The sequence below is a fragment of the Balearica regulorum genome, chromosome 16 (genome assembly GCF_011004875.1).
Source record: "Balearica regulorum gibbericeps isolate bBalReg1 chromosome 16, bBalReg1.pri, whole genome shotgun sequence".
Lineage (NCBI taxonomy): Eukaryota > Metazoa > Chordata > Aves > Gruiformes > Gruidae > Balearica > Balearica regulorum.
Genome location: NC_046199.1, coordinates 3,408,898 through 3,985,613, shown reverse-complemented (window position 1 = coordinate 3,985,613; position 576,716 = coordinate 3,408,898). Strand labels below are relative to the sequence as shown.

General features: G+C 42.1%; 1 protein-coding gene across 2 annotated transcripts; it reads right to left on the bottom strand.

The window, feature by feature from the left end:
- Positions 1-99,004: 99,004 nt before the first annotated feature.
- On the bottom strand, positions 99,005-568,090 carry PTPRT (protein tyrosine phosphatase receptor type T). Of its 2 annotated transcripts, XM_075768624.1 has the most exons (34): positions 567,753-568,090; positions 442,240-442,365; positions 389,630-389,901; positions 383,363-383,444; positions 380,057-380,172; positions 377,573-377,747; positions 331,591-331,884; positions 258,095-258,391; positions 256,671-256,780; positions 221,616-221,817; positions 218,198-218,300; positions 200,462-200,735; positions 191,903-191,939; positions 176,973-177,108; positions 169,750-169,779; positions 162,155-162,202; positions 159,761-159,909; positions 153,473-153,550; positions 153,238-153,273; positions 144,088-144,275; positions 138,077-138,164; positions 130,158-130,234; positions 129,221-129,257; positions 127,735-127,832; positions 125,845-125,961; positions 124,395-124,549; positions 121,505-121,640; positions 120,384-120,533; positions 117,266-117,439; positions 113,921-114,052; positions 109,852-109,977; positions 108,288-108,451; positions 107,580-107,715; positions 99,005-106,843 (listed from the first exon to the last, which is right to left on the bottom strand). In XM_075768624.1, the coding sequence occupies exons 1-34, from the start codon at positions 567,820-567,822 to the stop codon at positions 106,790-106,792; spliced, it is 4,467 nt and encodes a 1,488-aa protein (XP_075624739.1). In that variant the 5' UTR covers positions 567,823-568,090; the 3' UTR covers positions 99,005-106,789. The 2 variants fall into 2 exon arrangements, with proteins under 2 accessions (XP_075624739.1, XP_075624738.1); XM_075768623.1 differs by lacking the exons at positions 153,238-153,273; positions 153,473-153,550.
- Between the last annotated feature and the right edge of the window lie 8,626 nt (positions 568,091-576,716).

Below are 576,716 nucleotides of genomic sequence, written 5' to 3'. Positions count from 1 at the left end.
CTGCTTACAGCAGGGTGAGGGATGGATGGCAAGGTGTGGGAACCAGCCTAGAGGATCGCTATTGCAGTTCAGAGAGAGGTTTTAATCCATTAGAGGGGGCAGAGTAGACATGGAGGCATTTGTTTCTTCCAAGTGACGCAGTGATCATGCTTCTGTCCTTAAGCACTATTTCAAGGCGAAGGAGAGAGCCAAAGCATGAGTTTGTGGGAAGGATCAAAAACATCCCTAAACCCTCTTGGTTTAAGTGTTTATGGTACTTGCAACCTTAGTTAAAAATGGTTGAAAAAGGTCTCTGTTCACTGTATAGTTATACACAAAAAGCTGTTTACTATTCATCTGCTTGTTACTTAGCTGTACATACCAAAGTCCTTATCCTGAAGGTAAATGCTGATTGTACCTCTGCTGAATTTTTTTGGTTACCGCAGTTTCCTTGCAGGACTGGTCCACAGTTCCTTGACCATCTAGACAAGCTTGTCCTCTCCCCTTGCCCACAGCAGCATCCCCATCAGCCTGTCGTTGATGCGAGCCCCGATAAAGGGCAGAATTTAAGCTAGCCACAGTCAGAATTAAATAAAAGGTTAGGTTTCTCCCCACTTCTTTTTGCTTCTTGAAAATACCTCCCATCTCAGTCCCGGACAGAGTAATTGAAAGCTGACGGGAAATGAAAGTCATGGTCCATGGAGAGTTAATGGCTACATAAGGGCAGCAAAAAAAGGTAGGGGAAAATTTATCCTCCCCTCCCCTCTAAATCCACCTGAGTTGAGAAGGACAATAAATCAACAGGTCTGTTGACAGTTTCTCTTCTAGCACAAGCTTATCATCCCATTTTATCCGTCTCATCATCTTGTGGTCCTACAGTCCGGCAATAAATAGACAGCTCCAGAAAGACTCAAGATGACATCAAAGAGAAAAATGTCTCCCATCTCTCTGTTTGTTTATGCACACTGATTCCACTCCAGAGACATCTGTACAGCAGTCTCCTCTTGCCACCAGTCTAAAATAAAATAAAAACCTAAATAAATCCCAGAAGCCTGAAGTCAGGAATGGCTCAGCAGTGTTGAGCAATGACACCAGACACCGACTCAGGGGAGCCAACCCAAGAACCTGTCTAGAGATGTTTCTTTCAGTGACTTCCCCAGGGGAGATCACCCCCAGCTCTCCCCTCTTGTAGATGACTATATCCATCCTCCGCTTTTCCCACAGGACATGCTGTTGGAGAAGATGAGAGATGAGGACAGAAGGATGTCACCTCCCCTTTGGCCTCTTGTTTTCTCTCTCTGGCCTCAATTTTTGTCATATCTACTCTAAGACTTGTCTTTCTCAGGGATGCAGGAAGAGTCAGGGAGGTTGAGACCATGTGTCCATCCAGCCCCACACACTGGCCCTGGTATCACCTCCAGCCTCACCCTCCTTTTAGCTCAAGGACTATTTAGGACTAACCTGGCCTGTGAATTTAACAACCACCAGTGCATCCTCTGTGCTCTTTTCTCTACAGATAAAAATTTAGCTCTGTCCAAGCCAAGGTCCTACCGCAACACTAAAGCCCTTGAGCTGACCCAGGTTCTGGCCCTTTCATCCCTGTTAGCGACTGCTACCAGCAAAATTAGAAGCAAGGTGCTTCTCCTGGGGATTATAATGTATTTGGAGCTGTGGCCTTACATTACAGTTAGCCACACCTGCAACCCTGTAACTCTTCCTGAGTTACTTCTGTTGTCTCCATTACTGTCGTGCTCATTTGTCCCTCAGGCTCTAACAAACATCTCTGCAAGATCCTGGCCAGCTGTGAACATGCCACAATGGCTGATTTGCAGGGAGGGAGGAGAGGAGCAAAGAGGGCTTTACTTGACTGAGGCTGCACGGGAAATTCAAAATATAACATAAAACTGAAGTAATTTGGAATCTGATTATAAATAAATATTCATATATTGCATAATATTTTCACATTGGGATTTTCCTGTGAAGAGCCTGTTTTGGTAATCATTCCTCTAGTCACTGAGAGTTACAGGACATACTTCTCTGTAAATGAGTCTGATGCACCAGGCATTTTCTGGATTTAAAACATGAGGCTATTTTAGTTTGTGTATTTTTCTCCCTCCTCATCCTGCTTGGCTCAATTTGCTCGTACCTTTTTTGGGTTTTGATGTAGTGTTGCCATAAGAAGTCCCGTTGCCTGCTTTGCTACAAGAAGTGCAAACTTTTATCTCCCTGTTGCAAGAGAGTAGTAAATCAGAACAAGCTGACAGCTTTGTCTCGCAGCCTGTTATCCATAGGCGAGAGGATGCCTCCCCCGAGATCCCATTAGGTGTACTGTCTCCACCACTAAACTTTCAACAAGAGCATTCGCAGAGACCTGCATGTCAAAGAGAGTCCGCCAGCTAATGATCGCTGGGAATTCACTTCGTCTTGCTCTTTCTCTCCTGCGCCCACCTCTCCTTCCTCTCTCTCTCTCACACTTTATTCTCAAGTTTATTAAAAATAGGCTCCATTTAGTTTCATCACTTAGAGCCTATGTAACAGCTTCTGTTAAACGGATGCCGCGTGTGGCACTGCATACAAGAGCAAAGCCTCCCCTGCACGGGCAGGCGTTGGAAGCCATGAGAAGCGACTATAAATCCTGCCTTTCCTTTGCTGACACACACAAAAGAAAGCAGGACAGAGTGACAGGACCAAATAACCGGATGCACCAAACCCTCATTATGTCAATATGCTGCTCAGCTCCCTGGTACAATGCAACCGTCATTCACAGACACAGGGGGAAAGCAAACCTGGAGCTCCTGTGAGCACCTCTCCTGCTCCCCAAAATTACGAGCACATCCCTGATACTGAATCCATCAGCGGTACATGCAGTGCGCAGCACGAGGGAGCTGCAAAGTGAAAAAACCCAGCAACATCTTGTATGCAGGAAAATAACATATCTCTAGGACATCGTTGTATAAAGCCTCATCAATATAAGATATGCAGATGGAGTTCTGACTTTACTGACTGGTTGTCAGACCAACCCCAAAGGCCCCTTCCTCCTCCCCATGCTGGAGGAGAAAAATAAGATTTGAAAATTGCCACACAAACCTGAGAGGAGCTGCCATGGATGCGCAGTGGTCCTGTAGCATCGCACCCACTGCCGTCTCTCACCCATAGCCTCTCCCCTGCAAGAGAAGGTACGAAGACCTTTCATCACAGAATGTTTATAAGATTAGCATCGCGGAGAAAACAGCAGAGCCCGTTTTTATGACTGTCGTGTGAGCACGTCATGGGGATGCTGGAAGCGCTCTCACCCCAGGAGGGGAGCACGCCTGGGGAAAAGGCACAGTGGGATACTGTGTACTCATGGTAAATGCACTAGCCTTTTCCATCAGTGGGTCTGGCTTCGGACTTGCATCACATATAATAGGTAGAATAGCACATTTCTGTCTGAGAGCTCATAGCTCAATAGGGCAGATGCAGCCCTAGACAAGAAAAGCAGGACAGGAGGCATTTGAGAAGTAAGAAACTAAAAATATGAAGGTCAAGATAAAGGTACTGTGAGCAGACATGAGAAGAGGGGGAGGAAAAAGGAAAAGCTTACAAAGCATTTCCTACTGCTGTTTTCTAAAACATGTGAGAGGTTTTAGTCTCCAGGAGCCTGTTGGAAAGAAGTTCTCAGCTCTGCCTCTGCTTCTACAAATAGTTTTTCTAAAACTACCAGAATCCAGCAATTATCACTATAATTATTTGATATTTATTGTCATTCAAATGCTGATGTAGACAAAAGGCAAATGTAGATATCAGCCAAACCCTGGACCACTTCTTCCCTCTTTCTGTGCTCTGGATGAGTGGAGCAAGTGGAAATCTCTGTCCCTGGCTGTATAACTTCCACTGATTAGGCTCAGGAGGTGCAAGGCAAACTCCGCAGTACACTTGCTCCAAATTTTGCTCTCCCCTGATGAATCCAGCCTGACATAACTTAAAAACTCACAGAATAGTTTTGGTCCTAGATGCCCAGCATCATTACAAGCTAGCAAAAATACATTAACTTCCCTTATGGGGTTTTATACATAAGTGCTACCCACAGAGCCAAAGTTATAGTAGGAACAAGCCTTGCAGCAGGGGTGCTCTGGTCTTAAATCTTAAACTGAGGTTGTGCCCCTTTGCACAGCAAAGTAATGCTGAATGACCCTCCGAGCGCTCATTAAAGTGAAGCCCGACGGACAGCAGAGAGAACAAGGCAGTAAATCCATGCCGGAGCCTTCGGAGCCCAGTGAAGAGGAAAGAGTGAGTCAGAAAATCACGCTCCCTCCTGACAACGTTTCCCAAGGTTCAGAACCTGCTCCGAGGTGTCACTTAGCATGTGTCACTTTGCAGAGTGCAAACGGGGAAGAAAGCAAAGCCCAAACTTGAGCTTACTCCTCCTTGCTGAGATTTATTGCGTGCAGGGATTGGTGATAAGGATGAACCAAGGGGTGCTGAAAAGCGAGAGATGGATGTAAATCAGGCTGTTTTCAGCCAGCCTGGGCTGTCACAGCCCAAAGGGAAAAAAAAATAATCTGTTTTCACATCCACCTTGCAAACTTTGACTGGCTTCATCTACTGGTTCGCACCTGGCAGTGTTTGCCACCCACTTTCCCATCCCTTTGCGCTGAGGTGAATGGAAATATGGCAGAAACACACTGGATGGCTCCCTGAGAAGCAAACCAGCTCGCGAACCATTTTTCTCAAGTTTAACAGAGTGGGAAAATGGTTTTCACCTAGCTTGCAGTGAGTTCACAAAACAATCAGTCATTGCCTCTGTTGTAGCGATCTTGCAGGCAGAGCAGCCCCCAGGGCAGCCGGTCCAGCAGCAGAGGGATTAACGAGAAGATGGCACAAGGCAGCGCAGTACGCAGAGTGCAATAGTAGCATTGCTGTACAGCAAATGCAGGAGCGTGTTGCTATGTATTAGCGTGAGAAACCAAGTCTTTGCAGGGTGCAAATTGGCTGTAAAAAGCAAGGAGCTCTCTGACTTCTTTGCAGCCTGAACTATTCCTAATACACATGAGGGAGAGCAGAGAGACATAGAGGAGGCACTGAAATGCAGGAAGAGATGGGTACATGTGAAGAATCTCTCTGATGCAGTAGATTATTTGAAGGGAGTTACTGTATTAATTAACTTTTTACCCCTGCAGTCACTCTCCCAACTGAACAAACACACTGGCTTATACACCCTCAGCCCATTGGAAAGCGCCCCCCCCCTGCCACATACAGGTTGCAGGGGTATCCAAATGCTCATGACATACAAACCTTCCTAATGAGCTGCACCAAAGGCTGTTTTCTGCAAACCCAGCCACTCTGAAAGCACACAAATTGCCTTTTACTCACCAGGGCTTCCTAACACCAAGGCATGAAAGAAATCCCATGTATCCCAGTGTGAAAATCCAGTTCCCACACTGGGGTATCGGTGGGGTTTGACCGTCAGCGATGCCAGGCGCAGCTTGGCGATGCACAGGGTGGTGGGAGCGGGACGGGGCGTTGGAGCACAGCTGACAGGGGTGACCCAGGGGCAGGGAACACTGACGCCCTGTGCACTCACCTGGCTGGTTGGCTTGCCACGGCCTGCAGTAACAGGGATGAAGCTAGGACTCCTCAAATACTTCTTTACACTAAAAAATACAGGTATGAGGTGGGATGGGGGACAAAATCCTGAGCTTGACTTGAACCTTTTCAAGAAATGATGGTCAGAGTAAGAGCCATATTTCTAAAACCCCTGAGTGGAATCCAGAGGGAGGTTCGGGTTTGATTGTGAGGTGTGGCTCACTTTCATCTCTCCAAGAGCAAGGAACAAAAAAAAATATACAATTTAATCTGTCTCCTATCTTGTGTTTTGCTGACAGCTCCATAGGGGACCTGAGGAGCAGAGTAGCAGAGATATTGCAGGTACAGCTGTGAGCGTAATGGATTTTTCAGTTCATTTGGAAAACAAAACAGAGCCATTCTGTGTTGACCTGAAACATTTTTTCCACTATAATGAGAGAAAAGGAGCAAATACTCACCTTCAATCAACCAAAACATCCTGTTTGACCCAAAATGAAAGCTTTCATTTTGTTTTCATGGTACTCAACCATTTCTTAATTCACGCTAAATGCAAAACAAGAAATATCATCAGGCAAAATGTTTTGTATTCAGCTAAATAGTTTTACTTACCTTCCTGCCCTCACCTGGGACACTCTACACTGAATGCAAGTCGAGTTTGCAAACTATTTGTTTTGGTTTTGAACTATGTGGAAAAGCGAAGGGAAACTTTACTACAGGTAGAACCTCCCCTGCCCCCCCGCCTCCTTTGAGGCCAGGTTGGCAGTGCATTAACAGCGCTGTGGGTAACTCCTTGCACAGGACCTGCCTCCCCTTGCACCGATGTAATAACAGGACCAGCTCCCTCAAATTAGCAGCTTCAAACTCCTTTCCTGCCCCATCCCAATATCTATAATGAAGGCAATTCACAGCTCGAGAAAGGTGCACCTTCCCTACCCGCTGATGGCTACCTGCTAATCAACTGCAGCCATGCCCCCCATCTACATCTTAAAGTGTGTCATTAATGGGTTGGCGTCCCCCGGAGAACAGCAGGAGAACTGAAAGTAAACCATCAGAATGTGTCAGGATTTGAGTCACAGAGCAGCTCTAATTGAAATCTTCTCTGTCATTTACTCATCAGGAATGTAGAGCTCCTTCTTTGAATGAAACATTAGACACCGGCCTGACAGCTCCAGGTGGAAGATTATTCGGCAGCTTAATCGCTCCCTGACAGCCCCGGTTACTCCCACATCAGCATCTATTAACCTTCGTTTTATTCAGACCCTGTTCTGCCTTTTTAAATGGTGACTCTGGGTGCTTTGGAGCACGAGCCGGTCAGATCTCAGACAGGATGGGGGGAGCTGCGTTTCACCGTAGCAAAGTTATGCTGTTTGACAGGGCGAGGGCTGCCTGTCAGGTCATCTCCTCTTGGATGGAAATCTTCAGAAAAGAGGTTGCCTTCTGAAACTGCTAATCCAGTCTATCTCTGGATAGGAGATAACATCCCAACTTCTGGCAAAAGAGTTATCAGAAGCTTCAAACTTTTGGGGTGTACTGTTTGAAGCCCCAAGTCATGGATGAAAAAGCCACTGTGAAAAATTCAACTTTAATTTAATTTTTTTTGATAAGTTAGTATCGAGCCTTTATGTTTGCAGAAAAAAGCTCAAAACCAGATGTGAGTGTACCCTCAAGGCTCAGACACTGGAAGACAGATAAAAAGAACCCAAAGTTTATCCTCTCTAAATCAAGACTGGATGTCTCTTGAAAATTGATGCTATAACTCAAACAGAAGTTATGGGCTTGATGTAGAAATTATTAGCTGAGGTTTCCTGAGCTGTATTATGCAGGAAGCCAGACTAGATGATGATAATAGTCCCTCCTGGCCCTCACATCTATGAATCCTTCTCCTGAGTGTTTTGCAATTGTCCCCAAATTGCCCTTCCTTGTGTTATACGCTTGGGTCCAGATTCTCAATGGTATTCAGACATACAGCACCAAGCATGCATTTTTCAGGGGGGGAAATAAACAAATTTTAGCACCTCCATAACTTCTCACTCACCTGCACCAGTTCTTTCTGTTTGCTCTGAGTCCCCAGCAGAGATCAGGGAGCCAGAAAAGCTGTGGCAATGAGCAGACCAAGGCACTTTGGGCTTCAAATTGCCCCAACCGGTGACACAGGGCAGGTGCTTGTCCCAGATCGGTATGTGTGGGGCTCAGCCCCTCTTTATTGATAGCACAGGTCTGCCTCTCCCTGCTCAGCAGCTATGGACCACCGTGGTCCTGTCGAGCTTGCAACACATGTTTACTGAGCAGATGGGAAGCGGAGCGCCCATCTCGAGCTCTGTGTTTGTGAAAAGGCTCTTCCCTTCATCTGCCACCTTTATCCCTTCCAATTTCATTTCATGGTCCTCCCAGTTAACCAGCATTTCTCTATAACACAACAAGGCTGGCTGGCTGCTGGCTCATCCCAATTAGCTGTTGTTGCTGCACCACATGCTGCTCCGCTTGACTCCTGGCTGTGCAGAGTCCTCACTCCATCCATGGGTCCAGATGCCCAAAGATTCAATGCTCCTTTCCCGTGTGATTCTGGCAGATTTTGCTCCAGCCTTGGTCCAGATTGCCTTTGCTGGCTCCGGTTGGCTTGGCAATGCCATAGTGGAGCCATCTCCAGAATAAATATCCCTCTTGTGAAAAGATACCAGCAGGCCTCCTTGCTACGCTCTGCTGCTATATGCGAAAGTCAGGACCGATGAAACGTGTCCTAAATTGTCTCAGTGGGGAGAAGACACAGCCTTCAAGTGGTGATGCTGTATTTCTGCAACACAGCCCCAGAAACCTGAAATTCATCCTCCCACCAGGGGTTCCCAGCCCCATTAATAATCTGAAATAAGATTGAGTCCATGCCCAGCAAAGCTTCCAGCAAAGTCAGACAAGCCAAACCAGCATGCTAGATAATAGCTGAGTGTTGGAAGGAGTGAGGAAATCTGGGTAAAGGGAAAGAGATGGAAAGGACTGCTGGAGGGAACCTGCGGAAAGATGGATTTGATGGAGGAGAGAAAAGGCTGCCTGGGGAAAAGCAGAGGAATGTCTCCAAAGCAAGGGCAGCATGGCTGAAGGTACAGCACCGAGAGTGAAGAGACTGAGGGAATAGGACAATAAAAGAGCTGTGAAATATAAAAACTAGACATAGGAATAACAGTGGAGATTTGGAAAGGTCTGTGTTGGAGACCAGATTGAGCAGATCGAGCTAACCCAGTATAAGAAACAAAAAACCCGATGAATGCATTCAGAATGGCACCAGTAAAGGAAAATTAAAACAGAATTGATGTTCTGGGAGCAACAGCAGAGATGAAAAATGTAAAAAGATAAACCAGGCAAATTCTTATCTAATGAAGATGGGAGGTAACTTTGTGGCTTATAAGCATTTTCATACTGGCAACAGAGGTAAAAAAAGGGATTAATACAGCTAATTTCAGTTTAAACATATATGTAATACATAGATAGATAGGTATTCTACCATCCAAACAAAAGGATGAGTACACCCCAGGAGGAAGTTGCTGCCTTTTCAGAACAGCTCTGGTGTGATAACGACCCATCACCATCCACCCAGGCACTAACACAACTGAGACATTTGACCTGTCAGGGTCAGGTGAGCGAGACGAGTAGTAAGATGCCAAGATGAGACAAACAGCAAATCTGAGCCTTAATCTGACCCCCACTCCCCCCCTCCTCAAAAAAAAAAATGTTTTGAAGATTCATGGTTTCCCAGACCTGTATTTGTCTGATGGGACACCATGCAGCATGGGATGGAGAGCAGAAGTGCTGCTGCACCGATACCAGGTATCTTCCTCCTGATACGCAATTGCCATTTCCCCTTCCATCTCCCATTTCCCTAAAGGGAATAGGCTAGAAAAACCAGGTGTTAAACCAGTCCTTTTCAGACATCCCCATACCAGATATTTATATATCAGTGGTTTCATGGGAAATACTCAGATTTTACACTGTCAGTGTCTCCGTAAGGTCATGCAAGGTACTGAGAGACATTTAATCATTGGATTTATCTTTATTTAATAAAGATTGTTTAATGGAGTCTGCAAATCTACTAAAATCACAATGTTTCAGCACGTAATAAACCACAAGGGAACTTGAGGTTTTTCATGCCGATTAAGCATCAGTAGCCCTGGATTTGGAGGTTGTCTTTCACGTTGCAAGGGTTTGATTTTGGCCATGCTGCTAGTGAATGCTAGCATTAACACACACATGCACACCCCACCTCCCCCAAGAAAGAACCTCTGCTTCACCAGTAAATCAAACAGGGCACAAGCTATCACAGTCAGAGATCCAAAATGTCAGTGGTGCCTATATGCTTGAATTTAATTCAAACCTACTCCTAAGAAGAAAAGAGAGGATATTAAAGGAGCGCTCCCGGATTTAGGCATGATAGTAGTGTAGTCGCTGTTGGAGGAGGATGGAGACCTTTCTGAGAACTACGAGACAAGGTCAAGCACATGCATCAGGCACGTGCTGATGGCAGAAGATAATTGACTTGCAGTGACAGTGATCCAGCTCTGTCCCCTGCTTACGTCAGAGAAAGGATGAATCTGTTTGCTGGCAGTAGATGTGGAGTTCTGAATTCCGAGAGTTTGACATGCTATGACCCCCTGCTGAATAGTAAACCTAGAAACAGGGTCAGGAGCGCTCACTGTGAGGTGGCTTTAACACCGCCAATTCTATCTGCATAGTAAGTGTTAAGATTATAATCATTATTTATAACCCCCCCAATGCAGCTCACCTGAGGAACGCAAGTAAAGAAAAGGCTTTGAAAGACAACGATTGCAGCTTATTTACAATGGCTCCATTGGATCACAGCACTCTCCAGATGCATGTTAAAGCAGCAGTAAAGGAAGCAAAAGCATTTTTAAAATCTGCCTTTATAGCTGTGCATTGGTGACATGTATTTAAATCATCTGCCTGCCATCAAACATGGGTTCCAATTTAAATGTCAATGGGGAAGCTCTTTCTCTTATCCCTTCACCAAGTCATTTGTCACCTTCCAATTTGTGGCAATGAAAGGAAGCGAATAGAAAATTAGAAAAACAAATAAAAATCTATGTTTTTAATGTAAAATGCAACCTTGGAAACATTGTATTTTTTTTTTAATATAATTCAAGAAAAAGAGAGGGAAGAAAACAAAATAAAATTGCCATTAAAGGAAACAATAGACAAAGCAAAAGTCTCTCGTTGCTTAACTGCTAGAACTAATAATTAAATGAAACAAACATTATGGTTGATCGTCTGGCTGCCAAAGCGGATGTTTATTTCTCCATTTATTACCACCACTGTTGCGATAAACTTGAATAAGAGTGTGTGTGTGTGTAAGCTATGTGGTAGAGCTTTTCTCATAGTCTTTAATTCTAAACTCAAGAAAGCAGACTCATTTTCCAGATCTCTGGAACATTTTCCTTTTTTCTGGCAGTCTGACAAAGTGTCATATATATCCCAATAATTCTTTCCCAATAAGTCCCAGTTTATGCTGCCCCAAATTATAACATTCCTCTAAATACAAAAACCTTTGTCACTCTAATGCTTCTTTTGACCAACAATCTTATTTTTATCTGAGACAAAATATTATGAGCATAATCCATAAGTAATATAATATGGTCTCCATAGCTGAAGACACTATTAAACCATTATTTCATTTTTACACTGCAATGGCAACTATAGAACTGCCACACAAACATGGATTATATGAGAGCAACGACAAAAATAATTGTTACCTTCAGTCATAGGGCCAAATGTACGAACTCCTAAGGCATGCAACATTGCTCCTGTCTTATAACCTTCTGTCTTTCCACCTTTAGGGGGAAAATATTTCAAGTCAAAATAATTTTAAGATTGGTTGATGGTAGACAAGAGATTTCTGATTACAGCCCTTTATTATCAAATATATATTTGGTTTGCCATATCAGAGAAAAAGTTTTGATTTCCCCCCCCCCAAAAGCACAGCTTCTGCAGTCTTGTGATTGAGATGAGAATCACTATTCTATAAAAATAATCAAGACTGTAACTTAGACCCATCTGTTTTGGACCCTAAAATGCTTTGAAAATATATATCTCAGCTTATAACATCAAAAGATGCATCAAAAGGGCTCAGAGCGGTCTTTCCAGGCATCTCATCATTTAATGCCAAACCCATGCTTTGGTGAATCTTGAGTGATAAGTGTACTCACAAAATCTATTAACTTCAGTAAAATTAGTTATGAGCTTGAATTCCAAAGCCTCTCAAACTGTAAGATTTTTTTCTACAGATGTTATTGGGCTTCAGATCAAGATTAATTTTCACACAAAATAAACCACACAATTTCACCACCAGAATAAGTCTCAAAGTCAAAAACAGTACTGGAAAAGGGACCTGGAGAATCCCACCTGCTACACAAATCCTGATGCTGGCACAGAGGCAGGACCACAGAGAGATGAGAGCACCCTGGCTTTATGCTATTTTCGCAAATCACACAACTGCACCAAACACTTGGGTTTATTAGTATTGTGGTCCTCGTTCAGCCATACTTGTTAGCATGTGCCTACAACTCAATCCACCTGAAGGTGATTATCTCAATTTAGAGTCTCCAGGGCTTGGCTGAACACTGAGAGCATCCATGGCCACTGACTTCAGTCCTGCTTTGCTTTCCTCCTCCTAGCACCAGTGCAGCTGCTACTTTGGGTCACTTCTGTAAGAGATGGGTTGAAGGGGTACTGTGTCTCACCCTGGTAATTTCTGTAGAAGTCTACCCAAGTAAATTTGTTAAAAGTTTCCTTAGTTTTTTTTTGAACACAACTCTCAGGCTTTTAAGTCAGGGACCTAACTCTAAACACTTAAATTAAGAAATCGGTTGTTTAATTTACAGTCGCCTAAATGCCACATCTGTCTTTTACCTTTTTTTTGTACCAGGATGTGTTGGTTTTGTGTGGCAAGGTTTTGGTAGCGGGGAGGGCTACAGGGGTGGCTTCTGTGAGAAGCTGCTAGAAGCTTCCCCTGTGTCTGATAGAGCCAATGCCAGCCGGCTCCAAGACGGACCCGCCGCTGGCCAAGGCCAAGCCAATCAGCGCCTCTGGGATAACATATTTAAGAAAGAGAAAAACACTTAGAGAGAGCTTTTGCAGCCAGAGAGAGGAGTGAGAAGATGTCAGAAACTCTGCAGACACCAAGGTCAGTGAAGAAGGAGGGGCAGGAGGTGCTCCAGGTGCCGGAGCAAGATCCCCCTGCAGCCCGTGGTGAAGACCATGGTGAAGCAGGCTGTCCCCCTGCAGCCCATGGAGGGAGGATGAGGGGGTGTAGAGATTCCACCTGCAGCCCGTGGAGGACCCCACGCCGGAGCAGGTGGAGACACCTGAAGGAGGCTGTGACCCTGTGGGAAGCCCACGCTGGAGCAGTTTGCTCCTGAAGGTCTGCACCCCGTGGGAGAGACCCATGATGGAGAAGTTCGTGAAGGACTGTCTCCCGTGAGAGGGACCCCAGGCTGGAGCGGGGGAACGATGAGAGGAGTCCTCCCCCTGAGGATGAAGAGGCGGCAGAAACACCGCGTGATGAACTGACCGTAACCCCCATTCCCCGTCCCCCTGTGCTGCTGAGGGGGGCGGAGGTTGAAGCCGGGAGTGAAGTTGAGCCCGGGAAGATGGGAGGGGTGTGGGGGGGTGTTTTAAGATTTGGTTTTATTTCTCATTCCTCTACTCTGTTTTGCTTAGTAATAAATAAGATGAATTTCCTCTCTAAGTTCGGTCTGTTTTGCTCGTGATGATAATTAGTGAGTGATCTCTCCCTGTCCTTATCTCGACCCATAAGTTTTCTTTCATTGTACCTTTTCTCCCCTGTCTAATGAAAGAGGGCAGTGATAGAGCAGCTCTGGTGGGCACCTGGCCCTCAGCCAGGGTCAACCCACCACACAGGAAAAGTTACAAAAGCTAAGAATAGCAAACAGCACTGAATAGCAAATGTAAGAAAACATTTTTCCACAGTCCACGAATTAAAAAGTCTCGCAAGTAAACTAAAGCGGTGTGTAAACACATTGGTTAGATAAAGACCATGTTTTAGGTGTCTGTAATCAGTTTATGTGCCTATGAGTGAATATGGCATTCATAGAAGCAAAAGATTATTCAGACTATATCAAAGAATAGCATGAGCAGGTCCCATTCAGCATTCCCAACAGAGCTAGAGGAATAACCTGCTCAGTGAATTTGGCCTCTTGCTCTGTTCTCCAATTATCCACAGGCAGATGGTGATCTTGTTGTATTTATCCACTATTGAAATTGTTTGCTGGATAACCTCAGTAACCAATTCTAGCTCGATAGATTGCCAGTGAACAGTTTCATTGGGATGTTCAGGACTTGCTCTGGTTCCATAAGATGCAAAGATCATCTGGAATTACTGCAGCTTCTGCTGGGAGGAGCAGAAGCCTTAGAAACAGGTTGCCAATGAAAAAAACTGTGATTTCAGTTTCGACACTCTCTTTCTAGGAATATTTCTGTAAACTGAGCTTTTTCCTATGAGCATGTCTAATAGTCATCCCAACGGGCAGAATTAGCCCACGTACACGAAGCAGCACACTCTCCTCTGTACAATGGTCAATGTAGAGGAAATTTTAAGCAGCCTATGACTGCCTATGCAGTCTTTTAAAATATTTTATCATCCATTAAAATAAAAGCTTTTCAGAGAAAATTTACATCAATAACAATCAGTCAATGATACATACAAGTCTGCTTCTCCCCATCACCTGGGTCCTTCATTCTCTCCTCAGCCTCTCTGATGATCCATCTCTCCACAGGTCTCCTGGTCCTTGACCTCGTCCTCCTGCTAGGAGACACTTTTAGATGCTGAGTGTTCCTTAAACCCCCAGGTTCAGAAAAACCACACTTGCTACTTACCACTTAGTGGTGTTAAAAGACAGATGAAGGTCCTTGAATCCATAAGGTTACCCATTGTCTGTCAAGCAGAGCGATGAATAGATAATGTCTGAGAAGCTTTTTAGCTTCGTGCTTGAATTCCACTGCATCTGAGCATCAGCAAGATATTATAAATACTCCAGTACTCCAAGATTATCTAAATCAATAAAGTCATAGGGAAATTCACAATGGGTATCACAGCTCATATAGTAACTGTATCTGTCTAACCGGGCAGCCTAAAAGATCTATAAAATCATTACATTTCTGGTTTGGGGGATTATTTACCTAACCTAGGAGACATTACTGACCACAAGGATTCTGTAAAAATGTGCACACCTATTTATAAAAAATATTTTGCAGTTTGATTTCATAATATATAAGTTGCCTAGTGCCTACCAATGAATTGTGAGCCTACCCCACTTTTCTAGATATGGATTTTGAGCAGGCAGAAATAAAGTACAAAATTACTTTTCTTGTTTCATGGGCCATGAGAAAAATCACTGATCTCAGTACTTAAAAGCTAGCTGGGAAAGCAAATGACCGCTCAAAGGAGAATTATAGAAGCATAAGGAATTGCCAATAAATAACACATTGATACTGAAACCACAGGGTGAGCTACCAAGCACGTCAGAGGAAAAACTAACATTCTTAACACAGAGATCCTAAACAATCCAGGCAGCATCTCCCAAGAGGACAAAACTATATATTCCAGTGACTCTGAAAAGGGCATTGGGATTTCTTAATGAACAGCCTGGAAATCATCAACTATACGCAAATGCAGAAACATTAGATAAAGCCAGGAGCTGAGGCTTGTGAGATGCTTCTTGAGCTTTGAAGTAATGTAGAGATAAGCTGAGCTGGCAGTTTCCAGTGTAGAGCAGGGCAAGAACTGAACTAGCTGAATTAATGAAAATTCAGGGGTTTGCAGCTCAGCGTTGCATAAGTGTGGGTGTTAAGAGTGGGAAAGATGCAATTCCTTCTCTTGGAAGGCTGGGTTTGGAACTGCAAAGGCCTGGGCACCTGTGGAGACCCACCAGCATGTTCTCATGACCAAGCTGTACAGTGACTTTTTGAAAATAACTTCATGGTTAAACAGAGGTTTCTCACAGTATCATGCTCTCGTGCTTATGCCTGATGTAGCAAGCTGCAGAGGAAGCTGGCTTGTATTTATGGAAGGAGGACTTAAGAGCTGAAGTCTTCTCCCATGTGGATGCTACAGGTAAATGTACAAAGGCAGGAATTCGCACTGCTATGTTTGAGATGACTACCTAGTCTAATTTGACTCTCTCTGTAATTAAAAGAGAAACTCAGCCTGCTCTGAAGCAGCATTTCAAACAGGAACCTAATTTAGCTGCTCTAAGTCACACTCTAGAGGAGTTCTCCCTGCTCCCCATTGATTAATGGGGAGGGAGTAGAGGAGATCAGGTAGCTAACTTAATTGGTTAAATTAGATATCTGAAGTTGTGCGGTACAGACGCCCTGCAAAGTGGCCTAGAACAGAAGGATTAGCACAATTTCCAGGGCTGTGTAAAAGACCTTGAACTGTATCCAACACAAATCGCACTATCTTTCCAAGTGCTACGATGTTTTGGTAGCCGATGCTGCTAAAAATTCACTGCGTGAAATATTGTTGAAGTGCTGTAGAATGGCTTAGAATTGAAGCAAAATAAAAAGTCACAATTAAGACTGAAACCCCGGATACAGGGTTTTTTCCCTAGTGGTACTAGAATTTAAAATAGAGCACGAGGGTAACAGAGCAGCGTAATGGATGTGCTGAAAGGGATTGCTTCTCATGTAGGTGTGGAAATGGAAAATCTGGACTTTAGAAAAAAAAAGTTTCTAACAATGTTGGAGGATGGATTCCTCTTCATAAGATAAAAGACCCTGTGAAACAAAAGTAAATAAATGCAATTCAAAATAAAAATAATAAGCGTACTGATTAAGCTTTCAACTTCTTCTGCAGCCTGACAACTGATCTGACAAGTTAACACAGGGGCTGGAAACAAAAAAATACCTTTTTTGGTTTTTTTTTTTCTCTATAGAAGAAGGGGAAAAAAACCCCTCATTTTGAAATAACTGAAAAGTTTCCTATTGACTTCACTAATACTGCCTCATGTCAGTCTTTGGGTAAGAAGTTTTTGATGTAGCTTCATGATCATAAAGTTTATCAGTCCTTCAGAAGACATAAAATGAAATATATTCCCTTCCATAAGTAGATGCTATATAGCAGCTTCACTCTCTTCTACAGCACTTCAGTGTAACTACTGCTTGGAAAAAGGGTTTGTCCTGGGTTCGGCTTGATGTGTTACCACGGAGAAAAATCCTGGACTCCTATGTATTTAGGGACATGCAGCCACCTGCATTAGCGGAGTCTTTATACCTAATATTTTAGTTGTTTGGGCTAATTGAGCTTCCCGTGGCACTGCAGAGACACTACGCCCTAGAAAAACTCTCCCAAGACGGCCTTGCTTTCACGGCTCTTCACTCCTTCTTGTTTCATCCCTGTAGAGCCATAGCTTACGGAGACTCATTTTACAAAATACCTCTCAGTTGACTTATGTGGCCACCATGTTGTCCCTGCTCACTGGAGCAAAAGCGTTTTTCTCCCATCTCCCAGCCCTCCAAGTCCTGTTACTGGAAATGAAGTTTCGGTGTCTAAGGCGCTGGAGCAGTTGCTGCTGCCTATGGAAGACGGAAGCACTAAACTGTTAAATTAACAGCTGCAAACAGCTCGTGGAATTGGGATAAAAGCAAATGAACGTGACTCCAAATCATTCCTTCTGAGCAAAGCAGGCCCCCGCGCAGCCCGGGGCAGAACCGCCGGTGCTGAGGGCACAAAGCAATCAGCCTGGCAATCACCCTGGCCAGGGCTGTGATTCCACATGCTAACCCAGTTCGGAGAAAAGCACTTATAGGGAGAAAAATAATCTTGCAACTGATGGAGAAACCTTAAAAAAACATTGTGAAATTGAGAATTTTTTAAGCCCCACATTGCTGCTCAGCTGGGGGTATTTTTTTCTGGACTGTTTCACCCATCCCTACATGATGATATAAAAGTCAGCGCTTCATTGAACTTTCTAATAGCCAGGACATATTTCCTTCGCAACCCCAGTGCTCTCTCTCGCTATGAGCTTTCTCCTAAGCAGCATGACACAACATATTGTAAAGGGAAAATGATAATTAGAAGGAACATTCGAGCAGAGGAACTTGTCTGGAAAAATGCTTTAGTTAAATGAAGCGATAAAGATTGTTTTTAACTTAATCTGTTAAACACACACACGCGCGCGCACATAGGCAGATCTATCCCGGCACAAAGATGTCTCTTCACCACAGATTTGCCATCCATAGATGGAGGACAAACCTAGAAGAGGAGAAGTGAATTCTTGTTTTGATTTTATGGAGGTTAAATAGCAGTGCAGGGGGATTAAAAGCACATCAAGTACCTAAACTCAGGAGTGAAGTGCTGCAGGAGATAGATAGTGGTGTGACCCAGCTCTGTCACACACTGTGGATGCTCTGGCAGCTCCTTGCACCAGCTCAGGAATCTCTGCACGTTGCACAGCTGCACACACGGCCGTGTCCCACAGCCCCAGGGGAAATCTGCATCACCACCGGGAACCGAATTCAGTTTGGATGCCTGAATCTTGCCTTCATCACAAAACCATCCTTCTCAAGGGCCAGTGTTAAAACCGTTGGTATTTTCAGACAAAGATGTATTAGGAATGGGCGATAAAGACATATCTGATATGAATTACAAATACTGGGGAGAAAAATAAATAGAAAATGATGTCCAGAGGGAAAGAAGAAGGGAAAAAAAAACCACCTACTGCCCTGACAGTCAAGTTCTGTTTGAGTCTTTGCCTAGTGGGGGGGATGGTGGGAGATAATGGTGATCAGAAACATCCAATTGTTTACTTAAAAATATTCCCAACCATATTATTACTTTTTTTCTGCAATAGATCGTGAAAATGCCTAGGCCAGTAATAAGGTTTTACTTAAATTCATTTCTCTGTATACATCTCACTTCAATATAATGCCAGGGTCTCAACGATCCTTAAGTCCAACCATAGCAGCCTTTACATAGCAAAAATATACATTCGCTGTTTGCTAAGCATTAAAAATCACCTCAAACACCTCTGAGCGTGTCTTTCTGCCACCTCCGCCGGATTCTGAGTTTCCTCTGCAGTGAGCAGCATTTGCAGCGAGGCTGCCCCAGCGTTACTTCCACGGCGCAGCCTCGTGCAGGAGAAGCCCTTGCCTCCTGCTGGGCTCTTTCAAACCGTAGCAGAGTCACAGGGCCAAGTTGCTCCCCAAGAACCAAATCCTGGCATCTGGACGAGCTGCTTAAAAGAAAGACTAAAACTGCTTGGTGCTGAAAATCGTCTCTGTTCAAGAGCTGGTGTTAATTAATCAGTTGTATTTTTCTAACCAGACCACTGCAGCACCAAAGTCTCCTCCACTCAGAAATGTTTTTCTTTTGTATGGAAGAGGCAACCGTACTTTTTTTCTATGGACCAGGTAAATTTGGTTGTGGAGGAGTTGAGCATGGAATTCCATTTTTGGAAGAATAAAGACTGATTTTCCTTTGGGAAAAAGTTCACTCTTCCAACAGTGATGGATCTCTAAAAGCTGCAAGGGTACAAGGCTTTCAGACGTAGTCCCAAGTGCAAGGAGGTGGCACGCTGCAGGCAAAGGGGCCAAAACTGTTTAATAGATGTGGTTTGTCAGGTAAGTCTCCATCCCATAAGTGTTCTGAAATGATCAAAATGGTTCTCTGCGTAGAGATTTAGGAATGAGATAATGAACTGCCAAGCAGTGAATGATCATGATGTACAAAAGAAAGCAAGCAGTGCTGCAACTGCAATGAGACTACGTGGGAGAGGGAGTTTTCCTACCGCTTGTAGCTCTGCCTGAGCCTGCAAGTGTAGTGTAAAACAAGATCAATACAGCAACATATGTATTCTCCAGAACAGAGATTTTTTTTGGTTGTTTTTTCTTTTTTTTTTTTTTTCTTTTCTCTTTTCTGTATTAATGTAAGATTTCTTTTCTGGTGACCTCCTACTTTTCTCTTTCAGCCCTTGGTTTCCTTTTTGTCTTCAAACACAGAGAGAAAAGAACTTGAAAGCAGAGCTGGATTTCAGCTCTTTGCTGGGAGGCACAGGGCAGTGCAGCACAGCTCATTTGTGCTCAGGCTCCTTTCAATAGCGCTGCAAAGTCAGGCTGGGACAGGACAGCTGTGGGTCAGTGTTACAACCATTTACTCTCACACTGTTATTCAAAAATCTTTCAGAGTAACATTACAATTGCCAGCGTGGATAAGAATCGGTAACCATTTCACCTAGTGATGTATCTCAGAAAATGATCAAACAAGAAACTTCATAGGAAAACACAAAACCCTGCCACCCAGGGAAATAATTTAACAAATCCCTAGTGTAATAAAAAATAAGTCTAAAGAAGAGCCATGAATCTCTTAATACATTCAGAAGCTTCCCTCATGATTAGCTATTACAATTTTGGATATTTTAATGGTCCTCTTTGAATCTAGCTAAAAAATCTTATGCTTCTATACAGGAGATGAAATGAATCTGGCGGTCCTGGCCAAGTCTCACCCTCTGCATTCTTCCACCTATTGCTCAGATAAATTGCCTTGTCCAAGAAGATGTTAGAGACTGGGTATTGTTCACTTATCGTAATGTCCGTCTACAAATCTGCTCTTTGCGTCTGCGTACATCTTGTTGCATTCTGCACTGGAAAAGAAACCAATTCCTTGTGGCCAAATGAGAAGACAAGAGGATAATCCAACAGTGTGACGATGGACCCTGATTAATTAACCAGTCTTTCTGGATGGAAGTACTAGAGGCAATCCTGCATTAGAAGGAAGAGAGCCATGGGAGGTAATATTCTCCAGCAGAATCTCTATAGCAGACTATCAGCACAAATGATACATTTCTCCTTGTTGGATTTTATGTTTCCAGTAAATTTTGTGCAGGTGGAAAGTGCCACCTTCATAGCCCTGGAGACCCAGATGCTGTTGCAAAGGTTATTTCTTTTCCTGACACCACCTATAAACAAGTATGTTTCTTTTTTCTTTTTTTCCCCCTGTTCTTTTACGAGCTCTCCCATCACAATGGTGTCCAAATTCAGTCTTTATGCAGGCAAAACATGTTCATATATGACAAGGAGAAATATTGCCGCTGCTCAGTGACAAAACTCCCAGTACCTTTAGTCATGCCATAATTTCACAGTTGTGCTCCAAGTGTAATCACTTCCTTGGGTTTAACTGTAATAGAACATTAATATCAGAGGTAAACAAATAAATAAAAACCTCCCTACAAGTGGACTATTTGAGTACTGTGGGTTGGTTGACTTTGGTATTGATACGAGCTTCCTTGTCTTTCCATAGGAGTACTTGTTCCTAAGGAGACAGGATAACTCTTGGACATTCAGTCTGGATGACCCGCTCAGATCTCAAACACTCAGCCCATGCATAATTTGTCAGTAAAGCTCCTTGCTACAAGACACTCTTGAAGAACATGGAAATTTATATTTACAATGTTTGAGTGTGAAACAAGTCAAATTTATTCTTTTCGTACAGCGTTTGCTCTCATCATGTTTGAACCTAAAAATCAAAACAATGGTTTACGCCCATGTGAATCCTCTGATATCATAAATACTCAAAATTGACTCTTGAGATTTTTCCACGTCTGGACTTATAATTGCCTTTTGGCATCCTGATGGTTTCACGTGGCAGGAAAACATCCGTGAACATGGCAAAATTGCTGGAGCAGGGAGCTAAAGCTCTGACACCTGACTATGCTTTTGCATTTGCAAGTCCCTGCAAGCACATTTCAGAACTATGTAGCAGCCAGTTTTTCTCTGTTTTTCTGTCCCTGACCTTTGGCATCTCATTCTTGGAAGCTCGGAAGACTCAATACATGAACTTTTTTTCTAAATCTGTTGCAGGAGGTGCTGTAACATCACCCACTGCCACCACTGCACAACCCTCATTTTTATGGACAGTGTATGAGCCAGCCAAGTTGAGTAAAACACATTTCTGAAAATACATCTACCAGGTTGTCTCTGAAGGCTGAGAAAGTCCATTTTCTGCATCAATGACAAAAAGACAGGGCACAGAATAGTCGCTGACTTTAATAGGAACAGGACAGGCTGTCGCTTAAAAGGAATCTGCTCCAGATGACCAGTCTGAGCTTGTGATTTATTATTACTCTTGCAATACCAGTGTTGTAGTAGATACTACTTTGGGGTGAAAGCCTATGTGGGCTGTCAGAGAGTTGTTGTTTGTGTGCTTTCTCTCCCATAATAGGAGTAAACACTCTGACACCCTCTACCCAGGAATATTTACTGCTACAGCCATGGAGAATCATCAAATTAAATTTTCCAACCAAGGCAAGCTTCCTTCTGTCGTATTAGAGCATTACAGATTCACTAAACAACAGTTAAGGAACTTCAGGCCCTCAGCATTCATCGTTAGGTTTGATTTCTGGGTAAAAACTTAAAAATAAAATTCAAGTTCAATAACTGCTCTCCTTGCAAAACATGTGTCACCTATAAATATCCATCACATATGGCTAAGTGCTACAGCTCTCTCATTTACACTTTGTCTGCAGGTGGCAAACTAAACCCAGGAAATAAATATACTGTAACAGAAAATACAAATGTTAAGGAAAAATTAAAGTTAAACAAGCATTTTCACATCAGAGGAACTTTGACTTTATTACCACCATCTCCACCAGAGCACTATACAGAAAATCTTCTGAAAGACTTCAGCCCATGCCATGAAGCTTCTATTCAGTTGGGTCTAAAATACCATCCTCCCCTTCCAGGTTCCTTTTCCCCTACCTCTGCCTCCGCAATGCCAGTGTAAGTAACTGTTTCACCGTCTTTATTACTGTCAGGGAGTTCTGGTTTCTCCTTCTCCTTCCTACTCCTTGAAAGTCAGGAATGGCAGACACAAAACCAATGTGCGTTAAATCAAGATGTGCTTTCCCAAAGACATCACTCATCCTTAAATTTAAAGGATGGTGACTAATTTCTTCCATTCTTTCTCTTTTATTAGGGAAATAATTGTCTGTACTGGACAATATGTAGAACTATAGAAAAGAATAAGTAGGTATGTGAATAAATAGGATGAGTCAACATTGCTTTTGTTGAGTTAAATTGTGATCAGAAATCTCCTGGAGTTCTTTGAGGGTGTTTATGAGCTAGTAAATGAAAAGGATTGGTCAACATAGCATAGTTGGATTTCCAAAAAGCTTTCATTACATTTCCTCACTAGGGGTCTTAAAGAAAAGAGACCACCATGGGATAAGAGAACTGCTCATTTTGTGGATTAATGATTGGTTATAAAATAAGAAACAAAAGGTATGGATGGTTTTTACTAGTTTTCAGCAAGGTCTTAAAGGGATGTCTGCTAGAATTTGTTTTGATTAACAATTCTACATAACCTCAAAATGGGGATGAGCACTGATATGGCAAATCGCTGAGGGCAGAAAATTATTTGCAATAACTGAACTTGAAGTTTATTTCAAGGAAGTGTAAAAGGCTCCCATGACACTGCACGATAAAAATGGGAGAAGAAATTAAGTGGGAGGGAATTTATGACTGGATAGATTATAGGAGTCTGGACTAGGTTAAATAGATGGTGATTATTGAATGACGGTGGATGAAGAAGGGTAAAAGGTGAGACAAACCTATGAGATTATCAATTGTGTGGAGAAGATGAACATGGAGTAATTATTCAGTTTCTTACAATATGAAAACAGGGAAGTATCTAACAAAAAGTGTTGGCAACAAGGTTAAAACAAAGAAAAATATACTTTTTTAGCACAAAATAAAGAATTACTTTGAGGACCTTATTGTCACAGGATATTTCAGTAGCTGAAACGACACACAGATTGGAAAAAGATACATCGCGATAAGTTGTTGTTGTTGTTGCACGTAGTTCTTACATGTATTACACATCGCCAAGCCCAGAAAGCATTGCACTCTGGAAGCTGGGAAAATCATCAATTTAAAATTACCTTTTTTCTTGCAGATGTCGCCCTAGCTAACCTGCTATCGGCTACTGTCCGGAACAAGACAGGGAGTTACATGGGTCTTTGATCCAGCATTGTCTGGCAGTTCTTCCATTTTCACGGGAGTAATTCCATGGCACAACCACCACCTGCATCCCCCTGGCAGACAGACTGCCTGGAGGGGAGCTGGGCCACAGGCAGCTCTGGATACAACAATTCTGGATTTTATAGCCATTTACACCTCATAATGCATTCATTATGCCTTCATCATATCTTCAATATATCTTACTTTATACCAGAATTGTGTTATCTATTTGCAGCAATATGATATAACACCATATAAAAAATGGTCTAGTTTAATAAAAGATTGCCTATCTATCAATAAAAACAGATTTCCCTCATCTTAATAGAGTCATTGGTGCAAGCTAACTGGTTGTTCTCAGCTAAAAGGATAAGACTGTGGTAGAGACAAACGGAGTGTGGGAAACTGGGGATGGTTATCAACAGAGAGACATCGGGGTGGAAAAACACGACAAAAAAGAGACGATGCACTGTGACCATGAACCTCAAATCTGCCCTCTCTCAGTTCCAGCTCTTTCTTTCCTGATACTGTAAGAGGATTAGGAGTTTTTTGGAAGGTGCTTGTCTGTGAAGGGCATCCAGAAAACATCCTGCTCTTGCCCCTATTCAAAGACCACTGGATTCAAAGGGGCTCTTTTCTGCAGTATTTTATGTTTAGCTTATTTTACTTCCCACAAAAGATTATCCATGCCAGATGACAGGGAAGCAGTAGAACTACACTGTCTTTTTCAGCCATTAATTGCAGATCCAAATCAGCTGCCCCGCTACCAAAGATGAGAGCAGTTTGCCACTCTCCGAGCCTGGGTCAGTTCTTGCACTCCATCTGCCCACGGACGTGTGATACCCTCCTCCCCATCGCCCCCTCCGCGCTGCTAAACTGATCCAACTCAGACCCTTTCTTCAAAGCTTCTATGTATTTCTGCTATCTGCTGGAAACCACTCCCCTGATAGTTGTCGCTTGTACATTATTAATGAACAAAGATACCATCTTTTTGTGTGCTGGCTATCAGCTCCATCCCATAAGAGGCTGCTTTTTCAGAGTTATTTAGGAGTGTGTGGGTTGCCTTGTCACATTGGTTGGGTAATGAAAGGGTACAGAAACAGCCTGAGACCTGGTACTGGAGACGTGTAATTATTTTTGCTATCAAGAGAGCTTGTAGGTTGGGTTTGGGGGTTTTGTACTGTTTGGGCTATGACAATTGTATCTGAATGTTTACCTTTTAGCCTTATCCCATATTTAACAAGCTGACAAGATGGATGTATTAGCGGGGTTTCTAAGGGGGAAAGAGAGTAACAGTTTTTAGTCCCCTTTGCTGCTGCGTGAACCTTTCTGAAAGCACGGGCTACAAATGCTTGCAATTTGCCCAAGTGACTGTTTAAGTTTGTTTCTGTCCTGTATTTTTCACCAGTGCTTAATATCACGTAACAAACGCGTCACGGCACAAGGCTATGCAGTGATACGGCCCCTGTCACACACAGATTCAACTCCATATTAATGGCTAACGCTGCTTATGCAGGAACGTACACCTTTAAATTCCAAATGCATCTCCACGTTCATTTAGCCATGGCAAAACACAAGATAAGAAAACTCTCCAGCCAGACAGGAACACTCCAGAGGCCACATGTTTTCCACCAGAAAAGTGAAATTTTGCTGGTAGGTTGGAGTGAGAGCCAACCTCTCTGCCAGGGATTGTTAGAAACAAGATATCAGTGTTGATCTACAAATGCACATTAAAAAACTAGAGCAATTTCTACAATACAGAGAATACTACTCTGTATATCTACTTAGAGGGGAGAATGCTAAGCAAAGCTTTAAGCTTCACCCCTGCATCCCCATAAGCCTAACGGGTGTTCATCACGGATTGCAAGGCTCATGCCACAACATCCACAGAGACCTGTCAACATCAATCGGCTGATGTTTCACGCAGCGTGAAACCCAAGGATGAACCTGTGACTTTCTTTTTCTTTTATGAATCTCCTCTATCTTGAGACAGACCAAAGTTATTAAACATACAAAAATACCTAAGCACAATTCCCAAAATGCAGTCTGACTTCAGGTGCTCTTTGGCAACAAGTTCTGCTTTGTTGGACCAGGGATTCTGTGCATTCGCAACGTCTAAAGGTGAGGTGATATTTTAGGTGCCTCATTTCAAATTTATAGCGCTTAGAGACACAATTCAAAACTTTGTGACAATTTCAGTGCAAATTTCTCCCAACCCCTTCCTGTCCCCATAACACACTCTGGTGAGTTATTAGTTAAGTGACTTAAGCAGGATAAAATAGTGAAGTTTAGATGAGTTTACTCACTTTTTCTCATTGTTTTGGGGGGGGGGGGGGGGGGGGGAAGAGAGAGTGAGAGAACACATACACCCCTTTTTTTTCTTTTCCTTTCTTCTTAGGAAAAGATTTGACACACCTGGTGCCAGGAAATTTCCAGGATATAAGAAATTCCACTGTCTGAAAATCCACAGAAAATCTGGAAGAAACACTTTATATTTTCACCTTCAGCCGTCACTAGTTAAAAAAACCTACTCCTGTACTAAAATAGCGTACCTGCAATTGTCACTAGTTTTGAGCTGGATTCCAGTTACACACTTGGTTATCTGCAACTGCATTGGAAAATGGTGTGTTGAAAGGCAAGCAATAGCATATATCAAGTGAGGATGGATTGTGAAGGCACACCGCGTATTTAATTTGCAGGAAAATATGCCAGAGCAAAGACCTGAGCCCCAGTTTCTGTCACCGAAAAGCAGAGGCTGCTCTAGACATTGTCTGGTTGGGAGCAAAGGGGGAAGAAAGCCTCAGAGTTGAGAAAAAAGCAGATTGCGTGACTAAACTACGGCAAAAATGAGCTGTGATCCATCGGGAGTGAGAGTCTGGCACTTGCCTCACCTTCATCCGCGCTGTTTCCTCTCCTGCTGCTTGAAGATAGCCAAGAGCTTCCTTTTTAATCAAGGACCATTGGAAAGTACCAGCGGGCTCCCACTCACAACGCATTGATTGGCTTCCAACCGCAGTGACAATTGCATCCTGTAATCAAAATAGCAATCATTAATGGCACAATTATTCCCCCCCACCTCCACACACACGCATGCACTCTTGTACCACTGAGTAATGACTCCGAAATGCAGACTGCAAACAATGTAAAATGTAAGCCTGGCTCTGGGAAAGGCGCCTGTCCCCGGCCTCGCACCAGGCGGCTCCGGCAAAGCAGGTGTTGATGGCGGAGTCTGCGGATCAAGGGCCTGATTGGAAATCGAAAGGCGAATCTAAAGGAATTGAGATGGGAACCCAAGTTGATGCAATTGTGATTTTTTTTGCAGTACATCCCCACCCCGCACCCCATCCCTGTTGCTTGAGCATCCCTCATCAGGTTTTATCTGAGCTGGGATATTTGCGTTCGGCTGGGAATTACCTTCCAGCAGGTTTCCTTCCCCATCACTTGTGGTGCCCTGAGGCCATGGGGGGAGTCACACTTTTGGGGATGTCAGGTTTTCTGCCTGGTCTGAACACAGAGCTGGGGGAGTTTATTCTGAAGCCACCTACCCGTGCTGCCAGCTTTTCCTTTCCTCTTTACTTCCTCACCTGCTTCCAGCTCCCTTTCTGAGGGTTCCTTACGGCATAGGCTCTCCCCTGTCTGCACATCGACAGGGTCCCTTCTCCCCCTCTGAGCCCTGCGCTGGCTTCTCTGGACATCCTTCTCCATCAGTGGCTCAGAACTCCACTTCTTTAGCATACCTGCCTTTCCCCTTTCTTTTGAGTGTGAAATAAATCTCCACAGAAATATAACCAGATGAAGATGAATTATTTTAACCTTAACACTTGCAAACCAGAAGAAAAATATAGGTGCTAAAGAATCAACTAAATGCCATCTTCAAAGCTAATTTCTTGTTAGAGCTGGGTGGATAATGGACCTCACAGTTTGCTCTAAAGGCGGGAGAAAAAAAAAAAAAAAAACAACAGGTGGACTTTACATTGAGTTGTGTTTGATGAAATAAAAACTTTTTTTTTTTTTCCTGCCAGCTAATACCTAGTATTCCTTTAGAAATTTGGTTTCATTTTGTTCCCCCGTTATTTTCCTTAAAAAAAAAAAAAAAATCTTTACAAAGATTAATTTTTAAAAGCTGCTATTTTAAAACAAAGAGGTTGCAAAATTGCATTCTGAAATGTCAGAAAACTAATGACAGTCTCACAATCCACCTCTCTACTTTCTTCCTCCCCACCAAAGGTCTGCACTGAGTTGAAGCCTATTTTGCGCATAAATGTCATCCTTCTAATTTTTGGTTTAGTTTTTCAGATTTACTCCTTGTAAACAGCCAGCCATTCCTACTACTTATGCTATTTTTCTCCCTCTATAAACAGTTTTAACCATCCTTAAGTGACTCAAAGTCTAGAGGAGTCCAGCTTAGAGCAAGGACTATATTTCTCTGTAAATATAAATTGGAGAAGGTTTTGGACCAGTGAAGATCCAACTAGCCAATGGTGCCTACTTCCAATACGCACGGATATTGCATAAGGTCTGGCCAGTAATGTTTGGTACCTTTGGTGGTGTTACCGCTCGAATGGCAATAAAAACTTTCCAAAGAGCAATGCAGTTCAGAAAGCCACCACTGGTTTATTCAGCGCTGGGTGCGTGGGGGATCTCTCCTCCTCCGTGCCCACCCAGCCTACAAACATACACAAATTTATATTCTCAAAACACACAGAGTTACAATTACATCACAGAGTTACATAGTTACTCTGTTATGATTGGTGTAAAACTTTCTCGCTTTGCTTTTAAAGCCATAGACTTAAAGAAATGCAGAGAGCATGGCCAGCGGTTGTGCCTTGCAGGCGGGTAGCTTTTGGCATGGAGGTGTGTTTTGGTATCATAATTAGGTTATAATGAACAACGTTCACTCATAGGACATGCTTTTAACAGAAAATGAAATATTACTTGGCTCATGTACCAACCACACAATTTATCAGCTCCGTGGTACCACCAAGCTCTCAGGTTCTCATTCTTGAAATGTTTTTATTAGTTACCTGTGAGGCTGGGGCTGTCCAGGGGTCACGGCAGCCAGCCTGGTTACTAACACCACAATCATTCGACCGTTACCTTACTATTGCTAATAATCTCATCACCTTGAGATTACAGAGGTTACAAAGACTATACACAACCTATCCCATCACTACAGCTAAAAAAAAAAAAGTTAAACACATCGGTTACAGCGGGAGCGTGAGAACTACTGATTGGATGAACTTCTGACAGCCCTTCTCCTTGCTGACCTGCCATGGCGTTGGACTCGGCACCTACTGACACAGCAAAGAGCAAAATCTTGCAGTATAACGTTGATAACTAGAGGGTCTGAATCTACAGGCATGATTGGCTGCAACTTTTCACCAGCACTAACTTCACATATACCTTTATAGAAAAACAGGAAAGAAGAAAATCTTGATTTTCCCTTTCTGGGAAATAATTAAGCGGGTCCCAGAGCTGGAATGAGATAGAGAGTTTACAAAATGTTACTCATAAATAAATCTCTGGACAATAAAAACACGAATTCTGTTTACTCTTCTGCAATGCATCTTCTGGAAATGCTCTCATGGCATCATAAGTTGATTCTTCCTTTCCCTTCTCACCTGACTTCCAGGTATCTACAGGTGAAGACAACTCCTCCATAAAGTAATCAGTGTGAGATAGAAACACAGGGCCCCTGCATTGGGAAAAGTATTTTCTTGTCAGCCTGCATCAGACTGACTTATTAGCAAATCATTAGCAACAAGCAAATCTCATGTGTTTGGAATTTCACTCTGTTTATTCCAGATAAATATTTAAATGTGTTTGTCTTTATTACATTTCTCTGGGCTTATTCTAATATATTTGGCCTGGAAATCAGGCTGAGGGTTTTGGAGTCTGAATCAGCTTGACAGAGGCCACAAACTAAATGCAGAATAAATTAGTGGTGCCTAGTGGTTGCACTGGGTAGCTTGACAAGGTGTTTAGAAAAAAAAACAAAACAAAACAGGTTGGATTTAGGACCTACAGTGGAAGAAAGTGGAAAAGTCAAAAGAGAGCGAGCTCGTTCGTACCAACAGGAACTGCACAGACACCCTTTGGGCCCAATTACCGTTTTCCTCAAGGCTCCCTTGCAGCCCACGGGCATTTAAAGCCGGGTTCAGAGTTGCTTACGTTGCCAGGCAGAGGCAGAGCGCAGTGCCACGGAGAGCCAGCCCCTCGCCTCCCCCGCGACGGAACCACAACAGCGAGGCTGGGGACCTGCACAGCATCTCCTCCTCCTTTAAGCAACCCTTCTTGCGGGTGACGGGCGCTTCTGCTTTCAAGGGAGACCCCGTGCAGGGAAATCTAAACCCAACTTTTCAAACCGCCGTGAATAGTTCAGGACAGTTTTAGGAGTCTCTTGTTACAGCTTGTTTGGCTGTCCCTAGAGCCTGCAGCAGAAAGGAGGACCTCAGGTTTAAGAAGAGAAAAAGTCTTTCCCTGCTTGATTCTATTAATAAAGTGCATTTATTTCCAGACGCACACACTTTTTATTGTTAATAACTAGTTCTGACCTATACCAGGGACTTCAGCCAAGGATGGCTATCAACCAGGGCACATACCAGCTCTCAAAGAGCCTAACAGCTCCCTAAGCCCCAATTTCCCAGCAGCTGGACTGTTGGAACGAAGGCCAAGATCTTCTCAAAAGCAAATGCTGCCTTAGGGAGGCTTTGCCTTGAGGGGAAACTTGCACCGCTAAAAGCCACTCCAGCCACTGGGTTCAAGGCAATTCCCAGTGTAGTAAAAAAAAAAAAAAAAAAAAAAAAAAAATTGGCTGGCTCCTCTACTACACAAACAGACACAAAAGCACAAACATGTGCAGCACCGCCTTTTCTTAAAGTGCATTATTATTAACTGCAAATAGCAGCCAGATCCATCATGTTCAGCATGCCCCACATCACCGCTTCACTAAACACCACAGATTATTTCCCTGTAATTGCCTTCCTGAGCTGTCTAGCAGCCCCGATTCATTTCCATTAAGGCTCGGGAGGATGAGATCATTTAATATTTCCCCATCCCCCCTTTATTTTTTCCCGTTTTTGTAAATTTGGCAATTACGTGCTCACTGCCATCCCCTCGGTGAGGAAAGTTAAAGTTTAGCACTTGGTATCACAGTGGAGCAGCTGAAACAATAGTGAAGCAACAACTGTAACTTTCACCACGCGTGTTTTTCCCCCTAACTTAAGAGGGAAATATATTTGCGCCCTGCAAAATCAGGCAGTCGCTTCCGCTACATCCGTTCGCTTTGCACAGAACAGCTTGATGGAGCGGCCAAGAGGAATGAAAAACCCCACAGAACAAAGCCCCGTAGCCTGGTATCATCCAAGAACCGACACCAAATTCATAAGTCATCTGATGATTTTTTTGCCTTTGATAGCTGCAGAGCGTTAATTAAAAATGTTCTGGATGTAGATTAAGTTTCTGCACTCGGAAGTTATCATCAGTGCCTCACCTGCCTTGAAATGAGAACTGCATTTTCCTTGATAAATGGATTGAAGGCTTTGCCTAGTTTCCCTGAGTGTCTGCATCTTCCTTTGGAGGATTTATTCTGTAGCAAAGTCCGTGTCGTCTCCTGTGCTGCAACTGTGCACGGGGAGTGTGGGCGTCCTCCAGCCGTGAAACAGCTTCCACCTGCTCGTATCAACAGAAATCTCGGATGGGTCAGGATGATATCGGATTTGATGCCAGGATCATCTCCTCACAGAAAAATAGATATTAAGTGAACAATCCTTCCATCAGACATGTACAAATCCTTGAACTTCTGCCAGTCTGGAAGGATCGCTAATGTCTCTATTACAGTTTCAGTGCTGCTTTGTCTCACTGATGCTCTGCTTTTGAGAACAGGATCCAAAATGCCATGTTGCCATTTCTGTTCCTTTTCTTAATTTTCTGCACATGAGGTTTTTAATTCTGATTTTTTTTTTCCTTCTGATAACTGGTAATCTCATAAAGAAGCCATCAGATATTTCAAATCTCTCCTGTTCTGGCAATTAATACACTTTGATGCAGCAATCTTTTGATGTTGCTACAACCTCATTTTTTTCATGAATTCCCCATGCCACTGCTGTCAGAGTCTGACCTGATTTGACCCCATGCTCCCCAAAACGTCGACTGCCAGATGGAAGCCCAGAAGGGTTCAGACAGGGCTTTTCATTCTCATTCCCTTGCTCAGCCGTGGAAGTGCCAGGTAAAACTTGGACCCACACAGCCTGTGCTCATCTAAGCTCTGCCACCGCGTGCCAGCTGATCAGATCAAGAAATAAAAGCCCACTTAAAAGGCCTGCTGAGGCAGCTCGGAGAACTTTACATAATTCAGAGGATCCCAGTTAGTGCAGAAACGCGTATTCCACGTTGACAGCTCCATGGGGATATGAATGGCAAAAATTTATACGCTACTGGTATATAAAATGGCTCAGAACAGGAAATATGACTAACAAGAAGGACAACCCGTAGCATAAAGGGACCCCATGTTATCTTTCCAGCTCTGATCTCCTAAAGCAGCTCTGGGGTTTTTTTGCAGCGATACTGTTTTTACCAGTGTATTTTTTTAAAGCACCTCTATCCCCACCTCTGAGCCCTGGGCTCCCGCTCCCCAGCTCTGCTGGGCAACGGGGGTTGCGAGCATCATCCTGGGATGCTGCCTGCAACAACAGCGGCTCAGCCTGGTGAGGGAAAGCAGGTAAAATGGGAAATGGGGGGGTCCTGGGCTCTAGAAGGGAATATGCACAATTTTCCTCCAAAAATAATTAAATAAAAACAAATGGCCTGACACAGACTTATGCAACACTTGGCCAGCTCCTAATTTTGACTTCAGTGGCATATAGTAATATATATACACACACACACACACACATATACTAGGATCTGACAGAATTACTAGTTTGCCAGTTCTTAAAATACTGTGGGGATGAAGAGAAATTTGGGTATAATAGAACTAAAACACTGAACTAAACTGCCTCAAACTGCCTTCTTGGACTTCCAGAATGGAAAGCCACCCACCAAGGACACAGCTGCGCATCCTCTGGGGAGCAGCCGAGTGACGCGTCTATGAGATCTCCTTGGGGTCAGATCACTAATAATGGTGTGAGGGATTTATTTAATCCAGGTCTTTATCAAGGAGCTAGGAAATACTTTGTGTACTGAGAGACATCATTCTCTGAACTGAAGGCAGGAAGGAAAGGAAGGAAGGGACAGCACTTGCCATGGGTAGGCATGAAGGAGGCAGAAGAGGAACAGTCACATTAACATTTATCAACACATCCGCTAACGACAGAAAAGCAAGACTTGTTTTGTATGGGGTTAAACAGACTCCGGAGCTGCAGGAGACCTAAAATGTCTGGAAAGGCTTGCCCATACCTCAGTCCTATGGACACAAGGGAAATTTAAAACGTGACCAGCATGTCACTGAGACAGTGATGCTGCTCAGGGTCAGCCAACAGCCGAGAAATAGCTCTGAGAGTCACAAATGAGCCTCCTCTCCCTGGGGAACCTGAAGGCTTGTGAAGTTGCTTTCAATGGTTTGCTGCAGATAGCCCCTGTCAAGGTTGGCTGAGGTGGGACTATGCAGCTTCCCTGCCCACATCCATGCCTAGGGCTAAAACCAGGAGCAGACGAAGGGGAAGGTGTACCCCACTTCCCATTACCAGGCGTTGGGACCTCACAGCTACACAGCCTCGCACTCTTCCAGGGCAGCACTGGGTGCTGCCACCCTTGTCTGACCACCCAAGCAATCCTGTCCACCCTTCCCCACAGCTCGAGAAACTCTGGAGTTGGCTCCTAGAGCAATCTTCTGTGCAGCCCTCCACTGCCTCCTGCCCTGGTGCACAGGACCAAGAGTCCCAAACTCTGTGCCAGTCTGACTCATCTAATGGCTAACAAGAAGGATGCGTTTCCACTGCATAAAACCTTTTATTTAATTTTTAAGGCAATCACTAAGCCCCTGATTATAATGTTCCCTTCTTTGCCCTTGTTCAGATCTGTGTCAGCCTGGTAATGTCACCAAGTGGAACAGAGAAAAGTTTTACTAGTCCTTCAGGGCTATTATGCCAAATGAGGAATTGCTACATATTCACTCGCAAAACAGCTGCTAAGTTTTATTGTTTTTTTACGTAAAATGCTTTGGAAATAACAATGCAATACTCTGAGCAGCTGTTAATGTTCTGTTTTGCTTGTGCACTGGCTGTAGCGTGGAAGGCAATGCTTATCTCCAGCATCGCTGCTGCCACACTAGATTGAATACAACAGCATAGGGTGAGGTCTCAGCTAAACCCTTGTTCATATCAGCTCCAGCTGCTGGGCTTTCAGAGACTCTTGGAGCTTGGGCTCACATTGTGGTGAAATTTCAAACTTAAATCTGCTGTCAAAAAGAAGAAAAAAAAAAACCCACTTCCAAGCAGGGAATACTTTTTTCCTTCTTTTGTTTTGCACATCAAAAAGAGATGGATTTTTGTCCCCCATATCAGAGGAAGCCAAACTGGTTTTTTCTGCTTACCTGCACGATGTTTGATTTCTTCTGATTTCACTTCAGAGCTTTCTAGGTGGGGGCCAACTGCTGAACGAAGCTGGACATTGCCAGCGGTCTCCAGGCTTTCACCTATTTCTCTAGCAGTACATGTGAAATCAAACCATCAAAAAGACTAGAAGCAAACTACAGGTCTCAAGAGGCTAGAGAAAGTGGAATTAGTCACCCTTTGAAATATGGAGGCCATAACAAATGAGAATAGATGGGCTTTGATGCCAGGAGGAGAAGCTGGCAGTTGAGCTCAAACTCTGATAGCTCCTTCTCAAAACCTTGCTTAGACTGGCTTTCATCTCTCAAGGTCTGGAACAGCTCTGTGCTTCAAAAAAAGCCTTTGTGGGATCTCTCCATTGAAAAGGGAAGGAATTAGAGAAAGGCAGTCACATCAACAAGTCCAGCGGCACTCAGCCTGCGAATTGACGCCGCCCAAAACCTGCCGTATTTGCCTAGGGAATCCGTGTGTTAGAGCTGGAATTAGGAAGTTCAAGTTTGAGAAATGGCCTCTGATGCCCTTTCATTAAGAAGCGACTCTTCTGTTGTCTTGATACTATTTGAGCACACTCCATCTGAAAGTACATGGCAAACGGATTAAGCCTCCAGTAAATAAACCTATAGAGAAGGTTTATCAACTCAAGGCACAGAGCCACAAAGTAATTTATGCAAGTCTATGGCTAAGGCTGGTCCCCAAATCCATTCCCTGTGCACGACTAGACAGTGCTTTTTTTTTTTCAAGAGCACTACCACCACGTCTTCCTTTTGTACCACTAAGCTCAGCCAGCCCACTAAACTGATTAAAACAGGTCTCTTAATGCACAAGCACTCTGGACAACTTCCTGCTGGGTCTCCTCAACTGAGAGAGCAGAATTTGGCTTTAATGCCTCAGGGCAAACATCTTTGAGCGTGCGCGTGTGTGTGTGTGTGCATGACACCGAATAAATTTGATCAGATTTGGTGTGACAAAATTATCAAGAAAACATTTGCATTGCCATTTATGGAGCAGGCTGCACGATGCAAAGCAGAAAGAGAACATGTTCAGGGTGTCAGGCAGCGGTGCGCCACGATTAATGGAAAGAGACATGTGAGCTGGAGAATAATCATACTCATTAACAGCGACATCCACAACTAACATGGACAGTGCCTTCTCACCAAGGGCAACTAATGTGTCTGAAGTTCCTCTGACTTGAGCCGCTGCTGCGGCGAGGCTCAGGGCAGTTGAGATGTCGCAGATCTGTCCCGACATCCCCCCTTTCCCGTGCAGCGCCCTCATCTCCAGCTCATCAGACAACACCCCCAAGATACTGCCACCACAGAGGCTGGGGAGACCCAGACCCCAGGTGAAGGAGGCTGTGGGACACTGCAGTACACCACAGGGAGCGAGAGCCTTTTCCCTCTTTGTGCCCACCCCAAACCAGGACAGCAGAAAGGGATCTGCTGCCTATTTATTCTCTTAGCAGTTTAAAATGCACCTGGAAGTCAGAATAACAGGTTTAACCCACTTGTGAGCAGGCACTCTCTGAGATCAGGGATCATTTCAGGATGTGATATGCTCTAATGGTTCTAGGAAATTTTAAGTACATTGCTTTTTTCCTTCCACTTTTGCACCCAATTATGGGACTAGAGAGAGTGGTTTATATTATACCCGAGAGACCCTCTGAATAAAAAAAGGCTGGAGAATGAATTCATTTTGCACATCTCCACATTGGCTAGTTTTTGGTGTAAGAGCTCTTTTTAAAGAAAGACTGTCAGACCTCGAAACCTGAGTGTTTTGTATAAGTATGTGCGTGTCTGTGTTAGTGGCTTCTTCATCTTCAACCAGTTCTTCCTTTTTATTCCTATAAATACAGTAGGATTTGGCAGGGAGAACTGTGCAGGGTGGAACTGAATAATGGCTCTCAGGGTTTCTATAAATTAAGAACACCCAACTTGACAATGTACATGTCGTCTTTATCAATTTACTCCCCAAGCCCATGCCAAGCATTCTGCAATAAACTTCCTCTCCGTTTCACACCTAATCATGCGTAGCATAAATCCCACAGATCAGAGACTGCTCACAGGGCTGAGGAAGGATCAGCCTGGGGTGTTTATCCTCAGATGCGATCGAGCTGAGATAACTATTCTCCCCAGCTCACCCTCGACCATAGCAAAAGGACCTCCATCCAGTGAATGATCAGGGTTTGACTTATTTTCTAATTCAAATGCAAAGCATCTGGACACCCCCATTTGCTATGCTGTCCACCACCTCTTTTCTTTCTGTTTTGCTTGTAAACAAGCTGCAGGTGAATAGTGCTGCTCAGCACTTTTCAGACTTTATCCCACTATTTTTAAATACAGCACAAATGTGATTAGCACATCAGCCTGATTATCTCCAAAAGGATTCAAGAAGACGGCTGCCAGACAGCTTCAAGTCTTTGAAAATCCTATTAAGGTTAAAGAAAGCAAGTAGCGTTCGTAGAAACGAGTGGCGATGCAGAGGATTACTGATGTAGTTCAGGAGAGGGGTGGAAAGGGGAAAGCTGCACCATCATACTCTGCCTCTTCATGTCACCCCAACAGCATAAGTAATAGCAGAGAATTGTTAAATCTGCCACTTTCTTTCATGGTAAAGGTAAATAATTCCTTGGATAAGAAATTGTCTGCTTGGTCACACTGAAAGAGTTGTGGTCAGCAGCTCAATGTCCATATGGAGATCAGTGATGAGTGGCGTTCCTCAGGAGTTGGTATTGGGACTGGCGCTGCAAACATCTTTGTTGGTGACATGGATAGTGGGATTGAGTGCACCCTCAGCAAGTTTGCTGATGACACCAAGCTGTGTGGTGCGGTCGACATGCTAGAGGGAAGGGATGCCGTCCAGAGGGACCTGAACAGGCTGGAGAGGTAGGCCCGTGCAAACTGCATGAAGTTCAAGAAGGCCAAGTGCAAGGTCCTGCATGTGGGTCAGGACCACCCCAAGCACAACTACAAGCTGGGTGGAGAATGGATTGAGAGCAGCCCTGAGAAGAAGGACTTGGGGGTGTTGGCTGATGAGAATCTCAACATGACCACGCAATGTACGCTTGCAGCCCAGAAAGCCAACCATACCCACCTGTAGTACTGCATCCAGCTCTGGGATCCTCAGCACAAGAAAAACATGGAGCTGTTGGAGCGAGACCAGAGGAAGCCATGAAGATGATCCAAGGACTGGAGCACCTCTCCTGTGAGGACAGGCTGAGAGAGTTGGGGTTGTTCAGCCTGGAGAAGAGAAGGCTGCGGGGAGACCTTAGAGCCCCTTCCAGTCCCTAAAGGGGCTCCAGGAAAGCTGGAGAGGGGCTGGTGACAAGGGCAGGGAGTGGCAGGACAAGGGGGAGTGTCCTTAAGCTGAAGGAGGGGGGATTTAGATGAGATGTGAGGCAGAAATCCTTCCCTGTGAGGGTGCTGAGGCCCTGGCACAGGTTGCCCAGAGAAGCTCTGGCTGCCCCTGGCTCCCTGGCAGTGGTCAAGGCCAGGTTGGATGGGGCTTTGGGCAACCTGGGCTAGTGGAGGGTGTCCCTGCCCATGGCAGGGGGTTGGAACTAGATGGGCTTTAAGGTGTCTTCCAACCCAAACCATTCTCTGATTCTACGAAAGACTACTAGAAACTCACAGAAATCTTCTCTCTTGGCCTCATGTGCCACATTTTGTCCTTTGCTCACAAATTACACTTTTCACATGTTGTTGACTTCCTTTCTGCTCTTGTAGACACTTGTCCTGCTTTTTAGACAGCCAATAGCCCAGGCAGAGCCATTGCTCTCGACCAGTCTGGACGAGTGGGCAGGCACATATGCATCTTGTGACAATGTGCACCAGTACTTTCAGAGGTATTTGGGTTTCTACAGACCTTTAATATGTCTTTTTTTAGATTTAGTGGGCTGACTCTGCAAACGTAGCACAGCATCTGCATTTCCGTCTGGGAAACAGGGAAGAAATCTGGACAGACATATGGGAGTCACTGTTTTTTAAATTTCCAACATTGATAGATAGGCATCTGAATTTTCAACGGTAGTAGCTTTAGCTCAAAGGGATCAACTGCATTTGCTCTTTGTTGGGTGAAAGAGTATTTCAGACCAAAACTCCACCGATGAGGAGTCAGAGCTCCTGTATGTCTGGAAGAGTTGTACACTCCCTGTTGGGAGGCCACACACTGCTGCTGGGACTCACTGTGCCGCCTTGATTCAGCCGTGTAAGAGCCTGGGAAAAGAAATACAGCACAAAAACTATGAGTGTTTTAGTCACACTTGGGTCTAAGAAGTCAGACCCAAGTCTTGACAGCGATGTGAAAATAAGGACGTTCCCTGTACTACGTGAACAAGATCTATTTTGAAATCAGTTCCTCTTTGCAGACCTTAAGAAAAGGTTTTTGCTTGTCCTTTTCTTGCCCCATCTCCTTTTCATATTGCTTGTTTACATAAGTCTAGATTAATCCATCCTGCTGTTAGCCAAGTGTGCACATATACACACAAATATATGCATAAACATATGTACATATACCTACATATATATATATACACACACATATCTATGTGTATGCATCCCAGTGCGAATTTTTTACATCCTTGCAATCTCCTGGAAAATTCCCCAGCAGGCATTAAAAGGCAGAAATCTCCAGAAAGGCTAATAAATCATTCTAAGTATGATGTTTGTAGGGGAAGACATTTTGGAGATGATAAAAAGCAGCACATTTTCAAAATGTCAATGAACCCACAGAAATGGTGAGCACCTTTTCAGATGTCTGCCCACTTATTAGAGATGGGCAAAGTCAGATACCTGAAATATTCGACTAGGAAGTTGGAGTATAAACAACTCTGTAGCCTCTCCAAGCCCATAAAAAGGGAGGCAGGGATCAGAGATGATTGGAGGGGGGGAGGGAATGAATCTCCTACAAGCCTATTTTTCAGAAACCAGAGTTTAGCTTGTTCCTGAGAACTGCAGGAAGCATAGCGCAGAGAGGTAATTGCTCATGAGAAATTCTCTTTGAATACACAGGACAACATTACTGGGCAGCTAGGTAACAGGAGGCACAAACATCACATCTGTGTGCTGCTCAGGAAGCTGTTTGTATCAATTTCTACATATCCATATATTTCTGTTACATAAATAAATACTTGGAAGGAATGCCATCGAAGTCAAGGGCTCGGTATGTCTATTGTGACTTTCCAAATCCCAGTATCTCTCATATGCTCATATATGGGATGCATAAGAAATGCTGAACCTAAACACAAATATAATATATAATTGCAGAAATGAGATGTGATGATAATAAATTCCCAATGTTCCTGCTTTTGAGTACTACAGGGAAGAGGAAGCCCACTTCCCTCCCCACCATCACAATCACAGAGCATTTTACAATAGCTCTTTTTTTTTTCTTCTTCTTCTTCTTTTTTATGATTGGTAGAGTAGCCATTTGGAAATGAAACTCCTGCAACCTTTCATTAAAGAAGATAGGAAGCCAAGAAGGTAGCATTATATATGGCATTTTTATGAAACATTAGGCATAAAGTGATAGCCATATTATTGTATATTAGAAAGCTCTGAAGGATGCTCAGCCAACAGGATAGCTTGATTACATGAACATTCAAATACATCTTTTTGGAAGGGAGATATGGGCTAATGGAACAGCTAACAGGCCATGCTGCTGGCAGCCGAGGGGTTGATTTTTAAAGCAGAGCTCTTGCTGGTAGTTTTAGCTTCGTAAAAATACGGTTTAGTTTTGTAAGACAATTGAAATATTCACAAGCTATTTTCTAATATGCCTGGGACCTGATTCTTCTCCCACATGTGATGCTGGTTTCAGTGAATTTATGCCTGATTCATATCAGTGCAAACGAAGAGAAAAATCCAGCTGCATGTTTCTTTATATGTGCCTCCATTCCACAAGGTATTTAAGCACAATTTTAAATCAATCCCTATTCAGCAAAGACTGACACAGATCTTAGGCTTTCAGTAAAGAAACATGCTTAAGAGCTTTGCTTAATAGGAATGAACTACAAGCCAAGGCTTTAGCAGCTGCTTTAGGTTAGTACCGGAATCTTTCCTGATACAACTCGCTACAGAGGAAAGTCATTATTTCAAAAAGAAGGTATCTGTGGTGTGAAGCTAGACTTATCTTGAGCCTGCAGGAAAGTTCATTACTCGGCTGCAGCATCTCAGCAGAAAAATATTTTATATTGATACTCATCTACCAAATGCAAAAAGAAAGAGTAAAAAAAAAAAAAAAAAAAGGAAACTAAATACCTAAATATTAGATTGCATTTTTAGCAGACTTCCCTAATTGCAGCTGCAAAAACTGTAAGCCTGTGTATTCTCTGAAAGGACAATCCTCACTGAGGCGTGTACAAGAGGAGTGCACACGTGTGAGCTCCAGAGCCCACAAACCAGTACTGCAGTAAACACCCACACAAGCACACCCAGCTTTTGCACGGCCAAGATACCCTTGTGCGTTTTATAGATGCAGTTAAAAAAGCCCAGCTGGAAACTTATTTCACTGTGTTTCATAGTAAGTGCATGTTGACTGTAATTAAAATAATTTATATTTTGCAAGGGCAGTTTTGTAACGCTCTTCCTTCCACCCAGGGCCGTGAACTGCAGCAGCAATTAGTAAGAGACGTGACTGATAGAAGTTACAGTTTCAAAAGGTCAGAGACAAGTTTCCATGCTCACAGTAGCTGCTCACCATCAGATCTGAGAGGAGGTAAAACCTATACAAATGGGTTCAGGTTTGTAAACACCATATTGAGCCCAGGTAGATGTAGATGGCACCAACAGACCCAATATTCTGCTACAATACCCAGTCCCTGAGGCTCCTGCATCCTGCTGGTGAAGCCCCCCAAGGGGCTAAAGCCTGGTGGACATCTTTCCTGGTGGACGTCTGCAAAGACACCTCCCTCCCCATTCTGCTGCGCTGCTCTAAGCACCACTCCAGCCAACGCGTCGGGGAGATCGGGGGCTGCCATCGCCCGTCACCACACGATGGCCACCCTGGCAGCTCTGCGCGGCGCGTGAGAGCCGTAGGGACGAGCTGGAGGTGGGCTCCGTATGCGTGTGCCTCCTGCCACCTCAAACCCAGCATCCCGGGCTCCCCTGGGACATCAGACAGAGCAACGGCGGGGGGGACGAGGTCTGGTGCAAGCAGGATTGATCTCCAACACAGGCCAGCAGAGCACAGATGGGAAGATTTCCTTTCGCCCCATGTTAAGCTAGCAGTTTCTCCAATGCAATCTGCCAAGAGTGCACAAGAGAAACATCTATAAACCCACACATACTGTTTTGGGTTTTTTAAGAATAAAAATCTTCTAAACTAATTTTGTTGCACTGATAGGTAGTTAGGGGTTAGAAAATCTTACAGTATCCAGGGTTTCATTAAGGACACAGTTATCTACAGATAACTGGGGTTTCTGTAACTGTATCCAGACCTGAGCTTCATTGTTCTGAAAAACACATAACGATTAGCAGAACAACAAAAGAAGAGCCCAAGTAAATGAATATATTAAGTTTGTGGTTCTGTGGTTGTGAAGGAAAGCTTGCAAAGGTAACCCACCTGTAATGAGTCACTGGGGTACCGCAGAATATTTCAGTGACGCAGCCCTGGCAGTAACTGGGGGGGCTCCGCTGGTGCAAATTCCACAGCTCCGGATGTTCGCTGTCTGCTGGGATAAATAGGTGTTGGTGGGGCCTGGGAGGAAAGGGGGACCCGTCCCCCGCTGTGCAGCACGACCAGAGACCAAAGGCACCGTGTGTGGGGTCAGCAGCTGGCTCGTGGAGCACGCTGGGCTGTGGCCAGGCGGTCGAGGCTCTGTAGAAATAAGCATAAAAGTTATTATGGAAGTCATCAGCTCTTCATCTTCCATAGATATTTTCTCATTCATTTGGGCATTGTTGTTTATGCTTAGTAATGACTGTGACCAACACAAATTCTGCTTTCTATATAATATCTATGTATTCTATATATCTAATACATAATATATAATTTTTCTGCTTTTCTATAAAATCACAATAAATCCACTGTCCTCCGCAGGTTATCTGAGACTGATATGAGTGTATCAGACAGAAAGGTCTACTACTTTACTCCACTTCCCTGTTCTCTGAGCAGCAGACAAAATCAGCACAAAAAGTCTTTGGCTTTTCTTGTGGTTTTATTTATTTATTTTTGTTTGAACCAAAGTTTTCCCCATTTAAATCTCAATTTCCTTTCCCCATCTGCAATTGGGGTCACCACGGCAGGGGTGAAGACAGCGCATATCTAGTTACATGCAACAGACACCAACCCAGCAGAAATAAAAGAAAGCACTCACCACGCAACTATAATTGTCAGTGCAGAAATGTACCGACCTAAATGGAATTTCACCTTGGGAGTTTTGGCTGAATTGAGTCTAAACAGAGGTGAAATTCCCCAGGCATATGGCAAGTCCTCTGGCTGGCGTCGTCAGAGCCCCGCAGCACTTCATCAGGCGCCGGAGCCCACCATTAACTCTACAGAGTGCTGTTATTAGGGAGAGGAGAACAGCTGTAAGTGTCTCTTAATGCCGGTGGGGAGCCGGGGAGTGCTAAACTACTGCATGTATAATATAAAAGGAAGAGGAATATAGCTCCTCTGAATGAGTTTAGGCCACCGAGGTCTGTTTGTTTCAACTATCACTGGTACAGTCAAGTCCCCTGAAAGCCCCCATTAGCTCCCAACGTGTTTTTTTACACAGAGGCACCTTTTCAAATACCTTTTCCTTTAATGAAGCTTTTTTTTTGTTGTTTTAACACACACGTTGGAGCAGACACCAAAAAGAGAGCATGAGCACTTAAAAATAAATGGGTCAAATGTGTCCCTGGTGTAACGCAATGGGATATATTGATGCTTTGGTTAGATCTAAGCTGTTGGGCAAGTGAAACGGCAGTAAAAAGGGAAAAGAACAAAGAACTGCAACTAAGTAAAGACCTGCCTTGCCTCTCTTCCAGGTTTCCCTTCTACAGAGGATCAGTACACAATGCTTCCGCTTCGCAACGAGGAGTTGTGGATAAGTAGTCACCTCTATCATTTTCTACCTGCTAATGCTATTTACCAAACCCCTCACGGGGAAAGGGTTAAATTCATGCCTGGTGCCTCCATTCATGCCTCCACTTAAATAGATGGAAAGAAATAGCCTCCAGAGAGGAGAACAGCTTCCCCTTTCTTTTGCCTGGCTGCCACTAGCACACAGGGAGAGGTTTGAATTTGTTTAAAATGCCCAGGATTGCACCTCAATTAAAGTTCAAAAAACATCAAATAAAGCCAAGAAGGCAGAGTTCAAATGCTCTGGTCCCTTTGTACACGTGGCAGTGCTCTGGCAGGAGCGTTGCTCTTTGCCCCGGGGAGGAGGGACGCACGAGCGCAACCTGTAACGTGGCAGAAAGGGGATGGTGCTGCGGGACTGTGGTTCAGAGACTTTGACGGCAGTACGAGCGTGCCAGCAACCCAGGCTCCTGCCAGCCCGTCTTCTTGTCCTTCCAGACAAGGAAGAGAGGTTCTCACTGAAATGGGATGGAAATTCTTTTCTTTTAAGATACCGAATCTCATTATACACAATCCACTTGCAAGTCCACAGCCAGCTCTGCTCAGTCTGGCTGCTAGGAAATGCTCTCTTATTTCAAGGCTGAATTTCTCCACGCTCATTTTCCAGCCTTCTTGTTAGGCTCTATTTTGCAAGGTCAAAAGGCCCTTGACTCTCAAGACTCCTCTCCATGTACGCGTTCTTAAAACGAACGATAAAATCTCCTCTCCATCTTTTAATAAGCTAATGACTAGAGTTCTCTGTGCTTCAGGTCATGTAACTCGTTTCCCATCCCCTGAATCATTTTCATGGTCTTCCTTTGAGGTCTGTGTAAGATCTTGTTGCTCCTGAAGAGGCAATGTCAGAAGTGGATGCAGGCCTCAGCAGCCATCACGGCAATCCTGAGGACAGAGGTGAGGTTACTCCCCTAATTCCACTCAATTCTTTTCGTGCACACAGGGTTGCCCTTCTGCTGCAGAGCTGAGAGCTCACTTCGTGGCTGTTGCCAGAATGACACCCAAGTCCATCCCAGAGCCACCATCTTCCAAGACAGACTCTCCCATTCTATGGGTCCACCAGCAATGTTCCTCCCCAGGTGCACCACCTGAAATCCAACTGCATTTAACCCCAAGTGTCGGGACTGTCACCACTGACGTGAGCAATGTGAACGTCACCACTTTCCCAGGAGTCCCTTCTCCTGCTGTCAGCGCTCTCCCTGCACCGCATCGTGCATGTGGGCAGCAGATAACGAACCACCACAGTTTGCAGCCTGTATTATTTAGGTAAACCAGAACTGATTGCGGGTTTCTTCATCATGGATTGTGGGTTTGCTCCACAAATAGCTGAGACCTTCACAGGAACAAGCAGCCTGGGAAGGGTTCAAGCAGCCAGGCGTTGAAGCCATCACAGGTATCTCACACCAAGCCTTCCCCGCTGCTCATCCAGCGCTAAGGGGCCACAGTTTTCCTGAGACTGACTGAAGAGTGAAGAGGAGCTCAGCGTTACAAGAGGACGTGCATGAAAGCTGCAGGCAGAGAGCTTATGGCTATTACTGATCTCTCTAACTATAAGGTGGGGAGCATTTAGTGCGTGGGGCCTTTCCAGGGCTGGAGGAAGGGGAAAGCGCACCCATAAACCAGTATAAATGCAATCAAGCATACAGAAACTCTGAAGAGAACTTTAGCAAACATTTCCCTTTTCCAGATATTTTTTTTTTAAGGGAAAAGACTAACAATCTTGTCCTTCAGAAGAGATATATTCCACTGAATAGACTATTTTTTACAGTAGCTGATGCCCCTGCCAGTCCACAGGAAAGCAAACTGAGTCATTAGAAGAGTCTAAAAAACTATTGCTGCAAGTGAAAAAGGACATTGAGCAAGGACAGCTATTTTTAAGCTATGCAGCAGCATTGCCTGCTGATTCCACAACACCAAAGTTATAATTTCTTCTTGATCACACAGTTACTTTTTCGTCTTTTCAAACCCATAACCAAACTTGTAATCTGTACCCTGCAAATTACTACAGTGGCTACCAAAGACAAAGAAGTTACTACAACGATTCATGCATCGACACTGAAACTCCTGAGACTTGCACCTGAGTGCCAATTGTATTTGCACATCTCAGTCGTGAATGAAAGGAAGCCCTAGATTATATCGTCAGAAAAGACCAGATGATTTTGGATTTACAAGGTATCTAGAGGAGGGTGAGTGTATATATGTACACAAAGCGTTGTTTTAAAAGTGACATGCTGGAAGATGGGAAACCCGTCCACATTTCCGCAGGTGGAATTTCAGTAATCCCTTAAACCCCCAAGAAGCAAACAGGCAAAGTTGGGTGCTGGCTTGCTGGATTATTTTTTTAATAAGGGCTGAACTGTTCACAATTTTCTTTATCCTGCAGTACATACAGACGATCTCTCATTAGCCTAGTTTAAAAGGTGGGGAGGTAAGAGAAGATATATCCACTGGTGTTAAGTGGAATAAAGAATTATACACAAACAGCGCAAGCCTGCAGCAGCTGCAGTCAAGAAAACAAATCAACCATTTATGACCTCTCCTTCAGTGTTTTTAAACATTTATGGAATGCCATCAATAACCAAGTTAATTGTGAATAGGTGATAGTGTATTTGCAAAGCCTTCTTTAACCTGCAAGCGTCAGAACTGCCGTGAAAGGAACTTTTCATCAATGACAATAATTATATGGCCCGTTAACAGCTTCCTGCATACCTCATGGCATAATCTCTTTCAGCTATTCACACGGGGCTTCGCATGGTATTATTAACGAGTGGAGCTGAAGAACACGGAGCAAACGGGAACGAGGTATTTCTTTGTGTGTGTGCAGGCATGGTGAACGCCCTCGCTGGAGAAGGAAACCGGCCGCCATTTTGCCAGGCAGAGACTCATCAACATCCACAGCTGAGCAAACGAAAATGCTTGACGCTCCCTGCCATTTACCGAGGTAGAAATTAATCCTGAGTGACCTCGTTATTGCTTGTGGCACCTTGCTTAACTAAGTATCTAAATAAACAAAAGGAACACAAACAAACTGCATACTTGTGCAGTGACCTGGTGTCAGAAATGAAGAATTTGTCTGCAGACTGATTTAATCATATCAGAAAGATGGATGCCAGGATTCATTACTGTGACAAAATGCTTATTGTTTAATCACATTATCCGCCAGCTTTCAGCCGGGCTGAGACGAGCTCGTCTGACACCGACCTGCACTGGGGATCACGCGGAGCTGCCTCCCGGCTGGTGCCAAGCGTTTGGTTGCAGGATGCTTCTGGAAGTCTCCGTGCAAGGCTGAGCACCCAAAGGCTGAGCACCCGAAGGCTGCACCCTGTGCGTCCCTTTATTGCTAATCCAGCTGCTCTGTTTTACCTATTCCCTTCCTTTCGGTTAGCTGGCCTGTGTGGATACGACCTTTTCACCCAGGTGGATAGAAACAGGGCACCAGCAAATAGGTACCACACGAAAAAGAGTCCCTGACCCCTCCCCAGATGCACAATTTTATGTGAAATCCTGTTACTTCCCAGAGACAAAATCCAGAGAAGTTTGTTATTTTTAGTAACTCACAACTTTTTCAGGCTAACCCCCAATGAGGATTGCCTCAGTCAAAGTAAGAGCTCACAGAACAGGGAAAAAAAAAAAAGTATGCTTAAGGTATTGCTGAAACGTTTTCCATTCTGGTGACATTTAACAGATTTTAGCGTTCTGCTCAGCTCTGGTGAGAAATATAGCGAACAAAGCAAGCTCGTGCTTTGGCCAGCTGATTTCACTGTGGGTGGCAGGTACGAAGAGTCTTCCTGAGAAGCGGCCAAGTGTTGGGTCCTGCTCCCAGCTCGCAGGAGAGCTGCATCCCACCGGTAATTTCTGTAACTAGTGCGCAGAACACGAATAACTCTCCTACAGACCTGCTCAATGAAGCTGTAAATACATAAGCGTGTCCTACAGACAGCACATCCTCAAACTTACAGCTTCTGTTGGAGCTATAACATATCTTTCACAAAGACTTTTAGCCTCAAGCTAAGGGCTTCAAATGATGGAGAATCCACCTTGCCGCCGGGTAATTTATTTCAGTGGTTAATTATTCTCGCTAAAAAATGTGCACCATATTTCTAGTCTGCATTTGTCTAGCAACTGCTCTAGTGCAAGTTTTTAAATGAGTCCAAATGCATGCTGGAACAGGACTTCGGGAGTTAATTAATACTGTTTGGATAGCCAGACAGCGGAGACATGTTCAATAAAGCTGACATTTATGTATCACTATCAATTCACAAAGATGAAACACACTGAATTCCCTTGCAAAGCAACAGGCTTGTGCATTTTTAGACATCTTAGTAGAATTTCAATAAAGTCATAAGGAATAATCTATTTAATTTCCACCAAAACCTGCTCTCTATAATGTAAGGGTAGAACAGTTTTATTTCTTATCATTTAAGGGAAAATATTCAGCCCCTAGTCCCTTGTGAGTCTGAGCTGAAAAACATTTATCTTACCATTTTAATTTTTTTCTCCATGATTTATAAATGCTGCTGTCTTTCCCTAGAGATGGGCATGAGGTTTGGATTCCTGACATTGATTGATTCAAGGGGAAAAAGTATGTAACATTTGATCTGACAAGATTAGCACATGCAATCCTTGGACAGATGTACCGGTGAGAGAGGTAATATTTTGAGCCTTGAACAGAGTTCTGCTCAGATGTTATCCGAGTTCAGATTCTAGAGGAAATTATTGTGAATATGCAAAGAAAAATACAGTACTGGGATAAAAATTCTTCCCAAATACGGCATAAACTGAATAGCTCTGGCCAATTCATTTATTGCAATTCTTCTCGAGATACATACCTTGCCTAGAGTGAATGGACAGGACTTTTGCTCAGCTTCCAAATCAGTCAGACCAACAAATCTAGGGCAGTACCTAAAAAAGACTGACATGCAAACTTCTTTGCTATCACTGCAAAGGCAGACCTCTTCTTCCTCCCCTTACCAACATGCAGCCATTGGAAAAAGCAAGATTTAAGGGGATTTCATGCTACCAGAGAAAAAAATTCACAAATCCCACCTGCTAGTTGCCAAAGAGTGCTGAGGTGACCCCTAAGAAAGGCCAGGAATTGATTTCCCTATCCCATGAAAATTGGTGGGAGATACCATCATTCTCCCCTTGTTCAGATCAGCATAAAGCTTCAAACTTAATCAGCTGTGAACAGTCAGGATTCCAAGGGAGATTTTTTTTAACTTTCTTGGTTTGAGTAATTTCAAATATTTCAGTTCAATTTAATTTGAATCAGCTATTCACTCTGTTCCTCTGTTTTGTTTTGCCTTTTTAACCATAATACTATTATGGTTAAAGACAAAGGAATAAAACCAAGTTGTTTTATGCTGGAAAAAAGCAATAACTAAAGCCTAGAAATTTACACTTGGATTATTTAAAAAAAAAAAATCAATACCAATTTTTTCTGTGAATTACTTCATTCACTTTTAATGAACTGAGACATTCCAAATGAAAAGAAGTTTTGTTCAAAAAATTCCCAACCAGCCCCAGCAAATATATCTTCTTGTGTTTGTAAACCCTTTTTGTCTCCCTCTGCAAGTACCTATTGTGCTTCAATGAGAACCTCTTATCTTACCCCAGAAATTCAATATACCCATCGCCAAATGTGGGAAAAGTACAGCATGCCAACATGTATCCAAGTAAAAATGACTTCGACAAGCATTTCTCTTCTATTTTACTGATGGCAACCTGACAAGCCTTCCGAGGAGCTGACTCTGAAACAAAATAGATGCACGGAGCTTTGTAACCCCTACATCTTCATTTAAAACATATTGCTTTTAGAAGAAGTGTAGGTGTCTAATGGGGCTTGGGAAAGCCACATTTTCCTTCAACTACACCCTCAAAGTAAATCAAGAGTGTCGAGTAAAGAGGAACTAATTCTATTTGCTTGCTTTCAATAAGAAGGAGAATTGTCTCTCCTCCCATTCTCGCCCCAAGCAACAGTCTTGGCAGCAAAGAGTATTTTTTCATAAAGCATAATGCAGAAGCAGCTCTCATTCACGCCAGCAAATCCTGTTTAATCCCTGGATTTGTATCGTTTGCTGACTAGACTGAGAAATTTGGCTGCATCTAATCCTTCGGCTTCTGAAGAAAAATGGCTTATTTAAATATTTAGCTGCACTTTGTCAATATCAGCAGGACAGGGGTGATGGATGACAGCAATTATGCTGGGTGCATCTCCATTAACATGCCACTTTCTCCAGGTATGGAGTCTGCCTCTTGTATGGTTTGTTTAATGATCAGGACTGAGAAGGAATTTTAATGACCCCTTAGCAGCTCGTGTTCATTTGAGGTTGCGTATTATTTAGTGGCGTACAAGTAGCTGGTGAGTCGGGATGATCAGAACAGTGGATTAGACACGTACTCTGCAAACAAGTTTTCTCCATACTTCGTGACACCCTAATTTGCAGCAGCTAAAACACACTAGGAGATAACTAGAGGTCCAGCCATAAAAGCTTAAGTAGCTCCTAGAGCTCTTCAATGTAAGGGATTAAATTTTTAGAACATTATGTGATAAAAGCATTCAACACTTCTCACCAAATACCTGTCAGCCGTATAGTTCTCTCATAAACTATTTCTCATAGATATCTAGAGAGACAGAGATAGAGACAGAGGTAGAGATGAGAGTCTTAAGACAGAGATATCTTACGTACCTGTACGAGCAGGGATGTCTTCAGCAGCCTGGGTCTGGTGACAGCAGTGATGTGCTGGCTCCACAGACATCAGGCAGGGATTTGCCGGCCACAGCTTGGGTTCAGAGGTGGACTGCCTAGGATGTCTTCACATGCACCACATTCTCCTTGCTTTCCAGACCATGATGGAAGAGCTCTTACAGTCCAGCGCAGAGAGGCAGACTCAGCCCACGGCTGTATGGCAGACACAGCGTTGGGCATGGACACCCATGATGACAAGTGTGAGTACTCTTGGGTCCTCTGGTGCCAGAAGCAGCGAGTCAAGAATAAATCTGAAGCCATCCACTGTTTTTCATCGTTGGCATGATCATCATTTACAATAGAGTGGATCGAGTCCTACTTCACTGCCCACTGTAAAGGCAAATACAGAGGAAACTGTAAATCAATGACAACAGGAGCAAAACTTACCACAAAAACCTGACTTTGACCTTCAGTTCTTTTCCCCTGGACCCAAATCTTTTCTCCTTCTGTGTGGGTCAGGGGTCCTGTTCCTGCAACCATTCTCTATATGCTATTCATAAGGCTTCTGCATGTAGGGTGAATTAATTTGGCTGCTACTTGTAATATTCATTTTTGCTTTTTCTTATGCACCTGTACACACCTAAGCCTCACATGGACTATTTCCCTCTTGGTCAGAGCAGTACATAAGAAAGAAATATTTATTCTGGATAGACTATTCTATGTTAATATTACTGTGAAATATGTGAGGTAAGGTGTGAAAATCTGGTAAACCTCAGCTACTTTCTGTGTTTCATGTGCATGTGGTGTTAATCTTGTGAAATCAATTGGATGCCCAGCGATCAGATAAAGGCAACAGAGATCTTTGCATGTAATTTCATTCTCAGGTAACAGACACCATTTTAAAAATATATTGTGCACTGTAAACTGTATTATTAGATTGAAGTTTTGAGAGCACTTCTGACCACTAACAAGGGTAACAAGGGTAACAAGGGATACCTACAGTAGCACTCTTCTCTCCTTCCTTAGTGCACCTAGGATTTGGAGCCACAAAAGACAACTCAGCATTTCCTCTCTATTTTGGAGGGGGAAACACCTGCTCTTCCCCTCTATTCTCCGCCCCCCCCCCCCCCCCAAGAAAAAAAGTCTGTTCAGAATCTGCTTCCTCAAAAATACGGTTGCACCAACACATTTTCCCTATCTATTTCTTCTGCTACAAGACATTATTTGCATTGGAAAGAGCCCTGCGCAGAAGGTGTGATGGGCAGGTTTAATCAGTCAGACCACAGACCTGACCTCCACTCTCCACTTCAGCCTTCACTGCAAAGAAATATACAGAGGTCGCCTTAAAAAATAATTAAAGGCAGACCACACAAGGGATGTACACAGCACCGCCATCTATTAATGGAAATGATGGATGCTCTGTATTAACCTTGCCGCAGTTGCAGCCCTACATACAAGGAAAGAAGCAGCTGTGTGAGTGATTCAGTGAGGTTGCCTCTTGCAAATGGTATTAATAATTTACTTGTCTGCATGAACAAATCCCTCCTTCCCAGGCTGAAGGGCTGGACTAATTTAATGTTGCAAGGTTCAGATAGCCATATGCTCCTCCAGACAAAGCTGAAGCAGAAAACCTGGAGGTTAGCAGTCACCTTTCCCTGGGCTTCATGCAACATCTTGGTGCTGCCCAAGCTTTCTTGCGGGATGATGGAAACCAAAGCTGGCTGTAGCCCTAGGGATCTGCAGTCTGGTGATACCCTCTGGAGCTGGGACTCATCAAATGTCAGGAGCAGAAGATCTCAGCCTTGACAGCGTCAGACCCAGTAGCTGGCACTCATACATGGAGTTTTGACTTGCCTTGTTGACCACAGATCAGAGTTTCAGAAGAAGTAGGTGAATTAATCATTTACTATAGACAGATCAAATAGTTTCACCTTTCACCACCTATAAATTGTCTATGAACAGGTTGCTATATTCTCAGATTTGTTTGTTACTCACAAGTATTTAAGCGTTTTCCCAAACACGGCTGGCACTCCCCGGAACAGGTACAACTGTGACATGGCAAACCCAGCACAGCCGGCGGCACGCTGCGCTCCGCCGAAACACACAAAGGCTATCTGGCTAAAAAGCTCCCCAGCGCTGAGCAATCCTAGTAACGATGCAGGCAAACAGGTAAAGTGAAGGACTGGGGGCAAATCGAAAGGCTGCAAATATTCTTAGCAGAGTGGCTTTGCTAGAGTTTGGTCATGGCATGAAAGGAAAATCACTTTCCAGGTTCACCTCTGAGGCTGATCAGTTAAAATTCAGTTTTTCAGAGCCAAGAGCCTGTGCTGCCATTTCTTGCCCAAGCCTTTGCCCAAGGCAAGGTGGAAATTCGCAGGACAGCAGGACGGGAGCAGGCAGCGGTATTTCTCACTGCTGCCGTTATCTTCATTGATACCTCTGTGGCAGCGCTCCCATTTCTCACCCATGCAATGCAGGGCCTGCTTTATTTAACCCTCCTCTGACAAAGCAGGGTCCTACTTGGGTTTATCAGGTTGAATACAATCACGTACACAACCCTGGGCAGAGCTCACAGCTACAGGCATTTTCTGATGGCACTTGCCCTACAGGTGCACGTCTTTGCAATGCAGCGGAGATCCTGCATGCTGCAAACCTACCAAAGGTGTGTCCGAAGCAATTCACAAAAAAATTGCAAAATATCATCCGTGTTCCTACAAAGTTGCCTGGTGTTCGCTTGCACTCCCTGTTCCTTAACTGGCAGCGTTAACTTATTCAGATCACTGAGCTGAGAACTGCTGATGGCAGAGAGGGGAAGGGAGAGCAGGGGGGTGAGAAGATGTGGAAGCAACCAACAGACCTTGAGAAATGTCCCAAATCTGGAGAGGAGGAGGGAGTGATGGATTTCAAGATTGCCATGGTTTTTTAAGTGTTTGTACTCCCTTGTTGCATGTCACCAAGCTTTTTTTAATGGCAACCTGTAAAGTGTTAAATTTCCTTGTCTTTTGCCTACCTACACAATCTAATTTGCAGTTACCTGCTATTAATAATTTCATACGCTACAGAGATTTCGTACTTCTGGAGTAGTCATTTGACAACATGCAAAGTGGGAGACGAGCATAGCCGAGACTGAGAAATCCTGTTGTCCACGTTAATGTGGATGGCAGAAGCAGGGAATCTGGAAAGATTCAAAAGAAGCTGCTAATTACCCGAGAGCAGGGATATTTGAAGCAGATGAGCCTCACACAAATACATTTTCTTGCCATACACCCTGCAGCTTCCATGCTGCCTGCTGGGTTTACCCTGTACGTACAGAGAGACTCAGGACATGGGGTTACTGAAAGCAGAGATCTGGGGGGTTAACTCTGAAGACGAAGAACATTGTTGCTTTAACCAGGTAGAGCTTAATGTGTCTGGAAACTGTAAATGTTATGGCTTTGCAGTGGTACTGTAACCAGCACTTTGAATACATAGCTGTGATACCAGCTGTGAGCGCCTGTGCTGGGTATAATTGCTTTTTCTCCCTCTGGTGTTCTTCATCAACCACCCAACCAACATATGAAGCAGAGGAATTCACCATATGACCGAGGAAATCAAGTGCAGGATTTGTTCCAGTTCTCTCAGTGATGAACTACTACCAAAGAGAAACAACGATGATGCCACCAGATTACAGGATGCAGAGGTAAGAAAGGACCGATTGCCTAAAATCCTGGTCCATCTCAAAGCCACAGGGGAACACCCACGTGAGCTGCTTTCCCTAAGGAGCCGTAAGCCTGCTGCATTTTGAGAAGCGCTACCACCAGTTTGGAAACATGGGGACCAACGTCTGGCTCCAGGTCCGACGGAGCAGTGACAGCTGGAGTTGCAGGAGCTCGGGGCATGCGCCTGGCGTAGCTTTTTCCACCTGTGGTTCTTCAGCTCCTGCTGCAGCTCCTTTGGCTGCCCCGTAGCTTCCCACTGACTTCCCAGGTCTGCCTCCTTCCACTTCCACCCTCCACACTCATAAATTCTTGGCTGAAGGAACATCTTTGCTCTGTTCCCTATACCTAAACTTTGCCAATTTTCAACACCAACTCCGTTTATAAAAATATGAGGGTTTATAAACAAATTTCAGTCTGGCTACATAACACAAATAAGAAGCACGTCCAGTAAGATCCATCCTCCTTCCGCGGATGACTTTTCCCAGCGGTCCCTCAGCTATCTGGCATCAGACAGAGATTTTCCTTCCCGTTCATTTCTGCCCTCTACGGGTTTGAACAACATAGGGAGTGAAGACAGAAACCTGAATGTTTCTGTTTATATAGTAAAGGCAAATGTCAAAACAGCGGAGGAAATTTTCAGAGCCAATAGACCCTCAGGAGAGAAATGCAGAAAGAAGCTGCGAAGTGATGTGTTTCTTGTTTCTAGCTACCAGCTTTCCCAGGCACTCGTTGATCCTGACTGAGGAGTCCTTGCCCACAACTTCTGGATGAACCTGGGACAAACGCAGCGCTTCTGAAAATCTTTACTTATTTTTGCCCAGTTTTTGTTTACAGATCAGATTTGCATCGAAATTGAGTGCTGTGGACTTGGAAATCTACTTTCTACAGCTGACTGAAGAAAACTATACTTTCTTTCACCTCACTTTAAAAGAAAAGTTTGGGTTTTTTTTTTCAAAGGGGAGAAATCACATAGCAATCCATTGAAGATTTGCTATTCAGCGAACAGTTCGATTCAGAGTGCCAGCTTCCCCGTTGGTTTGCAATACAGACTGTGAGACGCTGTCATTCTGGTACCATTTACTGTGCACGGTTTCATTGTACGGAGCTCTTGACCCTATTGAATTTGGCTCAGGACTTACCGCATGAAAGAAAGAAAAAGACAGTGGCTTAAAAGGGGACTTGAAAACTGCCAGCGTATTATTCATTTGCTTAGATGAAAATACTAATGGTTGGGGTTTTTTTCCCCAGAAAGCCAGATGGTTACTCATAGGTGCATTTAAGAGAGAGAGAGGAAAAAACAGAAGAACCTGTTACCTCCTTGACACTAGTAGGAAAATAACAAGTTAAAACGCCTGAAGCTCCTCAGCAAAAAACACTTTCAGAAACAGGCATTAACATTACGAACACTGCAGTGAAGACAGAAGGATCTCACAGATGTGGTATTTGTAATTTCAATTGTGATCTGAGCACTGTTTATGAAGACTTCAACAAATACATGCCAGAGCTCTAATTTTGACCTTTCATTTTCACTTGGAAATAATAAAACAAAAAGATGTTTGTTCTCTCTCTGGCTGCTCCCAGGTAACTTTCAAGCCAGTCAGTTATTTTTAATAAGCAAACAGTACTTTTTGTGTTACAAGAAGTTCTGAATGAAGCCCCATTCAGAATGGCAAATGAATATGAACATCATCTTCTGGAATAATTAGTGGGAAACTTTAGTAACAACTGGTCTGATTTCTAGCATTTTTAACAGCAAGAGTAACCTTTGCAGCACAGGGTTGAATATCTGGAAGCCGAAAGAGCGAATTTATTTGCTAACTTTATTTTAGAGCTACTCATCTGATGGAAACAAACAACAGAAACGATGAGACTCCCTCCCTCTGAGTTTGCAATGAACGCAAAGCCTCATCCTCCCTCACTGCTACACCCCTCCCCAAGCACCGGCGAAGGTAAAGCTCTTTCCTCCATAGCCATCTACATTTTTCTCTGCCCTCCGGGATGTGCCAGTGGCTTTCCAAAACACAGAAGAACACAACAGCATGGAGATGTAAGAAGAGCAAAACATGGGACTGCCACAAAAGAAGAGGAAGAATAACCGAGGAAGAAAAAGGCAAATAGTGATGTTCACCATGGGAACGGCCAGCGCAGCCTTGAGGGAGTCATGACATATTGCCTGGATAGACAACCCTTGGGGAGGACCTATTTAGGGCCTGATTGTTATAGAAAGCCATTGTCGAGAAAAAGAATAATTTGGTTTTATATCATGCTTTTCATACCCAAGCTATGGCAAAGTACCTTGAGAAATGCGATGCACTGTAATTTATGACTGCTGCCAAGCCAGGGCGGTTTTATATGCATGGCAGTACTTTGCAGCCTGTCTTTGACAGCAAAAGCTTTTCTGCTGAGCAGGAGGACACTGGATGTAAAGGCAGGAGGAAGGCAATTTGTTCTACTCCCTCTTCCAAGGATGCTTCTCACACCCTATCTTCTCTTCCCTTAGGATGAATGCAGCATCAGTAGTAACAAGCTCACGTGTCAGTCCCACCCTGGGACCAACACAACCATCTGCTGTTTAAAGGGATGGAAGAATCAACATGTCCCATCTAGGTCCTGTCCAAAGGGTAGAAGGCCAAAGTGTCCCCCTGGGGCAAAAAACGCTTAACACATGAGAGTGTCCAGCATCACCTAAGGGAGCAGTGTGAGTTGCTTTTATGTCTGGATGGCCCTACCTGAGGTGACTGTCCAAGCATTTTCGTTAACGATCAACTCCACCATCTCCTCTTTCACAGGCAGGATGACTGCAGGCAGAATCGCTTGTCTGCATTTCTAGGGAGAAGCTACACTTTCCCACCGGGTATGCTTTTTCTTGTGTGTTGGCTTCTCCAGCAGTAGACCTGCATGACCTCGAGCTAACCTGCAATCCCAAATAACTGTGCTGGAAGCAAATCTGTTGGCAAACTCAGGCTGAGCTGTGTGAAGTAAAGCTACATATGAATAAAACAAGCCAATTTGTTCTCTTGTATTAAACCCTGGGTGATTTCAGCAGAGCTTGACTTGATATGGGGTTTGATCAAACCCAAAGTTCAGGGCAAATATGGCAGAAATATGAGTGAGAAAGCCTGCAAGTCAGAAAGATTGGCTTTGTCTCAGATGAGGAGAAATACAGACTGCACTCTGCAGAGGAATGCATGTAAATTATTGTAAGAAAAACATAGCAACTTGTTTACAGCGTGTGCTACCTAAATTATGTCAATATTTCTCTTTTTTTTTTTTTTTGTCAAGCCCTCCTTCAAATACAAACAAATCCCTTTCCCACCCCTCAGCTTTCAAAAAAGTCAAGCAACCACATATCCTCTTAAAGTGCCAGTCAATCCCATGTTTCAAAGTCAAAGTAGAAAAATAAAATATCTCTTTTTTACTACTGAAATGAACACAAAATAAAAACCTCCATAGCATCAGACCATCATTAGTGAGTATTTCATCAGAAACAACAGGTTGGCCTTCACTCATCACTGATGACAACTGCTCTGCTGCGAAGTCTGACTCTGCAGGCTAGCACAGGGGAGCTCTCGCAGCATGATGTACACTTTGGTTAATTAATGCTCTCCGTGATCTGTGATTAAATTTGTCCTAGAGGATCACTGTACCTGCCATGTCCAGGGCCAGTTTTTATGTACGTTCCTGAAAGAGAGCAACATTACAATGGATACCCTTCTTTTCCTTCAGTAAGGTAAAGCAAATAATGAAGGGGGTTGTTTTTTGCTAGACAATCAGGAGGTACAGCAATAACTCTTCTCAGCAGCCAGAAAATTCTGGAGGTATATTGTTTTCTTGAGCTATGTGAAATAAATCCCAGGGGGTAATTACAGAACAGAGAAATAAGACATAAATCCTGTTTAATTGACAACAAAGAGAAAAAAGAAATACAATAGAGTTTCATCTCTCCTCCTGCACTCCCCGTGTTGTTCTTAATGTCTTTGGGACATCTGGAAACCGGGGAGGGTCAGACCCAGAAATCTCAACATGGATGGGGAATCTGCCTCAGTGTAAAGCTCTTGTGGGAAAGCATCCATCTCAGTCCCTGGTAACGGGTTTACAAGGAAAACCAACAGAGCAGAAAACTGGTATCAGCCTAGATTATCTTACTCCAGGATTTGTAGCCCTGCAGGAGCGGATTCACATGAAGGACTCCAGAGCAGAGCTTTCAGCTTCCCCAGCACAGGCAGGACTCACGCCGCCGGCCAGAGCAGAGGCAGAGCTGGAGCTCTGTCCTCATCTGCGCTAACCTGCTGCACTCCTCAGTCCACAGCACCTTGGTCCACACTCCCAAGTTTTCCAGCTGTGTCCTCTAGGCAGCAAAGGGCTCGAAAAGAAATGGCTAGAAATATGTGTAGTTTTGCTGTCCAGTAATCAGCATTTTTAAGGCAAACTCTTTGGAAAAAGCTGTGTTCAGTCTCCCTTCATCACTCGGCCGGTAATTCAGTGCTGGAAGGGGCAGTGTATCCTGGGAGCAGGACAGCCGGCTCTATCCTTGCCATTGTCACCAACTTCTACAGACTCACCTTTAGGGACAAAAAACTAAAAAATGAATGAAAGGGGCTGGAAATGCCATTACTCCCTGAGCTGGTTGTGAGGTCTGAAGGTGGGCTCAGTGCCTTCCAACAGACAGAGCATCTGTTCCCTGGCACTGACCTTTGAAAGGCAGTGCTGGGTGCTCACTCGCTGCTACTGGTACACGAGATAGGGAGCGGAGGGAAGCACCGAGGCGAGGACGCAAGGCCAGAGCATCTGTCTATCTGCACGAGCCTCACTGCTGCACTGCTTGCTGGTTGTTAAAGCAGCTCATCCTCGCCTCGCTTGAGAAGCCGAGGATGAATGATGGCAGGGACTAAGTCTATGACCCCCAGCACCAGTAAAATATGTCTCCATCCTGAGCTACAGAAGTTACTCTCAATAACTGGGTTGTAGCCTTGGAGCTGAAGGAAATGGGATTGCGTTATTAAGCCCGTGTAATCCACTAAGACTGATTTGACACTAACCTGGCAGAGAGAAGCAGCAAGATTGCACCAAGCCTCCTGCAAAGGCATCCAGGATTCGGTGTGTCTCCTTTTAACCTGAGGGAGCAGAATCAGTGCAGCTTGGAGGCAGAGCTGCACAGCACGGTCCTGGGCACAGCTGCGGTGGCTGTTTGGTGGTGGCTTTCATTTTCCCCGGTGGTGATGGTTCTGTGAGGCTTCTTCATACGTCCACTGCTGAGGCATCTTTGAGCAAATCACCGCTGGAATGCACAGAGTGGTGTTCAGCCAATCTGTCCACGATCTAATCTGATCCTCTTGCCTTTTATCTTAGGGGTAGCTCTGCAAGCTGCTAGCTATGATAACCTACCGTCCTCTCTTGTCCTGCTGTCTAAGTAGACAAAGCAGAAAGGGCAGGGTGAGGAGGGGACCTCGCTGCCCTCCTGCCCGCAGGGAGCAGGCACTCCCCATGCCCAGCTCCGCGTCTTCCTTCTCCCAGTTGACCCAAGAAGGTCAGTCAGACACAAAAGACAGGAATGCTTTTTACATTGCTCCCATGCAGGCACCTTTTACAGACATACAAAGCAAAAAATGTCCTTAAAATACATCACCATGGAAGCCAAGAGATGTCATAAAAAGCCTGCTGATACCGGCACTGACCTTTAACCCCAGGGACCCTGTAGAGCCCTCTGCTCAACCTGCAGTGCACCAGTCCAGGGGAAAGCATCCAGGTCTAAATGGCAGCCTAGGACCAGACTCACACAAATGGGTTTTACACCAGCTTGGCCCCAAAGACAGTTTATTAGAGAAGAAACTTCATAATGGCAGTTATGCTTCCCCGAATGTTACAGAGCCTTTCGGCCGGGGCTCCAGCAGCACGTTAGAGCCACGCAGCGTGCCTCATAGCCCTCAGTTACACATGGGCACACTGAGGCAGAGAGGCAGAAAGTTATTTGATCGTCCACACAAATCATTTGAGAACAGAACACGGCTTTCTGCATAGCCCTGGGATTGTACTCTTCATCAGGCCACTTTACATCCATTTTATATGGAACAATACTGAAAGCATGGACCACAAAACAGATTGGTGGAGGGAATTAGTCACTGGTAAGTTCAGGTCTGAAAATTACTACCCAAGTCTTCAAGTCAAACACTGGCAGTCACAGGCAATCGTGTAATCAACTATTTAAGTTCAGGAAGAATCGCTAAGCAGCCACTCTGCTGCTGCACCCCAATCTCACTGCTGTATCCAGCCTAATGCTCTGAGCAGGAAAGGCCAAGCGCCTGAACAAGGTGCAGCGGACCACAAAGAGGCAGAGCAAGGGACCAAGGGCACCGCCAGCGCTGGAGCTCCCGCGGGCGGCGTGGCTGTTGAAGGGTCTTCCTCTGTCACACAATGAAAAACCACAAAAGACGACACTCAGATACCTGCTGTGCCCTGACACCTGATCAGATGAGAATAAAACGTTGCCTCCTCAAATGCTGTTTACACAACATCCTAGTGACTGGCTAATTACTGCCCACACTGTGCAAGAGAGAAAAGATTTCAGCTTCTTCTCATTCCCTGACCTCCGCGGGGCCAAAGGGCACCTCATTGCAGCTCCAGTCCTGTGCACTATTATCAACCCTGCTGCAATCCAACCTTTTTTTTCCCTTTTTTTTTTTGCTGCAGCACAGTTCCACGTAGCTGCAGAGCAGAACGTCACCCCACACAACGATGCCACACAGCTTGCAACTGCCTTTGCCTCTGCGTCCCATCTGGCAGAGACAGGACCTTTCCCTCAAAGAGATGTAGCCCGAGTATCGGTAAATCAGCCTGTCACCATCGATACCCTGCAGACGTGTGAGCAGACGTCTTTCTCCAGGGCTGTGCAGAGAGGTGTCGGCAACAGCTGCCACTCGTTTTTGTTACTTTACCTTAGAAGATTAACTTGTGGTGCTTAGGAAGAGCAGAAACCAAATGGCAGGAGGAGGAAAACATCTGGAGCAGGAACTGGAGCGTGCCTCCCTTCTTTCTCTCCAATATACTTCTTCCCCCCACACACTGGTTTTGTTTGTTTGATCACTGGATTTGAAACTGTAAAGTAAAAGGAAAATTTTGCATCCTTTTCACTGAAGTCAGTGGGATGATGTAGGAGCTTTAGTGCTTCGTGGAAGAGGACCAAGAGCCCCAGCAAAGGCCCGGGGGCAAACAGGGCTGCCTCTCCCCCTCTCTGTTTCTCCTTTATACGGTGAGGCAGTGAGACAAGACCGTTCTTGCTCGCCGGTGGCAACACCACATGGCTCCTACCTTTCCTATAAAGACCCCGGTTCACTTCATGTCAAGTGGATTCATTCTGGATTTGGGGTGGAGGTATTGATTCAACTTCGTCACAGCTACATTTCAGACCCGGCATCAGCCACAAGATTAAAACAAAGATCAAGTTCCCACCCGCAGCCACAGGTCATCATGCAGCACCCCAGGGACAGATCCTTCTGCCTGCGAACACTGGAGGGAAATCCTGCCCATTGCATTCAACTTAGGATCAGATCCGGGACAGGATGGGCCTCGGGATTTTCATTCCAAACCATTGTCAGCTTAAAACCGTTCCCTCTTACCCTCGTTTTTCTTTAAATGTATAGATATTGCTGTATCTAGACTGCACCAAAGTATTCTTTTTTCTTTTGTGACCAAACGCAAGTTTAATCTTCTGCTGATTCTTGTAGCACTCTCTTTCCCTCTCACTTTGCTCTCCTCCCTCTTTTCTTTCATCTCAGCTTTATTCTCTTTACTATCCCTTTTCACTGTACTTTCCGCTGTTTTATGTATTGTATGTGCCTTCCTTGGCGAGCGTCTAGTTCTGAAAGCAAACTCATGATGCGGTGTATGCTGAGAAGTTATATTAGCCTCTATTCTTTTAGTAATGCCAACGCTTTTAAAGAGCAGCCTCATTTTCATTAAAGCAATTTGCATTGCATTACCTCCATTTGCATTCAAATGCACTTATCCTGATCCTAAAACATAGGTGTATCTGGGAGCAGATTAACAGTATGTTTGTAAGTAGTTTAAAATACAGCAATCATCAAAATTCCAGCAGCTTTGGGAAATAGCCTTGCTGGCTTTCGCTGCCTGGGCTCTGCACTAGTCTGTGCGCCAGGGGTCCCAGGCTGTTTGGGATAATGGAACAAGCCATTTCAAAGAGCTGTCGCAGTGGTGGATCGTATGGTTTCCAGTGAATTAAGCAAAATCACTTAAATTTGATTATCCCTCTCGCAGTTAGCGCACCTAAAAAGGGTCGGGAAAAAGTTATCCAGCATCCAAATCCTTCCATTAAACCATTTTGTGGCTCTAGCTTTCAAACACGGTTGACAAAATTAAAGCTTTTATTGCTGCCTCTATATATCCTTCCTCCATCCCTAGGACATCCAGAATAAAGCTTACAGTGTCCCTCAGCTCTTGTAGGTATTCGTATTCACGTGTACCAACCATTTGTATTCATGTTATTTGAAAAGAACAAGAGCAGCAGCAAAAAAGGATAGCGAGGCCAATTTTCTAGATATTATTATTCCTCACATTTTGTCCAAGCAAAAAGAGACAATTACATCTAAATTTAAATCTATCCTCAGCACCCCAGCCAAGCTGTAATTCCTTTCCAGCACCCTCTGAAAATGCATCTCAGTACCTAAGGCCAGCACACACAAATTTAAACAAATAGCAGGTTTGGGGCACCCCAAAAAAAAGGCAAGGCAGCACAATCAACGTTATTCCCGGCACAGTGCCCTAGAAGTTTAACATGTTCAACTTCTAAACACAAACCAGTGAGCTTGCACGACTCCCATCTTAGCTTGGTGGGTCCCAGCGTGGCCTGGGGTCTCAGACAGCATGACAGGTTTCTCCTGTTTAAGATCGTTTCTGAGATTGGCTGTAGCCAATTAAGTTGTTTTGCTGATGAGGGGAAGGGTGACGGCTCTTTGTGGCTCAGTGCCTTTCCTGCCAGGTGCAGAGAGGACACAAAAAAAAAGTCAGTGAAGAGAGTCCAGTGAGTGCATGCTACATAAGAAATGGGATCACGAATGCTCGGAGGGCCGTTCCTGCACCCCCCGCCGTGCTGGGCATTAGACACACACTGACGTGAGCGATGCCTGGGGTGAACACACACACACACACACACACACACACATCCCCAGTGGAAAGTACTATGGGACGGGGAGCAGGAAAAAGAAAAGCAGAAAGTTGGAGCACAACCAATTTCAAAATGAGATGGATGGTGCTCTCTGCTTGCGCAAGACGCAAGGAAAAAATATCAAAGATTAATTTGTGAAGGCCCAGCAGGAACTGTGCATGCTAGGGATTGCGGAGGAAATAAAGCATACAAAAATACAGTTTTACTGTGATATGAGAAAGCCAATAAATCAAAGCACATTAGCAAATATCAGATGTATGAATAAATTGGCAGAGCCATTATGCTATACCAATTTCATGTAGTTGAATGCAGATTGAGCAAAGTTCATTTCTGCAAGGGATTTGCCTGTTACCAAGTTTAAGTCATGTAAGTTTTCCTGAGGAAAAAACCCCATCTTTCATCCATTATCCATCTGATTGACTAAAAATGTGATTGTTTACAGATAAACCTAGATAATAAATCCCACTCCAGAGTCACTTTTGCTTTCAGGTTCAGTGAATAAAAATACTGCCCCAGGATCTCAGTCTGGTCTTTTCCCCATCGCCCCAGCGTGCCTGCAGGAGAGCAGCAGCACGGGCAGGCATAGGGCCTGCGTCGTCGGAGACGCCCGAGAACGTCCTTTGGCATTATTTGTGAGCTACGGAGACGCGTGAATAAGTGAGCACGTGAAGCTGATGGCAGGCAGAGAGAGGGAATGGTTGAAGGTCATCTTCCTGCCCAATATAATGGGTGACGTCGAGGTGCTGCAATCGGGTGGTGCAATCTCAGTGCACCCCGGAGCAAGTGGGTACAGAGAGATGCGTACACCTCCTCCAGGCAGTGCAGGTATAGGGTGCTCCTGACCACGGCTGAATGAGACAAAACTAGGTTTTGTTCAATTTTCTGTTGAATACTCAACTGTTTAAAGCATAGCTGTGCGGCATTCATGTGGAGAAGCAGTGTTTTACAGAATCTTTTTTCTACAGGCAGAAATACAACAGAGACGAAACCAAATAAAGCACTTGAAGTCTCCGTCCTGCCCTTTCGTATTATCGTTTACATAAGGTTGAATTTTTTTTCCAAAACTGCTGACTCTCTTCTGGGAGTTCTTTTAATTATGCTTATAATATTATTTCAGGAGGAGCATTATCACTCCTATAATACAAAATTACTTGATCAAAAAAATTTGTTTTAATTCTCCATAGGCTCCAGCAATAAAGAGGAGGTGCTCCATCCGTGCCCTCTTCAACCTGGATGCAAGACAGAGGGAGTGAAAAAGATATGAACTCCCAGCTGTTTTCTTGATAATGATTTTAACGATAATGAATGGGAACTTGCAGAAAAGGGAACGTTCTGTCCTCTGGAGGAGGAGAAAGATGTAGGTTTGCTACTTCTTGGATTTGTTTTGTAAACTCCAAGGTATCAGAAATCGGTCGTCACTTCGGAAAATCTTAGCTTTGAATTGCAGCCAAAGCACCTCCAAGGGGAGCAGTCTGCAAGCAGGAGGAGGAGAAGTACTGTGAAGCCTCGCTGGTTTATTAGGAATCATGCAGTGCCGTATACCGTTGCCCCAAAACGCTATCGGAGGGTTAGGGAATGCTCAGCGGTTAGGGAACTACACTGGGACTCGAGACTAATTTCCAGCTCCCTGACAATTCTCATAGAATTTGAGACAAGTCACTCAGGCTCGCTGTGCCTCAGTTTCCCTTTGGAGAGGTGTCCCAAGGATAACTAAGAAGCTTATGAGCTGTTCAAGCGAAATATTGATAAAGACCACCTAAGAAGTTAATCCAAAGCTTCACTATAACTCTGTTGGTGTTATTGCAGAACACCAATGTATCTCTAAATTAGAAAAGAAAAAAACCCACTTTCGTCCTCCTTAGAGTATCATTCAAAGGCATTTCTGCACCTCCTTCTACAACGTGACCTAGCACCTAGACCCAGACCAAGCTGGCACATTCACATGTGGAAACAATATTCCATAACATCATAAGGGCTAAAGAAACCCCAGGATTTCAACCCAGTCTTGCAGGGATAATAGGGAAATATTTTTTTCCCTATACACAAAACACAGATGATTGTTATTGTCAGCAAAAAGCAACTGTGAACATATAATTCCAGGATGTTATATTTATTTTCCGAGGGCAAAGAGTCATCTCACTTAACATTAGCTGCTTAAGCGGTTTGCTTATGTCACCCAGGCTCCTTCAGCAATTAATGGAGAGGGAGAGACACAGCAACCGGGACTTGCTCATGCTCGCCCGCCATCAGAGAACTGGCTTGAAGCTGATGCCAGGCCAGGGGCTTACCTGGGGTTGGGAGACATCTTTCACGCAGGATCTGGACATCAAGACTTCTTTGCCATTCTAGGTCACTCCTGTGACAAAGATGAGAAAATAAGAGCTCTGAGCAAGAATATAACAAATTTACCATGGGAGGCTGAGTTCCCTGGAGCAAGCCAGTTTGATTTGATACCCAGTGAAAGAAGGTATTTTCAGGAAAAGCGGCAGTTCAATATATTTATGTCTAACCATTTCTTTTAATACTGTCGTTCAGCACAGAAAGAGATCAAATTCTTTACTGTGTCTTGAAACAAATTTTGGCAGAATTCACATGTAAATGCTTCCTGAGAGCAAGTTCAGTTTGTACTTAATACTACCTTTAAGTTGAATTTTCTTTCAAGGGTGTTATTGCATCCCACTTGGTTCCCAGGCCATTCAGAAGAACTCACCTCTGCATACTGTGGCACATCTGACACAAAACAGCGCCATGCCAGAGGTTCAAGAATTACGCAGCTGAGATGAGCATCCCTTTCACTGCTGAAGAACCATCACATTTCAAGTGTGAAGCACTCATTAAAGCCTCTTTCTTCTGTTCATACTTACCACTTGCCCTGTGCCATTTAACTAGCTGGCAACGAGAAATGACCTGAGTGGAGTCTTCTCCTTGGAGATCAATAAACAGCGAGCAGGAAGACACAGACTTAGACCAAGACCTTACTAGGTCCAAGGCAAATCCTCTCCCAGGAGGGCTGAATGAGTGCAGTCATTACCCCAGCCAGGAGCTCCCATCCAGCCATTACAAGGCCACTTTTATTACAATAGCTGGTAGCACTGAGTGACAAGGAGCACCGTCACACATCAGTAGGGCTTGTAAGTGCTCCCTTGGGAAGGCAACTGTTCACTTGCACAACAGTCCTGGTTTATTACTGCTTCCTCATCCTTGTTTTATTTCTCTCTAAAGCACCACTTCAGCCTTTAGAACAAACAAGTACATTTTTAAAATAGCCAGCGCACTTTGCCCTCAGCCACTCGCTCTCATTTCTTGTGCTGTAAACTTTGCAGATTGCTAGTAATTTCCTCAGAGAAGATGGAATCCCAACTTTCAAATCTTTTCTGTTGCTTTGCTGGACTTACGGCCGCCTGGACAAAACTGCTTCAATACCTGGGGCCTTACAGCAAAAGCAGGGGTTGGGCAGAGAGGGGGAACCTCTTCAGATTTGAAGGGCTACCTAGCACTCAGGACAAACCTAAGATGCCTCCTCCCGTGTTATCTTGGATGGAGCCAATGCCCTTTTCATGGGGTAGGGCACATCCACTGCAGTTTAAGGGGATGTGTCATGTGCTGATGATTCCTCAACCTAGACCCTTCCCGGGCAGCTGTAACTTTCTCAGCCTATTCCATATTTTCTGTCTGAAATTTGAATTTTAGTCTCTAGTACCTCCCACTAACCTCAGTGAAACCTACCCACCTGGACACCAAGGAGGCTGGCCTCAGGTTGTCGTCTTCTGCTGCACAGCAAGGCACTGGCACTGCCAAAGCCACAGATGCTGTCTTAGCTGAACTCAGTGCTCTCTGCATGTGGACACACAAGGGGAGCCCAGCTGTGGTTATCACAGCTCAGCTCAGGAGGTTTGGCTTATGCAATAATTGCTAACAGCGCTCTGCAAGGGAGAGGGCAGGCCCAGCCCTGATGGTCCTGGAAGCATCACTGTGTTTTCTTAATAGCAAAAAACCCCACATTTTCTCAATCTTGCACCTGTACTAAGCTAAGCTTATGAATGAATACAATTCTCAAGGACAAATATTGCTCAGAACAAAAACTGCACAAGCGAGGAAGCGCAGGATCTTCCCACAAGAACGCTGTTACCCCATTTGCCCTTAGCAGCTCTATCCATTTTCAACCATCTTTGTCATGCTGCCAACATGACATTTCTAAAGACGTTTCTGCCTTTAGAAAACCAAAACACCGCATAGCAGAGCTGAGGCAGTGGCAGAGACAACCCAGAGACCTGCTGTAGACCTTGAAACTTGCAGCTTATCCTCAGTCTGTTCTTCTCACGAATGTGAGCACCCTGGGTTTGGAAGGCAAAGCCCCGGCTCAGAACCAGCGCTCTGTTTTCTCCCACAGCCGTAAGCACTTCTCTCTTCTTCTTGTGCCTCAGCCACAGTTGAGTTGGTAGAGAGGGAAGGAATTAGTTTCTCCTGGCTCTGAAGGTCAAATATCAAAATAGAATAAATAGTGTTTCCACATGAGACACAATTATGGATTTTTTTAGGAATTAAAAAAATAAAAGCGTTTCTAATAAAAACAAAAATATTCCATTTTCAGGAAGCTTGAAAATCTAAATGATATGAAGGCTCAATTAGATTTTTCCCATCGTTTTAGTTTTAATTGAATGCTATTTGCACTGTACCATTTAAAACATCAAGTGGAGGAAAAAATGACTTTAAGGGAAGTTTAAAGCAGTAAAACATTTTCAAACATCAGAATATTCTGATATCTTTTCTGTTTAATACTTCTTCATGGATTGAGTAGTTTGGCATAGATTTTTTTAAGCATTAGCTGTTGCAAAAATGGAAAACTTGTTTTTTAAAAACTTTTTTTTTTAATGTTTTGATAAAAAAATGTTCATTTGCCAGCTGAGGACACTGTTCTCAGTCCTGCAATAGGTACCGTCCTCTTTATAGGACACTGATCTCTCCACTACACATTTTAGATTGTACAGACTTCATAGATTAATGAAAAAAAAATGTAATATTGTTTTCAAAGACTGCTTCACGGAGAGAGGGGGGAGACTTATCTTTTACTAGAAATGAACTTTATACCTTCCCAAAGCCCATGTAGGCATCACCCACACAGGGAGGGACGGGTGCAGTGAAACCCCACAAATACGAGATGGTGACTGTGAGCAAACTGATATTCCAGGACTGTACCAAAAGTGCCCTCACTCCCACAAAATGTTCAACCAAGGCTGGCTACTTAAGACTAAGAGATGCTTCGAACAAAATGGTTCTGAGCCACAGCTCCTAACCAAATTCCAGTTGTGGCTTAGAATATTCTGCTTTTCTATAGCACTCTCTTTTCTGTTAAGCCAAAAAAACTCATTTTCATTGTCTGTCCTAAATGGCTTATCGTGCTTCTAAATGATCTTTCATAATTGCTGTGATTCCTCTTAGCTGTGGTCCAGAGGGAAGGTAACCAATTCTTGTGTATTTTTAGTGTAAATCAAGAGTAATCCCCCTGAAGTCAAGACTGCATAAAAGCACAATTAAGTCCTGCTGGTTTTGAAGCGCTTTGGAATCTCTGGGAATAAAAAGGTGCTATTTAAATCTAAGATATTCTTAGATTATTTATTAGTGTATAATAAATCCATGTAACATAGTAACGCATGTACAAAGTCTAAATACTACGCACAGGTCAGTACATTCTCCATATGTCTATTTTCTCTCTCTCTGGAGAGCTATGCCTTGCATATCAAGAAAAAAGTACCAGAATAAAAATGCATAAAAGCCAATAAAAACAAGCTGGGTTTTAGCCCTTATAACTGAACAGTTTGTTTCAATGGCATCTTCACTTAATACTTCCATTTTTTTCTTGCTTTGCAAGTCCACAGAGTAATGACGGGCTACAACAGAAAGCTTCAGCGCTAATTTCAGAATACCTGAGTCAGCCACTTATCTTCATTTATCCTCTTCTGCTGGAATCTTGTTATTAAAAAAAAAAAAAAAAAAAAGGACAAAAAAAAAAAAAGCAAAACCCACTGCAATTTCATAATCCTAAAACAAATAGGTCCCCCACCCTCCTTATTTTTTTTGCTGGAAATTCAATTGTGTTACACTATTCTCCTGCAATTTCTTATTACTGCCTGTATCCCTAGCTACATTTAGTGCCAGTAGTTGTATTGGTCTTAACGTTACAGTAAGAGCTCATATTTAGTGACTAAATTATGCTTTAGTTAAAGATTACAGAATGTCAAACACAATAGACCTTTCCTTTCGCAGTAGCTTGCAGCTTGTTGGCTGTCCCTGTGGTGTCGAGTCTTGTTTTCTAGTGGGGAGATCTACATATTAAATCTGCTTTCTTACAGAATGATAATCATTCAGCCCAGGACTTCCTAAGTGCTCTTTAATTAGCAGCAGACACTCTGGGTATGTCTGTCTGTCATTGCCCTAAGGTGGCTGTAACCCTTCCATCATGCTAACTATATGGAAAGCAGGAGTTTGAGAATGAAGCTCTTCCAGCTCAAATCCACAAATGTAAATCTTGTGGGAGCTGCTAGTAAGCCTAAGAAAATAAGCTCTTTTAAAATAGGAACCAGATCTTTGCTCAGCCTCAGACACTGCCTGTGGATGGTGGCTCCAGCATGAAGAATATGCAGCTACAGACAATGGCCATGCAATGGGTGCTCAGGGTTCTGCATGAACGTGCAGTGGTGGCCACCATCTCCTCCTGGGTGCACAGATGTCACCATCAGGACATTGATAGCTCCTTTGCTATTAGGAGATCAAGGTTTCAATGCACACGGAAACTCCAATCTCTGCTCTACAGATGTTTTCTTCAAAATACATCTGCCAGGTGACATGGGAAAAGTAGCGTCGTAACCTGACGGCTTAAGGTAGTTCTGTGCTTGACTGGCAGGAATGCGCTGGGTTAGGGTAAGAAAATAATCCTTCCTTATCCAGAACAGGTTACCAGCAGAACCGCAGCAGCTTTTCTTGTGTTGGTGTAGGTTGCTCAGGACAGCAGGCTGGCAAAACTTCAGCCACTGACATAACACTGCTTTTCACATCGGCACCTGGGCTGGAAGGGAGCTCTGGAGGTTCCTGGTCCAGCACCCTGCTCAAAGCAGGTGAAATCAGTGCACGCTGCTCAGAGACTTGTTGAAAGTTGGATGTTCCAACTTTGGATTTCAAACCTTCCTGACTACCTTGGTGTCGTCTGCAGGACTCACACCACTGCTCAATGTTGTTCCCATACTGTGGAGAACAAAAGATAATTTACACAACCGATCTTTGTCATTCCAATAGCCCCAAATGGCGGTGTGAGTGCCAGAGGCTGATGCATGGACACAACAGTGCAGGATGCCTGGCTTTCCAGGAGATGTAGGCACTGAAACAAGCAAATGTAAAAGTAGCACCTCACATACGAAGGTTGCAAGACTTATAAACAACTTGCTTGGTATGACTAAAGGTTCAGAATTTGCCTCCTTGTCTGGAGCAGTCTGGACTCGATGAATATTTGAGCTGCCACGCTATATTCAGGAGAGCCAAGTAACTGCTGGAATATTTTTTTCCCTGTGCCTTGCACTTCTGCATGCCTTAATATTTGCTGTGCTTTCTGGAAATTGCTTCCATTCTGTATTCTGTTCAGATAACAGCAGAGCAGAGGAGACATACGCTGTGCTGACAGGAAAGAGATTGTTCTTAAGTCTGGGAAAGAAAATAACGGCAGCAGAAGAGGAATATCTTCCCCTACAAGGAGTTTGTCCCCTTGGAGCATGAAGAGCTATGTACCATTCTGGGTTATGACTTGATCCTCATTTGAAATCAAGCACAGGTTTTATAGTGCTGCCCATCGTTGTCTGATCGCATCCCCTGCCTCTCCACACGGAAGGAGCTTTCGTAGCGGTGTCTCCAGCGCGGCTCTTTCCCATTTGAATCTGTCCAGCCTGGTGCAGCTCTGGATGTTTTCTGGATGAATGAAAAAGCTGTCAACATCTACACCATCCTGTACCAGTTTCTGATCTCTCCTGTGTGATATGTCGCTGCACAGCTTCTTCTGAACAAGAATGGCTTTACCCCTACTCAGCTCCCAACAACGCATATTGTTACCCATTACTGCCCTGAGTTCTGCTGAAAAACAGCCAGTGGAATCTCAGTAACTCTGGGGCGTCTAAACCAAGGATCAAAGTCGTATTTTAAAGCGATGGCTGAGTACAACACTGACAAATTGTCATTGCAACCTTTCTACCAAGGAATTCTGTGCTCCAGATACCTTGGATGTTGCATAAGAAGAACCTGGAAACAAGTCAAAATATTGATCACTGAATTTAAGTTTCCAGAGTTTGAGATAATGGGTATTGAATGGCAGAGGCAGTAAGGCAGAGAAGCACACTGGCATTAACAGAAATGAGTTCCAAGGGTTTTGAATCAGGCCCGAGGTGGACTTTACAACATTTCCAGCTCTGAAGGTGACTTCTCAAAGTTTCCTCTTGTTTTGTGTTTGGTTTTATTTGGTTACAAAAAATTGAGGCACAAATATTCCTGAATTTAAAAAAGCAGCTGCATCAGATTTGGCTGGCAATGAGGAAAAGGGAATTGAAATTTGAAATGTTTTAAATATTACATTTTATGATATATGGTCTCCGACAACACACTGTCTTTCTGTGGAGTCTTCTGTGTGTGGTCCTTAAATCCCTTTTCATAAATAAAGCCATCTGTCTCTTTTGAACTATAGCAGCTCTAATTTAAAAAGTCAGTATTTGCCAATATCTACAACTCATTAGCTCCAAAGCTGTGAAAAACTTCCAGATCTGGTGCACCATTCAGCAGTCCCTGGCAATTGCTCCGTTTTAAAAATTATGCCCATCAGTTGTAAACCTCCATTTTTATGAAAGATATGTTTCGCTTTGAATGTCAGGTGATTTGAAAGGTAAGAGTGAGATTAAGAAAAAACAGCCTAGCACTCAACCTCCTGCCCTCTGACGGAAAAAAATCTCATTTGGCGATCTACCTCGATGTAAGTGTCGGAATAGATAAACTATTTACTTCCCATCTATGCACGTGGTTAGCTTCTCTCACAATAACAAAGAGAAAGGGACGGATAGCGTAATGCCGAATAAAAAAAGAGATTTGCCTGTGAATAGACCTTATTAGCAGGGTTTCTGGGCCTTCCTCTGTAAAAGAGAGGACTCGATGAGCTGGGATGCTGCCGGCAGGAAGATTGTGCAGATGGAGGACAAAGAAAAACATCCACTTCGAACACTTTTTTTCCCCCATCAAGATGTGTTTTTCGATGATACCTACACAAAACCTTAATGATGCCTAATTGCCAAGATCAAAATAGGTAAGTACATTCTGGTGACAGCAATACTGCCTGGTGCAAAATGTTTTCTGTGGTGCTGAAGCACTTTGCGATGGTACAAACAATTCCTGGGAAGAGGTGAAGTGCCTTCCCTCCTGCCGGCTCTCCCGGCCCTTGAGCCAAAGCAACAATCCATCTGCATCTCTTTGAACCAAAGTAGCTCTGCAAAGAGGATCGCAGGGCTAATGCAAAATTTTGCAGACCGGAAAAGATGACTAAAATTGAGAGGAAAAAAGCAGATAGTGTATTCACTGATTTCAATAAACTACATGCAGGGGAGACCTCTTCTAAAAAGAGATTCCAGCTACACGACACAAGACCTCGCACACTTACAACTAAGTTTTTAAAACCCTTGATAAATGCATTGAAAGAGAAAATACACGCAGCCCTTTGCAGTGGGTAAGCAGGAGCCAGGAGGTCTGTGTTTTGGCTGCGATTCACCAAAACACGCAGTGGGTTCCCAGTGAGATCAACAAGATTTAAACAGATTCACGAGCAGTTTGTTGAACTGGGCTTTGTTACAGGAGTTTTTAGAAAAATCACTTGCCACTTTTTAACTCTTTAAATATCTGTAACACGGAACTGATGCTGATATATGATAGTAACAGACCTCCCAGGCAGAGGTCTGAGGTATAAACATCACTTTAACCTTTTCTGAGAATCTTCAGAGGGATTTCTGAAGAATAAACTAAGCCTGCTTTAAAATGAGGATAAGCCCCACAGCCAAAGCCCGCTGAAGCCAAAAGAAAGGCCCTCCTTGGTTTCAAAGGACTTTGAATGATACCCAGAACGTACTTACGAGGGGGCTCTGAAGAAATGGAGGATCATGAAAGAGGCCACGTGAGTGTGCCTGTGGGTATGTGTAGGAGGGAGATTAGCTGTCGGCTCCAGCTAAATAGACAACCATAAGCAATTCTGGAGGCTCTGGGGCTTATAGCAATCCTTATCGTGCCGGGAAGACGCAGCTGGGCTGACAGAGCTGTTCCTGTCTTGGAGACTGGCAGGCTTTAGCAGAAGAAAAAGACAGTCAAAATGGTCTCGTGCCTTAAACCCCATTTACTTATTACTCTCTGCTTTCCCATTCTCCCTCTCTCTAACACTTGTTTTGGTAGCGGATTCCTTTTCTCACCAGGAAACAAAGTTTTTTATGAAGAAATCTGGGATACGAAAAGCAACCGCATGTCCACCTGCTTCCCAACGGACTTTCTCAGTGAACTGTCTTGCTTCGTCATCTGACGAGGCATCACGAGGGGTGTGAACAAGACTGCATAGCTACGTTTGCTTTCCAGGTACGTCAGGGCTGACGGCATGTGCAATGAGAGACTTCTCGAAAAGGAAGGAAAGGTATTGCAAAAGGCTACAGACCTCAATGGAGACTTAAATTCTGGGCTAGATCTTATAAATCTTGGGTAACCAACCCTACTTTCCAAGCGTTGTTTAAAATACTGACTTGAGTCGAGTCAAAACCTCCTTGAAACCAAATTGTACACCCTGACTTCAGACCGTTGCAGTGAAAGCTCAGCTGACTGAAGTGCTACCCATGCTACGGCCACGCAGGCTGGCTCGTGCAGGACCTGAAGAACGCGACCTGAAGAATTTCCTTGGTGTTGCTGCAGGGTTATGGGTGTTGACTAGTGGGAGTTCAGCTTGCTGGAGAGTTTAAAAGCCAAATGCAGGAAAGCAAGGAAGCAGCAGAGACAGCCCCAAAACCACCCTGGGAGTGAGACCTCAAAAAAAAATATCCAAGAGTCTGCTACAGTGGGGACTCAGTTAACTCTCAGATACTGCTGTCATCGACACGATTAATACAAATAAGAGAACAAGGCCCAACTCGTTACAAGCAGACTGTCTCAAAGTCAAAAAAGAGGGAACCTAGTTTGTAAAAAGCAAATTTTTGTTTCCCTAGATTTGGTAAAATCTTTCACCTGGCATTGCTTTTGGCAAGGGAAAAGATGAGGTGTGGCTGAGCCTGCTTGCTGCTGAACCCACGAGTCCAGGACAGATAAGTGAAGTACCACTCATTCATCACCTAAAGCTCAACAGCGAGGAAGGGGGAGGCTCGATTTGCCTGCCTGTGCTGCGCCTCTTCTGTACGTACAGGGATTTCTATCTCTAGGGCTGTTAATATAGCACCTTTCAAAGGCAGTGAATTCTCTTTAGAAATAGGGAGATAATGAGGCTGTTTCCACTCAACGCTGCATTTAGATAGAAAAACAAAACAAATAACGCTGTCAAGATTTATAGCAAATACATTATAAAGGGCACTAGGACATTTGTATAAGGAACTAAAATGGACCTGCAGTAGAAAACACACTTTACTTTTATGACTTCAACTTTAGGGCATGGAAGGCACCTCATTAATGATTAGAGGGATACAGAGGAGCCATAACAGTCTATATATCCTAATAAATGATATACAGGGAGAGCTAAAAGACAGCAAATTACAGCCTCCAGTGCTGTGCTTTTTTCCTCCTCACCTTTTTCTCTCAATCTTCCAGCTTGAAGGCAGCAATTAAAACTCATATTTACCAATTGTGTATTAACTTAGTCAAATAACTAGCCACTTCTAGTAGACGACATAGATAGCTGGTCTCAACTAGAGCATTATATTAATATCCAGAGGCCTGGAAGGAGCCCGAGGTCTCGCAACGGTGCTGCTCACATGGTGACGATGGGCGACACCGCTGCTGCCTGCCAGCCAGCGCTGCCAACAGCCCATCAGCATGGCGCTGGCTCATCTCTCTGAAAGGGTCACCACTCGGCCAGTTTCCAGCCACCTGCCTGGATTTATTATGGAATTGCTAGTTTTGCTGCCCATGCACAGCTGGCCGAGCACAGGACTTACCTGATGTCCCCAGGAGATGTCTTGCTGCGAGAGAGGGTCCTGCCGTTGCCTCCGTGACCTCCACTGCAGGGGGGGACATGACTGTGTTTGGACATCAGGGCTGCGCTCTGAAAATAGAGGGTTTGTGTTTTCTATACATGTTTTTATTTCAGAGTCTTTGCTTTTATGAGCCTTTCCTTGTTTCCTGATTTCAAATGTAGTAGGCTCTTGGCTGGAGTAACTCTATTTATGATGTTTTAAAACAATGTGCTGTATTTCCGAGCAGGAGCGAGCAAACAGCACACGTACAGTCAGTTCTTGCTGACAGACAAGTGACATAATTAACTCATTAAGTCACACTAACTCAGTCTCTTTGGATCACTTGACCTTATGCTAAAAGACAACCCATTCATCAAAGACTTTACCTCCTTATGGACAGGAAGGAAGAGAAGAAGGAAGGAAGAGAGGGGAAATGAGGAGGCAAAGGAAAATTAAGTGACATACTCAAGGTCATAAGAAGTCAGTAGGACCGGCACAGCTGAGCTCAGCGCTAAATGCCGGCACTAGGTCTTAGTGCCAAGAAGTTGTCTCCTCTGATAATCAGAAAAACTTGCATTTCACATCAGGAGGCAAACCACTGTGTTTCCTTCAAGACAGGGAAAGGGTGGTTGTGGCTACTGGCTTTGGCTGTACTGACAGCTCAAACCTTGCTCAGAAAAGGGCAGAAAAGTCCTTCTTGTTTCTTTGTGGTGAAAAACAATGAAAAAAAGCTTTTCCAATACAGGGGCTTTCTCCATTGATGAGATGCAAGCAATTCCTGCTGCAGAGTGGGCAAAGACCAGGAAGAAAGCCAGGGTGGATAAGTCTAGGAATATTGTCCAGGTTAAAAAAAAGAGGAATCTTTCCAACTGTGGCAGCTCACTGCACAGCTCAGAGGAAGAAAGCAGAGCTGTTACATCCCTCCACTATGTCAGCCTCCAGCTGTAAAAAAAAACCAAAACAAAACAAAAACATTTTTGCTTTTTTTTTTTTTTAATATATGACCATTAACAAAGTTAAAGAAGTCCTGAGGCTGCTGTAATGCAATGCAGTGAGACAGCCTGGGCAACCCTGCAACCTCGCTCTGCCCTCCGGGCTCCCTTGGCCTGCAGCAGACAGACAGACGGATGCACAGACTAAGGTCGATGGATGCCGAGGGCTTCTCCAAAGCTGCTGTTGTGCAGGCACCTTGCGATTTCAGAGCTGACTTCTCCATTCCCTTGCCGTGTAATTGTCTCTTTATGGAGTTCTTACCTTGGGGGGGGAATGGGTTTTATCGCAAAGTCAAAAGGTAATTTTTACATAGACTCCATTACCTGTTTATAATTAAAACCATAAAATCCCTTTGTAGGAGCCTTAATAACTTTCCCCCACACCAAAAGAGGTTTTCATAAAAAGACTCATTAAAAGTACTCACAGCTAATGCTGTAAAATGATGAGAAATATATAAAATTATTGGGACTTATTTCAGCATTTTAAAATAGGTGATTTTCCCCATTCATTTTTACAGCTCAAAGCGATACAAAAATGGCAGGCCAATCCTAGCCTTTCTGGTCCTCGTCCAGGACACCGCCTGCCCAGAAGTGCCTGGGACTTACCAGGGCTGCGAGCATGAGTTGTGAGAAGTAGCTGCGATCTCTGACCTGGAGTCCACACTGGGAGGTTCATGCCCAGGAGTTCCTACAAGCTTCTCCGTGTCCTGTTTGCTTGTCTCGACCTCCCACCATTCCCAACCACGGCAGCACGGGGGTAACGGGAGCAGCGAGCATACATTTCTCTGAAGCTTTCTGTCATTTGGGACCATTGGGGCTGAAAGGTGGGTTGGGTTTCTAAAGGCTATTAAAAATACGTATATAGTTGAAACACTATAAACAGGAATACGTCTCCGGTAAAACAAATGGCTATAGAATAAAATTTCACATTGTACATTGCAGTAACGACTGGCTAGGAACATGGATGAGGAGGGTTACCACAGCTTGCAGGCCTGAAATAACGCGTTCAGTCCTTCCTCACTCAGGAAAGCCCAGAGTCGTAACCAGTGGTTCAGCACAGAGAGCTTCGGAGCCTCTCTCACCGGTCACTGCCCCGCTGCGGATATCTCCCTCTTCCATGTAGTGCCTGTTCGTCTGAGAAACAGAACAAAACCTCCTCCTCTAGGAAAGCCAGTGTGCTGGTTATGGAGCAGACCACACTTTAGACATCCTCGAGCTGCATCTGAGCAAGACTCTGCTCAATGCAGGAATAAGAGACGATGCCGTGTCAGCCACACTCAGGTGCCGGCAGCCTCTGGCTCCCTAGGACTGTCTGAGCAGCGGAGAGCAGTACTGCTGCTGGAAGCATTTCCAAATCAGGGTACAGTGGGATGTACAAGAAGTACAAAGGTGAGAGAATTGGTAACGTGTAAGGGTTACCCAAAATATTCACGACTTGCGGTTGCGATATTAAGTAAAAGAAATCCGACAGTACAAGATTTAGGAAAAATAATTTGATTACACACTCAGTCTGAACTGGTCTTGGGACAGTCAGTGGCCTGGGGGAGCTGCGTTGGTCCTTTTCCAGTTTTGAAGAATAAAAGCCAGCAAGGAAAAATACAACAACAACAAAAAAAAAAACCCCAACAAAATCTACATGGCAAAAATAAATCCTAAACAAACCTCTAGCAAGGTTTCTAAAAACAGGCTGCGGGTATCGTACAAGCAGCTTGACCCACATAGATTTACAACCTACAGGTACTCAACCAGAGACCAAAGAAGCCCTACCCTACAACCATCTTTGTTTTATATTTCATTGGCCCTTTAAACAACCTTTTCTCCCACTCAGATTTCCAGCCCGTGGTTATTTTTTTTACCTTGCCCTAAATAACATGTCCTCATTGTCATGAGCATTCAATAATGTCACCTTGGCAGCAAATTACGTGTGCAAATGAGATAAAATTGGATAACTTAAGTGGTAGCACATTGGAGGTCAGTGCCTGCCCACGCCAGGTTCATGGGTTAATAGGCAAGTGTCATCATGCCACACTTCTGCAAAGGAGGGTAGATCTAAACGTGCCTGGGAAAGTCCAGACTCTCGAGAGCCTGGCTTAAAACTGATCTTACCTTTAATAGAAGCAGAATGACCAGAAACTCTCCTTGAAGTCAGGAAGTTTGGAACCATAATTTGGGGAACAATGTCCTCTGAATTTTGCCCTGTTCGCAGGCTAATGACTATATAGCCCTGTTCAACTACAGAATTGTTGCAGAATTGTAGCTAAGTACTGATTTTCTTGAATCTACATCCTCCACTCGCAATCATGTCCCTAACATCTCTTTTTTCTGTGTATAAATCATTTCCAGTCAGAAATGCTGACTCATGGGGGAACTGAGGTTAAAGAAACTTTATTTATGTCAGAGAAATTGATCCCTTGTAATTTAAAGCCTTCCTGCACTGCTATTTATCTTATGCCTTTTACTTCAGGTCTTTGTCCCATATCTGGGCCATGGCAGGTGGAGAGCCATGTATCTGTCAGAACAGTAAATCTGTCTCATTGCTCATTTTTGGCCTCCTTGACCTTGCTTGCTCACCTTACTTTATTAGTACAGTTCTTCAAAACTTCTGAAAAAGCAAAATATTCCCCCTTGATGCCCTCCTTCATTTAAGATAGTAGCACTTCTAATGCCTTTTTCAAGTTGTAGTAACCTCTCAACTCCCTCCCCCCCTGCCAGCTTTTCCCTCCTTTCTTCTTTCTCGCTTTTCTTCTTCTCCCAGCCGACACACAAAGTCCACTTCTCTCTGGAGCTTCTGCCTTTTAGCTTCACCCTTATGTCCCTATGGCACACAAATAGCCATCACTATGTTAATCCCAACTGGCTGTTTCCTGCATTTGGGGGCTGGGTTCCTTTGAAACTCCTTCTAACACTTCTTCACCCCTGCAGGAGTGTGGCAAACAAGACTTATTTAATCACTTAGTCTCTTTTGTACAATGCCTCCTACCATGACTGAGGGTTTCTTGGTTTTGTGCTGTTCTCTATGGCCTCAAGGAGTTTCTACGCCTTCAACACATGCCTTTTTGCCACCTTTTTCTTTCTAAGGCTTTATCCCCACAGCCAACATCACAACGGTCCCATCCCTCCACACTCCCAAGGGGAAGTCAGCCAAACTAGTAAACTGTTGCCATTAGCATCATCCGTTTGCCCCACACAGGACCTCTTTGCTCTGGAATGGCATAAACGCGATGGAGAGCAGAGAGCTCATTAAATTGGGCAGCCTTGAGGCTATGTCTGTACCCCCACGTCTCTGAAAGGCAGCAAACCTGTCCCATTTGCTAACTGATGCAGAAAGTCGGCTGTTCCCGCAGCAGTCAGGAGACGTTGCAAAGACAGCTGTAAAAAAAAAAAAAAAATACCACCTTCCTATCTCATTTATCTGTCCCCAGTACATGAAGGCACCTTGTAATGTTGGTTGGTAGCTTGCTGCTTTTTCTCTTATTATTTGTAACTCACTCTTCTAGAAAACTTCAAAGTAATTCGTCTTGGTGGATTTCCCATCAATTTATCTTTCCCTACACCTTAACTCTCTTGGGTACTTTGCAGGAGGGGGAAACGCCCTCCTGGCACACGTGTAGCGTACCCAATTCAACTGGACCCTGATCCACGTGGAGCTCCTGAGTAGCAATGGAGTAATAATAATGAAAAGCCATCTCACAGCTGCCCCTGCACTTGCTGTACCTTGGGTCTCAGGCTTTCCTCAGAAGGATCCTGAAGCATTCATACAGAAATCTGTGATATATTACATTGAAAAATGGAATTTATCAGCTGTATACAACAAAAAAGCAATCACAGCGGGGACAAAAAAAACAACCCCAAAATTAGATTGAGTTAACGAGGCTGGTGATGGGGGAAAGAGTCACTCGCAGACAGATTAAGCAAACCAGTCATGTTACAACATTGCTTTTAGCGTGTATTATTTGTAGTTGGTGCATTTATACTTGCTTCTAAAGGAAAAGGACATTAAACTTAACAGAAGACAGTAAACACTAGAGGAAAGTCTGAAGCTATTTGATACACTACACAACTGCCGTTGTGCATGGGAGAGATTCCAGCTTACTGGGGGCAGTTCGGAGCCTTGAAGTTATGAGCCTGACTTCAGCAATCTGCCTCCCGCCCTGAGGGAGCAGGGAGAGCACAGCCCTCGCACGTACCTGCTCAACCCAGCCGCTTGCAAGTGCCCAAGGTTGGCCTCAGCAGCTCATCAAATGCAGGGGGAAACACCACGTTCAATAAGGCTGATATATCATTTACAAGATGCTGTGAGATAGAATATGCAGTAATCACACCAAAGCACAGCAAAATAGAGACAAAACAGGTATGAAAAATTGCAGGCTGATTAGTAATTTGTCATAGACTTACAAGGAGTTTACCAAAGTTGGAGGTAATGGAACAACATGCACTTTCTGTGTCTTCAAACCAACTCAGGCACCGAGTTTTCCATTTCAATTTCAGGAAACTAAATAGCAGTGATAATTGATGAACAGCTCTGAAATGTCTTCCCATGCCTTTTCAGTTCCTGATTCTATCATTCTGGTAAGAGAAAATTTCCCCAACAAACAGTTTATTGATTGCCCATTACACATTTTTCCCTCTGAAGTTGTTAGAATGCCATCCAGATGTCAGACACAAGATACTAAACTAGAAATTCAGCAAGGGAATAAAGATATTTTTTGCTGCAGCATTGGATATGACATTCAAGAATCCAGACCCCACTTGTACCCCTGAACTTCATTTATCTTTGCTATACCTCCCCCTTCCTAACGGAAAAGCAAGAGCAATTCCAGTCCCAAACTTCCATGGCCTTGGATATTGATTATGAGCACTATGAAGTAAGGACCGTGATCGTGGGATGGTCTGGAGAGTGCCTAGCATAAAAGCGCTCTGATTTGGGGGCTGCAGAAATCACTGTACTACAAAACAATAAATGATAATAATAGGTGAAGGGTATTGTAATTTCTGTGTCACGCAGTTTGCCTCCTGTAATGGATGGCTCAATTCCCCCTCTCCCTCCCCTTTTCGTTTCTTTTTTTTTTTTTTTAAAGTTTTCAGACACCTGCAGTGTGCAGCAATACCTATTTCTCCCTTCATAAAATGGCTTCACAGAAAACTCTGGATGATGCTCAGCAGCGCGAGCACTAAACTAATAAGGGCCAGTAAAACATACGCATGTACCGAAATACACACCATGCGATTTTTTTTTTTCTTGTTGTTGTTAAGACCAAGCACTAACATCTTTTCAGTTTTAAATACAGTAAATTGGTGCTCTGAAATTTAGAAATTAATATCACTGGCTAGCAACTTGCATTGATGACACAAGTGCCTTCTAAATAAGTTCACCTGATCAATTCTGCGAAGGCATCTCATTCCTGCCCCACTTAGTGCCCAGGGAGGGCAATTCCTGCCAAATGAACCGTTATCCCTGTAAACCCTGGCAGTGGTCAAGGCCAGGTTGGATGGGGCTTTGGGCGACCTGGGCTAGTGGAGGGTGTCCCTGCCCATGGCAGGGGTGGGACTGGATGGGCTGTGAGGTCCCTTCCAGCCCAAACCAGTCTGGAATTCTGTGATAAACACTAAGAGCCAAAAAGCTGACCCCCTGCTCATCTCAACCTGCCCCCGCTGCCTTAAAGACCGGGTCACTCTTGCACCCCAGCCTTGCACCCCAGCACAGCACCTCATGACGTTTGTTGTTTAAAAAAAGAACATACGGAAAGAAAACGAGTACGAACCATCCCATTTTTCCTCACAAAGGCAGGAGAAAGACAGCCCAGAACAAACAGCTTCCTACAGGAACCGCAGCCGCTTCAGCGTGCAAAGGGCGACATGTGCATACAAATGGTGCCTAATTAACTGCTTAAGGACAGATTAGTTGCCATATGTTGCCAAGAATGATGGGTGTGCTTCCAGTGCAGAATTAATCGATTACAAATATGCCATCTCATGAAATACACTGCCAGAAAGACGGGCTGTCTTGCACCCTGGGGAAAAAAAAAAAAAGAAGGAAATGCATTGAGGGGGCGGCGTGCGTGCTGTGTTCTCCCCCCGTGCTGCTGCGGCTGGGTGCAAGGTGAGCAGCACCAGAGGAGCAGGGGAAGGGGCACGGCCGCAGGCACCCAGGCGCTGAAACTACAGGTGCTTGTGCCTCATGCTGCCCCAACGGCACGGGTTTGGGTGACGGCAGCAGGGACAGCACAGAGAGGCTCTGCTCTACCAGCGGTAAATAGCAATTACTCTGCAGGCAACGCAGTAATTCAAGGAGCAAGGCACCAGCTAATGAGGCTTTTGCATGACACTTTACATATCACAAGATGCCAGGATGAAGAAAGAGCTGGGTCGCAGTACTGACTTATTTCTTCACCCAAGCCAGATGCCTTTCATAAAGAGATCCTTTCTGTCTGAATTTTTTGGGAAGGACGGGGATGGGAGAAGACAGTTCAGCTCTTGATACTGACTGACAGTGTGGCACAGTTGTGGCTGCCACTGGGAAAAGTGGTTATGGCCTCCATGGCCATGCCCTGGTACCTCCTCATTCCCATTCCACTCTCGCCTCACGCTGCAGCTCCCTTTGCTGCATAAAGCTAACCAAGGAAGAATAACGGTGGTGGTCTGCTCAGAAAGCTCAATGGGCTTCTCAAGGGTTTAGCAGGGCTGCAGCATCACTAGAAGGAGAGAAAGGATGGGGAAGGATCACATCTTTAAGCAGTGGTGAGCTCATCATTGACATTGGCTGAGCTGTCTTTTTCAGCAGTGTTTTATCCTGTATGTGTTAATCAGAAATAATTTAATCTTTCTCCCCTACTTTTCTGTAACATGGGTTATTGATACGTCCCTGCCTTGCCTCATTTGGCATGGATAAATCCACAACTGGCACTTTGTTGCCAAGGTTATGGGACCCTGTAAATGGGGGCGTGTGAGAAGGACATGCAAATTGTAATTCATACAGATCCCCCACTTTCTAAAATCACAAACTGCATCGGTTTGAAGGCCTGAAGCAAAGTCCCTGGGAAGCATTGAAAAGACTCCATCGTGGTGCAGATTAGTCTATTAAATTCTGAGCTCCAATATTTCCCCAGAGAGTTCTCATCACCTGCCAAGACTGACAGGCCGGAAAGCAAGTAGGGCACTGCCCCAAATGTTGGAGCAGCAGATTATACTACGAGCTTCACACGATTGAAAATGGTATTATAATGAAGAGTAGATGACAAAGCAGTCGCTGCGAGCATCACAAAGGTCAAGTGATCCCATGCTTTCTTAGGAGCAATTTATGCAGTGCTTCAGTAACATCTGAAACGGAATAACCTCGAGTAGGCATTGAGAGCTCTCGTTCTACTCTTTCCTGGACCTCGGTAGGAGATGGAAAACCAAGGAGATTTGTTAGAGGTTAAACAGAAGCCAAAGAAACGATCCTCCTGCTTCCTCAGAGTCTTTTCAACTCCTCCTCCCAGCAGGGTTTTAAATGCCCGCCTCACACTCAGCCTGAATCTCCTACCACTCTTTTACACGCACAAAAAAGTAATACAGCAAGCACGCTACCTAAACGCTCATCTGCCTCCTAGTGCCATTTAGCACTTGAAAAATAAGAAGGAACTAGTACCAACAACGCTGAATGATGCAAAAGGGTAAAAAAATACTGCCGGATAAAAATACCTGGTGCTGAAAATGGAACGTGAGCCACTGAGATCTGGGGCTTCGGTATGGCTCTGGAAGTTTTAACTACAGGAGCCTAAGGAACTAAGAACTGAGAATTGTTGGACTGTAAGAAAAATCTACTTTAGTGCAGAAAATGTTAAAGCAACTTTTAAACCACAGCCAGGAGGCATCTAAATATTGCATTAGAATGGGCCATTGAGCATCGCAGCGGCACCAAAGGAAGGGAAAGTTATCGAGAGCACAGAGAGGAAAATTGAAAGGTAAAGGGAAAACAGGTAGACAAAGGTATGAAAAGGAATGAAAAGTAGGAGACTTGCTCCTGCAAGAGGCTTAGCACATCCTACACGCACAGAATGCCTCTTTAACAGAAAGGGATATGTTTTGACTTTAAATTTAGCCTTTAAAAGCCCCACTGTTCTGTACAGAGACTCCATTGTCTGGAGCAGGTTGAGAGCCAGCCTTACATCTGCAATGTGCTGCTTCTCAATTATTGGCAAAAATTGTGGTTGCCAGTTTGTCACCACTGGGATCATATAGTGGATTTGAGTAGACAGAAGCATTAGTAAAGTGAACCCCATCAAGTAACATACAAATCTGAAATACCTTCAAAATCATTGAAGTCAGGCATGAGATTAGCTCTAGAAGACAGGGAAAAAAAGTTCTTACAAGATCAGCAAAATCCCACAAAACTCGCTGCTTTCTATTCAAATGCAAGTCTATCGAAAAGCTGCACACACACCAGACTGGATGCCATTTACAACACTCTGCAGAGAGAAACAACAAACACGTTTTTTAGAAGATAAGGCTTTTCACAGCCTTCTTTATTATCATTATACTAATTATTCTGGGATATTCATTCCTTTCTTGTTCAAGAAACATGGATAATTCAGAAAGAAAATGCAGTACAGTATCCTCCCCCTCCCTTTCTCTCCCTCTCCCCATTCCTTTTGAGCGAATTGTTAAAGGCTCTCTCTTAAGAGTCTAAAAGTAAGATACTAAATACAGACAGACAAGAGATTGTCACTTATATTCAGTGTTTTTACAAAATCCAGTAATTTATAGAAAAGCAAAGTTCTTCAAAATGACCTTTTAGGTACTAGACAATTTATTTGAAGTGGGAGAAAGAGGAAAAAAAAATCAAGAGGACTTTCTCATGATAGTATGAAGTGCACTTAGTAAGAGAAAGCTGTTGAAAACACTTATACTCTATTTTAGGTCTTTCTACTGTTGCCCATCACCATGGTATCAAAAGATCGGAAATGTAAAGTAGATTAGCAAACTCAAAGTCCCTGTGGGGTTCTTGGTTCTTTCATTTTTGGTGTATGCAGAATCCCATGTGAAGTGAGTCCACGTGTGCTTATTTCCAGTGAGGCTGAAAGCAAATTTCTTTTTTTCTATAGTGCTGCATAAGAGGATGGAGCTACAGTAATTTCCTAAACTGGTCAGACTTTGTCTTTGTCCATTTTTCTCAGGAAGTTTATTCCATAATCAGGCTCCTTTTTGGACATGATACCTATACTTCAGAATCTGAAACTGGTATTTTAGATTTTCTGAGGTCTAGATAGGTGTCTTGAGGTGTCAAATACGTGTCTTACTTCAAATACCTCTTTTCTAGGATCGAATGGGTTAATTTTCTCACTGGTAATTCTGTGAAATTACTCAAATGGTTGTCAATTCATGACATACGTTTTTTATAGCTTTTTCTTTTACCAGAATAAAAGCCCAGTCCCTGTCACATTGCTGTGTCTCTCCTAATATGACAGCTAGGACCATCACTGTCACAAGTTACGTGATGTAGCTGTTATTACAGTGAACATTACATCTTAAATGATGGGATTTTGTGGTCATCTGGTTGCGCTGCACTAAATTATGTTTGAATAGAACTAACAATGAAACATTTAGAACCGTTACATAAAACATAAAAGGATGAAAGAACAAAACAATGAAGGGGGTGTGGGGGGGAAGGACTTGGGGACATTCTCCAGTGCAGCTTGTACCCTCACACAACAGCTCCTACTTCTGCTGCAGCTCATGGTTAGAGCTGTATAGATGGCCTGAGCCACTCAACATCTCCAGGAGGTCCACTGCAACCATGCACAGCCTCTAGGCCACCTAACTCTGGGTCCCAGGGGTGGGGTCTGGTTCTGGTGACGCTGGGTATCTGAGCCAATAATCTTGACCATCTATAGGATGCTATGTGTATGTAGGCAGAGCTCCAGTCCCAAGTTAGATCATCTAATCTGGCTACATTCACATCCCTACACAGTCCTGGAAACCAAACTTACGTAAATAAATTATTCCACTGATTGTAGGGACTGATTTAATGCACAATTGGCTGTGTGCTATGAATGCAAATTTGCTGCTCTGACGAGTCAAAAGCAAACTTGATGTCTGCACGGCAAATCCGTGCCGACAGGAACACTTCTACCTTCTCCTCTTTGCCACCCTTCTGCGAGGCCCTGACCGGCAGCGTACAGAGCTGTCTGCGGTTTCCAAGGACTTGGTAAACGGAATTGCTGGCTCAATCCTCCACCCAGAAATCATGGAAAATTAAATCAGTCAGTCTGATCTACAGAAAGTCTCCCTTGTGCATGCACTCTCTCTGAGCCCATCAGTCCTGCACAGGGGTGGGCTGGAGACGAGGGGCTGGGCACCCACTCCCACCCACCCCAGCTCTGAGGGTCTCCTGTGAGTGCTGGTATGCAGGAAGGTTAGGAACTATTCCACAGCGTGAGGAAACAATCAATTACTGTAGTTAATACATTCATTGAAACTATTAACAAAGCAGTATCTCAGAAAATCTTCTGAGGGTACAGGGAAAGTTATCCTTAGAATAGTTTAGCCTAAGGTTTTTATCTTTTTTTTTTTTTTTTGGGGGGGGGGGGGGGTAATACACGTAAAGTTGTGTCTATTTAAAATAATTACAAAGCCAGTATAATTCATTCAGAATCACTACAAAATAAGTGCGAAGAGAAAGAACTTTAAAAAATTTAAAAAGGAATGAAATCAATGCCTTGAAGATAAATGTAACTGAAAAAAGTATAAGACAAAATCATTACTCAAGGAAGACAAGTCAAATTATTAGTGCTTTGATGCATACAGAAAAGAAAAGCATCTTGATAAGTACAAGGAAAACCAAAGTATCACCATTATCACTGAAGAATATGTTATCAAAAGAGAATTGGGTCCCTGTTATGTCTGTTGCATTCTGAAATCTTGAATAGTAGTGATTTGATTGAGCTGACCTGAAAAGAGGTCAACCAGCCCAGAAACACACAGGATGCGATGAACGTACCAGTGAAGGGTGCAGCTCTGGAAGAGCTCCCTCAAGGGAGAGCCACACCGCTCCACACAACCTCTCTGAGCAGCTAAGGATCAGGGAAGTCAAGGCAGTGCAGATATTTTTGTGTGTCCAATCATTAAATCAGCTTGGATCTAACAAGTTAACAACAAGAATATATTGAAGGTGATAAGAGCCAAACACCAAGATACTGAGTCAGCTCCCCAAGAAAACAATTTATTTATACAGAGATTTAAGTAAAGGTCACACAGTTTTAAAGGGAGGTTATAGAGAAGATGGAGATGGGCTTTTCTCTGATGTGTACAGCGAAGGGCAAGAAGCAGGAGTAACAAGCTGCAGCAAAAGAAAACCTCATTGGACATAAGAAAAGTTATTCACAAAAGTGGGGCAGCACCGGAACTTGTGATCCGCAGAGTCTCTGAAATCTCCATCTGTGGAGATATTAAAACCTGGACTAGAGACCTCCAGAGGTCCCTTTCAACCTAAACTACTCTGTGCTTTGTAAAGATGGAGGAAAACAACCTACCCTGTGCCCACAGTTAGATAACCACCACTTTTTCTAAAGACAGCAGAGGATACTGGTTCACCTGATGAAATTAGAGGAACTCAGACAGAGAAGTCAGCGAGGCTGAAGGAGCCCATGCACCCAGCAAGCTCCCAGCATCTTACCTTGAACTGGAGCCTGCTGTTTTCAGGCTCAGTTTTTCCAACAGCCCCTTCCCCAGATCCGAAACCCCGGGAGCCGGGATGCTCTCAGCACGACCCTGCTGGGCTCCGTGCACTGGGAACCTCCTGCACGGCAGCTGCCCTCGGGGGGAGAGAAGAGAGAAAGAAAGAAGCTGCCTATTTCTACATGATCATTCACTTAAGCAATTGTGCTACATCTCTGTTTTGGCACTGGAAACGCTAGTGGGCTTCCAAACCTCACATCTTACCGTGCATTCAGCCTGCCCGGCGCGCAGGCCGTTTTCGGGTATTACCAATCCCCCTGCCTCTTCACAAAATACTGCTGATGAAATGTTTCTTGTGGTCAAATACCTACAAAACATTTTAAAATATTAAGTGATCCAGTATATTCAAACACTTTCAAAATAAAAGATAAACTAAAAAGAATTTTAAAATGTTGGTGACTTCATTAGTGAGAAGCAATATTACCTTTTCCTTGATCATTTGTCCCGATTTGCGGAGCAGGGGAGGGGCAGGAGGTATTACTATTTCACACACTGATATAAAGCTGGAGAGACACAGATTAGGATTAATCTTTTGCTGTGCCAGTCTGTTTCCCCCCAGCAAATAACCCTCCCACTTTCCCTGTGCTCCTGCCCAAGCTTCTCCCCTCCCTGCACAGATGAAGGACTTTCCACAGCTGCCCCAGCTTTGCTGCCCCAGCTTTGCTGTCCCTTTCCTTGCAGATAGAAGCTGGTTTAAGGTCACTTCTCACTGTCTGAGCTTGGGCTGAGACCCCTGTACGTACGTAGCACTGATTCCTCACTCTCCTGCCAAGCGACACCACCGAGGCTACGTTGGACGGTTCATCAGATCAACCACAGCTTGGCTGGCTTTAGAGGATGGTTCTGCTGGAGGTTGGGCAGCAAAGGGTGACCTGAGCGTCCCTGTGCCTGGCTTCATGTAGGGGATATGGTGAAAACATAGGGTAGACTCCCTTGCATTCATTAAAGGGCTGACAGATGTAGTCACACATTGTCGCTTGCCTGCCTGATGTAGGGTACTCGCTTGCCGAAGGGCTGAAAGTGCTTTACAGAAATCACGGCAGCAGGAGAAGCAGCAATGTGCCACTTGTGGCGGCCATGCTGCCTTCTGTGTCAGTTCTCACCTTCCCTGGAGCTCCCGGCGTGAGTTCGAGTTCTCCAGGCTCAGCGAGGAAATCTGGGCAAGAAGTACGAGTGAACGTGCATTCGTTTGCACAGCCTCATTTTTCAGCTTGGCCAGGCTAATAATAGAACTCCGACTAACTTTCCAAGTTTGCTCATTTTTCAGTTTCCACCAGACTCCAGTCTGCCTCTGTGGATAAAGACGACAGCCCGTTCTCTGCCTCATCTTTTCAGGTTTATGCCATGGTATGGCACCCTCCAGGTGGTCCAGCAGCATGTGCTACTCTTGAGAAAATTGCACAACGGGATTTGGGTTAAAGAAAAAATAGCAAAAAACCCCCACAGATAAATAAAGAAACCTCCTTTCAGTGACGGCAGAAAATGGCACGGGGCCACCTGCACATGGAGATGAGATCCAGGTTTGCTACTCACCATCTGGGACTTTTCATCCCTGCGAGCAGCTGACGAATAGAGGCCGTGCCACGCGGCGGGATGGCTCGTCACCTCCCCGCTGCAGCCCTGTGCCAAACGCTTCAGAGCTCGGCTGGGTGCTTGGGGTTTGGGTTTTTTTTTTTTTTTCTTTGAAGCTTTTGCGCAAAGGCTGAAGAAGGGGCAGGAGGCACTGGAAAATGACTAAGCGCTGCCGAGAGACATCGCTGCTTGGACCATGGTGCATTCTATAATATATTTGAGATTGCTCTTCAGTTCCAATAAATTTAAGATTGGAGGAAATCCAAATGAAGGGTCTAGGGTTCTCTTTCTAGCTCTTTCCTTGCGAAAGCAATTTCCTTTATTGGCATCTTCAAAGCAAAAGTAATCTTTCTGAGGGAGGTTTGGCAAAAACATGGAAGGTTTTTATAGCAAAAGGGCCAAAGGTTTATAAAGCCCCATTGAAGCCATTGCAGTCCAAGGTAATAGGTAGCTATAGACTTACAGGAGAATTAATAGAAGGAAAACAGCCTGAGTTTTCAGTAAAGGGAAAGGCAGAAACCTTTGTTTGATTTTTACTGGTACTTTTCCTTTCCAATGCACACATATCAACACCGGTATTTTAAAAGGGAGATATGATTTTAGAAATAGGTCTTTCAGAATATTTGCAATGCTTTAAAGCAATGAATTGTGCTGAAAAGTCATTTTTGCTTGCCCACCGAATCCCATATAATGCTACAGTTCCCATCATTATCATCTGGATATGGAGACTGTTCAGCATGACAGCCCAATGGGATGTTCTTCCCAAGAGCCCTTTTGTAGTTAGGATGGAGTTAGAGCAATGGGGGACAAAAGAAAAAGAAGTTTGTGCAAAGTCTAACAAGTTCTAACCAAGCAGAGTGAATTAATATCAGCAGAAAATGAAAGACAGTCCCACACGAGGCTCAGCAGAGTCCTTCACACGTGGATGTGGGACCCCATATTCTCCGGCAGAATCGGTTCTTCCCCTGATCATTTGTGCTGGAAGCCAGGCTGAGCTGTCATCCAGCAAGTTTTAAAGCCGACAAATATTCCCATCTCCGACTGTTTTTCATGCCTGCAATTGCAAGTGTATTCAGAAAGGAACGCGGGCAGACGATAGCAGAAGGATTATATTTCTCAGGCACACGGGGATCGCAAAGCTGGGACAGAAGCTGAACACCTCTTGGCAACTGCATCTCGTGGAGGAAGCCAAAATATTCATTCCTTCTGGACAAAGGGAAACTGCTGCATTTATAAAATGCTATTGTTTATGTTCTTTAAAAATAAAACTATAACATTTTCTGCTTTAGTCATAGTTTAATCGGTATATTGAGCTGAAAGAGAGGAAAACTGAAGCCAGCACAAGGTTGCCTGGAGGCAGCAGTTTTGTTGCTAACAACGCTCATTAGTTCATTTTTAACATCTCTCTCTGCTGATGTCTGAGTCGTGTGACAAAAGCAGCCACTGGCATCTTCTCTCCTTTACTTAGTTCAAGGATTTCCCCCCGAGTTCAAGACCAGAGGTAGGAGGTTCATCCCTACGAGCAGTAGTCGCTCGACGCTAAGGGGCTGGGTAACACCCCCAGTGCAATCGGTGATAACGGCGCTGGCAGCACCGAGCTTGCACCAGGGCAGACCGAGATACTCTGGTACTCCAGAGCAGCCTCCACGTCTCCTCCTGTCCAGTCAGACATTGCATGGTTGTGCTTTAAGGTATCCATAGATTAATAAAGATCTATGTTCCTATTTGGTGCCTCCCTCAAAGGGCTGCCTGAAGGGCTGCTCTACCTCTGCAGCGTCGTCGTGAGCTCTCGCACACAGAACTTCTTGCCAGGAGAGCCCAGTGGTCCTCGCTTGGTCCCTTCCCCAGGCGCTGCAGCCACGTTCTAAAGAAGCGCGTAGGGCGGGAACAGCTTTGCTTGCCATCGGCAGCAGATCTGAACACGACGGCTGGCTGGAGCACAAAGGTGTGTGTCAAGGGATCCAGATTTTTGTCTGCTCTCTGTGCAGTAGGGTGAGGAGGTCTTCTGTACAACCTGGCCGCTACTAGGTTTGTGGACTGTGGTTTTTGAAAAAATTGATCTGAGTCCCTTCAACTCTTTTCCTCCAATTTCCTCCATTTTATAGCATTTCCAGGTCCTGCACTGCTCTCTCCACCTTCTGGGAACATCCCAGGATTTTGTTTTGAGAATACAGCCACGGAGCAATGCACTCGACCTTATATGCACAGTCTTTTTCCTTTACCATTTCAAGTGGGTTTTGTAACATTATAACAGAAAATTCCAACTCAGAAACTTCTTAAGAAGCATGGCTATACCTGAGTTTCAAGTTAACTTTTTTTTTTTTCCCAAGGTTCAATTAGTACTTTTGCAATCAGCAAATACGTTAATACTTCCCCCCCCCCCCGCCCCGCAGCATTACTAAAACCAGGGCTAGACCATAGCACTCAGATTTTAAAGGCAGCACTTCAAACACAACTCAGAACTTTGCAATTAGCCTGTCTCAGAGCGGGCAGGGGAGAAGGAAACGAGAAAGATGGAGGAAACAAGACAGACAGAGAAGGCAAGTTTCCTAGGAGGTGTTTTGCTGAGGGACACACACCACATCCCTACGGGACTCGGTAATGCTCGCTTTGTATGTGTTTTAAACCTGAAGTAGTCACAATTTCAAAATATGCTCCCGTTCTCCTTTGGGTGGAAGTCAGGGTCTCCAAAGTTTGTGAGTCTGTTAGGTTCCTGCACGGCTGTGGAGCCAAAGAAAACAAACCCTTTACAGCAAAGGGTGCCGGGGTTTGGCAGAACCCCAGCCTGCCTGCTGTTACCTGTTCGTACCAACCCAAACAAGTCTCTAAGATAAAAACAAACCCACTTGCTTCCAGCTTTTTGTACATTTTTATCGCTGAGATAAAGGTAAAAGTCAGTTTAGGCACAGATTTGAGGTTAATGCTTGCTTGAAGGAAGGATTGCATCAGGGAAGAGGGATTTTATGCTCATTTAAAGGACACTAAAATCTGTGATATCCTGAGACAAAAAGGTAATTGAGGTAAAATAGTGATGACATTTGAGGCAACCAGATTGATTAGATCAGAGTGTTCATGTTTGCTCAGATTTCTCACCTCCTTTCCAACCCCTCTTGATTTTTTCTGTTTGTAGCAGAAAACACACAACACAAATCATCCTTTCAAACTTGCTCCTACCTTGATTAAAAAAAAAAAAGAGAGAGAGAAAAAAAGTGCTTTACAATTCTAATGCCGTAACTGCGGCGCATATGCCAGAAGTTTGTTCCTACTGTGTCAGCTCATAGAACAGCTCGGCCTTATCTACACAACGCAGAGATTTGAACAGGTTTAAGAGAGCTTTCAGAAATTTAAATTTTCTGTTTGCCACCTAGTAGCCTCCTCTGCTTCCCAGCACACAGTTCCTACCATGCCGATGAACAAACACAGCCCCCTCCTAGTGCACAAATATTCCTCCAAAAGGAGTGATATAAATTAAGGTGAAGTCCTAATTCAATTCCGCTGGAGGGAAACGCTTGGGCAGCGCATATAGCAGAAATAGAAAAGGGTTTTAAGCCTCTATAATTTCCCATACTGAACCGAGATGTGAGATGGCAAGAAAAACAGAATCACTGTCACCTGGTCAGCCATGTCCTCACAGCACTTGCTAAGAGAAATGGCAGTCACGTTCAAAAGAAACAGCAAAGTTTGGAAAGGTTTGGGAGAAAATTCCCAAGACACCAAAACGTGGCCTGTGTGATGATGGAGGAAACACCCTCCCACATCTCTTCCACCAGGCATCGCTCCGGTGCGCATCTCCTGGCTAACACCTTCCCGAGATACAGCCTCAAGCTTGCTAGATGACCCCACATAAAGCAGCATAAAAGCTATTCACGCACACACAGATAAATATATGTAAATAGCATTTACAAGTTGGTTATTTATATATTCTACATACCATATACAGGACATACAGGTATATATGGTTGGACTTGATGATCTTAAGGGTCTTTTCCAACCTAAATGATTTTATGATTCTATATAGGACATACAGATGACACAAGACAAGTCATTATACAAGTTCAACTTGTAAGAAAAAATAAACCTGGACTGCCCAATAGCGAAGGTGCAAAACGCCAGCAAGATCAAAATGATATTTAATCCAAATGACCGTGAGTCTCTCTCTCCAGAGGCCCCGGCTGCCGGAGCATCCTCTGCTGTGCTATCCCCTTACCCGTGTGGCAGGCAAGTGGGTAGGCTTGGGCAGCTTCACACAAAGATACGATGACCAAAGAAAATTGCTTTCCAATGAAGACCATTAAACAAGGAAAAAGCAACAGAAAGTGATTTCAGTGCATAGGTCATTTCAGATTGGATGGAACATGTTAGGAAAACATTTCATTTTCATCTTTCCACTCCATGTGACTGCATTTACCAAAAAGGTTAAATCCATCTGCAGTATTTTTTTTTTAAGGTTGCCCCTCAGGTTCAAAGGAGGCAGCATATTCTTATCAATCCCTCAGAGCTTGCTTTGGGACTGATAACTTCTAAGCCTCCTCCTTTTTTAAGAAGTCTGTGAGAGAGCGAGAAAATTGCAAATAATTGCATCCTGAAGTGATGGAGTTATCTCCCTAAAAATCCAGTATGATTCCCAGGAATAAACGCTCCTCTCTGATCTCCTCGTGGTCCCTGCTTGCAAAGGTTTGCCACTGCTCAAGCAGTTTCATGCAGGGTCCACGGTGGGAAAATTACTTTAAAAGCAAGAAAAAAAAAAAAAAAAAAAGAAAAAGCAGCAGCACTGAAGAAAGGGCAATGTTTTCCACAGACCAAAGCATATAAAATTCTGACATTATTCAACATGCTTTCAGACCAAAAACTGTTACAATGGTACTGTGGTACTCACAGAGATCCATTCTCTTCAGCAAGCTACTATCTGTTGTACATTTCCACAGCGTTAGCGTGTCTTTTTAGCCTGGTCCTATCATTTCTAAGCTGCAATTTGCAAAAATTAGTCCCCAAACTTGCAAAGCTGATTCACGTAAGGAACAGCAGCAGGAGTTTGTCAAAGAGAATTATTTGCATGCTTACAGCCCAAAATGAGTTTTGACTTAATACTTGTTTGCGGCACGATGAATGTTTTTGCAGCTATTCTGTTTAAAAAAGGACGTGAGGCTGGGGGAAGGGGACTATTTGCCTCGGACCCTGCACACCAGCTGAGGGTGGGAGGATGGCGAGAGGCTGCGACTTCTCTGCGAGGTGCAGAGGGAGCTGGAGCAGGGGCAAAGCCTCCTCCCCAGACCCACTTGCGCCTCATTTTCCGCACCTGAGCTCGGGCCAAGCCACAGAGTCACGTGTCAGTCCTGACCTGACGGCAGGGCGAGAGCATCCGCACTGGGAGGGATTTGCATTTCTAGAGGCAGGGGGTTTATTTCATTTTTAGACAGTGAAACTTGGAGTAAGCCAGATTAAAATAAAAGGGTCATATACCAGTAACACAGCAAGCAGTGAACATACATTACAGGTACCATTCATTATGAAACCCTTGCAGGCTCTAGCCTTTTGTGTCAAAACGTTACTACAAAAGAACAGTGGCACTTACCTCTTCCTTCACCTGGATACGAAACAGCCCTGAGCAACACAAAACTGAGCAACACAGCTCAGAGTTTTGTGCAAAAGATGGGTTAAGGGATGCGTGGAGGACCTCCATGACTGGAAGCAACAAAACCCTTCCCGAATGTCAAAGAAAACCTTAAGAAACCATGCATGTTTCTTAAGCAAGGTTGCTGTCTGCAGCGATGGAGAGGGTGGTACCATTGGTGGGGAGTAAGCAAAACCCAAGATCCATAAAGGCTAACATAATTTCTACAAACAACATCTGAAAAACAAGCAATTTCATGAAGACCCAGAGTATAAACAAAACAAACCAAGTGCTTATTTTGGATTTTGGTATTACTTTTGACTCAGGCCACAGGTAACCCTCCACACCCCAACCGACACAGGAACCAGTATCACATGTTGCAATGCCTCTCGTTATACAAATGAGCTGGAAACTGGCTGCTTACACGCAGTGTGTTCGCACATTCAGCTATGCGGTGTAATTATAACTCAACTGCATGTACACACAAGCACAGAGAACTGGGGTTGCTCATTACCTCCTTTGTCAAAGCCTGTTTCATTTGCAAGGTAGTTCCTATGGCACCAGAATAAACAATAATTTTGGTTCTTTGCACATCACCAGCATTTTCCTAGACAACCCATTCTTTCATTGTCAGCGCTCTGGACTGCATGAACACTGCCAAGAAAACCTGCCAGTCACTCTCGGTTTAGAGGTGTATTTGTGCTCAGCTTTTAGGAGGAGGGGGTGACAGAAGACACACGCAGGCACGCACACACACGCACTTGCGCACAGAGTTGCACACACACAATTGCTTCCCTACTTTGCTGATGGAACAGGTTCATTTGCAAGAGCGATGCACAAAACCGGACCGTCTCAATCCTGAACGGAGATTCCTGCTGCACGTGCTCTTGGCTCTGCTGTTGGGTTAGAAGCCCTACCTGGATCCTACGGATGGAAAAAGTCCGAGTCAGTTCAAACACAATTCAGCACGTTACTTGGAAGAAAGATCCATCTAGGTTATCACCTTGCATTTGTGATATCGTGCACTCAGGCATTGTACCCAAGAAGGCCATTACAAACTCACCAGCGTAAGCACCAACATAACTTTCCAGATAACCAATGGTTAAGTCCGTGGAGCTGAGAACTGAGCTACGTGTTTCCTACATAACAGGCTCAGGCAGTAACTGGTGGCCTCTCCTTCCTTCGCAGCGTACTCAGTCACCAAACAAGTGAAAGGATACTGCCAGGAACGCCTTTGGAAATTTCAAAGAAAAGGATATTTAGTACAAGCTCTTCAGGCTCTCGATCCTCCATGGACCAAGGCTTGCATTCATCCCATATGTGAATCTACAGAGGGGATTATTGCTAGAAACTTCTGGCTTTATCCATCTCCAGAATAAGGTTCTGCGTATTTCACTGAGTTTTCTATGCGAGCCAGGCTTTCTCTCACAGTTGTTTTAAAGGGAACCATTTACATGTGCAATAAAAAAGCTATTTCACCCCATTGCTGAAAATTCCATTGGTTACAGTCTGTCTTAACAGTGTCTCATTTACAATGTATTAATAAAGGAGTACTAAATACTATATTACTTTTGGCATAAAGAGTGCATTATCGATGTTTATAAACACATCAGTAAACGTTATGGACTTTTAAGAAACCCTATTGACCTGTAGTATAAATGCTCTGTAGCTACTGATTCACGATATATAAACACTCTATGGATAAACTTTTACAAGCCATTCGTAAATACACTCTTAGTAAGAAATATGACATACTCCCAAAAAGACACAGAAATAACTCACAAAAACCCAAGATCATTTCAAGAAACATTACAAGTCTTTTTATTTGGTTTAGTTCCTGTAAATTAAAGTTATACCTCAGTGTACAAAAGTAAAATTAACACAGAACAGCATATTTTTAAAAAATATTTTTCATTGTTTTTCAAACATGGGACTTGACAAAAGAAAGAGAGGACCTGAAGCGTCCGAGCTAGATGGCTCAGAAGAATTTCCAAGTATAAGCAAAAAGCATTAAATCTGTTCCTTCTCTCTGTATGCCGTTTTATCTATGACACAGGTCATTAGCTTGCAGCTATCTACTAACAGGGGGAACACGTCTCATCTAACCACAGACATCTCAAAATCCGTTGCCCAAGTCAGTATTGGTCACCCAGCGAACTCGGTCAGTGGAGCAAAACGGGCACATCCAGAGGACAATCCAACCCATCTGCCTTAGCCTGCTTTATCCAAGCCAGACTCACCCTCTGGAGACGCCTTTTGCCCACCATCGAGATAGTCATCCATGTTCCCTCTCTAGAGTTGGACGACTCTCATGGAGACAGCCATGCCCGAGTAAGTCCCAGTTCCGACGTCTGCTGTTAAACAGCAGCTGCACAGCCAGCTCAGCGTGAGATATGGTATTTAAAGGTTTAACTTGTGAAACTGAGAGCTTCAGCTTAGGCAAAGAGTGTCCGTCAAACTCGACAGACCTCACAGTAGCATCAGTATGATGATACTTGTTGTTGTGGGGATGGATGGAAAAGTAGCACCTGATGCTTGGAGGCGATAGCTGACCTGGATAAAACATCTACTGGATTCACACCTCGGCACGTGTCAGCCGTGGCAACGGGAGCAGGGTGTGAAGCACTTTGAACCCCAGTGGGTTTCAGGCTTCTGCAACTGTCTTGCCCCAGGAGCTTTAACCCAATGCTGTCCTTGTGCTGGGCAGACAGGAGGACAGGAGATGAATTTGTGTCTGTCTCTCTATGCTGGCACTTCAACACGTATCTTTGTAAGACCACCTGGAATATGGCAGAGCCATCCCTGCTGTTTACCTTCCATAAATGCAAACCTGTTGTTAATATCAAGCATCAGTAAAATATTTTGGATAAACCTAGATAAAACACCAAGATGAACTGTAATTAATCACTATGAATACACAACTGTCTCTGTTAAATAGTCAGGACTGTACGGGAAAAATCGTCTCTCAATCTAACACTGTGGTGAGGAGATTTCTTTGGTACCAACTTTCCAGCTGGCTCCCTGGCACAACAACAACTCTGTGCAACTCAAGGGTGTTTTGTACAATTTAACCTCATTGTAATGAACCCTTTGCACAAACAGTTGTTATACCTGAATGTTCACCACAATTAAGATGGGGAATCTGCTTCACCATGCCAATGAAAAACCACCCGTACCTGAGCCAAACACTGGTACCTAGTGTAGCGACAGAGTTTTGTTCACAACAGTGAAGAATTAGAACAAAATGTTAGGGGGGAAAAAAAAAAAGAAAAGTGAATACATACAGGAAGGAATAGTAAGGTATGCTTCCAAGGAAGATTTACCATGCTTTAAGAAAAACAGGAGCTATATCATCCTTGTTAAGATGCCTTATTTTTAATTTTTTTTTTTTTTAGTAAGGCTAATTAACAATGCCAAAAAGAGTAATTCTTACCAGTTGGGTTGCGTGAGTGTGGCACGACTGGACTCTCCTGCTCTGACACTCTAAGCTGTGAACCTCGACGCGCTCCCGCTTGTATTCCGGGAATAAAGCAGCCTTCAGAGCACAGCAGCCTTGTCTACCTGCTTGCCTACGGTCTACTCCTTTGCGCTGACTGAATTGGAGGGCAAGCACTGCCAGTCTGGCTGTTGATAAACAAGGGTAGGAGACCAGAAGATGGCAGCCTGCTGGTAAATGTGTGAAAATATTCGCTACCAACACCCATATCCTACCTTCGGGTTTGGCACGCAACATCTGCACAAAAAAACCCTCGTGTGTCTGCCTGTAGAAAACACCAGAAAAATCTCAGTAACGTACTAGTAATCGCTATTCAGGACTTGAAGACCAAGGAAACAATGTACTAACATCCGTTAGAAGAAAAACATTACAAAAATACACTTTGCTCTAACCCATGCTGTTAAGACTATAACTTTCCAAAATACTTAGCTCGCATACACAGGCTTTCTGAGAGGACTGACTCAAAATCTGCAGCCAGACTGAAGTGCCCGGTGAATTCTCTTTGCTCCTCCTGAATGACAATCATGATGCAAAGCCAGCTGCCCATCACTGTGACAAGAAGCTGGTCTTGGTTTTTTCCATGCAATCACCCCATCGTTTCTAGCAGTACTACTTGCAATCCATCGTCCCCTCTAAGTGCAAAGAAAAAGCACAAGGACAAGAGTCTCTTAGTAAAACATTAATCTCAGATCACAGATTTATTTTATGGATTTGCAACACAGCCCATATTACAAACATTGTCTGGGAACATTTACAAGAATAAATAAGATGGACTCGCAGTTGTAAAAAAAAGATTACACTTCACTGTAATGTACAGTCAAAAAATATATCTGATATTCATTGACTTGACATTATTTACCTTCCTTCTTTTAAGCTAGAAAGAAAAGACACTGAATGCACAGTGTTGAGATTTTTGTATTTATATTTTTTCCTTTTTTTTTTTTTTATACGTGCTTTATCTATCAAACATCCAAACTGTACAAGTGAGTTTCACCAGTAATCCATAAAGGCCAAAGGGGGGAGGAGACGGGGGAGGGCGGGGGGAGCAGAATCGCGACAGCAGAGACTAGCTCTCATGCAGCACTCCTCCCCGCTGGCAAAACGCATCCAGGGAGCTGGAACAGGACGCTGCCGGTCCGGACGCAGCCACAGCGTTGCCGTGGGAAGTAGTGACAAGTCTGGCAACAAGGGATGCTAGTACGTTTTCATTTCAACAGGATTGGCGCGGGGTGGGGCTGGGAAGGAGGTGAAGGAGATTAAATCAGTATGGGAGGGAATTTTGTCCGTGTGGTGAGTCAGTAGGGGTTAAAGGATGTGTTATGGATATAGCTCAAACTTTTGGCATAGAAGTACAGCGTTTAAGTGCTGGAGATGTAAGAAAGGGCTAGAGGGGTGATGAGGGGATAATGCCAGGTCTGTTCCAGGTACGGGACAGTCCAGCACATGAAGTCTGGTTAGATTTTCAGCAATGCAAACACCTGACCATCACTTGTCCTGGGGAGTCTTGTTAGAGTGTCGAAATTCATGAAAGCTTGTAAAGTGCTGGCCACACACCTAATTCCCAAAACCGCACTCCTTTCCGTAATTTCACACAAATAGGATTTCCCGGAGGTCCCCACTGAAAGATGATGTACTCACACAAGGAAAGGAATCTCCATAGTGCAACACGTTTGAGGTACCTCACAAAGTCCCCCAAAATAGTAGCGTCTCAGGATACCAGATCTCCCAGTGAAAAATATCTCCGCCAAAACACTGTCATTCTGCAACGAGCACCTCCAATAAAGCAACCGCTATGCTGCTGGAAACCTACATACAGAAAATCAGGACTGGTCCCCAAGTTTACACCTAGAGTGTACCTTCACCTCGCAACAAGCAAATCCTCGCTCCAGACAAATTGGTGTGGACTGGCTCATGTTTATACTGCTCGGAAACAGTTCATGCAGAACTGAGTTGTAAGAAAAACATTTAGGTTGGTCTTTTCTCCTTTCATTCTTTCCACCAGGAAACACTATGGGAACACCAGCATCTGTCATCCAGTCTGCTGCATTATTTTGGTTTTTTTTTAAGGCTCAGGTTGAAAACAGAATAGTGGTGAAAGATCTGTTGCACGCACTGGGATGAGGAGGGAAAGGCTAATTTAGGTCTCCAGTGTTTTTGCAAACTGAAAAAGCTGCCAGGTTTTCACAATTCTGCTAGTCCAACATGAAACCGTAGGATATTCTGAGTATAGTTTCTTTTTTACAAGGGAGGCTTTTAAAATATTTTAATACAGCAAATAAAGATTCTAGACTAGAGGTCACTGGAAGTCAGTAAGTTTTTTTCTTTCTTCCTTCCATCACACTCAGTACCACCAGGATTTGGTCTTGATGTATGAAAACGTATGATTTTGCTTGACTGCTATAGCAAATTGTACGTTCTTCAAGTATGTATATGGGGAAGATGACTGATACCTTTTCCAAGTCAACGAACAGATAAGACATGGTAGATTTTCCTAGTGGTCCTTGCCAAAGCTGCAGAAAGTGGCCTTCGCTTGCTATGCTGTTGGCTCACCCTCGATGAAAGAAGAGCTATAGGTATTTTTGGGAACGGGGAAAGGAAGAGCGCTTGCATTTCAATTGTATACTGTGTATGTATGGCTATAGAAGACTGCGATCTAAATAAATAGGAACACAGGAGGGTTAACAGAATCCTTATCACTTCTGGCTCCCTGACTTCAATTAGCTGGCTCCCCCGGTTTCTACTCCTGAAAAGGTTTGTGCGGAGAAGATGCAGTAGTTTGTTCTATCAATTCATAGCCTCCTAGGAGGTATACTACATTTTTGACCCACAGGCAGTGATTACGTTGAAGAACTTTTGCCACACGCCCATCTTTATATTCCTAGCAAACTGAAGTTAACTGAAGTCGGTACACTACAGACAAATGAAAGAATCTCAAACGAAAATGCAGCAGGCCTACACCAAGTTCTTGAGATGTCCTTTGCACTGGCTGGAGATACCATAAAGCTAGTTGTGCTACCAATGTAATGGAGTTGATTGTTTAAATTTATTACAGGACAATGAAGATTTCTGAGTGGAACATTTCCACTGCATTGCACATCTAGGACTGTGGCAGGCCTGTGTGCTGCTCTGTGATGACTTGTTACGAATTCTGCAAGTGTGACAGATAGACGCACCTCGTGTTTGAAGATTCCTCTCTCAAGCAAATCTACTTTCATCTTTGTCCCTCAGGATTTATTCCCTCTGTTACACTCTGTCTGCTCCATCTCCATAGAGCTCCACAGCGTGGAACGTGGCATTACCTGTTTTTTATGATCTTGGCATGAACTCAGAAGAGTCAGAAAGATATAAGAGCAACTGTGCAAGAATGAGAGACAGATCAAAGTGCAAGTTTCCTACCTGTTTCAGGACTCCATTTAATCTGCCTTCTCCTCCAATGTTTGGTTTCTCCCAGAGGAAATTTCTTCTCCTTCCCTTCTCTTCCAGATGGCAATCGGTCTAACTGCCTTCTGAATCGCCTGCTGCAGGAGTCTCTCTCCTTTCTCTGACTCTACAGCACATCAAGAGCAGTGACCTCCGTCCCTGGCTTGAGATTCCCAGAGGAAATCCCACAGACTACTTCTAAAGGGCCTGTGAAGAGTAAATGGAGAAACAGGTCTACCATCTGCAGGGTTAAATCTACTACTGAGGGGCCTATACATTGCCACTGGACATTTTCTTACAGGGAGTTTACACGTTGGAAACTACTGACACACAAATACGCGCTTCTCTACAGAAAAGCTTTGGGATTCCCTCCTGTACCCTACAGAGATCCAGGGACCAGACGGATTAGGGGTCACAGGCATTTCCCAAAATCTCTGTCTGCCTTTCGGGGGTTACCTGGCCATTCTTCAAACATGTGTGCACATGAGCAGGAGTGCCGAGGTACTGAAACTGCGATTTGATTTGGGGGTAAAGCCCACAAAAGCTTTTCAATGCATGTAGAAGTCTTTCAGTACTAAGTGCCTGTTGCCCGTGGACCAAAATGGACAACTCTAGCTCACATAAATGGCTAAAATGTTAATAAATTAAGAGAGACCCACCAGTGCATTAATAAAACTGGCTGGAGCTGAGCATGGCAAAGGCAGACATAGTTCTGTGCAAACCTGTTAAAGAATTTCAATCACACATTGAAATGCCTCCCTACTAACCAAAGTCCAGAGGATTTCCTGATCAGAGAATACCAGTTATTTCAATCTGCAGACATAAATAAAATCACCAAACTCCCATTTGCTTGCTTGCCACCAGAGGTCCTGATTCAGTTACCTTCACATCCACTGTACTCCCTTGCACAGTCTCTTAGCTTTACATTACTAAATGAGTACCTCAAGTCTATTTACGGGAGGTCAAATGCCTTTTTCCTTACAGGTTAGAGCCAGCACAGGACACAGCTCCTGCAGAGATTTTAATTAAAAAAAACGCAAATCCACAAACCACCACCAAACACACACAAAACTAAAAAGAAGAAAAGAAAAGATTAACACCTACTGTACCATTTCGGGGTTTTGGTCTATCTCTTTCCTGGACACAAGTCAGGGTCTTCCTTCTCCAGCAGCCAGCCTAGATAGCTCTGGAATTCTCTGCTTCAATTACAACCCTTAATAATTTAAGATGTCAGTTACTCCCTGTATGAGACAGTCACCCCTGAACCACCCTTCTTTACCTCCTTCTAGTTCCCTGTATTTCAGAATACACTTTAGACCAATACTATACTACTAATAAACAGTGCATGAAGGATGTCTGAATGGGGATAGGTTTATCTTCATTATGACCATTCAAACATTGCCAATATCCTGTTTTTCCAGCCTAAAATTCTGTCATTGAGGAATTCACCTTTTCTACCGTACATTATCGCTTTCCATCCACAGCAGGGGATGCTTAGGTTGGAAAGCTTGCCCTGACTATTAATCCTTTCAGGAATGAGAAACCCTTTTATCTCATCTCATAATTTCTCTCTTTCCCAGCGAAAACAAACCCATCACCCATAATCGTGCTTCAAACACATTACCTATTTTGCTATACGCTGTTCTCTAGGGTTTAAACAGCCTCTAGGTAATAAGGTTATCTCAAGGGAGCTTCTCTTTCCACACTATTCCCTTCATCATTAATTCACATTCAACATATACGCGTCGTGCAGTGAGGACCAGCATAAAGACCCCTGAGCCAACACGGACTGGAGCTGGGTCAGTCCCCCCCAAACGCAACGTAACTGCGTGACGATACAACAGGTTGGCAACATAATCTGTAGAGTTTGCTGAGCATCCTTCCCACGGATTGTAGGCTGGAGATTAGAAGAAGGCTGAGATGCCACATAATAAACTATGACTAACAGTCGGGCTGTGGTAACCAACATTTGCATTAAACTTGTTCCTTGCAAATACAAGATAAAATTTAGCTTAAATATCTTTCCCTGCAGTGTATGCTCACGTCACTTTGCATTTGCAGAGGGCTAAAAGCACACGGTGAGTTGCTGTGGGACAGTCGATATATGCGCCTGACCCTGTCATAGCATTTTTCATACCATAAAACCACATTCAAACATACCTCAAGACCTCGAACGACTCCACTGCAAGTGCTATTCTGCTCTGCCCATCCAACACCTCCTTCTCTCCATGCACACATCCCTCCTATAGGCTTCTGGCTTTTTAATCCACTTTCCTTCATGCTCCTGTTAAGCCTTGAATTACCTCCTACACTTCCCATCTCAGTCGTATTGCCATTTCTTCTACCTCTCTATTCCTTTGATCCTGGCTGTCACCCTCAGCGCTTGCACTAGCCCTTCACTAACTCACGAGGGGGACCTAGTGCTATGCTAGTTCTCATGTAAAATTAACAGAATGCTAAATACTAATTAATATTTCCATAGTATCCACAGGGAGTGATTCTCTCTGGCTTTCTGGAGTTGACAAAGGCAGAAACACTTTGCTGGCTTCTGATTTCTTCCTACCTGGGCAGTTGTTGAAAAATCCCATTCTGGGATCTGGATTCCTCTTCCCTCCCCTTTGCTAATGGCTCCCAGCTCCTGACCTACACCATTACAGCAAGCTACCTCTAATCAAAACATTAATATTATGCCTTACTTCTTGTTTTTATCTCATAGTTTTGTTTTGCCTTCTATTTTCCGCAGAACTGTTTGTGTTGCTTAACAGCAAAAGAAAAAAATAAACCCAGTCGTTTCTTTCAGCAGATGCCAGACATCCACCTACAGCCCCAACAGGAACCGAAGGTGATTTCTCGCAGACAGCAGAAAGGACCAACTAGAAACCAAGCAAAGGCAACCATGAGGGGGATCGCACCGGTACTTTATGGCACACTGGCTACATCAGGGACAATAGGGTTCAAGTTCATTTAAGACCTTCACGATATTGAAGTCAAGAAGCCAAAGCTCCTTGGAAAGAACAGGAGCTGGGCAGTTCAGCATCCTATGCAAGCCCCTCCTCTGCTTAGCAGGAAGAGGATTATTGCTGTTCCAAGCATCCTTCCTTAGACTGTCGGAGGTCTTGGTAGAGATGACAACTACTGGGTCGGATGCTGGTGTGTTTGAGTCCGGAGTTGCTTTTATCAGATTTCATTTTTATCCTTCATTGTCAAGGCTAAGGTACAACTATTGAAAAAAGAATGACCATGAGGCAGAGGCGCCTTATGAATTTACAGAACTAGCAAAACGTTTTGAACTTGTGGCACACTCTGTGCCAGGCATTGACATGGCAGAGCTCCCGGCACCGTCTCCGAGTAGTTACCTGAGGGTGGAACACTACAGGGTGGTAAGAAAGTGGAGTTTCCTTAAACTTCTGTCTTTTAGCAAGTCTGCATTTGAAGAAACCTACATCTCCCAGAATCTAATTTACACACAGAGCACCTCGTATCCCTGCACCCTCAAGATAAATAAATGGCTAAATTGAAATACTGAATATTGTAAGGCCTTGTTCCTTCAATTATTTTTTTCTCCAAGATTACCTTGCAGACCTTAATGGATTAACTACTTAAACATACTCTTTCAGAAAAGCAATTTCTTAGCTGCTAAGAAGTCAGAACGAGATCCAGAACCATGGCAAAACACATCTGGTGTTTGTTTCAAAGAAGGAGAGTTGCACAGGCATTTTTGCAGAACAAAACAAAAGCTGTTTTGCTTAAGAAGGAAAGTTGCTGCGCTGGTCTAACACTTTTCTTAACACATGTCAGTATAGGTTTCTGTGTATGTACGTCACCTTTCCTGCAGCTTGGATGGGTTACCATTTTGAAGCTTGTAGGGCCTGGAAATCCGAATAAATCACTCAACTACATCTGACTGTACAACAGTTTGGAAATAGCGAGGAAATCTTGACCAAACCCAATTTGAAGATTACCTTCAGATTTTAAGCTCTTGAGCAGGAACCTTCTTTGTTGTCTGTTTGCACAGTGCCTAGTTCAGCAGGGTTCTGTTGTGACTAGGGGTCCTAAGTTCTACAGCAATACAAATAATAAATAAAAAATAATAATACATAGTATATGATCAAGAATACCTATGTTATACCCTGTTTTTCAAAGACACACTGCACCCCAGCAAATACTTGAAAAATGTGGTAACAAAGTTACCAAACTTGCAAGACAAATGCAATTTCTTTGATGCAAATATTTAATTTTAAAGGTTCAAGTGGCTGGGAAACTCATTAATGGTATTGCTTCACCAGCACTGAAATGAACACAGACCAGAGCGATGTAACGGTTCATGCACAGCCCCGGGAGTCTAGCAGGATCTGGGAGGAAACATCTGTGTAGAAGCCGAGGCAGTGAATCCATGAACAGCTTCTCATCTCCACCATCTATTTTCATGCTAAAAGGGACTAAATATGGGACGAGAATTCCAGTATTATTTTGTGTGTGTGTGTTGGCCTTTTTGTTTGGAAAAACAAGTAAAAGGAAACAGATAAAGTAGACAAATTCTAATGAAACATTTCATATATCCCCTATGGCTATCTCATTTTTCCCAAATGACTGCTGCATGAAATTAAAAAATTAAAGACTGGGATTGGAGAAAAAAAAAAAATAAATTAAAAAGAAGACATTGAAAAGAGAATTTCCTAAGGGTTTCATTCCTTCCCCACTCTGTGGCAAGGAGAGCAAAAATACAACCCAAAAGAGGAGAGAAGAAGTCAGAGAAGATTAGAAAGTCCAGTCTTTCAGCCTGTCTCCCATTTTGCTAATTTTTACAGAAGGTTATTTAAGAAGCGGTAGATGTTCTGATAGAAAGCAGGCAGCAGCAAACACAGGCATCGTCTCCTCCTTCCAGCGAGGTCTGTGCAGTCGCAGTCTCTTGCTCCGGGAAGGAGAGGTTTTCCTTCCCACACTTGTACTGCCTTCCAGTGTGGGAGAGGGGAGAAGCGTCTGCCAGCGATTGGGGTCTGGCATTTCGGAGGCTCCCCTCCCTCCTCTGGGCTAAAAGGAACTCAAGTATTCCAGTGCAACCTCATATACAAATTTATACTGTTCCTGAAAGAGAGAACAGAAATCAATGGCATTAGGGGACAGGTAAATTTTTTAGAGCTCATTCTACAAGCTGCCAAAAACGCCTCCGCCCTCTTTCTTACACCGTTTGGCAGGATCAGGCAAACATTAATTGAATTCCTATGTGATCCTGAACAAGCATGACTAAGAGATGGTATCGTCGATGGAAGAGAAAAACACTCAAAGAGACAGCCACAGTACGGACTATTCATTCTTTGCTTCCTGCCCTCATTGCACGCATTGCTTTTGAGGAAAGAATTCAGTGTGATCGATTGAGATGGTGAATTCAGGACAGTTTAATCTCCTCGGTTGCAGGGAGGAAGGCCTGGGGTTCGCACTGCTCCCCCTTCCTGGTCTCCAGGCACGTCACAGCATTAAGGACCGGGCTGCACGCATGCATGGGAGGACAAATCCCACTCCCTCCCCCCTGCCACGGTGACAGCTACTTGGGGTTTAACCTCCCGGAGGCAGCTGGGTGTGGGACACGTCGTTCATCACGCTGCCAGGGCAGCTGCTCCCTGGCTGCTCGAGGACAGAAGCAGCGGGACCAGAGGATTTATTGCATGTGCTAAAATGGGACTGGTTTTCCTTCTGACGGCTTTACATTGTGATTGTTCTTATTCATACTGAGCTAACCCATGGAATTTTTTTACCCATCCTAAAACTCACCCTGCACCCACTGGGTAGGGTGAGGAGCAGGGGGGAAAAAAAAAAAGCTTACCAGTGACTCCACCATGTTGGATTTGTTATTCCGTAACGTTTTCACTATGTGGAACACGTCAATGATATTTTGCTGCTGAATCATTTCACACACGCTGCAGATGGCACAGAAGGTGCCGCTGCGTCCCCCACCGTTCCTGGGCGCGGAAGAGAAGAGGCGACAGGTGAAATTATAGGCAAGGCTGAGGGGAGGGAGGGGAGCGCTGCGTACACAGCAGCTCACCCCCCACGTGCGCTGGGAGAGGCCTGTAACGTAAGGACTGGGTAAGGACGTTCAAGGGTTCGCGAGAGCCGAGAGCTGCAGCGCAGCGGACAGGGATGGACGGGCTAAGCCGACCCCCGGCGGTGCCGGACAGGGAGCCCCAGGGACCGCAGCGCTGCTCCAACTGCTCGGGGCTCACGCTGGCTCCGAGGTGGGAGTTGGACATGCGGCAGCGCTGCTTCGGTCCTGGCTGGGCTCCAGTCACGAGACCTACCTGCACGACAGCAAGTAGAGAGCTTTTTCAGCTACTCCCCACTGCAGTCAGTAAAATTTCTGGGCTAGGATGCCATAATGTAGCACAATATTCTACTTGAAGTGTGTTAGAAATGTAATTTAACTTCATTTTCCCCAGCTGAAGCCTGGCAAACCACCAAATTTCCAGATCCATAATCAGTCCTCTTCCGACAGCATTTTGTGAGGTTAGAGACATCTCCCAGCCCTACTTACAGGCAGTGGACAACGGTCCGTCCGTCTCTCCCATCGTACTGCTCCTGCCACTTCTCCAACCTTCTGACCACCTTCAGGAGGGAGCGTTTGGAAGGAGGGGTGTCCCTGTATGCTGGCCAGCCGATGTACTGCAGGTGCTGAACTATGCGATATCCATCCTGGGGCTAAAACAAAGAGTATTTTCAAGATGCTAAACAGAACGGGGCAGGAAGCAGAGCGACAGGGCAAGGCAGGGGACGCTGGTTACACGGCACCTTCCCCTCTGAACCTGACACCTGATGTTAACATCCTCCACCCTGGATACCTGCTGCTGTTGGGAAACAACAACTTGTCGGTAATCTGGATAACAATGATGACCTCAGATATTACAGAGCCAGGCACAAACGAGGTGCTGAGGATCCCTTGTTTTGTTTTCAGTAAGGAATAAAGTCTCACCAAACTGTATGAATAGATCAAATGTGTCTTTCCTGGTTGCCTGTGCTGGAGATTAGTTGTGCCATAAGAACTAAAGGCAAAAGCGGCCCTCAAAATATCTCTGGGGACTGTGGCAGCAAAGGATCCTCAAAAAGATTTTAGCAGCGTCCATTGGTGTGGAACACAGATGGGTGCAGAGAGCTGCGAGCTCACAGCATCCACCCTGCCAGCTATGTGTTTTACGAGCCAGGTCCATCCTGAGAGTCACAGGGCCCTACTCTTAGCAGCTATACAATTTCAGGGTTGTCCCTGGTTCAGAGGCAGCTGGCCTGGGATATAGGAAGGTGAATATCTAACTGATTTATCAATTTGTGCAGTTAGACCACAAAGTTCACTCTCTGCAATGCCACGACTGAATTGCTGCGCAGGCTCTGACCGCACAATCGGACACTGATGCGTTAAACAGCATGGAAATGTAATTTCTGGAGCCTGTTTCCATTTCTGATTGGAAAAAAATGAAAAAGGAACAAAAAAGGAGACATAATCAATCTGGGAAACAACTAATGAGAGAAAGATCCTCTACTGAAACCCTTTCCTGCAGCCGTGAAGTCGCATTGCCAGGGTCCAGCGTGCAGATAAACTTTGTTTCTATCATTTCAGCTGTCCTGGGGCTGAGGGATACAGACAAAGAGTTGCTTACAGAAATGGCAGTTGCTTATTTATAGGAAGAACAGTGGCAATTGGGAATCCCAGCCTAGCCAGTAAACATTGCATCTGTCTTCAGAGACACTGCATAGTAGTTGACAGATGGAGAGCTGCTGACACTATCCCAGTTTATTTCCAACGATGCTGATGGTTTTATATTGGCTACTAAGTGATTAATTGTTCTCAAATATACACAGAAAAATGCTTTCCATTCAAATACAGATTTTCAGCTCATATCATCCACTTTCAGCCAAGAGTCTTTTACCAATACAGTCTGATGCAATTAAATATTAATTAAAGGAAGTGGCTACCAGACTCTGCAGTGGAATTTTGTTCCTTGGTCAGATTCAGCATCTCTAAACCACAAGTCTTGGTTCTGCCTCTTCCTCATGCCCAACTATATTTTTGAGAATAAACAGGGAATCCGGTATTTCACTGATCTTACCCTGGCCATGTTGCAGATCCGGAATATCCGGTTGATGATATCTTCATCAATGTCTGCTGAAACAAACTCTACTTGAATCGGGCCATAACAACAGGATGTCTTCTCTGGCCAGTACTGCATGCAGAGCTGGAGAAAAACACCAAAAGAAACAGAAAGCACTGTAACTATTAACAAGGAAACACATGTTCAGCCTTCTTTCCTTTTGAATTTATAACCACCTCAAAATCCATAACCAATCTTGTATTACATGTATTTGCTTAGAGAAGACCTCCTTCTAGCTCAGTAAATGTTTTATATATCACAAATATAAAGAAAAAAAATATATTTTAGAAGCTTCACTTTGGGGTTTTTTTTTTTTTTTTTTCCCCCCTGTACGAACACAATCTGTAACTGATTGAATTTTGGGGTCTAAAGGTGCAGAAAAGGTGGCTGACAAATGAAGCTTCTGTAGGGGTATAGATCTAAAATGAACATTAAAAGATTAGTGTCTGTAGGTAAATTTAATAGGAACCACAGAGGTTTGGTGTTAATGAGGAAACAGTACAAGAAAATTAATCTTCATTGAAGCAAAATGGAACTTCTTTTTTTCTGTAAAATGAACTTTTTAGCTTTCTGATTGTACCAGCGAGCAGGGGAGGGAGAACGAGTTTGCTCTGAGAACAACAAGAGCAACTCTGATTTTAGGGTGAACCACAACTGAATCTCTGAAGTTTGTAAAGCAGGTAGGAAGTCTTTTTTCTTATGCTGATATTACCGAATTGAAAGTACAAAAAAAAAAAAAAAAAATTCCTATCCACACAAATTACAGTCTAAGTATTTCAAATCCATCTGGAAATAGATCACGGCGAGAAAATATTTTGCATGAGATCTCATTAGCAGTTTCTGCTGAGATTGTATTTCTTTCTATTTTTTTCTTCTTATTTTCAAGTGTAATTTTTTAGAAGTTTTGAAACCCCCAGATGCTCATTTGAACTTGATCTCAAGCTTTTCAAGTTCAATCATTGCCAGTAATAACGTCAAGCGTGTGCATGCTACCGCATTCATTCTGTATTCCTGTTATTCCTTTGATCATATGGGATTTAAATTGGGTGGGATATTCATGCAATCTTATGCATCTTTGCCCTTGTTAGTTTTTCAAGATTAAGCAAGCCAGCCAAGACCACATAAGCAAGTCCTCCTTTGAAGGTTGTCTTTACTCTTCATTCAGCCTTTCAAGCAGCCCACAGATCTCCTCGCAAAGCATCTGTCCACCAGGCAAGGAGATTTGAGCTGAGCAGGTGCTTTAGGAAACAACCTCAAGGCGCATTGGAAAGAAGAAAAAGATTAAACCTTTCCTTAATATTGAAAATCTGCTTTTCATAAAGCAGGTCTGTGACTGGCCATCTACTCAAACCCAAATGTACCTGTATGTACAGTGCTTAAAATTGTCTGCTATGTTCTCTGACCTCCACACGGTTTTACTTGCACCTTTTCCCTGCATAGTGGATTAAAGGTTTCACTTACCTATCTATCTTAACTCTTTTCCTCTCTACAGTTCAGGCACAGCTTTTATATAAGGAATTTTTGTATTTGTGTTCTACTCATGGAGATGGGTAACGCACTCCGCTCATGCACAGAAATACGGTATCTGCAGGCAACTGTACACCAACAGTTTCGTAGTGCTTAGGGTACAGCGCTTGGACTAGGCAATGAGGAGCAGGTAGATAATTACAGCATTGTCATATAATGACAGTGCAAGCACAACATCACTAAGTTTCCTTTTCAGAAACATCACTTTCACAACTGATCTCCGGGAGGGTAGGAAGGCTCTACAGAGGGATCTGGGCAGGCTGGATCCGTGGGCCAAGGCCAACTGTATGAGGTTCAACAAGGCTCAGTGCTGGGTCCTGCAGTTGGGGCACAACAACCCCAGGCAACACTACAGGCTTGGGGAAGAGTGGCTGAAAAGCCACCTGGCGGGAAAGGACCTGGGGGTGCTGGTCAACAACCACCTGAATATGAGCCAGCAGTGTGCCCAGGTGGCCAAGAAGGCCAACAGCACCCTGGCTTGTGTCAGAAATAGCGTGGCCAGCAGGACCAGGACAGTGACCATCCCCCTGTACTCAGCACTGGTGAGGCCGCACCTCAAGTTCTGTGTTCAGTTTTGGGTCCCTCAGTACAAGAAGGGCATTGAAGTGCTGGAGCGTGTCCAGAGAAGGGCAGTGAAGTGGTGAAGGGTGTGGAGCACAAGTCTGATGAGGAGCGGCTGAGGGAACTGGGGTTGGTTAGTCTGGAGAACAGGAGGCTGAGGGGAGACCTGATCACTCTCTGCAACTACCTGAAAGGAGGTTGTGGCCAGGTGGGGATTGGTCTCTTCTCCCAAGTAACAAGTGATAGGACAAGAGGGAACAGCCTCATGTTGTGCCAGGGGAGGTTTAGATTGGATATTAGGAAAAATTTCTTCACCAAAAAGGTTATCAAGCGTTGGAACAGTGGTGGAGTCACTGTCTCTGAAGGTATTTAAAAGACACAGGGATGTGGTGCTTAGGGACGTGGTTTAGCGGTGGACTTGGCAATGCTAGGGTAATGGTTGGACTTGATGATCTTAAAGGTCTTTTCCAACCTAAATGATTCTCTGATATCAAACTGCCACACCTTGCCTTGAAAACTCATAAGATACAAACTTTAAAATCATCCTTAACTTCCAGTGCTAGCTGGGTAGTTTGGCACCAGCTGCAGGCTGGAGCTAGGTGACACCATGCTAGAGTAACCATCAAAGTGACGTTACACAACGCCAAATCTCCTTTTCTGTGCCTACAGACTACCTCATAAAAACAAAACTTTGCTAGGAAAAAACCAAAGCAGGTTAATGTGTTGTGCAGAAAGAGAGTCACAAGAACAACACTGGCTGGGGCTGCTAGGTTTGTGTTTTCCAAGGATGAAGTGTGAGAAAGCATGTAATTTCCAGAAAAAGCTGTGTTTTTCTTTAAAGTGTCAGAAAAAAAGGAAAAGACAACATTTGTCGCTGCATTCAATGCCAAGACACAGCATCAGGCAAGGTGAATCAGAGAGGAGGCAGCAATTGCACAGGACCTCCAGTCCCTCGCAGTGGTGAGACCCTGCGGGTCACCAAGAGAGCCCACTTCTGAGCTGAGCTCCTGCTGCGCCTGGAAACGTAATCCCAGAGCGTTCACCCTGAAGGGAGATCCCCTCACTGAATGGGGTGATTGGTTTCTCCATTACCCTCAAAATAAGAGACCAATAATCTCACTGCCTTCAAGTGTAGAAGATTTTGAAGACAGAGAAGAGACAAATGAAAAATTAATCCATGAAGTACCAACCACTTGAGGGTTCCTCTCCTCTTGTTTAACAAGTGCTGTAATGGGTGAATTAGCCATGCCAAATGTACTCTTCACACAAATTGCATGATTACGCCTTTTTGAAAGCTGTTATCTTCTGCCACTCATCAGCAAGGTGGCTGGAAATGCCAGCACAGGAGGAACTGCAACGGCTCCTCCCCTGGCAAGCTCAACTCCTGAAAATAATGGTGTGTTTAGTAGCCAGAGAAACAACTTACACGTGATACTACAAAGAAAAAAAAAAAAATACACGGCACAACGTGCTTCTCCAGAAACTGTGCAAATCACACCTCTCAGTATTACAGAACTGCACTGGAAATCTCAGGGAAAAGATCCTTTGAACGATTTCAGCATTTCTCTTGGTTTTATTCTTCTGGAAATGCCATGTGAACAGGGCAGCACGAAGCACACCGGGGCTGTGGTAGGAAACATTTTTCTGAACCAAAGACAGACAAAAACATGACAAGGAGGTTTGGGAGGAAGATTGAGGCCCACAAATACAACGTATTTAGATGTCCCTGTTAAGTGCAGTAAGAATTAGCTGCCTGAGAAGGAGCCAAGCATGTGGACTTATTCTTCATTATACCCCAAAATATTAACTACTACTTTCCAGTTCCCCTTCATTTATTTATTGAGGTAGGGGGCACAAGAAAATGGCAGCAGAAATGCTCTTAAAACCATCTGGATTTGAGCAGAAAGTTACATGACAGAAATGATGAAAAATCACTTACCTGTGCTGCATCCATCTCATTCAGCATCACAACAGAGGAGCAGTTGTAATCAAACACCAGCCTCCAGAAGTCTGCTATGGTGTTGGGCAAAGGGTGTTGGGTTACAATAAAGGCAGCAGGTTGCTTGTGGCTCTAACAAAAGAATAAGATTAGTTAAAAAAAAAAAATAAAAAAATTCAATCAACTTTTATTCAAACGAATATTATACCCGGGAGGCTATGGCTAGGCAATCTGAGCCATTTAACCAGATTATACAAATCACATATCCTTCTCCTTGTTATCGCTCTGCAATGAATGAACGTCTCATAATGGGATTCTTTTGCTCCCAATGAAGACATTTCATTAAAGAAGTGTCACAAGAGCAGAGATTACCCAAATCAATTATTTATATTTTGAGACTCAGCAAATAATACTAATTCTGCTATTACTACTACTACTACTATCAGTAATGGTAATAATTGGACAGAAACCAGCTGGAAGCAAATGCTATCCCTTTTTGCTGCAATGGACCCTAGGAAGTAGAGAAGGGATTAACCCCCGTCTGCTATTGCTCCCCGGTGATGCAGTGTTACGAGGTGGCACGTTTGGATCCCAGCCATCCTTTAAGAGCTTGTGGGGCAACGTTCAGAGCCTGCGACACTGGCATTTAATTTCTGATGCTATTCTTTCACCTCAAAAAAGCCCTGACCTCAATTGCCCTGACCACAAAGGGGAGGAACTGCGCTCCTAACCTCTGCGGGGCTGTGTTAATGAATGTTTGCGAGGCACTTTGAGATGAAAGGGTACAAGCTCAAAACTTTATCGCTTTCCAACTGTGCCAGGCAATGCTTAGATGAGCCTGCAAACTGCACAGTCCTTTAGCTGTACATCTGTGAAGCAGACTTGAATCAAAAAGCACAGTATTTCTGCTTTTTTAAAAAAAAAGTAAAGCAAACAGATTAAGATTTTGGATTTCAAGTAAAGAAATAAATAAAACCCCAAAGTATTAAGATGGCTGTTGTGGGGGTTTGCTTTTTCTCCTCCTTACGAGTCCGATGTGGGTGGAAGTGCTGAGCAGACGATGCTGGGAGGGGGAGAAGGTGCTATGTACTCTCCAAACCAGCTGGCAGGGTGGCTGCGCAATGCTCTGAGCGTGCGTGTGTGAGAAGCGTGATGGGACATGAAGTACAGAGAAAGAAAAGGAAATGATTCATTGGGAAATGATCAGTCTGGAACGGATTTTCCTCTTTCTCCTTACTCTATATTTCAAACGCAGGAGCACCAGTATGGGTCAAAAGCTGTGTTGTACCAGACCAACGGTGGCAACAGAGTGGTAAACAAAATAGTGAATCTTATCTTCTTAATTAGCATTAAGAACATCACAATGTTTCTGTTATGTTTTTTCATTGTGGACCAATGTAGCAGATTTGCCTAAACTGTTGGCTGAAGGGGTTTTCTGCTACAGGTGAGGAACCAGGCTCACTGTCCTACTTTAAAGGGAAGGTGACGCAGAGATGTGAATTGCTCATGGAAGAGAACTTGTGCAGGATCTTGGAGGAATGATGATGCCAGGGACACGACATGGACTCACATCTTTCTCCAAGTCCCATGCACTGAATACAAACCTATCACCACTTCTGTATGGCTTGACTCGGAGATGTGGCTACAGTCTCTTTGCTTAAGGATTATGTTGAATTGTTTTAGGGGAAGGTGAGGGACAGTATTTCTCCTTTCTTCTTAACAAACCATTTTGCAGATGTTCTGTGTCTAATGTTAATTTTGGTGAACACAGGCCAGAGCAGACTGCCTTCCTGGACAACTCATGCTTCCAAAGCCAGGCTGTAACCCATTCTAGGTGTACCACCATCCCTTCCTGCTCTAGCACTTCTTCCATCAGAGCTTTCATGTAATACACGGAGTAAGCTGCAAGTCAAGTAAGGTTTGGGGAGAAGTTTAAAAAAAAGAGATGAACATGAGAAACCCGTAAATGAAATGATCAGCATTGGGAACGTGTTGTCAAGTGTTCCCCAGCACGTGCCTGTCTCTACACAGTGAAAGAACTAATGACAGTTCAAGGCAATATGGGATGGATGATCTCTTGTAAGAGTCCATGCTCAGTACAAGACCACAGACATGAAGCTACTCGAAAAGACAAAGAATTTGCAAGGTCTGTCCGCAACAGGAACTCCTAGGAAAATGTGGGATTTTGGCTGTTCCCTTCTAATTACTTTTTTTTCAAAAGCTGCTAATTCCTCTATGGAAGGATAAAGGAGAGCCAGAGAACATCACAGTGGCTGAATTTCAATGAGGGGTGAAAAATTCCTTTGTACCAAAAACTTTAATTTGCAGGAATTTTGTGGGGAAGGATACGAGTATTAGCAAAGTGATTTGAGGTAATGAGGACTGAAATGTGCAAACACATTCCCAGTCCCTAAGAAACCACAGAAGACTAAATTGTGCTTCTGTGGATTTGCCAAAGCACATAACAGACTTTAAAGAAAAAAAAAATTTAGGCATATTTGCAGTGAAAACATCACAATCTTTCTGAAAAAATTCTAAAATTATTTCTACGACCATTTGACTTAACCTCTTAAATGCAGTAGCATCACTGTTTCCCAAAGACTGAAAGAACAGCCAAAATTAAAGAAGACCGACCCCAACATTGCTAGGGAAAAAATGATGACATTTCACCCTGGATCATATTTATACATACTCCAACTGCAATAATTAGTGGCTTTAAAGACATCTCTGTCCAAAGGCACCACAGCGAAAAGAAACCATCAACATAATTCACCCTATACCAATGACCTGTGCTGTGAGATTCTAGCCTATAAACAAAGCAAGGGAAAATGCTGTCAGACAGATTGACATCAGCTTAACTCATGTCCTTCTGCCTTAAAGTATTTTGCACATCTGATCCCTGTACTCCCATCTTCTTAACTGCATAAGCTCAAATAAATCACTCGCTCCATGCTGCAAACTGTTCTGTTCAAAGAGCTGACCCGGCAGCTCCTGGCAAGCATTTCTCTTCCAACTTATGTGACAACCAGCGTATGGGAAGAGTTGTCCCACCACTTCTTTGTCCATCTGCCTTTCTACAATACAACCTCAGACTGCATGCTCACAAACTTATTTGTCAAAAATTTGCCACCAATGTGAGGCAGAACTACACCAGTAGCGTGATAATCATAGTCTAGGAGACACATTTCACTGTGCCTTTGCCCTGTTTGGAGATGTCAGCCCCAGAAACTGCAGGCAAAATTTTTTTTTTTTTTGCTTTTCATCCCTTTCTCCCAGAAAAATATCCTGAGAATGAACAAACTCGATGCAGAGTAGGGGTAGTGGGGACAGCGCAGTGCTGCTTACATCCATGAGTGCAGCATTGATGTAGTTACTTGATTCGCCATCCACGGAGATGAGGAAAGGCAGGCACCGGTCCAAGGGCAACACATCCATGCAGCGGTTCTTGTCATGGTTCCTTGGCAAAAGACCGATACTGCAATCTTCTGGCCGAACACGCGGTGTAACAATATTGAGAGTCTGTGAAGGGGGGAGGGAAGAAGGGAAAGAAAGACAGAAGTAGGCTGAGTGTCTTGGAATTTATTTCCAAAAAGGATGCCATCTGCACAATACGTTTATTTTAAAGGTACTTAGACTAGCAGATCTCTGGGATCCCAGAGAATGAAAAAGAAAGAGCACTGAGGAACTTGTTGCTGTTACAATACATTGCATTTTGCACATCATCCTGAGGTGCCCTTCTGAAAACCGTAAGCTCCAGCAAAAATTGAGGGCACTATACACCTTCCAACAATTTCCAGCTCTAAAACCCCACAGCAGTTAGATAACATTTCTGTTCTTTGCTAGAGGTTGGAAATAGCTGTCACACGTACAAGTTGCAGCTTTAACCTGGTAAGGGAGCGAAACCGCGTAGTGTTTCTGCCATCCCTAGGGTGGAAGCACGCGTCCTTCTCCCTCTTCAAGTGGATCCTGTGCAGAAGTACCCTGGGTGTTGACCTGGCTCGCCCAGCAGGTCAGACTGGGTTCACATCCTCTGGTGATTCCTCAGTCAAACTATTGATTTATCTTAACAACGCACATAAAAACCTAAGATAAAACGTTGGGGGATTTTTAACAGAAAACTCCATTTGTTTCCTACATTATTTAGATTGCTACTTTCCTTTCGGAGTGACACATAGGATGCTTCACTTACATAGTCATACCTTATCTCTGGAGCTTGCCGTCAGTCTTTTACCGTTATCTGTCTTTCCCACAGCTTGACAAACTGTATTTCTTTAAATCTAATTTTCTTTTGTGTTATCCGTTATGGAGGCCTCCTGACAAACCAGTCCAGGTTGGTCAGCAGGGATCAAAAATAACAAATCAAAGTGAACACATCTTAACACTGTCACTTAAGTCGTGGTAGATCAGTGGCTCTCTGATGTCATTCTACTTTCACTTATTATGTGTCCTCTTCCTGACCAAGCCCATGCAGTCATACAGTGACCTGCTTTGCAGCCATCAAAGGAACACGAAATATTTAGAGGCCAAAAATTCTTACAAAGAGCTTGACTTCTGCCACAGAGAGGATATGAATGGAGAAAAGAGGAAGGTCAAACAATCCAAGATAAAGGAATGTGTCAAAGTATAAAATTTGAAATAATATAGTTGCTCTAAATTATGCAGGTCCTACATAGAAGTCCCTTTGTCTAGAGATGGGAAACAGGTAGTCTGGCGTGAAATCTCAGATCTCTGACAGTGCAGATAATTAGGCAGGTGACTTGTTAGTGATTTACTCCTGTCTATTTTATGCCCTTCCCCTCTCTCCCTTGTTTTTGTACTCAGATTATAAAAACTCTCCAGAATGAGCTTTTGCACGTTCAGACAACACGTAGTGCACAAGAAATACATCCAGAGCCTTACCTGAGAGCCAGTGGGACCTAAATAATACAAACTGCACCAACAGATCTACAGTTAGATCGACTGGTTCATAAAGATTGTAGCAAAAGATACCATCTTTCGCATTAAATCCAGACAATTAAAGCTGAAGAATGCTCTGAGCCAAAATCCTGTAAAAATAGGTTCTACAACTAGACAGAGAATGAATGTCTTATGCAAAGTACGGTGGAGCATCTCCTTCCCACAGGAGCTGCCAGCCCCTGGCAGCTCAAAAGAACAAGCACACAGGCGACAAATCTCATCTCCTATCATGACAAAATAAGCCCAGCAAGCAGTGACTGTTTTGTTTTGGTTTTTTTTAATAGCATAACAGCATTTGATAAAGTTAGGCTTCGGCTCCTTCATGCCACGCGTCCAGAACCAGAAACACTTTTACAGATCTGATATCACTTGATAAAAACAGATCTTTTTTTAATTGAACTGTCATCAGTTGGGATCCACATGCTTTATCTCGCTGTACCAACCCTGATGACTCCCTGTAAGGTTTCAGATAAAAACCACACATTCTCCCTTCGCATAGAGGGGGAGGAAGAGAGGCATCTGACTCAGCCTGGTGCTCCCAGAAGAAATTCTCTTGCTGCAAAAGACACTTTACTGGGAAAGGTGGTGGACATTTCCTACAATTAAAGGAATCCACCTTTTCACTGCTGACTAAGAAGAATGGCCTCTTAACTAATAGCAGAGGTCGGTCTCTTTTTCCTGTCAAACTCACCTTGTCCCAAATTTCCCACAATATTATGTTTTTTCCATACATCAGTGTTGGCTGAAAATCCTAAAGGGATTTACAGATACCTGGGGAATAAGACTGAAAAACTTAGTTCAGTGTTCTGCAGGGTGAGTTCTCTACTGTGCGAGCGGTACGACCGCACAGGGCTCATGGCTCGTGCATCCCAAGCCCATTCATTAGGGTGGGAGAAGCAATGGTGATAGCAAAAGGTGGAGAGGTCCCCATTTCATCGCTCGCCCCAGGCAAACTGCGCTACTCCAGCACTTGTGAGTTTTGCTATCTGTCATTTCAGTTCTTCCCACCAGGTACTTGGTAAAACATACACAGTGAACTCAGGGATTCAGCTCATTGATAATCAGTGATAAAGTAATGCTCGCTGAGCTCACTTTCTCCTTGGCATGGAAGGACGTCAACAAGTTGATTGTCAAGACTCAGAAGTAGCATCTGAGCCACGAGAATGGGTAATAAGGGACCTTGAGGCATCAATGTTTCTGCATAAATTACAGAAGAAAATGAACAACAGAATATTTGTTGAAATGAGAAGTACAACATTATGTGTGAAAATTAGTACTCTTGCTCTACTGAAATGATGGGGAAATTTTCTCCTTGCCAAAGGCTGAAAAGTCCATGCTAGAAACAAATCTCTGCCTGATCCAGTAGCAAAACAACAAAAATCAGCTGAAATCAGACTTTGGCTCAATGTTCCCCTTCTCTACTCCATTGGAAGTCGTAAAATAACACACAGAAATTGATAAACACCTTCAATACGCCGACTGCAATGACCGCAACGTATGAAATTACCTGAAACTCATCTTTTATCTGGCTGGAATTGGTCTGTGGATCTAGTCTGCTGATGTTGTAATATATGGATCTGAACTCACAAACTGGAATGGCGGTGTTGCCACACAGACACGCCTCCAAAATGGCATCATGGACAAACACATACTGCTCCTGCATAGGGGAGGGGATAAGATATTAAAATCCTATTTTCAATACAGATCATGAAATATCATGCTCTTTTTTTTCTTTTTTTCGTTAAATCATGCCCAATATGCATATTTGGCTCTGTTTCATGTGGAGACAAATTACACAGTGTGCTATGTGACAGCTTTGTGAGCATATTTCATCCATCATTGAATGTGAGGTCTCATGTATTCATTTCCAATTTACAAGTAAAATGGGAAGTCACCACTCTCAGGAACACTGGGACAAGATGGGGATGGGCTGAGGAGGAAATCAGGGTGTAAAGCTTTTCAGTTCGCAATCACGAGGCAAGGGCCAGGAATGGATTGTGCTTTGGACCTATGACGACACCAGAGAGACAACTGTACTAACAGTCTGTCTCTTCAAAACCCCTGGACTCTTGGTATTCTGGGTAAAGTTCTCTCCCTGAACTAAATACGCGAAGTCTAGCAAAGCTGAAAGCTCCTCTCTGTTCCACGCTACCGTCCTGTTCCTCGGGAGGGGAAGGCACTGAAGCACACAGGAAAAACTGGTGTTTAAAAGCTGCTAGATGCTACGTGATGGAGCAGCTTGCTTAATCAACACTCAAAGCTTGAATCAAGGATGTTTCATTTGTTTAGCTCACAACCGATGTAAACCAGGTACTACTTGAGTCTGCAGTACACCTATGAATGAGTCATGAGAGGATTCAGAGGCCAGCTTTTTTCTACCGTGAGAATAAAATTAATCAGCAATGCTAAGACCTAAACTTCAAGGTTTGCCCTCCCATCTTGGAGGCCCCGAGTAGCTGCCAGTAAATGTGATTCGGTGCACATCTGGTCATGTTTAGCCACCGAAAGTTCTGTATAATCACATCACAGAGCAAGCAAGCGTTGACTTAATGAATTGCTGGGCTCCTGTTGAGCAGAGAAGCTGACAGAAAAGCAGTACATCGGAAGAGGAGACCTGCTGGCACCTACCTCCGTCTGCACCAGATTGACCCTTTGGGATCGCAGCTCTCGCACGCAGTTAAATATATCCACCACGCCTTCGTTCTCTGCCATGTCAAGCATGATGTCGATGGCAATAAAGCACCCTGTTCTCCCGGCACCAGCACTGAAAAAAAACCAAAAAAGAAAAAACCATGAGGGGCTGCACGATCAAGGGACAGTGGAGAGGCAGGGTGTTATGGAGGAGAAAATACCTGTATCACAGACACAGCTCTCGTCTCTTGGAAGCTGCTCCCCTCTCCCTAATGGGCTGATTTTTGCATGTAGCTAAATTAGCTTAGGATTTAAGAGAACGAGGTGAAATAGTATTTCTTGAAAGGGAAATGGATCCAGGTAGCAGGAAAAAAAAGGTTTGTGTTCTTGAACATCAACAGAAAAATTACTCTACGAAAATAATCATTATGATTTTACAGGTTGGTTCAGCTGCACACCTCTCATCACACAGGATGTGGGAGAGCAGCCTCCAGGTTGCAAATAAACACAATTCCAGAAATTTTCTTCTGTGGGACTCTTCAAAAGGCATACACACGTTTACTCAAGTGGGCATGATGAAAGGGGCTCAAGTCCTCCACCTCAAACGTTTCTTTTCCTTTTTTAATCAGGAGGAGTTTGGGTCCGGAGGAGGGTGATTTCAAGTTGTAGATTGTAAAATTATAGAGAAAGGAGCCCGAGGCTACTCAAAGCCTTCAGTTTAGAGCCCCCCGCTGCTTGCGAGAATTGGACCATCTCCTGCAAACTGTGTTGTCATCGTGTCCTCCTTCCCTCCTGGGAAATCATCCAAGCTGTTTAGGTGTGAAGGATAGAGAGAGGAGAATGTCTCTTCACATTACTCCGAAGGAAGAAGGAAAACTCAGCTCAAATCAGGGAAACTTCAGTTGCATGAAAACTCCAGCAGAGCCGAAAGCAAGGAGATATGAATGACCATAAATTAATGGACCAGATTAATCAACTGCTGAATAGAGAGAAGATATTTTTCATTTGCAGAATTTTAATGAATAAGTGGCATTTCCTCTCCCTTTATCTCTCAGCTTTTCAGAATTTTAACAAATAGTTATAACATTTCTATATTTAGAGGATCCTGGCACTTCATAAATATCGAACAGTGATATTATCCAGCCAGGCATCGGTAGGGAGAATTTGGTAATTACCACTTAAAGCAAGTCATTAAAATTCAAAAGCAGATAAATAACAGAGAGGAAATGGCATTTATTCATTAAAATGTGAAGGATGAAAAATTTCTCCTTGCTTTCTTGGTGACAATGCATCAGGTTCAGACTCCTTCTAGGGCCAGACCCATGTCATGGCACCGAGGTAGCAAATTCACGCCCTGAGCTCTGTATGAATTCCCTTCTGCCAGCTCCTTGGGCTTAGCTATATTTTATTACACATCTGATTCACTGCTTGCTAAAAAAAACCCTAACAGAACAAAACATGCTCCTCAAAGGCAAAGCTGTTTAAAAAAAGGTAAGATTTAATTGGCTTTCCTTTTTAAAGTGGTGGTGGGATGTATTCTCTCTCTCTTCCTGATGACAGAGCATGGCACTTGGATGTAAGGGCCTGTGGATTGACCAGGGCTGAGATGCTGGGATGGCCACCTCTGTTTGCCAGCCCTGTGCTCCAGCCACGTCTCCCTTACAGAACACGTGCCCTGAGCTGCAGCCCGAGCACTGCAGAAGTAGCTGCTACAAACCCAAACTCTGGTTTTGTAGCAATGTCTTTGCATTTGAAGTCATATAATAACGAGGGTTTACTTAACTGCAGTGGTTTTCACTTTAAAGCAGAGGAAAGGACATTTACCACGTCCAACACTCACTAAATACAGCAAGTTCTTTGAGGTTTGTCGTCTCATTCTGATTTACAATGTACCATCCTCATCATAAATTATATAATCCAGTAATCCAATCCACCATAAGCCCTCCTCAAATTTTTTCTTGTACCGCAACTTGACAGAGAAACCTGACGACAATTATGAGAGTCAAAGTCAGGAGCCCTGGTTTCTGCCCCTGGCTCCGATGCCAGTCTGTGTGTGCCTCTGCTGTCCCAGCACCAGCACCAGGCCTGATCACACCTCAAACTGTTACTTCTTCATGGCAGGGACACTCTCCGACATATTCACGTACTGCCTTGCACAGTGGGGCTCTAAGCTCGGTTGGAAGAAGACAGTGGTGATGAGCACACACCAGGAACAGCAGCAGCCGGGGAGTTAGCAAGCACGCCGTTCAGCAGTCTGAATTTTCACCGCTGCGAGGTTTCCTCAGGCACTCCGCTTTTATTTACTAGCTGGAAGGCACTCAGCAGGTTTTCAGCCTGATGTTCCCATTCCAGCTCCTGGGCTTTGAGGAGGCCAAGATGCAGACCAGCTGCCATCCAGACCCAGCAAGACAGACCAACGTTTCAGATAAGACTATTGCTGCTGGTACAAAGCTCAACTGCAGTGCACGTGGGTAAAGAAAAGCAAAGTTGCTTTGAAATTCCCCGTTGGTAGCCCTGTCTTTTTGTGGGCATCATCCCTTCTGCACATGACGTTTGTTGTAGACAACGACTGGAATGGCTGTCCCAGATATTTACCATTTTCCCAGCTCTGCTATGAGCATCTAAGAGAGTACAGGCCACCAGAGAGCCTTCTACATTCGAACAACCGTCTCTGACCCACTTATCTCCAATTCACGCCAGCTAAGCTCCAGCGCTGACACTTCAGAATAGAAAACCAAATTCCACTTTGTTTCCTCATGAGGCACACAAATTATACTCTTAAACAAACAAAATGTGGTTGGTTATTGCCAGACACGAAGAAAATAGATTAAAAAAAAAAAGCTGAAAAACCTGATGGCAGAAGGACTCGGACAAAGAGCTCACATACCTGCAGTGCACAACGATGGGTCCTGCTTCTGGGGGGTTGAGAAACTTCACTTGACGAACAAAGCCAAGGAGGCCGGTGGCGTAGCAAGGAACCCCGTGGTCCGGCCAGCTGGTGAAGTGGAACTGCCGAATCTCTCGGATCTCATGGTAGCCTTTCTGAGGAGACAACACAGCCTCTATTTTTCTTTCATCAGACCGCAATCAGCACAGCCTGATCACCGCTCCCTTCCCTCACGCAGAGGGCTGAACAAGCATTTAGCTCTCATTATTCGCGGGAACGTGTCCTGCGCTGCTTTTCACTACGAGAGATTTCAAATGAGGTGCAAATGAAATGGGAAACATGTAACTGAGGACTGTGAAGGTGAACGCCAGCTCCCAATTCCAACTCGCTGTCTCAGAGTTCAAAGCCAGCTGATTAGGAACTGTACAGGGTGCCTTCGGCCCCAGCATACCATGGCTGCACTCATCCAGCCTCCTTCGGGGTTATTGCCATAAACCACCAAGAAGTCACTCCTAAATACCTTTTTGAGGTGTTGGAGCAACAGCCTGGGGAATGAACCCCTAGAGAGCGGGCATGGCACAGGCAACGGCAGATTTCTTGCCACCTCCTGCCAAAAAGTCTCAGTTTGAGATTACAGCTGGTGCTAAAAAGGGCAGAAACTGGTATTTCTGATGAGTTATTGGTACATGTAAATTGACTTGTCTATACCCTGCAAAGGATAACACAGACGCATCAGTTGGCCCGTGACGTTTTATCGTACAGAACATTTACGTGGAGTCCAGCAGCAGGTCCTCCAACCTGTCAGATTTTGCCATTAGCTTTTCTTACCAAGTTTGTCAGTGATTAAATGAAATAAGGAGCTGACGTATTAGAAAACTGGAACAATGGTCCCAGTGTGGCTGAAGTTCATTTAGCAGGATTTTTTGAAAAGCTTTAAAACCACTTACTGAGTGTTTGGAGAGTAATTTGGACAGACCTGGAATACTCCGACATTTAGACTTCCAATTTCTACTTACACGTAACAAAAATCTTCCAAATTCTGCCGATTTGGGGATAATTTTTATACTCTTGCCTTTATTATATTTTTATTTCTGTTGAAAGGGGACCCTAACCTGGCATCCAGTTTAACTGATACCTTTTTTTCATCTGTAGCTTGCCACTGTGAAACACGACAGTTATTATTCCTGGCATACCATCAGCTATCTGCTGGCTTTTGGATGCATTTAAACACTGTGGATTCCACTTCCGTGGCTACATCAAGATGTTCATGTAAAATCATTTGTCCAAAATTGGAACCTCTGTCAAAAATTTAGGTTTCTAAAGCGAAACCTGTCCAAATAGTAACAGCTCACATGTCCAAGAGCATTCTGGATATTTTTTCCAGAGTTCACATTTCTGAACACAAATTAAGTGTTGTATCGAAATTTCAGCTAACTGAAGATTTCCTTACCTTTTGTACAGTAAATGTGCGTATGACATACTCTGCCAATGGTTCTGTCTCAATTAATGTGACTTTAATATCTCCATAGACCTCTGTGTCATCTGGCCAGTATCGAACACACTTTACCTGGGGGAAAAAGAGAAAATATTGAGAGGAACTAGCTCCAGCTGAGTCAGAGCTGACCTACGTTTTACTCCACTTTCAAGCTGAAGACAACACAAATTGGGCTTTCTTCTGATGTACAGATCTGGTCAAAATTAACCGTATAAATTAGATCAAAATTCCTTTACCATTTATAGAAACCAGAGGAAGGATTTTTTTTTTTTTTCCCAGTTTCCTCTGTTTTCAATACAAATGCAAGAGATGCATTTAGCTCTTCTTCTTTAAGACAGTCTTCCTTGAATTTCCACACATGCCCTGAACATATATCAGGTTTACAGAATACCTGGCAGGCACTTCCATCATCCCCTTTGAGAAAAATCTATGCTCTTGCTATTGCTGCTGTAATTCCAAACTCTCTCTGTTTAGCCAAAGAATTTCAGCTCAAAGGGACTGTGAGATACTTGTTGATACATTAAATTTGTTTGACTCTAAGCTTTTCTTATCGGATGTGGACACAAATTTGACATTTTACCAGCTGTGACAGGCCTCAGCTAAGACTCAAGAAAGAAATCTCCCGATCACGTAAACATATCCCAAGCTTAGCCACTTCTAGAAGCCATGTGCAAAACTAATAGTAGAAATTAAAGCCAAGGCTGTGAAGCTCTAGAAGGGATATTTCAGCTAACAAAGACTACCAAGTTATTAAATACTCTAGCATGCAAGAGTGGAACGGCACCTAAAAGCTGAAGCAATTAGCTACTGCGAAGCAGGTTTCATGTTCCAGTTATAATTGGAAGGGGTTTTATAAATATTAAATATGATTAATGTAGGTTTGTTGGGTTTTTTTACGCAGAAGCATTTATTTCAAACTGAAGTGTCAGTAGAAGGTAAAATAGAATAAATAACAATAAATGAACAGAACCAGCTGGCATTCAACCACGAGATCTAAAGGAAATCAAATACAAAGCAGCTGAATTACTAATGGCTGTGAGTAAACTGCCATTTAAATTTTTGTTAATACCAAAGCAATGGAAGATGACAAACATCAGGACAAAATTTTTTAAGAGCTCCAGCTTCTGGCTGAGAATGTCTCTAAACCAAAGACCGCCAGAAGTGGGAAGAATACTTTGGGGAAAGCCACCTCAGACATGCTTTTTTCTTATTCCCCGAAGTCTAGCCTACGCCTTTCGAATTATCCACATTTGCTCCCGTCATGGGCTTTGGCAATTGCCTTGTGCTGGCACAGGGACTTCTGGTTCATCCGAGTCCAAGAGAGTCAAGCGGTGGCCGTGGAGGTGGCCAGCGCTGCTGGGTGGCCCCAGGATCTGGCTGTGCACAATCTCATACCACCACGGAACAGTTCTTCTGAAGTGATTGGAACCTCTAGGCTTTGAACTGTCATTTAAAGAGCTCTTATGATAGTTTGAACACCAGTCGCACGCTCTCACCCCTCCGGATTTTTGTGGGTAGAGAAGTATTCAAATTATACCGATAAAGAATAATTACAACATTTTTCCTTCTGTACTGAAAAAGGAGACAGCTTCTCAGCTAGCATAAATTTGTATAGCTCTGCTAAAGCCGAGACTTACACCAGGAACATGATCCTTATTAGTCTAGAAGGGAAGCAGCTAAGTATTACAAAATCTACCATTTCAGAGAAAAGCACAGAGTGGCTCAATTCATTCCCCTACTACAGTAAGCAAAAGGCATTTCACTTGGTGAGCTTGCCTGAACAGCAGCGCCGTGTTATATCCAGCACTGGTTTGGCTTTATATGTTGGGAAAGTGGTATCCTTACCCTGCCCACTTCCACCAAGTTGGTGACCATGACAACACTTGCAGAGTTTTCTTGCCAAATCATTCTCCAGAAATCCTTCACCGTCTCTTGCATCGGCCCTGGGGCAGGAGAAAAGTCAAAAGGACATCTTAAGAGAGCGTATCGAATGCCAGCAACTCTTTTCAGCTGTTCTCCAGCCATTGCCCTGTTCCCACAGGACCCTACTCTCCCTTTCAGAGCATCCCTCTGCGATGCAGGGTTACGGACACAAACAGCCTGGAGCTCTCAAAGAGATGAGACGCTTCCTCGCAGGTGGTATTTCAGGTTCTAGCAGGCTGGAACCAGAGGTGATGGCTGTATTGTATATACTGGGGATGGCTCCAGGAGGCAATCATGCATAAGTGATGGGACATGGATGCACCCTATAGTGACTCTGTAATTAAGGTTGTCTTGAAATTTGTACCTGATGCAGCACTAAAATTCCTCCATTTCACACTGTATTATTTATTAATTACAAAGGAGGAAGGAAACACGCAGAAATTAGCCTTTTTCTGAAGTTCTCCCAGAGAGAAAAATTTCAGGTTCCAGCAGCCAAACAGCCAGTACTCACGAGAGATTTATTAGAGTAGAGCTTCCCGCTGACCTCGTTTACTTCCTCTCTTCTACACTGTAGAGGAAATCCTCCCACGGACTCCTTTCACCCACTCTGCCCATACTCCATTCTCCATGTTCTCTGCCTTGCTGCATTCCCTATACCCGTACATCCTCAAATGTCAGGTTTATTCTTTTTTTTTTTTTTTTTTTAACTCTTTCAATAGGGACCAGCCAACAATGAAGTCATAAAGCAGAATTTAAGACTGGAGTCATTTCTAGGAACATCACATTCGCAGGTAAGGAATGTACAAAAATGAGGACAAATAATGGTAGAGGAAATAGTCATGGCATAAGAGTTTGGCCAGTGATGCAGGAAAACAGCGCCCTGATGAACAAAACAGGAGTGGGGAGGTTTGTCATGTAACATGGAGAGTCCTCAGCATTGAATTGTGTTGGTTTTTTTCTTTTTTTTTCCCCCCAAAGGCATAGGAAACTCATCAACTAACTTACAGAAGGTGGTGCTCAATGTATTTTCTACAAGTTCCCAGTAACCAAAAGTTCATCAGTCACAGGCTTATTCATACTGCTGTCCTCAAGCAATTTCACTCCAGAAGGTAAACCCAAGATCCATAAAGTCCCTCTTAGTTCTAATCTCATACTTCATGCACAAAGGACACATTATAGATTGTACTGCCACCTCTAAGTCTGTAGCATTTTTTCATTCTTGTAGCTGAGGTTTTGTGTTTGACTGCCTTAAAGATCTTGGAACGTTCTATAGCCTTCCCTTTTGTGCCCATATACCAAGTTTTCAGATATTCCCCAAAACAGAAGGTGTCACCCTATAAACAGCTCTTACAACAGTTTAAAACAGCAATGCTTTTACAAATATTTAGACATATAAGAATGAACTTGCCTTGAGTTGCAATGTAATGGCGAGGCCGGTGGTACCCCTGGAAAAAAAGAAAAGATGCAATGGTCTGCGAGATGACGGTTCAGACAAAGCACAACAACAAGTATTTTGTACTTTCCGGGTACAACAGCTGCTGCACCCCTAACAGTCTACTAACACTGGTGATCAAACGAGTGAACACTGGCAAGAAGGTCGCCCTAAGAAATTTTAAGTGATGGTATCTCACTCAGGCTGAATACTAAGATCTCATTATGCCAAAGAGACAGCAGGAACAGGGCAGCTTCACTATTTCCCCAAAGAAACACAAGTCCTGCAACTAACCTGCGGGCAACTCTGAAAACTAAATGCCTGCACCTCCTTGTGTGAAAAAAGAAGAAAGCCGGGTTTGCATTTGGCTCTGCATGAAAATGCTGTGTAACTTCCTTAGGTGTATTTTTCATCCCTGAAAAAAAATAATCTTCTGAACGTCGTCATGTTCCTAAGAATTAGGAGTTGCATACAGGGAATGCATGTTCATTTGATCATTCTGTGTGCGCGAGGGAGGCTGTTTTTTGAACGTTATTTTATAACACTAAAAAAAAAGGAGTCAATCTATTTACACGCCTTCTGCACTGCAACTTTGTAAGAAGTTGCTAAGTCTCAGATATCTACTAACGCTATTGCGAGGGGCCGATACCGATTTCCGTGTACGTCATTTAGCCCACATTCCACTGATGTCGGTGGATCTGTCAAACATAGGAAATCTCCATCTGTCCAGATTGGTCAGAGAGAATAAACTGGAGACCGAGAACCTTCTCCCTGTCACAACATGATGTTTGTATAATCTTCAGCTGTCACTCATATCATATCAACAGTCTGTCCCTATGCAAGATGCACCAAATTCATGAGCAGACTTGTCAGCAGGAGTGTTTGTCAGAGTAGGAATGTCCAGGAGCCTTACGTCTATGTAGTTGGCGTTTATGTAGTCTGAGTGAGGGTCCCCATCCAGCAGCTGCAATCTCACTCTTGAATGATCATCTGAAAGAAGGAAAGAAAAAAAAGTGACAGTAACGATAAAGAAAACTTTCTAAGTGTTTTATTTTATCTGCTGATACCTGCAAGTGGGTAACTGAATACTCACAATAATAAAAAATGACAGAATATCACAGGTATTCCTGTTCCTACGAGCCCTTTCTTTTGTGTTTAAGGTGTAACGTTTAGATCGTTAGGTTAGTGTTCATTTATACTCTGCATTCATTAAATTCACTGCTGTCACCATAACCCTGATAGAGCTTCCGGACAGGCCATCACCGTTTGGTTTGAGGGTCTGGGGACAGATCTTTGCAGGATGTTTCTGTGTTACAAAAGCCATCTTCACGCTTGGAAGTAACAGCCTCCCCAGCTTCATCGGATCTATGGAAACTGAGGCAAGAGCTAAAACTGTCAAGATCAGGATAAAAATAAATAGGTCACGAGAGAGGTATAAAGGATTACGGAGGGTAAAATGGCACATGAAATCCTGCAAATAACAAATGGGGCAGCCCAGAAAAGTGAAAGGAACTATTAAAGGAAATGAGAGCAATGGTCCTTTATACAACCCACAGAACTCAGGGCTGCAAATCGGCATCAAGACAAAGTGCTAAGCAGTGTTAAAAGAAAATAAAATGTTCATGGTTTTGAGGACATTCAAAGTTACTTTAGATAAGGCAAGAAAATAACAGATATCAATCTTTTCACTTCCCAGGATGCTCCACAGTTCAGACACAGAAAGGAACTACCCCAGCGGGCAGATTATGTCCTGATTTTCCACCAAGGGAATGTTTTGATCTTTCTCTGGAACAGCTGGCGCTGGGCTCCATCACAGGAGATACCCCGTGAGCTGGGCTCTGGAGCTGATTTGCTCTGGCAATCCCAGCACCGCTCTGCAATTAACTGCAGAACTGCTCATCTAAGGGCCAGTTGCTCAGCAAAGGCTACTGGGTTACGGAGGTCACTGCTGGGCATGCTGGGCTCATTTCTAAAGGATTTTTAAAAGCAGGGTAATATCAAGTCCATTAAGTTTATTTCCTCTCTACCAGCTATGCAGACCATAGCTCTTAGTCAAGCATTAATGTTTAGAAGCGCTTTGCAAAATATGGGCCTAGGCATGATTTACATTCAATTAAAATGAATCACAGCAATGAAACATAAAAATACGAGGTGTGATTCTACAGTAACAGAGTCAAAATGGTTTTAGTCATAACTTAATTAAATGCAGAATCAGGCAATATTTGTGAAGACAGATGTGCGTGCACTTCTGAAACCCAAGATTTGGATGTATATTGAATACTCATTTGCTTAAGGAAGGCAATCATTCTCACCCTCTTCATCCATTGGGTAAGACTTTCACACCCCAAAAATACAACCCCATTGCTGTATTTATCAAATCCCATATCAGCATTCAAAAGAAGTTATGCAGGTGAATCCATCAGAAGCTCTGTTACATTCGCATTAATACACATAACCTTTGTGGACGCAGTGGAAGTAGGTACAGTGCTGATGCTGTTCCCGACTCCAGACAGTTACCTGCGCTCAAGGCAACTGCACGAGGGGTTGCAGTAAATCATGTGGTTAGACAGACTTCAAAAGAATTTTTACTTAGAGCGATTCACAAAGATAGACAAAGAGCTGATTAAACCGGACATCTAGATGAAATACACAACCTGTCCCATAGACAATTTCACACTTGCGATTCAAGGCAGGAAACTAAGCTAGTTCAGAATCCCCCACAACAAAAGCACAGGAAAAAAAAAAAAACAAACCACAAACCCAACCCTAGAGCTAATGGCTGGGAAAGGAACGTTTACTAACCCCTGTTGTGATGCCAAGATATAAAAACGTTATGAAAATCTTAACTTATTGAACAATAGAACTAAAAAGTGATGAGACCAAAAATGACCCTAACAGCAGGTGAAAAGAATCTCAGGTTGATTTTTTAAGTGGGACAAAGACACTGTCTATGCACGGTGTGGAGCTGAAGTGCTCTGACTAGCCCTCAAGGAAGAACCTGCCTCTCTTCATTTAATAGAGCCAAGCCCCCAAATTAAGTTTCAGCTCTTTGAGCCACTCTAGTTAAAAACTTTAAAACAGACAGGATGAGTACCTCCTGAGGGAGCCAGAGGTGAAAGGAGAGAGAAGGAAACTGCAGAAGAGGTCTATGCATTTAAGACAGTTATGGATAAAGAAAAGATGCTCTGTAGCTGCAAAAGTATCGTTGTTTTTTTCTCTTTAAGTCAAATATGGTTATTCTGTCTGTGAAAAACAGTAAGGGACAAAGAAATCACTATTGTAAATCAATGATATTTTTAAAAAAGGAGACATTCAGGTTTAGGTCCAATTATATTTAGGGACCAAATGAAAAATACTTTTAGTTGAATTTTGCTTCAAGAGGACAGAATTCACAGTATTTCATTGCATAGTTTACAAAAATGAGATTAATTCCTGTGAGAGATTTATTTCTCTTATGAGTGTGAACAGTGCAGCAGAAAAAAAAATAAAATCTTTGTATATGGTAAGCACACAAAATGATGTCTTAATGGTGCCTTTAATCTCATTCATCAGTTTAGGAGCACAGTCTGAATACAAGTTCATGAATACAAGTTCATGAAATGACCCTGTAAATCCCTTCCCCCTCCAAACTTAGGAATTTATTTGGCTTGCTTTTAAAAAAAAAAAAAAAAAAAAAAAAAAAAAAAAAGAGAGAGGGGCAAAGACCACTGCAACTTATTATGCTACTGACAGTAATGATCTTGTACTTAGTTTTTTTCATCTATAGACTTTAAAGGACTTTATATAGAACAGCAAATGTCTTCACTGTATCTTCTCCTAACGGTCAGAATCTATTCCTGATTCTGCACCCTTTCCACTGGACTACACTAGCCAAGAAGACTACGTATTTGGCACACTGAAGTGAAAGCGTTGCTCAACTCTTCTGTGAATTTATCAGACATCATATCACCGTGTGTTACAAGTGGATTATAAGGAACTTTAAAAATGGAGGAAGAAAGAGAAGAAAAAATGCATGCCTGTAACATTTAGGACTGTAAAAAATGGAAATATACTTTAACAAATGTATAAATGATTTTATTTCACCCTGTTTACTACAGTCTGTATGCAAGTTAGCAGAACTCTAAATTTGTATGAAGAGTACTTTGACTGAAAATTGGTCTTAAAACAGATTTTAAAAAATGACAAAAATTTCACTGAAAAGCATTGTGCTCCCAATTTATCACAAAAATGTTATCGTTTCAAACTTCTGTCAAAATTCCCATTAGTGATCATTTGAAATATCATTGCAATTTTTCCACATCTCATTTTGACACCAGCACTGGATTAATCTCACACAACTTTCGCCATCTAAATATTACGCAGCTCGTCTAAACCGGCTGTCAAGGTTCCCCGCAGAGTCAATGGAGAAACATAGACATCTGTTGAAATTATTCAACCCAGTTGTGGTACCAAAGGATGATTTGCCCTCCCAAGGCACACAGTCCTCCCCTTTCCCTCCTCACTAGTCCTGGACTGCGCCTTGAGAAGTGGGTGTGATATATCCCACCCTGGTGGGATCACATACCACGGACACTGCACAGGCCAGCGAGAGCTTGGGCACTACAGAAGAAACCATGAATAAAAACGCTTGGAAGACAAAAAAATTCTATTCTAAATCCAATACCGACATGTGAGGTTTTTTAATTTTATGCATTCTCCCTGTCCATGGCCAAGAAGTGCACTCCACCTGAGACCTCTGTCAAGCTCTCTCTCCTGTTCATCTTTTCCACCACAAAATTCTCTGATTAACTCACAGTCTTCCAACCCAAAGCATATGGTAGGCAGAGCATGAAGGAAATGAAGCAAATTTCTCTAATGTCTTTTGTCATCATCTCCCTAGTTTTTAACAGACCAGCACAAGACTTTAAAATCATGGTGCCTAAGTGGGAAGATGCTCCATTGCAGATGGGAGGATGCATCTGAAGTAGCCCGGGTATGAGCACTCCTGTAATATTATGCTCAGTAAAGGGAGAAAAGAAAGGGAAAGAAAGTGGTCTCCTGTAAGTCAAAGCAAAACACAATCCTATGTCTTTACGTCCTCAGCTCTCATCTGAGAGTTTTTACTCTCTTATAGGGCTCTAAATCTGAACAAGACGGGGAGAAAAGAACCAAAGGTCCTGTAGAGCTTCTGGATGTTTTCTCTTCTATGTGATGGGTTCAGCTCAACCCACAAAAGCTCAACATCCCTCCCCTAACAGCCACTTGCTGATGTGCTTTGAAGGCCTCAATATCTAGGCCCTAAAGCAAATTTAAATCGTTTCGCTTCAGCAAACGGATACACTAGCTACCCTTGCCCCCTAAAGAAAAATCTTGCATCTCCACAAGTGTCCTTGTGTTTACAACTTTTATACCCAAAGCACAGGAACAAAGCTCATGGACTCTGCCAATATAATAAAAAGTTCGACTAGGGCAGCTTCCTCCAGCATGGCAAATCTGTGCAATTACAGTGCACCTCTCCATCATCACCAGTGGATTTCTGTGGTCATACAGACCCCAAATGCACTCCTCAGCTTTTCCTTTTCTCAAAAAAAAAAAAAATCCCCAAAACTTACCAGTGTTGCAGATTGAAGGGAACCCTTCCTGAAAAGCCAGGGTTTAAAGCATGGGAGAGCTTAGAGCTCTCCCGCATCACCTCTCCGTGAACAGATTAGCCTCATCTGCAGTTTTGGTTTGCAAATGTAAGAACAGCAGATGGTGGGGCTGGCAGCAAGCTCTAGGTTTTCATAGAGAGGCATGATGTTAATACAGCCCTGGGAAAGCAGTGAGCCGAGTAAAACAGTCCTGTAAGTGTACTATTACCCAGAAGGCCATAAAGACAAGATCTAATCTGCCGTGATTCACTGAGCAATGCTACTTATTGCAGGAGCTTACAAACCCACGTTTTAACAAAAGCCTCTGAAGCAGTTGCAAAAGTTAGATCAAAACCTGACTTTTCAATTCACTCCCGAAAAAGACATGGGATATCTTGTTCCAGGAGTGATGAAATGGCAACTGCGGTTAAATAAATAATGTTAACTGCCATCTGCAGCCTTTTACCAAATAAACTGGTAGGAGCAATCAGCGCCTACTCTGGGTTTCACCAGCAGTTACAATTCTAGTACAACAAAGCAGCTAAGGGTGTAATCGTTTTCCACCACCACCACCACCACCACCACCCCCCCCCCCCTATCCCCTGTTCAGGCATTTGCAGAGTTTGTACCCACTGAGCACAATCCGTCCTCATGATCTGCCCAGAGGGAACTACTCTCTTGCTAGTCTCAGCTCTGCCATCAATTCTCCGTTCTGGATCCTGCCGTTGCCTTTACTGAGGGAAGTTGCCCAACGTTACCGATCGGCAGGGTCTGGCTCAAGGCTTCGCCAGCGACACCACTGATCATTTCCCAATGGTTTTACAAAATGTCTGATGAACGACATGCCCCGTCCTTAGGCGTCCTCCCTTCCTTATCCCTAGCCTCTTCAAAGGGAAGCACGGATTTCTCTCCATTTTATCACTCTGTATTGCACATTACTAAATTCTCCTTGCTGCCTTTTAGAAGAGCTGTTGTCTCCTCCTCAAACTCTTTGTTCTGATACACATTTGAAGCGAAGCAAACCCACTCAGCTTTGTTATTTACCTTCAACTCTTCTGCATCCTTCCCCTCTTTCACTACCTTGCTTGCTTCATCTATGCCTTTCCACCGTCTCAACCCCATTCTGAAATCTTTCCCAACACCCCTCAAACTTGAGTTTCTTTTCTGATGTCCTACACTGTGCAGATACTTCTTCTTTAGCTTTGATTACATTTTGCATTCTTTTATTCAAGTGCATCACCTTCTATCTGTATTGCTACTGTATTTATATTTATAGCTAAAAGGCTAACATCACTCTTTGTTAGACAACAATTCACCTTTGTGAACACCTTCCCTGTAGATAATATCCCATTTATCTTCCTTGATTTTGCTTCCTTAATTTCTTCTCACATTTCACTTGGACTTCAATGTTTTCTGTGTGACCACCTTCAACATAAATCAGATGGTGGCTATCGCACAGTCTTGTCTCTTTTCACCTTCACTTTTACATTATGTCAACTGCTGCCTCAAAATCATGCAGAGAAATTGAGAGTCTTTCACGTTTCCTTCCTTATATCATACTATGGCACTTCTATCTTCAGTCCAGTGTGTACTTAGTATAGCTGGATGATTCATCTGTCTTAGACTAATCTAATCTAGTCTAATTGTATACACCCATAAATTGAACCTCTGTCTGGAGGTATCTCTCTTTACCACTAGGAACACAGGAAACTTACAGCGAGGTGGAACTTTTAGGCAGCTGAGGTTAAGGGAGATGATTTTCACACTACCTGTAATACTCCAGTACTATCACTTCCATTTTCCACATGGAGAAACAAAGACTGATGGAACTGGTGATCTGCTCACAACCAACACAGAAACCCAGCAGCAGAAGTGGGATCAGATCAGGGCTCACAAACTTCTGATCTTTATTTCCAGATTTCTTCATCTTTACCATGGGGTCCCTGAACTGAGCTGTTCTATGCCATTCCCCCAAAACTGTTACACAGAATCATAAAATTGTTTACGTTGGAAAAGACCTTTGAGGTCATCAAGCCCAACCATTAACCTAGCACTGCCAAGTCCACCACTAAACCATGTCCCTAAGCACATGAATCACTTCTTTCAAGTCTTAAAAGAGATGATTAGTTATGTGTGGGATGATTTTTCTTTGTGGCCAGGGTTGGGGTTTTTTAATTCTTTAGTAAAGTCTGTTTGTTCTACGGGAAATACATATTTAACCTGAGAAAAAATACAGTACTAAATATATCACTCAGCATGACTTAATTTTGCTCTTGTAGTGTTCTATAGATTTATCCAGTCATGAAAATCTATGGCACATTCATCTATATTCTTATTTCTTGTTCTGATGGTCTCAGGCCTAGCTTCTCCAACTTGATGTTGCTCAGCAGCCCTTAAAAAGAATTACTTCTCACACCTCCTCTCCCCAGTCATTGAAAGGAATAATGAACCACCAGGATAAGCTGCCTGGAGAGCTTGTGGAAAGCTCAGCTTTGGAGATTGTTAGGAAGAGGCTTCACAAATATCTGATAGAAATGACAGAGGTGAATCTAGTCTTGAGTTGGAGAATAAAGCTGACCTAAATGGTTTTATGGAGTCCTTCGCTGCCCTGCAGCTCTGCGATGTATCAATATTCCTCTAACATCAACAGTCATCGGTTATCAAAAGAAGTAAAACTAAGAAGCTTTAGTGCATTTTCAGCTGCCTTATTCTGATTGTGAGGCAGAAGCTAAGCTTGTCCCACACATCCAACCAGCTCTCTGGGGACAAGCTCCACTGGTTACTGACCACAAGGAAGGAGAAAGTCTGATCCATATCTAAAAATCTCATACATCTGTGTCTGCTTTTATGCTCCCGTTCATGGCACTGAAAGCTCCGGGTCACGTAGTAAAAATGGACAGAAAATGGGCATCATCACGCACTGCAAAAATCTGACAAAAGGATTTAGCCCTTAAATTACAAATATTAAGCACAAAGCAAGGTACATAGAAAATGCGTAAAAAACCCATAAAGTCATGCAATGGCTTTATGTAAAACAATGAAAAAACCCCATGAAATAAAATGAAAAAAAAATCATAGAGACATAGCCTGTAACAAACAGATTGAACTACTGAACACTCGGCACTGTAAAGCAGCTTTTAGCAAGATCCTCAAGCACACCCTTTTCCACAGGTTGCGTACAAAATCTTACAGAAAGCTCAGTTTAATGTGAATTTACACCTACAGGAGATTATGTTTCCATATCTGTTCTTATTGCGGTTTTCGTCTTCCTTGGCCGTATCCCAGGAAGCCGTCTGCCCCTCGGGTAACGCCTGCAAAATAAACAATAGCAGAGTGTTTATAAAAATCTGGCCAATGCCTTCAGGTGGATTAAGAGGAGTGAGCAGGGCAAAAATAAAGGCGCTGCAGAATTCAGTAGTCGACCAAGCAAGCAGCTGTTCTTGAGGAAAGGGCACATCCACTAATGCAAAAAGCAGAGCTTGGTGCAGACCATTTGCATCTCTTGGCTTGTGCCAGCGAAGAATCATTTTCCTCCTGCTACTTCAGATCTAAAAGGATCAGGGGAATTTGTTTCTGGCTGCACAGTCACAGGTTAACCTCATTTGCCCTGTAGAACAGGGTTTGTGGAGGTTTCACATACATACACTTCTAAGAAAACCCAGATGGCTGAAACACAGTGCTCAGTCTTTCATATTTAAGTTAAAAACAGATACAGTGGTTTCACCTATTTCTGTATTAATAATGGCGTGATGCAATAGAAACCACTAGCTGGTTTTCTTTGGGGAAAAATAAAAGAGCTCAGGGGTTTAGATCACCTGTAGGGAAGAGAGGCAAAAGGAGGTAGAACATGCTCATGAAGCATGAAAATAAATAGTCATTGTCCTAAAATCTGCTCTTTTAGTTGAGAAAGGATGGGGTAAGGCAACCAGCAGCGTGCAGAGCTACCCCACCCTACCGCTTGGCCCTACAACTATTCTGAACACACCCAAATGAGCCGCTTTCCCCTTGAGAGCCGTCCGGGAAGGATTTTCAAGGCAGAGCCAGGAAAATGGCAGTTGTCACAGGATCTGGTGGACGATGGTCTCGCCTTCCTTGGAAGATGGCCCAGACTGCCCGTAAGCAGGACGGTCCCTCTCCCTGTCGCAGGGCGCTCAGGGACGTCAGCACGGGCTGATCACAGCAGCCGTGCTTTCTGCCCGAACAGCAACGGCACCGGCATCTCAGCTGGACGGCAAGCCAGGATCTGCTGTCGGCCGCAGCCAGCCCAGCCCTGACTTGTGCCAAAAACACAGCCGCGGAGGAGAACAGCTCCCACCGGATTTCCTCGCTAGATCTGCCTCCACCAAGATCTACTCTCTAACATGATCCTGCGTTACTAAAACCAACAGCAACATTATAAATTGTATTATTTATGGTCCCTAGGGAATTACGGGGGGTTTTTATACCGCAATCGTTGCGGAATCGTATCTGCCTTAGCTAGCAGCGGGTAGTTTGACACAGCTGTGCTAGAAAATGAATTTATATTCATCTTCCCAAGCCATCCAGGTCTATTACAGTGCCTGAATGCAATAGGAGAGAGACACAATTATTAGGATCTACAACACTGACATTACAATTAAACTTACTATGAGCAAACCCCTGGCAGACCAGATCGCCGTGAATTTTTCCCAGAGGGGTTCCAGGACAGAAAATGTCAGGCACTGCAGCACTGCCAGGAGCATTGCTGACAAAAGACAGGGACGGTGAGTTCCTATTCCAAAGCCCAGGAGAAACAGTAATAACCCTGTAATTGGTGAGGGCTTTGATCACACATATATTTCCTTTACTGACAGCTGTTTCCAAATAGCAGCTCATCTCCTGAGCAAAAAAAAAACCAAACCCCAACCAACCGATAAACCCATACACAACAACAAAAAAAATCCCTGAGTAAAAGAAAAGAGGTATGGAAGGTTCATTTTCATCTTCAAAGACTGAGGAAAAAGGTGCCTTATTTTTCCACTATTATCAAATTACAGCAGATTGACCAGAGAATGGCAACAGTCATTAGACATCTAATCATAGCCATCTGAAAAGAAAAAGAAAAAAAAGAAAGAAAATCTTTTTTCATGATTTCCACGTGGGAGAAGCTATCTTGGCCAAAGAAAATACATTCAGGTCCAATAAATCCCTTTCCAACAAACCCTATCCTTTCATGTGATTTGAACATGAAATTCTCCATTGAAATTGATGTTTTTATATTTGCCTGATATAGCCTCCAAAGATTTAAGAGTCCGGGATTTTTTATCTCATTCAATACCAAAGAAATCTCTGCTTTTCACTGAACTATCCATCTCTGAAGAGAGGAAGCACAGCTCTGGGTGGTGAGGAACACAAGCTGCCTTTGCAGAGGTGTACCTTGTATCCCCTACTTTTATACGCACCAGATGAATAAATTGGAGTAACTGCAGGTACATGGGTGGTACAGCAAAAATCATTTTTCTGTGAGATCATTAAAAACGCAGCACCAAGAATCGAAACCACATTAGAAATACAGAGGCAAAAATATGAATTATAATGAATTCGGTTGCATCCAGAAAAAGAGGAGCAGACCTAATGTTCTGTTCCTTCAGGTTTTGTTTGTACAGTAAGCATCTCTATTATAGCAAAAAGGGTTAATATTTCTGTTTCTCTCTGCATTATCAGCAACGGTAGATCAGGATAGATCACTTGGGCATTGGTATTTGATCCGCATTTCACAGGAAATGCTCTCCCTTCTTTCTTTGATTTGTGACCAGCAAAATTTCACTGTACAATTTATGGTACAATGATGCTTTTTAAACTAAAATTGATCTAATTTTTATCTGAAATTACAAGGATAGATCTCTAAAAGTCAGCTTCATCTCAATTCGAGCTTTCTAAGCACCATGGCCCAAACATAACTAAAGCGATCACATTAAATTGAGGCTTATTGCAAGTCAATTTAAATTCCCAATGGATGTGTTTAGTTAGTTCGCTGTTTGTTTTTAATTTAAACACAAAAACTTGAATCATTCATCTGCACTGTTCTACCCCAACGCTGCAGTATTGCTGCCAAAGGCAACAACATCAATTAAAAGCTGTGCTGCTCATCTCAAAGCCTGCCACAGAGTCCCGGCCCTCTCCCTGCAGCCACCACCTTCTCAACGGCGGTGGCAGAACTGTTCCCACAACTCTGCTGTGACCCAAGGTTAAAAACTGCTTTGGATTTAAAAAACAAACAAACAAACAAACAAAAAACCCCAAAAACCTGAAAAGAAATATTTCAGCCAGTTCAGTTCCCCATTCCGGTTCGTAGCAAAGCCTTGAGCCAACAACGTCCAAGGGCAGCATCTACAGTAACTCCCTGCTGCCAAACATTTTGCACTGTCACATCAGAGCCTGAAGCACAGGATCTAGTCCTCCCATCAGATGGAAGATGTGCAGCCAGGCAGAAATGAAAGGGTTAAAATCCAGAGCTGACTTCAATAAGCTGAAGACTCTCGTACTAAGATGCTGGAGAAAGGAGCCACAAAATCCAGAATAACTGAACGGTCTCAGTAATACAGCAGGAGAATGTACTTTAGTGACATCCAAAATCATAGTGGAAAATGAGTTTGGATACTTAAGCTTGTTATCTCCGTAGTCAGTAACTGCTGCTCGCAGTAAGTCTATGGGACCGGTCCTGCAGCTCACAACAAACCAGGGCTGATAAGTTCGGAAAGAAGAACAGGTGACATTTAAACGTGGCCTGTTTAAATGTTTACGGCTGTGCCTAATCCCAAACGGTGCTATCTACACCCAGTGCCAGCGACAGATTTCTCTCTTGTGATCCACACATTTTATTGCTAAACAGAAGCAGCAGCCAAAACCACCCGAGTCCCACTTTGGCCTCAGGTGCAGCAGGCAGACCCAAAATATCACACACGTGGCAAGTGCTGACAGACTCCCACGGTCACACGCCCAGTCATCCTCCATTTCACACTAGCAGTGACAGCTTACACAATCACATCCCGCTTTTCATCTCCGTGGGGAGTTAACGTGCAAGATGCAAGCACCGGAAGTATTTTTCTAGATGCTCTCGGTACAACATGCTGCCTGCGCTCTAATGGTCTGTAGGTTTGCTTTAAACAAATATCGAATGTAATTTCCAGGTTACTCAGCGGAGATGAGAATTTACAGAGATAAGAGATTGTCATGTGTGACTGATACTCTCCGTTCAAAGTGATTTTTCCTGAGAGTAAAATTATTTGCTAACATGTCACTAAATAGGCTGTAATTTATGCTATCAATTTGCAAAGTAGAAAATCATCTCCTTAGAAGAGAAAACATATTTGGAGGTGACACTGATATTAGTGTATGAAAACACATTTTAAAAGAGACATCACATAGAGTTTCAGGCCTTTTCTTTTTTAAGACTTGATCAACCATTCCGCAAAACATTTTGCAAAGCCAGTTTTGTTGCTTTGTGTTCCTCCAGATTCCGGTCTGAGACACCACTCAGCCCAGCGAACCCTCCTGCCTCCAGGAGTTATAACACCCCTCGACATCCTCGCCGCGTTCGTGGTACTGGTGGTGGCTGAAAGCTATTTGGAGCTGAAGTGCTGCCTGCTTCCCATGCTCAGAAACCCAAATTCTGCCATTGGAAATGACTGCTGCTTCCAGCAATTACCTCCGATTGAAGGGTAGAACGGCACGTGTGATTTGAGAGCTTGTGGCATTCTCCAGGCTATTTCTTGTAAAGAAAAGAATTATGCAAATCCATATAAATCTCATCGTCATTATATACGTATGTAGATAGCACTTTCTGGGAAAGGCAGAACTTGTGGAGCTGAAAGTTGCATTGACATTTTTCATGCTAATGTGTTATTTTGATAATTACCAATGCCAGTGCCAGAAAATTACATATATGCCAGCACCTGTTTTCTTCTTGAACATCAAGAACTAGATCTTAGGGCATCAGTAATTGAGCTGAATGTAGTTTTGGGTACTATTCATCGAAACGGAGGCCAAGGGGGGGCCTAAGTAAATCTCCTAAGAGAATTATTACCCTTTTCCAATATTAAACAGAGCTCTTGATATTGATAGTTTAATTAGCGTGCTTGATTGTGGGGCATGAGTGACTAGACCTGGTTAACATACAGTTACCAGAAACATTTGTATGACAGTCTCCGATGCCATCTGATTAAAAAAGTACTCCCTGGTGAGCACCAGGAAAAGATTGCCTCTCAATTACAGCAAACCCCAGCATCAGTGATACAAACTCCATGGACTCTTACTTGCAGGGTGGAAAAGTGAGCTGTTTTCATTAAGTAACTTATTTTTCACAGCTGTTATGTTATTTTTAAGTAGTTTTAATGCCACGATGCATATTAATTGCTTATTGCCTTCCCACAAGCTTACTACATCCATTATAATTATCGCCTGCTAGGGCAAAGTCTCACGTGTTTGATGCTGTTTCCCTCTTCTGTTCTCTCTCCTCTAAATGTATATTGCTCTTCCAACTCCTCCCCAGTGCCATGTTGCTTTTTGTCATTTGGATTACATTCCTGGTCATTCCAGCTTGGGGGGAAGAGGCGGGGGATGGAGGAGGGCTGCGGAGGAGGGCTGCTTTCATTTTTGCAGCTTACTCCTTGCTTCTCTCCTCACACGGAGTTGGAAGAGCACATCAGTCAAACATATGCTGAGCCAGAGGTTTGAGCGTACGGGATAACTCCACCTTCATTTAAGCTACACGAGGTTCCTGCCTTTGCCTTTACAATTGTGCAATCAGGTCATTATGCTGTGATTTAATTTGATCGATTGTTACAGAGAATTTGGAGCTCCCCAGAAGCTCAAGCCCTTCCTTAATGCCTGGCTTGCTTTATTGTCAACGAAAGCACATCAGTAAGGAAAGGGACTAGGGGATCCCAAGTCCTTCACTGAGTTCAGCACCTGTTAAACATTTACTATCTATCTGCTCCTTACAGGAGAGAGGGTATGTGCGAATGGATGAGCACAATGTCATTTTCTTACGGCTGTAGTAAACTCCTTCTCTTTGGGCTAGAGGGCCACCAAAGATTGCTAGTGCTGTAAAATCCTACCCTCGTAACAGAAGTAAGAGGGAGAAAGGAAAGGATTAAGACGGTAAGTGAATTAAGGAAAAGCAGCTCTTAAAACCAGTTATCCTCCCCTCCCCAACATCTATCCTTTGTGACTGCAACCTCTCTACTTATTCATGTGAGCGAAGGTTCCTCTCACCTCATACTCCTCTTTAAATCCATAGCCCTGTCCTCGCTTCATCTGGGTGATGTGCTGCAGCAGGTCGGCCACTCGGATGGCTGGCTGGAACTGTCCCCGGGGGTAGGACATTTCCACCGGCTCGCAGCTCCGGTACGGGTGGGTCTGGATAGTCAGGGTTGGCTGGGTCATCTCTCCATGGCTACTGTCTGTTTTAAAGACAGGGAGGCAAAACAAGCTTTCACCTATCTGGTATTTCACTCTCCTTCTTGCTCCGTTTGCTTATCTGTTTCTCCACCACCCCATAGGTTGGTGCAGGCAAGAGAAAGTAAAGAAGTAAGTAGCAAACACACACTTGCCTACAGCTGCCTAGAACGACTAAATCACACTTGAATATTTTTTCTGTCAAGGAGACAAACCCCAAGAGATGGGAAACAGAGTAAATGGCCTGTCAGGCTAACGAGGATACAGCACACACAGCGAAACAGCACATTTTGTAAGGGTGAGCTCGGCATCGACTCCAATCGCATGACGTACCTCGCTTCAGTAACCTGCAAAGAACACGACGGAAAGATACACACAGACGAGTCAGATATTCAAGCAGGATTTGGGGTGCACGGTACGAGATAACTGAAAGGGGCCCAAGTTAACAGCAAACAAATTATTAGCATTTCAAATAAGTTACACAGGATGTTAGAGGCAAATTAAACCGCACTGCTAGTTCAGACCTAAAATTTATATGTCAATTACAAAGATATAATATTATCAGAAACATTAAACCAACATAAAAATACAGTTATCTTGCATGCAGAAACTTAAAATTCAGATCAGTAAACTCAACAGAAAAAGTTTCTTTTTGAAAGAAATGGATTTTAAAAAATCTCTATCACTACGCAGGTGGAATTGTAAACTCTTATATCCCCAGCAAAACTCTATATGCACAAAAAAATATTCCTGGTGAGCTAACAGAAAAGAGCTTAAATAACCAAACATTTGACTGTCACAATAGTTATTTTTAACAACAGAAACTCCGATTAGGCGAAAAATTTAGTTTCTTATCTACCAGAGTTGACCAAATGTAAATAGTTGGTCAAATAAACTACTGGTTTTAACTATGGTTACAGGCAGCTGAGATGCTGCACATACAGGCCTTAACAGTCTGCACCAATTCTTTCTGGTCTTCCCCCAAACCAACCACAGAAACCACCAGAAACCATATCTCCCTCAAATTGTTCGTACCCCCCCCCAGATTGCATACACAAGGCTCGTTTCTTACAGAAAGCTAACTGACAAAGAGCCTGAGCAGCATCCCTCGTCAGCAACACTACAGTCATGTTTTCGAAGGGATAAAGAATAAATAAATCAAATTGCAATTTCAGGGTGATTTCTGTGAGGCAGAAATACAGCCCGAGTGCTATTGCAAACATTTATATCCTTGAGAAATCGCCGTGGAGTTTTGATCAGAACCAGTCCGGATCTCTGCCTTGTCCCTCACCGCAACGTTGGGTGGGAGCAGACAGCCGAGGACATTACATCGCCTCCCCGGCAGCGGGCGAAACGATGACGTGACAAAATATGACAAATAATGCTTTAGCTGGTTTACTGTTATATTAGGGGAAAGATATCAAGACAGGCATATGCTCTGTTTTGAAGTTGCAGGACTACGAGGAGGAGAAAGGAATGACAGCAGTGGACCCGGCCGCAGGGCAAGCTGAGCTCTAGTGCGAGATAAGTCAGAGATGCTGAACACATCCTGCTTCTTCTGAAATAAATTAGCACAAAGCTCTGACGATTAGGCTACCGAATTTAAGGATTTCTGAATCCCAGGTTCTCATAAACATCGTCGCATTCCCAGGACACTCAGAGATTTACAGAGCTATGGCTCTAGCAAAGCAACCCTTACATACAAAATGTGAATAAATTTGGGATTTAAGGAAGAGTAACATCCAAAGCATTTGTATAATCATCCCTAATGCTCCGACTAATGACAGTGTGAGAACTCTGAACAGAGGGAATTTCAAGGCTTATTAATTCCCCTAGTTGGATTCGCTTTCCCAGTGCATCTTTCCTCCCCTATTCCCTATTAACCTCCTGTAATGGAGAGGAGAAGATTTTTATTGCAGACCATTTCCGACAGACGTACTATGCTTAATTTTCCATCATTAAGTTTAATACAAACCCAATTTCACAATTGGCTTCTCTGAGGAACCTACAAGTAATGCCACATTTTTATCAGCCCCAATTAAAAAACATTACGATATCCCTATTCGAGAGGGAGTCTTAAAACTAACGTGCGGTTCTAGTGCTAATACAGTAAGGGCACCTGCAGAGCACAGGCTACTTGGAAAATGTAGCTCAGATCAGTCAGCTCCTTTGCAGGCAATTATTAATTTGTCTCTTCATCAGATCCTTTAATTCTGGTAGACTTGGTGCTCTTCTCAGAGAGAAGTATCATAGGGAGAGGTGAAAGCCAGGTAAGTGGTGCCCCCTCCTTTCCAGAGTAACTTCCCTCAAAGCAGGTGCCCGTTATGAATCTGGAACCAGAAGCAGCTGCCCAGCACCAAAGAGTGATCTGACTCTGGCTTTTCAGTTTATCGTGTCAATTGTGCCTCTGGTCTCTTTGGTCAGACAGATAAAAAAACGGTGTAAAAATCACTGATTGTAGTAACTGCTTTTGCAACGTGGACCGTGGCATCACGCCGTTTGCGTGCCTCTCACCCGAGTGTTTCTGCTTCAAGAAAAGTGTCACGCAATCTGAGTCATCCTGCTCTCTGCCCAACGACACACGGAGCTCAGACAGGCAGATCATCACCTCCTCTGGACGTCCGTGACAAACGCACCTTGAATGGCCTCTGCGCTACTGGAAGAGCACGCAAGCCCGACATCTGCACCAGCTCAGGACGGCTGTCAGTTATTCCCACCAGCATTTTATCTGGGCCAAGGAAAGAGTGGAGGGGCTTTTATGGAGAGCGATTGCTCTGTATGAGGCGAGCCTAGCATTCGTATGTTCTGCTAATAAAGCCTGATGCAAGAAACATTGTTCCTTCTCCGCCTAATCACGCCATGAGCCTGAACCTAAGCATGGTTAATGAGGCGCTCGAGCAAGGCGCTAGGCCTTCTCTGTTTACAGCAGTTCTGTGAACAATTCAAGATGCAGGTCGGAGGGGAGGGAGCAGCAAACTGATCTCTCACTAGGACAATCAACCAAAAGAGTCTTTGGAGGGCTTGCAAACAGGCTTTGCTTTTCCTGCAGGATGCAGCTAGAAACTACATCTCATTCCTTTTGGCATCATTATTACTGGAAAAGACAACAAAAGTACCAGCCCCTCAGCAGAGTCAGACCTCTGCTTTAATTGTTGCACTAAAGGCAAGTCACAGCAATTTTCCACAGTCCCTTGTCTCCGTCCCCTTCTCACGAACATGCCCCCGTTCCCTTGCAAATGAGGATGGGTTTGTAGGACAAATGGGCCAAGACTTTCACTGACGTTTCGGCAGTACCTCTGAAGCATGCGTGCCTTTTATGAGTTTTCAGTGAGAAAAGCAAATCGAGAAAATAGATTTTTCTGGAAAGATGCTTGAGATAATTCGCTCTAATACTCAGAAACTACTAAACGTACAGAATCGTGCATCAGGTTTTTTTGGATTATGTTTCATATGCACATCTTATTTCTAGTCATATGTTCTCATTTTGTTGATAGCAACACATACCACTGCATACCAAAGTTGGAATAGAGTTCCAAGAAATAATCCAAATTAAAACATTTCAAGAGATGGTGATTCCATTCTGACCCCAAAAGTTGTGGCAACGGTTAATTACCCTTGCTGTCTAAACATTTCTTAATTGCAATTTGATTTTGCTTACTTTCCACTTACAGGCACTGAATCTTATTATACCTTCTGGTAGATTAAAGAGCCCTCTGAGGATTTGAAATCTTGACCCATGCAGGCACTGATCAAATCACTTCTTCAGTTTCTCTTTGATAAAGTAAATCAATTGAGAGCTTCTGAAGTCTCATTAGGGCAGGCTGTTCGGGGCTCCAGTTCCTTCCTAGAACCATTTCCAATTTTCCACAGTTCTTTCTGTGTAGCTGTAAATAAAACAGGTATTCTGCATGTTGCTGGAAACATGCTGTTTGTAAGAAGATAATTTCTAATATTAGGACCTGCAATAGCAAAATATGTTGTCAGCTTGTTTGTTAACCCTTTTTAGTGCAACACCCTCTCTCCCCGTACTAAGATGTCTGTTGCCAATGCAGATATTTCGATTTCTGGAATCTGGCACTTTCATTAGCAGCCTAAGAGTTCACAGAATACCCTGAAATTTTGTACAGGATGTTAAATCAATGAGTCGCTGGCTCTCACCTAACTGGCCTGATAGGGAAACTCTTCAGGCATCTCAGCTAATCTGTTTAGGGTGTAACAGCAGATAATGGAATTTAACAATGTTGACTCCACTTTTAATATCCACAAACTCTCCCTGCTTACGAAACGGTGCTTCTGCAACTCTCTTCTTTGCTGGAGAAATAAACGTGAACTTGCTGAAGCAAACTCTGAGGTCTTACTCTGCCACGGAAAGCTAACGGTGTCCGGCATGCAGAGGAAAGCTGGAGCAGAGGCCAGCTAGGCGGCATCTCTCCCGTTTGAGGAGTAACCCTGAGGGTGAGATGATATTGCTTGCCTGCAGCTACAACACCTTGTATTAGATACTTTTGCTGCTACCCAGACAAGTAAAATAAATATGTCTCCCTCCACAGAAAAACTGATAAACTTCTCCACAGATGTCACAGATAAGATGAAGAGCAGCTGAGAAATTAGATTCCCAGCCTGGAAGCGGCTCTGTACGATCACCGCCCTGTGCAACGTCCCAGTAAGGCTCCTGGGAGGGGAGCGGCTCATCCAGAGCAGCTTTGCGGATTGAAACTTCAGATCCTTTTATAGATGTCATCTTGTTTCATAAACACAGTTTTGTCAGCCTGAGAAACAGATATCTGGATGCAGAGTATGATGCTGCCTTCTGACCAGAAAACTACCCTGTGCCTCAAACTGCTAAACGTAACGCTGCACTGATGTCTCATCTTGTATGTGCAGAGAAGTTTCTTTCAAAACTTTTGCTTTAATAACCACAAATTCCTTCTGTGTCTGAAATGACAGCCCTATCATCTTTGTTTATATTTTTATTCTCTTAGCCTTGGCAAGTGTGTAACACGATAAGACATCCTTTGCACAAAATAAATTATATTTTGAGTGGTGTTTGTGATGGATTTAATTACACACATACCCAGTCTCTCTACACTAGAGTAAGGGTTGTCAATTATTTGACATCTTCCAAGGATGACTACAGCATGGCTAATATCTCTTCCCCTTACACTAGGGATATGGTTCAAGCTGGTAAAATTAATTTGCTTTTTGTGTGCATCAAGGCTTTATCATATGATAAATATCCAGCTATAATATGCTACATACAATACAAACAGTGGTACGGCAAACCAAAGTCAAACCATCATTTGTCTAGTGATATCAACTGAGTTGTAAAAAGACACATTTCTTAACAAAAAGCCTTCTGACACCAGGCTTGACAGAGAGCGGAGGATGCATCTTTCATTTCAAAGGCTATGAAGAAGCCACATGTGCATAACAAAAAAAAAAAGCTGAAGAAAGCAATTTGGAGAAAGTAATTTTCTCTAGATTCTAAAGAGATTTTTGAGACTCGCTTGGTAAACACCTTACACAAGTGTATTCTAATCTTATAAAAACTATTGCATACATTTTTTTTCATCAGCTAGCATAGAAGAAAATCCCCTTAATGATGCAAGGAAGATGCTTTGGTGAGGTGGGCTAAGGCTTGGGAGTATTGGGTACATACCTAACAGTGCAGCTCTTCAAACACCTGGACCTCACCAAGTCAAATCTCTCTTTGCCTCCTTGGTGAGAAGAGGCTGTCAGATCTAGCTACCTCATAGAGCAACTCATTAGTTACAGCTGAAAAACTGTTGGCAACTTCAAATCAGCAGACAAAACTAGGAGCCACTAAAGACTGGAAGAGAGAGTTTTCCAAGCTACCTGATCATCCACAGGCAGAAAGAGATGTAAGAGAAATGCAGCTCAAGTAACAGCCTACAAGGGCACGCACCTCTGTTCCCATTCTACGGCAGGCCAACGTTAGCACAGCTAACACAACTGATGTGAAAGTCTCTCCCACTGCTCCCAAGAGGCTGACATGGCCTGGGAAGCTACAGATACAACCGAACAGACCAAGCTGTTGATTTTCAAGTTTCCGTGGCATAAAAATAACTCATTCCACAATTTAAAAACCCAACAATGGTGACACTCACTAATGCAGCAACATTGTCTCAGTATCTTTTTAGTTCTTCAAACATCAGGTTGGCAGTAGATTGATTAGGCATGGGCAAAAGTCCATCCAAGCTACAGAAGGGTGAAATTAGGGCAAATTTCTATGTCTTTGTAAGCACAAGCCAGTTTTTGTGCAAGACTTCATGACAGCGAGCTTTCTCAGCTTGTTCTGCCCATCTGCAAGGATCTACCAGGCACTACCGTCCTCATCATCTCTGGAGGGCAGCGACTCTTGTTGTTAGGATCCTCTTGAGTAGTTGAAATGAGAACAAGGGTAAATGTCCTTACATACTGCTGGGAGATGTTGATGGATGTAAGGGAAGGACACGCTGGGTCCCCTGAAGAGCCTGTCCTGATGACATCTTCAAGAGGTACCGGTCATGCACATTGTCTCCAAAACAAACCTCTAACATTGTACTTAATCTTCAGGCCTTACAGTACTGGTACAAGATGGGTCTTACTGAAGAATTAAAAATAGGGAAATCTACCTCCTTTATTTGTTAGTATTAAATGTTCACTTCTCTAGTGAAGAGGCTTGCCCAAAACATTTAAATCCAGAGTGGTCTACAACCGGATGAGAAAATCATGTAGCTGAAAACATGCTTTCAATATAATAGTATTAATCAGGCATGGGCTAGGGTAGATGCAAACCCCAAACCCCCTACATCTACTATCAACAAATCATGTCACAGCCAAGCCTAGGGATTCATCCACTACTGCAGATACAGAACATTTATTAGCAGAAGGCATAACAGATGGGAACAAATAGCACTGAACTGCAGGTAGTGCCCAAAGATGGATATCGGTAGTGGCATGACTGATGCCCTTTTTAAGATCTCTTTTTCTTTCCCAGGAACAAATATTAATAAACGTCAAAAAATTAAACTTATTTCGCTCACACAGCAACATCCAACGTCTGGTGAATTTGTCTGAGAAGCCAGAATGCCAAGGTTTTAATTTGTCTTCAAGTCACAAGATAGAGATTTCTTCAATGCCAAGGGCTGTTTTGCAGTACCCGTGGCTGTTAAACTCAGATGGAACTGGGGGGTGTGTGTGACCAGTCTGTGTAAACCATGTCTTAAAAGTGCTCTGTGCTTCACTTCCCCGGTGTCAAACAGGGATATTAATCCTCACTCAGATATAGTGGTTAGTAGAAGTTATGTTTGAAAGAGTTTTGAATACATAAGCACAAGACCAATTTAATTTCCTCTTTTTCCTCTCTAAAATGTGGGATTTTGAAAGTTTTGGGGGCTTTTATGGCTTTTGTTTTCCCATGCGAAGTACAGACTGACTCCGTCTATTGCTCCTTGAGCTTCAGATTATGAAGCGTGCAGTTCACACCGTGATTCTCTCTGTCGGGACAGAGCAGGGAAAAGAGCTCCCTGAAACGAGGGTCCAGTTTTCACGGATGCCGAGTACCAGCCTGCGAGCAGTTTGACATCTTCCAGCAAACTGCACGTCTGGGCCCTGTTTCTAAAGTATTGCCAAAAGATAAATCTCCTTTTAGGCTTCTCTATTGACAACACTGAGTCTCTAGGAAAGGAGGAGAAACCTTCTGGAAAAAGGATTCCTTTCCTTCCCCACCTTGTTAGAAGAGGGCTCATTCACTGCCATCGGCTTTTTGATAGATAGCCGGATAAATGTGTGTGCTGTGGCAGTCCCTCCAAGCCTCTGTGCCCTGGCTGCTAGTCTGTAAGCCAAGGCACTTAAACGATCGGTTGTAATTTCTTCCTGGTCTAACTGTGGGCCTTCAACACGCTCAGAGTAATGTTTAAAGCAGCCACAGTAGATTACTGTGTCTGGAAGCGAACATTTACTGTAGATAATCCAAAATGACAGGTCTGATAAATACCACTGGTTAGATTCTGATCAACCACACATCATCTTTCTGATTCATAGCGGAGGAATTGCTGCCTTCCAGTTCCACACACAGGCAGCATCCTCCAGGGAGAGCCTCAAGTTGTAGGCTGTTATTACTCACTTTTGAGAGCGTACCTCCAGTAAGTTTCTGGATAACTTCTTTTATAAGCTACCGGTTTCTGCCAATTTTGCTGTCTCTGTTAACTTACTGTATAAATGTATTATTTTTAAAAATCCAAAAGCTAAGAGCTGCACCCCGGATGCTTTATCTATCACCTGAACAAGAAAAGCTAATTTTCAGAGATGCCGAGCACCAACACCCCCCTCTAAGGCTACCAGCAGCCAGAGCACAGCCTCCGCCTCTCAGAACCCACCTTTCTGTTCTCCTCTCAAACCTACACCGAACCGCTGGAGTATTCAGCATTTAATCTCAGCATACGCTGAATGAGGTGGGGCCACTTGCCCAAACCCAGCCTCCCATTAGCTCTAAATACTCTTTACGTTTGCAACTGTGAGCTCCCACCTGCTTTGGACACACAAATCCTCACTTCTATTCCCAGGCCTGGCGGCAGACGGAGCTGAGCCTCCGTCCCAGGGCTCGGCCACGCCAGCTGCGCAGGCACAACCACCTACGCCAGCCAGAGCTGAGCCGAAGGCAAGGCGGCTCGCGGGAATTTGGCCCAGAGTGTCAAATCTCATTCACAAAAGGAAACAACAAATACTTGATAGAACTCCTAAACCTTAATTTTTGAACTGTCCGTTAAAAAAATTAATAAAAAAAAATTAATAGCAATAATAAAGCATGAGTAAAACAAAAGGCTTTCCAATTAACACAACACATGACCACAGGATTAATTATTATTTTGGAGCCCAGCCACTTAACAGTGCCCTCCGAGTTATTTTCAAGATGCAATGAGCGCGTTTGCTCTCCAGTGCAGTACACCATACCTGTCTTCTTACCTAACAGCGTGGTCGATGGAACAGTGTCTGATGATACTTTGAGATGGAATTCCGTTCACCCACACGACACGGATCAATGGAAATCAACAGAAGATCAATAGGAAAAAAAGTTACAAAAAAATGAAAACAAGGTTAGCTGTATCTCACACTCAGAAGATTCAGTCTATAGGTCATATAGGGAAACGTACAAAAGCAAAGAAAATTTAGAAATGAAAGAAAAGTCTGGCACTAGTACCTGAGTAGTAGGAATTCAACAAAGATTTGCTCTGAAGGGTTTTGCTTTGGACAGAAAATGAACAAGGAGAGGGTGATGCTAGGTAGGAAAGACATAAGGAAAAGACTTTAGACATATATTAAGAGAGAGAAAGAGAACAGGGAGAATGTTCCTCAAAGAACACAGTAATATGGGATATATAAGGCTTATCAAAATTAATTATATTTTTCATCTCGACATGCATATTACATTTATTACATTGTCATCATGATGGATTTTCTTTAATATAAGCACTCCAGACCCCAAATACAGTGTTATAGTTATTGTAAATCAATGTGTTCCTACACAGGATACACATATAGGACTATAGTCTAGATATCCTTTTTTTAACCAAAGGAACAAACTTATCTTTTTGTCTCTAGGAAAAAGATCCCTAAAAATAAGCCCCAAAATACAAACTACAGAGAACCAAATGCACTAGTAACAGTAGAATAAGCCTGCTCAAACACAGCGTACACGAGTACCACAAAAATACACAGGTAGGGGTGGCAATTTTTTTTGTTAAAACAATACAAGATAACGAGGGACTTGTTCTTCAACCCAGGACTGTTCATAGCAAATCCTACAATCCTTCCCCCTCTGAGCTGGGTTCTTTCAGCAGGACAAGCATCCTTGCTTTTTCTCATTAAAGCAGTAGCTTTCTCTGGACAAGAATCCACCAATTATTTCCATATTAATTGAATATTTATGGAAAGGAGGCAGGGCTCAACATCTTCACAGTAGATTCTTTTCTTGATAGTAAGTCTATGAGGCTAGTTTATACCTACAATAGCATACATGTACGTTCTTACAGTAATCCATCATTTCTGAAGGCATATTCTTTTGTTATCATTCTGCATTCACTCTCAGAGTTACAGGCATTTATTTATCTCCTCAAAATGTTGGGAAACAAGCTAATACAAATCTCAGTACATCAGGAAGATGACAATAGATAACACAGGAAAAACTATTCCATAATCTAATAGAAGTAGATAAAATTCAGTATATATCAAAGTAATTTCAGAAGCAATTTTTGTATCTGTAGAGCAAACATCACTTAAAAACTTCAGGTTATTCTATGGGGTGAACCAAAGAAGTCGCTAGCCTAGGGAGTTTCATGAAGTCTGCAGAATTACCTCCTAAGCAGTTTATAATCATCTAGTAAATGAACTCGCGCTCGTTCTGCATTCTCCTGCCATATTTTCAGACTTACACCACTTGAAAATGCATTAAAATAATCAAATTTCTCATCGCTTAGTCTGCTGGAGTTCTGCCCCAGCTGCCTTCAAGCCATAAAGCATCTTTCATTTGGGGTCTCTTATACTTTCTCCCCGTGTTTGTCAGCCTAAATCAGACCTTTCTCTCACTGTACTTGGAACATGACAGCTTATGCAGATATATAAAATAAGGTCTAAAAAGAGTAATTTGTTTGCCCAGGGTAACAGAGCAAGTCAACAGTCAGGGCTTTGAGCAGGACTCGAATTTTCTGAAATTTGGGAGTATAAAAGAACTCGCTGAGCCGTACTGCCGTTCCAGGAATTGCTAACAGTAAATTACTTAGGCAGCTGAAGATATACACCTCACTTCAGTGAGTCTGATTAAAAATGTTACCAACTGAAGTTTATGAAATGAACCATGTTTGTGAGACAGGGAGGGAATTTCTAGATTCAGAAGGGGAAAAAACCCCCCACAAACCCAACACCAAAAAACAAGTTTCCCAAACTTTAGAGAGCTCATTCCCAAAATCAGTCAGGTAGCAGCTTGTATAATGAGATGTGTAGACAGTGCTGCTTCCTAACCAGAGGATTTCACATCAGGATAGAGATTAAGACTTCATTAAAAATTCTCTTTGTATGCCCTGGAGTGGCACGTGAGGCCACACAGATCCCTCCAGTCATGCAGAATGGTGGAGGCTCCCTTCCTAGTCTGAAAATTGTTCTCCCTTAGTTTTTGTAAGATTTTCTGAACTAGCAAACCCCACAAAAATCCCAAACCAGCATGAAAACCAGTAAAAGGGATTTTGGTATTTTTTCCTTTTATGCCTTTGATGAAATTTGGCTTTTTTTTTTTCTTTAAATTCATTTTAGAATTTTTCACTAAAGAAAACATCTCCCGGTCATGATCCTACAAGTCCTTAGACTGCATTTAGCAGGTAACCTAAAAGTGAAAATTATCTACGTGGTTGGAATAAGAACTAGACCTTAACGTAATTGTCTGTTGTGACTTACAGCAAAGCTAAAGACCGTTGCATTTGATTCATCACAAAAACATGCAGGATATGGAAAGGTGTGGCTTTAGATGTTTCCTGGTTAAAAAGGATCCTTAAGACCCTGCGTGCCACTTACCTACAGCTTCCTCTTATCTCCTTGTTCTTGCTAGTAAAAGCACACTAACTCTACAGTAGTGCTCACTAATGCAACGCTCGGTTCCCTACGGCTTCCAAAACGCTGTCTTCAAACTGTGCTTCTGCCCGAAACATTAAAGCCACCTACCTAATCTGCATCAGTCTCACTCCTGAAGGTTGTCTGGAAAGCAGTCTCCTCCCAAACTGAGATGTCACAAAAGTTAAGCACACCCTAATAAATCAGTCTCTAGCAAAAGTGGCTGCATTTTAAGAGATTAAATCTGCAGAATCAAACAGTTCCTGCCAGAAACCTCCCAAGATGGCTACGCTGGTGATATGGTATTCTCCTGGACCAGCCCTATCCATGGCACTTTAGCATTGCAAACCCAGAAGAGCAGTTCCTTCGAGCAGGACGTACCGCTAGTGCATCGCTGCCGAGATGATATACTACTGCTTCTCCCATCACACGCCTGGGCTGCCAAATTGCACACAATTTATGTGCAATAACAACCCCTTGCACACCCTTCTGGTCAGTGCGCAGATGCTAGTGGATGATTTTAGGCTCACCTTGTCTTCAATTTGTCATCTCATTTCATAACAACCCTGCATCGAGTCAATGCCTACCCATGCCTGTGCTGTGCCCCTCGGAGGAAAACGCCACTGCTTTCCAAACGTTCCTGCAAACTGAGGAGCAGGCTCAGACACTGCAAGCACCATCATCTACCTTTAGTGCATTTTGGATATATTTTTAGTTTTTAAAAAGCAAGATGTTTGAGAAAATGAACAACTATGAAGACCCTGCTTCCACATAATCCCTGGGTGAAACCAGACGAATTGGAATAGCCATGGACTAATTTATCTTTCAGCAAATACCTATTCTGATTCCATATGGTGTCAGAGACAGAGGCTGAGTCCATCAAATCCCTTCAGTTTGAACTGCAGTAAAAATTCTGCCTGAATAAGGACTAACAGAGCAGGATGGAAAGAGGGATGAGGGGTTTTGCTTTGGGCCAGAAAAGATAAATGCCCTTTTCTCTCCCACTTTTCAGCAAGACCTGAGGTCTCCCTGTTCCAGCACAGAGGCTACAGATCTTCCAGAATGTAATTGCATTTGATAATGAACACCTCTGCCAAACAATAAAATTCAATCCTATAAATGACCAACAGCACCGGGTGCTCCTCAGCACTGCGCTGGCCTCTACAAAGGTCTCCATTGCACGCAAACAGCGTGATTTTATGGAAGACGCCGTTAGCATGAGTTTATATTGAAAATACAAGTATTTCCTCCTAAAGCACTGAGATGGAGCAGGTGAAGAAATCTGCATTTTTTACTAAGAGCAGAGACAGGAGGATGGTAACTCTTAGTAGTGACAGAATCACCGTTATTTTCAGAGTTGCCTGTAAAAGCGCCCAGGTCCATGTCCCCTCAGAAAAGGAGGGGCTGATAAGCAGAAAGGCAGCTGCTCACTTTTGGTGTCCGTCATGATGCAGAGTGCCAGGCAGCACCCGCTATGACGAGGGGGACGTTGCTTCTGCCTTTCTAGCGGCTGGACCTGTCAGTGGGAGCTGCCTGCAGGGTGACGGTGCTGTAGGCAGCAGCGAGACAGGCAGCAAATGGGGAGGCTACGGCAGGAGGGTGGACAGGGATCACCCAAGAACATCAAAAGTCCTCCTGCAGCAGGAGCAGACCAGTGGCCAGGCTGGACGGACTAGAGGAAGAAAAAGGCTTCTACAGGGACTCATGGAATTTGTGCTGTCTGAAAAGTCATTAAACATATTGGGACAGGAAGGAAAAACTGAAGGGAAGGACACATACCCTGCAAGGACGCTGCCATCTGGAGATAAACTCGTTTGCAAGTCATTCAATAATTGTGAGGTTTCCTACTTAACAAGTTGTTTTGTTCTATTTTATTCCTTTTGTAAGCTAGCAAGGTGATCTTGGGATTGAAAACACTTAACTTCTCTTGGTGGGCTTTCTTCACAAAGGAGAGGGGTATCTCCATGTCACTGCTACAGCCAGATCAGGCTCCCGTAAGTCAAGAGGGTCAAGATGGAGAGGATGACTACCTAGCACGACATAGCTGAAACGCTATTTTCTGTTGGGAGGCAAAAGGACAATTTAAAGAAGGAATTTGTTGCTTAAGAAAGCTGATTTCAAAAGCTAGGAGGAACAACCCCTAGTTAGAGTAGGCCTGTAATAGAAACCCTCAAGTATTCAACACTACTAAGGCAATTGTTAAAAAAGAAAGTCTTTTACCCATAAAACTCCTGTATCAGCATGTGCACGTTACTGCACAGAAGAGAACTTACCTCCAACACGTCAGCATCCTGGACTTGGCAGTAAAAAATCTGGAGAAGTCATGAAGGCTTACTGGTAATTGTTTCTCATGGATATAAAGAGGAAAACAAGAAAAGAATCGGCCCATGACTTGACTCAGGCTGTGTTACAGAGGGAGGTAGCGATAAAATCTGCAGTGACGTCAGACAAGCAAAGGACTAACTGCTTTTAAAAAAAAAAAAAAGAAAAGAAAACCTGGAGGGATGCTTTTTTACAAAATTAGATAAAACTTATTTTCTATAGATGCCATTTCAAGTAAATGACTCAGCTGTTTTAATTAGTCTCTCGAAATACCACGGGGTAAAAAAAAATGAGGTCACATTTCAAGCGCGTCTCGTCTCTCATTTTCTGGTTGGAAAAAAAATCCCCAAACTTTTAAAAACCCCGATTCTGAAGAAAGTGTTAAAAACTTCATTTCCCCCATACATTTTAAACAAGATACGTTTGCTGTTTCTAGGATGCCTGTTACAATGCTGTCCTCCGCTATCCTGTCTTTCAAAGATATGAACCACTGACAACTCTTGCTGTCTTAGGAGATAGAGCTACTCAGCACCTGAGAAAATTAGATCTTGACTCCAGTCAATTTAATATCAGAGAGAAGTGTTCACCGCTAGCCTTGACGGTCCCAAACACCTATTTATCCATCTCGCAGGTATGTTACACTGAGTGGCAGCAGCAACGCATGCAGGTGGAATTTGACATGACCTACAGATAGTGGGAAAAGAAGAATTCACTCAGCCTGTCCCACTCAATCTGAGATTACAAAGGTTTCAACGATAAAACACATTTTGTACCATAAGCACTTCCATGTTAGTAATTAGGGGAAAAACCACTTCACTAAAGACGGTAAAGACAGACAAAAGAGTTTTAGTACGTACGCGTGTTTCAGAGCTGTCCCCTGTTCAGACTAGCAGGCTAAGCGTCAAAAGAAGGACTGACATTCCCATAGTGTCTAAGTTAAAATTTATTTAATATGAAAAAGTTTACAAATCCACCATGCACTCAAACTAGCAAGGCTCAAGTATGACTTTGTGCTGCTTCACCCACAAAACTCTTCCAGCTACAGAGGTCTGAGGGGTTTACAAGTATTAACTAAGATTAGTTTTACTGAACCCGTATGAAGAATAAACTGAGGACACAGACAAAAGAAGAAACGCTGTCTTTCCATTCCAGTTCTCTAACCAGGAAACCATGCTTTCTTTCATAACAATTTCATACAGAAAATGTTATTTCATCCTACGAGTCAGCTAACTGATTTGATTCAACTATTCTACTCGCAAAGGAAAAAATATTTCTGAAGAACAAATAAACACGTGCCTTCTCGACTGTCTGATGTAGTTATTAGAACAGACTTCGTAAATTATTCTCAGTAGATTTAGAGTCAGAAGGAATGCTCTCCACCTATCTGACAGGTAAAACAGGGGCAGTGTCAGAGACGTTTCAGACAACTGATTTCTAGTGAGCTTTTGCAACGATCTCTACCACTGTCATTCCCAGCTCCTCAATATTGTGCCCATAGGAATAGGTCCTTTCAAGAACCTAGAGCTCTCCAAGGGGGACATATCCATTGCAAGCAAGTTAAACTTACTGAATCCATTAACATCTTGGCAGCTGGAAGAAAAAGCTTCTTCATTGTGAACAGCACTGAGTTTTGTAGAGGTCTTGTCGGAAGTAGCCACGGGACCCATCTCCCTCTGCGTGCTGGTCTGAGTCTCCTTCTGCTTCTTGGCTAGCTTCCTTTAGGGTATTTTGAAGAGGGGAGAAATCAAGGTCAGTTTTCCCTCATTAAAAACAAAGCAATGAGCAAATATTTTGAAACCCACGATTATCCCACTTGGTCAGACATGCAGGGCACGTGACAAGTTGCACGAGAGGAAACTCCACAACTTTTTAACATAACTGTTGTGGAGCACCATAAATACAGTGATACCAGTCTTTGAGCTTAGCTATCCCTCCCGGTAACTTATCTTGCACAAACCTGCATCACCCCAGCAGTGGGAGTGCTACGTCATCCTCGAAGAGGCTGGCACAGGGAAAGGCCCTGGAGCGGGCGTCAGCCGCTCCAGGAAGAGCGGAGGGCACGGGATGAGGGCAGCGATCAGAACCGCTCACTGTGAGGTAAATGGGACGTCTGCATCCATCCCACGGGGGATTGCCTTTGAGCGCTCCAGTGGAGAGTGTGACCTGAGGCTGTGCAACCTGAGAGCTGGAGCAGGAGCTTTGCCCTGTCCCCACGCACGGCAATGAGGACAGCAGCCTCTACCGCATTTTGATACACCAACTGCACGCAGGACCGACAGCCGGTGGGGGGGTGGGGGGGTGGGGGGTAGAGGGGGCGCAAATTAAAGATTGAGGTTATTTTAGAAATGTCTAAATATGCCTCTGTTCTGGGAAAATGGGTCTTTTCTTATTTTGAGGAGATGTCAAAGACATTGGCAAAAGCAGAAACACTGCCTGCTCTGAAAACACTAACAAATCCAGGAATGTAAGAGGCTCCTCTTTCGCAAACACGGCTAATAATGAGAAACTGGAGAGAAGCAGGAAAAGTGAGCTGCTAAGCTTCCATTGACATTTGACTGCCCTGTGCTTCATTCATATCAGAGAGCAAAACTGTTTAAAAATGAATGTGTGACATTCTACAATCCGTACCTTGAAAAAATATCACAGAAATCCCTAGCACCGGCAAAGAACTTTGCTTACACGATTTCCGTAGGTAAGAAAATAAAACAAAATAAAAGGGAGAAAAACAGATTACTGTACGAAGGAGTTTTAGTTTTCTTTTTTCCTCCAGCTCAAAGAAAAAAAAAAATCCTAACGACTAAATCATTTTGCAAAGAGGTTTTTCTTCACTAAAATGACATGCTTATGGTAAGTACTACCCATCTTTTAAACGTCATTAGATTCTTAAAAAGATATTGCTTGCAGCTTATTCCAACAGGCTTTATTTATTCACAGAACATGTCAGAGCGGCATTTACAAGCAAGTTCAAGCACACAGCTGAGCCCCAGCCCTTCACGAGATGGGTAGCTAGGCCACTTACACTCATTTGCAAGGAAGGGTCAAAGAGAACTAAAACCTTTGCCTTATGTCTGTGGGAAATGACTATTTTAAAGCAAGCTGATAATCCAGACCAGGAGAGCACAAATGTACGGAGAAATGTCCAATGTTTGCTGCAAACTTCTGAACAAAGACATCTGTTCCATCTGCTCAGCCAGTTGAGGTTCAGGCTTTTACAGTTAGTGGTTTCAATTCAAACCCATAGCTATTCAAATTGGGGACAGAATTACAGAGCGCCTATTTAGATCTCACAAAATCTCCATGGTCTATCCACTGCTGCAGATGAAGATGGAAGCAGGGGAACTGTCCTTGAGTGATGAAGCAAAAAGCTGGCATTTAATGATGTTAAAAGCTTGGCTTCCAGTGTTCAGCAATGTTAGCACAGCCGGAGTTATTAACTCTGAGCTGCAGACATGGGAGCCCCCTTTTTTTGTGCTGTGGTACCTGAGGTAACAACAATAGTCTTGAAGTGTATTAACCCTGCCAGGTGGTTATTTTAATCCTTTCGATTTGCTAATCATACATGCCTACGTGAATTCTTTGGCAACAGGAATTAACATTTCTCAGTAGGGACCACTAATCCAAAATGCAGAAATCCTTAATAACAAGCACTCTGGACTGCTGGGGTGAGCCATTACAGACGACCACTACCGATGTTTAAAAACGGGGAGTCAAAAAGGGTGACTTCCTTATTAAATCCAGATTAAATTATTTGTGGCCATAATTATCTCTAAGTCCCATTGCCTGGTATCTTTTCAGAGATGCCAACAAGCTACAAAGAGCTGGAATTGGCAAACTCGTTTTCTCTTTCAGTGAACGAGCAATAACATTTCTGCATGTGCTAGGCAGGAAAAAATATCCCCAAACCCAAGCCCATCAGTCCCCAAAGGCCTGCTTACAAAAGCCCTATGCAAAGCAGTTCTACCTGGTCCTGTAGAAGACAGAGAGGCCCCTAAAACACTGGCTTGAATGCCTAAAAAGAAAAGGTGACATGAGTTTAAAGTTCTCAATCGAACTCGCACACACAAACCAGGCTGCTCACAGGTGGACCAGCTAAACGCTTACGCAAGTTCAGAGAGAAGCCACACAGAAAATTGTTCTGCATCTGAAAACGCTACAATTTTCTTTCAGCAGCGCGTTATCAGTTTCCACCTTTCTCCCTCTCTATTCCAAGAATGTAAAAATTCTCCATCTAAATTTAGAGGGAAAAGGAAGACGGATCTCTTTTGAGGATTTCAGAGCTAAGCTTGCCAGACACATCAAGGGGCTCTCGGTTTCTAAATGTGCCTTTTCTGCCTCCGTTATGTGTCTGGATAGAGTGGCAGCACAGGACTAAGCCTATTTGGTCCTTGCCATCATTACAATTCATAGAAAGGATTATAAAATCAAATGACTAGCACTTTCTAGAATGTTAGGGATGTGACTTAAACCCACAGCTAGGTAGAGGTTTATTTCCCAGCATGTCAAAATGCCTTTGGAATTGGAAAAGCATTTATCTGGAAATACGGTTTCCAAAAATAGGGCACTTGAAGAGATCTCTGTGAATCACTGACAAGCTGCATCAGCGACACGGCTCCCGCTCTCCTCGCTGACCGGCCTCTCCCCTAAACACAACAACTGCAACACCCCGATGAAACTGCTATCAGTGCGTTAGTGTCAATCACGGCCGGCTGCCGCCAGCGCGTACCCCACCGCGGTCTGACTCTGACACCAGGCACCGAGAAGACACTTTCCGTCTCATGCATTATGCAGCTGAAAAGGGGAAGAAATAAAAGACCGGGCAGGTATTTGGAAGAAGAGTCTGATACAATCAACACAGGGTGAAGAGATTGAAATGTCAAAATGTGAGTAAGGTGATATTGATGGCCGTTTTACGTTTAAGCGTAAGGAAAATGTGCCAAGAAGAAAACAGGAGTCCACAGATGGGGTTTACTGGGTTGGCCTTTTCAGTTCAAGAGGGTTTGTAAATGAAGAGATGATGTTTACAGGCACTATACACACACAGGAGGGATGAGACAGAAAGATGCTCAAAGTAGAATAAAAAATGAGACCAGCTGTATAATCAGGCAGTTGAAGCTGACCCAACTAAGGCAAGGATAAAAGCTACTGGCAGTGAACCTCAAACTAAGTGTGAATTTGGAAAAAAAATTAAAAACGATGGAGATTTGATTCAGCTATTTTTGAAACTTCTATTCCTATCAGCGAATGGATATTAAATGCTGAAGCACTATATTAAAATTGCGGGAGTACCAGTTTAATAGCCAAGGAATGCAAACTTAGTATCAAGTACAAAGCATTTCCTGCCATGGGCATTAATCAGAAAGCTCAAGCAGTATTTTCAGTCAGAAATATCTGCAGGATCAGATTCCTGTTTTGCAGAGGTTTGGCTAAATTTCAGGGATTATTTTTTAAAAGCAGCTTCAAACTCTTCTCTAACTTTTTATATCAATTTTACGTGCATGAATGTTAAATCTGTAACTGCCACTCCTAAAGAGCTCTTGTACCTGTACGTTGACAGATTTAATTTTAGATGTTTCACAAGGATGGATTATATACACTATAATGTAGATTTGCATGCACCGGTAATTTAGACATTAGGTATAGATCACGTAAGTTAAACATGAAATTTCCTCCTACAGACAAGAATTGCATATTGCCCTCATTTTCAATAAGCAATTTAAGAAAGCTACAAAACACAATTCCTTTCAGACCTATCTGCGCAGCAGCCTGCTAGGAGTACACATATTATTTATGATGAAACCTGCACAAATTTAAGGCAGGCAGCAATCAGCCATGCAAACACCCAGTTGGGAGCGCGGGTTAAACAGCAGTTCTGTCGAAAAGGATCTCTGTCCCCTAAACCCGTAGTAGATCACAAACTCAATTTGAAAGAACAGTTTCGTGCTGGTGTAATTATACGTGGCACTATGGTGTGCAAGACACGGGTGAGCCTTTTGCTCTGACTGAGGATCTGCTGCAACACTGCGCTTCAGCGAGAGCTGTGCCACCGGCACACGCACAAGGGCAGGGCAAGGAAGGAAAAGCTAGAAAACGTGACCTACAAGCAAAGGCCAAAGGAAATACGGATCTTTTCTCTAGAGAAAAGAAAATCAAATAGGGCTGATCGGTCTTTAGATGTATGAAAAAACACCACAAGGAAGCTGTTCTCCCTGGTTACAGGGGCTGGGAAAAAAAGAAATGGGGCTAAGCTATAGGCAGGGCAGTTCATTTCAAACTCTGGGAAAACTACACGCAGCAGAGACTGCCCATCTCCCAGGCGGACCGGGCAGGTAGGCTGCGCGATCCTGGGCACCAGAGCTCTTTAACCGGCGAGCAGGCGTTAAAAGCAGCACAGCCTCTGGCAGCGGGGGTATCTCCTCCCCGGGCCCCAACCGTCCCGCTCAGAACTGCACTTCACCACATCGCCCCGTGCGTAACCTCGGCAGTGCTGAGAGATTCTCTGGGCTGCGCACAGAGGCAGCTTACTCCTTCCTATAGCCGCTATAAGGGCAAGTCCTCCACTTACTACAGGCAAGAGAGATGGTTTTGGTTCTGCTTTCTTAGTGCCTGCCACAGGGAAGCCAAACTCGGCGCAGGTTATTGCGGGAGCAGAGGGAATTCACCAGATCGAAGGCGAAGTGAAGAGCGAGGACCAGCCGCACCACTTTCACTTACAAAGCAAACGTTACTTGACATGAGAAAGTGATGTAACAGCGGTGTAAGTCAAAAGATGCTCTGAATATTTTGTACTGTGTCTATACAAACACAGCGTCTTGAAAAACATAGGGCTGCGCTCTCTAAGCTTTACTTGATCAAATTAATCACTATTTGTGGAGGACATTTACTTACAACCATATAAACTTTAGGCAAAACAGGTGCGTGTAAGAGCCATACAGTATATGTATAACACTGGTATCGCCAGCCAGCAAACACCACTCTCTGCAAAGTTTAGGCTTGCAATCACCACACAGACATGTTCTAAATAAAAATCTCACTTACTTTCTGGATTTTAATTATTTTTTTTCATTTGCTTTCATTAGACTGGCATAACCAGTAATTCATGATTCCATTTTTCCAGCATCTAATGAGAAAACCAGTTTTGTCTTAAAATTCTGATTTAGCAAGCTGACCTGTGCAGGCAGATCCCACCATCCATGGAAATATATGGAGATATTTATGTATGTACATCATTATACAGAGGTATGCCTATAAATAAAATATCGTCTTATTTCTTTTCAAATGTCCCACAGACGGTGGAAATAAATTCAGCATTAACTCTGTTATTTCAGAAAATGCAATTATGAATCGAGCTTAATACCTTTGACAGAACCCCTCCCATGAAAAGAAACTCCTGGCTGACACCACCACCGCAATTACAACCGGTCTGAAATGACGATGGGAGTTCAGGAGCTGCCTACACTGCAGCCGCGTCCTCAGTCCCCCGGCCAGTTCAGGGGAAAAGGAAAACAACATATTGGCTATTGAGCGTCCTTTTCTTAGAAATAACATTAAACTGAGTTCTTACAACACGTGCATCAATCTATGTAATTCCAGAAATACTTCTCTGGCCTGATATGACTCTTGATTAAATTTCATTCTGCAACCATTATCCAAACCCAGGAAAAAGAAAAGGAACAAACCAAACCAAACCCGACCTCCCCACAGGAAACATTTCCATTCCTTTTCCTGGGGAGGAAATAATAAAGCCCTGATAAGGGCTGCTGTCGTTGAAAATACTGTTGGCAAAAGAGGTGTCTGTCATTAAATGCAAAACCTCCTTCAAACCAGCTGCGTTCCTCTCTGTGTTCTACAGCTTCAGCTAGGAAAAGAAACAGAAACTTTCAGACGGGGATGGGTTGCTGTCTTCCATTCCACATCGTATCTTACAATGCATTAAACTTCAGTGCAAGGGGACAGAGCTAGCGATTCTGTACAAACCTTAGACAATATTTGTATTGGTGTAAATACAGAGTAACTCCTCTGAAAAGATTCGTGTCATCCTGGTGACAGTGACACAGGGAGTGCCCCAGGACAGGATCTAATTCCGCAGCCCTCTCTTCCCATCACAAAATCAAGCTCTGTCCAAGGATCTCGCATCGTTTAGCAACTCACTTTTAATGATGGGTAAATTGAAGTACACCAAATGATGTCAATCCTGCGTGATGACTTAGCAAGTTAGGAACAGAGGCCTCCTGGGTTTGTACTTCCACTTAAAGCGAGTTAAAGATCTTTATGGCCTTCTCTTTCAGCCACAATAATATCCTTTCCTATATGTGGAAGGAAGTTTTTAATGAAGTGTTGCTATACAAAAATCCCACAACTACTTACCCAGAACTCTGTATGCACAAAATAGCCAAAAGAGCTGCTCTTATAAATGAATATTTTTGACTGGTTTCACCGAAGCTGCAGGTACTCAACCATGTTACAGAATCAGAATTACGGTCCGGGGTTGCAGCAGAACACAAGACAGGCTGAAGGCATAACTCCACTCTAGAGATTACCACAACATGCATGGCACATCTCTTTAAAAACCAATTACTCATAAGTCTCCGTGACTTTCACAGACTTATCATTAAGAACTGCTTAGAAGAGTTAGGGTTGGAGATTTTGGTCCCTAACAAGAAGAAATGGCAGTATAGCAGATGACAAAGGGTTGAGAGGAATTATCTGAAAGCAGACGAGAATTACTCTAAGAACAACAACTTTGAAGTCCGGAAACTGAAACTAAAACCAAAGCGATGCAGTCCGTATGGTCATATTTAAAGGTCTGCCAGCAGATCTGTTTGAGAACCTGCTTTTTAATACTGGTAACTCACTCACCTGAATTTTGCTTCAGGATTAAAACATTCATACGAGGTCCTAGCATGGAAAACAATTCTATTTTAAAAAAATCTACATATAAACATATTGCTGCTCTTATTTTCACAATATTTGTAATAAGCTTAAATCAAATCTCTCTGCTTATAAGAGGCTGTAGCAATTTCTATCAGTTTTGGCAAAGAATTACACAGTCCTTAGCAATTTAAGATTTTCATCTGTAATCATTATGAAACATCCTATTTCATGTGAAACTTGAAAAATGAAGCTCAGTAAAACTTCATCATATGCTCCTTCATGGATTCTCCTGCTTTCTTCCCTCACTAGCGGACCATCCCTTGTACCCTGACTATTGTTCAGGGGGAGAAAAAAACCAACCACCAAACCAAACCAGAGCTTGGTTTTGCCAGATCAGGGAACAGGCCAAATGTCAATCTGAAAGCAAACCAAATGCTGACATGCACAGCTTGACGATGGAATTATTCATTGTGTGATGACTATTTATGTGTTATCTCTACCACAGTGATGCTCCAGCTAGGAGAGCTCTTGCCTGATGGGGTACCTGGGACACCATACACGCAGAGCTAAGAATGAGCTCTCTGCAAGAACCCTTGGGTGCAGTACTAGGGAGATACAGTTAGGTGATTTCTGCATCCTGAGCTCAAATCTCCATTGAGTGCTTCAGTGGGCTGCTATGAACTCATCATGATGCGTTGCCTGATGATACCTCTGGCTTTGCTCTATTGTGATACGCTGCATGGAGCACATCTGCCTTATGAAATCTTAGTAAAGCAGTTGTTTCTGCTACTGCCGAAGCTCATTGCAACCTCAGGCTTGGGTGACCTCCAGAGGTTTGTCTCTTCACTTTTCCTGAGTCACTCTCCTGTTCCCTGAGAAAAAAATTCTAGTATATTGATCCACAGAAGCCATTACAAGACAGCAAGGAGACCACTTAATGATACCCTTATTTTCTCTGTATAAAAGTAATCCTCAGCTGACTGCTTAAAGCTATGTTGTTGTGCATTTGTAAAAAGGGTCACATAGGGCTCAGAAGTTGATTCATCTTCTTAAATACCCAAATCGCAAAAAAAAAATAAAGCAGGGAACATTCTGATTGCATGCTGGAAGGAGACAAATTTAAAGTGGAAAACTGGGGACTGAATTTTTCCTTACTGGTTGTAAGGAAACCAAACCAGCACAACAGTGTAGAGGGCACTTTTCTGAAGTTCATGAGAAATGTGCAAAGAGGAAAGGTTGTAGTAAGAAATGCAACTAGCTGGCAGCACCTACGTGTTAAAACCGCCCCTCCCTTAACATTTAAACTTCTCTTGAAATTTGACTACTTAAGGTCAAATTCCACTCTTGATGAACCAGTGTGAAGTGTAGAGGAAACAGAGTTACTCTGCCTTTACCATCACATAACTGGGCAAAGCGAAGGCTCACGATGGTGTCGTTATGCTCCTCACACACTTAGCAAGTGGGGAAGGTTCCTCTTTCAATTATTTTCTGATAGGTCATTGAGAAGCAAAATCACTCCAACAGCTGGTACATAGAGATCCTCATACTTAACTCCTTTGCCTTGTTCTTTGGATGTAAATCAACTCATGCGGAAAAGAAGTCAGCTTCCACTACAAGGGCAGAATATAAATGCCCTCATTTTGCTGACCTGCTGAACACCTTCCAGACGAGCCCACAGGACAAAGTCCCAAGATCAAGACAAAGGTGAACTGTAGGAACAGGCAAAGGAGGAGGTTGCCGGGGGTGGCAGACTAGGAGGGGCTAGCAGAGCAGACGTGGCCCTTTTGACAGCTTTGTCGATGTCAGAGCCCTGGAAAATCTGGCAGGTTGCTGCTTTTGGGGGAAAGGTTTAGGTCAGCTGCTTCTGAGAAGGGAGACCTGTTTCCCTCCGCAGCAGCAGTTGCCTTCTCCATCCCTCCCAACTCTCCGCTGGCAGCAAAGGCATCCACCTCGATTCCCCAGGACTCTTTCCTCAGATCATTGATCCAGTCCTCTCCTCCTCCTGATCCTCAGACAACTATTATCATGGCAGGGACAGCTTGGCCCTGATTACTTTCCAGCCCCTCAATCTTTAGACAACAGATGGCTTGGGAAGTACTGATGTGTGAAGCATTTTCATGCGCCTTAACAACTGCCTTAATTATGCAGCATTGTCATTAGGCCTGGACAGGTGATTTAGATCTGAATCTCTGAACCACTTCATTATCCAACGGTCTAAACTGACACTCGGAACCCAGCAGCTCCAGGAACAGGAATGTTTGCCGAGATAATGTCCAAGTCCTAGTTGTCAGAAACCTTACATTTTAAAAAAAGCTTATAGCCACAGCTAAGAAATTCCCAACAATAACTTTCAGGTGTGAATTTTCCCTGCAGTCTGGCTAAATACAATTAGAAAAGGTGCAGTTGGGCACTCCGTATTTGCCCATTAGCATTTGAAGAACTATAAACCATTAACTGACGTATCTGTGGACATTTATGTGTTTGCAGGCACAGTTACAGGTGCAATGGCAAAACAGGGAAAACATAACAGTGTGAAAGTGAGAAAATAAAACACAAGCTGCTGGAAAGACAAGGATAAATGGAATGGTTAAAAAAAAAAGTGGTAAAAGAAAAGAATACAACAAAGAACAAAATTACCACAGGGTGAGCACGGTCAAGAAACGTCACCCCCAGTCAAGTACTTACAAGTAATAGGAGTAGGAATATGCATTTCTTCTAAATGTCGACGGCCAGTCAGATGAACAAAATATCCAAAAGGAGAAAAAAAGAAAAATACATAATTAGATTTATACAAACTCTAGGATTTTTTTTAATAGATGAAGCATTTGCGCTGCTTCTTGTACTGAACTACTTGTCTCATGCTTTTTTCAGGAGCTATTCGTCCGTGAGGAGTGGATACTGCACTGGAGACAGGAAACACAGGTTGTGCTTCCACTTCTGCTACTGACTTGCGTCACCATGAATAAATCCCCTCACCTCTTCCTTCCTTAACTTTGCCGTGTCAATAACACGGGTAACGAGACTTACCTTCGCCTGCAAAGTGCTTTGAGATTTTTTGAACGGAAAGAAATATGTAAGAGCTATTAATATAAATAAGACTAAACAGGAAAGTGTCAATGTAAGAACACCACAATTTTGGAATATTCAGACAATGAACAAATTGTGTAATAATAAATCAAGCTTCATCAAACTCTAAAATGCAAATAGTTCATTAACAATTCAAGCATCGCTACATATTTATAGCTGATCACTGGGGGTATACATTAGCTTTCTGCGTCACTGTGATTAAGCATTTTCTGTTACAGTTTTTCAACAATACACTTCAGAACATTTTGCTGTGTTTCAAGCAGCGCCACGAAATGAGCCTTGGCAATCAGTTATAACTTCAGAGGTGACGTCTTCCCTTTTATAACTGGAAGAGGGCTTCTCAGAGAAGGCTGTTTCACACCAGGTCTGGCATATGTTCTTAGATTAACAGCAAGGCACAAGGGAGCCTCGAAAGCCGCAGCCGTGGTTGGGACAGGGAAAAACAACAAAACACAAACTTCAACCTACTGCGCAACTTTAAAATCTCACCCTTGAAGGCACTGCGAACACCAGGAAGCGCTTACAGGTATAAACGCAGGGATCGAGTGTTCACTTTTATAGTTGCTCTGAACACAACTTTCGTAAGCACACATGGAAACCAGATTCAGCGCGGTTTCTCTCTCTGCACAGTCGCCCTCTTTGCCACGCGCGTGCCGGGCACAGGACTGTGACTTACAGATGTTCAAGAGGATTACCCTGAAATGACGAGTTTTGCCTGCTGGTGGCCCTTGCTGTAAACCTGAAATTCTGGCCAGATTCCCAGTCTCTGCCAAGTTCTTTGAGTAACACCAATTCCAAGGTACACCTGAATGTATTTTTAACATGATGGTATTATCTCCTGAAACCCAGAAATTCTACACGCCATAGCAACGCACCTGCCACTGAGCTTCACTGTGAAATTCCAAGTTCCTCTGAATCTCTAAACAATGGGAGAGATCACCAGGATGGGGAAAATAAGAGCCCAAACAGCTGAACACCCCCCTACATCCCCAAAATTACTTCGTTAAACCAACCCCTCGGACAGGCCAGTGCCAGGGTTCACACAGCGCTATCAACCATAATTATTCTGTTGAAAATCTTGCTGCACTTTCTGCTTTTCTCAAGTCTCGGCCAGCAGACATACGCAATCACACGAGACTCGTAGTTCTCATTAAAAAGCTGCGTATCCCTCAAGGCTGCAGAGGAAAACTCAGAAAGATTTATTCCATGAGGACAGAAAATAAAAAAAGACAAACAAAAGAAGGATTATATTTTGGAACTGGACAGGCCATTTTCGGTCAAATTCTCCCAAAACATGCAACCTAAAATAAGGACTTCCTAAGGAATATTTCAAAACTATCTGTAAAAAATTGCTCAGTAAAACCATGACCTGCTCATAGAATGTAGCAAACAACCTGAAAACCCTGCCTGTCATCCACCGTAAACACGGACACAGAAGGGACACGGGTCATTGAATGTGCAAATATCCCTTTGTTAATTCTATCCTATAGCTTGGGTATGTCCTGCCTAAGAGGCTTTTGGGTTTTATTTAATTAGTTTAAGGTAACAACCTAAATCCTAATCCAGAAGGAGTTGAATTTTCATAGAAGGAACTAATCCTAGACCCTACATCGCCCCAAATCTCCTCTTTTGCTACCAACAGCAGTTTAAAGAACTTATTTACAGCACACCCATGACAGGCTGTCTGATCCTATTTATTCAGTCCTGTACTTAAAGGGGTCAGTAGAGGCTTTGTCCGCTCAAACGCACAAGCCTGAAAAGTGTCACATTCCTCACTCCAGGGAAATGCGAGTCACGATTACACCGGAGCTCACACTGTCCAGATGAAATCAGAACTGACCAAAATCCAATCCTCTTGGGGGGCAAAGTCAAAGGGTATTTTCTCCAGAAGAGAAGTTTCCAAATGTCTTGTTTTTCTTGTTTCAGCTTGTTTTTACTAACTGATCCTGTATTCTCTGTTACAACGAAATATTTAACTAATATTAAGGACAAGCAAATGAGCTCCTTAGAGAATTAGCAAGGTTTTGTTACAATAAAAATGAGGTATTTCAAGGTACGTATCTATTAATGAAAGAAAGCGGTACTGCCTTATGTGGGCAAATACACCCAAGTGGGCACTGATCATCAACTGTAAATTAACAAGCTAAACGATGTTGCAGTACTTTGTGCATCAGTATACATATGATGATATTGGAGCTGCAAACAGGTAACTCATATAGCTACTGGGTTTCCAAACCCAAGAAAACAAATTTTGAAAATGGTTTTGATTTTAGATACTGGAAGACAGTCATATTTTAAACCAGAAATTTATATATACGCATATATAATTTTTACAGTGATATACGCACAGAAACTTTCACAGATTTTAGGGTTAGACTAAAACTTTTAGATAACAAACGTAGAGTCAAACTCAAATTTTCCACTGCATAAACATCCTGGCTGGCTTAATTTAGCTTCACATATCTGACTAAACCCTATAAAACATTGGCAGCCCCCAGAAATGTGCGAGTTGCTGGAGTTTTTGCAATATGGTCTATTGAAACTATGAGCAACTGGGCAACACTTGCTCATGCCTTGCATATGGATGGTTCCAAAAAGTATGCTGATTTGGTGTGTGTCTCAGAAACAAAAAGCAGTTTCTGATGATCGGCCTAATCCTAATCTCAAACAGTGTCTGCCTCTTCTCAGTGTTTCTGTCTCCTCTAATCTCTCTCCTTCCTTTGCTCTTTGCGCTGGTTAACAAAACGCTTCAATTCAGGAAATCCACCGCTGTGCCTACTACCAATGAACTGTGAGGCCCTGGACCCTGAACACACATCACTGTGAGATTATCCAGCTCCGTTTGAAGAAAATGCCTCAAGTTTGTCTAATTAAATTATTTTTCTGCATTGTTGCCTTGCAAGACTACAGTGTCTTGTACACTGAGGCATTAGCCTTAGTGAACCCAAAAGGGGAACTCTTTTTAAAGGAAGGTAAACGCAAAAATCGAATGCAAGAGCTTAAGCTCCTAACACTTCTGTTTGTAATATAGAAAGAGAACTTTGTTGTTAAACTGTTTTCTCAGACAAAAGCAAGTTTTCAGCTGTGCTCCTCCAGAGGTTCAAATCAATCTGTGGTCCAAAAAAGCCTTTCCTATTATAAAAGCTGGTCCCAATCCGCATTAGTCTACAAATGAAACAAGCCTAGCAGGCTGACGTTCATCTTCAGGGAACACTTGTCCATATGCAGCTCCAAGCCTCAGCTGGACGCGACTGGTGGTGCCCGTTCAAGGGAGACCCAGAAACAACGCGATCAGCAGGGCTGATGCCGGAGACTGATGCCGGCTGATGCCGGAGACTGGAGAGAGCAAGCCTCCAACCCCTCCTTCCGCACTGTTAGAGCTTCTAAGTGGGAAAAGGTTTTAAAGTCGATGAGCCAGTTTATTTCTTATAATAGTGGGTATTCCAGTGGGTAACCTTGCAAATGACAGCAAATGGGCAGAGAGATACAGACTGCAGTGATTTTCACCTGTTTGCACAGGGGAGAGAACAACACAGAGGAAAATGTTGTTTTCCAGCTCTAGAAAGAAAAAAGGGAGAATTTATATTTCTAATACTCCCACTCACCTCCTTTCTAATTTTAATTTTGAAGAAAGATGCCCAGGATAACAGAGCCTATGGCAAAGCCAGATATAGCAAAGTCCTGTCCATGGGCCATCACACCCGAAGTCACTAAATGTTGATGCTTTTGGGACCAGGCTAGTTCCACAGGAGAACATGCGCGCCGCATTAGGGCCAGCTCAGGTCAGCACTACTTTGGGAATTTTTATATCAAGCAAATGGATCCTCAGACTCCAGCCTTTACAACTTACTCTGCACTGTGAGTAATTTTGATTCTGCATTTGTGGTTCTCTGTGTATGAGATATCAACTTATATTGCAGCAGTCATGAAAGTCAAAACATCCTAAGAATCAAATGTTGGAAAAAGCCAAATCTTGATATATACCCCCATCATTTATGTATCTGAGTTAAACATGCATTGGAAAAAGAATCAAAGCTAAAATCCAGTGATTTTATATACCTGCTAGCTAAACTATATAATACAGTCTCTAAGTTTCCTCCCTAACACTAATAAGTTATATTATGCATAAAATATGCAGTCCATTAAAAAAAAAACCCAAAATGACAACCAAAAAAACCCCACAAAACCAAAAATCTGACAATCTGATAAACAGAATCAGACACAAATTTTTACTTTTTTTTTTTTTAAAGGATTCCTACATATTGATAACCTGGCCTTTTGCTGGTTTTCCTGTTTCCATTGGAAGACAGAAGTTTAAGCAAAGATGTTGAATCATTGATATCAAGACATCCCCACATCAATGCATTCCAGAATGAGAATGATGAAGATTTCTTCCGCAGTGTTTGGAGGAAAATTACTTGCCCATAATTCTACCTCTGAGAAATTTCCTAATTGTTTTCAAATTCATACAAAAAATAGATTGACAGCAATCGCAGTGTTTAACAGCAAGAGTCCCACAATTTCATTGCAAAAGATGTGGTAGACTGGGAATACAAGTTTGATGGGAAATCTGAAAATTTGAGAAAATACACAGAGATTACGAGTATTACCTCCTCCTTAGTATTTAAAGTATATTCTCTCATAAGAGTATCCTTACCTCTCTGACTTAGTTATTGGCAGGCTACACCACAGAAAAAACTGTCCTCAAATAAGGAATTCCTCATCATCATGAAAAAATCATTGTTTGTTTTCTGCCCAGCAATATACATGATTTATAATAATAATTCATTGTGGGAGAGAAATGCTATTAGCTTTTAACAGCTTGTAAAATACATCAGGATATTCAGATCTTGCATTACTCTGATAGTTTTCCTTACAAGTTTTACCTTTCAAGTTGAAAAGAAAAGCTTTTCTTAAAGAGCTTTCAGGAAGGTAACAGGAATGGATGAGGGCTGGGCATTAAACAAACCAGAAACCCAACTCAATTCTTCCTGAAACTCTTTCTGGTTTTCTTTGGAGACATCTGATTTTTTTCTGCTTATGAACCAAAAAGCTCCCAGGAGACTGGAATCAGTGACATCTGTACTGTTTGGGTTTAACACGGAACAAAAGGGCTCTAGATGTGACTACAAAACACATACGCGTTTGTCCACAAAAATCAGAAATTTTTGCACACAACAAAAATTAGATTAAAAGCCTAGATTGCACTTTCAGTTAATTCAACAGGAATTCACAGTAGTTGGTACATATGTGATCAGTTTTTCAGAATGAGATAATTTGGAAATGTTACTCAAAGGACATCTAGTCCAACCTCCTGCTTAAACCAGTTTCACTTGCGGCAAGTCCCTCAGGGCCTTGTCCAAGTCAAGTTTTTAATTTCTCCAAGGATTAAGATTCTCCACCTCCAAACCATCTTGGTAACCCTTCTCTGGACTTGTTCTAATATATCAGTGCCTTTCTTCTACTGAGGATCCCCAAACTGGACACAGTAAGCCCAGAGCAATCTCACCAATGGCAAACAGAAGGGAATAATCACTTGCCTCAACCTGCTGGCTACCCTTTTGCTAACAGCGCCCAGGATGCAAAGGCACATTGCTGATTTGTGTTTGACTTGTCCACCAAGACCTCCAGGTCCTTTTCTGCAAAACTGCCTGTACTGTTGCTTGGGGTTACTCCATCCCTCATGAGATGATCCTCATGAGGTTCCTATCAGCCCATTTCTCCAGCTTCTCAAGGTCCTTCTGACTAGCAGCCCTGCACTCCAGCATCTGCAGCATAGACTTATTCCATTTGCATATGTGCTCTGAATTAAGGTAGAGGAGATCATATCTAGAGTTAACTGCTACTCTTATTTTCAGGAAATGTGTGACTGCTTGTCATAGAGACAAGAGATCTCAAAGGAACAGAGCTTTGCTTTGAAAAGGTGCACTCCCTGCAACAGACCGAATAAAAGCCTCACGGCTCTCACATGTAATACTACCTGTACCCCAGACAACGGGCTGCTCCTGCTTCATTTAGAATCAAATTATTGTTGAAAAGTAGGGTCCACTTCAGAAATGTGACGGGTAAAAATGCATACAAAATGCACCTGTTTCCTCACAAAAACCTCTTGCTTAAGTGGTTTTCTGAATCACTATATTACACTGTAAATGTGGAGCTCTTCGAATATTAGCAACTACAATGGTCTACTTCAACGTGTAAGTACAAATGGCCCAAAGAAAATCACACAAACGTGAATTGTTTGAATGAATTTCATTACCATACATGATTTTTCCAAGTTCCATTCCTCTATAAACTAAAGCTAACTCTTGGAAAGATTCTAACCCTCAGCAATACGTACTATTCCAGCTGAACACACTGGTTCCAAATAAATTGTTGTGTGAAAATATGTCTCATCAAGACTCACTTGGGAACAAGACTCTCGATCACATTCTTTTAAGACATTATTTTTCTTGACTGTTAAGAAAGAATTCTCGTCTTCTATTAGACCACTGTCGTGCTGCCTGCACGGGCTCACACGCTCACTTCCATTGCCTCATTATCACTTTGTACTTCTCCGTACTTCTTCATGAGCTATCCCTTCTTGTTAATTATCATTAACTCTTTGCAGTAACAACCATTCTTTTGTTGCTTATATGGTATCTGCCCGAACAGGCATCTCTTCTGGGACTACAACTTCTTAGTGGTAGTGTTACGTAAACAGGTATTAACTGCTGCCCCCGTAACACAAACGGAATGTTTTATCTCTACCAAATTTATTCTTTTTGAAGTAACAACCCTCTAGGCAGAAGGTCCAAGATGGAAGCAAAGCAGAAACTTACCTTCTCTTGATGGTGAGCATTGCTCCCAAGAGGATAATAACAAACATCAGAAGACCAGCTATAACTCCGGCCATTTTCACCGTGCTGTCAACTTGTTTTTCTGGTTCCACTGCATTGGAATTCTGGGTGGAAGCTCCTTAAAGATGGAAGGAGAGGAAGGAGGAGATAAAAAGAGAATTTGTAGAGAAATTGTGCAATGATCCACTTTAAATATTCATTTGAAAGCCTAACAATATATTTGCAATCAAATTGCAATAGACAGTTGTCCATCTAACCAAATCTGCCTTTCATAAGGGCTAATGACAGATAATTCTGAGCAGCAATAGGGTGTAAAATCCCAGTGTAATGCAACTGACTCTGATATTTTACCATATTATACTGTACTGGGGAATTTACTCTTCTGATGCACTCAGCATACACCCAGAAGCAGGACAATAAACAGCAGTTACGATCTTCACCTCAAACAGCTTAAGCGGAGGTGCGGTCCTTACTCATCAAAATAACGAATGTAAAAGTTTGCAGTAGCATATCCCGTAATACTACTTGCAGATACTTTTTTTCTTCTATAAACCAGAACACATTTGTATTTCTCGGCACACTGGAGGCCTGGTTTTTGTAAACATATGGTTACAATTATGCACGTAACAAGCATTAATCCAACACACAGAGCACCCTCCACAACATCTGATGTATTCCATGCACGAGTTCTTCTGTGGCCCAGGCAAGACAACATGATTTCTAGTGGAATTCTGGGGTTGGTTTTTTGGGGGGTTTGTTGGTTTTTTTTTTTTTTTTTAAGAGTAAAGCCTGCACACCTAAAAATGAAACATATTTAGGAACATTATTTGCAAAGAATTTCTTCTTTTACTTCCTTGTCATGATATGACTTCAAGGGTCTTTTGCCCCTGCAATTACTGAGGACCTTGCAGAATTCTCCCCCCTCCCCGGCTGCTGGGACTACTACAGTACTTAGATATACCTTAGTTCTGCTGACCTCACTACACGCTGCACCGAATTTTTCCAGATATAGCCTAAACCACTGAGCTTGATTTAGAAAGCCCCACAAGATAGGAGTCATGGCTACTCTAAAGACTAAATAAGCCTATCTTTATTATATTCCTGATATAATGAACTACCCCTAAAAATATCACCATTGCATTTGACGAAGTTAAATGAATTCATGTTACATGAGATCGCAATCTTATCTTGGGCTTCAGCTTTGCTGTTGGAGCCGGCCAAGTCTTCCTCTACAGCTTAAACACAGTAGGAAAAGGGAATCGAAGGTGAAAACAGAGTGCTGTCATCAGAAGACCATAGTGTTTTGCTCTTTTAACACCTTTGCATTGCTGGCCTTCGGGAAAAGCTGAATCACTTCTGTTCATGAAGTCAGTTGCTTGGGGAGATAATGTTCAATCAAGTCCACATGTCGGTGAGACAGTAGAAAGCCTCACTGGGTTATTCTTTTGCTCATTTGCCACACGTTAAACTGCATATGCTTTAAAAGGTCTCTGTCTGCAAGCATGAGTCCCAAAGGTTACCGGGATCAAATCACATAACTGAATATAGGGCTTTCAATATGTTCTGAACAGGATCTTAGCTGATGGACTGCCAGGGATGAGGATCTGATCCTGAATAAAGTGCTTTACTTTCCTCTCATTATGTCTTGAAGAGTACACATAGAACAATAACACAATGAACGCAAAACAAGAAAACTCACCACATGCAGTGATAAAAGTATGATTTCACTTTTCCTACAGCTAAGATGTTAATCTAGTTTGCCACAGCAAAACACAATATTTACCAAGCAAAAATGCTGGCTGTTGGAAACACACGTGTAATTTTCAGCTTTTTGTCCCTGACAACTCTACTGCTCTGCTGCGACCACCAATTTTCCCATTCAGTTAAGAGTTCACTGGTAACTTCCATGCACACGTCTGAAATGCATAAATGGGTCTCCTGAGCATGAAAATAAAATAACTTATCGGTTGCATATTACCATCTTTATTTGACAACATCTCTTACAATCTTGGACCCAATCTGCCCACGAGGTGAGCTATTTGCCATCATAGATGCAATCCCGACACTATCACACAACAAAGTAAATGATAAAGGTACAATTTTTCCCTGAAAATGGCTAAAACTGTATTCGTTTGAAGTGAAACTCAGAAATACTCCAAATTACCCTTCACTTGAGTTGCAGTTACTCCTATGACCCTAAATGATAGGTGTTGGAGAATGGTTTTCTACTACAAACAGCACAATCACACCCCCTCCATTTTTGTACCATCTGAATACCTTCATGAATTGTGAGCCATGTTTAAAAAAATTAAGAATGTGCTGTCAAGTCCATCCTCTAATCCACTAGATCGGCTTGATTTTGCCAGGCTGTTGCTAGTTACTACAGGCAATGAGTGGTCAGTGTATTTTTATTTGGTATTTCTTGTCCCATCGTAGACTACTGTAGTTCCAGAAAGAGAATAAAGGCTTATTATCCATCCTGACACCTACACACTGGGGTGACTGATTCACTTGAATCTTCTATGTAACTCTTTCGATCTGTCTTGGCAAAGGCCGACAATTCCTCCAGGCTACTAGTCCAACCATTTGTAAGTTGTCTCAGCTAATAGCGCCTAGGAATTGATAATATGACAGTGTCGGTAAATCCCTGGGTCTTTGATTCTTAAAGCTTTGCAATGAAACAGTACCACGTAAGTCCCTTGTTTTTCTGCCATTCTGGCGTATTTTCCTTGTAGATGCCTAAAGCTACTAAGGTTGGCGGTACTCCCACCTGCACCACCAGCCGCTGCAGGTAAGGAGAACGTTTCTGTTCTGGCAGAAGGTCTGCGAGCTCTTACTCTACTTGCAGAAGATGACTTCTGCTGCTCCCGAGAATAACACTTTTGCAGAATTAGTTTTGCTTCTCTCCTTTACTGGCATGCAGGCTGATCTGAAACCCTCTGAGCACCAAAGCCCATAAAAAGTGCTCAGATGGCCAGTTCATACAAATGTCTTGAAATACACTTGGAAAGCTCTGCACTACTGTTCTTGAGGGGCCACCCTTTTCTTTCTGAAAAACAATGTTTATATACTGCTGACATTAAAAGGGAAAGAAAATAAACTAGAACCATATTTTCTGGTGGTTACTTCCACCACGTGTCCTGGAATAAATTGTTCCTTGTAACTGAAGCTGGATACTGGAACAACAGGATATAGAACAGGTCACCACTTATTACTGTGTGTACTTCAGCAGCACCCAGAGCCCCACTAAGGCCAGGACCCCATTACACCGTACTAACACGAAGTAGGACAATTTTCTGCCCTAAGCTTACTTTCTTAATAAGGAAGGCAAATGATAGAAGACAGTGCCAGAGAAGCAAAGACCGTAGGTCCCTTGATTCCCTATCCATGCATTATCTATTAGACTAGGCTACTACTTTCAGAGCTACACATTTACATACTGTACAAAACACACTTTCCCAGAAGCTTGGCATGAATCTGACTTTCACAGGCATCGGCATTCACCCAGCACTCCATTTTACATTCATAGCTATTTGAAGATTTTAGTCCTTTCCTACCAACCTAATTTACTTTATTTTCTCAAGCCCTTTCAAAATTCTCGGACAGAGATCCAGCATCTTGCAGTGAGCCAGAATTATTTCAACGCTACAAGCAGTGCATTCACGGGAGATACTGTTCTGGTTGATGCTGCAGAGATGCAAAGAGAGCAGAGCAGGGGCAAATGGGCTCTTTCCCAGAGTTGTCCACCTCATCAGCCCACAAGAAGTCAGGTTTATGGATCATCAAGCACTGATGGTTTAATTTAGGTTCTGGTTAAGGTCTAATCCAGCTATCCTGCTATGGATTCACAGATACCTAAATACCAGACCAGTTCAGTAAGGTGCAACTACTGGACGAATGGTCTCATATTGTGCCAGCTCCTTGGGGCTTTCGACCTTTTAAATTCCCCCTTGCTTCAGATCACAGTTAAAGCTGGCCCTGCAGTGGCTGATAACTTAAGGACAAGAACTTTCAAATCCAACATTACTTTCGGTATAGAGGGCTGCCATTTGGATTCCAGAGTTAAATCTTTGAGAAGATTTCTTCAGCTGAAAGTGTTTCTGTCCACAAGGAAGAAATGATGCGTTCAGCTACTTTGAGCTGGAAGACGGTTTGCAAGTGATTCCAGCAGCCTAAACTCAAGTTTTTACCAGTTACAAGTAAAGAGAAGAATATTTTCACAATGCTAAGAAAGTGAAAAATCATCCACTTACCAGCAAGCGTTCATATGTAGCGCTATACGCTCCTAGAGCGATATTCGTAGTTACTTTAAATCCTCTTAATGCTATTTACTTTATAGATCTGGAAAGATTAGGGATACACCTTTGGCATCACAGCCACCCGACAGCACAGCTGAGGACTGACTTTTCTGGACTGACACCCTCTGGCAACGCCATCAGACCACGCAACCTCTCCCAGATGGGGATGGGGGGGACGGGAGCGGACAGAAGGAGAAACAGCAATGGCAGCTAAACGAAAGATGCCATGGCAATCTTCACCCAGCAATTTATGCACAGATATGTTATTTGAAAACAATAAGCCACCAGATATAAAGTGACCTTCTCTGTGGAGGTGGCACGCTGAAAAACATCCAGGAAAGAATAATTATTGAGTGCACGTGGCTAAGCAGGAGTGATAATACAAGTTTCTTCTATAAAACCTATTTCACAAACTGTAATTTGAAACGTTCTGTATTTAAGCAGCAATCACAATATTGCATTAAAAAATGTAACTATCAGGAAAGAGAATTTAAAAGAGCCACAGGCAAGAGGAAAAGACGTGTATTTATGTGAGATTGCCAACTGGCGAGGCATAAAGACCAAAGTCCTGCATGGAAGTGGTACCACCATCATCAGTAGCCGTGTCACTGCACCAGAGAGAGAAGCATCCGATACCACAACAGGAGGAGAAGAGAAAGCAAAGAAAATGGTGATAAGGACAGCTGGGTCACATACCCAGGGGTAAAAAACCAACAGTGCAAGTGTAAATGAAGGCGGGATAAAATGAGAGCAGGAAACAAGTAATGGCGGTTCAGCCACGGCCAGGGGGCAGGAACGATCCAGCAAGGGAACGAGTCAGTCTGGCAAAGACTAGGTTTGGTTTCAAATTTGTAACACCTACGAATACAACATCTTCAGATAGAAAGTTACTCTTGAAGCAAAAAACCAATCAGAAAAATTACTTCACAGCATTATTTAACCCAGAAAAATTAATGAAAAATAATGGGCTCAAAGTCATTATGAGTTAAAATGAGCTGCTCAATCAGAGTAATTTCTTTGTAGCACATAATGGCCAGGCAGCATGCTGAATGTAAAATTTCCTGATAGACCTAGAGGCTTATTTTCAAAAGACAGTTACTCTCAAATCATTTGTAAACATGGTTTTCTTTTCTTTTTCTTTTCTTTTTTGTGGTGCTTTCTATGCGAGTGGCCTACACATGATTAAAGCATCTCTGCATGTAGAAAAGTTTTCCCTTATGTTTTCAGATCCTTGTTATTTACATCTATAGCTCTGAAACACAGTCTCCGATACCCAAACACAAGGGCAGGCGGCTACCTGTACGAACGATAACGTTGAGATAAAGGTGGAAGGGCACCGTTTTCCATCTGGATGGGGAATATTTGTTAGCCAGCACTACCCAGCAACGGCCCTCTGCGTCAGCCGGCCGCACGCATGGGTTGTGGAAGACAGACTAGTTTGCAGCCTTCAGCAGTGTACACCAGAGCACCGGGACTTAAAAAAGCTATGCACGATGCCAGTGCTTCTGCATATCATAAGCCCAGAAAGTGAAACAGCTCATCAGATCTGAAAGACAGATTCCACTTTGGCTATTCCTTTGTTGCAATTCATTAAAAAAAAAAAAAAAAAAAAAAAAAAAAGGAACACCACCAACAGTATCACTACACATCACATCACTACACCAATTTTCCACCACCAGTTATTGAAGGCTGCAAACAGCACAGGCTTAAGACTGTGATGAGATATTCTCATATCTTTAAAAAAAGCTCAAAAGGAACGGGAAAGAATGACAAGAGCCAAAAGCTTTCAACCATATTCTAAGCAGAGAGCGCAGCAAAACAAAGCAGTCCTGGGGAGAAAGACAGACCAGAATTTCTATGAGGGATTATCACGCATACAGGTTGAATCTGTAGGAGGATGAGGGTAAACACACAGCAAGGAATCAAGATTAGCATTACTAAACTGAATGAGAATTAAAAAAAAAAATAAAAAAAGCAGTAAGAGAATAATTGATTCTGGAGATTCCAGGTAAATCCACCACAAAGGCTTTTCTTTTCTCCTCCTGTTTTTCTTTCTCTCTTTTCAGAATAGAAGCACTTAATTTGTGCTAAAGGCAGATATATGGCCCCGAAGAATGAGAAAGGTTATTAACATTTCCTTGAAAGAGCTTGGATAAAGAGCAGCTGTTGGGATGCCTACAAGTGATGTGATGGTTCAGAAGGTGATAGCATGTTTCCATTTCAACTATCCACTTTTGTGGAGCTATTTAGAAACTAGCTTGAAATTATAAAAATGGAAAACAAGTAAAATTCCCATTATCACGTTCAAATTTACAGACGTGACTTAATTTCTGTATGGTCTTAAACAGACACAGGGAGACCAATCTTTTGACTGATACAGGCAAAAACTTTACAGTGCGTGACAATGCTATGGATGTATAACAGACACATCACACCCTACGAACAAAAACTAATTAACCTTTGCACCAGCCAGTCCCCTCTAAGCAGTTACTCTGCTCTCATCACGGTTATCATTAAAAATCCACAGCCAGACCAGCTGCAGAAATTACAAAACCAGTGAGCAAAGCCCAGAGGTGGGTATAAAATGAATACTGAAATGCAAGCACCTTTCGAGCCCGGCTGGTCAAAGGTGCTTTAAGCACCACGGTGGCCTACAACACCCGTGCCCACTAAGACCTCACCCTCGAGCTGACTGAGCAGCACGCAAAGGAGGACACTCGCCATTTTACAGACGAAAGGGCGTCATATGGCCATCGCATCAGGAAGTCTGCGTATACACGTTGTATGTGCGATGCATAAAATACGGGGAAACTTTCTGTACTTTACCAAGTTCAAGCTGTACTTTAAGGCATGTCGTGAATGAAGATTTTTCTTTTCCTCTACAGTGATTTTATGAAATTCCACTCTTGCACACCTACCTCTCTTGTGACATTGTCACGTATCCTAATGTTAATATATAGTTTTTTAAATGTCCAGTTCCCAGAAGAAACTGAGAAGCTGATGCATTAATAATAACCCTGTTTCTGAACACTGGCTCATTGAAAAATGTATGTAAGGAAACAGAGGCATAATGTATTTGTAATAGCCTTGGGTTCATCGTGCCTTTGGAAGTTGTATTTAAGGACACTGACAATGATAGTCTGTTTATGAAAAACTTTTTATGTGATCCATAGTACCTGACCAGCGGCTGATACACCTTAGAAAGCATCTCTATGTATAGGGAAACGGAGAAGAAATACTGACTACCCAAAGACGTTGGCGTCAGGGTATGAGGGTTAGGAACATGCAGCGTTGATGTCCTCTAAAACATAACAGCTCTCCTCCTGCTTCTCCACCTGCGGCTGCCCCCCCAGCCCCATCTCCCCGCCTGTGCAGAAGGCTTCAGGGCACATGCGGACAGTTCTTCCTGCAAACCTTCAAGCGGAAGAGAGGGGGCAAAAAAAAACCCCACACAACTCCGAATTTCACAAGCGAGTCATCATGCATTGCTCCTTGCGTTAAAACTAAATAAACCAAAACAAATCCTTTCGGATTTGACCTTCACTTCTGGTTTTAATGTCCAGCTGCTGCCTGTTGATTGTTTCCCTCCTTTGCCTGGCTAGCAGTTCATCTGCAAACAAAGGTGATTGTACAACCTACCAACCACAGCCACAACACACGGCCAACAGCATCCCTTCACACCAGGCGGGTGTTGTAGGGGGACAACAGCCTCCATAGCACTCCGGGTAAATCCTTGCCGGCTTTGATTCCAGGAGGACTTGGCTCACACAGCAATCATCAGTTGTATTCTGCTTTTTCTAAAGACCCTTTGGGGTTTTTTTGAACCAACCCAGTGCATCCCAGCAATGGATGCTTTGAATTACAGAGCTGACGTTTTCACAGTCTACTGTTACTAATTTAGCCCAAATTTTACCTTAAACACTGTGTGTCTCCCAGCATCTCCCCTCTCACTGCTCATCTGAACTGGGGAGCCCGAGATGAGGGTCTGGGAGTGCAGCAGACACTGGAGTATACAATGTCCTCTAGAAACCGGGCTGAGGTTATCAAACTCAGTTCACTTGTGGCCTCAGTTCTGCACCAGGTTCTTCACTAATTCCAGGTTGGTTCACGAGCTCCCTGGGTTAAGGAAGCCCCTAAAGCCGACATCCCTCTAAATAAGTCTTGATACCAAATTCAATGAAAATAAAGATGCTCACTGGGTTAAGTGGGATCCACATGCCAGGAAGTTTGTCTTCCCAGTGGGGACTATTTTTCAGAAAGAGCAACGTAAGCGTGTCTGTTATTAACAATTAATTATGATGTTACACGAACTTGTGCTAAAAAATAATGTTTAGAAGGCAGAGACTTGTTCAGGGTAAAAGAAAAAAAATTTTCACGCATTCAATTTAAGAAGTGTGATAAACCCCTCTGAAATAAATAGCATAAACCAGAATAAACCTGTCAAAGGAATAACATTCCAGTGTATCAGAAGACAAAATGCAATAACAAACAGATTTGAAGTGGGATTAGATCTGTTTAAAAAATACATTATTTGTCTACAAAACTAGAATATATTTCAGAAAACAACAGAGCCCTCTTAAATGAATTTGAGGGAGCAAGAGCTATTAAATGAACAGTTTTCATATGCAGCAAAACTGTGTGTGAATAGAAGGAGTTTTTTCCTCCTGATTTTCCATTGGTTTTTGCAGTCTTTTTTTTCTTCCCCGTGATTTCACTGGTGACCTTTCAGACCCAGGTTCATTTCTGAGGTCTGAAAGTTGTTATGCACTCTTCTCCCAGGAAATTCCCTTTTCCCAGTGCTGATGCACTACAAAAAAACAAGACCATTTCCCACAATCTTAAAACCAGTTGAACTTCACCATAATCCCAGTACCTTTTTGCCCCTGTATCATTACAGCTGCCCTGACGTGTACTTGAAGTAACTGTTGGGTGAGGAAGTCATTGCTACATGGGAATAACTGGGAGAGGAACATTCCAACAAAAAATCAATCCATCCCAAAACTGAAAAACCAACCCTCCTTTCCCCTCCCTTTCGCATTAATCACAGGTAACTGTCACATCCCAATAAGTCATTCCATGCACATCAGGCTAAAGCAGAAGCAACTATTTCCACAAACTGATGGGATTTACTGTCTGTATTTAAATTTTCTGAAGTAAAATGATGGTACTAGTCCCAGTGTTACATACTATGTGGCAAGTTTAATGACATACAGACGTCCAAGTTCATTCTGATGGAAACTGCAAAACCCTTGAGAAGTTCTGAACCTCCCCGCTAGTGAGCTGTGAATGACTTTACATGGTGCTACTGAGGCTCAATTCTGCAAAGTCTCTGATTTCAGCAGAAGTTTCTATACAGAGGGCTTACAGAATCAAGTTTTCATTTTCCTGTCATCATTTCTTCAACAGCAGGACTCAGCTGTCTAAGAATAACCATAACAATCAGCCCCAGAAAATGCCATAGCTACTTTAATTCAAAAATGCAAGGTGATCTCCATGCACGCTCAGGGAGATACTGAGCCTCTGCAGAGGGCCAGCAAGGTATCCACGGGGCTCTTCAGTCATGCTCGAGTGCTCCCGTGAAGATTTAAGTGGTGTCTGGACCTCCAGATGACCCTCTGCACAGGCATATATTCGTAGAATCATTGAATCGTTTTAGTTGGAAAAGACCTTTAAGATCATCAAGTCCAACCGTTAATTGCCATTCACTTCAAGGAGTGCCCCCGTTATACTGTAGTTAGAATAACCATAAAGTATTTTCCCATGCAAACTAAATATGAAACAAGAAGTCATGAAGCTGCTCAGACGTGTGGAAGCCTGAACAGTTTTCCTCTTCCTGAACTGATAATCACCTGTGCTCAAGAGGCTGGGCGGGTTTCCCGTGGTCACCTGTTGCCTACCTATTACTGCTAAGAACAAGCAAAATCGTTCCCAGGCAGCATGCACGAGAAAAAAAAAGGAAAAAAATAAAAATGTACCTCGTAATGATTATTAAAGTTCCATTCTTTCATTTGCAAGAACTCACATTTTAAAGAAAGAAGAAATGAGTATCAAGAGATAAGGAACCATTAATGAGCCCTCTGCCTTGGTTTCAATTACACTGGGAAATTAATTTAATGCACTTTAAGAATACAAGAGGTAATCGCTCTCTCTTCGTAAGAGGTTGCAATTTTCTCTAATAAAGTGTCAATATAAATATCTTGCTTTAAGACAGGGAGAACAAGTCAGTTAATTCAGGAAGAATGGGACATATTAAAACAAATGCTATCAAGGAAACCAAATGGCAAAACTAATAAATAAACTGGCTGAATGAAAACTGTATGGCAGAGAGCTGGTAAATTGAGGTTTAATTAGAAACTTATTTTTAAAGAGTGTTTTATGCTAATGATATGCATCCAAGTGACTAATGCTGTGAAAGACAACATTACTCCAGTAATTTAAAAAAGAGGAGTAGCCCATATGAGGAGAGATGTTTATGGCTGGAAGTGGTAAGAAATCTGAGACCAATGAACCTGAAAATAAATACATACGTAGATACAAAAGGTTAATAATGCTTGTGGATTTAAAACATGCTGGCAAAATGGGAAATGGCTACACAGACTGGACAAACGCAGAGAGCTTTCTGATGGATTGCCAAATGTCACCACAGCAAAGGCCGCTGAGGAGTCCCTGTCGCTGCCCCTTGCCACCGGCATCAGCCAACTCTTACGCCGAGACGCTGGATGGAAGGAAAGGAGCTCCACAGATGTGCTTACATGGGTGGGCGTCTAGCTCTGCTCTGGAGGATGCACTGCTGGTGTCATGACCTAGTGCTCTGAAATGCTGAAACCTGCCCACACACCCACTCTTAAGCCAATACACAAAGATTAGAGACTCTGTTTCCTGAGACGACAAGAATCAAGTTCATCTAAATGGGAGCAGCATGTAGAAAACCACGCAGAAGAGTGCTCCACCGGGAGAGATGGGAAGCAGCTCCGGCATGGAGCTGAACTGAACTGGAAAGGGGTCGATCTAAACAGTCTATTTCTTGCTAAAAGGGAAGGAAAGAAAACTGGGAAATCTCCAAAACACTCTTTAATGGACTAAAACACTTTTTAAAGAGTTGTCTACTTTTGTTTTCTTGGTTTCGAGGCAATGGGACATAGAAAACAAATTGCCTCCCAGCCTGCTGAAGTAGCAACAGTGGAACAGCCTCATGCGTCTCTCAAGTAATTAAAGCTACTCAGCTTCCAAACAGGTGCCTTGCAGCAACACCCGAGATGTGTTATAATCCCCCAGTAACACACTGCCTAACACATTTTATTGCCTAATTACTCCCACACTCATGTTTAGTGCCCTTGCTAATCCAGTACTTCAAGAGAATACTTGCCTTGCTGTAACACGTCTTGATCCTAATCCTCCTGTCATTGGTGTAAATCAGAACTCATTTCACTAACGTTAATGGAGCTACTGCAGTGTCAAATGCCTAGGAATGGAAAAATTGGGCCTATAGCCCAAAATGAACCTTTAGCCTGGCACCAGTAGTATGTAGTTATTTTCTTGCGTCAGAACAAAATATGCTTTTTCTCTAGTACCAACTCAAAGTGGAGCTTTTGAGCTGTCAACACTGAGATCAGCCCCGACTCCAAAAAGTGTTTTGTTTTGGTTTTTTTTCCTGACTCTTACCCAAGACACCACAGCGGTATCTTTGCTAGCTGCTCCGATGACTTTGTTCAAGGCAGACTACAGGTTTGCTCGTTCTCTCCTCAGAAAGACAATGATGCAAATAAAGGCGAATACAGGGCAACGCCATTAAAGATAATCAATATAATGAGTAGACAGAAGACAGCACAGACACAGTAGGTCAGCTAGAACATCCCAGCTATCAGCCTTTGATCAGGTCACAATGTAATTACAGTTCCGTGAGCGTCTCTGTCCATGGCAGAGAGAGGGCAGACCCGAAACCCCTCTTCAGGGGCTGGGATGTGGAGTGGCTGAGTCCTTCTATTCATGTGGAGTTACCGTATGGTGGGAATTCAGCCTCATGACATACAGAAATCTGAAACTATGGGAAAGCTCCAAACCACAGAACCGCATTGTTCAGTTACTGCTCAGCTGCTCACACTTCACAGGCGCCGGCAATGGAAGATACTGTTATGTTATCAAGACTGCAAATTAGCTTGTAACGCTACCTTGCGTGTGAGCTGCAGCCAACACTGTACCTTTGAAAAGCTAAAACTGCATAAAATTAGCCACAGCCATGCATACTCCAGTGTCCTTGCTAATGGTCAGGCACTGAGAAATACATTGCAATTCACAAAGTGAGGACAAGAAAAAAAAAAAAAAAGAATTAAAAAAAATTTCCACAGAGATTTCTACACTCCACATACAGAAATAAGGTATCTGCCTACAAATCGAAAGTAATATCCATTGAGACAGTGAGAATAAACACTAGTCCTGCCATCATTTCTTGTACTTTTCCATTCAGGTCAATCAAGAAAAATCCTAAAGAATAAGATCACCAAAAACCAGTGGCTCTAGGCATCCTCAGGCTCCACCCTTCTCTTTTATATCTGTTATCAAATTAATATTACTAAGAGATCTTTTTTGAAAAAGAGATGACATTCAGAAACGACAGAATGAGGGTAGCTTATTGACTCTTCCTGGTGACCTAACAGGTTAATGGAAATTAAATCCGTTTGCAGAAGTCAACTGAAGGTCAAACACTTATGTGACACTTTTCTGAAGTGCCCAAACCAGACAGTGCGAATCAGAAGGTCACGCAAGAAGGGGGCTTTTCAAGCTGTGTATTTTTTTATTTTTCTTTGAACAGTCACAGAGCAAATATCTTTCCTGCTAGCATGACAATATTCTTCCACCAACTCCAGAAAAAGGAATGATTGAAATGGAAGAAACTACAGGTTTCCAAAAATGCTTTAATCCAGTTGCTCTGATGTCATGAAGAGACCCCTAGTGATGCTCTGGGAGAACCCTGGGGAGACTCATTTCACCCAGACTCGCCTTTCCCACTCCTGCTCTTTGTCTTTCTACCACCAGAAAGCCAAAATAAGGTATCCGAAATGGTCACATCACTACCAGCTGGAAAAACTGGGGGGAAGGAGGGGAGACTGAGACACACAGAATGTTTGTTACCCAGAGAAATGAAATAAACAAAGATTTTACGAGGAACTTTTTAAAAGGAAAGGAACAAGAGGATACAGGGAGCACCAGAGCCACAGATGAAAGGGAGAAAGGGGAGAAATGGCTCATCCTCCTTGGCTTTCAGTGGTGACACAACCCTTACAGCCCACCAGTTTGCATGGCAGGTGTCAGCAGTAAAAACCAGCTGCATGGTGGGAACTTGATGCAGCAGCTGCCATCCCAGTGCACGGCTTTCTGGAACAGCCTGGGGGGTGTCTCCATATAAACATGGGAAAAGTCCTTGTCTGCTCCCCAACAACTGTTAGCCGGGGCTTCTTTGAGCCCTCCCAACTCCTCTGTAAGTGCAGATGCAGAAGGGATCAGGAGAAAGTATCTAGGAGTAATTAACTTCTGTCACTGCCACAAGACAGAAAAGAGTGAAAAGAATGGGAAAAATGGGATGGTTCCTCAAAGAAGAAGAAGAAGAAAAAAAAAAGTCATGGGTTCCTCCCAGTTTTGTTTAACTCTCAAAATACTCCACAGGCAGTAATACAGCTATTCACATTACAGCAAAGCAGCGAGAGCACAAGAAGCAACCCTAATTTTGGACATGGGGAGCTACCTGTAGCACGGCCCATGGCAATTACTCCATCATTTCCTTGCAGCTCTTTTTGAGACTAGATGTGTGCATCGAGGACATCTTTTTACAGCTGATCCTCTGTTTGTTACAAGTAAATTGGGTTCTGACACCTTTGCTGGCAAAGTAGCCCCTGGGGTGATTTTGAAATCCCTAGAAGAGTTGTTAAAAGCAACTCTAAACTCAAAGAAGGAACCCAGACATTGTCATCATTGGTCCCTTGAGCTACACACCTCGTGAAGCAACCTGGGGATGGGAGCTTTGCATCTTAACCGTATTTGTATGGGGTTTGCTCAGTCTGGACCATTTGACCTATCAGCTTGGTCTGTTTTGAACTAATTGCAATGAAAATAAGGAACGTACTTTACTAGTTTGTTCACTTATATCATGAAAATGGTGTGAAGAAAGAATTGTGCCCCACTGTGTTCAAGGGTAGGCTTATGTGAGATCTCCTCTTATCTACTTTACACAGTTGCGGAGAGAACGAAGTTAATGTCACTTTTTCAGTGACGTTCTGCTAGTAGCGAGAACAGTCCTCAGGACAGGAAAGCTGTTGACAGAATAAGGGAGAGGAGGAACCATGGAGAGACAGAAAGATACCCTGTCTTAAAAAAATAACAGAGTCCATATGTATAGTGAAGTGGTTCTGGAAACTGTTGTTCTGCCTTTGTAATCTTCCTTAACAGAAAAAAAGAAAAAAAAAAAAAAAGAAAAGAAAAAAATGAAAAAAAGAAAAAAGAAAAAAGAAAAAAGAAAAAAAGAGGCTTGTTCTTTGAATAGTAACTGTAATCGAGTTGTGTCACCACTGCAGCTTTTACATTACTGGCATTGCGCTTTGCAGAAAAAGGAGATCCACATACCTTTTGTTGCCAGCCGGACACAGTTGATTTTTGTTTCCTGAAAAATAAAGAAAAAAAAATACAGGAAAATATCAAGGTGTGTTATTTGTCCATCTACATAAACATACATTCCCTTAAAAAGGTACTAAAAACAAATCAGCATTTTTCTTACACTTAATGTCTGGAAATACCACCAACAGTTTTAGTTGCCTAAACCATTCCATAGTAATGGGCTTGCACACAGCTGCTTCTCTAACTGTTGAGAAGTTAAGAGTGACATGTTTTTCCGCACTGGATGTGTGAGTGATGGGTCCCGTGTAACTGCCTGATGAACTAATAGAATTTACCAGTTAAATGACCTGATCTGTAATAGGCAGACAAGCCTTGGGTCAAAAGTACATGCAACCGTACATCAAATTTTCATGCACCATTACTGCAAATTTTGAAAATGGAGTATTTATTTAAACACATGGCAAACAGACACCAAAGTAGTCATTTGAATATTTCAGCTCTCTGATACGTACGTGAAGCAAACCAGCATGCTGTATGGCTTGCTCTGCCAAACGAGCTATTCAAACACAACCCACACCACTGCTGTTTCTCATTGCAGAGCCGGGACAAAACCCAATGCTTTTGTTCAATCCACCTCAGAGCCTGCAGATCTGCGTAAACAGGAGTTTGGATCGGAACAGCAATGTTGTATTTGGCTTCATGAAAAGCTCAAACTCGGCAGCCTTCTCAGGCCAGCTCCGCTGAAAACACATCCTTTCTCGTGTCCCCAGCTCCTCATTCTACAGCCCTTATTGGCATGGATTGCTCCCGTCCGATGCATGACCGCCGTCCAAATCTTAACGTGCTGCTTTGGTTAAAAAGCTGACTTTGTCAGGCAGCAATCTGCTGCAGGGTTTTCATCGCACTTTATGTCTTTACACGCTCTTGTACACGTCTCAGGTGTAACGAATACTTGCATAAATTACTGTGTGTAACAATGCTCCATTAATATGGATGCTGTCTGTGCTCTGGAAACAATAGCCTAGCAAATGCACTGCTGAGTGCCTCGTTCCATCCTCAAGCAATAAGACAAACACTGTGAAAGTCTGAATTTGCTCTTGGACAAAGTCTGGTCTACCTGTGATGGATTCTCCTTGGTCTGAGCAGAAAAACACGGTCCCGTCATGCCTTTCTCCTTCTGATGCTTACGTCGCACGTAGGAAGGGGACAACTGCATGATCCACACTGGGAAACCCAAGAGTGATTCTCGCTGATCCTTTTCTATGCATTCCTCAAGATACAAATCACCCACGCTACCTGGATATAAGTAACACTTGGTGTAGTCTAAACCCAACAAAATATTCAGGACAAACTGTCCCTTTGTCGACTTTGCCTTCAAACTCTCTTAAGGAGCTCCTGGATTACCGAGAACAAATCACGTCCGTTACGGACACCCCTTCGCACCCATGCAGCGCCCAGAGTGGGACTGAAGCACTGCTTATCCTGGTAAACCAGAGGCATCTCTCTCTGGCGCACTGACCCCTCTCTCCCTCAAAAATCCACTCCTCTGCACAACCTGTACAACCACCAGCACTGCAAAGTCAACGCAACCGTACAACAGAGCTCCACATTCATCTCTGCCTTCTGTATAATCAGCTCGAATTGCCAACTATTCTGGAAATCCAAAATCTTTATTGCTGGTGATGATATATGAAGCAGGAAAAACACAGCTTTATTGTCAGAGCACAGCCTCAGCACATAATGCTGGGAATTATAAGACAGATTCTGATGTAGTTTACAATCTTAAGACAAGGTGACCTGGAAAATCAGCAATGAAAAATAAAATAAATAGAAAATATCAAGATAGCATTTTTGCAGCCTACAAGTAGGTGGATGCTTGCTCGCATTTCATTGTGGAAAATTTTCTTGTGTATTTATTGCCTTCTGCTAGTTTCAAAGTGCAACAAAAAGCTGGAGAAATTAGTCAATGCTGAGAAAAGAAGAGGTGAGAAAACAAAACCCGAAATCTTGTTAATGATGCTGTAACTGATCTCATTTGACCATGTGCACATTGCTGCACATTACCCTCTCACTGGGTAATTTGAGAAGACAGGATGCAGTGTGTTCTGTTTGCATCTACAGCTACTAATTGCTGCATTTTGCACAGACGATCATAGTTATTAGAAGACCATGATTTGGCACTGCCAAAAGCAAGGGCAATCAATCACTAGAGGAACAAGACATCTGGACTTCAGAACTTCAAATTGCATCTTCTGAGAAGAAAAACATAAAAGAAACCTGCACAGACTCCAGACGTCCAGCTACTAGGGATGCTAAAGTTTAAAGACTTGAACTTAGCCCATATTCCTGATTAGGGTTGATTATTCCATCGATTTCCATTGATCACCTCATTGATCAACCCACCGCTCATCTCTTTGGTATCTCATAAAAATGAGATCTCTTTCAATTTACTCTATTTTTCTTTGATTGATGCTGAGAACTGTGAGTTTGTATGAGCTTTTCTACCAAGAAACAGAACAAATAAATACATGGGTTTTTTTCGAAAAACCAGTAAACCCATTTTCGTACAATCGCATTTGTTTTCTGAAAATATATGACTTTTGATTCAGACAAGGGTGCTTTCCTGTCCACAGTAAAGATGCTTCTGTTTAGCCAATAGTAAAGCAGGAATAAACAATGAAGGTAATTCTCAATTATCTTCAGATAGCTTAAAGCAATTACAAGAAAAATAATTAAATAAAGGGATAATTAAAAATAGTTTTAGAAAAACAAAAATAATTTCCCCAAATTTCAGTTGGGCATATTTTAACCAAGATCCTGGAACAGGAAAACACTGCGTGAATATGTCCTACCGCTCTTGATCCAACTTTCATTTTCCAACATGCTTCGTATCCAGAAAGCTTACTGCCTGTTAAGCCCATCTACATGTTTACCAGAACATATTGACGTCTGTGTTCCGGAACCTCCACGTGAATAAAAGATGATTATGGTGTACCCCTCACTCAAGGCTGAACCCTGGCTAAATTTTTAAGTCCATACACCATGGACACGGACCATGTGAGGACCGTGTTTCGGAGCACTGGCAGACTGCTCCGGGAGGGCAGACCCAGACCCACGCTCAGAAGGAGCTGGAGACCCTCTGAAGAGAACACAGATTGTGTTGAGAGCCCTCTCTGCCAACACAGCCCATGCCAGCTCGAAACTACACACCATGAGCTTGTTCCGCATCCCCCTGAGTATTCAGGGGTTTTTTTAAACACTCTTTCAATATAGTTTGTTTCTTTCCTTTCCAAAGGAAGGGAGCTGATGCTGTCTACTAATTATTTAGGTTCCTAAACGCACATTTCACTGAAGTACACTGGATGATAACAAGACAAGTTCTGCCTCTGTCTCTTTAGTGTTTGGATGGGAACAATTTTCTGCAGAAAAGGGCTATAAGGGCAGCAGGACATATGTTTATGTGACAGCTGCATCTTCACAACCTAAAAGGGCAAATGATTTTTTCTGTCTTTTCTTTTAAAATGACAGCTTGCTGTTTACAGACTACGAACAACAATAAAAGAAGCAGAGCTTTTTCATCCATCTGTTTCCACACCCACATTTCTTCCTTTCCTTTACTATTATTATGACTTTGCACTAGATAAGCAGTGCATGCCTCGTCTGAAGAACCACTTGCAGCACCAGTGAGACCTGCTGTCCCCAGATGTTCCCTTTGGGGCTGGCCTGCACCAGGCACAGTTTCATCAGGCAGCTCAAACTGGTGACAGGCAATTTTAACTTTGCTGGTGCACAGACAAGACAAGTAATTACCAATGTCCCCCTTGGCCTCAGGTTCAACTTTAGTCCCCGTGTCCCAGAGCTATACACTGAGCATGCTTGTTGGCAACCTGCTTCCTACAGGATAGAAACCGTGGTTCTGTCCACTGAACATCCTCAGGAATTATTTTTTTGGTCCTCAACAAATTTTGCCCAAGTTCACAGGAGCTATAGATCGTGTGCTTCTTTCTGAAGCCAGCTCTTTGCTGTCTTTAAAATGACTTATGTGCACATAACTGTGCAGGGTCAATGGGCTCCCCTGTAATTCCTATTGCCAGCTTAAGGAAACTGCTGGTTCTCCGAGAGACTAAGCTAAACCTAGTACTGCCTTTCCAATTAACAATTATCTTTAGTATCCGTGTCATTTGGAGAAGGGAAGTTTAACAAAGCAGTTAGGGCTTTTATTATTTACAATAGAAAGTTATTTCAATGATACATGGTTAATCATTGAATACTCACACCTCTCAACCTCTCAAACGTGAAGTAGACTGGAGGAGGATTTTACATACTCTCCAGAAAACACTCAGGTCCACATACTCTGCCCTAGGCTGGCCAACCAGATGTGGAAACAGGCTTACAAAGAGTGAAGTCCTTCCACAGCTGCTTTATTTCTGCCCCAGCAGCTCCAGCATGAGATTAAGGAGGAGTAAACATAAGTGAACAAAACTGTACACCTGAAATCCCACTGAACACAGAGCTCCTCAGAGCCATTCAATACTTCACAGAAGCAATGCAGGCGACCTTGGTGCCACTTCAGTTTTCAGAACACTGCTCATGCTGAAGTACCTCACTGTTTTTTTTGTGGGCCATCTTCACAGGGATGAATGCCACCTCTCTGTTGGCAGGTCTATCCATAGCTCCAAAATGTCCCAGAAGAAGAATGTTGTGTGAGTAGACCTGTCAGCATCTAGAAAGCCATCCTGAAGTCCCCCGATAATAACGAACTGCCTGACCATGCATGTAGTACAAGTCATTAGAAAGGAAAAAAATCAATAAGATCTCTGTAGAGTCTATCATTCCCTCAAAAATAATATTCTCATTGATTCCTGTGGTGCTACTTTTCACAATTCCGGCCCGAAAACATCACTCACCTGTTGGACCACCAGGCTGCGGAGCAGCTGGCAGCATCCCCCATGTCATCTCCAGCTGCCTTACAAAGGCTCCTGCCTCATCTCCCATTTAGAGGAAAAACGGCCGAGAGTTATTGATTGCAACCGTGCCGTTACAGATTTCATTTTAACTCAATGAGGTAAAATGCAACTCCAGGAAGGATTTTTAGGATGCTCAAGGTTTCTGAGCTGCTCAAAAGTTCAGGCAGGTTTCACAGGGCAGCCAAAGAATTCTCCTCGTTTGAGCGTGTAACTGGATCACTAACCAGAGACCGTCACCTGCAACGACCCAGATAAAGAACCTGGGGACAATAAAACCTGCAAGATTTAGCTTTGATTCTTAAGTCAGTATAAGGATAAGAGAGGATAAGGAGTAACATGGTGCTGCCACCCTGGCCTCACCTTTCAGAGGGATAAACACTGAAAGGGCTGGTGTTTTACAGGGGCTGAGCTCAGGGAGGCTTTTCAGAGGAGGAAAACTTCATGCTCTGTCAGCAGCCATCTGTAGCAGGTGGTACCAGGACAACCAGCAAACATCAGTTAACCTGGATGGCTGCGACAGCGCGTGTGGAGATCCTGCCAGAGCACAGCAAAGCCACTTGTCCATTCTTCTTCCTGGGTCACTCTGTGTCCCAACTCCGTCTAACAAACCAACAGTAACAACAACTGGTGCTTCTCACCCCCACGGTTACAAAGCCTGGAGCTTCTGTTTCCTTTTTCTCTTCCCCCCCCTTACTTCAAACGCCGACACATTTCAGTTCAGCATCTGGCTTTCAACAGTCCCGAGGAGGGAAATTCACACAATTTGGAAGCATTTTGTATAACAAAGCTGAAAACTATTCCATTTCACACATGCTCTACTTAGACCCCTGTCTGGAAGCAACTCCACGTTGACCAAACTTGGTGCAACCGTCCACAGAGAAGAATTCAGCCAGTGACAGCTCTCTCATTCAAACTCTCAAAACAACAAGTACAACACTGCACAAGAGAAGGCAGCAAAGCTCGTGATCTGATTTTGCAGCAATTTGCCACACTTGTTTTTCATCCAGCTGTTAATTATGTTCCTTTCACTGGAACAATCACGGCTAATGGTTGCAGAGCAGACGAGAACACCAAATGAGCACAGCCCTCCGCAAACAGAGGAGCTGAAACAATGTAGAACTATAACACTTCTACCTCCTCCTAATCAAGCTTTTTGACCAAATACAGAAGGTTTCTTCAAATTAAGCTGTCCCCAGAGTCCTACATTTCCAGAGGAAGATGTTCTGGTTCACTGCACAAAGGTTTCTCATTGCAGGTTCCAGGTGTGGAAAGAAGTTTCATCATTCCACGACTGCCAGTGATTAATGAAACTATAGAATACCTTAATTAAAAAATGAGTGGCAACGTTAAGTTTTTCGTGTGCAAGGGAACATAAGGCTATATTTTAATTGTGCTAAATTGTTACTGTTTCAGATTTTTTTGCAGATGTGCATTATCAAAAGTGCCACATCGCAGCCACAATTATTAGTAGGCTTTACTAATAAAGTCAAAGCTGCTCAGGTTATAGACATAAGTGAAAACCCAGAAGTCTTAAATACAAATTATACCTGTAAACAATTCTGGGAATGAAACAAAACTTATTATTTATAGCTGCAACGTACTGGATGAAAATCAGACCCTAATGTTTGAAATGTGGGGCTTCGGGATTTTATCCAGGAACAAAAAGTATCACAGCTACTCCTTTGAAGATCCATATTCCACTCTTGGACATTTCCTCTAATTTTTTTCCCATAGCTCTGCACTTCGAGGATATATAAGCATATACTGTACCAATATCAATTATTAACGCAAGAGGCCATTGCTTGCTCAAATAGGAATTTGTTTTGTCTGGCAGGATACTTCTCATGCTGTCATAAACTGCGTATTGCTGCATACAGACTCTTTTGATTAACTTATGCTTAAAAAGTCCTTTACAGTCTTGTGTTCCTGTTAGAGCAGCCCAAGCAAGTCATCCTTTCTTGAGTCCTTATCACCTTGCACGCGGAGAGCGTGAAGCAACCTGCCACTACAAAGATCCAGAAAAAAGCAGGAACCACACGTTACTGCTGCCTTCATCTAGAATGCCGAGGGAAGCCTACATTTCCATTCATATAACCCATTTATGGCATATTATATTGTACTTAAGCAAATAAAGTCTTTTCTTCCCTGGGGATCCATTCACTAGCAATTAACTATCACACAAGGGGGAACTAACTAGACACAGAGAGACATATACATATATTTCACAATTTCCTTTATAAAGGCAAATCCAAAATTGAATTAATTGAGTGGTGCTGGAAGGAAGCTATCGACTAGAAAGGAAACCAAGGTGAAAAACAGCACGGTATTGAAGAGATTCGTGCTTGTCAGCCACACGGCAGAAACTCTGCAGGAGAATGGTGATAAATGAAGGTAGTAAACCACCAAGATGTGTTGTGAACATTCATTGGCATTGCTAGCCTGTTAAACGATGTACGGTCCTCTGTGATGCGCGGCTGCGTTTCAGGTATAAAAGACACTATCCCAAGCGGAGACCAAAGCCTATACCATTCACTTCTGATTGATTTTTCTAATTTCGCTCTTTCAAAGGGGATGTCTTAGAGAATTTATCTACGTTAAAGTCAGATTCATGAAAGCACTGGCAAATGTGCTAATAACAGACTCGGCTACCCAACTTCTTGATGCCATGTTAATGATCCAAGACTCTTCGCGAGGCCGGAGTGTCAAGTTGTATCACGTTATGTGATAACAGAAAAAAATTAGAGGAGTCAAAGTGGAGGAAGGTAAATGACTGCTTAGACTGGATCTGGCCTGTACCCTTTTAGCTGAACAGACCCAAACCAGGAAAGTTAAAACAGGAGGTCACAAACTATTCCAGGCTGGAATAGAAGAACAGAAGAGGGAAAAGAGGCTCTCACTTTTCCTATGATGGGATCTGCTGGGGCATTACACGTACGTCATTTGAGTCTGAGAACAGAGCAGGCTATGTTTCCAGTGCTGTCTCAATTTTAAACTTAATATCGCAGAGTAAGTATACGTAAAAATATCATCCAGGGTATTCAAAAGGACTAAGCCAGACATGCACATAATCCCTCCTGCAGTACAACTTACTCAAGCTGAAACTCCCAACCATAAGTGCTAGACTATGATGTGACAAAATGCAAGCTACAAGGCCACCCAAGTTCCTAACTTTTGGGTAATTCTCATCTCATAATGTCTCCTCCAAAATCACAAGCACTGTGAACTGGAGACTATCAGGATATCGCAGTTAACGTCTTTTAAAAGCACAAGAGCCCCTACCCTGACATTCATGAATACGCAAGGGAACAAAGAAAAAAAACAATCCAAATTCTAAGCAATTAATTTTGTAAATCACATGCCAACATGTGTCTTTACATAGTCTGGCTCCTCAACAGGTTTCTCATTGGATCTAGGCATCAGAGAGAGACTTGAGCAAAGGATAAGCAGTGCTGCCATGTTTAATTTTCATCAAATTTCCGTAAGCGGGTAATAATGAGGAGGAGTTAAACTGGCATCCAATGGAGAAGGAAGGAGAAAGATGAGGAGGACAGGCAGAGGTGGTCATATGTACAGATCCAATTTCAATTTTCTCTGCACTTACTCCATTTGCCTTGCTGAGAGCCTGGAAGTATATGCTGTAGCTTTTCAGGGGAGACAGTGGAGCATTCCAGTAGCCGTTGTAGGTTTTGTTGTCGCCCACTGTGAAAGGCTGCGTGACGGGCAGGTTGACGGGTTTCAGCTCAGCTGCAAAGTAGTGCGGTGAGTCAAGGCTGGAAGCGTTCTTGTAGCTCACTGGGACAGAGAAGCATTCAATGATGTCTGCAGCTCTCCGTGCTTTCTGCAGCTTCTCCTCCTTGACAACAAGTTGATATACACTAGGAGGGAGAGAGAGGAAGGTAAGATTAGAGCCCCAAGAGCCTTAAATATCAAAAATGTTTTCAACAATAAAAGGAAAAGGCAAAGCTAAAAAAAAGCACTGCTGGGGCATCACAGCAAACACCGTTCTTGGCACACCAGTAACTGGCCACTGAATGTTACCGTGTGGGCAAGATGCTGATCACTTGCTCTGTTGATTTAGTTGAGTTAATCAAGGTACACCTCGGTGTAAGTCAGAATAGATTTCAATCACGTTACACTTCAGGAAACAGATTAACTAATAAAATACCCAGTCTATAATGAATTTTTAACGTACTTCTTCAGCCACCAAGTTGAAACACAAATTGTTTGCTTGGGTTAAACGGCAATTGCAGAAGAGAAGAACGTGAGCAGGTGGCAATGGTGTCAGATCCCTTTTCAAACCATTTCAGGGTGCAAGAATCAGTTTAGATCAAAAAGATTCTCACATCTTCTAAGAACATAACTTTTTTTGGCCCTCCCGCACATCTGTTTTTGGGATATATCCTACGTTGCAGAGTTCTCTAACATTAATTCCTGATGGCAAGCCTCCTCCTACGTTCCATCAGCAAAAGGCTGGCTTATATACCGAGCAGGTGGCTTTATAGCTCTCCCAGTTCATTTTTGTTTCAGGAAACAACAACTCCTCTTCATATTCTTTCCAGCTCTATGAAATGTTAATCCTTTTCGATTCCTGCTAAGCTTTTGGTCTCTTATGATATGTAATAGCAATCTTGTTATTTCTAGCTTACTATTTCAGGCTCAAACTGGTTGCAAGGCATTCAAACGTACTCTGCTTTTTTCTTCCCCCCCCCAGGCAGTTAAACAAAGCCCTTAAGTTCAATGCTGCTACAGCTGAGGCAGGTTTACTGTCTGCTTAACACCACTCACCCATTTGACAAAGAAAGATACCACTGCAGTCATTTTACTTTTTGTCAGGATATTCACGTGTGCTGCCCTCACCTGTCTGTGCGAGACTGGTCCTTTGTTTAGTCCGACAGGGAGATCGATTAAAAGATTGGAAACAGCCCGGAGTGTATCATTCTCCCGGCTGTCGCAGGCTCATTGTTGCAGAATGATTGGTCTGAAAAATTTCTAGCATAGCAATAGCTCATCAATGCTTCTGTGGGAAGTGAAGTTCTGGCACCTTAACACACAGGAGTAAAACAAAACCTAGCTCACGCTTTTGAATTAACCGTTACTTCAGGTCCGCGGGTATCTGGCACGCTCACTGTTAACAACGAGGCCATCAGTGAATCACTTGGAAATCATTTGGCTCCCACTGCTAGACACAAAACCAACTCATCTGCACAAGTACGACCAATTTATTAATTGCTTCGTACTGAAGTTGTCCTTATGCAGGATGCTGCTAACGTTCGCTAATGCAGCAGGAGCATACCAGGCGCACGGACTGCAGCCTTTAAGGATGTCCTGTCAGCGTTTTGGAAAACTTTCCTCAAACCTGCAGTTCACTGGAGGCTTTAATAAAATATTTCATACCTTGTCTGATATTTATTTTACGAATTTTAAAAAGATAAACAGGTTTCTCAGCAACAGTTTAAGTATTATCATTGAGGAGGTAGTGAGAGCTGTAAGCAAAAGCCTGTTTAACCTAAACCCTCTCCTCAGCTTAGCAAGAGAAACTTTTAGCTTGCCATTTTGGACATTTGTGTTCAAGTGAAACCCCGTTAATCTCCTGCTCAAATACTGTCTCCTTTTCTACGAAACAAGTACCTGAGCTAGCGCTGCTGGCATTGTTCCCCCTGTCTACAAAACCCGCTCTGGTAAAACTCTGGATGAGTGACTGACTGCTTTCTTGGCGTTTTTTCCCTGTACGCCCCAGCTCGCACCGACTGACCCAGCACGTGTGTCTCCGCGTGCTTTCCCTGCCTGCCTTGGTGACCGTCATCCTTCAGCCTCGCTCTTTTCTCAGAGTCTCAGTTATTGGGTAGTGGTGAAGCGGCCGCTCTCAATGGAAGTGGTCAAGTGGCCGAGAGCATGGCTGATTTCAACTATTGCTCTGGACTGAAGATTATCGCTCTGAGAAATTGTTTCCTTATCAAATGATTATTTTGGGTCTCACTTTCTGACATTTTGATCCATCTAGACCCTCCAGAAGTGCAGGATTCACAGTTTGCCCCCCAGCTGGTACACAGACTGGTATGGTCTCATTTCCTTTTTTCCTCTTTTCTGATGTATCTTTGTTTTTCCGGTTATGCTCTTTTCTTCATGGTTTTTGGGGGGTTTTGTTGGGTGTGGGTTGGTTTTTTTGTTTGTTTGGGGTTTTTTTGTTTTTGTGGTTTTTTGTTTTTTTTTTTTTTTTCCACCTAGGATCATAATTTTCCTGACTGCCTTTAGGGCATTTTCAGAGATCAACTTCCCTGCATCAACCAGTGAAGTGCTGCAACGCACATCAAGTGCTTCCACAACCGCAACCATCAGCATTAAGATGCTCTCATAACTGTTTGCCTTTTCACTGGAGCAAAAAGCCAATGATCCTATGTCTGAATGAAATTCCTGTGGGAATTCTGAGTAGCAAGCGCACAATTACTCACCCTAAAGTTTGGCCAAACCATCTGCATTACTACAACAATTCTCAAAAGAGTAAAGGGAATTCAACTTTGCTCAGAAGATGATAACTTTCCGTGATACATTCTGACCCTAAGATTAAGGTCGGGCACTAACTCAAAGTAAACTCAGTGCGTAGGATCTGCCTTTTTGGCCTGCAAAAGCACTTCAGCTGCAATCACATCTCTGTTTTGGTGTTGAAATACGCAGCAGTGTGACTCCAACCAAGGGAAAGGAGGAGTAGTTTTCCAAAAAGAAGTGCTAGATGGAAGGAAAAAAAAAAAAAAAAAGCGGGCAATGGAAATAAGGAGGAGATATCCAAACTATTCTAACAGCTCGTACTCTGGCTATCAGGTAGGCAGTAACATGGATCTCCTGGGGCTCTCCCCGTCTCAAGCTTCAAAGCTACTGCTTCCAGGCACTATCGGCTAACACTGCTGCTTTCATAGCAGGAATCAATACATCACTTGCAAATGCCCAGCTGGATAAAAGAAAGTTTCAGTGTCATACATTGAAATTACATTAAAAAAGACAACAAAAGCAGAGCATTAAAACTCCCAACACTATATAACAACTTCAGTACCAATAACCTGAAAGATGATACAGTAAAACTAACTACTACATTTCAATTTTTAATATTCAGCCACATTTGCAAACACTGCAATCAAATCCACACATGTTCACGCTGCAGGGCAATAGAAGCAGGGGTCTCGCGTTCCCAGTGCTAAGCTACTCCACCCCACCTCAGCCGAGTAACGCTGCTGTTCCCATGAACGTCAGGAGAGGACTGGTTTCCAGACATCCACAAGCTCTGCTCGCCAGAGAGCTCTCGAGGGATTCTCAAATCCGGGCCACTAACCAGATGCCTGACTTCCTAGAAGGCTGGTGAGCTGACTGCCCTGTTGTGCAGCTGCACATTTTTGTTAGAAAAGGAGGCCAAAACTGGGTTCCTTGCTAAATTTCACAGGTCTTAGATAAATCCACATTACTTTAATAGAAGCTTTTTAAAGTTTCTGACAGCTCCATTCGAAATCACTGATAAAAGCACCAGCCATAATGGTCACCACAGCACAAATGTTGTCTGCAGCGAAAGAAAATGCGCTCTTATCATCATCTACAAGGTAATCTTTTAAATGATGAGCTCTCTATTCAGCGTGGAAGCTCAAGTGCGGATAATCAACATTCCGAATCACAGCCCGTTTCTGCGCGACAGAGCTCTCTGGGCGCTGTTAGACTTGTCCTTCCCCTGCTCTCCATTTCTTTTGGTGCTGCTTGCTGCACAAGTGGAGGCTGGACCGAGGAAGCCCTTGTCCATAAATCCTGCCATGTGTTTAGCCCAGACTGAAGTTCTGGATGTAGGATGTGCATGAATGTGGAGGGGAAAAGCTGAGTCAGAGCTTTCCAGAAAGCATTCAACATCTGGTCGGTGCACTTTGGTATCCTGACAGTGAAATCTTCACTATACCCCTGACAATGGTAGGGTACGAAAAGGAATATAATTTCATTGCAACCTTACAGCGATCCTCTCACCTGACTTATTAAAGCTGAAAAGAAACAATGCTGCTGCAGCTTAGTACCCCCTCTGGGCCAATTTTGGTACTAAATTTTCTTAAACGTGTTATATAAAGATTTCATATATTTTCATTTAATTTTAATATTTAACACACAAATATATTATCAGCCATACAGTATTTCCAATAATATTTTCTCCTGGGGAACAAAAATAAGTGGCAATTAGTACAGTCAGATCTTGCAGTGCATTTTTCAGCAGATTATTGTGAGCAGGTTTTGCAGTTCAGCCTACAGAGAACAGGAACTTCTCATTTCTAGCTCAAATGAACACATTACTTTCAGAATAACTGTTTGATAGGCTACAGGAAATAAGCTATTACCAAAGGGTAGAGGTTTCCTTATTAATAATTATTTTAATTCAAAGAATGAAGGATCAAAAGGGCAAATGCAGTAAGGATGGAAAAGACTTGCATCTTCTGGCAACTGCGTCATCTCAGACCGACGGCATGTGAGAGGCGTCAGCCGACATGGGCCTGGACATTGAATTTCCATTGTTGTACCTATTCTAGGGAATTAATGGATTCAGCACATCTGAAACGGCTATCCAAACCCATGAAAATCAAACTCAAATACCATCTGACTGATCCACGAGAGTCAATGTTGCACGGAGGTGAACAAGAGGCATCAGATGCACAGGGACAGGGTCTAAGGTACCATAATTAGAACCAACTCAGCTTCTTTTCTCTTATCTACAATGCAAATGTTTTTAAGAAGCGTGCTCTTAAGACCGCGAGAGCACTGTCAGCGTACTGGTTCATACCCTCGGCAAGCATCACGCAGTGAGCTCACATACCGAGTGCTGATTTCCTACTGCAGAGCTCTGTAAGAAACTACAGAAACTATAACTCAGCCATCAACCACCACTGGAAACCTTCACTGGAAACACACCCTCAGACCAGTTTCCCTGGATGTTATTTAAACATGGCAGTGCCTGGCCTTTTTTGGTTTTAAGAGCCCATTTTTTAAGTTAACTGTTAAGTCAGAGAATCCAGGCTACGGATACTTAACACTAGGGGGTTTTTATCATCCAATTTTCCATTTAACTTATGACCCCGTCAAATTTGGTTGAGCCAATTTAAATATATTTGGATATATCCATGAAGGTTCATCGCCTTTATTCTGACAGCATGGAGCCGTGTCCCAGGATATTGGGATGGGAGAGGGCTTGACATGTTGCCTGACACCCACATTTAGAATTCAGATTAACTATTGAACGTGCATATGTTTGGTTTATGGCCAAGCCGATTGCAGCGATGCAAACTGAGACAGAAGAGTAGCATCAACGTCTTCATTTTCTCTTTCTTAAAGGCATCTAAATAAAAACCTGAATTCTGCCACATCAGCAATAAGAAACAAAATAATGGGAAATTTGAGGAAATATAATAGGGGTGGAAACTAGAAATATCCTATAAAAATCTATCAGTATTCTATAGAGCTTACTTTAAAAAACTGTGAAATTAAACAGCAGATGAGATCTTTCTTACAATGTGCCTCCAGCCCGCCCATGAACTGGCATAGAAGGGATTTTTGTAAAAATTTCAACCAAACACCACTAAACTCTAAAAAAGATTTATATAACACAAATTCTACTAAAATTTACAAGAACTAAATGAATAACTGCCATAAAGCCTGACGCTGCAACTCGCTGTTCTGAGCACACGCTGCATCTACAGCATCGCTTTCCTTTGGCTAGAATGGGGAACATTTCCTCACCAGGCTCCTCCAGCAATCTTATAATCAAACGTTCAGGCATTCAGAATCAAATTCGCAGACATTTTCCAAGTTCATAAAGTTTTCTGGGTTCAAACAGGTGGCAATATATTCCTGAGAATTGAGTTACCTACTTCATGTGTTCTAAAACGTCACCCTTAATATCTTCAATAGCACCTTTAATCAGAAGCTCTGAAACTAATCTACAAAACATAATGAACTGAGTTTCACAGCCACCTAGAATGTACGTAGAGGACCCAGCACACTGTTCTGCAATTTTCTGTCTATTTAAGAACTGATTCGAAACCCATTAAAATCAATTAAAGATTGCTACTATTCCCGTTAGGCTTTAGAACAGCTCCACACAGAATAGAATATGCTGAAGTTCAGGTTAGTTTTCGATAAACATTTTAATGCAGAAAATATGAAAAAAAAAAAAAAAAAGAGAGATTGTTCTGCCATGTCAACTTCTGGAATATGCTTGGCTATTTCAAAGATTCAAAAACTAGCCAATTATGAATATTGGGCTGCACTGTCATCAATCAGCTTGTTCGCATCTGCAAAGCATTCACAAAAATAAAGCTTATAATAGTGATGCTACTCGAGGAAGTAGTCTCTCATATTGCAAAGTTATTCACACCAGATCCTTCATTTTGAAGTTATTTTTGTGTGTTCTTTTAACATTCATTTCAATTAAACAACTCTTCTACTACATTCACTGAACTTGAAGAATACCAACAAAATATCCAAATTCAGCCAAATTTGTAAAAACAGCATAGAAAGAAGAGATGGTAATTACTGCCATTGCTGTGAAAAAAACCTGCTGAGACAGAGCCAACAATAATGTGATCCATTTAATCAAGAAGGCTGATAACAGAGTCTCTTCACATCTTCTTCTACCCTCATCCAGTTGTCTAGATTTACTACCAAGGCATGTAGTACCCTGAAATTCAGGAAACAAAAGGTTGTGATTTCATGCTTGGATATTGCTGCTTGGAGTCAGAGTTTTCACATGGGCATTCTTTTACCTCTAAAATTTCAAGCTTTGTTAAATTTCTATAACGATTGAAATGGGCACCGGAAAAAGTAAGAAAGTTTAAAGAACAGCACGTTCCCTGTATAGAAAAGAGATATGGTCCCATCTTCTCCCCAGTCAGTATCAGTAACCGTGATGAGCTAGCTGTGGGATGGGCGGTGTATCTATTTAAGGAATTGTGCGCTGTGTCGAGCTTTAAAAAAGAAAAAAAAAGCAAACCCATAGATTTGTATTTCTATTTGTAGAAAAGCATCCTGCCAGCACCACTATATCAAACGCTATCTTTGGCCAGAATACTTTGTCTGAAATTTCTTTGCAGTCATACTGCAGCGTGACATAAAATTCCCAGAACTGACTATAAAAGTGGAAAATCTATTAGAAAGGAGTCTTTTTTTTCTTGTTGGGTTTTGGGGTTGGTTTTTTTTCAGGGGTGGGGCACGGTTGGTGGTGTTGGTTGGTGTTTTTGTTTGGGGTTTAGTTTTTTTTGTAAAAACAAGTGACAATGTAATGTCAAATATAACGTCACATGGCCTCAGACCCTAGGTGGGTAGACTTTTATCCTGACAGACCCCTGAGGTACAATACATAACTACCCCACCGCTCCAGATGTATAAACAATGGCACATAGAAAGTGCAGTGACGTGTCCGGTATCACGCAGTATCAGCTCTACGTGCACAGATCCCCACGTTCTTGTCCAATACGCCTACTTCCACCCGTCAGCCAGTATGTCCCTTCTAACGGAGTCTGGAGCTTCCAAGCCTGAACACACACTAATCCTATAAAGTCTTTCAAAAAGGTAAACTGAATTTTGAAAAAAGTTACTTCTGGGAATCCCTTGAGATGTGACCTGCAGAGATGGAGGAGGAGCAGGCAGCGCTGGGAAGGAGAGGCGTTCTGGAGACCCTCTCTTTCTTAAAACTGCCCCAGACAAAAGACACAACAGATTAAAATCAGCACTTCCAACCTCATGATCTTCCACTCTCCATTACTCTTCTATGAGTGATTAGTGAGCACGTCTTTCCAAGGAAGGACAGTTACTGAAAGAGATCTAAAAATTCAATTATTCCCAGACAGTTCTAAGCAAGTCTAATCATCGCTGCGGCATCTGTGCACAGCAAACAGAAACGTGGTAACATGCACAAAACGTTAAGTAGTTGTCAAAAAGACAACTGTATTGACAGTCAGTATTTACTGACCAAAAAGAAGGATTTGTGTGCTTAAAAGCTCATTTTCCCCAGCTGTATCATTTGGTCTAATAAAAGATGCTATCCATTCTCACAATATTGCCTCCTTTCCATCCCCAGACCACCAAGAACACTGCTACTGCATCCATTTGCTTGTATTATACACGCATCATTCTTTTAAACGCTTTAAATTCTCTCAGTTTAATCTTCTTGGAAATAAAAATTAAAACCAAACAAACAAAATTAAAAAAAACCAAAAAAACCAAAAAACCCACAAAAAAACCCAACCAACCAAACAAAAGAACCAGAGGGCATTTCAAAGCTCTGTGTTCCGTTATCTCAACCATCTCCATAAGCCTGACCTGGCTCACAACACAGATCAGACATAATAGCTGCTGCTCCCCCGTGGAACGGGCCCAGTCCCTATCTCGCCAGCTCAATGTTATTTTGCGCTGGCAGATTAAAGATAATGAGTGCAGACAGATACGGCTTTCGCTGCAACGGGAGCTAATGTTAGTGACTTTGGAGGTGTTTTTTCCCTCTGAGCCACCTGCCATCTGTCTGAGCTACAAAAAACCAACTTCTTTTTTGTTAATGTCACTTAGCATTAACCAGGCGTTGCTGACTGAGGTCTTGTCGTCATCCTCAAAAAATCGCTGGTTTAAGACCACAAGGAAGTTTCAAGGACAAGAAGAGCCAAAATGGTTCTTGGACAACCTGCAGGCCAAGGAGAGACTACAGCACACCCTTACCCTCGTCCAATACCTTCTGCCATGTCCTTCATAAAAGCGGTGGCTTGGACAAGGGGATGGGTATATTTGCATATATTCGCACTCAGAATTAATTTGGGTATTTCCAATGGCTTTCATGAAATTAGGTCTATTTGGATGCAGAAAAAAATCTAGTTTGGATTTCAAAGCTTCCTCTCCCTTTTCCACAACCATAGCTACTAGGCTGTGGAGCAAAAACCCACGCATAAGAATTGGATGTCTTTTTTAAGAGAGAATGCTAGAAAAATATTTTTGTTGATTTTTTATGCATTTGCGGTTTGTTTTTTTTTTTTTTTTTTAAACTAAAAAGCTAAGAAAAACACAAGACAAAAAGGGAGAACCTGCTCTGTTTCTAACCTCAAGTGAAACTTCATTACCAGACAAGGCCCATACGGTCAGGTAACAGCCTACTCGCTGGCATAGCGTCAACGTACAATAGAAAAGATGGGCTCGCCTGGGTAAGGAGAATACAGATTTTTCAGCACCTGAAGGTGCAGGAGTATCAGCCGGATTCTTTCCACCTTTTCTGGACACACGGTGCTTTTCAGAAAGTGCAAAGTGGTGGGCGACAAGCGATGTCAGCATTGTCTCCTCTTCCATTTTGCTGTTTGACCTTTCCACCAAAAATACTGCACGCTCTGCCTCTCTCCTCGCCTTCCGCTTTTGCACCATGATGACTTTTAATTAAACCAGTCCTATTTCCCCTTCCTTTTGCACAGTAAGCAAATCCCTCACCATCTCCTAGCTCTGCCTTTTGCTTTGGAAAAGCGCTGTGCAAGGAGAACTGAAATTATAGAGAGGCAGAACAGCATCATGGCTGCAGAGGTTTATTCTTCTGAATTGTCTGGCTGCATTTATGATAATCCCTTCATTCCATCTGCAGCCCACGCAGTGGTGCAGCAACCCCCTTTTCTAGTTCCAAGAAATTATGCATTCATTATGGAGGAAATTAACACCTCAAAGCAAACTATAATTAGGAATTCTTCAATTCGGTTTATGCTTTTTCAATTAGGCCCTCTATAATTTTAATCACGGGAGCATTAACATGTTTCCGGAATTTATATACCTGTAGTATAATTAAATCCTGAAATGCCTTAGTCTGCAACAGCAAAGCAGAGCTTACTCATCTTCCCTTTTATCGCGTTTTTGTGTTATTACAGACGCATTGAGGGGCACCTGCTAGCGTAAACATTGCCTGCCACACGCAACAGAGAGCAGCCCACTTACCCTCATCATCCTCACTCCTGGTAGAGGGTCTGCTGGCTGGATAAAGCTTGTGCACTGCTTCTGAGGGGTGGACGTTTGCCAGGGACTTGTGCCCAGACTCATGCCATCTCATTTTAAGTACCTTAAGGAGCTGCCTCAATTAGGTAAATCATCCTCTGTGGTCCGTAAAATGAGCCAAGCTCCTTCCTGTGGGCTGCTCCGACCCCGAGTAGCTGTGGTCAGGCTCAGGTCAGCCCATCGAAGGCTCGATCCAAGGGCTCCCACAGGCAAACGGCGGCTGGGCAGCATGCCTCGAGAAACTCAGAGTTTCTAATTTTTAAAATCTTTTATGTGGTTTGCTATTATCCTATTATTCTGTGATAACAAGGAAGGGGCAGATTGGCTCTGTGAAACAAAGAAATGTCTTGGGGAAAAAACCCTTCCAACTGGCAACCATGGGTGTTTTCTACCGGTTGACAGTTTGATGTGAGAAAATGGCCATCAATTTGTGATTCTCACCTTAAAGTTCAGACTTCATTAACCTTTTGATTGCTGGAATTTAATCTGACAGTTAATGTGGACAGCATAAAAGATTTATGCAAAAACATTCACTCCCCCACTCTCAGTATCCTCAGGCCTTCATAAAACTAAAAAGTGTTAGCAAAAGCTTCACTGCAGAGCTAAAAAAAATGCTGCTTGACACAAAAGAAATGTCTCTGTGTAATTTGATCATTAAAATATTATCATTAAAATACATGCAAATTTTATGGCTTTCTTCTCCCATTTCTGTCTACTGCCAAAACTCTCTGTGGAACCCTTAGTAAGACACAGCAGGTCAGCCAGGCTCAGAGAACGGCGACGTTTCCGATGGCTGGGCAAAGGGCAAGGGCAGTTTTATGACTTTTTAAGGGAAGGCATTCTCAGACGAGCAGTATGCTGATGCAGTGAGAAAATGCATTTCCTGTACCAGATGAGAGAATTGGTGCAAAACTGCCCCTTATTCTCACTCTTTAGGGCCAACACCCAACTCCTGAGGAGGAACTAAAAAGAACCCTGAAACATCCATTCAACTACTACTGCCATGCTACGCAAAAGACTAAATAATCCTTCCTGATACTTACGGTTGTCACTTTGCATCCTGAAGCATCTCTGTATCTCCATTATGCTTCTCTCCTGATAGAGCAGGCAAAGCACTTCTAAGATCTAGAACAACTGCAAGTACCACTGACGTCATCATGTATGATCTAAACCCACCATTCAACAACTCCAGCTGAGATGGAAGTGTACACTCAGGCTTGCAGTGCTCTGGTCAGCTCACCAGCGTTTGGACACGCTGATGAGGTCACGCCTGCAAATCCTTATTGTGCAACTCTATTCTCTTTCTTTTTGGTATAATAAATGTGATGCTGAACTACGCAGCTGCCATTGTTCTATGCCTTTTACCCAAATTCTCATTTTCATCCTCTCTTTCTCACATTCACAGCTAAAGTAGATGTGGTTTATCTTTAAGAGGAAAGAAACTTGCTCATTTACCTTCAAACTCTTGCCTCAATTAAAGGCAGGCTGCCACACAGGAGAAACCCAGCTTGAATGATTTCAGAACAATATCCCTGAGGTATATTATAGGAGATGTTAATTAATATAGATAATTAGGCTTATAATATCAGAAGCCTAGATTGATAATCTCATTCCTCATTAGATACTACAAAATTAAAAGATCTAATGTGATGACTGTTTGCCCTGTATTCAATCAACCCAGTCATGTGACGCATACATTTGAATATGAGTTTAGAAAAAGCAGGCCAGGAGTTTTATTTTCCAGGTATTTATAACATGCCTATCAAGGCAACTGAACTTTCAGAATTACCAAGAGCATGATAATTTGCTATGCACCCCACAGCTTTCAACATTAGACCTTTTTTTTATTGTTTCGCTGATCCTTGACTCCAGTCTTTATTTTCAAGCACAAGGTACGCTGCGTGGGAGTTTTAAGAACAAGAAATTGCCACCTTTTCTTGGCATTAATGAATTAATTATCAACATAAATGCCTGAGGCAAGCTCATGTGATGCCACTAAGAAGTTGCAAAGCAGCGAGCTGAACAGCATCGCTCCCTATATAGCTATGGAGACCCATACACCAAAGCCACCGGCTGTAAAACAAACAAAAACCCCAGCAAATTCTGCAAGTTTATAGCTTCTTGTCTCATTCCTCCTCCACAGAATCAAGGTCATTAGGCTTGCAAACCACTCCTTCATAAGGACAGAAAGAACTACTGCGCATTAAAAATAAAATCAAAATGAGGATGCCAGTGAGAGGGATATAGGAAAGGCAAGCTCAGGATGAACAGATGATGCCTGAAATCACATGAAAAGAAAGAATTCTCTGGAGATTAAAGTTATAGCCTATGGCTCCAGAGATTCTTAATTTCTACTTTGTTGCAGACTGAAACGGAAGGCAAGTTTTATCTAGTCAGAGTCCTGGTTCTCCAACAAAAAATGGAAGCTATACCACTTCCCTTTGTCCCAAGGAATTTTCATTTATTACTACATGTAGGAATACACAAGTACACAGATACATCATATGGGATTGCTTGCTTGGAGAATAGCCTGAGCGTAAAAACAGAAAAAAAACACTGTTCTTAGGTGTTCTGTTAAATAACACTACAACTGTTTTCTCTTCATTTGTTTAGCATCACGTAGACCAAAAATATTTCCTTTATTTCACGCTTGGGAGACCAAGAATCAGATGATAATACTCAAGAGTAACATGGGTGTATTTGGTCTGGCTGAGATGGAGTTAATTCTCTGGTGGGCACCTGGCCCCCAGCCAGGGTCAAGCCATCACACATGGGGCTTGGTCCACATAAATTAATTTCTCCTACTGGCTGGCTGTTCATATAAAAATATTTGTTTCACCTTTGCTTAGTACTTCTAAATATATTTAACACTTTTAAACTCTGGTTCTCCTATTCAGATTTATTTCCTTTAAGATGTACATTGATAAACTAACCCATCCTTCTTCACCAAAGTGATTACAAGCATCCGACCATCGCACACATACACAATAAATGACTCTTACCTGATTATATTTCTCTAGGATCACTTACATATGCTACTTACGCTGCATATATATATATATGTGCATAAAGGCAAGTGCAAAGACTGAATACCTTTGCTCTAATAATATCACTCTTTAGCACAAGACTGTCCTGTACCTGAGTGCTGGCAGACACATCACAGATTATTTACTGACACACCTCAGAGAGCTACAGGAAGATGGGGAGATTAAATCAACCTTTTTCCAACAAAAAAGTTCTCCATAGTCTGAAACCACCCAAAATAATTGCAGACTCCTCTCTAACACCCTTCTGCAGTGTCCTACAGGTCTGATATGCAGAGCAGCGTATGGACAACACAATCACACCTAAGGGGATCATTTATTTAAAGTCCGAAATCCTTAAAAGTAATACATGCTCTGGAAATCTGATTTTTTCCATAATAGTTTTATAGGTAGATTGATAGAACCAATCGCATGTTAATAAACCAGATGGACTTTCAAATATCCAACACACAAAAACCAGCCCAGTGGACAGGTCACGTAGATAAAGTCCCTCACAGTGGTATTTTCAAGCAGTGAATGGGATATAAATTCTCAAATAGAGGCTTAAAGATGTCGTATATGAATAATCTATGAAGGCCTGACTCAGCCCTCCTGACAATAACAGATTCAAAGGCAGAATCATCCTCAAAATCACATTGGAGATTTTCAGGAAAGAGTTGAGGAGTAAAGATTGAGAACACTTGCATTCTTCTTTCCTCTTCTGAATCTATTACTGATGAATGTCAGTCTTCAGCAAGTCAATCATCGCACCATTCACGGGCTTTAGATTGATATAAGAACACCTAAAAGTTATTTCTAAAGGGCAACGTGGAGTCAAGCTCTGCAGGTTACACCATGGAAAATAAAGGCACGAATGAAATGCCTATGCCACAAAGGAGAATATTTATGCTTACTGAGGCTTGATCTTTCTTTTGGCAATAGGACAAAATAGATGAAACAATGTCTAAGTTTATATTGTTCCAATTAGTTCATATGAAAGCATCTTCCTTGTTATCTATAGATCGTTAACAATGCTGAGTTGGTGATCATTAGTTTTATAAACAACCTCATTTAAGTTAGTTATCATGAGCACTGGGGAACATCAGAAATGTCTTAATGTTGAAAGTGACTTTGGATTTGGCGTACCTGCATTTCAGACGAATGGAAATACAATGAATCTTACTTGAAATATTCTACAGTATTACTCTAAAAATGATCTTGCAGACCATACTCCATCTGTATGCTGCTCAGACTACAGCAGAGTGAAATAACACAAGACAAAGTCACATAACTGTCTTATATATAGATACTAGTTTACAATCACACTCCCACATGTACTCCAGCTCACTATCCCCAGCATATAAGAGGAAATATTAAGAAAAATTACTGTATAGTCATTTTTTTTTCATCTTCACAGTTTGGGAGGACTGTAATAAAAACCCAGGGCACTACAGAGCAGGAACTGGCTGCCTGGAGAACTGTCAGGTTGATGAGATGAGGCATTGACCTATTCCTGCATAGTGAAAGATCTGAATATCAGAGGTTTTATAAGGAAAATCTCTCTCAGACTACTTTCAAGTACCTTTTCAGAACCACCTGAGGCAGGCTGGGATGCGAAAGGTCAGCGTGCAGAAGGGAAGGATCTAGGAAAGCACGGTCATGTCTGCAAGGGAGACCAGGAGAACAGCATCCTACCAGCACGCTGCACTACGTGGGATCCCCTCCAGCGACCTCCGCATCGCCTCGCTGCTGCGCACGGGGATTTCACAGTCATTTGTCTCAAATCTGTGTTTGCATTAATGTCTTCGGTAACTGAACAGAGGATGCGTCAGACTAAGGAGGGCTCCAAGTCATTTAAGTTTGTATCAGAATTTTAAAGCATTTTGAAAATCAATTTTATCATATTTAATAGAGATGAATGGAAAATACCGTACTTGTGAAAGAGAAATAAAACACACACAACCAAAAGGTAGAATAGCTAAACAGACAACAACAAAGCGGATATATTGGGTCTCAGCTTGAATACAAAAAAAACCCCCCAAAAACCACTGAGGAGGAAAAAACACCTCATTCTTGTGTGTTAGGAGTTGTGAACAAGGAGTTCACAGGATGTTATCCTAATCTGCTGGGTGCTCTTGAGGCCTCCGAGGGAATGCTACATGCTTTTGGGTACGGTATTTCGAGAGAACTTACAGAAATTGGTGAGTGTGCAGAACAGACTGAAAGAAAAGGGAAGAGGGCGGGAAAACGTAAGGTTGAAATAACTCAATTTGTTGAGGCTAGACTAAGAACAGTCTATATGGTTACACAGAGAAAGGTATTCACACGTTCTGAGGCTGTCATAGTTAATAAAAAGCTAAAAGTCTCCCCAAGACCTCTTCTCCCTGCCCTCTCCCCCCCCCGCCACGTCTATAAGTCAATGAAATGGGCTTTGTAATCTTATCACTTGGATGTGGCATGTAAATATTGCACTCCCTGAAAATGTGTGTAAAACAGTCTACAATGCAATTAAAGAAACCTGAGTAAAAATTTATAAAAATCTCTATCAATTTTTTTTATAATGCATTTGCTGGAAAAAGACATTATTCACTGAATGCAGTTAAAGTATAGTAAATTGACTTCGAGAAAAATCGCAAGACTTTTCAATAAAAAAACAAAATAGCAACACTCTTAAGACAGCAGGTGGTAAAACGAGATACAGGAATGTTCCCCCATATAAAGAAATAAAACAAAACAGAGCTGTGTGATTTTACTGCTCTTTTCCAGCAGAAAAACATCCCTAAAGGACTCAGAAAACAGGCTCCTAAATTCGCTCATATGGAGTGCCAGAGATTGAAAGGAAAACTTTAAAATACGTTACTCAGAAAAACCAGAAAAGGGATGGTGCTAAGTCTTAAACAGCAGATTTTTTTGCTTGAGAGTACCAATGCAATTTGGGGGGAAGCTGAAACGTGGGATGGACCACCAACTGATAGAGGATATTTCATTAAATGAAGTAGGATACATCTGAGCAATTTGCTCCTGAATACGTTATGGGACACCCTTCAAAAGCGCTAAGAACCTGTCAGTGGGGTGCAGAAACCAGAGTCACTTTGCAAGAAGGGACTATGGGTTTTTAAAATACCACCTATAGGAAAATTTTCAAAAGTCCCTTGTGAAAACTGGAGGTAAAAGCCTGAAGAGCCTACCGGGAGGTAACGGCTTCTGGATACCTCTGCAAAGCAGCATCCAGTATCTTTATCATAAGCGATTCTAACTCCTGCTCTCAGCTGATGGGACTGGCAGGATGAATGACCAGCTGGCACTTCTGCCAGCCACACATAAGGCAGTGCCGGCTCGGAAGGGAAGTTTGTTCGTCTGCTGGTGCCTTTCACCACGTACCAATTCACCCAGAGGAGAGTGATGAAGTACAGGCCTCAAAGTGGTGTCTGCAGTCAGGGAGCTATCTGCAGGCGAGTGGCACTTAGGGACATGGTTTGGGGGGACTTGGCAGTGTTATGTTTACAGTTGGACTCGATGATCTTAATGGTCTTTTCCAACCTAAACGATTCTCTGATTCCACGATTTCAGCATCTCACCATTAAGAACGGGAGCCAGCTCAGGGACAGCCAGAAATGTTTTCTGCAAGGTCCTCGCTCCATCTCACGGGTGCCTGAGCAGCTCCCTGCCCCTACATCCTCTCCCCTGCCAGTGGAAATTGTGCTTGCCTACAACTGGCAAAGCCTCACTCAAACCAGAGTTCATCTTTTCTGAACCAGATCACTACTTCACTCCACAACCAGCCCAAGAGCAAGAGCTGGATTATAACGTAAAGGCATGAAGAGCGTCGTTAGATCCAGAACCTGAACAAACGCATCCGCAAGCATTAAAGAGAGTTCAGGCGTTCAGACGATAGTTACCAAAAGGCCTTGTCCATCATGGAAGAGAGGGCAGGAGATGGAGGCCTGAAGCCTCCTCCACCTTTGCGCGGCGCTGCTCCAGTCACAGCGTCACAGTACACAGCTCCAGGCACTGCTGTACTCCAGTGCCGCCCAGCATCTGAAGCGACGCTGAAAGGGTAATAACCCCGAGCAATGCTATCAGTAATCCTTCCCGGAGGTTAACAGCGGGAGGCGAGTAGGTTGAGGCGTTTATAAAAGGAGACTGTGAAAGGCAGAATCAACAGCAGAGTTGGCCTTTTAGTCAGCGTTCGCTTTCAGCTGCTACATTATCAGACGAGAACGAGAGAGGCGTGAGTGAAGCCTGGGGGGGGAAGGAGAGGGGAGAACTGTGAAAAGAGAAGACAAAACACCTACCTGACAGGTGCTCCCCGGGACTGAGCGGGCTTCAGCATAACGGTGATGGTGGTGTCAGTCTCATTCAGGGGGGAGTCCGTGTCGTATTCTGGCATCGACGGTGCTACAGCAGAACAAAGAGCAAGACGTTAGTTATACACCAGTTACTGCCTTCGGTAGTGATGGCAACGTAGTATTAACATTTCTTGGAGACTGTTTAACATTTCTCAAATGAAACATCAAAATAATTCCCAATGTTATGACCAAAACTGTCAAAATCGCTTAAATATTTGTGCGCTCTTTTCCTATTAAAATTAAACAGGAATTGGACACCCAAATTTTCAAGCTGGCTTTGAAAATCCTGTCTTGAATTTTTAAGACTTAGTAATCCTTTGAGATGGGATCATTCCTTCAATTTTAAAGGTGAAGAAAGAAAACTGCATGGACATTGGAAAAGACCACTTCGGATGAGCGAATCAGTGGCAGAGCCAAGAACAGCACCCGGGAAACCCGGCTCTTGTTCACGGTTCTGGTCATTGGATAACACCTCCCACAGCTTAGACCGTTTTTAACATATAGAGTTAAGCTGTGCCCCCTTGATTAGCTGGAGGGTGTGTTACGAAGATGAAAAGAGAGGAGTGCAAATGAGCCAGGTTATTTTAGCACTCAAACCCATGACATTTTCCCCCAGTGCCTTAGCGATGCTGAATCGACAGGCAGCTGCACGGCTTCCAACGGCCTGCTCCGGCAGCTCCCAGCCAGGGCGTCCCCATCGCTTCGCTGACGTCTTCCCCAGAGCAACAAAGAAAACCACTGAATATTCACACTTAGCCAAAGTCTAGTTTCTACTTCTGCTTTGTTATCTTCTAGTGGGATTATTTCATGAAAGCAGGATAGCTTTCCCAAGGAGACGTATTTTACTCATTACGTTACTTCTTCCTTCCCCAAGAGCGGACATCTGTTTGGGACAATTTTTACTGTGGAAGAACTGAAGAGATCACGAGATCGAGCAGCATCAAATTTATTCCAAAGATGTAAGTTTTCTTGAAATATCTCACTGTAATCCTGTTTACAATCAGGATTTTTATCTAAATGCTTGAAAACTGTCAAGAATGGTGGTTGCTATTATCATCTCGGATACTGACTTCCCCGTCAACAAGCTGGCAACGAGTTCAGAACGAATGCCAATTCCTTAACGAGGATTTCTCTGAAAAAGGTGCTCTGCACCACGGGGAAGCAGTGCGAATTGCTTAAAGAAGTTGCACGTCACCAGCCGTCTTCTGTCACTGTAGCAATCACGGTAGCTGCCGGAGATGCCAGAACAAGAATTGCTCAGCACCTGCTCTGGCCGGAGGGGATGGTGCTGCAGCACACCGCAGTGCTACAAGAGCTGCAAGGCCGGTTTGGACACCAGAAACAGGCTGGGCTCTGCCTTTGCAGGCTCCATCATCCTGCTTTGAAGCAGGTTCTTCTATCCTAGCTGCAGTGCTGCTGCCACCAAACTGTTTTGGATACGTTAGTTAGCTCGGGTCTCTCCTCCTGGCTGCGCAGGAGACCTGTTTAGTTATCTCCTGTGTAAAACACTGCATCTCCTACAGAGAATTTACAGTCTTACTTTCAGACACCATATAGTTAAGAAGTAAGTGGAAGAAACATAGGTCTTGGCTGGACTAGCTAATGGTATTGAGTATAATTTAGCGATCAAGGCTGTATTAGTCACAAGACACTGAAATAAGATATAGTAATTTTCTTGCGTATTCAGCATGCAACAGTTGTGTAGTACCTCAATGAAATTACAACTGGCAGTGATGTCTCTAAAACAGCAACCGCTGCCCATCAATTTAATGCCTATTTTGCAAGATCTCACTCGCCCAAAGAGAAGTCCCCAGGAATTCTGCCATTAAATTGTGATTAAGAAATAAACAAATGTGTCCACCCATATAAACATATACACTCACACATTGCTACAGCATAGATGTCTTTTCATTTTAAAATATATGTGGTCTTAAAAGGACATTCCAGTCAATGCAAAAATCCTTCTTCTCCCTCCTAACCTTGGGCCTGCCTCTTAGAGCAAGTTTAACAGTAATTTCCAAATCACATGTATGGGACCGACCATGCAATGAGATAATCTAATGTCAGAGACTACCCTACCGCCTGCACAGAGTCTGTGCCTACCTATTGCGAACCAGATGTTTAGAGGATGGAAAAAAAAAAAAAGAAAAAAAGAACAAGATGATAAACCAAGCTCCGTGAGCATACAGTTAATAATCATGCAGGCTTCTAACACAATCTGAGCACTCACTGAAGACTAAAATGCAAAGAAACTGGATCGGAGGAATAAAGCACTACCATTACGGTGCTATTTTACCTCTCTGGTCACAAGTGACTAGAGTGCACGCCGTGCCTTCCCGTCGCAGCAGGGCTGCCTAAACCCTAACGGCCCGTGGAGCTGTTACCACAGTTAATGGCTTCCCCTCGAGTGGTCCGGACACGGGCTTTTGCACTAAACATTACGGGTTCAAACCCTGCTGCTGGTTAGTGGAGGGAATGGATACATTTTACCCCCTTCAAATTTACCCTGTCACTTACTGCTAACAACTTCTTTTTATTAACCAATTTTGAAATAGGGCAATGGAAAATATGCGCTGTTGTGCACTCTTTTCTATTGAGCCCAGCCATAATTTCAAGCATTACAAGTGTCCTGAATGCCCCAAACGTTTATTTTGGTTTCATTGAAAAAACAGTGAAGGTATTCCAAAAAATGACAGTTTTAAACTGTGTTAAAGAACCTGTTTTAGTGCTATCAATTAAATGCTAAAATTAAAGTCTACGTATCTCTGCCCAATATCATCTCTACTATCCCTTTATTCATCTTTTTTCCTGATAGCTAGCGTAAGTTTCTTTTTTTTTTTCCCCCTAGAGACACATGCACCTTCTCTTTGCAATGCCTCCTGATTTTAATGCCTTTCATATAGTTGTCTGCCTACCTCGAGCCCTCCCTCTGCCCCTAGAAAGAAAACATAAAAACAGCTTTCCTCCTTTATTTTTAATCTCCTTGCACTATTAATTCAATTACTTCATTACATCCGTTTTGGTGCAATCTGAAAATAAAAGCCACATTATTGAAGGAGCTTCCCCAGCCACGCAGATAATACTAACAATTATTATAGAGATAGTTCATTTGGAGAACTAATGAAGATTCTCATTTAAAATGCTCCACAAAGATATTAATGGATATTTAAGATATCCAGAAATGAACCACTGCATTTGTAACCCAAACAAACACAGACACTGGATTGTGGCCATCTTAAAAAGCTGCCCTGTGAAACTTGCAGAGACACTGAGCTGAACACCTTTTTATTGTTTTACGTACCAGCTGCGGGTCTAAAGAACAAAGCCCTAGAAAGTTCTTTTTTCTTCTTCTCCGAAGCAGTACCTGAAATCTTAGTTGCAATCCGTGTTGTGATGGGTGGCCCAAAGCCCTTGACTGTGCTGGCTTTGATGGTGAATGAATACGTAGTCCCTGGGTATAATCCTACAAAGAGGTGATGTGTTTCATTCCTTAGTTTGAAGACTTTCCCTCTTTGGCTGGACAGGTCAGCACTGGGATCCAGAGACCCAACGGCCTTGTATGTAATCTGCAAATGAAGAACAAGGAAAGTAAGGTGATAAGGGGTCTTCTGCACCTGGCCTTTCTCTGCTCCCCTATGTTACCATCTTGTGAGACCAGACGTTGAAAATACAAGGACAGATAATATTTCAGTATCTATCTCTAGTGAGCGGTTCTGTATTTGGATGCTGACAAACAAACTTGACAATTTTTCCAAGGCTTTACTTAGGATAAAGCTAATTTATTCTCTCCGCTAAAACCTCACCATGTCCTGATTTACAACAAAAGACATAACAAATTGCTTTTTGTTCCGAGTCTCAGAACTTCTGCAGCCAAACTAGAGCACACAGCATGACTGGCAGAATTTTCATGAGAATTACCCACACAATCCCCCACAGCATACGAAAACTTTTGGTGCAAACACGGATACATCTTCCATCAAGTATTTTTTCTTTCTGGCAAACAGTCTTCTCAAAAGGCTGCTGAAAACAATGGGGGCCTTTTACTGACAGGAAAGGTTTTGGAAATCTTTTCCTGTGCTAAAGCGAATACGCCAAAATAAAATGGTATGTTTAAATGAAATAAATATTATCAAGTCTTTAGACAAAAGCTCATCTCTTCTCTGAGCTTGTAAGCCAGCTTCTGGTATTATTTCCTGCCCCCCGATTTAGCCTCAGTTTGCAGGTCTCCATAGGGTACCGTGCCTGGTTTTCGCCCGAGAGAATAAGTCAGCAGGGTTACAGAGCTGGAGAGCCGTTCGTGCATACGCCCGCTGCTGGTGCTAACACACCTTTAGAGGAACCCAAGCTGAAAGCACACCTTTGAAATCCTGCTCCAGCTCCGTTATGCTTACCCGTGGCAACCCTGTTGATATACAGACACTTGCAAGTGAAACTCATGACTTATTTACCAGCCAATTCCTTGCCTGCGTTCCAAATTCAATCCAAAGGCAGCTCAATTTCAAGCGAGCTGTCAATATAATATAACGTGCTCCACTGCTCTCCTAACCTTTCCTGATATTATGGGATCCTCACTTATTTGTAATGAAACACTATGAATAAATCAATGTATGTTAATACACGAAGTCTTCAATTTTTTATGAAGGACTCCACAAGAATCTAATTCCCAGCTTGGCTGAAAGAACCTTTGAAAATTTTTAAGTCGCTTGCTTTATGACAGGAGGAAAATGTTGCATTTTGAGGAAAAATAAATGTACGATGTTTAAACAGGGGCACTTTAATAATATCAGGACAAACAAGAGACAGAGGCTGATGCTACTGACACCAGAGAACGGTGTGAAGGTGTGAATCCGTTTCTTTGGACAGAGAAGAACAATTTAGACCGAGCTGACATCCAGGACGAGGCAGCATGAGAGAGAAGGGCTGTGAATTACACCCAGGCCCACGGAGCAGCAAGAAATTACAAAAGCAGCACTCTTAAAGGAATTATAATTGAACAGCTTGCAGGTGATTTAATCGAAAACCTACTAATTTTTCCAGGAATTACAAACCGGTTTTAAATTTTTATTACTTGCCAGAAACCTGAGAGAGAGAGAGATCTTAGCACAACGATCATTAAAACAAAAAAATTCACTGCAGGGAGGAGAAATCTTCATGCTCGCTCCTTTTCCTTAGGTAAGGCGAGGACCATGCGATGCAGCATGGCACGGGCCAGCTGTTTCGACAGCTCTTATTGCATCAGGGTACTCCAAGGCAAGGGAATGTAAAAACGTCATCAGAGTTAGAGTGAGGATCAAAGACTTTCAATTAAGAGACATGACCCAGTCAATGCCATAACCAATTCCAGAAAAAAAAATGTATTTATTCTGTTAGGTAGGAATGAACCAATGCAATCTGTCTGCTCTCTTTGCAAAATCAAGTGCTAGAGAAATAGCAGCTCTAGAAAATTCCAAAGGATAATGAGCAAATTAGGAGTTTGGGAAAAAGAATGGGAATTTCCTACTGCTGGGCCACTGAAAACCACATTCACGTGACCTATGCAAAACCAGTGGTATTTATTTTCAAGCACATTATACCACAGGCTATAAATATAAGCGAAGATGCACTTGTCCTTGATCCGCATACAAATAAAAGTATTCACCTACCTTCACCAGTTCTAAAATCACTACAAAATGAGTTCTTTTTCTTCATTAAAAACCTATCCCCTTAAGGCAAATAGAGCTAGAACAGCTTTCAAGAGAGAAAAATAAAAAACAAAAAAACCAAAACAAAACCCCAAGGAAAGTCATTGATTTAAAAAAAAAAGTCTCTTTCTGTTGACTGTATCAGAGAATACGAGTGGAGAGGACCTTATAGCAAGCTGGGTTCAACTCACGAGAAGCAGGGAAAGAGAGAACTATACTAAAGAGAGAGTACGCCCACGATTTGAGATTCACGTTTGAGTCAATTTTCAGAAAGATTGCTCGCTCAAATCAGGCTTCGCTATTCCCTAAAACTTTTTTTAGGATATATAAACTACAGTAAAGAGAGCTTTGTGGCACAGCCACAAATTGTGAGATTATTGATACTGCTGCAGACTCTCTATTCAAATAGATATGAACCCTATGAAACCAGGTGGCACTCAGAGAAAGCAATCCTTCTCCCCAAAATGTAACATTTAACTTTAATACATAAACAGTACATCAAGGCAACACAGAGAATAGGAAAGCAATAGCAAAAAAAATTGTGAACGTGGTCCGGTTTCATTCGGTCCATAAGGCAAAATATTTAAGGGCCCGGTAAGCATGACAGTGTCTGTAGAGACAGCCGGTTACCAGCTTATTGTTCTTATCAGAGTTGGTCTCAAGCTCTTCTCTGCTTTCCACAAGAACTCTGAATGGGAGCGGTGAGGAAAGTATCTACGGACACTGCCAGGAGAGCGGTGGGCTCTGTGCCCACCTCTGCTGATGACTTTCGTTACGACCACGATGAACCGACCTTCTCCGAGTCTCCATTTTGCCATTTATAAAAGGAGGGCTATTACGCTCCTCTACGCAAACATGTTCATGATTAAGGGGTTCTACGCATTTCTGCGATTGCTGAGTGCTGATGGTGAAGCAGCAAAACCACAGGAGAAACAGATGAAGTAGCCCCAAACCCACGACACTACTTGGAAAAGGTGGCAAATTCTCTTCCAGCTCAGAGAGAAAGAAAAAAAAAAAAAAATCATTTTCCTTTCCAAGTAAGATATCTGCTCTTCCTTAGATATTAGTGCTACCCCAAGTGTGGATTAACACCCAAGAGCTCAGTCTGTTCCTCTGCGGTGCCTCCTCCCACGATGGCTGAAGCAGCAGCAAACTCGGCAACACGCAGCTCTGCGCCTGCCAGCAGGCTGCTGCCCCGGCACCCATCCATGCTGCCCAAGCCATAGGCTCCCCATCCAGCTCAGCACCATTTGTTGGAGCCAGGATCATGTCCTGAAGTCCTTGGTATTTCTTCATTGGCATGTCTGAAATGTGCTACACCATATGCGTTTGGGTGTACGTATGCATCTGTGTCAGGGGGGTTTCTCCTCCCGAAAGGAAAGATGCTGTAATATATCACTTCTGTGTTGGGTTTCTCGTGGAAACTTATCATGTATCAAATTATAACCAGGGGAAAGGAAGACATCAAGAAGTCACCACTCTTCTCCTTAATTGCTTTAAACTAAAAGTTCTGAAGTAAGAGAAATTTCAGGGAATCACACTCTGAAATATTTACAAGAAGAAAATGGAAATTTCCTACTCTGGAGTAATTTATAAATGCACAGAAACATGTCTGGAGGAGAAATACAGCACTTTCCTAGAATAAGAAGGATGCTGAAAGAAAACCACCTGTTTTTCTAGTTGGTATGCTGAGTATTTATCTTAATTTCTTGTTACAAGTCAAACCATTTCATTACAAAACAAACAAGAGATTCTAATCTAGAAAATGAGATGACTCAATAAGATGACTCAATCACTGGAAAGCAGCTGTTCTAAATTATTTTTAAATAATCTATTTTAAAGACAAGCCATATCATATAAGACTTCTGTATTCAGTAAAAAAAGAAACAATAATATTAAGTGTTTAAAAATCTAGACAGAAAACAAACAAGAAAATACTCCAAAATATATTTAAGAATTTCACTCTAATTGAAAATACTGAAAGTATTTGGTTTTATTCTGATGCAGAATAAATGCAAATACAAAGATGAGGAAATTTCTCCCGAGACTGAAACTCTGTTCTTTAACCAGCTCCTGGTTATCTCCTGCACAGCAGGCAGCCGGCACAGGTTGAAAGTTGTCTTTCCTCTGCAAGCTGGAATGCCTGTCCTGAGTTTGCATATGTCTCGGAGAGTTTACACATCAGCTCCAGGGCAACTTGATGGTCCCAAGGAGAAGTTTCAGTGGCCAGCGCTGCTGTGGTTCTAATCACAGCACACACCGGTGTAGGCTAAAACACAGCAAACCCAAGAAATACACATTAATAAATCCTAAATCTTCCTTGGAATCTCCTTCACTGAGTTAATGAAATGGTTCTCCAATTGAAGCAACAACAGCAGTAAATCTGACCTAATCGGGAACTCGGAAGGATAAAGAATAGCCACGTTCCCACCAGAACAGGAGGGACGAAACCCTGAGCCCAGCATCCACCCAGCTGGGCAGGAATGATTTACTCAGGAGATGCACGGACAGTTCAAGTCCCTGGTCAACCATCCAAAATTTGGCTACGTGACTCCAAATTCTTCGTAAAATGTAAAACAGCTCAGCAGTACAAGTTCAACTCTACTGGAAACTACCAAAAAAGGCTTTACATATTTAATTTCCAAGTGTTCAGTGATATATAATTGCTGTGATAGACTCTGGAGAATAAAATAAGAACAGATCAGCGTAAGAATGGGACGGTTAGCAAGTCCACTCCTTGTTGTTATTTAAGCAGCCACCCAATGTACGCCAGTATGCTCTCAGTCCCCATTAACCCGAAGCATCCCCTCTTATTCCAGCCTCCCCTCTAGTTTTTATCCATTTTAAAAGTTCAGAATATTAACTCCTTGAAATCACTGAGCAAATACTATGTTAACAACCACAAAGATGAAGATACAGTACCGAGAGCATAAGTGCAGCTATTCTCTTCTTCACAGAGCCTAATTTAACACCATTTTCTAGGGAAATGTGAACGCTTTGCTAACTGTCATCATCTGTGACCGTAAAACTTCTATTACAGTATGAGGACTTATAAAACTTTCATTGTGAAGGGAAAGACCATAGCAGAGGTATTGACTAAACTAGGAAGCACAAAGCTATTTTTCACTGCAAATCTTCCTTCAGGAGAATGAAAAATAATAAAAAACCCCCACCCTTAACCCACTTGGATTTCCCCGCAGGTGTACGGGCAACTACGTGTCCACACAAGCAAAATACGATTGCGATACCGGAATATATAAGTATACAGCTTCATCTGGCACATTTTGAATATGAGTATCAGCCATGGACTGGAACACAAAGCCCTGCAAGAACTGCCCAGTCTGCTCAAGAAGCTGAATTAATGTTGAGTGGTTCACCCGCACTGCAGGAGCTCCGTCCAGTGCCCAGGTGCTCGCTGAATCTCCACCCCGTGCTTAGCAAATGCAGACAGTAACAGAAGCCTGGAGAATTTTACTCCAGCTTTGCATGGTGGAGGTAGCGGGGACTTTGTGCTGTGCTTTTTTTTTTTTTTTAAATAAAAATATCAGGAAGTGTAGCTGAAAACTGAAGGTTAAAAAAAAAAAATCCTGTAGAAAAAAGGGTGTTTATTGTTAAAAATGTGGTAATTAAACAGGGAAACAGACCGTCAAGCGATGTGACAAATTACCCTTCGAGTTTAGACTTTCCTTTGGAAGAACGTATTACGGCATAATCACGAGGCCCTAAGCTTAATACAAGAACAAACTGTGATAAAGATCTCATCAGTTTATCGTAACGGTCCTTCTTGCCCTCCACTACCAAAATCCTTTGGGAACCCTGGATGGCTGTTCAGAATCCCTTTAATCCTCTCAAATAAATAAATTAACAAGACAGAATATTCTGCTCAAATCAGGGCTGATGTATCCATTTAGCCTTCCCATACATTTGATACATTCGAGTAAGCTTTCACGCTGATGAATAACTGAGTTGTCAGGATTTCATGTGTTCATAACCTTAAAACTGAGGGCAGCAAACTCGAACGTCTCAGGATTGAGAGCTTGCCAGTCAAGGCAAAAAAATACGCTCATATGTTTCTTTCCCCAGCAATTGATCCCAGTATACATGCCACTTCATCTTATATCTTTTGTCATATAGAATTAATCAACCCCAGTGAGTGGAATTTTGCTCTCAACAACCATATTCACCGTCAGACAGGACTTCAAGCTTCCCCTCCGACTTCAGCAACTGCAGGCAGTTCGAATGCAAACGGCAAGTACTGCTGTTAAATCAAACACCGCTTTTTTAGACGTGTCATGCAACCTTGTATCTATTTACATGTTAGCGACTGCATGGCAGTTTGGGGAAGGCATCCGAAACCTGCGAATCCATTTCCACCACCCTCTAACGTTCCCATTGATGTTTTCTGTCCCTGTCTTTATAAACCAGCCCATTCTGCTTCTCCATATCCCTCATACAACATACAATCCCTAACTTCTGGGGTCGCTTTTGAGCTGACAGGTAGATGCAATATATATATATATATATTTTTTTTTTATCATCATTATTATTATTCCCCTCCTCTTTTCAGTTAGCAACGCCTCAAGGCTGAAGCCACCTCTTGCTCCGGGCAGGAGAGGAGCTCTGCAGAGCCGCTACAAGCACGGCTGTGCCACGGTCGGATGCTGGGCCTGCCGGGACACCCCGACTAGTGCCTCTCACCTTACTGAGCCAGAAGAAAAGGAAGCTTGTCCTGACTTATTGCTGTTTTTTGAACTCTCTCCTGTCTTGTGAAGCAAGACCTGGAATCAAGACTTTTTTTTAACCCATTGGGGGTGGGCTGCCCGCAGAAGGACACTGGGAACAGGGATCCCCGGCAACTGTCGGAGGTGTCAGCTCCTCCAGCGCTGCTCGGCCAGCGGGAGATGAGGAGGGCAGCCTGCCCGCCCGACCAGGACAGCCCCTTAGCCGGAGTCGCAGCCGCCCGGGGCTGGGCTCGCCTCTCCCCTACCCTGGGGGACCTGCGTGCTGCCACCGCGGCCCGGCCAGCCCCACTTCCGCTGGCCTGCTTCAGCTGGTGGGAAAGGCTGGCATCAAACCACTGAAAAGAGAAATAAAGCTGCTGCTCTCCCAGAAATGAAAAACTGCAGATCAGTCACAGCTTTTCATCCTTTCTTTCCTAAAGGGGACCCTCATTTTGAAAACCACTTAAGTAGGGAGACGTGCTACTTCCCAACTACGCGATCCTCTCTTGAATCCTCACTTTACCCAGAAGACAACCAGGCGGCTCAGTGGTCTACACGTCTGACTTTGTGGTGTTTAAGTCCAACTTAGCGCGGCTTTGGAGCAGCTCGCTCTTCAGGTGCCTGGAGCCCAGCACCAGTGCACGCACAGCCCACCGCGAGGCAGGACATCTCCTCGACTGCCAGGCTGCCGTCCTGCCTGCCCAGCACCTGCAGCCCACAGAAACCAGTAACTTCCCCCCCGTGCTCTCCTATGCCGCTTGCTTCAATTTCATAACAGGTTTGGCATAAAATTTCCAAACGGATGAGAAAGAAGTTTGTCACAGGCAAAGTGTAATTTTGCGGGGCTAGAAATCATTATGCAATTCATAAGAGTGCAGAGATAAGCGAGCTGGGTATCAGCGGAGAGCGTTGGATGGGTTTCACAGGCTTCAGCACCGCAGATGGAGGGGAGGGAGAACCAAGCGAAAGGCTTCACGATTGAAAATACCTTGGGAAACAGTAGGCTATTTAGTTTTTAATCTTGCTTTACATATTCCACTCCATGCTCTAATAAAGCCTACAAGCAAACTTCATTTTTCCCCCGTTTCCCAAAAATAAACACAAATAAAACAATGCATTAAAGTCTGACAGAAATATCCTTGAACTCAAAGTTATCCAAACATTTCCCGAGTCGCTGCCTCAGGGAAGCACTGGTCCCCAAGCCAGGTGCTAAGAAGCCACGTGCAATGTGTATTAACCGTGCAAAATGACTTTTTATGATGGAAGGAAACCAGCTCTAGCTCATGGTGTCTCCTGGAAAAGTTTTCTTTGAATTTAGTGTGCCCAAAGGGTGCACAAAGTGAAGGTGTTTTACTGAGCATCTTGCTACCATTTCAGGCACCACTGACCTCCCAGAAATTTTGCAAGGCTTCTCCTCCGTTCATGCTACATCTGCATGACTCTCATATAGTCAGCGCTGAGTTTCTGAAACATATCTTTGTGAACCTCAGTGTGTATCATTCATCAGATAGCTAACTTCAAAAGCAGCTTCAGATTTAATGCAAAGAACAGCAAGGAAAAGCCATTCCCAACTACAGCTTTCCCTTCCTACCTCCTAGCTGGACCTGACAACGAGGGGATTAGCAAGATGGGCTCAAAATTATAGACGTATCCCTTACATAGATCAGCCCAGCACCACCAGCGAGCTTGATCTGGCTTCTCCCTAGTCACTGCACACCAGGCTACGCGATGAAGATTTACTTGCCCCCTCCTCTTCAGTGACATCTCTAGGATCAAGGCTTAAGCTGAATAATGACAATTAGCAGTGTCGAATTCAAACCTGACAATCCAACACCGTCTCCCAGCCTGAAATCTACTTAAGAATGAAGATCAGCTCTTTTCTTCCCCCCCAGCCTCTTGCTCAGGGTCATTTGCAGAACCACACGTGCACGGTAAAACACCACTGCACAGACAACTACCAAGGGTTTTAAGAAACTGATGCAACACAGGGAGTAAATTACAAAGTAGCATCACTGTCAGCTGAAAGCCAACAGCAAAGAGCAGTTACAGATTCATGAAACGGAGCCCAACCTTTCGCTATACTGGTTTTTCTGCAAAAATCTTTACCTTCTGGTATTAATTCTACATTTAATCTTGGCAAAACCGCAGTTTCAACAGACAATTAAAGATCTTTTCTTTTGCTTTCCAGAGGTGAAACATAATTGTTGTTTTGTATAATTGCAAGTAGTTTATTCCTCCTGCTCTAGAGACTCTGCTCCAGGTTCCCAGCCACGTGAAAACTGGCACAGTCCCCGCTCCCGTTTACAATGTCGCTGCCTGGTGACACTTGCCACTTACATTTCCAAGGCTGATATCCAGCAGAGTGCAAATCATAAACAACCAGAGCTCTGGATGTGGGCTATACATTTGATTTCCAGTTCGAACTGAGAGTGCCAGAGGTGAAGGACTCAGCTCTGTGTTTTTATGTAAAAGCAGGCAGCTATTTTACCTAGTTCACCTCCATCTTCACGTTCCAGCACGTGTCTCGCTTGGCTGTGAAAGATACGACAGGAAGGACGTAAGGAACCCCTTCTTTTCTGCATATATTATCAGAGTCGCTTGTTTTCTCGAAGGGAACAGGAGAGGGGCACAATCCCTCTTCAACCCCCCCCTTGCTGTTGCGTCCTGTGCTTTTTTAGGGAGTGCAATACCACAGACCGCGTTCCCTCTGATTGCTTGAGGTGTCCCCTGTCAATATGGGCAGATCAACCTGACACCTATAGGCAATATAAGAAAATAAATCTTTCTGGATGTAGGCTGGGGAAAGCAGGAGTGCTGTCGGCATGCATCCCACCTGCCCTGACCGCACGCTGCGGTGGAAAGGGAGGCACGGGGAACAGCCCCGGTACCACCCAGGGATGCTTCACCGGTTACAAACAAGTGGCAACGCCTCAATTCATTTCACAAAACAAACTAAAGCCTGCACTTTTTTCCCCACCTGACTGAAATGGGTTATCACGTAGGAGGCGGAGCAGGAAAAGGTGTCAGAGCAGCTAATTCAGATAAGGTACGTGTTCACAGCTTCTACGGAACCATCGGCCCTGCAGCAGCCTGAGCACGAGTAATGCACGACCAAAAGCAGCACAGACAGTCAGATCACGGCTTAAACCCCAAACCAGGCCATGGGAAAAGTCTTACAAAGGTCTTGAAATTCGTAAGGAACAAACTGTAAGAAGCCTGCCTAGACACCTGAACACGCACCAGCAAGCCATTACCATCAGTAAGAATACTTGATACAGAACGCCAACTGGAAGCACCTCAGGAACTGTTTTTAGCCCAGCAAACAACTCAAACATGTATTTAGGTTCCTTTACTGCCAAGGGAATTTTAAGTGCTTGTCTACATGCTCATCTCAAAAGCAGAGGATAAGTGAATCAAGCCCAGACCTGCATTCTTATCCTAAGATGGACCTGTGAAAACTCACACAAAAAATTAAAAATTCATCTTCAGTGAAGGAATCGCAGAGCACTAAGGATGAGAACTCACTTGTAAATCAATTCTGACATAACCCAGGACCCAAGTGTTTAGCCTATCTTTCCTCTTTCACACAAGCAACCCTAAATCAAACTTTATTTTTATATATCGATTTTTTTGGTACTTCCTTTTTTGCCTAGATCTTTCCATTTTCAGACTTAGAGCAGAAACACTGCATCTCAAACACCAAACACCTATGAATAAACTTACAGAATCGTAGAGTGGTTTGGGTCGGAAATGCATAAGAGTTGTCATGCTCTGCTAATCATCAAATAATCTGATTAGCTCTACCTTGCCATGCTCTTCATACACTATTATTTTCTAAGATGAGTTTGTCATAGCATGCCAGAAAGGCAGAATGCATTACAATGGAAGGTATGACCATTTTTTGACATCGTGTGTTAAAATAACGACTCTGACTGCAGTTTTTACAGCTGTCTCTCAAGTTATGCCATCAAGTTGTCCCAACTTTGGATTTTTCTCACCAGAAAGATTAAAAAGCAGCTGTATGGAGTAAGAGAAGGATGGAAATAGGCTGTGCAATTTCCAAGCCCTTTTTCTATTTTTTAAAATTAATACCTCCACACTTCCTGGCTCACATAATTCCCACAATTATAGGCTGGCCAGTTGCAAAGATTTTGGAAACTGCTTCAAGACAAATTTGGCTTTACGAAACAGAAAGGAAGACAACCCAGTTCCCCCACTACTGCACACCTATCATAAATAAGAGGGTACGAAATTCTTCCTGAAGCCAATGTAAAAATTCTTGTTTTAATGTTCTGAGTAATAGCAAATAAATCCACCTGAACTGCTTCAGCCAGCAAAAAAGCCAAGTTGCTTCTGCAATATTCTAGCAGAAAAATGGTCAGCTTTGCAGCTAGATAACAGAGTGAAGAAAATAAATTTTTATATGCAAAATATTGGCTTGGAATTTAGTGGTTAAGATGCTATCCTGCATATTAGTATTTATAGCAAGATGGAACATATTTTCCTGAGTAGCTCTGCAAAAGTAGACAAGGTTGAAATTCTTATGAATATTACTTAGCTGTTCCTGTAGCTGCAGTTTGAAGAGCAAACCTTCTGGCCTCGTCGTGCTGTAGCAGTGCCATGAAAGGGAAGGACCGGGTGGGGATTTGGGGAAACAGAGGAGGAGACAGCAAGCCCCAGTAGCGTGGGTACCACAGCAGGGTTACACTGGGAACACACCCCACCTGCTACCCAGTATCTTCTCCCCTGAAATGGAGGGAGGACCCCAAGCAGGGAACACCCGTGGCCCAGCAGCTCCCGACAGCTGCATTAAGCAGAGCATCAGGAAGCCCTGCGGCTCCAGCAACAAAAAGAAATACCACCCCGGCTGGGGCACCAACCCTTGCCAGGGTGCGATGTGCCCCCACGTTTGCGAGCACCTCTGCAAGGCGTGGATGTGAGGCACCCACGAGAGCTCCGGCGTGGGTGGGGTGGCCGGGCTGTGCCACCCCACCGACCCTGCGGGGCAGACGGGTACGCAGCACCCACCGCCACGGCAGCACAGACCCGATTTCAGAGCAGCGCAGAAGCCGAGCCTGTGGGGTAAACAGCCCGCCGCCCCAAAGATCTTTTCTGACAATCTTTCTACATCTCAACCACATACATTTTGTATCATCTAAGCCTTAAAGGATTTGTCCTACGTATTCATTTGAAAAAGCCATTCAGTTTGCCTAAACCCATGAACTCCTAATCATCACATAACATCCTCCCTCTTCCCACCCTTGCTGGAAAGTTCCTGCTCCCTTCCTCGCTCAGGGGCATATGACTTCACACTGTGATTTTGCTTTCCACCCTAATCAAAATATTTCATCAGAAAGAACGAATCTTGTGCCTGATATATCAGGGCCTTTAAAGAGACTTCACAGCGTTTGCACCCAGAGGGCTTTCATTTGTGCGCAGGATGTTTACGACTTTTGCTGAATAAAGTCACTGTTGCTGGTTTCCTCTTGAATAAATCCTGGGCCTGATTTTCTAATGTCCTGGGGAGAGTCCAGGGTCAGAAGAGAGCTGGAAATCCTCCATCACCTTGGAAAAACAACATCCCTTGTTCCTCAGGACATAACTGCTTTAGACCAAATACCTGGGATATAGTTTTTGCAGATACTTTAGGTACTACGTGAATAAAATCCTATTATACTGCAGAAGAGTTCATCTACAATCAGGCTTGCTGCAGTAAGTTTTCTGGTTTATTCACCTGAATTGTATTTTCACAAAAGCCAGAGGCTGTAAAATGCACAGTGTATAAAGCAAGTTAAAAATTCCTGCCAAAAAAACGTTTCCATTTTTTTAAAGTGACTTCCCACACAAAGGTGTCTCTGAGCTATCCATTAGCTGAAAGTGAGATACGTTTCATTGAACAACTAAATACTCTTTGGAGAAGGAAAAAAACATGCAGTAGCCTAAGTGCAGAAAATGTGTTCAAAAGTCCAAAGCTGAAGCAACATTCCCCCCAGCTCTTCATAGTGCTGCAGTATCAGCGGGGGGTCCTCGCTCACCCTGTGCCCGGGGCACTGGGAAGCACTGGACAGACAGGGTAGTTCAGAGGACAGGACGTAAAAAAAGCAAGTGCCCACTCACCTCTTACCCAATGAAAAACTACAAAAAGAATTGTACCGTGGTCCACCTCTCCCTCTGATGTTCTGTTTGGGTGTTGGTCTCTTCTCCCAAGTAACAAGTAACAGGACAAGACGAAACAGCCTCAAGTTGTGCCAGGGGAAGTTTAGATTGGATATTCGGGAAAAAATCTTCACCGAAAGGGTTGTCAAGCCCTGGAACAGGCTGCCCAGGGAAGTGGTGGAGTCGCCATCCCGGGAGTTGTTTAAAAGACGCGTAGATGTGGTGCTTGGGGACATGGTTCAGTGGTGGACTTGGCAGTGCTAGGTTAATGGTTGGACTTGATGATCTTAAAGGTCTTTTCCAACCTAAATGATTCTATGATTGTATTTGTAGCTGTTTTCTCTGGGCAGAAATGCTTCTGTTCCCTGTGATTCTCCATTCCCACCAGACAGTCAACAGAAAAAACATCACATGCCATCCTTCTCTTTCCCATCACAGATGTCACCCTGGCTCTCCTGAGAGCTGTTATCTCACTCACCCACTCTGAGATCCTGAACTAGGATCCCGGATTTATTTTGAAGCTTGGTGCAGCCTCTGTTTATCGCTGCACAAGGTGAGAAACTTGAGCAGAGCAAACACAAAACCAGTTTATTTTCAAACTCTGAAATCCTATTTTCTCCAGGTCAAAAGAAAGGGACACGTGTCCAAATGGGCAAGTCTGAGAACCACATCAGTGAAGGCCACACACGGAGAACTCGGACGAGAAGTTGATTCATTTAGTTTGCACAAGGACAAACTAAAGCCAGCCTTAGACCCTTCTCCCCACGTTACATCGATTTTTGGTTTTTATTCAATTTGAGAAAACACGGGCATTCACTCAAACACTGACTAGCACAGAAATAACTATATTATGTGCATTATGGTATATTTTGCGTTGTAAGGGTTTTCTTTCAGCTGTATTATTTTGTTTTCTGAACATATATTGTGGAGACCACATGAATGAAAAGTGAACAGTTAAGATCTCTAGATACCTCTCAACTCCAATTCTGGTTTTATGCTCCTGTAATCAACTTCCAATCCACACAAAAACACTTCTATTGCACTTTTGAAATGTTCTGCAAAACCCTTGGCATAACACACTTGCTGTACTCCATTACATTTGCCTGCTCTTGAGTTCAAAACAAGAGCAAAAAAAGATACATTTCTGTTCCCTTTTTTAGTGGTCTGTTGGATTTTCCTTCATCTGCAGGAATATGGTCAACCATAAATTATGTTCATTGAATAATCCATTAGATTGGCTCAATCTCCTTTTCTTTGCTCTCCACACTAGCAGCAATATTCTGAGCGGTCTTCACTTCTCTTTTTTATCACCAAATTCCTTGTGATGCTCCAAAGATTCTTTGGATTGGTTTAGGTTGCATTAAAAGGCAAAAAAAAGAGTCTCTAAAGATGAAGTTTAAAATAGTCCAATTTATTGTTCCAACTCCCCCTTTAGGATAATCTAGCTCTGCTTCTTCTTTCCCTTTCACTAACAAGCTGTAAAATCAAGCACCAAGCTGTCAGATGAGCCTGACAAGCTCCATCTCTGCTTTATAAATAAGCAGCAAAATCTCTGTAAAAACTGTACGTCAACTCTTTGGTCCCCCCCATTAGAGCCCTCCACCTTGGCAAGGATCTTTCCTGGCCTCCAGGAGCACCAGTGGGAACTTACACTGGGTCTGTCCTATTTGGTGCAGTTTGGTCCTTCATCTCCCTACCCCCAAGTCTTGAAGTGTTTTGAGGGGGCAGAAGTAGAAGGAAACAGCTTGGCTTCTCAGTGACAGTGTCACATAGTGCCAAGAAAAGCCACCTTGCCAACACCACTGCTGTGTCCACGTCTGGACACAGCTGGAGTGGGTGGCAGAGAGGCAGAGCAGCGGTACCTTGATGAGCAACCAGAGGAAGCCAAGAGTTTTTAACTTGTCACGGCGAGGAGGTGAACGAGGTTAATTGCTGCAGATGTAGACTTAAGCTTTGCATGCTTGGGATCAGAGAGTAAAACTAAACTTGAAAGGCTCAGGCACTTTTCAAATGGTACTTCATTAGGTTTCAATTATAAAGCAAAACTAGACCACAGAACGAGAAACAGTGGATATTTTCTCCGATGAAGAAGAAAATATTTTCTCCGTCTTTAAGGCATTTCTTTTAGTACTCTCTCCCACGCTGTCCTGTATTTCCAACCACTGTTGCCCTAAGCCATGCCTCCTACGCTGCCAGATGACTGTGGCAGGGCAATGGGAGCAAAAGGCAGGCAGAACCGCCCCAGGCTCTGAATCCAGGCTTTTGCAACCCCAGGCAAGGACAGAGTCACGCTTAGTCACCGTGATTCATGCAGCAGATCCTTCTAATGCCACCCTCCCCTCCACCCATCCAGAGTACGCTTTCCAAATCCTGACATCAGGGTTTTTTCCTCTGGATGCTTGACACCCTGCAGGTGATTTTAAAGGTGACTAAGAAAAACAAGTCAGCCGGGATAGTTAAATTTGTTGTGCAGTGGTCTGCACCTGCATAAAAACCAAAATGTCAGGGGAAGGAAGTGGTCCAGGGGTTTCCACAAATCAAAAGTGGGTACAGTATGCACACATTCCTGTAGGACTCACAAAAAAAGGCTTCAAAAATCTAAATGACAGCATTGGAAAAAGGCATGTCTATTTGTGGTCAACCTTGAGCTGCTGTAACTTCAACACAAAAGCCCTTGATTAGTGCGGGTCTATATTTTCTGATAGTCTCAAGTGATTCATGGTTTTAACCTCAAAGCCTATAGTGGTTCAGCCCTAAAGAGCATAAAAATAATTGCTTCTTACTGGGTATATCAATGCTGTGAATACAATATTTGTGCCGGGTTCTTCTAGCCCGATTTCAGGATTTGACAGGCTCCTAAGACGAGTTCTCCAAATCTAGCATGGCATTTGAAAGATGGCAATATGTTTAAAAAGAGAAACGTAGAAACATTATGTTTAGGCATACTTAAAAGGTAAATAAGATACCTTTAGGTGGCTGCTGCCTAAACTTACCCTGAAAAAAAAAATTAGAGAAGGAAAAGGATCCTACATGACATTTTGAGCTCGCTACAAAGTGTAATTTAAATAGACTTACCAGCTGCTCCTGGACTTTCTGCAGTATTAGTGCCTTTTACCAACAAGCATTCAGGCTCTGAATAGTAATAATGAGAATGCAAATTTGAATGTGGCTCAGCTTAGGCTCCTAAGTTTAAAACACGAGTAGGGTAGCATCAAAATGTGGCAAATTAGAGTGCAGACACCTGGTCCTGAAAAGTCATGCAGAAAACTTAGTTTATACTGCTTCTTCTTGTTTCTTATTAAAATAATTTGGAGGCTTGAAAGTGAAACAGATTTATGAATTCACTAGGGAGCCAGAGAGAGTCATCGTACAGTAATGGAAAGGCAGATTTTTTTATTGATTCAAATTAAGGGTAATTTATTGGAAAAAAAGCCATGATTTGCATGAAAGACGTTGCCTAAAGACACAGCAGTCTAAGTGTGTTTTGATATCTTTTACACATACACACACACAGTTTGGTGCAACTCTGCTCACAGAGGGAATTAGCTAGCAGTACTGCTCTGCAGTCCGTCCTTTAGTTTAGCATTGCCCAGCAAGATAAAACCAATTGGTCACAAGACTTTACTCCGAGATAACTCAATCCTTAGGTACTTCAAGAGAGGCACCTCCCCTCTTCTAATTTATCATGATCTGTCTGGTCATTCCTACCCACTCTGTTCCTCCCGAGCAATGAAACCTAATCGTCCTGCAGCTCCAGTGAGTCCCAGGCCCCCTCACCAGCTGTCTTTGTCCTTACGGGAAATTGGAGGTGCCTTTGTTGCACAGTTCTTAGCCCTGAAGAAGTGTTGGTGTTTTCTCCATCAAACCCATTTGACAAGGGAAGCCTATTGCTTCATGGGGAAAGTCAAGTCTTCCAGCTTTGGTGTTTCTCAAACTTATATTTGAATCTTCAGTGATAAATCCAGACAAATTGCGATGCTAGAGAGATTACAGCGGTCTTAGGGCATCTCCAGGGCACCCATATGCCTCTCAACAAATGAGCACACCAAGATTTCCTAACGTGTCTCCACCATTTAGATGCTCTCTCTCCTCTTCAGTGCCAGGTTCCCTACAGCCAGGGTTGCAGGGACAATGCCAGGGGCTACAAACACCAGGATTCAACTGGAGTACCAGTAGGAGAAGGTGGGCATAGCACTGGTGATCAGGAACAGTATTTCCTTCCTCATCCTCCTCAGCTGTGCAAAGAACAAGATTCCCAGGTGCTCCTACCACCACCAACTCCCCTAAGTAAGTTACTGCAACACTGGATTGCCTTCCCCGGCTCTTGAGAAGACAAGCCCACTACTTCCAGCCCTCCTCACTACAAGGCATTCATGTTCATGAGAAAATTTACTGTGAATAAATGAGCATAAAACACCACAAGAAAGGCACGCCACCACATTGCCTCGCTGGCGTTACTGCTGCCAGACCACAAGCAAACGTATCAAGTCTCCGTGAACGGGCTATTTGTGCAGCACACGGGGCATGCGTACAGCTTATTGATCTCAGCAAGCTAAATTTTCACAAGGGACTTAAGCCAGTTTCCATTTGCGTGTACACGCTCTGAACGCTCGAGGATTTGATAGAAGCAATTACTCACCCCGAGCGCGCAGTGGCTCGTTTGAACAGACTCCCGAGTTTGCATTTTGCCCTTTGCCTACATACAGTATAATACCAGAGAAGCACCTACACAGGAACGTCAGCTTTACGAAAAGCTGGCTTGTGGGGGAATTGCTCTGTATAAAACAATGGTAAAAAGCCGGATCCAATGTAAATCTTACGGTAAAGGGAAAACCTCCACTTATCGCACGAGTAGGAAAACTGCATGAAATGCTGAGGAGCCTCTTAGAAATTATCACGGGGCGTAGATGGCAAAGGGATCATTTACATTCCCGGTTCGTAAAAAGCGGTCATTAATACAGCGAGAGAAAATGTAAAATTTAATGAGTAACTGAAGTGTTCAAACAAACTGCCAGTTTAATAAAGCTGAATGACAGGGCCAAAGTGTTGGGAATAAAATCCCAAGGTTCTGTTAGCAGAGAGAAAATTCATGGATCGAGTGAGAAGATGAAAAGGTGATTTAGCATCAAAGGAAATAATTACTCTTCAAATGAATAAGAATTAGAACGAACATTTATATTGTCTTTTGTTCCCATCTGAATGTCTCCAAAACTCAAATATATTTCAGTTTACATACTTAGCTAATTAAAGCTCTAAAAATAATATAAATTTTTATGGGCCATTTCTGCAGAAAACTAGCATAACTTAAAACAGACCCAGGCACTTTGATTATTGCATCAAGTTTCTATTAGTTTTCACGGTGCAATAAATTTTTAAAAAATTGCCTCCTGCTGATCTAATTATGATCCTATTTTTAAGTAATTTTTAAAAATTAGAAATGTATTGCAGACTTTCATTCTTAATGGCTTGAATTTAATAAAAAATGTATTGAAGTTGGTAAAGAAAAATCTGAACCAAATTCTCAGCTGATGTAAAGAGGAAAGACCTTACTGAAGTTGGAGTTAGCGGAGTCGGGCTGTTTGTATGAGTTGGTCATGTTGCAGAAACCCCAATCTCAGCCGCTGCCAGCCTCACAAATTCATTTTTTACCCTAAGTGCCAAGCTGGGTCTGACTCTTCTCGTGTCTCGCTAACGTTGGCTCTGTTTCTTTGAATGGAGTCACACAACCCAACGTGACCGGCACCTGAGGAGGAGCCACGAGGAAGCACAGGACGTGGCTGTAGAGCACTGGTGGTGTAAGGCTAACAACTCAAATTTTTATTCCTCACAACATGAAGCTAAAATGTCCACAAACAAGAGAGGCCTGCTCCCTCCAGAAGTATTAGTTTACACAGAGATTTCTCACAACTGCATCTATATCCCAGATGACATCCACCTGCTATGTAGAGGATGAGTTGGACCGCACTCTCTCTAGTAGATCCATAGGGAGCTACTACTCCTAACTTGCATTCTGCAGGTCCGGGTGACTATTAGAATGAGAATGGTGAGACAGATCTAATCACAGCGTGCCTAGGACTGCATTGTACAAGTCAAGATGCAACGTGCAAACATATCCATCACGGAAGCAGACTGACCTCGAAATGCCGACAACGCTAACAGAAGCAAGACAGGCCAGAATTACTCTTTAGAAATTCTTTTGAAAAGTACCACTTTACATTCATTCAGCATGTCATCATAACCTCAGGATACCTCCCAAAATAAGAAACAGTGCTCCTATAATTAGGATACAGCTAAGCATTTTCATTCCAGGTATGTTTATCACGTTAGAAGTATGGTACAATGAGTACTCTAAGTGGGAAGAGAAGTAATGCAAGTACAAGAGCACAAGCTACACTCTGACACGAAGTCATTATCTTACAGTCTCCGATGTCTGCATGACCTGCTGCTCACAAAACTCATGCGCAGAGAGCACTCTTTCCACTCTTACAGCAATGAGGACCTGTTTAGTTTCAGGTACGTGGGCTTTTTGTTCAGCCTTTTTTCACTCGCAAGCACAGTTACTTTTATTTTTGCTATCGTATTGACAAAAATCAATGAACTAAGAACACTCGGTTCATTGGCTGCTAGAAACACTTACGTTAGAAACACTTGGAAACAAGCTAAGGTCCCCTGCACAGACTCTCCCTTTGCAGTGGCTGTAACACCCCAAAGCGGCTAAAGAAACAGAACCATTTCCAAGGAATGCTACTGGCCAGGGACCACAGCTACGAACCAGGAAACAAGGGAAGAAAAGCCAGTTTTGGTTAAAAGCCAAGCAAAATCAATGATCAGACTCCAAGTCCACTGTTATTGGAGACGTCTAGCATCATAATTACTTAGAACTTGGATGCGGATGCACCCAAAAACTCAATAGCCAGTTCTCACAGTGTATCTGTTCTGAATGAAGGTGGTGACCCCAGAAATCTCTCTAGAAGCCAGACTCAAGACAGATTTAGGTAGATTTTCACAGACATCTACAAAGAGATTCAGGTTTTTGAGCTACAAAACTGTATGTGGCCATCAACCTAGCTTCCAAATTTTTAGAAGGCGGCAGGGATCCATCAGCTTTTCATTTTATTTAATAGTTTCATTTAATAGCAGTAAATTGCAATGATACCTAGCATGAGTCCCATCCACTGAAGTATATTTCTCTAGGGATTTTAGCATGAAAAGAAAAAGCTGTTGAACAGAAGGCAACATATCTTCCTCTACATTTAAATCCAGGGACATATCTGCTTGCAATGGCAAGGAGTGGAAAAAACAAGTGTCACCTCAGAGAAAAGCTCTGCCACCTCATCTGCTACCTTCTTTAACAAAATAATGCCTCTTTGAGGGGCTGACCAGGCTCAATGGGTTGTACCAGATTGCGATGCATTTAGCTGCTTGCAATATTTATAAACACTAGAGTTTATATGCAGAAATATTTATAAACAGTAACTGGAGATTGCTAAAAGCTGTACTAACCATGACACAGAGTACACTGCCCAAATCCTGCATCCCCTTAGGCGAGACGAGGATGCAGAGGAAAGTGTTCTTCCCGTAAATTAATACTCGTCCTCCTTTAGTATGAAGTCCCAGAAACATTATCAGCAGGAGCTCCCAAATTTTCTGAAAGTAATTAAATGAAAAATAAAATGCATCTCTGTCTTCTGAATTGCCACCTTTCTCTTCCAACAGTTAAGAGGGTGCATGAAAATCAATTCCAAGCTGTTAATTGCTTTTGCAATGATTTCATTTCACTTTGCTTATTTGGGGAGAGAGGTAAGAGATGCGTTGCACACGACGCGAACACTTGAGTGCTTGGGGACAACATACCGGCATTTTGCTGTAAAGACACGCAGCAAGCAGTGAGATCCATACAGTACAACAGTAACGCTTTCTTGGCCAGGGCTTTCTTTTGGTTTTCTCATCTATGCTGAGATAGCACCTAAGTTCAGAAAAGACCTGTAACAGACCTGTGAAAACCCCGCGAATCTCCTCGCCAGATGGCAATTCAGCCGGTCTTCTCCCGGCCTCAACTTGCAAACAGCCCAGTAACGCAGATAGATCGGCAAACACAAAACGCATTCTCTTAACCACCCACACACAGACTGCTTGGTAAGAGTGTAAAAACATTGCTGTCCTGCTCTGTACCATAAATATTACTATTGGTACGAGAAGGAGGCTTTCTCCAAAAAACAGATGCTGTCAGCCTTAAAGGACCTGCTGTGCACGGCAACAATTGGCAGAGTATTTTATTTCCATGCTTATCTCATTTGAAACAGCACTGAAAATCCTACGTGGAACTGCAAACAAGTACAGATGCATGTTCAGCTTCAGCATGTTTCGAATCGTCTACCAAAACAGAGGAACCACTGTTGGGTTTATCTTATTCTTAATTGATTAATCACAGGCAAAGCTTCCGCAAGCAGTGTGTGCCCACAGCGTATCATTAAGGATTATGTTCACAGATACTGTGTTTAGACAGCACTGTGTTAAATCTCAGCAAATAATTTGGTCACTGAGATGTGCGTGGAGCCCTTTGGGAGCAAAGTTGCTAAAACAATTATGTAACAACATGAAAAAGCAGTGGGTAAACTGCACATCTTGATTCTTCCTAGGCACAAAAGCTTCACTAGGGCTTCCTCCTTATCTCAGATTTGTGTGGGGAAAAAAAGCGCCATTGCTACCATGCTTCCCCTATTAGAAATGTCACACACTTTGACATAATTTTCTTCTCACGCCACTGAGGAGCTCAGAGTAACAAAGGAAAACACCAAGATCTCCATGCAGCAGTCAGACCTGCAGCTCACCGATACCATTTCTTCACATGACAACTATTAGCAATCCGCTGTAGCTGCAGGGAATTTCTCATGGTCCGGAAAGGCTGATCCAAAGGTCCACACAGTCCGCCGTCTTTATTTAAATCTGTCAGTAAAGCAGCTAGAAATAGATGCCCCTCTGCTGCTGCTGCTGAGATTACACAAGTTAAACTAGTAGCAGGTAACAAGGGACTTCCTCAAAACTCTTTCATAAGCAGCTTGCATGGTACTTGATTACCATGACAGAGGGAACTGAGAGCCTTAGAAACTCAGCTGACAGCACAACAGACCTTTGCCTCAGGCAAAGCAGAATGAATTCCCCTCATTCCCAAGTCAATGTAATTTATAGCCCAGGGCTGTGTCTCATTACTCCTGCCCGAACCAAGGTTGTTTGAACTTCAGTGTCAGTTGAGCAACAGACTTGTCTCTTGCTGGCACTCCTCCGAAAGCAGGAGCCCTGGTTTTATTAAGCTGGAAATCTGGTCTACTGTATAGAGAAGTTTGGAAAGAAGAGAGACTGTTTCTGGAAAGTAGAACATTACAAGACAGATTTTATAAAATACGAGAAAGATTACAGTATCCAGCAAAAGGATTGAGTTACATCTACCAAGCAGCACTGTTTGCTCAGCAGCAGCACGGATGAGTTCATAAGGTTCATCCTTAACAAGGATGATAGCTAGCTAGGATGTAACTTTTGTCTGCATAACCTGAATAATTTCTAATTTGTCTGTGTCCTAAGTAAGAAAAAATGGCAAGCTAACAATGCTGTCTACACATTATTTTGTTTTCCTCTAAATTTGAGTTTTACACCGTCACAGAGATAGATAAAGTTAAATAGCTTAGAAAAAGCTTTTGGCTGAGTGGAGAAAGGAACCTCATCAAGCACTAAAAGGAAAAACAACCTAGTAATATGCAGGAGTTCTGTGTGCATGACTTGGGTTCATATTTCTCTTCTCCAACAAACAAACTAACAACCACTCTGCAGCCACAGCCCCCTTGTGGTCTGTGCAAAAGACAACAAAACAAATTAAAAAACCCCACTGCACAACATTGCTCTGCTGCCAGTATCACAGGCAGAGAAGAGCTGGGGCTTGCGTACACGCTGCCACGGGAGACCCAAAGCTGATGGCAATCCCTTAGTGCTGCTCCCGCCGACCATCGCTCACGAGTGAGAGCAGTTCTGTGCGGGAGCTCGTGGAGAAGAGGAGGCCTGAACTTGCCCAGCAGTTTGGGGAACACATTTTTGACTCTGGAAAAGTCACCAAAGTGGGCCTTAGAGAAAGGTCGTTCATTGTGAAAGACAACATAAAACTGGATAGAAGGACCTTTTGCTGTTTCAGCAGTTGTTTGGGTTTTGTCATTTTTAAAATTACATAGTTTCTGGTTTGCGTCCTCCCTCAGAGTTTCCATCAGAGATATGGGCCTCATAGGAGCATTTGAAGGTTGACAGCAAAAGCCTTGTGTTTCTTGATTCCCTCTTGTGAACTTCAGAGTTAGCCCATGAAAGCTCAGGGACTAATGAACCACTTCCAGCAGAAGACATGTTTCAGACTGAAGAGCAACCATGAACTAGGAACGTTTCAACACAAAATACAAAAATGTTGGAGATGCTAAACCTTCCAGGGACGAGACTCAGGTTAAGAAGGAGTTCCTAGAATTTTCAGTGGTGGGTTGATTTTAGATTTATTTTGAATGGAGTTTCACTTATATTGAAAGATCAAAATATTCCTGAAATGAGAGAGTCTGAAACAGAAATTAAATTCTATGAAGACAGGGCCAGACCTTCTACGTAGGTATCTGAAGACATAGTCTTCATTGCCTCAAGACGATATCTTCACAGCATCCCCTTTTTTTCACCTCCAGAAGAAGAGAGAAGCCGATTCCAATATCAAAGAGGACACCACACTGAGACACTGGCTCAGCTCTCCTTTCTGCCAGACTTTTACGATTCCTATAGCTCTTTGATTACCTGGTCATCGCCACCACTGGTTTTGTCATTCATCCAAGCTCCCTTGTACGCAGCCAACAGCCTGGGCATCTTTCTCCTAAATCACCCTGCTTTCACCGGATGATTAGGAAAACAAAACAGGGCTGGCTGACACTGCTGTGCTCTCAAATTCTGATTTCAAGGTGATTTGCACTCCCTTCCTCCTTGGTTTGCGAGAATGGGAGGGGAAGCAAACAGCTCTCTTCTTTTGTGTGCTTGGAGCCAAGCAAGGAATTAACTTGCCTAGCACAGTATCTGCTCCGAAGTGTATGGTACGTCGGGGGACAATCAATTTCATGGTTCTATAAAGCTGATTGAAACCTGATTACACAGCAAGCCATGGGCTCTTTTTTCTAAGACTCGCCAACCGCCTGCACTTCTTAGGAACAATTACTACTGCAGGTGACTTCGGATTGCAGCTGGGATGGACATTAGTTTCAATCTTATCAGGAAGTTTCAGACATTTGGGGTAAAAGACTAAAGTTAATTGCACCAAGTGTTACACAAAAGGAATAATTTGAAGAAAGTTATCTTCTAATGAACAGGAAAGAGTTAGCGAACAATCCTTCTCCAGCATTGGAACTTCAGAACTAAAGAATATATTTTATGACCAGATGACTGGGAGCATTTTCCATCTTAAAACTCAGTTTAAGCCAGGCAATTATTCCCACTTGCATCCTTCCCCAGCCCACTAAATTTCATCCAGGAAATGTGAGGAAGCAAAGGCCTTTCATTTTTCCATCCTGTACTACTTCTTTCGGAAGAAGGTTAAGGGAGAGTTAAACGGCATTTTTGCAAGTTGTATTTAAGGCTGCCAACATGTGAAAGACTAAAAGCCCTGAAGAATAAAGTCCTTTAGTTTAGTCCCAGCACAGGCACAGCATGGTTGGTAACAGTCTAAAAAGCCACAGCGCAGCTCTAGGAATGAATATGCAAGTTAATCCAGGGAGACCCCGTGAATAAGAGAGGCCCATTAGCTCCCCGGCCTATTTACTGCGAGTCGCACAAACACGGAGTCAATTAAACCCGAATACAAACACAGACCTCACGTGTACAAGACAGACTAGACCCTGGTCCTATACCCAGCCTTTCTCGTGACCAGGAACAGGGATAGTAGGGCTGAGAAGTCTCGTCTAGTCTCCTTCTTCCTGTCGCTCTTTCCTTGGGACTGTATTGCTTTTTGTTTTCTATAAATAACATCAAATTTAATGTCTATGAGAAAGGGAGGAAGAATGGAGTGGGTAACAAAGCAATTGGGAGTGCCTTGGTAATGTATTCAGGCCATTAAAGATTTCATTAGGTTTACTAAAAGGTCATTAATGATAAAATATCTTCTTTTATTTTACCTACTTTCTAAACATTATAGTCTATTCTGCCATTCAAGCTTGCACCCCACTGACATTAATTAGCATGCTATATATTAAGGAGAGTTTTTTAATGAGCTGTTATTTCATATTATTTTATTGGAGAGCCTCATTGTTCAGTTTAATAGCAGAAAATGACAACTATAGAAATTGCTTTGATAGGACTGCAGCATTGAGGCGGTTATTCAATCTCCATACTTGTTCCTCAGTTAGTTCTTGACGCTGAAAGCACTGCTTAATATATCTCATAGCTGGTTTGCCATGCTACACGGGGCGTAGCGAAAGCTGTGGGCAATGAACAAAACCCCAAACCAACACAATGGAGTACTAACATCATCACGTACAGCTGCTCCGTTTGCTATAAACCATAAAGTAACAGAAGCAAGACCCGCGTACCTATAAAAGGGTTTTGCCACATTTATAGATAAAATATCAGTCCTAGCTATTATTGTAGCTGATAATTGTAAGACCACATATTTTTAGTCACTTAAACTATCCATTTGTGCTGATTTTCCAAGTCAAGTGTCTGCCTCACCCTCATGTCGCTTCTCAGGATTTCAGACAAAAGTGGTGGAATTAGAAACAAAGTGAAGAGTAAGGAATCCAGTCGTTCTCCCTGTGCTAAAACCTAGCAGCTGCCAGCATCCTTCCGAAAGCTGTCCAACCCTTGCTGCCAGCAATACACCAGGACCAGAGGGAGAACAGAAACCTGGAAAACCCAGTAACAAGCAGGGAAGCAAAAGGAGAGGGCACAAAGGGAGGCAGGGGACTCAAAGTGACAGGGATGGGTAAGGAGAGTAGGGCCCAGGAAACTAACCCCAAACCCATCCTGTCCACTGGATGGCAGGAGCGTAGGGACAGACTGGCTCAAAGGACAGCCGTAAGATGAAGTTCCCAAACGGCACCATAATACTGGCATCTCCGCATTTTGAAGGCGATGAGATCAACCTGACCGGCTTTCCCTCCTTTACGCAGTTCCTTGGTTGCACCGATTAACAGGATAAAGCCACCACTTCTGGATCTCTCAATCTTACCTATTTGCAAAATTAAGTAATACTTAAGATGAAAGGGAAATAACCATCTCGGAAGGAAGTACAAACATAAATCTGTAGTTTGCTTTAGTTTACTACATTTTGGTAAGCAAGATATTGTAAGATCTGAATATGGAGTTGTTAAAGAGCTTTATCTCTATTACCACAACTGCACAGATACACTGGCACTTGAAAAGATTAGATGGAAGATAGGGGTTAAAAATCAACTGTTATCCTGGATAAGCAATAAAAAGCATGTCTGAAAGAAGAATAGACAGAAATGGTGGGGTTTTTCTAGAAAAGAAAATAAAGCACTGGAAAGCACAAAGACAAGATTTTGACTACAAAAATCTACAAAAGGATTTCTTTAATTTGAACTTCATTATAAGAAAGAATAAATTTGGGGCGGGTTTGTTTTTTTTTTTTCAGTTCTTATCACTTGGTTTGGCTTAGAAAGAGCCCAACATGCACACTAAAATAATTCAGCTCCTTCCTTTAAAAAATAAATAAAATAAAATGTTTCATTGCAGTCAAATATCTTTTCTCATTTGCATGGGATTTATATTGCTGCAGGTCTGTTGGCTTCAAAAGAACAATAAAAAGGTAATCAAAGAAATTGTTGTGCTCAAGGGACCGTATTATGCTTTTATTTCTGGAAAGCTTGATCAAGCAATTTTTTTAAACAGTTGATTCATACTATTTATAACACAAGTATGCTATTTACCTGGAGGTTGTCATACATTTAAAAAAACCCTGCCATCTGATTTTCTCAAAAAACCCCTCATTTTCTCATCAAGACGTTACTGGGAACCATCGGATTTAAAAGAACATCATTAACAAATGCTTCCAAGTTAAGCGTATCTTGCAGGCAACAGTGAGTAGCGCACAATTAAGAATCCTATATAATTTGAAGAAGTTTGTTCAAAAGCTCTTTAAGGTGTTTATTCGGAAGAGGATCCCTAATTAGGAAATCATTTAAACATTTCCTAAGTTTAAGGCTGTGTTAAACTAACCAGGACAGGACAGAGGGAAATGACAGCAACAAAAATACGGCAGGTTCTTTTCAACAGGGTTTAGCACCTGAGCAAACCGCCCGCGAGCGTGCAACCGGAGCATCCTCCCCGCCGCTGCCCTCCTGAACAGCCAGCAGAGTCCCTGCCCTGGGACGGACCCGCCAGACCCAGCAGAGCCTTATTCCTATTATCCCCCCACATCTGCTTTAAATCAACACGGCTCCAACCGACTTCAGTTCTGCCACGGCGTTTTACGTTTCCAAACGTGACAGGGGAAGGAAAGCCATCCTGTTTCACCAGAACAGCAGCTGCATATGTTGGCTTTGATATTGTTGTGCACGGGTAAATTAGGTTTTCCATGTGGCATCGGAGAATGCCCTGTGTATGGCAGAGGGGTTGCTCAGGCACACGTATGTAGAATTCTAGGGAGCTTATAAGCCATATTACCTTATTAAACAGCAGGGAGCGGGGGAAAAGGGCTCTCTGTGGGATTCTGCTGGCTGAACGGATATTTCTTGGGACCTTGTCCTCCTCAAATTTCACCAAAAAGCTGCCTCCCTAAGCCCTGCCTTGTCCCAGAAACAGCACAACAGGGTCTGTGGCTGACACAGCATCCCGACCTGCTAAGGGAGCAATACTTAGATTTATAGCCCTTCTCGATTGCCAAGAAAAGATAATAAATCAGGGCAATCAGCACCATTCATTTTTCAAATTCTGGCTTGAATCCTGACCAAGAGGGGCTCAGAACCTTGGCAGCATCTAACCAACCCGTCCACCAAGTGCTCGGTAAATACTACAGTCAGCAACCACGTAACAAACAACTTCTCTTCAGCCAGCCCAGCCCTCTTCGAGTGCAATTCTGCACAAAAAGTCATTAACTACAGAACTAATTTAGCTGTGTGTATATGCACAGCTTCCCTTACGTGTAATTGAGAGGATGAAGCAGCCTCCTCCAGAGCTGACAGAGTTTCAAACTTAAACAGATTATACATGGCCACACAGTTTCTTTGCTAGTTTAGATTATTAAGGAATTCTAATTCAACACAGTACAGACACAGTAAAACCCTTATTCTTCGTGTAATTGACTTTCACAGACTCTGGACTAACAATATACTGCAGTACAAGATGCCACATAAATCCAGTGTCAAAGGAAAACAACCTTAGTGCTGCAGATGAACAGAGAGTAATACCCAATTGCGTGAAGACTGCATCATCAAATGTCCGTACAGAAGAGTACAGCTCCCACGGAATATACAATCCTTAATTGATCATTTCCTGGGTTTTGTGCACTTAACAGTGTCTCCTTAATGTTCTCTTAATGTTCAGCTAAATGCAGCAGCCAGCTGTGTGTAGCATGGACTTCCTTCAGTGCGCGCTTAGTGAGCTTAAGTGAGAAAGCTTCGTCCCAGGAGTATCGTGCATCCACAGAATGCAATTGAGAAGCTGTAACATGATTGATTTTCATGGGAACATTCAAAGCCACTTCTCGCTGAAGGCAATTTCCGAGAATTGTCATCTTTCTACTATTTCGACTGTAGAGCTTTATATAAATTGGCTGCAAGATTTCGTGGTTGTTGCTTTCCTTCTTGTGGGAGCCATTTTTCACTCTTCTTAACCAAAAAAAGCCTTTAAATAAACAAACAAATGACTAAGCCAAGTTGAGTTCCCAACTCGTTCAGCTTTTCCAGGAAACCTTTTTTTGCTACACCTTTTAGCAGGGAAGATTTTATCCTAAACGTGTCAGGTTTCATGAATTGCTTAAAAAGGAGCTATGAATAGAAATGCATGCATATCCATGCAGGGGATAGCTATCACACCAGATAATCATGCTTTGTTTTATAATAAGTATGCACTTGCAGGGGTCAACAGTGGAAGAAATTTGTTTCCACCCCACTGTAAATGCAGGCGGTGCATCCCACAAACATTGACCTTATGCATGACCCTCTAAGAGGCAGTTTCCATGTAACGACCTCTCCTGCAGAGAAAAAGCGAGGGAAGTGATCGAGAAGAAATGGCATATTGGTAACTGGAGAGATGATGAAGGGCAGACTGCAATTTTACATGGCGACTAAGAGGATCTGTAACCTCTGAAGTGCAATTTAAACTCAAATCCACTGGGATTAGAGGAACTAGGCTCCAAGCATCCCATTAAAGAGTTGAAATTGTGTATGAAAGTCCCTTATATTATTATTATTCCTGGCATCTAAATAGAGATTTACAGCTTTTCACAAACAGTGACTGAGAAAACTAGCTAGTTAGAAGCTGCAAATGCATCCTTATTTTTCCCAAGACCCATGTGCAACCCACAGGGGACTTAATAATCATAAAGATGAGAACATAAGTGATCACAAGACTACACCTTACAATGTTTAAAAAGACAGCTCGCTGTTTAAACATTGCCTTTAGGCATGGCTCATTGAAAGGACTTCAGCAGTCCAGGAATCATTTTTCCAGCCAAGGAGCTGACTACGCTGCAGCCATCCTTCAAATGGTTCTGGGATCGCAATGCCTTATAACAACGCTTTCCCCAAAGTAACATGGTGACAAATATTTTAGACAGGAATGCTAAGTGGTTTGGTTTTTTTTTTCCTTCTTCCTCTTTAAGGGTGAAATATTGTAAACCCTGACAATTCTGAGAAATAGATTACACACAAAAAACGTATTTACAAAGTCAAAAGCCAACATCACTTACTGAGCGCACCCGTAAACTTCCAGCTGGACAAATGGACAGTGAAATGCATAAATAAGTTTTGTTTCTTTACATTTTCAAGATTAAATGCAAGTTTGCACGAAATATCTGGGCCCATGTGAAGCACTTCAGTTTGGATTATGGAACAAACGCTTGAGACAACCTCATAGCATCTAAAAGCAGGAGAAATTAAGTGCCAAAGCTGGTCCATGACCTTAAATTAGATTGCTTGCTCCTGGAGTCCAATGATCTTTCTGCTATTTGATGGTGGTTTGACTTTACATGCACTTAGGATAAAAAAAAAAATTAAAAAAAAATAATCCTTGTCGCATGTCTTTGTACCCAAAGGCTCTGAAGCTGTACTCCCACACGGTATAAGCACAATAAGCAGCATTTGATTATTGGGGATTTCAATGCATAGCAGCTTTTCAGAACTGGTAAAAAAAAAAAAAAAATTCAACAAGTTGTGGTGCTTTCAGTCTGCCGGGAGACTGAAGGAGGGACAGGACTTATTACAATATTATTAGATTCTGCCACTCAGAGCGTGCTACGAGAGACAGCTGTAATAACGCCTCTTTCATGAATGTCACATGCAAAAACACCTTTGCAGAGATTCTACCCAAAGCAACGTACCAGCAAAATCCATTACCGCTGTTTAGCTGTGTTTCTGAACGCAGCCTGATCTACTTGTCTCGTGTAAGTACCTACACACCTCGAAGCCACCTGGGGACCTGACTATAGCTACAGCCCTGAAGCTTTATCTCTGTCGCACGGCTTACTTGCAACAGCAGCCTACGCGTCTCCCGCATGGCTTGCTGGCCTGGACAGATCAACTGACACCTCCGAACTCGGCATATGCTCGCGTTATTAACTAACCGCTTCGCTGTGCTCCCGTAACACCCCCGGAATGAACTGTACCGTCACTCGCGTTCTGCACGGCTCATATCCTAATCTTTTCAGCATACTGATTAACTGACTTGCAATTCCCGGAGCTTTCCAAGTTCCCTTGAACAAGAGGTTTCTGCTCCCTAGAAACAGACTGCAATTACATACTGATTTGGGGATCTAGAAGGTTCCTTTGTTTAAAAAATCAGCTGCGGCTGTACCCAGTAAAACAATTAATTCTCCAACTGAAAGCAGGGGGGGTTTAAACAACTTCTAAATGCAAAGCTATTGCCGCCTTTATTAAAAGGCTACAATAGCATTTTGAAGGATAAATATCAATCAGAAGAGACTTACAGAAGTCAAAAAGGTTCATTAAGGTCCTTCCATTTTGTTTAGGCTCTTTAGAAGTATTCAGTCCTTACAAAATTAGCGCTTCTGGCTGCCAACGACTCGCTGAAGGCTGCGCTGCTGAATGTCAGCCCAGTTGGCGTGTAAGCAGTGCGCGTGCAAACTGCAACGGCAATTTGTGCGATGTGGAAGTCTGCCTGGCAGGGAACTGCTAGAATGATTAGGGATCTGAGAAGAAAATCTGTCTCAAGTAAAAGTAAGTGGGATCTAAGTAAAATAGTGTGTTTATTTGGAAGCATTTTTAGAAGCTTACAGACAATTTTTTTTTTAACAGAACTAGAGAGAAAATACAGCATGCACATACAATGAATCAGATCTTGAAGGTGATGGTAAGGAGGGAACTATTACTTAGGAGGAGTAAGAGGTTTTATTTGTTCTTATCAGAAGCATTTGTGCCCAAAGAAGTTTCAGAGACTGTTACCTGCACGGTACCTACATGTGAATCTAGCCAGTTACTTCCAGGAGTAATGCAGAACCAGACACCACTAAGCTCAAACTCATAAAGTGATATTTCTTGATCTGTACTTTGCAGGGAATTTTTCTTTAATAAATGTTGGTGTGTTCTTGGGTTTGTTTCTCCCTAATGACAGCGATGCAATTGCAGTGTTTCTAGACAGCTGCAAGCCCAAGCACAACTACAGGCTGGGTGGAGAATGGATTGAGAGCAGCCCTGAGGAGAAGGACTTGGGGGTGTTGGTGAATGAGAAGCTCAACATGACCTGGCAACGTGCGCTGGCAGCCCAGAAAGCCACCCGTGTCCTGGGCTGCATCCCCAGCAGCGTGAGCAGCAGGTCGAGGGAGGGGATTCTGCCCCTCTGCTCCGCTCTGGTGAGACCCCCCCTGCAGTGCTGCGTCCAGCTCGGGGACCCCAGGACAAGACAGAACTGTGCTCCCTACAGAGACCTCGGTAAAGTTGCGCCACACAAGTTCATAGTTTGACCTTTTTTCTTCTGTTGCCGCTAAAGCCTTCTGCTTCTACCTGGACTGGTACTGTAGGCCACAGGAAAGAACTGAAAACCTATCAGAGATGAACTGCTAGCTTTTTTTTTCCCCCCTCTTTGACCAACAGGTCAGCTGAACTCTGTTAAAGCAATGTAAAGCCATGATGATACTGAAAAATGGCTGAACTCTGTCTAAAATAACACTTTCGAGGTCATTACTACTGAGGAATTACTTTAGTCCTAGACACATGGCATGAAATCTTAAAATAATACCAGTAGAGATAAAGGTGCAGGTTTAAGTATCTATAGCAAGCTCAGGATTAAGCAAGCAATACAAAAGATGCAACTACCTGGACAATACTGGATGTTTCTCAATATTTTTTTGAAGATTAAACTTCAGTTGCGGGTAGCAGGATGAGATGTTTCTGTGTAAAGACCTGTACCTTATTTACTGACCAATTTCAAAACCAGGATCTCCTTTTACTTGGACCAGGCACTCATATTTCCTTGTGATACAGACTTCCACAGCCTGACAACCGCCCTGAGAATGCTCCGGCCGTTTCTCCAGGTTATGTGTAACCGGTTGCTTGTATTTTTATCTCCAGCTGATGAACTCTCAGGGTGCCGCGGAGAATGGGAATATTCTGTGTGAATTTTCACACGTAAGAAGGGAGAGGAAAGGGAAACATTTTCATTTGTGACAACTTTCAGACACTCTGGTTCTCATGGTTTTTAACACTTGGATTTTCATCCTTTTGAAGATGAGGGGGAGGAGGAAAAGGAGGAGGAGTTTGAATTCACCTTGACTTCTCTTTGGCTTTAGCTGCCAAATACGCATAGGTTAGATATCAGAAAAGAAAAATTTGTTTGTGCCTCCACTGAGACTCAAGCAACGATATGACTTGAGGGGCAAAGGCACTGTCATGATGCATCACTACCCTGGAGGCATTAAAGTATCTCTATGCAGCTGCTCAGCCAGAAAACCTCCTCAGATTGCTGAGGTCCTTTCAATGAGCTGAGCCTAAGGCAATATTTTAGTAGGAAAGTGCCTCTTTAAAAATTAAAAGGAGTCATTTTTGCATCATTTGACTTGGATTATTTTAAATGTGCTCCATTCTAAGTCACCCGTGTTGCCAGAAAAATAATGGATTTGCAACTTATTCTATTTGGATCAATTCCTTCAAAATACAGACAGCTTGATCGCATAACCCCGTGCACACACACAGGGTAGCCTGGAGTGCCCCTTCAAAACCCACGAAATTGCAATGGTTAGTTCTAGTTCTAGCACAGACAGGTGGCATGCAACCTGCAGAGCTTTCCACAACTGTCTCAACAGTGACCAACAAAAAATGACTTCTTAATTTAGTCAAGGATTATCGCCTGGCTGAAATGATAAATAATTAGCAGGAGGAACTTCTGCTCCTTCATTTAGTCTACTCTTTGTGAGCCAGCTGGAGACATGAGCTTGAAGGGCAGCTACTTTTAAGCACAGGAGAAAGTTGCCATCTCTTGCTCATGCTGTAGTGTAAGAGCTCATTGATCTTAAACCTGCTTGATTTCTTCCATTTGACCATCACTGCGTTACAGACAGCCAGCATTCGCAGGGGGATCTAGGAGTGACATGTTATAAGACATGTTGTTCCAAACTGAGAAGCTGGGTGGGAAGAGGAAAGGAGCAGAACCTTACTGGTGGTGGCAGAGCTGCTTCTTGCACCCATGCCTTTTCCAAAGTAAGTTTGTACATTCTCCCAGCATGAGAGAAAGAAAAACTGCAGTTCTTGACCCTCTGTATCAGAAAATGCTGCACAAGCCCACAGTGAGGATTTTTACATCACCAGAAAAGTAAAATTTTTTTCCCTTTTTCTAATCTTATGGTGGTAAATGCTGAACCTATAAACTGAAACAGACTCAGCCACCACCAGTGCACCACTTCCTGCTATTTAATAAAAATGCCTTTACCTTCTCTTGTAGGACTGTCTCTCATTACACACGATCCTCTACAGCAGTGCTCCTTTTTATATTCCTTCTCCTCATATTTGGGTGTACACAGCATTATGGATGCAGTCTCACCAGAAACACATGACAACGGTAACACTTCTTACCTTAACAAGAACCATCTCCTCTGATACACTCTAGAATCACGTATCTTTTTTTTTTTTTTTTCATCCAGCATAGGAGGGTTGGTGATCATCCTATAACCTGCTGTATATTTTGTTTGGCGGTGGGGAAAGCGGTTGGGCTAGATAGATGTGTCATTGAAAGATTCAAAATCGCTATAAGGTAAGACTTAATGGCTATATTCTGCTGAGATTGCCAGGAAGCATTATGGCTATTGGAAAGGCAGAGAGGAATTAGTTGCAGTATTTAGGTACACAACTTAACAGAATTTTACCTCAAGGAAAAAAAAAGGAAAGAAAACAGACCTTGGAGATGCTGCAGAACAAAAAAGGGCAGGAACAGCCGAGACGCGGGGAAATATATAGCTCTCATTTTGCCACAAATATTGGTAAAGAAATCTTTTCTCTTTTTTGAGCTGGAAAACTTTTTCAGTGACAGCAGCAGACTATCTTGAAGATTCTTTATCAATTTTAATCAGGATTCTTTTAGCACCTGCTGAAATCTCTGAGAGCTCAGGATTGGCTTAAACACACATGAAAAGGGCCCTGTGGCACGTATTCCTTGACAACAATCTGTTCTCCTTACCTCATAGAGTGTAATGATGCCATTTGTCTCATTTGGAGGCTTCCACTGAACATAGATCTTCTCTTCAAAAGGTCCTCCCTGGATGGATTCCAAGGGAACAGGTCCAGGAACTACGGAGGGGGGGGAGAATCGAAAAACCAAGAAATTGTGTTAGAAGCTATCACCAGCTCCAACTGCACAGACATTAGAAGACACCAGACAGGAAGTTCCTAGCTGAAAATAAAAAAAAAATTAAAAAATATAATTTAAAAATCCCTCAAGGCACTACCATTACCAAGGTACTACTGATATGAAAGGCCTATTCTCAACCTTTGGTTCAAATGCGTATACCCCAATCTAATCACTAATTGATAAATAAAAGCAGAATCCATGAAAGTATGAAGGTAATTGCAGTACGTCCGTATTCCAGTACAGCAGAGGAGCAGCAGGGAATTCGTCCTTCTCTGCCCACACAACTGCAAAGCTCTCTCCAACCCAACAGCCAGACTGCACCTTGGCATAAAGATGCTACTGGGCTGCATACCTTTATCAATATCAGATTGATGTCCTTACTAAAGTAACAAGATAAGATTTATGTTGCATTACGGCTACAAGGCCAGCTAAAAAATCCACCTACTCAAGCAAAATTTTAATGCAGTGGAAGATAACTAACTAAATGCACTCCCAAGCCTGTCTGATAAAACCCTGTTCATTTTTCTGAAAGATCTGCCATCATCTTACATCCCCCCATATGATATACTGGACTGCTAGAGCCACTCGCAGCCGAAACTCAGGGCAGCAACTCCTTACAGCTTTGCCAGAGGAAGAACACTTCTTTTTTGACACATTAGACAGAACGGAGGCTTGTGGTCTGCGAGAGCCCTTGGTCTGAAATAGCTCAGACAGGATAATACCACTTTAAAGCTTTCCATCAGTACTTCCCGAAAACCATTCTTTTGTATCGAGAATGGAAGGGTGAGCACCAAATGAATTTAGGTTCCGAGATGTATATAAAATGCTCCGTCCCGCAGACCAGCATTAAGAAAAGCTACACTCTGGAGAGGGACGTTAGACTTCTTTTCGGGACAGCGATGTGAAGGCACAAGAAAAATCAACAAATGCCAGGATCACATTTGCCTACATGAAAAAGGAAGCTGCTCTATGGGTCCCAGGTAGTTCAAAACATGACTTCTACAGAATTCAACCTACTGCTGGTCAGTAAGCGCTCAGGCTGGTGTTTATCATTTCCAAGCACTTCAGAGAGCCCTGCCCTTTGCCAAACACAGCCGTGAAACAGAAAGGATTTACACCTACAGATTTTACACACACACTGCCCAGAGAAGCCATTTATAAGGCTCAGAGGGTTGCATTGTTATTTACAACTTGAAAATATTTGTCTTGCCCCCCCCAAAAAAAAGCGAGCTAGCAAACTCAACATAACGTACCATCTTCTTCAGTCTGCACAACCAGCTCCTCGCTTTCCATTTTGCCCTCCGGGTTAGAGAGGGCTAACCGCAGCCTGATGGTCATGAAGGGCCGGAGACCTCGCAAGGTGTAGTGGGAAGAAGTCTGGATGAGTTCCTCTGCCTCGAACTTTTGCTGGTTAAACACATACTGGTACTGGACCGTGAGATTGTAGCTGTGGCAGCGGGTCACTGCGTAACCAAAGGGCTCCCACTGCAACGTCAGCTGTCGGGAGCGAATATCAACAACTTCTACGTTTTGTGGCCCATGGACAGGATCTGTGAAGCAAGGAAAGAAAAAAAAATAATTTGACATTAAAAGAAGTCAGTCATCCATTAATATGCTTCCTTCCATATTTGCCAGAATATCTAAGTACTTCACAGTTCAGAGTGTTCTTGTCTTTACAATGTAAAAGTGATAGGGAAATGAATGTCAGCTCCACAAATGTATTCTGGCTCCTGAGGTTTCCCTGAAAATCCCCTGTCTCTGAACAGCGGTCATGCTCCCAATTCCTGTGAAACCTCACTGAATCCAACAATAGCAGCATGATTCCCATCAGTTAAGTAGTGTGAAAGTCACACATCCTTCATTCTTACTCAAACCCCCCCCCAAACCCAAGACTAAGAGCCTCTTAGACTTCCAACATCCCAGTGCTGCTGCCCCCTCAATTTTTTAAACTCTTGAATGGACAAGGGGGGATGGTCTTAAGCTGAAGGAGGGGAGATTGAGATGAGATGTGAGGCAGAAATCCTTCCCCATGAGGGTGCTGAGGCCCTGGCACAGGTTGCCCAGAGAAGCTGTGGCTGCCCCTGGCTCCCTGGCAGTGGTCAAGGCCAGGTTGGATGGGGCTTTGGGCAACCTGGGCTAGTGGAGGGTGTCCCTGCCCATGGCAGGGGTGGGACTGGGTGGGCTGTGACGTCCCTTCCCACCCAAACCAGTCTGGGATGATGACGATGTTTTGGCAATGAGGCATACGAGCAGATCATGCCACTCTGAGTAGGTTTTCTGAGTCATCTCAACCTCGTGCCAATAAAATATTTATTTCAGATCACATCAACACCTTGGCCTCACCAAAGTTTCATTGCTCTTTATTACTCTTTCTACAGTATCTGACTGAGGTACAGTTTGAATATTCATGTGTAGGAATCATTTTCAACTGTTGTTCCTTAATTCATTTTTAACAGCATAACTCAAATGCTCTGACTACAGACTCTGCCCTTTATATAAAATATAAATGCATGCACCGCTAGACATGCAGATATAAAGAATGAAGGATGAGTGAGTAAAATCAGTGTTTGAGATACATCAGATGGTAATAATACTACATATGTCATAGTTTGTTTATCTGACATTTCTTCAACTTGTGTAGCTTGTTTGCTTTTTTGCTCAATATATATCTAAGCAAGGTAATTAGAAAATACATAATTTCACATAGAGTTTCTTGATTTATAGCACAATTTAGTGTTTCGCCCACTTCTCATGTTCTCTCACGATTTCAACCTATGAAAGGAACAGAACATTTTCATGGAAACAAAAAGAAAGTTCCAAGGACTCCCAATTACTAGTTACACTTCTTTGAAAGATAAAGTGGAGAAAAAACCTTCTAGTAATTCTTGAAAGTAAAGCATGCATCAGCCATACTGACTTCAATCTACTAAAGCATAAGCAGAAAACACACTATAACAACAAACATATTCTGTATTACTCCTAAAAAAAAACCCCTAGTGACTGGCAATGGGAAAATAGCTACTTCTGAAATGAACATTATTCTGAATCTTCATATAGATACACACACATGCAGACACTTTTGAGATGTGATGGATATTAAAGGACCAGGGGTCTAAAGCTAACAACTGGTTTAGGATTCCTCATAAGTCACATCATTCCCTTAGCATCCAGAAAACACCTCTTAAATGAGATTCTTTAGTACTCTGTATGTCAAAAATAGTAATTTAGAAATTCGAAAGTTTGTATGCATAAATACACACGTATACTCTTAGCATTAGGTGATAATTATTCTTTTACTATAAACCCATGAAAAGAACATTTCTGTAGATGAACTGTACAGATAAATAAGGTGAACAAAAGAACGGCTGGCTGAAATCTTTCAGCCTCTGAAACCGTAAAGGTAAGCACAAACCTCATCGCAAGAGGCATCGAAAGGAAAGAAAACCAAAAGCTGATGCAGCCACTTGTCCTTCTGAACTCTCCACTACACCAAGTAATCAAGTCCAGACCCCAGCCCAGAATGCAGCTGAGACATGGTAAAACCACTTCATGCCAAGACAATGATGCAGCTGAAGATGGCAATTAACCTCCATGTTAATGCTATACTGTTGGGTTTTTTTAAATTACAGTTATTTTCTTTAAGTCAGTCATGTTACAGAATGAATGGGTAATTAGAGGGTGTTTGGTTTATTGATGTCAGATGTGCTGCCTTTATCAGTGGGTAAGGAACAACTCTGATTCAGCATCATCTCATCAAGTCATATGTCCAAAACCTGGACTATCGAAGACTACCTGCATTTTTTACCTTGCTTTCTCCTCTTGTTCACATTTGCCCTTTCCTTTCTTACCCAAAACTCTAAGTCTTGGAAGGTGCCTTGTACCAAGCAGTTTCTAATTCTACTCTAAACTCTACTATAATTGCTCTAAGAGATATCCTGAGGCCTGCCTTTGGGTTTTCAACACAATCTTTTCAATAGAGTAACCGGCCTGTTAATCACGGATGACTGAGTTACAAAGTGAGAAGCTAAAATACAGATTCTAAACGCAGTCCAGAGACCCTGCTGCACAATCACAGAACATACTGCATTCTTCCAGGAATTAGCTGTTCTCAGGCTGGTAATCCTAAAATGTGAGATTTTTCAGTCCAGTGAAAAATGACATCACGATGCTGTAAGTTCGCAGTGAAAGCAGGAGGGGGATGCAGGTGTCCAAAATACCCATAGCTTGAGGAGTGTCTGGCTGCAGGTATAGAGACGCGACATCTAAAGGCCTTCTAGATTCTTGAGCAAAGGGAAAATAAATAAGTAAAACTATTTAAACTTTAGGTTCCGAGAGGAAGAAACCAAACTCTCAGTTTCAATCTCCTTTTTCTGAAAATTGAGACTATGTAATTCTGAAAACGATTTCCTGTTGCCACACTGATTTTCTCTGCAGCGTAAGCCATTGAAACTCATTTTCAAAGATGAGATTTTGTACTGTTGTTTTTAAATGACAGCGGTCCTACTACCTTCTCCATTTAATTCCTTCCATATTTTAGCTCTCTAAGCATACATCTTTTGGTTTCAATCTCAATCTCGAAAGGTCTGTAGTACCTATCCTGGGACTCTACTGTCTAACATCACCTATTTTTCATAATGTGGTAATGACTTATTTTCCCAAAAACTAACAAGAAAACTAAAAAAATTGATAATTGATCTACAATCCTCTAGTAGTGGTGAATATTGGAAACTGGACAAACGGCTCTATTTCTGTATTCTCGGAATTATAGCTTCCAAACAATGTAAGAAAGAAAAAACCCTGAAAATCATTAACCTTGCACTTGGCTAGCATGAAAAAAGCTGCTAATATATATCTCAACTTTAGCTGTACAAAAATATCTACCAAAGCAAGACAGAAACAGACTGCCCAATTTGACTACCTAGGGATCATACATTAAAAGACATTGGTGTAACCTGCATAAACCAAAGTAAAACTTTGTGAAGTGTCCTGAGACCTTGGAAAACACAAAGGACGTAATAAAGAGGCAGAAGCAATGAAACAGCTGCCAGTGATCTATTAAAACTAGTCTTGAACCCATGCCAAGAAAATTGCAGTCTCTGGGATTTCACTGTGCAAATGCTGTATTTTTACTTCAGCCTGGTTGAACTATTAATTACATTTTGAAAGTTCTCATCAAAATCAAGGACTGAACAGTATTTTTTAATACTGCATTTTAACACACATCATCCCACTGATGCTTCAATACCTATCTTTACTCTGGTAGGCTGCTGCAAACACTCGCCAGGCCAGGAACCTTTCTGAAGTACTTGTGACCTATAAGTGGCTGGAATGGAAACAAACTCTCTCAGTGATCCTTCAGCTGCGCTCTTGGTCCTTAGTCCAGGTAAGCAGATGTTTTTAACCCAACAGTGACCTGCAACATTCAGAAACTGCATTTCCTGCTATCACAATTTCACTATTTTACAGAAAAGTTGACTTTTATGGTTAGTTTTGCTCTTTCACAGAATCATCATAGCATGGTTTGGGTTGGAAGGGACCCCAAAGCCCATCTAGTTCCACCTTCCTGCCACGCCTTGCTCAAAGTGAGGTGTAGAAAGGCAAAGGTTGATTTACATTATTAATAACAAATGTCTCTGCTTTATACCCTTCCATCAAGAGAAGAACAGCGAGGAAAGAAAGCAATGGTGAAACACTGCGGTTTGAACACAAAGCTCAAGGTGAGCAGTGGAGGTAAGCAGAGACAAGCAGCTGTTGCCCCCAGGTTAACTACCTGCTGCAGGTGCCTAATTGCAAGAAATTGTTGCTGTCAGAAAAGACGTGACATGGAGCAGAAGATGTCTGTCCTTGTCTGAGGCCCCACTGCCCATGTCTCCTGACCCTACGGAGAGCAGGAGGCAGAGTTTATTAGCAGTGCAGGTGTCCACTGATTAAATTCTGTCGCCCAGCAGTAGGTTACAGAGACTGAGAACGCACAAAGGGAAGAAAAATGAGCGTGACAGGTGCAGCAGCTTTCCGTGAGTCCTGAACGGATGTCTTCTGACAGAAAAACAAGGAGAGAGGTGTGAGTCTGACTCCTGCCTCCCCTCAACACACTCACACCAGAGCTCATCAGACAGTCATGCCAGCCAACATCTGGGCTCCCCAGTAAGGTTCATCCCTCCCTCCCTCAGCAGACTGGGAGCAGACGAGGAGAAGACTGGGTGCACTGGTAGTTGATAATAGGACCAAAACTTGTGTCCTCCCAAATACCAGCATGGTACGATCTCTCTCTGTAGCCCAGAACATATTTAAATTCAATTTAATTTACAAAATATAAATTTGGTAGTATCACAGAGTGGTTGAGAACTTCATAGATTATTTTGCTCTCACAATAAATTGAGAGGGTGGCTGCTTTTCATGCAACACCAACAAAACTCCTAACGGCAGTGAATCGGCAGTTAGGAAGTTTCCTTTGTGTTTTTCAGAGACATTGTTCTTGTTCTACAGATGGAAAACCAAAGGGTAAAGTCACTTGTCTGACAATGATTTTACTCCAAGTATTAGAGAGAAGGCTTCAGCTATCTCGCCTTCATTCCCTATTCCTCCTCTTCCCCCTTAAATTACCACAGGATGAAACAAGTCTAGGGAAACATACCTACTAGCAAAAACCGTAGCCAGATAAAGAGAGCAAAACCATTCGAGTGGTTTGCCTTGTGTGCACAACTCAAGCGCTGGTTCAGGATAAAACCCCCAACTCCACAGCGCGTGCTGTTCATCTCTTCAAAGAGATTCCGACAGATGAGGTGTTCCATAAACACCTCCCGTACCAACGTCCTACACGTGGACATTTCAGAATGACGGACACCTCTGTCCATCCCTGAAGTGCAGCATGTCTTTCTGTGACAGAGTTCCTTTGCTGAGCGTCACAACTCGCGCAGATGCTGCCCATCACATTTCAATGCCTTCCGAGCCTGAATGTGGTATAAATGCCTTTTCAGACATGACAGCTAAAAACACTGATTAATCAGAGTTCTCTAGTCTTTCAATATTGTAAAAGTGGTTTTGGCTTCGCCCTTTTCTGAAGAAAGAACATCTCCCTAATATTTGGATCTAATTTTTATTATTTTTTTTTAAACCAGTTCAGATATCATCACTGGTCCAAAGACAGTGCAGACGACGCTGAAAGCAGGCAATTATACAGAAAGACACGTTCTGAGAGACGACTTGCAACAGAGAAAAGAGAAAAAGAGGAGTGAGCCTGATATAATAAAATCACCACAGACCAACCAACCTGTTTGTTGAGATACCTACAATCAGCTAAACCCCGAGTCATACAAAGAAACAGGTGTCATTATGGCTGATGAACTGAAATAGGCTATTTTATGGCATTCTCTAAGCAATGAAGAGGGAGGAGCCCTGCACACAGATGAATCTATTATAAAAGAAAGATGAAATAAGTCAGAAAATGGAATATGCGCTTAGATAAGCCAGGGACTTGGCTCTCTCAAGAGTTAACGCCATCATTTTACTTCAGTTCACAGCACATTTTCTTCGTTCTTTGATTGATCTGGTTTTGTTTCAGTTGCAAATTTTACTTTGAATTCCACACTGAAAGAAACCCTAGATTTAAAAAAAAAAAAAGGAAAAATATTCGATATATTACAAAACCCATTAAACATCCTCTGATATCATAGTTCAACCTTGTTAAACAAAACACCAAAACAACAACAACAAAAAGAGAAAAATCAACCCAAATGCCTTTAAATTGAGCCCAGATCTATCTGACGTTTGAGAAATCAGGCAGACCTTTAAATTTGTTACAAAACGTGCCTGTCACAAGTCAGGGACCTCAAGTCCACATGTGCCCAAGGCTGCAGGAAAAGCAAAGCCTGCCGGAGAGCAGGACCACAACCCGACGGCTCCCCAGGCCTGCCCCTGCCCGCTCTGCTTGCCCCTGCCCACTCTGCCTGCCCCTGCCCACGCTTACATCCAGAGCAGAGCTGCCAGGTCGTCACTTGTAAACAACTTCAAGATAATTAAGCACTACTTTTTTAAAAAAAGGTTTATTAGCATCTGTTTAAATGGATTTTTTTCCCCCCATTTTATTATGAAACTGTAAAATGAAAGCTTTCTTCCTCTTATACCTAAAACTATTGTTCCCTAACAAACTTAAAAATAATAATTTAAAACAACAATAAAGGGTAATTACTGGTTTTATTAAAAACATCTATCATGGATACACATAGCAGTGGTATTCCATGGCTGGGAACAAAATGTACGTTATTGAGCATTTTAATGATTAAATACAAAAACATAATTAAATATGCTAATGAAAGTGAGATTACAAAGCAGGTAAACCACTTGTGTTTTGTTGAACTAAAGTAAAGCATGTGTTTTTTACAAATTTATTTTATTACAATGTATAAATAAAGTATTTATTTTAACTATTTGTTTTACTATCGCACGTGTGCATTTATTTATATTACCTCTTCCTCTGTGCACTTCTGCTGTTTTCTTCAAATGGAATAAATGGAAGAGCTTAGAATAACATATAAACTAGTTCCTGACAAAACATACATTATCTCCATAAAAATAAATAAAGTAATCAAAATAGTAAGAGAGGCTTCCCTCTACCCAGTCATGGGTCTGCGGAATTATTCTGAGCAGCAGCGAGAAAAGCATTGCTCTCGCAGATAGGCTTTCCCTCATTTGTAACCGTGGCTTCCTGTTAGGTCTCTGCAATCTGCAAGATAAATTCTCTATGTTCTCTTGGAAACTCATCTTTCAAAAACAAAAATTAAAAAAAAAAAAATGAAGTTTAAATTTCCAGTTGAACTTCTCACTCGAGCAGAAGGAGCTATCAGTTCACGAAGCACTGCCTTTGCGGGCACTACTGAAATCTCCTAATTGCCCTGAACCACTCGAGGCTTGTCCATTTTCCTCAAGACTGAGGAGCAGCAGCAACTCCCTTTGGCACCAGCGATGGGTAGTCACACGTGAGGGATCTCTGCATGATGGGACCAGCTGATTCTGCGTACCTGATGACATCTAAGGGGATTTTTCTCTCTGCAGCATGCCATATTGGCAGAAGGAAAAAACCCCAACCAAACCCCAACAACAACATTTTCACTTGCTAAGAATCCTGAGATTGGATAATTACTTAACGTAGAACATGTCACAACCATAATAACAAGGTTAGAGACCTAGGGGGGCCTCAGGAGCGGGTGGGTGGAAACTCAGCTAGTGGAAAAGACGACAGAGGCTGTAACTCTACGGCACCCAGTTGCTTTTCCCAGTTATTCCCTTAACTAGACCAAGAGACTTTCGAATTCCTGCAGCTGAGTACTGATTGCAAAGTATTCCAGAAACACATTTTTAGAAAGGGTCTAGACTCCGTTTATGACCAGCTGTTTAATTCTAATTTCCTGCTCACGCCTTCCTTCCACGAGGGTGTTGCAGTCAGTTGCAATGCCATTAATGCCACGGATGGTTAGCTGGTACGTGAATGTACATATCCGAACAAATGTTCACTTCCAAACGCCACAGACACTCTTTGGGAGGACAGATAAAAAAAGTTTGCTCTGAACAAAATCAGTGCACTGCATTTAGCCCAATAATTGCCCTTCTCCTAGGATATGGTTGCACTTTGAGCTCAAACTAAACTAAAGCAGAATAACTTTACGCCAGAGGAAAGCGCAAGGAAAGCAGAGCATGAGGGACAGGACTAGCACTTCTTTAAGACCATTTATATCTGATCAGCATGCCACTAAGAAAATACTCTTAAGAGATTTCAATACAGGCGTTATGTACGAGAAAATACAGATAAACCAGTTCTTCAGAAGCACTGTCAGGCCTAGAAAGAGACTGCGACTTCTAACACAACTAGAACGCTTGGTGTAATCTCAACATACACGCCATAGTGTCAGGATCCTCACAGCAGCCTTGTTAATACCCCCCAACACAGGCTTTTAAAAGCCTCACTGAAATCCAAGTCTTTCTTTTAGCCCAAGTATACCTTTCTAAACTCAGCAGGCTTTTTTTTTTTTTTTTTTTAAATGCAACTGAATTAATTGCCTGCTCAGAAAATGACTCAGTTCTAAATGATTCCAAATTGCTCCTAATACCTGTAATCTCCCTGCTGCCACATGGCACCACTGTACTACTGCAGGTTTCTATTATCAGACATGCTCGGGGTTTGTTCACTGCTTCGTGCTCTGCGTCGCAGGAGCTGTGACTGCACTAGCCAAGGTATTGCTGCTACAGGAAGGCTAAGGGGTTGGTGGAGTCTCCACAGGCTCACGCTAGAGCTGATTTTATCCAGGAAGATTCCCCAGAGGTACTTCAGATTGTTTGCTTCATAAACTTAGAGGAACTTCTGGTTTTATTGTTTAAAAAACTAAACCAAAAAGTCCCCCAAACACACAAACCAACCCCCAAGAAGTAAGATTGTTCACCAAAGAATACAAAATTATTGCTGTTCTCTTTTGCTTCTAATAGAAAGCTGTAACTTCCCATTCCCTAATCCCTATTCGCTGTGCAGGCCTGGGCACATCCATTAAACCACTTTGCAGCTTATTTGCATAGCAAAGCAAGCGCTTAGCAGCTGGGTAGAGTTTTACAAGAATATTAGCACAATTTAATTAATGGCCATGGAAGTCACAAGGCACATCATCACATGAACTTGCACATACGCCCACACGCATGCACGCGTCCTCCCTCCGCACAGCCAGTTCTGCCAGAGAAACATCTACAGCTCCCGCAGAGAATCCGAGGAAACCTTCTGCAGGCTTCAGAAGGGAAAAAGATGACGGACGTCATAAAGACCAATACCCATGCAACGCGTGTTGGTGTTCAGTTGTAAAGCTTCCCTACAAAGTCCTATACCGATACGTTTATCTTGGAACTACAAAACTGACCCCTGGTTTTAACGAGCACAGGAAGGTCCAACCCTGATGGACCTAAAGGTATAGGCCGAGCTCTGGACTGTCTATATGACAGAAAACAGCCATGTCCTCATTTGCAGGCACATGGAAATGTAGAGGCAGGTTTACAGCTCTGCTTACTTTCTTCACATCTCATAGGTAGGAGGAGGGAACCAGTCTTTCACTAGGTAGGAAATTGGATTCACCGTGCCCAAAGAGCTGTGTGTTACTACAACCAACAACTCTGATGCAAAACCGACCCAGCCCGTGGAAGATCTTGGGCTGACTGTCTGCTTGAACATGGATGGCAGCTGAAGTGAAGCTGGATGGCCAAGAGCCATGTCTGGTTCTGGGGATGCATCGCCCTCATGTTTGAGTTCTAAAACAAGGTTTACGGCACTACTTAAAATTACAATGCTAATGAGTAAGTTAGTTAGTCATGCCCTAAAAGTTAGGGAATGGCTCATTTGTCCACATCAAGACCTTTATACTTAAGAATGTTCTTTTTCTGGGTGAATTAAGTCTCTTGCACTGGCCATTTCTTACTGCATATTAAAAAAAAAAAAAAAAAAAAAAGAAAAGAGAAAAAAAAAGAACTGAAGTGGAAAAAGGGCAGTGTGTTTTGTTTTCGGCAACTATGGCTTGATTCTTTGCTGCCATAGCTTTAACAACAAGGCCAGAAGGAAGTAGATGAGCATTCATGTGTGAAAAAAAGCCTATGTTTTTAACAGAATTAGGCAGCTGAGCTCATTTCCACCCCATTAGGATCAGTCTCTGAGACAGTGCTGCCAATGAAAGCGCAAGAGATTAGTTTTCCCCTCACTAGCTTAAGCAATGCTCTGGGCGCCAAATACAGATCACGACACTTTTCAGGGATATTGCAAAGCTCGTGCAGGGAACTGATCCAGATCCTGCCTTTCAATTTCTCAGCAAAGCCATTTCCACACAAATGCACCACTGTGCCCTGAAAGAGTTTATTTTGAAATGGAAAGAGGAGAAAGGAGGTAGATGCTTATTGGAAATCCATTTGCTGAAAGTGTGTTAAGGAAAGCTAAGAGTTTCTAAGAAAAGATCTGTTAATATGTCACTGAAACATTCCAAATAACTACTGCCACAGCTTGGCACCACAGGTCTGCAAGTTATAACAGCATTTACAGTGAGACACACTTTTTGTTCCTTTAATATATCATTGAATTTATATAAAGAAAATATTGTGTTCCTAATTTCATTTTGCTCTAATATTCCTACCTAGAACAAGTGCTGAAAAAGTCAGTTTGATGGTTGGTTGTCCTCCAGCTGTTAATGATTTCCTTCTGTTCAGAGCAGAGGCACGAAAGGCAAAGGAAAAATAGTTACTGCTTTGCTATTAAAATAACAATATTCCTACCAGAGATGTGCTAGCATTTGCTGCCTAGATGGTTATAATTTTTCTCAAGAAGCAGAGATTAGAAACGTCAGGGATCTCCAACTGGCATCCACTCAGTTCTACTCTCTCAAGATTTACAGACACGACCACTTTCTCTTCCCTCTTAATCTTCAGGAAACCTCCTATGAAACTTAAAATCCAAGAGCGCTACAGCTGCAAAGTGAAGCAACCAAGTGTTGGGTCCACTTAGAATTAAGGTTGTATGTGCAACTTGAACTTTGTATTATTTGTGCCTTTGCCCTGTGCCCAAGGACTTCTAGAGAATTTTAAGCATCTACGGTATCAGGGGACCCACAGAGTGCCCACCTAACCCCTCCCATATCCCGGTGTCATGCAGCAGCCCAAGCCTCCCTTAGAGGGAAAGGGTACGCACAAACCCACGCGTTCAGGCCCGACCATCACAGTAACCGAGCACCTTTGTGCCCCTTGCCTGTGGACTACTATACATTGAGAGAGAATTTTTCCCCACAGGAGCACTGCCTCCCCCAAGTACACAAAACATGTTTAGCTCTATGTAAAATAGATGCAAGTGTCAAGACAGCCTGCCAGTTCAGTGAACTAACGGTCTGACTAGCAGATAGCAGGACATTGCAGCCATTTCTCTCTTCAGCTGTGCCCGTGGGTACCAAAAAGAATCACAAGACTTAATTTTGGTTATGCTTGAAAACATTTTCTACAACCCACCTATTCTACTCCTTCACTCTCCCTTGTTCCATACCCCTTCATCACTGTTTCTTCTGCCTACCTCAATGCAGTCTTTTCTCCACTCCAGCACTTATTCCATACTCAAAATCCTCAAGTACATGTGTTCCTAAGACTTCTTATTCCACTCTGAGTTACTAGTCCATCCAATCCACTCTTCTTCAGGGACCACAGCTCCTCATCAAACTGGGTTCCAGATCCGTCAGACACCGGATTGCAGTCTCAGACCTTGCTCCTATGTTCCTGCTTCATCACTAAAGACATCCCAGCTCCCTCGCCTGCTCTTCATGCCCAGCTGCCCTCCACAATCATCTTTCCCACCTTCTCCCAATTCCTCTCTAAACCCACTTCCCCATTTCCCGTCTGCCAACACATCTCATCTGCTCTAAGTTCAAGTCCAGCAGATTTCTCCTCCAGACTGCTGAGCACAGCAGGAAAACCATTTTTGCTAGATGATTAAGGATCCTTTCACTTCTAATAGTGAATTTAGCCTTGGACAGGAAAAGAGCAACTTAGAGCAACTGACGTCTTTTGAAAATTTAGCTATTATGATCTGTGAACTTTCTACTGTGTACACATGGACTACAATTTTTCCAGTTCATCTAATTCAATCACATAGATTGCAGTGGATTTTCATGTTGAGAGGAGGAGAGAAATAAAACCCAAACAAAAACACCAAAAAAACCCAACCCCCCTAAAAACCCACCACACTCCAGAGGGAAAGGTTAGCATTAGAGATACATCGGTGGCTTCCTCCAGAAGATGTAGGCTTAAACTTAAAAATTGAGTAAGCATGAGCAAAATCTATGTTCCTTTTGTCTCCTTCCTGGAAACGGTTGAAGATTTCGAAAGCATTCATCATGCTGGGGGTTTGCTTTCCTTTAAGCTTTTCAGCCAAAATGACAAAGTTTGACAGGCCCTAAAGGGACGGTCCTCACATAGGACCATAGAAAGTGTCAGGCAACAGATCGTGCCACCTGCTCCACCTCCAACCCTTCCTGGTATTTTCTCTTTGCATCACAGTCAGGGTTATGGAAAGGAGCTTAATCTATATTCTGAGGGCAAACCTCCTGCACAGTCAAACCAAAGCTGTAGGCAAGAGAGTCATGTTCAACTTGTTTTCTAGAACCTGGAACATGGATTCCCTTTCTCTGTGTGCCTATCATAGCACCTCACACAAAGGTGAGGAGGACTATCAAAATATTTATTAAAGAGTGCCTACAAAACTGTAAAAATAAATAATATTAGATAAAAAAATAATATAAGAGCCAAGACCACTGGAAAACACTGCAGAGAAATGGAATACAAAGGACCAAAAACTCCTCCACGTCACAGCCAAGATACAAAAATGCTCAACAGAGGAAGCTTGCCTAACAACTGCCTACATTACTACTACTCACCTTTTGCTTTCATTATACTTCCCAAAAGAACACAAAAATAAGATGACAGTAACTGGTTCTCAGCAGTCGATTAAGATTTAGGATGTCAATCAATGGAGGTAAAAAGGTGTTCTTGTTTTGTGATAGTCAGAGAGTGTATCTGCCTTATTAATTGTCTATGTTCGCCAATCTAGACATCACTATCTGTATTAATAAAGAGTACAAGACCACCTAATGGAAACCTAACAGCTTGGGGAAGCGTTAGGTACCGGTATACTCATCAAAATAAATTCTCCTGTGAGAGCAGTTTATTGATTTGTATATTTGACTCTCTTTGGGATTATTGTGCAATTACTTTTATCCCCTGAGATGAAAGCAGCTGAATGTAACATCAAAAGCAGATAAAAAAGTCGCATGTTTCAATTTTTCTTTCAAATCTGCATAATATCCATTACAGATCCAATTTTCAAGAGAGCCCTCTGAGAGCAACAGTGGAGGGTAACTCCATCAGACATACAGCTCTCATCTACATTTTTTCTAATTATTCTGGCTGAAGCTAGCATATTTCCTATAAAGCACATTATTTGTTCTTGAGTAAGTGACAGTCCGCAGTAGCCATCTGACTGCATCTCCTTTTATCAGGTGAGCTGCTTGCTAATTGTCGATATGATTAGTAATTTATCACCACTTACAAATACAAACACAGCATATAATTTCCGCTACTTACTTGCACTACCGCTGAAGAGCTTAAAGCATGGCGGTGGTCAAGAGACCATGAAAATGTCATTTTGCTGGTCTGCATTCATTCTTCATTAAAAGCTTTTCATGCTCTGCTTGCAAGGAAAAAATTAGATATTTTTAATTGCCAACCCTCTGTTTGCACCGTGGGACATGGACTCACATCATTGTCCTTTTGCTGCCCACATTGCAACCGACGCAGCATCTGGAATCAGGATCTTGCTGTCTTGTTTGAGCGCCGCACGTAACAAGGAGTTGAGTGGTGCCTTTCCATCTGCATGGAGTGAGCTTTGCTGAGCAGTCATCAGACAAAACTGACTTTAGGTCATCCAATATGAAAATCCACACACCAAACTTAGAACTCCGGCAGGATGATTTTATAATGAATAGTGCACTAGGAGAATCGTTCTTCTGTTCTATGTGGCAGGGACATTCCAACCACAGTTCAACTTCCAAACGGCACCCTCCACGATCACAACCCTCAATTCTAAAACTCAGAGAGATGACCTTACTGGCAGCCACGTACCCACTAACAGCACGAATGCGAGTTTTCTTAAAGGTAGATCTGCAGTAACATGGTGAATTTAAATAAATGCTTGCACTTCCCAATTTGCATTTTTGACAAATACCTGTTTCCTCAGCTCTAAGAGGAACCATCCATTTTCTAACAACAACACTTCAGTAAGGCAATTAAGCTGCTAGCTGCGCTCTCTTAGGGTGGCCTACGCGCTTGCCTACACAGACGTGAGCAAGACCGCTCTTTGAATTCACAGCAGCGCCAGGGTTAGCTATAGACGGGACCAGAAAGCCACTTGGGAACCAGGCAGAGATGGAGCAGGGGGGAGTTCCAGACCATTGCAGCTGGATTCTTACTGCATTTGAGCTATTCATCTGCTCTGGCATTATTTTTGTCTTTTGCAGCAGCCTTGTAAAAATCAGATCTTCCCAAAGCTGTTTCAGACAAGGCCAGTCTGTAAAGCACGCTGGTTTTCCTTTAGTGATGCAATTACAAGGGTAATTTAGTCATGAATATTACTGAACTTTAAAATATTGTATCTAGGGGCAATAGATTTTACCCAAAGAGATATCAGTGCTCCACCTCGACATTAAAAAAAAGTCAGTTTAAAACTTATGGCAACACATTTACAGTCCATTAGTATGGGTTTTCAAATGTCATGCCTCGAATGCGGCAGTCAAATTCCTGAATCAATCAGCCAAACAGAATTATTTTACTCAGATATTATGTGAAAAGAAAGTAGCAGAAAAAAACAAGATGTAGAATAACTTTATGCTGTAACTTAAGCAACTAGATAGGCTTTTTTGGTGAAATAAGAAGCAATACACTACATGTGTCTGCTTCAGGATAAACTTCAGAACGTTTTGGATTTTTTTTTCTGTAGTAGAACAAGGTTTGAGATTTTAACTTGTGATCTGCCCTGCAAACAGTGCCTGGGATGGCTTCAGGCACGCACACGCAGCACCGGGTGCCTGAACACTACCTCCCTAGCTGGCACACATCAGATACAAGGGGCAAATACAGCACGTACCAACCGCAGTTTGTCTGCAGGCACAGTTTGCATCTGCATTTGTGACATCGTGCTCTGTCTCAGCTACGTTTTCAAATATATGCATGAATCCATACGCAAAATAGCAAACCCTAGTTTCTTCAGTTAGAAGCTCTGCTCTGGAGCAGCCTTGCACGCCAGTTTGACTCACACATATGGCATGGCAGATTCTGTCCTAAGCGCTGAAGAAAATTAGAGCCTACGAATCCCTTCCGTCCTGGCTAACATCCCATTATCCCAACAAAGCCTATTTAACATATTCACAAGATGACTCGCGTTCATCTGAATAGTTTACAAGTCCTGATGTATGGCACTGATGGCTTTCGGATACCAAAGTGAATAAACTCAGCAAGCTATCGCCAATAATTTACCATGAATCATACCGCCCTTCACGTCCGATATGGCATTTGTGTTAACGTCTCCTGTTTGTTTTACGCTCCAGCAATTCCAGTCAGGAAAGATTTTTTTCCTGTAGCCAGAGAGTAGTGGTGGTACCTTCTATGTAAAAGACAGACAGTATATAAGATCAAGCAGGATCAAGAGTCACAAACTTAATTTCTTTCCCCAATTTCTCACAATTTTAGCTGGTCTGATAGGCAATTAACCCAGATCAATGACTGATGGTGAAGCATCTTGTCTAAAAGCAAAGATGATTAAATAATCTAGTGATCTGCTCCTGGGGGAAGATGGCTGACAGATGGGGAAAGAACCATCTACCTTGATTGTCATATTTCCATTGAAAAATAAAGGGCCAGTAGTAATCAATAAAGTACAAAAAAAAAAAAACCACTCTTGTGTTTCCAAATGCCAGGAGAAATATCATTCTGATTTAAGTGTAGCTAAAAAAAATAATCTATTTGGGTTTTACAGCAGACCTCAGTAATTGTATGAAAAAAAAGATTTTATGTCATAATGGATAGCAATATGAGGCAAAGAGACATGATAGTGTGTCAAAGACAGCTTCCAGTTACATGAATTGCACTGAAAATGTTAAAAAAAAATATATGAGAAAACACCTTGAAGTAAGTCACAATTCACTGTAGATCCATCAGACACAGCTCAGGCCTTTTGTGTGAATTAAGTTCTGATGAGTTTTTTCTGACTTGTTGTTCCACACTAGAATGCTGCGTTTTTCATGTTTGCAGTGATCTGTGATAATGCTGGGTGAAAGACACTGCAAAACTCAAAAGTAAAACACAGAGGCTGCCATCCCCATGTATCCCAAGGACAAAACCATCAGACCTATGACACTCATTTTAAATAGGAACCAAAATTTATATGTTTTGCTCAGAAGATGACCTCTGCCATTATACTGATACAGAAGAGGCTCAGCCTGAGTTTCATTAAATAACTGTGCCAGGCATCAACTATCTGGCAGAAAAAGAAAAGGAAATGAAAAAAAAAAAGGCACTACTTTCTCATGCAGTAACTATGATGTGATTATCAATGTAAGAAAATGCATATTACGATGAAGATGGAATATATTTGCATCTGGACTGATGTTGAGAACTGAAACATCATCCTAGATAAATGGAAAAAAAAAACAACAAGAAAATCACTGTACTGTCATTTCAGTTTTGCTGAACATATTGCTGAACCCTCATACTTTCTTACTCTCATAGTACACTATGTACCAACGACTGCACTGCCTGGATGCGGTATAGGTGACTCCGGCAGCGTGTATTTAAGAGGAAGCCTACCGGTCACATAAGGGTTAATGAAGGAGACTAAAAAATCCTGAGAACAGTTTCTAAGTTATAGATTACCCATACAGCACTAATCTCTTCATATACTTCCATGGCAACTGCTACAGGAGTAGACCAAAAGAAAAGTTGATATTATACAGGGAGTAGTATAAGGAGATTTCTATACCAACTCACAGCAGTTCAAATTTGCAACTTCAGGTTTTGTCAAACGTATTACTGCAACAAGACCTGCAGCTGATTGGAATAAATTCATCAGAGTCAGGTTGAATAACGTATCCACTTACGGCTGTCTCGTCAGAGGCAACGCACCAGCCACCACTCCCGGGCTGTCAGCTTGAGAAGGAAGGCAAAGCAATCACCTTTCCACGGGGCAGGATCTACTACCTAGCCAAATTCCTCCAAGCTATCAACGTTAGGGGCTACAGGCCTCAGGTTAATAAAACAAGGAACTTCCTAGTGCCAAAAGATAAAGCTCCAACCCCGCAAACAGAAGAGGTCATTGTGCCAGATGAGATACAAGAAATATTGCTGTTACGTGTGAAATCCTCTTTAACATGCCCCTGCATAAAACATTTCAATTAATGTTATTGCTTAATCCGTTTCTATCTAAAGCAAAGTGGCATGGAAAGGAAGCCCTAACACTGCAACGGTCTTTGGTGTTAATTTGGAGAAACTACAAAGCGAGGAAGAATTTCCTCAGATCACGTACCGCAGCATCACACGCACATCTGGTAGCAAGGAACCTCCTTCTTAATTAGCTTTCTGTTCCTTCCTGGAGACGTTAATCTGCAAAGCAACATGCTTGTCACCTCTCCAGTGTGCTCACCTACGTAGTTATACCAGCCTAGCTTTAAAATACACGGATTGCACGTGCACTTAGTAGCGCAGCCACCGAAACTCCGTATACATTGCAAATGCCGCTAAATAAAGTCATTAAATATGAGACTGTTTTATGCTGTTGAATCCCATTCTTTTCTGGGATATGCTTCCAACAGGTAGTTTAAAACTAACTTGAGCATGTCTCTACAAACAATAAGCAATAGTATCGAAGAGGGAAAAAAATGCACAGTATACTGCGAACATACAGTCCGTCAGCCAGAAAATAAGTAATGTATGAAGAAAGAAGAACCAAAGATGAAGAACCAGAAATTTTCAGCTACAGCGTTAATATTCTTGTGAAGATAATCCTCCTATCCAAGATGTGACAAATCCAACTCCCTAGGAGTTGGCTTTGAGACGTGAAATAAAGCTGCACTCAGCTGCAGTGGACAGCACATGCCTGGTGCTTCTATTATAAGCAGAAGTTAATACCCAGGTAGAAATAACCATAAATCAGTCTTACTTAGCTCATCAGCTGAAATACCAGCCTTTACATAAGAATACATTTTTGGCATTTCCAATCTTACACTTCATTGTGACAAAAAGCCAGCCTTGTCACTTAATCCTGGTCTGCTAATCGGGAAGGGTGGGAACGTGAGAAGCAGAGCTTGCGTCCGACTGCTCAGAGCCTGAAACGACGGCATGCTGCGAGGTTGTTCTGCTGACATTGCGGGGGCATTTGTCACCATCTTAGAAACTGGGAAGGAGAAGGAGCGGTATATCCTGAATTAAGTTAGTACGCGACAGGCTCCTGAGACGCCAGTTCCAAAACTAAATACATGGGTAATGAATAACTCGATCGTGGAGCAGATCAAAAGCATTGCTCAGCAGTTGAGGTTGGATTCAAGACCGGTATGGATTTTCTGATGCAAGTAATCATTACAGATGCATAAAGATCCACGGGATTCAGGTAGAAAACTACTTCAATACGTTAATATGATAAGAGTTTTCCTGGGAAGATAACTGCTGTAATTTGGATCAGACTATAATTGCACTCTGAAAAAGGCAGGCTTGTGTATTTTTGCCTATAACGCACCGAGTCTGTTGCAAAAGGAACTAAGAAACTTGATGCCTGTGCTTTGCATACAGGCATGTAAGATCTAACACATTTGATAAAAAGTCCGTAACTGCCTTTATTCTCTTGGTTTTTTCTCTCATTTTGCGCATAATGCTTCAAAAGAAAGAAAGAAGAGCACACCAAATTAGCTGTACAGCATTGTAAGCAAAGAGGCATAGCTGGAGGCTGCATGCTCAGAAGCTGATGCTCTGAAGAACAAATTTCATTCTTGGAATAGGGAGTAAGGTAAAAATCCTCTTCCTGTTTTTTTTCCCCTAGAACTTTTAAATAGCATACTGGAAAATACTAAAATATCTGAAATCTGCTATCCATCGGTAGCCCTAAGTGAGCATGGCATGCAAAAAGGGAATATTGAAATGGCCTCGGATTTCAATTTCTACCTATATCCAATAGAAAAAAATTTTACTCAGGTTGAGCAGGAAAAAAGGCTTGGCCCTTTGATACAATAAATACAGTAATCATTGTATTAGAGACAGCCATTCTGCTTCATGCTTGGAAGCTTCCAACTTACCCTGACACCAAAAACTGCTGTAACTTGATGATATTTCTGTTTCATCTAAAATTCTTGTAAAAGGTCAGACAGTTTGGGAAAATCCTGCTGCTGAATCAGAAGCAGTAGGAACATACAGTGGTTATCCATGGGGATCTGCTCCCCTTCCAGGCCCCAAACCATGCAAGAGCAGAGGATTCTGCCTCGGCTACGGGAGTAACTCCAGTTTTAACAACAAAGGCTCTGGGGTCATCTCACAAACGTTACTAAAATTAGTTGTTACTCAGCAAGAGCAGGAATGAAGTGGCCCTTATAAAGGGGCCACCACTGAGAAAGAATTTATGGCACAAAAAGCTGTGTTCGGGAGCATGAAGTGACACAAGTCTAGCCCATATATTGAATTTGTCACTTGAGTATCAATGCTCACAGAGATCCATCCGTAGCTAACCAGAGACAGGGGGAAAAACTTCTCATTCACTAGCGATAGTCTGCTTTTATCTCTAAACTTTCTTTTCGTAGTCCAAAACTGTAACAGTAATCAAATAGGAATAAAAGGCGCTTTCTTTGATGAGCATATCATGCTGCTGAAAGGCAGCTGAAACCCTCTGTGTAGACAAGAACCATGAACATTAACAGAAGTCGGTATTTGGAGCTTCTCTCTGCTGTGTGTCAGTCCTCGAAAGGGCATTTTTATGAATTAAATTCTGCACAGGAAGCGAAGGTGCCGCTTAAACTCCGCCCGTGCTTTGCTGGCGTTCAGGTGCCCAGGGCCAGCCCTCAGGAGGAGGCAGCTGTGACCTTGGGTCTGCACCCAAGTTCATGCCCTTTCCCTTGGTCCATGCCTGACCTGCACAGCAGCGATGCCTGTGCCTCACTGATCGGGACCCAACTCTTTCTTGCCAACTTGACTTCCTGGCTTGACCTCAGGCCTGTCTCATCGTTATGGACTTGGTGGCAATCTTGGCTGTCTCCTGACCCCGATAACATCACCAGACACGCTCGGCTCATCTTGTCCAGGGGCTGTGGGACCGTGCCTTTGTCAGAGAGGGCTCTGCCTGTGTATGACCTGCCACCTCCCTTGGCTCCCGGCTCATCGGCCCTCGTGGAGCAGCTCGCTCTTGCTGCTCCCTGAAAATTGCTGTATTTGTCATTGAATTCTGAGATTATGACAAGCAGTAGTCTTAAAGTCTTATCAGTAGTCTTTACATTTAGCATTCCCATATTGCTTTTTGTTGCCTTGAATTATTAGCAAACTTTTGTTTAGTTTGTTTTCATTGTTTTTAACAGGAAGGTCTGAACTTCATATTGAGATGTTATTTTGTCCATAGCAGGCAAAGCTTCTGTCAGCTGATAATCACAGATGTTGGTGTGTTTATATTGACCTATTTAAAATCTCAAATGGTCATAACAGAATGGGAAGCTTTTTAAAAAGCACTTCTCAGAAGTGTTACTCAAAAAATATAATGGTCCCATTTGTCAAAAACACAAGTTTGCCCTTTAGCATAGACGCAGTACGTAAAACAGTCTTCATATACACTCCTCCTTTCAAAATAGCTGTTCTCTTCAAGTTTTCAACTGCTGACATTGAAAACACACTTTGCCCTTAGATCAGAGGGCAAGCATTTTGTTTTAGCCTACTCAAGAAGAAATGAAAGTTGATTGTCTCCAGCAGCCCCCATCGACTGCTCTTCAGATCTGGATGTGCCCTTAAGGTGTCTTCAAGTCTTCACAGATTTTCATATGCAATGAGGAAGCGGTGGGCAGGAAACGCTGCGGAAGGCAATGCTGGTGCGTGAGATGGAGCAGAGGATACGCTCCAAAACGAGAGCCACTGTCAAGTTTCTGAGGTTTCCACGCCGCTTACAAAATGTTTGAGATTGTGTTTTAGTACGACTGCTGCGCAGGGTAGGTAACCTTGGAGATAAATTGTTCGTGAATCAGCAAATACATCCGTGTGTTCTTAAGATTTTCTGAAGTGAGATATTTACATCCTTATATAATCCTAAGAGGAAACAGGTGGCTCTTCAATGTACTTGTGGCTTTTTCAATTACATGCTTAGGCTCACAGAACGAGGACTCAGGGGTGGGTGGTTAGCTGCTGTGTAATTGCCCTGCTATGGCAGGCAGTGTTACAAACCACTGAAATCTCCCTTATAAACAGGAATGCATTGGTTTGCTTGTACGTACTTTGTAGTACGGTATTTGTCTTCAATGGTTTTCTTTTGCATTTGAATGCTATCTACTTTCAGAAGTTACTTTGCATTCAAATTATAGGAAATTGTATGCACATTATACTACAGACTAAACAATACGAGAGAGGCGTGTGCTGGAATACACAGAGCAACTAAAACAAGAAACAGTCCTAAAGTTCTCACTTTTCTCCCAAGGTAGTCGAAAACTGTAGCCTGGTCGTGCACTACGCAGACAGCACCAAGATCATGACATCAGAAATGTGACCAAAGAACAAAAAACCTCGGGGTTAGGAAGCAACACATTCAAAATTATTCAATCCAAGGGCCCACCACGTAAGCAGTGATGTAAGGAAGGGCGCGCGGGCACTCTGCCACGGCGGCTATCTAACGGTCCCTGGACAACGCCTTGGCTATTTCTCTGTTGCAATCAAGCTAAAGGCACCCAGATTTGCTCACCACAAGTTCTGGAGGCTGAAAGGATATTTGTGAATTAGTAGCGACTGACCTGTGATTGACCTTCAATGTGTGATCAATAGCACGGATAGTTCCAGAAATGAAAAGGCTAAAGATGGAAATTCCTGGAAAAGGTACCAATGATTTCAATCACATCAAGGTCCAAAGTCCTCAAACCACATGTTACGACACATATACTTTTAAATAGAGATTTTCCTTAAATTTTTTTTTTTGCCCATCTATTACCCAGACTTTTAACTCAAAAACTGCTCTAAAACAAACAAGCTCAAGTGTGTGGTACACCTACACAATGAGCAAAGGCCCGTGCTATCACACATGGTCAGCTTATACGTCATATCCACTGTGTTTCCATGTAAGAGGTTCAGAAGCACCATCACTACTCCTAAACGAACAAATTTAACTTGCCAACACAAATATTCATATTGCTATTAGGTCTCGGACATCAACAAATAGCAGAAAAGGTGAGAGAAAAACATAAATATTTGTCTTTTCCAAAGCATTACGTTTACATGAACAAAAAAGTTTAACGTGGAAATGCCTCAGGACCACAGATCATTAAGATAATCTCCTCTGCCTTTGTAAAGCATACTGTAGGAAATGATCTGGCACTGCAATTTCCATTCTAAGCTTAAATGCCCCGGGCAAAGAGGCTACTAATTCTAATACATTTCCCAAGGCTGAGGTTTAATGGAATTAGTTTGCTTTTTTCTTTCTTAATTTCCATTCAGCTATCCATAGCTATATTCTTGGTATCATCCTACATTCTTCTTCCCCCTAAGTGTTTACAAATGCCTAAATTATATATATATGTTTACTTTCTGCCCAGATGTTGCCCAACAGAGGCACAACATGTATATCTAATTACCTCTTTACAGCCCACAATATCTGCTTCTATTTCCCTGAGCATTGTGAGTGCTATTATTTCAAATCCTTCCAGTTTTTCAGCATCTCAAAGATAACGACAGATTATTTTCAGGAACATAGTTTCTCTCCTCCACCTCTCTTCATCCTTTGAACCAGAACGTTAGATAAAGCCTCCTAACTCATTCCAGAAGTTGCATCTGGAATATTACGTGACTAAATATGAACAAACATTCTAAATGCAAGTGGCACAAGACAGACAAGGAAAAAAAAAATACCAGCCGGCAGAAAATGCACTCTTGCTGATTACTAACATTTTAGTTATGTCAGGATCTGCAGCATTCCCTAAGTGCTCTGCCTGCAAAGTAAAATGAATGCAACAAATTAAATCATCTTTCTTAGGAAAAGCCAGACAACAACGTAAGTGAGGTTAAGTGAGCAATGGAAGACTCAATTCTTATCAAGCAGCATTTTTGCTGTCTTTCAGCAAAGTCTTGCGCACAAGAAATGTGTGTGAGGAGGATTTCTGGGAAAACCAAAGGAAGCTAGCAGGTACTCCATTCATGTTGGAAAACAGGCACTGACAAGCCTCTTTTTGCCATCATTTTGAATTCAGTATCACAAAATTATCTAAAAAAAAAATACACTAAGACAAATTTTAGTGCACAAATTTAGGCAGTATTTTAGGAATATGAGTAAGCATAGAAAAATGTCACAAGTAAATCATTAGGAAATAAATTTAGAAATCAAACACAGAGGGAGAGGAGATGAGCGCGAGGCAGAACATTTGCAGAGCCACACGAGAAAGGGTAAGATGTTTCAAACACTTCAGGCAGAAACAGGCAGAGCTTGGAAGACACTTCTTTTTGGAAATGGCAAGGAAATTCTAATCTCTCCCTTTCAATCACTTCCCCAAAAACCCTTCCAAAGTTTGTTTATTCAAATGAAGCAGCACTTAGGCCAAAATGTAACCAAAGACATTTAGTGCATCCCAAATCTCAGTTCTAATTCTGAAACAGCAATTACATCTGTGCTGAGATGTGCCAGTTATGCATTAAATACAAAAAAAAAAAAAGGATTCTAAATAAATTAGATTGAACTCAAAAGTTCTTTTGATAATGTACATAATATCTTAGCTTCATTTCTTTCACTAATATATAGCATAAAAAAAATAAAATAAGCATACATCCTATCCTGGGAGCATGAATTGAGCTTTTTTCCTGTTGATCTCACTTTGCCCTCACTAAACACCCAGGAGCACGAGACCCTGGTTTACTCCCATTTTATACTGTCTAATTCTCATGTCGTTCCAAGAGGTTAATAATCTACTTTCTTCCGATGAGATGTTTGTTTCACAGTCAAAAATCAGCACATGGTACACGTCATTCATTGAAGCAATCAGAAGAACACACTCCACTCAACACCATTTATCAATGTCAACCGGAAGAGCAATTATATTTCATCCAACCAAAAATAAACAGACAGGCATCAGATCTTTGGTGACAGGCAAAACTATCGTCTGTATAGCTCTCATCAAGTCCTTGCTGACACAAAATTGTACATGGGTATTTGAGCTAGTCTAGGAATCCATTACATTGCAGTAATCAGAAAACAAAATTTGAGAGAGACATTCTGGGGATGCGCATGGGAGAAGAGAGAAATTAAGAACATAAATCTTGAATGAATCAAAAGGGGAAAAACCACCAAAATGTATAATGGTTTGATTTGTCAAAATATACTACAATGGCTTGATTTTTTTTTCAGATTTCCTAAATGCCTGTAAATCCAGACTAACTCCATTAACATCAGAGCTCTGGTGGAAAGCTGGATGCAAGAGAAAAGACGCTGATGCCGGTTGTTTTATGAAACGAACGCACACAATCACAAAGCTATTAAACATTCAGCACTCTTCTCTGCTTAATACCAACCACGGTATGCTTTATTGCCTAATGGTTATCTCAAAGTGGTACCCAGAGAATCCAGTTAAGGTCAATGCGCTCACATGCATGCAGAGCTCGGTGAAGTTACAGGGGCTATCCAGTGACTGAGACACCTTAAAAGAGGTCTTACAGAGTTAAAGATAAAAATTACAAGGCGCATATACACTCACCTACATTTTGTTACTACGTATAAGGAGCATATTTATTAGGTGGACTTTACACATAATTCTTTGGGGTTTGGAAAAACGTGAAGAGATCAACAGGAACAAGATGAAGGGGATAAAAAATTATTAGTGTTTCGAGTATCATTCCAATGCTTTATTCTACAGCCATCCGAGCCCCTTAAAACCAGCATTATCCCTTTAGATTGTCGTCTTAAATTAGTTCAATAAAGCCTGAAATGATCCTCTGATAGCACTCGATATACCTACTGTTGCAAGAACCCTGAAGCTTTCGGCCACGCCTTAGCCACATTGCATAAAATTCCCAATAAACTGAACCATCTTCCTTGTTTTTATGTACAAGACTAGTTCTCAATGGCAACAAAACACTCTGGGCAGCAAATTTCTAGATATTAATGAATTTCTCAGGTGGTTTAAGCCACTTAATCTTTGGCCTCATGCCTTATAGTACCACCCAAGGCAGGTTATAATCACCCAGAAACGCACTGCCTGATGTGTCTTTATTGCTTAATTATCAAGGTGAGATGCTCATATTTAATTAGGCATTTAATTATAAGCACACAGATCTCTAAGCATTACTACCAAAAAAGTTCACTTAGCTAAAGAATATAATTTATCTTTTTGTTGTTGTTTCATTCTTGCATGATATTAAATTATACTTTGGAGCATAGTTTTTAATTTTACCAAATAGATCTTGAAGCAGAAATTATATACCAAGCTTTGGCTTTCACATATTAATGTCAGGTCAAATTGCAGAGCCCTCTCAACCAGCTTTCTGTGAAGCCAACTCATATCCAAAGCAAGGTTATCACAACCCCACGCGGTGGATTGAATCCAGATCTCTTCAGGTGCAAGAAGGAAATTCCTTCCTCTAAACTGCCTGCCCTACTGAACCCATCTCCGTTATGCTGAAGCAAGTCGTTTATCAAGTTGTGACCCGAGCAGGGAAGACACGGGTCTGGTCGGCTCCAACCGACTGAGGTGTTGCCCTCCCAAGCCCTTCCCTCCCAGGGTTTATCAGCATCTACAAAACTACCTACTTTGCAAAAGTACTATCATTTCATTGATCAGCGTGCAGCAACTACCTATAAGGCACAGGGTGAGAAGACACGCAGAAAAACAGGATGGGAAAGAACCTTGAGACATGATATACACTATAATTATCTTTATCCATGTCATTCCTGACAGGTGCCTGGCTAAATTCTTCAGTGATGTGACGTTTGTACAACCTCCTCACACAATCCAGTCCAGTGCTTCAGCAGCCCTCACGTTAACATTTTTTTCTTATAGCCTAAACTGAATCTTTCTTGCTGCTATTTAACCCAACTACTTCTATTCCTGTCCACTACAGACACGTGGAAGAGATTACTCTCTTCTTTGCTTTTATGTTCTTGAATAATATTATGTTCTTTACGTGCTGTCATCCAGACAAAACTGCTCTAACGATTAAATCTTGCCTTCCAGCCCCCTGATTGCTCTTACTACTTACTTCTGGGCTCTTCCGGTTGCTTTCTATGTCTAACTTTGCAGTAGCCAAAACTGGATTTGGTTTTTCACTTAAAACCTTATTAAAGTCTTATTACAGTGAAGAGATAACTATGTTAAGGGAAACTGCTCAACAGCTTCATGTCACAAACAAAAACAAAAAAAGCCTTGACAGAGGACAGAATAATCAAGCATGCAGATATCTAGCAGCTATTCAGACAGACCTACTGCTAGGGCAACAGGCAACATTTTTTTAATTGGGTAAAAAGGATGATAACAGAGACAGAGTTTCTCTTTCAGCATATTCCAAACAGATTCAGACCAAGACACATTGTACTGCAAGACTTAGACAGCCTGTTAAACAATGATCGCAGCATCTGAAGTTTGCCTTGAAGCAACAGCTGACGGTAACAGTGATATGGAGAAAGCCTTGGGGGAATACTCAACTTTTTATCATTTTGTGCTGTTCCCAAAACACCTCCTGGCCAGGTTTTCACGTTGCACTTCAAAGACTGGTCTACAGTGAGTAATGCTGTCTGTACAGGACCTGCTTCCACTATTACGCAAGCCACGTATCTAGGCAGGAGAGAGGAATTCTGCTGGAAGAGCTCAAAGAGTTTGCCGTAAGAACCCAGTCATAAAATACATGCAGCCAGGAACGTAGCCATTGGGTGCTGAGTTCTTTGCTTTTGGGGCTTTTCACTGTGCTTATTTTCATCCATTCTGGTTAATAGCTCGCTCTCCTGAGAGTTCAGTTTGATCATTTTAGCCTTTAAGGTACAAACAATGAACATATTCCAAGGACAAGTCTGCCCAGGTAACACAGCAGAGAAATAAGATTTGCATTTAGTTAATATCTCATTAAGATATTGAGCCAAAGACAGAGCAAGGCAGTCCCAAAACACTGAATGAGTCAGAAGGGGCCTGTTGATTTTCTACAATATCAGGAAAGTAGCAAGAACAGCGGAGCTTCAGCCCTCATAGTTTGTGGTGGCTAAAATACTGATGATCCACTTCAGCATATTTGCAAGATTCAGGATATATTTAGAGAAAAAGGAGCAGCAACTTTGTAACTAAGACATAAAGGTTTTAATGCTCAAAAATATGGTAAGCTGATAAATATGGAAGGAAAAAAAACCCAATATGCCATAGTGCTGTATGAGGGAAAACAACTGCAAGACACATTTTCAGATGCTAGTCCAAGCAGGACCACTTTAAGGAGAGAGGAGATAAATCATGGTGGGTTTACCTAATCAGTGAAGGATGCTATTGATCTATCCCTGACATTAATGCAGTTGTTCAGCACCGTCCATTCTTCTCTTTTCGTGCCCCTGTAACTACTGCAGGTACAGGCTACGCAGGAAAATACAGTCTTCCTCTTGTTCACATTACCACTTTTCCACTAGATGCCGTGACCCGTAAAGGGGCAGGTCCATGTTATGCGTAACCTGATGCAACCACCACCCAACAGGCCATCTGAGGTCACTCCTCACCCACCTTTCTCTCCTCTTCCCATCTGTATGTTTGCAGGTGATTCCTTGCAGCCCACCCACCAGCCATGCAGCCAGCTGGAGGTTATTAGAAAGGATAATCTTCCCCATCTACTCTTCAAGCTTCCAAATTTACACAGAACTGAACTGCCTAAAGCACAGAACAACATTTTAACATTTAACATTTTCCTCTTTCCCCCCAGTATTTCAGGGCCACACTTATTGCAGAGGCAAAAGCCGTTTTCTCTTCAAAGTTTACGGCAAGTTGAACTACAGAGCTGCAAACGATACTGTTACTTCAGGGGCAGTAACCTTCCCCTCAAACCAGGTACTGGGACATCTGTAGATTCCCGTTTTCTGTTTGTGTGGTTTGGGGGTTTTTTGCCAATTGCATCAAGAGCCATCACATTTGTGTCGGAAAGAAAAACAGTACTATTTTATTAAAAATAGTCAAAAATATTTCAAAACGACCAGCATTTTAAACAGCCCTCTGAACTTACATCAGAAGTCGGAAGCAGTCCCTAAACCCAAATGTATTGTCTCTGCCTAAAGTAGAAGCAGCACGTGTATTTCTGAGCATCCGATCCTGCAGACTAAAGGCAAAAGTAGATTACAGAGCCGGTGTGAAGGCACAGCAGAAAAACCACCGGACTTCAGTGTGCTCTACCAGCCCTGGACTCCCTCGTATAGTTGAGTTGCTAAATGTTTTCCAGTGATACAGGTATAAGCTCAAGATCTTTGGGACATGCGGTTTAATAACAGCACCCCTTGAATTGCATATAACATGAGGTTTGCATTTAAAATACCCGCCTCCTTCCTAACTCTAACCCTCTCTTCCCAAAACACACAGTACGCACCTTTTTTTTTAACACACAACAGTGAAAAAAATGTAATCTTGGGAAACACTTTTTAAGAGACTTTTCTTCAAAGGCCTGCAGTCTGCACGGGGGATAAAAAAGGAACGCTTTGAACAGCTCAGATGATTTACTTTGCCATATAAGACAGTGAGTTTGATCTTTCAGCAATTATACATGTAATCCTTGTATTGCTTTAGGATGTGTGATCCGTTGGTTTTGACCCAGTGGGCATTCTTTGAAACAGTACTTGAACAAACTGTATTTTCCCCAAGTGGTGGTGTGAGCATTAATAGGGATAGGCACTTTTTATGGAGATGATAAAGTTTTGTTTGTAAAAGTACGTCCCAAGCCGTTCTAGAAAGAGGAGAATAAAAAGAGGAACCTGGCAATAAACAACCTCCTCCCAGTCAGAGAGAAAACATGTTCAGGGGAAAAAAAAAGTTTCACTGGGTCCTGCTATTTTTTTTCCCCACTTCAGAACCAACCCAGCTGCTACCTAATACAAAGACCTCTGCTGTACAGAGACTGCTGACTATATCACCAACAACAGGCAATAAAGCTTTTCGTTGTGTGGTTGCTTTTTTTCTTAAATGAACACATATTCTCCAAACTTGTCAAGCCATGAGGCATGAAATCAGAGTCTCAAAGTTTTTAATTGTAGTTTAACATTTATGAAATCTGACATCAACTTGTTCCATCCATATAGGCAAAAAATACAGAATATATGCTTGCACATGAAGCTATAGAGAAGTTTTAATCACCCATAGGACCTGAAGACTTGGAATACCTGTAAAGTTTGATTAGAATGGAACTTATTAGGAGTTTATGGATGTATGTCTTTAAAAAAAAGTCAATGCTTCCTTAGCTCTGCATGCTACCTAAGATTGTATTCATGGTGTTCGCATTGTACCAACAACTTAAGCTAATCGCTACCAAGAGCCTTTTCAAATCATACCAATCTATCATGCCATTTATAATTAAATGATCAGTTTCTAATATGAGTATTGTCACAGCTTCAGTCCCAGCCAAGGCTTGGGCACTCAGGTGGTCTCATCATCCCCTCCTGCTGTCACTCCTCTCTGGTGGACACTCACACCCTGTCTCTGAAGAGCACAGTCAGAAGCTCCTTCCACCTCACTGTGACTAAGCCATTCCAGCTGACTTCAGTTCAGCATGCCACTGAGCGCTTGGAAAGCACATACAATTGTATAAAGTAAAAAGTGAGAAAGCAAAGCATGGCTGCTGTAGGACAAAACCACAGCTGGCACACAGCATTAACTCATGGAACGCTCTGATCCTTCACTACAGACTCCTGAGAGGTAGAGACAGAAATCTTAGTTCTGTGCTCCTTTGCATCCATGTGCAAGTCCACCACCATGGTTCAAGGCTCTCTGGTTTTAAGACCTCTCACTTCTATGTCTGTCTTATTTCTCACACCAGAACAGAACATTGGTGTGTTTTTCTAGCAAAGCATGGCATAAGAAAGAGGTGATTTCTCCCAAGTTCAGTTTATGCATCTAGAAAATTGTATCAGCTTCCTATCCCACCAGGACTGAAAAAAAAAATTCACGTACAACACTGGTTCAGCACCATAATAATCTATTTTGAAGGATGATACTTATCCACATACAGCCTGAATAGTGCTGGTAGTTTCAAAATTGCACTTCTGTCTTTAATAAACAACTCTAAAAATCAAGTATTTCATAATGTCAAATATAGACATTCCTCAGATTTGTTATATACCTACAGTTCTTCTAGGGGAAAATACAACACATGAGAAGACCAGCATGCAGTGCCTCATCCTTCAGAAGCAAAAGGTGTTTCAAAGTGGCTTCATATTCCTTCGTCTCTAGTTCTAGTGAGATGATCTCTGATTCAAAGCCAGTTTTGGAGGATGGATGAGAAGCAGGCCATGAAAAACCTAACAAAAGGGACTTGCTGCACACAAAGGGTTATGTCCATAGAAACAAAAGTTGTGAACACTATGTGAAGTCCAATGACAGGGAATTCTTGCTCCCCTCCATAGCAGGATCACAGAAACCTTGGATGGAAGCAGTAAGGATCCTCTCTGTCACTGCAGCCCTTTGGAGACGTCCTTTTGTAAACAGCACCCCTTCGTTTGGTGTTCTGCCTTGACCTGCGTGCAACAGAAAAGCTTCAAACCAGCAGGTAGCTGCTTTGTTCATTAATGCGAACAAGAACCTGCTTAAATGAGCATCAGCTGATAGGAAAACATGTTTCACTAATTCTCAGAAAGGTATTGGAAAACTTCTTAAAAAGAACAAGTGCAGCACTGGGCAGCAGAGGGACACACAGCAATGCTCCAACATGTACCAGCTCATTTGGAAAGACATTTCCAACTAATCTAGCTTGGCAGAAAGAACCAATCTCACCCAATCTTTCCTCTTTCTCCCAAACCAATCACTTGTAAATACTCCCACATACTTCTGACCTGTGGTCAAGGATATTACTTTGCAGCCTTTGAAAGCAATAAAACCCTCAAAGGACAGGAGAAAAGCTTCTGGGGAGAGCCAGGGAAAAGGAAATAAGGTTTTCGATTCAGGCAGTGAGAAAGGTAACTAGATCAAGCATCTAACAAGTTTTTAGCATTCGCATGAATGCCTGACAAAGGGACTCAAGTAATGGGCCAATCTTGGGTGATTGCAAGAGCAGAAAGGAAACAAACAATGCTTTCCATTTATCACACCTTCCTAACTCCACTAATGCCAAAGGAGAGGTGTTAAATGGATTGAGCAGCTTCTGGGCAAGGGGTGTGTGTGGAAACCTAAGAGGAATTTTCTCATTTATAGAAGAAATAAAACCAGTGGATCACACTGCACATTGCTTCTGTAGGCCAAGCTGGCAGAGACGCTATGCTGGAGCCAGCAGCACAGCTTTACAAGGTACAGCTATTAAACTGGTATTTTACTGTCAAGTTGTCAAAGCTGTTCCTTTTCTTCTTCTCACTCTTTTATCAGTTTAACATCAACAAGTTCCCCTGAAACTGCCTACGTGGTGCTGGAGGCACAGAAACCTGAGCAATAGGCACAAAGACTAAAGCAATTTGAAAATTGTTGAAAGAAACAAAAATTTCAACAGAAAGTATCTGAAGCTCAAGCAACTGAGATTTCCTTTCAAACACCTTGCTTTGGGGTGAAATTCTCCTAAGTGCAAGGCAGGGGTTCAGCAGGACTCCCCAGGTCACCAGGACAACCTGCCCAGGAGGTCCAGATGCCAAAAGCACTGCGCGGTGCCTCACGTCAAGGACCATGGGCAGCTGTGCAGCACGAGAGCCGCGTATCAAACCAAGAGCCTCTCAAGATGTCCTAATCATGGTTCCAAGACAAACGCTTTGCACAGAAATGTCTCATTCTGTTCTCCTCCTGGCCTCAAAACTCTCAAGGCGCATGCAAACACTAAAGGCTATTTAGTTGTTGTCAAATACAGAACAGTTACTGTTGTTCAGTAACACAGAAACCAGCGTTATATCCCAAAAGGAAAATCTGTTTCCTTGTACTGGTAGTACCGGTGCTGAAGAGCTTTATTTTCCTGGAAGAAGTGCTGATCGAGCCCCCTTCTGCACCTCCAACAGACAAACAAAACGTAACGCAGAAGCTACGGCCGTAGTTACAGCTGACGACGGCTGAACCTCGCTCCACAGCGGCACTCACATACGGAACGTTTTGGTCCCTGTGGCATAAAGCTCGTAATTCCACAGGCAGTGCCGGAAAAGGAGAGGAATTGCTGATCTACACCAGGAGAGCAGACCCTCTGTCAAACCTAGATGCATTTAGAATTTATTAAAGCATTTTCAAGATGTTTTTTCCTCTAATGATGAAAATCTTTCAGACATAGACAGACAGCAGGACTACAACTCAGAAAACCGTTTCCCTTGGCTGCTCTCCTGACTAAGCATTCTGAGCCTTCCCCTGTTCCCTAACAGATCATAAAGGCTCTTTCAGGTTTAAAAGTTTCAGGAACAGAGTTTGACCAATAAATGAGTTTTTCTGCTCTGCTTTTGGGAAACAGAATCATATAAAAATAAAACTGGTGTTATAAGCAATAACTAGCAATAAATGGCTACTGTGTAAAATACCCCTAACTCACAAAATTAAAAAAAAAAATTACAAAAAAAACCCCAAAACCCCCCACCACAACAAAACCAAACCAACCACCCATCGAAAAAACTCCTCTAATACCCAGCAGTTTAGAACACATCCAAAGATAATCACGACATTAAATTGTGTCAAAAAGCCTTTTGCTCTTCCTTGGAGAGGTGCACCACCTGCACTATTAACACCTCGGGTTCTCTACCGGGGAATTCACTCTGCATCGTACTGAGAAGGGTCTTTCACTGGCCGCTACAAAGTCATTGTCCCGAAACAGAGAGATTCCGATTGAGAGGGGCTGCAGTAGTGGCCAACGTAAGGTCAAACTCACAGAGCTCAATTTCTTTTTTCAGTCTGAAAAGCAATAGAGAGGAAAATACTCACGATAATTCAAAAAGAATATAATGTGCATGTCCTATCGGCATTAATATTAATCCCTGACTGCCCTGATACAGGAGTAAGTCTGCAGAAGACAGACACAAGACTGGGATGCAGGAGCTAGTGGTGGTTTTCTATACTGCCCATGACATCCTCGTCCAGCTCACGTAAGATACTCCTCCTTCCTTTTCCCCCCTCAGCAAGGCCAGGAACACACCTCCTCCTCCTCCTCCTCCTCCTGCATGTTAACAGAAACTAGGAGCCCAGAAGAATTAGCCAACTCCTAAGTACTACTACTACTATGTGTTTAATACCACGCTATTTAATTATCTATCATACACTCTCTACATAAGTATATTGACATAGAACATTTGATAACAAAATATTGTAGTACTAAGACCAATAATAATAATTCAACTACCCGATCTGATATTAGAGTCAAAGGTTGCTAGCAAACCCACTACCAGTTCTGGGATGAAAGCAACTGGTTCCTACTCAGTTTTGAGTGAGAAGCGTTGCTGGCTGTATCCCCAAACTTTCAAAAATGGGGGATTTAAGGAAGAAATTAGGCATAGTTTGGCAAAACCATTGTTGTAGAATTCTACAGAAAAACAGTTGTTAAGTACCGCACATCCTTTTATGTTTGGGTGGCATCAAAATCAATAGTAAGGTGCCCAGTACAGAGGATACATACAGCAGTTGAAGCATTTCAATTTATGGGCAAGCTGATACACTCAAAGAAATCCTTTGATTTTGCTTGGGCTGATCTTTGATGTTTATGCCACTGCAGGTTCCATTTGCTGTTTTTACATCTTCAAAGGCATCTAAAAACATATTCTCCAGCCACATTTTCCTCTAGCAATTTAGTTGTAGAGAAAGGAGGGGGGAAAAAAAAAAAAAGACAAGACAATGAAGGTTGTGTGAACAACCAAGTTATTGCTGTAAACAAGCATCATTCAAACATATTTTCCGCAGTCTTCCAGGAAGGAGAAAGGAAAATGAAGCAAACACCTTGGTTTCAAAGCTATGGCCACCTCCCCGTATCTGAACACCACGAGGCTGGTGTGTTATTCATGCCTGGATTCTCTGCAGTAATACTGTTTCATTTCAACATTGCTGTCACATAAGAGATCCAACAATATCAAACAGAATTTATAGAAGCATACACTGCTCTTGCCAAAGGCTACAGCTACAAAATCCAGGTATTCTGCCCATTTTTTATTGTTTGTTTAATTTTAAATATATAGACAGTGATAACAAAGTTTTAGTCCATCTATTCTAACGTTATTAGAAGTAGATACTAGATCAGGAAGCTCAATTAGATTTCTGTTTGAGCAGACAGACATCTAATGTTGTCTGCAGCAGCACAGCATAAACGTAAAAACATAAAACAGTACAAGTCAATAAGGAATATTTCTTTGCTCTGCTGCTAGCCATTTATGTTTGAAGGCACCGTATCAGTAGAAAGCTCAGATATCTCCTAATTAGTCACAATGGGCAGACTGAATATTTACTTGGCTGGCCACAGCTTTATAAAATATTTACACCTACACATACAGCCCAAACAGTAAGATTTTTTTTGTTTTGTTGCCATTTTCTACTTCACAGTACTGGTCTAAATATTAAAACCCTGTCTTATGGTCAGAAGGTATTTTAAATCTAAAAGAATTACTTGAAACCATGCTACTAGCTCCATTTGAAATGCTGGCCCCTGAATGCCGCTGCTTTCATTTTCCAAGAAAAACAACATTCTGCAGGTACCACAGCAATCTCATTTCTGATGTAGGAGAAGGACAGAGGGGAGGAAGAAATGATTTATGTGACTTTAATGTGATGTGAGGCAACCGCGAGATATTATTAAGATATGGTCAATGGCACGAGGACATTTGAGGGCCCTTATGCTAGCACACCTTTGTCATATTTCAACACATCACTTTTAAAAATTAGTTTTTAAAATGCGATCAAGTGATTTGAGAGACCTTGGACTAAAACACATCTCATCTACCACATTCATGATGAAATCCAAACAAAGCTAACATCAAAAATATCAGTATGACCATGCTACAATGACACGTACATACATACGTATAACATGTATATACATACATATAACAGACACCTCTACAAGTACCCACTTTCCTATGAAATTGTCTGTTCTCCTACATTTATTTCTTCGTTTCTTGTATGTCTTTTTTAAAGCACCAAATCAGCTGTAACATGCCATTGATGTTTCTTTATATTGTGGCACTAAGGAAACTTGAGCATTAACTGCATTCATAGTAAGCAGAACTGGAAAAGGTCAGCTATCTGAAAAACGTTTTTTGTACCAAATGTCCTCACAATGCTGAAGTCTTCCAAACTACCAGTAGGAGGATTTTGATAATTTCACCAAGCAGGTGAAGAAACCAAAACCACCTGTTAGTAAATATTTGAGGGAACTGCATCTTCACAGTAAGGATCACTGAAAATGCAATTCCTTCAACACAGTAGAGATCATGAACTTGGATGTTGTTCCTAACACAGATTCCAGGTTTTATGCAATTACAGACATTTAAAATAAAACCTCATAGACATAACTGAGAACCTGAACAAGTATAGTTTGTGACGAGTAGCCCTCAGAAAATAACGAACCAGTATTCTTCTCCACAAAGAACAATGGTGCGTTTGCAATGTGGTTTTACACCTCTGTGGTCTGCGCGTTCCTGGTGATTTGAATTATTATCTGTCCCCAGGTCTGCCTGGGTGCACTCACGTGGAATACTGGTCACTGTTCTGCAACTGAATAAGGAACACCGGTAAAATTATTGAAGCTATTTAAAAAAAATAAAGTCACCTCTGTTTGATACTACAAATCCTGGAGCCTGGCCTTTCTTCATTCTACATGCTCCATCGTTGATGTCTTCACTCCCTCCATGAAACACTGGAGCACTCCGACAACGCTTCTTTTCTGGTGTGCAAATACCATTCAGAGGACATTTTTCCCTGTCATTTTCTGCTGCTGAAACACTTCTGCTATACTTCAGAGCTGCGTATGTTCCCAGGACTGTGATATATTGTGATTTTCTCTTTGCAGAAAAGTTGTTACCCCTTTTATTCACTTTCAAATTGAATTTCATATTGATTAAAGGTCCAGGCAGACTAGTGATATTTAGTTACCCCTTATGAGAAAGTACCTTACCAAATATTTAATTTTCTATTACATTCTATATCTAGTGTTTTCATATCATTGTACAGAACTTAACACTTAATTTTATTCCTGCTATAGAATTTTATAGGGTAGTCTTAAAAATCCTTAGGAGTAGACATAATTCTTTATTAATTTCTACTGGTTTTTAAAGTAATTCCTTTAGGACCTCTTTTCTTTCATCCTTAATAAATTCTTCAGATATAGCGCATAAAGGTTCACTGAACACGTAGAGATGATATGGACCACAGTACCTTTAGCATGCTTAAGCTTTGAGGTAGGACGACTTGTGTTGAACTACTCAGGGTCACTCGATTCTTTGCCTATTTACAAATAGGAAACAAAGAAGCTGGAGCTTAACACCAGCATAAACCACTACAAAAATACGTGAAATTAGCTATTCATTTCAGAACAAACCACATGACTTGAGACACTACTTCCCATCGATAAAAGTGTTGAATACGCATTGCTGACTCAACAAAAGACGCTGAACTGTGTATGCCAGTTATTTTACTGCAAGCTCAGGAACAGTTCCGTTATTCTCATGTATGATGTACTGAATCGTATCCTTTCTGGGTCCTCCACGACATTGTATTTGTCATCCTTCATTTTGTACTCTATGAACAGTAAGATCACAAGGGGCTGGCTATCACCTCTCATGACGAATAACAGCTTTAAACCAGTATTCACTGTGACCAAAGGAAAACAAGTGGTTACTTGAATGGAACACATCGCAGTACTCAAAAAGTTCCAATTTTTACATCACTGGTTTTCCAAACATTTAAATGTACTAAGCACTCAGTTTCTGTTTAGGAAGCAGAAGACCCTTCGGGGGGGGGGAAGACTATTTACAGGGATTGTCCAAGGACCACAAGGCCAGCAAGGAAGGGCTGAAACTGTTCAAACAGCATCAAATTCTTTTCCCACCCAACGCCAGTTCCTTTGAAAACGATTGATGTACCCCTTTCATTTAAGTACAGTTTGAAATGCAACTGCTAGGAGAAACATAGAACGAGATGTGGAAATAGACTACAATTGGTCACATAATTTAATGTGCAACACTAGAGGAAAAGGGAAACCTTGCTTAGAACTCAGCAATGGCTTCCAGGGGTGGATGGGAAAGAAAAACAGTCTGTGACACTGACCTGCAAGGGCAATTTAAAATACTTCATTAAAGTACAGTCATTTAAAGACCAAGGCAGTGCAATGCAGCTGGACTTCATCAAAATACATTCAACTTCAGTCACCCTCAGAAACTAAGAAAAAGTATTGCTAAATTTTATGTTAATAATGATCTTCAGTTACAGAGACAGGATGGTGCTGAGAGGGTGGCTACCACCCAGCTCTCTGTCAGCACAGATTCACTCTTCAAACATCTTTGGCATCGATGACATTTTGATTTTCTATACTGCAGGACTGGCGTGGAACCAAGTACATAGAAAAAGGAAAGATTAACAATGCAGGAAAGGAGCAAGCAGCCCAACGTTATAGCAGTGGCCTGAGGGCAGACCCAAAGTGTTTTCAAGCATTTCTCCAGTGTATTTTTCAAGTATCTCATGCTTCCAGAAGCCTCTATAAAGTGCAGCCAATGCCTTCACTATATTGCCGTGGTCACTGCCACAAAATGTGTTCTGGAAACAGCTGCGAATGTTTTATGGCATGGCCTTAATAGGGAGTAGCCTAAAGGTTCATAGGCTTAATAGCAAAAAAGACCTCTGCTGTTTCCTAGCCTTGTTTTTCTGTGGATTCCCATTACCGACGGCTCCATCGCTGTGCTGTATTAATGCTGCAGGGTTGTACATTTGCCTGTACTGACACATTCGATTTATCCCTTCTGCCATTTTTCTCTTCCTCTTTCACCTATCTACATATCATCTAGCCCTGTATTTGTTTCCCATTTAAATCTCCATCCTGAACTTCAAGGAACAACCATGGATTCAGGGTCACTGATCCAGGATCATTCAGGGTTTTCTTTTCATGGGAGAGGATTAGCTACTATTCTCTATCTGGTTATGACAAAACAGACACACTACTGCTGTTAAAAGGATTTCTATATTCTGTTCTGCTTCCTCTGTGATCTGAGATGCAAATACAGCCTAATTCTTTCAGCTATCTGCATAAGGGGACTTAAAAAAAAAGTCAAAGTTGCTGGCTGCATGCCGGCTACCGCCTGGCAATGCGGTTTGAAGACAATAACCCAATCCAAACCAAGGAGGGTTCCTAACGGTGCCGTTTTCCCCTTCTGCCCTGACGGTAACCTGCCCTTTCACAGCACAGACTGCTCCTCCAGAGCTGCCTCTTAACTGCTGCCCAGCTCTACCCGCTGCTGCGCACAGAAAAAACACGTGGTCTGAACCTCCAGGATGTCTCCTGGCCAAGTCTCACCTCGCCTTTCAGTCCCACGATTGCTCATCCTTCGCGGGCAATGGTTTGCTGCCCCAGCTCAGAAAGGGGCAACAAGCAGTTGGTGCAGGACGCTTGGAAGTTTCCCTACAGCACCTTTATCTGAAAGTCTCCAGCTAACGCCTGGTCCAAGTAGATTTCAAATAACCAATTTTGACAGTAAAACAAATAAAAAAAGGTCTTGATGGAGGTCTTTAAGACTGGGGTAAGTGCTATTCCTGGAATTATGTGCACAAAATCGGGGGAAAGGGTCCTCATCCCATGAAGACTGGCAGGGATGACAGTGGGAGGGAAGGAGAGCCAAGAGCCCCATCTGCTCACCACCAAAGCTGCCTCTCTGTGCACTACTCCTGCTTCCCTGATGCTCAAGTTTCCCTCAAAGCTTTGTAAATTAATGAGTTTCTTCTTACAGGCCGATACGCAGATTACACACGTACACTTCCATCAACCGAACATCTGCAACTACAGAAATGAATCAAAACTCAAAATAGATAAATGTCAAATTATCTGCACCTTTACATTATCCAGGCTTCTGGCAGGAACTGAAACTTCGTCTTTATGCAATTCCTCTTATCACTTAGTTCGCAATATTCTCTGAGCCAATCAAACACTCAGGGTTCGCTCTGCCAAGATCATCTATATTCCAAAACGTCTTTACAGCAATGCTTTCAAGTTTAGGAACATGGAACACCACCAAATCACGAAGTTATCTAAAGTGTGTCAGGTCACATTTACTACATGTCATTGACTTTCATGTATATAAAATGAACTATTAAAGTCCACGTGAATGCATGCATGCACATGTATGCCTGTCTGTGCATATGTCTGCCTATTTTATTCCTTCAGTGAGCCATGCTCTACAGAAAGCCTTACTTCCTTAGGTTGTATGTTTTATTGCACATGAAATACATCTTCACAGAACGCCCAAGTGCCTAAGTTGGGTTTTTCTGTTTTGAAAAAGAGTAGGCTTGTTCCTGTCGTGTTTGTTCCATGCTACACTACAAAAATCAAACCAGGGATTGTTATTGCCTCAGATTTTTCTTTCTTCTGATCTGTGGAGGTGACACGAGAGGATTCAGTTCTGACGTTTGTGGAAACTGGTGTCAACAAAACAAGCATACGAGCAACGGTGGGCAAAAACCCTCCTCCGCCGTACACACCTTGTTGGGATGCTTCAGCTTTCTTTGGATGCAGCTCTACTGGAAGGCATCTGCGACTTCAGCCTCAGGAATTTGTTCCTCACTGATCTTCCTGCTGTAGCAGTCAGTAAGTACACACATAACTCAGGGGTCTTTCTACAAAAATAGTATTCAGATCATGAAACTCATTTCGTGTAGGGGAAAATGTGGGAGATAATTTTTTCAGTATCTACAAACGGGGTTTTCTTAAATATTTTAACCATTTGGAACTTTTAGTTTTGTTTGTTTGCTTTTATTTTAAATATATTTTCTTACATGTTATTTAGTCTTTCAAGCAATACATTACATATTTGTTATATTTTAAACAAAGACCAATCCCTGACCTGGAAGAAGTCCCCCACCACTTGGGAACACAGCTGTTTGAAACTTTTACAGAGAATAAGCTGCAGCCACTATTGCAGGTGCCAAGAAGATGTTGCAGCCATGTCACTCAGTTGGATAGCTTAGTCAAGCTTACGTACCCGGGTACGGAGAACAGGAGAAAAACCTCTCAGTTTTTCTTTGTGCAACTGCAAAACAAGGCACAAGATGAAAAGTGCTCTTTCTGAACTCTCTGAATCTCCAAAAGCAAATCAATATTACTTACTACAGCTAACAATTCCTCAAAAATCAGCCTTAAATGCAAACCTGGGTTTGTTTTTCTCCTGTAGCCAGTTCAATTATCTTTAACTCCAAACTGAGAACCACTCCTCAACTCTAAAGTGTTGATCTTTGTATTTTTAAATTGCAGTTGAAAATAGCAGTATTCATCTAAAAGCACACTCACATAAGCTGTAAATTCTAAAAATTAACCTTACAAATAAGAAACGAAACTCATCCTATTCTCAACCTCACAATATAAAAATTCAGAAAGTCAATAAAGTCAAATTAACCTTTCCACCGCAGTCTGATTCACAACCTGTGCATTGAATGTGGCTCAGGGAAATGATTCAGTCTTGCAAAGAGGCATCCTCGCCCACTTCCCGGGATATCAGGACGTGCTACAGACAAGGATGTGAACAGATGGGACCTGGGGCTAACAGCTCCTTCCATTAAGGTGCTTTTTGCCTCTGACAGCGGCACTTCTAAGGCAGAGCTACGCAACCTCACTCTCTGCATTGCTGCTGCTACCCACCACAAAGCGGCTGAGAAGTCATGGAACAGCCAAACAACTGTGGCAGCAGCTCCCAGTGCAGCCGGTCCTGTTATCCCATACCTAGCCGGGAAGGCAGGGAACTGCTCCCTTGGATCTCCTGTGCCAGCCAGGTGGGAAGAAAGCTTCAAGGTGGTGCTTCAGTTTTGCTTTCTTTGCATATAGCCCCAGCAAACTGAAGCTGAGCAAACGAAGCACATCACTGTGTCTTTGGCTGGAAGGCTCAATAATGGTATTTAGAGAAGGAGAGGTGTCTAAGTGGGGCGCACTGTAAAATAAAGTGTCATAAATAGAATGTTAGACTACTAAGAAACCTCCTGGGCTCTTTAAATTTGTGCTTTTTTATTTCTGACTCCTCAACAGAAAATCACAGCGTTGCTTTATCATTTAAATCTCTAACATAGCAAAGATCAAAGCTTGGTGCTGAGGAGTTCATACATTTGATGAGCTAATCAGCAGAGCTGACTCAAGTTTTGGGGTATGCATTATGTAAGCAACAAAACCAAAAGCCAACTAAAACTCACAGCTGTTCAAGCACCTTGTGACAACCCCATCATTTCAGTAATCTAAACCTGGATTGGACTCAACACAGAAGAGTACAATTTTCTACACAAAACAAGACAGCACTGTCAGAAGCAGTGCAATCCTTCCAGGGCTCCTTCCGTCTCTGGTTATTTCAAAACTACCGTACCTATAATAACTAACTCCTATTTCCTCTGAGCTCTTTTTCCTCAAATGAGAGACAGAATAATGAACCATCTCACACATCTCTTGGTCACGTTCATAAGGCTTATGAGATCTTACCTTCAACCACATTCCCTAACAAAACTACCTTACCAAGTTCAATGCTAATATTGACATATATTATAAATACTGACATATATAGTCACCAAGGACATTCCTGTTTTGAGAAAGAACCCCCACTGCTATCTCACCATAGTTTGTGGATGTATCTACATAAAAACATCTTCAGCTGAACTTGCCCAGGTTCCACACCCACAGCTCACACTCATGTCCCGTTAAAGCCATCCAGACAGCAAATATTTCAGTGTTAATAATTTCCCTCCCTTTCCTTTCCTGTCTATACTGCAGATGACTGACAACCCTTGCCAGCAGCAATTTATAAACAGGATAAAACTAGGTTTTACAATTTAGATTCAACCAAGAAGCTCCCATAAAGAAGTAAGAACGCAGTGCTCTGATGGAAGAAGGCTCAGTGATACAAATCCAGCTCTGTCACTCAGGTACTGACTTCTCAGTCACTGCCGGAGATACCTCGGAGCCCAGAAGCAGGATGTTCACAAGCATTTTAGACAGTGGAAGGTGCTGACCAGTAAAAGCTATCAATTAACATTGGTACAAACTCTGAATAATCAGAAATTCCCCCTGCTAGGGCTTGAATTTTGTTCTTATTATTTTAAGCTACCTAAAACCCTACGAGGAACTGCCAGAGGCCTGGTGTGGAGCTGGTCTACTGGGTGAAAGCTGAAGCTCCAGACTCTGGCGACATGTGAGGTAGGGAAGGGTGCGTTAAGGTCTTGTTATTTTAAGCGTGAACAGTAACAAAAAATACATACCAGTAAACAGCTCAGTCGATATTATAGCTATTAGATGAAAGGAAGAAATCCTCCCCTGTGAGGGTGCTGAGGCCCTGGCACAGGTTGCCCAGAGAAGCTGTGGCTGCCCCTGGCTCCCTGGCAGTGGTCAAGGCCAGGTTGGATGGGGCTTTGGGCAACCTGGGCTAGTGGAGGGTGTCCCTGCCCATGGCAGGGGTGGGACTGGATGGGCTGGGAGGTCCCTCCCAACTCAAATCAGTCTGGGATTCTCTGATTTTTTTATTTTTTTTTTAATTCACAAATACCTTGCAATTGCCATTCCAGAATCCCCAAGCAGTTCATAAACGTAAGATTGCAAAGCAGTGTTAATATATATTAACCATACATATGTTAGGACACAAAGAGACTGCAGGACAAGTTTCAAGATGGAAAAGCCAATGCACTTTTTTTACACAAAGTAAAATTGACCATCAATACAAACCAGCGTAGGCTTAGTACTCTTTTGCAAATGTAGATGTAATATTTGTGCAGACACCAAAATGCATTTTTCCACAGCAGCTTGCACACCCAGAAGCTTTACTTTGTTCAAGATTACCCTGAACCAACAGGCAGAAAAATGTATCCAACACAAGTTCTGATTGAAAACAACGAACCTCATTGATCCCAGCCTGATGGGTAACACACACAAGAACTCTGACTATCGCAATGATGTACTGAAAATCATTAAGGTTATAATAAAGCCAATGCACTAACAGCAAAATTGCTCTTTAAACTTCCAACGAGAGTCTGCTCATGCCTGCTGCCGAGTCCCAGCCTGTCTGGACAGATTTCCCTCCATGTTCGGTGTGTCGTGCACCAGACGATGTGGCAGACAGACCTCTTCTCCCTCCGAGAGGCCCAAAGCAACAGATGGAGCAATTAGCTCCCTGCCCCACAATATTGCTGGGTTTTGAACTGAGGGTGCCAGCGAAGATAATTGCTTTCCCTGCTCTCCTGGAATATGCTGCATTGTTTGCTGACAAACTCTCTTACTCAAAACACACACCATAAAGCCCAGGGCAGTGAAGCATTTGTATGCTTCTGTAAACGTAGCTAACCACAAAAATTCATCCCCAGTGCAACATCCAGCATGTTGAGGTAAGTCTCTAGCCATTCTGGCTGATACAAAACACAGTTATGTGAGATAGACCAAGATGTTGCCTTTTTGCGTACAAAAATAGAGACTTAAGAGATGTTTCCACCTCATTTTAACCAAAATTATTGGTTGTTATATAATGTTCCTCAAGTAAAATGCTTATTATGTCTTGGTCTCTTGCTGGCCATGTTTCAGCAGTAGGCAATTTAATTTATATATGGCTTTGTGGCATGGAGAACAAATCTGGATACAAAATGATAATTAAGTATTTTAAATTAATTGCTAATACGGCCTTGACATTTAAACTTGTCAGTTCTCTAAAAAACCCCAAAAACCCTGTTATAGCTGCTTCAACCTCTCTTTCCTTATTTTTCTCTTCTCTACCACACGTTTTTTCTAAAATTAAACATTAACAAACATTTTACAACCTACGCATCTATTCATATATCAGTGTACACAGTACGCTGCAGCACGGACCATATTTTGGTTTAAGATCATTCCAAGCTGAGAACAACAGATTTCAAAAATACCGGGTTGTGCCAGTGAATTTATGCCTCTCAACATAAGCCTTTCTGCACTGCAAATCCAGGTTAAAGTGTTAGGAAGTGCTTAAGACAACTTCAGGGCCATGTTATCCCACAGGATTCCCAATGAAAGTTCACAGCGGACTACGCTACAAGTGACTCATTGCTCTCAAAGGATCACACAGGAGCCTGCGAGTATCTCTTGATGAAAGCACCTGTAACTGGCGCTGCTGCTATCTCCACACCTCAGCCAGGCTGGTCCTCTAGCAGAGCCTATTACTACAGAACTTTTTTTTCCCCCTCCGACTGCTTTAACAAGCCTTGTATGATGGAAGAGCCACAAAATGCACAGCGTTTATTTCCCGAGACATACTATACTGGGTAATTTCAATCTACTGCTTTGTAGCATGGTAATGAGCATCACCTATAACATATTTGATGTCTTGAAATTATTTATGTGATGCCCCAGAATTTGCTAAGTGCCACCCTTGAAGATTTGCAACTCAAACTTCAATGAGTAAACCAGACTTGAGAGAACTCCATTGGCTTGGACAGAACTCAGTTTATGCCAAGTTTATACTCATGCAAATCTACTGAAGGACTGACACACAGAGAAACGGTAATATTTAATACAAAATAACATATTTTACATACAGCATATTGCATCTGTTATTGTTTCTCCCTCATGGAGCTGTTCTCTCTTGTACTACTCCTCATCTGTTCCTTTACTTCCCAGTGAATCCCAGTCTCTATTCAATATTTACTCCGTGGTTAAGTTCAATTCTTCCAGAACTGACTCTCTGTCAAACACAATTTGGTCACTTGACTGTTGGGTTTTGGTGGTTTTTTTTTTTACTGGAGTAAGATAGACCACCAGCTGCTCCAGGAAATGCTCCCAGATACTCAATGCTTAAAACCATACACACATCGTTTACACCTGCCCAACGTGTCTCTAGAGAAGCAGCTCTGTTGGGCCTACAGTCTGTCAAAACCACGATCTTCTGCAGGATCTGTTACAGTTACATGGAGGAAATAGGGTATTATTTATAGTAAGCGATAAACCACTATTAACTCATTTGCAATGAGTATAAAACCAAAATGAGGCATTATGACATTCAGAGGACTGTGCAGCACAGTTCTGGTGCAATTCAGCACGAAATACTCTAGAAATCTTTGACAATTTTCCACACTGAAAATGGTTTTCTAGGAGGTGTATAAACAGCAGGACATTAGTGGCAGGAGGATGTGTTGATACTATTGCTTTATTGCTTTTTCAGAGTTTCCCTTTGTTGCAGGGCCCTTGCCTACAAAAGGTAAAACTTGTTGCAATCCTTCTCTACAAAGCTTAAAACTACCAACAGTATTTTGACCACTCTTCACAGTACAACGTGCTGCTCTTCTGAAGTCAGAAATTCTTCTGACTCTAGTTTCAAGTCATGAAGGTGTTTATCTGGAAGAAGCACTTTTCTATATTACCACCTTCTCCTACAGAATTCCTGGCAAGGAAAGCAGATGGTGTGGACCACCCACACTTCCAAGGTGCCTATCGCCCAGCCCCAGTGAGGGAGGCCCACATGGGACATGCGCGTACACAGTGCTTCACGTGCCTTAACCTGTGCAGTGCTGAAGGCTTTCACTAGCTCATCTCAGCAGGCAACACCTTCCCGCTGCCCAAAACGTGTTCTAGTCAGCTCAAACCTGAACTCAAGTGGCTGCAAACAACAGGGAGTTTGGGAAGGTCCTTCTGAAAAGTACATAGTTCCTACACCAAAGTATTATAGAGCTTCGCTGCAGAGGAGTTGGGGGAAGATTTCACTTCTCCTTCCAGCTGGCCACTGAGAAGACTTTTCCTTTCTCCCATTCCCTTCTCCCTTGTTTTGGGGTTTGGTCATCCTGCATCTGCTCCCCTCCCCAAACTTTCATTGCCATCAGCAGCAGATGCTACTAAATCTTTTTGCCTGTAAGCCTGTCCTGACATCTTCTGTGCAACAATATTACACAAATTAGGAAGGGAACTAACACCAAAATAATACCCATTGGAACACAGTGGAATGCTGAATATACCAAGGTCTCTCAACAACTCAGTCCTCTACCTGAGCCACCCCCTTCCCACAAAGCATTCAGAACTCAGAAGCAAAGGACCGAAGCCAGCCACCGAAATGGGAAGGAGGACACCTTCTGCCCCTTTCTATTCAGCGAGTCAGAAACAGCACGCGGCAACGGTCCCAGGACAGGTCAGACTGAAGTGTCCTCCGTGCACGGCAAGGTTTCACAAGTAGGTTTAGATAGATTTGTGTTCATCCTGTCTTGTACCTCACATCACCACCTCTGTAACATACCTCATACTCTTACAACAAGGGCAGATTAATTTCTCCACTTGTGTCCCACGTACTTGAATAGATTCATCCTGAGGATCCCATTTGCTTTCTCTCAATTCTGAAGCTTTAGCAAAAAACCCAGCAATTTTGAGGGCCACACGGAGCCACGTGCATTAAAACATGATGCATTCTGCCTCAGGGTTACACGTGCACCCCTGTGCTGTACTGCTGAGTTAGATGTGGGAACGTGTTAAGCTAGAAACACCTATCTGCCCCAAACCAGCTGCTACTTGGAGTACCTAGAGAAAGAAAACTAAACTCCAAACTGGCTTGTCCTATTTTCAGCAGTGATTCCTAGTTTGAAATGCCAACTCACGTCCGGGAGCTCAGACAAACTTCCTTAAAAGTGATAAATGCTCTCCATGATGATAACGTACTACTGCCTCCTCCACGCCTGGTCTGTAATGATGGCCTCTACAGGACTGCTCAGGGTCAGTGCCTGCTGCTCGGCTAAATATTAATCATGTTGCTTTCAGTTATAAAATACAAGGCTAATGAATCCTGATCCATGTGCTTATGCACTGAGTACCTGCCTGCTCAGCACAACTAATACCAGACCATTAGAGATTTTTCCTTCATAATGGTAACATTATGAAATTCTGCAAGGTGACAAAATAACTGTGTAGTTGGGAATTTTTTTCCCCATTATTATTTTTCACATCACTCTGCAGAGCTTTAAGTGCACGATAAAAGTTCACCAACAGTATCTCAAGCCCAGACTGTACATTAACTATTCACTCCTATGAATGCTTGCTGCAATGGATATATAACCATGTCTTGTATTTTTTTTTTACGACAGGGATTCCTTTCTTTTATTAGCTTTCATTCTCAGTTGTCCACTTTGATTTAAGGTACATCTTTCCTCTAGACTGACAAGGCAGCATGAAGCAGGCATATCAAAGCTAAAGAGTTATTTACTTGAAAAATGCTGGCTTTGAAGATATTTTTTTTCCCCTTAAATGGAGTCTTTCAAAGTCCAGTGTATGCAACTCCCCATTGAGTAAAATGACCGCACTCCTCATACAGCTGCTCTTGGTAGTCTGTGATCCATCTGGTAGCTCAGACAATTTATAAAGGCTGCATAATAGAGTTAACACAAAATACTATTCCCTCAGAGTTGAAAAAAAACACAGTGAAGGTTCATGAAGAACAGTGTAGAGAAAAATATTTGCATGAAGATCTCTGCAGCAGTTTTTCATGCAGTATGGCCCTCCTCATTCATAACATCTATGGGAGAATGACTGGCTTTGGTCTGGCTGGAGTAGGAACAACAATCCTCAAACAGGATGACCATAAAGTCCTGTTTTCTTCCCCAGTTCTCCTCAACCCTTGATTAAAAATCCTCAGGTCCTTGGATTTAGTCTGCAGCTTCCTCACTCATCATCCCACCTCCAACACATATTAATAGCTGATACTGCAACATTAAAAATCAAGGATGAGGGAATTCAGACTCCTGGCAAGAAGTTTGTTGAGTAAGAGGAACAGTAAAGGTTTTTGCTAAAGGAGGACATGAGAACCCGTGATACGCTCCGCTAAAGATTGTGAAAAGAAAGAACAAAATCAATCAGAATCATAGAGGAGACATTTGCAAGTCATTGGTCCAACTCCCCACCCAAAGCACAGATAACTTCAAAGTTACATTCAACTTTGAAATTCAAACAGATCCATTTCTTCTGGTTCTCTTACTGCACATCTCCAAGATGATCTGGCTCCATCCTCTTTATTATTCTACTACTCACCTGCCTCACTTTCCTCAGGACCTTAAAACCCATCATCTTACAGCAGCCAAAACTGCCGCTAACCTTCAGAGTCCCAAACTCTTCATGAGTAGCAGGTACAACAGAGAATCTCCTCTTTTCTGGCTCATCCAGCACCTGCAACCTAAAATTACTCTTGCTGCACTCCAAAATCCTTTTGGATTGCTTGTGTCCTGCCACGCTGCCCTTCCCAGCAGACACTGGGGTGATTACATTTCTGCATGAAAACAGCATTTCCAAGAGGCTCCAGTAACCCAACAGGCTTCCATGAGACCCCACAAATAGACTTCACACCTGCCAGTCCATAGCTCAATGTTGTCACTACGACCTGAAGCCAGTTACAGACATTCCTCCCCATTAAAACTAGGCTAGCACAAAAATTTAGTGTATACTGTTTTCTTTCACAAGCATGGAAATTTTGGGGGGAAAAAGATGGCCTTTTTTTTACTCCCCAAGAAACAAGAAAAAACCAGGTTGAACATATGTTGTTCATGATCTTGGAGAGGAGGAATCTCTCAACATCCTCCTCAATCCTTGATGTCAGAGAGTTTGCCAGGTTCTCCCTGTTCCCATTCACACCGGAGTTGTATTTTTTTATTTTACTTTTTTATAGAGCTGAAATTGACTGTATGAAGTTTTGACAGTCTTGACAGCATCATGTGTCTTCCAAAGCTTTCCAGCATAAGCAAGACAAAAAAAAAAAAAAAAAAGGAAATGGAGTATTATTTCATGACTCACTAAAGGGCAATTTGTATGCAAGTCTGCACAGTGGTTTGGTTAACTCATCAAAATTTTACGCCAAAACAAACCTCTTAGGACTCCAACCTTCTGCTCTCCAAAAAGTAGAGAGGATTCTTGAATAACTTTTGACAGTTCTCCCTCAAAAATTGAAAGAAAAATTGCCTTGCAAATAGAATTCAACCCTGGAGGATGAGAAAAGGCCACTGAAACTAACGGAGTTTAATTTTTGTTTAAAATCTCAGACATGTCGTGCTAGTGGTCTGGAATAGAGAGATTTGTTGCCTACTGCGCTGCTCAGTTCACCATGCAAAGGGCAGTTAGCAACTGAACACTGTCCTCTTTGGAAAGCTGAAACACAAAGCAAGCTCACAATATTAATCCTAGAATTGCATTCAGGGATTTTTCATGGACAGGTTTTCCACGATCAGCGAGCAACTGGGTGATGCAGAATTTTCCCAATCATCACAGATCTCAGAAATGCAGAAAGTGCTAGGGCAAATCCGTTACCAAGATCCGTCCATTGCAGTCCACCATACCACACCGATGTATCCCTGTTAAATATGCACTATCAGACCCTGGAAATGCAAATTAATAGTCAGATGAGTCAAAGCACTAGTAAGACAGAGATGTAAGAAGCCTCTCTAGCAAACAAGGAAATTAACTGATATTGAATAGAGGATCAGGCGTCTCATCAAGACTTAAAGCATCATTCCACTTCCTTTCACTTTAACCTCTATATTTAACAATATACTCAACAATTATAAGTCTATCATTAAACACCTTGCACAAGCATACAATATGTATTCTGGATGCCTAATTCTGCTTTCAGATACGTATCAATAAGACTTCAGAACGCTGGGCCAAAACACATCCAAAGTTTATTCCAAAAAGTTTAATCCCAATTTTCAGTGACGGTCCAGTTTCTAGTTAAGATCACCTTTTCAGCTATAACAGTTGATATTTCAGAGGAAAAGAAAAAGAAAAAAAAAAAAAAAAGGCATCTGACATCAGTAGGAATGGATGAATTTGTGGAGAAATCAAATTGGAGAGAATTATTTTTGACTAACCAGCTCATCTTTTACATGGCAAGAGCACCAGGAAGTAAAGCAAAGTAAATGCCATGCTCCCTGGTAAAATTACTTTTGTGGGAAGGTTTCTCCAAAAGTAACTACCAAAAGTTTTAAAGAGGGTCAAGCTGAAATGGAAGCTCAACCAATATACAGACCTGTGTGTCCAAGAAGATACAAAGCTGGAGTTACTACAGCTCTATGCACAAAGACATACTTTACTACCATCCCCACAGTTCACGCACACGTCTGTAGGTATGAAAGCTGTATGCCAATGCAGACCTCATGGAAACACCTCCTCCAACGCAAACAAGCCCCAGTGAGGAAGAAGCAAGTATGAATATTTGCAACTCTTGTTTTAGGGGCAATCGTCAGATCTGGCCTTGCAAGCCCAGTTTTACCAACATACTCAATTTGCCTTCAGCAAAAACTTGTCCTTCCTGACCTATGACTAGGAAAACGTTTCTATTATTACACGAAGGACATGGAGAACTTTGCAAGAAGATTACACAAAAAACAGTGAGATTATTGTTTGGATATGGCGACACGGACAGTGAGATCAAGTGCACCCTCAGCAAGTTTGCTGACAGCACCAAGCTGTGTGGTGTGGTCAACACGCTGAAGGGAAGGGATGCCGTCCAGAGGGACCTGGACAGGCTGGAGAGGTGGGCCCGTGCGAACCGCATGAAGTTCAACAAGGCCAAGTGCAAGGGTCCTGCAACATGGGTTGGAGCAATCCCAAGCACAACTACAGGCTGGGTGGTGAATGGATTGAAAGCAGCCCTGAGGAGAAGGACTTGGGGGTGTTGATTGATGAGAAGCTCAACATGAGCCAGCAGTGTGCGTTTGCAGCCCAGAAAGCCACCTGTGTCCTGGGCTGCATCAAAAGTGGTGTGACCAGCAGGTCAAGAGAGAGGATTCTGCCCCTCTACTCCGCTCTGGTGACACTCCACCTGGAGAACTGCGTCCAGCTCTGGGGCCCCCAGGACAGGAGAGACATGGAGCTGTTGGAGAGAGTCCAGAGGATGCCACAAAGCTGATCCGAGGGCTGGAGCACCTCTGCTATGAGGACAGGCTGAGAGAGTTGGGATTGTTCAGCCTGGAGAAAAGGCAGCTCTGGGGAGATCTAATTGCAGCTTACCAGTACCTGGAGGGGATACAGGAAAGATGGGAGGGACTGTTTATCAGGGAGTGTAGTGACAGGACAAGGGGTAATGGGTTTAAGCTGAAGGAGGGTCAATTTAGATTAGATGTTAGGAAGAAATTCTTTACTGTTAGAGTGGTGAGGACCTGGCACAGGTTGCCCAGAGAGGTTGTGGAGGCCCCATCCCTGGAAGTGTTTAAGACCAGGTTGGACGGGGCTTTGGGCAACCTGGACTAGTGGAGGGTGTCCCTGCCCACAGCAGGGGAGTTGGAACTAGATGATCTTTAAGGTCCCTTCCAACCCAAACCATTCTATGATTCTATGATGTTAAGAGGACTTCCCTAAATCTTTTAAGTTGTCAGTGTGCTAGCTAGCAGTTACTACACACAGCTTCAAGTTCTGCTAGAGACACGTACCAGCAGGTCAGAGTATTGCTAACAGTCACAGAGGAATGAAGACTGCTACTTTGCCATGTTCTGATCCCCTCCATACACCTTCACATCTTAGGTAGCTACAGTCATAAGAATCACAGGGGCCAGAAGACCAGATTTCTGCCCTGCATCCCCAGACTGTGAAAGACTGAAGGTAAAATCAAGATGACGAAGTACCACAGCAAGGTCTAAAGGACAATTCGGTATCCAGCACATTAAGCCACGAGCAACTCTGAGCTCATCAAGGCCTGGCTAAGCACTATGGTCAGCAGAGGCACAATGACATTTAGGAAAGCCAACACAGGAAAAATTACCCCTGCCGTGCAGCCATCATTTACTTACAGGTAATTGTCTGTCCAGCTGGTTATTGCAAGGACACAGGGATCTCCCACAGTGCTGCAATGCGCTACCTGCGACATGCACGATAACATGTTTTCTTTGCCTGTTGTATTTTAACGGACACAGCATTCCTGGTTTCATACAGAAGGAGCAGTATTCTCTGCAAGGGTTTCTTTTGCCAGGGCTGCTGGCAAGCAGGTTCATCTGTGTTTACAGGAATTTTGATTTATCTTGCAGACCAGGAACACAGGTGCTTTTCACAATGCCCACATTCACGACAGAAAAATGAACAGCATCCATCATCAGCAAGCCCGAGCAGTTAGTTGCAACATAGGTTTTTCCCACACAGTGTTTTTGAATTCTTGTCCCTAACATATACTTAACCCTTGTCCTCACTGAAGGCAGTAAGCTCCCACATTATTTGATACTGCAACAAAAACACAGGGATATTAGTCTCAGGGTCAGCAATCATATTTCTCACCCTCTCGAAAAGATGGAGGGTGAAATGGGAATTGACTGACAAGGCTTCCAGGTCCCAGCTGCCTGGGGGTAACAGCAGCGGTGCCGTCTCGTGACTGTTCCCTGACCCACGGAAAACACGGCAGTTCCACCCCACGGCAAAACTCACAAATGTATCGCCGCAGCTGCCAGCTGCGGTACCCTCTGGCCATCTGCACCACGAAGAAACTTCACAGGCACAGGAATATTAGCTGTAGTCCCTTCCCTATGTGAGGAGTCTAGTTTACAATGACTGAAAACCTTCCTTCTCTGGAAAAAAAAAAATAATTTTAAAGTAATTAATGGCTAGTGAGCTCCTGCAGATATCTACACTAAGTTCATTATTAACTTAGCATACTATAAAAATATTTCTACTCCACAGTGCCAAAGAAAGTAACCATCAGGCAAACGATTCTGTAAATCCCACAAATCTTTCACGACTCAACGTGTTTAATAACGGTACCTCACTTCAATGAATAATATACAATAATGACTACACCGATACAATAATTAGTTTTTTGCTTCCCATCTTTTTGCCACTACATAAACGTAGAAGTCAGATCTATGTGGGTTTTTTGACAATTACAGTTTCTTTTCCTCTATTTAGAAACAAATGTAATTACTTCAACTAGAGAAGACAGAATTACTTCTGCAGCAGAGTCAAAACATGCATCAACACTCATTTTCTATAATTATTTCACAAGCAGCTCTGCCTGGCATCTTTCTCAAATGAAAGGAGTTTTCAAAAGGCCTTTGGCTACTTAATGAGCAGCACACAATTACAGGCACAATTAAAAAAAAAAAGGGGGGGGGGGAGAGGTTCTCACCATTCATTTAACCTTCTTTTTTAGTGTCTGCCTTTAAACACAAAATAACTTCAGAGAACAAGATGAACCTCCTCATACCCTCACTTTTCTACGGTACTCGACAGACAGCAAGAGCTGCCAACAGCCTCTTCCAGGACAGAGAAGTATCATAGCTAGGATATAAATAAATACTGTCTATATCCATGGTTCACTGCCTAGGAATGTATTCTCGCAGCTTCTTGAACAGAGTGTTGTGATTAACCTTACATTTTTGACATTATCACTTATTAGCATTATCGCCTAGACATAAAAACCATACACAGCTCCCATATCTCAGGTGAATGAACACATCACGGAGTGCTCACAGTTAAAACTGGTTGTAGAGTTAAACATAACTAGTAAACCCAAGCGTGGCAGGGAGCCAACATTAAGACGAGATGAGAGTACATCACGGCATCAGTTTGAAGTCAGTGGTACGAGCAGGGGCAGCTGGCATCAGAGGCCAGAAGAAAAGCCCCCGCAGATGCTTCTGCTTGGATTAGCTAGAGCTTTGCTTCTCCTCTACGGAACAGCGGAAGCTGAGGATTTGAGGAACAAAAAAGACGGGCAAGAGGAGACAGGCTGCTCTTGACAGCCAGATTTCTCTCTTCTCTCATCAGTCTTAAACCAAAATAAAATGTGACACGAGTATGACAAAAGGCTATTCCCCTTCCACAAGCTTCCTAAAGAAGAGGCACAGAAAGTCCTATGTATTCTTATAGCCTCCACACTCCCACACAAATTCATCACCCTTCTGACACCCAAAGCCTGACAACTCCTGCCATGAGCTTTTATGAATTAAAAAAGAACTATTTTAAATTCAAATAAGTTGGCACCGTTATTAAGTTATTTTTATACTATTCTGCGCTTCTAAGACAAACTTGGAGTCTCCTCACTTCCCAAATAGGTGCTTGTATAAGGCACGGATGAGTAACCAGCACACTCCAGTTCCTCACTCCATTCACTTTACCGATGACAGAGTGATTAGTACTGCAGAACAATATATTAAAGCGAAGGATTAAGGAGTCTGAATATGTCCAACCTGAAGACAGACAAGAAACAAGAAAGTGCTTTAGCAGTACAAAACTCTAATAAGTAAAAAGCAAAGAAGTAACTTCAGGTTTAAGTAGTTTTAAACTCAGTTCATAGTGAGATTAGCGTCGATTTGGCAGGGGAAAAAAATTAAACTTCTAAAGATAAATCTGTAGAATCACGGACAATTTGTAAAATGGTGTCAAACAGTTTGTCATAAATTTCAGGGATATTCAGTGCAGGGAACAATCGTGAGATCTCCAATCCAGATACCTAAGCAGAACAGAAATTTGGATGTTTCAAGAACCGAAGATGAATTTTAATGATTTAAGAGAAAATTGAGAAGGGAAATTGCCTTTCAAATCTTCTTCCACAGCAGTTAATGCTTCAAACTGCCACCTACTATACAAGACGAAACCTCATTTTGTCTCATCTTGGGACGGCAGAACCAGTAACTAGGAATCCAGAGGAAAACCTGCACTGCATTTTAAATGTGATAGTTAGCGCTCGGACCAGGAGCCAGACTGAAATTCACATTTACCACTGATTTTATTTATTTCTGTATTTTTAGAACCTAAACCAGGTTACTTAATTTTGCTGAAACTCCTTTCCCTACCACGTGCAGGGATAGGAAGGAAGCTGCTCAGTTTTCTAATCAGGCTTTAGAGTCTGTTTGGCATTTAGCGTGAATAAAGGCCACAGCCTGCTGACCCTGCAGAGTTACATCCAAAAAAGCAAGAAAAAGGACTCTGATTTCAATAAAGCACAATGTAAAGGACTAAAGACTCACTGAACGGGCTGCAGGCCAAAAAGAAATCAATCAATAAATGAAAGCAAAATGGCAATAAAAGCACCACTGCCGGATCCTGGGACTGCAGGACTGGGACAGTTATTTGAGTGCGTGCCCTTACCCGTCCTCGTACAGACACACTCCTCTCTCCCCGCCTCACCGAGCCCTTCTGGAAGAACCCCCATAGTCACAGCAAGCTGAGATGGGCTGCTGAGCCCCGACCAGCCCCGTTTCCCCCTCACCTCTTTGGTTCTGGGCCAAGCATCCAACTCGGTACGATCTGCTCTCCAACCAAGGGCCACACCACGATCTCTCATCTGCCAGCGTGACCCAGCAATCACTGATTAATACGGGCAAGGCTTGCTGCATCTGCCTCACCAGGGCGTTTCGGTGACAAACTAGTCCCCTAAGGAAGATTTACCAAACTGAAATGCGATATATCACTGAGTTCCTACAGTCAAAAGCAGTGACAAGTGTGTCCCAGAGTGCAGAGTGTTAGTTATATCAAACGTTGAAGCCAACATGTTCTTACCCTCCCCGTTTCCAAATGTGCCATAATATTTACTGCTACAATATCTTTCCCCATCAACCCTTTAACTATCTCCTATGGAGTCTAATTAAAATGAAGTATTGTAACATACAATCAACACTTGCACACTATTGATAGATATTTGCAGATGTTGTTATAAAGAAAATAGCTCCTCAGTACTGATTAATACAAAAGCTAAACAGAAAGTTTCTGAATTCTCCCCGTTGTATGGCAAGCTTAACATTTTGACAACAGGAAAGTTTCATTGCTTCTCCTTCATTTTAATTACTTGACTAACGCTTCATACTTGAACACCAATGCTTAGAATTAGACAATAATTAGGATATTCCTCCTCTTTCATCTGCTACTTCAGTCTCAGCCACACCGAAAACAATAACAATCTTCAATTTCTTTTTCCATTTTAGACGGCGGTCTCAGCATATACATAAATAAATATTTAAGCAGTGTCGACATAAATTTAACAGTGATTATCTGAAGAAGCAGGGAGGAGAAACGTCACTGAAGTGCAGGGCAGTACCTGGGGGTTGGACCCTTTCCTTTCACAAAGGTAGCTCTGCGTCTGCTCGTTTGTGTATCCACACGCAGAACAGAAAAGGACAAAGTACATTCATCGAGTTGCCAAATTGTAATCCAATGACATAATGATCTTACCACATTTTATGCCTCTTTCTGTATTTATTAGTATTGTATCAAGATGTGCGAGCCTCAGATAAAGATCAGGTTCCCAGAGCATAAACACACAAGATGGCAGATTCTATTGAGCACTTATATATGTACGTGCACACCCCCCGAGTATGCATCAGTCTCTCTATGCAATATACTGCAGGAACAAAATGTCCCCAACTTACGTTCTTATAAAGAACACGTTATATGGTATCAAATAATGAGATCTCCCCCAAAGCTGCTTCTAAGCAAGTGGCATTGCTTAGATGTTTAATTGCCATGCATTTTACTCACAGGTTATTTCCCCCTCCCTACAAACACACAACATTTTAAGTTTAGGTCGTCAGGCAATTTGCCCCCCAGTTAGGAAATTGTATCTAAGGAACGTTTTAATGGTTGAATTATTATTTGAAAATGCCTTGTATATCATGCCATGCAAGTTCCTAAGAAGATTAATTAATAAGACCCAGAGGTCTTAGACACAACCCACAGGATGAAAAAAACCTATTCCAGGATGCCTCATCCTCCCAGGACAATACCCAGAATCTGAAGGCAGCAGGACTCACTACCCACTTAACACACCAGTCAAAGCAAACAGGCACTCGAGAGCTGAAAGCTGGCACAGCACTTAAAGGGAACAGAGATCTGAGACTGTGCTTTGAGGGAGGAGAAGCCAAGCTCTTATTCCCACGAGGATGAAGCACCAGCTCAGCTCTGAAATTCAAATACTTCTTTTTCACTAGAAGAAAGGTAATAAAATTTAAAGAAAATAAAGGAAACAGAAGTGAGAGATGATAATGTAAAAGTTGAACAGCACTCAACCCAGCACTGCTATATCAACAGAGAACTCAACAGCATTCCAGACATCCACCGATCCTCCCCTCTAGCTTGAACAGTGCATATTAATACCACAATAGCTTTGGTAAAGAAAACAAAACAAACCCAATCAAACCAAGACCTGAGAAACCACCATACACAAACAGCCTGGTACAATGCAAGGTAAAGGCTGCCAAGAAGCCATGCTGTTCTGAAACTTCATGTCAAACCTCCCCTTAGAAATGTCTCTCTAGTACAGTACATCTTGACACCCATATGTTGTCTCAGCAATGTAGGACACGTAAAGCTTTGCAGATCACACTGACTGGCACAGGTCCTGAGGCTCCCACGCTTCTCTTCAAGCAGACAACATATTCCCCAGAACAAGGCTCCCTAGATAGTCTAGAATAGTATTTTAGTGTAAGCAAAGCTAAAATTATGGGAGGCTATATAACCTGGTGGGTACCTTTGTAAGAAACCCAGAAGGCTCAAAGGAATTGTTTGAGCTAATTGTGACCACCAGAGGCCACAGCGACGCATATTTCCAGCAGCAGCAAAGAAGTCCCTGGTGCTCTACGGGGATCTCTGGCCCAGGCACCAGATCTTCTGCCGTCTCCCCTCCAGTACAGCAAAAAGAGTAAACGTAGGTAGCGATGGAATCTGTTTTCTCAGCTGCATTTTGAGGCTGGAGACCAGCACTTCCAGCCAGGTTCTCAGCCAAGCACAAAGCTCTGGCTTCGCATCCCACCGTCTGCTGACTCTCTTGGGGCTGGACACAACAGCAAAACGGGGAGCAGACCCAATAAAGTTGTTTTAGCAACCTGCCCCCTACCTTACACTCCTTATTCACAGAACAAGACATGCACCCACCACAGCACTAAAATGAACTCCCGTTTTCCGCTGACAGGTCATCACAGCGAAAGCTGTCAGCTTTGCCGCTGCGGGAAGGTTTTCCACCGTGAGGTGGAGCGATGTAGCACAGAGGAGGAACGCAGCCGGCAGCCTGGAAGCAGGGGGTCAATCCCTGCAGCTTTGCATGGAGAATGAAAGAGCAATTTGTGACTGTCCCATGTCCGTGAAAGGATAAGCAAAAGGAGGGTTTAAAAACAAACAGAAACCAGACCAAATTTAGTGAGGGTCTACTATGTATGGAGTGGGGAAAGAGAGAGTTGGTTTCTGACTCAGGATTTTTGAGCTCTTTGGACCAAGAGTACTGTAACTCTCATAAATATCACAAAATCAAAGCAGAAAGGATTTTTAAGGATAGACCTGTCAACACAATCTGGGAATTGCTCAGTTTTACTTCCCAGAATATGACCACGTTATTGTTATTTCTGTGCTCTGAATACACAACAAGGCAACCTGCAGTAGTGTGAATGGTGCCCAGAGCATCTCGCACTGTCCTCGTGCTCTCAGGAGGAAACAGATGGAGTGCTACAGGCTAAAATTTGCTATTTCAGCCTGACTCCGTGAAAGAAGACCGCTTTAATGAAAATGCCGAAGGTGATATACCAGTAGAACCCTGGCCCTTAACCCTGGGGACAACCTAAGGTAGGATTTGTTTCATAAAGTCTTAAAGGTATTTGAGTTTAAAAGCATTCCTGTCTGTCAACACATTCAAGTACATGATCAGAGGCAATGCCGTTTTGTGATTTCTGTGCAAATCTCATGCACAGTGTGGCAGGTTTTGTCCTCCTGTGGTGAATACAGGAGATTTCTGCATGATGGTTACGAAGTCTGTAACTCAGGCAGCAATTTAATCTCGTCCTGCTTTTTTCATTTAACCTCTAGAGGATAACCTGTTTTTAGAGTTATTTACCTGCAATGGGAAATACGTGGTCAGCAGACAAACGCGTATGTCTAGGTCAGCACGTGTGGGTTAAGAGAGTAACTGTTAAGGTTTGCTGACAACTGAAAAGGTCTAAGCAATCCAATTGAAAGTGGTCAAACAGATAAAACTGATCGTGCCAAGTGGGATGGTTAGCAGAGGACAGGTGCTACAGCGAGAGAAATGCATCACCGAGCACGGAAAAGCTGTTTTACAGGGACCAAAGGTGATAGATTTTAGTCATGTAGGAGGAAACTTGGAACGTGATTGCAGAACTCGGAGACAGCGGAAGAAAACATCATTTGAAGGGACGAGTTGAGTTGGCTGAAACAGCCTCATGTGCAAAACCTGTTTAAGAATGAGGGAGAGACTGGGCAGCCAAGAAACGTATATGGGCGTCTAAATCTTTGTGCTATTGATAGCAGCAATCAGACGTGATTTCATTTAGAAAACCCTCTCATATGCATTTGGAATGCATTTGAACACAAAAGCTATAAACCCAGAGTTTCCCCAGCTGAGCACTCTGAGAAACCACACACCTCAAATGAGGCTCAGGGACCAGGGGTGGCTGGACCACCATCCTCCTCCGTGCAGCAGCAGGACAGAACACCTGCCCCACGGCTGCAGGACCCCACTTCGCTACATCAGGGAAGAGCTGGGCTATTCATCTGGCTTGAAAAACTAATGCACAACTCTAGATCTCAGGTGCAACTGCAGAAACCTCTGGTGCCTCCTCCTCCCCAATGGGTGTATAGTATCATATTGCTCTGACATTATTCTTCCTAATACTCGTACAAGAAAAAATTATAATATTTCTGGAAGATGAATAGCATAGTGCCTCATAATCCCTTCTATTTCACTAATTTAAACTGTGATTTCATAAGTACTTCTGGAGAGACTAACGCTGCCAGATCTGAAATTAGGTAATCATGGACACACCGCAGCAATCACAGGCGAAGAAATGCTGAATTATTATTTGCAAGGTCCTTTTTCATACTACGAATGAGGGAAGTGTATTTGAAAAAAGCAACACGCGCTACCCATTCTTTAAAATCTTGCTGTTTCTGGAGGATATTTAAATGAAGACCCATCCCATTCCCACCAACCTCACCCAGTGCTGACCTCATGGCAAGGACTTTTGAGCAGAAAATTCAATCTTTTGCACATATGAAAACACCCAGCGTGGCCACACCAATAGCAGGCCAAATAGCTTTCAGTTATTTTTGCTAAACAAACAGTTCATTTCACAAAACATGTGCAGATTTTAATATTAATTCATTATACGGTCACCTAAAGTTGGTATATTCTGAGTTTCTACAACTTCTACTTCCCCTTAACTCCCATCATTTTGGAACAGTTATGGCATCCTCTTGCTGGTGTTGGTCTAGAATCAGCTTCTAAGTGGAACAAACACTAGAATACAGTGTTGGACGATGAACGTTCAGACACCTAGCATGAAAAATAGCAGATAAGCTTCTGCCCCCTCATAAACACAAGAAAGGACCTACTGCACCAGGCACCCCATAGATTCTTCATGGCAGATGCTCCCCCAACAAGCTGAATAAACAAGACAAAGGGTGAAGGTTCCAGAGCTGTGTGATGCAAATGAGAGGCGGTGGTCACAGGATCCGATCCCTACTGGAATAGGATGGTTGGAGAACTAACATATGAGCAAAAGTTCCTTCATTTTTACTTATCGTTGTTACAAGACATGCACAAAGTTAAGGTGAGGAAGTGCAAATATTTTAGCGCAGATCACTAACCAGAAAAAACCCTGTTTTCCTGAACAAAGAAACTCAGTGGCACTGGAGCAATTCAGAACAGAAAACACACACCCCAGCAAACAGTATGTTGTTTGAAAAGAATTTTTAGAATATTTTGCTATAGAGTACAAATATCCCACCACTCCTTTCCTTTTATGGTCTTACATTGGACTTTGAACAACATCAGCTCTGCTTCACACACCTGCATCGCAGGCAATGCTCTGCCTTCCCCTCTATCGATAAACAGCGCTGATTTTTAAAACATCTCAGCGCTTTACTGCTAAGGGACACTCCTGCGACAGAGAAAAGGCAGGAGTAACAAGCTGATAATGACTATGCCTTCAGCACACAGGTACATTTCTACAGCCTAAAGAGCATTTTAACAAGATAATATTACTTTTAGCACAAGCCACCATGATCAGGTTTGGAGATCATTTCTTGTTACAAGCAAGAGGATCTTTTACATTGAGACATAAGCAGAGACAAATAAGGGCAGACAAACTATCACTCACGCTAATGAACCAAGCCCGATCACCCGGGAGCACTGACACTAACCTGGGAGCCTCGGTCCAAGCGCGCTGCCAGCAGCTTGGAAGAGTCACTATCAATTCCTGATCGGCTGCAGCATAACGTACCGATATTGTATGAAGCACCTGTTTGCACAGAGCGCGATTCCAACTCCTTTATACTGAGATATTTGCTTCTGTGTGAAAATAAGTAAATATTTGCTCTGCTGTGCCAGCTGGATCGGGAAAGCTATAAATTGCCTAAGCCTTTCACAGAGAGTAGAAGGCTGGCAGAAGGTGCGTATCTGGAGTTCACATGCACAACACGAATTGGAAGCAACAACTATTGAAAACGGCTTCTGAACATAAACGGGAACACCAGCAGTAGATACAAAACTCATTTTCACTCTGTAGATTTTATGTAAGGATTGCAAAGTTCATCTTTCATCTCTGTGGTTCCCGATTTCTTTAGAAGAGTAGGACAGAGACCAGAATCAAGAAAGCTGAATTTTCACAAAGGGAACTCTTATATAACCGAAACGAGTAGGAGTGCACTGCTAAGTGATTTAGAAGAAAAACTCCATAATATATGTGTTGAGGGATGGGAATTTGTGTTTACAAAAAACTTAACATTTATCACCCAAAGACCCTTCCCATCACCATGGAGGAAATTACAGGATGCAACACAGTGATTTCTGTACGTTAGAGAATGTAACGTGCAACACTTTACACCAGTATTTTAATCTACTGCATGTATTGGACAGCAGCTCAAAGACATTTGGGCTCTCTTACAGCAGCAAGGGTATCTGCTTTGTCTGAACTGGCATACCACAGTTTTAACTCTGTATGAAAGGAAAAAAAACCTCGCAGTTGTAGACTTGCTTCCACAGGCACAGTTTCTTTAGCGACAATGGGATTCTTTCTGCCCAGGAAAAAGAATCATGTGGATCTTTCTGCAGAGGAATGTATTACGAATGTAAAAATAAACGTTATAGCAAAATGACCTATAGAAAAGCCAGTGAAAAGATTTACGCCTATGCTACATTAAAAAATAATCTGAGGAGAATAAAACCAACTGGAAAGAACTGGTTTTATACATATACAGACAGTAGTTCATACATAAGATTGCCTTTGGTGCAGTATTCCTTCGCTTCAATTTGGCGTCCCACTCCTCTGCCTCACTCCCTCCTCTGTTAAAAAAGACAACTTAATGCCAACAGTTTAACTGCCTATTAAAAACATCACTAAAATAAATTTAATCTCTTGAAAGCTTTATCTTCAAAGCAGCGGACTTCCTTGATACGTAATCTAATCTTTCAAGCTCAAAGATTTTTGTCAAACTTCATTAATTGCCAAATCAATTTCTGGAGGTTTGGATCTATTTGTGAGATAGATCCCGCTTCCCTCCTGCTTCTGTTTTGTTCTCTAGTAAATGTTTCAAACGTTTCAAAGTGTCACGGGGAGGAAACTGTGACGTTAAGGCTTTCAGATTTTGTTATCTTATGAGTAGTGGTCTCGCTTTAAACCCCTTTCCAATGGTCTCTGCACCAAGGCTTTAGCTTAATAATTTGAAGGATTATTGGCAGCTAAAATGAGGATTTGCGGATCTTGAGCAAAATATATTGTAACATCAACTGTCAGTCTGATTTTGATGCTCAGGCCTGTATGCCTCTCCAGCAATATTTGAGTACTTTGCTACGGTCACAGCTATGGTCTACTTGAATAGTATTTCTAAAATCATAAAATATTACACTGCTTCCTATTTTCAAAAAGCCCATCTTAAAAAAAAAAAAAAAAAAGAAAACTTTTAGGCTTTTTAGTTTATAAAACTAAAAAACCAAAATAAGTTAAAAGGAGCTGAAAACATTTCCTTTTTTTCCTCGTTGTACTCAGTAGAATAACAAACAATGAAAATGCTGACTAAATTGATAACCCCTACCCAGTCCCACGGTCAGGGCAATCCTCTGGATTACAATCCCAAGCCTGGGGAGATTGGGGGTCTTTGCTTCTCCACCTGCGCAACGTGAACCAAGACACAAAGGGATCCCTGCAGCCCCCAGAGGGGAATGAGATCTCTAGTTCACTCTTGGTTTTGTCGTGTTCAGATAGCGTAACATCATGGGTCATAGAAATGTCCATGGACAGAACAGATGGTTAAAAAATAAAATAAAATTCCATTTTCAAACTCAACCAGTATGAAAACGCAATGTACTTGTGCAGACAGACACACACACACCATTCCAAAAAAGGTTTTGTACTCTCACACTCCATCTGCTGGTTCTGCAACAATATTTAAGACATCAACATGTTTTGGTTTTCTGTTTTTCAAGCTTGCGACACCCCAGCTCATCTGGATAAGTTGGCAAGTGCTAAACAAGAAGTCATGTTCATCTCAATATTTCAGAGTCCACTGGGGAGAAATAAAAGGGTAAAATATTCATGACAAAATGTAAAACAACTAAACATGTAAGGAACAAAACCGTTCCTAAATGTCTTGCAAATATCTCAGGGTTACAAGCATTAACATGAGGTTAAAAATGTAGTGTGCTCTTCCATTTGGGCCCCGCCTTGCTTCTGTATTATACGTCAGAGCTTCCAAGAAAGCCAATTAATGTACATTTTATTCTTTGAAATGTTTAAAATTGGGCACTTTCAGTATATAAACTCTGAAACACCTCTTATTATTTGAGTGCTTTTTAATGCAGACTTGCGTACATTAAAAATACATTTAAAAATGAAAGGCATTGATGTTTCAGCTGTCTTTGGAGAGGCAAAAAGAAACAGAAGCAGGAAGCAGCGAGCAGCGTTTGTCCCAGGACAAAGACAGGATCGTGACTATGCAAATCCATAGAGCTTAATAAATGCTTTGCAAGAGCAGGTCTGTCATTTCACTCCCGGGATGAGTTATGGTGTATATTACACAGAGAAGGAAAACAGACACCTCCCTTCGGTCGCTCCTCAGTGGAAGTTCAATGCTTAACACATGCACTGCAAGAACACACACGTAGCATTATCCTTTCCCGCTTCCTCCCACTAACCGGGCTTTTTGCACTCGTATAAAGCGACATCTGGAAACGATCATCTCATCGCACCCTCAAAAAAAATAACAGAAACAGTAATAATATGGTAATAAGGGATGAAATTTTATGAAAGATGCCACTTAACTGAAGCCTAAAAGACAGCATGCAATTTCAATAAATTGCTTTTAGCAGGGGACTGAGCAACAATCAAGAAAAAAAATGCCTGGCCCATTTTTGCAAATTGTGGGCCAGATTTTCAATGTATGTAAAATGCTGACTTTGGTAAAGCAGTGCCAGTTTTGCACAAGCTAAGGATAGAGTCCTGTGGAGTCACATTTTTAGGACCACACTGGAGACACCCTTAAATTGAGAATGCTGAAATGAAGCTGCAGAAGCAAAGAGAAAAGAAGTTATTAACACATCAAATATTTCCTTATTTTCCTTCTCTCCTTCCACGGTTTAAGTGAGCTGAAAAAGAGGAATCACACAATTATCTGAAAGCGTACAAGAAAATTCAAACAACATTGTGCTGTGCACAAAGACGAGAACTCAGGTCCCCGATTAACCCGAGGTGGCTTCGTAATGCTGAAGTTGACATAATTGCGGGTTAGATTCCCTGCACACCCCTTGTGTCCAGGCTCCAATCCAGAAGATCTGAAACCGTTAACGTGGACCTGACTCTCCTGTCAGTGACCTCCTTGTACATCGCCTTCACGTGTGCCCAGTGTATTTCAGTTAGAAATACAGCCTGGAAAAACTGCAACAAGAGAAAAATCAAACAGGTTTGTATTCGCTTAAAATTTCATTCGAAACCACATTCACCTAGAGAAGTACGGTGCACACAACAGATGTTTATCTGCCTCAAACCTACAGCTCCACGAGGTCAACCAGCGCTCTGGGTTTTCTTTGAGTTTGACAAAACAGAACAGGGTGGTGGTTGTTGTTTTGGGCTTATTTTGTTTTCTCCTCTGTCTCTCCATTTCTGCAGCTTCAGATTAGGAATACTCAAGCTATTTGGGATGAAACCTGGGCAGAACTCAGGAGTCAAGAAATATCAAAAAGAGCAATGTCCTAAATTCAGCTGGCATGAAAATAAGTGCTAGGCAGGTTCACTACTTTTGTCAGAAGTCATGAGGTCCCACCATTCACGAGAACTATTGCCTTTATGAAAGTTGTCATCTTACTGACCAGCCAGCCCACTCAGAAAATAATGCTATATTCAAACCACATTATAGAAAGCCATTAAATTAAACAGCAACACCACCAACGAGAAACAGTGTGATGTGGAAATGAATAACAAGACTTCATCCTAATAAATAAAAATAAAAAACATTCCTGGATAACAAACTGCCTTTGCAGATAAAAAAAATAAATCCCTAGAATTTAAATCCATCACAACCAAAATCCCTCTGGGAAAAAAATCAAGACCAAAGCACTATTATGACTGCCTTTATATTCATAACTGTATATATGCAGACTAAGATAAGGGCAATCAATCCACACGCCTCAGAACAAAAAGCTGATCTTCTGCAGGGATCAGGATAAAGAAAATTCCTCACCATACGTACCATGGTTAAAGGCAATAAGCGACCTGCTTCGCTGGACTCGGGAATTGTCAGGGATTGGTCACTGCTAGAAACAAATACCAGATTTATGGCATACTGATGGGCTCCAGCAGTAAATCCCAGCCTCTCCCTCTGCACATTGCTGCTTTCCAACACACTGAATTTAGTGCCTGAACTTTGGATGGGACCGCGGCCTCACGCCAAACCAAGTATCCTGTCAGCTCCAACAATACGGCTTTTCAGAGCCTTGTATGCAGTCAGTCACCCAAAGTGCACCAAAACACTCTGCTGCTTTCCCTTGCACCATTTAATTACCTCCCTTCTCCTTCCAAATTCCTTCTGGTCCATATAGGTCATCACTGCTGTTACATCCCAGACAACATAGCTCCTTCTTTTTACAGTTCTTTTCCAGTAACTAATTCATAGATGTAATCTATCCTCTGTTCTTTGAAAGGTATCTCCAGACCACGCTTCTCACTCAATACATCTATAACTTGATACTGATAGTTCCTCAGGGAAACACATTTTACCCGGAACACCCCTGTACCTGCAGCCAACTGCCCCTCTGCAACTTCACGAGAACCCAGAAATACACTCCGCTTCCTACAGAGCTCCGTAGTTTGAATTGAAGCACTGTCTGTATCGTCCAAGAGGTCTGAAGGTACACACCATGGGCTAAACAGGAGTTGAGACCTGACAGAGACAAGGACAGCGTACCGCTCTGACATGCGTATCAGCAAGAAATACTTCCCTTTTTCTTTCAGCTGATATTTAAGGGGTAGATATTGTCCTTCTACTCCCTCAAATATTAAATGAGCAGGGGGAAAAAATAAAGCAGAAATATATTTATTATCCATTTAATCAATTTGGCAGGGAAAAATCAACACCTTATATGCAAAGGGACTTAAGCTGTTAGGATGCGATACAGATGAAGCTCCTATCTTTCAAAAATGCTACCGGGCTGTTTCCAAGTACAAATTGGAGATCAAGGGTGAAAAAAGAAGGAATATCATATCTTTGTAACTCTGCTTTATCTCTCTAGCTGACATGCCGAAGGCTATTGAGGTGGAATGAAAACAGAGTTTCGATCCATCAAGCTAAGCGGACAAAGTCACTAGGACAGGCACCGGTCCCACAGGCTTTGTGGGATCCCCAACAGCTCACCCGCAGCACTCCGCGGCTCTTGGGAACACGCGCTCTGGAGAGAACAACCACCGCCTTTCAGTGCGCTACACAAGCCTTTGGTTCAGGGAATTTAGCGAGAAAGCAAAACCGAACACAAGCAGAACGTGTGCTGTGGAAGCTTGTCCTATCACAGCTGAGCAAAGAAAGTCCCTCACAGCATTCACCAATATAGAAAACAAGAAACCCAGGTAAGATTTTCCTTCACTGCCAATATTCTACAGGAAGTGGTTTGCAAAAGTAGGCAATCCTGCTAAATAAGCATCTATTTTCTCAGACGTCTACATAGACGTTATAGAAGACAGTGGAGGCAAGAGTTACATTTTCACGCACATTACTAGGGCAATGAACGTATGTGTTTCAGGATGAGGCTTAGAGCAATTCCAAGTTCCATCAGCATGCGAAGCGGTGATTCTATACCAGCCGTGCGTCACCTGTACAGAACTCTCCTTCAAATCACTCGGCCGTTTGCGTAGAGCTTTGACTCGGGTGTATCGGGGGGGTTCAGGTTTGGGGGTTTTGTAGTAAGCTTGAAAAAAACCAAAGACAGGAGCAACACTGAATCTTATTTTTCAACATTAACATGTGACTGTTTCCTATTTAACAGGAGCTCTCACCTTAAAATTCAATCGGAAAGAAATATTTTTGAACCTGTTGTAACAGCTCTACTCAGCACAGAACCGAGTGACCTTCTGGTTTGTTGGGTTGGCGCCTTTCCTAACAGCGCACCACTGCCTCCTTGTCCTGACACTTGTAACAAAGCAACAGACAACAACGTTTCTATCAAATATGAAAACATAGTCTTAAAACCACAGAACAAATGGCAAGAGTTGCTTACTAGGTATAAACTTCACAAGATTTCATGGCAACAAAGTACCTTTTAGTAATAACTAAAGGAAAAGTTTTCCTTTTTTTAACGACTTCGCAACACCGTATCAAACTCTGAACATACAGATTATTTGCATTTATATCAGCTACTTTATCCCGACTATTTTTAAAAGGAGTATTGACTTCAGCCACATCATTCAAGACTAACTTTTATTTCCCTAGGCCAAAAACAAAAATTGAGTATTGATCCTGATCGCTGCTCCTCTCTCCAGGAGCTAGATCACATCCTCCCGCCGAATAACCCGGCAGCTTATCTTGAGAAATGGCTGCGTGTGATCCGCCTGAGTTTGTTCATATAAGGACAAACCTCCTATTGCCATAAGCTTATTCTATGAAAGAACATTGCCACACCTTTTTTTTTTTTTTTTTTTTTTTCCCCGGGGGTGGGGGGAAGATTTGGGGGTTTCTCATTCCTTACCAAGCGACTCTCCTCTCAGACTGGAAAGGTTCCTGCTTCCAAGTCTCAAGGTCACAAAACCCCCCTCAACTTAGGAGTCACCTGTTGTCATCATCCAAATAGGCAGAGCAGCTCATGTTCAAGACAGCTTTCCCAGATATTATTTTAACCAGGTCTAAATACTACTTTTAAAGAAAGTCTTACCTCTGTCCCTTTATTAATATCCGTTGAAATGTTAGTCTTTGGCCTTGCTTTTCAGGTGAGTTTGTCCCACTGGAAGGCAAACACTTTTCAGAGGAGATTCCCCCACACACACCAATGATGACCTCTTTTGCAAGGTCTTCCCTTCTCTTTCTCATCCACCAGAGGGAAAAAAGGACTTTTCCTCTATTCTCCCTTTTTGTGGCAACGGGAGAAAGAAGGAAAAAAAAAAAAAAAAAGGCAGGGGAATAGTAAATAAGGACAGAGAAGAAAACAAGCCCCAAGCTTTCCAAAGCACCCTCTGGAATGAAGCCCATGAAACAAGGATTTTGAAGCTCTCTGTTCAACTGCTGAGGATGGCCGGAAAAAAACCTCTCAGAAGACCAGTGCTGAACTGCTACGCACTAGTGGGAACGGTGTTCAAACCTACCATTCTGATCCTGTTATCTCCCCCAACCTGTCATTCTGAGGGTGAAAACTAATATTTTATATCTTCCTTTCCTTGTGTCTGATCTTACCTGTGAGCAGGCTTTCTCTTTTCCCCCCATTCCCTGCCGAGCAACTCTTCCCTCTGACATTTACTGGTTTCTGCCTCAAGGTCATTTAATCTTCTCCTGCCCCAAGTCACGACCTATCACAGCCTATGAAACGCCCACACACACACACAAAACCCATAACAACAACAATAATCATTCATTTACAAAGGCAGGGTTTCTCATATTTTCTGGCAGTTGGCTTTTCCTGGAAGAAGGCAAGCTGGGACTTAATTTTCAGTATTGTTTCTAACGATCAAATATAAATGAAGTCTTGTAATGGTGTCCTGTAGAAAACCAAAAGCATCACCAGAGGGATAACGGCTGCCTGGGCACATACTGTTTATAGAAATTTAGATAAGATATTATCCAGTTTAATAAAACTTCTTTGTGCTTATTTAGAGCAAGACCTTTCATAAATTAGTTTTTATGGGGTTTATATAATGAAAAACTTTTTAAAGTCCATGTAAACAACTTCTATTCACTCTGATCATGAGTGAATAGAAATCATGATCAGAGTGAAATCTGAAAATCATGAATGATCTCGCTAAGAGTTGTGTCGTGGTGTAATGACTTTCTCAGCTCACGCTGAGCCATTTTGGTCATGCTTTTGCTCAGCCTGACAGTCAAGAAACTCACAGCAGACAACTGCAACTTCGTAAACGAGCTTCCATCGCTTGATTTGAAGTGGAAGAAAAGCATGGTCCTTCTCAAATCCTGTCTCTAATTCAGAGATGAAAATAAAAATTAAGATTCTCATTGCAAGGTGTGCCTAAATTGAAGGCTATGCCAGTAGTTACTCAGACTCCCTAGCACACAAGTATACACAATGTCTATGGGAAAGACACGAAGGAAATTATTTAGTAAAAGGTACATTGCCTTCGCACTGTTGGAAGGTTGCAGACACTTTCTGTTTATGGTTACACTGATTTCTTGCAATTTAAATAAGTAAATACTTCTTCTCCAGTATAGGTGATATTCTCTACTATTACTTCTCCAGTCAATTTTGTTACTTTATTAATGTGCCTAATAAACACGGTACCAACACTAACCAGCCCACTAAACCAGGACTACTCCAGTCATCCACTGATTGCATACAAATGTGTAGGAGTTTGGTACTTCCTTCTTGCTAAGAAAAAGTAATGACAAAGGAAAGAACCAAAAAAATCCACTTGACAAAAGCAGCATCCCTTATCCCTCAACTATTGAAAAAAAACCCCTCCATTTTCACTGATGTAATTCATCAGGTACTCTAAGAAAATCAAGGAAGTGGTGCTGTTTTATTGCTTCAGAACATTTTTGAAAATCTTCACCATGGACATTTTGTGTAATTATCCTCAAAATAGGGTATTTTGAAGGAGTTCCACGACATATGGAAATTGGAATAATGAGCTGCATTTTCTTGTCTATCATTTCAGTTGGCATTTTGTGGAAGTTGTACACCTTTAGATACTGGGTAAGTCTCTCTTTTCCTTCAAGCCCATGCTTAGATAAAGATCATTACAATTTCTCCCACTCAGTATCCCAAACAAAACATAAATGCCATCACCATCAATCTCAGCAAGCTCTGTATGACAACTAACATTAATAGAATGACCTCCTCCAGTTAGATTTTCATTAGTAAATTAGGACAGAAAATAGTGAGTGGCACTGTTTAGCCAATTTGAACAAATTATCTACGTCACCCTTCATGATGTCAGTCGATACCTATGCTGAGTAAGGAAACTCAGCAATTTGGGATCCAGTACAAGACCTCATTAAGCATAAAGCCAACTTTTTTTTTTTTTTTTTTTTTTTTAAAGCCCTGATTTAAACTAAAGCAAGCAATCTTTACAGGCAATACAGAAAAGTTTGCAAGCCTGGCTGCTGCAGTGTGTGCCTGCAAAGTCACGACGTGTGAACTACAGCCCAAACCTCAGCACGTCACGTTGCCACATCCAAACGCACAGTCCCAGGTCAAACCTGCAGCTGTTTCTGCTGAGGGTTAGAGAATTTGACCACACTAGTGAAGGAGGAGAGCGCCAAAGGATGAGTAGCAGAGCATGTGCCAGTTTCCCAAACAGGCCAGGACATCATCCATGTCATTCCGTGCTTCCACCTAGCTGCAGAACAGCCTCCAAACATCTGCCTTCTACCAACGGCAAGGTGCTGAATATAGCAAACACCTCCATGTCACACCCTCGTGCTCAGATTGATTTTTTTTTTTTTAAGCAATTCTTCTCAGAGAGACACTAAATGTTCACTGCTTTATAACCTGTTCTCGATGCATTCTTCACACTTTGGTCAGAAAGAGCAACTGGAACCAGAATGCTTTTGTATAAGCTCTCCACTAATCTGTGGGGAGGGAAGGAAAGTTGCAGAAAAAGGAGAGCATCCTTTTAGTCCCTGTCCTTTGTTCACGCTACAGTAAGGACCTTGTAAAAATTACAGAAATGCAAACCTTGAGAAAAGAGTTGTGTGGTGGAAAAAACCCGCTAGGTAGAAAACTGCTTTGTTCATCCCCATGCAAGGCACAGAGCTTGATTTCCCTTAATGGCTAATGATTAATGTATGAAAACAGGATGAATAGCCAATATATCTGAAACATGGGGAACATGATCCTTTAGTTTTTCCTGGAAAGGCCAATATGGCTTAGAAAGAAGATAGACTGTTACTGTCCTTGGATCAAAATTGATCTGTTCCAATATGAAAGACAAAGAGAAGACGCTGCACAGTGTTTGAACAGGTTTCTTTGTCAGAAGTGACAAGAATCTGTTCCATCAAATGGAATACAAAAATGTGTTTTAAAAACTAAATGCTTACTGCTTCACCACACCGCACTCATAAATTAGGTTACACTGTCAATTTGTTAATAATAAATACTGAACCATTACCCAAGAACAACATATATTTTGTTATGCACGTACAGGATGAAAATTTTACAATAGACTAGTCTTAAGAACAAGTTGCCTACTGGAAAATTGGTTGGAAATCTCTCATCTGCTTGCCCATTTCAACAGAAAGCAGCCATACACTGTAGCAGAAAGTTTGGCAAATGCACTACATGCATAAAACCAACAGTTTCTTAAGCGCTTGCCTATGGAATCGAAAGTAAAATATTCAAAATTCGTAGTGTCAATTCAGATCACTGACTGTCGTGGTTCAGTCCCAGCTGGCAGCTAAGCCCCACACAGCCGCTCGCTCACTCTCCCCCCAGCAGGACAGGGAAGGAATCAGAAGGGTAACAGCGAGAAAACTCATGGGTTGAGATACAGTTTCATACGTAAAGCAAAAGCCGCGCGCACAAGCAAAGCAAGGCAAGGAGTTCATTCCGCACTTCCCATGGGCAGGCAGGTGTCCAGCCATCCCCAGGAAAGCAGGGCTCCGTCACATGTAACAGTGACTTGGGAAGGCAAATGTCATCATTCCAAATGCCGCCACCCCCTTCCTTCCTCCTTCCCAAGCCCCTTCTATGCTGAGCATGACATCATACAGTACGGAATACCCCTTTGGGCAGTTGGGATCAGCTGTCCCCACTGCGTCCTCTCCCAACTCCTTGTGCACCCCCAGCCTACGCGCTGGTGGGGTGATGCGGGGAGCAGAAAAGACCTCGACTCTGTATAAGCGCTGCTCAGCGGGAATGAGAACATCTCCATATAACAAAAAATATCTCTAAATTATCAACTGTTTTCAGCACAAATCAAAACACAGCCCTATACTAGCTACTATGAAGGAAACTAACTCTATCTCAGCTGAAACCATGACACCAACAAAGCACAACTACAATCAGGATGTGCGGAGGACCATTTGTTAATGTGTTAGTAAGCGAATCAAAATATCTGTGCTGATTGTAAAGCAGTAGAAACCCTACCTGCACATTTTGTTCTTGTTGTAAGTGGTGGTCCGGGGGGGCCCGTGCCTCCTTCCCCAGGGCGAGTGAGCAGCACTCTGATCTCATACTCCACATCAGGGTCCAAATGCCACAGTTTGTAATTTGGAGAGTCTACAATGTGCGTTTCCGCCCAATTCCCAGTGGTCGTCCGATACTCCACCTCCTTCAGTATGATGGGCCCATCTCCAATGATGGAGTTGGCGTTGGGTTTGATCCACAGGTACGTGGCTCCGACCGCCAGCAGCTCGGGAGGGGCGATAGGAGTCGGGGGTTCTGTAGACAAAAAGAAATCATGAGAAGCCTGAGACAATTTTGTCAAAAGGATCAAACTTCCACTATGTATCTGTATAGCAAGGCTGTCCCAAAATCTTTTGTAACACGGGCACGATTTCTCCTGTCATTTACAAAATCTTTCATAAGAATTTAATCTGGTACTGAAAAGAATTTAGCCTCCTTTATTGGTGCTAAAAATTCAGCCCCCGTACACTGGGGGTAGTATTACCAATTCAGAAACATCTGCAAAAACACAGTAACCACAAAGCAACGCCTGTTTAAAATAAAACACAAAAGTCATTTTTAAAAGATAAGGTTTATACTTATTTCCTCCTTTCAGCATATGAGCAATAGCAGTCAATACGATATCGAAGGGTGAGGGCGGAAAGAAGTCTGAAATAAAGACGACTGAGTGCACTGAGCATATACCATCTATAAAAAGGATCCAGTACAACAGCTCTTCCTCTGCCCTGCGACCCGACGTGGCAGAATATCACGATCATCGATCGTGGTATTGCAGTTCAGCCAAAGTGTAATGCTTAACATGACACAATTAGCAATGAGCGGAAAACTCAAATCATTGCTCATTTGGTGATTTTATCAAGCAATATAAAGGTTAAAAATAGGATATACTTTTTAATCAAAGTACTGGCTGTGTGTCTGAGAAAACACCAGCAAACTTAAGCGCTAAGGATGTTCCCACGGGCAATGGTATCAGTAGTCAGGCTCCTGCTGGAACTGACTCTGAGGCTCTTGGTAGCTCAGAATTAAGGAAAAGTCTAAAGCCCCAGTGAGTCAACACCTCCTGTCACGTCTGATTGCAAACTTTGCTGAACTTTGGGAGCGAAGGTACACAAGCAAAGTCTGCACAAGACTGGAAGAGTGCCTAGATGTCTGAAAAGCATCATGGGGAGGCAGGAATCTGGCCGCTGAATACCACCTCTGTGATAAAAAGAAAAGCATGCCAATAAAAGACATCTCAGCAGCACCCTTTCATGAAAGCTACAGAAAAATCTACAGGGCTCTGGCTGCCTGCCCGATTTTTATTGCCCCCCACCCACCCCCCATCAGCGTACAAATAACACTTGCATATTGGAAGCTGCGTGAAGAGCGTATGCCTTGTGGTTTTGAAAACCTGAGCTGAACTGTGCAAGATTATGAGCAATTTCTTTAATCTCATCTAGCTTTCCCTCTGTTATACTCTAACGTGGTTTGCCCTCAGTCCAGAGGACACAAACTCTATCTTCATGTGAAAATAAGGTGACAAAAAGGATGTCTCAGAAAAAGAAATCTATAAATGCTACAGCATGATATTATTTTTAGAGTTCTGTGGGAGTTATTCTAAGCCCCTCTTAAAGGTGGTTCCTCGAAGAACCCAGAGAACTGGAAGAATCCAGGACCCACAGAAATGCGGAAGAAAGGAGTTTGAGCACCACGCGATGGGAGGAAGACGGGACTTTCCCCTCTGGAGAAGCCTTGCAGGTTAACATCTGCTCACTGAAGAGAAACAAACGCACAGAAACTATTATTATACAAAATGATCATCTGAATTGTTAATTTCGTTTCCTCTAGCTAACTAATTACAACGAACTATGCTATCTTCTTCAGATTAACTGCAGTAGTTGCGTGTTGTACCTCTGAAAAAAAAAGCCATTGGAATTGTAATTGTAGTAGATATCCAACATGAACAAAAACTAGTGTCACGAGCTAAGTATTTTGTGGAACGTTTGTTTCTGCTTTAATTCTGCACTGTTCTCCCAAATTCTGCCGGGATCTTTTCCTGATATCAAATGTCAGGCTGATTACGTTTTGACTTACTAAGGTTATTTCTCCTTGTGTTGGTTTTGCGTGGCAAGGTTTCGGTAGCGGGGGGGCTACAGGGGTGGCTTCTGTGAGAAGCTGCTAGAAGCTTCCCCTGTGTCTGACAGAGCCAATGCCAGCCGGCTCCAAGACGGACCCGCCGCTGGCCAAGGCCAAGCCAATCAGCGCCTCTGGGATAACATATTTAAGAAAGAGAAAAACAGTTAGAGAGAACTTTTGCAGCCAGAGAGAGGAGTGAGATGATGTAAGAACATCGGCAGACACCAAGGTCAGTGAAGAAGGAGGTGCTCCAGGCACCGGAGCAAGATTCCCCTGCAGCCCGTGGTGAAGACCATGGTGAAGCAGGCTGTCCCCCTGCAGCCCATGGAGGGAGGATGAGGGGGTGTAGAGATTCCACCTGCAGCCCATGGAGGACCCCACACCGGAGCAGGTGGAGACACCCGAAGGAGGCTGTGACCCTGTGGGAAGCCCGTGCTGGAGCAAGCTCCTGGCAGGACCTGTGGATCCGTGGAGAGAGGAGCCCACGCCAGAGCAGGTTTGCTGGCAGGACTTGTGACCCCGTGGGGGACCCACGCTGGAGCAGTTTGCTCCTGAAGGTCTGCACCCCATGGAAGAGACCATGCTGGAGCAGTTCGTGAAGGACTGTAGCCCGTGGGAGAGACTCATGTTGGAGAAAGTCGTGAAGGACTGTCTCCCGTGAGAGGGACTCCATGTTGGAGCAGGGGAACGATGAGAGGAGTCCTCCCCCTGAGGATGAAGAAGCGGCAGAAACACCGTGTGATGAACTGACCGTAACCCCCACTCCCCGTCCCCCTGTGCTGCTGAGGGGGGCGGAGGTTGAAGCCGGGAGTGAAGTTGAGCCCGGGAAGATGGGAGGGGTGGGGGGAGGTGTTTTTAAGATTTGGTTTTATTTCTGATTCCTCTACTCTGTTTTGCTTAGTAATAAATAAGATGAATTTCCTCTCTAAGTTCGGTCTGTTTTGCTCGTGATGATAATTAGAGAATGATCTCTCCCTGTCCTTATCTCGACCCATAAGTTTTCTTTCATTGTACCTTTTCTCCCCTGTCTAATGAACGAGGGGAGTGATAGAGCGGCTCTGGTGGGCACCTGGCCCTCAGCCAGGGTCAACCCACCACACTCCTAGAAATTTGTTTTCAAGAAATGCACATTTTCATTAAAAATCAAAATATTATAAATCACAAAGAGTTTATTACTTCTTTCTTGGTGCAAGACAATTAAAAGATAGACTTAGCAATTTTAATTCCCAATGCACAAATGACATCTTGCAAGTCACATCATAGCTGAACACAGACAAATCAAATATTAAACTCCGTTCTCCTGGGCTGTCGACTTCAATAGCAACATGATGCAGGTTACTTTGGGATTTGATCGCAAGTTAGAAGAGATTTATGGGACTCAGCTTAATTAATAGAGCAGTTTGTCCTGTTAAAAAGACATGAAAGTCTCATCTAGCAAGTTTAGAAGCTACTATTGCCAAACTGAGTTAAATTAAGATGACATCCAGCATTACTCTCTTCTCTATTTTAGGCCAAATCTAAACCTCCCCTCTGATTACGCCCCCCCGAAAAAATGATGGTGGTTTTCCCTTTCCCCCCCCCGTTGATTTTCCCCTTTCTAAGTACCATTTGAAAAACAGGTGCTGCAGAATATTAGAAAATTAGGAGTTTAAACTGTTGCTCCCATTTTCTGCATTTAAGAAATTAAGATAAGCAGCCGTTACAGTAGTTATTCACGGCTCAATCCCACCTCACTGAAAGTAATAGCCTCTTTCCTACTGGCACCAACTGGACAAGAAGCAATTTTTAAAATATCACTTTGCCAAATTACTGCAAACGATCTAAACAAGTTACCCATTATTTAGCAAAACTAGCATATAAATAAGGACCATTTTTTGCCCTTTTGACAACTAAACACACTTGTCAGTTACAGATGACCCGCCTGATGTTATGAGCTCACTATTTTAATTAAAATCTCTATGCAATCTTGATTAAATAAACATGGTGACAGATTGGCCTTGTACACACGTAACTGTGATCAACCACATTTTAAGCCCCATTTGATCCAGACGGTATTTTATATCGCAAGCTTTGCCTCGCCTGTTGTTCCCTTTCGGCCATTGTCCCTCCGCCGCCGGGCAGAGAGGAGAAAGCCGGTGGCTCCCCAGGAACAGGGACATCCAAAACTGGATTGCTGTGACAACAGCCAGCCTGAGCCCCAGACTCAGGAAGGACACAGAAAAATGTGGTTCCTGGGTGCCCTCTCTCAAGGAAATAAAAGACCTACGTAGTACAAGCTCAGAAGCGGAGTTACCGCACACGAGTAGATTTTATTGCATGGGCACAGCAGGTCCAGTTGTGCAGACAGCAAGGGAATTTGGGGGGGGTGTGCATTTCTCCTCCCACTAGAAGAGGAAATACAGCTGTGGTCTACAGCTGAGAAGGCTGAACACTGCTAGGGCTTTACAATGACAGCAAGTGTAGTAGTGCAAAGGGTGTGAGAAAACAAAACTAACAGGAAGGACCAAAAAAGACCAAACAGAATCACAGAATATCTGAAGTTGGAAGGGACCCAGGAGGACCATCCAGTCCAGCTCCCTGCTCCTCACAGACTACCTAAAACTAAACCATATGACTAAGAGCATCGTTCAGAGGCTCCTTGAACTCTGACAGGCTTGGTGCTGTAAATACTATACTTTCCAACTATTGTGGAAAAGGCATGTATTTTACTCTTTGGCAACTGCTCCTGAGTGTCTCTGCTCTACTACTGGAATATTTCTCTGTGTGATTTTCTAAGTAAGACAATTCAAAGCAACTGTCAGATGATGGAAGAAAAATGGGCTCTGTGCATCCTCCAGATGCACCTGGGAAGACTGAAACAGGAGAGAGAAATCCCCATCAACTGTTTTCACTGACTGCTGTGAAATAATAAAGAAAAAGGAATTATAAAAAAATGTAATCTTAAAAAGGCTGGATAAACCTCTCAAGCTATGGATTTAAAATGCATAAAGCTTTATATTTTTTGAAAATTCCTTCCTTATTCATCAGAAGATCATCTGATAAAATGCACAACCAAGACCACCATGAGCTCTCATTTGCATTTGTTGGGCCTATGGATGGTTTTAGACAAAAAGAACCCCTAAGGCTACAAAACACCAGTATATCACAAAGTTCAAGGATTCAGTTTCTGAAGTTCTAATTCTGTACCTTTGTTTTGCCACTGAATAATCACGCCAACACGTGAAATTCCTAAATTCCCTCAAGCACTGAAATAAGCTCTCAAGTTAGGACTGAAGAGAACCAGAAAAGGCTGACACGCCTGTTAAACAGAGGAGGAAAGCAGGTTTGTATCTGGCTGGGCCAGCCAGGCTGTACCTTTCACACTGTCTGATGACCAAAACATCGGCTGTACATGCCCCGTACACAACCCGAGCAGCAGGAAGATCATCGCAACCCGCACACAGCCAGCCCTGTTTTGTTTTCTCACATGGATACAACATACGGCAGAGGTTCTGAAAATAAGATCAGAAAAGACACGGTGGTTTTTATTCTTCGGGGGTTGAAGAGGTGGGGATGGGAGCTGCCATCACAAGACATTTGCCTGACAAGCAGGATCTGTGTTTTCAAACACAATACTGCTTATTCCCCTGCTAATGGGAATTTAAGCTTTTCTCACAGCGTCCTAAATGAGCAGCTGTGGACTGTGCTTGCCAAATGGATAAGGATGGGACTGGAAGGCAAGGAAACCAAATTTCAAGCTTCTCAGAACTTATTTAAGCAAAAAACACAGAACAAAACATATTTGTATAATTTTCTACCCAATAGCCACAGACTGTTACAATTCCAAAGCTAACGAGAACATAGGCACTTGACTTTGCATTTACGAAAGCAAACCCAGCTGTTTTAAGAAAAAATGGAATCATGCTAAAATCTCTTTGTTCTGATTTTTTTGCCCCTCCACCCTTTAGGCAGAATTTGTCACCTTCGCACACGGTATTGCTGGCTAATAAAGATTCACTTGACTGTCTGAGCAGCATCCACGAGTACCCTGTCTAGTTTTACACCATAGGAAGAAGCAGTGTGAGCTCTGAACGACAGTATTTATATCAGCACTGTTTATTAGCACACTTCCCACTACCATAATAAATGCAGGAGTTGAATTTTGTTTTCCAGTGATTGTCCGAACTTCCAGTTCCATTTATTGCACAAAGAAATGGCACAAGGATTTGACAATATTTAGCATGAGACTATTTCACTGTGCTGACACTGTACTAATAATTTTTTGTCTAAAAGAGAGACATTCAGATCTGTCTCGCAGTAATGTAACAGGCTGACAGCGGTGGCACATGTCAACTGTGTTGGAAGAGTGTGCCAGAGGCATTAATAAAGTGATTCATTAATTCACCTGGATGGGTAAATTGCACCACTGAGAGATAAAGTCTGTCTACTGCCAAAGAAAAGTGCCCAGGATCAATTCTGAAATCAACAATTTTGAATATTTAATTCAAAATCCAGGAAACTCAGAGAAGAGGAAGATTTAGGATTTCTGCAGCCTATAGAATAAGGAGCAATGGTTTCACGGTTTTATACATTTTACAGGTGCAAAAGCCTTTACTGTTGGTTTTGTATCCCATGATGAAACAGAGCCGTCCCGGTGGGCAAACGTCACCCTTACACGGCAAAGTTTAACCTCTCATCCTCCGTGAGCACTCCCATAGTCTGTGATGCAGCCCTGTGGATATGCAGGCGTCTTGCCCCCGTTGAGATCAACACTGCATTCATCCTCATGAACCATCAGCCACAGGATGCTTATCTGCTTAGTAATCACAAACTGACAGACACAAATGGAAATTTACCCTTTTAGCTCCTGGCCAGTTGGTTATTTAGCTAAAGAACTAGGATGTTGGAGCAGTAAGTGGGGGGCTGCATTTAGACACTGCCAAATTATTCTATGGATTAGCAAATTTAATGTCAGTATTCCCCATCTGATGCTTCTTCCCAACACAGAACTTTCTAACACAGTGCTAAGTAACTTTACTACTTCATGACATCAAATACCTATTTGCACAGCACACCTTTTCTTCTCGCTTTTCCCTTAGCAACTAATGTTTCTATCTACAAGGGACTCGCCGTATGTTTCATGTACAAGAAGTGGGGGAGAAAATAAAACTGATCCAGAAAGACGGGAAAGAATTGAGCAAAGCAGTCAAAGAATCAGCACAACAGCAATGAAAGCCAAGAGACGAGCAGTTCTCAGGGGACGCAATCAGTATTACCAAAGAATGGAGCAGGCGACCAAATATTTGGCAGGACGCTCATTTTCTGACTTTGCCAACACCCTACAATTCACAGACCACAGACTATCCCCTTTCCATCTCACAGCTGTGTAGGTGTAGTACTTATATACAGAAGGAGAACTTGGTGCAGCCTGATGAAAATGAAGAATCCATATTCTCTATGTATTTTCCCCTTCAGCAGCAGTAGAAATGCTCCTTGGTGATTCAAATACATATATCCTAAATTAAGCAACTGGGCTGCCTAGGTTTAAAAAAGGAAAACACAGTAATGCTTACAGGAATTACTACAAAGCAGTAGAAAAATCTCTTAACCATTTCCAAAAAGCACTGCAGCCACCATGCGAGAGAGCTGGAACAAACTCTGGTTGAAGAAAGTTCATTTGTATTAGCGTCATCTGATCAAACAAAAATGTACAAAGTCGCCCTGAGACCAGAAAGAATTGGTACAGGCCCATCGCCTCCTACCAGCGCTTCTACTTGTGTTATAGGTTAAAGGAGAGGGGCACCAGACACCAAGTGGGAATTACAGTAGCATACTATTTCATTAGCATTTCACACTATTTGTGCCTCAGAAGCTTAGCCTGAATCCCACCAGAGCCTCAGCTGATGCTTTCATTCTCTAATAAAGAAGAAAATAGCATCGGATTAGTTGAACAGTATCTCATTTCCCAGCGTAAATTAAGTGAATTAGATGGAAGACTCCGTGCTCTAATTGCAAAGCTTATTACAAGAACTCACATAGATTAGAACTGAATGCTTCTCTTTGAGCCATCATTTGTACTGTGAAAGAGGAAAAAAAGGTGACTACAGACTCTCCCATGGCTCCCTAATGGTTCAGTATTGAGATGGAGGAATCTCCAGTACTGCAGCAAAACACATTCACAAGTCTCGTGCACTGAGGGCGGTAGAAGGCAACCCTTCTTCACATGCATGGGAGCGCTGCCCTGCACCGTGCACAGGCAGTCTCTCCAGGTACTCTCCAAGAATGACAAGCTCCCCAGGGTTGGGAATCACGGACAAGTAACTCTCATTTTTAAAGTGCATGTAATGTACTGAGTTTTTCAACTGCAAAATAACTACAAAATGACATCACGAACAAGACCATTAGCATGCTTCTTGCTGCTTACGGAATGACATTGTTATGGAATGTCATTCTGTTTACAGAGATCTTTGATGAACCAGGAGAGGCCCAAAGGCTTCTGTGTGTTAAGAAGTTAGGCACCCACCAGCTGGTTACAAATACTCTGTCTTTTACTACATAGCTTTGACATGTTCAAGCCTGTACTCGTGATGTCAGGTTCCCTTTATAGTCAATGGAGACAAATGGACAATTTCACAGAACGTACAACTCATCTTAAGGCACATATCTAAGACAGATCAAACTAATTACTCCCTGATCCCTCCCTCTTTTGACTGGTATTAACATTTAGGTAAGATGTATTTTACCTCCTTCCTCTTACTTTCTCAGGGCCTGGCCTTCAGTGTGAAATACAGTGAGGTATCAGACCAGACACCCGATTAAGGAGGAAGCCACAAAGCAAGCTGTGCAAAGAACTGCTCGGCAAGAAATAATGCTGAGCACCTGTACGCTCTTTGAATGTCTCTGAATGGCCTCATTCAGGGTGGCAGAACTCAGGTGCTGCAGTCTAAAACCATCGCAGGAAAATAAATGATTATGCTTTTCTCTGGAGAAGATTAGCACAACTCACTTTCCTTTTATATATGCAGCCAGAGCATGCACTGGTGACAGTGATGCCCTTTGATTTAATAATTCAATACTTAAAGTGCTTGTCAAAGAAAGAATTTCATTCTCTTACTAAGACTGTTCTGAGGCTGGAGCATCTTAGCCCCATCTGTTGAGATTGTGTCACACACAGAAAAAAGGTTCAGTTTTCATTTGACCAAAAAAACCCAGTAAAACTAAAAAGACCATGACTTTCTCTAACCAGCATCTAACTGCTCCATTTTGCTCCTTCAGGAGCATGCCCAACGTGCTTGAACCAAGTCCTGTTCTCCAAACTCATCCTTGATATATTTTCCTCACAAAACAATTAGTTGGTTTTTTTTTCTGCTTCCCTCACTTGTTGGAGCTTGCCCTTGATGACAGACACATCCAATATGCATAGACTAACATTTCATATTAATCTTAAAATGACCTATGAGGAAAACCAAGGTAGACTTTAACATAAGACACAAATCCGAACGCAGTAATTACAAAAGTATTATCAAGTATGAGTATAGGCATCATCCCTCCTTTGACAATGAAGACAAAAATACTGGAGATTTCCAGAAACTCTGATGAAAACATACTGATTTCTCCACTAGAAACTGCTGCAACTGTGCATGCACCAACAGTCGTTCAAGTTGCAGGTTACTTCTGAACCTGAGTTCTCTCTTGGCCACATCATCGTGGTTTAACCCCAGCCCGTAAGTAAGCACCACAGAGCCGCTCGCTCATCCCTCCCATCCCAGTGGGTTGAGATAAAGACAGTTTAATAGATAACAAAGGCAGACAATAATAACAATCATCATCATCAAATGATGCACAAATGCAATTCCGAGCAGCGATCCCCCTCCCGGCCAGCTCCCCCAGTTACACACGGCGCATGGCGTTCTATGGAGGGAATATCCCTCTGGCCAGCCTGGGTCAGCTGTCCTGGCTGTGCTCTCCAGCTTCTTCTGCACCTGGCAGGGTGTGGGAACCTGAAAGGTCCTTGACTTAGTGTAAGCACTACAACTGCCTTGCAACAACTAAAAACATCAGGGTGTTATCAACATCATTCTCAAACTAAATCCAGATCACAGCACTATACTGGCTACTAGAAAGACAATTGACTTTATCCCAGCCAAAACCGGGACACTGATGTGAGAAATCCCAGGGTTACTATAATCTGTGCATATTTACACTGCTTCCTTTAACAGCCAATTCCGTGACACTACAATTTGAAACCAGTCTTTGGGAGGCTCTTCTTTCTCATGGCTCCACCAAGCCCGTACAAAGGTATGGCAACCACATCCTATCAAAAAGAAAGTCCTCTCCACCAGCCAGCAGATAGGGCCAGCTTTAACTCTCGTGTTTCTAACTCCATGGACTATTTAAGCTCATCTATCATGTGTTATTAAATCTCTTTCAGCTTTCTGCATGAACAAGCTGCTAATCTCCCATAGGGACTAGAAATGTAAACTCAACAAGCACCAAAAAAAGTAGAAAGGCGGGAATAAACACATAAACCGTGAAACATGTAATTTCAGGTCAACTCAAGTTCAGGCAGCTTCATCAGTTGCTATGCTACCAGCTTATGATGGTGGGAAAGGATGAAGGCAACAAGATTTTATAGCTTCGTCTATAGAGGCTATTTAGCAACTTTTGCTTTCTGGCACATCTGTGTCTGCAGAATGAAGGATCGTTAGTCTCTAAGCTGCTGAAATGGCAAGTGACTGGAGGTATTGACTACTATGAAGCAGCACGGAATGGTTTGTCTGGATTGATTAAGTAGCTTAATCCATAGCAACCTGCTAGGTTTGCAGGAAAAGCCTGAGGCAGGATTCTTCGTTTCATTTAAGGCAAAGTGGGGAATTAAACATCCCATTGCCCTTTACCACCCTGCCCACCACCTAAAGATGTGCAGAACACACGAGGAGCAGCAAGGAGACCTGAGGCAATAGCCAGGCTGGAGTTTAAACATGAGAGACCACCATGGTGGTGACTTGTAGACTCAACGATGTCCGTTCTGCTGTTGCACCATTGATACTGATCTCTCTTCTCGCAAATACATTGTGCTCCCCAGAGCTGGGTCAGCTTTAGAAGTGAGGACACTGGCGTGTGCACATGCGTGCATCTCAAGGAGCTGCTCACAGTTAATCCTCACAACATATTGGTGAAGCAAGTATGAGTATGTTGGTTTATAACTGGAAATAATGATTAATGGATGGCTGTAGGGCCAGAGACTGAATGTAGTCATGTTCCAGCCTACAGACTTTATGATCCCCTACAAAGAAGCGTATGCCAGGCTTGACATACAAATTTAGGCTCTTTCAGCCCATAAAGCAAAACGTTCTCATTTAAGCATTTATTTTCCCATGACAGATCTGTGAAAAACACTAATCAAATTGACTATGAGGCGGCAAGTCAAATCTGACACGGCCTCCAAAGAGTTGATGCTGTAATAGTTCATAGCAAACATGCCATCGGGGATCTCGGGGAGCCACCATGGTGGAGACACACCACTAAAACAGCACCCCAGGAACTTTTCAAACAACGTACCTGTATCACGTGAAGCAGCATCAAACAAACCATCCAGGCAACAAAGTCTCAGAGTGGATGGCCACCTAAGCGCATGTTTTCTTGATATTAATCTGAGCAAGAATACAGTTCAGATCTCAGTAAACTCAGGAACTTTGCTGAGTGCTAATTTCAGAAAGTATCCCCATGTCTAAACTGCCTGAAATTACATACTTGGGCAGACCGCAAGGAACATAGCACAAGGGAAGAGCAGGCTTTGCTGTTATCACAGCTATACTTCATTTGGATTTAAAAGTTTTCTCTCTTTACCTCTTTCTCTGGAGGTAAGCATAGATGGACATCCTAGGAAATCTAAAGAAACTAATGGAATACCTGGATTTCAAGGATATTTAAATAGTCCTGATGCAGATTCCAAAACATTCACAGTAATAACACCTACATAAACTGTCCTATGGTTTACACCTAAAGCGGCACTTTTCATCTGAGAAATTCAACACAAATTAATCATCCTTCCACTTTTACTGGCAACAAATAGGCAAAGTGTGAAAAAGAGACAAGTTGCTGCCAATAACTATTCTGCTGCCATTAAGGCCATACTGCTTATGCAGCTATATGAGCAATCTAATCATTTACTAAAATGTCAGTATGGCAAGAATCTTTGCTTCTGGTGGCAAAAAGAATCATATTGTCTAGCAAGATATACATTAGGAAGAACAACTTGAAGTTCCATGGCAACTTCCAGAACATAAACATTCTTCCACCCTTAAGTATATGCCAGTCTCTCCGGCTAGTGTAAAATATGCACAAAAGAGGAAAGTTTGCCTGCTACCCAGAGACATATTCCCAAAACTGAATGTCTACATTAACACTTATTTATGCCAACTATTTTTTTCCTGAAAGAACGACGAAAATTTCTGCTTCTGAATGTAACCAAAAGAATACCTGAGAGTGAATCCTATTAACCCTAAATATGCTCCAATATGTTTGTGGGTTTTTTGTGGGGGTTTCTTTTGTTGTTGTTTTGGCTTTCCCCCCCCCCCCCAAAAAACCCCCAAAACCCAAAAAACTTTTTCTGCTTATTCTATTTTACCTTAACATAAGTTGAACAGGACTTTGGACCATGATCTTCACCCTACTAAAATGTTACAAGTTCAAAAGTATCTGATATTACCTAGATAGACCTAAAAGCATTGCTACTTCAGAGACAATGCAAACTACATCCAATTTCTTTTCTGTCTTCTCTCTTTTTTTCTTCTTAATCACATTCATACAAAAAAAAAATTAAAAATTCTTGAAGCGTGGTTTGGTTGGAACATGGAGATCCATGTACGCTGAATTCATACAATGTGTAAAGTTTTAATGGCGCACTATACTTGCAGACAGTTGAGAAGTCCTGCCTGTTGACATCACAAACTTCATGTCTGATAAACCCCATTTTATTTCAAGAGTCTTTACCCTGTATCACCACCTTTCCTGTGCAACAGCATAAAAGAGACATTTCAAAATCTCTTTTGTGTATGAAAGAACCTATTTTGTAGCCATTAAAGACGAGAGATTGAAGGCCTAAGACAGCAATCTACAGTGGTGCACAATGAATGACATTTCTACTCATCTATTCTTAGCACTACCGACCGAGTGAGCAGCCAATGGCGGAGAAATTACGGGGGATGGGAAGCGAGAGCTGGTAATTTCCGCGGCTGCAGCACAATGGAAAAAACATCCAAGCACGGGGAGCAATTCTCTAACCAAGAGGCCAGACCACTCCAATAAATCAAATAGCCCAACTGAGGAAAGCAAACAGGGTTAAGTCAATGTTAAGGACAACCTGGGTCCTGCACAGACAGGATCCTGCACTTGAGGTTATACAATAGAAACTTGTTCATCTAGAGAAAAGCCTAAGTCGGATTTCCATTATAACAAGTTTTGTGCACATCCACCAAGATCTCAAATCAACATCCTTCAAAGAAAAATCCTATTATAAAAATGTATGTGTCAGTGATAGAAACGGTAGGTTAAAAGATTTTATCGAGGAGCTAACAGACAATTTACTTTGCTGCAAATCTTACTAAAACAGAATCTGCAGATGTCCAAATATTGTCTGCATATATGACAAAGTAAATTACTAGTGGTTTCTTCATTGAAACCTTTCTGTCCAGAGTTTTCTGCTCACAGTATATTACTACTCCCCCAACCAATGCAAATTGAACCTGGGCTTTCCTGAGAAGGTTCAGATTCAATTTGTATTTACTGATTTAATCAGCTGAGAGTTTCCTACGCAGTCTGGTCCCTTACAGGCATACATTTAGTAAGTTCCTGAGATTCAGCGCATGCTGCAAAGGCTAAAAACAGGGGGGGGAAAGGATGGAAAATCTACTAAGACATGGAAGAAACTTTTTTTAACGATACAAAGAATGGTACAAAGGATTGAGATCATAACGATTGGTCACCCTTTCAGGATGATGCAGAGTGGTATACAAGCTTTGATATACAATCTGTCAATTTCTAATACCTGTATCCCCTGAGGATGGCTACCAAACAGGTCAAGAAACATCAAGAAACAGCAATTCACTCACGCTTTCTGGCTGAAACAAGATCACCGACCTACCTAAACATAAGGCAAAACCTGATTAAGCACTACACTGCTCCAGAGTGGGATTTGAGATCACTGCTGACAGAGAAGTGGATTGTACGTGTTTACGTATGTACAGACCTGCAATACTTGCTTTGCCGTGATGTCTCTAGCATCGCGGTGATAAGCACTGTACAGTGTACAAACTGCCTCCGCACCCAGGACAGACGGAACAGAAAGAAACAGTGATGATTCTCAGCCAGCAAGACAGGCTGCAGTCGTTATGCATTATCAGCCTGTTACCAAGTACTTTGTAGTCATAACAACAAAATTGAGAGATGTCAATTACCATAATAGCGAGCACATAATTAGCAGCAGCCTGAACAACATGTCATCCTGTAAAACTGAAGAATCAGCAACTGAAATGCAAAATGACCAACATACTATTAGGTAGAAAAAGTTTTCTTCCTAGAGTTTCAAATTATGACTTGCAAAATTATTTTTCTCCTTTGTAAGGAATGTTTACCACTTTGTGCAAGGACAGTATTTTTTAACAGAGTAGAGAAGGCATTATGTTGGCTTCCATTAAGCTGTGATTTGAAGCACCGATGGATAAACAAGATCAGCAAGGAAATGCCGCAGACCTTGGAAATCTAAGTTTTGAACTCTAGAGCTGCGTCTTTCACATCAAAGCAAAATATGAAAGGTTGATTATCTGAGCGTTCACTACATACAAAAAAATGGAGTTAGGAGACATAAGGGTTTATTTTCCCATTACTTTGTACATGTGGAATTCCTGCTGATACAGATCAATGGAAAATTTTAAGCAGAGAAGTCACTGCATAAGCTGTCATATATCACCATAAATGTCTGTGCTAAAAAAGTTAGTGATTTTATTGCTACATAATTAAGCATGGGGTCAAAATTCACCTTTCATACTGTCAGTAATTCCTGTCAGGTACCTGGTGAAACATTCAATTTCTAACACATCTCAACATAAAACAATATTGCAGTGTTTCATTGAAACACAGAAACCATAAGGAAGAACAGCAACACAAAACATCTAAAAGAACAGTCGTGCACAACTGTCTAAAAGGACCTGACCTGATTATGCATATTAAAGTACTCTGTCCCTCAATTTTTTTTCTATTTTCTTCTTTACAAGCAGAAACCTACACTATCCAAATAAACTCCAATTAATATCTGATGAGATCTTTCTTCAGTGCCACAGAAAATCATTTATTGCTTAAACTCGTAAATTTACATTCCCTCCTTGGAGCCCAAATTAAAAGGGAATTGTTAGACATAATCACGACCTTCAGAAGAGCTAGAGAAAAATATTATCAAATCTTACCCAAAATACTTGCACCAAGGAAGTCTACTGCTTTGTAAGGCTATTTAAACCAAATTTGTTCTGCTTCACTCCAAGTTCCTCTTTCCAAGGTATCCTTAAAAACAGTAGAACATCTCCTGAGTTGAGGACAGGCAGATACAGATTATGGAGTAATACTTGGCTTTAATGAATAGTGTCTGATCATTTCACTATCATTTGTTAACTATTCATCAGCTTACCTCCTTGTAGGTTTGCTTAATTGTTTGAGAAATACAAAGATTATTTGGCTTTGTGCCTAATTCTTCTCTAGTTGACGCTGGTACAAATCCAAAATAAATGGAGTTACCACTGTGAGGCAAATAAGCCAAGTTTTTGCTCTTTTGATCCCCAGTAGTCTCGAAATGCTGATGATTTCTTATCCTTCACAGGCAAGCTGATAAGAGCCAGCACCAGAGGGAACTGCTTTCTATCAGAACCTGCCCTGTGCCTGCTCTGAACCCATTTGTTGCTTAGTAGGACCCTGGCACAGCTCCACAGTCCAATGAACGCGATTAGAAATGACTTGATGAATTTAGTCTATTGAACAGGCGGCTATAACCAGTCTGGAGGGAGAGAAAAAACACTATCTGCTAGGTAGAAATAATTTATGCTTTCTAGAATTGCTTAAACAATGATAAGTCTATAGACCTGAGTACAGACAAATTTCAAGCCTCCTAATTCCATTAACTGATGGCTGTCAAAAACCCTGCAACAACCAGGAGCAAAAAACGGGGGCAAGGGGAAAGAAACCACTGCATGGCTGGCTATACTTTTCACCCCAACACGAGTATTTGATTAGATCCTGGAGTATTGGGAAACAGGAGATGAGGAGAGAGTTAGTCAAGAACTCAGCAAACACAGCGTTGCAAGGCAGTGAGTGAAGCCTGCCTCTGAGGGTCTGGCTCGACTCCCTAACAAATCCAGGGAAAATCAGAGCCAGCAGCTTACAGTTAAAACAAGCAATGCCAACTGGATAAAAAGTGACTAGAGACAAAAGAAATTGCTGGGGACCTCATCAAACTGATAGGCACGCACTGACAGCATTCAAAGCTGGCATCTCTGGGGCACAGAGGTAAAATAATAGGGTTTTAAAGAGAGTTGTGTGTAGATGGTTTGTGATAAGATTACATAAACTCTGATTTTAAGAAGTGTGCGATAATTTCATAACAGGAAAGAACTGAGCCAAACCCTTCTAAGCAACTATGGTTGGTTCACGTACTGGTATTATACACCCTAAGCAAAGCATTACAGGCTTTCATTTCCAGGAGAGTTAGTGATGAAATAACCAGAAAAGGGTACGCTGGGACTACTGGAACAGATATAGAACCAGTCCCAAAACTGTAACAAAACCCTCTAGATTCAGCTTGATTACAAGTGTTTGTGATTATTAAAAGTGAGACAAGAAAAACAAACAGTGGAAACAAATCTGCTGCTTTCATCCGGCAAAATACATTTCAAAAGTTTTCTAGGAGAATATGTTATATGTATACCTTCAACTCTGCTGCTGATCTTGACAGCTGCACTTTAATTTATTTGTGTAACTCTTACTGGAAATTGAGTAAAATATGGAATACGGTGAATCCACACAATGATAGAGAGCCATTGCTTCCACATCTGTCACAAACTGCCACTTTGAACGGGATCTGCCCTACAACTGGCAGGCATTCACTTCATTGTTAATACAATCCGTGCCTATATTTTCTTGGGATCTAACAATATTCATCATGTAAAAGCAAGCTGGCCTGAAACATGGACAGTAAAATTGAGATGAATTCACACAAAATGCGCAAACTTCAGTTGCAAAGATAGCAGTGGTCCACTTATTCTGATATTGCTGAAAATACCTGAACTTTATCTAAGAATGTAAATCACCTCTTTATATACATTAAAAAAACTCCCAACGATACAAAGGCAAATTATAATCTAGAACGAAGAGGATATAAGTTACAGGGAGAAACAAGCAGTTCACACACACGCATACTTTTTTTCTTTTTATAGGGTTCTTAGGAGCTCATTTGGAATTTACCGTGCATGTAAATGCCAAATGAATTTCAAGCACTGTGTTAGCTGCCAATCCATTACACAATCTCTTGCAATTTTAACTTACAACTCCTAACTGCCTGTGGCACCAGTTTTGGATTCTAGTCCTTACAGCCCATTGCTTACTATTCAGATGATCTTGTTATCCTGTGGAAATCACAGTATTAACATTTCATACCACCTCCCAAATAAGGTGCACTTACGATGGAACATTGCCCAATGCTTTATAATGGAATTGAGAACACACAGGAGGCTACAAATAAGCTCTGCTCCGCAGCAAAGGATTTCACTACCAAAGTGCCTTTTACAGATAGTTATTATATTTAACCACAAGCGTTTAAGGTCCTTTATAAGGCATTACCACAACAGGTAAGAGCAGGGGGGGAAAAAAAAAAAAAAAAAAGATGACACTGCTGCCTCTTCCATCTTACTAGCCAAGATGACTGGTAAAGCCTCATACTCCAGAGCAGGAACTAGAACAACTGAAAGGTCAGCACGCCATGTCATCTGTCACCCTGCTACAGAGAGAAGCATTTCTTTTGCAGGGAAATCCAGCACAGTGCATTTATAAGAGCTGTAGGAGTAACTGGATGCCGTGCAGTAGTTCATGATCCTGGGAGGCCAGAACAAGGAATTAAGCAGGATCATAACCCTAGATGTCAGGAAAGCAGACTTTGGGCTATTCAAGGTTCTGCCTGGAAGAATCCCCTGGATCCTGGACAGAAGAGGGGTCCAGGAGAACTGGCTCATTTTCAAGGATCACCTTGTCAAAGCTCAACGTTAACTGGGGAATAAGTTGCTCATTCAGTTATTACCACTGACAACATAGAACTACTGGAACTGGTTTCAGGACTCTGTAGAGCACACTCAGCTCAGAATGATGGATACAGCTCAAAATTTCAAGGAAACGTACGCATCAGCAATCTGCAACAGCTCAGGAATAGGAAAGCATACTGCACTCAGTGAAGCCAGAGAGGGTTCAAATCAGTTCTATGTAGTTGCTGGTGTTTCTGCAAACAGACTGCCAATTTTGTGCTTGCAATATCCTAAAGATTTTCTTCATCAGAAAGCCAAAATTTTTATAATGGTTTTGTGTATGTGTTCATCAGAACTACTGCTATAAATTAAACTTACATGTTTAAGCCTGTTTTCACTGCAGGCATAAAACAAGGGTTTTGGTTTTTAAAGCTCTGGACTTTTAAAGATCTATCTGTAACAAAAGAAACCTGCAAAACCTAAGAGTGGGTCTCCAGCTTCCTGAAAACCTTAAGACAAAAAATCCCCCAAACAACCCAAACCATTTCTTTGCATTATTCAACACAAGCAAACAAAAAATTGTGAAGAAATAAAACCAGACTGCAGTGCAGTTTGTCTTACCAACGTAAGGTATGCAAAGGCCTTCACTAAGCTGTAATTGTGTAAAGACGGCAGGCAACGTAACAGACCACGAAGCAAGCAGCACACGCAGTGTTCCCATGGCATGCTCCCACAGGTATCCAAAGCTGTGCCTGTATTATTTGGCCAGAATACGATCCACAAGTTAATCTCCACAATTAGCTAACTTGACCCACGTGGCCTTTTCAAGTATCTTTTAAGTGCCTTTCACTTGAATTGTACGTTACAAACCCCTTCATTTCTTTGATTCATTAAGTTCAATGCCTCCTTCACACATTTAGTAACAGCAGTATCTGACTCTTCAATCAGTAGAATCCTTCAAGAGACCTAAGGTAACCACATGAAAGGAGCACAGGCACATGGAACTTGAGATGTTAAAAATTTCAGATTCTAAGCCTGCAGATCCACATTTTCTAATTAAGTCATAATAACCAGACATCAAAGACCCAATGATGAAAATCTATACACCTAATGCCTTCTCAGGACAACAACCTCCTGCAATTGAGCTAAGCTAGGGCGGCAGCAGCACCACCAGCTAACCCGTCTCTGAGCAGCCTGTCTTGTTTCTAAATCCATTGGAATTGAGAGAGAAAGAAAGATGTCCCAATGTGATGTCAGCTTAATAAGAATTATTCATTCTTCATTGCTCAGTTTAAAGTGCCTGGACATTAAACTCAGTTGTGTTTACATACAAGATTTTTCAATTAAAAGTAATTTATGTGGACAATAATAGTATATGCATCTCACAAGTAGTTGTGAAAAAGCTAAAGGCATCATTTTCTTATATGTAAACAAGAAAAAATGCTTAGTAGCTGCATCTGATGAGGACTCAACAGGCAGTTCTGGGATTCTTGTGTTCCTTGTTAAAAAAACATCTTTCAGAATGTTGCTACAACTTATTCAGTAGAATCAACTATAAACTAGTGTAATACAGAAGGTAAAAGCAATGACTCAGCCGGGCGCTTAGACACCACAGCTCTCCTATACAGAGCCAATTTCAAGGCAAACTTAACAAGTCCTGTCTATAGAAGATTGAGAATCTAGATGAAGGATGTACAAACACAACAGTTGAATACAATCATATCTAGCTAAGGTACAGATATAATTTGACACATAAAAGAAGCTAAAGAACTGTAGGATGGTTCATACTGGGAAAAATATCTTCTCATTACCTCTATCCCAAGATTATCTGTATTATAGGATTTACAGGATACACTACTATTACTTCATTTGTTGGAAATAGCAGTGGAAAATGTGATCATGGATCATTTATGATTGTTCAAGTGACAAGCCACTCATAGAACAGTTAAGAATTGCAAACTGAATATGCAACACACTTACAATCCCCTCTTTTTCCATCATCAGGATTGGCTGATGTACTGTAATGCACAAAACCTCACTGTCAGTGGTAAATCCTGTGATGTGCTTTAGCCTAAAAAGATACAACAGTTAAGATCTATATTCTGCCATTCCTACTTACCTGGTCTTTACAGTTTCTAGTTAATCCATGTCAGTGTGTCCAATTTACACACAAGTAAGTGGATCCAGCCCCACTAAATGATTCATCTCACCTCTGTTAAACATATGATCCCATTCTCTTTTTCCTACAAGGTTCTCAAAAATGGACATGGATTCATTCCTGGGGCCACAGGAATTGTTCTGCCCCCTCTTCCCAAGGGACTTATGAGATTCCATGCTGACCTCTGCCCACTCACTTCACAGCTGGGGGCAAGCATATCATGATCAAAGTTTAGGCATTCCTCATCACATAACCAGCTATATAACCATTATATATAAAGTCAAATGCATTCATCATACAAGAAACTTCCAAACACCAAACAAGGAAGAGCTGGTACAAACCTGGAGTGCATCGATAAAGAACTACATAGGTCCATCATAATCAAAGAACACGGGTTCTTCCTGTCTTCCTACACGCGGCATCAAGGACTGACAGGAACACTCCAGGACTGATGCCTGGAATATGCAGTTTTAAGGCCAGCTTGTTTAGCGGGTTATCTTTTCTGGTTCTTTGCCAGAACTCAGTGTCCCTTATTTAAAGTGTAGTGGCTTAAAGGACTGCTTGGTTTATTGCCTTGAACAAGATAAACAGATAGCCAACAGATGAACCAGTGAGGAGCAGCAGCACCATGTATTTGATATGGCAGAGACAGCTCCTTTGCAGTGTTCCATAGTACAACAGGTTCTGCTGTTGGAGCTGTGGTCATAACAACGCTTTTTTACACAAATATTTTCACAGGCACTGACCTGAGGGATCAAGACCTTTAGCCTTTAAGATGTGTCGCAAAATCTGGCAGAATGTGCAGTAAAGGGGCAGCTGTTGAAAATTGCTCCATGACAACAATGAGAAAGGAAAAGCATTAGAAAGGCTTCTGGTTTAGACAAGCTCCTACATTTAGAGTAGCCTCCCAAATGCATTTCCTAAGTCTAGTGCATCCTAAAAAACCAGCCCTATTAACTTTTCTTGTTAAAAACACGCAAAAGTCCAGAAAGCAGAAAGGTAACTTCCACACTGTGAAGGTATAAAATGGAAAACAAAGCTTCTAAGGAAGCTCTCAGAGTAAAGAAAATAGGATTTGTAATGAGGCAATCTAAATCTGTTCTGAAGAGCAGAGATGACGAAGGAAGAATATTATTTCCTATGATCTGTTATTTCCTTTAAAAGCCCCCTTAGAATGAAAGTAGAGCTGCCAGTATCTGAGTTCTACTCCATCTGGTCAAGAGAGTAAGATACAGGAAGAAAGTAAGAAACAGTTTAAGGAGAAAACCACTTTTCATAAAGCAGTAATCTAAGTGAAAACTTCCAGTGAATCAGTCTCGTATGTCTCGTACTGTATCCCATTTCACCCGTGAGAGCATCACAAACTATTTGTTCACCACATCCCTGGACAGACCCTGCAATGCAGAAAACTTGCCCATGAACAGAGAAGCAGAGCATTTCACATTAAGAGCTTGGTCTTTCCATGAAATGTGAACACATTTTAAATGTTTCCGGTTCCTGAATTCTGTCAGGAGAATGGTAAGGGACAGCAAGAGATGAAATAAATACCAGAATACTTGAGGGGGCATGTAAATAAACTGCAAGAACAAGCTGATTCAACTCTGGGAGAAGCAACTTACTGCTAAACGTACGTTACAAAAGAGAAAATGCTGTCTAACTGCAACAGATTCATTCTCATCCTGTCCACATCTCCCTGCCAGCCAGCATGACACAGCCAGCCAGAGTGATTGCAAACAACAACTGTGTGGATAAAGGGTAATTGGACAGGGAATCGCTTTCTTGTTTTCGCTGCTTAGGCTCCACAACGCCTATTTCTCTATAGTTTCCTCCTCTCTCTGCCTCGTGAGTGGACGTGGACAAAGATATTGGTGTCCCAGGGTGTTTGCTATTGATAAAGAATATACGAAGTAAAACTTGTTACTACTTAATATACTCTGTATTTGAGTCTGCCATCTGTTCCAGCAGCAGCAGGCACAAGGTGTAAGTGTCCAGCTACCACAGATCAGCAGCGTATCAACTGTGGTACCCTCCCCAGTGCTGCCTAGTAGTTGGGACTCTCAGACAGATATCATCATACCTCCTGTCTGGGTGACACTGCTACAGAAGAAGGGAGGGAACCTTCTCTGAACTCACTGGAGCAATTTATATGCCAAAACAAGCAATTATTATGCTACAAAAACACTGGATGCTGTTTTCTCTTAACTAGATGATTGGTGGTTGCCCCACATCTAGTTATATTTGGTTTAACATGGCAGGTTTTGGGGAGGGGGGGTGTGGGTGGGACAGGAATGGCTTCAGTGAGAAAAGACCATGAGCTGGCCCCATGTCAGACAGAGCCAGTGTCAGCCAGCTCTGAGACAGACCCACCGCTGCCCAGAGCTGAGCCCATCAACAGCACTGGTGATGCCTCTGTGATAACATATTTAAGAAAGGGTAAAAACCACTGTGCAGCAACTGCGTGTGAGAGGAGCCTGAAAAACGTGTGAGAAAAACTCCTGCAGATACCAAGATCAGTGAGGAAGGAGGGAGAGGAGGTGGCTCCAGGTATCAGAGCAGGGATTTCCCTGCAGCCCATGGAGAAGACCATAGTGAAGCATGTTGTCCACCTGCAGCCCACAGAGGATCCCAGTGGAGCAGATATCCACACTGCGGCCTGTGGAAGACCCCACGCCAGAACAGACAAATCTCCTATGTGCAAAATACTCTCTCCAGGTAGTATCACGACCAGTGATAAGAGATTAAAAATAAGAATAAAAATAAATAAAAATCAAGGGAAGCCAAAAACACAGCATGCTGTCATGGGCGGTCTAACAGTCTCAACTTGGGATTTTTTTCCTTAATTTAATCTGTTAGCAGTTAATACAAACTTCTAATTTGGGATGTTGAGTTAAAAGAGGAGCACACACAACTGCATAAATCATTAAATAAATCCCTTTCCTTTCCCCTTACTCAGCTTAAGCCAGAAACTTCTCTCACCACCCTCGCAGGGTCAACTGCCCTTGTTTCCGCCACAGGTTACGCTCAAGTCCCTCCCAGCTCCTCCAGAGAGGAGACGGGCAGCGCAGGAGGTCAGCGTGTAACTGCTCTTCCTGATGCTCGGGGCTTACTGGTCTCCTCCTGCCGCTCCCCTTCCCCAGCAGTGTCCCCGCTCCAGCGAGGCAGCACAGGGGCCTCCATCCCCTCCGTGAGGGCACTCTTCACATTTTGCACCTCCTCTGTAAGCGCAGGACTTAGAGCTCTGCCTTAAGGATAAGGCTTTCAAGCACACTTTGACTTTAAGTTTTAAAGAGAAAAGCTAATAAATCCTTGAGAGCCAACCATCAAACTCAAAGACCAGTGAATTCACAGACTGGCTGTGTGAGCTGGAATTAATTTAGGACCCCAAACTTCCTATTTATTGGCTTTCTGAAGCTTTCCTTCCCCATAGGCAATGAGCCTCCTTCACTTTCAGCGACAGCTCAGGCAAACACTTGGGTTCAGTGCCTCAATCCCAGTTGCATCACCCCTCACTCTTCTCCTATATTAATTAGACGGACGTAGATTTTGCGTTATTTGAGAAGAACCAACTCATTTTACAGTATGGATTGCAGCTCACCCTCGTGCAAGCTTTCCAACCCATCAGAAGTACCACAAGGCTGAGTGCTGGCATCCACATTGCAACGCACGGTGCTGTTCTGTACAGCAGAGACACGTGCACCTAGGAAGCGGGTAGTAGTACCTGCACAGAGCACCAGAACTTGCAGGGAGGAGCCTAGGCCTGATCCTGAAAAATTATATTTATCTCCAAGCGGACACTGCTACCTCCTCCACTCTGCCTTACACCTCTGCAAAGGAGGAGTTTCAGTATATTGCAAATACAGACAAAGAGGCAGGAGTGGCTGGGATTAGCAGAGTATCCCAGCTCCCCATTGTCAGCTTGTCCACTTTACAAATACCTCTTTTTGTTATCATTACAGTGATACTGTGTAGCAGCAGTTCCCACAGGTTAATTTACTTACAAGAGAAAAACTTGTGACTTGGGTAGATTTTATATCTTCACTTCCTCTTGCTCCTAAACCCTTCTCTAATCAATCTGAGAGGGGACAGATGGAGAAAAGATCCTTTTCAAGTAAAACAGTGGCTATAGAAAGGGATTCCAACTAAAAACAGCACTCATCAAAACACTCCGCTTCCCTATGCGTCTCTTTACAGAGTCTTGCAAATGCCAATGGAAATGATGGGGCGTCTGATGTTTTGACAGAAGCAAGAACATCATTAAGGTAAGAGCTGTCAGCAGGTATTTTATTTTCTCCCTGAAGGATATGGCTACTGTTTAGGCATAACTTTTTTACTAAATCTTTTTTCTTTTATTTCCATTCTACAATGCAATCCTGAAAGATGGCATACTTTATTTGCCTGTGAACTAGATAGATTAGAGAGTAATACTGACAGTTTGTGAATAAAAGCACTATACCCACGCATAATTCAAAGTCAGCGGCCAGCAGAGATGCACTAATTGCCCTGCTGTTGGGATAAGAGAGGAAAACTGTTCCATAGAATCCCAGACTGGTTTGGCCTGGAAGGGACCTCACAGCCCATCCAGTCCCACCCCTGCCATGGGCAGGGACACTCTCCACTAGCCCAGGTTGCCCAAAGCCCCATCCAACCTGGCCTTGAACACTGCCAGGGAGCCAGGGGCAGCCACAGCTTCTCGGGGCAACCTCTGCCAGGGCCTCAGCACCCTCACAGGGAAGGATTTCTGCCTCACATCTCATCTCCATCTCCCCTCTTTTAGTTTAAATCCATTCCCCCTTGTCCTGTCACTCCCTGCCCTTGTCACCAGCCCCTCTCCAGCTTTCCTGGAGCCCCTTCAGGGACTGGAAGGGGCTCTAAGGTCTCCCCGCAGCCTTCTCTTCTCCAGGCTGAACAATCCCAACTCTCTCAGCCTGTCTCCAGAGCAGAGGTGCTCCAGCCCTCGCATCATCTTCGTGGCCTCCTCTGGACTCGCTCCAACAGCTCCATGTCCTTCTTGTCCTGGGGACCCCAGAGCTGGATGCAGAACTGCAGGGGGGTCTCACGAGAGCGGAGTAGAGGGGCAGAATCCCCTTTCTTGACCTGCTGGTCACACCTCTTTTGATGCAGCCCAAGACATGGTTGGCTTTCTGGGCTGCAAGTGCACACTGCCGGCTCATGTTGAGCTTCTCATTCACCAACACCCCCAAGTCCTTCTCCTCAGGGCTGCTCTCAATCCATTCTCCACCCAGCCTGTAGTTGTGCTTGGGATTGTCCTGACCCACGTGCAGGACCCTTGCACTTGGCCTCGTTGAACTTCATGCGGTTCACACAGGCCCACCTCTCAAATACCTCTCCATACCCCAGCGCTTTCCTTATGAACACACCCAGACAACAGTGCTTAGGTAAAATTACATAACAGCAAGAGGGTGCCCAAAATTTCATTATTTCATACACATTAAAGAATGACGTATACAGCTTTAATCAAAAAAAGATGGCTTTCTGTATATATTTACAAACTCATCAGACCCCAAGTTTGAATTAATATGATGGCGTGACCAGCAACACACAGCCAGACAGGTTGATGACATTGAGCACAACCATAGGGACCAAAGTACAGGCAATCTTGCCCAATAGACAGCAGTAGGGTCTTTCATTTTAGCAGGTGGAAGATGAAAAATCAGAGCGAAGGTACAACCTAGCTCAGAGCAGGCTTAGGAATGCAGCCACAGGTTTCAGCAGGGTCTACAGATGCTGCCAGCCTGTTACTGTCCCCAGCAACAAAGTTCAGAGGATAAGCAAACCACCACTACCATAATCCAAGCCAAATGGCTTTATTTGTTCATTAATTGCTTAATAAGCCTCATCTACTGTAAAACCACTGGGAACTCAGGACCACCCACAAGCAAGTGTTTCACATTAACAAAGGGGAAGAAGTTCAAGAAAGACAGCAACAGACTTTGGGAGACAATTGGTGATAAGAAACAAAGGGAATGAGATCAAGGAGCCAAATCAGACGAACTATAGAGAGAACAATGCAGAACACTTTGTCCAAGGCTTTCAGGGAGGCTCCAACTGGGAGAATCAAGTCCAAAACTACCAACTATGGAATCGAACAGGAACCGTGCAGTTCTTGAGATGCAGAATACTTAAGGTTCAGTCAGAGGAAATTCCTGGAAGGTACTCAGAAACTCAGTGATGCTTATTGAATCCACTACACCGAATAAGAACTAAAATTCTTTCCCAAAAAAGTGCTACATGTCAGTTTGGTACAGAAGATTAAAGAGGTCAAGCAGATCTGCTACCACAGACTCCTCAGAAGACCTTTGTCAATAAAAGAAAGGGTTGAATCAAAGAGTGGAAATACAGGGTATTTTTTTATCAGGAATAATATAATAGATGTTTATGCTCTGTACTAATTTGTTTAATGGTACTTATTCAGAAATCCTTATTTAGTTAATAAAAAGACAAGTGCCATGTGAATGTTTTGTTAGATGCCTTGAATACTGAAGCGAAGGCATTTTCTATAGAAGAACAGCAGACATATGAGAGAATGAGTCAGATATTTATGTTCCCAATTTAAAATAAAATTAGCAAAGCTTTTAGAGGAACATGCTGTTTCCAGATACGTAACAGCATTCATGATTGTATCTGCAGTTTCCAACCAATGCAGAAGTTTTACTTGTTCTAGTCAATACACAGCTTTTGTTCCATTCATGTGGGACATAAGAGTGATGAACACTACCTCAGAGAGCAAGAAACTTTCTGGAATCAAAGTTGTTTTACTTTCACAGTGACACACTAGGGAAAGTAGTGGACAGATGCAAAAAATGTGCATTATACATAGAAAAACTGTTTGGACAAATAAGCTCATTCATCATAGGTAGCATAGCAGGTTTGCAGTTATTTCCATACTTACTTGTTAAGAAATGTGTGAGACACTGCATCTTCAAATCTCTAGATCATGCTCTCAAAATTTGCTAGCCACTTGTTTTCTCGAAGCATTTATCACAGACACGCACACTGATTTGGTGCAGACTCTTAGGGAAAAAACAACATCTGGTTCAATGCAATCAAATCAACAAAAAATTAAACAAAAATTCTAAAATTACTCATTTTTAAACTGCTAAAAAAATTCATACAGGCTTTTCAGCTTTTGCAAGGACATTCACAGCCCAAAATTTCTTATAAGAAACAGATGGCAGTGGTATTTATTGTAGTTCCTTTTCCTCCAAAATTCCACAAAGGAAAAGCTGTTTTCGCAGTTTCTTTCTTTTTAACCATTCGACAGTAAAGTGTTTTGCACTAAAATAAACCTTGTTACAACATTCAAACTGACCATATTAAAAATGAACTAGCTTTAACCCGTGTAAAATCAGCACTCCCTAAGGCTGTCTTTAAAGAACAGGAAAGGCTTTTGTTGACTAATTACCTTTGAAATCCCTCTTTCAATTGATAAGTAAAATACTAATTGGGTATAACTGATGTGAACTTAAGATATCCCAGGTACTCTACTAACGGTCTGCCCACCTTTCGCTTCGAAAAACTGGAGAACTCAAACTTTCTTTCAGCCCAGTAGTACTGGCCTGCACTGTGACGATACGGTGACTTCAACAAGCAGCGATGTTCATCTAAAAAACATCTCCTTTTAGCTCTCCCACTCCACGGAAACTGCGTGACAGATCTGACACAAGTAAAAAATATAATGGCTTACTTTTGCGAGAGTTATGGCTGGGGACAGAAGAGGAACATGCTTTTCCTTCATACAATTCATTGTGTGACTATACAAAGATCCAAATAGAGTAATTCCTTCCTAAGGCCACCAAGGACTCCCAGCTCCAAGTCTCGTCCATTTATTCCAGAATGCACATTTAAGACCTGTTTCCTGGTCAGGATATAGGAATAGGATCAAAGCAGAGTGAACCAGGAAGGACTGGGCAAGACAGGAGAGATATAGTAGGAGAAGTAACGTGAAAAGCTCTGGTTCCGATAGATGTGCAAAAGAACACAAGGAGGGGTGGATTTAAAGGTGTACATTGCCCTGCACAGAGCTGGGGATGGCCAACGCTCCTGCAGATGGTGGAAGTTGACCACTGTCAACTAAGTTTGAGAAGCTGTGATGAAGTCCTCTGACATCCATCTAGGTGTCATCCCAATGACCCCTACTATGATGGAGGGGAGGCTGCTAAGCAGTGTGTTCAAACTAAAAGCCAACACGTATACCTGCTACACTGGATTAACTTCCAGGATCACAGAGCAACATGCATAGATTCGAACAGCACGCTTGGTAGGACTTAAGGATACAAATGCACATCCCTACAAAATTTTGTTTTCCTTTTCTTCTTGGATATATATTTCATGCAATATTAACCACGCCCCATCCTTCACAATTTTATTACTCTAATTAAGTTTGCATTTGTTAATTTTCCTGAAAATTGAACCCAGCGGGGTTTTACTGAATACTTTTTTTTTTCTCTCCAAGTGACGATTCCAAACAGGATTATAATAACATCTATAATGAAAAGCAGGCTGCAGACCCTACCAAGATATGTGACAACTCATTTAACATATAAATTGTTTGAGGTATTATTTCAGGTAAGTGATCCTAATGCACTGCCACATTTTATGCCATTAGCCTCAGGGCCCCAAGCACAGTCATTTAGTTAGATATCATGTTAAGTCCCCTGGGTTCAGTTTTTCATGAATGTTAACAAATACAGGCTTAGTTTTGCAGCAGAGTAAATGCTTGCTTTCACGCATGTGATACAATGCATAGCGAGATCTGTACCTGTGCTTGTACTCCTGGATGATTACATCCACTGTCCTAACTACATAGACTATTTTAAGCTTACTGTGGCATACAGCTACACCCACTTTAGAAATAATATGCATATTAAGTGATATCTAGTACACCTATTTTGAGCATTCATTTTGGTGGTCTAATGAAATGGCCTCAGAGTGTAAGTGCCTCAGTCGCTTATACAGTTAATTGAGAAAAGCAAGTGCCTTTTGAAGTTCTCGACAGGAAGATCTGGTCTACTCAAGTTCAGGTAACTCAGCTCTGGTAGATCGGATGCAATGTATTGTCAACTAACAACCTATTTCTGTTCAAAAGCTTCCAAGAATTACAAACACCACCAGAATTACTGATTTGTAGTTTGTCTCCTGTCTCCAGCTATTTACAAAGGTCTAGCAAATACCCATTTTGATTCTCTACTGTGCACATAGAATGACTTTTTCCTTTAAGGAACCTTACAGCACAGGAGGTTCATGATGTAGCGTGCATATACTATGACACTGAAGCAATTTTTGAGTAATATCTGTAATCAGAGCTACTACCCAGGCCAGACAGGGAATGCTAAGTATTGAAAAAATACAGTTAAAAACAAACAAATGAAAAACTATCTAGATCTCAAAGTATTACATGCCTTTTTTGAACAACCACTAGGTAATACCTGGGGAGAAAACAGCAGAATAGAAGAACTAAGTGTTCTGGTCCTTTACAAGTATACAGCTCCACTGGCCAGCCTGTGGACCCACATAGCCCAGATTTGGCAGGTATAGATGACTTTTCCCCTAAAAGGAACTTCTAAGATGAACAATTCGTGCTGGATTCTGCAATGGTCAATGGGACAAGAAGAACACATGGCGGTAATCAACAGCTCTGCTGCAAGTTAGGTTCTTTCATGCTTTGTACTAATGTAGTTTTGGGGTTTGTTTCAATTCTTTTGTTACTCAAATACATGTTGTTGCAAAGCACTTCTGAATCATATTTTGATCATAAAAGTTGACTCATTTCTCCCCATGGATATAAACACAGTATCTCACATATCTTGCAACAAGCTGAACTTCTTTTTCCTCTCTATTTGTGATATGACTGCCTGCAACACTAGTTGGTTCAACAGACACAAATGGTAAGAGAAAAAACACATTAGAGACTGTAACTTGTACATGTCTGACACCAAACTCGACTTAGCCAGGCCCAAGCAATTCTGAACAAAATTAATGAACAAAAATTTAAAAAGCAATATTTTGCATACAATATTCTCATTACTTGTTTTGAAATAAACTGACTTTCCTCTTTTGCTTTTTACAAAAACACATATAAAGCAACAGGTAGCAATAGTGCAGTCCCCATACAAGTAACTGCACTGCTGTAATTGTAAATAAACCTCTACTATTCTGGAGTAACCCTAGCAACTCAAATGTCTTACTGGCCAATTATTAGTTATTTTCTCCATTCACTTCTACCAGAATTGCCTACTGTATTTTTCTTTGTTCAAATTGGAAACAGGATAAATATATGTTGCAGAAACCAGAGGACCATTTGTCTGAACTTACTGACAAAAATTTGATTGATGTACGGAAAATTATCACCTCACCTGCAGGAAAACATTTTGATGTGGACAGACATGTCGATGAGTGGATAACATTATGGCCTGTCACTTGAATTGCTGCTCTAGAGAGCAGCTAATGAGAAAGAAAAGTAACAGGTGCATATAAAAATATAAGAACTGACACAAAGATGTACAAAGGTTTTACTTAGGACAGAAACCTCCCTTTTTTATTTTTTCAAGCAGGTAATACAGCATATACCAGTGAGCACGATAAATACTAGAGGTTACTAATTTACTGTACACAAGCCACTTGAAATAATTTTCATCTGGAGTACCTCACCAACTGCACAGTATTAAACTTTAGAAGGGTATTTCTTCATGCTCTCATGTGATATTCAGATCACGCTTTGAGTAGGAGAATTTGCTTTCTTGGAGCTCCTGGTAGTGTCACTGTGGAAGCCTTTTCTCAGGTGAGTAGCTAGGCCATTGCTGATGTCCTTGCCTCTACACTATTTTTTCCTCCTGACATCTCAGAAAAATCTGATCCATCACTGCCGTTCATTACCGCTGCAGCACTTTTCCAGTGGAGATTTAATCCTCTCCAAAACTCAGGAACAACCCTCACCCCAAAAAGCCCAGGAGGAAGGTGCAGGCTCCTAAAGAAAGTTTAGCTGTCACTGAGTGAAGATGGTACTGAGGTCACTCAGTCTTTATAGCATTAAGCAAATCATACAAGTACATCGTATAAAAATAATTTGGAGTGTTTTGCACGCCTTTAGAGGTCACAGAGATTCCATGTTGTGCATATGCCAATTCATATGCTGTTTCCACAGAAAATTCAAGCCATTCACTAGACAAGCCAGCTTGGATAGCGAGCACTAAGTTGTATTTTTCAAGTAAATACATCTGTTCAGCTCCTTCCCCCCCTCCCCAGTTTCGCTCCATTTGACTATCTTCTAGCTGTAACCGCTCGGGAGATTCTATCTCAACTAACAGCCAGTAGCATTCTAACACACAAAAAAAGCCTCATGTTTAAGGTCAGGGTTGTAGGTCTACTTACTTACTTACAGCCCATCCAGTTCCACCCCCTGCCATGGGCAGGGACACCCTCCACTAGCCCAGGTTGCCCAAAGCCCCATCCAACCTGGCCTTGAACACTGCCAGGGAGCCAGGGGCAGCCACAGCTTCTCTGGGCAACCTGTGCCAGGGCCTCAGCACCCTCACAGGGAAGGATTTCTGCCTCACATCTCATCTCAATCTCGCCCTCATCAGCATTCCCCCTTGTCCTGTCACTCCATGCCCCTGTAAACAGTAGGTACTGGAAGGGGCTCTAAAGTCTCCCCGCAGCCTTCTCTTCTCCAGGCTGAAAGAACCCCAACTCTCTCAGCCTGTCTCCAGAGCAGAGGTGCTCCAGCCCTCGCATCATCTTCGTGGCCTCCTCTGGACTCGCTCCAACAGCTCCATGTCCTTCTTGTCCTGGGGACCCCAGAGCTGGACGCAGAACTGCAGGGGGGGTCTCACAAGAGCGGAGTAGAGGGGCAGAATCCCCTCCCTCGACCTGCTGGTCACGCTGCTGGGGATGCAGCCCAGGACACGGTTGGCTTTCTGGGCTGCAAGCGCACATTGCTGGGTCACGTTGAGCTTCTTGTCCCCCAACACCCCCAAGTCCTTCTCCTCAGGGCCGCTCTCAATCCATTCTCCACCCAGCCTGTAGTTGTGCTTGGGATTGTCCCAACCCACGTTGCAGGACCCTTGCACTCGGCCTTGTTGAACTTCATGCGGTTCACACAGGCCCACCTCTCAAGCCTACCAAGGTCCCTCTGGATGGCATCCCTTCCCCTCCAGCGTGTCGACTGCACCACACAGCTTGGTGCTGTCAGCAAACTTGCTGAGGGTGCACTCAACCCCACTGCCCATGTCACCAAAGATGTTAAACAGCACCAGTTCCAGCACTGACTCTGAGGAACGCCACTCATCACTGGTCTGCACTTGGACTCTTTGAGCGTGACCATCCACCCAATTCCTTATCCACTGAGCGGTCCATCCATCAAATTCGTGTATCTCCAATTTAGAGACAAGGATGTCGTGCGGGACAGCGTCAAATGCTTTGCACGAGGCCAGGTAGATGACATCAGTTGCTCTTCCCTTATCCACTAATGCTGTAACCCCATCATAGGCCACCAGATCTGTCAGGCACGATTTGTCCTTAGTGAAGCCATGTTGGCTGTCACCAATCATGTCCTTATTTTCCATGTGCCTTAGCATAGTTTATCACACAACTTTAGCATAGTTTATCATAGAACCTTCACTCCAGACCATTCATTTAGCACAGACCTCCTTACAACGTCTGTGATAACCAGGAAGGTATTACTCTGGCTGGGAACGTTCCCTTTCCCTTCCCACCTAAAATACCCCCAAATGTTGGCTGAAGCAAACTTCAGGATTTCTGCCAAACATCCCACCTCACCTCCCGTATTAAGTGCAACAAACAGTATTATCAGCACTCCTGGTAATCTAATGTCACAAATGCACAAACGGAATAGGCAGACACACCAGAAGAGTCTGCTAACCTGTTACGTCATATGAAAACTAGGTGAATCTTTCTTCACTGTTCAATACCTATCTTTTATTTCAGATTTTTATGACACATAGAGTTTCAGAATATCCCGCAGATAACAACACTCCTTCCATCTTTCACCTCTCCTGGGCTGTATATCTGCTCATTTTCAGTTTAAAGCTCAGCCTTGGAACACGCTTCTTGATTTAAGTTGTTCCCTATGAGACGCTCCAAAGTATTACACTGAGAGATCAATTCTTTCTCCTTTCTCACAAAATGCATTTTGAGGCAGTAATAAATGCTAGATATTCCAATCTGCTGCATGGTGTGCTGTTCACTATGATAGCTGTAATGATGGGTGATAGGTCTTGGTATTTCCACAAAAAGCATTCCAGAGCCTGCAAGAAATTGGGGGAAACTGAAACTACCACACAATATTCCTGCAAAAAAGGAAAGAGGTGGGCGAGCCAGCACCAAACAATCCTGAGTCTCATTTATTCCAGAAGCATATGCATTTCATTTTCCATTATGGCCAAACTACCAGTATACCTAGTTGCTTATGACAGACCGGTCGCCAATATTCAAAAAATACTTTCTACGCTTTATTCCTATCAGGATTAAAGCACAGACAGACAGACAGAAACACAAGGAATTCTGAAAAGCTTTTGCTAAAATCCTACTAAAAATCTGGAAAAATCTACCTCCTAGATGAGGTGCTGATCTCCATAGCACAAGTTATGAAGCTGAGAAATAAAGATGACCGTGACGGAGTTCACAGGTATCAGAGCAGGAAGGTCACAGACAATATCACTTAATTTATCCTTTTGCTCACATTTTCGCTAGCCAGTTCAACGTCAATAAAACAGCACACGATTCCCAAGGCACTCATGCACTGATCTGAAGGCCAAGGACAGTAGGTGTGCAAGAGCCCCATATTCCCTCAGACTCTCTCAAATCTAACATACCAGGGAGCACTGGTTTATACCTGGCTGATAAAAAAAAATGTTAAGTTTTACTCACACCTGAACTGAAAATCAACAACTTCCATCAAGTCTCCATTAGGCATTCCTTGAAGCATGCAGTACACTTTCTTATTAACACATTTATTATTTTTTACTGTATTGAGTACAGAAGTTCATCGCCCAGGCAATGACCATCTCCTGGCACATGGAACCATCTGAAATATTCTGTGTGGAAAACATGCTTCTTCTTAAGCATGCATTACGTGTTTACAGTTCCTTTCTTTGTCACTGCTGAAGAGGCTTGTGTTAGAATTGGGAAAAAAAAAAAATTAATAAAAATCTATGTGCTTGAAAGTTTCCCATTCCACAGCAAGAAAGAGAACAAACGTGGTGAGGAAAAGCATTCATTGTGGAAACTAAAGAGAATGTTTCAAAAATATCTGTGGAAGTCCAGTTTGAGATACTTTCCCCAGAACTAACAGCAGTGCTTTAACAGAACGAGGGACCTTGCAAAGACACTTAAGACATTTACATGAGTTAACTAAAAAGCCAAGATCATGGTCAATACAAGTTCCTATGCAACTACAAAACATTCAATACTTCAAGATTTATTTAACAGAAAGACTTATCATCTCACTGTTAGATGCAAATGCTGGAAGTACTTACTGGACTAAGGTATAGATGCTAAGCAGTGAAGATAATTAAGTATTTAAAGAGTTTACCTAAGGCCACTGAAATTTTTGATAATTTAAAAACTTTTAATGATGATCAATCTCTTGAAAACTATTCTGCATTATTCACATGGTATTGCACATGATGCAAGAATGACTTGCAAATTCTATGGCTTGCATATTGCAAAAGGTCAAATTAGATTTTTTTTTTTCTTTCTGTCATTGCATCTGTGAGATGATACACATGAAAAACAATAAAACTTCCTTATGAGTATAGAACTGCTACACCTGGGGCTGAGGCATGCAGAAAATTCACAGAAAGTAAACCTAACACTCAATTGTCAGAGGCGGTTTACAAAATCAAGACTCACACTCTCAGAGCTTTGAATACATAATTGAATACTGGCATCAAGTGACCATCCCCATTTTTAAATCCTGAAAAAGAAATTACTGAAAAAGTATTACACTTAGGACTTCTCACAGAAGTCTATATAGCTTCTTAGCTATATAGAAATTTATACAAAATGCTTGTCCACTACAAGATTTCAGCTCTAAAGTCATATGGGTTTGTGACTACAACAATAAATTATAAAGCTTCCACAAGCTAAGCAACTCCTGCATGCTCTGAGCGGCCTAACCAATAGGCAACAAAACCAGTGTACCAAAATTCTTGGTCATCCCTAAAGTACCATATTCTCGACACAAGGCAAACAAAAGTAAGTGATTTTCAAGACTTATCATGTAGAGCAAAGGTATTTAACAAAGGTATGGTTAAGTAGAAAGGAGATGGTAGAAACCAATGTAAGAGCAAGCACAGAAGTGCTTATATTTAGAGTTTCAACCTCAATATCATGGAAAATACTGAGAAATCACTATTTAGTGAGCAACCTGGGTCAGAAGACTGAATAATACCATACTGCTGATTAAAAGCCAATATGAGATGGTCAGCAGCATTCACAAGGGCCAGTCAAAAACTCCTAAGCAGCAGCAGCGACAAAAGAAACATTTGTCATAATATGAAGAAAAGAGAAAATTAAGGAAGTAAGCAATCCCAACCTCTTCCATTTTAATTTGTGTCTGTATCCTGCTGAGGGAACAAACAGTTTGTAAGTTGTATTCTGTCATGTAATTCAGTATTAGCTGCAGGCTAATAAATAGGACAGTAAAGCATATGCAAAGGCTGATTTATAGGATCCAAAGAGAGATAGCCTAAGTCTGGCAGCTATTTGCATCTTCCTCACATACAAACAAGCACTGATGGAAAGTTTCCTGCTGAGAAAGAGAGAGAGGCAAGAGATGCACTGGAGAGAAACCTGGTTAAAAAAAGAAGAAAAAGGACTGGAATAACTTCTTCAGAGAAAGGTTTTTACATATTTGCGCAGCATAGCAGAGCACAACGCTGCAGTTGAAATTATTCATATTAAAAGGAAAGTCAGAAAAACCAGCAACACTAGGAGAGGTCTATGAATTAGCCAAGCCAGAGTTTTACTAGGTCCGCCCTGAAGGTGTAACAGCATAGCTGTTCAGCAGGCAGTATGGCTGGTACAGAGCTAGGAAACATCATACTGTGTTTTTTTCTTCTCAAACTCATAAGCTAATGATTAAAATAGTGGCAGGGCTTGCTGTAATCATCACCCTATTTAACTGCTGCTCAGCAGGTTTCCACTTTTAGATCTAAAGCGGTTTTTAGAAGTCACAGCAGGACAGGGGTAACAGTGAGGAAGTGATCTGAACCAGTGTTCCAGCACCAGTAAAAAAGGGGAACAAGTGGTGGTATTTAACATGGCAGAAGATTAACACATCAGATCAAAGCTAAAAAACAGCACAACAGATTTTAGGGCGGTGATTCTACGAGAAGTGTACTTCATCATCTTACAGCTAGAATGGATGCTGGGAAATTATTTGCTCAGAAAAATGAAGCATTCTTCAATTGGGTAGAGATGGAGAAGGACTGCAAAATCTCAATGCAAAACTGCAATTTTGGCTATTTTCTTGCCTCAAATAATCTCACAGTTGAGTGGGGAACTAACTTCAAAGTAATCATTCTTTCCTTAACACAGAAACATGCTCTTTAATCTCTTCATTCAGATAGGACAAATGCAAACATAACCAACACCGAGCTTCTCCCTGGAGTTCAGTTATACTGGATTTGAAAGAAAAGCGGTTCAGCTCCATCACTCAGAGGCGAATTCTATGCAAACTTTAAAAATCCCATTCACCTGAATACCTAATACAAGCTCGCTGAATGGCCTCCATTCAGCACCGCTAACAGACTTCAAAAGATTTTTGTCATCTCCTAGCTTTGAAGCTAAAAAGATTCTGGAGCTGCCATAATGCTAATCTCCTTAGCTCTGAACTCAACCATTCAGTGTTTACAAAGCTCCATCATTCTTTCCTCCAAAACTTGCAACCTTCTTTACCTTAGGATTAGAGCTTCAGCTTGCAAATGCCAACTTCCAAACCCAGCAGTGTAGTTTACCAAGTGACCACATAGTAGACCAGTTGCAGCATTTGTAGTGGTGGAAGGGTGTATGTAACACACAGTCTTTAAGAAGACTCAGTACGCACACAAAGAGAGATTGGTTAAGAAAGGGTTAGACAACACAATTAAAGGTGGTTCAAGATGTACAAAGGGAAAAAAGCTAAATAAAATAAATCAAGGTAAGATCACTGGGAACCAACATATTGCATTTAACTGTTCTATTTCTTGCTTTGCAGATTTTTAAAAACAATAAAATGGACACACACTTCACACATCCTAAGAAACCCAACTAGGCACTAAGCAGATTCACAGTATGCTGCCAACAAAGAGTAAAGCTTAAATCAAGGCAAAGATGGCTGGGGAATTCATTAGCACCTTGCTCAGGACAGAAACTGTCCCCTCCACAGGTGATTTGGAACTTCCTAGTTTGGTGGTCCTACAACAAATACCTCTGCAGAAAGCCTATTAGATGCAGTAACTACTGCATTTCTGAAAGAAATCAGAAACTATGCTTATTTACACTATGTCAAGCGCTGCAAAATTTTTAAAAGTTCCAATAATCACATTGGTCTGAGGCATTTGCATCTACAGAAACAGTCTACTGTCTTCATTAGAAATTAATTTGCTTATCAGACACAGATGGGATCTATAGGGCTCACTGTAATGTAAATACTCATTGTTTTGCCGGTTTATTCTTAAAAGCTCTCATATTAATGATCATCCTTTCATTCTAAGAAATCTGATGCATCCTTGCCTGCATTTCACAGTAAGTAAAGCTCTAATTTCTTAGGTTGTTTTTTTCCCCGCTGAAACAGAAGTAATATTTTGATGTGAAAAGGATATCTTTCCCGCTGAGATAACAGCTCATACCCAACAATTATATCTCACAAGTGTCCAAGTACGCCCAAGTCGTACCAGACTCTTCACCAACATTCAAGTATGGTCACAGATGATACTTCAAGGGACTTCTCTTGAATTAAAAGCATTTAACAGGATTGTAACCACAGGGTGGGTAAATTCAGAACAGCTTTAGATTCTACTTTCCAGGAGAAGCCCATTAGTAATTTCCCTACAATTAAACACGCAGAAGAAAGATGAACAGAAGGGAGTCACATACACTGTTAACTCATCTTTTCTGCTAAATCTTTTAGCTAAGGCATAAGCAAAAAAAAGTGCAATTTTGAATTGTAATGTCACATGGGCATCATTAACATCAGCTTGCATGAAAATGTGTACATTAAAAAGAAACAAAGAACAACGAGAAGCTGCCAGACACATTTTACAATGGCACACATCTGGTGGTCTGAGTTACCAACCTATCCACTGCAAGAAAGTTTCCAGTTAGCAAAAGCACTCAGAGCATGTCCTTAGCCTTTCATGCTCTTTCCTGAGCATCAACAGTCCTGAATTAATTTCTGTGCAGTCATCTCAAACTTTCTCGATAATTTTAACAAAAAACTGAAAAGGCTGAGAGTTCCAACTACAGGACATAAACCACAGGGATAATCTAGCAGGAACACACCCTACTAGAGACTGCAGCATAGGTTGGAGAAAAAGTGGAATAAGGTGTTAATTCTGTATTTTGACTACACTTGGCAAGCAAGCTAGAAAGCTAATGGGGAGAAGTAATAGTGGCCAAGTAACTGCTACTCCTCCCTTCCTTTTAAAAAAAAAATAAATAAGAACTGGTAGTTGCAAGACTGTAGATTGACAAATGGATACTACAGCACAATGGAAGCCTCCAGCACTGAAAACCCAAGAACTCAAGTGACTAGTTAACATTTTTTACACCCAGCAGCAATATACTGGAAAGTCACATTACTGCTATCTTTCTGCAAGATGTGAGGCAGCATGAAATATGTGAAATTACCTTGTCCAGACATTTCAAACAGAAGTGTAACCCTAGGTAGGCTGAAACACATTCATTTGTGTTTTGCCAGCATCCCTGCTTCTGCCAGCTGCACTGCTTGTTGGGAGCTTTCTCTAAAATAGGAAGTTAATAGGTAAGTATGGTTTATTGGAATACATGCCAATAAATAACATTTTATTTCCACTGATTTTGGCATCATACCTTTTATCTTAAGCCCAAAATTTAATATGAACTATTGAAGCATTTTTAACAATTTAGGATTGAGGATGCTTTGACAAGACAACTTATTTAGACTTTGATGCCCATTTTCTCCTTTATATTGTCTGATGGGAAAGGCACCTCAGAACCGCAGATGAGAGAACAAGGCTTATCACTCTTTCTACAGAGGTCTACCCTGCAAGATCAATTCACGGAAAAGTCACGGAAAGCAGAGAGAGTCTAGAAAAAGCAGAAGGTCTACCACCCAGGGATGCTTTCCCTTTCGTTATTTTTGTTCTTTGCAGATTCCCTCTGTTCCCTTTGAATGGGGGTAAGAAGGAACATGACATAGATAAAATACAAAAGACAGTTACTATCCAAAGCAGCAAGAAAGCTCCCTTCTCCCCACAGGGAATCTTGCAGTTACTCAATTCAAGTAACTGCAATTAAATAAAAAACCCCAAATCTTTTACCAAGTTAATCACACCTTCGTGTAAGGAAAAGCTACTTCTTAGCGTCTCAAGAGAGAGAAGAAAATAACCCTGAAGATACCTGCTCACTACTACTAACTGTTAGAGCTTTCTCTAAGACCAGCGAGGACTCCTTCCCCCAAGACTTCCCAAGCAGCAGAACTGCAGCTGACATGAGCTGTCTGCTCACCCCACCACAGCGACTGGCACCCAAAATGCAGCAGGGAAGATGGAGACAATTCCACAAACAAGGAAGGAAGGAACAGCTTTCCATAACACTCGTCCTCCTTGAAAAACTGAAGGAGTCCTTTCTGCTTCAGAAAGATTGTTCCTTAATCTTTCTCCATTTATTATAGCATTTATACTTTGTATTTAGTCCAGAACTTTATACATCATCACCAACATTATACTTAGAAATCTATACACTAAAACAAGTCCAAGCAAATTCATCTCATGCCTACCTCTCTACCAGTCTCAAGTGAAATTTCAGTCAGAATAAAATCGGAATTCTTGGACTTACGTTTTCCTCAAAGAAAAACAAACAAAACCCCAAGGCAAACAAAACCCCATAAACTATGCACATCATCTTTCAAGAAATATAAAAAGTTGGGAAAAATACAGATTGAATTGTCTATACACCATTAGTTTACAGACTTTCCTCGTACCCCAGCTGTAGTTTTGTATTCTTCATGGATACACTTATTCCAATTTATACCTTGTTGACTAATGTAAACAAGGAATGCACATGCTGGAACATGACTGCAAGTCTGTGTGGCACTCAATGTAATTCTGAAAACTGGAGTATACATTAATCAGTTCTCAAGGAAATGGCTTAATTTCCCAGTTCTATTTTGGGGGTTAAACAGAAGGAGAAGGAAATGTTTCATTTGGAAAGAACACGTATCGTTCATACTAACTGCTGATTTCTATGAAAAAATGGCTTTGTCTTCCTGTCTTCCCCATCCACTTCACAGAAAGTTGGACTGAAAGAAGAGAAAGCAAAGTTAAAGCTCTTGGTGAGAGTGAATGAGGGTTTGTAATCTCTTTGTCTCCCCTTTTCTCGCCACACACCCACCTAACAATTAAAACTGAGTTAAAGCAACTGCTATTGGACTATACCGAACCAGACAAAGAGAGCAACAACAAGTTCAAGTAATTACCAGCCAGATGGGAACACCAAGGAAGCAAGTATTACATTCCCTACACCACTGTGAATGCAAAGAAATAAAGGAATGTAAGCGGCTTTTTCAGACACCCTACAATCACAAAGCCATTCTCCCTTGTTCAGTAATTTCAAAAGCAACATAACCTTCATAAATGGTTCGCATCACACACACAAAATCCATTCTGTGCTGGTGGAGTGTTCAAATGAGCAACACCATTACATGCTTTACCAAATCTATACTTAACTTCTCATGGTATAGCACATGTGAATTCTGCAAACTGAATCTATTTGTGTAAACTGGAAAAAATAGAGAAAGATAGCAGGCAGCCTGGGGGGAACCCTCATTATCACAGCTTTACTGATACTATTGGTAGAGCCAGCAAGAGACTTTCTCCTGTTCACAAGGTGATAACTTCAAGGACCTTGATTAATGTGTGTTACGCAGGCAGATGAATTCAAATCTACCCAGCAACTTCTGCGACCTGGATGAGTCTGATAAGTAGCTGGAAGGCATGAAAATTCCTATCTGAACTTATTAATGCATACTAGAAAAAAACACTTTTTTAAATAGTAAAGTCTAAACCGCACATATACCGTAGCTGAGCTTATCTCCTAAATGGTTGCAAGGGAGGGAACGGACTCCGTCTTCCAGCCACCCTGATGGCAAAAGAGGGTAGTTGTAGTACAGTGTCAACTTTTCATGTCAACATCCCCGATCTCCTGAGTGAAATAAGGTGACTTGAGTACCACCATGGAAACAGTAATTATATTACTCCATGATGACAAGGATATTATGTTAGTTTTAATGAGTACATTTAGCATGAATATCCCGGGGCATAGAATTATCCATGCATCAGGCATGAAAATAAATTTTAAAAAAACCAACAAACAAAAAATTTAAAGAATCTTTCATATCCACCACCTCTCTTAGTAATTGCTTTATATGAAGTGAAAGACTTTGGAGTTTGTGAGCATTCTAAATAATTATATTGAAGACAATTATATTTTCATCCTAGGAACAAGCTCGACTCTAGAGTACATGTGTAACTCTGTATTATATACTTTCATACCTACACTGCACTTGTTTTATTCAAGGAAACCTATGGAGGACCTGATGAAACATTTCTAGGGCCAGCTCCAGCCCAAGAACAGGCTCAGCTGAGGAACAGAGATGTTTTTATTTCTTACTAACTTTAAGTTCCAGAAAGCTCTTTCTCCTGTTTCTCCTGCTGTTTAATAATTAACTGCAACTATTCTGGACACAGCTCCAATAATAAACACTGAGATAGTCAAAACACCTGTAGACGTTTTCCTTGACAAGTCTGCCTTATAATTGGAATTTGCACAGTATATTTAATACTGAAGAAGCTTAAATATATAGATATATTTAAATGTCTAATTATTTAGCATGCTTTTGACTCTTGAGTGTGTCAACTCTAGTAACTTGACAGGCGTGGCTTTTTGTTGGGGTTTTTTGTTTGGTATTGGTGTATGTGGGGTTTTTGTGTTTTGTTGGTTTTTTTAAAATTCCAGTGTCTTAGGGCTTACGAAGAAAAGACTCAGATCAGTAAAGCAGTTTCCACTGTGTACCTGGTGAGTTAATAAACAGGCAGTGCAATTACACTGACAAGTACCATACCAGAAAAGACCTAGAGAAAAAATAGTAAACAACTCCGAAAAAGAAACCACCTCTCCCCCTCTGGTGTCACTGAAGGCATGAGCTTCTCATGTCTAAAAACCTCAAGAAAAGAGTGACCGATAAAAAGAAGAGCTGTTCCAAATATCACAACGATGACAGAAAGCCACTCAGTTACAAGACAGACTGTTTTTCATCCAAGCTGACTAACTGAACGCTTTGAAAAAATCAACTAACACAAAACTGAAGAGAACTAGAACATACCCTTGGAGGTCTGTAGAGCAGCTCTGTTGAGTACTCCTACCCTTGTAGTAGCAGAACAGACCCTAAGAAATTGCCACAAGCCTTAAAAGAATTTGCATGAAAATAATTTTGAGGGACTTCCTGGAGAGTGAAAATCTCAGAAAAATTGGCCCATGAAAAATAGGTTATAGATGCTGTAATATTCCCTGTTTATCAGCTCTCCATAGAGTCCAACCACATGTTGAGTAATTAATTTAGGCATCCAGAATATCTGAAAGGAATCAGGAAAGAAAACAATTGCAAACAAACCTACACACAGACACACAAAGTTCAAAATGTTATTCACAACCTTACATAATGCAATAGCTGTCCTGGAAGGATAGTATCATTAATACAGACCTTAAATGATAAGATTCCAGCCAATTTCCACAGTATTTTAAACAATCTTTACACAAGCAAAACCTACATTTAGTTCAGAATATGAGTAACTGTCACGCAGCTTACACTTAAAAAAAAATTACAGACAAGAAGCATTCCATTCGTCTGCAATCAGTAGCGAGACACAGAATCTCTGGGTTTTTTTTTTTTTAAAACTGCCCTGTACAAAATTGTATTAAATTACTGTATGTGCAACAGCGAGAGATAAGAAATAGAGAAGAGCTATTTCCACTGGAGTACCAAAGGATGGTACGGTGTACAGATGGAAATGATAGGTTTCTCTGCCTTGACTATTATGATTCTAGAGCACAAAGAGAAGAATAAACATATTGTCATTTATACAAGCCTTGCAACAGAGTCAGAAGACAGAAAGGTATTAGCATAGACAGCAAATAGCTCTACAGAAAAGCATTTTCGCAGTACTACAAAGGTATCTCCTACCACTAAACATACTGTAATAATTTGAAACTAATACAGTTATGATCTTTTGTATAAGATTTCCATTAATTACTTTACAATAATACACTGTTCTTAGTAAAGATGTCCACATAGACCAGGAAGGTGTAGAAGAAGTACGTGTATTTCAAAGCAAACCCCCTCCTTCTGTATCTACCAAATATTAGCATTCAACATTGAAAAATGTAAATTATTCTTTCCTCTCTCAATACTACAATAAAATGTCTTATGCACAGGGAAGCAAATAGATCCTTTACATTAAAAGGATACGCTTCTAAACCTTAACCTTTCTTGAAGAAATCTCCTATGATTTTATGTTCAGCTGTTCAAGAGAAAGCACGTGAGAAGCCAAGTATTAGCTTGGATTTAGTGGGTTTAGGGGCAGGACTATCAATTGAGCAAAACTTCAATTACAGACTAATTTAATGTATACCCAAGTACATTATTGCAATTCAATAAACATCTCTTCAGAATTAAACAATTCCAATTTGCTTTCATTTCAGCCTGTGTGCACGCATTACAGATTTGCTATTATCCATACTAAAATTAGTCAGACTGCTTGGAAGCACTCATCCATGCAATCCCAGTGTGTCGCAGCGCTGCATCAAACTAACCTCAAATGAACCACTTAACCTTACCTGCTTACTAACCAGGAGCAAGCAGCAGAGGAGTGTACCTTCCCATAATAACAGTACTCTCCTGAAGTTTCTTCTAACTAGGTGTCTGCCTGAGTAATCCAGCAAGAAATCTATCAACGTCTCTCCTGGTGGACATCCAACAATTCACGTTTATAACTTATTCTTCTATTTTTTTCCTTCTTATATCAATGAGCTACCTACTCAGCTTTGCATATTCTACTATTTGGTTGCTCTGGAAGGTTGCCTTCCCTCTATTTAGCTATGACACAATACTAGATATGCTACTCCTGGCAACTCAATTCCATTTTAATCATGAATTAATTCCTCTGGATTTGAACAAGATGCAAGATCACTGAGTAGGAATTAAAAGCACTTGGCATCTAATAGGAGCATTGTCTTTGTGATCTGTGTAGTTTGAATATCCGCACCACTCAGCGCTCTATATTTAAGGCATTATAAAGGCATCAGGATACTGATCATCAAATGACAGAGTAAGTTGGCAGAAAGTACTACAGCGGACAAAAGTGATCTCGTTTCTACAGCAGCCCTCCATTTTCATAGAAAAGTGAAACATTTTGATCAATAAAATTATAGTCAGTGAGCAGACTCATACTGCTCCCATTTGACGTCACCCCCACCCCAAACACAGAATGTCTCAGGAGCAACTCGGTCACTTTCCAATCTCTCGTCCTAAGAGGCAGTGAGCATCCCCATGGTGCAGCTCAGGGTAAGTTAAAGAAAAAAATAAAAGCAGCACAGTAAATAGCACGCACGTCTCATGGAGGCAAGATTAAGACACATCTTGCATGTGTCAGGCACAGTATCAGCTCTTGAATCACAGTCAATAACAGTGCTAAAACCCTAGCATCCTTCAAGAACTACTGATGTTTCTGCTGTGTACTTCAGGACGTCAGCAGAATCAATCCCGTCATTTACTCCCAGCAGCCTTGAGCAGACTCTTCTGACATGCAATGCTCCATCACAAGATTACTGATGCCTGATAAAATACTGTAAAGGCAGGCAGCTGACTGACAGACAAACTGTTCAGCATTAAAAGTATCCATAGCTACCACGCATTACTACAAAAGCTTGTGAAGAGGGCTGTATGCAGACAAAGTTTCAATTCAAATATTTGTTTTAAGAAAGTGATTGAAATTCACGTCACTTTTACTCTTTTTTCCTACTTAAATTTAATACGAATGAAAGAAGAAAGTCCAATAGGATGTCAATTTTTATACCTAGATGCCATCTGGGAGGAAATACTCATCTTGCACAAACCTGCTGCTTTAGCGCAACCTACCTTTCACTATTAATTCTGCATAATTCGAAACTCCAGATCCACCATCCGAGCGAATGACACATCGGTACTTGCTGATACTGCGTTGAGAGGTGTCAGCTACACTGACAGTAGCCGAAAAACGTCTATGGTTGACCACTCGAGTGACCATCAATGCTGTGTCCCTCCCGTTCCACTGCTGGAAAGGCAGACAAGAATAACGTAAGTTAACACACAGATTATTCATCCATATGTAATTCACTCGTCGTCATGCTTCTTGACATTGCTCAGACCTTCACATCGCTAGGTTAGATTTTATACAAGCACCATTTTTCGAGAAGACTGCTTAGCCTTACCCCTGAAAAATTTACCAGGTTGTGTGAACTAGGGCTTAAACACTCTTCACACATACATTTAAGCTTTCATGTCTATTTAATTTTTGAAGCATATTTGGGCATTTGATGTATTATATGTATTGAAAAGGCTAGAGAGTGACAGTTCGGACTATGCAGCTGGTACACTATATTGATAGGCCTATATTGATAGGCCTGACTATGATATGAAAATACTACATATGAATGGATATCATACACCTGGGAAAATGCTACAAATGAAGAGATCTTCTAAATTTGGAATTTTCAGATGTAAAACTTCAATTCTGGGCCAAATAAACTGATTGGATGAGCAAATATCCTTTATGTCCAACGTTCCTCAATAAACCTCTCTACCAATGCCAGAATACATTTTCCCAACTGGGAAAGGGACAGATGAAGAATTAGCTAGAAATAGAAGTTCTCCACAGCACAAACACCTGAACTTGCTCAGTTGGTCTAGTTTATTAGAAGTTTCAAAGGAAAACACACTGCTGTTTTGCCAATTTCCAGTAATCGGTTTTGGGGGTGTTTCCAAGGCTATTTTCATTAAATGTTTCAATTTTAGAGAATGGAAAACAGGTTTCCACTAGCAACAATAACGATTTCCTCCCAAACCCCTGCTTCTCACAGGAAAAGGTTCATACTGCTTCGGGTCAGAAGTGTTTTTACACACATCTAGTCATAACTGTGGAAAGATTTCACTAAAAGAACTCAAAAAAGATAAAGAATAAGCCAAAAATATATCTCAGTGGATGCTAAATGTCCACCATAGGTTAATAAATTTCAGATTAAATGTAATTTTTAGAAGAACAGCTGTGATGAGAGTACAGTTAAAATGCGTCTCAAGTCATTTTTACATAATGCCAACTACATTTCTCACCAACTCAAGCCTTTTTTCCAGTACTAATTTTCATTTTCATGATTAGGTAAACTGATTCCTCCCCTAGTATTTAAACTAGATTTGAAATTGTTATTTTAAAAGTAGATTAAAATGTCTGAAGTCAATTAAAAAGTTTGAGAAAAATCTGTTAGTTATTTGACTACAAATGCCATAGCAACCATGACAAAGGCCATTCTCATCTGCCTCAGATGTTACAAACATGGGGTCACATCAGTCCAAGCAGTGAATAAAACCTGGCTTAAATGTTCTGAAAGTTTATGTTGGCCCTATGTATATGTATAGGACATCTAAGCAAGAGAATCCTCTTGTTTGGGACGTTAGGAGTTTAATGGCACAGAAGTTTAGAAGAAGCGAAGACCTCAACTATTTTAAAAACTTCTAGAAGAGCTCTGCACGTAGAGCATGGGAATGTTGGGACTCCACATATCTGAGCAACTTCAAAGGGCAGAACAAATAACTTTGCCCTTCACTGGGAAACATGCACTCCACCTCTCCAGTTTGATACACATTCCATTTCTAACTCTAGAACTGAAAATGAGTTCTTCAGGTTGTTACTATACCCACCTGAACAGCATGACCCAGTCTTTCAAACCAGCCAGTAGGGTGAAAATATAGACATTAAGAAAGGGAATGTTTGGTCTTTTAGTGAGTGACTAAAAGCAATGATCTGCTATCAATGCAGCCAAGGGAGACCAGGAGGAAGAAACACAGTGGGTACAAACTGATTTTGCCTGTTTTCACCATCCAGGTAGTAATCTTAGACATTAGAGTAGGCTTCCTTCTTAACATGTAATCACTGACTCTGGGCTGAGGACATTTCTGGAGTGAGCGAGGAAAGAAGATTGCATACTCAAGCAGAAGAGAAGAACTGTTCCCACTTGTTCTGTCTCTTTTGCTTTATGACTGAGCGCTTACGAGTGCACAGGCATTTGAAGCCAAAGTTTTGCTGTTGCTGGCCATTTTTTCCCCTCTTCTGTATTATGATTCTGTCCTTTGTCACCTTAAACTCCTACCTAGAAACAATTTAAGGCAGTTTCTTGAAGGATCTTGATGAAAAGATTTTGCCCTACCACCCAGTCCTCCTCTAGCTACTTATTTTACTTGAAAAAGTAAAAAAAAAAAAAAAAAGGGGGAGGGGGGCAAAAAAACCCCCACTACCCACCAAAATACTCAAAAAATAAAAAAAAAAAACCCAAAAAACCCCCACTACCCAAAAAAAGCACATTATTTTACCTGAAGCCAGAGTTTGTCATGCTGTGACCACTTCCCCCCAGCAATGCACTGGAACGTCGCGTTCTGTCCCACATTAACCTCCACATTCTGAAGCCGTAGGAAATGAGGTGCTTTTCCTAACAAAAGATACAAAATATTGCAAGGGTAGAGCAAGGCAGTAGTCAACTGTGTTACACCAACACTGATACAAACACTCAGCAAAGTATCGGTGCCTATCCCTGCCAAAGCGATTTAGGAAAAGAAAGCTGTCCTTCAGTGTTTAACTGCACACTGCAGAGAGAGGTGGATGATCGATCTGACAGAGGACGGCCCAAGGGATCATCCAAAGCTCTGGCACATCTAAAAACACAGACTCGCATCAGGTCACAACACAAGTTCATGGTCATCAGCACAATTTCATACCGCTTGCTAGAAAGAGTACTGGAGTAATTTCTTTTCTTTCGAAAATGGTGTTTCTGAAAAGGTCAACAAAACCCTCAAAGGCTTCTGAGCTTAACAAGCATGACTGACCCAACCCAAATTTTCATAAGAGGCTTTTTTCCTTTTTATTTTATTGACTATCATATACATCCTAGAGCTCTGCAATAATAATGTCATTAATATCAAATCTCTGATATTAAATGAAATGTTCATATAAATGGCAATATTGTATGACTGTATTAGTTTAAGATCACGGATATCAGTGTTTTGATGATACTAAATTCAGTATTAATTCAATATTAAACCATTGATATCAAAACGCAGACATCACATTTGTTCACAAGGGAAATAAATCAGAGGATTATCTTTTTGACTAAATACTAGATTCATTTACCTCTGCAAGTTAACTTATAAGAAAGGAAAAAGATTACAGTAGCGAACCTGACAGTTTTAAATGAGCTTAGTTCTTGCTGGGCTTCAGAAGGTTTGTGCACCATTTGAAAACTTTTAGGACACACTGAACAGCTTTGTGAGATTCTAAAGGTCAGAGTTTTTCAACTTCATCTTTACATTTTCTAGTATGATTAGACACCGATAAAATACATAATTTCAGTTGACATACCAATCCATCTTTTTCTATTGGAATTAAATAGCTTGAAGGATGTGGGCATCTGTGTGTCTGTGTGCGTGAAGCTTGACATATAGGCATTTGTCCACTACAGACCCAGGAATAGAGAACTCATACCTATACACTACGTCAAATGTTTTTATTTAGTTTCTGTATCCATTCATCACACGCTTAGTTTGCTGACAGCTCCTGAAAGATAGTGACTCTGTAGCATCGTGCTTTCTGGGGATCAGCAATTTGTGTTGAAGTTTACTGGAAGACTACCTCTGGGAGACAGACAGAATGTACTACGTGATATTTGCAGGCTATACCAGTAATTTCTGCCCGCAGTTTAAGGTGGGCAGATATAAACCAGTGCCAAAGCTGCGTAGCCTGGGTGAAGGCAGTCGCACCAACCCCAAACATCTGGTCCTCAGGTCTGCCCAAGTTCCAGGGCATAGGGCTGTCCTACGATTGCAAGTGCTTGTGCACACATAGTCGATGAGCTTTTAGCATAATGAAAATGGATACTCCAGTGCACTCCTTCTCACAAAAAAAAAAAAAGGCAACATCATCAAGATACTTATTTTTCTCCATGACTGTGGTGTTAGGGGCATTTCACTGCATTTTTGCTGATACTTGGGTTTGTCTGCAATACTGTCATCTATGAAGGTAAAGCAGAAGTGAAAAAGTAACACCAATAATTTCAGTACTCCAGGGTCAGCAGGAGCATCATAGTTCGTGTGTTTTGTTATAACGATTGTAAAACACGTACAGGGGGCAAAGCCTGCACAAGGCAATGGAACACACTCTGATGACATTTACGCTGGTGGCTGTTATCCCTGAACAACAAAAGCGACACTGGGAATCAGCAGAAGCATTTACAAAGACTGCAGAGGACTTGCAGCTTGCAATGAGTTCCATACACCGCAGGTTGCAAACTGATTCAAAATGGAGTAGTTAAATGTTTGAATCATTTTGGGTTTGAGTCACCAAGAAGGTACTTAATTTTGAAGAAGGCCCTGCATATACTTGGAGAAATGGATTTAAAATTGGTTTAAATACTTGATTAAGCAGGGGCATAACCCAGCATTCTGTCTCGCTTTTTTAAAAATCCCATAGCCTTCTTGTGTAGGCTTTGCCCCAAGGTTTGTTCCATGGCCTTTTTCCCAGTGAAGGGATCAGTCATCACCCAACACGCCGTGGAATGCACGCAGACCATTTGGGGGATTTGTTTGGATGTTGCCAGTTATCAGCAACATCTGGTTAATACAGATTGTAAGTATTTCTTAATGAAGTAAATACACCCAAAGGCCTGAGCAATGAGCACATGGTAAATACAAATATAATTTAGTTAAACAGCAATTAACCATACTGCAGTTATCTGAAATGTCCTGTTAAACTTGGGCAGAAGCATGTCTGTCACATTGAATGGCAGCTATTCTTTGAAATTCTATATTGCAGGAAAACCAGTTAATTTCCATCGATATGAGCCATGACTTTTTTGTGAGCAGCTGGCACTGACTTACTGAAACTATGAACTAGTGAGAGGGGCTGTTAAAAAAATAAATCTTTACAAGAAGCTGTATACTATATACACAATACAGACACCCAGTCCTCAAGCCACACTGTAGATACATAGAGAAACCAGCCAAGTTCAGACTCAGAGATTGAAGCTCAAGGTTTCTTTAAATAGAAAAAAAAAATTATATATAAATCTGAGCTTATTATTATGGCTGCAATAGAAGAAACGCAGCACTAATTTTTGAACAGCATAATGAACCTGCATTAGTTTCTATTCCTGTGCAAGCGTACTGTCTGAATAAGATTTATTTTTAATATCTTTACTGGGGTGCTGAGAGGGTTTAACATTCGTTGAGACACACACACCTGCGGGATATGTCCTTTACCAAGGAAATACTGAAACAATTTGTTTCTTCTTAAGTTAACCACACAGGATATTATCAGAAGCTTTTTAGATTTTTTTTCTACAGCAATATGATTCAGAAATAATAAAACAATTAGTTTTATGTTCTCATAACAAGAGACAAAAAGAGACTTCCACAGATGTTCTGGCACTAGCTATAGACCGAGAGCAGTTTTGCCTTTTGCACAACTTGCAAAGTTATGTAATTATGCAAGGCTGATTGTCTTTAGGTGTCTCAGAGGGATACGAGAAGACATTTTAGTGCTGACCAAATTGGGTAAATCACTCCTTTAGACTGCAGAGCCTGGTATATAAACACATTGATACAGTTAGTAAAACAAAGAGTGCTCACTGCATGGATGGGCGAGAACTCTGACTTCATCCACAGCTATGTACCCTGGATGTCCTTTCAAAGAGACAGATTCAAATATCACCTGAAATACAAAATAGGAAAACGTTTTCTTAAAAAGAATAGCTACACTAGTCATTTGGTCAGTCACTATATTCTGCTCTTATTCCAATGCCTGAGTCATTCAAGGCATTTCACCGTTAACAATGACAGGACACCAATGCAATTCACTATGTACATGCATACCAAAGATTGAAAATCTGTTTGATATGGAAAACAAAAAGTTAGAGCAACACGCATTAGGATGAGGGATAACTATGGGCTGCTTTCATTTGGAAGAGCAAAAAAAAAAATACCCTGTGTGTACACACACCTATATTCACGTTAAGCACCAGTCCAAGAACATTAAGTAGATAATCATTTGACATCTTGTTCTTAGTACGGCTCAGAAAGTTGGAGAATGCTGTACGTGAGATAAAATTTTTTTATTGACTCAATAACCCTGCATGGATTCTTTTGGAGAAAACCTTGATTTGGCATGTATGCCATTGCAGTATTAGAAAGCAAATTACGAACAACAGATGACCCTGCATTCTAGTTACTGGACTGAAATAAGATTCTCCCAGATATAATAAAGATGTTTCTGCCTTTCCCTGGATTGAACTAACATGGTCTGAGAATGAATGTTCTTAAAAACAACACGTAGTATTTCTCTACATTAATGATACATTAACTGGCACTTTCTGTTTTATTTTTGTATCTGGATAATTAAAGTGTTCCACTAATTTGGGTCTGAATAGACAGATATTCAATTACAGAATGAACAAAAATCTCATTCTTCCCTATGGCTTTGTGATTTTACCTGGAAAATTGCCCTGAAGTCTCCTGTTACTAAAAATACAGGCTATCTGAAAATCAGTGGTGCAAAAAAGAAAACCAAAACAACTAAAAAACTGATAAAAACATCATTAAAACTAAGAGAACTATTGCCAAATAAGCTAACTAAAATTCAAGAGAAAATAGTATTAAATATGGTGCAGTTTGCCCAGCAATTAAGGGACAGCAGGACATGAGTTGTAGGAGTGTGCCCTCATCGCAGTCTACACCTTCCTCACGGGGCGCGACGAGGGGAACGGTGCTGATCTCTGGTGACCAGCAACAGGATACGTGGAAACGGGATGAAGCTGCGACAGGGGCACTTCAGGGTGGACATTAGGGAAAGGTTTGTCACTGAGAGGGTCCGTCCCGGGAACAGGCTGCCCAGGGTGGTTGTCACGGCACCAAGCCTGTCAGCACTCAAGGAGTGTCTGGACACCGCCCTTAGTCATATGGTTTAGTTCTAGGTTGTCCTGCGAGGAGCAGGGAGTTGGACTCGATGGTCCTTATGGATCCCTTCCAACTTCAGATATTCTATGTGATTCTGTGAGGAACAGGAAGTTCAGAAATGTTAAACTGCAACAGAAAAAAGAAAAATGCAGACTGATTATTTAACACCTTGGTAATGTTACCTCTCAAGTTAGTGATTCCGTTCCCAAAGGAATGAAGTGCTATCCTTTACTATTTAAAAAAAAAAATGAGTTGGTGGAGATGTAATGGATGCTGTTCTCTGCATTTGAAAGGGATGTCCCCAGTTTCATTGCCTCTTACTAAAGTGATGGTCATACCGTATTAAATCGCTCATTTTTGCATGAGTATACAATAATGTTTTCAAGGACAGAATTAAGATGTTCAGCTGGCACAGTCATTACTATTAAAGCCATATTCTAGTGCAGCTACTTATCTCATAGGAGAAAGTATTTCAGTAATTTGTAACCTCTAACATTCATTACTAGAACACAAATTTTAACTACTTAATGCCAGTTTTCAACACTTATTTTCATTCTCAATAAAAGCTGGTATTCCCAGTCTATGACTGTTTAGCCTCTTCTTCATCTCCCTCAGAAGATTTAATACAGTGAAAGATTCAACTGTCCAAACACTGATTACTGCATGTCCTGGCTATGAAAGTGGGCCAATATGTCCTTTGTAAGTACAGAATTGCTGTTAATCATTTTGCTTTGCACTTGGGCTTCCGGAACGTAGTTTCTCCTCGTGTATCCGTGACTTCCTAAGATCTGCTCCCTCAATTCAAAACACATCCAAATGTGAAGTCTTCTGAAATATGCCCATTAGAAAAAAGACATGATAAAACCAGGTAGAACACAAAATTTAACAGGCAAAGATAAGCTAAGAAAAACTCAAGTGCTAGCAATATGTAGAAACAAAGTTCTACTCTAGAAGAAGGTGGACAAAAAATAGGCTGTCCAAGGTTCAATAGAAGGAATCAAGTCCCTGGAAAGTAAAATTATCAAAAAAACATCAAGGTTCTTTATAGGCTTTTTAGGGATTGTATAAAATAAAGAGTATAATGCCAGTCCTTAGTATGGAAATTATAAATTATTTTAGAAATGAAATGTCATTTCATGATGAAAATGACGCTTACTGGGAAGGTCACGTAAGCAACTACTGCGACTCCCTTCAGACTTGAAGCGCAACATTACAGCTGCAAAATCTTATTTTAGTTTTGCATTTGTGAGAAGCTTTAAGCCACAATGAACTAATTCTCAATTTCTTGCAAGCCAAGAACTTGGAAAGAAAAGTTCTCCAAGGCATTGGCATTAGCTGTTACTGCGTGGCAAAAGTAAGCACCGATATGTAGAGAATTGTCTTCTGTTAATTACCAACAAGTTCAGAGTCTTTAATACAGCACAATATAACTTAAGCTGGTAACAACCGAGTCAGCACACTGGTGCAGAATCCACTGAAAAGAGTGGAGGATTCCTCTCAATTCACACAATATTGTTTTGACAGATTATTTTATTATCTGTTCCGCTTTACACTCAGATATTCTTGGTATTTCCCAGTTCAAACTTCCACATTATTGTCTTTTTCTGTATTTTGCAGCATCTCAGCCCTATCAAAGTGAGAAGCACAAAGCACCCAGGTTTTCCTGAAACCAGGGAACTGAGACACACATGAGGAAAAGGCAGGAATCCATGCTTATGGGCCCCAGTTCTGCAAATTTCACACTGAATATCTCTCATGTCCTTTTAACTTCAGTTGGAAGTGTAGTATAATGGTTGAGACATAGGCATTTAGCAATGCTTTACATTTAAGGAACTTCTCAGAAATTAATAGAGGTGCAAAGCTTTACTCTTAAAAAAATTCTTGAATGCTCCTGAGAACTGCAAATACCAAGCCATTTCATGTTTCCTTACCAATAAACAATCCTACGTTTCACAGCTGCTATATACCAACAACGTCTGTGTTAGCAACGTAGCCTGGCTCATCTGATGTGGTACAACAGTTTTCTTCAGGCGTGGATCAATAATGTTCCTTGCTATACATCAAAATCTCTTCCTGGCAGACTCTAGTGCTGCCCTTGGTGCATTCTGGGACTAAGTTCATCCTTATGGCAAGCAGTAATTCAAGATTACATGTATTAGCTTCCTTCAAGAACTATTACGGCTTTTTTTCGCTACACTAAAAACATTTGCAGGCTGGGAATCCAAGTATGAGTAACTCTAGGGCAGCCATTATAAATCTCCGCCATCCCCACGTTTGTATCTCAGCAGAGCGCTTTTGGATCCGGATAGCTCATATGACCCTTGCACAGAACTGCCAGACCTAAAACTCGACCGTGGGCAATCGGCTTGGTCACTAGTTTTCCGCTGGTCACATCTCCAAAGCACAGAGTACTTGTCAAAGCCTGAATTTTCAGTGCACACTGCAATTCAAGATGGTGTGGATTCTGTGCGTTAAGAGAATAATCCACATTTTGCCCGATGCAGATTTCATTATTTAGGAAAATGCTATTTTTTCCTGTGTTACCTGGTACTTTTGAAACACAGAGCATGCTTTCAGGCCTCTTGCATACAAAGAGTTCTCTAGACATGCAATTTTGATTTAAAGCTGACAAATAACATCCTCATGGCACATCCTAGATTGTGAGTGTGAAATGAGACACTCCCTAGGCAACAGTACACCCAAGCTTTTGTCATCCTGCCACCTCTGGACTCCTTTCACCAGAAAAGTTACGCTAGGCTGCCAAGTAACAATAATTTTGTCTAAGTTCTTCACTGTGTTTTGCTCTTCACTTTTGCAAGCTTAAAGTTTTCTTTTTCCTTTTTTTAAAAAAAAAAACAAAACACCTTGATTAAATGTAGAAACTCACAGGATTGCAGACCATCAACAGAAGATGGTTTATACAATCAGGGACTGATGATAGATCAGAGTATTAGATACCTCAAATTTTAAAAGTCACACTTAAGGAATAAGAATACAAATATAAGCAGAAGGAAACATCACCTCCACTCATCAAAAAGTAAAAATGAAAACCCAAGTCCTGAGGGAACTGGCAGATGAAGTTGCTAAGCCACTATCCATCATATTTGAGAAGTTGTGGCCGTCCAATGACGTTCCCACTGATTGGAAAAGGGAAACATAACCCCCATTTTTTAAAAAGAGGAAAAAGGAAGACCTGGGGAACTACAGGCCGGTCAGTCTCACCTCTGTGCCCAGAAAGATCATCGAGCAGATCCTCCTGGAAACTATGCTAAGGCACATGGAAAATAAGGAGGTGATTGGTGACAGACAACACGGCTTCACTAAGGACAAATCATGTCTGAAATCTGGTGGCCTCCTATGATGGGGTTACAGCGTTGGTGGATAAAGGAAGGGCAACTGATGTCATCTGCCTGGCCTCGTGCAAAGCATTTGACACTGTCCCGTATGATGTTCTTTAAATTGAAGACATGGATTTGATGGATGGACCACTCATCCATGGTGGGGATGGGCTGGATGGTCACACTCAAAGAGTTGTGGTCAACAGCTGAACGTCCAAGTGGAGATGAGTCACAAGTGGCATTCCTCACAGGTCAGTACTGGAACCAGCGCTGTTTAACATCTGTGTCAGCCACATGGACAGTGGGGTTGAGTGCACCCTCAGCAAGTTTGCTGACAGCACCAAGCTGTGTGGTGCTGTCGACACGCTGGAGGGAAGGGATGCCGTCCAGAGGGACCTTGGTAGGCTTGAGAGGTGGGCCTGTGTGAACCGCATGAAGTTCAACAAGGCCGAGTGCAAGGGTCCTGCAACGTGGGTTGGGACAATCCCAAGCACAACTACAGGCTGGGTGGAGAATGGATTGAGAGCAGCCCTGAGGAGAAGGACTTGGGGGTGTTGGTGAATGAGAAGCTCAACATGAGCTGGCAATGTGCACTTGGAACTAGACCGGCTTTAAGATCCCTTCCAACCCAAACCATTCTGTGATTCTATGATTTTCTAGGAAGGAGCTACTCCTAGGCAGTTACTGCTGGCTTCCAATCTGTTCATTTTTGCACGGCAGTGAAAAATTCTTGTTTGATTTAAAGGACTTTTTGCTCAGGAAAAGCAAACTTGACCTGCAAAAGGACTTGCAAAAGAAGTAAGTAAGGCTCAGGAAGTCTGCTATTGGTATATCTAGGAATAGAATCTTAGTGTGAGATCAGACTATCTTTTCCAGGTTTTTCAAGCACCGATTATCTGGGTGAAAGATCATTTCTGTTATCTCTGTGGACCGCCTACTATGAAGCAAATTCTAGTTCATGACCAGGTGCATGTTAATATGAATGGAGTATAAGCACTTTAATGACTTCAGAACAAGTGATAGGTTGCGCACAGCCCTTAAAACACCACTTTCCGCACATTTGCGTCTCTATTGCTTCCCCTCACCCTGCATAGCGTGCTCTATGTATTCTGCAGATATCCCCAACTCTTTTTCAGAGGCAGAACATTACAGCATTCTACTTCAGCTCAGATTTTATAGGCCTCCTACCGAATTATTAGAAGCAAAAAAAGAAAAAAGAAAAAGCTTTTCTACCTGCTGTTTTCTATCCACAGACTATTTGTTGCCTTTTCATAGTTCATTCTATTGTAATTCCTATCTCACTCATGTCTTTTATTAGTATCATATGTACATCAGCTTTTCCTGCAAGGTTTAGGGTGCAATTACCTCCCAGGGGTTTTTTTAGTCTTGAATATAAAACAAGACAAAAGCTACACCTTCAACACGTAACAAGAAGTATGTGAGTCCACTGTGTGCAATCTGATTCAATGAAAACTAAAACAATGATTGCAAAGTGTGTGTGTGGGGGGGGAATTGATTTTCAGAATATCTATTGCTAACACTACCTTAGCTCATACCTAGTCAAATGTTCAAAGGAACAAGAGAGAAAAATATTACAAACTCATACCTGATAAAAATGCGGCCAGAACGTACTGATAGCAAGTTCTGCTTTCACCCATCCTTCTGTAACAACCCCCGACACGTTCCATATGGGATTGCCTTGTGGTCCTCCATTCACCTTCACGTAGACGTTGAGAGAGCCAGGACTGGACCGGTCTCTGCTGGATAAGTAATAGTGGAAGTCGATGCAATGCGTGTCATTCTCCTTCAGCGTAGGCAACAGCAAGTGAGCTTTCTGCCCAGATGCCCGCCCAGAGCTGTTCACCATCATGAAGGAGCCTGCAGAGGAAAGCAAACAGAGAAAAAAAGAGTCGGTTTGCTTGGCTTTTTCGGTAAAAATAGTTCCATTACAAAAGTCAGCGAGTCCCTTAGAAGCCAGAAAACAAAACATTCATCTGAAGAACGCAAACTAGTTATTTTATGCTAGTTGTTAGGTAACAGAAAGACAGGATAGTAAAATTGCAGGGTATATACACAAATAGATTCAGGGCCATCTAGAACCACTTTAATTAGATAACTTAAAAATCAAAATAAAAATACTATTTTGCTTTTATTATTTTATAACCTTGTGATAAATCAATCACTCTAAAGAAAAGCATATTCACACTTCAAGTAGCAAGGAGGCTCTCCTAGCCATACAGTCCCCCCCAAGGCACATTCAATACAAAAATTACAACAATGGACCAAATTCTCAGCTGATGTTCGCCAAACAGCCCCTACCCACTTCATGCCAGTCTATACCTGTGCATCCTGCATCTTGGCGCTATAAACTTTTTTTGTAGGGTGTAATATGTTAAGAAAAACCCAGTTTTCAGAGCCCAGATGAATTAGGCTTGTTAGCGTAATGGCAACATCTCGGATAGAAATAATGCAACAAGGACAATTATACTTCTAGGAGGGAAGGACAGGCTGAATTTAGGGAAGGAAAAATATACTAAGGCAATTTATGAGTTTGTTAACCTTGAAGCTTGCATCTTATTAACCATGGCACTTGATGTTGAACTCACACTTTTATTCATCAAGGAGTTATTTTACAGCACATTGTGTCTCAACTCTTCTTTTCAAAGATGCATCAAGGCGACAAATGTTAGCAATAAAGAAAAACATTATGAGAGTTATTTGACTCAATTCTTTTTAAAGGATCTCCTTTATGTGCGTGCAGACACTCACACTCAGAAAAAGCTGAAGAAAATACTAAGACTGGGGGGTGGGAATCTCTGTGCCAGCAGCCAGGCATGATAATTTTTAATCAAATGCAGCCCTCTTGAGACTCTTGGTTCTGATGCTGCTGCCAAGGCACGCTACAAATGTATTTCTCTGCTGGCCTCTTGCAGTTCACAGAAGATTGAGTTTGAAAAGCCTTGCCTCACTTCTAACCTATTGACTTTCCCTATTCCATGCCGTAGCCTTGTGACACTCATCTGAGTCAGATAAACATTTTGATCAATTCTGTGCGGTGAACAGCCATATATTCTAAATTTATATCAACAGATACCAGCAACTTTCTCCCACATTTTTCCCCCCCCTGTGTTTAAATGATATATATGCATTTTGTAAACTGTTGAAAAGTGTGGATGCAGAAAGAAGTCAATCTTTCATAAAAAAATCAGCCGCTCTATAGACCTTGGAAAATTCAAGCACAATGCAAGCACAGCTGGGGAAGAGCCTGTACTAAGAAACATGAAAATTTATAGGCAAGATGCTCTCTGGCAATCCTATCTTTCATTTTCATTTGCTGAAAATCAAAATGGCCCCAAATCAAGAAATTCCAGGTTCACAGCAAGGACTTTGAGAAACATGAGAGCTGAATCCAAACTTCTCAATTTCTAATAATCAAAGTCCATAAGATGGGATCCTGACAAATGTTCACTGTTGATCTAATTCTGCTCCCAGTCAACCACAAAATTCCCTTCTTCAGCGAGTACTGTACGCATGCTATACTTAAAAATCCACCCAAACAAGCTAAAGTTTTGAGAAACTGAGATTTGGATTCTGTTTCTATGACCTAAGAATAATTTATTATGAGAAAGCACAATTGCCAACAGGCTTGAAGAAGCAGCACAGCCTGATAGTCTGGTTTCTAAGACTAATTATGACACTCACTTCCATGATCTCTCTCAGTACTCATAGTCTGCCTTACCTTCCCTTACAAATAAAGTAAGAATAGTTGTAAGAACCACTCTTTGACTTAGAATTGGGGAGGAAAGCCACTGTAAAACTGCTGAGTAACAGTAGGATAGTTGAGTATAGCAGGTGCTGTGAAACGCACTGCCTGTGGCGTTTCAATGCCATTTTGAGAAACAGTACAAGATACGATGGAGACAAATTCCGTATTTGCCAGATCTCCTACTCGAGGCTGATGGCACAGTCAATTAAAACACTCCAGTAAAGAAAAGCAGAGCTCCATCTGCATCCACAAGGTCTTGACAAAGTACCTGCAACACTGGGTAGGAACCCAGGAAAATTCATTTTTGCACCATCATTGACTGGATCATAGGGCACATCATTTCAGTTCTGAGCATCTTGACTTTTTATTATATTTTATTTTATTTGGATAATACATGGATTCCTACTCTAAAGAACTACTCTGAAGGTGTACTATGTCTAAGACAATGAGGTCTTGAACCGCATTGGTGTAGGTAAGTGTTTCAATGAGAGAAAAAGTTACAGAGTATTTCACTTTTACAGATTCATGTACAAAAATAACAATCTTTCCTCTGGGAGAAAAAACATCAGCTTTTATAAAAAGTTTAAAGCAATAATTACAACTTTATTTTTTGCCACCCACAAAAAAATGAATCACAAGCTATTCGCGGTACGACAATGGCCTTTTGTGCAACTGCTGACAATTCTAGAGTATGGAGCCTGAAACTAGTGACTGACAACACGAGCAAGTAAAATATCCATCCACCAAAGAGTACTTAAGAAAATAATTAGTCTTAGTTACTAAAAGAATAGCCTTACAAACAACTGTCACATGCATATTATTCATAGCTTCTTATTTATAGCTTAGGATTTTTTTTTAATACAGTACACCTAGAGATACAGGAGAAAATACTATTAAAAAAATGTGTCTCCAGTAAAGTCCTGATAAGCGATATTATTTTATACAACAGTGGAAAAGATGAAAAATTTCCACTTATAGTGCCATCTCTGTCAGAGAAAAGTACTCGCACCTTGTTTAAATCAGTTTATCATCTACTGACTATACCACATTCCTTACTGCTGCAGAGACTTAGTGTGGCAGGCAAGGCACAGGGCACACCTCCTCCAGCTTGGCCATCACAGGGGATGTAAAAAAAACGTTTTGTCAAGACTCTCATTGACACTGGACACAAGAATACGTTGATTTACAACATTCAACTGCGAATAAATTATACCTCGTATTCTATAAACTGGCCGCCAAATATACCCAGCTGCACAGATTTCCCTTTTTCTGTTCACAGCATGAACTTGAACGGGTATCCTGCTCCCTGTCCTCCGAGGGGCCTTCAGAAGGTTGCGCTGCATGCTCCGAGATCACCAGCTGAGATCCACTGTCCTATTATAACTGTCCATGCCCAGTGAAGCTTGTCTGGGCAGCATACAGCACTTAGAGGTAGGTGAGAGATTGTGAAAATTGCTCCCACAGAAAAAAATAAAATAAATTCAAACCAGCTTTTTAAGGACAAGCATGGTTTTCCTTATTATCCTTAATAAAAATTGACATATTGTGATTCAGAGTCTGACAGCCTTCTTTAGACTGAACGCAGAATTGAAGCTGATGGGACTTATTCTCAATTTATAGGCCTATATGTGCAAATAAAAGAGATACAATCTGGTCTGGCACCAACAAACCACTTGTCATATTTTCCACTCATATAAAGAACTAGGGAATGAATTAACATGTTACAAATGGAAATTATTGATCAACGGATGACTGAAAGCCACTTAAATGTCTCCAGGCAAGAACCTGTATAAAACAAAAGGTATCTTGGAGAAACTCTTATTTAGACAATTGCATATCCCATTTTGAACAATAATAATAGTAGGAAAAAAGTCATTTAGCCTTATTGTTTTGTTTACCTTCACCTAGAAAGTTCAAATGTCATAAAGTTAACACTGAATTGAAAAAATGAGGAGAGCGTGTGGGAAATTACCCGTGCTGTGTAAAAGTTCTTTTTTATATTTATTGGACACAGAAGTATATGCTCATTAAAGCAGATTGAATATCAGGTCAATTAAGTTTATTGCTCTTGGATCAACAGGTTAGATTAATTAATATCTTGCTGGTTTTGTCCTGAATAACCAAAATGAATGTGCTCTGTTCAGATCAGTCAGAAGCAAGGAGGATGCAAAGATGGTAAATAAATTCATTTTTGAAAATCCTTTCAAATGACAGGAACATAAAACGGCACTCTCTCATAGTTATTAAACATACCACTGAAAATTGGGGAATTAAACCATGAAGTGCTCTCTAGCTGGCCATAAATTTCAATTTTTCCCCTGCTTGGTGCATAATGATGCCTTGATAAGCGTCCTATTATTGATGCATCTGCAACATATATCCTCTTTCTGGAGCTGAAATGCTACTCTGTAGCAGATGGTGGCTATTGTGTTTACACATCAGCACTTCATGATTGCATTTTCTCACGTCTGCAGTAAAAAGAAAGCCGTAATTGAGTTTTTAATGGCTTTGCACATTGTTCATTAAGATTACAAGAGTGTGTTCTGACAAATGACAGCTGAAGAAATGAGCCACTGAGAACCCCTCGTGCTCACCAGACAGACCTCAGTTGATGCTGTTTCACTGTTGGCTTTGAAGAACCGTGCTGTTTAAAAGTGAAATTATAGCAACCATTAAAGACTGAATGTAAACTTGAAAAGAAAGCTGTCAAAATGCTCAACTGCAAAACAAGACTTCTAAAATCTTGAAAACCAGAATCAGGTACAGAATGTTCTTTTAAAGAGCAAACTCCTTCCCAAAATAAAGGAATGGGTTTTCCAGCAGCTCCATCAGGTGCACCGGCATGTTTTAGACAGCTTTGTTTATTTCCAAAAAACAACTCTATGTCCAAGAAAGTAAGTCTGACTTCTGTCCTTGTTACAGTAGCAAAAGCAAAATGGAATAATCTGGGTGGAAGGGGGCCTCAGGCCAAGCTCCTGCTGGAAGCCAGCTCGGCTATGAGGCCAGGTCAGGTTTCTCAGAGCTTTTACCTACTGAGTCTTACAAACCTCCCAGGAGGACTGCCTCCCTCCTCTGGGAAACCTGCTCCATTGCTTGGCTGCCCTCATATTCCTTATATTCAAGCAAAATCCCCTTATTTCAAGTTATACCCATTGTCTCTCATCCTCCAGACACTTGGTCCAGTAAAGATCCTAACTTGTTCTTCCTGATAACCTCCTTGTAGGTACTTGGGCACCACTGCTAGGTCCCCCCAAAGCCTTCCCTGCTCCAAGTCGAACAATCCTTGGTAACTCCTCAGTCTTTTCTCACAGGGCAAGTGCTCCAGCCTCACAGACTTGGTGGCCTTCACTGAACTTGCTCCAGTTCATCAGTCGCTCTGATATTATGACATCCCAAACTGAGCATAGTGTGCTCAATGCAATCCAATACCACTTCCATTTGTCTACTGGCTATGACCCTGTCAAAGCAACCCAGGATGCCATCATCCACCTTCACTGCCAGAGCACGACTGGCTCATGTTTAGCTCACCATCAGCCACAATCCTCAGGTCCCGTTCAGCGGAGCTGTTCCCCAGCCAGTCAGTCCCCACGCAGTCTGTCCAACGTTGTATCTGTCCCTGGCAAATTTCATGATGTTCCTATCTGCCCATTCCTGCAGCTGTGTCCAACCCTCCAAATGGTGTCCTTACCCCCAGCTGGATTAATTGTGTATTGGGTCTGGCTGAGATGGAGTTAATTCTCCCCACAGCAGCTCTCATGGTGCTGTGCTGTGTATTGGTAGCTAGCAAACTGTTGATAACACACCAGTGTTTTGGCTACTACTGAGCAGTGCCAGCACACATCAAGGCTGTCTTTCCAACATTTCTTTTCCCCAGCAGCAGGCTGGGGGTGGGCAAGATCTTGGGAGGGGACACAGCTAGGACAGCTGACCCAAACTGACCAAAGGGATATTCCATACCATATGACGTCATGCTCAGCAGTAAGAAACTGAGAATAGGGGGAGGAACAGGGCGGGGGCATTCGTTGGGTTTTTTTTTACAATGTTTGTCTTCCGGAGTAAGGGGCACGCTTACTGAAGCCCTACTTCCCAGGAAGTGGCCGGACATCGCCTGCTGATGGGAAGTAGAGAATAATCTCTGCTTTTTTGCTTTGCTTCCGCGCGCGGCTTTTTGCTTTAGCTACATTAAACTGCCTTTATCTCGACCCACGAGTTTGGGATTGTTTTTTCTCCATCTTCCTTTCTCCCCTCCCTGCCTTGCTGAGGAGGCGAGTGATAGAGCGGCTGGATACCAGAGTGGATACCAGAATGAAGGACAGTTCATGGTCAAGGAGAACAAAGTTATTTAGAACAACATTAATTATATTGGCAGCTCCACAGTTACAATTTCTCACCACACATTTCACCATCCTTTCAAGGTTATTATGAGTATGTTACAGAGCACGGACCACAGCACAGACCCTGGGAGGACACATCTGGTAACCACCCTACTAAGAGCTTACTGCTAGTCTTGTCTCTTATCTGTTCACCTTTTGAGCACGTTCTTCTACTGCAGCCTCTCTGCTTTTAAGGAAGAGTCCTCTCAAACATCTTTTGGAAATCCATTACATTGTTTTGGAAAGTCATTTTAACAACACAATCCAGTTTACTTGCCTTTTTTAAAACAAAACAAAACAAAACAAAACAAAACAAAACAACTTCAAAGTATTGCAATAGATTTAGGAGGTCTGACGTTCCTTGACAAGAGTGCTTTGATGCTTTCCCAGTATTTCATTCCCAGAAAACCAGGATTAGGGTCACTCTCTCTTATACTGACCTGGAAGTCCTTTATCGCAGGACAACTCAAGCACGAGGCATCCATGATAGACAGCTAAGCAAGCTCATGCCTTTCCCAGTGAGGTTTCCACATAGCATGTTTTTGCATCTCTTTTGGTAAATCATGTATTTATAATACCATCAGTAAATCTGAATACCATAGAACAGATATTGAAAAGCATCTACTCTGAGTATGAAAAAACATGTTTAAGGACAATATAACAAAAAAAAGTCCATCTACCTCAACAGTTGGTTTCCAGCAGTGACAAAGTGGCTACTTTAAGCAGAACATAAGAATCAGGGCTGTCTGAAATAGAATTTACCATTTCAGCTTTTGACAGTCAGCTATAGCAAGATTTTGAGTCAAAAGCTGCAACTACCCCTTTCATTGATTAGCCACAGATTGATCTTCCTCCCGTAATTTTTGTTGAGTCAGTCAGGAATAAGACTCTCTGTCAACAAGCTCTACAGTTTAATTATACATTTTACTGGTAGGAAAAAAAAAAAACCCAAAATATTTCCATGCACTTGCTTTAAGCTACTGCCACTTAATTTGTAGTTCCTATTTTATGAAAAGTTACAATTACCTACCTGCTTCACTCTTTCCATGTTTTTATATTCCTACTCTTCACACTCATGTATAACAACTAAACAAGGCTCAGAAATCTCTTCCCTCTGACTGATGTACTACAGACAGCACTGTTTGTACAAACTCAACATTAAATAAGGTGTATCTTATAGCTTCAAGTATTAAGACAAAAATCAAACCACCCATGGGTTTTCTTTCTCAAATGTGGGTCATACTGAATTAATCTACTAGTGAAATAAAAAGAGCTTGATTCACAGCTAAATAAGAACATAAACTGCAAGCTGAGATCAGTATAATTCACAAGGACAATTCATTCACTTGGGAAATCACCAGACAATAGGAAAATACTTTTTAAAGAAATAGTCTACAATTCGTAAAGAGCTTTTCTTCTGGAAATCAATGTCATGAAAAGAATTATGTTATTGGCGGGTTTTTTTGTAAGAAAAATTTTCTGGGAACAAAAGTGATCCTATATAACTTCAGTGACCACAAATATTTGCTGTAATCACTTAAAGAAAGTGAAGATTATGGCATAAATGCTTTACCAATCTTCCGTGAAAGACCAGGTGTGTAACAAAAGCAGATCTGGTTTGCACATTTCCAAACGTCCTTGGGAGGGGAGAAGTTTGCAACTCTCTTGCTTTATATAAAACCAGATAATTACAGGACAATACTCAGAACTAGGGAAACCACTTTTCCCACAGTTTCATAATTGCAAACTGCAGACTTTTTCATTGGGTCCACTGATTGAGCCATAAATGACTGCTGGCATTTTCAGTGGCATCCAGACACTGTTACCAGTAAATTACAGGTGTTATCAAACTACACTCCTTTTACAAATGTTTTCCAAGGTCTGAATAATGGTGACCCACAGATGTTGAAAGATGCTAACAACCCCGGAATGGCCTTCAGCCAAATGACAGCTTCCCTTTAATCACTCCCACAGTAAATGCTGAAGTAAGCAACATCCACTGCAGAGGCTTTACCATCCAAAACGGGGAACATCAACCTACCTCTGGAAAAAGAAACAAGACAAAAATATATCCTGAATTACAAAGAAAAAAAAATACATCACATTTTAGTGGTTTGCCTCTTTATATGCCAGTGGATCAGTGTCCTGGTTTCAGCTGAGAGGGTTGATTTTCTTCATAGTAGCTAGTGTGGGGATGTGTTTTGGATTTGTGCTGGAGACAGCATTGATAAGAGAGAGATGTGTTTGTTCTATGGACTTATTGTTGAGCAGTGTTTACGTGGGGCCAAGGCCTTTTCTGCTTCTTGCACTGCCCTGCCAGCGGGATGGCTGGGGGTGCACAAGAAGTTGGGAGGAGGCACAGACAGGACAGGTGACCCAAACTGACCAAAGGGATATTCCATACCATATGACATCATGCTCAGTTTATAAGGAGCTTGGAGGAAGGCGGGGGGGGGGGGGGGGGGGCGGCGTTCGGAGCAATGGCGTTTGTCTTCCCAAGTAACCGTTACGCGTGAAGGAGCCCTGCTTTCCTGGAGATGGCTGAACACCTGCCTGCCCATGGGAAGTGGTGAATGAATTCCTTGCTTTGCTTTGCTTGTGCGCGCGGCTTTTGCTTTACCTATTAAACTGTCTTTATCTCAACCCACGAGTTTTCTCACTTTAACTTTTCTAATTCTCTTCCCCATCCCGATGGGGGGGGGGGGGGTGAACGAGCGGCTGCGTGGTGCTCAGCTGCCGGCTGGGGTAAAACCACGACAATCAGTCAGCAAGACCTCTTCAACTACAAAATCCAGATGGGAAGAGATCAAATGACTGAGGAAGACAACAAGGGCCTAATTAGCAGAGGGCTTTAAGGTGGATAATGAGATTTCTGCAAGAGGCTGTGAAACAGGGACTTGGGGATTAAACGTTTTGTCAAAAGTTTCAGAACCCAACTTCTCTTAACAGCAGAGAGCTGTTCTCATTAAGAGATAAAATGCAGAGTCCAGAAGCTTTGTGGTCCACTCTGGGTTGTATCCGTCCCAGCAACATATATTGCGATCCACCCAAAGTTTGTTTGCCCATTTTTGTTACTTCTATACACTGGGGTTTTTTTTCACTTCATGGATAGGGAAGGACCCTATGTGTTATAGGGATGCTCTTTTAACCTTACAAGAATATTTAAATCATCAAGTGAAAATAGTTTTTTCCCCAATCTATTATTAAAAACATTCTTCTTATAACGTAACATACATGTATAAGTCTTGGTCACATAATTCTGTAGCGTTTATCAAGGACAGCCAATAAGGGAGATTGACATATTTGCAATATAAAACTAACATGCAGGATTCAGGTTCTGACTTTGTAATTTCCTCAGTGACAAATGGGGACCTTTTCATTGGCCCAAAGAAAATTAAACTGAAATGTGAAGGCAGAACTCTCATAAAAATAGGAATGAAAAGAAGCATTTGGGAGAGTGATAGTATCCAACGTAGTAGAGGCAAGAAGAAATTTTTAAGCACAGGAGGGACTTCTTGTTGTCTCAATTTCTCACATAGGCATGATCACGGAGCTGGAAATCCTGGCACTGCAAGACAACTGACTGTAGCACAACAAAAATGACTAGGCAGGGAAAAAAAAAAAAAAAAAGCAGCCTTTTCTCTATTACCAGTTTCTGGGCTCAACAACAGACCAGAGTGGTCCCTAGCAGCCTGTATTCAATATGGGAACCTGTTAGATTCAGTGTGAAAAATTAGCACACAAAGGTTAATTCACACCTGTACAGACACAAACACAGCAGTGACACTTAACTACACTTCAAGATGCTCCAAAAGCTCGTTCTAAATATTGGATCAAACAGTTCCTGAAAGCACTGACATCTAACAATTCTAGTCTATAATAGGGACTATTATATAGATATATAATATCTACTATATATAGGGACTATTATATATAGATATTATACATCTATTTTGTCATGACAAAATTTCTCACTTCAGAGGTGCAAAGGTGATGCCAGTGTTGCTTTCCACCTGCACCTTTAGAGCACAGTCCTGCCCTCCTTGTACATCAGCTAAAGAACATTTGCAACTGATGTTTGCTGGAATAGCAACAGTGGTCAAATCACCTTTTCCTCTTGAAACTCAAATTTTGATTTACAAAGCAGAAATCATTGTTCGTCAAATCTCCGAAGAGAGCCATTGCTCTGAAGTTACAGCCATGTGGCCACTGTTCTGTATATCTCCTGCTTATCTCTAGGCTCCACAGTTACTTCGAATTTTCTTCCCACATTTTGTACACGTTTCTTTAATAATTAAAAGACTGCTTGCCACAGTTGTAAAGTCTAGGTTCACTGAGAAACAAAAAATGGTGTGTGCTGTAGAATCAGAAACAATTCTATAAATCTCAACAGTGAAAAACTTTTTAATAGATTCATTGCCAGCATTCAGTGTTGCTAAGGTCACTGCTGTAGTATACTTCAAGAGTGTCCTTATTCCATTATTTATAAATATGGTATAAATTGTTTGGCAGTGCTATAAAAAAATAAGGGTCCATTAGCAAAGGAGCTATTCCAGTCTATCAAGTAAAGGAGTCTTATAATAACAAACATATAATTCTCTATAAACAATAGACAAGAATTCTCTACAGCTTTAATTATACCTCCTTCATTACATCATCATCTTTTAAAACTGGTGAAAATGTACACTAAACCCTGAAAACTGAACAGGTTTTGTTGCTTTTTAATTCCAGCAACCCGACAACTATTTATCCTATCAATCACTACCTTAGCACTTTGGTAAAACATAGACAATTGATTTAAACACTTAATATAGTTTAGGTTATTAAATGGGCAAACAAACAAAATAGGGGGAATGGCCATAATTTAACATAATATCTTCATTTAAAGACACTGCAAATCTTGTTCTTAGCACCCAAGAGCTTTAGTACAGATGAGCCTTGCAAGAGAAAGCCCACAGAAGAGAGTTGTAGGGACATTAGTAAGCCTCTGTTCAAAGCTTCTTGCAAACGCCATTCAAGAAGGCTCAGAATTCAGAATACCAAATATCTTCCTCACCTGACTTAACCTGTGGCATAAACCGCTGTCAAATGCCTGCCTGCCTCACGGAAATGGCAGTGTTTCCGTAAGCAGCCTCTGGAAACACTGTCTGGAAAAAAACTTCATCAAATTTTTAAGTTCAAGATATGCAACTACTTGTGTAATGAGCATAATTTATAATTGGATGCTAAAGAACTCTCTTAAGACAAAATACCAACAACAGAGCAGTTCAGAGGTAGTGGTCAGTCAAGACTTTTCTGAAAAAGTAATTGCTACTTATTATGCATAACTCAGCTTCGTTTTCAAATATGGTTCTTATGTTAAAAATAAAATTCTGTATCTTGTGAAAACCCAGTGGCTAAAAATAAAAATCTCTCCAACCAGGTAGGTACAGATTCAAGGAAAGGATGTTTTAGGTTGGTGACTACAGGCAATTAAATAATTAAATCGCTACATCTCAGCTATTGCAACATCAGCTCTCCTTGGAGGGGGCAGCAAGACAAAGTCAAACTCTACTGCCTCTCAGTATCAAAACTGTCAACAGAAACATGATTTGATATGCCTAAATGTATATGACATACACAAAATTAGGATTAAAAATTCAGTTTTCAAAAGCTATCCTTCCCATGAACGTCTGATATATGTAATGGTCAACAGGCACAACAAAACCCCTAACAACGCACGATTATCCTCTATTCTGCAGTATCCAGATACGATGGATCATCAATTAAGACATTAAAACCCTAACAACAGTCCTTTTCCAGGATACCCTTTGTTCTCTACTTTTGTGTTGCTCTTGTTTTCCAATTCTGATTTGTCTCTGAACACATTTTTTCACTTTTACCTAATTCTCTCCTCTAACAACATTTTAAAAGATGAAGGACATAGACTACAAACTCCATTATTCCTTCCTCCCCCTTTCCAAGGATGCAACAGCTACCTCTTGGATGCACCCTCATTCATGAGAGGTGTGTGGATGGATGGCTCAAGGTTTGTAAACAGGTTCAATCTAATTTGCTCGAATTGGGCTACTCTAAAGCCACCGAGATTGAACACTATCAGGTGGTTACCCTGGTGTTGCTCAAGGTTCTCAGACACCAGTATATCGGGTCTAACAGTCTGCATCAAAGTCTACTGCGTGTCTCCAGTGCCTCCTGAGATCATCAGTTGAGACAGCTGTGTCCATAGCTCCCTCTTCTTGATAAGTTAATAAACCATGCTTATCTTCTTGCTGTTGTGTTTAATTAATACTGACATAAAATCTAAACTGCTGGGCCATTTGGACCCTAAAGGCTGAATCAACAAGGACTTTCTGAAAGACACTCTAGAATCACCTTTAGCATCAGGCAGACAGCTGCCACAAGTATTTTGGTGAAAATACGACTTTTCTAGGAAGTACTGAACTCCAGGTAGTTCAAGCACATACCTATTTTCAATATATTGGACTCTATGTTCATTTAATCATGAAAGCTGAATATTTTTATTACATAATTCTAGAGCATTAGAAGTGGTTTATATGTCAGCCAGAATTAAATATCTTATTAGTAGGCATGCAGCTACATTACTAGCCAACACTTACGATCTCTACAACTTGTGTAAAACTTCCATATGTCTTGTATATGTAACATTTTCTAGGAAACTGCAGAGGGATTATTACCTTTTATATTTGTGACAGAAAACACATATTAAACATAATGCCAAAAGGCAACTGTAGCAAATGAAGTCTGAAGAGGAATTGGTTCTTAAACAGTTTGTTTGTATATAACTGTGTACTAACCATATGGTCACTTATTTTCACATTTAAGAAATCAACACTACAGCTCTAAACTCAGAATATGTTAAAGGTTATATGCTGAGCTATTTTTGCATCAAATTTTCAACTTTGCTGAGCTCAGTTTCAACAAAGCGTTGGGAGCTGTTGAAGTCAGTGTTGCTATTCTGGGTGTACTGCAGTATAGCCAAGGATGGAATTTGGCACAGTGAATTCAGGAAATAATTAAGGCCATCTCACAAGCCACCACACAGTATGGCAGCACAAGAATTTCTCAAAAGGAGCAGCTCAAAACTGCAGAAGCAGAGGCTGATGCAGCCCTCTGTGGAGGCGTACTGGCACAGGAGAGAGGAGCCTCAGTCGTTCCAACCCACATCTTTACCAGCTGCCATCACCAGCATTTGCTCATTCCCACGGGAACTAAATTAGACCAAATTTTTCTTTGAAGTGGGCAATGTTTGTTTGCCTATATTAACTCCTGTTATAATTACAGCAACCTAAGCAGGCAAGTTACTATCAGCATCCTCTTTTTCAGGAGTATTGTACTGTTCGGGTGGACACTTTCTAGCTAAAAGTTACTGACATATTTCAAGAAGAGAAAAGGAAATGGCACCTTGAAGCAGCTCAGTTGCCAACAGTGGCTAGAACTAGCGTTCAGAGAAGGTCCCCATGTTTCCATTATAAAATACTAATTTAATCCAAATAGAAGATATTTCTCCATAACATGATTAATATGGTGACTGGCTCATGACACAAGACAGTATTTGTGCTTAAAAAAATTCCAAACCATGCAGTTGCAATTCAAGATTATTAATCTAGGTCCATCATTACACAAAAGCCTAGTCATTGAAGTAAACATCTGATAGTTACTGAAACTTGACAAATATTTTTACTTACTCAAATAACTTGACAGTTGTGTTCAATAACAAAGCATTTCTTTGAGTAGCTTGAAATATGTTGCCTTTGAGCCACTGTATACATCCCCATGGTTTTAATCAAATATGCTCAGCATCCTTAATGTACACATAATTTGTAATATTTTATCATGACTCACTTCTTGGTCTTTTTGATATTAGGCAGCAACAGGATTACCAGTATCTACAAAGGCTAGTATTCCCATACTTCTTTGAGCCCAGCTGGATGCCTGTGTAAATATTTTTTACTGAATTGTCCAGAAGTACATATAGATTTATTTCCTGTGGATCACAGTTCATTTAGAACCTAACAGTGTTATACACATGATGTTAAATTTTTATTAGAAATTAATGGTATCTACTGAATCTCATTTTCTGGTCAAGGTTTTCCTGCTGAAAACCAATAGGGCTGCGTGCTACAACACCCACTCTGAGCTCTGCAGGCGATGGCAGACTGACTGGATACCACTGCTTGGATGGAAACTTCAAATATTGTACCTACTGAGTTCCTTGATCCAATCTAAATCCACCGTTTTCCCCACTACGTAACTTCTGTGTAGTACCTGCCACACCAAAATGACTGGTTTATATGGTCGTGAATGCACTGAACCGACTACGAGGATTTAATTTAAATACAAGGCAAATATAACCACATTAGAAAGATTGCATCAGCTCTTGGCACTTTGTTTAAATGTATGGAGCTAAAAATTACAGACAGTACGAGACTGAACTTAGACAGAGATTTTTAGTTTGCAAAGTAAACAGAGTTCATACTGTTAACCAGAAATGATAAATTCTACATGAGAGCGCCCCTAACCTATCCCACGTGTGCCAGCCATTAGTTTGTCTCAAGTTCCTCACAGCTCTCAACCATTTTTTTTCTGTCAGTGCCACGCTACCTATTTAATTGCTTATTTCCTCTTACAGAGTCCAATTTAATGTATTATTAGGAAAGATGTTTGGGCCATCAGTTGTTAACCTTCTACCACATTTGACTATTTTCTGTCTCTGCTAGTCTTCAAATCCCACATAGAATTTTGTTCCCCCCTGAGGATTACTTTATTAAATAAACTCTCAGGAGGTATTTCAAAAGCTCTGAAATCCCTGGTAAATCCAGTTTTAATCCATTATTACACTGGCATAGAGGTAATTTCTGTACAGTAGAAAGTCATAGTTTTCCTCTGCAAATGCTCTGCTAGTTAGTCTTCCATGCTGAATTCACCCTAAGTGGATTCATCTATTTGTTATTGTTTCAATCGTTTTACCGCCAAGGTTTCTAGGATCATCCTTTTTTCTTTTCCTTAAAGAAAAAAAACTCCCTTCTTTTTAGTGGCCAATTAAACAGCTATGAAAAAACATGTTAGCAAAATAACCACTTCACCTAAAAAATTTCCTCAGATTATCAAAAGTTCCTTCCTAAACCCACCATTGGCCATTTGCCCAACGGTACCTTAGTCTGACAATCATGCAGAAAGGTCCAAAAAGAGACACAATAATTTCTAGAATTAAGACTAGTGCAAAGTAATCACTTAGACCATCTGAAGCGTACATTTTTCACCAAGTGAAGCAGCTAATTACTGACATTCTAGCTGACTCTCCAGCTTTGTTTCCTGCAACTAAGAGATTTAAATAAACTTAGTATCGCCCATTATCTTATTCTGAAGTTATCTCTTCACCCCAATTTCAAGTGCCTACGCTACAGTTTGAAATTACTCTTAGTAGGCTCCTTTTCATTTTTTAAAGTAGAATGCCATTTTTATTCTCAAAGTTTACACTTATTTGCGAGTCATCACTGTCTCAGCCATCTCGGTGCTTTGAGTCTTCAAAGATGCCACCAAACGTAGCAATGGTTGAAGGACTTGCTCCAATATACAAGCTATGTTTCCTGAGCGGAAGTACAAATGGCAGCGTAGTTTCCTAGGTACAGCCCCAATCTTAATTCTTCCGCTAAAACCAACAGCAAGATATGCATGTACTTCAGTAAAAGGTACTAATTCAATTTATTAAAATTGTTGTAATTTAAGCAGGTATGAAACATCTTTTGAGGATTACACTTTTTAGTCATTACCAGACAATGAATACTGGGAGATGTTCCCAGCGTAAATAGGAATAAAAATTAAAATTCTAAATTAAATGTCTTGGAACAATATAAAGTACTGAGACTTGACTGGAGTGTCAGGCAATAATAGCAGAGCATTTCAGATGGCCAAGAGGTAAAATGAAAACTTCAGTCACGTTTTCAGAACCTGAATGAAGTTTTCAGTACTGGCACGACTTCAAAAGGGAACAGAGATTTTTCCATAGGCAAGGCTTATCCTTACTATTCCAAGAGTCTGCAGTTGAACCAGGTTGTAATTACCTTGTGTAGAAGGAACTCAAATTAAAATACACTTGAGCAGTTTTCTCAGGTTCTGATTCCGTTCTAAATGATTCAGACAAATGAACCTCCTCCCTGAACTCCGCATGATCAGGATCAGTGCCAAATTATTAACAAGCATTTTCTCGGTAGGATTATCTATCTTTGGAAAAATAATCACTCCTCACGGCCTCGCAAACAAACAAGCCATTTATGCAGGATTTACACTGCGTTAACTAGAATTTTCACAAAATCATGCAAACAGATGAACCTTCTAAGCGCGTGGACACAATTAAGCTTTCAGTTTTCCCATTAATCTCTATTACAGAAATCTAGTCTAGGATCATACTTCTATTCCTCCTAGTTTAATATATCAAATTCTGCTCTTACTGCAAGACTTAATTTGTGTTGTAGACAGCTCCAACAGTCAACATTGTTCTGACATAGATTTTGGAATAGAGATTTCCCTAGCAGCCACAGCCTGCTCATTTTTAGAACCCAGTTTAAACGGCCAGGTTTCTGGCAAACTGGGATGATTTTCATTCAACTTTTCATTTCTGAATTCCAACCAAGAGCTGAAGGAAGAGCATTTGGATCCCATCCTCCACATACACACAAACACACACCCCGGGTTCCTGTCAGGCTCTGGACACAAGAATTTTTAATCCACTGACAACATTGCAATTCCAGGTGTATATTAGTTTTATGAAAATCATACACTGTGTGACAGATATTCATTGTACTTCTACTGCCACTAGGCATGCTGCTTGGTGTCACTTATTCCCTTAATCCTCCAGCTGTCTTCACAATACCAAACTAAGCATTAAGGACATGCCTTGCTTGTAAGAAAATAAGTCAGCATATTCTCTTGAAAAACATGTGTGTCTGTATGTCATACCGTTACGAGTTACGAGTTACTGATATTTGATCAAAGTGATTAAAGCTTTCAGATGTCTTCATGCAAGAAAACTACCTTGAAAACTTTATCTTTTCAAGATACATCCCCCAAATTTTTAAAGTATTTGTTTAAGTAACTGTTCAGAACTATTTTCTGATATGTGCAGAAGATAGATATCAGCAGGATACTTTAACCTAAACCATCTCTGTTTAAGAAGGCAACTCAAAAGGAAAACTAAGTGCCACTTTTGTTTTCCAGATTGCACTCATCCAGACGGCTTTGGAGCAAAATCATAGGAGAAATCAGAAATGCCTCAAAATAAGAATGCCTCAAAATGGATAATTAAATAAGATTTTTTCCTCCAATAGTTGTATACAACATAAAATGTATCACTACAAGATCTCATTTATTAACATTACTTAGGCTTGCAACACAGTCCAAAAAATAGGTAGTAACTCAAACACATAACAGTGTTAACAGTGAAAACATCTAATGGATCTTGCACAACTTCTCCCCTTCCAGAGGACACTTTCACTTTGACTACTACTAGTGCTAACTCCATATGCGCTTCAGCAGGGTCAGCACACATACTCCCCTCCATAGTTACTAGAATGGCACTCACAGATGAAGAGTAATAAAGACTAAATTAGAACGTTAATACCTCTGAAAAACAACTGTTGGAATAATCTCAATGTTTATGACATGTAAGCAATAGTATTTTTTCTTTGGAGGTTCTTCTGACACTTAAACAGGGTAACCTGTGTAACTTGCTCATGACTGTCATTCACACGGAACACTGCCACATAAAACTCATTGTGACGAGTCATCTCATGAAACCCATAATATTTTCCTTTGAATGACAGTGTATGTACAGGTAGCCTACTGTATTGCCAAGATAATCAATTTATCAAGAACAATGGTATCGGATGCTGGACAGCTTGAGTAGTTCTCAAAGTATCAAAATGTCTTCAAAAAAAAAAAAAACCCAAACACCTGCAACAATCAGAAAAACCCCTAAGGGCACATAAACTGCCTTCTCTAGTTATTTGCACTGAGACGCACTGGAACACAGAACGTGAATGCTGTGTGTGTCACTAATCCTTCAAGTTTAGCGGCTTACTTGTGTCAGTGATCTGTGATAACTCAGAGGACGGCAGTGCTGCAACCACACAGAACTATTCCCTTCCCAGCTCTGGGCTGTAAGGCACAGAGAGGAATACGCGACAGTAAAACAAACACTTTGTCTAAAAGAACAGTAAAAAGGTTAATGGCTTAAGACATAGTCCCCTTAATGCTCTGCTCAAAACGGCTCTATAAACATACCACTTTCAGTGGCTGAGTAAGAAACGTACCCGAGATGGACCGCTGCTGATTGTGATACTCACGTAAAACCACATTTACAAAAACAAAGCTCTTTTCCATTTTTTTAGTCTTCTCTGTTACTTTTGGTATACAGAGCACCACGATGTGAGCCACCAGAGGAATGGAGCTTGAGCAATCCTCCCATCTGACAATTGCCTTTGCAGATTTGCCTCCTTATACTGTAAGGAAGAATCCAATTTCCAAACCTACAGGCAGTCCATTTAAAACACATCTTTCCATTTTGAACACGTACCACTTGCAGCTTGTGTTTTGAGGACATGCAATTATGTTTCATCCTCGTAAGGCAAAGCGCTCAGCACATTCCACGAAAAACTGGTAACATGCCTTAGGTTTACATTTGCAACATAGATATCCTTATGAAATTTTGATTTCACAGTGCTGTAGATACCACATGCTAAGTGTAACCCTTCCTCCAAAGAGGATCTTTAGGAATCTTATCCTATTTTTCTTTTCTTCTAAAATAGCAGATCCAGTATTAGATCATTTTAATTTTAAACAGTTCAAGATTTCTTCAGTCAGTGTATTTGTGACAATGCATAAATGAATTAACAAGAATTGAGATAATTTGCCCCGTTTGGGTCCGTTTCTATTTTGTATTCACGCAGCCTCTACCAAGGGCACTAATTTGGAAGAACAGCAGAGTAATGTCTTCCTCTTCACAGAATCGGTTAGACTCAGCATGCAAACGTTTCCCTATCAGCTTTCTAAGAGCTGTGTTTCCAAAGAGTATATCCTTAATCTTCCCGGAAATCTCTGGGTCATTAACGTACTTAGTTTTTCACTAATATATTGCCATTATGCATCAGTGTAAAAGATTGTTTTAACCACTTGCTATTTAGGAAACTATCGAACAAGTCTATTTCATACACAATGATGCTAGAAAACAAACATCAAGCAGCACCTAAAATTCCACAGAGCACCAAGTTGTGAACTATTTTGTTGTTTTTCAGAAATGCAAAATAAAAGTCTGGACAGCTAACCTGCCATTAACAGCAGCGCAGCATGTTTCTGAGTATTTTGACCAACACTGTGACAGTACTGAAAACTGGCTAAGGCCACTGACCCCAAACTGCAGCAATGTCAACCAAAGCAAAACACTAACTCTTTCTTTTTCAATACCGCATCCACATCCCTACAGCTCCAGGCACCTTTAAACTATATTTCATACTACAGGTACAATTTCCAAGTGCCTGTTGTCCGTTTCTGCATTCTGAAGCGCGTCTGCTTGCTCCATAGCAGGATTTTACTTACTTGAAAGCAAAAGTCTCAAGCAGGCTTAGTGTACGCATTAAGATGTGACGTGCTACATATTTGCAACTTTGAAGGAAGTGTGAATATTTTAATTACTCATCAAGCTCTTGAAGACGTTGTTATTAGTACTTTGCTGTCTAAGATGTTCTACAGATAAGTCAAGCTACAATCTTCAGTTGTCCCACCTCAGCATGGCGCGACCAAGCGTCACGTGCAGTACAGCATGGGAACATCCCGACGCGGAAAGGCAGGGCTGGGCACCGAGTCACCAAGGGAGCTGCTGGGCACTTAGTGAACCCCCCCCCCGCTGAGCCCGCTCGTTCATCTTTCCCACAGCAAACACCCCCCAAAAAACCCAAAGTCTTCACAAACGTTTAAACAGCACATTTGACGTTGAATTTGCCTGTTCCCAGCTGTCACAGCTCACATCGTGTCCAGCACCTTGGTAAAACTCACAGCTTTCAGTACGCAAAGTCGCAGTGAAACCAGAGCCGGGGCACCTCATCCAAGCGGTGGCAGGGCAGGGCGTCTAGGACTCATTCCTCATGCCGTGGCTGTTTAGTTATCACAGCCAGCAAGAAGTTTTAAGCAACACTTATTGCTCAGGCTGACCAAACAGCTACGGTGGCCACAGAAGAAACCACAAACTGGTTTTGGCCTCAAGCCTATCAGTCCACAGCCAGGAGCGACTCCCACAGCTAATGCAGGAGGGAAGCAATGAAATCAATTCCTCCTCATGCAAATCTCCCAGCAGCTCCTTAAAAATCAACACTTTCTTAATAAACATAAATATTGAGAGAACAGTTCTTCCTTCAAAGCAAAGACAGAGCAAACATTAAGGTCAACCTGAAATTAGTCCTACTAGTCATATATCATCAGCATGAGACTGTGGTTTTTTACTTAAGATAAAGAATACAGGAACTGACATGCCACATTTTATAAGCAACTAATTAGTCTGGTATTTTCTCTTTAGAATCGGCTAGCCTGTAATGCTTTCAAATAAAATAGTACAAGAAATCTTACACTGAACAGTTACAGAATAAGACCTTTTACAGAAACACTTCTAAGGCTGGGTAATTAGTTATCAACCTTGAAACCTTCAAACCTAAGATGTTTTCGGCTTATTATACATGGGAAAATCACACGAAAAATAAATTCTATTCAGCTACTGAGAATCACAGTAGATTTGCTACTTCTTGAAAATATGCTACCAGAGAATTTGTTGCTAGGACAAGTTTTAAATAACCTAAAAACCGGAAGGCCACCTCCAACACCATAAAATTCAGCATTCCCTTTCTTTCAGTAGAGACTGATGTTTCATTGTCCTGATACCTCAAAATTCACTGGGGATTTGCCCCTTCCTGCCCTTCAATTTTGCAACATTTGCAAGCAGATAAAAAAAGCACCCAAGGAAAACAAGTCGTCCTCCTTCCTCAAAGTGTCCAACCAGTGCAGCTTCCCTGACTAAAGGCAAATGCAACAGAACATGCTCCCTAATTAATGGAGAGACACGTCCTTAGTGTTCTGAAGTCACAATTGCTCAAATATATTACCCCCACATAGTGTAGCAGCATAATTTAGTCCTTTATGACAGGCTTAGGGAAGAGTACATACTTTTATAGCACTTGTTGAGGCATGTGCTGATGCATACTTTTGTGGAGAAACATGGAGTTATCTTGTTCTGTCCATATAGATTTTCTTTTATTTAATGAATAAATCATTAGGATAACAATAGGCAAGCCTTATTACTAACCTTCACAACAAGGCCTTTCAAGGCTGACTTCGTCTGATCTCAGCACATTAAGTCATAAGTTTTATTTGTGATTTTCTTTGGGGCTTTTGCCTCACAAGGCATCCAGATGCTACAAGTAACACCTTGTTAAGGCATGCACCATACACATATACATTGATTTTCTCTGCTGAATAATGAAATATAAAAGAAAAAATCCAGAACATCTTTATGCCTCACTTGAATCTTCAAAGTGGCCACCAGTATTATTTACAGCAGCTGTTTGACTTTGCTTATTTGCACTTGCTGGAAGAGTGTCCCAGAGCTCCCCTCAGAAATTAGGGGATACAGGGTGGTCACTATGCTCCCAATTCTGTGTTTACATGCCTCTTCCCTACTTACTGGTACGTTCTATCAGTACCATTCACAAAGTTCAAGGAGGACTTAAAACACATGGTACTGACATGGTACTAGAGGATGCAGAGGTTTTCAAAACCAAGGGTCAGATTTAGAGCTTCACTCATTAAAACGCCAGCTAGTTTCAGGAGCTGGGCAAAGCATTTCAGTGAATATTGTATCAACCAGTTCAAAGAACCAAGTCATTTTAATGAACTCTAATACAATAATGAAAGAGGAGGTGATAATACATTAGAAATCATTCAAACATCTGGGTCGTTCAGCTGTTTCTGCCATTCACATGCCAGCTGCCTTCCTTGCCCCTTAGGGCCAGAGTCTTTCTGCTTATTGCCGCAACATCAAAAAAAACAAACAAACATGAAACTGTAAGTCCCTGGAAGATTTAATCTCAGCAAGAGTGATCCTATGCTCAGCAAAATGAATAAATCACTGAGATTCTTGCACTTTCCTGGTATGAAGTATCTCTCAGAGAAGAAAAAAAACTGCACAAAAATGTATAAGCATTAGAAGCACCCAGCGCTTCACACCAGCATTCCGCGCAGGATCAGCTTTCCATGCCATACTGCTCTACAAACCCCTGTAATGAATGTGACAGCAAATACTTTGCATTACTTTTTTTCTGCTCATATGGAAGCAGGATCTTGGGGAAGTAAGGGAAGTAGCCATCCTGGCATTAACTAGATTCTTTTTCTCGCTGCTAGGCCATCTGTTGAAGAACAGGTCATGGAGGTCTGTGCCTCAGCTCCTTGTGAAATTCTGGCAGAGGGGTATGGATGCCAGTTGAATTCCTGACACAGATCTTCAGTTAAATGAGAAGAAAAAAAAAAAATTGAAAAAAAAAGATTGTTGGGGAGGGTGCAGGGGGAATTACACAAGATTGGAAGTCACCACCATGAGAAGGAGCTGAGCAAAACCTTCTCTGAGTGGTTTATCCAGTAACATGGACACTTTACTAATTTATGAATTATTCACCAACCTAGCTTGACACCTATGAATTTGTTTGGGCTCTGTAATAGTATGAATCCTGAATGTGGCATTTTTCAGCTGATGGGTTACTCACTGTTCATTTTTGCTCATCACAACATGTGCCTCTAAGCAACAAAAGCACTGTTTCTATTCCTGGACTGGATCACTGAGCCTTTTACAAGCAAGGAACAACTGCTTCCACAACAAACAGCAAATATCAGACAGATTTTTTTTCAGGCAGCCACTGGACTTCTCAATAATAGCCATTTGCCCAAATTTCTAAGCTTCCCACCCCCTAAAATCCCAAATCCACTCACATTGTGATTAATTTCCCAATATTTCTCTTGCTTTCTCCAATTTGGTTTTATTTGACCTTGACCAAGAGAATCAGATGAACGTCCTTAGAAATGCATGAGAATCACCAGCCCAGGGCAGGCGGGTTCTGCCAGCAGTGCCAGAGACAGCACACAAGCAGATGTTGAATGGACTGTAGCAGCTCTGGGAGGTGAAGCACTATTCGGAGAAAAGAACCTTTTTTTCCAACTCCTGAACCAACCTTTTCCTTTAGTGGCAGACAGAAACACCAGCTTGTCTTTAGCGATAGAACTAATCCAGAAAAAAAACATGTAACCACTGATGCACAGGAAAGACAGACACAGCAACCATATTTCCAACAGACTACGTGAACAGCAATGCCTTTGAAGATTTTTTTTATTTAAAAAACACTAATAAAATTAATGCTTTATTTTGCTTTTAAATACTTTGTATTTGGAAGATACATAATAATCAATCATCTTAAAAGTATTTGCATTTTAAGGGATTTGGGGTCTAAATTAAAGATTTGCTATCACTATTTCAGTGCTCAATGCCAAATTTCTTTGAAGGAACGTTTTAGCTAGGGACCTCAAGCATCCTATGGAGCACAGTGCTCCTCTCAAGTACTCCTTTCGCCTTCCACTATGTTCTGATCCTTTTGCACCAACGTAGCCCTTCTCATCACTCAAAGGTGCACAAATGTCCTGACTGCTAAGACCCCCTGTATTTTTTTCCCCAGGGGGACATGGTCTTGCCACTTACTGGAGTATGAAAAGAAGCTTGCCCAATATCATTGCAATAACACAGAGTAGCTTATGACTTAAGCTAAGATCCTACACAAATACGCTTGCAAGCCATCAAAACAGGTATCTGTATTTCTAACGGGGACAATCACAAGTAGCTGTGCCTTGCTATCCTTGGGGATTTTGGACAACAGCATGTCTACATTGCAAGTGTCTCCACCATCACCATCTCAGAGTGACATGAAAAATATTTATGTTGTCAGCTCACAGAAGAGCAACCAAGCATGGAATCACTTACAAAAGTTTTCTGTAATAGCTATTTGAAAACAAGTGCTGGTGTATATTGTACATGCTGGCTTAGAACACACCTAAATTTCTCAAGAAATTTTTAAAATTCTAATACGCTTCTAAATAGCTGTTTAAATCTTAAGGACTGTGATGTAGCCTGTGCCTCGATGGAGAATGCAGCTGAGGAACAGTGAAAAGACTAGGCTATTAGAGTAAGATATGTCATTCATCCAAGGTGATTTCTTTCCAAAATACCACAGATCCTATCTATGCTTCCAGACAAAACAAACAGCTCTGTGATTGTCTACATCTTTAAATCTTGCATTATACTGTGTCATTTTTTAGGTTTTTACATGAGAGAGAATTCAACTTCAGCTATAGTCACAAACAATGCCTCTGGCAACTTACGTCCTAGTTCCATAAAACATATAGGGATATCCGCCTCCCGTAACATTCTTCTGCAGTTTTGTTTTTCACTCAGATTAAATTTTGCTTTTTAACAGCTACGTTTTGGATACCCACCAAAGTGAGACCAAAGAGCAGCAAACCCCCCAAACAGCAACATAGTTCAATTAAATCTACAAAAGTCCAGTTTGAGTGCAGCAAGACATATCGTACTTGCACGTGATAAATTGTGACCCTCTGAAGACTCCTAATTCCTGCTGCTGTAAGAGAAACTCAGCCTCTAACGGTCTGCTTCAATGGGATGAAGTCAAAGACTGAGGTGATCAAGACAAACTACAAGCAGTATTTCTACCTTTTGTGCAAAACTGAACAAGTGAACGTTGCTCAGACTCGAGTGGCAGAAAAATTCACAAGTTAAATGAAAGCATTTTCACTGGAACGTAAAAATCCCGTACAACTCCCTCCCCCTATCGCTTCTCCAGGGGTGCTTTCTGATGCAGCAGCTCAGTGAGATAACAAAGCCCTGAACACAGCGCAGTGTCTTTCCATCGAACACATGAAGTGAAAGAGGCCAGGTGGCACAGTAAAATAAACATTAATTTCTCAACTAGATATGCAGAATAAGTTGCAAATAAAGAAGAAAGAATAAGTTGCAAGTAGACAAGAACTGGCCACTTACAAGCTACTCCTTTACCTCCACAAGTAGTTTCAATGCCATTCCAGGGCACTTGAGCTATTTTTTTCATTTTTTTGAGGTACGGGCAAGTGTTCAAAACAATCTCCTTGCCAACTATGAAAAGGCATTCGGCTACTTGCCAAGGTGGACCTTGGGGGAAGCACAACTGTGTCCTTAAGAGTGCCACTAGAGATTCTGGCCATCCAATTACACCAGTTCAGTCGAGGAAGGAACACATTCCCACAGAAAGAGTCAACGGTCAAACTGGAATTCAGAACCACTTACATGGAAATTAAGTTCCCATATTGTCATACCCATTCCATCCCTCCTCGGCAGAAAATGCCTATGTATATAGTCACAGTACGCTCATGCATAACAGAGAAATTCAATGACTGGAAATAAGCACAACGAAAAGAAACAAATTCCACAAAATACCATTCGGGACCAAGTAACTCTCTGACCTGCCTGTGTTTAGACAGGGTTTTCTGAGGACATGAAAGGAAAAGCTCCTTCCTTCTCTAGTTGGCTAAAGACCTTCTCTGACCACAACTAAGTTTAACCTGGCTTGTCTTCTGGCTATTAATTAATAAAGACAATTACTTTTAAATTGCAAATATCCATTTCTGTCATTACTTAAAATTACCTCAAATGTGCACAGTTATTAAGTTTTGGGTTTTTTTTAAAAAGTACACTACAAACAGGCAGAAGACATAAAATTAAATAAATGTGGGATATGGCCTTAACACAAGCCAGTAGTTTCTCCTGAGCATTTCAAGCATATTATTTTATCCAAATATTTAAAATGGCTTTATTGATTTATCTCACTGTTCCACTAATTTCACATTTTTAATTTTTCCCCACCTTATTTACTTTCTGCCTAGACTCCCTCATGCAGTTTGCTTTCAGCTCTCAGTATTTGGAGCGGAGTTCACTGATGATACATACCATATGTTGAAGTAGAAGTTATTCAAATCCTTTGCGACATTTAGAATGTGCTAAGATATTATGACCTTTGAAAAGCACCATGAATGAGAAAGGCAGGTTGCAGAATGGGAAAAATGACTGTTCTTTTCCTGGGAAAACAATTGCAGTTGATACAGGCATGCCCTTCAAGAAAAAAATTAAATCCTCAACTGCTGCAAACTGGCCAGGCTCCAAGAAAGCCAAGAAGAGACAAGAGATACACTGAAACCACCATGTCAGAATCTGGCTTGTTGGTTAAGAGGTAAATTTAAGAATGAGAAAGAAAAAAAGAAAAACAAAAAACCCCCCAAAAAAACAACCAAAAAAACCCCACAAAACAAAACCCCCATACAACCAGGAAAGCCCACAAAGCTCCATTTAGTTCCGTTCAGCATAAGGATACGATGCTGCCTTTCTTATTTGCAAAGATCATAAATTAAGCACAAATCTTCAACATTTCTCAATGCCTCTCTAACAGGAGTTAAGACCTCATCCTAAGTGGTTGACCGCAAATGGCAAAGAGACACAACAAAGTTTGTGATAAGATTGCCCAATGGCAGTAAAAAACCCACCTGTTCCCTAAAAATTATTCTGAACTTTATTATTCACACTTCAATTCTGGATTTCACCCATGATGACTGAGAGTCTCTTCCTTCCCTAACAGCACTTCTTGCTGGAAGGGGAAGCAGGCCACGGCCACCAGCTCTCCATGGGGCCAGTCTGCAAATTACTCCTCACAACGCACTTCCGGAGGAGGAGATGAAAACACCCTGAAAGATAAAGAAGCATTCCCAAACTGAGGGACTTCCCAAAAATAAGACAGGGGTGTGGAAGCACTTTAATTTTCACCACAAGCAGGACCACAGTGAGCATACAAATTCCTTTCAGAAGAGATACACGTTCTGTTACTGTCATTGTACCAGTCAACAGCACGTTCCTTCAGCCTAGGGTTGAGGCGCAGCAGTATAACTACATGGTGTAGAACCACTTTATGTTAACGACACAGCTCTAGATAATGGTAGCCATCTCTCACATTTGTCAATATTATTAAGAAGAAAAAACTCACTTGATATAGGACATTTAAAATTCCTCCCTACAGTAGAACAGTCCTTCAAAGAGATACAACCAAAGAAACGTTTATCTTGGACATTGCAGAATGTTTTCTCAAAGCGAAATCAACTCAATCTGTGAAAGAGTCACCTGTTAGAAACGACAGAATACTTGCCACTGGAGTAATTTCAAGGGAATTGCTAAAATATTCAAACATACATGGGTGAGTCAGGGCAAACAGATGGAAAAGAACGGACATTCCCACAGCTAGTGTCCAACAAAGAACAGGATCACAGACAGTACTGTTTTTTCTCTGCTCTCAAATATTAACAGACAATTTTACGGTGTAGTAATTGCTTTCTTGTGTACAGATGTCAAAAACAACCTGGGAGTCTGAAGAACACGTTCAGGGAAAACTGACAGTTTCATGAACAAAAATAATGCTTAAATGTTTACTTTTTGCCTGTAAGAATTAGTTTAGAAACATGTAAAAAAATAAAGTTTTTGTTAATGAAAGATCAATATTTATGACTTTGTTCTATTTACTATTTATCAAGATACTTATGTTAATTCTTAGCCACCAAGAAAAACAACTATCATTCCTTCAGGACAAAGTGATGTCCTCACAGCCTGAAAAACATCATCTGTACAAGTGGAGTGTTGAACAGTTTGACGTACAAACAATAAGCATCGAGACAAGCTAACGAGCAGAAGGCCGCTTAGTCAAACTAGCACCAGAACGCCATGAAATACTCCTCCACTTCAGGAAGAACACACGGACTGGCCAAACGTAATGTTTAGGATACAGAGAATATACCAAATGCATTGTTTTGCCTATAACTGTAGTGTAAATGGATGTTTAATATATAATTAAAGCAGTCAATTAAAGAGATAACAGAGAACAGAAAAACACAATAGTACCACATATGATACCCCGTCCACTGAAGTAAACATACAAAAAGGAAACTTGGTTATTTGCCTTCCACTCTATATTATTTTTGTCACTAGTAGAGTGTTGCATATCATATTCCCTTAATAAAGAAATGTAAGCAAACTCAATTAAGTTCTGTAGGTGGGAAAGGTTGAGTAAAACAGCAGGACTAAAGCACGTACTGGAGCACTGTCACTACAAAGTGAACCCGTAATCACTGCAGAGCTAGAACTGTCGAGTAGGACAGCAGGAAATTAACTTCGGGCAATCAAGTTTCACTTTTAATCTCATTCATCTTAAATTAAACGCAGTATGTTTCTCTAGAAACTTATTCTAGCAGCGAATGAATCCTCCTGTAGCCTTTTTAGAAAGATAACATACAGTTGTTACAAAAGTCCAGTGCCTAGTATTGCAGATATTGCCTAAGGCTCAAGCGATCTGGAGTGTTTATAAACATCTATTTGCAGAAGCACCTTTCTGACTGGGATGCCCACATCTTCAAAAAAGCTTCTACTAAGCACATGTAAAGAATGCTACACCTCTAGAACTACCACACAGAAACTCTTGGGGGAAGGTCCAGTTTAGCAGCAACAGGAAAGCAACGCTCATTTTTCAGTATAACTTCAGAGTCCTCCTCCCCTCCTCTTCCACTATTTAGCCTGGATTTTCAGTAACGATCCCAGCAGCCACATGAACCTTAACATCTCCACTCTCCAACACTAGTCCAACCAAGTGAGAAGAGTTTAGATAGCTAAAACACTTTTGCAAAGAAAGTCTGGGAAATTTTTATGGAGTAAAGGGCTAATGAAAAGCCATTTCCCTCTTCCTCCTCACGCTGAGAGTTACAGCTTAGCTAATGTTTTAAAAGTACTTAGAGCATTTACCCTACTCTTCTCCTTGAAAGTCTCTATTTGATGTAGATTTCTCTTTATTCTAAGGAACTGTAATTAATGTGCATAGCCCTCTCTCACTTTTGGTTCACAATGCCTTGCTCTGAAACATATCACCAGCTCAGATATTCCTGTAGCATCTCCCATTTTATTGCCAGCAGAACATCTTTATAATTCAACAAGGCCCCCTGTTAATCACTTTCCCCCCTCTATCTTCTAAAGGCTATTAAACCTGCATTTTTCCAACCTCCCCTAACACTTTTAGATCCTCAGGACCCCAGATCATTCCAGTTTGACCTTTGCTGTATCCTCCGCTCTTTTCTAACAGCCTTTCTGTAACAGGGTGAGCTCCACTTAATGCAGCCACCCCGGCAGCCCTGAAGAGACAGCTAAAATTTTCACTTGTTCTGCTAATTCATTCCAGAATTTGTTTGCTTTTTATTGTGCTTTTAATGCTGCCAAGCAATGCATTAAAGGCATCAGCTTTATCCTTCATAACCTTTTTTCTACTACTGCTTTTTAAAAAAAAAAACAACCAAAACCCACAAACAAAACCCTGTATGATTACTTATATTCCCATTGTTTTCAGCTTTTACAGCTTCATTGCCTTACATTTATCTAAAACTCCCAAATCATTTATTGTCCTAACCTCTGGGCTGAAACAAGTTCTAATCTTTTTTATTCCTCTGATTATAAATAACCTTTATATAAAACCTGAAGTTTGTATTTTCAGCATCTTGCTGCAGACTTCCCAGTCACATTCCTGTAAGAAATTTCACAGGCCAGTTCTAGGAGTTATCATTTTGACAATTTGGGTAATTTGACAAAGGGGTAAAATACATCCTTAAGCTGAGCTCACATACTGATTTCAGATCTTTAGTGGATTCCCTCCTTCATAAATATTTCTAATTAGTTTATTTAATGTATACAAATATCAACCTTCATTCCAGAGGACGATGCAATTCCTTCCCCTACTTCAGATTATTCTTCTTATTCTTTTATTACCACGTCTACACAAGAACTATTCTACTTTTTATTTGTTACCTACTCAGCTCAGTCCAACTAGATTTCAGAATAAATTCAACAGTTTATCCAGATGTAAAGTGAGATAAGGACAGAATTTTGAAGAAGAATACAACCTTTTGACAACTTCCAATCTCCTGTTTTAAAATTTGGATCTGCATCTTTGAACATTTTCATTCTGTTGTCAGCTCATTGACTGTAATACAGGAAACCTGTCAGTGGCCTCTTACAATATGATTATGAATTATATTAGAAATATGCAGTATCTTTTTGCACATACTTAGAACAGTCAACAGCTATGAATAAGTAATTTATATGTGATGTTCTTCAAGGTACATAAGATATACAAAGAAAACGTACCACTAGGACTTACATTTCAAAACATTGAGTCATCTGTGAAAATGGGATTTAAGTACCTGAATCCCTTGAGCACTTACTCTAAGTTCTCTCTAAATTTCTATTATGAGATTTTTAAATTGATAACAAAAAAATTTCTCATAACTGCCTCAAAATATTAAGCAAAACTGTTTATTATATTCAGCACTGGAATGCAGATTTAAAAAAATATCAAATGTTTATCATCAGCCCTTTAATAGTTTCTGATATAGGAGATGGGCTTCCACATCAGCTGAAAAGAAATTTTGTTCCCTCTTATTTACCATCTCTTCTTCCTCACCATAAGGCAAAGCAAATATTGAGTCTATCATTAAAAGAAATAATTAGCGGTGGAAGGTAGAAACAGGGTTCTTTTATTTAGAGATTTCTTTTCTTCTAGATTTCTTTTGCAAACACGTAAATAACAATCAAGTGCAATTTGGTAGATAAAGAAGAAATATATTTGATCTCCCTGATAGACAGCACTGTCCTGGTTTTGGCTGGGATAGAGTTAATCTCACCAGCGGCTGGAGGGGACCCAGCCAGGCCAGGTGACCCAAACTCACCAAAGGGTATTACGTACCATATGATGTCATGCTTGCATATGAATGCGGCTGGCCAGGGAAGAGGGGCCAGGGCTTGGGTATGGACTTATAGCAAAAAAGATAGGCCTGTAACGAAGGCCTACTTCTATGTGATAAGAAACTACTCATTGTGACTTTAGGTAGAAGGCTAACAATTCTAGAACGAGCCCCTGCTACACATCATGAGAAAAAGGAGGAGCTACAAGACACTTCAAGGTCCTTATGTACATACTTTGCAGAAAGGGAGGACACTCATTGTCTCCAGGAGCATCCTGATCTTCCTGAGGCACATAGCGAACAATTACCACCACCGAAGTATTGAGAAACTAGGGGAAAGGGAATTTGGGCCAGGGTCCCCACCACCACCCACCCATAAGCCCCCGACCCAAATTATCCCACCTACGCAAAAGACAGAGGTGGAGAAAGGAACTGAGCAGGCCTTCTAGTTTGCATACGAGGCGAAGAACTAGGAACCAATTACTGTAACGGGGAGTGTACCGCTTTGTAATCTTTGTAACGTTTGTGTATAAATATGACAAGAGAACCAGCATTAGGTGTGCCTGAGGTGAGGAACTCTCCTCCTGACACCCAGTGCTGTAATATAAGGAAATGCTTGCTGCTTAATGCTGAATTGGTGTTAGGGAGTTTTCTTTATTCCCGAATTTCGGTGACAGGCTGGGCAATGGGTTTTGGGGCGGTGAGCAATTTCCTTTATGTATCACCTGCTTTGTCTGTTCTTTTATTAGTACCGTTATGTCCCTCTCCCCTTGCTGTCCCACTAAACTGTCCGTATCCCGACCCAAGAGTTTTCACCTTTCCCTTCCCATTCTCCTCCCCATCCCATCGCAGGGAGAGCAAGCAGCCGCCAGGTGCTAAACCCCGAACAACCTCCGCCTCCGAGATAAGAAGCTCTCTCTGGAGCAACAGCAACAAAAATTTGGGTTTGATGCTCAGGTTACTTCAGCAAATGAGTTTTGCTACTCTTCAAAAGGAACAAGATTGGATGAACTATGCAGACAACTTCTCCTATTTCAGGAGTTACGTTTCTTTCAGCAGGACACTGAAAGGAAGCTGGGAATTAATTGCTCATCACCTTGAATAATAAGGGGCAATGCTTGGTTTAAATGTTCCCCTGCCAGATGCGCATCCCAAAATTTTCAGATTATTTCCTTGCATAGAACAAGAAACTCAATACAGTTACCTCTAGCAATCAATGGAGATAGTGGAATCTTTTTTAAGGAAGATTAAAAACCACAAAAACCCCAAACCACATCTGCATAGCAAACCTGGATCTATGCAGTGAAACTCCCACTTCCTCAGACACTCCTCAGACATTCAGAATAGCCATCACCTGGTATCACCCTTCAAACATCTTTGCAGGGGTTGTGCCAGTACATGAAAAATAAAGTGAGCTTACAAATCAGAACAGAAGTAGAAATACCTGTGAGTTTTACAAACTGGAAAAATCACCCTGAAGGCAGTGGAATGAAACAATCCTGATCACTTATTTCTCACTTTGCAGCCCAAACCCCAGACTGATCACACAGCAACTACAGAAGGCAGAATTATTCTGTGGACACAGCAACTTTGTTCCACGTTTTCCTGATCCAGTCAAGCTGACTTTGTTGCAGAGAAATTATACAATACCTCAGCTTTTTATATTTCAGAAATCAGTATTTGCATTTTAAAAATCCACGTTACTCTTCTTATTGATCTAATAATGATTTCATTTTAAAATACTACAAAATTAAAATAAAATTATTCTGCATCTTCATATTTACTACAGGAACAGTATCTCCTGTCTGAGGGAGGGAGGGAGAGAGATCAAAGCTTTCTGATGGACATTTTCAGCCATCTTCAGTCTATGCACTTTAAGTTAAATGAGCTTGCAGGGAGTCTCCTGCCTTCTGACTTGTAGTCTAGGTTACAGCTCTAAATGCATTTTCTTTTTTAAAAAAGCTCCAAACCCAGAGAAATATGCTATATAGCAAATATGGTGTTTAAAAGTAAATAAGGTAGATTGAATGGGAAAACAGGTCATATAGTCTCCTGTTACGTACTGGACCGTTAATGCTCCACACAGATGAGAAGCAAGCCAGGTTCCTCCCGTACGTGTGTGCCACTGGGCTGTCCCCAGGAGGATTCCATTGCCTTTCACATGTACAAGAAACAGTACATGACTTTGCCAACCGGTTAAAAAGCAAACAAGTGTTTAAATGTCAAACCACAACAGTTACAAGTGCTTTAAAAAAATCAAACCAAAACAAAAACTCAACACTCCAAAAACTGGGAGTATCGCAAATGAGAGACTAATTCAGGATAATTGCCATTTGATTTAACATTGGAAAGCTGTGCCTCCTGCATCAGAGACACACGTTATTTTCAGGGGAGACATCTCATTTGGGCAGGAAAGAAAAACAACTGGGTGACAGTCACAACAGTTAACTCAACTTGGCTCAGGGGCTTTAAATGCTAGTAACAACTACTGGGATTAAAAAGAGTAAGTGCTGAATTCAAAGTTTAACAGTTGTCCTAAGTAGTTTCAGACTTCTGCCACCACTTAAGGTGACAGGGGCAATGCACAAGCTGTAGGAGAAGTACTACTTCCATTTCCCTCCCTCCTGCCCCACTTTTCCCTCCAGAAGAGCAGCAGACAAACCAAGAGGAAACGAAGCAGATTTACAAAAGAGCCAGCTTGCAAAGTACTGCAGCAGAATTTAAAAATCATCACAGAAATGTCGAATCGTATTACTCTTGGAACAGGGAGAGAGGTAGACCTGGCATACAGTCATTGAGGGCAGCTTCATTTAACGCCCTGTTACTTCTAGGTTTGTCTGCTCTTTTGCATTGATTTCACTTAGAAAAAAATATTTCAGAGGAAAAAAAAAACTGTCAACTTGTTTTTACTAGAGAATCAACCAGTCTTGCAGTATAAAGTATTTACTTATTCATTCCCAAATAGAATTGGCTACAGGGAAATGATTTAAGCCTCAGTGAACCAGCAAGTGTTGTTTGTGATCTTTTTTCCATATGCTGTCCCGTCCTTTATTGTTTATTCGGCTTCTGATACTGTATCTACTGATATTTGTTAGAGGCTCCTGTTGTGGTTTGTTAAGCACCCTGGAACTGGGTTACTGCTGGCATCAGCAGGGTCTCTGCCTCGCTGAATCCACAGGCTCATGGATCCAAATCTGCCAATTCACTCAGGTCACAAAGTCAACACCTTTTCTATTTGTATAGAAAAGGTTCTGAAACTTAGAAGTGCCTGAAAGAACCCATATGTCAGACACTTGTCTGAGCCTTCACTTCCATGATTCAATCTACATTCAGTATGTTTTTCTACAGAATTAACAGAATCAAACAGACTTCATTGAACAGATTCATTTAACAAGTTATCTGCATGCTGCCAGCAAGGATATACCAGAGAGCAGAGAAGGAAACTTGCAGAAACTCTTGCCCTGATTCAGCCCCTGCTCATGGTGCGGTTGCAGTCACGTAACCAGTTACCATCCCCTCCCCGCTCCCAGCTCAGGCGCGCAGGGCTCTGGAATGAAAGGCCCATCATTACAGAGACACTCATTTCACTTGTACATATAGTGCATTAGATTCTTCTCACATGTTATTTATTTCCTTTTTTCTTTAATATTTGTTTATACCTTACAAGAGGTACATTGATATTACAAGCTAATAGCTTGAGCAACTCAATAATATACTTGCAAATTACAAGAAAGAAAAGGGGGAAAAAAAGCTCCATCATCTCAGATTTTGCTCTTGGGATGTTTGGAGGAAACATTTTGTGCTTAAGGTTCAGCAGAAGTAGGTTCTGACCCCCAACTCTCATACGATTTTTTAATCAGGAATGCTAACAATTTGCAAAAGGCAAGTTACATTATTTCTTACCTCATTTACCAGCTACAACAGGAATGATGTATATTGCTCATTTGCTAGCTTTTAATTGGTCTATATTAGCAATGAGATTTTAAACAGAAAACTGATTCCTGTCTCTCAAAACTTCATTTCAATAAACTAAAAAAAAAAAAAATTCCTAACCCTTTACTCTCTCAAGCATTAGGAGGCCCTCCTGCTTTACCAAAACCCTCTTAGCAATTAAGTTGCTACTGCAGAATGGGAGGTGGGCAAGGGGGTGCTGCAAGTAAAAACATTAAGTAGTTGGTCACATAAGCTGTATTTCTGCTAAGAGATACATTTGAGCATGCCTGGCAGCTCTGGTCCTCTAGTCAAGGGTTCCCCAGTTCTGCTTCAGCAACAGAGGATGTGCTGGAGCATCCCATGGCTTCTTTTTGGTCTGCTTTCCTTCCTCCAGATATAAAGAAATCAGTGGGAGTGCACACTGTCATCATGATGTATAGAATTGGGAAATACAGAGACTCTGAACCACACTGTCTAGACAAAGTTTGTGTGTGATGGTATGCCTTCTGTAATATAGATGCTGGGATTAAAACCAAACTCTTGTGCTCTTTACCTACGTAAGTGGTATGCTGGACGTACTGAGCCCTATAACAGGCAGTTTCCCAAAATGCATAACATTTAAATGTTACACTAATAAGTATAACCGTCAGAAGTACAAATATATTTTGCATCAAAGCACAAATTGCTTTAAAAAGGGCCCTGAAAGTCCTATCGCATTCGTTCTCAGGGTTCTCTGATTCTGAATCTTTTTCTTTTTAAAATTGTCTTGTAAAACTCAAGCCAGGTTCCTAACTTTGAACTGGAGGGGGCGGGGAGGAGATCCAGCTGCAGTTGCATTCATATAAAAGGAGTGTTTCCCTTAAATGCTCATCACTCTATAGTCCTTGATTTCAAGGTAAACATTGCTTCTTTGCAATCTGAGCCTATACACCTGTGAACAGATCATATATTGTCTCTAGCACAGGTCATTGCACAATGAAATTTCCTGGCAATAGAGAAATAAAGGAACCAGGAGTCATCCCAGTAGGTGAGCTGCTGCCCGACTAGATATCCAGCAGTCACATTAGACTATGAAGTCTGATTCCATTCATTTAATTTGCAGGAGATTGAGTTTTGAAAAGGCAGCAATATGGGGAAATACACAGAATCCACAGCAGCCCATAGTCTCTTTGTTCACCGGACATAAATCACTACTTTTTTTAATGTTCCCTGGAGCTGAAACAGACCACAGGTGCCACCAGGACTCTGTTCCACCCCACTCAGCAAGAGAGGATTGCTCCCAAAAACATTCTGCTCTGCTGAAATCTCTCTTAAGGTCTTCAGAATATATTTGAATCTAAAGCACAGGGGTCACAGGGTAAATGGCTGCACTTGCTACGAAACACAGGAGACAAACCTAGTTCCCCATGAAAGAAAACAACAAATTTACAACCAAATTACTTGTAGTATATTTATACTAATCTCTCAACTCACAAATGTTTTCAGTGACTTGAGGCAGATTGTTTCGCTGGTAAGAAATGCAAACTGTCAGGAAACGGCAAAAGGCAATTAGTAAATCACTATCTCTTTTGTAATCACTGATGAAATTTCCATTTTTTTTATCCCCTATTGCTCATTCCCCCAAACAAGCAAGACATCACCTTGAAAATGAATGCAATTAATTATATTAGCTGAAGCTTTTAAAACAGAATTGCTTCTCATTTACATTCCTGGCAGAAATTCAATAAGATTGCACTACTGTAATGTTGATTGACTGCTGCTGCAGTTATACCAGTATCCTGAAAAAAAAATAATTTAATGCTCATTATGGGATTTTTAGAGCTAAGTACTTTGAACTGTTAAGTATTCCAAAGTAGAGCTAGAGTGAAAAGACTATGGAAAAGATAGTTTAATGTGAGTTTAGAGAAGCTGGAACCATTTCCTTCACTTCTGCACCAAACTCTCCATTTCCTTTTAGCTAATCAAAAATTAGCTGAATTCTCTTACATGCCTGAACTTATTATTAAAGCTGCCTACCAAACCTACAGTCTTTCACCTATGCACCCAAACACTTGCCCTCTCTTAGCGCAGCTGCAGCTCTGTTGGTACGAAGTGATTGCATAGCTTATTATCTGCGTACAGGGATTTCATGATCTCACTGCAATATCGGTGTTGCAGCGGCCATCGCAGTGCTGTGGAATTGCCTTAACAATATAGGCTAAAAGCAACAAAACCAACAGAAATTGTTACATTGTCCTGGATAAAAGAGGTTTTGTAGCAAACTTTCAATTAGAAACAAAAAATGAAGGCAACAGCAATTATGCATGTATTTTCTGAAACATAATTGGTTTGTAAAAACATTATTATGTGTTATTTGTTGGTGTTTGGATCTCAGATTGTAGGTGAGGCAATGGCAGAAAAAGCATTTAATTGCCAATGGGGTACACACTCTACAGCCCTCGAATCCTTCCACTGCAGAATTACACTTCCACCACAGCCGCACAAGAAGGCGCAGCTGTGGTCCGAGCATGCCCGGCAGACAGAGGTGCATAAGGGAAGAGCTACATCTCTCAGTCAAACAAGGAGACACCTACACAGTCAACAAATTTCCAGGAATAAGTGTTTGTAAACAGAACGAAAAGACTGAAGTCAATGCCCTAAAAACACCTATTAAATAAAGAATGGAATAGACTAAGATTGATAGTTTTTTATCACTTGCTCTAAGTTCAAGCACATGTATGGGAGTACACGTGTAAAATACACAGCATAGTATTCGTGCTTATAGTAATTTGCCAGAGCCCACTGAATTCCATACATACGACCCTGATGTGTGTTTCTCAGATGTCATATTTGAACTTAATTTAAGAAAGCTTTAAATATATTTATCATTGTGACGTAATACTTATTGCCTTTACTTTTGCAATAATGAAAAAGTATTTAGGAAAAGCAGGTGGGAAGATTAAGTCTGCTATCTGAAGAGCTGGGGGGAAAAAAAAAAAAAGAGGTAAGCATAGAGCTGTAGGGTGACAAAAAAACCCTAGTGTTGGTCACATTACTTGAAAGTAGTAGGGAAGAATCCTTAGGCTGATTTCAATTTGAGCAAAGAGTTAATTTCAGATAGAAACGTCAATGGCTTCTCTGTTACCACAAAACATGGAGACTGAGTGGAGTCCTTATGAAGGACTTGATGCAATACCTTATTTTTAATATGGAAGATAAGAAGTCTCTATTTCAGAGGGAAAATGTTGGGTGATTCATCTGTTTCTTAAGTCTCTCTCAGACAAAGTGAAATAGAAATCTAGAGAGAGAGCTGATAGAATAAGAAAGCCAAAATAATTCTCATTGTATTACCTGTATTGGAAAGGCTCTCGCAGAGCAGTGTCTAGATCCAAACAAGAATTTCTGAGCAGTTCACACTTGTCTTTGAGCCAATACCAAGATTTTATCTAAATGTTTTGATCTCTCTGCTTAGAGGTATGTCCAAGGGGGCTAAATATAACCTAGACCTTGCAGACATGTAATTTATCAAGGTTAGCAATGGGCCAGACTAGATGTGAAACTGTAGTCTGGACCTGTGCTTGCCAGGATCTCACAACAGGAGATGAGAAAATCAGTTATTTGATTTAAACCACATGTATGAAATAGTATCTTTAAGACTATATAACGAAGAAAAAGTTACGCTTTTTGTCCTAACAGACTACAAATTTGGAAAAATGGTTGTGAAGACAGAAGAAAGACTGGAACGCAGGGAGTGAGACAGACTAAAGTTCCCAACTTCACACAGCCATAACCTCCCAACCTGGGTAAGCAGTCTGGATGGACGGACACCATGACCCCCCTTCTGTATCATCTCACAGGTTATTGGCTCTCACCCTGTGCCTTATCCAGGTTGCAGTACAGGGCAACAGTGAAGTCCCTCAAGCACTAGAACACTGACTCTTCTCTTGGAACTGTCGTGGGCTTCTGCTGTACATCTAAGAATACAGGACAGTATTCCTGTAACGTAACCCCTGGTTAGTTTTATTTTTCCGAAGACAGGCATGTCTCTGTCAAACAGCCTGGACCACTACTGCATGGAAGAAGATCAAGATACGTAAAGAGACAGGGCATACTGCTTATTCCACAGATGTGAGCTTGATGAGCACGTCCGCAAGATGGAAATCCTTACAAAGCTCCATTTTTTCCTAAATACGTATGACTTTTAAATTATCGTACATGGCTAAAACACACACCTGCCAACACTACACGCCTTGTAATACATCTCTGTAGCCTTTTTTGGGAAGCCAGATCTCACACTGGGAATGCACAGTAGGGATGGAAGCAGAGATGGTAAACTCCAGTTAATGGAAGGTTTGGAGGGTCTGAGGCACTCCCTGCAGGAGAGGTGGCAGACTGTTGTAAAAGTGATAGACATGAAACCGTATCTTAACATACTGGCAAACTTACTCCACCTGGAAACTGCAGGTTTAAGATTACAACAAATCCATCTCAGCAGAAGATTAGTATAAGAGTCCTGGGGCCCTAAATTATAGTGGATTTGGTTTTCAAGGGAGTTTGTCACCGTCTAGAGGGAAATTTAGTATGACTACTGAAGTTCTGAGATGCTTTATTACCTTACTAACCTACCGTTTGAAGTTCAAGTATTTGGGAAGAAAAAGGTTTCCTCTTTAAACACAGGATTGGAGCACATGCTTTTTCCTCTTCTAACAAATGAACAGCTTGAACAGAACAACTTAAGCTTAAGGTTTTAAAAAGAAATCAAAATAAACAGCAGTACTATGATTTCACAAATCAGGCCAAATACGCATCCTAACAGTCCACCCTGCCCAAACACTGAGGCATCAGGGACAGAGAAAGTCCTATGTGTAACAGTTCTTACTTATTTTACAGTGAGTTACAGCTCATTTGGAGCAGCACACTAATTAATACAATCAGAGGCAAAAGTTTCAGAAATCTCCCAACAGCACACATTAGCATATACTGCCAAGAGACTTGATAAAGTTCAAAGCTTATCTTGTAGCCTGCACACTCCGTGTTTGCTCAGAGCAGCAGCTGGCCAAGTGATCTCCCTTCTTCTCAAAGAGCAAAATTAAATTAGATTAGATCATCTTCTCTCCCTTGTAGAATTAAGATCATGCTATGAAAACAAGCAAATTAGCTTTTGAAATCCTGTTTCTCACTTGAAGGCTACAAGGCTGAGGAATGCTTTCTGTACCAGTTCAGCTGAGTTGCAACAGAGTGTGCATGTCCTGTTTTCCTGGCAGCCTAAAGGGAACAGTTTTACGGATCTATCTCACTGGACTTGAGGCTGTGAGTGACAGAGAATCCTGAGGGATAAAGCCAAAGAAGAAGGGAACAAAGGAGAAAAGGAAATGGACACAAGGTCTTGAGAAAAGACACATGGAAATTGTGTGGGTAGAGCTGCAGGAGTAGAGAGTTTTGAAAGCTTCTTGGTTTGTTGCTATGTAAAAACACTTCTAAGTAAAAGAGGAAAACTTAGTTCCTAGGCAAAGTAAGATAAGGGACATGAATGTTATACAAGAAAAAAGTTCAGAACATAATGGAAAAAAATAAAAATGTAGGGAACAGGATTGTTTGGACTTGAAAGCTGGACTGAAGAACAACAAACATTTATGGATGGCAAATAGGATAGAGGGTGAGGAGTTTTAGTTCAGATATCACAGCGATGCCAGATGCCATATAAAAATCAAACAAATACATAACAGTGAATGAAGTTCAAAGGGGCCCATACAAATGAGATCCTATATTTAAACTCTGGTTTCTAGAGCTGAATCACTGCACACCAAGCTGCGAGGTCAGTTGGCACAGACGCACTTAAATGAGCTTATAAAAATGCGTCCCCATTAAATTACCATGCTGCAGCAATTAGACACACTCCAGAAGACCATCCTATGCAATCTGTTCTAGATGAACAGCTAATGAGAACTAAGCCTAAACACTTTTTTCTGGTTATGATTCCTCCTTTGAATATTCCCATAACTATGCTGCTAAACAACTTAAACCCATAAAACTGAAAGGGGAAAAGACATTTATCTGCTATGGACAGATGGAGTAGTAAAACTGGCCACGAGAATGCAGCGCGATATCCATGGTACATCTTCACTCAGTCACCCTAGGCATAATCGAATTTAGCAAGAAGTTAATTTAGCATATAGTTCAGGTGGGGGGTGGGGTGGGGGGGTGTTGCTGTTTTGGTTGGTTGTTGCAGTGGGGTTTTTTTTAATTACCTTCATTTCTATCCTAGTTAGGCTGGAGATGAGGGAGAAAGTGATTTGGGTTTTGTTGCCTAGATTCTTCACAGCTTGATCTTCACTACCATAACTGAAGCAGATTATAAGATGAAGATGGTATTGTGGGAAAAGAGAAATACAAAAGTCTCCTACACATGGAAAACAAGAAAGGGATGGAGTGAAAGGGAGCTTTTGAAGGGTTTACATTTTCATGTGGTATCTGAATGGCGAGTAGCTAAGCTTGAGTTTACGGGGCAGACTGACTCGTGAGAAGGTGTCACCAACAGTTATCCTGTGAAAATGTTAGTCACGCTGCTTAAAGAGTTACTAACTTGGATGGTAGAGATGTATGGTGTAGAAGTAAATTTAAAAAAAAATAGAAGCACTGCATAAACTTTCAGTACATAAAACATTTGTTCTAAAGCATCTTAAAATTAATCAGAGCAACAACTCTGCTATTTCAGGGTTTTGAAGAGGGCAGGCAAGTTTGGTCTTTCAACATGCCTCCACACACAGCTTATGCTGCTGGCCATGCCAGAAGCATAGCAGGAATGTTGGATAAAACATCCATTGATATTATGGCCTGACTCAGGCAACATCCATACCAGGCAATAGATGGCATTTTCAAAGATCAAAGGGATGTGGTCAGATCTTTAGTGTAAGAGTAGTCTTGGTTTAGAAGGATTAGATGAACCAAGGAGGCTCTTAGACACCTGAGCTGTGTTGTAGGTTTCCTATTCTGCTTTTCTTAGAATATCCTTCAGATCAACACTGACATTTCCTTCATGTTACCCTCATGCTTGCACTGCAAGTAAATACAAAGTAGAAGATCAGAAGAAAAAACTGTTTCCACAATTAGAAATGTAAACCCTCTCTACGGTGACAGTGAAGTATCTTTGCTCTGTTTGTACGAGGCCTACCCCAAAGTACCAAGTGTGAGCACTGCAAATAAGGGCTTGACACCTCTCTGTATTTATAGACATTATGCTAATAAAAAGCCGTTTCCCAACATGAGGGCCCAAAAGGGCTTATGTTAGAGCCTGAAACGTCTTAATTTCCTGTGAATTCCCTGTGACTTGGCTGGTGCCATTTTACTGCAGCTGTTCATTCAACTGAGAGTTCACATCATGAAACATGACAGTGAGAAAAAGAGCCGATGAGAATTCAATGAATACAGCTTTTCATTTGAAAAGATCCTCAAACACATACAATTGCTTTATTTTGCTTAATTTTCAACATTCATAAGCATAATTGCATTTATTTTTCTAGTCAATACTGAAAACAAGTGATAATTTGTAATATTACAGCTTTCATCTCAAAGGAATACAACCACAACAGTTTCCCCCCTTCTAAAAGAGGTGAATGATATGGAGGAGGTTGGATTGCCTATGCAGGAGATGCATACATTATTTTTCCACATGAGAATATCTGAATATTGTTGCTATCAGCTTCCTTTTGTACATGTATAAATGTCTTTCAGAAAACAGACTTAAAGCCAGTATTTTTCATGTGCCAAATTACATGCGCTAAATATCTAAAACTGGGAATAACAAATGCTAATATTTCCTAAGTATAAAAAATGAATTCTTTTTCCCCACAAATTCCCAGTAGGAACAGTTCTCAGTGGAACAAGTGAACAGAGGTTGTTATTACCACTCCATTCAAACAATCTGCATCCTTCTAACTAAATAGTGAAGTATTTGAAAATCTAGACCGTGTACACTGCTCATTATGAATCCCCATCCTGTTTATTTTGAAGCTGATGGAAAGACTTCCAGTTATTTCACTATACACTGAATTGGGCCTATAGTAAAGAACCAGCATTAGTTAAATAATTGATAACACTGGAATCTTAGACACTGTACAATAGCTTTGTACTCAGACATTGAGAGTCTTAAGTGGTGTGATCTTTTTCTGATAGAAGTAAAAAAAGAAGAAAAAAGTAGGACAGGAGAAAGATGAGAGTTCACCAGGAAAAACAAGACAAATGGGAAAAAAAGTAGTGCATTAGCCAGACAATCCATTGCAGTATAGAGTCTCTGTAAGAGATTACACCCAGTTTCCACTGAATTTAAAGGAGTTCACGAGAATTCCACTACGTTATGCAACTGCGAAAAGCTGAAAATTCATACAGACAGGCTTAGCAAGGCTCTGCTATTAAAACACATGACAGACTGAGCAACGAGCTGAACTACACTTTTTGTCTTTCCTGTATTCTGCCTAACCTCTGCTTTGAATAGCTATTTAATGTCTCAGTTGCTTTCTTGGACCAATTCTGAGGAGTAATTTTGCCTAAGGATTTCCAAGAGGAAATGCTGAAGAAATCATATCTGTCAGCATTTGCCTGTTCATTCATAACCTTCTCCTTCCTCTTCTCAAATCTGGTCTGTCTTGACTTTGGCCCCCACACAGATTTCTCAGGTCATTCTTCTCTTGGAACTTCTTCCTTGCTAGATTTTTCCATCTCTAGCTTGCTAACCAGCCTTCTAGGATATAGAAGAAATAGCCAGTGGAGAGGTGGTTCTGTGGCAAATACCTTAACCTCTCTAGACCTGCAATATCCCCTAATCCTGCCCATTCCTTCAAGATCATTAGAATCTACCTATTCCTTCTGAAATATTTGTTCCTACCTCAGTCACTGTTTCTCCTCTCTTCCTTAATATCCACTAGCTTCACCATTTATCATTTTTAGTATCCCATCTTCACCAGAAGACCTTCCCCATCCCTCATTCTACCTATGCACCTTGTTTACTCCTGGTCTTCCTTAAGCATGTTTCTTGCTCTGAGTTTTCTAATGTGAGCAAAAGGGTATTAAATTATCAATCTGACCCTTACTAGAAGAAGAATTTCCAAATAAGTATTTAAAAGACCTTAGTCAAAGCTTGTTTTGTATTCTAGCCTTATTTCAATACAACCATATTTATTTCAACAGAATTTAAACTAGATTTCATCTACTTAAAGTTTTTATCGATAAATGTTTTTCCATTGGTGTAGCTACACAATTGCCTAACCTGGATCTCAAACAAAAAACAGTTTTAACACACTTGACACCTGGAAAGCATGTCCTAATAAAGCTCGAATTAATAAATGATGAAAAATGCAGACTGTGTGCTAAGATGCTGAAAGGCATCAGTTCCTGCCAGAGCCAACAGGTGCTGAGAAAAATTAATATGCTTCAGTACTGAAACCACAGAGGAAAAACACGTACAACAATGGCTTTCTTGTCCTTCCTCCTAGCACGATGCTGAATGATGTTACGGCAGTGCTTCAAAAGTGTCATGGTCTCACTAATGGTGATAATGGAAAGGTCCTGACATTCACAAACAGCTCTGTTTCTGACAGCTTTCACAGAAAAGGATCAGAACTAGACTGATAACAGTTCAAATGTACCATTTAACACATCAAGGTACAGTAACTACATGTGCTCCCTACAGACAGCAATCCTTTCAGGGTCATTAAAAGGCCTTCCTAGAAGTCATTCTTTGAGATTCCTTTGATAACAGTGCTTTATACCTTGCATGTTCAGAGAAGGCTATGCACCCTTGCTAAGCTTGATTTCAGTACCAAAGTACCATCTACATCTAAGCGGAGGTATGCTTCTGCTCACCTCTCTCAGTGGCATGTAAGGGGAAATTCTATCTCACGTTTACAACATGAATGGCAAAGTATTAAAAACTGAGATGTAATTTCCCTTCAGCAGAAGGCCTCTAGAGGGGTAAACGTTGTTAATTAAATCAACTCCTCTTGCATCTTACACCACAGAACAGCTAGCTAACTACTTAGCTTTTAAGTGTGATATTCTTAATTTACAGGTCTGCAGTTTCACATATACTTAGGTCAAATGGTCACTCACTATTTCTATTCCATCCAAAACTAGTATGCCTAATCACAAATGAAAGGTTCTACTTTGTGTTAGAACACAGGAACACAAGATAGAAAGCAAGTATTTGGCAAGAATCACTCTTGAGACTAATTTCTTTAAGCTGTTACCTTTCTGAAATCAGTTCTGTGCAAAAGAAGCAATTGCTCATGGTCTTCATTGCTGGTTTTCCCTGCCTGAAGAAGTAAAATTGTGTACTAGTGCAGGTATGATTTCGTTACTGACAACCCAGACCTGAGATGAGATAGTCAAAAAAGACGGGTGACAATACATTCCCGAGGGACAGCTAAATCCTCATGCCGGGCTCTGAGCAGTCATTCCACAGTCAGTTATAGTAATGGCTTTTGGGGGCCTTACTGGATAGGGTAAGATAAAGCAATTACAGCAATTAAAAGCCATAGTGCAGAAAAAGTTCCCTCTAGTTGCTCGCAAGGTTACGTTCCTGCCAAAGCTGTATTCATAAACAGGCCAAACCAGTACGCTTTCCCGATAATCTACACATTCTCACAAACACTCACTGAAGTAAATCCAGGAAACTAAGCAATCAATGCCTAAAACTCAGGTTTGAGTAAAATAGGGATGAAATTCTGGAAATAAGAACTATTTACAACTGCAACTATAAAAAAGAACCCCAAAACACAGACATGAAGCAGCATAGTAAACAGCAAAATAAAAACACACTGGGGAAAGCTTCCAGAGATCCCTTTTTGCTTAGGCCTGAAAAGCTGAGAAATGACTTTGAGTTCATTACCTGTCCCCAGACTAATGTATTTACTTGTATGGAAGTGAGAGTGGGGAAAAACATAGTTGACTCATTCTTAGTAATTTCCCCTGCAAAAAATATTTTTTGGAGAAAAACGATATACAGACAGCTGAGCCAAATTTCTCTCTCCCTCTCAGACAAAATTGGATCATGATTCATCATATACACAGTTGAATTTTAATTTATTCCTTTAACAAGTTTGTGTATTTTCTTGTAAGCAAGAATTAATACACTCAGACACAGAAAAACGTTAATTTTATTGCATCGCCTTTCAAATTTACAAACGTTGAGTCCAACTGCTGTTGGTATGCATTCTAGCCTGAAGAAAAAAAGACAAATATCTGACCTACGCACAGAGGTTCTCTGTTCTTTGTAGAGGTTAACACTAACTTCACATCAGTAATCTCCTAAACAAAATTAAAGGATCCTGCCCGTCTTCAATGCAGGCATAGATGGACGGTTATCACCTTCCTCAAGGAAAGCTGTTTCATAGTTATTCATTCGCACTGTAACTCCATGGTGCCACTCAACAAATAGAGGAAGGTGACACAGGAAAGCATTTGGCCTATTAGACTAACATAAAACTTCACTCAGTTCAGTGGAGTCCAAGTAGAATTTAGCCATCTGGTATTCACATATACATCATGTCTATGATGTTCGCCCGCTAAATGAGTAGTTCATGAAGCAACAATAATGATGATAACCCTTCTGTTCTTTCAGTGAGAAGCACAGAGAGCCCTCCAGTTACTGGAACAAAAGAACACACCCAATTAGATGTGGGAAGAGTCCCCATCCCTTATCTCTGCTGCAAGAGAAAAGCAAGAAATCCTGCTACGAATTCTCAGCGAGGTGGTGCAATGCATTCAGGGAAGCAATGAGTTGCACACACTAAAGGGCTCTGGAGCTGTGTTCACTCCACTGGGCCAGGCAATGCAGACTCACCTAAGAAAGCACTCAGAACCCATTTGTGCTTTATCCTTGCCAACTATTATCTCAAAATGTCCACCATTAAGAGGATTCAGCAGAGACGATGACTGCCTGTTAGCGGGGAAGATTATAGAGCAAATGCTCACTACATCTCTGAAGGGGGAACCAGACCTGTCAGTGCTGCAACTGCCATAACCACTAATGGTGCAGTTAGCAGCCGTTTGGTACTAACCTGCCATAGTCTCCTGAAGCACCCTGCAACAGCTGGAATCCTTTAGCTCAACCGTAAACACAGGAAGCACAAAGACAATCCGTGGGCTCTTCTGAGCCACTGGTGCAACGCTCCTTGTCTGCTACTTGATAAACTTTACAGAAATACACACATAAAATCCATAAAACTATATATCAGTAGCATTTTCCACAGCTATTTTGCATCTTCCGAACCATGAGTTAGACATTACAAGCAAGTATGGCTCCTAAAAAGACAAAAATACATCTATTTCTACCACAAAAACACCTTTGGTGGATAACAGGTCCTGTTTCTCTTTGCAGAAAATTTGTGGACTCTGTGGAATAAGCAAAGTGAGGCAATTTGTGCTTGCTAAGTAACATACAAGTGTTGCAACTCTAATTCTCTATATGTATCTAAAAACCATAATTTGTTCCAAACATTTTGCTCATACCTAAATTCATAATATCTAAACTTGTGTTTCCTAGACAAACAGGATGTCTACTTCAAAAGCAATTCAGCAAGAAACAGCAGCGATACGAGCATGCAGATACTATCTATGTATATATACACACACACGTACATACACAAAGTAGCACTTACACTAAGTGCCAATTTACACACACGAGGAAGTGAGTAGTCAGGCACAGATGGGACCAGATCTTTAGCCTCTGTGTGCTGATGGCTTATCTGCAAACTTGGAACAGGGATGCTTCAGAAAAGCAACCTTGAGGTTAACAGTAGATCTAACACCAAGGAACGCTGCTGTAGAAAGGCACATGGCATGATGGCTTTGTATTCAGAGTGGAATCGTATTTAATACAATTAAAGTAATTACTACAGCCTAATCAGCCCTGGTTAACTCTCCATTGAAGTTAATTAGCAAACGATGGTAAAATAGTTTGAACACGCAAATGTTAAATACTTTCGTTATTAATATTATTCTTGCAACTGCTGCAAGTACAGGAAGGTCCAGGGTCCTTGGAATACTGCAATGTTGTAACATGAAAAGTAAGGCCAGTACTTTTTTCTGGCTAGTTTAAACACAACGCTTTTCCTTTTTCTGCTAAAAAGTACCTGCCTCAAAAAATACAGAAAAGCTCAGGCCCTGCTTTACCACCAAGGAAACAACTTCTGTGATCCCACACAAACTAAGGGGCCATATCCATCTCACATCAGCACATAAAGTCTGAATATATTCACAGAAAAAAGGAGAATGAAAACTGCAAGATGGAAATAAAGAAGAGTAGGAGAAATCTACTTCTGTACTTTGAACTTCTAAAACAGAATTAAAGTCTTGTGCCCCTCCAGCACTGTCATGCAGAGCACTGAATCCCTGCTTGGTAACGCAGCTTTAGGCAAATACCTGAAAAAGGTAAGAAAGCCATGATTGAAGGCATAGGGTAGGGGAAGGAAGGGAGACACTGAATTAGGTTAAAAGGACTGGGTCATGGTTATATCTGTTTTGCGGGACTAACTGCATGCAACTATGTAAACGACGTTATGAAAGAGAGCGACGATTGATTACTCTCCCTAGTCAAAGATGGAACAAAAAAATAATGAGATGAAGCCATAAAAAGGAAAATGAAGGACTGAGAATCTTTATAACTCAGAGTGCAACAAGCAGCCAAAAGACTGTAGAATACTCATCACTGAGGGTATCCAGGCTTAAGTAAACACCCATCTGTTAAAGAATATTTTGTTATAATTGCTTCTGCTATTATGCAAGAAGGTGGAATGAGAGTCCCACCAAAGTCTGGGGATCAGATACCTACAATTAATTTTTTTTTCATGTTTTTGAAACATTTATTCAGAACAACAAACATCTGGTTCTTAATCCCCCAAATGAACAGTTTCCAGCCCTAAGGAATTAATCATAGAATTCATGGAAAAACAGGTTATTTGCTAGCAACAGAGGAAAACAAATTGCCTACAAACTTCTACATTGCTAATGGAGCAGTTTAATCGCCTTTTTTTGGACATTTTAATTCAAAAAGTAAAGAATAGAAAGTCGTCCCTGGGCAGAGACCTTTGCAACAGCATGTCAGCAGAGAATTACACAGCACTATAGACTCAGGCTCTCATTCATGGTACTGACCTCCTTTGAAGAGCACTCTGAGATCTAACGATGAAAGTACTGCAAAAAGTGCTAGATATTATCATTAGTATTCAGGAGGACAGAATTCTGGGGCTCGGTTGAATTCAAAGGGACCTGCTGGTACTTATGAAAGCCGATAGGTTTTACAGAAGAAAATAGCTCTGACGGCAATGTTAATGTAAGCTGGCTGACCAGGGTGGGGGCAGGCCCCGCTTCTTGCCAACATCTCCCAGCAGGTTGCGCTGCAGACCTACTTAGTATCATTGAACCAACCTAATGCCTGCTCACTTTTTGTTTTTACAATTTCCACAATATAGTATTTTAATCTATTTCCAGCTACAAAAATAAGGTAGTGTCCAAAATATCATCCTGATAAAGAAAATCTGCATTACTGCTTGAGTTCTCAGAACCCTGTGCATTCTAACACTCCTGTCGCCACTCTTAGTGCTAAAGAGCTTTCCTCCTACGGCTGGCCACCAGAAGATGCTTATTCCATGAACACCTCTTTGTTACCACCTCTTACACCCTGCAGCTCTGTGGATTTACACCCTGCTGCTTTCAGCTGCTGTGGAGAAATTAAATGGAATGGAAAGTCAATCACCAAATGTTCTAGTACTCTTGTTTTAAAGATGTCCCTGCTTGTAGGAGTGGAACGTGCTGTTCATCAGTTTATTCGCCTGGCTTTGCCACTAGATGAATTCTAAGTAAGCATCTTTTATGCTTACAAAACAGATTTGCAATGAGTAACCAATCAAACACCATGCGTTACATTTCTATCTAGCTATACAGACTCTCAATAATAGCTCTAATGTCTTTGCTAGCTTTGGGCAGTCTAATTGACCACTATAATTTACTTCAAGGTTAGCATGATTCAGACAGCTCTTGAAAACATGTTTTTGTTACTAGAGCCTTCTGTACACATTTGCTGTGGTCGATCTTCTTTTTCTGCCTACTGATTTTGCCCTTTGTTCTGCATGAATAGTCCCAAGACATCAATTAGTAACGTGAAGAACGAGTCATTTCTCCTTATGCTCCTTAAAAGCTCTTTAGATAATATTTCTTTATCATCACATTACAAGTTGATGGCTGCTTTACCTTTGCATCTTTCTACAATAAAGGTTTCTGTGTTTCTTATTTGATGTCTAACCTTTACTAAATTTGCAGCTACTCTAATACCTTTATATACTGGGTATCACAAAATGGTGTATTAACAGGGAAAACACGCTCTTCTCTCTATTTGTTTAGTTTTAGAGGAAATAATTCTGAAAGCCTTATTAAAAAATTACATTGTAGTATTTTGCAGTTGCTGTTTTGGTTTTTTTACCATGCCATTCCAGACTGGTGTTTGTCTGTCAATTTTCCCATGGTTCCAGCATACTTCAGATGACAATATACCTTCATATGGAGTCCAGGAAGATAAGTTTACTTTAACGTTTAGAGTTGGCAAAGTATTGAACTCCTCCACTCCAAGCCACATAAGCCCTTCCACTTACTCCTTGCTTTCCAAATTACATTAAAACTGTGCCTGTTCCTATTCCTTCAGATCACCCTGTGATCAATTAATTCAAAGATCTGTTATGTCTCTACCAGGGACATTCAATAGGACACAACAGGGTAGAAGCTGAGGAACTGTAACGATAAAATTGCCATCATTAAAAAAGCAACAATGTCCAGAATTATGAAATACATTCTTACAGACAAGACCAGAAAACCAACACTTTCACAATTAAGTTCTTTGGGGATGGTGCAGTCAAGTGGTAGTAGGCAGTACACACTTTGAAAGATCCTGTACCAAACGATTTCCAATCTAAATTGTAATTAAAAAAACCCAACAACTCAACCAACCTTTGGTGATGGTGAAACCACAGCTAGGCTAGTATCTCACATGCTTTTTACTGTTGACAGCATACAGGAATGCAGACTGGGCTGTAGCAAGGAGCTATTGTTGTATCAGCTCTACGCTGGATCCTTAACAGGCAGCTAGCAATTACAAGTGTCTCACCCCCATAATTACAGGCATAAGAATATCTCTTGAACAACACTATATTCCGGTTCTGCCACGTAGCTCACACTTCTCAGAGTGCAATGCACTAAGCAGAACAAATACTTCTTTCTTAGGAGTGAAATCACATTCTTAACTGGCTGGTCAGTTCTGTTTGCCATTGTGTCCACTGCTTGAAAGGAGCTTGCACTGCTATTTTAGGCAGCAAGGAACACAGACAAACTATGATCTTTTTTAGAAAATGTTAGTGTGCTTTCTTAAAAAAAGTTCTTTTTCAACGTGAACAAAACATTCCACAGCCCTTTTATTAAGGCTAGAGAACTTACTTCCATATACAACCATATACAACATAACATTGATTTCAAATGAGAAACAAAACTATTGGAAATTACCATGACTGTGAGCTCTTCAGAGAATATTCCAAGTATCACGTGGAAGACTATGCTATTACTGGTTGTTCTCAATATACATTAGCAAGTTACATATTCTGGTAACGCTCTGTTGGAAATGTTCTTCCTGCATATGAAAATTTCACTGTCTGAAATCCCAGCCTAATCAAGCACTAGCTGCTACAGTTAATTCTTTAGGAGTTTTCTTGCCTTCCCAGAATTAGAACTAAAAGCAGTCAGTTAAGAGTTAAAACAGTAACTGGAAGGTCCAATATTCCCAGACATTACAAAGCTTTACTTTTTCTGGCATCTCAAGCACACATCTCCCCAGATAAGATCCTGAAACATGCAAAAAGCTGGCCAAACTTTGGAATGTCATATCCGAAACATTTTCTCTTTGTTAAATGCAGAAATAAAATAGGAATAAGCAGCATTAAATGATTCAGCAAGGATATCAAATAGTAAATATTGAAAAAAAAATAATCTCACACTTATGAATTCTGTTGTCAGATTATTTTGAACAGAAAACTAATCTTTTTATCACTGAATAAAATCTTACCCCATTGCTGTGGGTACCCAGACCCACTACACATACAGGACTAACAGCTGATTTTCTGAAAGAACAATACCTTCCCCCTGAACCTGCTGAGGCTTCTTACTTACCAGTTGGGACAGCAGGATCCATTGTTGGCTTTTCCCATGTATTGATCTGCTCCCAGGTAAATCCATTGGTTCCCAAGGCCACGCTATAACCACAATTACTGTAGTGCTCATCAAACGAACAACCGCCTAAAACCAAGAAAAATTAATACAGTCCTGTATTAGTTATTTATATCTCTTTACAGTAGTTCATTTACTTTAATATTCTCTATGCAAGTTTACATAGGGAAAAAAATCCAGAAAATATTTTTTGACTTTCCACCCTTTGCATCTTTTGGAAGCCTTTGTCTTCTTCCTTCCATGCTACTGTTTCTTAGATCAGTTCTCTGTATTTCAACCTATTGTCTTTACATTTTTAGGGACAATTGCACATGATGCACAAGTGCAGAAATAGCTGCCTTTGGGTCCCAGTAACTGACACTGAATTATATAAACCTCCAAGTCAAATATTAAAAAAAAAAAAAAAAGAATGAATGCAAATGGTAAACAAGTAAACAAGCACAGCATCACTGTTCTTGCAGTGAATCCTCACTTCTTTTTTCACTTCTAAGCCTTGAATTACACAGGGTTGAGTCACACCTAGGGAGAGTGCAACCTTCCTTTTAACCATCTCTTATGCATAACAACATGAAACTCCGTGTGGCACACGACCATTCCTCAAGGTCTTTTGAGTCAATACTTTTGAGTGCAACCCTTTAGTTTCTCCACAACAAAAAGAATAACAAGAAGTGGATGGCAACTAGCATTCACACCTACCAGACTGTTGACTAAGTGATCTTTCCTACTGCCATTCCTGAAATATTTGGAAGAGTTAACTGTCATAAATAACCTGGCAGCTGCCTGAACACTTGTGAATCAAGGGAAACCCATGAACATTGGAATGAAATTTTGTATGCCAACGCAGATTTTTCAAAACTTGTGTCACGCAGACTAACCAAGCTAGTTTATTCCCTGGTAGGATATTCCTACGCTAGTGTCTGTTATGTTACCTCAGGCACATTCCTCTTCACATCCACCCAACTTAAGCTGCCAGACATATTTCAGTACTAGCTCCATTAGATCAGGCAGCCTGGGTCCTTGAGTTTAAACCTTAATCACGCCAACAGTGTCTCTGTACTGCTTTGGTTTTCTCTCTTAGGGAAGCAAGGATAAATTTTCTCTGCAGATACCAGTCCTCCAAAGTCAACTGGACACATCTAACACTTCAGAGCTGCAAGGACTGAGCAATGCTCAAGGCAACACTAACTTGCTCTGCCAGCCAAACTGCCAATTGCTCTTGACACTAATCGGAGAGTTGTATGCACAGAGATGTTCCTGACTCTTTACTCCTTCCCACAGGCTGCATTGCCTACACACACACAATACATAGCTGGCACGTGAGTGAGCTGTGGTTCCTTTTGCAATAAGGATTATCCAGCACTAAGGACATTGAGGCCTTCTTCAGTTTTCACCTATATTTTCTATTCTTTAGCTCCCAAGAAAGCCCAAACTTGTCTCAGTTCCTTTGGAAATCCTCATAAATGACAAACGTAAAAATATATCGTGTCATTAATATTTATTAAATCCTTATTCTGTTAAAAGACTTTATGTGCACTCCAGCTGCACCTGGTTTTCTCAGTCATTCTACAAAACTTCACATATTATTTCTATTTAAGTATATACTAGAAGGATTTGTTGAGTAGAGTACCTGACACCCTGAAACACTCTGTTGGTAAAGAAAAGTTTAAAGAAAAAAACCCCAACAAATTGACATATTGTATATTTTCATTATGAATAGATCAACTATGGCAGATTTTATGACCCTTGCAAGCTTGCCTGTTTCAGTAGAGTCTCTGTAAATATTTCTGGTGTCATCATTTTACAATAGTTTAATAATTCTTGCTTTAAATTTACTGTACTTATGAAGCTTTCGCAGCTGTCAAAATGAGCAGGATTACACTTAACCTGTTTGACTAATTTTTAAAATTTAATTTAGGTGAAAAAGTTCACACTGAAAATATTACACATGCTCATTAAAATGTCTAAGAAAAAATAAAGAAGTTCAGGATTGTGTGGGAGTATGCAATGCAACTGAAAGTCACCTTTTCCACAGCAAGCAGGTATGAGAGACGATATCAAATACTCTGCTCTCAGTCTCTAAGCGTGGCATTCTAATTTTGATAGATTCACTTTAATAGCACAACTTCAGACATACACCATTTCCCCGCAACCTCTGTTCAGCTCACTGCAGCGCACAATAACAGTGCTGTCTCTGAGCTATTACTTTGAAGGGATTGTAAACAAATTCTCTGATGGAGCCAGACAATCATACAAGGCCTCTGGTACACAGAGAAGATTGCACAGGTGCTGCTATAAAATCCCAGAAGCAAAACAAGCAATAGTAACAAAATATGGGGTAGTAGTCCTCATTTACCAGGGAATGTAATTGGCAAAATCTTGCTATAATCAGCTATACAGGTTATTTTATACATGCTGAGGTAGGTAAAGTCAGAGGAGGAGCTGAGAAGGGTATATGGTGAGAACTTCTGGAAATTAATTGGGAGTTTCCACTGATAAGAGACAACACCTGAGGAAGCTTTGAAGCGCCTTGTCTGAAAGTCAAAGCTAACCTTGTAGTACAATCTGATAAGAAAGGAAAGGATAAACCATGAAGAGCCTTAAAAGCAGCAGCAAGACATCTACATTTTAAAGAAAGAAAAGGTTAACGGAGAAACCTCCAAATGCAGAGTGACAGGGCAATAAGCCAGAAGGATTAATTTACTAGAAGCAACAGAATTGGAATTTGGAGAGGTGAATTTGCAGGAAATGAGGACAAAGAGAAAAAACTATAGAGTCAGTTTTAAGGGATCAGACAAGCAGGTGGGCTGCATGGATCTCAGGTACCAGGAGAAGGGAAGTCTCCATCCACTTCTTGCTATAGTGTGTCAAAAGAGCAGAAATAAAAGTGAAGACTCAGCTGGGACCCAGGGCCACATTAACTTGAGAGCTACAGTCAACAACTCCTCTGTTCACACTATTACAGCCTACGTTGTATGATGGAACGGGAAAGAAACTGCGGAAAGCGGAAGGAAAGAATCACAATATCCAGAATATCACAGATTTTGGGGTTACTCTAATAGTCACAGCAGCTTGTGTTTGTATCTGCCAAACAAGTATATCACAGGTAGTCTCAGTCCTATCTTGTTTTGCAGAACACGGCAGACATGACATTACAGCTCCACTTACAGGCAGCCACATTCAGAAAAGCACCTGTGACATTTCCACCCAGCTTCACCTCAGGAATTCAGACCCACCGTGCTCTCCCCTCCTCCACTAACCTCAGTCTCTGCAGGATGGATGGCTTCTCACACAATTCATCTCCCCCCCCTTCCTGGCATTCTGCCCTTTCTTCAGCACTTTTCCCCAGAGATACCCCCAGCACCACCCAGCTGCTCCCACCCTGCAGCCTCGGCAGAAGCGGCTGCCCATGGCCCTGTCCGCACAGGGCAGCCCCGGCCTCCCCCCAACAGCGGCCGCCGCTCCGGGCCCCTCACTGCCAGCACACAGGCACGGAGCACAAACGCACACCCGCTCGCTAACTGCAAAGCCAGCCCGGGGGTCGAGTCGGGCTGTGTTTTCCCTTCCTTCCTCTGGAAGAGGAGCCAGGCGGGCTGAGGGACACTCTGCAGCACCATTACCGCATTGCCACCCTCGGATCCACCTCAGCCCAGTGAGTGGGCTCCATCCCTCCTTCGGGTCCGCAGCCTCACTGAGGCCAGCGTGCCAGACGGGGAACCCCAGGAGCTCACTGCAGTAAGGGGTCTTCAGGTACGCCCTGCTCCACAAAGCACACCCCACAAGCTTAGTCCCAGTTTAAGGAGGGTAAACTGGGATGAGGAGGAAGAGTTTGAAAAAAGCGTGCCATAACGCCTGTCTTATGGAACACTGTTGACCCAGGAGGTGAAAGTGCTCTTATGTTCAAGTGCGCGTTCAGGACAATAAGCTCCTAAGCAAGCTAGCGATGAAACACAGGGTAAAGGTGCATTTGATGCCCAATTGCACCTGCACAGCTCCTCCTCGTGCTCACCTAAATGGGATCGAGTGATCTACTCTGCTACGTCAGCACCTAGCTGCAAGATCCTTGGAAATTCACTTAGTCCCCACTAATGAATTTCTGTTTCAACTAAAAATTTATTAATAGATTTTAAGCATCCACTTAGGTAGGGACAGTGACTTCAAAATGGGCCAGCAGTCTAAAACTAGCAAATGCATTATTTTCACTATCAGCATAAGCTTAATATTCAGCATTTCATAATACATGCTGCCTATGTGTATACTGGAATATGAGCTACATCTAAATATGCTGGAACATAAAGAGGGGGGAAAAAAGGTTAGATCCATCCTAATACAGAATCATCCATCACTGAAACATAACTGCTCGGCAGCAGCAAAGGGCTATTCATTAATATAGAAAAAATAATCCTCAAATTGAAAGAAAAAGATACCACTCAATGAATTTAGATACCAGGTTTGCACGTTATAATTTTAGCCGCAGTATCACAAAGCTGTTTGAGGAAAATGAAAACATCCACACATTCACCAAAATGGAGTTCTGCGGCTTCATAAATTGTTAACAAGAATGAGGATTTTAGGAAGCAAACTGGGATCCTGGAGCCTTTCCCTTGGTTGGCTGAAAATTCAACAATGACAAACGCAGTTGCTAAGCGGGGCAAAAGAAAAGGAAATGGAGATGACTGATACTGTTAGATAACGCATGTGGTGTTGACCCCTTTTCACAAAATGAAACCCAAACAAGAAGCTTTTCCCTTCCTGAAAAGGGTCATATTGAAGCAAATAACAGCTCACGCAGGAAGGATAAAACATCCCTTGTTTTACACTGCAGGCTTGTAACAATGCCACTGCTCATCTGAGTGATGCTAATTAATCTTGAGCAGACCTATCATCAGTTACTGAGACTTGCCCCCGGATTAAATGTAAACCAGCCTTGCATAAATTGAATGCCTCCTTTGAATATATAATTGAATTTGCAGAAGTGTGCGCCAGGGGGGTGTTTAAATAAGTGCACAAATATGATAAAAAGAACTTCACGCCATTATATCTAATTCAGTAAGCAAAAATAATGGCAGGGCACGTTCCAATTAGTGTTTGATTTATTTATTTTAACAAATCCAATTAGTAGAATGTTTTATAAAGTCATCCAATGTCAAACTCTCATGGACTCACCAGATAAAAAAAACAATACCTCAAAAAAGGGATAAAGAAACATACTGTTGTGAGAAACCTCATCAGTTCTCTTGTGTTTCTAAATGCACATAGAAAACAGCACAGCATCAGACACAATTTGCTCAAGCATTTACAGCACTCCCAAGGTGGGGAGGGGTAAAGACATCAAGAATCTCAGTCTCATTTGTCCCACTGCAGGCCTTTCTTCCGGGACATAAGTAGGTAGCTTTGTCCTGTATTTATTTAAAAAAAAAAAAAAAGGAAAAAAGAAGGCAGAAATTAAAGAGCTGAGATTTAGTCCATCAATTTAGACCTTCTTAGCCTCACAAAATATGAGGCAACTAGAGAAAGAAACAAATGTTGTTATGATGAGGTAGTACTTATGAACTATAAAACACCAGAAACTAACACACCATCGTTTCTGATCATTCATTCTCATGTTTTCCGATGACATTCTTGTTTACAAGGGCTGTAAGAGATGCATTTGTGTCATTAGGATAACTTCTATTATGGGATTTATTGTATAAAAATCCTTTTATAACTCATTTTTCAGACTGTAGACTTCACATGGTATATCTTTGAGAAATCTCATTATGTATTTTTATGGAGGTGGGAGGAAGAGAAAAACAAAAACATGCATGTAAACAAAGCAACTTGGCACAAGTTTTAAGATGGGATAAATCAAGGGATATCGGGGTTTCCTCCCCCAGGAATAGTTAGTGCTTTGTGTGCTTTCTCTTCCTTCCAGAACGATTAAAACAGAAGACATCAGCAACATGCATACGAGCCACCCAAAATGCTAAGCTGAACAAGAAAGCAGATCCAAATTCTGCAGACCAGGCCTGTTTCTAACAAGCACTGTCCACAGCCTCAGCTCTCAACAGACATCATGCCAAAGAGAAGGGCAGGTATGAGGGACTGAAGGAGGGCACCTCTCACTTGAGATGTCAACTAGTTGCAACCATAACACCCTAGAAGCAATGTGTTTTGTATAGCTTTGGCTATCTGCACAGGATGGGAAGTTTCAGAAGGGCCAACAGTAACTGGGTATCTCATTTGTCAGAAAATCATCCTTCTGCCATCACATTGTCAACCTGCTGTTGTAACTGGCCTATTCAGTCAGTACTTTATTATTTTACTCAACTGTTTATTCTAGATTCCCAGATTTTCGAGGAAAAGGTTTCTGCAGAGAGAAAAGAGTTATCTTTACTGGGTCAAAGGGCACCACATGTTCACCGTGTATTTAAACTGAGACTCTACAAGGAAAAGAAAGATGCTATGACTCTTCTAACTGCAGGGAAAGCTTTGATCAATTTTTGTGCTGCATTAGTTAACAGAGGATCTACACCAGGAGAAAATGAGGAATAGATTCCCCATTGTGTCATAAGGTATCAACTCCAAAGTAAAGCATTCATAACATCTTTTTCTGATGTCAGTTGTTTAAGAACTGATCTCAGACCTAGCATAAATTCAGGTAGGTCATTCAACCATGAAACACAAATCCACTGAAAAAACAGGCTTCTCTACTTCTGGTACTCACACAAGTGCTTTTCTCAAGGTATCCAGATGTTCTGGGTTTTAGAAGTAAACATCAGTGATTTCTCTAGTGCCGCAAATGCATTCCTGTATGTGAGTTGACTTCTGCTGCAAGTATCAGTCCTCATTGTCAAGGCATGATTCATCTGTCACAGGACAGTTCCATTTCTTATCTTTCCATCTTATCCTTAACATAGTATTATTAGATTTACGCATAAGCAGAGAAGGTTTCATCTACACTCTGGGAGGTGCTAGTCCTCTGAGATACTGGTGACAATTGCCTGGCTTAGGAATGGATCATTCTGGTTAGATTTGACTAAATTCCATTCCTTTTGTGTGATCTCTGTCCTGGCGATCGGATCTTTCAGATATGGGGGGGTGCAGAGGCAGGGCAGAAGGTATGTGTTTGTTTTGAACTGAAGCAATGAAGATCACTTTATGTTAATTTATACGTATAGTATTTTTTTGTTGAGTGATGGGTTGGGGTTTTTTTTCCCTTAAATCAAGTTAATCCTTGAAAAAAACTGAATGCATCTTAGAAAAGCTCTTCATTTCAACTGGAAACTGTAATGGTCCCAAAGTAGGCTCAAGATTAGAATTTTTTTGTATCACAGTGATTTCAAGTGCTGTCAGCCTATTAAGGAAGGCTATCATACTTCCTAATGTATATGCCACGTTAAACGGCTATCTTTGCAGGTTTAACATTACACATCTATTCCCACACACTCTGAAGCAGCTTATGAGCACAGTTTCCTTGTGCACACACACAACACATGCATGAATACAATCAACGGTTGCACGTTCATTGCATAGAAACCTTGCTATAATCAAAATATCACGGACACTGCATAAGGGATCAGGAACGGTGTCCATGATGAACGTCACCAATAACATAGCTCAATGTTATGAAAGGGACAGATCTAATAGACCTTGCATTGTCTAGTGAAACACCTAAAGACAAAGTGTCCTCCTACTACTAAGGAGTTTTTCTTCCAGCACTTCTCTGCAGAAATTACTGGTCCCCAAATGGGGAGTAGTATCTGATAGAAGTTTATCAGTTATCCTCCTAATCCTATGGAGCCACTCTGCTGCAAAACAAGCATTGTGGCTAGGATCCTAGGAACGACTATTTAAACTGTATTTCCTAAACTTGTCAGGTTAAGCTAAGTTTTCATTCTTAAACTCATTATCATAGGTTTCTCTTTGCAAAAGCTTGCCTATAAGTCTCATAATTTGAGCCCTAGGCCAGCTCATACATTCATTACTAATTCTGTACTTCATAATCCACCAAGGATCAGTGAAATCACTTTGAAGTATCCTAGGAGTAAAACTAACACTAAATGTCATTTGTTTAAATTTATATGTCCAAATCTAGGATGACTCACCTAACTTCACTTGCCAGAACGTATGTCCTTTATTTAATACCAAGAATATCTTTTTGCTGCTGACAGCTTAGCTGTCGCTATTTCAATAGCTCGACGTTAACATTTTATTGCTTTATTTAAACGTAAGTATATACAGATCTATAATCTCACTGGATTTTTTTCACACTACAGAACAAAGCCACTTAGCATACAGCACCTTTCCAAAGAACCCTAACTTTACAAGTTCAGTTTAGTTTCAGTCTGCTGAAACATACTGAGATTTATGTGAAGAGTTTTCAGACTTCCCTATCCCAATATAAAGAAACTTGTAAAATTAACAGAGGTTTTCAAAACCATCGAAGATTCTTAAACAGACATTCCCCGTTGTCTTTTCTTATGATTCTAGCTAATAATCTTTTTAATTCATTAGTTCAGTGGCTTTTCACGCTCAAGGCAGGCTCCTGCTTTATTCATAGTATGACAAAATGAAGATTCCTTTTTAAAAATGCAAATTTGTAGCACTTACTTGCTTTTATTCTTGTAGTCTAAATAGAAGCCTTACTTTGCTTCTATTTATTTCTTAAGTTACAGGACCAACTTTATTCCTAACATAATGCCATTCTATATTCCAAAAATCCATCTGAAATGATTTGCTGTATTTGTTGAAGCCATGCATAGCTATATTTGTCAGTAAAAACCATTTGTGGGTATTCATTGTTACTGCAAAAAAGGTAACATTGCTTTTCTTTCCTTCCAGCACCAGAAAATTCTTGGGTCTAATGATTTGGTATATCTTAACAGGATTATGATATTGCATATCTAACATTGTATTTATGGTGCATTTTCACCAAATCCTACATCAGCTATTGCACTGGAGTCTTGATCAGTAACAACCCTATTGACTTACTTGATTTCAGTATTTTGTAATGTCATATAGAATATCTATTCAAGCTGCGCAGTCATTGAAATTATGTACTTATTTTACTTTTACCATCCTCCAAGGTAGCAAAAAAACTGTCTGGAGATAACTGTTTCTTACTTATTTTATATTCCATTAGTAAGCCTATCCTTCTCAATAAGCTTTTATACAAACTTCAAATTAACGTGTTTGAACTTTAAGCAAGAAGCAGTCATTGACTGACTGATATTATCCTTGGTGATGAATACAATATTGTCATAAAAGATACAATTTCAGGAATTCCAATATCATCTACAAGTCTTCTAATCTTTCTCCTGTCCCTGTAGTACTGTTACTTTAGTGCTGCTGAGGCTCCTGTTTTGGAGGAAGGTCTCCTTGTAGCTGAGATGTTTTCTTTGAAGTTCATGGTCAGAAAACATGAAGATAGTAGCTAAAAATAAGGGTAGGAAGTCTGGTTTATTGCCACACCAGTGAACATGGCATAAAATTAAACATGATCTGGTTGCAAGCAAACATAACTAGACTAGACTTTGATCATTTTTAGAGAAGAAATTAAGTGCTTATTGGGTTGGCATTTTCATAATCATTCCATTAGCTCAATAGTCTTCCTAAATGAAGCCAAAGGAAGTAAACTAAATCAATGCTGAACTTCAGAAAGTCCTCTGCTCGCTTTGGAAGTTCCCACCATTCAGTCTGCAACGGCTTCTGTAGAGCTCTTTGCCCTTGGCATTCTCTGTAGCTTCACCACCACCTTCGCAAAGCCAGCCCCCCCCAACTAACCCCGGCATGGTCCAGCGACTACATGTCCCTTTTGCAGTCAGAAAACTACCCCGCAGCACGCGCAAGGACAAAAAGGTACATGTGTATACACACGCACACATCCCATCTGTATTCTAAATAGTTCCAAAAAGAAATACCAGTAGTTTGCTTTCTTGTAGAAGACTAATACAGTGGGTTGATTTCTTGGTGAACAATACTGGTATTTTCTTTAAATTCCTTCTGAAGAACACATGCAATTAAAGCTCCAGCATCGTGCAGGTCTCCAAAGACTGCTCAATATTTGAGCTAGCACACTTAACTTGTACTAGCTCAACTGTATACTGGTTGAATATCAGAAATTCATCTAAAAAGATAGATATCTATCTGTTACTGAGTATCAACAAATAAAATCTAATTGGCTAATACAATGGTAATAACTTGCAATGAGTGTTGCAATTGGTGTACCTTGTTAAATTTAACAACATGGTTATTGGAAGCTGCTGCCTGGGAGTGGCTGTATAAATAACTTTTATTGAGGTCTAACAATTCTTACAGCTACAAGTTCATACATTTCTGAGATTGAGGCGCACTCTGACAAAATATCCTTTTACTTGTTGCTGACAGTGACTGTTTCAAATTACATATGAAGTGCAATGTCAAGGATATTTGAAGATATGTATTTTAAATTGTTTTCAGTGAAACCATGATCTTCATTCAATGTGTCAGGAACAAGTCGACCCCAGAAATGACAGTGGTTAGCCAGCTGCTCTGCTTTCAGGTGCCCTGGAGTCAGACTGGGGGTAGGAGGGCAAATGCTGGACTATGCAAAAGACCTTGCCAAGTTTGATCCATTGACTGATGGTTGAGGCACTAACAAATCAGCCAGAGATTCAAATGTTAATTATCTGTTACCTGATTTTACTAATTTTTTTTCTAGTTCATTTATTCTGTTCCCTGCATTTTTCATACACGTTTTCTCCTTTGATGTTCCTAGACGTACCATTTGCATTGCAATAGCCAGGATGCTTTTCAGAACCACAGCGCAGTGGGGCAGACAGAGCACTGGAAGCCCTGCTGTCCTCTGCAGCACACTGTAAACATGGGAATGATGGGAAGATTTGCTTGCTTTTAGCCTCCAGACTCCTCTGTGTAAATTCTTTGCCCAAAGAGCAAAACATAGTCAATACACATCAGGAATAAATAGATCTCTGCCTAATAGCACATGTGAGTTCTTGAAAATATATAGAGCTCCTTTTCTGTTTAACCAAATTTCTTACTACGGTAGGTAAGCGTGTGTGTGAAAGTGCCTCTCTAATTGCAGCTGTGAATCTTCCACTTACAATATCTGACCCAGAACGTGCATTTAGCAGAGCTGCAGTGTTCTAAACTCTGTATTAAAGAGGGACAGCAGGGGAAAGGAGAGAAAATTTAGGGCAACACAAATGCAGTTATCTCTAAAGACAGCTCAGGTTTTGTTAAAAAGGAGGCCATCGCAGCACATCTCACCACTGTGTTATTCCAACACCTCCTTGGCCACCTGCAACCAGTGACAAATCACAGGTAATCTCAAAAAATGACCATCGGCCACGTTTCGCTGAGGCAGTCCCACTCAGTCACTGCAGGCAGCTTGGCTCCGTCCTCTGATGTGAGGAAATTATTTGCTAATAACAGGTTGTGAACAGCTTGATATCTGCTGAGGTTTTTTATTTTAGAGGAATTCCAAACTGTAAAATGGACTGATTTTCAATGTTTTAGGTTCACTATGCACTTTGTCTTGAAACAGTTTCAGGCTGTACTATCCGTGTTATACAAAACTTGCTTGGTAACAAACATAGAGCAAAAGTTTCCTATTCCATCATCCAAGGCCTTTTTCCTGTCTCTGGGATAGATAGTCTCTAGTTTGAGGCTGAACCTTAGAATAATACATTTCCAAGAGAAAAATATTTTTAAAGAAAGATTTTCTGAATTCCCCAGTTCTTATTCCTTTAAAATAGCATCAAGCCCGAAACTCTGCCAGGAAGCATTAAATGCTTAAAGCATTTCTTTCTAAGACTTGAAAGGCACAAGGTAAAGGAATCTAAGCACAATCACATTTCAGGATACTGAATGACCAGATGCTAATGAGAAACCCTCTTCTGTCATATAAACCATGGTTTCAGTCATCATTTAATCCTGGTTCACTGAGACATGTGAACTAGGTACTCTGAGCTTTTTCTCCCCAAGCACACCCACCCTTCATGTTGCGGTCCAAACGGACGCACAGCTGAGATGGCCCCGGGAAGGACAGATTCTAATAATCTAAATTTGAAACTTGCTTTGAAATAGTTTAACTGACAGTACATCGATATTTCCTTTTTGTAACCCAGTAGGGCTGTGTTAACACCTTCTACATAAGTGTAAAACAAGACACTCTGGAAGTACTATAGACAAACTTTCTATTGCTGTTCCGATGCTGAAATAGTCTAGGCTCATAAGTGCAATTCACATGCACAAAAAGCTCATTTACTGGACATTTACTTCTGGAAATAAAGTCTTACCAGCAATTTCAGAAGATAATTGTCTTTGCTTAAAAGATTTCTCTTTACTCTAGAAATTGAATGGCACTGTCTCCATAAATTAGACCAATACCTTCTGCATGATATTGCTTTATCCACATCCTCGTCAAGCCGTATAAAATATTTTTTCCACTTGATTGTGGTAGATGGAAAGGTATTTGTGAGTATAGCTGCATACAGTATTTAACAGCACAGGAAACTTCATTATAATGTAATGCATTCCCCAAGCCCCCAGGTTGAAGTGCAGATACTCAGAAGCAAAGATTTTTAAAAAGAAAAGTGTCCTCCTAAAGCCTTCAGCTATGCAGTTCAACTGAGCGTAAAGTTTCCAATAAATTCATTGTCTGTTTTTATACAGTCATTGTAATTTTAAGATATCTGTGCAAGAATCCGATTCATTAAATATATGATGCTTAAAAAGATTATGATTATGATATTAAGTAATTCAGAAATTAGATTCAGTTTCTGATCAACTGAATTGGTATTAAATATGCTTACACAATTAGTACCATACTGCAATTGTGTTGGTACTTCAGTTAACTACACACAAGGCACTGCAGCCAAGAATGTAAGAGAGACAGAGGGAAAGCAACGTTTTCTTGGTGTTTGCCCTATGGTCCTCCTCTCACACTGAGGCAATCTAAAAATCTTTAGCCCTTCAGGTGTGAGCCTTAGCACACTGCATAAAGGTAAAAACAATAATAAGCTAATTGGGCATCCCCATGTGTAGCCTGTTAGAACAATTATGCCATCAGACTATCTTTTTTACCCCAGAGTCCTCTCACAGTCACCTCACCAGCAGGTATCTGGGATTGGACCAAAAAAAAAAAAAAAAAAAAGACAACAGCCAGCTTAAAACCAGAAGACTGGCTGAAGCATGTCAGACATCTGCTGGACATTACTTCGAGAAGCCCCAAGAGCAGGACAAGCATACATTGAATCTTCCCTGAAACACCTTCCCAGCCTCAAACAAGCCTCATTGATACCGACTGCTCTTTTTCAATTAATCTGCCCAACCATTTTCAGAATCTACATGCACTTCTGGAATCTGCAACCTCCTGTGATGACTTGTACATCTTAGCCATACTCTGACAGCTTCTGGCTATTATCTTCACGGGGGCAGCTGGAAACAGAGGGCACGGGGTACTTCTGGCCGTACAAACACGGGACGGCGGCACTGCGTCTGCAGAGACGACGTTTGGCACGTGCTGAACTGGCGCTCCAGTGCTGAGGGAGGGATTGCAGCAGTATATTGTTTTCCCATGGAAGTGCCTGTCAGGCTGTACCCAGGAGGCATAACTGCTCGAAATCACATGCTGCACTTTGGGACAAGACAGACTTCTCAGCTATCAACCCACAGCAGTTTATTTTTTTTTTTTCCTTCTAAGGCACTGTCTCACAGGGAGGAAAAAATTGTGATACTTGACTGTGTTGCAGCATTTCTAGCAGTTTAAGACTATTTTAAGATTAGATAATGAACAGAAACTTGACGATGAGGTCCCAGATGGAATAAAGATGTTATTTAACCACATCTGAAAACACTCATCTGTGGCTAAAACTAATAGAATTTCCCAGAAGAGAGGCTACAATTAATATGGACTTAAAAAAGCAATATTTAACTAGCAGCTATGATTTTATTAGCATAAAGACTAAAAAAAGCATCAAGGTCCATGGACTTGGTTTCAAATATAAAGATTATATCAGAGTTGCATAGGTCAGGTTTTGTTTTAATGAAATCTCTCCCCTTTCCTCTCCAGTCTTTCCTCAGAGAAAGAGAGATTATACATCCATAAATCATCTGCATTCAGCTGCAGGACAGGTGTGAACATTGACTTACTGAACACATGTAACCTGACTTCTAGTTACACTACTGACTTTTAAAACAGTTACACTTCAGTGATCCCACTCCTCACGAAGCCACCGAAGCTCTCTGCAATCTTCATGGTGAGATTTCTCATGTATGTAGAGCTAAATTGCCACAACGCTTCTTTAATGGACTATTATCACAAACACTCAACTCTGAAAACAAGAAAATGAAAATAGGAGCTGTTAAAAAGTGACCTTCTCCTTCCTTAGAGTTGACAGCAGCCACTGGGAACACTGTACTCATGATGACAGCACGAGCTGTATGCCTGAAGTAAAAGTTACAGCATTTATTAGCAGCTAATCAGCTAAATGATCTGATTTGTTTTTAACCTACATTGAATGATGAAGAAAATAGCTAAGCGTGCTCAAGAGAGCTACGACCAATGACACAGCATCCCTTGGTAACATGCCATTTTCTTGACAATGTCACCAGGGGTCATCTCACCATAGCTTTCTTCGGATGGCTGGAAGACACCATGGTGAGGACAGAATAAGGTAAAAGCGAAACACTGTTTGTTGCTGTTTAGGAAAAGAAAATACTTCAACTCTAAAGGAGTTTGTGCAAAACACAGTTTCACTTTAGCAACAGTTTAACTGCCCTAGAGTGAGGTTCCCCCACCAAAGAAAAATTTCATCTATAACACACAGTTGTGAGGATGGTCCTTGCAAACCTGCAACAGGCCGTTCTCTGCTGAATGCAAGAGCTGGGGATGCAAGGATGAGGTTTACATATACCTACACAATGAAAGTGAAATACAGAGTTGCCTCAGCCAGTGGAAAGTGCCAAGACACACAAAACATTGTCTCTTGTTCCTGGGAACCTCCCTGTTACCTGCTCTTCTGAAACCAGAAGTCCTATGATGACATTTCTGGATCTTTGCAGCCAGTGAAGGGCTGGCCAATCCAGTCTTTCTAGCCAGGAGTGGTAGGAGCACTGTGCTTTCCTCTCCTTATCTCCATGTATTTTCAGAAGGAGCACCTCCTAGCCTCTGTTCCGCTGGATTAAGCAAGCCACACGCTCCGTCTCCTCATAGGAAAAGTTCTCAATTTTGCCAATAATCCTTATAACCCTTCTTTGCATCTGTGATGTGCTGAATTAATCTTTCTTCTGAAGGAGTACCTGTGTTGTACAGAGTATTCCAGATGAAATCATTTTTGATCTATATAACAGCATTCTTATTTCACCATCTCACCCTTACAGAAACATTCTTTTTTCAGGAGCAAATCTCAGAGACTCATCTCAATGTCCTAGTATTGATGCTCCAACAGCTTCTTGTCACTTCCAACTGATATCTAATCTTAAAGTAAAAAAAATGATTAGTCCTGAGATGCATGACCTTGCACTCTGTAATGCTAAATTATATCCCTTTTTTTTTTTTTTCCCCATCACATTTCAAAGTCCTAATTCCTCCAGTCTGATCATTTTATCCTCCTCCAACTGTGTGTGATTGACTACCTATATTAGCACATTCCTTGTTTTTATGCTGGGAGCATCAGTGAAAAAACACCCTTAGGTCTCACAAATTATCCTTTAAGTTTAGTAACCCACCTCCAGTCTGACAGAGCAGAAAGGTATAAAAAAGGTAATAATGCCCAGGTTAGTCCTAGACTCACTCATTTAATACATTTCTTCTACAGTAATGTTGTAAAACCAGAGTTAGATCTACTACACTACCTTTTCCAACGCAGTCCATCCCTAGCACTGCATCTCGAACCCACAAATAATTTTTCCGCAAATCCAGTCAAATAGTATATCCAAGTACTTATTTCCTTGTAAAGTCTGTCTTTTAGGATCTATGAGTGCATTTCCAAAAATCTAGACTTTAAATTAAACCTCTCTAGTCTTAGCAATCAACATTGCAAGATTCAGTAATGAATGAAAAAAATTGTACTCGCTTGGACCAGTTTTCCATCCATTCATCCAGTTCCACACTTTATGATATTAAAAGTGTTGCCTAGCATACTGGAACTGATTAAATTGATCTGATTTCCAGTATTGTCAAATTGATACAGTATTTAACAGACAGGAAAGTGACTATGACAAACATAAGAACAAGCATACGTGCTCTAAACCCCTTAATTTAACAAGCTTCCCTTTGACTTTCTCAAATTTGAAGTTACTATTTTGACATGAAGCATCAATAATTTAGAATTATTAACTCATAAATACCTTTACTAGTTACTACAAGCTTAGACTTTTCCTTCATTGAATCTTGGGAGATTTTCACAATATTGCTAATGCACGCTATGCGTAGAAAGCATGCTAGTTCTTATCCTAGCTTTGAAAGTTTACTTTCTTTAAAATACATATAAAAATAAGTGTATTCATGCACATAGCTAGTAAAAGAGATCCTTTTTTAACCGTAAAATTCAGGAAGTTGGTCTACATTGCACCTGATGATACAGGCAGCAGTAGGGCACCGCAGGACAAGAGATCTCTGGTAACCAGTCAGGCATTATGTGCAAGTGCTAGAGCATCTCTTTTCTGCAGTTATATCTCCATCTGTAATCCCAACATGCAATATTTAGGTTGGTGGAATACATTCAGAGGGGTAATGCATACTATACTTCTAACAACAAAGTCCCCAGCTGGTACCTTAATTCCCCACTTTAGCATACTGACCCACCAAGTTTATACCTACTACTTCCTAGATGAGTAAAAAAACCCAGTTGCTATCGATTCTCCCAATTTAAATTTGCCTGCCCACCAGCAAGCCAGTCCCATCATCAAGGTGTCACAGTTTAAATACAAGGCTCCATGTGTTTGCTTTGATTACTTCTGACTTGACCATTGCACGGCTGAGGGAGGCAGACTGTAGACACTAAAAACTCCAGATTAGGAGAAACAAAAAGTAACTTCAAACCTTAAGACCTGCGTATCTCCTTTCTCCACATAGAACTATGCAGACTTTACCTAATTTAGATCATTAGGTATTTGAATTATTCCTCAAAACAGTCGTGGTATTGTTCTCACCCAAGTAACACACTTGCTTTGCCTCAACGATGCCAAAGCCTTAGCAAAAGCTTGACTGAACGTTCATACCACCACCACCTTCACCCTTCCATCTATACAGCGACAGGTTATAGGAGTGATGTTCTACTTTCTCTGCTGCTGCTCCTGGAAAACGAGAAAATAATAGATACACTAACTTCCTCTGAGACCTCAAATGTTCACCATACAACAGCAAACAGGAATTTTCAAGACAAACACTGCTTTTAGTTACTGTTTCTTTTGTTTGGGTTTTTTTTTTTTTTACTTTAAGGTATGAAACACTGCGTTCAAGTAAAACAAATGCTATGAGACTGTATCATTCATTCACTTTTACCTCAGACAGGTTCATTTGCACCAGAAAAGAAAGCGTGGATCTCCATCTGTAAGTGTTCCCTTGTCCATTTCTGGGTTTTTGCAAACTCGAAAGCTCCCTGGCTGTTAATGCACCAAACTCGTTTGATGCCTCTCTTGCTCTACAGCTCAGCAGCAAGACGACAACAAGCCTTTGGTCTGGTAGGACACGCAGCTCTGCTCACACTTACTGTGCAGAGTACAAGTGGAGAACGCGGCGGTTTATTTTCTGACGTGCGATTGTAATTCACACGCACACTCTGCTGTCATGTCTGCGCTCACGAGCGAGCAAACTTTTAGCACCTGTGACTATAAAGCTTTCACTTACATTTTAGGTTTAAAATTCCCTGAAAGGTACACAGTGTTGGAAACCCTTTCATAAGGTGGAATCCTGGGATAGACGTGTCTACCGACGATTCAAATGCATCCTTAAGTGACTACATCACAATCACAGATAAGATCTGTCAGTTAGTCAGTCATTTCCCCTTCGAATTCTGTCTTAGAAAAGAAGCCTAAATAGAAGAAACAGATTTCTCTTCCAGAGGGAAAAACACTATCTCTGGAAAAGGCAATGGTTTTTGGTCCATATTTGCCATCAATTTAGATGTGATTATCTTCTAATTGTTGCTTTTTAGACCTTTTCATAGAATTATCTGGCATTAAGGGTAATGCTGCAATAAAAGCAATGCTTTTCACTTAACTGTGAGAATTTAAATACTTTTAAGTATTTAAATTTTTTTTTATTATTTAAATTTAAAATTTAAATTTAAATTTAAAATTTAAATTTAAATTTTTTTTTATTATTTAAAGACTTTTAATTTGAGCTTGTTTGCACTAACACTATATACCTGCAAAAAAAAAAAAATTAGGCAAATAACTGAATAAAAGTAGCCAAGGACATTAGGAACAGGACATACACATGGAGAGACAAGGCAGTTTGAAGATCTTTGACAACTGCTCAGTGTATTAAGAAAACATGGTTTAGCTTCAGAAGTGGCCTCTGATAGTGGATTTTCTGAAGAATGATTTTAATACAACTTTCTAAAAGTCTGAGTTGAATTAATACTGCTTGAAGGAATTATCTACTACTGAAACAACCATATTGTCTCTCCTTTCCCTCTCTGCTGTACTGACTACAACCTATATCATCTCTGCTCTTTTCACCCATCACCAGCAGTGACAGCTCTAAGTTTCACCTTTCAAACTCTTCCATGTTTTTTCCTAATACTAGCAGCATCACACCAAATTTAAATCAAGATATAGTAGCAGAAAGCAGTGTTTGTGCTTTTCCTCTTTTAACTGATAAACCTAGGTGAGAAAAAAAAAATTTTTTAAAAAATCACTGCTTTAATTTATGGAGCTGAAAACTTCAGTTAAAGTCAACAATCAGGAATTGAGAGAAATTAGATTAGAGTAAGTTTGCAGCTAGTGGTCTTGCCACTGCTGTAAATGAACAAACGTTCTCACTGTACAGACACCTTAGTGAAAGCAAGGGATTAATTGCATTTTTTTCTGCAATACAAGCAGACATATTAAAACCATGCATGGGGAGAGAGGGGAGTTAATTTGATAAGTCTTCTAGATTTGATAAATCTTCTAGGCCTGTGGAAAGTACAGCTGGTATTTAAAAAGCAAAATACACGCTACAGCCTGAGCTTCCCCTCTTCATCCCTTCTTACACGCACCCCAGAGCTCTCACCACCTTTAACATCCTGCCCACCTCCACTGCTGTTCCGTTTAAGTGTTTGTGTGGGCTCGTGCACGGACCCAAAAGCTAACTTGCTGCTTGCTCTTGGTGCAGAGCTTTCCCTTCTATTGCTTCTTTGATAAGTAAAACTCTGATCTTCCTGAGAAATTATAAAAACTTAGAGGGGAAAAAAACAAAAACAAACCCAACAACAGTTTTTTCATGACCAAGTAAGAAAATGACCCCTGGTTCCAACTACTGTCATACACCAGAGTAGATGTTGGGACCTGTTGTGGCATCCCACAAGAGTTCCTGCAAATGCCCAGCATTAATACAGTTGCACAAGCAGAAATGTCACTTAATCCCTTGGTAAATCACTTTTAAAAAAAATTACTAAGTGTGAAGAGCTTTCCAGCAGAGTAAGATAGCAGACAATTGCCAACTCCGTGAAACAGAACCCAAAGTGCCAAACTCGATTTCATCCTGTTCTGCAAGTGTTACACAATCTCCTGGCATTTTATCACTGTCGAGATTCTGGCACGCAGTAGAGCAGCCGTACCCTTTCACCAAGCACAATTAGAATGGCAGAGCTCATTTTAGTGCAAAAACCTGAACAGACTTGGAAAAAGTTTTTGCTTGTGCACCCGCCCACAAAAGCTTACATCGACTCTACTTAGTAGTAACTTAAATACAAAGCAGCCACCAGGAACAGTTACTCCACAAAGACCTCTCTGCTCTGCGTTTAAGGCCTGACTACAGAAACATTGGGGGCTACAGGGGAACGTAACATACAGAAACATGAATTTCCAGAAGATGCCTCATACTGCTAATCTCACACGGAGCCAGCCTTTGTTAAATACACAGCATTTGCTCACTTAAAGTTCCTATGCTCTTTTCTCCATGTCCCACCCCACACTACTCATCTGGTAGTTTTTTATTTTTATTTAATAAACAGATCTGGAATATCTGAAGATTCTTGAATTTAAAATACCAAAGATCTGATAAAAAAATTCAGCCGGCAGCTGCTGTTAGCAAGAAGCACTCTGGAGACACACCATCATGGGGTACCGGGAGGAAAAGAAACAGCATGACAGCAAAACGTTCGTTTGGTTTGCTGCAGTTTCCAGAGGAGCTTACCACGTCCCACCACCACCTGCAGCTTTGAGTGTCATCTGATAAAGCCAGCTATGTGGGGAAATAACCACACAGCCACTCCTGCCCCGTGCGCTCTTCCCTGCCACCACGTGCACAGAAAAGCTGGGGCCATCGGAACACGGATCGTCTTCCCCTGCTATTTGAGCTGCGTTTGGGAGAGCCAGGATTTCTTCTACCGTCACTCAGTGCACGAATACAAGCAGCTTTTGCTTCACAAGGAATATCCTCACGCTCAGTGCATTCAAGCAATGACTTGATCTTGTAATTCAAGAACTCCTTAGAGAGGATTTAATTGTTCTAGAGGAATACAAGTTACTTTAAACTGTCTTTCAAATTAAACAGCATCACTTCCCCCCAGAGGTTAAGACAGATATGTGTCTTCTGTAAATCACAAAGTGATTGCTGCAGCCACTGTTTCCCAGGCCAAACAGAGAAATTCCACAAATAGTGTGGAAATGGAAAATTCGCCATTTTTCTAATGCTTCCCACAAATCAAAGTGTCATCATTTTGAAATGCAATGCTATGTTCCACCTCTCAATCTCCAGCAAATCTACTTTTTCTGGTTTGTAGAGCCCAGGTCAATTCAGCAAAGTTTTTAGGAGATGTAAATTTTGCTTTACAGATAGATAACCTGTGCCAGAGCACTTTAAGGAGACTTCATTGTCTGTTTGAGCAAAGCTGCACAACATGTTCTGCAGAGAAATTTCTTTGCCCTCCCAGTGGTTAAGAAAGACTGCGATATCGGTATGGTATATCCTTCGTGGGAACTATGGAGCAGTTCCCTCAGCAGATTATGAAGGGCCAGGGCTGAGAGTGTCCTAGGAGAGGACAGATTCATACCCCGTGAGAGCAGCTGCCTCCAAGCACACACCGCCCCGGCACACCACTGACTTGCACCATTGCGATTTTAGCCCTTTCTCCAGCTGCTGGAAAGAATCTCAGAATCACAGAATCATTTAGGTTGGAAAAAACCTTTAAGATCACCAAGTCCAACCATTATCCTAGCACTGCCAAGTCCACCACTGAACCATGTCCCCAAGCACCACATCTACACGGCTTTTAAATCCCTCCGGGGATGGTGACTCCACCACTTCCCTGGGCAGCCTGTTTCAATGTTGGACAACCCTTTTAGTGAAGAAATTTTTCCAAATATCCAATCTAAACCTCCCCTGGTACAATTTGACTTTGTGTTACTATACACAAAGCAGCAACAGTGCGAGAGAGAAATAACCAGCACACAGTAAATAACGCTGCTGAATGCTCTGAGGTTTTTACACACTGAACTTTGACAATTTTGTATTCATTTTTGTGACCCTACACATGCTACAAACGGAAGCGCAGATCAAATCCTAATTCTTAGTGATTTTTACAAAGCCTTTAAGCCAGTAAAGCTTTGCTAAACTCAGGAGTCACAAAAGCTATTGTTTCCATACCCTAAAACACTTGCAGAATTTGTCAATATTCAGAAAATCATCATTCAAACCTCCTGCAGCTGCAAGTAATTGGGAAACCAAGTGAGGGAATTAGGATCAGCTGGTCCAGGTGCTGGATGGAAGGAACCTACAATACTCAGGTAAGAAATCTGAAGTTTGTCTTAAATCACCAGGCAAACTGTATGTATTTGTGGGAGTAACTCTTGGAAAGAGCGAGCAGTTCTGGTGCTTATGACATTTGGGATTTCTGTGCCTTCCTTTCCCACTTACAAAATGGGTGCTGCAAGCCTTAATATAAGAAAAGTGCTCTTACTGGAAGCACCAGGTACTTCTAGCAGCTCAAAAAAATTCTAAATTGTTACTTCGGATCCTTTTCTCCTGTGTAGCATTCTCCATGTAGACAAACATGAGAAGAAACAACCTCAGTTAAGCAAAGAAAATTAATTTCTCTTTCATGTGAACTGTATTGTTTAGACATCCTCCACAGGAGAGGCGGCCTCATTAAAAGTGTCAGTCCTTCTTTTCAAGAATGCAACAACTACATGTAGGTATCATCAGCTGTTTTCCTGAACTGGTTTGCAAACAGCAAACCAAACCCCAAGTCCTCAAGCTTTGTAGACCTGAACAGACCCCGAGGCACAGCCAGGAGATAGGAGAAAAATTTCGGAAAAAATTTTTTTCCGACTCTGCAGAACAAAACAGACAACCCAAATAACCTTGATTTCCAGACTTAACTGACAGCAGAATGGAGCAAAAGCACTGTTATCATTAGCACATCAAAAATGATTCAGAAATTAGCACTTTAATTTGGAGTATTTATACAAAGTCAAACTCTTCCATTCCTCATCCATTGTCACAAATTCGATCACTAAACATGTTATCAGAGGGCTGAGCAGGACATGCAGGTTTGCCTCATGCTGCTGTGATTCCACACTGTTCAATACATCCAAGACTTCTCAGCTGCCCCATCACCTCCTCCATGATAGCTATGACCAGATGATTTAGCTCCATGAAATACATGCCCCGTTTCAGTCAAATGATGCAGCTCCTGAAACGATGAGCGTGGAAAGGATGGAGAAAATACTTTCTTACTTTCTTTAATGCCTACCGCTTGCCCAGAATAAGGAGAAAGCATACTGCAGCCAGGTCTCTGCTCTTCAGAGGATGACAGGACTTTGGTTGTTACCCTCACTTGTTCTTCAACACAAAAGAAGTTAATAAAAACACAAATGCAATTTGGAACCAATAGCTTAAAACTCCTAGATGTGGGGGATATGGCTGTAGCAGGTTTCTGGTAAGCCACTTAAACATTTATCTGCCAGCTCTATGTAGGAGATCTTCAGGACTTGCCTATTTAAACGACAAGAATTCAAGCAATCTGTACTCTAAGCAGCCGGTGTAGTACTGCCTTAACCACCGAGAACGCAGAGTCTAAATGTACGGAAACAAAACTAGCACCACCATGGCAACAAGTTAGCAAACAGCAAAAACTCCTTCTAAACCTGGGAAGCAATCTTGCCTCTAATCACACTGATAGCAGGTGTACAATTCTTAAATACAGTCATTTCTGGCACAGTCTCTTCGCAAAGAGAAAACATTAAATGCTGTGTACAAATATTCGCTGAAAATATGTTTACAGATACACCCTGTCTTGCAATAAAAATCGCATCTGTAATACTGCCTGAGATGATTTTCATTCAGGTAGGAAATTATCAACTGTGTACAAATCTAGGATTGCAAATAAGGACAAACTTTGAAACAGATACATAGATTCTGAAGGAAAAATACTGAGCACTAGGATGTACGTAGACAGCACCAGCTAAAAAGGCAAAAGTACCAACTAGATTTGTTCCAAAGCACATGGCTGTCCAAGCAGAGCTCTTCTCTGCTCATGTAAATGGCTCTAACCACAGACACTCAAAAAACCCATACAGGCAAAAGGCTAATGAGACCCAGACAACACTGGACTCAACCTCGAACTCTTTCTTTGGGTGTTTTTTTGGAGGGGAGACAGGAAGAGAGCCTTGGGGGCTTGATTTGTGGGGGTTCTAGGGTTTTCAAACATACATAGAGGCTTCCACAGAAAGGAGACATGCCTAGCCCACCTCAGAAACAGAGTAGCATTAGCAGTCCTGCATTCTAAGAAAGAAATACAAACCTGAAAATATTAAAAGAGCAGATAAAAACAGTTCCACTCATGAGAAAGAGGGGGGGAGAGAGAAAATCCCCCTTTGCACAACAGTTCACTGAAGCCAGTGGAAAAATATCAACTTCAACCTGACTTCACCAGGTTGAAGATCAGAGTTGAATGGCACGGCATAATCCAAAGCAGAAGTCTCCAGTGACTTCATTGCCTTTTTCCCCCCCGCCATGTGGCTGAGGCCAAATAATAATGTGAGCCAAGTGGACTTCAGAGAAATAGCAGCTATGAAAGATTCAGCTATAGCATTAGGTTTGATGACCTTAAATAAGGACTCATACCTCAAGACAAGCATTACTTCATCAGGAAGCCAGAGACAGGCTGGAGGTCTCCACTGTTGAGAAGATTTCAAAAGCCCTTCAGTTATAAATTGCTGGTTCCACACACTCACTACCAGCAATTTCAGCCTGAAGTGTGCCAACCAAAATGAACTTTTTTGGAGTAGTTGTGTGGAAGTCCTCACGAGGAGGAGTATACTCTGCTCAAAGCCTCTCCACAGATGAAGTCAAATATCTGAATCTTTAATGTGGTGCAACTTGGAGCTTATGTACAGACCTAATTTGAAAGGAACCGTACAAGTAATTTCAGAGCTACATTTATTGTGGAGTGCTGCAAAAAAAGCGTTTGCCACGTAAGACTGCAAACGCATTCCCATTTTTTATCATGGAACAGCAATTGAAAAGCACAAACCTAGGGCTGCTGAACCAGGAGACTGCTTCTCAAAAAGGGTCACAGTGAAAAGGCTGTTAGAAGTAATAGTCTGAAGCAAAGTTAATTAATAGGGAATTAATAGCATCATAAAACATGCCAACAACAGGAACAGCCATCCACCAAACCCACGATGTTATATTGAGCAGAAGTAAGCTTTCTGAAGTGTTATCTCCTTACATTCCCACAACTTAATCACAGCACCTCCCTGTCCCCTCCCAAAACCACAGCTCACTGACCTGAGCCAGCTAGAGCAGAACCCAACAGAACTGAGTACCAGCTAATTGGGGTGTCTCCTTCCACCCAGACAAAATTTCACCCGAGACTAACTCCTATTTGAAATTTGGCTGAAGTCGGTTATTTGCTTCCAAAATTATCAGGTGAAAGGGACAGAGTAACATTGGCAAAGGTAACTTGCCATGGAAGTGAAGTTTTGGAATCTCGGGCTAAAACCGCTTTATGTTATTACTGTCAGCCATGCTGCAGCAGCAGCTGTATTGAAAACATGAGTGCAGATCACAGACTATTACGCACGCAGATAAGAACCTGTTCTTGCTTGATGAGAAGTAGGTCACAGAAGATGACCAACTTGGCCAGCTAAAAACGTCCGCGGAGCTCTCTGCTTGTTCTGCCTGCCCCAGAGCGGGTTTATGAGCTCACACATTTTTACTCTAAGTGCAAAATATAGGCATGGTTCTCATTGTCTTGTCATTTGAAATGTATGGAATTTTAGAGTGTGAAATTACAAATTATTTCTACAGCTTGCATCCAAAATACAAGTACGTACATGTCTCAAATTTTCTTTTGTGGCCAACGGTTCTGTTGGAGGGTTTATAAGCTTCAAAGAGCACTACGTTTCTGGTCCCATAGTTGCTACCGTCCTCCATATAACAGAGCATACTCACCCATCTAGAATTACATCTGAAGAATTGTGCCCTATTATTTTCTTCACATGAACAGGGAGGAAAGAAAAACAGGGAAATATTTCTTTAATCAACCAGATAGGCTTTGAATGCCAGATTTCCCTACCTGCAGCTCCATTAGACTGCCCCCTCTCCTGATTCCCTGCAAGCCACTTATCTTTCTCTCAACACCTGAGAGAAATTACCTTCTATATTTGTACCTTCCTGCTTGTAATGAGTAGTTTCCTGTTGTAGAGACATGGTTGATCAGGATTTCTATTGCAATGACCTAAAAAAGCTCAAATAAACTCTAAGCCAGTGCATCAACAGAAAGTGTTTATTACACCTTGTCAACAACCTAAATTTTTTTTTTCCTTTTGGCAGTTTGCAGTCAGAAACACACTTAAACATAGCTGTATCGTCGTGGCATGTGACTGCAAATTTTTTTTTTTTTTTTTTTAATGGAGACCTTAGTACAGAACATAGAAAACAAAAGGATCATGCAGGGTTAATCTCCCTAGATCAAAAGAAGCTGAAAGCTGGAACACATACTGTTTAATAGTTGTGGTTTTCATGGCTTTTAAAGCGTAAAGCTTTTGATATCACTGTAGTAATTACCTGATGACATTGCTGACATTCAGTAGGTCTAACTGCCCAGAGGAGAACCCCATCAAAGCAACGTTCCTTGTATACAGACTAACAGTAGTCATACTTACTGGTGCAGGATGATCAGCTATCTTTCTTTTATCTGACGCAATCTCAGAAGGTACAATTTGAATCTATCCTACCATTTGAATGTTCCCCCTCTTTCCCAAGCGACCAGGACTTTCACTCTTGCTCCTCTGTATTTTTCAGTCAATGAAGTTGTTGGATTAAAAAGTTCTTTATTCCCAACAAAACACAATTCAAGCTTTCCCCAGCTAGCAGGAGCCTGTAACCTCTGCAACACCATCAGCTTTTTCTTTATGGTTTCCAGCCACCCTATACAGATTCAAATGCATTATTCTTTACAAACTAACCTCCTCCTCCGACCCGAGTACTGCGTGGTGCTGCTGCTCTGCCTGGAAGCACCGAGTTCAGTCCCCACACAGAATACTTAAATTCCTGTGGCACATGGCACTTTGCATCACGCATTAACATCAGCTATTCGATATTTTCTCCCTTCCCTAGTAGCTGGTTTATGCGTAATGACGTTCTACTTGAAGTCTGCTCCAGGGGAATGAATACTATGGGATGGATTTATAAACACAAGTTTCAGAAGTAGGTCAAAGGCAGGGACCAGCTCTCACCTTTAGCAGGCGATGCTGCTCCTGGAGAGACACCGAGATCCACAGAGGGGTTTGCAGCATTTACACAATGTTTGCAGTAAAGGTGTCACGGGCAACTTACAGTAAAAAAAAAAAAATTACTGGTCCCAGTATACATGCATATAAACCGTCAAATAGGTAGTTAAATAGGCAACGCTCTCCTTTCCTGCTGTCACTGCTGGCAGAAGAGCTCACTCCACCTATGGGGATGCTGACAGCCACATCTCTCAGCCTCCTGCCTACTTGAGCCTCATTAAGCTCTTCAGATGGCACGGTGACACAAGGGAGGGACGGGAGCAGGAGCACTGTTTATGTCGCACATGTTTGAAGTAGAATTTTCACAAGAAAACACACAGACTTTTTCTCTGGCATTTGTAAAGGCCCACGGGGAACATTTACCTATTGCAGACACTGCTCCTTTCATCAAAAGCAGGCTTGAGTACGCAGTTTCCTTCCCTCTGCCCAGGATGGGAGAACACAAACAGAAGCAAAACCTGCTCCTAGGACAGCCACAAAATCCAAAGGGAAGTATTTGCACAGAGTTCCTGGCAATCGCATCCATCCAGGCTGAAAAAGCATAAATGAGGGATGCCAGTTTCCCAACAGCTTAATGCTAACCTACACTTCGAATACTCTGTTGTGGCACTGGGTATCTCATGATCAGAATTAATCACAAGGAACAGGAAGCAAAACAGAGGAAAAAGATTACGCCTCCAACACCACACATCAAGGGTCACAAAGATACATTGGACTCGGTTACTTGTTGTGAAGGGTAAACCTGCCTTGCTTCTGGTTCAGTGAGGATGTATTCTGTCACAGCTAAGAACCTGAGAGAAGAGCAGCAGCAAAGGTTTCTCTAGAGAGTAAAAGGACTGTGTCAGCAAGCCCAGCTCAAGACATCAGGGCAGGACAAAGCAGCTCAGTTAGGCCAGTCTGCCAGGCCGCTGTCTTGTAAGGCTTTCAGACAGGGAGAATTTGTGAACAAGCCATTTTCTTAATCCTTGATCTCCTCTGCCACAAGGTGACCCAACCTTTTATTCTTCATAGTGCCTTTTTTGAAGGCGGGCTACATATCCTACGTACTCCGTTCATCACACCTACGGGGAAGACAAAGCTACACAGGCACCAAACCTTAACTGATCAGCCCGAATAGTCACGTTCGTTGCCCGTGATCCAGATTAAAAAGCAGGAAAATTATGAGATGCCACCACAAGAGACCTGCAAACCTGCACTGTCAGCTATGAGAAAACATCTCATCCCACTGCCAGAGCAGTGTCACTCCCCGCATAACCAAGAAAATCTGTGCATACTGGGTAACAGCAGGATACACATTTGCTTTTCGGTATCTGCTGCAAGCAAAGGAAACATGTACCTCAGCAGGTATTATGAAAGCAGCTAAAAGTGATGAAGAACGGTGGCATTTTTCCTCATTCTTAATGTATTTGTGTTTTCAACCCTGTGGGTGGGTGAAGCAAGTTCTCGTGCAACCATAGCTGTTTCTAAACAAAGCGTGTTTCTGTAAACTAGAGGAATCTATTACAAAGCACAGAAAACTATTTTTACATGCACAGTCTAATAACATGTTTTGTCAATTAGCTCAGTCACCATTTAAAGGAGTCACAATTCTACCCTCTTCCCCTTCTTTCCTTCCTAGAAATAGAAAAAGCAGCAGTTTTAGAAGTAATTCTTAAACAGAATTAGCATTTATTATAACTTCCCAGGTACAACCTACGCTTATCTCCCAACAGCATAAAGAGAGGTCTCTTTGAGGGGTTGTGATAAAAGTAGTCATTTCACAGCTGATCTCCACACACTGTTTTAGCAATCCTGCCCATTTCTAGAAAATCCTGTCACCCTATAATCTTCAGGAAGATTAAAGGTACATAACATAGCTTTAAAAACCCACATTGCTTAAGGTCTCTTATTAGTCAGGTTTTCCCTAAACTCACTGTTCGTTATTTCTCAGCCAAGAATTGAAATGAAGTTCCTGTAATCCCACTAACACGTCACTTTTAACAGGCAGCAATGGGTGCACTTCCCAGCTGCCAGAGGATCACGGAGCACGCCAGGACCATCACATGAAGGAAAAGGTGAAAACAGAGCTGAAAACCTATGATCTTCTGAAGCAGTCTGAAGTATTCTTTGCTTAACTCCAAATATTCTGCATCTATCCCTTCTGTGCCTTGAGAAGGCAAGGAGAACCCGATGCTCTTGAGAATAAGGATGTTCATCTTTACCCTGAAATCAAAGCCCTGAGTACTCTTATAGCTTGCTGTATGCCCCCCAGAAAAGTGAGATATTAAGCGACACTGCAATAATTAGAGAAGGATAACGAGTTCCCATTTCTTTCCTCTTCTTTGTAAAGTTGTAACATCTGCCTGAATCACTGTTTTCTCTCATCTCCCCCTCGCCCTCTCACTACAGTTTTGTGAAGTGGCAGCCAAAACCAGAGGTTGTTCCTAGGTTGGAACATGAAATTTAATTAGGTGCTCCCTCTCCCGGGAGGATGAGGTGGAGAGAGCCAGAGACAGAAGGCACAAGCTTCTTCTGGAAGGAACCCAAAAAAAAATTAAACTGCAATCAGATCAAACAGTAAGAGAGAAATGTTTATTCATGAAACCTGTGCTAGTGCTGGAACAGGAGAAATGTTTCAAATCCCCCCCACTATTTGCAAGGCATTCCGTCTCATTCATATTTGGGTGAATCCTTCTGTTCTGTTTTGGAAATATCGCTCTGGGTAATAGTGAGCAAAACCCATCAGTCATTCCGTCCTCACTTATAGCTCCTTAGAACTAAATCACCTTCTTATTCTAACGCAGAGATGGACAAGCCACACCACAAAAGCAGAAACCAGTTCTATATGCTGGTGCTGTCTGGGATTTGTTCTTTGGAGGGCAAATGGGTGCTGGATTTCATCTGCAGGAGGGAAGTTTCCCCCAAATTCATTGCTTAATGATGTATCATCCCTCATCCAGATGCTTTGCAGCTTAGCAGAAAATATTCCCTATTCTGGGCAATTTTAACAGCTGTAGAAAGACAAGAAGTGGACAACCCTAATTACACAGCCTGTTACAGCTCTGCTAACCACGTTTCTTGTACAAGCACACACTGTTAACGTTTTTTGGTTTTTGCAGGTTCTTACCTTTGGACTGAGATCAACCATGCAGAAATATTTTTAACCCAGATGACAGAACCACAATCAACACTTGGATAACTACAGTGATAGGACCACTACTTTGTTGGAAAAGTAATATAAGCCACCACCAACTGTTAAAAAAAGGCTTGGAAATAAATATATTGGGAAATGTTTTTTGATACGTAAGGAGAAAGGCAACTAGGAGATGCTTCAGCTTTAACTCGACCAGATAAAGTGGAAGTGGTTGAGAACATAAAAACTGAAATAATTTTGAACGCTAGCAACCACGAAGTGGTAGAGTTTGCAGCTCATGGAAGAACAGCAAAACTACCAAACGTTTGAAGAAGCAGATTTTGGTGGGTTCAGATGACTGGCAGATACTGTGCTATGTGAAACAAGCCAGAAGGTAGCAGCAGTTCTGGAAATCTTGCAGTTCTTTAAAGCAAACTTTCACAGCACAGAGAATGGATAACAGTGAGGAGCTGAGTCACAAATTCTTCAATGACCTCATGTGCAAGCAGCACACCTAAAGGTGAAACTGGACCGTACTACTTAAGTGAGCTCAAAAACATAGCGGGGCAGGTGAAGACCAAAATCAGAAAGGCCAGTAGCACAGAATTAACTAAAGAAAGGCTATAAAGCTGTCAGTACAACCCTGTACTGCAGTAAAGAGGTAACTGTACAGAAGCTAGTAAGTATTATGATAGCTGGTAAAATGGCGGGGGGGGGAAGCTGAACATATCTACAAGTGTCAGATGACTGTAACTTGACTGGACATGATACAATTTTCAGAACTGATGGTTTCATTGTTTTCTTTGAATAAAACTTAGAGGATTGATGAGAATCTAGAAGACGCACAAAGGTAAACATAGTAGCTATAAAAAAAAAAATCCAGCTAGTTACAGACCAGTTGGCTTAAAATTCCTCCTCGAAGTGATAACACACATTGGTAGACAAACCACCTATTTGCATTTGGATAAGGCGATGAGCAACAGGCAACACAGACTTGTCAAGGATCAAACTTCTTTCCATAGCCATGTAACAGGCTGTGGGATAAAGAAATAACAGAAGTTAGATATCTAGACTCCAGTGACGCTTTTGACACTGTCTCGTCAGATAGGCTTCTAAACTCTGTTTGAAACTTACTCATTTTGGAGATATCTTTTTTTTTGGGGGGTGGGGAATACAGTAGTTCCCCAACAACAGTTCAGAAATTCCTAACAAAACATCAGACACTTCAACACCAAATGTGGCCTAGCACAATGCTGAAAGCTTTGGAAGCACTTTCATAACTAACTGTGGAGGACCACAGCAGAGGGGAGATGTTTACAAATCTCTCGTTAAAAGCAAAATCAAGCAATGGGACCAGTTTGTCTGGGAGGGCTAGAAGGCTACTGGCTCTCCAACACTGGGCTTTTTTTTTTTTTTTTTTTTTTTAAATAGGCTGGTCCTACAAAGATTAGACAGACTCAATTGCGTGTTGGGAGAGGGACTGACAAAATGCCATGCTGAACTTCCAGCTTTAATCTTCCAATCACTTGAAAATGTTTTATAAGTGCTAATAAGTAACACCCCTAGTACTTCCATCACAGATGGCTAAATATGATTACGTGATTAGTTCAAGGTTTTTTCAGCAAAAACAAGCACTGAATCCTGCAACTCTGAGCACTCAGACTGCATTAATTCTTGGACTCTCTAATCTCTGCAGGGTACAGGGAGCAAAAGAACATTTCTTTATGTTTGCGACTGGAAGGGGAGGATAAGTGGCTGGTACAGTACCTGCGTCCATCTCTTCTACTCAGTAGGGAGAAATCACAAGCACTACTGATTTGTTCAACCAGCACACAGACTTAGCTGAAAGCTTGCTTCAGACAAGTACCACGTCCATCCCCTCAGTTCTCATCCTTGTCTCAACGGCACAGGCAGAGTGAGAACATCCAGAAGGATCATAATCAAATCATCTCTGCTGGAAAGAGCTCAGCTCCCAGCGCCGTGGTTTCTACCCTGCCACTTCACCCACAGGAGCCCTCCAGGTCTAGCAGAAATAAATACTGCTGCCACACCACCGTGAATAGAGAGATGCACTGCTTAAAAAAAATCATTTGTGGACAGATACTTTCCTGAGTATGACCACAGAACATACAAACTATTCCAAATAGTAACTGTACCAAGAGATAGAAGTATTCCACAAGGGGCTGAATAAAGACCCCAGTTACATTTGCCTGTAAAGTACATTTGCATTTGGGTAGTTTGAGACCTCTGAGATTTTGCTGCTTCTGTCAATCAGATATGAACACAAAACACTCACATCTAAGCTGCTACCAAGCATCTTAAAGCTCCAATTTTTCATTTAAAAAAAAATGCAACAAAACAAACAAACAAAAAAAAACCCCACAAAAACCATTGGCTTCTGCCTCCGGCATCTACCTAGGAGCACAAATAGGTATGTCCAAATTCACCATTTAGGGTTGCTCCGAGCATTTTCTATCCTCCTGCAGCGTGGCAGTCTGATACACAGTGACACTTCTAGACCAAGTCTGAAGAGGCTTGAGTACACATTAAGAATTCGAGCTTTTCTCTAAGAATCAATGTTTCTCAGTTTCACTTGTCTCTTACAAAAAAACCCCATTAGACTGGATAGTAGACTGGATAGCATATGGGAGGAGGCAAGTCCATGGTGCTGTCGAGTAGCCAGCTTTTCCTGACCATCACAGACACCAGCTCATGCTTTACAGTTCACCCCTTCATATTCCTGAACATTGTGCTGGGAGGAAAGCAATCCATTTTTAATCTCTAGTTGTTTTATTTTAGAAAATAGAGTACATAGTCACTAAAAAAAAAAAGTTGGTTTGGTACAAAACTATTTTACGCTTCATTCTTTGCTGCCAGTGAAACGAAACAGAGACACAGTTAGCAAGACAACCCTCTGCTCCCCAATTTCCCTCATTCAGCAACAGGTCCAGCAGTAGGGACATTATGCTGAGAGCAGAACGTTACAGTCGTAGCATAAATGCAATATAGTTCCTTACCCACACACGACTGCTGGGTTGTGGCCATGTGGAAGCCCTTCTCTACACAAAGAAACCCCAAAGTCCTTTTGTAATACAAGTTCACAGAGCGGATTTTATAGTCTAAAAAAACGTTCCCTTTTGACCAGTCTCGTGGTAAAAGCAACGGGCAGGACATGGTTGTGATGCTGAGACCACCAGGTGGGATGGAAAAGGGAACCCGACCTAACAGCCCGTCTCCCCGCTGTCAGTCTGGAGCTGCCAGGACCGCTACACCCACCCGAGCGCTGACAAAATCACACTTCAGGAAAGCTTTCCCTCTCCCCTCGGTACAACCTCAGCGAGACACCTCGCTGCCTGCCTACGGAGACAGGATTAAGAAAAGCTTGCACTTCTTTGCCGTTCTTAACAGAGGCTATATAAAACCAGAATGGCACGGTTCTGACTTCACTTGCCCAGACTGTTTATTCCAGTGGCAATTCACAGATCTAAATTATTAAGCCTAACTCATTTTTACACTCCTGAGCATCCAAAGATAATGTGCGCTGGATATTACTGCAGCTTATTAGAAACAACGTGGATCAATGAAACTCTCTGGAGGACAGAAGGCAATGAGGTGACCGAGCTCACTCTTGGTGTGAAAGAGAAACAATAGCTTCTTGGAATGCCACACCACCACAAAACCGTGCGTGCGAAAGACAAGTCACAGCTTTCTGAGCCCTTCTGTATGTTTAACTTATACTCTGGAACTGGAGCCCCGATAACTTTATTTCAATCTTCAGCCTAAATCCTTAGCAGACACCACACTAACCGTGCGCCGCGCCGACCCGGGGGTGCGGTGACAGAGATTCGCTCGCAAGGCGTGTCCTACAGACCCGGGGCCAAATCCTCCTCCGGGGACCGTAGCTGGAGCATCCCTGGCAAAACCAAAGGCCTTGGCCGACAGCGGTTTCCCTGGATTTGCTGGGGGAGAGTTTGCCAGCCTGCACAAATCCCTGGTTGCCATAGAAACAGAAATACTGTAGTAAAGCAAAGGGAAGAAATATTCAATTGTCAGCACAGAAAGATTGATTGTTTAGGTTTCCCCCCACATGTGTAAAACCAACACAGGGCTTTGTGTCATTTACTCCCAACCTAAATTCCTTCCCGCTGGTTTCATCTGATATTTATGAGGGCTGTGATCTAGTAACCTTCCTCCTTTTCACAGCAACAGCCTCCCTTCGCTGCAGCAACAATAAGCCTAAGTACATCGAGAAGGGGGAGGGAGCCCTGTGCCGCGTACATCTCCGTCAAAATCATCTTGTAGGCAAAGCGCTAAGGAAAGAGGGGAAGAAAAGGATAAAACGCCATAATTATTTTTAAAAAATTCCCTCTGGGTAGCACTCCTTGAATACCAATGGCTGCAGCGCAGCTCTTTGCTATGCGAGCGGCATAACCGTACAGCGCCTTTCCGAAAGAAGCTAGACCAAACTCCGCAGTTCATCTGATATATTATTCCCGTGAGCTGTAAATCACTCACACCCCCTATTCATGAAAAGCCTGAACAACTTCATGACCAATTAATTGGTGTACTTAGGTAAACTAAAGTAAGAGTAACATACTGGATTAGAACAACGGAGCAGCTTGTCCAGTACTCAGCCTCCAACAGGAGCTGGCTACAGAGCAAGGTATAAGCAACCAGCAAAAGCTCATTATACGCAGTAACAAGGCTCGTGGGGAGGAAGGCAGTGCCTAACCTCAGGCAATGAACGGCTGGCTGGTGTCCTAAAGCAGGCAGCTTTATCTCCCTTCTAGAACTTCGTCCTACATAATTTAACTGTGGATTTTCAAGTAAATGTCTAATCTCTTGCCAAGCCTACTAAGTTATTTTCCTGAAATGCCTCAAGACACAACGGCACAAGTAAAATGTGTGCTCTTTTTTATCAATTTTAAATACACTACCTTCCAAATTTCTTGGATGTCCCTTTGTTCCCACATTACGAGCGCGGCAAATAGCTGCTAATGAAGAACTGCACAGATGTTGCATTCTCTCTGATGGATTTTTGTGCATTATAAGCAAGATACACAAAAAATAAACATTACTGATTTGTATTTTCATTCCGGATTAGTTAATCAATGGAATGCACAGTGAGAAAAGCACAGAATAAATTAGTTCAGAAAGGACAACCAGGGTAGAGAGCATGCTCGGCGAACACAAGGAGCAAGGGGAGGTACGCGGAGAGACCGGTGCAAAGGAAGGCTGCGATGCTGAAGAGACCCAAATGCTTTTACTGGCTCATAAAATGACATCATGAGAGAGAGCTTTTTCTGAGAACGGGAACAGGATCCAAAGACGATGAACAGCAGAACAGGCAGTAAAAGTAAACAAATACAACAACCTGCAGCACAACTGGAAATCTTCAGTTTGATTACGAAGAGTATTGTAAGAAGAGATCAGAGCGCTAAGATCCTTTTATTGTTCAGGAGTTTGAAAAAGCTCACCACCACAATATCATCCATGAAAAAAGAAGTCCTTGGCTTATTTCCCACATTTAGGTAATAGGAAACAACCAACTTACAATGAATGTCCGAGGTCTGATCGGTGCCATTGACTGTCAGATGTCTCCACACACATCCCATCTTCCCTGCACTGACACCCCAGCCTCATTCAGCGACCTGCCCCACTCCTGCGTTTCCTAATTATCTTTATATACATTTAGTTTGCTTCACTGTAACCAGAAGACAGAAAAGCATGCCCTGGCTACTAAATCCTTAAATGACATGCAGTTCTCATCGCAGGGTGAGTAGTCTCCCGTTGCTGTCTTGTGCACGTCTTCCAAACAATTATTACACACGTATAGGGGAAACGGCAAAACATCCTACACCTGACAGCGGACCCTTATGTTAGGGTTAAGTTCACTTCCTTGATGAGGCTGCTTCAAAGTTGATGTAAAGAATTAGGAGGCAGTTTTGGTTAAGCTTTATCAGAAACAGCACACAGTGGGGAAGGATTGGACAGAACTTCAGCTGTGAAGACCAAGAGGAGATGCTCCTGAAAACTAGAACTACAACTGAAGCTTCTGTTAGCATCTATGCCATTTATAGGCAGAATGAAGAGATAAACTAGAGGTGGTGTCCCCAAGAAAGCGCCCTTTCTCGCAAAGCCAAAGGGCAATCTCTGTTGCTGCACTCCGCTGTTTTTATTTGCTGTACATTCACGCCGTTGAGCGTAAGGGACCAGGGTGATGCCCACCAAAGCTATGCCACTGCAGCAGCAACGAGCCAGGGAGCGTATGCATTATATGCTTGGCATTAATAGTTTTGCTTTTAATTAACAAGTAAAACATCATAAATTAGAAAGAGGCACTTCATTTACAAACCAATGCTATACCACAAAAATAGGAAAGTGATACTTGTGATAGCTACATACGTTTTTTGATTACCACTTCAGATTTGGCATACACAATGTTTCTATCTTCCTTTCCTTTATAAAAAGGATTGATAAGTTTTCGAGGCATTTAAAATTGATAGGAAATGCACAGACAGCTTTCATTATGAGCACTGCAAAGCCAACCTGTTTCTTAATACAAATGTTACCTGAGGTAACTTCCAAAAGACATTACATAGAACAATTCCTTTGTATACAGATGCAAATCACTTATACAACTCTAGGAATACAAGTTTAAAAAACCCAAACCAATGAAAATTCAGTCACATGATCATTTGGACCTGATGCAAAATTCATTGACATCAACAATAGCATTTGCAACAAAATTCAAGACAGGGTGCCCAGTGTCTCTTCAGATTGGTCTTGGTTTCGGGAAATCTAAGCAAGGATCAACGAATTTTCAAATCCTAGTATTTAGTACAGATGTTCCATACTGATTGGGAAAAAAAAAGTCACTTGCAACCCAATTCCCCCATCTATAACATCGCAAGAGTTGTTCGCACTTTCCGGAAGCAACGCAAAGGGGTTTGGCAGGGAGTAACTTGCAACATGTGCAAGGCACTTTGAATATGAATCCATTATGTGCTGCTAAATTATTCCATTTGAGAAAGACCAGCCCCAAACAATTCTGCAGAAAACCTGCTTGCTGGTCCTGTACACACAACCTCTTTCAACTCAGTGCTGCTGTTTTATTTATGCACTATGACTTCCTCAAGTTCTGCAAAATTCATGGATTTAAACTAATTTCGGTTTAAGAAACTAATTTCTGTAAATTAAAGTCTGCAATGCTCCAGGGTTTTAGGAAAGAACGAAGCATTTTGTCTGCTAAAAGGAAAACTAGAAATACCTCCTGGGAACAGCTAAAATTGCTTAGTTTCTCTGCTAATGCCCTGAGACACAGCAACGGTGAGAAACAGATGGATACGCGAGGGCACGATGCAATCCTGCTCCCTGGGGGACGGCCTCGAGCTCCAGAATTCACCTTCCTTGACTCTCCTCACACTGACGGCACACTGCAAGGCTGAGCCTTGATGATCCATCTGCCTGGACGAGGCTGGAAGAGTCCTCTGGAGGGAGGGCATGCAAGTTCTTCCCCAACTGCTGATGGCCCAGGGTTGCATAAATGCAGACAACAAGATGCGTTTAACATAAACGTGCAGAAATGTAACTGTGCAAGTACAGCATCCTTGCACCAAACAGCAACGTTTTTTTAGAGCAACAAAATTTATGCAGAAGAAGTTAAGTGCATTCCGCATGCTTTGCGAGGTAGGCAAATCCCAAAGGTTAAAGGGAAGATGCGCAAAGGAACTTAAAGTAAACTCAGTGGTGCACTCCACTATTTTAAAAGATTGGTTTAACACAATCTCTTCTCAATATTTTCTCCTGTGTTACATCCTCTGTACCTTAGAGAATACCAACTTTTCTGAAATACGTACATGCATACTATGCTTAGATTAAAATTAGTGATCTCTACTTCCCGAGTTTTACAGAGGTAGCTGCTTCCCTTTTTTCTGTGATTTCTCCCAAGTGAAGGGGGAGAAAACCCCTGCCACTTGGTGTTAATGAATGTTGCACAGACTTTTGCCTGAAGGAAGAGCTTTTAAGCAAGCAAAACCAGACTTCAGCAGAAAAAGAATGCCCCCTTACCCCAATTAGGAGATGAAAGAGGCCCCCTCAGGTCCCGAGAAACCCAAAAGGACCGGGCAGTAAGAGCAGCAGGGGCAATAAAGCTTTATGATTTTACTTTAAATGTTGCAACTGCAATCAGTGAGAAGAAGTTTTCAGTTTGCCAAACTTCAAATGTGATCAAGGGCGTGGGTTTTTTCACTCAGTAACATCAGTGTAAACCTGGAGCCACTCTGCTGACATTAATTACCGTGCACACATCTCCATCCCCGCACGCGGAGAGGACGATCCGTGGTTGTGGGTTCTTATCCAGCCCTCATCAGTGTTGTGGTTCCAGTAGAGCACTGAAGTATTGAGATTAACATCTGTCACTTGAGCTTTGTTTTTTCGTCTTCTCCTTAGAGTGCATTATGTGCAGGACAGCGTTTTGTTTTATATACGTATCAAGAAAGAGCTGGAGAGCTAAAGGAGGCGAACAAAGCACATTTTAACGTGAAATAGTTAAAAGTTTAGAAGCCCCTTTGCTCAATTTAATTAAAACTCAGCATCGAAGAGTCAACCAAGAACAGCCCCACACTGGCTCACGATGGAGAAGGTCTATTGCTGGCGTTGCTATCTGCAGCTAGTGCCCAGGACTCAAGCAAGGGAAAACCAGTAAGAGTAATAGTAACTATACATAGGATGGCTATCTCAAAGAAATACACAGTGTCTCCTGAGTTTTAAACTCACAGAATATCTTCATTCAAATAATTTGTAGTAAAAGGATGGCGAGAACAGGCCCAGGCAAGAAAGAGATAATTGTAAGTCAAAAGCAAAAGGTGAGAGAATTGAGCCATGAGTTGCAGCTGTGTGCAACCTCACCAGAGAAAGAACAAGGAGAAAAAACAAACCCAAACCCCACAAACCAAGCTCTTCTCTAGTCAGTAGTAACGTTACAACTTTTTTGTCTCTTATGTATAACTAAAGGGCCAGGACAAACCCTCCATTCCCCACTCCACTTAACAAGAGTGTTGCTATCCATCCAACACTCCTGGGTGTTCTTTGATACCAAGAGAAGGAAGACAATGATGACTGTCATAGGTGACATTTTATTCATTTATGTTTCTCCACATCCACCTTCCCTTTGTCAGACTCTTATCCCTGTAACAAAGACACAGCAGAACTCCCCTGCAGTTCTTTTCTCTCCGTGCTGATTCAATGCCACACGAACACACTTCGCTTTTCTCCTCTTGACCAGGGCTATTTTGTCATAGGTGCCCTGTCTGCCACTTAAGATTTCCTTTAGATTTTTTTTTTTCTTAAGTGCTAACAGTCTCCAGAAAAATCAACAGAATAGTTAGTGAAGAATCCTTTTTCCTTTCTAAGCTGGCTGCCTGACCCCATGTCAGCAGACCCAGGGAAATCCTATATGGCTTTGATTACATACATCCACGCTGAGCAGCTGTGCTTTAGGATACTGCCAAAGTTTCAGGCCCGTAATCCGGATTGTTTCCAATCAAAGTAGACAAACTTAAACTAAGTTTACCAACAGACATAACAACATGCTGAGAAATACAAGAAAAACCACAGTCCAAGTTCTAGCCTTCACTAACGAGATATGAAATATAAGGTGGTAACTTTATGCATATAACAAAACTTCTCTTGGCTGATGACCCACACATCAAACACGATGAAAGCATTTACTTAATCACTGCAGCCTTTTCTGCTCTCAGCGGCGAGTGCCTCCAGGCAGCACGGGAGGAAGAGCCTTACACACGGCGTACAGAATGCCTTGTCTTTCTGCAGCTGGAATTTTAATCATGACCTGTTCAAATTATATTGAGCTTTTCAAAAGTCATAGGAATTCTGTTTAAAAAAAAATAAAGAATAGTCCTCCCATCCTGCATAGATGTTAATCATTCCTTTTTAGTCCATTTTAGATACCAAGCTTTAAAGAATAGCCCTGAGTTCATTTTCACCTTTAATAGTCTTATCTGTGCACTGAAATCAGGGAGTCAAGCAACTTGCTGCCCAAGATGCACACATATTCAACTACGAATCTACTTCTGCAAGAAGGTGCTACGCAATACTTATTCCCAATTATCAAATATTGCATCTTTAACTTTGAATCTTGGACAGCCTTTTTAGTAGGGCCTGTAGCAATAGGACAGGGGGTAATGATTTTAAACTAAAAGAGGGTAGATTTAGACTAGATAAGGAAGATTTTTTTATTTTTTTTTTTATAATGAGGGTGTTGAAACGCTGGAGCAGGTTGCCCAGAGAGGTGGTGGATGCCCCATCCCTGGAAACATTCATGGTCAGGTTGGATGGAGCTCTGAGCAACATGATCTAGTTGAAGATGTCCCTGCCCATGGCAGGGGGGTTGGACTAGACAAGCGTTAAAGGTCCCTTCTAACCCAAATCATTCTATGATTCACTCTGGGTCAGTTCATTTAAAAGAATGATCACATGAAATGTTAATAACAACAACAAAGGGGGGGAAGTATTCCTTCAAAACAGTTCCTGAATTCCCATGGATATGACCCAGCGAGAAAGTCTCCAATTCATTATTGCCCCAAAGATACAGAAATAACTAAAATTCCCATTACAAAAGGCCTAGATATTTTTCTTCTCTATTTTAACCCAAATTGCAAAAGCGCCCTTTATTAATCAAAGCAATTCTAAACGCTTACGTTATTATTCAAGCTTCTATTTCCAGATAGCGTCACAGTTAGTAGATTTTCTGCTTCAGGCAAAATAAACTGAAATAAAGTCTGTTGTTATTTTTGTTGGGCAAAGAGTGAAAAAAGGCAAATAAAACTGAACACGTAAAGTGGCTGAAGCCTTCACCTAAAACATAGTCCAGCAGCTACTGAAGAAAGTTTATGGTACTCCTAGACATAGTATCACATTAAGTTGGTTCGCACAGATTTGATGTTTCAAATTTTCAAAAAGGCAGAAAAGTCTCCTGCATTTACCGGAACAAAACACACCCCATGAATTTACATTGCTTACATAATAACTAGTGGCAGAAAACTAAGCCAACATCATCATCCATAAACCAGTCTTCCACACCCTTCACAATTAGGACAGTGATTTTCTTCTAATTGGCTGCATTAACTTCAGTTTAAAGCCACCAGACATCTCAGCATCACGAAGATGCTGCAAGACGCAGCGGTGTTTGTTTTCTCAGAACACCGAGCTCCTACTCGTATTTCCCTGTGTGATGGGCCCTTCATTGCAGGTGACAAAAGAAGACAGAAATGACAAGTCAGTCACTTCATATTGCAATGCCCCTTCATTTTTTAGATACAGATATCCAGAAAACAATGGAAGAAAGGTAAAGAAAGCCAAAGACTATCTCTGACTTCCATAATAAAAAGGAAGAAGCAGACTTTACTATCAATGCAAACAGACAGCACGTCCCCAGGAGGGTACCTAGATTTTGGAAAGTAGCAGAAAAATCTATCACACACCCAAGACACATAAGAGATGCAATGGCTTATTGTGAGTGATCGTTGAGATGATGGTCACCTAACACAAGATGTGCCTGATCCAACCGCTGCTAATACCATCGAGTGAACATGAAAGTTTGTTCTCAGCATCCTAATAACGAGCCACTTAAAATGACAGGATGCACTTAAGTCTCTTCTAATCTTAGAACTGTGATTTCAATAGCATTAACATTTTAAAGAAATCAAATATTTAATTTCCTTCTTACTATTTTATGTTGGGAAGCAGAGGTAAGACTGCAGACCAGGGACCTCGGGAGGATGAATTTCATTATCCAGCCATGTCTCCACCGGTTTCCTGCTCTCTTCTGTTTCCAGTAACACAAGACCTAGAATAGGCTGATCCGCACAGCGTCTTCAGGACAGGAATCCACCCCGGGAACGACATGCAAAACGTACATTCTTAAAAGCTGAGACAAAGTGCTATCTCTAGAGCTGCCATACTTCTAAAATACTCAGGCAAACCCAAGAAATGTCCATCAGAGAGCAGACCCAGAAACAGCGCACTGACAAGGTACTGCTACAACAGCAAAGGAATGAGCCAATTAAACAGGGGAAGACTTATGTGGTGCAGAATGATACAGATAATTAGGCTGCTTTAAAGAAAAAAAAAAAAACCTGTACAAATATCCACCTTAATTATGCACAAAGAAAAATCACTTAGGTGGTGCCTCTGAGTATTTGAGTCTCACTGCAATCCCAGGGAGACAAATGTTTGCCCTCTCCCAGGGGGCAGGGCACAGCGAGGTGTAATACAGGAAAGGACTTAATAATGTGGGGTATGCACAGAAGAGCAGACAGAAAATATTGACTTGGCAGAACAGAGAGAACATCATTTGGAATAGTCTTCAGGTCAAGTCTAATGCGGCAGCGGTTGAAAAAACTATTTGATGCTGAGGTTGCTGGGAAAAGGCAGGAAATTAAAAAGGGAGATGCTGTGTCAACGTTTACCATTATTTTTAATACACAATTTATGATTATGAATTCCAATAAACCCAACAGCAGATGAACAAAGAACACTTACGCAAACTCTGCTTTACTTATTTGTTGACAATGCAATATATGCGAGGAGAAGAGAACTAAGTGCATCAGACCAAAACACGAGGCAAGATTTCAGGTTACGGTAATACCAACAGCTCTCAATATCTGGACCTTGGACTCCAAGAGGACGAGTTACAAGACCGCTGCCAGTCCAGAGGATGTCTTTTCCCCTTTTCCCACAGCCGCGTGATGCCGTCCTGGGGAAGGGACACACTACGTTAGAGAGCTCCTACGTCTCCAGGTGAGCTGTTGAGCGCTCTCCTTGCACAAAGATGGATTCTTTCCCCATGAGACACACGAAAAGGCAGTAGCTATCTTCCATATTTACCTGGTTAGTTTTTGCTAATTGAGTGCCTTGAAAAAAAAATAATTCATTATTTAAAATGTTTGAGCCTCTGTCTGTTCAGTTCACAGAAACTATACCCAGAGGATATTCTGCTTTGTTACAGCAGCACAAATCCAGATGTCTTCATTGATTTTTTTTTTTTTTTAAAACAGTGACTCTACATCTGTACTAACACATTTCAGAACAGGATTTGGCTCCAATACATGCTGATAATAATCAGAAAGCTTTTTTCCCCTGCTAAAACAAGACACCCCTCTGCCTCCCTAGTACCTATAGTCCCAAAAGCCACAAAACTAATGCCATCTTGAACACCTCCTCTCCTAGAGAGCAAAGAGCAGAACGTAGAGCTGCAGCTGACGTGGTCCGGACCAACTCGACGGAGCGCAGCGCTGCAGCACTGCCGCTCTCGGGATTGCATCAGCACCTGCCGCTCTGCCATAGCGCTGCCTTTAAAGTTTGGCTGGTTACTTCACGAGAAGTTCTGTTCGGCTCCTGAAATATTTCTGTCACAGACGTTTTTGTAGCGTTGTGAACCTTGAGGCTTCAATGACTTGGGAGAGAAAAGTGTGCGAAGGCAGCCCCGAACAAGTTGCAGAGGCTCTAGCGAAACCTGGATTTTGCTGGACGCCCTTCCCTTCCCTCCCCACCCTCCTTCTCAACAGCTCCCGTTCCTGCCCTGGTCCCCGCAGCCAAGACAGCGTACGGGGTTAGTCTGGAGCTCGGTGTGCACGGACTGGCCAGGCAGCGGCCACCTAACGCACAACTCCTCGGCGTTGCATTTTCTTGCAGCTACTCACAAAAATCTCAGTCTCTCTCTTCTCCCAGCTACTAACTAACAGCACTTGAGCTGACAAAAAAGGCTTAAAGTCTTTCACAGTGACTGACTTTAAAATCGGTTTCAAATGGTTCAGTTGGCGACTGTATCTAAAAAGCATTAGTGGGAAACAGAACACACACAAAGAAAAAAAGGAAAAGGTTGAGAAAGCCAAACATAATTAATTGGCTACCTTCTTCCTCATTCTTTCCTAGGTATGCAAACATACTATTTCACTTGATGCCTCAAACTTCGTAATAAATTGGTTAAAGAATGGATCTGACCAGGAGAGCTCATAGATGAGACAATTCCGCCCAAACCGTTTGAGTCATCTTCGCCTGATACGTTAGAAGCAGCTGACAAAAAATAACTCCATTTCTACAATGAGTCAAAGAGTAAGTCAGGCAGTGAGCTAACACTTCGGTCCCAGAGCAGCAACAAAGCAGAGAATATAAACGCTGCACAGTTACAAACAGACTGTCCTCCCCAGTGAAGAGATCTTTTGTTAAGGGAAGCACGAGAATTCCCTTTGAATTGGTTTTCTGTCCTGCCAGCGTAACTTTGAAGGGTTTGTGTACAGTAAGCTGTACAATACTGTACAGGTTTGTTCCAACAAGTGAAAATCCCTCCTATACAGCAAGCAGTGACATTTTCAATCAGGAAAAGCAGCCCTGGAGTTTTCATTGTAATCTTAAAATTGATAGTAGTAAGTACTGGCAGTTCAAAGGACATCTTTATGTAACAGGAAAAAAAATTTCTCAAAGGCACAAATTTTTGCCCAGTCCGTAGTAAAGTTACCATTCAGAGTATTCTTGCACAGCATCCCACAGCATCATTTGCTGCAGGCATTTCATCACAGAACAGCATTTACTTGATGACAGGAGAAACTTTACCCTGTTGCTGGCAACCCAGTGCCCCTGCCCTCACACTCCACCCTCCAAGGTAACACAAAAGCAGCAGCGGTTCGCAATATCCTCCTGTGCATCCTCTATATCCACGTGCCCTCTCGCCTTACGTTTATGCTCTGAACACTGTGGGGCACGGATCCTCTCTTTACTCCGTGTTTGTATTGCACGCAGCCAAAGTTTACTTCTAGGAGTTACCGTAACAAGGTAATGGCCAGCGCTGTTACAGAGGGATGCTCATCTGGATTTATAACCCTGGCATTAGAGGACAGCTGTCTTGTTTATTAAGGAGTAGGATGTTACTGAAGGGCTGAGTAAAAGCCTTCTGATTGATTTCTGGAACAGAAGTGAGCCTGAGTTATTAACTATGTATTTGTCAATGAAAGGGCAGAACTCCTCTGCTCTTTGTCAGGCACAGCTACACCCGTGCCCGATGCTCGTCTCAAAACTGAAGGTACTCCTGTTTGCGAATCGATAGCGGTTTACCAATAGCAGTGTATCTGTCTGAAAAAACATGCCTGGCCTTTACATGTTATTTTCCCTCAGTGTATGCACACCACCTTTAAAGCTGCTGTCAGATGTGTCTATGGGGCCCAGTCTTGTTAAGCGCTTCCATTCTATGCAGTTTCACAAAGTATAAAATGATCCACTTCAGAAGCCTTTCTTAAAATTTATGAGATGACAGCTGCAATCTTAAGTCTTTGTGTTAAAAAAAAAAGCGCACATGCATTCTGTTCCTGATCAGTAGCTGAGTTCACCAAGAGATGACTTTTCTTTTATTTGAAAGGCTGCTGAAGCTCTACACTTATCCAGAATGAAAGAAAACTGTAACTTCAACTAAGTCAGACAGAAATACGTATTTGGAAAGCAAAGTGCTAGCAAGCCCCGCTTCTCAGCTCTTAAAAAGTCCCAAAAGCTGAATCCAACAACTCATGTGAAGAGTCGCTTTTCAACCTTCCCAGACATGGAAGTAAAAGAAACCAACTTTGGTACTGCTCTCCAAAAGAGTTACACCAGGTTTCCATCCCAGCCACGCAGGCAGTTTTGTAGGTTCCCCAGGCTGTGAAAATCAGTGCTCCGCTCTCCATCGCTCGGTTTCCCTTTGCTCGACGGGAACCCGGCACGGAGGTCATTGCCATCTGCACTACAAATTCACTCCGCAGCACTGGAGGAGGGACAAGTGGAAGAAACAGCTTTCCAACAGAAGGAGTACTGTCTTCAAGGACAGTCTTTTGAGTCAAGCTGACCAAAACCACAGGAAGAAACAAGGTAAAGGGATTGCTGCCAGAAGCAGACTTCTGAAGTGGCAATAAAAACAGCACATAGATTTGCTGTTCAGCTGTAATACTGCTTTTTCTAAATGCTTGACTTCTCAGATTTAATGTGGTGTGAAAGCTGGGTTTGTGTGAAATAGATAAACATAATTATCGTGTGCTTATACAGAGCATTATTTAAAAGAAGTTTTCCATATTCACAATTCACTAGGATAAAGAGGATTTGCGGTGATCGGGAGGCCAGCAGAAGTGAAAACGTGGGAATTAAGTAAAAATTTGGAGTGCGGATTCATCTAAAAGAACATTTTAAAGGTGTCTAGGAAGGGATTTACAATTTGCTAGGAAAAAGCTTACTAACTTGAGAAAGAATTTGAAAGGAAAATAGTCCTTGACCTTAGAGCATGATAAAGCTCCTCAAATTCAGAGTACTGATTGGCACCTGTTTGGGCAGGACTGTGACCAGCGCACGCATCCTGGGTCCCCCGCGCCTCGTCCCCTACTCACAGTGCAAAACCGCAGAGCAACCTCCTCGTTTCCTGTAAATCACACTCAAGGCAAGTAACGGAAGGTTTCTCCATGGTTTATATTAAATACTCATTCAATTCAACTTTATATGTTATTTTAATAAATCAATTTTAAACATAAAACATTCTTATAAACTTATTTTCTTTTGCAGACAGTATATTTAAGACTGGTATATGTATCTAATTATCATGAAGTATCATTTTTTCCCCCCATTATTTTCATTTCAATTCAAATACATGTAGACAGATCAAAAGTAACAATCCAATCTAATCAAAACACCACAATTCACCCATTGCTAGAAATGTATAGAAAACCAAGAACCCATATCCGTATCAATCTGTAAACGTGTTTAAATGAGTGCTTATATCTACATTGCAGTCTTAGCACTGAAAAACTCAACTCTAAGGATATACCTTGCACTAACCTTTAACTGGGGTTAGCATCCACTGAGAATCCTACCTGGGAAAATAACCAGGTAGAGAAGGAAAACAAGTCTACAGTTTGCCAGTTTACAGTTGTAATTAGAAACTGAAATGTTAACAGGAAGTTTAAAGACCAAGCCGCTCCTGAGCTGGTTTAGCGCAAGCTCGTTAGGGATGACGGGTTTAAAAAGCAGCCTGCAGTTTTACAGTGGCCAACCTTTACAGCGTGGGGTTCTCAAAGTGTTCCTCATTAGCTTACATTTGCTCTAAACGATGCCAGGGAGGCTTTCACTACTGACCTTGACGGAAACAGAATTAGAGCACTGCAGAATGTATTTTTGAAAATCTTAACCTCTGCTAATATTTCCACTGGGTGCGATGACTGTAGTCACCACTTGTGTTACAGTTTTATCCTAGCTTCTCCTCTCTGTTCCACAGCCTATCAAAGTGGTATTTCAGCTTTAATTGACTCAAAAAGAGCAATAATAAAATCCTACAGCTCCATCATTTTAAGATCAAAGAGGCTTTCTTAGCATTCTTTACGAGCAGGAATAGGTTTAAGTAGTCGGCCATATTCACACTTTCCTTTCCAAGCAGCCTCGTCTTTTTAGTGCGTATCCAGGTGTCGTCAGAGAAATCAACTGTGTCTGACTGGGATGATATGAGGAAGACAGACACCTGCAGTAGCAACCAGTCCTAAATGATTTCACTGGGGAAGAGCCTTCTGTCATAGCTGACAACAAATTATACATCGACAGGGCATGTGTTCTGCTGAAGATGAAATTGCATCATTTTGAGAACTGCTTACGACCCTGCTGGAAAACCTGGAACGTCGAAAACAAAGAAAACAACTTATCTCCTCCTGTTTGTTCCTATCGTGTGCCAATCAAGTCACTGCCACCTACACAAACCATTCCTTTTTTCTGCTTCCCATTGGCAAATAGATGAAGGATATTGATTTGACTGGCAGAGAAATAAAAACAGAGATTCAGCTTCACTGAACTTTAATACAACATAATTTGAAGTTAAATGCATTATGGACTGGTATCCAACAAAACAGAACTCCAGATCTGAGAAAACTAATTCCACTACAAGAAACGTTACAGGAGATCAAGAGCAGGAATGGACCAAAATATTTCATTTGAAGGCCAGAGGCAGATCTTTCATGTAAAAACAAAATACAAAAAGATTGCATCTCACACCAATGCCTAAAGAAAGCTCCTCTCAGCTCATAACCGATATTGAGTTTGTCCGACACTTGCAATATGTTTGCATAAAAGCCACACTCCTACTCCGTCATCTTAGGAGAACAACAAGAAATCAATCTCAGGTGTACGGATAATCGCAGTGACTATTCCAATACAGACATAACACAAGCATTAAAAGGAAAGGATAATCTTAATCACTATTCCTCTAATCTCATCCCTTCCAAAGCCCCTGGAGCACAGTGAGATTGCAATGATGCAGAACACAGTCTGTTAAGTACCCCGTAACAAGATGAAATTAATTCGAGCATCCCCTCCCCTCTCAATACCCTCTGTGTCAACTGTAGTTCTCCGAAACATCTTCTGCCCCAGCGTTTCATGCTCATAGGGCATTGCTCCAGAGGCAAGATAAAGACAAAGCTTTGTTTTTTCCAGACAAAAACCTCAGCTTTCAAGTGAAAGGCAAAAATCATTCAGGTATTGCTGAGAAAAACCAAGCAACAAAAATTATGAGCAGTGAACTGCTTATGATCAAGTGCTGTTCAAAGGATTAGTTTAAATGTGTGGTCCACGATTCCACAGAATTCAAGAACCTAACAATTTTTCATATGCTAACCACTTCCATTATTGTGAAATGAAAAAACATTATCCCTATTGTATGAGCGAGAAGCTGTCATATAAAGACCAGAGGACACACTTTTAGATGCAGTAACGTTCCTAAAGTTATAAGATGGGAATTAGCGAGGTTGAAAGCAGCAGCCAGGCATATAACTCCCACTGAAAACCAAGGGGAACTAATACTTAACACCTTTCTAAAACTGGCATTAAGTTCCTATATACCTCCTGTGTCCTTAACTTTTGGAATTTTTATCAAATTTGCACAAAATCTCTGGAGGACATCAAAGAACTGCATCCAGATACCCAACACCCAGACTCCTATCTACCTGCCACCGGGTCATTTGTTCTTCTGCCAGTAAGCCTGGAGAAGACAAGAGATGAGGAGTGCTGGACTGTAGCTTAGACATCCAGTTGGACAAGACTGACTCAAGCACCCAGCACGCGCCGGTATCTAGGTACAAACGCTCAGCATTTCTGTGCCACTCATCCAAAAGCTCTAGAGGAGTGTAGTGTGTAGAGGTTAACTTAAGGAGAAATGAATTTGAAAGTAGAAGCCATAAGAGTAGCAAAGATACTGTAGTTCTCAAGTAGTGAAATTCTGGGACCAGGACCCTTCTCTTATTTCCATTTCTTGGGATATTTCTACACTTTTTGTAACAGACCCAAATGACCACACTCCGCCTCCAACACCTCGAGACAGGCAGAGCACAGGGCAGTGCAACATCACCCTTTCCTAGTTTTTAGGGTATTCTGAAGCAGTCCGTGCCGTCATTCAAAAAAACCCCCCGATATCTAATCCTTTGCAAAAGTGGAACTAAGCACCATGCCGGTTAGCGCACACTGCAAACGAGCAGCTCCGTTTTGCCTTGCACCAGGCACAGGTACCCGACTCGCGTCCCCCCACGCCTTTCTGCTCTCCCCTACCCGGTTTTTCCCAAGCAGACACACAACTGACAGACCTCTGGGGCTCACAATTTTTCTTCCTCCCGACGAGTTCCGACACATCTCTCTAACCCCCCCCAAAGCCACTCTCCTCTCGAAGGAGCTTTGCTGCACCACAGTATCGCTGCCGCAGAGGCTCTTTGGGGCATCTCACAAACCCAGGAAGAGACAACATGTAACCTTCAGGCACAAATCCTCTGTTCTGCCTCCAAATTCCTGTCCCTCAGTAAATAACAAGCTCTTCCTTTGAGTGCCACAAAAACTCTCATTTATGGAAAGCAATATAAAGCAGCACAAACATACTCGAAGCAAATCTTTTTTCAGAGTAACAAAAGATAGTGGTTTATTTTGAGGTGTGGTTTGTCCGTTTTAAACCTGCCTTGAATTCAAGCACAAACCAGTGCACGCTCCAGGTTTTAATTTTAACTTTTCCAGGAGTGACAAACACTTGAACATTTGCCCAAGTCTTGTTATTATTTCTGTCCAAGATACTCTTTTCTAGGACAGCACAGAGAACACGGAGTCAGAAGGGACAGAGGGATGGAAGACGACGAGCACAGAAAATGCACATTTACACTAACGCTCTAAAGCACAATAAATCTAGTGCACACCTACCTGAAACCTAAGCTGTTAGCTGATTTCTAAAAAGTCATCAAAATTGCATGTAGGAAAACAGTACAAAAGTGGGGTGTCCCTTATAATGCAAACTCTCTCATTGCAGGCTTGTAAAATCTTGGCAACCCGAGTGGTCCGCAGATGTTAAATACTATTAGATCACTTCAGGGAAAGATCGTGAAACACTGCTCTGTCAGATTCGCAGCTGCTGTTCCATGGGATTTCAGACAATTTCAAATTAGGAAGAAAGGACGCATTTCTAACAGTAAGGGTGATTAACCACTATCGCAAACTGCACTGGGAAGGGCTGTATCCTCTGTATCTCGATGTATGAGATGAAAAGGTTCCGAGACACAAACATAAACCAAAATATAAGGCAGTCTTTGGTAAGAGTTACAGTCCATTTCTTCTGTCAGAGCCAAAATAAGTGAAAATGAGCAACCTGACTACCAGAAGATGTGGTACTACTGGATGGTCCCTCCTGTGCTTAAATTCCTGTGAATCTGCGAGTTTTAATGACTGTTCTCACACACAATTTGGCAAACTTCTGAACTTTCTATACCTAAACAGAACAAGAAGAAGCTGTAGAGACTAAGTCATCCTTGGGTGATTCTACTCTTGATCATAACAACTCCCCGGTTTAAATGTAGCAGGCTAGAGGAAAGTAATAAATTTGCTGTCTTGCTGAAAATAGTAGGGAATCCAAACAGCCTGGGAAAGACTCTTTCAATTAAAAAAAAAAATAATCAAGGGAGCCTCTCTCAGTTTAGGAAAACTCATACAGTAAGATATTTACTGAAGTCTATTGGTTAGACGAAGAGCTTTAAAATTCAAGACAAAAGCTCAGCAAGAATTGAGAGGTGAGCAGTAGAACAAAAGAAGAGACAAACTAGTAATTCTTTAGAAGATGACTACATGGAAAAAAGGCACACACTAAACCTTTGATCTAAAGTAATAGGTAAAAGGGAAACCTCAAAGATGTAACAAAGCAGGCTAAAAATTATTCTAGTGAAGTTGCTGCCAAAAACATAACCTCACTATTGAGGATAAATACTGCCACTGTTGGGAATCGCCTAGACAAAGTATATACTAATATTGTTTACATGCTGGGTTTTTTTTCCAGAGAAAACTAAACAAAACCCCACTGAATCTCTTCCATTGTTGCTCCTGCTACTTCCTTTGTACCATTGGAGTAGCAGCCAGAGAACTGCAAGAGTAAGAAGAGAGCCTTGAAAGAATAGCAAGGGCCAACTAAAAGGATGCTCTACCTCTGCAGTATGGGCAAAGTTTCCAGCTGGAAGAATCAGGTGTTTGTGTTGGGTTTGCATGGCAAGGTTTTGGTAGCTGGGGGGGCTGCAGGGGTGGCTTCTGTGAGAAGCTGCTAGAAGCTTCCCCTGTGTCTGACAGAGCCAATGCCAGCCGGCTCCAAGACGGACCCGCCGCTGGCCAAGGCCAAGCCAATCAACACCTCTGGGATAACATAGTTAAGAAAGAGAAAAACACTTAGAGAGTGCTTTTGCAGCCGGAGAGAGGAGTGAGAAGATGTAAGAACATCTGCAGACACCAGGGTCAGTGCAGAAGGAGGGGCAGGAGGTGCTCCAGGCATCAGAGCAGAGATTCCCCTGACAGCCTGTGGTGAAGACCATGGTGAAGCAGGCTGTCCCCCTGCAGCCCATGGAGGGAGGATGAGGGGGTGTAGAGATTCCACCTGCAGCCCGTGGAGGACCCCACACCGGAGCAGGTGGAGGCACCTGAAGGAGGCTGTGGCCCGTGGGAAGCCCATGCTGGAGCAAGCTCCTGGCAGGACCTGTGGACTCGTGGAGAGAGGAGCCCACGCCAGAGCAGGTTTGCTGACAGGACTTGTGACCCCGTGGGGGACCCACGCTGGAGCAGTTTGCTCCTGAAGGTCTGCACCCCATGGGAGAGACCACGCTGGAGCAGTTCGTGAAGGACTGTAGCCCATGGGAAGGACTCACGTTGGAGAAGTTCATGAAGGACTGTCTCCCATGAGAGGGACCCCACGCTGGAGCAGGGGAACGATGAGAGGAGTCCTCCCCCTGAGGATGAAGAAGCAGCAGAAACACCGTGTGATGAACTGACCGTAACCCCCATTGCCCGTTCCCCTGTGCCGCCGGGAGTGAAGTTGAGCCCGGGAAGATGGGAGGGGTGGGGGGAGGTGTTTTAAGATTTGGTTTTATTTCTGATTCCTCTACTCTGTTTTGCTTGGTAATAAATTAGATGAATTTCCTCTCTAAGTTCAGTCTGTTTTGCTCATGATGATAATTAGTGAGTGATCTCTCCCTGTCCTTATCTCGACCCAACTTTTCATTGTACTTCTCCTCCCCACCCTGCTGGCGGATGGGTGAGCGAGGGGCCGCATGGTGCCCTGCTGCCAGCTGGGCCTCAACCACAACAGTGTTACAGTGGGATTCTCTCCAGCGCTGCTCTGTGATCTAGATGCAGTTTAAGCATACTTATGGAAGGGTGGGGGCCGGAAAGGTTAATACAGAATTAAGAAAAATACAGTAATTTAAGAGATACATGAATAAAAACTATGAAACTGTGGAAACTCTTTCACATTCTTACCAAAGATGGCCAGCCCACTGTGACTTTGTATTTCCACATGAGCTCTAGTGCTGAATTCTTACCAGGGCAAAGAATGTGTGTGCGCATGAAAAAAAGGTCAAGTGGGGAAGGGAAATATGCAAATAACTTAAAGCTGGAAATGTTCACCACCACCACCCCCAGAAAAACCAACAAGTACAAACCTGACAGCATGAATTTAAAGGCTAGATTGATGCCCTTAGAAACATTAGGTCCTGGAGGTTGGACATAGCATATTCCATAACATACTTTACAAGGTTTTCTTTAGGATGGTGACATGCTTCAGTGGACCAGAAAAGAGCATCTGGTTTTGAGAGAAGAACTGAAACAAGAGCCCTTTCTTAGCAAGCTTATGGATTTTATGAGAAAATTCTAAGGCAATAACTTGAGATTTCAAGCCTACAGAGCCATAGGATGTTAAAACAGTCTTATTTTAGATAACATAATTCTTTTGTTCTTAACAAGCATTTTCTTATCACACTATGATAAAGCCATAGCTTGAGTTTGAACTATTCTTTTGGTTCAAATAAAAGTGACTGCTACAGCTTGAGCATGAAAGCAAAGAGGATTCAATAAACTAGCTAATCCGTTCTGTCTTCTGTTCACCGCTTCAGGTGTCCTGAGCTGTCAGAACTTTACTCAACTAAATGGGAGGGGGAGGAAAAAAAAAAAAAAAAAAAAAAAGAGAGAACCATTTCAATCTCCCAGCTCCTGACTTCACCACTATCCAGACAAGAGTCTCATTTCCAGTTCACCCAGCCTTGAAGGTTTGTTTTTCTAACCTACCACCTTTCCCAGCTTCCTTGAGAAAACCAACGTGTAGGCAGTTACGGTATGTTCAGAAGAACGTGTCTGGCAACACTGATCCCTTCACAGGGCACCATATATTTGAAGATATAATACACACAAAAAGAGAACTAATTCAAGTTTATTTCAACAAATACTTTGTAACTTTATTATTATTTTTAAGTAGAGAAAATGGTGGTTTTGCTTTGGAAGCATGTTTTACTGTTGTTTCGTTAAAAAAAAAGTGATTTTGCAATTACCTTCCTACGTAATCAGAAAAATCTCCCTAGTACACAGCTATATTCTGTTGCTTAGCAGTTTTCATCTTTTACAATGAGAAAGCGCATGAAGGGACTTATGGTCTCAAAAGCAAAGAGTGCATTATTTCAGCATGCTTTCAGAAACAATAATCTCATCTTTACCAGTGCTAAGCATTACAGTTTGCAGATCTGTGCAAGTGGATGTTCTCATGGCTCTTATAAGATATTTAGTCATGTCCTTTTTTTCCTTGTATTCCTTCTTTTCTTTCACAATAAGTGGAAATGTCACACAGACAAGAATTCTTAAACCTTGATGCCACATTAAGCTTCACACAGAAGCACAAACACACCTTAAGCCTCTGACTCAAAGTTATCCACATGCTCAGATGTTATGGATGCAAATAATACCTTGAAGCCATGATACGACTTACACACTTAAAACAAGTTATTTGTAGCAGTAAAATTTTAAGTAATTAATCCCTTAATATTTTTTTATATATATATGTGTAGTATATTTGCCCAGAAATAGCACAACAAAAACTACAGACAGTAAAGAGTAGTTGGTCCTAGATAAAAGATACTGTCGATTATTTAATGATTAATTTCTATTTAGGTAAGATATATCCACAGTTTTTATAGATGCACAGTGAGAGTGCCAGAAGCACATCTGATGAGGGTCTTTTTATAGCCTCAACAGCTCTTTCTCAGAACATCCTTCATTTCAGTGGGACTCAGCAAGGCAGTCCTTGCCCCATCAAAGCAAATTACAGAATTTCTAATGATTCTGCCTCTTCCATTACTTCCATGTTGGTGATGCTGTATGATTTTGCTGTTCTAACCACCTTATTTTGCTAAACTTTTAAACTAAGTCTCAAAATTTCATCATTTTCTGGCAGTTTTACCTTATCTTGGAGTGACAGATTCTGTAAACTATGGCAAATTCTCAATTTTCATTCCAAATCTTTCAAATGATATTGATACTCATTTATGTAATCTAAAGCACTCTGATCTGAATCAGCAGGACTCAAGCAACGCGTGCGTGTGTGTTTGACAGGATCAAGCATTTCGCCTCTTACAGCACTGATCTCTAAACACAACTCTGCTGGACCCTACTCAAAACTAAACAAAAAAAAAACCCAAACCCTAAAATGAATCAGTATCAGAAAGCCAGAACCTCTAATGTGAAAACCAAAGACAACATTGATTTTTAGTGTAATACTGTCCCCAAAAGTTCTGATGGTTTAAACTACAAGGAGAGAAGCAGATTTTGCATCTCACTATTTATTTTCTCTAACATACAAATCCCCAACCCAAAAGTCCGCTCCACGTGGCACATCTGCACAAGCACAGAGACCTAACGCAACGTGTCTGTGACCAGGGTTGGGGGTCAGGGTACAGCAGCAACTGCAACGGAAAAAATGACAATTTATGGAATAAAAACAGAAAAGTGAATCCTTGTGAAGAAATTTAATAGAGAACAACAGAGAATATTGCTTTCAAGCTACACTTCCAAAGCCTAAATCTTCACTTATATGGACAGATACTACACAAATTTACGAGACACTCCAGAGTAATACCCATTATAATTTGAATTTGTAAAGCAGTTGAATAGGCATGAGCAAGAAAAAACGTACACACATCTTCACAAATGCAGAAAGATGCCCAAAATGATGTATGGGACTGTCATGCAACCTAAGTTTTAATTGGTACATGTAGTGCATACACAAAGGGATTGATTATTTCCTCTCTTTCAGGTTTTACCAAAGGCTACCTTCAGGTTCTCACCTCTTTTTGAACAGGACAGATTAGTTTAATGACACTTTGGATGAAGCACTCAATAATGCAAAAAGATACAGAAACTGTTTTCCCCCTCCCCCCCCAACCTTTCCCATGATTTATTAAGTTGGAGACGGCACCCTGCTACTGATTCACAAAGGATTAGATACCGACATGGATAATGGAAAACCCTAAATCCACCAGATTTAATGTCAACAAATAAACAAATCCTAAGGCATATTAACTCTCCGCACATTTCTAGCTGAAACGGGAAAGAGAACATCCTTAAGAGTTACACCATGACTTTCCTCCATGCTCCTGTGATGCAACCCACAACAGACATTCTCCGTAGAAGAAAAGTGGTCTGGGCGGACTGTTGGTCTGAAATAGGTACTGAATTAATGAATTACATCCTGCCAAGTCCAAATGCAGAAGGTGGTCTGCCAGAGAATTCCTTTGTATTTTTTTCCCCCCTAACATGCCCCAGCCCCAAAAAAAACCACCCAAGAGCCTTTTTTTTTTTTTTTAAGACATAACATGGAATAAATATAGGTATTTCTTATTATGCAAGCACAATAATATTTTATCTCATTTATAGATTCTGCTGCATCTCTCACTACACGAGCCAAAACTGTATGAGTGATAAATTACAGGGATGCATGAAATTACAGACTACAGGGGACATGTTGTCAAAGACACCAAAGGAAGGTGCATGCATTCAAAACAGCCAGGGAAAAGGAAGTTCTGTCTTTGCACGGGAAGTTCCTAGATGTACAAATTTCCTTTGGCTGCTGATTTGAGAGCTGGGAGGTTTTAGGGAGGGAGAGAACGGAGGAGAAGAAATGGAATATTCCCTCTGAGCTCTTACCGTGAGCTCTATGGTTCAGACAAGCATCAGCAATGTTTGAAGCAAGATTATCTCCTGGCATGCCTCAGCAGACCTCTGCTCCCTTTGCAGAGTTATCCTAACTTACACGCACCGAAGAACTGTTCCTCTTGCACATCCAAGGCATCAAGCAGTGATCTGTATTCTGCTCACTCTTTATCTTCAAGGGAGGTTGCCTACATGACATGGACATTTATTCTCTCCTCCTTCCCCCATCTTCCATGCTTGCCAAAAGCGACATGCACCAAGTCCAAGCTAAAAAGCCCACTTGAGAGCCACAGTGTGTTTGCTCAGCTCCAGCTTTGCCTTGGTGTGCTGACACAGCTTCCGCACAGGCTTTCCTATATGACTCCAGACAGAAGCAGCCTACGTTAATGTGTCACTCCCATACCTAGATACAACTGCCAGCAAATACACGACAAAAAAACAGAACCTGAGGTCCTCCAAAGACTGAAGATGTTGTCTATGCCCTTAATATACGAGGTAGAGGTCTCTATGGACAACTCCTGCCAAAGGCTGCTTCTTTACAAGATAAAGGTTGGAAGTTATCATGAAAGCCATGCTACAGTAGTTCTGAAAGTCAGGCTGACAGGACAGGGGGAAGAAAAATACACGCTGCTCTACGATGCAAGAAAATGCACACAAAGAACCTCTTAAGATTCCGAAGGGCAAGTTTATGCCTTTTAGATCAAACCTGTTCATTACTCTGTACCCTCTGTATAATGTCTTCTCTCTCACTAATCAATGCTCTCAAAGACACAATTTTCAAGGGAAAACTGGTGTAGTTTTTCCCAGGTCATGGGGTTGTCACACCCTGCAGCCTGGGCAGGTGTAATAAATACTCTGTGGACAAGAAGTTTCAAGATTTTCCTTAGTTGTAAATTCTTATCTGCCATCCTATTCCTTGGAGACAACTGCCATTTCAAGCTGCCTTTCTGATCAAGATTAAAGGTACCAGTGGCACCTAGCAAAAGGAAAGGCTTGGCTTAGGGAATTGAAATAAAGTTAAAAACTAAGCATTGAATAGCGCTATGATGACATGTACATGACCATCTTGGAAGTGTTGAGATACACTTAAAAAAAAAGCTCCAAAGGTTCTACATTAAAGCTATGACTCATGGGAAAAGAAAAAAATCTTCTCACTTTTCAGAGGGTGATCCCAACCATCCCAACTCAACAGCAGCAATGGTTGCTCATCCAAGATGAGCTTGCAGCATCAGCCTTGGTTCTGGCAATGCAGTGTCCCATTGACTGGGCACTCACTGCGTCCGTACACAGGGGCTGAAGACCTCTGCCGCCCCAGCATCTTCAGCAGGGCAGATCTGCAGTATAGCCTCCGAGTTACACACAGGACCAGCCTGGCAGCTGTTCCAAGTTGTATGTTCTCTCAGGACAAAGAGCAGGCTGTAGCTTCCAGAGTTATTAATCTGCCACTTTTCAGGAGCACTGCACACGTTTAGAATTAAATGGAAAAAAAGAAGATATGGATTATTCTTCTGTAAACACTTCACAGCTTCTAGCAGCCACCACCCACGGGCTGCAAGTACAGGTGTTTTCTGTGAGCAGCTCTTGGCTCCAGAACATCGTTAAGAAAATGCTGCTGTGCTTTCCAGCTCATTTGGCCAGGGCAATGGAGGCTGGTAACTAATGCCTACAACTGTCTCAACTGAGTGAAAGACTGCACAGCTGCGAGACTCTTCCAAGGCTGTCTTTACTTTCCAAATTCGAAGGGGTACTTTGCCTTGTGAACGCCGTGTGCCAAAGGCATACCTGGAGACCAAAAGCCTGCCTTCTCCTTGGGGGTTCCAAGACTCTCAAACATCTTTCAAAGAAAGATGAAAAATCCACCTAATAAATATGGAAAGAAACACCCTCACAAAGCTTTCAAGAAGTACAAGAGTTACAGAAAGTACTGGAGGGACTGAGGTAGATTTTCAACATTTTTTTCATTTCTTTTTTCCATAATAATGACCAAAATTTACACAATAGTAAAAGTCTTGCATGCAAATGCAAACATCACTATAATCCCTGTTAACAAAACACACAGAGAAATTAAAGCAAGCTTAACTAAGCAGTGTTTGTGAATATTAATGAGCCTAAAAGCTAAATCCAAGCTTTAAACGCTTAAAGCAAAAAAAAAGGATTGTTTTCAGACTACTTTGTATTTAAACTGGATGCTTTGCATGTGAAATGCGAGGAAGAGAATGAACTATCTTGCCCTAGAAAAGCATTAAAATGAGTATAAAAAAGTGACATCTTTGAAAATTCTGAATATCTGAATATATTCAGCTTTTAAGCTGATACACTGAGCTATGCTCAAGTGTCACTGGACAGTGGCTCATTCCAAATCTCCACATTACATTTTATTGCAGAGATCAAAAGAATACATACATTTTTTTTCTTACCATCATAGTACCCAACAGTAATGCTTTTCCACCTGACAAGTAAAAGCAATGCATTCACCACCCACAGAAGTTTAGGACAAATGTGGAACGGCTTTCACATCTCGCACAGGCATTTCAAGCTTGATTTCATGAATGTTGAACATCCCTTGCATCAAACCAAATCCTTTGAAATCCTACCAACTTCAGGGAGGAACAGAAAGCACGTCAGGTAGGATTCGTCTAAGTCTTAGATGTTTGTAACAGACACCCATACCATCTATGTTCTCTTTACAGTTAGTGAAGAGAAACTGGTACTTTTATTCTGAATGTCATCTCATCCTCATGTAGATGTCTAGGTGAGATGAATCAGCCTTGAGAACCACCTATTCCTCTCCACTCACTCTAACGGGAACTGAAGACTCACTCCAGTGCAGCTGGCTACAGTACAGACATCTAAGAGTAAGCAAGATGAATCTCACCCTTCATGTTCAGAAGCTCAACGTACCCTTATCCACCCACTGAAATTTGGCCAAGGCATTAAAAGTACCAGCTCCACTCTTAGAACAGCTATGTTCTTCCACAACCAGATTCCCTTTGCTTGGCCATCCTGAACTGACATAACTCCATTAGCTTCAGTACGTTTTCGATTCTGTCATTTGTTTTTTAACTAAAGAATCTAACTGGCATATGAATCCAGTTCATAACCACACCAGGTTAAATGCTTCTCATTGAGCTGAGTACTACCGCCAGGGAAGATTGCCTGAACCACCTGACATCCTAACAAAACACATCTGTCCGCTCTATTTTATGTTTGGAAACCTACAGTCCACGAGGCAAAATCCATATACTGCTTAATATGGATAAGTGGACAGTAGAGAACAAGATGAGAATTGCAGTAGCCTCTAAAAAAAGTTACGGCATTGGAAGATGGTGATTCTGTTTGCCAGATACCAGACGTTCCCAGGAGTGCCCAAGTGCCAGGGAGCACTCAGGTTGGGGCATAGGAGCTCATGTCCTTCAGCCATCCATGGAGGCACACCCAGATTTCAAGGAAAAACATAAAAGCAGTCACCAGACAGCCTCAACTATATTCTAACATCATCTCATAAATACGCTCCCAAAGGAAACAAATTCATTTTGCAGGGGCATGCAGAGCCCTTCTGCTTTTACGTCTTTTTGCTTCGATGGAAGGCAGTAACCCTAAAGAATGAACTGCTGGTAAAAGAAAATAAATCATAAAAAAAAGTCTTGGGCCAGTTAGCTTCCATGAACTCACCGATTCCTCCTTTCCCTCCCAGCACCCCCACCCTAGCACTGTCCGTTCTGCACTGGTTACCGGAGGACAGACAGCCCCAGCCCGCGTTACTCGGCTTAAACAGAGATCAGTGGTTACCGGAGTTCAAACGGTTCATTGTGCTTGGACCCTGGAGATAAGAATCCACTGTCTAGAGCAGAATTGCACGAAGACAACAAAAGATAAATAAAACGATAAAATAATACACAATAAAGTGAGCATAGGAGGACTTCCCCCCCCCCATCAAAACCTTAAGCGAAGGGGAATTCCCATCCCTCCCCTGCGGACATGAACATAGCTGAGAACTACGACCTTCAGGCTTACAGCTGGAATTTACCTCTTGCACTCATGCACAAATCGGCTAACACTTTGGATCCAAGTCAGAATCACAGATGCATAGATCCTAAAACACAACTGCTAACACGTTTGGCAGCCTGTGCAGCGTTGGTATCAATAAGGCTTCCCTGCCAATTGCTCTCCAGTGCAACCCAAACGTGCACACTAAACCACACTCCAACGTTGCTCAAGTTCCGTATTCCTGCTCCATGGGAAACAAGCAGGATTTAAGAGCAGCAGCTTTGTCAAAGCTTCACTACGTCCCCCACTAGCATACGGCATCGAGTGACACAGTATCCAGGTGCTGAAAGCCACACGTCCTCAACGCCAGCTCATTTATTTCACTCCTGACAAAAGCAGTGACGTTTGCCAAAGTTTCAGTTTAATTCATCCTAGGCTGAAAAGCCCCATTCCCTAGAGGTAAATGTTGCTGTCTAATGAGGAACAGTCACACACAATTACACCCCTAAGGCGGCAAATGGCTGAGGATCTTGAGAAAGCTGATTTGTTAGACTAATTGCTGGAGGTAAGAACTTGGGTAAGCGATGGCTCAAAATGCAACCTCAATGCTTCTTAGGGGATGCTACAGAAGGACGCGCGGATCTTCCTTGAGATGAAAAAGGTACAAAATAAGGACTGAGTGAGAAAGTAACCTGAACCATCTCATCTTTTTACCTATGAATTTCTTCGCAGGAGAAAGGAGATTTATTTGCAACGTGTGTTTTATAAGCTGCAGGAGGAGCTTGCCTCCAGCTCTAAGGGCTGATGTCCTGACAGAGCAGCACACCTCTCCTGTCTGGCAGCTCTTCTCTACCTCCAAGGCTGCGTTCAGCCGAGCCCCGGCGCCAGGCATCTATAAGCCTGCAAGCCAGAAAATACCTGTTAAGGTGAGGCTTTATTCTGGGGTCGCAGTGCTGCAGGTTTGCCTTCCAGAGCAATATCACACCTGCCTCTCCTGAGCAGCTTTCTGCTCCAGCTGCTGCCATGTGAGCCCAGCTGCAGTTCCTAACGCACATCATTATTTCTTGTAAGGGTCATCTAGCACAAAGTTAGGACAAAGCAGAAAAGCAACCACACAGATTTGTATTCTATAACAAAGATAGTCTGAAAAATAATAGTATCTCACTGAAGCAGGACATGCAGCATCTCTGCCCTGAAGAACAGCTCTCGCTCCTGGAGGTATTCTCTCTTACAACTCACCCCATTCCTCTTCCACCTTCAAAAAGCCAATACATGCTAACAAGAAACTTTCTGGTCCTTGAACTAAAACTATCTCGGTCTCATTTTAATATTACAGAGCTTCTGAACTTTTTGCTTTACACTCATGAAGAGATATTTCAGTTCAGGAGCACCTTTCGGGGGTTGGCGGGGGGGGGGGACAACAAGGGAACAAGAAACCCCCTTAGCAAACCCAGTAGCATAGACTTCTGTAATCGATGAAGGAGGGAGATGAAACCATAATTAATCCATTTGGGAGATGGGGATGTCTCAAACACACTTTTTTTGGGAAGGGGGAGCAGGAGAGCACCTGGTTATATTCACTTTACAAACAAGCACAAGCTAATTGCTTCAGAGTGCCACCAAGATCTATCCAGGGAATACATCCTCTTATCTAATGCCACCTGCAGCAGGACTGTGCCGCTCTGAATTACAGCCAAGATCAAAGAGCATCTCTGTGCACGGCATTACTGTACTTCCTCCTCCCCTCTTTGCTCCAGACAGGTTTGTATTTCTGATTGCTCTGTCAGCTAAATTGTTACTTTTAATCATGAGACATTCCCACTTCTCACCTTCCTCCTCACACATCACAGCGATGCAAAGCTCAACATATCCGTCATGGCTTACAGCGGCAGGAACGTGACAGTCTCGAGGTGGCAGCACGCGTGGGATCGGCTCCTGCCAGGTAGATTTTCTGTCAACGTACGGACCAGCATCTGCAATTCATACAGTCGCTGATTCCCACTCGCTACTGCTAATAAGGGGCAGGTTAGATGTACAACAGCATTAATTAGTTATAAATTGAAATTAATTACCATAATAACAAAAGGATGCATGAATATAAAGTTTGTTTCTTTTACAGTGGTATTTACAAAAGATAGATTAGCACGGTAATGTGTGTTAAATTTTTTACTAACAAACCCATGAGGAATTCAAAACAGCTACTTGGGGGCATTAATTACTAGACCTCATCAAACCTAACACCTTCGGGAGAATGCAAACACCTCTCAGAATCAAATGTCATAAAGCAAGAAGCCTATAGCACTGTGTATCACATCTGTTAGGCACGTGCTCGGAGTTGCCTGCTTTGACCCTTTCATTGATTTAGAGTACACGTGTGTTGATGGGAGTTGAATTTGCAGCCGGCGGAACACGCTGCCTTTGGGCACCGACACCGACGGAGGAGCACAGACACAAGGTCCAGCTCACAGGACCCCGGGTACCTTCTTGGGCAGCGCAGCTCACACCAAAATCAGCGCCGAAGCGGTGGTAGCCAGCGGTGACCACGCTTCATAGAGCCCCATCTCTAATTGTGTCTCTGGAGGTATCTGTTCACCAGAAGCTACAGCAGAGAAATAGCTCACAAAGTTATCAGCTGTAAAACACAGTGTGGAGTACGGCACAGAAAGACATCCTACGCCTTGCAGGACAGACCACGTTTGCCAAGTCTCCAGTTGGTTTCAGATAAAGGAAACTCTCTGGAAGTTGGTCAGTGGTATGACTTTTCCAAGTTAAAACACTCCCACTCTCCATGACTGGCTGGAAACCAGCAGTTTTACTTACAACATATTGAGCTTACTTGTCATCCTCTGCTTTGTTAGGCTTTGCAATGTCTTTGGTAACACCAAAACACTCGGCACCTTTTTACGCAGCATGGTAGTGGGTGGCAGCAGGGATGAACCCACCATTCCCATCAGTGGCAATTAACCCAGCAGGACTATAACCAACCCCTCAGGGGTCCCTCCTGCCGCAGCGCGGGGCATCCCACACTAGGCCTGCTCTGACCAAAACCGCATGCAGCAGCTGTGGGCTGCTCACAGACAAGGCAGATGACAACGATTATCTGGGAAGCTTAAGTTAGCATAGCAATAGCTGAAATAAAAACAATTTTCTGGGTAGATCAGACCCAACCATTGAGAAAAGGGTAACAAAATTGACTTGACGTGGAAGAGAGGCAAGCAGGCATAGGAGAGGTGCAACTGTTGTTACAGATGCCTGGACTTGCATTCACATCTAAGACCCTCTGAAAGAATATGTGCCGTACACTGGGAATCCACTGGAATGAAGTCAGTCTCCTCCTGGGGCCTTCCACTCCATCCCTTCCGCAGGATAACAAACCACGCGTGTCGTCAGCCAGAAACCTCGGTGCTGTCAAACATGGTAACAGTCACCCAGGATGCTGAAACAGGGTACGAGATCTGCAGTAAAATTTTTTAAACATAAAATTCTGGCTTTTGCTTGGTTCAGCTGGCAGTTTATGGGCCAAACCTCCTCCACTTTATTTGATGGGGGAACAAGTTTGATGTTTTACAGCAATAAAAGGAATGGCTGCAAATAATGCCAAGGAGGGGGGAAGAGGCTTTAATCTATGCTTATCTGACCAGGGAAGACATACCTACGTACTGCCTGCAAGGGACAAGCCAGGCACTGGCATAAATAACACGGTACGTAAAGCAAGCGTAACTTTCCATCAATTCTGTGAGAGGCCTTTTAGTCCTGTAAGTGCAAGTTTGTACATACTTCATTCATTTACCATCCCTAGTGGGTTTTGTGTTAAATTGAATGTTTATACAGTGCTTTGAAGATGTAAAGTACTGAAAGTGGCAAATACCTTCATTAGATATCAAAGAGCTAGCTATAGCTTCTAGAGAATAAGTGGATCCATCAGCTGAAATAATTGGTTGCATCTAACACTGTGACAGAGTAGGATGGTATAAACGTCGGGTTTTTCCCATAGTATATAGACAGGAAAGTAGAGTCACACTTAGGTTTGCTCTTGGAGGAAACTGATCACAACAGGATTATTTTACCAAGAGGATTAGCTTCTTGTTTGCGGGGAGGAGCATTGTATTTCTCTTAAGGATCAAGTGCTGGACGTAGCCAGAAATAAGACACTAAAGATGACAGATAACTGCTATAAACCATTATGGCAAATGCAAAGTCTTTGATTTAGGCCTCTTTCACCAAAGCTAGACTCTGCTGCCTTTGCTATTCCTGACTCCAGAAGCACACAGGTTATGTACAACTGAGGCAATACCTGGAAAATACAAAGAAGAGACTGCCCTGAGAGGCGAGGGGCATGATTTACAGAGTTAAAATGTTTCTTTAGTAGCCATATCAAATACGAATATTTTTCTGCCATGGAAATATGCCCTGGATTACTGATTCTTTGGATTTCAATATAACATTCACAATTATTTGGGAGGATTTTTTTTTCTTGTATCATATTATTCCAAGATTCTTGAGGATACCCATTTTAAATCCATCATGAAAAGGGTTGCTATCTTCTCATATTGCCAACTGTACTGAAGTTGATAAGACACCCATTCCTTTCCCAATATCTGTACTGTAGCCTCTAAATGCCAAGACAGGAAAAAAAAAACAATAGGCAGCAGATAAGCAGCGCCACCACTAATTAAGCTAAAAATATGCCACCATGGAAATAATAAAGGGGGAAAATATCAGTGGGAAAGACATTGACATAGCAACCGAGAGGCAGCTCCAGCTGTTTGTGCACCTCTGGCCACAAAACACGACTCTACCACCAACTTATTGATCCTAGCGAAGGACAGAAGATCAGAAGCTGATTTTGCAGGAAGGAGCCACGTAATGTACAGGCAGATCTAAAGATGTGTGCTGCTTCTGTCGCTTGTGGACATTTTCTCGGGTTAAGTCTGGCAGGCCAGAGCTGGGAACCTCCCCTCACCCACTGCAGAAGACAATCCTATCCTCATACCTGCCAGGGACGGGACGGTTCATACCCCTTTCTCAGATGCTTTGTATATGCTATGAAATGCAAGAAAACAGTTATCTTGCCCCTTGTAATGAAAATAGGATTGGAGAGCTTCCCCCCCCTTACTAATTCTGAGCAGTTGCTTTATTTACTAATTCCTCTTTAAATACCTCCACCTATTTTGACTAAGGGGATGGAGCTTTGTAATTTGTTTAGCTTGGTTGGATTTTGTGTCCTCATCCTAAGCCTCCCCCCCCAAACCGCAAATGCTGCTCTGGGAATCTGTGCAGCTCTGTTAATAACAGCTCATAAAGGTTACCAAGATAATGCATCCAAATCTCTCAGTAATGTCTCAGCTCTAAAATGCTCAGGTTCATTTAGACGGTGCTTTTAAAGGAGATAAAGACTTAAGTTTAGATTGCTTAAAATGTAACTTTAATCTTTTTATATAAGTGCTAATAAAAAAAAAAATCTGGGAAATCTCTTGGGGAAGGTGGGAGAAGATAAGGCAGCAATTGTTCTGTGGGGACTTTCTCCTGTCTCCCTGAAATACGAGCTTTAGGATCACAACCGGTCTGATCGCTGGTACAGCATTTCAAGAGCCTTTGGTTCACACCATAAATTGGCTCAAGATTTTCATCTAGGTGTGACAGTGATCCTCAGATACCTATGATTTGTTAGCATGCCAATTACCATAGATTTATTTTCAGATTTGACCACCAATTTGACAAAAACCACAGCTCGTACAGCACTTCGAGACAGAAAATGAAGAGAAGGAGCAAGGCAATAATCACCTGGGCCGAGCTGTAAGAACACAGCGCTATGAAGTGCACTAGGCCATCGCACTGACCCACAGACAAACTATCAGAGCATCTCTGCAGACCGCGCATGGCGGTTCAAAGCAATAAGGGGTCCTGCATCTCTAAGAGAGTTCAGACAGCCTAGAGCAAAGAAGCAAACGTACATGATGGAAATACAGGAGTCTCATTTCTGCCCCGTGCCAACAGCAGGGTAAAATAAATCAAAGGTCAAATAACAGTCAGAGGAAGCCTGAGCGCCTGTGAATTTGACAACAGATAGGTGAAAAACTCAGATTTAGGCAGAAGGGCAAGAGGGGATGAAGGCACCGTGAAATTCTACTAAAGGGACAGTTAGAAACAGCAGCTTCAGGGTTGTGCTATTATCAGGTACAACTGCTCCGGCTGACTCGTGTGTAGGAGGGAATAAGGATGAAGGAGGCACTCTTCCCACTGGTGTCCAGAGAAAGGACAACAGATAGTGGGAACAAGATGAAATACAGTTAATTGCATTTAAACATATTATTTTTTATCATAAACTTGATTGAACACTAAAACAGGTTGCCCAGAAAAGCTGTGGAGTTTCCATCCTTGGAGATACTTAAAACTAGACAAGGCCCAGAGCAACCTGCTATAACTGACCCTGCTTTGAGGAAGATGGTTGGACTGAACGATCTCTAGAGAAACCTTCTAAACTCAACAATTCTGTTATTCAGTACTATCTGGGAAGAAAGGAAGAGGACCTTAGACCCGTCAGGAACCAGCTCTTCCCAACTCAATCTCTCAAAATCAGAGACAAGGACTCCAGATACCTTTAACATGTAGGAGGCTCCAAATATGAACCGCTACCTCTCTTTCACCATAACCCCAAGCTCCTCTCCATCTTTTAGCACACCATCCTTTTGATGTCCAATTCCTTCCCATCAGACATGGAAGTGTTATATCCACCCAAATTCATTTTTCCTTTAGCTCCATTTTCAATATCACCTTTCCAAATCCACAGTGACTGTCACTTGTTAATGAAATAACCCTCCACAGAATGAAAGCTGCAATGCAAACATGAACATCTTTATCAAACACAATTTTTGTTTCAGGAAATTTTTTTCTCAGGAGAAGAGCCATGGTTTAACAGCTCCAGCTTTAGCTCACTAGTGCCTCCTCACACCTCTGAAAGCTTTTAGACAGTCTACCTCAGCATATAGATTTTATAATGCCCACTGGCCATTAAAAGGGAAGTTCTTAGAATTGCAAATAGAATATAGAACAGGTATGCCCTGTATCTAAAGTTTAATTTTCAGGATGGCAGCAGGTGGGATGCTAGCGATGGAGAGGTGCGGGGAACTCGGCACATGACAGTGCCATCAAGCAAGCACAAGGTTGTACTGGGCTCTCTTCCCAAGGAGAATTCCGAGTTCAGAAGTTGCTGCAAATAGTAGTGACCAGCCTAGTTCCCTTCCAAATAATCCACAAAAAAGGCTGCAAGTTGAAAATTACAACCAGAAGCTTCCTATGGTGCCTTGCAGGCATATTTCAACTTCGAACCACATCCAAGCTACGTGTACAGCGAAGTTCAAGCTACAGGGTTCATTCAGCCTATGACCTCTTCCCCGAGACTGATGATTTCTGCTAGCTGTTACGACACGGCCACTTGTTTGCATTAAGTTCCCATGTACAAGGAAAAATGCCTTTTGCACTGCTTGAGCTGGCTTTTGTTTCACCTGAAGGAAAAGCAGCAACAAAAAGTCATCTGAAACTCCCTGGCCAGAGCTTTAATAGACTTTCACCTGCTGTGTAGCAGGCACTGAAGGCAACCCAAGGCACATACTTCCAAAGAGGTTAAAAAAAGCATAATGTGCCCATGACTGAAAATGGCTATCCATCTGTAGCAACAGGAACAAGAGAAAATTAAGGTGGAACACATACTTGAAAAAGCGAGGAACCCATACGTTGGGGTAAAAATCACAGGTCAGCTCTGAACTGAACGCAAGCCAGAACAGCATTGCGCTAGACAGGTGCATTTATTTTTAAATCAGAATATAGGAGTCAATAAATCATTTCCACATAGGTCACAAGAAAGCTGTCAGATGGCAGCGACTTTCAGAGGTTACCAATCAAGCCTAGGATCAAAACCGTGACTTTGAATTCAAGAGACAGAAGCCCGTCCCTCCCATCCAGAGTGATGCTGCACATAAAGCAGCTGCGGTGGCAGGAGCGGTAGCAGCATGCTTTTAATTTACATCCTTTATGATCCATAGCAGTCATTTCGGAGAGACCGGGCTAATTGGCATTTTTTCTAACCTTCCTAGTAAAGGCCTCGTCCCAAACTTTATTACACCCAGTAAGTGGCAGTGTCACAGGAGGCAGGCAGAGCAGAGAGCAAGACAGCATCCCAGTATAAGCTCCATCTATCATTTTATCCATCTCTCTGCTGATCTCATCAAGTACAAACCTAACAAATTCCTGTTAACTCAGGGACTGTCAGGAAACCCTGGGCCAGCTTTTTCATCCACCTTGCAGTAACTGTGGGAAGTACAACGTTGCTACCGGTGCCGTGAATATTATATCAGCTGCTAAAAGGCCCAGGCAGCAATCTCGGACTCACACCACCCTTCCTCTATCACTTGCTGCCCAGGTCAGCCCCAAAAAACTGAAGAAATAATTCTTTTTTTTTAAATCTATGATTACATAACGCTACTAGAAACATTGAAAGAAAACTTACTTTTACTTTTTACTTCCTAAATGCCATTTTTTTCTTATGTAACTAGAGAAAATTAAGAGTGGGAGATTTTTAATGAGCAAAGTTCAGTTCCAGTTGGGATGAAGCTGGCACAAGTACTGCTACAGGCTTACGTGAGGGAATAAAAACTAAAAGATCACATCAAGTAATTTTTAAATTCCACCCTAAAATGACAGGCTTAAGCAAAACAAGATGAAATCTGGCTTTGCGCATTACTCTCTTTTCTATTTCTATGGTAGAAGCAAAGGTCTGCAAAAGATTAGTACATTAAGCATTCCTGGGAGTTAAGTGCTATTATTTGCACTTTACAAATTAAGAAAGTAGAAGCGATTTGTCCAAAAGCCGTAAGATGGACGAGGACTCAACTGAATACGCAGCCCACAGCCTCTCCATCTGGTGCTCTTCTGCCTACTAGGCAACAGTCTTTTTAGGCTACTACCAACGGAAGGATAACACAGTCCGGATTTTTTTTATTTTTTTTTAATCTTGCTACATTTTGGAAAAGGAAATAGACCTATATTGGAAAACACTCAGATTGATTGTTTGCGCCAAGTCCCAAATTAGATGGGGAGTTTCACATTTGGATTAACCAAAAAACATTCTCATCTTAATTTAACATTTGTCTGTAATCAACAGAAGGATCAAAGACACTGGAGATTTTTGCCAGGCTACAATAGAAGTGGAATTAAATTCAAAATTTCTGGGCCAGGAAAATTTCAAACATGAAAATATTCCCCTGCATCCCAAATCAGAGTAAGGAGATGAATTTCTTTTAACCTTTAAAATAGGACTCATCAAACCCTGTTTTGATAGTCTTTTTAATCAAAATGACACATTTTGATATTTCTGAAACACCTCTTTCAGTTCTCAAAGCTGCAAGTCAGCTTGGTATTAAGTAATGTTTTCCTACTACACAGCACGGAGCTCACATCTCCTTACAGGCTGGCAGGACCACCTCTTCATGGATGCCCCAGTACAGCATCCCAGTGAAGCTCTGGTCAGAAGCCTGGAACATTATTACAGGACATGAAGCTCAAGCCTTTCATCTGTAAGCTGAGCTCTCATCAGCTTCACAAGTCCTGGACAGTAAGGAGTTCATAGCAAAATAAAACCATGGATCATTTTTCCAATTCAATAGGAAAACACTGGAAGACAGTTTAGACACGTGGGTCCAAGCACCAACGTTTTTGTATTGGCCATGAAAAACTATTCTTGTTTTTCTTTTCTTTAAAGGGGACGGGGGAAGAGTTGCTTGCTTGTTTTCAAGACTTTAGACTTAAAACTTCCACAGAGAAACGGACTTTGCAGATATTGCACTTTCTACAGTAATATAATTACAATGAATAACTCCCAACTTAGTTTTACATAGAAACTGTTTAACTCGTATTTGAACTGTTTGTTGCAGCTTCTCTTCCCCTCAATGTTCCTCTAGGCCTGGGTACTGGTTGATGGGCCAACAAGCACCCCCCAGCAATTAATTCCAAATATCATTAATCTTCCAGTTGACTTTTTTTGTCTTTCCTGTCTGTTCTGAAGCAGCCAGCAAAAATATTTGAGGAAGCTACAAATACCAACAAGCAATATCAGAGCAGAGAAACATGGTTTGGAAATTCAGCAAGCATAGATATTTGTGTAACCTCTGGGAGATCCGCTTTTATGCACTCTTCCTAATCAGGGGGAAAGATCAAATTGATTTAAATCTAGAGAAGAAGTTTCCAGAATGAACATAAAATATTGCAGTCATTGAGGTTTTGGTAATTAGCACAATACGATGTATAGCATGGGATTGAAAAAAGGCTGTATAGCACCTCAAGCCATTAACTACCATTCAATTCTCTCTTTCTCTCAAAAGAGAGATCCAAAGGCAATATTTTACACCTTTTCTACTTCTTGTGGCAACCACCTTCTTCCTCTTCACCCCCAACGGTACGCTCTTACTCTGAGCATACGTTATCCTTGAAGGGAAGATCTGCCGACAAACACAGTGCTCTAACATGCGATATTGGCAGCTGTTACGCCGTAACGTTTAACTGAAGGAATCTGGTTAGTGCCACAGTTTGAAGTCAGGCAAAGAAAAGCAAAATCCAGAAATCACCTTTTCTTGCCTCCACTTGTTAAATTTGGTGACATAAGGCACGGTCAGATGCAGTAATGTTTGTAAGGGGCAGAGGTGATGGTGGGTGAATGCTTGGGGCTTTAGGAAGGGGGAGCAAGATGGGACAGAAGATGCGGCTTTTGATCTCCGCTTTGCAAAATCCCACACTTTATTCACGCTGACCAGCTTGGCAATAAGCAATTACAACCAGACAGACTGGCAAGATAGGTAATCTTTATGAGGTCAACAAAAGCCCTTTGATTTTAACGATCAGCTGAAAACAAGCACCCAGCCACATGAACAGAAGGAAGAAAGGAAGCAAAATAGACCAGTGTAGTCAGCTTTGCTCAAAATCAAAGTCTCATTTGCTCTCATGTCTCAGTTCATACCTGTGTTACTTCATACACCAGAAGTTGTGGATAACGCTGTTGTCCAAAGCTGGAGGATACTTTGACAATACAACTACTTGAGATGCTTCCTGCAAAGCAGCAGTGGGAATCAATCTTCAAGTCTTTACACTGCTTCTCTACAGCAGCAAAAACACTGCAAATGATCCATGACTAATTCTTCCGAGTAAATGAAGAGAGAATGAAATCTATCCTGTTCTTACTTAACACTTACAGGTCAATCCATCGTTCAGTTGCCTTTTTGTAAATGCTAATGATGCAAAGACAGCTATAACCGCGCGTTATCAGTCCCCTGTCACTGTGAGAGAGGGGCAGAGGATGTTCTCACGCAGCTCTGGAAGCCACGTGTCCATCCATGATCAGCCACACGCGGTGGTGGGGATGGAGACAAGCAGCCAGAAGCCCCTTGGGCTGCGTCCCCATTTCTTTCCAACCTACCACTCTGAGCTCCTCACATACTCATTTCTTCCTTAATTACTACAAGTAATTTTATTAATATACTTTGCAGCACCATTAACTATTACCTGAGGCTTAGCATTAAAAATGATGAAGTATTAATTAATACTACCATGGCTTTAAAGTTTCACAGATCTGGCCAACAAAGCATGTAAAGTGTGTTTTGGGTTGTTTGGTTTTTTGCAGGGTTTTTTTTTTTGTTTTGGTTTTTGGTGGTTTTTCATGGGGTTTTGTTTTGGAGGGTGTTTTTTTTTTTATAGTTTGGGGTTTGGTTTTTTGCATTGTTTTAGATTTTTGGGGAGGGGGTGCTTGTTCGGTTTGGGGTTTTTTTTTTTTTTATTATTTAAGTAATGCCCCTGAGGGCATAAACAAACAGGAGCAAAAAAGTGGAGGATACAAAAGCAGATAATTAAATTAAAACCAGAGTAACTCCCTCCAAGCACCACCATTATGAAATGTGGCAGATTGTCCAAGACACACTCATGCTTTCATCAGTGAGGACAACGATGCAGAGACACATGAGCCACTGGAAAGACAGTGGTTATGGTCCCATTGCTTTGGATTTTTTTTTTTTTGCCTTCCACTTTTCTTGTGTTCCCAGCACAGCAGCACTCAGCAAGCCATCTCTTGACATCACTTTGATGGATAAAGGCATAGTACGACCACTTATGGGACAGAGACAGCAAAGGCTTCAGGAGCTGCAAAAGGATATTGCAACAGTCAGACAACAGAGGGTGGGAGAGCAAACTGGAGAGACAGTCTTTGTTCCTTCAGTGACACATTTAAAATTTAATCTGCACGGCACATCCTGTCAGAACAGAAAGGCTAAAATTGCGTGTCCTCAACATGGGTCTTACCAGAATGGTCAAATTTACAACTTCCATGACTAAACATGGCAAAGAAAGCCAACAGGACACTGGGTTGCATCAACAAGGACATCACGAGCAGAGATAAAGTCATTATCCCACTGACCACTTGTCAGGCCACACCTGGAATACTGTGTTCCATTCTGGTCCCTGCTACACAAAAAAGATGTGGACAGGCTGGAGACGGTCCAGAGAAGGGCCACCAGCATGATCAAAGGACTGGGAAGCGTGCCATGTGAGGAAAGGCTGAGAGAATTGGGTTTGTTCAGCCTTGAGAAAAGGAGGCTTAGGGGAGACGTCATCACCATCTTCCAGTACTTAAAGGGTGGCTGGAAAGGAGATGGAGACTCCCTTTTTACAAGGAGTCACATGGAAAAGACGAGGGGTAATGGGTACAAGTTACTCCTGGGGAGATTCCAATTGGACACAAGAGGAAAATTTTTCCCAATGAGAACAATCAGCCATTGGAATAATCTCCCCAGGGAAGTGGTGGATTCCCCAACATTGGACACTTAAGATTCAGCTGGACGATGCTGGGCCATCTTGTCCAGACAGTGCTTTTGTATAGATGGAGCTTTTGCCAAGAAAGGTTGGACAGATGATCCTTGAGGTCCCTTCCAACCTGGTATTCTGTGATTCATGATTCTATGAAACCATCAAAAAAATCTGGCACCAGAAGCCCAGACTGGAGATTTCTGTTTCGGGGTTTCTCCCTCTTTCTCTCTCTCAGATTGAGCGAGAGGGTTACAAAAAAAGCAAGTTCACTTTAATCCCAACTCTCCAAATTCAAAAGCTCAATTAATCAGAAAGGGAAATACATAAACTGTAGGTACTGCTGATGTGATTTCCAGGGGCATTGAGCAAACAGCTCTAGTTGCAGCTACAAGGATCCACAGCTGCTCAGCACCACTGAAAAAAAAATCGGTTTTGTAACAGTAACTAAGTACAGCAGTCAAACCACTCAATACATGTTATTAATTATATTGTCAGCTGAAGACTGATATATTTACTCTACAGTGATACTGTAATTATCAAGAAAGTGCCCTGCTTTTGCCTGGTAAGTACTGTGTGCAGTAATTAATTTTCTTCTGCATAGATGTTTGATAGTATTATGTAAATCACAAGGTACTTGCTACCTACGTTAAAAAAAGATATCCACTATCACACTCTTGAAAGCATCTTAAAACAACCTTAAAAAAGTCACATGGACACAGAAATACAATGTCCTTGTTATATTTCTTTGAACTAGGCTTTAGGAAAGAAGCTTGCTAATGTTGACAAACATCTTGAACTGCAGCCCTGGTTTTCTCATGACTTTATTCCCAATAACTTCTCATCACAGCCAAGAGCATCAAAAGTCACAGCCTGAAAGTCTCAAAACCCAAGTGCTCGGGCACAGGGAAGCACTTGTCGTCTTGGGAAACTCTTGTGCCTCTGCTCCCCGCAGCACCATGCACGCCCACGTGCGTCTGGTCATGCCAAGAACGATACAGTTTTCTGCCATGGCTACACAGAGATCAGGACAGACCACAGAGTAGTCCCAAAGCAAGAAGATATTCTGTGGTACAGTCCTTGAAGCAAAGGGTGAAGGTCTCTCCTGTTTACTCACGTACCAGGGTTCAATCTCACCTTCTCCCATCCCAGGCAGCACAGCCCCAACTCAGCATTTGCCTTTAAAAGAGCCATTTTCCTACTTCCTTTGCAAGAGACTGGCTTCTTGGCTTTACCATTCCTAGCTATATATCAAAACCTACAGGTTTATGGGAAATACCCATAACTGAGAATCAAAGAAGCTCTATACCTGGAGAGGAACATTGCTATATCATTATCTGATATTGTAAATCTACTCAGTTTAAGCATTCTTCCAGTGGAGACCCACTGCTGTGTTTAATTGAATCTTGAACAGCTACATCCCTTCTCCTCCTTCCCCCTTCTGCCATCTCCTAGAGATCCTGATCCCGAACACTGCAAAGTTCTCCTCCATCATATAAATGTGTAATTAACTCTTACATTCACCTACTTCAGCTACAGAGATGAGCAATAAAGATATTTCAAAAGTGATTTCTTAGTTCCCACAGTTGTGACGCAAATGGCAGGTTAAGGAAAAATAACAACCCACACACAAAAACACGACAACAAATTAACTGAGATCTTTAAATAACGCACAGCAGCATCGTACCTAAGGACCAGCACTGACCCTTCAGTTTGTCCTCATGGTGCCTGAGCATTGCTGCTTCTTTGTGGTTTCTGACAAAAGGAAAACCTATATCATGACCGTGCGGTTGCAGTGACTCAATAAATACTAGGATCCATTGAAGCAGCTGCACTTAACTGAAGTGAAATTATCCCCAAAGTGTTAAATAAAGCATAAATACGCTATTTGCTTGTGCTCTCCCTCCCTTTAAGTGTTCAGCATTTGAATTTTCAGGCCAACGTACAAATGCTATAGTATTCATATCTGTGACTAGCTTCTGCAGGGGTCATTTGTATTTCTAACTCTGGAGTAGATCTTGATCTTCCAGAAAAACTGTTGTAATTTTACCTTAATAAAGGCTGCGGGAGGCTTCCACTGGGGATTTATTCAACTAGAAGAGGAATTTATTTTTCAGGAAAAAAAAAAAAGCAAAAAAAGATGTAACTTTTTTTGACAACATACAGCTTAATTGGAAATACAGAGTAAATTAGGACAAAAAAGCCCAGGGATGTTTAAGGCAAAAAATAGTCTTTAGCAGCTTTGCATACTTGAGTATAAAGCACAGGCAAATTAACTGATCATCTTCTGCACTAAATTTATACAGGAGACAAGTTATTTTACAGAATATTCTCTAAATTAAAAGAAAAAAGGAAGTTAGCATTTTGCTTGACCAAAGTTGTTTCCTATTTAAATAATCATGATTAACCATCTCAACACACTATGTACTCCTTTTATGGTGATCTACAGAGTGCCTCTGCTATAGGTGCTGTACAATACTCACAAGGTGTAAGAACTTAATGCCGTGCTGCAAGGGCTTGATAAAGAATTTTTACAGCACTTGCCATTTGACAAAATTGGGTAATAAGCATAATAAATAGATGTATCAGACATTAATACTACGAAAGCTTTTTTAAATCTTTCTGTCCATCCTCCTTGCCCTCATTCTGCATGGGACATGAGATTTCTCTAGCTTAGAGGAAAGATCAAATTATCTTCTGTTAAATTATCTTCTAGAAATGCCATGTCATAAAAAAAAAATCCCACGCATTCCAGCACACAAGGACTGCAGCCCAATTTTTTTTTCTATCTTAAAGAACATAAAGCCACTCTTAACATCATCTATTCCCCCCAATTCCCCACTCCAGAGTCACCATAGGAAAATCATTTGTTGCAAGAGACTGGCACCCAACTTCCCAAGCTCCCCCAGAACAGCCTTCCCCAGCAGCACTGGGCTGGCCAAGAAGCCGCTTCCAGAAAAGTGACCATTTATCTACTCATCCTCTTCTTGTTAAACCTTATAATGGTTTATCCGGACAATGGTTCCACTACAGACTTACAAAATAACTTGTGGAAAAGTCTGCAGTGGGTGGACTCCAGACCAAGACAGCAACAACAAAGGTCAGTCTCCATCTCGGGGCCAGGCAGCTCCTGGCATGCTCCCACACAGGCCACCCCAGATAACCAACACAATCACTCAAAAAGAGGAGGGGGGAGCAGGAAGAGTCATCACTTTTTAAGGAGAGATCATTAATATTACTGACTTATCCTCTTGTGACGGCACTGCTGGGGATTGAACCAGCAGAGAAATTTAAGTCTTCAATTTTGAGCCCAAGACTCAACTGGGAAAGCTGTAATGCACTCGCCTGCTTTGTGACAGGCTGACCGGGGGTTACGTTCCCCCTTCTGAAGAACTTTTCTGTTGAGTTTTCCTCAGAAAGGCTTTGCTTTCCAATAAGATGCATTCAGACACGCAAGTCCCTTTGATGTGTCAGGATCCACTGAATGTTAATAACCTGATTACAGTGGAGCAGTCTCTTTATAAATTCCCTTAAGACAGGAAGATTTTCTTGTTCAGAAATATTTACTTCCACTCAAACCAATACTGCAACCAGGAGCTATCAGGAAAAAACCCGACTGTTGGGTAACTCTAGAGAATACCCCTTTATCATCTCCTTTTCTCCTCCAACTTGCTGATCCCACCAGGAATGAATCCTGGCCACAGCTCGACAGTCAGTTTTGGAAAACATCCCTTTCCAAAGTAACCCAAGGACAAAGCCACGCTGCTCTGCCACAAGCAGTCCCCTGGGGACGTGGAGGTCATCACATGCTTGTCGATATGGCAATTCATAACACTCGCCATTTATTCTTTTGCTCCTGCGCTCTCTGGCAGAGCCAGTCACCTTTTTTTGTCATACATTTCCAATTTGCTGGCTGATGCTAAATTGAATAGCTGATGCTAGATTTGCTTTTGTCACAAGGTTACTACAGACCTTGACTTCTCTTACTAAAGAAAATGACTTCATGTCACCCATTAGTGGTTGTTTATTATGGAGACTTCATACTGCCTCCCAATATGGATGTCTTTGATTTTGAAAGAAAATCAAAACAGGCACTTGTAATGTTCTGGGAATGAGGGTAGTGGTGAGGAAGCAGAAAAGGCCTACGTCATTAAGTTACTTTGGCTATAAGCTCAGCAGAGCCCAATCTCAGCATTATTGCGGTCTGTTTCAATTTTAAAGTTCAAGTTGAAAAGGATATGAGACTAACCATCCATGGGCACAAGTCTCTGCTATGAATTCCTCTTTCACATAGTGCTCTTACGGTTCCAAAATTTGCCTGGGTATAAAAGCAGTGACTGCATAAGTCAGCTAGAAAATACCACCTGCAGTTTCCCTGCTCACTAATTCTTCCTGAATTTCACTGAGAAACAGAACAGCTGTATAACAGCTGTATAACAGCTTTCAAGTTTTCTGAGGCAATCTTTTGGACTCTGCTCCCCCCTGAGCTCTCCTTGCTTTCAAAGCTTCCCTTATTGTCTCTCCCCTTCCCCAGCATATTCTAAATGTATTTTCCCTTTCTTATTTTACATAGTTTCCCCTAGATATCACCTGAAAGAGTGGCACAGTGATCCCACAGCCAGAGGTAGAAGAGCACTCCAAAGCCCAAACTTCGAAACAATCCCTTCACCCAAAGGCACGGCACACACCCTCTGGTCCTTTGCAGATGGAGAAATATAATTAAAGCATGAGTTTCAACACTGTCACTGGTTTAACACTAACACCTAGCTCATTCAGTGACCACGGTTATACAAAGAAGCCGTAAAAAAAGGACTGGCCGGCGTTCTCTTTATTAGTACACAAGGTAAGCCCGCGTTTCTGAAGTAGAAAATCCCCTTTGAGTAATTTAGCTGCTTTGCAGTTATGATCGCATAGATACGCGGCTACACACACCGCATGCAGAAAGACGTACAATAGTACTTGCTATAGAGAGAGAGGGTGATTTTGGAAGTAGTTTAGGGTTTCTGAGTCTACACATCTATAAATAAAAGATTAACTCAAACTTTAAACAAGAGATTGAAATTACATTCTGCACCATTACCATAACATTCACAAATCTATAATGGGGAAAAAAAACAGATTATAATTACTTTACTATGTTTATAGTTTTGAATGAAAGAGGATTTTTGATACTACATAACATAAAAAGCCAAGGTTATGAGGTTTTAAGGCATGATAAAAGGAAACAAATCCCTGCCAAATAGCCATAAGCAAACACAACGTGCACTGAAACCTTGGTAATACAAGAGTTCCATCTAATCTGCATGGGTACGTACACCTACAGACACATAACCGCGTGTGCAAACTGCACACACGAGCCCCGGGGCAGAGCATGAAGCACCCAATAACCTCCAGCTGCGTGCACGGGACTGGAAGGAGCCCCCTGGTATTTCCAGCTGCGTGCACGGGACTGGAAGGAGCCCCCCGGTATTTCCCGCAGCCCCGGGACGGTTTCCTGTGCCACCACGCAGCAGGAGCCGCCAATGCCAGCACTCCTCCGCAACAATCCTGGCATTCACTGGCCGGAGCTGGAAACACAGCGCGACTGTCCGGGCAGCACGGTGAGGGAACACTGGGGCTCTCATGCTCGCTCGCATCCCGCTTCATACTGATGCGAGACTCAACCCCAAGCTAAACAACTGCAGGCTAAAGATTACAGCAATAGCGTGCTGTAATGTCCCCAATGCCTCAAAGTCTTTGAGGGCACCTTTTGCTTTTAATTTCCTGGGTTCAAGACACTGGATTTTAAGGTAACTGGATTTTTATTTTTTTTTTTTTTAAAAAGTGTTCAACATTCACTGATTTGTTACCCTGAAACTTATTCTGCCTTTACATAGGAGTTTTTGCTGTAAACGAGCAAAGACTGAGATACACGTGCACACAAGCTGTACAGGTGATGGCTAAATATAGTCTCATATTCCATTTTCCCACCCCACTCAAGTACCTGGACCGAGTACCACAGCCTGTTCCTGCAGAAAGGGAACATCTCTTCTAAGAGGCAAGAGAACCAGGTCCAGAAACCCAGGGCTGCTGTGAACGTAAATCCCGAGCCCTGACTGCTGCGCATGGTAGAATAGACTGTGAGTCCATATCTCAAAGTGTAAGAAAAAGCTGAAACTCAGAGATTAAACTGCTGCTGCAGAGGTCAAGTGCATCAGAAGCCATGAGATCAGGCTGATTTGGGGGTTTTTCCCCCCTCCCTTCAAAATAATCTGCTGCTGGTGGTATAGTTATATTGCTGTGACTGAGAAAAGGCTGCGGTATCCTGCTCCCTGTACCAGGCAGCGTGCAAACATAGCTGCACCTGCCCTAAAGATCTTACAACATCAAAAAGGTCTGCTTTATTGAAGAAAAAGCAATTGTACACTTGAAAAACAAAATTCTTTTTTAGAAACCTTAGGGTTCAGAATGCCAAGTGTAATAACATCAGCTGACACTTTCACAAAAACACATGGTGAAGAGAGTAAAGATTTGAAAGGGAAAAAAGCCACAAACTCAAAACCCTGTACCAAATATTGTGACTTCTCCCACACTAAGGCACCACTTCTGACATTTTAAAATGTGAAACCAAGATGACATCTTCAGCCCACCCAGAACAGCCTTGACTATTTCTTCTCTGCAATGGCTTTTCTTCCAGTCTCACAACATATGTTCTAGATAAACATCTGAGACTGCAAAAAAGTACCAACTTTTCAATGTTAGTGGCTATACAGCACATCATCCAGAGTTATGTGACAGTATTTTTTAAAGATGACATTTCAAGGAGACAAAAAAAGTGCTGCTTGATCTCTTCTCAGGAGTTCCAGTAAGAGATTTATTCTTTCTGGGCAGCCCATGACAAACAAACTTAATCATTTTTATTCCATTGAAAGTAGACATAGCATTTTTGTTCCAGGAGACCTATATACATTTTTGCTAATTGTGCAATAGCACAATGTTTTCTTGAACAGTTTAGAAAGCTGTGTGATAAAGGGCTGAGAAAATCAGGGATTTTCTGGTAACACTGTCAGCAACAAAAAGATAGCAGAAGGTCCTTTACTACTGGTATCATGGCTGCATCCAAAGAAGATCAAGGCTGCTGAACATGAATTTAGAGGTAGGCAATACCTAACCAGTATACAGACACTCAGGAGAGGCTGCAAGGGCAAGGTAATAGTGCTGCATCTGCACTTACTTATCAATACCACTGCAAACAAGCCAGGCTTGAAGTCAAGCTTAGCCGCTTATTGCGCCAGAAACGTACCCCACTGCTCATGAGAGTTGCTGGAGATGGCAATGTAAACTGGCTGTGATAGCTGGAAAATCCTTAGGCAAGATCTAGTGGTTTGGTTTTTTTCTAAGGCATCATATGCTCTTATTTTCATTCCTTGGCAAATAAGCCAGAAATTTGCTATCATTATAGCCTAGTTTCCAGCTTTTACAATTGTCCTGGACACCAGTTATGCACACTGAGGACTGTGGTGTATTGACAAAGGTTAGATTTCACATAGGGACTTGGCTCCACCCTACTGGAGTCAATGCTATGCAAAAGACACAATAACATGAAAAAAGTTACAGCTTTATCAGCAGAATGCATATCATAGTAATACTGTATGGGTAGATATCACAGCATCCACAGTTATGTGGTGATCATCAGTAAAATATTCCTTCCATCAACATAAAAGGCTGGAATAAGGAGTGCTAACAGTTGTTCTCATAAGGCTAGAAAAAGCCCTTACAGTGAGGGTACTTAATAGATAGAAATGACACACTCAGGAATTGGATATCATCTGCTATTTCTCAGAAACACAGAATTTAAAGTCAATTAAAACAAGCTCCTACCAACTCCCCGCACCACCTGCCGTCACTCCAAACATCCCTAGGGCCCCGTAATAGAACTTGTATAGAAATGAAAAATAAAAACCCCAGCCTGAATATGAACAACTGACATGCAGGCCGTTCGCATAAAAAGTTAACACTCTGAAAGAACAATCAATATCATTTCCCATTAGTTGTCTCCACAGATTTATCATTTAAGCTTTTCCTTAGCAGCCTTGAGGGGAAAATGAGATATGTGTGACTGCACAGGAACCAAGAAAAGTCTCTTAAAGGCATTTAGAACTATAATAATAGTCATTTCCTTTCAACAGATGAATGAACTGACAACATTAGACATGAAGAAAACTAATTTTCTATAGGATGCTACCTATACATCAAGTTACAGCTGGATGGCCAACCTTTAGAGCTGTATGAACTGCCCAAAAGCCTTCAAGAGAAGTTTCCACGCCAGAGCTGTGGCACCTCGCCCTGCTGATGGATATTCTCCATCTCTGGCAAGGGCCAGGTCTGACCCCACTGAGGGTTTTAGCTGTACATCTACTTCAAACTCATCCCAGAGCACAGAGGCAGGATCCCCTCCTCAAGCTGAAACTGTCTGCTCCTGGATCTTGCTTTCCTCCTCCCTCTTATTACACAGCAATTCTCTTCCAAATCCAAGCCATACAAGGGTTTTCATTCCCAGCTCATACTACCAAAAAAATCTGGCCATCCATTCTTTAAGTAACACACTTGTAGGGAGAAGAGGAAACAACATTGGTAGAAAACCTCAGGCATGCCCTAAACAAAAATCATAATTCCAGTCTTCAGCAGAGTTAGAGACCAGTTTGCATTAAGGAACCACCAACCTGAAACATGACACAAAGCGTACAGGATGCTACTAAAGCGCTGCCTCAGCACCCGAAGCTGGCTGCATCTCCTCTGTAGACCTGGTGTGTGATTTGGGGTCTGTTCAGAAGCTCAGTTTGACAAGACAATGCTCACATGTGCTTATACCCTACAGACTACAGCCGATAAAGTGCTTCTCTCAGACCACCACATAATTCTGGGATAATTTTTGCCTTGGGGAGAAACATTCTAGAAAGCATTTAACCTACATGGTAAGGAATACTGCGTGTATCATCTTCGCTATACAGAACCAGAGAGATTGCTGACAATGGCCATTCATTTTATTTTCTTCCTAACTCTTCCTTGACAAATGACAAAAGCCTCTAAAAACCACCTCTGCTAAGCACCATAAACATAAAATCTAACCATAGCAAACGTGTGCTGTTGTGAAGATGGGCTTCTCCCGTGGCTCTGAGATCCCAGGTTCTAATTACAGAGTTTAGCAGAGACTGGGAAAAAATGTGATTGCTGTGTAACCAAACAGAACTTGTCTCGAGCATGAAGGCAGAGCTTGTTGTAGGAAACGGTCAAAAGGGCACTGAAACCAACCTTAAGATTCTATGAAAAAGGGAATTAACTTTACTAACGGCAATTACCTGGAATGCTCAAGATTTATTCCAGAAGAGTGAATTTCTTTAGTATGTGCAGATTTTCTTTAATATGTGCAATACAGTTTATGTATGCACGCTCACAGCCTGTATTTCTCTGTAAACACAATAATCTCCCTGAGCGATGGTACACAGGTATTCCATTCCGCTGACACCAACAGAGCTGCGATGGCTCACACCAGCAACGCTCTGAGGCCAAAGATTGATGATCATCGCATCCAGGCTCAGGGTTAAAAACAATTTATAAACCTAAACTAGTATCACAAAGCTAAGTCTCTAAAAGTTAGAGAACTGAAATACTTTGAGAGATGGATAAAGATACGTGCTATAGACTAGCATTAAGCAAACACAGTCTAGATCCACATTAGTTTAATACAAACCAGGGATCACTTCTCCATAGTGAAAAGGACATGCAGAGCCGTGAATAAGCCTCATGGCAGTCAGTCCCTACTACCTTTTTCTTCTTTAGGCTTTGTTTTGAACAGCTAGTTTCCTTTAACATTCTTCAAGACAAAGCAGCTCTTCAAGACAAAGCAGCATCATACAGTGTAGGGAAAGAACAAAGTGGCTCCTTTTATCTGCCTCTCTGTCTTCTGAGTAAATATCGCATCATTATTCTCCCTAGGAAACATCTTTCATCTTTGTTTTAAAAGATGTGGGTGAGCTGATGTAGTAGTGAGAACCCATCAACCTTTTACATCTGAGAACCAGAACTCTGAGGGTATCTCCTTTCTGTAAAATACAAGCACGTGCAAAGATTTCCCCATCATCTTTGCTCACCACGCTGACATTGTTCACTGGAGGTCAGCTCACGTAAGACTTTTGGCTGCTGAGGGTAGCAAGAATGGCTGCACACTAAACTATTCTTCCCCCTGAGATAGCGTCAAAGCAGCTTGCGGAAAATCAGCGTGTATGTGGCTAAGTGCCATGTGTTACCCTTTCCAGAAAAAGGGTCATGATATTTATATCCCCTGAGAGTACCCACATTAGCTGTAGGTAAAAGACTGTTCCTTCTATACGACTCTGCACAGAAATATAATGGCTGCAGAACAGATGGGGAAAACCAATACAAGGATATTATCAGGACAAACTCATAATTATATGGAACAGTTCTATTCCTTATATAATTACACAAGAGTAGGGAGCAAGTTGAAGTACACTGCAGCCTCTGGAAATTTAAAAATTACATAGAACAGATCTTAAGTATCCTTCACAGTAGAACAGCAGCATTTATACTTAAAGTGTTCCATATCTAATCTGAATTAAAAGGAAAAGGGAATGATAAAATAGTAGTAGCTCTTGTGGTCTTTTTCAGGATACTCCATCGCTATGCAACAGGGTGATGGAACAGAAAAGTGAGCCCGTGCTGATGGCGGTCTCCTCTTGCATCAGTCCATGACAGTACTTCTACAGCACCCACCTGCCTCTCTTCTTTCATGCCAAATACTTAAACTGAAATATCAATTCCTCTTCAGCTCCTAACTGATCATAGGAGGAGAGATATCCACACTTTCTTCAATCTCTTTCATCTGGTGAGTTAATCATCACAGATGCTCTTAAAAAGAAATGTTTTCTCCAAGAGGTGATATCCAGCATCTCCTCTGCCACAAAAACATACACCTTTACTCAGTTTTCTGTTTAAAGGTCCTACTGCTCAACTGTTGTAATCAATATCGGTAAAAATCTAGCCCCCAGGAGCCAAAAAATCCCACCACCTCTACAAGCAAGGTTTAGTTCTCCACAGAGAAGAAACTTCTGACATATTTCTCAATACTAAAACTATCTCTTAGTTTCTATCAGCGTGCAACAGAAAAAGCACAAATCAAAAGACTAGGTTCAGAAACCTAAAGTAACATCTTAAGATTGGTGTAAGTGATATTTCTATAAAACAAGTTACCATCTTAATGTACAGACTCCATTTTTTTTACTGCAAGCAGCTATATGTTCATTTAGTTCCTTCAATCCAAAGCCCTTTTTTCTTTGTTATAGCATAGTGGGAGCATTGGTACAAGGTCCATTGCTATTAAATATGCAGGATAATACACACCACAATTTAACAAGACAACACATCAAGTGAAATATTTATTTTCTTGCCTAATAACTACTAACCATATTGTGGCATATGCACACTGTAGACCACAGCCAGCTACGGGTAATATCAAAATCCTAGGAAAAGTAGGTATAAATATGCAAAAACTAGGTTTAGACCAGTACCTCTTACCATGACTATCCATTACTACAAAGCAGATACAACATACCTGCAAAGCAGAAGATCTAGTATTAATATTCAGGAGACTTGTCAGTTCCCTGATTTTTGTATTGGCCTACATTAGCAGGGGAAAGATTTGGAGGAGATGAAAGAACCATCCACATATATTTCTAGGCAGCTGTTACCTCACCTGGCTACCCTGCAGTAATGATGAGCACGAACACTCTTGGCTCACAAGGAATGTGAGTTGATAGAACATGGCTTAATGATCTAGCACAGGAGAGACATACAGCAATGTCCTGAATTTGCTATGAGTCAACCACCACAGTTCAGCTGACATACACTAATTTAACTGGGGTCAGACCTTGAGTTAACTGCCCAGACCATACAAAACCTTTGGAGAGCTTGTATAGTTTTCCCCAGAGAGTCAGAGGGAAAGCTGACATCCTTCTGGTAGCCCTGTTCCTTCCTTCCCATTTTCAGCTTAGTAGCCCCCCTCCACATAGCCCACCACGATATCTCATTCCATGAGGAACACATCTGTGTTCTGCAATCCACAGCTCAATTCTGCTCCTATACCATGATAGCAAGGTAGATTTTAGATACAGTTAATATCCAGAACTGCATAAAGGGAACAACTCCACACTAGAGTCATCTCAGATACTGAGACATTTGCTAAGCCTGGGGAATTTCTTTTCTCTCTTTCATCAGTCCCCATTCTATAAAAAGAAAAAAGTTATATATATTCCCTAGTCTAAGACTGAGAAATGTTAAAGCCCATCTTCATTAGTCATCAGCAGCTTTCAAATTATTCATGCAGAAAATTACTTAAAACCCCTCCCCCCACCACATATAAATGCATCTCTGATTTAAAACAAAGTTCAATTCCCATTTTTAAAAAAGCTTTTATCTTAAGGAAATATGGAGGCTTCAAAGTTCTGTAATTTGCAGTTCATTTGAACATTAATGGAAAGAAATGTTCTTCCACTGCAAACTATTTCCTCAGTCAATTAGACAAATCCTCTAAGTGGAGTTTGTGAAGCAGTTCGTGTCCAGGAACTTAATTAGTACCAAATTCCAGAACTTGCATCCACCTCACCCACGCTAACAACTACGTACGGGCCACGCAGCTCACGAGACGCAAGAACGGCATCTATGCAAGAGCAGTGGTGGGGACAGCTGGGGACACCAAAGGCTCAGTTCAGCCAACGCAGCAGCTGGGACAGATGAAGATTGTTAGAAGAGGTTGCAAGAGGCAGGCATCAATCAGAAGGGAACAGCTAATTAAAAATGGATGAAAGACCCAGCTGAGGTCCTGACTGCCTATGGTCAATTGAGAAAACTCCTACTGCAAATTTTAAGAGGAATAGTTTTCTCCAAAGCCCTTGCTGAATTTCTCATTGACATTTGCAAACTCTTCCTGCTACACACCCCTGCAGTTTCAATTATACTGTCACTGGCACATTTGTTTGTCCTGGTTAGCTGCTCGGTTCTTAACTTGGTTCATGGCCCTCCTAATTAGGGTTGCTGGCACAATACCTTTCAACATCAGAAGTAACAATCCAGAACTGGTTGGCGAACATGAAACCAGTGGGAACAAGTGCAAAAGCAGAGTAGCTCTATACTGACAGAGTAAGAACTGTGTTTCACTCTCTGGGTAGCTGTGCTTCCATGGCAAAAGAAGTGCAGACAAGACCGAGCAATTTCTAAAAGTAATCAGGGTCTCTTGGGAAGAAAGGACTTTGAACAATATTTATAGAGAAACTGAGCTAATAAAAAAAAGGAGCAGCCCCTCCTGCCAGAACAGTCCTTTAAGTCCTGGTGATAGCATAATATTATAGCAGAAACTAAGTAAAGTTCTTAATAAAAGGTTTATCTAAAGCCAGCTTGCTTCATCCTATAGGGGCTCATCCGAACTCGCAGCAGCATCACTACAGCAAACACAATGGTACGTGTGTGTGGCCAGCGGACCTCAGGGCCACAGGCCAGGCTAGGAAGTCATTCCTTCAGCTGTTCTTGTATTCTGGTAAGGAATGGTCTGGGTTTGGTTTGAGTTTTTTCCCCTTTTGATTTCAGCATCCACAAAAAAAAAATATTAAAAAGAATCAATTGGAAAAACCATCAACATCGAGGTGAGTATAATCTTTGGTGCAGTAGTAAGACTTACTCATCCACACGTCTAGCAGATGAATACGCTTTATTTCCTGATCTGGTATGTAGCAGCTTTCCATTTTTAAAGAAAGGACAGGGCACTCTCACTTTTGTTTTTTTACAAGTCAGGCATTACATGTATAAGCAAAACACTAGAGGCCCTGCTCGTGCACCTAAAAACTAACCTTTCCTGCTCCCCCAACTCTGTCCCCAGATAGTAATAGTTTAGTAGAGGATGTTTCCTCTTCCTCCTAGCCTTCAAGTGAGTGTAATGGTCTTGAAAGCAAGTGATAAGTATAATCCTAAATTAACAGAAAACATTCCTGTAAGTTTTATAAAAGGCAGGCTTTATGTCTAATTCAATGACAAAGGAGAACACTGGTTTTCAATGCTCCTTTGATATGTTCATGTATTTGTCACTTGTGGAACAATCAAACTGCTTTTTCTGGTCACACACCTACCAAAACCTGTAGTGCATTAAGAGGAACCACCTGAGCAGGTTTATTCCACACCACCCTTACCCCTTGCACCTGATTTAACTCTCTCAGCATGGGGAAAATGCAAAGATACTGGCATCATTGAAACTTCCAAACCCCAGTCCTCAGAGTCACCTCTGTGACTGGCCACTGTCTAGGACAGGGAACACATGTACTATCTGGTGTATAGCCACTTTACCAACAGCAAGTTACATCTACCTTAATTACGTAGTCCCTCATGACCATAGCATCTGGACATATTAAGTCGTCTTATTAATTTGCCTAGATCCTTGGACATGAAAACTTTTATTCTGATAGTACACCTGTAAATATATCACAAGACCTACAGCTCCGATTTGTCAAGATAAGCAGGTGCCTAAACACAGAGGGCCTTGGCAGGCATTTCCGATAGCTCCCAGAGACCTCGGTTATCCGAGGTTAGGCAGAAAGTCTGTGAAGAAGAGGCGAGCGATCCCTGGTCCACAGTTCAGCCTCACATCATTAAACGACATGCAGAGCCAGGATATACACCACTCGAGGAAGAGCCCAGAGCAAAAATACATAGCAGAAGTCCTTGATTTTGCAATCCAATAAGCTATTCACTTCCCACTGAAGTCTATGTGGTCTGCAGACTCTTCTCATGGTGCTGCATCAATTTATTTGGGGGAGGAAAAAAAAAAGGCAGCATTCAGCCTTGTCTATCCCTTCACCCATGAGTTTCCTTTGAGGGTCCTGGGCAGCTGCCTGCCCTTGCACAGCCCAGGGAGCAGCTCTGATGAGGGATGATGAGCTGTGATGAGCAGGAGCTTCTAACTCACACGATGTAACCAAAGGGGAAGAAAGCAAAACGAACCCAACAACCATCTCAGGGGTGGCAGTGTCAAGAATCAATGGGAAAACATCACTAAGAGATGTAACAACTGAAACAAGCCCAAAAGCATCCACTACATTTTTTTTTTTGTAAGAGCTCATATTTCTGCTTTGTTTATTATCAGAAAGAAGTACAATATATTTCCTATGCCATAAAATACACATATAATTTTTGTGGTAATAAGACTCGGGAGAGGCATAAATATTCCCAAGGGTTTCTGCAGTTCAGAAGAACACTGTAAAACAGTTTGATAACTTGGAGATTACATTTCCCTCTATTCACCACACACACACACACCCCCCCACAAAAGCCTGCCAAGGGGAACGTTATTGATGCTTTAGAACTACAAGCCAATAAACCTCATGAATTTCATTTATTTGAAGACTGCAATAGAAGCAGAAAGATAAGTAGCATCCTTAAATTTGGGATCATTAATTTAATCCCCACCCCCAACACATACCAACCAGCTTTCTATGTTAAACCCTTTCATGGTCCTTTTACCCAGAGCAAGCAAAACCAGGAAAGGGCATTGGGGAAGGCACATTACAAGCCCGTTCAGCAGAGTCCTTCCTGAATTATCCCTAGCAAATGGCAATGCAACATTTCTTCTGGCAGAGCTTTTGTTTTGTTCCCAAGGATAGTAAAAGGTTAAGATGCAGAGCAGTCTTTTCTCCTGAGGAGCTGAAACCATCTGTCCTGACCTGTTCTCCCACCAACACCAGAGCCTCCCTCCTGGAGGTCCTGCTCAGCTCATGGGCCTCACCACCTCCACTTCACCCACTACTGACATGGAGAGGACCCCGCAGCTCCTCTTCTTGGTGATCTCTGGCACACAGCACATGAGGCATATGGGGGTTGGCAAAGCAAGATCAGGTCTGGCTTAAGAGTTACTGCAAAGGATTCTCCTCCCTTCCCAAAGTGGCTACAAAGCTGACACAAGAGGACTCAGCAGCAGCAGGTCCAAGACGGTCTATTTAAATGTTATGCGGTGATCAAACCTGCTATTACAGCGTAGTGTTTCTGTAAGATGCCGTTATCAACTATGACCCATCACAGCCACCCATGCCTTGCATCAGCTGGCTTATTTGTGGCATTTGGCACCAGAGTTCCCATTTGCAAGAACACAGAGAGCATCAGCTGTGCCTGCTCGGAATTGCAATAAAGTTACTCCGCATGGAAAAAAAAAAAGGTAGATCAAATCCTTAAAGCGTCAAAGGATTCAACAGAGTAGTAAGTTGTTGTGGAGTGCCAAAAATCCATCAAATGCCGGTTAGCTATCTCAGCAGTGGTGCTAAATAGGTATAAATGGGCATGTTCGGTCAGGCGGAGAGAGCACTGCGGGGAGCTCAGCGAGGGAGGAGGAGGAGGGAGGTAGCTCCCCTTCGAGATGGGATAAATCAGCATCTGATTTTTTTTTTCTCAGCTTTGAGCATCTAAATGCACCTTAAAAAGAAAATTGACAGAGGACTACAAGACTGAAAGACAGAAGGACATGTTAAATCAGACGGTACACCTTTTGGACACTGTGTTCTGACAGGAAAGGACTGGTAATCCTTCACGACTTGGGCAATAGCACTTGTTTTGTCCTTACGCATTTTGAATGCAAACCCTTATTTTTTATAAGCAACTGCTTAATTATGCATGATTCCTGTAAACCATCTCTACTCCATCAGGGTGCAAAATTTAATAAACCCCTTGACTCCTGTTATTTCTGCTTTAAAATTTCAGAGCAACATTTCTATTCTATGAATCACCAATGATCTGCCCTGCCCAGCAAAATAAAAAAGAACTAACAGCTGCGCCGTCAGGAGCATCCCTGTATCGCAGCTGCTGGCTGCACGACCCACGTTCCAGAAGCCCTGCTCAGCCAAGCGGCCGCCATGCAGCAGAGGCTGAAGTTCATTTCCACCTAGAATTCTCCCCCAAAATCTGTCTCTGTTCCTGCTGGAGACCTAACGACCCCACGGCACTTACGAGCACCACAAAAGACATTTATTTGTCCAAAATTTAGTTCATAAAGCCATTCAGGTTGGGACTCTAACACCTCCCCTGTCCTGCGAAAGCTAACCGCAAGCACTGACCACACAGCACCCAAAATCCCAGGGCACGGCAGAACTGATCTTGAGAAACAGCAATTTTAAATCTGATTTATTTGTCTGGGTTCTGTTTCTCTTTGGCTTTGGGTACAGCTTTCAAATGAACTGCACCTTGTGCCCCTCCTGAATACATCAAAAAATATACAGGAAAATCACTTTATTTAAAAGCACATGTTTAAACAAAAAAACCCAACCAAACAAAAAAACCCAACCAAACAAAAAAACCCAACCAAACAAAAAAACCCAACCAAACAAAAAAACCCAACCAAACAAAAAAACCCAACCAAACAAAAAAACCCAACCAAACAAAAAACCCAACCAAACAAAAAAACCCAACCAAACAAAAAAACCCAACCAAACAAAAAAACCCAACCAAACAAAAAAACCCAACCAAACAAAAAAACCCAACCAAACAAAAAAACCCAACCAAACAAAAAAACCCAACCAAACAAAAAAACCCAACCAAACAAAAAAACCCAACCAAACAAAAAAACCCAACCAAACAAAAAAACCCAACCAAACAAAAAACGTGCACATACCAAGATTTTCACACAAGCACAAATATTTGACACAAAACTTTCTCAAAACAGAAAAGAGCATTCTTAAGGCTGCTGTCAGAATATTAATCACATATACAGCCTTTTTCCCCAAAAAGCAGATGTCCAGGGACACCTGTCGGAGGACAGCCCCACAAAGATTTTTCGGGTACTTCTGTAGCTGGAGGACATTCAGCCACCCACATGGGCTGGGCCAAATGGTTAAATCAGGGATTGAAGTCTGATATTGCACATAGGTACCTATGCTATGTTTTCTTCTTTAAAGGCCCCTGTCAGAACATAAGCTTAGCTAATAAATATATAGGAGAAATAAATTGAGCCTTTTGACAGAGCTAGCACTGCATTACCTGACATGGAGAAAAACCTAACATTTCCTTTAATTCCTTAAAAAAAAAAAAAAAGAGTATTATATGGAAATATCATTTAAGTTTCATGCCCAAGTCCCAGTTTAACTTCCACTAAGTCAATATAAAAAGATTGTGATGTGTTCAATGTTCAGGTAAATAAGGAAAGGACCAAAAACATACACTTGAAATACACAAAACTACGCCTTATTCTCTAAATAAATTATTCAGTTGTTTAAGCTACTACTTATTCAAATGTATTTTCTTGAGGCAAAACATCTCTTCCCCAGTGCCATCATTCTCTTTGAAAGCCGCATTCATCTTATTTGCCCCTTCTGGAAAAGGGGTTTGATAGGAAACAAGAACAGATCTGAAGAAGCATTCATTTAACTTCTGACTCCACACCGTTCCTCCGCCTTGCCCTACGCGTCACTTCGCGGCTCAGTCCTGGAAGCAGTATGGGATTTCTAAGTGGCTGTCAGCTGGATACCAACCACACGGCACTCGTGGTCACTTGCTCAGCTCTAACGGGAAGATGACAGCTTGCGTCCACAGATTTGGCTTCCCTTGGACTCTGAGGCTCCTGTAGTGCAGAAGAGCCATTTACGCCTTTGAATTCCTACCTTCTAATTCACAGAAGTGCCAACTTCAATCATTATTACCCATCGCTAATTATTCTTCTTTAGCTGCTTTAAGCTGAAAGAGAGAAGAGTTGTAGGAAATGAAACATATAGTGGGTTTTGCATCACAGTGCTCACCAAAACTATGGACAAGTCAAACTGATATCCAACGTCACCTGCCTCTCCCAGAGGTAACTGGGTCTTGCAACTGGTATATCGCTTCAGGATTGACCACATACAATAGAAACAGAAATTTGTGGCCTGTGGATCTATGAAAACTGGTTTTCCTTAATACAGATTTAAAAGTCCTAAAATAAATAAAGGCTAGCATTTTATTAAAAATAAAGTCACAAATACAGAGCAGCCAAGGGTAACCTATGAGGAAACCTGTGACCAAGCCCATCTTCTGGCAACGTTCACCAATATAGAATACAATTGCTCTCGAATGTTCCTGAAATGTAATGGAAATGCCAGATAAAAGACTGAGACATCTCACAGCAATGCTGGAGAGAAGAATATTGGAAGATTTATACACATCTGGAGGTAAGTGGTGGAAAACAGTCTGAAAAAGGTGCAAATTTCATCTTTCCAGCTATTCATCACCTTAAAAGACACTTGCTTTAGGCAGAGAAACATATTACAAATTTGTTACTGATTCTTCTTGAAAAAAGATTTCAAGAGAATTTCATTTTCCAAAATCAAAGTAAATAAACAGTGTTGCTCTCTGCACACCAATGCAAAATGCATTTTACATGCACAGATCGTCATTTGTGTATGTATTAAAAGTGTAACAAAAATGACAGGAGCTTTAAACAACAAAAAAAAAATAATCAAAACAACTCTCAGCCAGCTTCTTCATAGGCTTGTCAGAAACATCAGCTATTTTCAGTTTCCATTCATTTGCTTGTAGGATGATAAGTGTTGTAGTTTGCAATAATACAATTCAAGTTCTTGAGAGAACTTACATGGATTAAGTTCCTACTATAACTAGTTGGAGTTGCAAGGAAGAAGTTAAGAAGCACAAAGATGAGTCCAATTTATTGTCACCTTAACATTTATCCTAAGTCACAAAACCACAAAAGAAACAAAATCTTCAAACAAACCAAGAAAATCTTAATCCTACAGCAAATACTAGATACTCTACACATAAGGAGAGGAAACAACTTGGTTTAGTCATTTGGGTTTTCACCAGGTTTTTAAACACATCACCAAGGAAAGGATCTTGTCAACCCCTAAATTGAGGGATGATTTGGATGGTAACCCAGATTTTTTTTTACTCACAGGCTGTTCTGCCAAAGACAATTCACGGAGGCAGACTGTTCCACACCTGTATGTTTATTCTTCACCACTCCTGATGATCACACACTATCAATTCTTCTCTAAGGCAAAAACCAGCTTGCTGCCTCTACTTCTTCCCTCCTGGGCCTCAGTGAAGAGCACGAAACAAAGCACCAGCCACGCCTCACTGCCACCTTCTCTCCAAAAAAGGGGCTGTTACAGCAGGTAGGATCACTCTTGCCCCCACGACCGCCCCATTCCCACCCTGACCCAGTTAGAGGTGGGGATGCTGCTGGTGGTCCTACCTAGACACCCACTGTCCTGCTGAGCTGCACAGGGCCATTCAGCAGACACCCACAGAGCCTGACCCACCAGCTGCAGCCACCGATGGCACCAAGGGAGCCAGCAGACACCAGGAAACATCAGTTTTATGAAGATCTTGAACCTGTTTTTCTTAGGGAAAACACCGAGACCTTCAATTATTTTTTTTTTTTTTCCTGATTCTCGATTAAAGACCACTTCCCAGAGCAGCAGAAGTAACATCCTCAAATTTTAGCCACAGGAAGGTGAAGCCTTGCAGCATCCTCCTTCCCTCACCACACTCTCCAGGTCAGTACCGCTCCCCCCAGACATGCCCGTTGGAGAAGGTGCTCCAAAAAGCAGCCAAGATGTAGCAAGCACTTGAGACAGCACAAAGTACACTAACAGTAATAGAATTCTCCTCTAAACCGCATCTGCACAAACTAGCCAAAATTTGGGAATGCCCATGATATTTAATGCAAGCCATATAGACCCAGAAAAGAACTGGAAGCATCCACCCTGGTAGCCCTTCCATTCACAAGATCGTCTCTGCAATAGCTTGGTGGTCAAGAAAGATTTTTCTCTGACTGGTCAAAAATAAACAATAAGAAACAGCTGCAGAAATGAATAATTTTCATGGACTTTCATTTAATAAATACTTTTCTTATGTTGAGCAAATTTCCCGGCTCTTTAAGGCCACTGTTTCAGTACATTTAAAGATCCAGTGATTTTGTTTGCAATATTAGAATACAAACAAACATTTTTGTTTCGAGCTCTTTTAGCTTGGAATGAAATCTCTGAATCAAAAATATCAGTGGATCTTCTGCTATCTTAAAATAAAAACAAAAATGCGTAGAGAAAGTCCATGTTTCATGCTCAGAAAGCCTGTAAGTGATACTGATGCCCAGGCAGTGGTTTGGTTTTTTTTTTGTTAGCACCAAGAGCTGCAATTCACCAACTTCTCAGTGCCTGAACCTCCATTGCCTTCAGCACTAATCAGGGTCACATTTGCTTTTTTAATCCCAAAATGCAACCCCTCAACTCTTTTCTGCACTAATTGGATAATCGTACCTGAAGGTACATCCTACATCTTTGAACTGCCATCTCTTCCTTACCACTGGAGCAAAACAACATGTTAATAGGTAAAAAAAAAAAGTGACTGCAACTACAGACCTGTGGATTATCATATGGGGATTTAGTGTAACTCTTCTGGCTATGCAGTGGGCAGTGATGAGTATTGCAGAGTGCTAAACAGTAAAAGTACCTGGCATTTACCCTGGCGAGTAAACTAGGATCAACCACAGGCTGGTGAAACCCCAGTATCAAAGGCAACCCCCCCAATCCTGCTGCCATCTAAGTCAAGTTGATTAGCTGCCTACAATGATGAAGGTTCAATTAGAGAAGTCCTCCATTCAAAGCATTTAACACAAAATTTTGGCTGGCATCACCAATGCAGTGACCATCACTTCACCTGCATGCTCCAAACCAGTTTAGAAGACTGCTAGGTGATCTGTCCTGGAAATAAGTCCACATAGCCCAGAAACAGCTGAAAAATCAGCTGTGCGGTTCAGGCATTTGTTCTGCCCTAATTATTTCTAAATGAGCCTAGAGGGGTTTGGGGTATTTCCCCCCCTCCCCTCTCTCCAGGTAATATTTGAAATCCTGAACTACATTTCTAACCCAGTGATTTCTATACGCTTCTCAAAATATTAGTAACAGATAGACTGCGGGGTGGGATGCTAAAAGTCTGTAAGTGTTCTCTGAGAATTTTTTTAAGCAGAGATTTCAAATGACAAACCGCTGATCACCAGAGACCTCTAAGGTCAGTGCACAGATAGGTCCATCTGCAAGGTATATCCCCATGGCACAGCAGGTCTCAAGGATTAGACACGATGGAGGCAGTCAAAAATGCACGGTCAGGTATTTATCAGTTCGTAGAGCTCCTTAACTGACAAATCAATTCACAGGGGGATTCTAGTGAAGCTTTATTTGATTCAGGAACAAAACTGCTTCTTAATATTTAAATTACTTTCTTTGTTCTTACTCTAAAAATAGCTACTGCTAATGCTCAGCTTTTATCTGGAGTTGTAGCACTCCCTAAAGATACAGGGTGAGCCCCCCCCAGCTTTCAGATTTGCTACCATCTTTTTTTTTTTTAATCCATTTCTCAAATCTCCTACCTCTTCCCAAAAGTCATAGTTCAGGAAGCCATAAAATTAATGAGCTTGCACTCTTTATTCGTTCCAGTTATTGCTTGTAAAAGCAACTTGTTAACCAACTGGCTGGTCTTGCTGCATGGCCAGATCCTGCTCAGCACAAGCCAGGAGGGCCAGCTGTGGCAAAGTAACTCAAAGGGGATTTTCTTCCCTTCAAAGGTATCGAGCAGCAATAAAGATTTCTTTATAGCCATTATAATAGACTGTTCACTTGGCCAAGTTTTATGTCAGTTGTATTTTACAGGGGAGAAAAGGGGCAGAAGGGAGGAAAGCAGATGGTGCTCATATCCCGACTTCACTTGGGAGGGGGAAAACAGGGAATAAAACTTGATTTTTAAAAACAAGTTTACTAAATGGTACAAAGCATTAATCATATTGAAATATGACTGGAAACCACTTTGCCAACTGCAGCCAAGGTAGAAAATAAAAAGCAACATGAAAACAGTCCTAGATCTATGCATACAGAAAAGTGACTTTTTTAATTCTTTCTCTGCACGTGAAGATACCTACCACATGCTGTCACCCTGCAAATGGGGACACAGAGAAGAAATGTAGCTCTAGGACACCAGTAGCTCAGAAATGCCCCCGCTGTATGTGCGGCGGGGGAGTGAGGTGGGCAGGTTGTAAAGGAGTGATGTGAATTACTTTTATTTACTGAGTAAAAAGCAAAAAACTATGACAGCCTAGAGGAGATGTGCAGTGGAGTTTGGGCTTTTTTTTATTGATATGGTTTTAAAGGGCAAATTAAAAGACTCAAGCAACTACAGAGTTGTCAGCTTGGCATCAATCCCAGGTAAAATACTTGAACAGCTGATACAGAACTCAATTAATAAAGAATTAAAGGAAACTAATACACTTCATCCATAAACCCACATTGACTGAAATCACAGGCCTCGATAGATCAACATGATCTCATCCATAAAAACATACTAAATATCAGTAAGTGTTGACAAAGATACTTCAAACTTTCACAAGGCATTTCACTTGGCGTGATTTGACCTGCTGCTCCATTAACCAGCCCACTGCAAGAACGCAGCGCACGCTAAGAGAGCAAAAACTGGCTCCACACCGCCGCGGGCCTACCGCACCACCGCGGGCCTACCACAGGGTGAAGACACCCTCTCAGTCTCCGGTGTTCAGGAACCAGGGCCAGCCCCACTGCTTTCCAGGATCACTGGCACAAAACTTCTCCCTGGTACAGCTTACAAGGCATAAATAAAAGCAGCCAGAGACACAACAAAGATTGAGGAGCAGGTCCTTTCTCCCCAGTTTGCTCATATGAAGCTAAATCGGCGCATGTGAAGCATGAGACATACAGCCAAAACGGACTAGGAAAAGTCCCAGAAGCAAGAGCCCGTCTGCAGATGGAAGCAGGCAGAGGATGCAGGAGATGAGAAAGGAGGAAGCAATAGAGAAAGTGAGCTGCTTGTGGTGAAGAGATTGGGCAAGGTAAATACTTATCAAGGAACAGAAAAAACCCACAAATATTTTGATATGTAGGAGGCACTTCTGAAAAAAGATGCCTTTTTCCAAATATTTAACTTAACCCAATGCTTTTGGTCTTCTTCAATTCCCATTACTGCTCTGCAGCCCATCACCTTCCTAGAGCACCGGACTCCCCAGCAGCAGAGGGGAGGGTCAGGAGACACAGCAAAGGCACACCGAGGCATCTTAGCGGCTCGAGCCCTTCCAGGATTTGGAAATCAATTCCATTCCTTCCCACTTCCCCCGCCACCAGCCAACCTTTGCAACTTAATTATAAATCTTTTCTCCCACAAAAAGAACAGCTGATATTCCCAATCTCATATCAAATCTGTAGTAAACTCTATAGCATCTCTTATTTCCAAATGAATTTGCCTTATTAAAAAGTAATGAGCTATTAATTAACTTTGCACTCATACAAAGCTGTTTAATTCTCAATCCAATTAACAGCAATCTGCTGAAGGATTCTAATGATTATTTTAAATTTGCTAAGAGAAACATCTCTGAGCCTTTCATAATAAGATATTTATAGAATGGCTGGGCTGGATCTTCCTCGCATTTTAATTCAATAACATTTTTATAATACTTCAACATCTCTCTACAACATTATCTTTGACAACATATCATTTAGATGCAAAGCAAGGCTGAATAACTAAAACTGCTTATTTGGATGTTGTTTTGGGGGGGGATTATTTTGGTTTTAGCTTTCCCTGATCATATCAACATCGGCATAGGGGGTTTCAAATCCTCCAGCACAGTTTCTGTTCAGGTAGGTCTCGGGGACTTCACACAGGAATTGGCTTTGGGAAGGCTGCAGCAATAGGCTGCTTACTGCCTTCGAGTCTCCTCTGTCTGCACACAGGAGCTTGCTCAGCAGCCCAACACGGGGCTTGTTAACTTATGTTAAGTTATAACCGTAATGACAGTGCTTATCTTGTACAATTTCTAAACCTAAATGTGGGCTGGCCTTACATGGTTGGACAAGAAAGACTTTATGTCCATATGATTTTGGCATCTGGAGGTTCCCCCCATAACAGAACATTCACCTGTGTAGCGTACATACACCCTTGCAGTCACCACTTAGACTCACCTTGCACCTTTTCCGACAGAGAATAAAACACTCCCCAAATCTGCCCTTTAAAGGACATTCATTCTCTCCACCGCTGCAGCAAAGGCATCCTAAAACTAGATGCAGCTTTTGGTTCTCACTAATATAAATTTTCCCAAAAGCATGTGAAGAATACACTCAGCTTAAAACAGAGAGGCATTCAAGAAGACAAAACTTAACTTTCCAAAACCACAAATGAAAAAGGAACTTTAATACTAAACATCACAGCTACATGTATGGTTCTTAATTGCCACTGCCTAACTGAAATGAAATCTGCCAGAAAACCTGAAGATCAATATTCAATTCTGAGCAATTCTGCGGTGTGCCGTATCACGTGGGCCCCAGATACCCAATTTCCATCATGTGTTCAGAGCAAAAATTTATAAAGGCAGTTCAGAACTTACCTTTGCACATGTTAACCCACGTCACACACAAAACCCACCTAGTTTAGCTTACTACGTACCCAACCCAGCCCTGAACTAGTACAACCTATGGCAGGTTAAAAACAATATGCTTGTCTAGAAAGATAAAGAGAAGGATAAAGATCTTTTTCTCATCCAGATAGAGGGGCTTGCTGCTGTTTGCTACAGGGATGCCATTTGGACCTTGCCAATTTCTGCGATCTTGTTGGATTCCCCCACTTCATACACTACTAGCGGTGGAATCATATGCAACATCTGTCTCCAAAACACTGGTACCCATTTAGGGAACTGAGGCTAGAAGAGGGTGCACCACCTAGGCTATTAACAGAACCAAGTCTAAGAACAAAATAAACAATCTGGCACATCAATGGGTCCCAGTTAAAGTCAGCTCTTCTCTCTGTGTATGTTGGCAAGAAGCAGGATACATCAGGAGAGAAAGGTAAGTTTTCCTGATTTTATATATTGAAGTAGTTCTCAAAACAGTTGTCTGAACTTGCTTGCTACAGCTTTTGAGAAGTCCACAGTAGCAAACCAAGTCAGGTGCTGCATTTTTGCTTTGCTATGATTCTCCAGCCCTTTTAATTCACACAGGGCATCGTGCAGGACAACTACACAATGTGGAGCAAGGACCGTTCATCTTCCTGATTGATGCAGAACGTCTTTGGGTTTTTCTTTTCTCTCTCTCCTAGACGGTTCATTCTGCATGGCTCCGGTGTTCATTTGCATGCTTCGTAGCCTCCTGCTTCAGAGGGGATGCATGCTGTTTGATGATTTACTGTCTGCCTTTGATTGAGGCAGAGGGCATTTCACATTATTTTATTATCTAATGCATGTACACACAGCGTATTTTAACTGCTGCATCCATACTCTTATTTTACAAATCAATGCTGTGCCTCTCTCTAAATCAGAAGAGCCATCAGAAATTATTGATCTGTTCATATTTCTTTTTCTATTGATTGTGTCATCTACAGCACCATCTAGTTTCCTTTGGCACAGAGTATATTCACATTACGCAATTTTCCACGTTCAGTGTTAGTGACAACTGCTACTAACTTGCCCCAAAGCAATAAAAGTTAAGTTTCCTGAATATTTTGTACATAACCCTCTGGACACACACATTCTCACACATAGGAATTACTCATAGGATGGCCAGTGAATATCCCAAACACAGCAGTCAAAGAGTAGCTGGTTTGAAAAATTCAGGATCTGAAAGACAATATATGAAGATGCTTTATGCTTTTGTAAAGTATAGACAGGGCTTTAAGAACCATTTACACATCTTGCTTAACTAAACGCAACCTTAAGTTGAAAACAACTCCTGTTGTATTACTAAACTATTTTCAGGGTTTTAAACACAAACACACACACACCCCCAGCTTCTTCCATAGAAGTTACTTCTACAAATTATTTTTCTCAAATTCTGTTCTATAGAAGTCCTTCACTATAGAAGTGATGCAGCAGTAACTAAACAGGTTCTTGGTGTATTAAGGAATTAATACTTGTCACGGGACATCTGTGCCCTTACACATCCTTTCTACAAGAGGGGAAACAGCTGTGCACTGTGAAGTCAAAACTTGTACACCAGTTTTCAGATTTCAGGCACAGAAAATGTATTACTCTTGCAAAGACTATATACTTTAAAAGCATTCTTTCTTCCTTGATGGAACTCAGCTGTGCCTTGATGCAAAAAGATGCTGGAAGTATGGGTTTTTCACATGGATCCAGCACGTGGTTCCTTCCAAAACTCTCCCAGCACAGTAGTGCAAGTTTTATGGAAGTTGATGCTTCACAGAAGAGTGGGCAAGCGTGTCATGGCCTGGGCTGGGTCGTACACACACAGCGAGTCCAAAGCATCACAAACACACTGGATTGACTGTGCACAGATGTGCTACTTGAACAGCACTTTTGCCCCGTGTTTAACGTATCTGAGAAGCTCTAGATAACACTTATTTTGTGTGCCTAATACGATCAAAAAGTCATGCACCTCACTTAAAGCTATTGATCTGACCAGTCTGCAGAACATCTGGAAATAGCCAGATTGCACCCAGTTAACCTCAAATTCTACCACAGGCAGGATGCTCCAGATGACTTGAGAGCAAAAGAAATAGGGAAGTCCCCAAGAGAGCCTCAGAGAAATTACTATATACAGAAAGATCTTTGAATGAACAGTTCAATAAATATTACTTACTTTGCATAAAATTTATATATGCAAGTTCACTCCTATTGAAGTCAAGCAGGTTGATCTTATTAAGAGCCAAACTACCTTACAACAGAGATCAGGGTCTAAACACAACTATATATTGGAGCAAATGATCTCCAAAATAACAGCACAATGTAGATCCAAGGGCATTAGGCTAGAAAGTCTGCAATAGAAACTTTATCTTGTTTTTCTCCTCTGGTTTTAAACCACTACATTACAGAATCTCAAATAATTGATTTATATGGATGTACCTCATTCATGTAAGCACCAGGAAAGACAGCAAAATAAACATCAACAGCTAAGGTTTCAGTGCAGCACAGGAAAGGATTTTACTAGATTCAAGACATTGTCACATTAAAATACCATAACTTTTATATTTAAATGTTTTTATTCATCCCAAGGATAGGTTTACAAAATTGATGGTGTTATAACTCATACTGTACCAAAATACAGATGGACAGGGGTGAACCAGTCACACTGCAAAGCAACAGTTTGAAGCAAGGACTGAAAAGAGACAGACACGTCCAACAGCAAGAACTAAATGCAAATAGGTAGAACACTACTGTTTAGCCCTTTTTTTTTCCTGGGAAAGTGAATAGAAAGCAGCACTTTCTTTTTGGGAGCAGAAAGTTCACAGAAGTGCAGGATCATTACGAATTAAGTGATTACTGATGCATGAAATACAGCATAGCTGGAATCAGGTAAACAAAGCAGTAAGACAAGAAAAATCTGTCGCGGGCTAGGCCCCTTGCACCTGTAACTTTGTGAGAACTTGGTTTTGGGTTTGGTTGGGTTTTTTTTCAGTGCAAAATGCTGTCAGTTATAAAATGAGCAATCTGTTCTCAAAACAAAGGAAAACCCAAGGTCCAATTCGTGCAGCTTCAGCTTTTCCATGCTGGAAGACAATTCAAAACCATCGCAGCAGCAGCTTGAATTCACAGGCTTAAAACCTGAGGATGCCATCTGCAGCCCTACATTTACATTTAACATTAAATTGTGCTTCTGGCAAACTTCATTCTCTGCCTACAAAGCCTCAGCCTCTTACTCCAGCAGCTCTTCCAACATCCACGATAACTCCTGAACTAAAAGGACATCTGCTCTTGAACACTCAAAAGGAAAATGTGTCATCAAAATTAAAGATGCATCCCACAGTACTTGACGTCATAACACAACATTTACAGCGATGGTGAGTGCACTAACAGTGCAAGGGGCCCCTAGAAACACCCACGCTATTCTCACTACAGTTTTCTCTACAACTGCTTTTTTCCTCCCTGCAGTACAGGGCACGCACATGAGAAACACAAGCACCACCTTTGCTTTGAAGTCACACACCCACAGCTGCTCTCTTTTCCAGAGCCCAAGAACCAATTTGATGCTGCCCGCTGTAGTTCCGATACGGACCAAAGTGCTGAAGTGATCATTATTTTTGAGCACTGCATGGCTGTGGGCTGGGGAATCTACAGGCAGGGCTGGGAACATGCTGCCTTCACAACTACCACTAAAACCACCCCACAGCCTTGAAAAATCACTCACCTCTATCGACATCTACTACTAACTGTATCTACTGTTCCTAAAGTAATTCTTTTAATCTTGGCTTTATCTTAAAGTCTTGAGGATGCCTAATTTGCATGCAGAACAGCTTATTATAAATCTTCTTCCAAACAAGAACAATTAAAGTTACTTTGTACAACTTTGGAAGTTGAACAGCTCCAAACCAGACAGAACCGCATTACTTACGGCACAGCGTCCCATTATTCAACACTGAGACGCTTTCCAAGAGCTATCAGACTGTTCATGCAGTGCATGGGTATTTCTGTGTCAATTTGGATCAGTCCATGCAATGGGTAACCGATTTTCCATAGTATACGTTAATTGTAGTCAAACAACTTAAGGCCTCAATAGGTATTTTAACAGATCGAAAAAAACCAGAAATGAGTGAAGGCGTTTTGATGTTTGCTACCCCTTACGGTTTAGAAGCTTTCAGGACGCATATGTTTAATCAGGGAGAGTTGATTAGGATCATGGCTGAGTGATTATTTATTGACATGTGCACAGTGGGATGGAAACAGAATGGGATAATTGGGTCCTTGCCAGAGTAGCTGGCAATCGTTATTGACCATTTTTTATTTTTGGACACCAGCCCAAACACAGCACTGTAGGTGCCAGATAAGCTTTACGTTCAGCAAAAGTAAAACTACGTGCGTAACTTCACATATATGATTAATCCTTTTAATACTGGGCCAAGCTGCTCCCAAAACCTCGCAGTTAGTCAGGGCCTCCATCTGCATACGTTACAGAGCAGTTACACACACACATTATTTTCAGCAATCCAAGCAGAAAAACAAGTTGGCATTTAAAAAAAAAACAACAAAAAAACCCAAACCAAAAACCAGCAGGAGTTAGATGCATTTCAGGCACTTTGTATGAAGCAGTAATCACCACCTTTCTCTCACAGCCCAATATTGAAACGGGGGAAGAGCAAATGTTTGCTTTTCTGAGAAGGGCAATATTCCAACAGATGAGAAGTAGAACCACCAAATATTGACAGAGTGTGAGGATTCGCAATCAAAGCGACATAAGGTCTCTGTCCCTGTTGGAACTTGAACTAAGCACCTTCACCTCCTAGAAGTGCTCGGTCTATCAGCTGAACTGTTGGTAATAATCCTGTCTGAGGTCTGCAAACAGAGATATCATGCTCACAAGAGAAGATCAGAAAAGAAAGATGGCTTAAAAATTGCCGGGACTCATCTGTTTCAACAAAGCTGCAAGTAGGGAATGGTTGTGGGTCAGCTCCAACAAGTCAACAGGAGCTTTTCCATGTATTTTCATGGGCTTTGAAGCAGACTCTTGAGCACAGCTGCTCAGTTGTTAATAGGCAAACCTTTAAATAAATTCAAAGAACTCCTTCGTGTCTCTTGTACACGGCTGCAGTCATATCCAAAATTCAGCTGCTTATGTTTTAATCTGTGAGCACCATCAGTGAAAGCAAGATGGATGGAAACACAGATTTTTTCATTCTAGAAGTCTACCAAGTCTCCCCACCCAAGCCTTTTCCTAAGCATCCTTCTCACTTTACTGGAAATTACCATACCTAAAAGGACACTTTGGCCCATATATGTAAATTACAGTGCTAAAAAAGAGTCTGTGGAAAGACTGTAATTTACTTTTAATAATTAATAGCAAAGAAATTCAAAACAAAAATCACAGCATTTACTTATGGGATTGCTAATCAACTTTCCAGCTTTGTTAGAATTAAAAAGAGCTCTCTTCAAGACATCCTCAGAAGCTTCTGTCCCCTCTTCTGCTTCGGACTCTGTGCACAGATGTACACACACACACACTCTTGAAGATTTGTAGTTGCAAAATGAAGTAGCAGAACACCCTGCAGTGTTAAGAGTCAAAATACATGAGTGCAGACTGTTTGAATTAAAACTAAAATAATGTATTTTGAGGGGGTGAAAGAACATATTTGCAGAAGGCCATATGGCTTTGTGGGAGCAGGGGGTGTTTTCTCAGAAGGGATCACTAGCTTGTGCTGAGAGTTTTTGCGCAGATTAGTAGCCTTTAATTCAAAGGGAAAGCCCAAGAGCATCATTTGACTCCACCTCTGATTTGGGACAAAGCTTACAACATTGTATTTTTCACCACAATAGAAAATACACAGGGCAGGGATGGGATGCATATGGAGAAACACAACAAAAACTTACGTTCAAAGTTCATCAGATCCCCAAAGCCAGCAGAGGCTTCACAAAAGCCCTTCCCTTACTATCAAATCAGAAATATTTCTGCATATGCAAAGAGACATGCCTTAGTAATTCTGACGAGCAGCAGCCTGTGCGTACCGACAGCTAAGCACAGACATTGCAAGAGATTTGGAGGAAGGTGCTGGGGGGAAAAAAAAAAGTAGTCAGCTATACATGCAAGGCTTTATCTGTATGACAGAACAGCACTAAGAGAAAGCAATTTAGAAGCTGACATTAACATCCTTACTTTAATACCTCCAAGTTAAAAATCAATAGATTTTAATTGTTCAGTGCAAAGTAATGTTTTGTTCTGAATTGAAGCCAGAAAAGTTTCCACATTCTCTGCTAAAGAAAGCTTCTCAACAAGTATCTATTGAGTATTGATCAAGATTTTTCTCATCAGTAAAACAAGCTCAATTTAAATTTCAACGTCAACCTCCTACAATATAAAACTGGAAAGTTTGAGTGCTCCAAGAATACAGTGAAAACCATCACAGATTTTTCCTGTCTTCCCACCCCCCAATAAAGTGTCTAGTTTATTAATCAAATTGCCACCATAACCATATGTCTAAGGGAATACAGTTCTGTCCAAGAGATCCTGGTCAGCTGTTAAGATTCTCCAGAGCAGATGAGAAACAAAAGGCGGCTATACTTATTTAACAGTCAATTTTTTAAACGGATTTAGTTAAAATTCAGTGGTAGGGAATTATAGCAGGGACATTAAACAAGGCAATGCCTCTCTGTATTCTGCATTAAGACGACAGGAGAAAAAACCCAACCAAAACCAGCTATCTTAAGGGGTTTTGCAACTAGAACTCTGCAACACCAAGTTATGAGAAGACATGTTACAGCCTTTAGTAATTCTCTGGTATCACAGCTCCTTTTCAGCATTTAGTTTTCAAGAATACCATCATAATGAGATTTCAGCATGTCACTGGGCAGAACTATTGGTTGAGGTTACATTAAGCACCCAGCTGCACGGCTGGTGTCTCAGGCAGAGCTTCAGCTCTTACGTCCCCAGGACCCTCCGAGGGCCGAGGACTGTGAGCAAGAGGCAGCATCCATCTGACAGAGCAAACAAGAGCATCTCTGCCAGCAGATTTGCCCTTCTGACCAGGATCCATCTGAACTAGGATGGAGGTTGCAGCTTCAGGTAAGGGAGGGACCGGAGGACAGGGGAAAGCAAGCCCCAGGATGGTCAGGGCTGATGCACTTGTTTAGGAGTAGGGGCCAAGGGAACTGGGCTTTCTCCAAATAACAACTCAGAATACCCAGAATCACAGAAAGAACAGGAGTTAGCAGTTTTTCAGCTGACCCAAAACATCCCCCTCATTGTGTTTTCCTCTCATTCTTGCCCTATCTTCTCATTTTTACAACCTCCTGATCTTCCTCCTGCCTCCTCCTTCTTACCAACCATCAGATCTAAGGACTCCCTTTACAAAGGAATTCAGTGTCGGGCCATTTATCAGCCTGACTGATATCTGCCTCCCACCCAAAACAGTGCTCACAACAGAAAGTACAAACCCAGGGCAGCTTTCAACACACACTCAGAAGAGAGATTTACTCAGCACTACCTTATTTCCCCCTCCTCTCTTCCACTGCGGAAGAGAGTTTTCTTTCAGGTCTGGAAAAATGCTTCTTGCAGCAGCACAAGTCTTTGCTGGGAGAGCTGTTAAATCATCTGTGGAACAGCAAGTCACCAAGCAGACTAACAGCAGCCCAGGTCCTCCCATGGTTTCTTAACCATGGGATTAAGAAATCCTCACCTTCCTCCAGCTGGTAACAGGTCCTTTAGGAAGGCACACAGAGCAGAGTATGGCCTGGGATGCTCTAATAAAGAGGCACATGACCCCTTTTTTACACTCACTTGTATAGTTCCTGAGCCCATTTCTGTCTCATGGCTTGCCTTGCTCGCTCCTTCCTCCTCCTCAGCTTCTCAAGTTCCCTTGCAACTTGCTCTTCTTCGCTACTGTGCTTCCCTCTTTTATCACTCCTAAACAAGTCTAATGGCCAATATTACTGGTAATTTAATGCGAGGATAACATTACATGGGCATTCAGGGGTTTTCTGATATAGAGGGAAACTCTCTTGGTCAATAACCCAAACCAAAGACAGTTTGCTCCATCTGCAAGTCCAAATTTGAAGTGTTGCAGCTATGTTAACACACTGCTGAGCTCAGCGTTTTGCAGCACAGCCAGCTCCCCCGTGCTCAAGGCCACGCTGAGCAGCCTGCCCAGCCACCCTACGGTCAGCTCCAAGTACGAGCAGGCTCAGTTGTGCGAGTCTGCAAGAGATCTGGGCTATTAAAGCAAGCTATGTTTAATGCAGGAGGTCTGCTATCCGCACCTATAGCCCTGTGTTAACAGGTCATCCACTGCCCAAGATAGGTGTGATGGTCCATAGGGAAGAAGCAAGATCTGTACGCATTTATAGATCTTTATGCTAGCCAGGATCATGTCTTACACTAACACAGGGGACTTGTTCCCTTCTCTGCCCAGATTGGCATGAAGTCCCCAGGGCTGGGGCTAATGATGTGGAGTTCTCCAGTTTTGAGCAGAAGACGGGACATTATAACTGGGGAACATCCATCATCTGAGAAGTCTCATGTTCTCTGATGAAAGAAGAATGATAGAAGACACTGCTGAGGCTGACTCTGATCTGGTGGAGGCTGTTACCTTGTGAGGACACACGTACCGACCAAAGCCTCTCTACAGCCAGAGAGGAGCCTGTAACACCTCAACAATCAGCTGATCCAGACAAAAATAATCAAAACCAAATTCAGACTCAAAGGAGAAAAGTCTATTGATCTTGTGTTACATGTAAAAGCCTGCATAAATGCCTACGCCTTTCCTCACTGAGGCAGCAGGAGCTTAGAGCAGACAGAGGCCTGGCCTGCCCTAAGGAGCTTTCTCTTACCCCATTTAATGCGTGTGTTTAAAATACTATTAAACATGTTTCCAAGACTACTTGCAGTTTACTGACTACTGCAAGCAGGTAGTCAAAATCATATTTTGCAAATCATTAAGTTTAAATAGGATTGGTCCGAGCAGGCAGAGCAGCAGTACTCTCAATCCTGCAGTGGGAACTAGACGTACCAACGGAGCCACGCAGGAACGTACGGGAGCAAACAACCACAGGGCAGAAAAAGTTGAGACGGATTTGGGCAGACAGCCCGTATCCACAACACAGTGTGGAAATCATCTTCTGCAGAGAGCCTTCTGTAGTCATGTTTAATTCCAACAATGAAACAGCCATCCTCTTTTTTCTACAAAAAAAAACCTGTTATACTGTTTTGTTTAAGATGTGAGCAAATGCAGAAATAAGTTTACAATACAGTGCTGGCAGAAAAAGGATTTTCCTATAGTCTTGGAGGTACCAAATAAGCAACAACACTTTGTATCCCCACTTCCAATAAAAAGGTTTAGTGAAGAAGTTAAACCACAAACGGCCCCAACTCATTCAACATACCATAAGAGAGAATAAATTGTCTTTCTCTTCCAATTTACAGGATTTGAACACACTTCAAGTTCAGTTCTACAAAGCCAAGCCACCTGGACAGCAGGGATACCACCAGACCTTGAGGAGGTCCAAGTCTCAGCAGCCTTTTCAGGTCACCAAAAGGCCCAAACTGTTCAAGATGCCTTAAAAAAAAACCTCTCAGCTTCCAGCAGAAAACATTTGCGATAAATCACTATTTCACCTACAAATCTCTCTCTCCTCTTATATGTTGTTTCAAAAAAGAATTAGTATGTTTTTCCTTAAATGAAACTATAACAGCAACTGACATACTGATTATTACCTTTCTGTACCTAGTGGACAGCACTGAGACAGTAAATCAGGATGAGCTAACATAATATACCAATTTATTCAGCAAAGCCAAATATTTGATGAAGCACACACTGAAATTTAATCAAACAAGAACCACCTGGGAAATCCTGCCCTACACATCAGCTATCTCCACATAAAATCCTAAAATATATATATACACCCCCATGTGTATAAAAATACAGAGCAGATAAAAATATGTAAATCCAACAGATACTGCATTAGGGTTGCACTGACCTGAGCAGAAAGTTAAGACATGCATACGCACGCACAAGTGACACAAGACAGACATGGATGTACTGGTGCAAATCCAGCAAAGGGCCACAGGGATGGTTAAGGGACTGAAGCATCCGACATACACGGAGAGGCTGAGAGCTGGGATAGCTCAGCCTTGAGAAGGCTCCTGGGGATCTTATCAATGTCTATAAACATCTGATGGGCAGGAATAAAGATGACTGAGCCAGGTTCCTCTCAGTGGCATCCAGTGAAAGGTCAAGAGGCAATGAGAATACATTGAAATACAAAAAATTCCATTTAAACATGAAAATAAAAGCTTTTCTACTGTGAAGGTGGTCAAACACTGGAACAGGTTGCCCAGAGACGCTGTGAGTCTCTATCCCTGGATACGTTCAAAAAACCCACCTGGACTGAGCCCTGAGCAACCTGCTCTGGAGGTGGTGATCCTGTGCTGAGCAGAGGGTCGGACTAGACCATCTCCAGAGGTCCTGCCTCACCTCCACCACCCCGCAAATTCAACTCCAATATCAATGCCATTTAACGTAACACTTGCATAGCTCTCTACGGATACTTGAGCAACTACAGATCGAGAATGTGGAAAGTACCATTTTAGGCCATTTTAAACTGAAGGCATCTGCACTGTTCACATAAAACATGCGATACAGATGAGGAGCTACTTCTTGCCGATTTGGGGGGCAGGGGGATTTGGGGAGAGAGGTTCAGAAGTCAGATTAAATGCTTTGTTTGCTCAGGAAGAAAACCAGACAGCATATCTGAATAGCTTTGCACTTCCCTCACAAGCTTGTCATTGTATGACAAAATCAAAAAGAATGACCTGGGCCCATTAAAAGTGCCCCCAATGCCCAGAAGAAACGCATTAAACTTTTTCTCTACTACAACATAGACATAAATCAGTCACAAGTGAAAAAGATGGTCTCACCTCAAAATCAATCCTTAACAACCTCTCAAATGAAAAAAAACAAACCTCTTTCACTTCCCAGCATTTGTATATTTACTATCACACCGTCTTTCTTAAAAAGAATACTTGTCAACTGTGTGAAAACCAACGCCTGCCCTACCTCGATGCATCCGTCACCTGCCACAGAGCACCCTCTGAAAAGGCAAGTTCCAGAATCCATTTCTGATGGAGACATCTCCAGGCATCTACCTTGCAAAAGCAGCACGACTGTATTCCACTGCTCGTTGCTATTCCAATACACGAGGCTGCCCTGGGGCCGTTTATAACGTAAGTCAGACTAGCTGCGTACAGACGGGCACGCACTTGGGTCAGGGGCTTGCTTACAGGAGTTTGCTTTCGCCTGAGGAAGCACAAAACTCATTCTGGGGAAGCAAGACACCCACATCCTCCAGTAAGCCTCTTCAATTGCTTTTGTTACAAAGGTTGCACACAGTCCCTAACCCAAAGGAGCTCCCCAAAGATAATTGCAGCCACCTTCTCCCAACACCCCCAAATTAAACCATTATTTATCTTGCCTGTCTTGCACACAGGGCTCTATGGTGAAAGCACAGTTTCATTTCTAACCCTGACCTCTACGCTTTGGCTACAAAAAAGCAACAAGGGCAGAAGAGTTTAAGATACAAAACTGCCACGTTTTCTAGACGACGCAAGTCTCAGTATATGAGTTGTGACAGATTCTTCTTACAGACAGTGGTGGGACCACCAGTTCTCATTTCAACTGGTTAGTAGAAGACTGGTATCTCTTCCTGCAAGACAAACTGCGCTACTTAGTATTTATAAGAAACTCTTGGAAGGTAAAAGAATAAGTAGCCCTACTGATTTCATTCAATGCATGTTCATTGATGACAGTCAAGATCTTATCAAACCTGCTAGAGAAGGTATCATTTGATAATATTGGGAGCAAGCCTGCAAACACGCTGCACTCATATTGCCTTTCACCAGGAGATCTCAAAGTTTTTCACAAGTGCTAATTAAGCTTCCCCAGACTCCTGTGAGATAGAAAAGAAACATATATGCCATTTACAATAGACTTAATTGAGACATGGCAGAATTAACTTGCCCAGAGTTATAAAACAAGATGGAGACAGAGCTTGGAACAGAAGACCTGAGCCTCCAAGTCTCAAATCCCCAATCTAAGCATTACAAAGTATTCATCTATTCCCTGCCCGAGTATCACACAATGCAGAAATTCCTGCGAGTATAAGAAGTATTTTGAAGGGAGTGTGCTTCTCATGATTTGCATGATTTCAGTACAACATTCAATAGGCTGCTTTGTCATCAAGGAAAGCTGAAGTTAGCTAAGAAGGGCAAGGTTTCATTTTCACCTGTGAGATTACAAAACACAGGAATGGTGAGTCAGAGCTCTTCGATTCTCCTGGAAAACTAAGAGTGCAGTGGGCTGCAATATACCTACTTCTTAAAGGTTAATTAACAGTGAGGTATCATAAAAGACTGGGGGAGGGGAAGACCTTGATTCACGTTCATCTTAAATACATTTTCTTTAAATCATTTCCCTTGTGTAATTATACATATATTACAGATCATATTCTTGTAGTCTGTTCGCCTTGCTATTAAACGGCAATGTAAACATTTTCCTCCTCCTCAGTATCTTCAGAATCAAAGTTACTATCTGAAGAGATGTATGCTGGGGAACAGTATTCAATAAAACAAATAAATAAATAAACAAACATAAATACCTTTATGTACTTTCTTTTTAAAATATTAAAGTAGAAAGAAGGGAGCAGAAAGCAATGGTCAAGTCCTACAAAAATATCAGCTTGAATATGTGATTCCTGCCCCCATTACTTTGTGCTGCTTCGTTACTGTGTCCTACGGGCACGTCCTATCAATAAACTGCCGTTTAAGTTTCCAGGCTTCTGTTTTGTCTTGAGTTCTCGTTAAAAAAAGAACGGTAAACACCATCTATTTCTGAACTATTAAGTCGCCATTCTGACACAGATACCTTGAAAAGTGACAGCTTTTCCTTCCTGCGTGAATTAGATGCCAGCAGAAACTAGATCCACAGCAGCAAAAAAGCAAAGTTATTAATCCCACCACGCTCCTCCCAGTCTTTTGGTGACCTGTCACAAACTTCTCCCCACAACATCAAGGCCCTTGGTGTACATTCTCAGCAGAAGGTGCTTCAACACGCAGCAGCTGGCAGGCCCGCGATGCGTTCACGGCTGCTTGGGGGGAGCTTCAGAACTTGGGAAAGCAAAACCCACGGGCTGGTGGCAGCCCAATGACCCCAGAAGATCCCCCTCCCCAGGGCTTCCCTCCTTATTCCAGCAGCATGGCACAAAGCCACCACAGTGCTGTCTTCCATCTGTCAAACATGTATGACATTTAACTTTCAAGGCAGAAGACTATGAAAAAAAAACCCCTCTTAGAAAAAACTCTGCTAAAACATTTTTCATCGCCAAATTTTTCTTGCCTTCTTACTCTTCTTAGCAGAGAGTTGTTGCAGTGAAGAAAAGAATTTAGAGAGGATTCCTAAATAAATCCATTCACCTTTACGGCCTCAGAACAGGAACTGATCTGCATATTTATTAGGCATATGGTGGGAGCACATAAGCACACGTACCTGCTGCTGCACCACAATTAATTCCTAGAACATCACCTAACACCACTGACGGACATTAAAGGAAACACACGCAGGAGGAATGAATGGCCACTACACGTGGCTTGCAAAAGGAAAGAGCAGAGTAAGGAAAATTGGAATCCTGAGGGTATAAAGGAAAAAGTTTTGAAGAAACTCATGCAAAAACTCATTATTTGTTGTCTTTAACACTGCAGTAATGTAAATACTGAGAACAATAACAGAAGAATAGAATTGAAGTTAGTTTTCAGAAGACATGAATTCCCTCAAGTTGACTGATAAACAAAACACAGTCTGTTTTCTCACCTTTTTTCTTTGATGGGATTCAAATAATCAATTATTCAATTTAATTGCTACAGCACTGGTTTCCCCCCCCAGCTTTCTACTATTTCAGGTAAAGTGAACAAAGCAGAGGATGACCTTAATTGCATATATTATGCTGATTTTGATTCCAACAAGAAGTATGAGTGCACCGTGAAGCATCATGTAGTAAACCTGTTTATAAACGATCCCAAAACCTCAGATCCCAATTCATTCTAGTCCGACTGTCTGCTTGCAGGTCAAGTCTAAGCCACAATATTATTCCTCGCAGCCCTCCGTGATCACCTTGCAGAGGAGTTGTTTGCACAGCTCACTCTGCCTAAGTGTCCAAACTTTTGCTTATATGCCTACTTTATTGATTCTGGGGTGATATTGTACAAAAAGAGGTAGGGTATCGCACAGTTAGACGGACCAGCTCATGATTGCAGAGCAGCAGACAAAAGCCAACGTCAGTACGCTTACGCAATCAAAAAGAGAAGCCCCCAAATTACTGCGCAGCTCTTAGCGGTGATGGGTTTCCCTATCATGAGAGGAAGCTAAGGAAAAACTGATATTGTTAATGTCAATAAAAAAAAATTTTTTTAAAAAATCCACCTTTCTGCCCTAGCAGAAGGTTGTCCACAAAACCCTGTATCAATCTTCTTGTAGATTTGACTTGAAAAAGAATTACCTGATCACATACTCTTTTCTGCCACGGGACCTTTTGTTGTTCCATGCAAGAGATGGATGGCACTTACTGAATGTGCAGCTATTCAATATTTTGTTTTATTCTTATTGTTAGCTCCGTGGCCCCATACATTATTTACTGCATGTTATGCAAACTGATCTCCACAGAGAGAATTATTAATTTCCTCTTGAATTACTCTACAGCTATAGAATTTCTGTTCCTTCACAAACATCTGCAGATGCACTCGCTCACCACCCCACCTCCCTGTTTTAGGGACTCCCTGTTTTCAGGACTATGAGATGGAGTAAGGGAAGATAACCCCTGTTAACTCCATGTTCCCCATCCGAAGCACCCAGGGATTTTCAGGGTCCTCAGGAATCTGCATCAGCCTCACAACAGACGGGAAACGTTGCAGCACTGACTTCAGCTGGAGACAGGACTTCTAAAGCCCTTTGGGATGTTACATCTGGGGCAAGAGCTAGTGTTCCCCTGCCAAGCCTGAACAACTCGCCCAGAATCATTCAGGAACTTTGATGCAGAAATAAGACATCAGATGCTTAACACTCCTCCTCTCTGACTTGTACATTATGTGCTTTTTTAGCACCTCCAACATGGCACTTGTAGGGTTGGGGTTTTTTTTCCCCCCCCTTTGTTTTAAATACCCCACCGCGCCCTGTCTGCCCCCAGGTTAGATCAAATCTGAACACAGATTGGGGGGAGTGGGAGAAATCTGGAGGGGGACATGGTGCAGTCATGCAGCCTTGACTTCACCATAACACTGCTGCTATTTAACAGATATGCAACAAATATTTAATCAGATGAATGAAAAACAGTCGAGAAGCATTAGCATGTGTTAACATCACTTACACTTATTACATGCTAAATACAGCATCCTCTTTTTTTCCTCAGTATATCTCCTCCTCCTCCTCTCCCTCCAACTTCAACAGCATTATAAGAAAGTTGGAAATTTAGAGGAAAAAAGCCTGCAGTGGATTATTCATTTTCTCAGAGATTGCAGTACTTCCCCCCCCCACCCCAGAAGACAGTAAATTATTTTGTCCTGTCTAAATTAAAATGACTCAGGCAACAGAGTTTCCACCATTTCCTTTGGGACACAATTCCACAACCCCAGGGGTCTGCAGTAAGATTTCTCCTAATGCTCAAAGTAAATTATTCTTTTGGTTTAATCTCATTCTGTTATTCTTGGTGCACACTTCCTTTCCTCTGAGGTGCTCTCCCTTTCACAGCTCCATTCTCAGTTACAGGTCCAGAAGCTAAATGTATTTAGATATTGTAAATCTTTGCTCAAAAGTGGAGAAATTGCTGTCACTTGTAGTTACTCTCAATACTTTAATTTGTCACTCTCAGGAATAAGTTGATGTTCAGGGCTGAGGGGAATATTCCAGACAGAAAAAAAAATCCCAGACATACAATTTTTTTTAAGCTACATACACAGCAGGTGGCACATTCTGCCTTTAGTGTACTTGCTGCTTTTCAAATTCATATTCAGTTGCATGCAAATATGCTGTCAATTGTCAGTCCTCAAAATCTCAGCATTAATCACTCCCAGATTTCTCCCATCCACTCAAAAAACTTCATATACATTTACTCTGGATCTATATTGCAATACTTCCCAAGATTGAGGCTAAATCTCTGCCTGCAATTCTTAACTCCAACATTATTTCTCCAATTTACAGTTCTTTAAGTTTTTTTTTCTTAGTAGAGGTAAACTTTAAAGAAACTACTTCTAAATTTCTCTTGAACTTTAATGGAAATTGTACCTGAAGTCTGATCCTGATGAGTAATCATTCTGCCACCCCCTGTACTATGAGAAAGCACCTTAGGGGTAAATTGTTACATAAACTATATAATCCAAACACTCATTCTGTACTCTCTTCTGAAATTTTGACATGAATTACGCTTGGCAAGCAGGATACACTCCAAACTTGTGTCATGGATTGATAATGCTTCTGTTGCTTCCCGCATGCTCCAGGTCCCAGACATCTGCAGGTCACCCTGACGTCAGGAACCACTGGGAATTATACTGACACAAGGGTAGTACTTCTTTCCATGAAACACTCATTTATTTACCATTCTTTTAGCAATACAGGTTCATCAGCTCAGAGCTTTTTTTTTTTTGGGGGGGGGGGGGGGGGCAGGGGGAACCACTTTTCTGCTTTCTTGCCACAGAAAAAATCCATGTTACATCAACACAGGCATAGGAACCACTGGAAGGAAGAGAAAGCCCCTTGTAGGAAAAAAAAGCAGGGAAGTGATTTAATATAGAGAGCTGCTGAGTGACCCTCAAACACCACCAAGACTTTGTTCCAAAACATTACTTCTCAGCCATTTCGAGAAATAATTTTGTATTATTGCTAGAAAAGCAAAGTGCAAGAGTAAAACAGATGTCCAACACAGCAATACTCTGTATGCTAATTCTTTATGCCAAACATGCACAGAAATACAAATAAGCACATTATAGAACATTAAAAAACTTTGGCACATGGAAAAGCTTTATGATAAAAGGTGCAAAGCTGAAAGTTTACTTTAAAGGGGTTATTTTTGCTTGGAAGGTTCATTTAAGGACAATTAATTATACTTTCTTATTTCTGCAGACTCCGGCCTTGGCAGTCTCCAGGGTTATCCCTGTGCCAACAGAGACAGCGTGTTTGTTTATTTCCAAGCTTTCCGCTTCTCTGATTATTGCTACCACGTGCTGCTATTTGTTAGTACATACACCATCTCCCATTTTTTAATCATAAAAATATATTTACTGTTTGTCTAGGAGACCCTATTCCTAACAAAAATAATTTATTCAGTGAGCTGGAGCAGTGCTTTGACCACCATTCTCATAATAGAAATCCCTTTTTAAAGTACAAGACTCCCTTACAAGATTTATTGAAACCTATTATTTTGTACTAGATTACATGGATTTTTTTTTCCAGATTCATGCTGGAATGCTTGAATCAAGAACTGCAGAGGAACTACTTGTTTGAGAACAGCTGCTTTCCTACAAATCCATTTTCAGATCATATTTGTGGAAACTTTTCATTAAATCTTAGGATCAGTTGAAATCTTTTACTTTTCCCCCCCCACAAAAATTAAATAGCGGATCCAATTCAACTAGGGAGTAGCATCCCTGGCAGTAACTATCCGCACCGTGTTTGTATGTGGGAGCACCATGAAATAACTGTCTGGACTGCTGGCAAGCAAACCGCCCATGGCTGCCTCTTTACCTGCCTTTTGCAGGCAGGACGCAAGCGGAGCGCTGCAGGGTGCCTTCCAGAGATCCATTTGCCCTAAAGGGAATGAGTCAGTGCTAGCACAAACAGCCAGACCTCAGGAGCACAGAGAGCTGGAAGCCACCAATCTCAAAGTCAAATTTATCAGAAGATTACATCCTGTTTAGTCAGAGCCAATAATGCAACAAAGTCTGCTTCAAACCAACACTGAAGTTCAAAAAAAATTTTTAAAGGGAAGGCACAAAGATGAGCAACTGGCTTTAGCTTGCTGATGGACATAATGACTTCTGGACATTTAGCTCAGTTTGGCTGCTGCACAAAACTGTGCATCACATCTGGACGCAGGCTCGGAACCGAGCGCAGAGATGCTCCGAGGTACCCAGGCATAGCTGCTGTCCCGATGAGCTGCTCTAGCGCAGCCAGTAAATAGTAGTGTTTTGCAGAGGGCAAACACATCAAAGTCCTTTCCGTGCTTATTCTTTTTCATAAACAGCATGCAACTGTAGTATGAACACAGGAACAGATCTCTGAAACATCAAATTGAGCTAGAGTAACAATAGGGAAGACTGCTTCTATCTTGTTTTAGGCTCTTAAAATATTAGTAACTGGCAAATTTAACATATAAAGCTCACTTTTCTAAGCAAACTTAGAATGGCTTACTAGTAAATTCAAAATATTCATATCAGCTTGGTTGTGAAGAGATATGCTCATACAGTTTGAGAAAACATCACTATGAAATTAAGGGCAGACAAAAACTAGGCACTGCAGCCCATGTTTCGGCCTGAGGACTAAAATTTGCAGCAACGAGCTATCTAGCAATAACTTTGGCTGACAGTTAACTTACAGGAAAGGAGATGACAGAGATGACGGCAGCAACAGCCATCCTCCCAGTCCACGAGCCTCGGGAACAGCAGCCAATTTCCGAGCTTTATTTTATGTCTGCTTCCTCCCAGTTTCTATCCTGTCAGGCTTCTCTTACCTTTCATGTTCCTTTTCATACCTCCTTCCTCTCCCTACTGCTGTAGTCTCATCATCCTCGCCTTCCCATCACCTTCTCCATAACCAACCCCCAACCCAAACACGCCGGCGTCTCATCAGCTGCCACGCTGCTCCCATTTCTTCTCTTCTTTCTTTCTCGTACAACTGCAAGATGAAAACGTTCTTCAGGGTACAAAAATGAGTCACTTGTGCCTCTGAAGCATTTAACACAGTTGGCTCTTCAGATGTGTCAAAGTTACTACACAAAGCAATCACATTAGGCTTAAGAAACAATAAAGAAGGAAAAAAAGAAACTTTCTATTAAAGATGCTCACTGGGAGAGATGGCTTGGTAGCGTTACAAACTGACAACAGCCTGTCAAGTCCAGAATGAGAAGGAAGGCAACAGGCTCTTCTGCTCAGCCAGCTTACAAACACAGCCAAGCTAAAGGCTGGCGAAGGAGGATCCCCCGCTAGAACAGAAACGCGGGTACGTACACCTCTTGCCAACAGGCAGCCGTGCATGGAAAACACTCGAAAGTTAGTGCGCATTTATATCGGTGCTTTTCGCTTCTTAGGAAGAAAGAACAAAGTAGTAAAAACTTTTGACACCAACCCAATGCAGTCAGGTGTGGAGTTATATATACACTGCCACTCCACTTAGTTTTGGGGGTTTTGGTTTTTTAAAATATACCTCTTTCAGCCACACACCTCTGGGCGGGGGGGGGATCAAACCATGAAATATTTCCCTGAAACAACTGATTATGGTGGAAATACATTACGTTTTACAGTTATATCCACAACTGTTTCTGTTAGAGCATTGAATTCACACCTAGAACTGCAGAATAAGATTTGGGCTGCCAGCATGTAAACGGGTGCACCTTGACAGAAAATCCCTACTCTGGAGAAATGAACCACCAAGCGCAGCAGCTTCCCATCTTGCTGACAGAAGTGCTCTTCTGCTTATCCAGCAAATACCGCTGCAATTCCAATAAGTGTATTTCTAAAAGGAAGAAAGATGAATCTATATAGCAGTCAAATTGCTTTAATTCCCTTCTTCCTCCCCCACTTCATCTTCATGCCCTACTTCTACCAGGTGGTCACCACCACACACGCTTTCCGCCAAGAGAAACTTTTACCAATCTTCGTTATCTTCTTAACTAAAGAAAACCATGTGGCACTGATACCATTCTCAATTCCACATTTTTTCATTTAAAAAAAAGAGGACCCAAAAGCACACTGCATACAATCGCTCTGTTTGCCTGCTTAGGCCCTTTTCCCCCTCCTCCCCATTGGCAAAACTTCTCCCTCTGTTACTGGGGAGCTGACCTTTGAGTCCATACTAAGGGAATGAAGATTCACACACATCATTCCAGTAACAGCAACAAATTCAGCAGTGCTGGAGTCAGAAGTTCAACTTTTCACAAATACCATCCCCAGCACAGTGTGAAGCCCTACTTCTGCTCAAGCAAGTAATGATATTTTCTTCAAATTCAAGAAGAGAAGGATTGATCCCCAACATAAAAATGGATAAACCCTGGATTAAGCGGTAATACTCTTGATATTGTTGTTCTTTACAACACTACAGAGGACAAGTAGCGAAACAGCCCCGCGTTGCTCAATGTACAGCTGAATTAGCAGCCCAGAGCTGCTTCCCAGCCATTTAACATAGCTACTACCTGGGAACGAAGCAAGGATTATGACAAGGATGTACGTGAGAAAAAACATGGTAAACTGCTTCCTGCGTTACGTTGGATCTGAAGACATTTCAGCTCACAAGAGATGAGGTGGGGATACTGTGAGTGTTTCCAGTACAAAGGGAACGGCACCAGCTGAATAAAGAGGTTTGTGTAGCCGTAGGTTGCTCAGGCTGCAGCACTGATCTGTGCCTACACAGCAGCTGCAGCTGTCAAACCCCACAGCCTTCCTGAGAGACGAATGCAAAAATACCAAGGAACAAGAGCCAGGTCCCATCCTCCCAAAATTCACAAGCAGCTCAATCGTTCTTGAACTGCATGAGCTGTACCACTTTAAGCCGCAGCAGAATTCACCAAGTCGGCTTGAATTCCCAAGCCCGCAGGCCCAGAGGGACCTAGCTGGAGAAAAGAAGAAATCAAGCGGCTGGCCTTGGATTGATTTACAAGCACTAGTTAAAAGAAAACAAGACGGCCAGAGGAGACCAAGCACTAAGTAGGTTCACTCTTCCTGGGGTTCCCTGCCCTGTTTACCAGGTCTTGCTCACAGGTGGATATGCTTGTGTTCCCAGAATTACATCACGTGTAACTGGGGCATTAAACACCACTTACAGTCTTCCTTCTCCAAAGGTCCTTGATTTCTTTAACTAACTTGGCAGCATTTCCATCTGGAACGTGCAATGCCCTGCCATCCAGCTTGCAAAGCATCCGACATCTCTGAACCATGCTATGATAGATGGGATGTATTTATTGGATATTAAAAAACAAGTGGGTCTGATTAAATGATGTATAGTCTGATTAAGACGTAGTAATTGTCTCTTCCACCATGGAGATATATGATCTTTCGAGCTTGCAATAATGAACACTAGAAGCAATTGCTTGTTATGTAGCTATGAGTGTACAGAAAGAGAGGAGCAGGTTATAAGAAGTCCTCACCGATGCCATCAACAACATTCACATCCTTTGCGTGTCTGCTCCGGGGTGCGGAGGGTTGCTCTTTTCCTCTGAGTTTGTCTGGAAAGAGCAGGGTGGTGGGAGGCAAGTGGCATTCCAAAGTAAGAGGCAACACAGGGCCAGGAAGGCAATAGGTCAAGAGATGGGTAAGGATTTCCCCCCAAAAAAGCATCTAAGTGAAACGATATTCGAGTAGCACTAGCCAGCACAAACAGGGACCATGCCATCAGAAGAAAAATTAGAGAACTAAGAAATATGAATAACACCACAAAAACTGACTCTTGGCCAAATACACTTGCTTCAACGAGCCAAGTAATACCGCTCCATAAAACACCCAGAAATACTGCAAAAGCCAAGTGCACCACATTCTTCTCAAGAATGACAGAGCGCCAAGACACATCAACCCACAAAAGCTGTTCTTTGTGCAAGTGGAGCCCTCTGGTAGGGAGGCAACAGGAGGTTTCTCGCATCGCAGCAGGAAATCTGGACTACGACGTGGGTCAGTTTATAACAGCAGGTAACCTCTGTACATTGCTGTTCTCCAAATTCTCTGCAAGGAAAGTCTCATCCATGAGGGCACCTACAAGCACATTGTAGGAGCTTCGTTACATATTTTATCTATGAGTTACAAGACACCGAGGAAACAGACTAAAGCAGTTTCCATGAAAAATTAAGAAATCTCTCTCTAAAGGACATATGCTTTATATAGCAATACACACACACGCACTCCTGCTGCTCGTCACCCAAACATCACAAGAGTTTTTATGAATGTTAACTAGGCTTCAGTATTTCTATGGCAAAACAGATAAGTATTATTGCTCTTGTTGTTCACAGCAGTGAGCAAACCCGTATATACCTCAATCAGATTTTGGTAGGTGGATTTCAGATAGCATCTGCTTTTTTTTTTTTCCTTCTCATTAGGGCCATGTTAAGTCAGTCTCAAATTGCTCATTGCCAAAATATTTAAGCTCCAGTGCTAACTTTGCACACCCCTCCAATTCTACATTCAGCACTTTCCATTCAAGGAAAGAACAATACCTGCCAATACACATTCGTTTACTTCATTTATAAAATTACAATGAAAATTACCAGAGGCATAAAACAACTATTATGATAAATAATGAGCTTAAAAAAAACCCACCCTGTACACAGAGAGAGAATCAGAGAGACACTGATCCTTCTATGCAGGATGTTATTCAAAAGAAGGATTGTCAGTGCAATGCTGAACAGATCAATTTATTTCCCTTTCTTTTCTCCACTTAACTAGATTTTATATGCAAAAGTCATTGTTCCTATAAGAAACAATCCTTGTCCGTATCTTTTCAGGTTCACAAAGCCTCAGACCTACATCTTTACCACTGTACGGGTTTCCATGGTAACAGATGATGGTGCCTTCTAAAAAAAATACTATAATATTCTACAATAAGTGTCCCAAATCATCCCCATAATATTAATGAAAACTAGAGCACGTGGGCCTGCACATAGAGCATACCAGACTAAAAAAAGTACAATTAAACAAGAAAAGCTGAGCTGAGGGACTTTGAGGAGGGTGGACGGTAGAAAAGGGCTCTGCGCTTGTAAGAGCGGGATTATCACTCGGAGCTTCCCAACTGCCTTTGTACACAGAGCGACCCTTCATCGCCGCTGCCGAAACAGGCAGCGTCGCCTCACCGCCTTTTTAATATTAATTGTTTGCGTATTAGAAAACAAATCAAGCCAGCCAGGAATGAAAAATAAAGTTGAGTGGTAGCGCTAACAGCTCCCCAGAGGGAGTGAAAAGTGATTACTGAGTTAAATGGCTGCACTGTTAACAATTGCCACCCAGAGTAGCTTGCTCAGGAACGTCCATTTTTCATTGCCAATTGACTGATAGCCAAATCCGTGAGTAAATGAACTCCCAGTAAATGAATTAATCTCCCCCAAAAAAATTCCTTGCAGTTTGCTCCCTTGCTCCCCTTTCGTCTTCCCTGGACAGACCGTGCGTAATGAAGCGTCAGTTGTGGCAGCAGTGAGTGAAAGCCAACAGCGACGTGTCCAACCCTTCAGGAGCTCTGCCACAGCCCAACAAGGATAGTGAAAAAATTAAAACAAACACTGATGTCAGAAGAAAAAACACGTGTCAAAGTAATCTGGTGTTCAGGTGAACAGTCCCAGTGTAAACCCACTGTCCTACTTTCCCCCTCCCAATACTTTTTCACAGCTGCGAGTGACTTTAATCTCTCTGTTCTCTGCTCTGTTGTGCCAAAAATACACACAAACCAGACTGGAGCAGAGGGCACAGCAACTGCAAGAACGCCGCGTGTATTTGGTGGGAGAAAAACTGCACGTGTGCTTTAAGGAAAAAACTTCCTCGTAAGCAAAGTTCCGTAATTTCTGATAACCTGAAAGAATTGGCAATTACTAGAATTACCTGACAGAACTTCTGTCTCTTCTATGGCAAAGTAGAGGAATTAAATTACTAGCTGACCCTAGAGCTAAGAAAAAGTTTAGAACCTCAAAAGCATACCTGCAATTATAAATACAGAGATCACAGGCAACTGAATTGCTGGGGAGAAGAGTTATAAATAGACAAATAGAGAAACTACATAAAGAAATGTGTTAACCAGCTCCCTCAATATGAAACTAGGTATTCCAGGAAGAAGAGCGTTCTACTGTCGCTTTGTAGGATTCCCAATTTTCTATGGTGTGGGTAATACGAAGCAGCAGCTGCAGCTGTGCCAGTTGGGAAGGAATCGAGTACCATTTTGTCTCGACTTGCATCTTTCCTACTTCTTAGCCCAACTATCACATAAGGAAATAAATCAAAAACCCAGGCAACTACTTGCACAGTGATTTTCCGAGATGTTTAACAAAAAGGCTGCTGAATAAACGCTTTAGGCTTTGAAAAATAATTCAATCAGAAGGAGACAGGAGGTATTTGCATCCTTATAGTTATGGAGACAGCACCACCTGATGGAAGATGTGAAAATGCACCGACGGCATTAACTGGAGTCTCCAAACTTCTCTGAGATTAGAGACAAAGTGCATGTGAAAAACTTTGAGGTTTACCATAAAAATATCAGCTATATGAACAGAGTCCGGACCACACTACACTTCACACCAGATGTATAGTCCAAGAGGAGAAAACTTGCTTTTAATGTCATTAATAGAAGCAGCTCAGAAAACATTATTTATTAAAATCAGCTTCTCTTATTTTGAATGGTAAGAAGGGCACTAAAATAGCAAGTGGAAGGTGATACTGCTGATTAGAAAACCTCACGGTCACTGTTCCCGCCGAAATGATGATTCAAACAAAATATTTCATGGCTTTCTGAAAATAATGAAAACATCTGCCAAACCCCTGAATTTGCATGTGTTTGGCTCAAAGCTCATACTATATTGTTATTTCCCTCAAATATAAAGTGCTTTCTGCCCCCTTAAAAGTTTGCCATTTTCACAGAACACCCTTCTTTCTAAGCCTCTGGCTAAACGATTCATCAAAAGCCGAGGATCTAATCTCAATTGATATGACGAGTGTCAAGAACATTAAAACACAGTTGTAAGAGAGAGAAAAAATAATAAAAAAAAATAGCTCCACATATTGCTTACTCCACGAAGAAGCTATTTAACTAGGTTAGATTTCCTAGCCTTTCTAATAAATCTGAGGATCTGTGCAGTTGCCTAGCAATGTAAACAAGATACCACGGGGGTGTCAAACCGGGTGGGATTGATAACAGCATCTAGTTCACCGAGCTGAGCGGGGGGTCTCCCTTGCCCGTCCGGCCCTTCGCACCCCAAACTTTGAGCCACACTGCGCTCAAGAGATGAGCTAAAGGTACATATAGTGCTCTGGCTGTATGCTCAGCATCTCCTACACTCTGCACTATTTTTGTTTTAAAGCAGCCAAAGTCATTTGAGCTCTCGGTCTTAACAGAGAAAAATCTTCCACTGCTTGAGATGAACTAAACTTGGGCATGTTGGAGGTATGAAACCAAGTCAAGCACTGAGATTTATCCTTAAGTAACGTTGCACAGGGAATTTTTACTTGTCTTAAAGATACAGATAGGGGAAAAAATGATTAAAAATTATTAACACTTAGAAAGCTAGATACACGAAGTCAGGAGAGAAGAAAGTTACAACTGTTTATTTTTTAATATCAAGACAGACTGCAGTGAGAAAAATGAATGCCATATTAAAAGATCCAAGGGAAAAAACAAAGCCACGCATATCTTTGGTTTACCTACAAAATAGCACAAGAGGAGAAAACTAGCTCTATAAGCACCTGTCGTCTCCAAGTAATTCAAACTACGCCTAAAGGAACTTAGAGGAGGAGGAAAATAGCTGGCTACTATTAATGTACACATGCCATGGAGCAAAGGATTCCTTAACATCAGGAACGGCAGGGAAAACGACAACTGGGAAGGAGCCGGTCCGAGCAGCGGAGGCCCCCGAGAAAGTTACTTGAGCTGTGAGATGCAAGGGGAGAAAACACTGCCACTAAACTTCCCAGAACAGCCCCAAGCCCCTTTGCCCGGCTGGAGGGGAAAAGGCAGCGACTCCCCCCCGAGCTGCGCATCCTTCAGAAGCTAACTCCTGCCCTGTTTACTCCAAAAAGGACTCAAGTGTCGTGAAGCCACGACTAAAGGCGATGCTTTCCTCTCCTACCACACCAACTTTCCGAGGAGCGAGCCTGCCCCAGTCCGAAACGCGGAGAGTGCCGGTGCCCCGCAGAGCCCGGCACACACGGCAAAACCCCTCCACAACCCGGCGCCGGCCCCGAGGCGCTGCCGGGGCTTTGGGCAACGCGCACGCCCCGCTTGAGGAACCGACTTTTAATCAGCCTGCTCCTTCCCCCGCCGACCAGCCGCCTTCCGAGAGACGTTTCCAGTTTCCATCCCCGCCTGGCTCCGGGGCTCGCACAGGGAGCTCTCCCTGCCAGGCCGAGGGGCTGGAGGAAGGCGTGAGGCGAAGAGTTCAGGCTGCCGGGAAGAACCGCCTGCCCCGGGGCTCGCACGCCCCGCACCGGGGGGATGCGCCGGGGGGAACCGGGCGGCGATGCAGCCGGCGGGGAGAGCCGAGCCGAGCCGCGGGGGAGCGGGCAGCCTCGGCGGGGCTGCGGGTGGGTTGGGCGGCACTCACCTGCGAAGACCTGTCCCTCCGCCTTGGGCAAGAGCTGCAGGAGAAAGACGATCGCGGCGACGCCGGTCATCCTTCCCCGGAGTTCACCTGCCCTCCCCGCTGCCGCGGTGCCGCTGCCTCCCTGAAAATATCCCCCGCATTGGTGGCTCGGGCGCGGCGGCGGCCCCCGGCAGCCAGAGCCGCGGTGCTGCTCGGAGGAGCCGCCGAAGTGGCGGCGGGAGGCGCGGGGAGCGGCGGGGGGGGGGGGGGAGGCGGGCGGGAGGCTCCCCCCGAGCCCAGCGCCGGCCGCGCCCGCGCAGAGCCGGCCCCGCTGCCCCACCGCGGCGAGGGGCAGCAACCCCGGGTCCCCCCTCCCACGGATTGAAAAGGCTTCCTCAGTGGCTGGGTTGTGGGTTGGGTTCGGTTTGTTTTTTTTTAATCCCTATTCAAGCCCAGCTGCACACACAAAAATCTCCTATCGGTAGCGGCTGAAGTACAGCATCTTGCCAGCAAATCTAGGTTTCCTGCTCCTGCCCTGTTTCCAGCGGGGATGGAGAGTAAATGCAGGGTATTGCGTTAACCGGAGGACAGGAATTGTGGCTGAGAGCGGCACGGGGATGAGAAGGGAAGAAGCGACCGTCTGCTAGAGCCAGGCGGGTGAGAAACCGCAGGTTTCAGAGGGTCCTTTGTTAGAGCGGCTGTTAGGAACAGCTTACAGGCATTGGCAGCTGAAAATAGTAATTTTCGTCATTATTCACTTTACTTTCGAGAGAGTTAACTGCTAAATACCTAATCACACCGTGTACTGCTGCACTCCTAGGCTCTATACACAGGCAGAGACGCAAGCTTGAACAACGTTCTAAAAATTGCTTTCCATGGAAAGCAACTTCTTTAACAAAAAAGCACACCTCTCAGAAGGAAAAAAAAAAAGGCACAAACTAAGAGACATTGCAATATCGATCAACCACCGGAGCTCGAATTTGCACAGGAGAAGGAAAGCAATGACCACCAGGACAAAGCACCTGCTCAATCCCCTGCTGTGTTGATTATTTCAAACAGTAACTCAACTTTCAGCAGAAATTCCAGCGGTGCTGGGCATGCTTTTACTCAGAGTACTTTAAGATTTAACGGAGCGCCGTTTCCTCATTAAATCCAATGCTGCTCCTGGAGTCGCCCCCCGCGGCTCTGCCCAGCTCCCCCCGGCCCTGGCGGGCAGCGGCGGGCACAGCCCGTAGGGGGGGGTGTTGCACCGGCCGTGGCCGCCCCCCGCTCCCGGGGCCGCACGGAGCCGGCTGGCGGGGCTGGGACCGGCGGCACAGGCTGCTCACCAGCAGGAAGAGCTCTCCTCCTGTGCTTTTACTCTTGTTTTGGCCCTGGCCCAAACCGGGAGAGGAACTATACACCGTTAACACCCATCTGCATTTAAAACCACTAGTTTGCACTTCACGTGAAGTACTTCAGAGCTCCGGAGACTTAGAAGTCACGCACAAAGTATGAAGATGATTTTCTCGGAGGGCTCTGGAAGCCCTCAGGAGCCACCCTGCCACACCTGCCTCCGTGCAGGCACCTCGGGCAGAAGCCAGCAGCCCACCCTGGGCCGCTGCAAGGGCAGAGCCCCCCTGAAGGCAGCAGGGAGAAGGCAAACAACCGGGAGCAGAGGCAGAGTATTTTCCTTGCAAGCACAAAGCACGTGTCTAGCTGCCACCCTAACCAGCTTGTGTTCAAGGAGTAAAGACCAAAAAAGCTGTGCTGTTCATCAGGTGGAGGCGGCTTGTAGTTTTAGCACTGGAGGGCCAAGCTTGACATTTTGAAGTCATCAATGAAGAATTTCACATTGCAGCCCTTATCTGGTCAAGTGAGAGCACCACCCTGCTAGCCAAAGTTCACATAATGGAGAAAACGTCAGTTTGCTACTGATACTCCCCCCTCAGCATCCCTATCCAGAGCTGAGCCTGAGACACGGTCCAAATATTCGTTCAAATATTCTCATTCAAAACCAAATCCATCCCCAGTCCAAAAAAGCCTTCCAATAAACAAAGTGCAGCCCTTTCTGTAGGTGTCAGCATCACTTCAAAAATTATGGCATGCCACTGTCTTTTGTTGAGCAAAAGGACAATCACAAAAGAAGTGTACAAGTTAGAGATAAAGGGAACGCAGAGAACAGAACAGCAAGGAGAAAGAGAGCATCTTTAAGTAGTCTGCTAGGTAGTAGAAAGGATCCAGCCAGCACAGTAGGCATAGTGAGAAACTGCTGGAATAATTCTATAGCAATGTAAATTGCTTGGACAATAAAAACACAGAGATGGTGCCGGTAAGAACGGAAAACAGCAGCAAAGAATAAGCTGTAAAAAAAAATCCAACCCTAAATCAAGTGATCACCAGTTGTTTCCACATAAACTAAATAAAAGGGAAGAAATAAAAGCAAGTCTGCAATTTGTGTTCAGAATGACAAAAATTTGATAAACTAAGTGATTTACTGCTGTCCAAGGAGCTTAGGGAGTGGAAAGCAGAGAAGCTTAATACTTCTTCCAAGGAAAGTTGTTAACTTAAGGAAAAAATCTGCATTGTAAAACAAGGTGAAGAAGGGTAGAAGAGAAGATCCTTCCCTCCAAGTGGATAAGCAGAAAGAGGTTAGAAATAAACAATCTACAAGAATCCGGAAAAAGGACTGAGCAGAAAAGACAACTATGTCTTAGACATCAAATAGTGTCAAGCCAAACATTTGGCTGTGCTAAAACTTCATAAAGGATTGTCTGAACTCAAAAACACTTTCTTGTGAGAGAGAAAAAACAAAGAATAGCATAAGATGCAGGGTGACTGCAGTGAGGACAGGATAAACCAAAATTAAGCAGATATTAGCACAAACCCCACAAACCCTGAAGTGAATATTTCAGTCAGTGACAACACTGAGCTGGTAACACTCCAACTACTGAGCAACAAGCAGAGTATCAACTCTGGAGCCACTTATCTTCCCACAGTGCAGAAGGCCTTTGGCAGAAGAAGCGATGAAGGAATAAAGTTGTAGAGCAAAACAAAAAATTTTTTAAAATACACCATGGGTATTCAAGTGGAAATTAGGCAGATCCGACCTTTAACAAACACCAAACAAAAAAACCAAACCAAAACTCAACCACCACCAAAACCCCCACAACACACAGGTAATTTTGTAAATACGCAAATATGATCAGGTCACATCTATCAATGTTTTACCAGAACATCCAATTGAACGGCACATGGGAAAACAGGCGATACTACAGAAAACACACGCAGCAAGGAACTACCCTAAGAGAGACTGGGCTGCAAGCAGAGCTCACAGGGACATGAGGTTAACAGTCAGGTACTTTAAAAGTCTTGTTAAAGTTTAACTTTTACATTAATACCACTGGTTGGCTCCTAACAGAATATACTGGTGACAAAGTCAATAGATATTTGAAACATGAGAGGATTGAAATAGTCTGGAAGACAACATCTTTGAGGACCGGATGTATAGCGGTGGGATGAAATCCAGCTGTTAAAAAGAGTTGTATCACTAGAGAAGGGCAATGAGAAAACATGCTGCAGATCAGGAATGTATGATTTAAAAACAGACAGACATACCATCAGTATAACTCATTTACAGCCAAGGGAACCCCTGAAATTCAAAACAGGGCCATAATATTGGTTCAGTAATAGACCATCAGACAAGACAGGGACAAGCTGTGCTCCAGAACTCCGACACCAACCAAAAAATAACACACATGACTATACGTGCTTCTGTATCACCTGTGGCCTTTGAGCTAGCACAAAGATCTAAAACTCCTACAACATGGTCTTGTGAGGTCGCTCTACCTTTCTGGGCTAACGTCTCCTATACAATATTATTTTATTAAAATGGCAAAAGAAGAGTTCTAAGTCTGATCCCATCCTAGTGTATATCATCATAGCTTATTTTGCTGCTACTTATACGCTCCAGCAAGAATCTCAAGTGGCTTAACAAAAGAAAACATTAACAGAAGTTCTGAAGTTTTCTTGAGCCTGTCGCTCGAGGCTTCTTGACTCCATAAAACTGTTCCCTCGCTGTGTCAGACACGAGAAGAAAATTTAAACCTTAGTTTTACTCACCCACAAATAACGTGGCTTGCCCCTGGAAAACAAAGTGCTAACCAACTGAAGGCACTGTCTATGACACCAAATGCATTTAACCAAGAAAACCTATAAAATAAAGTCAGCTCATGGGCTTGAACCAATAAATATGTTTGTGAAGTATTTAACAAACAAGTTAGTCCATAAATATCCAGGCCTGCTACCAGGCTAGAATAGAAACATGGAGGAACTCATGCACCCCATAGAGCGTACAACATCTCTCGTACGGTGGCCAGGCTATCTCTGCTCCCTATGGGCAGCACAGTTCCTCTTCCTAAAAAGAGGAGAAATACTCCACAACCCATGTGCTGCTTTTAAGGACAGGAAAGCATCTTTTTGCAGTTCTACTGGTTTCTTTGGTGACGGACAGGTCACTCAGCTACCCGGGTACAGGCAGATTCCTGGAGAAACAGGAGAAACTTTGTTCCATCTATGCAGCACCACAGGCTTGATGGGTGGATAAAGAGATCTTCATCTTTCTGGTGTTCAGTACACACCAAGATCCATCTGATCCAATATGGTAAACTATTTTCCTCCCCCAGGGCAGGCAGTATTTATGTACTTACAAATGCACACACACAATTTGCAGTTTTCATTAGAGCTCCCTATTAAGCAATATCTTCCTTACAAATTGGTCAAGCAGGATTCATGGCTGAAAGTAGTAGGTAAAGCTCAGAGGGCTAATTAAAGTTTCCACTTCCTTATATTATACACTGTAAAGTGGGGTTTAGAACAGGATCTGTTGAGTTTTGTCATGGGTGGGCAGAGGGAGGTCAAAGAAAGGCAACTTCACACCTTGTGTGCTTCTCCTGATACCACTTGCAACTTCACCCATCTGTCCCCCCAGTTTCCATTTTTTTTTTACTGTTAAAATTAAACCTTCACCTCCAACATTGGCCTCAGTTCTCCATCTGGGCTCACCCCTATTTGCACACGTGCACATACAGACACTCCACCCTCACAGCAAAAGGAAACCAGTACCACAGCTGAGCATCACCTTAAATATCGGGGACTTAACAGCAGTCCGACTCCGTTAATCTCAGGGAGAAGACCTCTGCCCAGTTGCCTGTACCCTTTAACTCATACCTTGTCTGTTTTTCACTCCCACAAAGTTATCAGCACATTTGCAGACAACTATGTGCGTAAATACAGATACCAGCTGCTTTTTTTAATCTGGTTGCATGATGAAATCATTAATCGATGTCAGGCACATTGGCATTGATCTCTTGTGCATCATCCTCATTAATAAGTTTCTTCCTTTCTGAAGAGAAAAAACCTAACTACCAGCCATCAATTATTCAGAAATACAAGTTCACCTTTATACAGGAACACAATGACACTTTCCGGGAAATGCCAAAAAGCCCTGGATCTAGCAGTTTATCTCCACAATGCTGTATCATGGAAAAAACAATATATTAATACTGTAGGCAGACACAAGCAAGTAGAAAGGTACAGCAAGGTGGCAACATTGAAACGGTCTGAAAACATCAAACAGCCCAACAGTTCTTCTCCATTAACAGCGCATTTTAAACTTTTTGTCTTTCTATATAATAGAATAAGGGTCGGAGTACTCTAAGTGCCTTACTAAAAGAAAACACAATTTTTCATGGTTGCAGCTCAGTTTACAGAGAATATTAATGAAACTGCAGAGACAGCCACAATATACAATATTTAATCTGCCTGCAGCTTACTATACCTTGTGCTTCTTTTAAAAGGCTGAACAGCAGAAGAGGCAGCACCTGGTTCTTTATGCTGGCTGCTGACTCGAGGTGGAAGAAACCCTGTTCTGGGAGAGGGGATATTCCCTTTGGAAAACACCTGAACCAGTGGAGAAAGCTCCTCGCATGCAGGTGGAGATGACAGGGACAGAAAAAAATATATCAGACCCAGCCAAAAGGGAGGCTGCAGAGAAGAGCTGGAGCAGATACACAGCCAGACCTCAGAGGGAATAAAAGAGGTTTTTCCTGAGCTCCCAGAAGAGATGTTGCAGCATTTGCAGGAAGCCACTATGTTGTTTGACAAAAGCAAACTTGAAGGACAAAGCTGACCCTGAAGGAACAGGCTTGCTTATCCAAACTTTTATTGTTAGTCAATATTTTCCAGATCACTCTGAGCTTTCGCTAGTTTTAAAAGTTTGCAATTCTGACAGTGCTAGCTGCAACTTAATTTCGAGGTAAAAAACAAAAGATGAGGGATGTTGGTGGCATTACTGCCACCTTCTGACTCAGTAGTGCCTTCAGCATATTTCTCTGCATGCAACATTTTTCCACTAATTCTATAATTTCTAGCTGTTTCTAAAGAACTGAACAGGTATAGCTCATGCTTTACCTGGGTTTCATTGCTTGTATGTACTGTGATGTGTTGCAAGATTTAGTCCTTGCCACTACTCACCTTTCCCATTAAAAGCCTCCATGCAAGTCATGCTCTAGATAAAGTTGTCTTGAATTAACACTATGGGCAAACGAGGATCTGGATTACATACGGATTATCAGCAGGTGTGTTCCACACAACTTTCCAGAGGATGCTGCCATTACATGGGGAAGCAGATTCCTTTTCATTAGTCACAAGAAATAGGAACAGCTCCTCCAGGTATGGGACATAAGTTTATTGCTATTTGCCTCAGAGACCTCCCAGATTCTGATTGCAATAGGAGACCTCAGAAAAACATCTGACAGTGATATTCTATCATTGTAGATTCCAATCTATTAGGATCTGCAGAAATAGCCATCAAATCTGTCAGCTACAAAGAAGGGAAGCCAAGTAGTTGCATTCCAGTTAAAGCCTACTCCAAGTCCAGTTTCTAGAGCAGTCAATAGCACAAGCTCTGCTTTAACAAATACTTCTAAAAGTTATGGTCAAGGTACTTCAGGGTCACTTAAATTCAGGAAAACAAACAAACAAAAAAATTACACACACAGAGAATTTCAAACGCAACTTTCAAGCTTTCAGGAGCTTTCCCCCACCTCTAGTTGTAAAGACAGAGCACACTTACTGCCGTAACATAAGGAAGTGACAGAACAAGGGTGACCCCATTAGTGCCTCTTTATCAATCCAGTACAGCAGTATTCACCCTTGGTCATTAATCTTTTTCTCTGAGGAAAGTAGAAACTCAACCTAGAGCTTGTACTTTAGCTTCACATCTAAATATGGGAGGAGTTCCTCCCTCTGCCAAAAGAGCATTCTCCTTGTAAATAAAGGAAAGATTAAACCATGCTCAGATATTCAGCTGTTGGAAACCATAAATATTCCAACTCAGCAAAGAGAAGTCAGGTGAGGTACCTCAGAAAACAGAAACAAAAAACCTCCAAGTATTTGGACCCCTTTCTAGAATTTCAACCTGATTGTTTTTTCCCATCCCTGTTCCTTTACCTTAATTTCTCTCTTCCTTTGCTCCTCTGCACAATTTCAATACACTTCCTTCTGCCTCCTCCCCCTTTTTATTTTCCCTACCTCAAGAAAATCCATTAAAAATAATTACTACTTACTGCCATCTCATAGTTTGCTCTTACCTGGGCTCACCCCAGCTCAAGCTACTAAATTAAGACCCTCGTTACCCTGTGCTAACTGGAGAGATGGTGAAAACAAAAGTACCCATGGGGGATGATTTGGGTCTGCAGAGTGATCTGTTGCATGGAAGAGCCTCTCTCTGTCTCCCCCAAGTGCACGGTGAACCTCGGAGCATCGGTCTCCTGACGCCATCCCCGTTAGGCACGGGGAGATGGGCCGGGTTAAACCAAGGCACATACCTGTCCTGGGAACGGAAACCTGTCAGGCTCAGAGGCCCTGGGGACACAGTGCCTAGCACAACAGGACTATCAGAAACAACTATGACAAGCGTGATTAATAATTAAACGGGGAGGCCTGTTGGAAGGCGACAGGGCAGCATAACCAACACCATCTCCTATGTGCCCAGTTTACTGAGCGGTCACTTCGGCAGTTCTAAATCACACCCTACTGCACCAATAAAGCCAAACACCTCCTCCTTACAAGCCAAGTAATCGATTAGTAAGAATATTATGTGCTTTTACAGCCAAAGCTGTATATATTAAGAAACAAGAGAGGCTCAAGCAGAAAGAGTTTTACACTTGTTCAGGAAAGCATAGAAGCGTACAGAAAACTACACAGAAAACTTGCAAATTCTAGGGCACCCATTTTTAATGGAGTGCCCATGAAGCTCACCTAATAAAATCTACAGAGAAATTTATAAGCTAACATAATGATAAAAAATATTTTTTGTTAGAAATTTATTACAGCACCACAGCCAAGCATAAACCTTATCAAATATTTGGAAAATATAGAGCACCATTAAAAAAAAATCAGAATTACTGAATCTTCACTCTTCCCCCCTCAAAAAATATCACTTAATCCATTTATAAGGCATAAACATTCATTGGGGTTCATTAAGGCCATATTTTCCTCTCAATGCTGCAGCACTCTGCCATTAGCAGTCATTAGCAGAAGAGGCAGGAACACAGTGTCACACAGCAGAGCTTCATTAGCTTGGAAACAAAGGAACAATTTCTTCCTCATGCCAACATCGCACTAGAGACAGAGAACCTGTAGGGAACTCAATACCCCATCCACCCTTTCCGTTACCAATTAATTCAACTTTAGCACCTCCTCTGGCCATCCCACCCCTTGGCACTGTCCATCTAAAGCTGCTTAGATGAACACAACCAGCCATTGCAGATGAACCTTCAAGACCAGTGGGGGGGAAGCAAGCCCCTGCCTCCCTATATTTGCCACATTATTGTTCTTGATCTCCCCTACCTGAGGGCCTGAAACCCTTCACAACCACTAAATTTACCAAAACACCCTGGGGTCTTGCCATTTCTGTGGCCAACTCACTTTGACCACTTGGAC

What these genes read in the sequence shown, in the direction of transcription:
- PTPRT (XM_075768624.1), bottom strand. Translation starts at nt 567,822, where the DNA reads ATGACCGGCGTCGCCGCGATCGTCTTTCTCCTGCAGCTCTTGCCCAAG. An exon ending in GATTGCAACTAAGATTTCAG is followed by an intron (nt 218,301 to 221,615) that starts GTACTGCTTCGG and finishes GTTCTGCTGTAG; the next exon opens with CACCGTCGATGCCAGAATAC. An exon ending in ATGAGATGGATGCAGCACAG is followed by an intron (nt 109,978 to 113,920) that starts GTAAGTGATTTT and finishes GTTTTTCTCCAG; the next exon opens with CTCTGCATGCAGTACTGGCC.